At 42.2% G+C, this 576716-nt stretch overlaps 1 protein-coding gene and 3 long non-coding RNA genes across 12 annotated transcripts; 3 read left to right on the forward strand and 1 right to left on the reverse strand.

Annotated features, from left to right (window-relative positions):
- Positions 1 to 4580: 4580 nt before the first annotated feature.
- Positions 4581 to 77229, reverse strand: LOC109281207 (uncharacterized). 2 transcript variants are annotated; one of them, XR_002087773.2, is made up of 7 exons: positions 76636 to 77229; positions 73250 to 73341; positions 64201 to 64234; positions 32558 to 32671; positions 9301 to 9410; positions 7459 to 7729; positions 4581 to 7243 (listed from the first exon to the last, which is right to left on the reverse strand). It is a non-coding gene; the product is annotated as an uncharacterized LOC109281207 (long non-coding RNA). The 2 variants fall into 2 exon arrangements; XR_009455614.1 differs by lacking the exon at positions 9301 to 9410.
- A 395-nt stretch (positions 77230 to 77624) lies between these two features.
- QKI (QKI, KH domain containing RNA binding) lies at positions 77625 to 358784 on the forward strand. Of its 7 annotated transcripts, none has more exons than XM_014596742.3 (9): positions 77625 to 78156; positions 154146 to 154288; positions 199069 to 199185; positions 247833 to 247883; positions 283714 to 283857; positions 345984 to 346071; positions 347932 to 348228; positions 350941 to 351015; positions 355649 to 358784. In XM_014596742.3, the coding sequence occupies exons 1-9, from the start codon at positions 78015 to 78017 to the stop codon at positions 355663 to 355665; spliced, it is 1074 nt and encodes a 357-aa protein (XP_014452228.1). In that variant the 5' UTR covers positions 77625 to 78014; the 3' UTR covers positions 355666 to 358784. The 7 variants fall into 7 exon arrangements, 5 of the variants coding, with proteins under 5 accessions (XP_014452228.1, XP_019335269.1, XP_014452229.1 ...); XR_001371952.3 differs by having other exon boundaries at positions 77917 to 78156; positions 350178 to 351015; positions 355649 to 355673; XM_014596743.3 differs by having other exon boundaries at positions 77917 to 78156; positions 347935 to 348228.
- A 66683-nt stretch (positions 358785 to 425467) lies between these two features.
- Positions 425468 to 473767, forward strand: LOC132250026 (uncharacterized). 2 transcript variants are annotated; one of them, XR_009461607.1, is made up of 3 exons: positions 425468 to 425600; positions 426688 to 426722; positions 473442 to 473767. It is a non-coding gene; the product is annotated as an uncharacterized LOC132250026 (long non-coding RNA). The 2 variants fall into 2 exon arrangements; XR_009461608.1 differs by lacking the exon at positions 473442 to 473767 and adding an exon at positions 431582 to 432511.
- A 52716-nt stretch (positions 473768 to 526483) lies between these two features.
- On the forward strand, positions 526484 to 529046 carry LOC109281198 (uncharacterized). The gene is made up of 3 exons (XR_002087766.2): positions 526484 to 527041; positions 528698 to 528768; positions 528976 to 529046. It is a non-coding gene; the product is annotated as an uncharacterized LOC109281198 (long non-coding RNA).
- Positions 529047 to 576716: the final 47670 nt, after the last annotated feature.

Genomic DNA, 576716 nt, shown 5'->3' on the forward strand with positions numbered 1-576716 from the left:
TACTTTTTGTACCAGAAAAATTTCAACACCAGAGAAGTAAGTTGTATTTGCAGGGTTATTACAATTGTGGTAGGAATCCTCCACATTAAAAGAATGTTTCCAATGAATAAGGCAAACCCACTGCAAAACATTTTAAAACTATGAACCTCTAAAAAGAAAAGCAAAACCTTGTGTTGTGGTGGTTCCTTGACTTGGAGAGTGGCAGAAAGTCAAGCTGGATGCAAAGGAAATGGGGGCAGCTGGGTGGTTTTGTTTTTATTTTTCCTGTCTCTCTAAAGTGCATAGAATATTGCCAACTAGCTTAATTGATTGAAAATATCTGGAAAATAAAGCTCTTGGACTTGCATACTTAGAAGCCTAACAGTGTCACATGCATAGCAAAGGCCACATAGCTCACAAAATACCACAACATTTCACAAAGGAGGTTTAAGAGCTCCAACTGAATAAAGCTTTCTCTGTGAAATATCTTTATGGATCTACAAAGCAGTTAAACCCTCTTTGGAAAAAAAAATGTGTACATCTCTTATAGTGCAAAAGCAACGAGTGTAACTACCACTGAGGCTTCATTAATAAGGTTTCTCCCTTATCAGTAGAAGGAAAAAATAAATCCTCATTGCAAAAAAGGAAACTAACCCACTAAATTCTAGCTGTTTGCTTTTAAATCCTACGTATATAAAACTCCACTTTTTAGTGGACTTGGGCCTTTTCTCAGAGCCAGATCCTGCTCCCTGAAGTCAATAGGAGACAAGATCAGGACCTAAATATGTTAGTCAGGACACTTTCTTACCAGTAAGTTTTCCTTTTCAGCAGGTACAGTATTGCTTTTAGTGATCTATGCTGCACCCATGCCTATAAGTAAAACACAGATATGAGGTTCTTTTTGTAGTAAATCCAAACAGTGTATCCGTTATTTTCAACCTACTTTTAAGCCTTTATTTACAGGTATTATTTAGTTCTCTAGAAGTTGTTTCTATCTCCTCTGCTCACCAGTTCCCCTTCATGCCCACAAATATTTCTAACTTTTTATTACCAGCATGTAGTGTCTGGCTGCCTTTTCACATCTTCCCCATCCCTATATTAGTTTTCCCTTTTTTTTTTTCCTGGGGCTTTCAGTCACTCACGGTTTTTATAACCGGATCAATAGAAGGCAGTTGTACAAACAGTGCTTTTTAATTTCCAGGGAGCTACATAAAGAGATGAAGGTGAGGGATAGCCCTGGCTCTGTCCTGGATCGTGTTTAATTTTACTTATCATTTTCAGTTTCTCATGAAAATTTAAATATTTCTTTTAAATTATACAGAGCAGCTTCATTTGCTTTGCCTGAGATTTCTGAAATCGCTTCTGTCTAGATTTTCAACCCCAGGAGAGTGGACTGTTTGTTCATCTGAGGCATGTTTCTTTCTGCTGCACTCAGGGTGGGATGTTAGATGAATCTGAGACTTCCCCACTCTTGGGGAGGGGGGAAGCACTCTGGCGTAGTGGCATAGACCTGAGCTAGCTGAGTAGAGGCGAAAAGGCTATGGGAAACTTAAGAAATAAAAACAAAGGAGGGGTCCGAGGACCTTCCCAGAGAAGTTCGAAATACCAAAAGCAAGTCCCAAGAGCCTTTTGAGTCTAATGCTGACAGGGCAGAGGAGAAGATTTATCTGGAATTTTGTGTGAAGGTAACTTGGCCATGCACCGAGATAATAGGTTTTGCTAAAATGTCACAAGCACCTAACCAAATCTAAACATGTGGTCTGAATTGCCCGCCTATTCCCACACGTAAAGCAGACAGATGCATGAAGGACCCCAGAACCTCCAAAGCTCTTTGCCTCCGTGTTTCAGATTAAGCCCACAATTACTGCAGCTGAAAAAAATAGGAGGAGGGTCTGGAAATTAGGCTATTTTGTTGAATTCGAGTTCCTTCCCCTTTCCACGGGTCGGGATAAACAACTCGCAGCTCAAGTCCCCCGTGTAGGAAATGTATAGGAGAATCACTTCAGTGTCTCAAGGCAGGTTTTTTTCAAACGCAGTGAAAAGGCCCTCTCCAGCCTCATCTGAGCTACGGGAATGAGCCATTATTGACAGTCAACTGCAGTGCTGAGTTCAGCAGTTTAACTACCACTTGATCTGCACGACCATTTCTGACCGGGTGCTGGCACCACTGGGAGCCTGCAGGCTGCCAACACCCATTGTCAGCAGTAAACTGGTGGGGTTGTCTGAGTCAGGCTGAGTATGGTGCTGAGAAGTGTTCACACACAGGTCAGCCCCGTAGCTAGGACAGGATGAGCGGGGCACTAGCCCCATGAGCTGACCTGGAGGGGGCACCAGTATAGCTCCTGCCCCCACAGGAGTCTTCCATGGTAGGGGCAGCATGGCCATAGGAGCCGGGCAGGCACAGCCCCAGGCCCCATAGTCTATCTGTAGGGGAGGGAGGTGAGTGAAATGTGCCCCCCATTCAAGGCTTTGCTGTAGGAGGCTCAGCCCTGCACCCAGAAGCATATCTGGGGTGGAAGGGAAAGGGGGAGCAGACAGTTCGCTGGGAGTGGCCCCATGGAGCTGTGCCAGCTGGCCAGGCTGCTGTGCCAGTGTGTAGCAAGTCTGTCCCTCAGTTGCATCACCTCATGCTGCTATAGCAGGAGCTGCAGCAGCTGCTGCCCAGGCACAGAGAGTGGGTAAAAGTGCACTCCCCCTCCCCCTGCCTCCCTCTGCTGCTCTCCAGCACTCGCCACAATCCCTCCCTGTCCCCCCCATACACTCACACACCTCTGCCCCAGGAGCTGAAACACCTTGCTATGCCTCTGACCAGTGTTCCCAATATGTCTTATACTGGTTCACCTGAACTGACATCAGCAGAAGTGGACCTTTTAATTATCTTCCCTAGAGTCTGGGACTGCAGTCACAGCCTAAGACAAACTAAGTGCCATTTTGGAAGCAGAGCAGGCATCAGCCTTGGCGCTCAGAGCAGATTTTACCCCCAGCTTCTGGAATGGTGTTAAACAGGGCTTGTCCTTGACATTGGCAGCTAAGCCACCCAGCACCATTTTAACTACTCTCATTGCTGACCTCGGCTATAAATAATTCTCATAGTGTGAATGATGCAGCCCCCAGTCTGTTGCATCTGCCCCTTCAGTAGTATGAACCCATCTAGTTTGGGGTAGACACAACAGACCAGAGGAACATCCAGAGCCATTTGGAATATGCGGAGAGCAATGATTTTTGAGTGACAAGCCACACTCATGTTCTTCACAACAGAATAATGTATTTGGGGTAAGGGAAGGACAGAGGCACTCGTCTCCTCTGTTTGTTTGCTTTTCCTCTCACCCCCCAGCCCAAATTTCCAACCGTTCCTAACTCCCATGGTAGCACTAACAAGCACTCTGACCTCCAACCCTGCTCAGAGCACAACTACATAATACAGCATTTACAGTGCTGCCAGCACCTTATCTATGCTAATGCTGCTGCTCCTAGCATCACTGGTGGTAAGAAGGGTGGGAAATTTGAGGAAAAACAACCTAGGTTAAATTAGGCTGGAGAACTGGATATAGGGCCTGGGAGAAGTGGAAAACAGAGCAATAGCAGTTTGAACGCAGAGGGATGTTTTGCTGGAGCCCTATAGCAGGCTTTCACTGCTGCATGTCTTTGTTCTCTTAACCAGCTTTGCTCAAGGTAAGAATAGGAACTGTGTAAAGACAAGAAAATGTGGGATGTCTGTGTCCACTTACTTCCAATGCCCTCCTGAAGCCCAAATTCTGCTTCACTTTCCTAAATTTTAATCATTAATTTGTATTTCTACAGCTCCTTCTGTCTGAGCATTCAAAACCTTTACTCGCACTAATCAGCTAAGCCTCATAACACTCCAGCAAAAGAAGGTGGTGTTATTCCTCCTTACAGTTGAGTAAAGTGAAGTCACATGTTAAGTGTGTGTCGGAGCAGGAGAAAAAAGCCAGGCTCCTGCTTGAAGGACTGCTGATTCCTCCTGTAAGGTCAATACTCATTCACAGTTTTCAGTCAATGAGAATAAAATAGGGAAGCGATTCCATATGACTTTTCCGGTGTTAGTTCAACATTATACAGAACTTGTTGTAGTTACAAAGTAATGTTTGCAGCTAAATCTTGCTATTTTCCTTGTGACCTGTTTCAGTGAAGCCAAAGGGACTATTTGTGTAGGAAAAGGAGAGCAGGAACTGATCCTTGACCCTATCTTTAAACCTTTGTTACTGTGTAACAGGCTGTGTTTTCTACTTTTCTACTTTCAGAAGCACTTTTGGAAGGATTGTGTTTATATTTTACAGTATCTTCATCTGGCTGCTGATCTCGCCCTGCTTCTATGTTTTCCCTTGGTTTTCCTTCTATCCCTCCCCCTCTCTTTTCACTTAGTATCACTTTTTCATTTCCTTAATGCCTAAATTACTTTCTCCTGCAAATATTAGATTGGAGAGGCTTCCTTTCTATGTTGTTCATGATTTTATATAAAGGGAGGATAACATTTTGTTAAAATAAATAAAAATTAGTAAGGTTAAATTAAAATTAGTGGGGTAATCTGTGCTTAACGGTTGGTATGGAGCTATCATTGGGCAACACTAAGAATCATGAAGTAAGTAGTGAAAGACATTTCTCTTTTTATTATGAACTTTCTATTTCTTCACACATTTCAGCAAATGCAACATACAAGTGCAAAATATCCAGCATCACAAACAAGAATTTTGGGATTGCAACTATCTGTATTGTCTTAATGCTCCTTCAAACCAGGATTAAACGCACAAAAGCACACACATAAAATTCAAATACATTAGAAGAAAATGCCTTTATACTGAAAGAGCTTCTATCAAAAACAAACATAAAAACTGATGAACAGGCAATTCAAGTTGTTTTAAAAAATGCTTTAAAATCTGGTTAATCTTTTCCCCTCTGGAATCGGGTTCAAGAAACAGAAAAGAAGCTATTGAGAACACGGAGCTGAAACCAGATGAAAAGCAACTTGCCTCATCAGCCAAGTGTAACGGGTATCTATGATGAGACTAGGCACTCTGCTAGTGTCACCAAGTATACTTTACTGAATGCTACAAGAGGTAAATGAGATCATCTTTGCATAGGCAGGGAAACAAACAAGGAACCCAGTTTAGAAGTCCTGGTTTCTTCTACAGCAGTTTCCTAGTATAATCGCTTCAGATGATTCCAGTACTTCCTTTCAGACCTCCTGGCCAGGTCTTGCATGTTGAAATTCAGTGAAAGTAAACAATAGGTGGAAACAAGGGGGTTTTCTCTGGCACGTGTGTAGAGATACTGGGATGCTGATTAGGTGTGAGACAGGTTCTAATCACTGAAGTGAAAACCTTTAAAGCTTTCCTGCTTTTAGGCCAAGTACAGACATTACATTTTTACCAGTGTAAGTTATCAGAAACTGGTCTATGTTTGTAACAGACCAGAAGTTTGGCAAGCACAGACTGGTTTAAAAATGGTAGAACCCAGGCTAAGATTTGCCACCCCTAAGGGCAAATGTGTGTTCTGTTCCGTACTGATCTAAACTATGCTGCTTACAGAAAACCGCATAACTTAGATTGATTTGAATGTCTGTACCTAGCCTTAAAGAATAGCCAATTAGCTTGCATGCTGTGACTCTGTGTGGTCTGACAGGTCAGCCAGGGCCCCTCTCTTCTGGACCAACAGGTTCTGCCAAGCTCTGGAGGGAAGAGCTCTGTACACTGCTAAAATATACTTGGAGCTATAAATGAACAGTACACATCTGTCCCAGAAGCTTGGTGCCTACCACAGTTATTTAAAACAAGTCATGTAATAAAAACAAGTTCAATGGCAAATCTGCATGTGACATGAATAAACCTGCTAACCTACTGCTGACTAAAAATATCCCTTTGCTCACTACTTGCCTAAAAGAAAGGGAAGGGGGAGGGATGAGTGGAGGTTTTGCCCATGAAGGTTAACAGCAGTGGGCTATTTTGGACTGAAGCTGAGGACATCCTGAAAGCAATGATTTGCCTTTCAAGGCAAGGAGGCCCCATCAGCTTGAGCCTCTCTGTTGATGGTAACTGCAGCAAGCAGCAGCCCATGGAGTAGCAAAGCAGTCTCCTAAATAAACAAGTCTCAAACCTTTTAAGATGTTATGGGTCAAATCCCATCCCAGAAAACTGACCCAGAAGCTCATGGACAGTCATAACAGATCTGAGCTCCAGCATCCTGCAGGCAGATGATATATCTTGCTGAACAAGCTACTCTGTACTACCTTCAGTTCATTTTAATGTGGAACCCCATGTTTTTCTATAGGAAATTATCATGCAGTCCTTCAGGGGGCCTGTTATAAAGTACTGTCAACAGCAGGGGTGCTCTGCAACAATCACTTGGATTAACCCGGCATTCAAGTGAGGCTGTTCACAGTCCAATCTCAGAATTGCCAGCATGGCTAGAGGTAACTGCATTCAGCGGTGCAGCTAAATCCTCCTTCTCCCACCCCATTGTGCATTGGTCACTGGCTAGGTGACTTGACCACTTCGTTTGTTGGACAAAAAGGCTGTATGCAGTTTACCTGTACAAATAGCACTGCACATGCCATAGAGCTCAGCTGAGCATTTCTTCTCAGGCCTATTGAGCAATGTCTAGCTGAGAAAATCTCTGAAGAAACTGTCCCAGAGATGTGCTCCCATCAAGTTGGAGATCTTTATCAAGGAAGATGAGAAGGTCTAGGGCCATCTGAGCTCAGGTTTGTGCAATAACTGGTGCCCAAATGACTGGCAGAGGTGGGTGCCAGTAGTAGCAAGCTGTGGGTGTATTTACACATGCCTTAGTGTGCCTTTTCTAATAGTTTACTGTGCATTAAAGCACATATGTTGATGTGCCCTGTATGTTACAAATTACTTCTATAGCAGCACATCCCATGCACTCTCTCCACACCTAGGACAAGACGGTTCTCTTAGGGATACCTGTTTTGAAGTGCAAGCAAATGCAACACGATGGAAACTACTTATCTTTAACTAGGTGAGGCACCCTTGCTGAGGTATGGCAAAGCACAGCTCTCGTGCAGGCATATTGTTGCTTTCACCGGCATGCACGCTGCATACCACAAGAAATAATAAATCTTCCTGTCTTCTGAAAGCCAGATTCTTGGTAGCAGAAAACATGACTTGCCAGAGAGACTAGCACCAGAGGTTGGGACCTCTTGACTTCTTGCAGATATTTATTTATTAGATTTCTGTGATACTTTCCTCAGAAAATGCTCGGAGCAGCTTTTAATAAAAGTCAAAATAACCTATAAAAACATAAAATGTTAAAATAAGATACTTTAACAGATCAAATTCCCCCCACAATACCCCAGAACTTAATTACCACCCACCCCAGGCATTCTCACTCCCCTGCCTCTCATCTAGCAGTGTTGTACATCTGCCCTCGAGAGGCAAGCCATTGGCTTTGAGACCCTGGCTCTTTCCTGGACCTGGGTTCTCCGGTGATCTGTAGCAGCCTTACCTCTGAGAGCTCCTTTTTGATCAGCTCCCAGGAAAGGGAAAAGAGCAGAGGGTTAGAGTGCCAATGTCCCAAACAGCACAGCAGACTCTGATTTAAAATAAGCAGTCATTATTGTACCATTCCAAGTTCCCGCTGTCCTTCCTCAAATTCTGCTCTGTCCTCCCTGTGGACTATTCTTTTCTCTCCAGCTCTGTCCTCCCAGGACTACGTTTTCTCTCCCCAGCTCTCTTGGGGCTTCAATCTTTCTCTTCAGGCCCAGGCAGCCCCATCTCTTGCAACAAAACAGTTACAAGACTGTGGTATTAACCAAGGGAGAGAGAACATGGGAACACAACACTCATCCGATACAATGAAACGTAATGTCACAGGGAACCAAATAGGGAGTAGTCTCTGCCGCCTGCTGTCAGGTCTAGACTGCCCTCTGCCCCTGGAAGGAAAAGGGCATCTAGGTATCCTGCTTATGAAACTATTTACAGGAACTATTTAAAGTAAAGCCTGCTCGCGGTGATTTGTCCAGAGCGTTCCCCAGAAGAACGTCAGGGTAGAAGTTAGCCTGGGTAACTTTTTTGTCAAACCCCTTAGTCCCCACCTTGGGGCATCAGCAAAGAGCAATGCTATAGGGTACCTTTTACCATCACCCTTTAATATTGATGCAGGGTGGCACCTGACCAAATGCACCTGTTATGTTTGTCCCAAGCATTGTAGAGGTTGCAGTCTGACCAGGTCTCTTCTCTAGCTCTGGGGACCATGGTGATGCCTGTGCTGGACCCCAGCCCTCCTTCTCTATGAGCTGCCATGCAGTGAGGGTTGGGAGGGGGCAGTGATATATTCTGGAGAAAATACAAAACCCCATTTTATTCTCACTTCTTCTAGTTTGAAATAAATAACATTTCATGGTACCAGGTTCTTTACACCAACACAAGTGAGAGCAGAATCAGGTCGCATGTTAGTGAGCCTTGTTTTCTAGTACAACAATATATATGGCTGCGATTAATTCAGTTTCAGTCAAGAAGGTGCTCCATGTTCAGTCAGCTGGGACAATTGCTAAGGAAGTCAATTGCTGATTCACAGCCAGAAGAAGGCACAGTGAATCAACAAGAAATGAATAAATATAGGCACAGCTATGGAACCAGCTAGTACTTAGATGCCAAATGTTGTCCTCAGTTTGGTGTCCTGGACTTCAGCTGCAGAAAATGTGCTCACATCCAACCCCATGTTGCCAGAAGAGAAGCATGCAGTTGAATTCACGCTGTTCTAACTGGAGCTGGCTAAAGATCTCCCATCAGTTATTTCTCAATAATGGAGAAAGCAGGTGCCTGAGACAGCAGTAGAAATAAGTGCTCTGAAGGAGAATTACACCGTGAGGAGGGGAAAGCAGGTCAGAGCAGTAATCCTGACAGGCTTTTCCCTTGTTTTCAAAATGTGTTCTGAAATGTTTGGGGCAGAGTCAAGGTCGCAGTATAGAAGGACTGGAGTTAAGCATCTTTCAAATGAAGGGCAAGCCCTGACCTTGCAGCATGGGAGCATAATAAGGAACTCTAGACACCATAGGCTCAGAAGATTGAAAGGGTTTGCTGGGCATGTGTTAAGAGTGAGATAGAACAGATTGATGAATAAGAGCATAGGGACTCAGGAAGCACAGAGAGGAAGCTAGTGACATGGGAGGGGAGTATCGTGGGTGAGAGGGAGACCCAAGGGAAGAATGAGGTCTCAAGGGAGGCTGAGTTGGAGGAACAGCAAAACATAAATAGAATTGAGAGGAAAAAAGAGGTAATGAATGATGCCCATCCATTGGACTGGTGAACATTATGAGTGAATCTAGAGCACAGTCATAACTCTTACTTTTACTGTCTTTTCTCTGCAGGCTCTAAGCAGTCGAAAGTGGCTGTTATTCCATCGTTTTTGGCTCACCGTGTCTTTTCCTATGGCAGTTGCAATTCATGATCTCACAGCTACAAACATAAGGGTAGTAAAAAGCTTCTTATGCAAGAGGTCAAAGGTCATTCAAACTCATTTGTTCATCAGACCAACAGGGCAGTTTTGCAGCCCAGGGTGCACCCAGGAGTGATGTGGCCAGCCAATTTTGAATATTTCACAGTCTGGACTATCAAGCAAGGGCTGGGGTGCATGTGGTGTGGTCACATCTCCCTTCACTGCTGGCTCTCCCCCAAGATTTCTGGTCTCAGCTGGTGGATGCATGTGCAATGAGCACTTCACCACTGCACCCCGGTTTTCATCATCCTGGATCTGCTGCTGCAAGCAGGTACCTATTTACAGCTGGGTTGACAGAATGAGCTTTCAGCATAAGCCCAGAGCAGGGCTTGACCTCATATTTTTTGGAGCTACTGTGTGATATCTTAACCACTCTGCCACTGTGACCCTAAAAGCACTAACTGCATAATATTATTTCAGGTATGAGCTACTGCTCTGGGGGAGAGAAACAGCACTTAAATATTCATCGTGTTTTGGTTTACAATATATTTATGAAGTCAGGATACCTTGCACATGCTCACAGAAATCAGCATTTTAAGAGTTATAAATTATTCTGGTTGATCTCTGTTAGTAGATAAAGGTAACCATCTGTTTAGAAGCCTCCTCATACAGCACACCCCATGATAATCTCATTACAGACTAACACATTCTCTTACACATCCAAACCAAAGCACTTCCAATGTAATAAGTGAACATTCAGTTGCCTAGGCTGGTGGCTAATAGCCTCCTTGCTTACCTTCTAAACGCTGAATGTAGTTAAAATAAATTTGGGAAGTATGCAGGCGGAAAACTTGATTGCACTCGCATCAGAGATGAGCCAAAAATGGAAGCATTCAGAGTCACTAGCATAAAATCCTAATAATGACCTAAAATAAATGTCAGCCAGAGAAAAGCACACTTTTTTTCCTGTGGTATTTTTAAAGGGGTGTCATCAATGTGTTCAGGCCTGGCATCCTACCAAACGCCTTTTAACAACAGGCTCCATGTTGGGCCAAAGAAGTTTTAAAGGATTCCTAAAATATATATATATATTTGAGTTAGATATAAAATTATTTATTCCTGTGAAATTTCAGGATATATTTCAGTGCATTTCCCTCTAGGTAGACATATGGGGGTTTGATACACTGCTGTGTCACTCCAATTCTGTGCCAGTTTTAATTTTAATGGGATTATACTAACATTAAAGTAATGCACTGGTGACTCTTAGACATACAGACCTGCCTGTACTTCCCTACCAACTGAGCCATAGAGTTGTTGCATGGAAGCCTAAAAAAGTTTCTAGAAGCTCTTTAAATGGATGAGAGGCTGACAGAAGTCCTGATTGGGGGGGCGGGAATTTGCTTCTTGAGGATTCATTAGATATTCTGAAATATCATCATTTAGGTTAGTGATGTCTCACCACCTGTATGTATCACCACCTTCACCAAAAAGGCATGAAAAAATGCTTATATATAGTAGGTATATTGACTGGGTGGGCTTCCCACTGGCCAGAGAAGAGATATGTCATAGGTTCTGTTGTGTACAGAAATTGCACGTTTTTATGGATAATACCATATGTTGCTTTATTAAAAAATATGATCCTTCAACAACTCTTCCTATATCATCATAAAACATACAACACTCCCGTAGAGTATATTAAACTGAGCAATTCTGTGGTTCTTCACTGGGGCTGGTGGAAGTATATTTAGTTTGCTTCGTATTGGCTGGTGAACAGAAAATGTGGGCTTGCTTAGAATAACAACAAAGTTGAGGCCGTTCATTGTGGTCGGTTCAGAATGGGACGCTTTGTAAAAGAAAATTTCAGTATATGGAAGCAAGAGGTAAAAAACATGTTGTCCATTACACTAACATAATCCAAGGTAATCTCATTTGTTTCTAGGGAGTTATTCTGTGTTGGTACAATAGTAAAATACAGCAGAATTAATGCATGCGTTATGCATTTAATGAGACAGGCTATTTGAGTTCTTTGGTACTTTCTTCAGCTCTGCCAATGATTTGCTGGGTGACATTTGACACATCTCATGATCTGTGTTTCCTGATTTTTGAAATGGGGGAAAAAGTAGCTCTTCAATGCATGGAGGCCCAATTATCTGAAGGTATGTTAAAGCATTTTTGGGGTGCTCAGATGAAAAGCAAACTAAAAGTGCAGTAATGTTAGGGTGCATGCAGGTTTATGTTGTCGAAAGCATAAGTTCCACTTCTTAAAGATCCTTACAAATGGAACTTGCAGAGAAGAATGGTAAACACTGCTAACCCAGCTTTGCCACATACTGTCAAGTACTTATAAACTCTATTTATAGCCACAGTTAAAGATTCAGATACGCAAGTACTCTATTAAAAGACCACATTAATGAACCCTCAGAGAAAATATCTCACAAAGCCTTTTGAGCTTGTAACTGCACAGTTGTGTAGGGCTTCTTACTTGTTAACATCCATAAAATATAAATACTTTGTAGTAAACCCCAGCATCTTGTGGATTGTAATGACTTGCTTCAGACTAACGCAGCTAACTACCTCACCGTCAACAACTTCAAGTTATGCAATGGAGAGATACATGACTAGGACTTCACTGCTCAGTGTCATCCCTTGCCAAATGCTCACACAATAATTCGCTCCTATTTTAGAAACCTTTCTTTTTTTATTTTGAAGCAGTGTCTCACTCCTTGTGACTCATTAGGTCAATGTGAGTATAATTTCAGAGATAACAATCAGGACTATTAGTTGGGATTTGAATTGCAGCTCCAGCTCAACATACTGGCAGCAATTTAGCGAAATCTAACAGATTAAAAGCCTGTGCAGGATTTAGCCATGGAGAAATTTTTTCCTTTGACACAAGCCAACTGATAAGAGTTGTCATTTGAGAGGAAATAAATAGCAGCATTTGATTATTTTTCATTTTTATCATTGTTCTTTTCTATCTGTGGCTTTGTATTTTCCAGTTTCTCTTTTTCTCAAGATTTCACTTCATAATCTGTGACAGCAGGCCTTATTTTAATGTGTTGTGTTTTACATATGTTTGCCACATCCGGACAATGTTTATAAAAACAGATATCAAGAATAAAATCATTCAGGAATAATACTTTGTGGCCTTCATATTGCACTTTGCATTCACTAATTCCACAGGGCTGTGTAGAAGTGGGTTAATTACCTACATTATACCACTCCCTGTCTGCAACATGGAGTTACTGAATTAAAGACTATGAAGTGACTTGTCCAAGGTTAGACAGTGACAGTACCAGGAATAGAACCAAGGTCTCCTGACTCCCAGTCTCTATCTAATAAAACCTTTTTGTCTTGATAGACAATTTCTTTACTCAGTAACCCTAGTGGACTGTAACCTCCTGAACAAAATACATCCTCATTTGAGGCACTGTTGTGCTTCCAAATGGAAAAATAAAGACAATGCATTTTGAAATCCTACAGTTCTTGCCCTGCAAAACTGTCACTGACTTCAGTGCGAATATTTTGCCCAAGAAGTGTTGTTATGCAGGATTTAGCCCCTATTTATCTTATAGTACTGGGTATTTTATAATAGCCATAACTAGTTATTGACGGTATCGGCATTTTACAGTAACAGCAAACTGACCAACCTCATAAACTACTCAAATGATCATTTGCTGAATAAAGATGTAGTGACTCTGTATTTACCATATTATTAAAAAATGCCTAATAAGATACAGTGTCATCCAGACTGCATGTGAAAAGACATACAGTTTAGGGACAGAAATTACACACAAACAGGTTTAGGGCATCAGAACATGGTTTAAACCTGTAACAGAACATATGTTCAGTGCACATAAACCAGTTTCCAAATGGCTGAAACTGGTTTAAGATAAACCAGGTTGAATATAGTATCAGACTTAACTGATTTGGGTCAAACCAGTTTATGAAAGTACTGTCCCAGACCCCTTCCTGGTTCAAATTAAATTACAGTCCCCCAGCATCCCAGCATGGGCTGTTCTGTCTGCTCTAGCAGACAAGGGTTGAGGAGGGAGGGAGACACAGGGACTGCCTCCTCCACCCCCTCCTCCCAAGCAAAACCTGGCTGGGGGCTGGGGCCAGGGAAGGGGGTTAAACACCCCTTTCCCCACATAAGCTAACTGATGGCTGGGACTGTAGACTAAAAATGCCAGAGGCACCTGGAAGCAGCCTCTGCCTGTGCCTGGAAGCAGGAAGAGTCGTGATGCTGTGAGTTTGGACTGGAAACCCCAAAGACCATGGGGACAGCAGAAAGAGGAAGAGAAAACACAACCCATGCTGGCTATGTGCCAGAGAGCTGTGCTGTAGCACCCCTGGCTTCTGGCCTGAGCCACTGCAGGCATGCATGTCCTGAATCAAAGGTAAATGTGTGTCCATTTGTTTCTCAGTTTAATCTCTGCAGTTTAGACTAACTTGCAAAGACTGAATTGATTCAGCCTCAGGCTTTTTGACTGTGCTTAACCACAATGGCTGGTGTCAATAGAGAAAAGGTTGACATCCGCATCAGAATGTTTTACTGTTCCATCTCACCTGTTGTTTCTAGTTGTGTTTTGTGAAGGCTAGCTGTGTTATAAACACAAACTAGATAGAAATCCACTATCCACTGACAATCTACTGGAGGTGAGCAATGCTTAGCTTTTTCAGTCCTGAAAGGGTTTGGGTACTGAGTATCTTAACATCATTAAGACTGAGATGTTTTTGCATGTGCTCATTGGCAGAAATGTAAGTAATGTCTAAATTAATAGCTAGGGTTAGCTTTAAGTTGTCTTTAGGCCTACATTTGCTATCTACACTGTAAACCTCTAAGCTTGCCTCCTGGCAGAAGCGCAGCCCTCCCCCTCAGCAGCATGCATTGAATAATTCACTTGGGTATGCAGGCCTCAAACATAGGAAGTCCACCAGCAGAAATCTTGTAATGCCTTGTTCCTGATTTCCAGCATTTCTGCACCCCACTTCCTGTCTCACCTGTCTGTAGCTAGACAAGCCTAGAAGAAGAGAGACCACTGACCAACCTATAAGGATTCCACTTTACAAATAAGAAGCACAATGTGGATAGTGCAGGCTATGAGGTCTGTGCAGGCTGGGGAAGGCCAGCTCACTTGACTCAGGTTGGTTGAGGATGACCTCAAGGTTAATTCTGAATATCAGTGCAAAATGTCCTTAGGTGCCTATGGATCTTCTGTAATGAAAATTTCAACATCTAGCATATCAGCAAGTTTCTAAGATTTAATGAGAGCTGAATGGGAATTTTGAGACTTGCAAAGTTTTGGGTTTATGCACCTAAAATGATAGATGTGTGCCTAAATCCATGTACAGATTTACCTCTTATTTCTGTTGAAAGCAAATTCTGATTAGTGACTCCTTGTTTTATTTAAGGATTTGATACTTAAACAAATCTGGAAAGTGAATATGGTCCATTGTTCTATGCAAAGAACATGAAGAGAGTGTAATACACACAAGGTGCTACATAGAAAGTGATGCATTTGGCAACCTCGTCCTAATTTGGCATGTAAATTTTGCTCTTTTTATTTGGAGGTGAAAGGTCATAGGGCAAAGCGTGGGTGACAGGAAGACTTGAGGGGATTATTTGGGACAAGCAAAAGAGGAGAAGCAGTTATTTGGAAATCCTTCCTATATTTGGAAACAACAATTCTGAGAACAAAAAGAATAGACGTAAAAGCATCCCAGATTTTTTTTTTAAATGGACAATTTTTTAAACAGCAAGCAACATAGGCCGATTTTTAAAGGTACTCAGGTACACAATATCCATTGTTAGGTAGATATCCATCCCAAGTTGACTGCCTAAATACCTTTAAAAATGACAGCTTTAATCCCTGTACCTCAGTTTTCTCTTCTGTAAAGCAGAGATAATACTTCTATACCTCACAGGCATAATGTAAAGACAGACTCATTATTTGTGAGATACTTGGCTTCTACAGTGATGGGACCTATTGAAAAGACTATACATGTAGAATTAAAGCTGTGATCTTGCTTGATGAGAAGTCACAAATCTGGTTAGGGAGCATTTTTCATGCAGGCATGCAAGCAGAGGTGTATATAAGAAATATGAAGCAAAACTTAATTAGGACGTGGTGACTCCCCAAAACTAGAAGTACAAAGACATTAAACTTGCATAAAACAGCACTAGGAAAAGCATAGATATTTCTGAGCTAAAAGACTGGGAAACTGAAGTGAGCAAGGAGGTCACATCAAGAAAATAGTAGGTACTCAAAGGTATATTGCTGGGAGTTCAACAAATCTGTATACCATTGAGAAATAAATGTACTCAGAGTGGAAATGACCAATGTGGATGACCAGGGAAATACAAAGAGCAATAAAAGAAAAAAGAAGAATATATGAGACCTATAAATCAGCAGGGTCAGTGCAGCAGGAATTGGTACAGAAGCCTATAGTGAAAGAAAAATGCAAGAAAATGACCCAAAAAGCTAAGCCTGGAAAAGAAGATAGGAAAAGCTGTGAACACAATAAAAGATTTTATAAATTTGGCATATAAGAAGCAAAAGGTCAGTGAGTGAGACTGCAGTCCTCTTCTTGAGGGATGGCAAGGCTAACTTGACAGAAGAGGTGGATATTGCTGGGAAAGTGAATTACTACTTTTGCCTCAGTATTCAGCAGGGAGAGTGGGGAACATCTGCCAGAAGTCTTGATACATTTTCCAGGGGCAGAAAATGAACACTTGCTAAAAATAAAGGCTATCACAGAATGGGTAAAAATAAAGCAAATTATTAAAGCTGTTGAAAACACAGCCTAACTCAGGAAGAGGTGAGCTATCTCCCAGAATTCAAATTCAAAAAGACATGTCAAATGGAATAAACCAGTGGGCAAATTTTTAATTCTCTACTGGAAACAATAGAGAGGAGCTAAAATAGAGACAACAATACATTGCTGTTAAATAGGGATCAATGGAGAAAAATGGGGTGGTATGAGAAAAGATTCTAGACCTTAATATCTTAGAGGGAAAATGGGTATAGATGACAAAGCTATTTTTAACTTTATTGAACAGGAGAAAATAGGAGCTGACAGGGATAGAGGAATAAGGTGTAGCATGCCTGGACTTCAATAAGGCTTTTGATTCATGCTAGTCTTTCATGCAATAATGTAAGGCAAGAAGGCATGGGACTGACTGTGTAAATGCTTAGAGTAGTTTTAGAGACCAGACATGATGGTAAATAGATACAGATTACTTAGAAGGAAGATGGTTAATGGAATGTCGTGCTTTTCAGTTCTGAGCCCTCTGGTAACACTATACAGCTATGACCCAGAAAAAAGAACACCAAGACAGGAGTGACCTCAAAGTGAGATGTCTGGCTGACATCAAAGAGAAGGAAGACTGATTCTCTTGGAAGAAGTGGGTGTTTTTACAACAAATAACTTAAGGAATTTAACCTGGAAGAACGTGAGTTCATGAGGAGAAACTCAAACAGTCATTATACTATCAATGCAAGACACTGATTAGGAAATATCCATGGATAATAATTGTTTCTGTCCACTATTCATGGGGTTAGATTCACAAGACAGATGCAGGTGGGAGCATTGCAATACTCTGCTGACCAGTAGCATTCAATATACTTATTAAGGGAGTCTTGGGGTCTGTACCATGCAAGTGGCAAGTCGGTGCCTAAGAAAAGTATTCACCGACATTCACAGTGGGGAACTGGCCAAGCTAGCCTGTAAGTAATGCAGAGGAGGCCTGTTCCTCTGGTCATGTAATAAAAACAATCATCAGGGAAGGACTGGGGGCCCTATTTGCTAAAGGAAGAGTGGAGGTCAAGGATGATGTAGAGAACTGAATGAATACTTTACCTTGGTTTTTAATTAGGAGCAAGAGGTAACTGTGGATATTGGTGGCATGCTATAAGGCAATAAGAAATCAGTATAGAAATCACCTTGTATGAATTGGAAGCAAAGGTTGGATTGCTTCTTTTTACAAAATGGGGGGGGGGGGGCGAGAGGGATGGAAGCGGAGGGAAGAGACTGGCAGCTAATCTCCATCCTAGAATATTGAATGACTTCATATATGGAATACTAGATTCTTCACCGCATCTGTCAACTCTGGGATATTACCCTATGATTATAAAATGGCAAATGTAGTGCCTACTTTAAAAAAAAAGGGGGGAGGTGTATAGGTATTTAGAATGGTATTCAGAAAATGTATAGGTATTTAGAATTTATTTTATTATAGTGATTGAGACACTGGTAGGCTTCCAAATTGCTTCCAAAGTACAGATACTGAAGGAAAAAAATAGTTAAAGACATAGAAAGAAACATAAAATGGGCCAAAACATAACGTATCAAAAGATGACTGAATGTCAGACTGGTGAGCAGGGATCCGGGTTTTCAATTTCCCATGAGAAAATGGAAAAAATGCAGATTTTCCCTTTTAACTGAGAAAAACACAATTTTTAATTTTAAGGGAGAAACGTGGATTTTCCACTTTTGCAAAGACCTGGGACAGCATGAAGTGGGCGGTCAGGCAGGGGGCACCATGTGCACACGTACACATGCACATGGCTGCCAGGCAGTCTGGAAAGCAGTTCCTGCAGATAAGTCTGGCAGGGGGGAGGGGGAACTAAGGCCCTCATAGAGAGGGAGACATTTAGGCAGGGTTGGGGCTGGCTGCTGTCTAGCCAGGGCTGTGCGTGGGGCCCTGGGTCAGAATGCGCAGCTGCAGGGCCCAGGTGGGGAGTGGGATGGGGCCGTAAGCGGCTCATCTGATAGGGTGAGGGGCTGGCTCTCTGCTGCTGTGTACGCTCCCAGGGAGATAGCGGGGGCACATGCCCTGCAGATGTGTGCATGGGGCAGGGGTGGGTGCAGGCTGGCTGCTGTAGTCTGAGGCTCCCCACCCTGCTGCCCTCTGCCTGGGGTCTCTGCCACCCAGCAGGTGGGACCAGAGTGGCAGGGAGAGTGGGACTGGGTAGGGAAGCTCCTTACCACTGCAAGTACCATGCTGCCCTTGCAAGGCGCCCCATGCTTGTCTGGCAGCAGCGGGGGTGGCAGCACAGAGTTGTGCCCCTCATTGCTGCCAGGTGGGGAGGGGGCACCTTGCTATGGTGGTACGGGGTCCCAGTGGTGACATGAGCTTTCCTGCCTGGCCCCACTCTGCCCTGCCACACTGGGTTTCACCAGCTGGGCTGTGGAGGCCCCAGGGCAAGGGCAGCCCCCCTGACCCCCCACCCATACTCTCCCATGGGCTCTGCTCCAGCCATGCCACCCATAGGGGAGAGAGAGCTGGGCCCTGCACTCTGCTCCACTGCAGCACCTGCTGTCTTCCATGGGTGGCAGCAGGGCTTGGGTGCTGCTGCAGGGGGCAGGAGGCTGCAGACCTGGGTCCTTGGCCCTGTAGCCTTGGCAGCTAGGGGTGCTCTCCAGCAGGGCTGAGGGGTGGGTGGGCTGTGGGTGGGGAGTAAGGGGCATGAGAGGGGCCCAGGGGACTGTGGGTGTAGAGTGAGGGGCACCAGCAACAATGGGGAGTGCTGTGGGTGGGGAGTGAGAGGCCTGGACCAGTGTCTTAGTGAGCTAAGGGGGCAGAGGGGGCTCTGATTTTCCATGATAAAAACCCCAAAATCAAATCCCAACATTTATAGGTATTTAGAATTTATTTTATTACCGTGATTGAGGCAGTGGTAGGCTTCCAAATTGCTTTAAAATTGTAAATATGTCAATAAAACATTGTGTTCAATTGATACCTTTATATATAGTGATGTTCCATTTTAATCATGGATTTTTGGGGGTTTTAATCAGAGAATTTGCAATTTTTATCAGAATTTGTGATTTTTAAACAGAGAAAACCAGGATCCTTGCTGATGAGTGTGTGTTCATGGTTGTGTATCATAAGATTACATATTTCTTGGATAAAAGTAATGCATTGGGTGTAATTTATCTAGCTATAAGCAAAGCTTTTGATACCATGCCTCATGAGATGTGGATAAGGAGGTACCTAGGTACTGGAGTTAGAAGTGTCCTTGGGGATTTTGCAGATGACAGTAAACTGGGGAGTATTACCAATGTGAAACATGTGGTTATTATACAGGAAAAAGTAGATAAACTTGTGGAATGGAGGATAAGAAACAGAATGAAGTTTAACAGCATGAAATGCAAAGCCATGTACTTAGAGACCAATAAGAAGGGTGTCAGCTATATAAGACTGGCATACATAGAACTGAGCCAATGAGAAAGAGAAGGACCAGGGTATATTTATTGGCCATAGGATGAACATGAGCTACCAGTGTGCTGGTACTATAAAAAAGGTTGTGCAGTCTTATGTTAGTAATTGGAGTATATACCATAGAGACAATGAGGTGCTAATACCATTGTACAAGGCATTGTTAAGAACCCATCTAGAATACTGTGTGCAGTTCTGCTCACTAGTGTTCAAAGATTAATTTAAACTGGAACAAATTCAAAGAATGGTCACTAAACTTGTCAGGGGAATGGAGACTGTTTTTTATGAAAGATGATTAAAGGAGCTTGGCTTGTTTACTTTAGCAAAATAGAGATTGAGGGGGGATATGATCACTGTTTACAACCACATTTGTGGGGTGAATATTATGAAATGCAGAGCTTTATAGGTAGAAAAATAGTACCATCATAAGATCAAATGGTTTCAAATTGTATACAGATACATTTAGATTAGAAGTCAGAAGACAGTTTCTAACTATTGGAGCAGTGATTCTCAACCAGGGTGTTGTGGCACCCTGGGGTGCTGCAAAATCCTTTGAAGGGTGCCGTGAGGTGTGAGGAAGCAAGCAAAGAGGTGCAAGCTCAGCCCTGTCCCTACCTGGTTGATCTTCCCCCCACCCCCACCTCACACTGCCCAGCCCCTCTACAAGGAGGTAAGCACGTTAATAGAAGAATAGAAATTTTGGGTTGGAAAGGACCTCAGGAGGTCATCTAGTCCAGCCCCCTGCTCAAACCAGGACCATCCCCAACTAGATCATCCCAGCCAGGGCTTTGTCAAGTGGGGCCTTAGCCTCTGAGGATGGAGATTCCCCCACCTCTAGGTAACCTGTTCCAGTGTTTCACCACCCTCCTAGAGAGAGAGTTTTTCCTAATATTCAACCTAAATTTCCCTAGATGCAACTTGAGACCACCGCTCCTTGTTCTGTGATCTGTCACCACTAAGAACAGTCCAGCTCCATCCTCTTTGGAACTGCCCTTCAGGTAGTTAAAGGTGGCTATCAAATACGTACTCTGTCTTCTTTTCTGCCAACTAAATAAGCCCAGTTCCCTCAGCCTCTCCTCAGAAGTCATGTGCCCCAACCCCCACACCACTTTCGTTGACCTCTGCTGGACTCTCTCCAACTTGCCCACATCCTTTCTATAGGGGGTGGCCCAAAACTGGACACAGCACTCCAGATGTAGCCTCACCAGTGCCAAATAGACGGGGAGTAATCACTTCCCTCACTCCGCTGGCAATGCTCAGTAAGCCGTTAGCCTTCTTCGCAAGAAGAGCACAGTGTTGGCTCATATTCGTCTTACTGTCCACTCTAACCCTCAGGTCCTTTTCTGCAGAGCTGCTGCTTAGTCAGATGGTCCCAAGCCTGTAGCGGTACATGGGATTCTTCTGTCCTAAGTGCAGGACTTTGCACTTTTCCTTGTTGAACCACATGAGATTTCTTTTGGCCCAGTCCTCCAATTTTTCAAGGTCACTCTGAATCATAGACCTACTCTCCAGTGTATCTGCTACTCTACCCAGCTTGCTGTCATCCACAAATCTGCTGAGGGTGCAATCTATCCCATCTTCAAATCATTAATAAAAATATTGAACAAAACTGGCCCCAGGACTGACCCATGGTGTACTCCACTTGATACCAGCTTCCAGCTAGACATCGAGCCATTGATTGCTACCTGTTGATCCTGACGATCCAGCCAGATTTCTGTCCAATTTACAGACCATTTATCCAGACCATACTTCCTCAGCTTGCTTGCGAGAATGTTGTGGGAGACGGTATCAAAAGCCGTGCTAAAGTCAAGGTATATTACGTCCGCTGATCTCCCTGCATTCACAGAGCCAGTCACCTTGTCATAGAAGGCAAACAGGTTGGTCAGGCATGACTTGCCCCTGGTGAATCCATGCTGAGTGTCCCTGATGACTTTATTCTTCTCTGAGTGCTTAGAAGTAGATTTCTTGAGGACCTGCTCCATTATTTTTCAAGAGGACTGAAGCAGGGCTGACTGGTCTGTAGTTCCCTGGATTCTCCCTTTTCCCCTTTTTAAAGATGGGAGCTATATTTGCCCTTTTCCAATCATCCGGGACCTCCCCCAGTTGCCACCAGTTTTCAGAGATAATCGCCAGCAGCTCTGCCATCACATAAGCCAACTCCCTCAGCACCTTTGGATGCATTGCATCTGGCCCCATGGACTTGTACACGTCCAGCTTTTCTAAATAGTACCTAACTTGTTCTTTCACCACTGGAGGCAGCTCACATTCTGCCCAAACTGTGCTGCCCGGTGCAGTAGTCTGGGAGCTGACCATGCCTGTGAAGAGCCATGAAACCTGCATCAGGGAGGTCAACTTGCAGCTTCAGAGCTGGTGTTACAAGGCGGGCTTCGGCTTTGTGGACTACAACCCCTACTTCCGAACAAGAGACATACTCGGGTGGGATGGGCTTCATCTCGCCCACAAAGGTAAGTGTATGTTCTCTTTCAGGTTAGCTGATCTCCTCCAGTGGGCTTTAAACTAGGTTCGTCGGGGGAAGGAGAGGACCCATGGAACACTGAACCATGAGATACCCACAAGATCAGCCCCGGTAAGTATCAAAGAATCTATTAGACAGCAGTATAAGGGGATTCCAGGGGTAGCCAGCAGGGAAATTAAGTGTATATATACAATGCAAGGAGCATGGGAAACAAGCAGGAGGATCTAGAACTCTTGCTTGTGAGCAATAACTTTGACCTAGTAGGACTAACTGAAACCTGGTGGGACTCTACTCATGACTGGGTGGTAGGAATAGAAGGCTATAGGTTGTATAGGAGAGATAGAGGAGGGAAAAGGGAGGGGGTGTTGCTCTCTATGTCAAAGAACAGTCACTACACATCTTCCCTAATCAGATTGGGATCGGAGGATGAACAAGCGGAGACTCCGTGGATTAGGATCCAAGGGGGCCAGGGGGAAAGGGACCTGGTGGTGGGGGTCTACTACAGGCCTCCACACCAGGAGGATGAGGTAGACGGGAAATTTTCCAGGCAGCTCTCAGAGATGGTGCAGTCTAGAGATATGGTAGTCATGGGGGACCTTAACTGCCCAGACATATGATGGGAAGAACAGTCAGCTACATCTAACTGCTCTTGCAGGTTCTTAACCCGTATTCAGGACCTCCACCTAACACAGGAAGTAAGGAGTCCCACCAGGGGTAATGCCTTGCTTGACTTGGTGTTGGCCACAGGGGATGACCTGGTGGGGGACCTGGAGATTCCAGGCAACTTATGGGACAGCAATCACCAAATAATAAAATTCACTATCCAGAGAAGGGCAGGCACTATACCTAGCAGGACACAGGTGCTAAACTTTAAAAAGGCTGACTTTAATAGTCTCAGGGGATTGGTTAGCATGGTACTAGGAACCAAGAGCCTAGATGCTTTGGAGGGTCCAGGATGGGTGGTCATTTCTCAAGGATACCACTCTTTGGGTTCAGATTGAGACAATCCCATGGCAGAGGAAAGGGGCCAAAGGGGCCAGGAAGCTCCTTTGGCTAACCAGGGTCATCCAGGATACCTTAAGGGCAAAAAAAGAAGCATACAGGAAGTGGAAGCAGGGGGTAGCTAGCAAGGAGGAGTACACTTCCTTGGCCCGCACCGGCAGGGAGTTAGTCAGGAAGGCCAAGGCAGCTCTAGAACTCAGGCTAGTGGCAGGGATTAAGGCAAATAAAAAGTCCTTCTTTAGGTACGTTGGGAGCAAAAAGAGGGTGCAGAGTAGCATAGGACCCATACAGAACAGGTTTAATGACAGATAGCAGGGACAAGGCAGAGCTCTTCAATGAGTTTTTTGCCTCTGTCTTCTTAAATAGGAATCTAGACAAACCCTCAATATACATCACGGACACCAACAAGGGGAACATCAGTCGACCAACAGTCAGTGCCGACATGGTACAAGGACACTTGAAGAGACTGGAAGTGTTCAAATCACTGGGACTGGAGGGACTCCACCTATGGGTAATGGAGGAATTAGCAAGAGTCATAGCTGAACCACTAGCAAGGTTATATGAGCACTCATGGTGCTTGGGTCAGGTCCTGGGGGACTGGAAGAGGGCCAATGTCATCCCAAACTTTAAGAAGGGGAGGAAGGAGGATCCAGGGAACTATAGACCAGTCAGCCTTACCTCTATCCCTGGGGAAATCCTTGAAAAAATTATTAAGGAACACATCTGTGGGAGCCTGCTGGATAATGTGATGCAGAGGGGTAACCAACATGGGTTTATAGCAAGCAGGTCCTGCCTGACTAACCTAGTTTCTTTTTATGACAAGGCTACCAAATGTTTAGATGCAGGAGTCGTGGTGGATGTTATCTATCTGGACGTAAAGAAGGCCTTTGACAAGGTATCCCATACCATCCTTATAAATAAACTGAGGAGATTTGCCTTGGATGATTATACGGTAGACTGGGTAGCAAACTGGCTCAAGGGTTGCACTCAGAAAGTGGTGGTGGATGGGTCGGTGTCAACCTGGAAAGATGTATGCAGTGGAGTCCCTCAGGGCTCAGTTCTGAGGCCAGTGCTGTTCAACATCTTCATCAGTGATCTGGACGAAGGGGTGGGAAGCACCCTGTCCAAATTTGCGGATGACACAAAAATATGGGGTGAAGCTAAGAGGAGGAACTAGATCCAGGCTGACCTCGACAGGTTGGGGGAGTAGGCAGAAAGCAACAGGATGCAATGCAATAAGAACAAGTGCAAAGTGATGCATCTTCAGAGAAAGAACTGCCATCATACCTATAGGCTGGGGGGGTGACCTTCTCAGCACCACAGAGGCAAAAAGAGATCTTGGAGTCACTGTTGACTCCAGGATGAACATGAGTCATCAATGTGATGAAGGAGTTGGCAGAGCCAATCACACCTTGTCGTGCATCCGTAGGTGCTTCACAAACAGATCCAGGGAGGTGATTCTCCCTCTCTACACAGCACTGGTCAGGCTGCAGCTGGAGTACTGTGTCCAGTTCTGGACACCGCAGTTCAAGCGGGATGTGGACAACCTGGAAAGGGTCCAAAGAAGAGCCACTAGTCTGATTGGAGGCCTGCAGGAAAGGCCCTACAAGGAAAGGCTAAGAGACCTTAACCTCTTCAGCCTCTCCAAGAGAAGGCTGAGAGGGGACCTTGTGGTGGCATACAAATTCATAAGGGGAGAGCAACATGAAGTAGGCGACGATCTGTTTACCAGAGCACCCCCTGGAACAACAAGAAATAATGGCCATAAGCTAATGGAGAGTAGGTTTAGACTGGATGTTAGAAAAAAGTTCTTCATGGTCAGAGTTGCCAGGATCTGGAATGGGCTTCCAAGGGAGGTGGTGCTCACCCCATCCTTGGGGGTTTTCAAGAGGAGACTGGACAGGCACCTGGCTGGAATCACATGATCCCAGGTTTGGTGACCCTTTTCTTGCCTGCCAGGAGCAGGGGGTCAGACTAGATGGCCCACTGAGGTCCCTTCCGACCCTAGAATCTATGACTCTATAAGGTAAAAAAGGCATTGAGGACTTCAGCCTTTTCCTCATCATCTGTCACTAGGTTGCCTCCCCCATTCAGTAAGGGACCCATGCTTTACCTGATCTTCCTGTTACTGATATACTTGTAGAAACTCTTCTTGTTACCTATCACATCCCTTGCTAGTTGCAACTTCAAATATGCTTTGGTCTTCCTGACTTCATTCCTGCATGCCCAAGCAGTACTCTGATACTCCTCCCTAGTTGCTTGTCCAAGTTTATACTTCTTATAAATTTCCTTTTTGTGATTTAGATTACTGAAGAGTTCCCGACTAAGCCAAACTGGTCTTCTTCCACACTTGCTAGTCTTCCTGCATATAGGTATGGTTTGTCCCTGCACTCTCAGTAAGACTTCTTTAAAGTACAGCCAGCTCTCCCAGAGTCCTCTCCCCCTCAGACTGGCTTCCCAGGGGTCCTGCCCATGAGTTCCCTGAGTGAGTCAAAGTCTGCTTTTCTGAAGTTCAGGGTCCTTATTTTGCTGCTCTCCTTCCTTCCTTCCCTCAGGATCCTGAACTCGATCATCTCATGGTTACTGCTGCCCAAGTTGCTATCCACTTCTACATTCCCCACCAATTCCTCCATGTTTGTGAGCAGCAGGTCAAGAAGATCATGGCACCCAGTTGGCCACTCCAGAACATGCACCAGGCAGTTTTCCCCAGTGCTCTCCAAAATCTTCCTAGATTACCTGCACACTGCTGTATTGCCCTCCCAGCAGATGTCAGAGTGATTGAAGTCCCCCATGAGAACCAGGGTCTGTGATCAGGAAACTTCAGCTAGTTGTCTGAAGAAAGCCTCATCTACCACATCCTTCTGGTCTGGTGGTCCATAGCAGATACTCACCAGAGCATCACCCTTGTTGCTCTCCCTTCTGACCTTAACCCAGAGTCTTTCAGTAGGTCTATCTCCAGTTTCATACTCGAGGTCAGAGTAGTTATACAATTCTTCTACATATAGTGCAACTCCTCCTCCTCTTCTCCCCTGCCTGTCCTTCCTCAAGTTTGTACCCATCCATGACAGTACTCCAGTCATGCTAGCTACCCCACCAAGTCTCTGTTATTCTAATCCCATCATAGTTTCTTGACTGTGCAAGGTCTTCCAATGCTTCCTGCTTGCTACCTAGGCTGTGTGCATTTGTGTACAGATACCTGAGGTAACTAGCTGATTGCCCTATATTCTCAGGAAGGATGAGAAGGCCTCCCTTGTTGCCCCTCTTCCTTGTACTTCCTCCCACTTTCCTCAGAGCTTTGGTCTGCGTCTTGTGGCAAACCTAGTTTAAAGCCCTCTTCACTAGATTAGTGAGCTCGCTTTCAAAGATGCTGTTCCGTCTCTTCATCAGGTGGATCCCATCTCTTCCTAGCAGTCCTTCTTGGAACAACATACCATGGTCAAAGAAGCCAAATCCCTGCTGGCAGCACCATCTGTGCAGTCATGCATTGATCTCCAGGATACACCTAAAGTAGTTTTAGAAATGGGGTCCCACTCAATTCACAAAAGCGATGGAGGGGTGATTCAAGTCCAATAAATGATTGAGAACCACTCTATCAGAAGAATGAAACTTTTAGAATAGTCTTCCAATCAAAGTGGTGGGCCAAAAATCCTAAATCTCTTGACGATTAAACTGGGTAAGCTTTATGGAAGGAATGGCATGATAGGACAGGGTATTTTGGCATGCTGTTCAGCATGCCTGATGTTGAGTCATGTTTGCAGTCCCCAGGTTGGGGTAGAAAAGTGGCTCTTGTTATATAAAAGGCAGTTGATAATCCCATACCTCAGGGCCTTTGCTGGTTGCCAATTGAGGCCAGCAAATAATTGTTTTTCTCTCAGTAATACTGGTTTCTATCTTTGTTTTGCATTGATTTTAATTTCATCTTTGGCATTGGGACACTGGCCCTAGCTAAGACTAGGAATTTTTTACAAGTGCACTGATAAATCTACTGATATTTAACTGCCCCCCCCCCCTTCTACCCCCAGAGATTCCTCCCTAGAAGATCATGCTCTTCCACTCAAAGTCATACTGGTCATCAATTCTGGGGCCAGAAAATAATTTTTTCCTACGTCAGATTGGTACAGACCATAATGGGTTTTGCTGCCTTTTGTAGCATAGGGCATGGTCCTTTTCCTCAGATATTCTGAGCATCTACTAATCAACTATCTTCCTGTTGCTGCTATGAACAGGGCTTTGGCAGTGCCTTTGTTTTCCATGTTTTACCTATGAAATGGTATGAGGTGTTCACATCTATGAACCCTCTTTCGAGGGGGCCATAAACATTTTGTTCAAAAGTCAAAAAGGGACCAGTCCTCCATTTTATCTCAGTAGCTCACTTTATCTCAGTAGCTCACACAGATCCAAAGCAGATGACCCTACCTCTGTCTGAGGTGTTTAGATGTGAGCATAGGCACTTCCCTGGTACACACTTGAACTACTGGTCTAAGAGGCATTCAGGGATGAGGGTAATCTGTCTCTCCTGTTAAAGATGTTCAACTTTATAGAAAGCAGGGCTGTCCAACTGGCATCCTGTTCCAGCTGCTGCTGCAGCCAGGGTCTCAAGGCTCCTCCTCTCTCCCTCAACTTTCATTTCCTGCTCTTGTAGGGGTGGGGCAATGCAGCCCATGGCACCAGAAGAGCCTGTGGCATGGTACAGCAAGGAAGCAGAGATAGGGGCCACCCACTTGCATGGTGCAATAGCTGCCTGTGCATGCAGTGCAGCTGTGGAGGAGGGAGTGGTCACCCGTGTGCACAGTGCAGAGGCACTGCTCCACATACATGGTGCAGCAGGATGGGCCATGTACTAGTACAGGCCAAGGATCCATGGCTTGTACTAGTGCATCGCCACTGGTACAGCCTGGTGTGAAGCCCCAAGCCACTTAGAGGATTGACAGACCTGGCATAAAATAACAAGGCATTTTTTTTGTGCCAGAGAGAGAGCAAGAGGTGATAAAAAGTCTATAGCCCAGTGGCTAGGGCACTTCCCTGGTAAGACCTGACTTCCATTCTATTTATATTTAAGACTTTCATGACAAGTGAAATAACTATAGGGTGAGAGTCCACATTCAGACTTCTTGACCTGGGTGAAAGTGTGAACTGCTTTGACTATTGAGTAAAGGGTGGAGGGGGAGAGTCTTCTTTTGTGTGGGTGAGGTGTTCCCAAAGCACAAGTACCAGATCAAGCCCCTAGGTGACACTGACAGGGGCACCCTTATTCTGTGAATCCTGGTGGGGCTTAGCTGTGAGCTAGGGTTTAGATGTGAGCAAGCTACTTTGAGATGACAGGATTGAAAAGGTTGTGTGCATATACAGCAGCAGAAACATAGGTGCCTATGGAAGCATAAGCACTGAGGGACTTTTGGTGCTGACAGAGTTATGTGGGGATTTGGAGGATGTAAGCAGTGTCCAAACGTTAGACTTAAATGTCTAAAGAGGCTTTTTTGTGCCTAAATCCCCTTGTAAACCTAGGCTTCATTGCCTGTAAGGGATAGGAAAGTAAATCTAGGATGTATACATAGAAAAAAGTAACCATTTCTACACTGCTTAAAGAACTTGTGTGACTATACCTGGAATATGGTGCAATAATCCAGGTGCTATGAAATGCATTGAGAGGTTCAGAAACAAAGGGGCATAAATTGAAGCTAAGAAAGGACCTGGATTAATGTGGATTACGTGACGTTTAATTATAAAATGCCTCTTTAAGATAGAAGTCTAACTACCAAAGGATAAAAAACTGCACCTGCAGTTGTGAGTACAATATATCTGAAACTGAAAAAGGGGTGGCCACTTTAATGAGCTTGCCATAGCGCCTTGCATTACCATGCAAGAAGCCTGGGTTGTATTCCCACTCTTTGTATGTTTCTGGACCATATGGGACTGGAATAGGGAAAGGCTCTGTCTGATTGCACTTGACAGTGATTTTTATGGCCAACTATGACCACTTCTAATGGGCCAGCCTTTCATGGCTGAAAGGTTGATACCCCTGAGGGAGCTGTGGGGTAGGGGGTTGGCATGATAAGAGTTGATTTTTCAGTACTTAACAGAGGTATAAATGCATCCTGTTCTTTGACATAGGGAAAATAAAGTTAGACATTTAGAGGAAAGAAATATTACAGGGTCTCTGGGGTCACATGGCCTTCTTCACTCCAAATTGTTACTATTAAATTGTAAGTGTAATTACTGTGTAAAGTGAGACATGAGGAAAAATTAATGGCATGATAACTGCTATGTCTCTGTAATCCCATTACATGTTTCTTTGTATCTTGTCTAAAAAAGATTCCAGAATCTTTATTAACTGGAACAGTGACAAACCTGGTAATGGCATTTGCATTTTTAACTCCAGTGCTGACTGCTTTCATCTGTCTTCTGAACCACACATATCTTGTTTTTATTTTGAGAGGGGTGTGTGTGTGTGTGTGTGTGTGTGTGTGTGTGTGTGTGTGTGTGTGGAAATGAAGACTTGCTAGTTCTGTGCAAAACTGTCATACAGAATCCTTATGACTCTGGAATCCCCTTAGGAAGTTAATTCATAGATTCATAGATGCTAGGGTCAGAAGGGACCTCAACAGATCATCAAGTCTGACCCCCTTCCTAGGCAGGGAAGTGCTGGGGTCAGATGACCCCAGCCAGATGCCTATCCAGCCTTCTCTTAAAGACCCCCCAGGTAGGGAAGAGTGCCACCTCCTTTGGAACCCCATTTCAAATTTTGGCCACCCTTACTGTGAATAAGTTTTTCCTGATATCTAGTGTAAATCTGCTTTCTGTCAGTTTGTGACCATTGTTCCTTGTTACCCCAAGAAGCGCCCTGGTGAACACAGCATCTCCGATCCCTTGCTGCATCCCCCTAACGAATTTGTAGGCGGCCACGAGATCACCTCTCAACCTTCTCTTGCAGAGGCTGAAGAGGTCCAGGTCCCTCAGTCTCTCCTCATAGGGCTTGGCCTGTAAACCCTTAACCATACGAGTGGCCCTTCTCTGGACCCTCTCAAGTCTATCAACATCCTTCTTGAAGTACGGCACCCAAAACTGGACGCAGTACTCCAACTGCGGTCTGACCAATGCCGCATAGGGGGGAAGTATCACCTCCTTGGCTCTATTTGTCGTGCATCTGCTGATGCATGATAAAGTGTGGTTAACTTTGCTGATGATTTTGTCACACTGACAACTCATGTTCATCTTGGAGTCCGCTATGACTCCGAGATCCCTTTTTGCATCCATGCTGCTGAAAGGGTCACTTACCAACCAATAGATGTGCTGGATATTTTTGCACCCTAGGTGCAGCACTCTGTACTTGTCCTTGTTGTACTGCATCCTAATGTGTACTGCCCACTTTTCTAATATGTCCAGATCTGCCTGCAATCGTTCCCTACCCTCCAGAGTGTGCACTTCACCCCACAATTTAGTATCGTCTGCAAACTTGGACAGAGCACACTTCCCACCCACATCCAAGTCACTGATGCAGATATTGAAGAGTACAGGTCCAAGGACCGAACTGTGCAGGATCCCACTACCCACATCCTTCCAGAGTGATACCAACCCGTCTACTAGCACTCTCTGGGTGTGACCGCTAAGCCAATTTGCCACCCACCAGACCATGTATACATCTATGTCACAGCCTCTTAATTTATTTATGAGAATGGGATGAGATCCCATATCAAAGACCTTGCTAAAATCCAAGAAAACAACATCCACCTCTACTCCTGCATCTAAGCATTTTGTGACCCTGTCACAAACAAAACCAGATTGGTCAGGCATGATCTGTCTGCTATGAATCAGTGCTGGTTTCCCTCCTGCATTATTTTTCCCACTGGACTCCCACAAATAACATCCTTCATAATCTTTTCAAAGACCTTTTCAAGGATGGAGGTGAGAATGACTGGCCTATAATTACTTGAATCCTCCTTCCTCCCCTTTTTGAAAATAGGGACCACATCAGCCCTTTTCCAGTCCTCCGGGACCTGACCCGAGCGCCATGAGCACTCAAACAGCCATGCCAGTGGTTCTGCTATGACACCGGCCAATTCCTTCAGTACAGATGCAGCTCATCTGGGCCTGCTGACTTGAACACATCCAGTCCACCCAAGTGACTCTGCACCAAGTCAGCGTCAACAGTTGGTGGGCTGGTGTCCCTCTGATGTCCATCTAAGAACCCATTAGGAGATTTATCTTGACCCGTGTTCAGGAACACCGAGGCAAAAAACTAATCGAATAGCACAGCCTTGTCCCCCCTGTCTGTCACTAATTGCTCCTCCTTATTCAGTAGGGGTCCTATGCTGCCCTGTGCCTTCCTTTTACTCCCTACATACCTAAAAAAAAGACTTTTTGTTGTCTTTAATTTGTGTTGCCAGCCTCAGCTTTGCAGTTGCTTTCTAACTGCCTCCCTGCAAGTGCGGGCCAAATAGGTATACTCCTCCTTGGTAGCTCCCCCCGGCTTCCACCGCCTATATGCCTTCTGTTTTGCGCCCTTAGGCTCCCCTGGATTTCCCTGTTTAGCCAAGGAAGTTTTTTGGCTCCTTTCACCCTTTCCCCTTGTACTGGGATAGTCTCCCTCTGCCCCCAAAAGATCACTTCCTTTAGAAACAACCACCCTTCCTGGACTCCCATCTCACCAATACTCTTATCCTGCACTGTGTCATTGACTAGACTCCTATGTACACTGAAGTTAGCCTTCCTAAAGTCAAGCACTTCCACCCTACTGGTTATCTTACCCAGCCTATGCCGTATGGTGAATTCGATTGATTGGTGGTCACTGTCTCCAAGGTGACCACGAACGTGCAGCTCCCTTATCAGGTCCTCCCCCATAGCCAACACCAAGTCCAGTAAGACATTCCCCCTAGTGGGACCGTATACCTCCTGCATTTGGTGAAGGTCCTGGCTGCAGGTTAAGAACCTACGTGGATGGTTGGATTTGGCTGACTGCTCCTCCCAGTGGATGTCAGGGTAGTTTAGGTCCCCTATGACAACCATATTCCTAGACTGTACAGCCTCTGAGAGCTGCCTCAAGAATTCCAAGTCTAGCTTTTTCCTTTGGTGTGGTGGTCTGTAGCACACTGCCACCAAGTCCCTTTCCCCTCTACCTCCATGTATCTTAGCCCACAATGCCTCAACTTTCTCCTCCTCTGATCCCATTTTGATTAGAGTAGATGTATAATGATCCTTTACATAGAGAGCAACCCCACCCCCTTTCCTCCCTACTCTGTCCCTTCTGTACAACCTGTAGCCCTCAAATCCCAGTCATGAGTGGGGTCCTACCAGGTTTCTGTTAGCCCCACTAAACTGAAGTTGTTATCTGCAAGCAGAAGTGTAAGTTCTTCCTGCTTGTTCCCCATGCTCTTAGCATTAGTATAAAGGCACTTGAGCTCTACAAATGGTGCCTTTGGTACTCCCCCCCCCCCCCGGCTCTGATGCCCAAAGGGCCCCTTGGTACTTACCTGGGGTGTACTGCTGCATGTCTCACAGTTTGTAAGTTCTAGACTCTCTCCATCTCCTGCCTCCCCATCCCCCATCGTACTTAGTGTAAAGCCTGATGTAGGAGGTCAGCCAACCTGTAAGAAAAGAGACTCTTACCTTTTGCAGAGAGATAAACCCCATTGCATCCCAGGAGGTCCCTTGCATGGAAGTGTGGATCATGGTCCAGGAAGCCAAAACCCACACAATGGCACCAACTCTGGAGCCGCGGGTTGACTTCCCTGAAACAGGTGACATGATGGCTACTGCAACCGCTGACTGGGAGGATTAATGAGAAGAGCACCTGCTCCCCCATCTTCCTAAGCCTGGTCCCCAGAGCCCTGTAGTCACTCATGATACAGTCTGGACTACTCAAGGCTGCATCATTTGTTCCCACATGGATGAGGACCATGTTACAAAGTCTAACCACTTCCAGTCATCACCTGTGCTTCTACCAACAGATGTGGATCTCTCTTGTCATAGCAGAGCATTGTTAGTGGTGAAATTTGTCTCCCTGCAATGTCATCACAAGGCCTGTTTGCAACTTAAATCCCATATAAATCCTATTTCAAGGGCTTTGGTTGGACTGACATAGGCCCTGTACAGGTGTTACATTTCTACCAGGAGAATCACTATTTCTACCCTATACAGGTATTACAGAGTAGAATCACTATTTTTACCCTGTAATAGTAATCACTATTTCTACCCTGTACAGGTGTTACATTTCTACCAGGAGAATAGTGATTATCCTGGTAAAATGAGGAGAGTACAAGTGTGCACTGAATTTCTCTTGGGAAAACATGTTTCTTCCAGGAGAAGATCTTCCAGGTCTTAGCCTGGAAGATCTTTCTTGGAAGAGAGAGTTCACTTGTACACTGCCCTCCTGGACAAGACCAGGAGGGGAGGGGAGGGGAGGGGAGGGGAGCAGCAACAGTACTAGTTGCTCCCCTGCTGCTTCATTAACTTGGGGACCATCCCCAAGCCTGGTTCTCAGCCTCCATGCCTAAAAAGCCATCCCTGTCACCCAGCTGGGTGGCAGAGGTGGAGATTGTCAAGCCCCAGAGGCTGGGAACTGAGGCCAGGGAAGCTATCCCCTCCCCAGTTCACAGCTTGCTGGTCTTTAAATGCCATGTATACAGCAATTTAAGAGCTGGGGATCTGGCACCTGAGATCCGGGAGGCTATACCTGGCCCCACTTCCCTGGGCCTTTGGCTTGAAATTACCCATCTGGGCTTCACATGCAGTGATTGAAAGTCCAGGGGGCTGCCCATTGACAGCCTTCCCCTTCTCAGGCAGGGGAGAAGACAGGTTATCAAGTAATAGGCTCCCCTAAGCAATGTGGGTGGTTGAGGGAGAAGCTCTCTAGTGCCTCCTGGCTGGACAGCTTGCCTGTAAAGCTCTTCAGCCAGGCAGTTGGGACACATGTATACTGCTATAGCAGGTCCCGAGCTATTTTTCTATCAATAAGAATGTTTCCAAAATTCTTACCGGTAGAACTGAACACTTGTATGTGGACCTAGTGTATAGCGCTTGTACTGGCCATCAACATGAAGGATAATCTTTGTGAAAGGTAATGCATGCTCAATGTATCAGTTAAAATCCATGACGAAACACCATAAAATGGTTTCAACTTTTTGCCCTGATTAATTTAAATCATGGAATAAGAAAAGCTCAGTTATGTTAATTGATACAACTTGCCCACAGGAGCATTGTGAAGCATGACATGCATGCATTCATTCATTACTGACATCTTCGAGGTATGAGTTCTTCCTTGAGGAGCTGTCTCCCAAATGTGATTTGGTGACTATACAGATTGGCAATAAAATTAGGAACACGGTGTTTTTATAATTATTAACTTGTCTGGGATCTGGGAAAAAAGCTTAGAATTATTTAGATTGGGGGCGACCAAGCTGTGGCACAGGCATCCTCTGTGTGTGAAACTAGGCAGGTCAGGGAGGGGGACAAGCAGAACAGCAGGTGATGAGGTAGAAAGCAGAGAAGGAGATCAGGCAGGGACTACAGGGCATGAAGCAGGAAGAGAAGATTGGGTGGGGAGTACAGAATAGGGAGCTGAAAGCAGAGCAGCAGACTGGGCAGAGGAGAATGAACACTCATGGAGCTAATTTGTAGCACAACTTCCAAAAAGATTGGCCGCACTGATTTAGATGATGTTCTGCCTTGAGATTCTCAGGCTAATATCCTTAAATAATAATAGTCAGACAACCAGCCTGACTCAATTCAAATAACTGAGGATAGCTGGAGTTGGTAGAGTTCTGCTTGTCTGTGGAATGGTTAAACTAACTCAATCTAAAGTTGGTCAAATTCATTTCCCTTTTTTATTTTTGGGAGTCAGAATTTCATTTCCCTAAAATGCACTGAGTGCTCAGGCAAGAGCTCCTGTACTGTCCTGAGTGCAGCTCTGCAATGACTTTTTGAAGAAGCAGTGGTAAGGAACAGGCTGAGGTTTGTGTTCTGAGGCAAAAATAAGTGCCCAGTAGCTTGACACATAACCACAACAATCTTGTAGGACTAAGGTGGATAATTAGTTTTAAGGGGGAGGAAGGAAAAGTTTTCCATTTTTCCCCTTTTTTTCTGCAAAGCTTGCAAAAATCCTCTACTGCTTTTTAAATTTTTTTAAAAATTTTTTGCTGCATATGCAACATTTTCTCCACAGCTCTGTTGCAAATCAAACTGCCCCTTGTGCAGGGGAAGTGAGCCTCCTCATGTTTTTCATGTCATTTCCTCTGTTTCCAAACTTTTTTTTTGTCTGAACATACAGACTTGGCCACAACCCATTAATATCTGGTTCTAAAAAGCACGGAAGCTGTCAGCTGTTGGACTTTCTCTAGCTGCTCCTAGCTGATTCTATCAAATATTCACTGCACCTTTAAGTCAGCTGGCCTGATAAATGTGCTAGTGGTATTACCGTTTCTGTGCTCTGAATGAATTTATTGGTTTGAAGATGTCCTTCCTTAGTAGTGAGAAACAGAACCAAGCTGGCAGGGGCCTGGCTGAATGGGTGCGTTCATTAACTAAGATCAAAATACTTTAAAAGAACGTCAGCAAGGTTTGCTATTTTTGAGTAGCTTCTGCAGTGAGGATTAGTCATACAAAAATAATCAGTAGACTGTTTGTCACAGATGAAGGCCATGACACTAAAGATAACCCTGTTGTCAGGAGTCTTATAATACAGGGACATGTGTTGCTTGGAAATGGAAACAAAGATAAATGTCCTTTTGCTAAATCAATAGAGATCAATTCAAAGTCAATAAGTCAAGAAATGGATAGCTTAACTGAGGAATAAATGGCAATATACCTCCAGGATAAGCCCAAAAGCCAGCAAACAGTGATGCTGAAGGAATGCATGTTATGGCAGTAAATGAGCAAGCACCAAATCATGAACAAAACTAGCCTAAGACATAAAGGATTTATAGACTTCACTTTAACTATTTAGTGTTATAGGAACAGGATTTTCCCAGTGACACACACTGGTGACTTAGTGTTGAGGAGGAACTAAGGACTGGCTGGCTCCATGGGGTTAATTATCTACCAGTCAGCCATCTGTAACAGAGGATGTGACTAACTGACTTGAAGGAAAAGGAGCAGCATCAACTGGGGACAGCTTACTCATTTTCTTTATGCTACCCTGGGTATAGATAGGCAGCTTTCCTAATACATCAAATAAAGAATGAGAATCTACATTTCAAATGTTTCTCACCCAAGTATAAAAAAGCTACAGTTTAGACATTTTTTTTGAAAAACTGCTGCAGCAGGAAGAATTATGAAATACATAATGGGGGATATGGGAAAAAAACAGCTCTACAGTAGTGGCAAAATGGAAGGAAAATGCACAATAACATTTGGATCACATTGGTATAATATACATCTTACCAATAACAATGATTCATAGATTCATGGATGTTAGGGTCGGAAGGGACCTCAATAGATCATCGAGTCCGACCCCCTGCATAAGCAGGAAAGAGTGCTGGGTCTAGATGACCCCAGCTAGATACTCATCTAACCTCCTCTTGAAGACCCCCAGAGTAGGGGAGAGCACCACCTCCCTTGGGAGCCCGTTCCAGACCTTGGCCACTCGAACTGTGAAGAAGTTCTTCCTAATGTCCAGTCTAAATCTGCTCTCTGCTAGCTTGTGGCCATTGTTTCTTGTAACCCCCGGCGGCGCCTTGGTGAATAAATACTCACCAATTCCCTTCTGTGCCCCCGTGATGAACTTATAGGTGGCCACAAGGTCGCCTCTCAACCTTCTCTTGCAGAGGCTGAAAAGATCCAGTTTCTCTAGTCTCTCCTCGTAGGGCTTGGTCTGCAGGCCCTTGACCATGCGAGTTGCCCTTCTCTGGACCCTCTCCAGGTTATCCGCATCCTTCTTGTAGTGTGGCACCCAGAATTGCACGCAGTACTCCAACTGCGGTCTGACCAGCGCCCAATAGAGGGGAAGTATCACCTCCTCGGACCTATTTGTCATGCATCTGCTGATGCACGATAAAGTGCCATTGGCTTTTTTGATGGCTTCGTCACACTGCCGACTCAGCTTCGTCACACTGCCGACTCATGATGTATAAGCTACTAGCCCAATATTGAAAGTGAATGAACATATATGCTAGGGGCAGAAGTTACACATAAACTGTTTAAACCTGTAACAGAACAGAAGCTCAGTGCACATAAACCAGTTTCAAAATGGCTGAAACTGATTTAAGATAAACTTAGTTGCATGTAGTATCAGACTTAACAGCTTTGGGTCAAACTGGTTTGTGCAACTTCTGTCCCAGACCCCTTCCTAGTTTAAGTTAATTCAGAGTCCTCCAGCATCCCAGCATGCTCTGCAGCCCTGCACTGGGCTATGCTGTCTGCTCTGGAGAGCAGGGCTGGCTTTGCCCCCTGCTCTCTAGCCAGGGGCAGGGGCATGGCCAGATGCCAGCCAGCATGGCCCCCTGAGGCAAAGGGAGCAGGGAAGGGGTTTATTCCCCTCCTCACCTTTCCCGCCAGGGGACCACAGGTGAGGTCTGCCTGGCTGGGGTGTTGCAGCCCATCAGGCATTTGCCCCCCTCCCCACTGCAGGGGCAGGGGCATGGCCAGAGCTGGCTGCCATGGCACTGCCATACACCTGCCTCACCTACAGCTGCAGGGTTGAGCTGGGCTGGACCACAGGGGCTGCTAAAGGTGGACACACAGGGGCAAGCCTGGGCTGGGCTGTGCTAAGCTGAGCTGTGGGGGTTGGGCCCTTGGCTCAGGCTGAGGGGCATGGGTGGCAGGTGGCTAAGCAGTGCTCTGCCCATGCTGGCTTGGAGGCACTGGTGGGCCCACAGCCCAGCAGCCACCTGCCGCAGGAGTTCACAGCCCCTGCTGTGCCCCTGTCCTGTGCAGCGCCTGCTGGCTGCAGCTGCAGCACAGGCTATGCACTCTCCGGGGCTGACAGGGCTCTTCTGCCTCCCTTGCCTCCAGCTGCCGCTGACACGTCCACATGGCTCTGGGTGGGCGGGTGGAAGCTTTTGCCCGGTAGCTTCTATCCAGTGCGTGGAGCTCTGGCTTCAGCTCTGGCTGCTTTCCATCCACCCCCTCCCTGCCTGCAGGGGCTACTCATTGCACTGGGCAGGCAGAGTGGGCGGAGCTGGAGCCAGAGCTCTAGGCACTGGGCAGAGCTGCTGGGATAAAGCTTCCACCCACATGGAACTGCACAGTGGGGCAAGAGCAGGAGCTGCAGCTGGAGGTGAGGGAAGCAGAACAGCCCTGCTGGGCCCAGCCAGCATGCAGCTTCCCCTCATCTCCAGTGGCTACTCTCCCTCCCCTCCCCTCCCTTCCCCTGGTGGCTTTTGCTCAGAGCATGAAGATCTGCTGCTTTCCACCTGCTCCCCCCACAGGGGCTGCTCATTGCGTTGGGCAGGTGAAAAAAGGCAGCTGGAGCCGGAGCCAGAGCTCCATGCTCAGGGCTGAAGCAATACGCCCCAATCCCTTCACCGCCCGGAGCAGCCTAGCAGGGACAGGACAGGGAGGGGGAGTAGCCACTGGAGGCATGCTGGCTGGGCTTGGCAGGGCTGTTCTGGTCCCTTCATCTTCAGCTGTGCCTCCTGCTCCTGCCCCGCCATTCAGCTCTGGGTGGGCAGGTGGAAGCTTTAGCCCTGTGGCTTCTGCCCAGTGCCTGGAGCTCTGGCTCAAGCTCCATCTGCCTTCCACCCGCTCTGTGTGGTGAGCTGCCCCTGTGATGGTGGTGGTGATGGTGGGGAGGAGGGTAGAAAGCAGCTGGAGCTGGATCCAGAGCTCCATGTGCTAGACAGAAGCTGCAGGGCTAAAGCTTCCACCTGTACAGTCTGCAGCAGCTCTGCCCACCTCGCCCCAGCCTGCAGTGGAGCCCCCCACTGGAAAGAGGCTCCTGGCACACCATGAGAGGGGCTGCTGTCCCCATCATGGTCCCTCCCCTCTTGCTGCTGCAGTGGCAGGGGTGGGTGCATGGCCAGAGGCTGCCAGCATGGCCCCCTTAAGCGAGGGGGCAGAGAGGGGGGTTATTCCCCCCCTCCCTCTAGTGTCTGGCTGAGGGGACAGGGAAGGAGCATATCCCACTGCTCGCCACACACAGGGAGCAATCGGCAGTGGTGTCAGTCAAGGCTGGCAGACCCCCTCCCTGGCCAGTTTGCTTGATGCTACTGCTAGGGCTGGCCATGCCCCCCCAGCACAGCTTCCCTGCAGCCGAAGCTCACTTTAGAGCCCCCTGACTTATGGCCTGAGCCACTGCAGGCATATGCCTGCATTTCCTGAATGTTTATTCACTTTCAAATTGGTTCAATCTAGGCAGATTAAACTAACCTGCAAAGATTGAATCAATTCAGACTCTGGCTTTTTGAATGTCTGTCCCTAGCCACACAGCTCCCAGTGAAATTAAATCAATGGGAGATGAGGATTCTTAGTGTCCATGAGGGAGGGAGTGGGGAAGGGGAAGAAGGGAGCTATAAATTTGCAATCCGTATACACTGATTTGATCACTCTATGCTGGATCTTTCCTGTGCCCAAGAAAAGAATAAAAACCAACAAAATGAAATAGCTTTGTTTGCATTCATTTATTCTAGTGCCAGTGCCTGCGTTTCTGTAAATGTCTTGCTCACCGAATCAGGTACCCAGGTTGTAGCCATATTGGTCTACAGGCAAAAGGAATAAGACCTCATGGCAGAAGTGATATTGGTATTGGTCTACAGGCAAAAGTCTAATAAAAGTTCTGATTCCTATTGCTCACTGAATTGCATTTTGTGCTTTGGTATTATGTTTTAAATATTCATAACAAACTATATAAGCTTTACTCTGTATAACCATGTTTCCCACTCTGCCATGCCAGTAACATGGGGGGAGTGGGGCAGGCACAGAAGGAGTGGTGTTACCTAACAGGAAAAAATAATACTGAATAGGAATCATAACAAACAGTACCGAGTCCTTTGGCTGAGAGCAAAACTCTTAAGAGAAAGCAAGGCCTGATGATATTAGATTTACTCTGAAGTTAGTTTCTGCTGAGAATGAAAGCCAAGTCTATATAGAAGAGCTCATCAGGCAGTTTTCTAGTGGCTCCTATGATTTCCAGGAGTGAGAGGAAGTATAGAACTTGTGTTGCAGAGAATTTCTAAAACAGTGTACGTTAACTATACTGGTACTTTCCATTGTATTCAATGTAGATAACAGCCTTGGTAGTCCATTGGCTGACTTCATGTAGGGGCCCCTGGGAGCTAATGTTTGATAACTGGGAGTCCCCACTGCACAAATAGCAGGGATAAAACCTAAAGAAGTCTCAGATCTTTAGGATGCAACTAAACATTTGAAGTACTCATTCTACTGTCATAGAGCAAGTAGAAAAATCTTAGTAAGAGACACTCGAACCTTTTAAGTATCATCTCATGGCAATAATGACCTCTCATGCATATTTATGTATAGTACTTAGCTTTATAATGGCCACTTGAAAGACTTTTAGTTCTTTTTTGCCTAGGAATGAGGCTATGTAAAGTCTGACAAAAATATTCAAAGGTCCAAATATTAAAATACAAAAATGTGTCGGGTATTCCCTGCATGCCAGCCCAAATACCTTTCCAGGCTATGTGGTTTAGACACTTATCTATTGCTTGATTAAATATGTCTGTATGCATGTTTATACATAAGGCTAGTAGAACTAGGGACTTGCTGAAGAACCTCATTCAAGTATTTGTTGAAGAATTTCAGACAGGTTCTGTGGCTTGGTTTGTTTTGTAAAATCTTTCTGTTCCACAAAACTTAATGTAATTCATTATGCACCAAAAGCAAAATCATATGACTACTATTTCCTAAGTAACATAATTATCTTACTGACTCGTGTGGGCCAAAACACTACTTTTATTGTTAATTAATACTACTAAATCTGGTTATGCAATTATGGGAAGTTCAGTTTAGTATGTGTGTGGGGTGATTGGGGGGGGGGGGGGGAGAGACTAAAAATAAATGCCCAAAACATTATTTTTATATGATTTTAGGTATTCCTTATGTGACTCTATCTTCTTAATTGCTACAGCAAAGTAAATGATATATCCCTCTGCCACTTTTCCTCAAAGGGATAGAAATACAAGCAATGAAACATAAACATAGTTTTGTAAAACGCTGTTATTTAATAAAGTTTTAAGTAGCTGAACACAAATGTACAAAGGCAAAGAAACAAACCTGGCTGCTTCAGAACCAAAATAGTTTTCTGAAAAAATGAGAAGAATTCTTGGACTGATTTCAGGAGCTTAGCATTTTTCTTTCTTTCCTTTTTTTTAAATCAAAGTGGAAATATACTTACAGGGAGGGCACATAGATAACATTTTGTCTGTCCCATGGTAAAGACAGTATGAAAGATTCATCAGACACTAGGACATAAAATGACTTCTTGATTCTTTCAGTTCTTAGCCAGTGCTCTAATGAAATTCAAACCTGCTACATCTGCCATGCCACACTGTTAATTAGTTTTCTATTTATTTAGCAGATCTAGAAGTGGAAAGCAATCTATTGCCAGTGAATTGTTTGACTTCTATGCTAAGTAGGCTGCATTCCAATCCTCTGATGTTGAAACTAGCATGAGTCCAACTTTCATCTCATTGCCATGTCAAATTAGCACCCAGCAGATTCTAGATACAAAGAATTTTTTTTGGTTTGTAAAAGACCAACAGTTCTTAGAAGTCAATAAACAGAAGCTGGAGTTTTTTGTTTCTTGCCATCTCTCCCTTTTTCCTTAGATTGATAGGAAGGATTAAATTTAGGACATTTATGGCATAGGCTATAAGTAGCTTGCATTAAAGAAGAAACAAGATTTCAAACAGACTATGTTTATTACATAAAACAAAAAATATTGATGCAGATTCCGTAAGAGCTAAAAATTCCTACCCAGTCCAAGTAAGCCTGCAATAGCTTAACAAAGTTCAGGTGAAGATGATTTTTATGCTTTTCCACTTTCCACTTGTTTACATCTTTATTACAATGTATATCAAGAGTTGAAACGTAACACTTGGGCCCACTGAAGTGATGCACTCCCATCCTGACATTTCAACATGTTCAACACACAATGTAAATTTTAAACAAAATCTAATGGAATTAGATTGGAGGTTGGGCAGAACGAAAAACTTTCATCCTAAAACCCTGAAGTTTGGCAGTCAGGGAATCAGAGATGGGGGGGGATGTCAAATTGTATCATTGGTTTCTGAATTTTGAGAAGTCCAAAATCCAGATTAGGATTTGATTTTTGAGGAATGGGATTTTCAGTTCAGACTAGCCCAAATACAATTTACTGTATAGATAAACTGATATGTTTCTGAACAGCAAGATTACATTTACCTTCCACAATATTATTATTTATAGGGCAGCACTTGATAAAACTCTTAATAAAGACAAGGTCTGTGTTCCAAGAAATTCGCAGCTTAAGTCAGACAAAACATGATATGTGACAACACTACAAAAGCCAATTGTGAAAACATTGTCAGGTTGGTCACTGGGAGAAGACTTCATAAAGGCAAGGTGTTTTTTTTTTAAAGTGTTATGAAGAGGTGCTGTATAAGAGACTATAGCCAGGACTAGAAGAATTAGACAAAGAAACTGCTGAGGAAGAAGTATATGAAGGAGCAAATGTGAGAGTGGCATGGACAGATATTAGAAAGCGCAGCGTTATGGACAACTTTGAAATTCATTTGGGGCAGGAAGGTAGTAAAATGATTCTAGGGGTGTAACTTATCAAGCAATGAGATCCTCTCCATTTAGAATTGGGAGCTGAAGAGTTCTTTTTTATTTCCTATTATTTCTTATTGGTCGATTGTTCAGGGTTTATTGGGGGGGGGGTGTTTTGCTTGTTTTAAGTATGGATCTCTGTGGTGGTCTCAGGAAAGCAACCTGTCTAAAAACATGATACTTCTGACTGAGCCTGGGAGATAATGGCACAGCACAGTGACATCTGTAACTCAGATGTGTGTTTGCCTTGACATGTGTTCCCCAGTGCTCTCTGAAAAGCTCTGTTCTAGCAGCTGTGGACATTAGAACTGAATTTTGTTGATGGGAGATAAAAGGAGTGGGATTGCTAGTGGTGAGGAGAAATTAGATTCCCTAAATTTTCCAAAAGCTTGCTTCCTTTTTCCTTGAGCAAATGCATGTTCAGCAGGTGTTCTGTTGTTAATACCGATTAACACAATATTCCATTAAGTGAGTGTTGCATTTGTAATGGTCAGACTTGGATTTTTAATAGTTTGGAGAGAAGAGAGTATAGAGTAGGATTTGATCATCTTTTCCAATGCTCATAGAGCTGAATGGGATGAAACAAACAGCTGAGGTCTGAGAAAGAAATCTGAAAGCTAGAGTTCTAATAATGAACCTCTGCAATGTATAATCATGTCTTCTGATGATTAGGAATAAATCCATGAGTTTCAGGAGCCTTAAATATACATGGTCTGCAGCTTTTACAAATGGGTAGATTATCTACATTCACATATGAATCAATTGTCAGGAAGACTTATGATTATTATGAACTGCTTATAATCTTCCTTTAAGTTGCCAGCCCTGAATCTCAGCCACAGCTTTCCTTGGGCATGTGTAGATGAAACAGGGGACCTAAATTGAAGTGGTGGGTTTTAAAAAACACTGCTTCAATTTAGGGCTGATTAAACCCCCGTGTCGTGCACACACCCTGCTCAATTACCCGCTTCTCTGGTGGGGAGGAGAAGGCGAGCTGCCGGTGGGCGGAGTGGTCCCTGGGCTGCAGGGGGAGGTGGAGGGGCAGGCTGGTGCTTCCCTCTGCTGTAGTGGCACCCCCTCCCCACCCCCAGGCAGCACCTGCCTGCAGGCAGCTGGCTCAGGTAGTCCTGGGGGGCACTGCAGCTGCAGAGGGAAGCACTGGGCCCCTGCACAGCTCAGGCAGGCAGGCTCTGGGGGGGTGAAAAGGGGGGAAGATCTGGCTTGCCACTTTTCTTGGGCAAAGGCTGCTTTCCTGGGCTGCTGCCAGGCTGCCTGCAGGGCTTCCTGCAGAGCCCCTGAGCTGCACGGAGCCCAGTGCTTCACTCCACAGCTCTAGGGGCAGCATTGCTGCATCCCAAGTCATTTAAGGCGCATTATGCCACCAAATTTCCTACAGCAGCTGGAATTAATGTGCAATATGCCACTGGTGCATGCAAACACCAACACCATTAAAGCAGTGCAAAAGCATTTAGCCCACTTTAAAGTGTCATGCACACACTCCTTTTGTTTTGTCTACACACAGCCCTTCTTTCCTATCTGGAAAAACTTGGCTTTATCATATCTATCTATAAGCACTCAGGGAGTATGGTACAGTACATCCTCTCTTCCTGGTTCCATCTGCCCTGTACTAGTTCAGAGGGGGTGGGGGTCTCACCCTGCAAAGGAAGCTGCGATAATGCCATTCCCTTTTCTCAAGATATGTATTTGTGTCTCATTGTGTGCAGTTACATAAAAAGGAGTTTGCCTTGCTCCCATATGCAGCAAACAGATGCTGGAGACCAGAGACCTTGCATAATCAATGAGTGCTAAGTTATAAAATCTTTAAAAGTGCAAAAAGAAATCAATTTCAGCAAATTTCTGTCTTGTCTGGTTGCTCATTTTGATCAGCTACAAAAAAAAAGACAGTTGTACATAAAACTCCATCTGTTAGTATAGCCTGGTATGGATGTGGTTGAAAGTGGAATATTTAGAGGGATATCTGAACAGTGTTATTGAAAAAACAGAAATTATATATGGCTTGAGAATCACATTTGGTGGCAGAGACTAGGCTACAATAATCAATTAGTATTCAACTTTTGCAAAGATCTTAAAGAAGGCAATAGAGTTTTTATATGTAATGTATTCCTTGAAAGTAATTTTGTAAGCTGATTAAATTATGCCTCCATCTTACAACACTACGGAATTTGATTATACAAACTATACCCCTAATTCTTGGTTATGCAGATGTTACATCAAAATATTTTTTCCAGCGTTCAAAGGAACAGAATACAGATTTTACCGAATGGTAGAGTGAAAGGCAGAATGTTATATATTGTTTCGTAACATGTAATTGGCATAACTCAAAATGATTGTTCTCTTGAGTCTGTGATGCAAAGATGCAGCATTTTTGTAATAAGGTTTATCTAAAAGAAAAAAGAAGCAATATATGAACCAAGATAATAATAACTTGTTACAGGTGTAGGAATAATACATGTTGTATGGAACAGCCAACACAACCATTACAAATGCCACATTTACTTAATGGAATATTCTGTTAAGCACACTTTTTTCTGTTGGGTCTGAATATATCACTTCCACAAAACTCAAGCCCTCTCAACTCTGGTAGTGTGAGACTGGAACAGAAAGTGACCCTAAGTTCTCTGCATGACAGCAGATAGCACTGGACTAGCCATTCTAATATTATAAAAGCCTAAGTCTATCTGTCTGTCCATCTGTCTGCAACACTTTATTCACACTCTGATTGGCTGATGGAAACAGACAATCAGAGTGTTCCAAGCATGAGGGTGTGCTGCCATTATTCCAAAGCCGCACCAAGGACTGGACAGAGGGTTGGGGAGCCAAGGCCAGCAGCGCTGGCCTCATCTACTCCACCCCATTCCCTGCAAGTGGTGCAAAGGACCGGCTGGCCTGGCTCCCCCATCCCGCTCCCTGCAAGCCATGCTGGCACTGGACCTAAACAACAGCTGGCTGGGATGGGGAGAGGGGACACTGTGGGGGAAAGCGGCCCGGTTCCAAAGTGGCGAGGGGGAGGGGGAGAGGCTGGCCCCAAACTGGGGTGCTGGAGTGCCAGCAGTGGCCTTGCTCCCCCCTACCAACAGAAGCAAAGTGAGAAAAGACAGAACAGTGGCGGCATGGGGCATTGTGTGGCAGCACTCCATCCCAGCCCCCTCCCCCCTGCCATTCTTGACAGGCAGAGACCGGATGGGGGGTGGGGGAGCTGGGGCCAGCAGTGCTGGCCTCTGCTCCCCTACCCCGCTCCCTGCAAGAGGCAGAACAGCGACAGCATGGGGTGTTAGGTGACCGCACTGTATCCCAGTTCCCTCCCCCGCATTATTCTTGATGGGCAATTGGCTAGTATCAACATAATGGACTATAACAAGCACCAAATCACTGTTGGGTCAAATGCAATTTCAGTGAAAGAAGCACAACAGCTCTGTTGCAAATCTGTATAAGCCTGGAGATCTGAATGGCTTGGACTAGAATAGGAGAAGGGAGAGAGAGTTCTGGTTTCCTCAGAACAAGACTTCTTAAAATTAGAATGTATCTTTGTCATATAATTATTACTGTTGTTGTTCAAAAGCCCTTCATAATGCATGTGAGACAAGATCATTGCTCCAACAAGTTGATAAACTAATCTCAAACAAGATTCAATCATTGCATGTGTTTATGTACGTCTTTCTATATAATACAAGAATAGGGGAGATAACAGGAAAAAGGTTAAAGGTAACAATGGAAACATAAGTTACCTGGTGAAAGAAGATAATTTAAAAACTAAACAACAGAAATATTAGCTGTCTTTTAGACATCTTGAATAAGAAGATCTTACAGAATATTATTATAGGAGAGGCTGGAATCCCTATTTATTAGGTCAGAAAATGTGTTCTGCAAGTAGAGACAGTGTGAGATAGAGGCAGAGATCACTGGGATAAGGAATATTGTGCATAGAGGCTGATGGCACAGCTTAGCAAGCAAGTTACAATAAAACCAGATCAGGAAAGTAGGCAGGGAGAGAATTTTCCAAGGCCTAAAAGACAAGAGGCCTGAATTTAAGCTGCAAAATGAGTCAGGAGACATTTAAAGGAGAACTGACATGTTCAAATTGATGTGCTGAGAAGATGGTTTTAGCAGCTGTGTTTTTTGTGGACTTTTAGTCATCAAGACAGATTTTGATGAGAGCCAAGATGAGAGTTTTGGCTCTCTGGAAAGAAAGAAAAGATTAGATTATAGAAATGTAAAAGGAAGAAGTGGCAAAATTTGAACACTGCCTTGATGTGAAGGGGGAAGGAGGAAAAGATGAACATTCCCAAGATTATAGGCCCAAATGACAGTGCTGATAGTGTGGCTGTCAACAGAAACAGTAAGGGGGTAGAGTGGAAAGTTTTCAGAAGAACAATAAGGATTCAAGTTATGGCTATGTGAACTGATGGGTAAACACTGAAGAAGAGATGCTACGGATTCAGCCTGAAGAGACTTATGTTAGGAGTGGCAAGTTACATTTCTGAGCTGTTCTTTCTGGCTAAGTACAGACAGTCAAAAAGCCTGAGGCTGATTCAATTTAGTCTTTGCAAGTTAGTCTAAATTGCAGATTAAATTGAAACAGAAGTGAACAGACATTTACTTTTGATTCAGGAAATGCAGCCACATGCCTGCAGTAGCTCGGGCCAGAAGATGAGGGGTGCTAGATCACAGCTGTCTGGCACATAGCCAGCATGTGCTGTGTGTTTGTTTCCTCTTCCTGCTGTCCCTGAGGTCTCTGGGATTTGCAGTCCAGAATCACAATAGCAAGACTCTTCAGGGTTGCTCATCACTTCCTCTTTCTGCTTTCAGGTGTCTCTGGGATTTGTAGTCCAGAATCACAGCAGCAAGACTCTGCAGGGTTGTTCATCACTTCTTTTTCCTGCTTCCAGGTGCCTCTGGGATTTGCAGTCCACACTTGCAGCCAGCAGTAAGTTTGAGTGGGAGAAGGGGTGTTTAACACCCTCTCCCTGGCCCCAGACCCCAGCTGGGGTTTGCTGGGGGTGGGGGCAGTGTTTCATCTCTAGACTGGACTACATCCCCAGCTGGGCTTGCCTCCTCGCCTGGGTTTGTCTCCCTCCCTGTTGTCATCCAGCCCTCACTGCTCCAGCTAGGAAGCAGAGGGGCAGGGCCAGCCCAGCTCTCTGGAGCAGACAGCCCAGCCCAGCCCAGGGCTGGAAAGCATGCTGGGATGCTGGGGGACTGTCATTTAACTTGAACCAGGAAGGGGTCTGGGACAGAAGTTTCATAAACCAGTTTGACCCAAATCAGTTAAGTCTGATACTACATTCAACCAGGTTTATCTTAAGTCAGTTTCAGCCATTTTGAAACTGGTTTATGTGTACTGAGCTTCTGTTCTGTTACAGGTTTAAACCAATTTCTGATCACTTAAACTGGTTTATGTGGAACTTCTGTCCCTAGTGTCTGACACAGCAGTTGTTACCAAAAGGAGAATATGATTGTGTGTAACGCTATGAAAAGAGCAAGGAGGATTAAGAGAAAATAGAAATCCTGATATGTGACCTAAAAGAGGTTGCTAGAAATAGTAGTGCAAGCAGTGCCTGTGTAAGAGATGGAATAGACACCAGACTAGAGAGTGTCCTTAGTAAAATGGAGGGATAAGCATTGGAGGCATCACTTCCAAAAGACCCATTGGGATTTCAGAGGAGACATCAAATGTGCCAATAGTCCAGGAAGCAGGTAGAGTACAGTGTCTGCTTTTGGAGAATGGAAAAGACCAGTTTGCTTGTATAGTAAAGGGAAGTAATCAGAAGAGAGTAGGAGGAGGTTAAGAAAGAGAGGAAGGAGTGAAAGGTTAGAAATAGGGAAGAGATAGATTGAGAGGGCAAATGAAGGGGTTAGGGTGGAAAGAAGATGAGAAACCTTGTTATAGGAGAAGGTAATATAAAGGAGTGCAAGATGGCCCTGATAAATTTGGAATTAAAAGTGTCAGAGTGGTCTTGTTCATCTACTTTTTGAAAAAGAAGCAAAATTTGCAGTGGAAGGAGAGCTACCATGTTTTTATAGTGTACCTAACCCATAATAAAATTTCAATAAAACTGAGTTAAAGAACTCTCTTGTGACCTGAGCCACAACAAAACATTCTGCTGGGGAGCTATAGTTATGGTCTTAATAAAATTAAGGGAATGGGGGAAGGAGAGAGATTTCAGTGACAAGCAGAAAGGCTAGTTCTTTAAAGAAAGAAAGAAAGAAAGAAAGAAAACTAAATTAAAAAAACAATGCTTTACAAAAAGCAGGTTAACTTGTTGGGGACAGACATGGTATCCCATGAGGTTTTGGGCCTTGCCAGCCTCATTGTTTTCAGTGAATGTACATTTTTTCAAAACTTATGAAGTTGCCTATCTTCATTTCATTCACATCCATGGTGTGTGACATCTAACTCTTGATGTTCTTTTAAGATGTGTTTATTGTAAGCACTACATCCCATATTAATTCATTTCCCTCCTGTATTCTCAGTGCAGCATAGCAGTACTTTTATTTTCATTTGTGTCTAGCTACTATCTGGGATGCACCAGCTCCTAGGGGAATTTCCCTTTCCCCCCTTAATTCCTACTGATGAATATTTGTCATCTTATTCACAGAACATGGAATCTTCCTCCACAGTTGATTTGGCAGCCACAGAATCACTTGTTCCTTAAAGAGCTAAGCTGTCCCATTTGTATTTCTTTTCCCCTTCTGCTGCTGCTGCCCTCCCCTTCTCTTTTGTGGTAGTATGGCTACTGCAGAACAATTGTAAATTCTGGCAGCAGGAAAAAAGGCCTACTTCCTATTTGATGAGACTGAGAGTTTCCTTTGGAAAGTGGTAAAAGATCTCAGTCCTTTTTACATGATGGAAGAACTGATTGTGCCTAGGAAAACAGCAGCTCTGCAACTGATTGAAGGGAATGTCTGCTGTTTATGTTATTTCTCATTGACCATGGAGAAATTTGAACTTTAAGTGGCACAGCCTTTGCTTTGGGGGCATGCAGAAGAATTTCTTCTACAGCGTTGCCATCATTACATCCACGCCTTTGAAGGTTTGGGGCGAGGGGGAAATCACCTAAGTTCCCCTTCCATTTTTCCTGCATCAAAAGCCTTGTTACAGTGACCAATTCTATGTAATAAAGCGGGTTGAATGCAACTGCCTGAACCCAGAACCACCCTTTGGAATAGCTAGAGGGGATTGATTCAAGATACATAATGGAGCATCTATGCTTTAGTCCCGGAAACTGAGCAATAATCGCCTAAGGAGTTCTCTTGATCTTCATGTGACAAATAATTGGCAACCCCACCCACCCCCAAATTTTTTTTCTCTGTAGTATTTCATTCAGTAGTAATGTGATTTACAAAGAGTCTGTTCACTTCTTTTAAGTTATTTTGTCTGTGTGTTTTTAGATGGGCATATTATTTTTAGGGTTGCTATTTTGATCCATGTTATGCCTTTTTTATTAAACATGTTGCCTTAAAAACATGGTTCTGGTATACCAAGAGTTAAGGAATGAGTTTGGTTGTTTGTGGGTTTGGTTTTTTTTAAGTCCTCTATCTTTATATTTTTAATGTCTGGCTCTATTGCTGTTTCACTTGAAGCCTCTGTCATTATATCCTGTTCCTCCACTATTTGCATATGTGAGCTTAGAAGATGAAATGACACAGATGAAATGCCCATCACATTTTTACTGTACCATGTCTGCCAGCATTTATAAGTCACATATTAGGAACATAATTTTTTATGTCTTTGAAATACTGCCTTTGGATTTGGAGAGAGTGTGAGAATTTTTTAAAAATTAAAGTCAACCTTATTTAAAATCGGGAAGTTGGCATTTTTACCTTTTATTTGAAGACCAGGTATGAGATCATGGTCTCACTGAATTCAGTGACAAAATTTCCATTGATTTCACTTAATTTGTTTAAGGATTTATCTTTAGATTAAGAAAATTTTAATTGTTAGCTCATTTTATACGTGGGTTATGGTGTATTCTCTATTGACTAACTTTTATATGCTAAAGTACCTGTCCTTCCATGCCATTGCAGGAATCTGCCAAATGTCGTTAAGGGGCTAGGAACACCTTTTATGTAGGAGACTCACCAGTAGCATAGAGCTGGTTGAGTGACTAGCCTTACCTTCCTTGAAACCCTTAATATAAGGGTTGCTCAGGGGTGGGGAAGATGCTGCACTCCACAGATTACTGGTTACCCAAAGCTGTTAGGGAGTGATAAGCAGTAGAAACATAAGTTGCTTTTACTTAGGCCCCTGGCAGATGTTCAACTACAGGAACCAAGGAATGATCCCAACAATTTTGTCTTCTGCCATTTTACATATGTATGGCAGGCAGTGCAAGTGGGATTGGGGATCAGATATCAATTAGGTCCTCTTGCCAGTTCAGGGGCATCCTGGGATTGTGATTTGACTCCAATGCATCCCTGAGGCTGGGAGTGGCAGTCAGATAATTGGTACTCCCAATCTTGGGAACCCCAGTCAGATGATTTGTCTGTCCTTACCTTCGATTTAAGGTGTGATGGGAACCAGCCACAAAGTTATTGCATATATTTTGTGTAATAGCTTTGTGGCTTATTCCTTGTGTTATCACGGCATTAATTGCATGGACATGTGGCTGGGTTACTACTAAAGATGTGATTAACTAGTTAATCATGTCTGAAGTGTAACATCTGCCAGGGGCCTTACAGTGGTGGCCACAAAGATTCCTGCTAAATACAGCAGGCCACCTTTCCCCAAGCTCCCGTCCTCCCCAATTCCTGTATCACACATGTGGGGGAAAAAAGGACCTTAAACTCAAGCTCTTAGTTTTCTAGTGCATTTTCAGTCACTACTCAAATCCACACCAGGACAGAACCTGTTGAAGCCTTCCATGGATTTAGTCTCTAATATCCAAAAGCACCTTCTTGAGCCTCCAGTCAATTATGATGTGATTCAAGGCTTTGGCCTCGTTGGTTGAAGCCAAATAAACTTGAAATTCAGACATTTCCTTTTAACGAGTGGTCTGCTAATTGGCATTGAGGTTTAAATATTTGAGTTTGTTAATTTCTCCCTCTCCCCAAATTATGTCTCAGAAAGATTCCCTGGTTGTTGCAGTCTATTAAATCAGACTTATCACGAAGGAAACATTTATTGATATCTTGAGAGACGTGTACGTCTAATTAAGGTTGTGTTACTGTGCATATTTTATATGAAAGCGAATGTTTCCAGCAATTTGACTTTAATCAGGTTTGAAGGGTCTTAATAAGTGTTTGGCAGATTTCTTTTCCTGGACTGAGGGAATGCACTGTATCAGTTTGCTAAATCACATCACTTACCACCATTTCAGGAAGTTCTGCTGCTGAAAGCAATATTTATTTTGTGGTTTCCCATATGGAAATTGTGATAGCTTATCCTACATGGACATTCTTGATGATGTGCTCTAAATCTTATGTATCCCAAGGAAGTTTGAGTATTTGTGAGGTGTTGGTTTGACAATGTGGCTAGTCAATTATTTCAGTTATCTGTTACTTCAAGGCCTTATTCTAGTTTGCAGTATTATTACTAGAAACATAAGGATTCACTATTTATTAATGAATCTAACTTAATAACAAATTTAACATTTAAAAATGCATTGAATTCCTTAAGAAGGATTCACCTTTTAATTTCTAGTTTATCATTCAAGGGTGGCTGCTAGAGGCAACATAAATTTGCACTTTCTTTCATGAATGGAATGCAAGCTTGCTCTTGCCTCATAGCGCTTCCTCTTTATACAGGCACAGCTGTCTTTCTGTCTTTCATTCCCTTTCTGCTTTTCACCCAAATTGACTGTTGCATATATAGCTACTACTGTGGAAGGGAAATGTCATCCCTGAGCACAGGGCCAGCAAAATCCCTGCTCAATTGCTTGAATTCTGCTTAAGCCCTATTTTAAGGATTTAAGCCTGTTTAATCGGTACATATGCATCTTGACCTTAAAGATGACTAAAATTATTACTGTAATAGGTAATGGTTGAAGAGAAGAATTTGTTATTTCCCTTTAAAAATGCTGCCACACAATTACTTAGTTGAATGTTTACATGTATTGGGTTTTTATTCTTATTATAGAACTCGGACTGGGCATGGGGTAAGGATTTGTTTGTTTATGTAATGAACTGTAACACCCCTGTCAAATATGAACACAATATATTTGCATCCCAATTCTGCTGTGAAGGGATACAGTAACCTTATAAGAATCTTTTGCACATTAAGCATTTCTATATTTAGGGAAGCAGTTGTAGCCGTGTTGGTCTAAGGACATAGGCAGACAAGGTTCTTTGGGTAAATCTGTTATCTTTTATTAGACCAGCTTATTAGTTGGTCTAATAAAAGATATCAGATTTACCCAAAGAACCTTGTCTGCCTATATTTAGAGGATGTATTTGTTCTTTGTAAGGTAACTAAAAATATCCCTTGCTTATCAAACTTTCATTGTTTTTTGCCAATCTCCTCTTGTTATTAAATTATTTGTATTACGGTAGCACCCTAAAGGCTCCAAGGCTCCAACTGAGACCTGGGACCATTGTAAAAGGTGCTACACAATTGGTCCCTACCCCAAAGATGTCATAATGAAAACAGACAAGACAAGTAAAATGTGTAAGCAAATAAATATCATTATTCCTATTATACAGATGGGGAACAGAGAGGCAGCATGATTAAGTGACTTGCCCAAGTTCATAGAGAAAGTCTGTGGTAAAACTAGGAATGGAAACCAGACCTTTAGTGTCCCATTCCAATAACTTAATCACAAGACCCTCTTGTCTTTTTGTGACATTACTCCCTAGTAAAATTATTACAAAGGTGTAATAAGTGCGTCTTTTCTGGAGCAAATCTTCCTAAAATGTTAATACATTTTTCTTGTCTCTAGATTTGATGATACTTTTAACACTTTGTGAAAATCAAGGAGACAAATTAAAGAAAAGCAAGAAAAGATAACTGATTTAGAGATTAACTTTAAAAAAGCTCTAAAATTAGATCATGTAATTAGCACTCAGCTTATGAGCATCGACATTTGGTGGAATTACATTTATGCAAACAAATTCAGTTCACATAGTTTAGAAAGACTGAATGATCTTTTATAGAGGAACACAGCTTAAATTTGAGGTTTATATAAGCTTTCCTCATAAATTTACTCCCTCATGTTCAGCCGTTCTTCAAAATCAAGAACACTCAATACTCCTATTCACAGCAAAATAGTATTCAGCCAAAAAAAAAAGTAGGAATGGTTATTAAAATGGCAAAGCAGCAATGATCATAAATGACTGTATTAAGACTTAAGGCATACATATTCCTTAAATTGAAATTGTAGGCCTAAACAACTGTGTTCTGTACTTTTCTTAAGTTTTAAAAATATCTATGAAAGGTTTTTAGTTTTATTTCTTTTAAAACTCTGCTTTAGATGTAGCAGCCCAACTTTCATAAAATCACCCTACCTTTAAGTACCATGGTGCACATTATATATTGACAAAAATATGATGGAAATAGAGGCCAGATCCAGATGTGCCGGCACGTGCATTTCCCCAGGGACAAACAGCAACAGCACAATATGTACCGCTGCTACTTGTCCTGGGGGAACAGCCATGCGCGTGCACTCTGGCGTGCAGCACATGGCCTCCCAGTAGCCTTACCTGGGGTTCTGGGGGCCTCTGAGGGCTCTAGCTGGGGTGATTTGGCAGCAGGGAGCCTGGCTGGCAGCTGGAATGTGGCTCGGGCTAGCCAGGCTCTGGTGTCAGGCGGTGCACACTGCTGCCACATGTGCCGTCCCACTTTTTTTAGGCATGGAGTTTTTTTTACACTAGCATCTCCTCGTGTCAACCCCCCACCCTCCCACTACATATTATCAGTGCGGGGAATGTGTGCATGTGCAGTGCCTGTGGTGTGCAGCGCTGTATACTGCACATGCATGCTCATCTGGACATGACCAGATCTTTTACAGATCCCTCTACACAGGAACTTGAACTGTGAACAATCAACTGGAGTGTAGTGTGAAACTGCTGTTTGGGAAGAAGGAAGGGGACAAAAAGACAACTTGCCATTTTGAAACTGGAAAAAAAACAAATCATATACTAAAAAAATCAAACATCTATTATAACTTTATTTTATTTCAGAAAATATTTTTGTTCTGATTTATGTGCGTTTGCCTAGTGTATCTAGAGATGATTGCATAATAGTTCAAAATACAGTCTTACACTTGTGTATTGTGTATTGTGTATTGTGTGTGGTGGGGTGGGGTGTTTGTGTGGAATGTGGGTATGGTGGGTGGGTATGTAGTTGGGATGGGGGTGTGTGGGAGAGTGTGAGTGTGTGAGTATAGTAGGGGTGGGAGTGTGTGTGGAGGGTGTGGGTGTGTTAGGGGGTATGGTGGGAGTGTGTGTGTGGGGTGTGGGTGTAGGGTAAGCTGTGGGGGGTCCTCAGAGTTCCTGGAGTGTGTGAGTCCCTGGATCTACATGTGGTGGCAGTGAATACATAGCATACAGCTTCCCACACTCCCACTTGAGTCCCCAGCTGTATGTGGGGCCAGCCCCACCCCAGCCGAATAGTGCTCCCTCCCATCCCCAGCTGTACATGGTGGCAGGGGGTGGGGCCAGCTCCACCTGGCCCCATAGAGTGCAGCTCCCACCCTAGCCCCCTGGTACAGGTGGCAGTAGCATGCAGGGCCAGCTCCACCCAGCTCTGTAATATGCAGTTCCTGCCCAAGTCCCCAGCCACACATGGTGGTAGTGTCCAGGGCCAGCCTAGCCCCACAGTGCGCAGCTCCTGCAGTCTCACCTGTCCCCAGTCCTACGTGGTAGCACCATGCAGGGTCAACCCCACAGCGTGCAAGTCCTGTGCTCCTGTAGCATATGAGGACAGCCCTGCTTGGCCCCATAGCATGCAGCTCCCTGTACTCCCAACCCTTTTACCCCAGCGGGAGTCCCTGACCCAGTTGGGCCCTTACCTGAATTCCCATGCTTGCAGGAAGGCAGGCTGGGAACAGCCACAGGATGGCCAGGCCACAAGGAAACCAGTTCCTTTGATTCTTTATGTTCCTCACCAGGTAAGCAAGTAAGGGAAAGGCCCCAAATGCTGAAAACCTTACTTAATGGAGTAGTTTTGGATAGCACTGTGATTGGCTTCTTTATAAATGTCAATTCAGCTGACTTTCTTACCATACATAAGTAAGGATTTGCATTTGGATCTTAATTAATAACTTCTTTTGATTCAGGAGAGTGAAAAATCTGTTCCTTGCTTGCTTTTGAAGGAAGATTGCAGAACAGAAGAGAATTAGTAGGCAAGTTTATGGCCTTGGCTGCAAAATTCAGTGAAACTGGTATTTCAGAATCTTGGTTTATTGTGTAAAGATTATGCAATATTAAGTGCACAACCCTCTGGTTTGACTCTATATGTGAATGTGTGTGTGAATAAACCAGCAGTAATTAGTAGGTGTGTCTACACACGCATTTACTGCATATATAGTAAGTGCTTTTTAGGCAGGCATCTACATGTGCAGCCTTTAAAGTGCAATAGCACTGTGCGTGGACTGTCTTGGGACTAAAGTCAGTACCAAGTCAGTCCACACACACACTGTTACTGCAGAGTAAGGTGTCTACACGTGCATTATTGTATGGTAACTAATTGGGCATAAATTTGATACGTGCATCATGCATAAATTGGGTGTAAATTTGATACCTGCATCATTGTTAGTCAGTGAGGTAAATTTAATCCCAAGGACCACACTGGGCACGTCTACACGTGCACATTTACTGCACAGTAATTTAAGTTACTGTGCAGTAACTGCAAATGACTGTGCAGTAACTATGGTGACTTACATGATGCAGGTATCAAATTTATGCCCAAGGCGGTGTAAGTCACCTTAGTTACTGTGCAGTACAGGTGTGCACATGTAGACGTATGTTCATACTACACAGTAATTTTTGGTTACTGCGCAGTAACCTAAATTACTGTGCAGTTAATGTGACATGTAGACACACCTAGTGTGTTGTACTTGGCACTAAATTTACCTCAGTGACTAATAATGGATTAAAAAGTATCCAAATGTATCTTTTTACTATAGCAATAAATGGATAACAAACAACAAATGAAAACCTGACAAGGTAGACATTAAAAACCACTATATATGTGTATATCTATATATTATACACATACATTATTAGGGAGTGTACTAATAAAGATTTTCTTGGCTGATATTGATGGCTGATTGTTAACTAGTCATATTGACCAATACCGATCTGATAGCCAATTTACAGGAATGCAGCCCAGCAGCTTGAAGAGCAACATCCTGCCAGTAAGTCTGTGGGGGAAGAAGGGTCATGGGGCAGAGGGCAGATCGAGGTCAGGGATGGGGGTAGGTGCCACCCAGCCAGAGCAGTGAATGTGACCCAAGAGCAGAGCACAGGATGAAGTGGTGGGTGGTTCGTCCAGGGAATGTGGGAAGGATGGGGAGGGGTGGGTGGCTCCCCGCTGCTGCACACACACTTGTGGGAGGCATGTGGCCCCCTGGATTTGTGCGTTGGGCAAAGGTGGGCTGCCCACTGCAGGCTTAGGGCCAGGGGCTATGCCAGCCTCTTCTCGGTGGAGGGGCTGGGCTGAAGCTGTGCTTGGGTAGGGTGGGCTCAGCAGGAGCAGAGTGCAGTGCCCCAAGCAAGGGGCAGTGATGGGGAGGTTTGGAGGGCTATAACCATCCCAAAAATCCCTGTAGCCTCCCCCATATCTGCCACCTGTCCTATGCCGCTGAGGCCACCCCGTCCCACCAGCTCCCTTTTGCCGCTGAGGCCACCCCGTCCCACCAGCTCCGAGTGCAGCTCTGGCCCAGACCCTCCACTAGGAAGAGGCTGGCACAGCCCTTGGCCCTGACCCTGCAGTGGGCAACCCACCCTCGCCCTGTGCACAGGTCCAGGGGGCACATGCCCCTCATGCCTCCCTCAGGGGGCCACACAGCGCCACCCTTTCATGCCCCCCAGACGAGCCACCCATGGCTCCATCCCATACCCCACCCCAGTTAGGCAGTGTCTGCCCCTGCCCCATTCCTTCCCCAACCATGGGAGGCCTTGATCTGCGCCCCCCCCCATCCCTTCCCCCCACAGACTTACCGGCAGGATGCCGCTCTCCAAGCAGCTGGGCTACATTCCTGGCCATGTGCATACTGTGGCTGCACATGTACATGAGGCATTTATTGGTGACATTATCAGCTGAAAAAAAGCTGATTGCCAAGTAATGTTAATTTTCCTATTATTGGTGCTGATCTGATATGCAACTGATATATTGGTGCACCTCTATACAATATATTGTTCCTTGGTGGCAAATAAGCTGCAAGCAAGCTTCACTGTTTCTGAGACCTTCTTGTACTCTGAATCTGTAAAAGGGAAACAGAAAACCCCCCAAAATTAAAAACCAGCTGTCTGAACACCTTTACTCAGTTTCAGGTCTTAATGCTTGGTCCTTGATGTTAGTGCCTGAAACTCCAACTTATGCAGAATCCACCACCACCCTCTTACTGAAGCTTTTCAAACGTCTAAGAGCTGCTCTAAGTGCAGATTGAATCCATCTGCTCTGCAGCCTCTGGATGAATCCAATGCACTTGTGCTCTATTTCTTTTTCCCAGGAGGCGCTGAGAGCAAGATACATGTTTCTCTGGTTGAAAAAAAAGTTAGTAAAATTCCCCTCAACCTCTTTCAGTTCCTGGATCTCTAGACAGATTTGTTACTCCTCTGGCAGCAGGAGCCAGGGCTCACCCTGCCCTGATCAGTCAGGGGGGTTTATTTCTTTTTAAAAGAACAGTCCATTTCATTCAACCAAACCCTGTCCCCCTTCCCAAAGGATACCCACAGAACATACCCCTCTGGGCCCCAGCTACCACAACCCAACTCTCAAACCTGGTTGCTGAGATTATATTTACTCCCTTTGACCTCAATGGTTCACCCAATACGGCTGTCAGCCACCACGTTTCCCCACTAAGCATGCTCAAGAGGATCTCATTGACCTCACCAAGTTGGATGCATTCTGAAACATTCTTTCCTACAGTACAAGGGGTTACAATAGGCTGTTTGCATTTTCTTCTCCTGGAAGCAGAGGTGGTTATAGCAGGCTGTAGACCTGTCACTGCAAATGGCTCTTGCAGGATAGAAGCAAGAAATAAATTGTCCTTCCCATTTCAAATTCTATATAAGAATTTTGAGCTGTTAAAGCAGGACCTCTATCATGTAGACCTGTTGGCCTAGACAAGACTTTCCAAATCCTCAGGATTGTGACCCCTTTCCATCCAAACTGGTGAGACCTCAAAGGAAGACAGATTATGGTAAAGTACTGGATTGGGAGTCAGTCAATGTGATTTCAATTTCTTGCTCTGCCCCCAACTTCCTGTGTGACCTTGGGTAAGTTGCATTGGGCCAAATCCAGAGAAGGACCTATGTGCCTGAAGCACAACTTAACTTGAACGCAGGTACTAAAGTTCAAATGAGCAAGCCACAAACTGCTTTCACCCACCGTTTACTGTAAGGTGGGTGAAGTCAAAGACTCAGATTCAATTCCTTCCTCAGTACAGAGTAGATTCAAACCCAGAGCTCCCACTTTCCAGAACAATACCATAATCTGCATATTATAGGGTAGGATGTGGGCACTCTCCACCCTTGGTACTGAAGCTGTGCCATTGTACATGGCCAACAATATACATTCATAGGAGAGAAAGTTAGAAGAGGGAGCATGACTCAGTAGTCTAGTGATGAGGACACTCCCATGGGAGAGGGAAGTCCTAAATTCTGATCTCTGCTTCCAGGGATTGCTTATGCATTTTGCAGTTACTGGATGATACATAACAGTGTTGGAGGCAGGGACTGGAGCCGAGCACTTGCCTTTTTAAAGTAACTTAAGGATTTTGGTAGCTTTAAAAAAAATATTACTCATGGTCACTAATGGTAATGTACCTTTTATAAAGACAGAAAGATTAAAAGGGATTTTAAAATATGGAACGAAAGAGCAGATCGAGGATTTTGCACAGTAAGGCATTTTATTTAGTAAGTAGTGAATTTGGATTAGGTTTTAGAGAACTTTTGTGTCTTGGACCTGTTGAGCTGAAGTTTTGCTTAATGTAACCCATAGAGAGCACAGGCAAAGTCACCGCAACTAGCAATGTCAATATTTGGAGAGGATGTGAATGATAACTTTAGAATAAATGAAATGTAGATGCCCTTATTGGATTAAATTGCATATGAAACTGAACATCTTGAAAATAAACTACAATAAAAACATGAACATATTTATTAGGGTAACGCTATATGAAATCCAGATAGACAAATTATAAATATAAATAATGGAGCCTAGATAGTGAAATCCTACTGAAATTTAAGAGCTACAAGTTAACATCCTGGCATTGCCTGAATGAGTTTTTTAAATGATAGCACAAAAGCACATTTTAAAAACTCATGTCCTGCTGCACGATTATGAAAGGAAACTGCAGAATTACTGTCCCACTTTTATGAGCAGGACCTTGTCTGTTACAGCTATGTATGCACTAGAGACTTATAAAAGGGCAGGGAAGGGTAGAGGTAAGATGAAAATACGACTTTTCTCAACAATATTATATTAAAACAGTTAATATCCATATTTTAGTTCTACCATTTTAATTTAATATATTCCATTTATATAGAAAGCATAAATAATCCTTAATTTACAGTTTTGTATTACTCATATTTAAGAGAGATACACTCAAGTACAGCTAGCTAAAACCTTAAATATATTCTAACCTGGTTTCTTTAAAAAAAAAAAACCCAAATACCAACACCCCCCCACAAAAAACCTACAGCTTAATTTCCAGAAGATGCACTCATTTCACAAATAAAAGGGGAAAAAGCTCCCAACCAACAAACCAAAGTAAATGGGTTTTTTTCCTCAGACATAAGTAATCAAAGTTATAGTGGAAACAATGGTAGAGAATCACCTGATGTGCAAAACAAACCAAATGATGGTACCTGTGAACTGTATCTCGCACACAAAAAAAAACCCATCGTGTCATTCAATACTGTAGTTTCATCTTTGGTTCTTTTCTGAACATGTAATATCAGCTAATGCACTTTTACAAAGTTTCATTTTTCAATTAATATGTTTTATTTCATACTTGTTCCAAGTTGAAACAAGAGCTATATTTGCAGCTAAGGAAAGCAAAGATGAAACTTTGTTCTCTCTTTTGTGCTCAGCCGTACAATTTATTTTTCTCCTGGCAACAGATTTTAAATCTCTTTGCCTTTTTTTTTTTTCATGGGAACTGTTTGGTAAGTGCCGACTTTAGAGCTGACAAAGCTTTGTGTGGTTTTTTTCCTTTGCCTGGTTTCTGTGTCTGTGTGTGCAGGCATGCATTCATTAACGTAATTCCTCAACATTCAACAAGAGCACATCATAAACCAGGGGAAAAAAAGGCTCATAAATATTTAGATCCTCCCGTCTACCTTCCATACTAAAGTGAAAAAGAGTATTTAGTAGGGACTTGGTCTGAGTTAATCTGCATGTGAATTGAAAGGGGGTACAAAAGGATGAAAAGGTGGTGGAAACTAGCATACAAACCCCATAGTCTCCAGGGGGTCATTCATCTTGTTCTTGTCAATACAATCTCAGTCTCACTGCTTGGCTGTTTTCTGCGCATGACCAAATAGACTAGCTTTACAAAGAAAATGTTGCAAAGGATGTGCGTGTTTTGTTCCTGTTTGGTTCTGTCATGTAATTTTTGTGGAGGAGAAGGAAAGTACCTCACATTTTGGGAGTAACTGGCTTCTCTAATAGCCGCTTTGCATGTTTGCAGCCCACACACTGACATCTGAACTTAGTAATTTACATAAATAGACAAACAGAATGAGTGTGAAGCAATTTTTGGATGATAATTAATGATGGAAAACACTTTGCATTTCAGAGTCTACCTCCCTTCCCACAGTGCTTATATAAGAATCTTAGACATTTTAGTCTTATTTGGCATACAGTTGAAAGATTATATTATGAGCTTATTTACTGTGAATCAAAATTGAAGTCTGTGTTTCTGTCAAAAAAGTCCACAATATCAAACGTATCCCTGATATGGTATTGAAAAGAAGCCCAATAATCATCTTATAGGAAATAAGTGCCTTTCTTCCCAGGAATTCAGCAAAGGGTTAATCCAGGAACTTCTGCTATAATATATCCACAGTTCTGCATCAAATGTTATTTTAAAGAACTCTGAGATTTTTCAAAGTGAAAGCAGCTTTTATACGTACAATAGTATATCAGTCTTATTTTACTGCTATTGAAAAAAACCCAAACTAATGAAAAAGGATTACAAATTTTTCTAATGACTTGGTACTTACAATTACTATGTTTAGATTGTTGTCTTACCCAAATGGACCCAAAGACCACTAAATTGTGTGAGCGGGGAGGTTTCAGATAATGGTTCTGTATGTGATAGAACTACGGATCAGACATCAGCAGGCCACAGTGGACCTTTTCTGGTTGTTTGAACAAGTCCAGAAGGCAGTCAAGTTGAAAAAATTAATGTAAATTGTTCTTTCATTTAATGAACTCTGTGTACAATGTGGAGGTAAAAGGGAGAAACAAATAAATACATTAAAGAAAGGCCTGTCCCATCACAAAATATTTTAACATTTTAAATTGTTTAAACTTTTATTAATTTACTATGTTGGGCTCTTGCTGATACTAGCATGCTGGCAGCTAGCTGCCCGACTAGCATAAAGTAGACAAGTTTAAGAAAATGTAACTTGATTTCCACAGTTAAGTCTTTTCTCCATTAAAATAAGCACTCAATATTTTTTTATTATTAGCTTTAACAAAGGCATGTTTAAAGAACTCCATTATTAGTAAAAAGCAGTAAATGTATAAATATAGCCTTGGTCATAGAGCACAATGCAATTGACCCCATTCATTACTTATCATCTTACTGCTGTCACTGCCTCAAAGAACTTCATCCATTCTGAAATGTTATTAATGGTATACCCAGAGCCAGACATGGGCATGGGCGAATTGGGCAGCTGCCCAGGGACCGGAAAGAAAAGAGGCCCAAAAATGGTAATTTTTTTTCCATTGTCCAATTATTATTATCATCATCTCTGGCGAAGGAGGGCCTGATACTAAAAGTGTGCCTGGGGCCGCCAGGAGTCTAGGTACGGTGCTGGGTATACTACATCTATACTCAGAGGGTGAGGGCTCATTTCAGAGTCAGCCAACGGGATAAGTGTTTACAAACTGCACAATGGAGCAGAATAGATGGGATTAATGCAACCATATTAATGCAAGCCAGCAGTATAACATCTGCCAGAAATATTTCACCTAGAAGAAATGATGAAGAGGGAGGTATGTTTAAAGAAGGATCTTACAGTGTTCTGCCTGGAGAAACAGATGCCTAAGAGTTAATGCCTGCCTGTAAAACTCTGGGAACCAGTAGCTTTCCTTGAGGTTAAAGGAAAACTGAGCTTAGCTGTCTGTCCTAACCCTCTCTTCTTTTTGGAAGGCAAAGTAGTTTGCAAGGTTGGCAACAAATGTGAGGGACTTTCCAGGCCTTCCTCAGGGAAAGAAAGCTGCTTAGGAATAGACTAGTTAACACCTGAGTCGGTGTTCATCTTCTGTGGGTTCTTTGTAGTTTTATTTTGATTAAAGAGAGTTGTCCCTACCTTGCCCTGAGGAGCATTTTCTTCATAGTTCTTGCCCTGACCTGTTGTGTTGGTGGATGTTGTCATAATAGGACTGAACATCAGTTTATAAATCACAAAAACCAGCATGAGTGTGTCAGCTACAAAACTGGATATTGGATTACAATGCCTAGGAAAGTGAAACCAGCAGTAGTTTGCTGTTTGTGATCAGAGGACAGCAGTCTGTTACTTAAATCTGGAGGTGGAGCCACAGGCTGGAAAAACAAAATAAAAATTAGCATGCCTAGTGGCTCTCAAAAAAACTTGAGGGAGTTAATAGTACATAACCTTTAAAACTAGACACAGTTATGTAAACACATGAAAGGGTGCAGAAAATGGGTCATGTAACCCTAGCAGATCTAAATAAATATACTTTCCTTAATAATTTTGTTGGGAGAGACTTCCCAGAGTTCTAACAGTCATCCTTAATTCAGTAGTGGTACTGTAAATTTTGTGAAAGAAAGCTATTTAGCTTGCCACTGGCCAATGAAGACATAACCTTAACAAATCTGTCTTTTAAAATGTGTTAACTTATTTAAAAAATTATAATGCACATATATGACATTTTACATGTTTATAAATAAGTTTGAATCTTGTAGAATCAGCTGTTTAGAGACAGGCAAACAAAAGCCCCATTTGAATATATCAGAAGTATATTGTTTCTCTCTCCTCCCCAGTCAAAACTCAAACAGTTCATCTGGTTTTGTTCAGCTTTCCGAAAACCTCTCACCTTTAGATTGAGATCAATGATGGAAAATTTCAGTCTGAAAGAAATATTAGAAAAAATTATGAGAACTGGAGAGGAGACTATCAGAATGGAACTGTCATTTCCAAACACTTCAGTCTTATCTATGGTGCCTGTTACACTAGATAGCTCCAGTGATAATTTCAGTTCTGTTGATTACAGGTTACTTTAGCTTGCTCTTATGCCCTAACTAGACTTTCAGTTTAGTCTGCCATCCCCTCCAATGCATTTAATACCATGAGTTCTTGTCTGTACATTCTTGAAAAACATCCTTGTGGGATAGCATTTTAATCAGTGGCACCACACCGTGATCAGGTGAGTAAGATTACCTTTCTACCTATACCTGCATAATACCTATTGTACGCAGGCACCTCCTAGACAGTCTAATCCTGCAAGTCTTTATTCAGACGGGCAGTTGTTTACATGCAGCAGAATGAGTTATACTTTCTGTCACAAACCTGCCACCCAGATTACTGTTCAGAACTAAAAGCATGAAGCTCATTTGCTACAGTTTTATTACATTTGTCATTTGATAAAATCTTTCAAATACGTATATGAGTGTAAATCAATGATGTGAAAAGGTATTAAACTCCCCCAGACTACGCTAAGTTCATGCTTATGTAACCTTTCTTCAGAGTTCCTGATACGCAGGCCCATTTAACCTTGTAGCTATCCTTATAATACATATAAATACTAGTTTACATAGGGGGTCTTTATATATTGTTTCCAATTATCTTGTTTTGGATAGGAATGTACATCTTGTGCATTTTCCCCTGCAACTAGACATCTTTCTATTAAACTAGTGACCAGTATATCACTAAATAAACAGACATGCAACCCTGGATCAAGTGATTGGGCTGTGTTTTATTCTGGGGGACCTGGCTTCCTTTTGAGCTGTAACAGCTGATACCTTTTGGCTTTAAGCCCAGGATCCTGTTTACTGGGACTGCCGTGATTCCTCCTTGGAGGTCCAATGACAGTCAAAAAAAAAGGCACTGGCTAAATCTGTTCAGAAGTGCTAATACATAAGGCACATATTTTTTAATGCTTCCTGTAACTTCAGAGGAGATCCTGAGGTATATCCAAATCCTTCAGTAATCATTCTTTGCACTTATATATAAAGGTTTTCATCTAAGCAAACGTCTTAAAGTAGTTTAGTAAAAAGCATTTCATGGCTTTTGAAATGTAAAAGTGGTGGAAAAGACCCTAGGGCATCTCAGTACTACAAAGCATATGGCTGCTATGTTCCAGTGGAGAACTCCCAAGTTCAGCTGCAAGCGTGAAGGAAAGTTTGGGCAAGAATGAAGGAAATAAGCAGGGCCCCATCTTCCTCTCGCGTAGAAAATACCGGAGAAAAATACCACAGAGAATGTTGTGATGTTAGACACTGTTTCTGCTGCTCCCTCTTTTGAGGAAGGATGTGAACCCCCATGTGCACTCACTTACCTATGAATTGATAAAGCAGGAAGCCAGGCCTCTAAACACACTGGAGTATGACAATTTGCATGAAAAAAATCAAACCATAAGGGCATCTGTATACAGAACCAATAAGCACAGTAGTGTTGCATGGCTGTCCTTTGCTTTGGCTGAATGCTTTTGAGTAAATGCAGTTGATCTCCTAGAGCTTTTTGAGACTTTTGTAACTTACCCTGAGCATGTCCTAACATTCATTAATGTGCTGTAGTTACTGTGCATTTAGTTTAGTACTTTCTTAATGACCGAATACACAGTAACTACATTTACTGTGTAGTAGTGCCAGCACATTTTTTTGTAACACTTACTGTGCAGTAGCCTAATAATGCTGTGCAGTAGGTTATTAGCATGGTTTTTGACAGTCTCACTACTGCACAGTATTATTAGGCTACCGTCCAGGAAGCGTCTTGTGTAGATGTGACCACAGTTTGTTTCTTTCCAAGCCTTCTACCAGAAGGGGAAAATCTGTGGTTATAAAATGTAAAGAATGCTGAGGCAAGGATTTGGGGTCCCGGGAGGTGAGCTGTCTGCTGAGAGCCTATATTTGGGATGTGCAGAAAGACTGCCAAGGCTCACCGATCCCTCAGTGGTTTTCAAACTGTTTTGCAGAACCCTGGGGTTCCATGAAGAGACTGGAGGTAATGGTGAAGTGGGGCAGGAGTGGTATGCCACCCTTGCCAGGCTGGGTTGACTGGCTTTGCATCAAACAGACTAGGATTCGTGAACCTGAGATGGGGAAAGTATGAGGTCAGCAGAACTAAGCTGCTAGACTTCAAAAAGGCAGATTTCAACTGATACAAGGAGTTAATGGGCATGTTGCCATGGGAAGACAGATTGAAGGATAAGGCACCCAAGAGGGCTGGAAGCTTCTAAAGGGCACACTATTGGCAGCCCAACAAGAAACTGTTCTGATACGATGGAAGTATAAGAAGAATGGCAAGAGACCAATGTGGCTGCATGAGGAGCTTCTTGGATGCCTCAAATGCAAAAGGAAAGCATATGGGCAATGGAAAGGTGGATAGGTCATTAAGGAAGTATACCAGGAAACAACAAGAACTTGCAGGAACAAAATCAGGAAGGCAAAGGGGCGGGGGGGGCGCATAAAAATGAGCTGTGAGGGAAGTTAAAGACAACAAGGAGAGGTTTTATAAGCATGTTAACCAGAAAAAAAGGCCCAGAAAATTGCAGGTTCACTGTTAAATAGCCGGCATGGAGAACTCTAACAGAAGCTGCAAGGGAGACAGAGCTACTTGACAGTTACTTTGCTGTTAACCTGCCACCAGACACCTAATAAAGACTACTTGGATAAGGAAGGGGTGAGATAACAAAAAAACTAGAGAGCTCTTAATGAATGAATTCAAGTCGGCAGGGCCTAATGAACTTTATGCCAGGGTACTACAGGAACGGGCAGACAACATCTCTGAACCCTTGGCAGTGATCTTCACGAATTCATGGGAGATGGGCGAGGTACCAGAAGACTGGAAAAAGGCCAATGTAGTGTCCCTCTTTAAAAAAAAAGGCAACAAAGAGGATCTGGGGAACTGCAGACCAGTTAACCTCATGTCAATACCTGGGAAGTTACTAGACAATATCCTAAGAAAATCCATTTTCAAGCATTTGGAGGAGGAAAGGCTGTTCACAAGCAGCCAGCATGGATTTATGATGAAATCATTCCAAATCAATTTGCTTTCTTTCTTCAACAAGATAGCTAGTTGGGTGGGAGAAGGGAATGCTGTGATATAGTGTATCTGGATGGCTTTTGATATGGTTCCATGTGATCTTTTCAAACAAAGTGAAGAAATGTAGGCTGAAAAAAACTACTATATGGTGGATTGACAACTGGCTCTGTAGCCACCAGCAAAATTATAAATCAATCCATGTCAGAATGGCAGGAGTTTTTGAATGGAGTCCCCCAAGAGTCCATCCTGGGCCAGTGCTGCTCACCATGTTTACTGTATTAATAATGTGGATGCTGGCATAGGAAGCTTCTTGAGCAAAACTGCAGACAACACAGAACTAGGAAGGACTGTGAACATGCTGAAGGACAGGAGCACAATGCAGAAGGATCTTAACAGCTTGCAAAACTGGGCTGAAGCTTGAAGTTTAATGCTGACAAATGCAAGGTATTATACTTTAAGATAACCCCCCCACCCAGTAACTGGATTTTAATTATGAAAAAATTACGACAAATTAATAAATTGTCCACGTACAGATTCTAATTATTGGGGGAGGGGCTATCTTAAATTTGAAGTTGTCTTGGATTCAGGTAACTACAATCTCTTTCTTGCTGCACAGAGAAAACACAGACCAATGGCTTGAAGTTGCAGCAGTCAGGAAAAACTTCATCACTGTTAGAACTGTGCGGCAATGGAATAGACTGCCTAGGGAAGCTGTGGACTCTCCATCATTGGAGGTGTTCAAGAGGTTGGGCAGGCATTAGTCAGGGATGATCTAGGAGTAGCTATGCCTGTGCTTTATTATGGGTACGCCCTATGCTTCTGGGCTTTGCTGTTTGCCACATGGGGCCAGGAAGGATTTTTTTCCCTTTCCTGTTGATACATATGTCAGGGTGGTCTTTTTTCCTCATTCCTTCAAAGCACTGCGTGTTGGCTGCAGCTAGTACTGATGATTTTGAGTTGGGTGTGCCAATGCTTCTGGTTGAAACAAATCTGGAGGGTCCTGGCTAGAGTGTTTTAACCCTCCACTCAGGGTTGGACCTTGGGTCAGGGAGGAATTTTACTCCACGGTCAGACTGCAGGGAGTTTTGCCTTCCTTTGGCGTGGGGGGCATGGCCCTCTTCCTTGCATTGCTCGAGTGTATTTTAACAACTGTCGCAGCAGCAGAACATTAGCCAGCATTGTTGCCCTGTTTTACCTTTAGTAGGTTAGGGTGTTAAACTTTGTGATTGTGTCAGGGTTGACTGTGTAGTTTTACTAACAGACTGGACAATTGATTTGTATAGGATGGTTTGGGTAGGGATGAACCTGGCAGGGAGGCTGGACTAGGTGACCTCTGAAGGTCCCTTCCAGCCCTACTTTTCTATGATCCTATGATTTCGTCTTCCATTTTTTAACTTGTATAAAAAGACATTCTGTATTTAACAAAGGTAAATACAGTATTTATAAAGAATTACAAAGAATTACTCAGAAGGAACAATACCTATCAAGGGCTATGCAACATGAAATAATATTTTGTCATGCTTTCAGATTGACAAACAATACTTTATTACCAAACTACACTAATAAAAACCAACACCTGTGCTTTGCCTAAAAGTTTTACAGATGGCTATGTCTGGCTACATACAAGATAAACTCCTTATGGGTAACGACTGCTGCCATTTACATTTACAACATGAAGCACAGATAATACTTCACTAATAAATCATAGTGCAAATCAACGAACATGTACCTGTACAGTTTGGGTCTGCTAATGTGTGAATTAGTATTTCCATGTTAAAGTGCTACTTACTTTAATCTATTCACAAACAATACATTTAAGGTTGAAAGTGCCTCGGTTGTATCTAGCAACAACCAGCCCAGCATTAAGCCTTACCAAAATACTGGCCTCCTAAAGAGAAATCTGTATTGGAATGTCTGGAAATCAATTCTGTGTCATCTAATCTCTAATTTGCCATCACCAAACCTGATTAAGGTCATCCTCCTCAACCTTAGCCTGGCCACCTCTTTCAGTCTATGGTGGAAACATGTTGCTGGTTATATTATTTGTTACATAAAATACTCTTTATTTTTAAGACTATACTTTTAACTATAGCAAGAAAGCTGCAATTAGAAGGAAATATCCATAACTTTAAAAGACTACACTTTTAACTACAGCAACTGAGACAGGTTGGATTAACCTAAAAAAAAGTTGTAGGTACATTGTTTCTTAAAATAGATAGGTATATTACCTCTTAAAATAATGTTAAAGGTACATTAGAAAATGGGACGTTATAAAGTTGACTCAATATTAACACCCAATGGCTAGCATAAATCAGACTGGTGATGGCGAGATCTATGCAGGATTACACTAAAGCTAAAAACTGTCAAGATTCTTTATTTTTTCATTTCCAAATAGTCTACTATCAGAATATTTCAAAAGGTGCACAACTTTTTTTATAAAAAGAAGGGTGATTGCGCCCGAATGCTTGCAAAGAACCTTTTTTCAACTACTCAGTTGGTTTAATAAAAGATATCACATCTACCCAAAGAACCTTGCCAACTTTTTATAAAACATTTATATGCGATAACTGGACTTAATTTGCTATGACATTATTCTAATCTGTACTACTTACTGCTCCAACTGGGTACAGACAGGTTATTTTACACTCTTTTTTTCCTACTCCCTGGGAACTTCTATCCCTTTTTCCACTCCTACTCAGATTTGGTTTTCCCTTCCCTTGCTGCCTCCTCCTTTTCCCCACTGACATGCCCAAGGTGAATCTGGCCCATATAGCACTTCATTCTCAGCTTTTGCTGGGTATGATGCAAAGTGACACTGACCTGTGTGCATGGTTCCTCACAGACCCTGTAAAGAAAAACCTGCAAGACACTGACTATGCACTTAACAATTCTACTAGTGCAGCATGAACTGTAAGAATCTATACATTACAGGAACTCCTTAGGAAATTGAAAGGATGTTTTTGTATGGAAAATGCAGGTAAACAACATTCCAGGTGACTGAACTATACTAATCTGGCATGGCACGACTGTAAGGACGCTGACGTGGTAATAATAAAAGAACTAAGAGACTCCAGTGCAGTACAGTATTCATATAAGATAGAGCTACCATAAAAATACCTACAGAGGCACTAGTTATTTATAAAATGCTTCATGCTTTGACTTCATTACTGAAAGTGAACCCACGTTTAAGATTTATCAAGCCACCCTAATTTGATGAACCACAGGAAACAGAAGGAAAGGAAATGTGGAATGGGTTTCTTCCTGGGAAGGCTGCCAGGAGAAAGACTTAGGTGGAAGGTGGAGAGACTATTTTCTTGATCTTTTTCTCCCCTGTTTTCAATTAAAAATAAATAAATCCTGTTCGTCAGTAAATATTCTTGTAAATGCTATAAGAGACTAGTGAAACATGGCAGTAGGTTCAATACTAATTCAAGTGAAGCCTTGTTTAATTAATTTCTCTCCTCTTGCCAAATTCCACGGGCAATCCCCTCCTCACCCCCCCAAAAGAAGACCTAAACAGTACAAGAAGAGCAAGAAAGCTCCTATCTTTTTTCTCTTCCTTGTCTTTTCCTCTCCTGCACAGAACTTTCCAAAATACTAATGGTAATGCTTCTGTGAGCAAAGGTACAGCCTGAAGTGTCTTGCATTTTAGGGCTGGAGCTCTGACATGATACTTAGTTTTGTAATGGATAAAGTGGATCAAGGTGGTGCCAATATTGGCAGATAAAGTCTTGGAGAGGATGTCGATCTCATTTTCTTGGCTAAAATTTCAGGCAGTGGGGCTCACATAGAGTAAACCCAGAGTACTGGTTTACCTGACAAAGAATTTTTTCCTGGGATTCTATGTACAGGCTCATTGTTGCACTTGAAGTACCTGTGAAGCATCAATTTTGCTGTGGGTCAATCAAGATGAATTGCCCTTCAAGATGCATATGTAAATGATTATGTCCTCTGCTCCACTTCCCCACCATGTCTTCAATATCACTAATTATAAGATACTGTTAATTCTCTTGTTGACTTTCAGAGTGGGCAGCGTTATGCTCTTTTCTCTTAGGTTGCAATAGGTAATTGTGTAAATTGTTTTTTCCTACGCTTGTTCCACAGTGGTATTCTGTCTAATGTGTAAAAGTATGTGTCCTTAACACACTAGTTCATAGTGGGCAGCAATACCAGAATGCTGACAACATCCAGCAGTCAGTGTGGTATCTTTTATTAGATCAACTAAACAGTTGCAAAAAAAACTTACTTCATTTTTAAGCTTTCAGGCACATGCACCCTTCCTCAGGCATAAGAGAATGCAAAGACTGTAATATTAGAATTAAGGAGAATTAGACTAACACGGCTACAACCTTATCTCCGACAACATCCAGCTGTACTTGTGTCAGCTGTGCTGTGATTTATTAAACCCTAAAGTCTGGGACCTGCCTCTGTGAGAGATCACATTGCTTCCCCCATGTCAGATACTAAACACAGCTATGATTATGTAAGGGCACTCAAGTTAGATTCCCCTTATTATATATGAGGAAGCTGAAGTCTGGGTCTTCTGAGTCAGAGATTTAGAAGATACCTCCTCCCACTCCACCATCCAAGAGCTCAAGTTCAAGGACCTTTCAGACATGCTTCAAAATTAAAACATCACACTTATTTGATGATATTGGGGTGAACACGAAGAAAATTTGGGAACAAAAGCCTTTTTGGAGTTTTTCATTATCATTGTCTGTTGGATGAAGGAAACTGCATGTACTTGAATACTTAAGACTATTGGCTGGCAGAGTGACTTGGATGCAAGCTAATTATTGTCATGGCACTCCAATTTTGTATAAGCATTCTTTTTTTAATGTACAAAAAAAGTACATCCGTGTGTGTGCATAACTTAAAAATGTGTGGGTTATGAGTCATTTTTGCTTAATTTGGCAATTTCAGCAGATATCAAGAACAAGCTCAAAGACTGGATGGCCACCAGTGGTGTTGATCTTTTTGGCATATACACCAAAGTTAAGTGCAGCCCCCTCCCCAGTGCTGCTCAGATTTCAATCCCCGTCCCCCTCTTTTCTCTGCATACCTGAGAAGAGTTTGCAGCACCAGAATGGAGGCCGGGGGGGGGGGGGGGGGGGTGGATCCAGCCTTCAGCTGTGTGGAACAGCAGGGACAGGATGCTGTTGCTAGAGCAGGTGTCAGAACCAAGAGGCAGGTTAACTCTTCCCTGGCCCCATAACTGCTGCAGTTATGAGACCAGTGAGGATCTAAAATCCTGAATTTGGCAGTCACTGAGGGGCCAGAAAAGGGTTATCTTTCCTCTCTGCAGTGACACCTGACACCTCTTTCCTAAGTTTCCTGCCTTTCTCCATGCTCTGGAGGCTTAAACCCTCTGCCTCCATTTCAGCACCTCCCTTTACTGAGCACCTTCCCCTCTCACTCATGGCATGTGGGCCATGGACTGGCCACTCCTGAGCTACACTATTTCACTGGAAGTGGTTCCTCCAGATCACAATTAAAGTATACCAAGTGAGGCAAGTTGGGGACAACTGTACTATCCCTGCTGAACTTAACACTACTCTATTATTACAAAAGTTAGTTCTTCAGAACTGACAATTTGACAAGCTCTAAATTCACTTAATTATTAAAACAGAGAGAGCCCACTCACTCAATGATGTTCATAAAGCATTCTTCAAGCACTTTAAGATCATAAGTCATTCTTAGAGTTGAATATGGAAACTTTAATTTAGCAAGTGTATATTATAACTTGCATCTAAAAATGACCTAATTATAGCAGCCTGAAGACCAACTTGTCTGTATGATAGACAGTTTAGTAGGCTTTTCTAATATGTGAACGGTTTGCCAAGGACGGGGGAACCCTTTAAACTTGCAAAAAGCAAAACAACCTGTTTCAATTTTAACACTGATCTGACATCAGGTGCAGGAAGACACAAGAGCCGGTGGCAGAACACTTCAACTTCCCTGGACCACAGGATTGCTGTTCTCAGGCAAAACAAAACAAAAAAAGAAAAAAAAAAGCAGTTTGAACAAGAAATTGTAGAACAAGAAATCATCCACAGGCTGGACTGTGCGAAGTATGGTTTAAGCAGGGACTATAGATTCTTATCGCATTACCTAGATTCACTTTCCTGACCCCTTTGTTCCTATAGGTTCTTTGCTTGTAAGCCTCTCCTAGCATCCCTCCTCCCCCTGCTTTCCTGCCTATTGTATTCTAATCACTTCATACTCTACTTCTCATTCGACTTTCACAGAATTTGATGAAGTGAATGTGGGTTCATGAAAGCCTGTACTATATATATCTTATTTAGTTAGGCTATGAAAGGCAGAAGGCAGGGTAGATATGCACCTCTAACAGCCATGCTTCGAATATAGGTGACATACTACTGAAGAATCTAAATGAAGAAACTGAGATTTCAACTTTGCTATCCCCTCTCTGGGAACAGAACTAATATTGTATATAATGAACGTTACTGAATAGGGGGACATTCAGCCTAATTCAGGGGTGGGCAATTATTTTGGGTGGCGGGTCACTTACCAAGTTTTGGTGAGTTGTCAAGGGTTGCGCACAGAGAATATTTCATAAGATAGCATTTTAACAAATTATAGATAAAAAAATCCTATACTGAAAATCAAATATCTATTTCACTTCCAGTGAAATAGTGTAGCTCAGGAGTGGCCAGTCCATGAATAGGGGGAACATGCAGCAGACCTACCTCCAGGGGGGGCATGATGCACAGGGGCGGGCAATTATTTTGGGTGGAGGGCTGCTTAACGAAGTTTGGTGAGCTTTCAAGGGCCACATGGGTAGCCCTTCCCCTTGAAAGTTGCTGCCCCCCCCACCCCGTTGCCATCTTGGGACCAGATGTTCCACCCATGACCCTTGACCCCCAACTTTTCCACTAGAAGTCCCTCCCCTTGCCTCCTGGAAATATTCCTTTTTGGAGGGGGGGCATTGCCATCTTAAAACCAGAAAAAAAACAAATTGTACACTAAAAGTCTAACACCTACTATAATATATATGAATTTTATTATAAGAAATACTTTTGTCATGATTTGGGTTTGTGTACTATAGAGAGGATTGCATAATAACTAAAACATACATTCTTAGTCTTGGATATTGTGTGTGGGAGGTGTGGTTGGGGTATGTGTGGGGTTGGGGATGTGGTTGGGGGTGTGTGTGTATGGTGGGGTGTGTGGGGAAGTTGTGTGGGTGTGGCTGTGTGTGGGGGTATAGGGTATGTTAGAGGGTGTGTATATGTGGGAAGGTGTGGGTGCAGGGTGTGGGTGGGTGAGTGGCATTTGTGGGGTGTGAGGAAAGGTGGTGGGACATGGGGATTCCCACCCTACACTCCTACCATGGTGCAGCAGCAGGCAGGGGCGCTCGGGGCTCCTGTGCCTGGCGGAGGTGCTGATGCCTGGCGGCCCGTGGCTCCAGCCAGCACTGCACATTGCGGTGAGTGGCGCAGTCCGCACCAGGCTGTCTCTATCGCTGGTGCTTCCCATCGTGCACCTGGAGGCCTCACAGTTGTACAGCACAGGAGGGAAGCCTCATAAGGAGTGGGGGTTCCTTCCTGTGCCAGGCTGTGTATGTGTGGTGGGGAACACTGGTGATAGAGATGGCCCGGCAGGGGTTGTGCTCCTCACCATGATGTGTAGTGCTGGCTAGAACCACATGCTGCTGGTCACCAGTCCCTGTGCCGGGCACACACGCCCCTGCCTGCTGCTGCTGCTGCCTGCTGGGCCTGTGTACCATGAGTGGAACATGGGGGGTCCCCCTACCCCCCACCCTCCCTCACACCCACATGCTGCCCACCCAAGCTCTGTGCTGCAGGCCTCTCTGGGTGCTGGCTTCATGCTGCCGCCAGCTCCAGCCCCACACTCCTGCCTAGCTGCAGCTTTGCCTTCATCCCTGCCACTTCCCTACCTGGTGTCTGGAGCAAGCAGGATGCCTGGGAAGCCAAGAAGGTTCCTAGTGGCCGCAGCAGCCCCGCCTGAAAGCTGTGTCTTCCACCCTTGAGGGTAGGAGCGAGTAGCAATAGAGTATTTTGGGGGGTGTATACATGGGTTCCTCGCTCCCACCCACATGGGTGGAAGGGCTGGGTGGGGTAAAATTAATTGGTGGATGCCGTGGGTTAGATGGAAGTGCGTGGCAGGCTAGATCTGGCCTTATTTTGCCTGCCCCTGGTGATGCAGGTGTGTTTTCCCCCCGCTGTCTCATCCAGCCCATGGCTGCCCTCATGGTACGCCACATGGGGCTGAGCACCACCTGCTCTACACTCCTGCTCACACCCATCAATGGCACTGCCCAGCCCTGGCCAGTGCACAGGTTGTTAGTAGGGCTGCTCCTGGAGCTGCCTGGGTACTGCTTGGCTCCCCCTGCCTACAGCAGCTCCTCCTTCTGTGCTTGCTGTGCCACTCCAGGCATGGGGGAGGCTGCAGCTGGGTGGCTCCTGCCACAGCATGCAGGGCTCCAGCTCCCAGCCACCTTCCACGTGCTCAGCTGCCTGCAGGTGGCTGCTCATTGCACTGGGTGGGCAGAGCAGGTGGAAGGGGGCCAGGAACTGGAGCTGGAGCCCCTGCATGCTGAGGCAGGCGCTGCCTGGCTGCAGCTTTCTCCACTCCTAGCTGGGCATGTGGTGCCTAGCATGTCCCCACAGCTTCCCCATGCTACCTGCTGCCCAGAGCAGCACAGCTGGAACAGGAGGAGGAGCTGTTGGAGGCAGTGGGAGCTGAGCAGTATATAGGCAGCTGCAGCAGCAGCAGTGGGAACAGCCCCACCAGGAAGCTGTACATGCTGGCTGGGACTGTGCCTTAATGGGTGTGGGTGGGAGCGTGGCGTGGACCGCCCTGGATGGGCATGGGTGGGCTCAGCCCCATGAAGAGCAACACGGGCCGAATCCAATCAGTTGGCAGCATTGTGGCCAGGCGTATGATAATTATATCTGTATGATGATTTCAGCTCTTGTACAATGTACAATCAAGAATACTAAGTGTTCAACATGTACTGGGCAGGCAAGGCTCTTTGGGTAGATGTGATATCTTTTATTAGATCAACTGAATAGTTGGAAAAAAGGTCTTAGCAAGCTTTCAGGCGCAGTTGCCCTTCATCAGGCACAGGGAGTCTCTGCTGGGCTGAAGCTCCAAGGAGTGAGAGAAGCTAAAAGTGTAGAGGGTTGTCAGTGAAACTGACCCAGTAAAATGTACTATTATTTTCAAGGCAGCGTGTCCATGTAGCCTGTGCAAAACTCAAGTCACTCTCAGGGAGTCTCACCTGACTTTGAGGTCAGTGCTTTCTTATGACGGCTCGCCTCAAAATAAAGCTTCAACTTTGATCCAGTTCTCAATAACTCCCTCATCGGCATGTTACAGCGAACAACATAAAGTGAAGAGGACAACTTAACTTATTTGCATATGTATTTGCATAGTTTTTCAGCAAATCCGACCCTTTCGGGCTTCCAATATGATAATTTCATCTGCAAGACCTAGGCGCGCTGGCTGCATGCGGCCCGTGGGCCATATTTTGCCCATCTCTAGCCCAACTCCTCCTTACGCCCGTCCCTTTAATGTCGGGGGGGCATTAGGACGGGAGAAAAATTGAGGAAGGGCTACGCCTTTTTTTTTTGGTCAGACGTGAGAAGCATTAGAGGCTCGAGGCCTGCAGCCCCTCAGCCCAGTGGGGCGCGGGGCCCCCACCCCACCCCACCCCGTCCGCCCGGCTGAGAGGGGAGAAGTAGCGTGGGAGGGGCCCCACAACCTCCCCACTTTAAAGGCTGCCAGTCGCGCCACTCCCGCGGCGCGCATGCGCACTGCCCCCTTTCCGCTCGCGCACTATGCAAGCAGCGTGCGAAGGCGGCGGCGCGCATGCGCCCGCTCCTCTCCTCCCGTCATACGTCACGCCGCCCCGCCCCGCCCCGCCCCGCCTTCCACCCACCCAAGCAGAATCAGTAGCAGGGGCGCGTTCAGAAAGTACTTCCCCACCCCTGCGTCACGCAGCGCCCTTCACGTGCCGGGTCAGAGCCGCGAAGAACACCCCCCCTTCCCACTCCAGTGTGCGCACGCGCGCACGGCGCCGCCCGTTGGAGTTGCGCGCGGCGCCGGAGGGGGGGGGCACAGAGGGGGGGGCGGTCCCCGCCAAGTGGCGCCGCTCGCTCGCGCTGCTCCCCGCCTAACGGCCGCCCCGCCCCTGCGCCCGCCCCCGCTCCTCCCCCCCGCCGCCGCGGCTGCCGCTGCCGCTGTCGGTGCAGCCTGAACTGAAGCGAACTCCGGAGCGAAGTGAGGAGAAGTGAGGAGGCGGCGGCGAGGCTAACACTCACCAGCCACAGGCGGCGGCGGCGGCAGCGGCGGCGGGCGGGCGGGCGGGCGGGCGGAGGCACCCAGCGCAGCGGCGGCGGCTCCCGGGAAGGGCGGCAGGAAGGAAGGAGCGAGCGGCGGCCGCGCACCCCGGTTGGAGCGAGGGGCATCGCCGAGGCCAGAGCCGGGTCGATTTGCCCGGGCGCGGGGCCGCCGCGGAGTAGTCCCCGCCGCCCGCCCGCCCGGCCGACCCAGCCCAGGGGGGCCCCGAGCTCGTGTCTCTCGCTCGCTCGCTCCTCGCGGCCGCCTCCGGGGCGGGCCGGGCGGGCGGGCGGGGGGCGCCGGCGGCGCGCTTGGAATATGGTGGGGGAAATGGAAACGAAGGAGAAGCCGAAGCCGAGCCCCGATTACCTGATGCAGCTCATGAACGACAAGAAGCTGATGAGTAGCCTGCCCAACTTCTGCGGGATCTTCAACCACCTCGAGAGGCTGCTGGACGAAGGTAAGACCGGCCTCACGCCGCCTCCCCCCTCCCCCCTCCCCCCTCCCCGGCTGGCCTCGGCGGGAACAAAGGGGAAGTGAGGGGCTGCAAGGCCCCGGGGGGGCGCCCCTTCCTCAGCGCACTTAAGTTGGAAGGCGGCGCCCGCGGGACAGGACGGGACGGGTCGGGAGGGCTGTCCCGGGCCTGGCGGCCTCGGGCCGGGCCGGCCCCACGGCGGGGCAGTGATCTCATGTGGAAATAACGTGCGCGGCGCTCGCAGCTCCTCGTCCCGGGCGGGGCTGGGGGAGGGGGTGGGGTGTTTGTGTGGTTAAGTGTGTGTGTGTGTTTGCGTGTTTGCTTGCGGCCAGAGGGGAGTCTATGGTTTGCAAGGAGGGGGGTGTGTGTGTTTGGGGCTGGAAGGGTATGTATATGTGTGTGTGGCTGGTGGGGAGGGTGTGTGTGTGTGTGTGTGTGTTTATTTGCAGCTAGAGGGGGGAGTCTGTGTCTGTGGCTCGGAGGAGGGGTGTGTGCATGTGTGTTTGGGGCTGGAGGGAAGGGTGTGTGTGTGGTCTTTGGGGCTGGAGGGGTGTGTGTGTGTGTGTGTGTTCCTGCTTTCAGAGAGGTTTTAGCTTCCCTGCTTGGGCTGCACAGATTTCTTTCTTTTTTTTTCTCTCTCCCTATTCCTGCTAGGGAAAGGGGGCCCAACATGGAGACCTGCTCTGTAGAATGACACTCTTGCAGGCGTTCCTCTCTGTGCAGGAGTGGGAGGTTTTGTCACAGTTCCAACTTCCATGGTGTTTTTTTTTTCTTGGGGGGGTGGGTCTTAAGCAGTTGAGGCATTTTGAGGGTTTGGGGCCCATGGGGTTTGTGCTGGCATTTGCATTTTGTTTGCTTAAAATGGAGTAAAGCGGCCAGTTCGGGGAAGGAGTCAGGGTTTAAGAGGAGGAAAAAATCCACATGTAAGAATGTGGTTGTGGGACCACGTAGGGGTGGGTGGGTGGGTGGGTGTGTGTGTGTGTGTGTGTGTGTGTGTGTGTATGTATGTACGTACACACACACACCCACCCACCCTTCCTCAGTTAATGAGAGGAATGGATGGGAGATGAAAAGGGCACTTGAAGTATTTAAAAACAAAATTGGACTTGAAGCAGCAGCATAGGTCTGGATGTTTTTAGTTCTGTGCTTCTGAGGGCTCAGTTTAGTTTTCAGATCTAGGCTGGCCATGCATGGATGTCAGAAGGAAAATTGTAACGTACAGTTAGGGTCACCCTGATCTTCAGAAGGTTAATTAGTAAGGAAAATATTAATTCAGAAGAAACTGGATCAACAAGATGCATTTTAAGCATCAATAATCTTCCCAGAGGCTTGATGGTGGATTTTTAAAATCCCATACCCCTTTCAAGTTCGTATAATCTCAGAAGGAGGCGGCCTACAAAGTTGGTCTGTCCTGAGAACAAAAGGGAGAGAAACATCTCCAGTGTCAAAAGGTATTGAAAGAGGAGGTATATATGAGGTCACTGCATCTTTTGAATTTTGTTGAATCCTGGAAGTCTCTGGTTTAGCAGAGTTTCATAAACCCGAGACAAACACTGGAACCAAAGTTTATTTTGAAGTTATTGAGGAGTCAGGCTGTTCTTTACCCATTCCTCCTCCCCCCTCTGCCAGACTTTTATTTTGTACTACATGGCCCAAGGAAAAGTTCTGCTATCCCTTTAAGTTGTCTTGCTTTTTCCTGTTTGTGTTGGTGCTTGGCTGGAAGAGTTGTGGAGGCAGAAAACTTTTTGGAATGTCAAAAAAATGTTGCATGCAAATCCAGTGAAATATATGAAGGTTTCAAAATGTGAACACTAAGGGGCGCCAGTTATTTTCTTTTTCTGAAAGATGAGAATGGATTTGTAAGATCTTTACTAACTTAATACTAAAATTAGCAGCTTTACTAGAAGACAGTGAAATTTGAGGATTTTTGGACTTAAAATTTGTGCTTATGTATCTTAGGAAAATACCACATTAATACTGTGCATAAAACCCTAGTGAGCACACCTTGGAAAAGTTTAGGCAATTTTTTTATACAACAGGCATGATAGGGCTGGAAGAAATACTAAAATCTCTGCTCTGGGAACAGAAGGAACATTTCCACCACAAGCAATATCAGATTTCATGTTTCTTAGTGTATTAGGAAGAGGCCTCAGAGAGAGAGAGAGAGAAAGAGAGAGAGTATTTATTTTGAGGCACAATAATTAAAGTACTTTAAAAATTACTTTTATATCACTGTCAAATGTATTTTGCAAAGTAACACCTGATTATTTACAGGACATTTAGAGGGGAAGGAATAAGAGAAAAGGAGTTGAAGTAGTCCGTCCCTCCCCCCCCCGAAATAATTTGGTTTAGTTATTTGTTTTACTTTTTCAACAGATTAATTTGCATTTTAGTAGGGAGATTCAATCTGGGATATCTTTTAAAAAGTTATCACAGAACATGGAATACAATCCATGTTAACTTGGAGATCCTATACATGCTTTTGGAGTAGTAAAACTGTAAGAATTAGCAGTGTCGTCTATTGTTTGCAGAAGGGGCCTCTTGGACTAGGGAGTCCAGTTTTCTGCTTCTGCCCTCTTAATTAAAGAAAGAACGTTTACATAAAGTCCTGAGAAATCCTGATTTTTTTTTTGATTTTTTTTTTAGAAAAGAATTCGAGAATTATTTTTGCTGATTAGATTTTTTTTTTTTTATATGCACGTGGCAGTATTTAAAAAGAACACATGGGTTTGCATTTGATCTTATATGGTTTGCCAGATCAGAAGCAGAAATTCAAACAGGCATAAAATTATTGCCTTGGCGTTTTTTGGAGTTTGTTTTACTTTATTTTAGGATTTAGACATATAATTACATGGCACACAAAATATCTCTTACTATGAACTTCATTATCTAAAACATCTCCCCATTTTCAATGTTTTTCTGAATCTTGATCTCAAAACATGATGAAAGTAAAATTTGATAACTTTTTTTTTTAATACAAGCACAGTTACTGTTCAATACTACAGTAAACTCTTAAAGTTAAGATTGTGCAGGTTGATTAAAAATGCACCTTGCTTGGAAGATGCATTAACATTGTTTTTGCTCATCTTACAATTATTTTTCAAATTGTAGTCTTTTCATCTCCATAAGCATAAAGAATGCTTTTGTAGATTATCAAGGATGTTTAAAATGGACAGCATAATAAGTAGGAAGTTAGATTGTTTTTATCAGACTAGTGCAAACCTGTGGGAAGAGGGGGTGCTTCCTGACTGGAGTGGGCTGTATTTCCTGTAATTGTTTGCACCATCAGATGTGACCTGAATTTTCTGCACTTCAGTTCTAGTTTCTGAGATACTTGCACCTTATTTTAAGCTACACAATGGGCATTTTTTGTAGCTTAGTTTTCCTGCTGCTTTTAAAATATGTCTCATTGCACAAAATGAATACGTTATTCATTGTTTCTTGTAGTTCATGGTTATTTAACAATATATACATGTTGAATTTTGTAAATATATTCCAAGCTTTTAAAATAAATGAAAGCTACTCTGCTCATACTTTTAAAAGATGCAGTACAAAGTTCTTAAACTACAACTGGCTTGAACAAGTTCATCTTTTTTACTGTTTTGAGAAGGATAAAAAGTTTATTCTGGCCATAACTGTTTGTAGCTCTACATAGAAAATGCTACACTTGAACATTGTGATATACAGTTAGTAAGAATGCTCAATTTAGCAAACTTGAAGGTTGTTAGTATTTGTTGTTTGTCAGTAATCATGAATTAGAGGGGTGGTATCAAATCTTAATTTGCTGTTTAAGAACAATTTCCTATTTTTTTTTTTTGGTAGTGTGGATTGTAAGGTGACTGGAGCATGCACTGCTAACAGTATCTAGTGTAAAGCAAGTTCATGTGGATTCCTGTCAAGAATGACCACTTTTCTTGCATTCCCCTTTTTATTTGTTAGCTGTACCATGTAAATGTCTTGCTTCACACTTGCTCTTAAGCGTATGAGTTTATCCGTAACAATTTTCCGTCAAAAGCAGGGGTGCAGGGGGTGTTTGTACACCTTTAAAATTGATAAACCGAGTAATGATTTTGTTAGCCTTGGAAATAAGTAGGTTTAGTTTGGGACAGTGATTAAAGTAAGATGCCTTGATCTGTGTAATAAAAGTTAAAGCAAATATAACAATAAATGCTTAAATTTTGCTGTCAGTTTGCTTCATCCAAAAATTGCAGTTGAGACATGTGGAACAAGGTCCCAATGCCACAATTGTATTAGTGGTCTCCTTGGCTTCAGCTAAACAACATCTTGAGTAAGGGTTGCAGAATTAGTGTGTAAGTACATGTCTTTTGAGTTAATCCAGTTAACTTTGTACATGAGATTACACCAAGAATTTAAACAAGTATCTTTGCATATGCAAAGTTAAGCAGAGGCAAAATATCTTTCTAAGGTATGTCTTGTGCCCAGAAAACTTTCTAAAAACTAATTTTTAACTGCAAGAATAAGACAGTAAACATTGGGCCATTGAAAGTATATTAACAAAAGACAAGTGATATTTTATTTGCAGTATACCAGAAGTGCCCACTTTTGAACCATTTTAGGCATTTTGTGCTATAACTTTCAACGAAGGAGCAGAACAAATAAGATGATTCGATAACAACCAGGGTTATAGAGGTCCTAAGTCTTTGTTTTCAGAACCTGGTAAGCAACAAGGCCATACAGTAGTTTATAGTAATTGTGTTAATTTCAGTGTTAACATTGGAACAAAAGCCACATTGAAAAATCTAAGAGAAGTGTTGTTTATATACCGAATCTCTTCAGTTATTTGTGTAAATGATTTGAAATGTTTCCCAAGAAAAATAGAGTTTAACCCCCCCCCCATCGGATCTTTTTTCTGACACAAGCTGTTTTTACCAGCGTTTCGTTATCTTTCACAGTGCTATAAGCAACCCAATCAACTTGACCCAACTTTCTAAAAACATTGGATAATATATTAACTTATTAGAATTGAAATTTAGAGGAACCATTTTTTCAGTTTAGTTTGCTTTACAGCAGGTTACATGTAGTTAAGTTACCAGTAATTAACTATTTAAAAATACATTTATGAGGGAATCTAGAACATCCGAAAATATTCTGTTCAAAAGTGTTGTAACAGAAAATGGAGGGTTTTTTTAAGAGTTGAAGAAAAATATAGACTTATGCTCTTTTGTTTTTTTACACTATAGAGAGCGTTAGGCAGCTGTAATACAAAGATGTGCATTTGTGCCAGGTTTTTAAAAAGTACATTAATCATAGTGTAGAACTAAGTTCAGTATGAATTGGAAACTTTAATTAGCAAACCATTCTTTTAATACTTTTTACCTTCCTTTTGTGTTTGTTCAGGTCTGGTTCTTTTACATTTTGTAGCCTGGCTATATTGTTTCCTCATTAACTAGTTGTTCTGTAAACAGCTATCACTTCAAGTCAGGAACAGATCTGATTAAGAAACATAGTTGCTGTTTTCAGGAAGGAAAAATAGGAAACATATTCCTTTAATGTAAATGTTTCTAAAGTTTTTCTGAATTATGTGAGAGGTGTTTGAAATCTAAGAATGCAGCGAATGTGAAAAGCGATGATTTGACACGTTTCTGTCTAAAATGCGCAAGTCAGGTCTTCAAAACTGAAGTGAAAAATGCTCTTTTTTCCATGAGTAATTTGTGTGTATTAGCAGGGGGAGGGGAGATGGGATGTGAAATGTTTTATTTCCAGTTCCCAACTTCTCTGACACACTTTTTTTAGCTTTATTTTTTTTATGGGTCACTTAAAAAAAAAAAAAAAAAAAGTTTTCTTCCTGGAAGAGAATATATGGCAAAATGAGAATTAAAGAACTATACAGGACATGCATTGAAATAATATTAATCATTAGCTTTTGAGAGACAGGCATGTTATGGATAGTCTTTAATTCCCCTTCATTATCTCAGGGTACTCTCTTTACTGGAGACTGTTTTATTATAAAAAAAAATCCTATTAATTAGGTGTAGTATTAAATGCTGATTTGGTGTATACTCTGTGGTTGACAGGAGAGGCCTGCATTAAGCTTAATTACTAGGCCATCCTGACAGCTCAGGCTGATTGAAATACAGCAGGAGTCTGTATAGAAACAGATAAGTTATTCGACTTCTCTGGGGCGGGGGGGAACTCCTTTGCAGAGGGGACTATGCAGTAATGAAATGCCCTCGCTCACTGACCCTTGTTTTTACTGAAACATAATTCAGAAAATTCTCATTGAGGCCATGTGCATTTTGCCACATGGATTTTCATTAGAATTGCCTATCCTTGAGTTTTCCTTTAATTCTGTAGTTTAGAGAGGAGCAGCAGTGTTTTTAATACTATTAGTTTTATTAGAAACAGTAAAATAGTTGCTATTTGATTGAGTTAAGTCTAACTTATTTGTATTGGCTTAGCTGAAGGATGATTGGCATGTATTTCTTCAACTGTTATAATCAGAGGGGCTATTGGTGATAAGCAAAGTGAAGCTATGTTTAATATTCTTGAGGTGAAAGTTTGATGTAATGTTTAATCCAAGTGAACTCTTTACTTGGTTGGAGCTAAGAATGGGGTTTTGCTTGCTGTTACGGAGTTCTATGCTTCTATTTTGCTGAGAATGGCTTGAGTTAAAATTTTCTGAAACTTTTGTGTGTTAAGATATTTGCTTGCTGTACTGGGATCATTTTGAATGTACCTAAACTTCTTTATTGAAAATACTTTTGATAGAAATAGGAGTTGTTAATTACTAGTTGTTAAATAGCAAATGAACATTCCCATAAGTAATTAACTAGACAAATGACAGAGATACACTTTGTAAAATAAAATCAGCCATCAATTTTAGGTACAGTAGAACTGGCATTCCATTTTGTTATCCCTGTTACCATTATAAACTTGTCTGGTTCCCATTGTGGTAGGACCTAAGAGGTAGAAAATCATGTGAATTAAAGTGCATGTTTTTTTTTTTTTTAATGTAAGCTGTCATGTTAACGTAGATAATTTGTCATGAGGGCTTAGAAATGAAAGTTCCAGCTTTGATAGCCCATGATTCCATAACAGTTTTAGCATTCTAGATCTGAAAGATGTAACAAAATGCCAATTTTAAATGCCAGTTTCACTCCATTGAGAGTGAAAAGTACCAGTTGTAAATTATTTTCAAGTACTTTTTTGTTTTGGCACTGATTTTTATACTTATCCACTCATTTGTCAGATTCTGGTAGTGGCAAATATGAGTCACTTTCCCTTCAGCTCATTGGAAAAAAATATGCAATTCAGGGGAGATGAGCTAGATGACGACCACAGCTTATTGCAACAGATTTGCGAATGGGTTAAGTAATCTTTTTGTGTGTGTAGATCTTTCTGTTAAATCCCCAAGCTTGGATCTTTAATAGTGCCTTAGGTAGCTTCAAAGCATAAGTAACTTTTAAAGCCAGTGGGACTTGTGCTCCTGGTCTGCATGATTTTTCAAAATGTTCTCTCTGCTGTGGATATAAAATAAATCTCAGCATTCAGTTTCTTTCTGTTTAATTCTAATGGGTTCTGGTAGGTTCCTGTGCTTCTCAGTAAATGGCCTGTCCTAGGGGTTGAGTGACTTTGACCTCATTACTGCACTCTAGGAAGTGCTTTCCTTTATTTATAAGGAAAAATAAGTGTATGCAGGAAACCTATGTGGGAATCATCTATGAAAAAATGTCCATGTTATACGGCTGACAGTCAGCTGTGTATTAGTACAACAGCACAGAACTTTTGGAAGAAAAGGAAAAAGCTGTTAAGTGTTATACATATCACTGCTTTCTTTTGGTCAGTTGTAAAATTTATTACAAGAAAGGCTTGTACTATTTCAGGATAAAGTTGGTAAATCAATATCAACAAATGATAATTAAGCATAGGCAGGGGAAGATGCCTGCCTGTTCTGGTAGGACCCCTTCTGGATAAGAAAGTTAGCTAATCTTAATAACCTAAATTATCTTCATTTCAAGTCATCAACAGGTGCTAATGCTAATAATTGTTATGTGGAAGCTTGTCTTTTTGAGATTGGACTAAGAATTGGCTTGTGAGCAAGTGTAGAACCAGGAGGTATTAAACTTCCTTGGCATTTTGAACCCTTCACCTTCTGAAATTAATTTTTGAGACCTGAATTAAGCACGTTAAGAGAAAAAAATATCACTGAGTCAGTGCTTGCTTTCTCAAAACTTTACTCTGCCCCTCCCTCCCACACACGCGCACCATACCTACTTTTTCATTAAAGTACAGGAGACATAGCATGTCTTAATTTCTGGGAAAGTAAAGGAGCGATGTCTCGTATGTAGATGTCCGTGGTATGCTGCATCTGTTTATATTTCGTATTTAGTTGACAGGGGTTAAGTACCTGAAATTGCTTTTTCATCCTTTTTTGTGTAGCACTTCCACTTGATGGTGGCCAGTTTTTCAAGAGGTAGCAGCATTCTTTGTTGATTTGTCTGTAAACATGAACATCAAAAGTCAGGTGCAGTAGGTGTTAAATTAGATTGAGTACCTTGCGTTCATGTGATTGAGAGGTGTAGGAGTGAAAATATTTTTTACAAAACTTTCCATGTCCCTAAATTTTGATGATAGCTAGACCAACTGGTTTCTTACTTATGAATACAAGATTAAATCTCTTTCAGTTTAGGTCTCTGCGGATGGACATGCAAACAATACTGTGAAGTAAAGGGGAGTGGGGTTTTAAACTGTTAGCTGCTTTGCACTGACTGCCAATGTACGTGTTCTCATCCTGTGGTAAATGAAAGCTAATCTAGGGTGGCCTGCCCCCTTTTGTTGAGGGGTAAATTTACAGGGAGTCAGAGCATTCACACAGGCGATTACTCTGGAGCAGCCAGTGTAATGTAAACCACAACTCTGTTCTATTTGTGATTAACTATTTTGCGCACCCATTTACTTCGGTTAGTTTGCACCCCAAGGACTATAAAATGGTAACATCCTTTTATAATATAAAAGAATTGAAATGTATTAGCTTATGCAGATAATACTTGGACAAGAGTGTCTTAACAATCTAAATCTGGTCCATTTAATAGGTTGTTTAGTGTGTTATCAAACGACCTTAAAAATTCCAGTTGAAATTATCATGATGACAATTCAGTATGATTTGTATTCCAAGGGTTGTTGTAAGTAAAAATAAATAAATAAATAAATTCTCTTTCCCCTTTTCTCCCAAGACTATTTACTATATTGCTGCAAGATCTTGCAGAGACAAAGTACATGCATTTTTTAAAAAATGTGTCCCCCTCTCTGACAAAGCCTTAGGTATTTAATGGAACTTGTGTTCCTTATGCACCTTTTCTATGAAGATATGCATTTATATAACAGATCTTTAGTTGGGATTGTGTTATCTCCTCGCCTGATATTTGATGTAAATAGATGCACATGCTATAACAGATGACTTGCAGGTTAAGTAAAACATAGGCGGAGATAACATAGCGGAGATTAATTAAAGGAGTAACATAATGCCAATTTCTTACCTAGAAGATAATTCAGTTTGCATACAATGTACAGGTGTCCAGTGTTGCTGTTTCTTAGAGATCAGACAAACCTTAGAGGGTTTTTTTGTTTGTTTGTTTGTTTGCTTTTAAATGGAAAGAAGTTCTTACTTTTAAGTTTTGGGAAGACATATTTGGTTACAGTATCTCTTTGTTCCATACATGTAGAAAGGTTTTAGTGATTAACCAATGGGTAACAAACTGACTAAATTATTTTTCTGATTTTGTAAAAAAAATACTTCAGACTATTTAATGTAGAATCAAAGCTGTTTTAGAACAAACTGAAAAAATAGGTTGCTGGTTTATTTGAGGAGGACTAAACATAAATGTATAGAATTTATGAAGTAAAACAAATCTGACGTCTTGAAAAGGAAGCACTAATTGTTTTTACTTAAGTCTTGATTAATTTAAAAAACAACAAAAGCCCTCTCCTCCAAAATGGATGTTTCAGGCTGGTATTGGTTACCTTTAGATTAAATTCTACAGGTTTTGTAGTATTTCCAGTTACTCATAATCTTAAGTGTAGTTACCAGGGAATCAGAGGACAGTGCCTAAGCTATGTAGGTAATAGGACACATCAACCTAGTGCCTATTGATTTACTAACTGTATTTTATTCATAACTATTCATGAGGAAATGTGTTTGTTCCAAATGGGAGGTTTAATGCACGTTAAGGCTGTTTGGTAGTGCAGTGTCTTAATATTGCTAAGTGTCTTCAGTCAGAAAGGTACGCTTGCATCAGCCTCAGATTAACATAGGGTGAATAACAGAGCGATTTATCAACCAGGCAGCCCTGAAGAGTGTCAGCAAGAAGGCTGACGCTGATGAATTGGAAGGAAATGGATGCTGCATTAGATGGCCACTACAGCCCACTGCTAAGGCCAAGGTCTTGAAGGATGGCAGCTGATATTTAGGTATACGCAGGGTAATTAAGTGAGGAGGAACAGCAGTTCTGTGCTTGGCTGAAAAGAAAAGAAACGTGTCCCTTTGTACTCCCAGAATTTTAGCAGTTCTAACAACTTTAAGTGGGAGGTGGGACAAGAGTATTAAAACAGAAGGATGTCATTAGGACCGGTATAACATGAATTGCTATCTTCCTAAGATAAATACCTGAAATTCAGTTAAACTTTTTCATCTGATTTTTTTTTCTTAGCTATCTTACCTGGCAATAAGAATTTGAGTAAACATTCATTTTGAAGCAAGATTAGTGTGTGCTTCTAGCTTAATACTTCTATGATGTTGAAGTTTGTATAATCTTTATGCTTGTTAAATTACTGTGCAGTAAATGCACAAAGGGCTTTACAGAGAGGGAATAAAGAAATAGTTAGGAACCCAAGAAGATTAAACTAGATATAAAATAGGCTTTCACTTCTCCCAGCATCCTGTAAGAGGATTTTGGGAAGAAAATTTCAGCAAGAGTAAGGGGTTAAGGTTGCTGTTTTTTGCCAAGGAATCAAGTTTTTCCCCCCTCAATTTAGTTTTATTTGGTTTATGTTGCAGGAGACTTTTTCATTGTTTTTGGTTTTGTCTAATTAGATTTGTATAGGAAACCTGGGTGTTTCATATGTAAATCGTGTCTTCATAAAGGAACGTCCAAGGTTGAACCCATCTGTGTTTTCTTTCCGGTTTAGAGAAATATAATACACTCAGATTTAGAAAGTGAGTGCTTCAGCTGTTTGTTTGGCTACCCAGGTCTTCAGCTAAACTTCTGGTCTGTAGTGCAAGTGTTTTTAGAAGCCAGATAAGCTTCAATATATGCAATAATAATACCTAGTATAATGCTTTAGTTTAATTGTGCAGACTTACCTACTCTAGTAGTCATACATTACTGCTAATTATATTAACTGTTAAGTCTGTTGCTTCAATTCCATTCTTACTTAAGTAATTAGTTGAATACAAATTTTGGTTTGGTTCACTTCTCTGAATTTCCTACATGGAAATGATTTATTTTGGTCTGAATTGAACAGTTTGGCAGCTGAAATGTTTAATCAGCTCTTTTGAGCCTAAAATGTTTCAAAATAGTTAGAAGGACAGATCTTTTGAAAATTATTTTCCAGTTGAACTTTTACTACGTGGCTTCATATAGAAATTTATGCTAATTTAATGCACATATAGTGATGATGCTTAAAGAGAATATTGTTTCTAGTTCAGTCTTTGATTAGTAGTTACAGTATAAAGTATATAATAGTAATGTAGGTGGTATACAGTTTAATGTTGTCATAACCCCCTTTGTGTTTGTAACGGGAAGGAATGAAAATAATTACTAATGAAAATTGAATAATTTCCAGGCCTTGAAGCTAGCTGGTTACATATAAAACTGTAAATATGAAAGCAAATACTGTACATGTATTAACGAGTGGGATTGAAAATCATAATTATAGTATAAAGACCAAAGAAAATGATGTGCTTACCTTCAGATGAAATGTTGTATATTGTGTACATGAAAACATACAATAAAATCTTTAGATTTTGATTTTGAAATCAGTACGTACAGCATTTATTACAGTTTTCCTATAATCTGTATAGCAAAACCGGTAAATAAAGATTTGAAAGAAAAGCAGTAGTCAATTAATTTGTTGGATTAAAGACATCAATATAAAAGTTAGAGGTTGCCCTCTTAAAATTCAGCATTTAATACTTTCTATTGGAAATTTTTCCTTTTCAGAAATGAAGTCCATAATCTAAACTATATGGTACTTTAACTATAGCAGTGCAAATGCTAGAACTGCTGCCTCCTAGTGCTTTGATATGAACAATTTTGAAGGAACTAAAGACATTGCCTCACAGGCTTACTGTCAGATAACTTGCTTTATAGTATAGGAAGTATTTTTTAGGTTAAATAATTATTTTAGCTTAAACATATTGAAAGGAGCACTTGGAATCTTATATTAGTGTCTTATAAAACTAACTTATTTTTTCACTGTTTACACTGTTGCTACTACTTTTTTTGGTTTGAAGAAAGGAAATTTATGGTTAACTTTATTGAGATATGAGATACTCAACTTCTCAAATTCTGCAGTGCTGTTAACACTGTAGGGTAATCTGCTACATAAAGCGTTTTCAGAGTAAAATTCAGAGTCTAAAATTAAAAATAAAAATTTGAGGTTAAGTTTAAGTACACCCTTTGCATATTTGAACCCATACAAAAGGTGGGTAAGTAATTTAATCTATGTTATTTTTCCCCATTTGTCACACTGACTTTCTCTTCTCTCTTTTCACTTACCCATTTTTATTGAGGCTATAACTAATATTTGTTTCTAATATGCTTTTTGTGTGTTCTAGAAATATTGATTGTTAGGCATTCTTTGCAATCAGTCTCGTACCAAATGTAACATAAAGAATGTTGTATTTATGGCAAGTGTCTTTCATTGGGTTCTATGGTTTGCTGTCTGTTCATACAGTTGCATGAACACTTTTCATTTCTGAAACCAGTCCCTTAAAACCACATTCTCTGTATCCTGGGGGGGAAGCAGCATCTCATCTCTTTGCCAAAACTAGTGTGACCAAGGAAGAAACAGTGTAGATTTATTCTAGATTGCCAGCAAGCTTTTACTACAGTTGCTTTACTGTGGAATATTGAGGTAGAAAAAAGTGTGTGAATGCTAGGAGTGTATTTTAAACTTGTCTGAATGACTTGCACCTGTCTATTATTTCCTTTAATTGCTGCATGTTTATTATGCTAGTAATACTTGGTCAGATTTTCTCTTTCAGAAGGTATGAGGATGTTAAAGAATTTATCTATTGAAAGTATAGTAGAGGAGAACCTATCAGTTACTGCAAATAGAACATTGTTTTCCTTTAGAAACTTTTTAAAGGACTTGTGTAAGTGTGGCCTATTAAATTATATTTAGTTTGCTAGTATTACAAATATTACGGTAGTGCTTCTTTTTCAGTTCCTTTGATACAGTCCAGCAGACAGCCATCTGTGAATAAGGGTTGGAGAATTAGGTCCTAGGTTTTCCAAGTGATTTAGGCTTGAATATCACAGCTCAGTCTGGAATCTTGTTTCTCCCAAAACTCATATGGTTTTTCTGACATGCAGCTTTGCTGGTTGATAGAACCCGTCAGATCACTTGATGTCAATCAGAGGTTTAATTTTCTGTTGATTTGTCATTTAAGTAGCAAAGGCAATTAGGTTATTAGTTAGGCTGATCATTGTATGCCAGTCCTTGCTTGTAGTGTGTGTGTGTGTGTAAGCAAGTGATCCATTGCTATATATCTGCCAGAAATATAAACATCCATAATTTGAATTTCCTTCAGTATGATAGATTTAATGAGAACCTAAATGAGTATACACATTTCAGTGAAATGAACGTTTGTTTATATTACTTTTTAAATGCAAATGATGAAACCTTTTGTGATTTATTGCTTAATAGTCCTTTTAAAGAATGACAGCTCAGATGTGTTTGTATTTTTTTCATTTGATACGTTTCTAAAAGAGGCTATTTTACTGGCAATCTCTAAGTAAAAAACAGAATGCTACTCATCATTAATACATCATAATTTGATGCCATCTTTATAAAATTTAAAATGAAAATGCTTCCATACAACTAGTTATTTTCATACACTAATAGTAATGGCAGCTGGTAGACTGTCCAGTGGTGTAAACATGATACCTGAGTGCTCTGGGAGCAGCAGCATATTGGCAGGGCAGTGTCACTGGTTCCGCTTTGTGGTGGCCAGTCAGGCAGTGCATCTGCTTTAATTTTTTTGCTTCCACAGGTTGGCACCTGGGGCTGGTTCCCTGGTCATCCTTCCTTGTTACATTACTGAGACTGTCAACAATAAAATTGTAATCTTTATTTTATTGCTCATGCAAATATTGAAATTGCTACCCTTAAAAGTTTATGGTAGGGTTATCTAGCCATTAAATTATGTAGCGAACAGTAGGTATAACTTGGTAATTATAGTGGCGCTCTTGACTAGAAAAATAATATTAGTCTAAGGACTTTATACTTGTATTAGTTAAGTTTTCATATAAGATTAATGTACCTAAAAAATGATTTTTTTCTAGTTTCTTAACCCTGTCTTTCTTTATGTAGACAGTTGTACTGTTTTCCATGTACTCTTGGTAATCTTCACTTTGTCTGGGCAGGCCTCTTATAAAAAGGATGAAAATCTCTTAACAATTTTAAAGGAACTTAATCTTTTAAAGGATGGTGTACAAAGTTGTACTTTTAAACAAAACAAATAGCAGCTTTAGTGGCTCTTTGTTTAAGCTTTTCATTGCTAATGTCATTTAGGGCAGTATTTCTCAACCTATGGGCCACAAGAATATATGAAAGGGTCACAAAGTTTAAAAATGGATTTTCCTTTAAAGGAGAAAAACATGAGAAACTGTGGCTTTTCATTTGCAGGTTGGTAGAGTTCCAGCCTGTGATAGGCTACTTGGGGCTCCCAATGCCGCCATCTCCCCGTGCCGTGCCCCCCCCCCCCGCCCCCCATGTACACACTGGGGGCAGGGGGCAGCAAGTTAGGACTGGCCATTGATGTTTCCAGATGGGTCCTGATACAAAAAAATATTGAACTGATGATATATGGTACAATCTGAATTTGATGGTGGAAACAAAATTAAGGTCAAACTTCCATTCTGAAAGCTGCTTCCTCTTCATGGTGCCTGACTCAAGACTTGCATTCAGTTCACTTTTGTTAATCTTTTGGTCCGAGTTAAACATTTCAGTTTGCTTATGTTGTTTGAGCAAGTTTACCATAGTCTAAAAACCCCCTGATAAGCTGAAACTTAACATTATGCCTGTGCTGTGATGCTTTCCTTGTGTCACAGAATGTACTTGTCTCTAAGACAGTTACGTTTTCGTTAATATTTGATAAAATTTGACAAAATAGTAGCCCCCTTCTTGTCGTGATTTCTGTTGAAAGGTGTGATTGCAGCCTACACTAAAGACTGAAAGTAAATTCTGACTCTGCATTATCTTATCTAGTTGATAATTTCATCAAATAGCCCCGGAAACCTGGTGTGCCAATTGTTGGAAGCAATGGGCCATGAAATAATTGTAACTGCAGCTTGCAAAAAGCAAGCTGTTGTTTTCAATAAAGTTGAGTTGAAATCAGCTTTCCATGTTGCATTACAGCGGAAAACTAATTAATTACCATGTGACAAGAGATGTCATTTTTTTCATTCATGTCAAGAAAAGTTGCTAACGATATTCAGTCATAAGAAATGCCCACTACTATTGACTGAAGTCTAACTTAATCAAGTAAATGACTTGGTCTGATTAACCGCATGGCAGATTTCCACTGACTTCAAGCAGTAAGCAATGCATAAGGTTCAACATGCTGCAGAATTGCAGTGTTTCTGAAACTACGTATCTTACTCACTGATACCTTAGTTGCACCTTCTGGTAAAACTGGAGGGTTTTAATCATGACTTCTTAATAAAATTAATCTTTATTAGTGGATGGAATCAAATAGAAAATGGTAAGGTATGAATACCATGAATAATTTTCTGCTGAAATCTCGTCTTGGGTCTACATTTACTTAGATTTTGGCATTGCTCAAATTCCACATCAAAATTTTCCTGCCTAAAGCTTTGTGTATCCCTTTACATGCAGTCAGTAATTAAAGAATATACAGGCTCAAGTTGACCAGAACAGCAGCACTTCTTCCTACAATTCTTCCTGACACTTTATCTGTAGTTATACGGCCAGGTAAAATTATATTATAAATGGAATATAGACAATGGGATAGGTTGACCAGCTGGGGTGAAGCTGCTCTGTTTTTTGTAAAATCAGCAGGTATTAGAATCTTTCTGAGCGAAAATATATCTTGAACTAGACAAAAGAGAAGATTTTTGGGATCTAACACTAATTTATACAACTAGGCAGGAGGTAAATTAGGTCAGTATGAGGAAGCACAATTGATAGCATGCAAGTTTGGTTACATTAGGATATAACTGCACTATGAAAGCATTTGACATTCTTTAAACTTTCATGTTCTAAATCTACCTTCTGATGTATATTTTATCTGTCTTTGTTGTTCTTTATCACCAGGCAGGTACTGAATTCTAACATGTTGTATTCCATGGGACACATCTGCTGTTCTCTACCTCCTTCCTCCCCAGTGCAACCTTGGGTTTTCCCTAGTTTTTATTTTTGATGAGTGAATTTGAACACCATTGCAAAAATGAGGCCCAAGCATTTTTTTGGTTTTGATGGATGGTTCATATAAATAAATATATAAATAAATATATAAATATAAAAAAAATGTTAGGTTCTAGGTCACTTCTTTTGAGGTATCAATTGTAAAACAAAGTAATGTGAGCGTACTAGATTAAATCAGATCATTTTCTATAGAAAATACTTTAAAAAAGTGTTTCAGTGAATCAGTGAATCAGCTTAGCTGAATCAAGGTAGTTCTTATTGATTTTTTTGTTTGTTTGTTTAATAAGGAAATAAAGAAATCTCAACCTCCTCCTCCCCCCCCCCCGTCCCCCCAGCCCCCCCCAAAATCCCTCTGGTTACACTAGTGGCCATAGCTGCTTGTCCCCTCTTTTTCCCCATTGCTACATTAATTGTGGGGGTAGGAGAGAGGGTGAATAGCCGCAATTCTCACTCCCTGGGCCCTGGAGCCATGCAGAAGCATGGGCTTTGGCCAGAGCCTATACCAATCAACTGGTGAGTTCAGAGAGCTCACAGCAAATGGGAGGCTCTAGGAGGAGTTCTGCTGACATGAGTGAGTTCAGGGAGCTAGCTGTGCTTGTGCAACACAGGCCAAAGGTAGGTGTGGCTGCATCATCCGTAACCATATCCTGGCTCTGCCCACATTGTAGCTCATTAGGAAATTACAGAGCAAAAGATGTAAATACATGAACTCTACCAATGCAAGTATCCTATATATGTGCATACTTCATCTTTGTAGTTCCCCATTGGATATTTTCCCAGGTGGCTACACTGTGAAACAAACCCAAATTATTAATAATGGAATGAAAGATGTTAGGTCAATTGAGTATTGTTAATTTCCTTTTTTGTTTTCAGAGATTAAATATTTTAATTTGATGCTGAACTTTTAAATTTAGGCAAACCAGCAATTTTTAAAAATGTATATAGACAGAAGCATAAACCTAGTGACTTGCTGAAGCATTTAACATTAAATATAATTGTGGCTTTTATTCAAAAAGCTAAACTGAAATATGCCACCTGTGCAGAACTCTTTCTCTGAGATATATACGAGTTGGGGGTTTCTTATGTGAATGATAGGCCCTTGCATCACATTGGAGAAGCTAATGTCTGAATGGATGTGGTGGCTGCCTCAGAATGATGCTGCTGTTAGCAGTGAAAAATGTCTTCCTTACAATTCTTGTGCAGTAGGCCGTGGAGTGCAGCACATTTTTATAATAAAGGTGATGAATTTAATCGCAAACTGGCAGCCAAATGGAAATTGCAGACCTTGATACTGGGAGAAAATTGCCTATAAAGCAACTCCTGAGAGAGAAGGCTTTAAATTTATCCACCCATTTCGACATTGAGGAGAACATAGGAATTGCAGGGTATTTTGCTTGGCCTGCTTAGTTCAGATGGATGACACTTCAGTCTTCCTTTATTTAAGAAGTAGATACAGTTTGTTAAAAGAATGACCTTGTTGCCTAAACTTTACATGGTAAGACTTTTAGAAAATGTATTCTTTTGTTAACCTGAAATATTTGTACTTCATTCTGTATATTATGATGTAATATGCATAATGAACTGAAATGTTTATTATTTCACACAGCTTTTCCCCTTTTTGTATGGGTAGCTCTGATACTGTTTGAGAAGGGATGCATTTAAAAAAAAACCTTGGAGGTTGCAGAATTATATTCATGTGATAAATAATCCTGTAAAATGATTTAGCTGGTTTCGGGTTGTACTGCTGGTACTGGGGGAGGGGCAGGGGGAAATAGGAATGCCTCTTCTGGAAAAGTGTAACAAATGGAATGTGGAATAGAAGTTTTGGTAATAATATGACTTAACTATATCATAGCTTATAAAATTACATTGATTTAAAATAAATGGTATTAATAGTCCTAAATGTTAGGTACTTCTGTTAGGGGAGCCACTAGAAACTGCAAATATGAATAAGGTCTGTATTGTAGTAAGCAGTATATAAACAAGTAATAAGAACTGTTCTCCTCCTAGAAAACTTATTATAATGATAGTGTAGTATTGGAACCCTTGCAGGTATGTTAGGTAAGGAAAAAGACATTATTCGTAGGTAATTCTATGTGCCTTACTGCTGTAATATTTGAGAAAAATCTGTAGCTTTATGGTGTGAGAATTAATCATTATCAAAACACAATAAGAGCGAATAAGCTGCATTGATTTCCTTACCTTTTGTACCAAATATTTCTTGGAAAATAAGAGTAGCTCCATAAAACTTTAAACTGGTCTTGGATGTTCTCTCAAAAATTTCTATTTGAGTCCTTTTCTTCACATAATCTTAATGTATTTTTCCTTGGGTTGAAATGTTAGTAGTTGTGGTGGGTTTCATCTTGAAACTTGAAACTGTCAGAGGGCTCCTAATGCTTGCTTTGACATTTTGATACTATGTTTTGAACTGATTTAGCATGTATGTCCCATGTCAACAGTTCCTGATCATAAGACGTGGTCCTGTCATCTTTCTATGCAAACTTACAGCATCCTAACAAAATGCAGTGGTGATTTGTTTTAAACATCTAACAATATTCAAGGCGATTGTTGCCATTTTTGTTTTATCCAGAAGAAACAAAGGATCAAAGTTTACTTTTTAAAACAGTTTCTAAAAATTCTGCATAAAGAGATCCTGCATAGCAGAAAAGACTGTTTAAATGTACCTGGTTCCCTGTATCGGTGCATTATCTGTTTCTAGATAAGGAAATTCTTTGGGTCAAAAGGAAATATATACAAAGTAACAATATAAAAAATATCATTGAGTTGCTATATAATCCCCACGCTGCCTGCAGCATCTGGTGCTGTATTCTGTAGTACCCTATCAAGTATACACAAATTTTGGATGTTGTAAATAGATTCATTTTTGAGAAGCTGGAATGTTTATCAATTTGAGCAAAAATAATTTACCTACCTGATTTCTCCAGATAGCCACATCCACTATTCTGTCCTTCTGGATTTAGGAGGAGAGCTTAATTTTCAGCTAGTCTTCAGTCTTCTGTAAATGATATTTCAATACAAGTAACAGTTTCATTTTTTTTTTTTTTTACTTCCTGTCAGATTTCAGCTTTGTAATCCTTCGTATTGGTGTTTTTTCCAGAAGGGAGCAAACCCTTCCCTATTTGTGATGGGGTTAGTCCTATCTTTTGAAATAATGAAGAAAAATATGTGACAGAACACTGAATGCATTAGTCAGAAGAATTTTGTTCAGAACATTTCTTTACAAATATTTTCTGTGATTTCAAATGCTGTTATCTAATGTGGTACATTCTCTGTTACCAAGATCCCTTTGCTATCCAAACAACAACATTTTAAAACTAATTGGTAACTGTTGGGAGTGTGTGACAAACTCTTTTTCTCTTAAGCTATATTTCATGAGACACTGCATCTTTTACTCTTGTGGTTTGGTACACTAACTTTTAACTATTGCACTTATCCAAAAGAAGTCAGCTATTGAAATGGCGTTTCACCAGATGCTTTCCAGAAGGGTTTGGATAATAAAGGATAGACTGTAGACAGAACTGCATTATCTGTACTTGTCTGTCTGTTGGTTAATACGCTTCTCAGAGGTGTTCATAAAGGGAGACACTTTGTGTTATCTTTTAGTTAAAGAATTAGAAAGCATAATTCTGAAAAGAAATAGGAACTGCATGGTTTAAAACTAGCAACCTATTTATACTACAGTGTACTTTTAAGTACATAGCCTAGGGACTAAAAAAAAGACTTGTTGAACAGTGTTCACTAACTACAGGAACAACCTGCATTAAATTTTTTGCACCTCCTAAAGGCTTATTACCTTATTTTTGGGGGTGTTGTATTCTTTAACAGCAGTCTGAAAGTTGAATCAACCTTCTCTGTTCAAGATTTCTTTAGAAGCTTTTGTATTAAGAACTTCTAGTCAGTTTCACCAATTATGAAGTTAAATGGAATACACTTAGGCTACAAAGCAGGTAGTAGAACTGAGAGTTCCAGCACATGTTAATCCATTTATGTGAGATGAGGAAAAAATGATTGTTACCATATAAACAGCAAGTAGTAAACTAGTGTGTTTTTTAGGTAGGTAAACTGCATTTATCTAGTGTGCATGTAAGTGAAGTGCGTTGTTGTGGGCAGTGGGGGGAGGAACTTTCTAAAGTACAACTATCAGTTGTTAAAAACAGGAGCTGATGTATTTGCCATTATTTAAGAATCTTATTATTACGGAATCTTTGAGAGGGGAAAGAGACTTCTTTTTAATCTTTAACTTCTTGGGTCTATTTTTCTGTCTGCTTCTTGAAAACTTGAAGGTGGGTTAAGTTATTACAGTAACGTGATAATCCTTTTAAAGAAAAGCTTCTGAGATGGCAAAAGTATCTCTATGCATTTCAAATTTATACAAGATATATTTTGTATTTTCATCTTAATTTGACTCACTAAGCTTTAGGGGACTAAGTTTTGCTGTGATCAGTCTCTGGCTGAAACTGATCCGTCCATTTTTAATGTATTGTAAACTGTGGAAGACAAATATTGATTCTTTAATTATAGATCTAAGTACTTTTCACCCCCAATTGAGAATCAATCCTCTCTGAGTGGAAATAATTTCAATTAGTTTTATTTTCTTAAAATAATTAGAGTGAAATTAACACAAGAAAAAGCCATCTCGTTAATATAAAAATTGCACATTTTCCCCAATCTGTTCTCAGTCATTGAAGTGCTTACTATTAACTTTTTTTTTGCAGGCAGTTCACAAAGATTAATTTAAGGAACTATCCTATTAAAAAAACCATTCTGCAAACCTTTGTTACTAACCAGGCATCTAATTTGACTTATTCAGAAGTTTTATAAAATGACTGTTTCAGATGTGGACCTTGAATATTTCATTAACAGAAGATACCATGATTATCATTATCAAATGAAAACTGTAGGTGCCCACAAGAGCCTTGAGTAATGACACTTGTCAGAGGAAAGTTATTCGCTTAAGCTTCAGTCCCAGAAGTCTAGAACTAGGGCGCACCCACAGATATTGGTAGGAGAGAGGTTTAAAACTAACAAGAAAAAGGTTGGGTTTTTTTGTTGTTTTTTTTATTGCAACATGGAGGTAACTTGTGGAATTCATTGCTGCAGCAGGTGTTAGAGGCAGATGGCATAACTAGGTTCAAAAAGGGACTAGACAAATGAATTATAGATCTAGAAATAGCTGTTGAACAAAATAGTTGGAAATGCTTCCTCTGGCATGTTTAAACCAATGATGGTGGATGCCTGGGAGGGTAATGAGTAAGAGGATAGATAGTTCTAGATCGAACTTGTTCAGTGCTCTCCCTGTATAATATTTTGCCATTGCTGGAGCCGGGATCCTGGGCTAGATGGTCCATTTATCTGACTATGAGTGATATGTGTGTGGGGGGGATCCCCTGAGTTTGGTGGTGCACCCCCTGCGAAAAGTGCTGCTGACACTGCCGGTGGCATCTGCAGGTGGTCTCTGACCACCAGTCGGTGTTTGCCCCCCCCTGGCTCTGGGGGCATGCAGCATTCATGGATCTGACCTGGTATGGCACTTATTAGGAGTTTCCAGATGAGCACAGGCATGCAGTGTGTGGTGCCAAAGACCTGCTGGTGGCACGTGCAGGTGTTACCTATGCTGTTACTTTGCAATACTGGGGTGGGGGTTGTTTAACCCTGGGAGATTACAAGGTGTGCTGCTGCTACTTGTCCCTGGGGAAACGCATGTTTTTGCTTGACCGGATGCACCCATTCGGTGCATCTATATATGCGCTTTACTGTGGAGTAGTCTAATTAGCTCCTCAATAAGTGTTGCAGTCTACATGTACACTGATATTAGGACACAGTAGATTAATTTCACCATAAGATAGTACTGTACATGTAGACTGAGCTGCCTGGGCACAAGGGTGCTAAAGTGTCAGGGCTGCCTGCCAGCTAGCCTTGCACTGTAGCATCCTTGTCCCCCAGCCAGCCCCTCTGTAGCCCGATGCTGCCCCCCCCAGAGCCCAGGACTGACTTGCTGGACCTCCTGGTAGTTTGGGGAAGCTCTGCCCCAACTCTTAACTGCTGTGGTCCCAGGCATGTATGTAAATGGTGTGCCTGGGAGCAGCTGACTGACAGGAGTTCATCAGCGACTTGGACGAGGGAGTGAAGTGTACTCTGTCCAAGTTTACGGATGACACAAAACTGTGGGGAGAAGTGGACACGCTGGAGGGCAGGGAACAGCTGCAAGCAGACCTGGATAGGTTGGACAAGTGGGCAGAAAACAACAGAATGCAATTCAACAAGGAGAAATGCAAAGTGCTGCACCTAGGGAGGAAAAATGTCCAGCATACCTACTGCCTAGGAAATGACCTGCTGGGTGGCACGGAAGCGGAAAGGGATCTTGGAGTCCTAGCAGACTCCAAGATGACCGTGAGTCGGCAGTGTGACGAAGCCATCAGAAAAGCTAATGGCACTTTATCGTGCATCAGGAGATGCATGACAAATAGATCCAAAGAGGTGATACTTCCCCTCTATCGGGCGCTGGTCAGACTGCAGTTGGAGTACTGCATGCAATTCTGGGCACTGCACTTCAAGAGGGATGCGGATAACCTGGAGAGGGTCCAGAGAAGGGCCACTCATATGGTTAAGGGCTTGCAGGCCAAGCCCTATGAGGAGAAACTAGAGAACCTGGACCTTTTCAGCCTCTGCAAGAGAAGTTTGAGAGGCGACCTTGTGGCTGCCTATAAGTTCATCACGGGGGCACAGAAGGGAATTAGTGAGGTTTTATTCACCAAGGCGCCCCCGGGGGTTACAAGAAATAATGGGCACAAGCTAGCAGAGAGCAGATTTAGACTGGACATTAGGAAGAACTTCTTCACAGTTCGAGTGGCCACGGTCTGGAATGGGCTCCCAAGGGAGGTGGTGCTCTCCCCTACCCTGGGGGTCTTCAAGAGGAGGTTGGATATGCATCTAGCTGGGGTCATCTAGACCCAGCACTCTTTCCTGCCTATGCAGGGGGTCGGACTCAATGATCTATTGAGGTCCCTTCCGACCCTAACATCTATGAATCTGTTAACTGCACTGGAGTTTATTTAATTATTAATTGTTTGTGTAGGTGCACCCCTTATGTTCTTCAGTGGTCCATGCTCATTTCCTAATCAGTTTAGGATTCTAGTGCAGGTTAGCATTCTTCACGCTGTGTTATGTTTAGGCAAGGAACTAGAAGTTCATAGGAGAGTAGAATGAGTGGTTGAAAGTTGTAGAAAATTTGCTGTCATTTTGGTATTCCTGAATGTTGCTTCAAAAGTTGTTGCAAGCAAGTAACTGTATGAGGTCTTATGGGATTTGTAAACATTACTGTTTTTTATTTTGTACTTTAATAATTTTAGAGCATTTGTGGTAAATAAACGAATTGCCTCTACTTCCATGATTCACAAGATAGCAAATAATGATTATGACCAGTTTCTTTTTTCTTGTAGTTACCTCAAGTGCACTAATGGTAATAGGTCACAACCTAGAATAATGTTCATATCTGAAAAGAGGAAAAAACTTCATGCATTACCCAATCTGTTTGCGGCAAAAAATAAATAAACCATAGAATCTGTTTAAAAAAATAAGCAGGTAATCTTAGTGTGGCCTCTTGACCCACCCAGAAGATAAAATATGGTGAATCTTATATTTATGCAAGTGTCAAGGATTTTTTTGGATAGTATGTTTTTATTGTATATCTTCCAGAGGTTTGAATGCTGAAGGAAGAATACTTTGCCTTCCAAAACTTGTCTTTATCCCAAATATACAGTTGGTCCAAAAAAAGATATAGCTCAGAAAAATCCTTGCCCCTTCCATAATTCCTGGACCTTCATGGCTACAACATCACTTGGCCACTCATATTTCTGAGAGAAATCTGACTTCTATGAGAAACTAGTGGAGTGATCTAGGAATGCAAAAAGAATCTTAAATCTGCCTTAGGACATTAATATTTGTAATAGTTTCTAATGTTCTTGGGTCTGTAGTCTTAAACTGGTTTCTCTATTCTACGCCATTCTTTCCTGTGAGTGATTAATGTGATTCTGTGTTCTTTCTGCTTTTGGCCCAATCGCTTTTGCTTCCATTTTTAAGCAGAGCAGAAATAACTTATTTTAAAACCCTCTTGAAATCCTGTCACCTTTTAAATTTTTCAGTGGTGGTTTTAAAGGGGTTCCATTTTGTCAGCCATTGTTCTAATTATAAGTTGATTCTGCTTATAAAATTACTCCATACTTTCAGTTTTAGGGAAAAATAGCTTTTTTTTTTTTCTTTCAAACTATAAGTTGAATAATTACTGATCAAGTTCTTACACTATCATTTTTCTTACAAAATCCCATAAGAGAATAAGTCAAAGAAAGGACCCAAAGGTTAAATGCATTAAAGATTAAAAAAAAAGTTCTGTTTATCATGCTTTCAGTACAGTGTGTACTCACTGGTTCCTTGCTCTGCACCATCCATTTGTCTGTGTTTTTTTTTATACTTGACTCTAAACTGTATGGGCCAGAAATAAACCAATAGTGGAAGCTTTTAATTGCATCTGATTCCTCCCTCTCTGTTCCCCCTCCACCCCAGTTCTCTAACTTGTCTCAATAAGGTGAAAAACCGAGTGTAGTGGTACGCCACTTGCTTGTAGGAAACAATCATATTGGGTATTTTAATCCCACTCTTTTTGACATCCTAACATGGTAACATTTTTAGTTTTTACCACTGCACTCTGCTATCAAGAGTGATACTGAGTTTTTGAGTTAATCAGTTACTTCAGAAACAAAGTACATTGCGTGTAAAGTAGATTATTTCAGTTCACGTGAGTTTGCTTTGTTTATAACCATTGATATTTTTTCTATGATGCTGTTTTGCTACTTCCTAAGGTCTTTTGAAGTTCCTTGGTCTTCTCCAGTGTTACTTAAATGAAAACTATGAAAGCTACTTTGTTCAAACTTCAATTTTTTTTTATCACTTAATTATTGGATTGGCTTGTGGGGTGCTACAACCGCATTTTCTGGGTGTAATGAGAACTAGGCTTTTTATGAGAAATCTTAAATGTAGTATCCACTCTATTCCTAAACTTCAAGGAATGTTTTAGGAATCTGTAGCAGGACCTGGTCCCAGGGGCGGTTGTGATGCCCCGTTAGAACCCATGTGACTGCTGCCCCCACTCTCTATTTCCTTGCCTGCCAAGCCTTGGTATAACTTATAGGGTTTCAGGAGGCTGCCCTCTGGCTCCCAGAGTGAGCCCAGTCCACCTCAGCCTTGCCCCTTGGGCAGTAAGTTGTGGCCCTCCTGGTCCTAGTAGTGCCTCAGGGCACCGGTTGCCTTATGGGCTATGTTAGTGGCCTCTGTCTGCCTCCTCTTTAGCCCCACCCATGCCTTGTGTGCATTATTCTCATTCCAAGTACTTTACAGGCTTCATCCCTCTTGGCTTTGGCCCACTGGTTGTTCTAACTGTGGGCTTTTAGGCCTAGGCACACTTGCTTTGGCCTGACTTCTCAATCCCAGCCTCTTCTCAGTTGTGCCTCTCTTGGGGCACAGGCTCTGGTTTTTCTGCTCTACTCTGACCCTGTCTTTTGCTTTCAGGCTGCAGGCTCTGGCCCTCCCAGCTCTAGCCTGCTTTCTCCCTTGCACTCTCCCTCGCCCCTTTGCAGGGCTTAACTCTGAGTGTTTCAGGCACCCTGTCATGTGGGATCAGTCCTCCTGTACAGCCACAACCCAGCGCTCTGGTTTCAAACCTATTCCCCATGTAAATACTAGCAAACTTCTGTACAACTAAAATTCACCCCACTCTGGGTCACTGGCTCCCTGCAAGCCATATGTTCCCGTTCAGCTATGAGACAGCTTATGTGCCTGCCAGGCCACCTCCTGCAGCTATCTCCCTCTGGAGCCCCATCCATTCCTGTCATGTGGCTCCTTAGCCATACATGGGGATTTCCACTTTGGCTTGATGGCCAGCCTGCCTTCCTTTACTGCAGCTACACCCAGCTGATTGCAGCACCCTGCCTGGAGGTCTGCTTCAGGGCTGTTTACTGCAGTTCAGCTAGCTCCAGGATAGTCAGCCCTCCTTCCCCTGCCTAGGGGCAGCCCCTATCCCTGTGGTTTCTGGCCTGCTTGCTTCCTAGCAGCTAGCCTTTTGTTCAACTGCCAGCTCTGCATGGCAGGCTTAGCTTGTTGTGGCATCCCCTTAAAGTAACAGGAGCTGCTGGCTCCCTGTTAAAGAATCCTGTTGTGTTTGAAGAAAGTCTTTTTTGAGAGAGAAGAAAAATCCCAAGTTTTTTACCTGGTTCTTTTATGTACTAATTTGAAATGCTCAAGAAACTCAAACTGGTGAGGCATGCTTATTCTTTGCATGTTGATTTGTTTTTGTTGTGTCAGTGTTTTAGAATTCAATTTTCATTATATAAAGTAGGATTTATACCATATAGCCTTGGAGATATATAGCTCAGTTTATAAATTTGTTCCAGTACAATTTCTTTTGACACTTCAGTCTGACAGCATCTCCTCATTATGTGAAACAGGAAGAGTAGAAGGAAATTGCTGATGGAAAGAAATATGTATAATAAAAATTTCTATTCAGATTTTTTTTGTTTTATGTCTGTTAAACTTGAACTTTTGGTTAACTGGATTGGCAGGACATTGTTTAAATCTAAAGCTACCCCCAAAAAATACATTTCTGTACTGGACATTTAAGTAACTTCTGAAAAGCTTAATATGCCTTGGACTTTTAGACTAAATTGCTGAGACTTGTCTGCTGCCACTGCTTTATCTCTTTGGGTAGAGAAGAGGTATAGCAAGATAGCCCATATAACCAAGGCTACTTGGTTATGCCTACTGCTGCTGTTTTTTCTTTGGCAGGGGGGAAAGGAGGTGGAGGCTTGATCTACACCAAAAAGTTTTGGCTAGGGGTGTGCAAACACCCCATCTGCTGTCATGTGCTATGTCTTTGCTTGGGGGTCTTCCAGTAAAGCTGTGGCAGCAGTAGTGCCATAATATAAGCAAGCTGTGAGAGAGCAGGTTGACTGAGAAACTAGAATAACCAGTTTATTTCCCTGGAAAATACAGTGGTTAGTTTAACAACACACCCTTTGCTATAGAACTTGGGTATCTGAACTGGTTTCTGCTGAACAGTAATCTAGGGTCTCTTTCCCAGTACTGAAAGCATTCCATGAGGTTGCGTCTGGCTATTTGAGATGTATAGCATAAGCTTTTGTGTCCTTTGCTTCCTTCATTTTTAAGGAGAAAAGGTGTTCGTAATGCGCTTCAGGGTTAGACACAAAAATCTCCTCCTGCTAAATGGCTGTTATGTCTGGGTGGTTTACTGATAAGGTGGCTCCTTAGTATCCTAGAGAGAGCTAAGCATAGCATATCAGAATAGGCTGTGGTATGTAGAATGGAGTGTGGAGTCCCTTCGGGGTGACTGTTCATTTGCTTGCATCAGGTCAGAAAGAAGATATCTGAGTATACCTGAGGAAGTTGCTTTTGTACATTCCATTTCATTTGGCTGCACCTGGTACCATCCAGGAGCAGAGAAAGGTATTTAGCTCTTTTGGTGTGAAGGCAGGATAGAGGAGTACTTTACAGACTGACTAAATCAGAGATGGATAGGATAAGCTTTTGTGAGCTAGAGCTCATTAAATTTCTGATTTAATCTATAAGATGCTAGTCTATCCTGACTTCTTCCTGGTTTTAGACTGACATGGCTGACTATCTCTTTTTGAGGTATAGATCTCCATCCTTCATTGTGACATGAGCAGTAGCCATGTTCCATTGTAATTAGCTTTTCACACTATTGGCATGCTGTTGGGGGAAGAAGGAACTGATGGCCAACCATTAAGCTACTCATAAAGAAGTGGGAGGATCAGGAGGTTGGAATTATCGGGAGGTGCTTATATGCCTTGATCTAATTTCTTAGTATAGCTATCTTTATTTTAACTAAGATTGTATGGAAAATATGGAACATTGTATGAAAACACCAGTGTAGACGGGTAGCAAGTTGTGGTGGGCTTAAAAGGTGGGTGCCATTTGTTCAATAATAAAACCCAGTGTTTGATCCTACAATTACAAATGTGAGCTGAATAGTAGTAAAATGATTTTTAACTTGATCGTGCCTGGTTTACTTTAGATGCGAGAGCATGAGAAGACTTGCTTGTAAAAGTCAGATGATTAAGTCTTGAGTTTGCTATTTACTGTATTTAGTCAAATAGAAAACAACACTGATTGTAAGATGACCCCCCAATAATTAGATTATTTATAGGGAAAACTTATACATTTGTTATAATTTTCCGGGTACAGAACCTGTATTGAAATTTGTCCCCCTCCCAGTGCTACAGCAGGGGAAATTTGAATCTGGGGGGTCAGGTATCCCTTTTATTCTCTCTGTGCTTCCCCTTTTTCCCCCCAGCTCCTTCCCCACCCTCCCCTCCCAGCAGCCCTTTCCCTATCTCCTTACTATCAGACCATGCTCTCCCAGAGCACATGGAAGTCAGCAAATTAAAAAAAAAAATGACCTTGAAATTAAACATGGCTGTAGCAGTCTGCATATAGAACCCATATACTTAGTTCAGTTGGAACTGATACATGTTACTTTTATTTATCTTTTTAAAGTGATGTATGTTTTAGTGCAGGTACTCCATAAACACATGTTCAGGCAGCATTTTTGTCCAAAACTAAAGGTGCGTAATTTACTATATAATTCATTGGGCTGAACCCCACCAGACTCAACAGCATTTCAAGCCATGGTGACCCCACAGCTCAGAACTGCTCAGTCTGTGTGTATGTGTATAGTCCTGATATTCCTCCCTTCCCTCCTCCCCCCAAAAAAGGATTTACCTTCCATTCATGACTGAATAGATTCATAGATGTTAGGGTCGGAAGGGACCTCAGTAGATCATCGAGTCCGACCCCCTGCATAGGCAGGAAAGAGTGCTGGGTTTAGATGACCCCAGCTAGATGCCTATTTAACCTTCTCTTGAAAACCCCCAGGGTAGGGGAGAGCACCACCTCCCTTGGGAGCCCATTCCAGACCTTGGCCACTCTAACTGTGAAGAAGTTCTTCCTAATGTCTAGTCTAAATCTACTCTTTGTTAGCTTGTGGCCGTTATTTCTTGTAACCCCCGGGGGCGCCTTGGTGAATAAAACCTCACCAATTCCCTTCTGTGCCCCCATGATGAACTTATAGGCAGCCACAAGGTCGCCTCTCAACCTTCTCTTGCAGAGAAGGTTCCTGTAATGAGTAGGGGTCTGGCTAAATTATGGGGATGCTTACCAATTTTTGCTGGTTGATGGTGGTATAAACTTCTAATTCTGCAATCATTTCACAGTGGCCCCGCCCTTCAGTGCTGATTGGCAGAGGGGCCCTGGTGGGGAGAGGAGGGATGAGGTGGTGGCTGCCATCTTGTCTGCTACCCTTTGCGCTGCCCCGCCAGCTGGCACCTTCCCTTCTCAGTAGTGAGGATTGGTTGCTCCCAGTGAGGAGCCAGCATTTTATTAAGTTTTCGTTGTTGTTCATTTCAGATGCAATCCCGGATTTTGTGAAATCCATGAATTAAGTAAGTCCCTAGTCATGAGTCCTGGGATGCTCCAAAAATGTATATGCAGATGAGCACAGAGCAGTCTGGTCTGGCTCTACCTCGTATGTAATAGTCTGAGAGAAGGGGTGACAGAGGGATTCTAAGTATACTGTTTGGTGCCCCATTTGGTGATGTTTGCTGGACATTTAAGATGAGTGAAGAAACAGGAATAATTAGAAAGGCACAACTTGGCTGTACAAGTTAAGAGGAAGTCCAAATGTATTCAGTGTAGTGGTACATCGTGACTTGGAAGTTGGTGTTGAGGGCACTGACATATGTTTAATGGGCACTGCCATATGTCGTTTCCATCAGCATATTTGCCCAATGTTGGCCATGTGTTTTGTAGTCATACTAATTGTTGGCTGCATTTAATCGACTTCGTAGATGGTTTCCATTGCTGAGCACTTGTTGCTTTTGGCAGTGGTTTACTTGATAGACAGTGCATTTAATGAGGCTAGTTTGTGATTATAAGATGAGGGGGTTTTTCCCCCATGCCAATTTTGGGAAAAAATGTCATCTTGTGTTCAAATAAATACGGTAAATTGGTGAGAGCATTAAGGTTTACTTCTACAGTAAATTAAAAACACTGCACAAAACATGCACTATATGTTAGTTTTCACATATGGTATCGAGATGAAACCTAGGAAATAGTTTTGTTGATTCTAAAACTTGTTCAGGCCTGGTTGGAGCGAGGAACCACTTCAAACTTGGATTTTGTCCTGGAAATAAAATTTTGTTTGGGATGTTGTATTATCTCTTTGCTTTATATGGCATGCTGTTTCTGCAGGCTATCATGAAGGGCTCTGTACAGCTAACAAGAGTTGCTGTTTAGGTTACATTTGGTATTGGAAACAGGTGGCAGTGTTAGTTTGATAAGACAATTTCTAGAGTAAAACTTTGGGAAGCACTTTGCATGAAAAATATAAAGGGTCAGAGGAAGCAAAGGACTTAAAAGAGAATTTATTTAACCAGAAATAACATTTCATGTTGGATTAAAAAAAGAAAAGGCCACTCAAGTATTAGAAGCAATACGGGGAGGGTCTGTGAAACTACCTAAAGCTGAAAGATCAACTGGAGAATATTTCCTCTAAAATGCTGCCTTCAGTTTTGTTGATGTAGAAATATTGAGTATGGCTAGGCATTCAGTTTCAGCACTGGAAATGTGCAGTGCTGGAAAACTGGTGAGGGGAAGCTTACAGGTGTTTCAGCTCCCTGGCTAGAGAGCAAGAGAGTTGCCTTAGAGGCAGCCTCTCTAGTATGGGGGTGATGGGAAGCTGCTGCTTTTGTTTCTGCCCCCTCCCATGGCAGATGAAGGCAGGGGGGCAGAAGGGAGGGAGAGCATGTGACAGTGGGATTTCAATGCTCCTTACCACCCGAGAGTAATGTACAGCTATTCAAGTGAGTGGGGAAAGAGAGCTTCTTGATTATATGTGCTCTTACTTCCTTGCAGAAGAGCCAGTTCTCTTCCATGGGAAGCCCCTTTAACAGCTATACACTCTCTTTTCATACCAGGAGAAAAGCCTTTCTCCCAGTACAAATGGAATGCTTGCCCATTGTTATTGACTGTGAAAAACTTTCAGAATAAATACTGCTGGGTAATGTGATCAGCTGTATTTTTTTTAACAACACCTGGAATTACCCCCCTCAAACCTTCCCCCCCCCCCTTTTTTTTTATTTGCAGTGAGTCGGGTACCTGGAGAGTGATTGATTTTTTTTTTTTAATTTATTTTTTATTTTTATATTTTGCAGAGCAGGTTTTGTCAGCACAGTCAAGGTAATGTAAAATGATACCTGGTGTCTGCAGTGGTGGTGGCAACCACTTTCTGGTCCTGCCTTGACTGGGAGTCCTGGGGCAGGTCCCGGAGCTTCTTCTCCACCCCCCGCCTCCCAGTCCCTGGTAGCTGGGAGGTGGGGGAGGGATCCCTGCTTCCCTTAGGGTAGGTGGTTGGAGCCACCCTGCCCCTAGCCCCCAGGAAGGCCCTTTCTCATCTGAGCTCCATGTGGTATGAGCAGCAACTCCCTGGTCCCAACTCTGCTGGGCTGTGAACTTGTCTCATGTGCAGTAGAGTCAGGGTCAGCCTTAGGGGTGGCTAACCACCTGGGGTGCTCCACATGCGCATCTTTGAGCAGCACGCTGTCAGGAGAAGCTGGGTCAGGCACGTGCAGGTGGGGTGGTGCTAATCCAGGAGATGTTTTTAAATTTTCACCTACTGGCAGGGGCGATGTGTAGGGGGTGCATGCGGGTGCACCCCCTGAGCATGGCAATGTACCCCCTGCAAAAAGGGGGGGTGGTCATCACTTGCCACCCTGCCGCTGACACTGCCGGTGGCATCTGTGGGTGGTCCATGATCACCACTGGCCACTGCTGACACTGCCAGCGGTGCCTGTGGGTGGTTCCCAACCTCTGGTCAGTGCTCCCCCCCTCCCCCCCCGCCAGGTGCTGTCAACAGTGCCAGCAGTGTCTGCGGGAGCTCCCAGCTTACTGCCACCTCTGCACTGCTACCAGTGCAGTTGTGCCCCTCCAGCTGCTGTGGGCACGTACCATTCATGCCTACTGGCCAGGACAGTATGAAACATGGGACTGTCCCAACAAAACTGGGATGTAAACATAAATTACTGGTATTACTTTTTACATTTTCAGTACTTGTTAAATTTTGTAATGTAGCATTTTAATATCCACAAAGATATACTTTCAAATTTGTTCAACAGTTGTTGGACTGCTAGTGTGCTCATGCCAGTGCTTATGATGCTGGCTAGTTTCCTTCTACTCGTCTATTTTTTTTAATCATTTTTTCCTTTGCATTATGGAGGTTGCTTGTGGGAGGAGCCCTCTGTTCTTTTTGTACAGTGTCTCGCCCAGTGGCATCCTGGTAAATGGCAGGAGCTCTCAGATACCCTTGTAATGCAAATAAATAATAACTTAGGGTAGGTATAGCTGGGGCCATTTGCTTATTAGGGAGAAAATATAAAAAAAAAAACTTGCTTTTGTCTGAGAATAGTTTAAATTATTATAGTCATTGAGTGTTTAATTAGTCAACAGCAGGGATCTTGGTTTTCTCTGATAGAAGAGAAAACCCAAAATTTTCTGATGTAACCCCACCCCTCACAAATACACACGTTTTTGTGATTGAAATATAGGTATAGATAGTGTGTGCATGCGCACACATGCGTGCAACTTATTTAAAAAAGAAAAGCAGATCTTACTTTAAAAAATAAAGATGAAAGGAGACAAACAAGTGAAATGCTCTTGTCTCTCTTCTAGGCCCTACTTGGTTTCATAAACAGTTTTACCTAGATTATTCGGGTATCTGTACTTTCTGTAGTCGCGTCTAGTCTTGTCTTGTTAGCCACAAAATTATAATATAATGAGCTTTTAAAACAGCAAAAAGTAGTCAGAACCAGAAATAGATCTCCCTTTTGCCTTATTACCCTTCCAGCATTGCTTCTGTTTTTCCTTGTTTACAGCACAGTTTAACTGAAAAGCATTCAAGCTTTTTAGCAGATATTGTAGAATAGGTGGCAGGAAGGGAGTGGCTGTTTGCATTTTGAAGGAGGTGTCAGCATAGATAGTCTTTCTTAAAAAGGGAACTTTTCCCCATCTCTAAATGGGAACAAATGAAGAGCAAGGATAAGTGGAAAAAGGGGATGGAGACTAGCAGAAAATGTAAGTCTGAAGGGTTATTTCAGTTTTGACTGGAGCAAGGGTTCTTTGCGTAAGGAAGGGGACAATCTGAGGGATGAGATAAGAAAAGAAGCAGGTTAGGAAGCTTTTGATTCTGAATGAATTGAAGTCAGCAGGGCTTGATGATCAGGTAACCTGGTTTTCTCTGATAAAAATTTACAAAATCTGTGATTAAAATGAAAAGGTAGTTAGGGATGTATGTATTACAAAGTTTTCTTGATATATTTATAATTTGAAAGCAATTTGGAAGCCTACCAGTGCCTCAATCACTATCATAAAATAAAATAAATTCTAAATACCTATAAATTTTGGCCTCTGATCTTGTTTTTTTTATCATGGAGAATCAGAGCTCCCCCTGTCCCCTTAGCTCACAGAATGCATGTCCAGGCCCCTCACTCTCCACCTGCAGTCCCCTGGCCCTGCCAGTCTCCCTTACTCCCCCCATTGCCCTCCAGCCCTGCTAGAGGAGGCCCCCAGCTACCAGGGCTATGGGGTCAGGGACCCAGATCTACATTTCCCTACCCACCCACAGCAGCACCCGAGCCCTGATTGCTGCCAGCAGGAGGCAGTGGCTGCTGCAGTGGAGCAGAGTGTGGAGCCCAGCTCCCACTCCCCCTCCCTGCTGCTTGCCTGCTGTGGGCTCCAATGTGGGTGGGGCTGGCTCTGCACTACTGCATGCACTCCTGAGGGGGCAGGGGAGATCTGTCCCCCAGATATGTGCATGAGTCAGGGGCAGGTGTGGGCTAGGGCTCCCCACTCTGCTGCCCTCCCCTGGGGCCTCTGCAGCCCAGTGAGTGTAATCTGGCACAGCAGGGCCATGCAGGGAAGCTGCTTGCCACTGCAAACTCCGTTCTGCCCTGGTGAGGCCTCTGCCCACCTGGCAGCAGCAGGGGGAGGGCGGTGAGGGGTTGTGCCCCTCACTGCTGCCGCACGTGCAGGGTGCGCCTCACTTTGACAGCATGGAGCTTGCAGTGGCAGGCTGCTCTGCCCTGCAGTGCTGGTTCGCACCCGCTGGTCTGCGGAGGCCCTGGGGGAGGGCAGCAGGGCGGGGAGCCCACAGTGGGCAGCTTGCCCCCACCCTCCACACAGATCTAAGGGGTATGGGTTCCCCCTGTTCTACTGGGAGTGTGCGCAGCAGCAGGGAGCTGGCCCCACCCCCTCCCCCTGGACCAGTCACCCACGGCCTTGTCCTGCTTCCCGCTGGAGCCCTGCGACCAAGGATTCTAGGCTCTGTCATGCCCACTTTCTCCCTCTCTATGGGGGCCTCAATCCCATTCTCCCCAGACTTACCTGCAGGAGCTGCTCTCCAGGCTGCCTGGCAGCCATGTGCATATAAAAGCACATGGTGCCCCCTGCCTAACTGCCCACCTCCCTTCCCCCGCCCCATCCCTTTCAGGCTGGAACAGCTCTTTGCAGAAGTGCAAAACCCCCGGGTTTCTCTGTTTAAAGTGAGAAATCCATATTTTCCTTCGGTGAAGGGGAGAACCTGTGCTTTTCTCTGTTTTTCTGTGGGAAACGGAAAACCCGGCTCCCTCCTGATCTTCACCCTTGGTACTGAAGGAACTGGTAGAGGAGATCTTGGAGTCCCTGGCAGTAACATTTCCAAAGCATAGAGATGGGTGATATACCTGAGTATAGGGAAAGGCCCCTCTTTAAAAAAGGCAAAAAGGACTTGGGGAACTAAAGAGTAGTTAGCTTTACCTTGGAAGTTACTGAGCTTATTGTAAGGAAGGCCATTTGACTCATGGACTCATAGACATTAGGGCTGAAAGGGACTTTGGAAATCATCAAGTCCAGGCCCCTGCCTCAGCTAGGGTCAAAGGATCCCAGCAAGATAAGCATCCAAACGTTTCTTGAATGAGTCCAGAGTAGGTGCCTGCACTACTTCTGGAGGGAGTCTATTCTAGGCCTTGAGGGCTCAGACAGTAAAGAAGTTTTTCCTTATGTTCAGCCTAAAATGGTCATGGAGAAGTTCATGACTGTTGGTCCTTGTTATCCCTTGGGGCGCTCTGGTGAACAGATGTTCCCCCAGATCTTAATGCATACCCCTTACATACTTGCAGGCAGCCACCAGGTCACCCCTGAGCCTGTGCTTTTCTAGGCTGAAGAGTCCCATGGCTTCTCTTGCCCTCTGATCATGTGTGTGGCTCTCCTCTGGACTCTCTCAAGCTTCTCGGCATCCTTCTTGAATTGTGGAGCCCAGAATTGGATGCAGTACTCCAGCTGTGGCCTCACTGAGGCCGAGTACAGCGGGAGGATGACATCCTGAGATTTACTTGAGAAGCATCTCTGGATGCAAGCCAGGGTTTGGTTTGCTTTACCAGCTTCGACATTGCATTGGTGGCTTATGTTCATCTTGTGGTCAGTCATGACCCCCAAGTCTCTTTCAGCCATGAAGCTAGTGAGCGTAGCACTGCCGAGCCTATACGTGTGCTGTGGGTTTTTTTCTGCTGAAGTGGAGTACCTTGCATTTTTTGGTATTGAATGTTACCAGGTTTATAGCCACCCACTTCCTAAGCTTATTCAAGTCAGCCTGGATCACTAGTGTGTTCTCAGGCTTGGATTCTGTGCCCCAAAATTTAGTGTCATCAGCGAACTTAGCCAGTGCGCTTCTGACACCAATGTCCACATCATTGATAAAGATGTTAAAGAGAACCAGTCTAAGGACAGAGCCTTGGGGGACACCACTGGTCATGGAGTGCCATAATGATTCACTTCCATCTCTGGGTCTGACCTTGGAGCCAGTTTCCCAGCCGTTGGACTGTGGTGTAGCCAAGGCCACAGTTGGCCAATTTTTCCATGAGGAGATCTTGGGACAGCAGATCAAAGGCTTTTTTAAAGTCCAGATATATGATGTCAATCTCTTCTCCCTTGTCCAGGTGATATGTCACCTGGTCATAGAAGGAGATGAGATTGGTCAGGCAAGACCTACCTGCGACAAACCTGTGCTGGCTGTCCCTCAGAATATTGCCATCAGCCAGCTTATCAAGAAGGGTCTCTTTGACTTTCTCCAGAATCTTACCAGGGATTGAGGTCAAGTTGATTGGCCTGTAATTCCCAGGATTTACTTTCTGCCCTTTCTTGAAGATGGGTACCACATTGGCCTTCTTCCAGTCTTCAGGTACTTCACCTGACCACCACAAGCTTTTGAATATTTTTGCCATTGGTTGGGCTATGACGCCTGCCAGCTCCTTGAGTACTCTAGGGCATAATCTGTCAGGACCAGCTGACTTGAAGATGTCTAGCCTCTCAAGGTGTTCCTTTACAAGGTCTACACCGATGCTGGGTATAAATATGCCCTCACCCTGGCTGTCCTGTGTCATGCAGCCCTTTGGGCTGATGAAAGACCTATGCAAAGTACCCATTAAGCAGGTTGGCTCTTTCCTGGGTGTCATTTACCAGTTGTCCTGCTTGGTTTAGCAGGGGTCCATTGTTACCCTTGCTTTTTTCTGACTCCCTACCTATCTGAAAAAGGACTTTTTACTATCCTTGATGTGTGAAGCCAGATGGAGTTTGGTTGTAGCCTTAGCTTTCCTGGTCTGCTTTCTGCAGGGATGGACCAGTGCTGAGTACTCCTCCTTGGTGGTTAGTCCAGCCTTCCATTCTTTATAAGTCTCTCTTTTTAGGCACAGGAGGTCCTCCAGTTCCTTGCTGAGCCAAGGGGGGGTTACTGTGCCCTTTTGCTACCCTTTTTCCGAGATGGGATGCATGACCCTTGTGCAGTCAGAATCGTTCCCTTGAGGAGCAACCACACACCTCTTGGACTCCTTTTCCTGTCGAGTTGTGGTCCCTTAGGGCCTCAACAATGAGTCTCCTGAGCTTGTCAAAGTCGGTTCTCCTAAAGTCGAGGACTTCTGCAATGCTGGCTGACTTGCCAGCTTTGCAATGGATAGTAAAGGTGATCAGTTCGTGATCACTGTCTCCCAGCTTTCCATTGATTCTTAGGTCACTGACTAGATTATCCCCTTTGGCCAGTACCAGGTCCAGCAACACTTTACCTCTTGTCAGCCTGTAGACTTCTTGAGCGAGGTAGAGCTCGTCCGCGCACATGAGGAAGCTTTGCAACCGATGGGTTTGGCCGAGTGCTCTTCCCATGAGATGTCTGGGTAGTTAGTCTCCCATGACAATTATGTACTGAGAGTGTGCAGCCTTAGCCAGTTCCCTGGTGAATTCCTGGTCAAGCTCTTGTTTCTGGTTAGGAGGTCTATAGTAGACTCTTACCATGATGTCCCCTGTGCCATGTTCCCCACATTTTAACCCAGAGGGACTCCAGTCATCCACCCTGGGTGCCAACATCAATTTTCAGAGATGTGTAGCTTCCCTTCACATAGACAGCTACACCCCCACCCCTTTTACCTGCATGATTTCTCCTGTACAGGGTATAGCCATCTACTGAGCTTATTGTAAGGAAGGCCATTTGCAAGCAGCTGGTGAAGGAAAGGCTGATAAGAAGTAAGCAGCATGGATTTACTGTGAATAAATTGTGCCAAACAGACAGAAAACTTGGGTGAGGGAAGGGAATGCTGTGGGTATGGTGTATGTGGACTTCAGCAAGGCTTTTAAAAAGAATTAAAGTCTTAAACTGGAAAAATGTGGGCTAGACCAAATGCCTATAAGCCAGCCAGCTTCATAGCCTCAAGCAAAGGGTAAATATAAATGGATCCATGTCAGAATAGCAGGAGGTTTCAAGTGGAGTCTCACAGGGGTCTGTCCTGGGCCCAGCCTTGTTCAATGCGTTTATTAACGAATGCTGGCATAGAAAGTTTCTTGAGAGATTTTGCAGATGATATGAAACTGAGAAGGATTGTGAACACAGAGCACAGGGGTGCCATTCAGAAGGATCTTGACAGAATGGAAAGCTGGGCTGGAGCTAATTGGGTGAAGTTCAGTGACAAATACAGGGTTTTATAACTCAGGAAGAATAATCAAAAATATAAATACAAAACACGTGATAATGGGTTGGATGGCAGCATTATGGAAAAGGGTGTAGAAGTCCTGGTAGATCACAGAACTTGATGTGAATCTACATTTTGCAGCTGTACACAAGGCAAACATGGTTTTGGGCTGCATCAATAGGAGCATTAAGTGCAAGACAAGAAGGTGAATAGTGCCTCTTTCCTCAGCACAGGTTAAGCCTCGTGAAATATGTGCAATTTTGAGCTCCACATTTTAAGGACAGGGTGAAGTAAGCATGTAGAGGTAGGTGACAAAAATGATAAAGGGCATGGATGGCAAGTAATACAAGGAGAGGTTGAAGGAAACAAGCATATTCAGCTTGCAGAAAAGGTGCTTCAAATATCTGAAAGGCTGAAAAGCAGCTTTTCTGTGTAGCTGTAGAGAGTAGGATGTGGATAAGTTGCTTGAAGTTGCAACAAAATAGGTTTAGGTTGAATATTGGGAAAAACGTTTCCTGTTAGAACAATGAGGCGGTAAAATAGACTGTCTAGGGAAATTGTGGACTTGCCATTATTGGAAGTGTCGAAGAAGAGGTTGGCGAAATATTGGTCAAGGATGATCTAGACCAGGGGTGGACAAAATATAGCCTATGGGCCAAATCTGGCTCATCAAATGATTCTGTTCAGCCTGCGGTGGGTCCTTTGGCCCTGCCTGGTACAGGCACAGGGAACAGCCTGGGCTGTGGCATATACAGCCACTTCTGCTGCCCCTGGGTACGGAGGTACCACTTGGCACTGAGTACAGCGCACCTTAGCCCCTCATGTGGCTCTTGGGAATGTCAAGAGCTGTAGTCCATGGGGTGGCATGGTGCCTGGACTCTTCTTCCCAGCAACCCCTGCAGCACCAATTCTCTCTGCCGTCACACTTCCGGCTGCTGCTAGCATCACTACCACTGGACCCAGCCTTGCTGCTCCAGCACCCCAGCGCATCCATCCTGCACCCACTGCTGGACAGAATGGGCAGGAGGGTCTTCATGGAGACTGGACCAGGACTTCTGCAGACAAGGTGCAGTTGGCTGGGCGGATGGGATGGGGCAATGGATGTGTGGGAACAATGTCTGGGAGTGGGACAGGCAGGTTGGGCTGGGGCTGGGGTTGTGGGATGGTGATAGTACAGGACTGGGGCATGGAGCAGAGCTGTGATCCACTCCCTGCATGTCCCTGTGATGTACGCCAATTTCACAGGCAGTGGGGAGTGTATTGTGGCTCTGTCCCAGACCCCAGCCCTGTGCTGTCACTTCCCCATGATCTCAACCCTAGGCCCACCCATTGTGCTCCCTCCCAGAAGCCACCTCCCTGCTTACCCATGGCCATGTCCCATCTGCCTGGCCAAGCACACTGTGCCTGCAGGGGTCCTGGGCTGGTCTCCATGGAGTGCCCTGCCCTGCTGGGCAGTGTAAACAGGTCTGATAAAGGGGTAGAGGGGAGGACCAATAGGGTCCTTTTCCCACCCCTCCTACTCCCCAACATCTCTCAACAGTTTGCCAAAACTCCTGAAATAGCCCTCCAGCCCAAATAATTGCCCACCCCAATCTAAGAGAAGCTATGCCTATGTTTTACTATGGGTTTTATTCATGCGTCTAAGCTTTGCTGTTTGCCACACAGGACTGGGAAATAATTTCTTTCCCCTCCTGCTGCTACCTTTTGTCAAGATTTGCAACTTCCTCAGAAGCATTGGGTGTTGTCTGCAGCTGAGGCTTGGGATTTTGACTGTGTCAGTGCTCCTGCTGGGACTAAAACCTGGAGATTTCTGGCTAGAGGGTCTGACAGATTGCCCCATTTGGGGTCAGAAGGTCACTCCATGGTCAGATGAGTATGGTCACTCCATGGTCAGACGGGTAGAGACTGTGGGTGTGTGTACCTTCCTTTGTTGCACGGATCATGATGGTTTTCCTTGGACCTCTCAAGCATATTTTAACACCCTTTGCTGCTGCAAAGTTGGCATTGGTGTTATGGTTTGTGGTTGTATTAGGGTTGGCTGTGTAGTGTTACTCATAGATTAGGTCAGGAGTGTTCAATGTCAGGCTGCAGTTGGCCTGCAGGCTAGTAGAACCATGGCATCTGGCCTGTGAGGTGGGCCATGGATTCGGAATTTTATTGATGGATGAGCAGTGGCAATTAATAATCCATCCTTCCTAGGTACCAACTTCCTAAGCCCTGTGCAGCCAGGTTGGGGTGAGCCTCTTTCTCTGCAGCTTGTTCAGGGTTGGGCCATGCCCCCTTCCCTTTCACAGCTGGATTGGGCCCCGTCCTGCATGTCGGATATGGCCTCAGAGGGACTGAGCACTGCCCATCTGGCCTGAGGGGGAGAAAAAGTTGGGTACCACTGGATTCAACAGTGGATTTGTTTAGGATGGTGTGGATAAAGATGGTCCTGTCTCAGGCAGAAGATTGGAGTAGATGACTTCCTGAGGTCCCTTACAGGCTACTTTTCTACGATTTTGTCATTCTAAGGAGATTAAATATTCATGCATACCCTTTGTTTTTCACCCTTTTAACATAATAGGTGTTAAAATGGTCCTGTGCTTTTGCTGATGTAGCCTTAGCTGTATATTAAGAGTCAGTGCGTGGTTGTGACTTAATCAAAAAGGCTCATTTACCTAGTCAGAACATAGTTTTGGCAGTTAATGCAGGAGTCATTATTACTGAAATCACAATGCAGAAACTTCGGTATAATTTAGTGTTTAACTGTAAGGCCTTATATTGGTTCCATTCCAGTACCCCTTGTTGCGTCCAATATCGTCTTATTCTAACCCTCCTGTTGTGTAAGCCAAACCATATACAGACATGCTAAATAGAGTGCTTCAGATTGCTTTATTCATAAGTAAGTGATTCTACAATTTTTAATCATGTGATTTTATTATACTTCCACTGAAACATCTGGTACAGGCCACAGTCAGACTAAATTAAATTAGATGATCTACCACTGATTATACATTTGTTACAATTTTCCAGGTGTAGAATCTAATTACTATAGGTTTGCCTTGAATTTGTCCCCCTCTCACTGCTACAGCAGGGAAAATAAATTGGGGGAAGGGGGGCAGGGACATAACAGATGGCCCCTTTGCCCTCTGCCCCCTGCCCTCCCCTTTGTCAGACCCTACTCTCCCTGAGCACATGGAAGTGAGAGGAAAATTTGAAAACACTGACTACGAAATAAATGTGCCTGTAGGAGTTTGCATATAGGCAGAATACGATGGCTAGATGTAATTCATCCAGAATTGATGCATTTTACTTTTTTTGAAACTGCTGCAAGTTTTAGCAGAGGTACTTCATAAACGCACTTTCAAACAGCAGTTTTGTACCTACTTATACATAGCATAAATGATGCATGATTTTAGCACTGCTCAGTGTGCATGTGTGTGTACTGTAGCTGGGTGTTCTTATCACAAGTTCTGGGTTCCTCTAAAAAAATAAAATACGCAGATGAGGTGCAGGGCAACCTGCCCAATGGAGGGTGGGGCCACATTAATTATATCCAACAGGTTGAGCGACGGGATGACAGAAGGATTCTGGGTGAACTGTTTGGGACCCTGTTTGATGTTTGCCAGATATTGAAGGCTGGTGAAGAAACGGGGTTAATTGGAAATGGGAAAGAAAGGTGTAGCTCGATTGTGGGAATGAAGAGGAAGTCATAATGTATTCAGTGTAGTGGCTCACCATGTCGTTTTTTGTTTTTTTTTTTTAAGTGTCGACGCTGAGGGGGGACTGAGTGCAATGGGCACTATCATGTCTTATTCAGATGCACTGCACTAACCTGTCCTTCATGCTCGCCGGTTGTAGCGCCATACATGGTGTTTAGAATGATTGAGTTCTGCCTGCTCAACCAGTATGGTTTTGGGAACGATTGAGTTCTGCTCAATTGATACGATTTGGAACTGATTTGGCTGATTTGACCTGGAACATGAAATGTATTCATTAAAAAAAAAATGTTCCCATTAGCAAGTTTGCCCAGTGTGAACTGTGTGTTATAGTCATGCTCAGTGTTGGTTGCATTTAATCAACTTCATAGTTGGTTTCCATTTCTGAACATGTTGCCTTTGGCAGTGGTTTAATGATAGGCAGTGTATTTTATGAGGCTTCCTTGTATGCAAATATAAGATGAGGACCTTTTTTCCCCCATGTTGATTTGGGAGAAAAGCCTCATTTTATTTGAGTAAATGTGGTGTCCTTTGTAATAAATGGTTGATGCATATGTCCTTCTGAAAGAAACTGATTTATTCTGGCTGACCAAAATATATGAGACATACAATCCTCCAACTCTGTGTGATGGTTGCAGATACTGAATTGTGGAATATGGTCTATTGTATTAAATCTGTTATCACCCACCCTAATTTCTAGATGGGAAGTTTTCAATGGAGTATGTTGTAGAAAGTGACAGAAGTCTTGTTATGCATGTTGTCAGATATCATCTGATGATGTAGGCTGTTGTCTGTGAAAGCTTATGTCACACTCAACCAGTTTGTCTTTAAGGTGCTATTCTGCTTTGCCTTCTGTCTGTCAGCTGTTGTACTACCATTACTTATTAAAGTTGTTTGATACTTCGTATTGTGTGTAGTTCCTCTTAATCGCTAGAGTTTGCTGTTTTATCTAAAATTTTCATGCCGTGTGCCTGTTCTATGTTAGATTTTCTGGAAAGCTTCAGCCAAAATAGTTGCTTTTTTCTGATGGTGAGGCTAATAAACAAGTTTTGCTACTTAAAAAAGACTGGCCACTCTTTCTTTTTTTTTCTCTTTAAAAAAAAAAAAAAAACAAGCTATAGGGCCGCTGTGCTTTGGAGCAGACTCTTTTTGAGTAGCATTAGTGGTGGTCCTTGTGTTAAGTGTGTGATTCTGTAAAAGTCCACTTAGATCTGTGTAAGGGAATTATAGTTATAATATGCTTAACAGCTACTAAAGCTAAAAAGTTTCTAAAATGTCCAAATATTCTGTGCTTGCTGAGCATGTTGCCGTTGTCTCAAATCCCAGTGTTGACTAGTCTACATGAGACGCACCTGAAGCAACTGAGCCTGACCTGCCCAGAGATAAGGAGGCTCGGAAGGACTTTCTCTCTCATTGCAGTTTCTGACTTCTGTGGGGTTTGAGAGCAGCTTCTGTTGTTTAATGCCCCCTTCCAGTTCCAGACAGCCAGGCAGGTGAGAGGAGGAAGCTACTTGGCTCTAGTGTAGAGGGAGCACGAGCCAGAGTAGAGGAGAAAAAAGTGAGTTGATTGGAACAAGAAGCTTGAGAGTGGGTCTTCAGGTGAGGAGGAGGAGGTGCTAGGATCTTCAAGGGCAGGTTGGGACTGTTGGGACAAGGGGGTAGGACTTGGGATTTAATGAAAAATGTGGGGGATGGAGAATGTGACTGTTGCGGTGTTGCTCTTAATCTTTTCTAGGCTCACGGGCACCCCACAGAAAATGGCAGCTCTTAATGTTTACTTGTTTTTGACTAGAGGAAAATACTGGAGCAATTCTTCTGCTGAAAAAAATTCACAAGCCAGAATGTTTTTAACACAATGCATTTGAAATCCCTGGATTTATCTTGTGAATCACGTTTGCACACCTAAACAGTGCTGACATTGTGTGGCACCCTTGAAAGGATCTTAAGGCACTCCAAGGTGCTGGGGCACCCTAATTGAGAATTACTTGTGTAGGGAGAAGAATAGAGAGCCTTGGATGGAGAAAGAGAATAGGACAGAGGGGCTGAAACATGAGTGGAGGAGAATGGCAGAAGACCTGGGACCATGGACATTCCTTTCCAGAGTGGAGCAGAAGCTAAGGTTTTGGCATCTCTTCAGTTGCTGTATTGTTAGCAAATGCCTGTAAAACCCACAGGCAGCTTCAAATTTCCCTTTCTGCTACTAGGCTATTATTGTAATTGCTGTCATTTCATGTGATAGAGATCTTTTTGGCAAAAAAGTAAGCTCATTCAAATCAAATTTTGTGAATAGTTACTTGACCCTTTTTTGTTTTCAGAATGATTCTAAATGGGATATTATTCTGCTTTGTTCCAAGTTGTGCTGGGTTGTCTGGTTATCTGAGTGTTATTTTTAACTGGTGTCAAACATAAGGATCTTAACACTTTCTGGCAGTAAAACTGACCAGAGAATGTGCAGAGAGGCTGGCCATGGTGAAGTTTGCTTTTTTCACCCACTCATTGAAGCAGCTTTATGGCTGTAGCTGCCCTCAGGTGGCATATATTTGACCAAAGTCAGTTTTAAATCTACTGTAATTCTGATAGCAACAAGATAGCTTTATTTAGTATGCTCCTGACTCTTGACAGTGAATATTAGTAGTTGCTCTACTGGGGAAATGGGATGTGGGTTGGTAGGGGAAGAGAAATAAACAGTAAAATTGGCACAGTTGGGTTTTAGTGAGGATTAGTCATGGCTTGTCCACCTGCCTGTAGCCTTTGTTAGGGTTTATAAGTAAATTTTTGTCAGTTTTGTCAGGCATAATTTTGCTGTCTTAACTACATCCTTGAAATCTCATTTTCCATATGGCTTTGTATCAACGTATTCAAATGATCTTCAAGATGTCTGAAAGTTTGCAAATAGTTCTGAACCCCTTACATCTTTTAGAATGGGGATCTTAACATCTGGTTATCTTGAGCTTCTAGAAAAAATTGAAGAGACCACTTACTAACTGTGCCATTAAAGCTCTTTGTACTATTTTCTCAGATTGGATTACCAAAGAATATTTCTAATTCATGCCTGTTGTTGTTATAAACTTAACAAAGATCTTGCTGGAGAATAGCTCTTGGCTGGCAGGAGAGTAATAGCTTAATGAGGTGGAATATTGGTAGAAGCAAGGAAGAAGTTTAAAATATTGGTCAACCAAATGTAGCTTTCTTTATGTTCAGCAATACTACTACTTCCCAATTCACTGAAGAATATAAAATCACAAGACAAGGACTAGATGTATAATCCGGGCTGAATTTTGAATGCATGTTTCCTTCAAGTCAAGGTAGCAGTTATTTGGCTATCTGCGGATATTCTAGATTGGGGGCTGGAAATGTGTGGGCTGGGGGCTGGAGCCAGCAGCATTTGACAGTATGGGTCTTCAGCAGCAGCTTTCCCCTGTGCTGCTCTGGGAGAAATGGTGTGAGCTGGGTCCTAGTACCTACCTTCCTTCTACTGGAATTAGGTTGCAGCCTTAGAAGAGCTGCTGACTGCTGTTCTAGACTACAAAGGTGAAAAATCTTGTATGTTCCAGTACATTTAAGCACTGACCATTGCCTTTTTATCATTGGAGAACATTAGTTTGCAGAGAAGAAATATTAACAGGGACAAACTGGTAAGTTTACTTAGTATTTCCCAACATGCCTTTGAGTTCTTTCTAGCGTTTGGAACAAGAATTGTGATATGATGAGCAAGTAGAACCTAGTTGTTCCCTTCATCATGCTAAACCCTGAAAATCATTTTGCTTTCACTTTTACAGGTGGTAATGCTTCATTGGTAATTGCTTCCTGTCAGTAAAATCTTGCTGACTGCACTGATTGGAAAATGTTAGTTGCCTGGTATTATGTTGAGTCAGATGGCTGAACTAATGCAAAATACAAAAGAGTGGATAACAGTAAGATTAGTGTCCTAATGTGTCTTTTCAGCTCATCGCAAGTTTAGGTTTGAAAAATATTCAAGTTTAATGGTGTAGCTGGCTGTTATGAACATGGTACATTTTTCCAGCTTGAAGCTAATTTGGTCACGTTATAAGACTGGGCTTGAAAGTTGGCAGTATAGGACTCTTTTCTAAGACTTTGTATGCAGCTCTAACGTCTTACTGTAAGAGGATAAAACTGATAAGTGAATATTTTAAGTATAGGCAGGTTGATTTTTTTTTCTAAGTTAATTCTTTAATTGCATGTAGAAGAGAATTGTTTTTTGAGAAGCTTGTAAAATGGTCTTTCACTGAAGTTATACAAAAATGAACCATATTCCAAAGCAGACTGCATTTGTTTTAAGTCACTTTAATAATAGTTTGAACATTGATACTTTGCATAATATTAGGTCATAGATATGCTCAGAGATGCCTGGCATTTCAAGCACCTGAAACAAACCTGTTTATTTTTACCTACTTCATTATTTAGGTAGATCATTTCAACTTAAGTAGTTTTACTTGACCATAGTGAATTTACTGAATGACTTGACTTCGACTTGTTACCCTATTTGCTTGTTAAATTGTACAGTAACTTTTATAATTCTCTCTGGAAATGTGGTAAATTGTGAAACTCAGTAGTTGCATAAGTGGTGGTCTTTGTGACCCATGCTGGGGTACACTTAGGCTTTCATGGTGTCCTTCAGTCCCAAACCCCTTTGTTGTATGCTGCTTTGGGCTCCAGGAACAAGCAGAGATGTGCCAGGGGCCATCCTCCTGGCACAGGGCGCCACAGCTCTACCTGTCTTGTAAGGAATCGGGGCCTTAGTCTGTCTTGTTTAATAAACGTTAAATTCCATCCTGTGTAGGAGGGGCTCTGAAGTCAGACTTACCACTGATAGTAAGTTTAAAAAAAAAAAAAAAAAGATATATTTTTTTTTTTTACCAAACAAGAGAAATAATTAAAATCAGTATCTGTATATTGAAACACAGACATATTAAAAAAAAGATGTTCAGAACAATTATTCCTTTGGACACCTGCATCTTGACCAAGCCAAAATCTTGCCAGACTGTTAGCTTGCTTTAGTCACCTAGTGGATAAAGCTGTTTTAAATACCCAGTGCCAGGAGGTCTTTCTACAAAGGCCTACTACCATGGCAGCTCTCAAATACTTGTCCTTATCTGGCAGTTTACATCTTTGTTGTATTCTTGGGGCAGCTGTACTCTACATACAACTTCCTGCCACAGGTATACATCTGTTTGACAAGACAAGGCACCTTTCCTGATCTAGTTAAAACCAAGAAACAATTACATCATTGCAACCAAAAAGATTTATTAATTCCCAAATCGGAGAGTGTCTTTTATTTCTCATCAGATACTATTTTGACAGAAGACCTCTTCTCTGTGCAGTTCAGGTTATTGTAATCTGGCTGGGGCCTCAGCCCATGTGCCTGGGTTCACATCCTGTACTCCACATGCATATGGAGCTGTGCTCACATATATATTTTCATTAGTCTTTAAAGGTGCATGTCTACTCTAACTTTTGACTGACTTCAGACTAGCTTGGCTAACTACCTCTTTCCAGCTCAGTTTCTCAGTGATTACACCCTGTTTGAATAAGAAAGGGATCTTTAGCTTAATCATTATTTTATTTCCCCATTCCAGCTTTACTGTAAAACTGTAAGAACACTTTTACAAAGCCACCCCCAAATGATAAATGGAGGAATGATTTTGGAGTTCAAAGTGTCTTGTGCAGATATTTATTCCTAATTTGATTCAGCTGATCTCACATTTGATCTCTTTCTAAAGCTAATGATCATTTGTATTAATTTGTGTAACTTCTTCATTGTTGTATAGATCATGTTATTTCTTTGCGCATCTTAGCAATTTTCTGATACAGCTGAATCAAAAGTTGTAGCTAGATTCCAGGACAACAGAAGAACAGTGACATTGCATACTTAATGAACAGGGAGGAGGCAAAACCTTTAAGGGCCAATTACTCATTGCTTTACTAGGACAAAACCTATTATTAGGCTCTCAGACACTTAGCAGAAAGGGCTATGGGTACAGGGAGACAACTGGTTGTTAGGATAGGTAGCCACGTTATTTGGGGGTATTGATCAGCCTGTAAGGGGAAACATCAGCCTCCCAGTATCAAGTATTTGGGGAATTCCAGATTCTCCAGGCAGCAAGAAGTGTTGTAGAGCAGGGGTTGACACTGGTTTTTACAACATCTGGCCACTGCTTGTTACTAAGCCCATGCTGCAGGCTTTAAATCAGCACACCCCTAATGACCAGCAAATGCTGGGAAAAGAATATAGAACAAGACAGGTGGATCTGGTGGACGACTCCTTTGGTGCCTGGCAGGAGCAGAATGAATAAACCAAATGCAGTAGTCAGTAGAGCCTGCAAGACCCCTCCTCCGCTGCCTTGGCTAGAGCATGCTGCTGATTCCCAGAGCTGCTGCAAGCCTGAGCCAATCATTTCTTGGGCTGGATCTGACTTGCAGGCTGTAGGTTGTCAACCCCTGTTCTAGAGGACTGTTGGAGAATAAGTAGTACACTGAAGGGGGTTGGGGGGGGCGGGAAATGATGATGCTGGCTAGGAAGTGTCTGTTAAGTAGAGAATGTTTTGGGATTCTCCAACACCTGGGGGTAGGGGCAGGAATCCTGGTCCCCAACTGATAATCAAGAGAGAGGCTCATCCCTGAAAATACTGCCAGGATTCTGAAGGACTGTGCTATATCCAAAAGAAAGGGTGAGATATTTATTTGTATTTTTAAATGTTTTCTGCTTCCATACTAAAGTTAACGTTTTCCCTGTAAATTTTTCTTCTGTGTAATAATTCCTTTTGCTATTTTGTTGGTTTACCCAATTTGCCTGTGGTAAAGTGTAATCTCAGAACAGTTGATATCCCAGGTGTGCCTCTTTTCTAGAGGGGAGGAGGCGCCCAGAATTTTGCATGACCCAAAGGAGAGATCCCTTGGCAAAGCTTTACATGCTGTGGCTGTGGAGTCTGGTGTAAAGCAAACCTTAGTCTGTTCCTTGAGCCAAACAGCTGGACAGTGGGGAAAATGTGGTGATCCAGGGAGTCCATGACAAATAACTAGGCTTGGAAGGATTCAATTTTTATTGGTAAGTGTTGATTAATGTTGATATCGTCTCTCACTCACAGATGATGAAAGAGTATTTCCATCGTTAATACTAAAAACTTATAGAAAGTGATGTAAAAAAAAAGATTGGCTGATGAAGCGTATGATGACAGGAGCCACAGTTCTAGAGAACTGTGTTGGCTGTAGTTTGGACTCCAACTCCTAGAAACCCCAGGGGATTGGAACAAAGGAAGTGACAGAGTGGATGAGGGAGCTACAGGTGAGCAGAGTTGGGACTGATGGCAGCTTTTTTGCTCAACTGATGGCACTCCTACAGTAGTTATGTTGGTTACAGTGGACTGTTAAAATGCACTTTAATAACAGGGGTTTTTTGGTCTCCTTTCAATAATGGGTTGCTAAAGAAAATCTATAGAGAAATACAGTGAATACCCTGACCTAGAATGAAAAACAGTTAAAAAGGCTGGCAAGGGAGACGTGGAGATTTTGCGCTACACAGTTTGAGACACAGAAGTCACCCAACAGGCAAATCACATTCCTTAACGTTTGAACAGTTAAACTCATTTGAAATTTAAAAAAAAAAAAAAAAGGCAGAGACAACACAGGCTATGATGGAAGCCTGCTTGGGAGGAATGAGACAATGGAAGGAAGCAGCATCAGATTTTCCTCACAATGTGGTATGTTCATTGTTCTTTGAAGCAATTCTGATTAATGTAGCTTGGAGTTTGAGCTATATGCTCTGCTTTGCAAACATGCAAGCACCATGTACTTGCCCAGAATGTTGTCAGCTGGAAGAAAAATACTTGTCTGAAGGTTTGGACACCACAAGTAGCGATTTTAAGCAAGTTTTAAGTTGTGAGAAATTTTCTTTAGTAATTGATGAAACTCCTGGGCTTGCAGGACAGTCAGCAGTTACTGACCTTGCAGTGTTCTACAGTGATAACAGAATTTTATTTACAGATTTAGTTGTTAAAATACTCTGTTGTTCATTGCAACACAGGGGTCATGTCAGTTTGGATTCAAGACGTGTTAAAGAGAGTACATCCTCACATGGGAAAATTGTTTGTCAGTCAACAGAGACTCCAGGATGTACATGCAATGCCTAGTGAAGGACTTGAAAGAAATGCATCCACATCTGCTGCACATACTTTTTTATGTGGCTGTTGATCACGTATTAAAAACAGACGAGCTCTGTAACACCAGTGGATTTGTGTTACATTTTCCAGCAATATTTGAACATGTCAGCTAGCAAGCAAAGGCAAGCATTTTTTAAAGCCTGTGTCAGCTGCAATACAAGTTTGTCAGATTTGCATATTTCTTTCTCCCCCTCCCCCCCCCCCCCCCAAGCAATCTCTCTGGTTTTCCTGGTCTGCTGCAGCAAATGCACATTGGGACAGTGTCACAGACTTTCTTACTAAAGAACCAGATGCCATCACTTCAAAGGCGTGAAAGTGTGCATGATGGTCAAGGACCATGGAAACAGCAAGTTATGTTTTGCTTGTGCATTTTTTGGGAAAATCCACACTGCATTTGCAAATGGAAACAAATGCACCCCTGATATGTTGTATTGACACTGCTTAACTGTGATCTGCATGTTGTTGCTGATGTAAATGATGTTTTGAAAGAAGTGGAACTACGTCAGTGGGCTCTAGATGGCAGCCCCTTTTATCTGCAGCGTGCGCTTTTGCTTCAGATTTTCAAAACGAACCGAAGACAACCATATCCCTCAATGTATGTACCAGATGGACTCTATGGATCAGGATCTCTTTGCCAACTGTAAAGTGTTTGATCCATTTATTAAGGCTCAGATGTCACATAATTATAGTGACTATGAAAATACTCTGCAGATTTTCCCTTGCAAGGCAGAAGAGTTCAAGCACGACTTTGAATTGTATTTGACACATGAAATGCCTTGTGATAGCAACATAACAGCACTTGATTACTGGAAAAGTGAGACCCAGTCACTGCCTGTCATGTCTGGTGTGGCATTGTGTACTTTCAGTGCCAGTAACTTTAGTGTCTGTGGAAAGATTCAGTTTGTTCAGAAAAGTCAAGACAAATGTCCCATGCGCCTCTCTGAAGAATGATTTGGACAGCTCAGCGTTTTGTACTACATTAAAGAGACAAACCCAAGTTTGGAGAGTTCTTGAAATCTGGATTAGTTTGCTGGATCTAGCAGATTATGCAGTCTAGTAACTAACAAGAGCTGATTTTTAAAATATATATATTTTCAAATTTTTTACTTTATTTTTTTTACAAATGCACTACCAAATGAACAGAATGATTTAAAGCGGGTATAGTTTATTGATTTATGGATATTTACTTTTTCTATTTTGACATGTGATATTATAAAGCTTTTATAAAGCTTTTTGGGGGTGTGCTGGTTTGCAGCCTGCAGCAGGGACTTAGTAACAAAGCAGTGGCCAGCTGATGTAAAAAGGCTGTGAGCCCCAGCTCTAGAACACTCTTTCCTGCCTGGAGAATCTGGAATTCCCTAAATTGCCTGTCTCCCTGGAAATACTTGCTATTGAGAGGCTGATGTTTCTCCTTACAGGCCAATCAATACCCCCAATAATTTGGCTGCCTATTATAACTAGTTGTCTCCCTGTATCTATAGCCCTTTCTGCCAAAGTGTCTGGGAGCCTAACAATAGTTGTTGTCCCTGTAAAGCACTGGGTCATTCTCCCTTATGAGTTTTTGCCTCTTCCCAGGTATACTGTCATTAATCAGTTGTCTGCCTCCCACACCCCTAACTGCACACGATCCTGAAAATTTAAATTGATAAAAATTGAAAAAAAAATACTTAAAAATAAACATTGATATCTGTCAAAACTAAAAAAAAAAAAATTGCACTCTACCAAGCCTAAAGATATTCGCAACAAATAACAATCCATGTAAATGATAAAAGTGGCACTGCTCATCATTTAGCTATCAGTAGAAGCTGTACAACATTGGAGATGCTGCATACCTCCCCTAACATAGGCCTGTTCTTTGTGTGATTTTGTGACTGTTTTAATGGACTTTATTTTTAGGGTTTGAATTAAATTATTCAGAATTTTAATCCAGTCATGTTTTTATTAAACTTAAGATACAAAAAACTTTGGTATCCCGTCTGTGTTAGAATGTTGACTATTTAACAATTGAGAGGTTGCATACAACTGGAAGAGACCTTGTGGGACATAGAGTCGTCTCCTATTGTTGCTGGCAGCTGCATCATATAATTTCTTTTACAATCATCCTTGACTGCAAGAGGTTGCTGCTGCTGATAATCTCTTCATTGAGCCCCATTTGAGATTTTTTTTTTTCCCTCGCTGCTTCTGTTGAAGGGGTGTTCTAGAACCTTGTTGCTCTAAAAGTTTGGAATCTTCTAATTTCCAGCCTAGTTTGTTCACAGCAAATTTATACATATTTGGGATCATAGGAAAGTAGGGCTGGAAGGGATCCCATAGGCTGTTAGTTCGGTCCCCTGCATGAGGCAAGATCATCACTGAAGAAACCATTCTAGCCAAGGGTCTTCTAGCTCAGTGCTTCTCAAACTTATCTGATGTGGCAGACCGGCATTTTTTTTTCCATTGGGCCAGGGACTGATGCCCGGTTCAGCTGGTTGTAGCAACTGCGTGTAACAGCGCTACACAAATGTGCGACTGGCTGTTTCTTTCTCTTTCCTCACCTTGCACGATGTGACGTCACCTGGAGTGTTGGAATGTACGAACTGTGGTGCTATGATATATCAGTGTTATGCTTCTGAAAATATATTTCTTTCCTGGCAACTCTCTGCAGACCGGCGACTGGTGGCCGGTCCGCAGACCGCCACTTTGAGAAGCACTGTTCTAGCTGGTCTGTTCAAAGTCTTTCCTACCCTCATAGTTAGAAATTTCTCCCTGTTCTCCACCCGGAATTTCCTCTGCTGCAGCTAGATGCCATCGTGTCTAATTCTGTCCCGTATAGCCACAGAGAAAAGTCTGTTTCCATCTTCTCTCTTAATTGCCCTTCATGTATTAGAAGACTGTTTTCAAATCCCATCTTTCTTTTCTTCTCCAGACTAAGCAACTGTAGTTTTTTCAGCCTTTCCTCATAAGTCATGCTTCCCAGGCCTCTAATTACTTTTGTTGTTCTCTGCTGAACTTCCAATTTGTCCGCAGTATGGAGCCCAGAAGCAGACATAGTACTCCAGGTGAGGACTCACCACTTGCCTTGATTTGCAACCGATGCTTCTATTAATATAACCCAGTATTCTGGGCTTTTTTTCCAAGAAGACTATACTGTTGGCTCATATTTAGCTTATGCTTCACTGTAACCACCTCTGCAATACTGCAGCCTGGCCAGTCATTTCCCTTTCTGTATAAGTAAATGCAATTGTGTCATGCCAAGTGTGAGATTGTGCACTCTTCCATGTTGAATTTCATCTGGTTGGTAGGTTGATTTTTCTTCAGTCTGTCCAGGTCGTTCTAGATAATAGATCTACCTTCCTGAGTCACTGCAGCTCCATCTAACTTAGTGTTATCCACAAGTTTGCTAAGTTTTATTCAATCCTGTCATTTAAATCAATAGTGAAGATGAAGTTGAACAGTATCAGACTTGGGACAGAACCCTTGGGACCCCCACTTGATACCTCCTCTCAGATAGGCAGTGAGCTATTGATTATTTTTTGAGCATGATGATGCAACTGCTTATGTATCTTTTTATCTTGTAGTACTTTCATCTAGTCTATGCTTTGTAGTTTGTTTAAAGATAATGGGACGTCAAAGGCCTTGCTAAAGTCAAGGTATATCGCATTTACTGCTCATCTTCTCTCCTCCCCCCCCCCCCCCCCACACACACACACACATCTGTGGAACAGATCACCTTATAGAAAGAAATCCCATTAGTCTGGCATGACTTCCTCTTGGTGAATCTGTGCTGGCTGTTCCTCATCTTATTGTTCTCTAGGTGCTTCACAATACCGTTCTTGAGGACCTGTTCCATGTTCTTCCCAGGTATTGAGGTCAGGCCAACTGGTCTGTGATTCCCTCAATTATCTTCCTATAGAAGTGCACTATATTTCCTGTAATCTGGAACCTCACCCAACCTTCAGGAGTCCTCGGAGAGGACAGCCAGTGGCTCTGAAATGACCTCAGCCTATTCTTTCAGTACCTGTTATGAGCCTACAATGTTTTAGGGGATGCATGGGATGTCCTCCATATTTTCTGAATTTGTTTTACCGATGACATAAGTACATATAGGTAACGTCAGGTGTACATATCGGTAGCATCCAGCTGTCCGTAGACCTTTACATCATTAATATGTCTGCATAGACTCTGGTATTTGATATGAATGCATTTCTTATAAGTTGTAATAGGGCCAGGGTTGCATAATGAGTTTTGCTCTGAGAAAGGCTCAAAGCCTAAAGGGCTGAAGAGAGATGACTGACAGTCAACATCTAGCTGGGTTAAATACCCAAGCCTTCTAGACAAAAAACAAATTTACATTTTAAAGACTATCACTTGGCTACTCAGGCTGTTCAGGGGAAAGACATTTCTTGCTGTAGGGAAATTAAGTGAGAGATGGTACCTTAAAAGATGTTGGATTAGTAATCTTCATGTATGAAAGGACACACATTTCTTGGTCTTAATTAGAGCACGAGAGACTTTAGTCAAGTAAACATGCACCTTTGAGGTGGGGCAGGAAGTTTATATGTATAGTGAGACCTCCCCAAGAATCTAATGGATCATGTGTAAATGGCCAGATAAGAAACCATGCTTAATAACCCTTTACTTTGAGCTTAAAGTTTTTGTCATTTCCTGGGCAGGTAAGATGCTTTGTTCCCTCAGCAAACAGGCTGAGTAGAAGCTGTATTCTTGGGTAAAGATGCAGTGTGAACCCTATTACTGTTCTGAGAATTTATTTTGTTTATTTGTATATCCCCGTCTATACCTTAGCATAGGGTTTGATTTCTTATGTTTACTCTTGTTTTTATGATAAATGTTGTTTGTTGTTTACTGTCATATTAAGTGTGATTTCAGAATATTTGACCATGTAGACCAGTGTTTCTCAACCTTTTAAGTAGCAAGTACCCCCAACTTCTGAAAATTTTAATAAGTACCCCAGCACTCTATTTTCCAGGGGATTTTATATTTACAGACTAATATGTACCATATGTTGGAAGAAGGGCTGTGGATATAAGGCCGTGATATGACAAGAAGTCTGATCTGGTGTGGGTAGGGTTGCCACCTTTTACACCAGGGGTGCACAACTCAAGTCTGTACCTGGGCTAGAGGTGATGTTGGCCAAAGCTAAGAGGGCTGAATCAGATTATTTCTGGGGAATTTAAAGCACTGTGTAATGTGTGGCACACCAAATTTTTTGCCATATTTTTGAGGGGAAAGGGTGAGAGAGAGTGAGCATTGAGGTACCCATGTACCCCCTGCCTCTCATGTACCCCCAGGGGTATGCTTACCACAGTTTGAGAAGCTGTGGTGTAGACAACTTCTTCACTGCAAGGGGAGATGCATCTTTTTCTGTGTGCATGACTGGACAAAGGTGTGATTCTTTTGGTTGGCAAAATTCCCTCGGCTTAGAGTTGGCAAGACCTAGGTGAAATGGGTGAGGTTGAGGCACTACAGGCCAAGGAGTTGACACTTTTTTCAGCCGGTTCTCAATGGTCAAGCAGCAGACAGCAGAGAGGGGTTTGAGGCAGAAAGCCACTCCTTCAAAGTGTGGGAACATGCTGAATATGTGTCTCAAAATTGTCCTTGGTTACATGCCAGGCCAGGGTATGTCAGTATCATAAGGTGTATCCTATCTGACCATGCCAGCTCGAAAGCACATAGCTTATCCAAGTACCATATTTTCGCGCATATACCCTGCCCAAGGGTATAAGCTGCACCCACGTATAACCCGCGGAAAATTGTATTTTGTAAATAAATCCGTGTATACGCTTCACCCGTGTGTTCCCTGCGGCAGCTTATCCACGGCGAGGCGGCGCAGCCCAACCTGCCCTGGCAGCAGCGGCACAGCCCGGCCTGCCTGGGCCCAGTGGGGAGGCAGGCTACGCAGCCCAGCCCTCCCTGGCCCCAGTCTCCATGGCAGCAGCAGGGAGGTGGCGCAGCTGGCCCTGGCCCCCGCGGCACAGCCCGGCCTGCCCGGGCCCAGCAGGGAGCGGTGCAGCACAGCCCAGCCCGCCCCGGCCCCCTGCCGTGGTGCCGCTAGCCCCAGTCTCCGCCCCTGCGGCGGCACAGCCCAGCCCCGGCCCGGTGGGGGAAAGAAGTCTCTGGATAGCTCGCACCCCTGTATAGCCTGCACCCAGCCGTTTTTTTTGTAAAATTGTGTATGCCCTGCGGGATATATGTGCGGAAATAGTGTAATGCTTGACCTGTTTTTCCACAGCTCTAGGATGTTTTCTTCCTTATCTTTGCTGCCAACTGTGCTCCATTACCTGGTTCCTGACCCTGTTTTTGACGATTGAAGGGAAAAAAAAGCATTAAGTACTTTAGCCTTTGCATCATCCATAACTAGATTGTCTTATGCATTCAGTAGGGAACCTAAATGGGTTTTTTAGTCTTTTTTTTTCTTAACTTGAATAACAAGTATCATTCTTAATTTAATTTTCCTTATGTATTTTATTGTGACCAATCATATTCTGTCTGTCTTTCTTTTGCTAGCCTAAGCGAGTCAAGGTCCCTTAGTCTTTCTTTGTATGATTGACTTTTCCATTTTCCTGATCATTTTTCTAAATCACTTTTTTTCTGTACCTGTTCCAGTTTGAATTTCTTAGACAAGAAGTAGATTCTACATGAGGTCCAACCATGGACCAGTGCCCTGTAAAGTAGCATTAATTCTTCCCTATCTCTACTAGAAATACAGGTCTAGTATATCCTAGTTTCATACTTGCCTTTTTTGCAGCATTATGACATTGATGTTTTACTTACCTTGCGATTAACTGATAACCCTAGGTTTTTCTCCTCTTCTGTTACTAACTGCTGAACTGTCAATATAATAGACGTTTTTAGTTCTACCTTGCACTTCAATCTATTAAACTTAATTCTATTTCTTTTGTTCCATTTCTCAGTATTGGGCAGTTCATCCTGTGTGATAGTTTGATCCTTTTTTCTTGATGTTACCTCCTGCCTTTGTCATTAGTGTAAACTTCATAAACATGCTCCTACCTTTTTATGCCAGTGTCATTAATAGGAATACTAAATAAAACTAGTCCCAAGACCAGTCTTTGAAAAATGTTATTACTGTAGTTTAATCCCCTTTCAACCTAACACTTCTCCTGTCAACATGACCTGTAGTTGTCTTCCTATCTTAGCCAGTTCCTTTCCCACCTTACAGTTCTCCTAATCCCCAACTTCTTTAAGTTAACAAATATCTCCATGTGGCACATTTTCCAAGCTTGCTTGAAGATAGATTTGATGTGCTGCATTTCCTTTGTGTAAAGTAAATACTAAATAACTAAAACAAATAAAGCAGTTATCAAAGATGTGTTAGACTAGATCCTGCAAATTAAATGTGGTGAACCCTTGTTGCATTTTATCCCATCTTTCATTTGATTCTGTCTTTATCCTTGCTGTATTCTTTATTTCAGAATTTGCTTTAAACCTTTGCATGCTATTAAGATTGGACTAGAAGTCTTCTGTTTTTTTTCCCCAGTTCATTTTTTCTATTTTAGATATACTGCTTTTGTTTTCTAGTCAAGCTAGTAACAACTGTTTTTTGAAAATGTACTAAAAGTTCTTGTTACTGGACTTATCATTTCACATGCCACTTCTGAATCCTTGAATGCAGATTCCTAATCTCCCAAAATTAATGCATTAGATTCTTGAGTTTTGCTTCTAGATTTCAGTTTCCATACCCTTACTCCCATTCATTGTTCTGCATTTCTTTCTCGTGTTATTCATGATTGTCTTTGTTAAAAACTGATGGGCTTTCCTTGCACTGTTGAGCTTAAAGCCCCACCATGCAGCCTAATATTGGCTGCATGATAGGACTTTGAGTGTGTTGCACGTTCAAAGTAAACTGATAAAAACCAGCTACAAAGATGTTCCACATACAACAGGGAAGGTTGTCTGTTAGATGTGGAACATCTTTGTGGTTGGTTTGCCGTTTTATTGTGGGATTATTTGTCTGAGTATCAGTCACATTACAAGGAAGTTGGAGGACACTCGGTTTTAACCTTCAAGAAACAATGTCTGGACAGGGCTTAAGCTGTATTTCTCTGTTGAGTTAGGTGTATGTACCTCAGTGGGTTAACTTCTCAGTTTATCCCTTTTGGTCTGTTCAGCTTAGCTTGGCCTATCTCAGTAGTGCGCTCTCCTTCTATATTTTCCTTCTCCTTTGCATATCCTTTGTTTTTAAATTACTACATTCTTCTCTATTTAGTATCCATGCCATCTGCAAGTCATTCATAGCATCTGATGAAATGGGTGACAGCTTATGCTTTTCTGAATGAGTTAGTCTCTAAGGTACCACTCTGCCTTGCCTTCTAGATGCCCATAGAATGGAGATCAGCAATTTGACAGTTTAAAAGCTAAAATATTTGTTGGACATGCATGCAACTTGCAGTTGTCACATGAGTAGTACTTGACTTAAGGCTATCATTCAGGCAGCTAGCTGTCTCTTCCAATTTCTTAAATGGTATTTGTGCCTGTGTAGTTAGTTAACAAGTTTCCTTGCGAGTAAACAGAGCTGTTGTATACATAATGTCTGGTGATGATGAGAAATTCAAGACTGGTATATTTTACAGTTTGTCAGAAACAGTATAATGGATCCTGAAAACATCTTTCGTAGTCTCAAAACAGTGCAGTAGTTAATACATTTATACTGTCAAATGTTTGATTTGTCGTTGTAAACAAAGAGTTGGCACCTGTCAGCCAAAAAATGGTCCCTTTCACTCTGCTTCTTGGACAGAGTGCTGACAGATCCACATTTTTGTGCCAGGAGTAGGGCAGTATAACGTAAAAACAGTGTAGGGAGCAGGATGTTAAAAAGAAGTGGGAATGGACTATTGTCAGCAGCAAATTGTCAGAGTTTATTATTAACTGAATTGGGGATGTATGAAGAGCTAGCAGATCCTGTTCAAATAGATTAGGCTGTAGTTGAAGTGATGAAAGCTGTCAGCTGAGCCTCCCTTATGAAATCATGCTTCATATACATAGAGGCATGCATATTTTTATAAAAATTGAATTGGCTTTATTTTGCTGTACTAGTATATTAAATTAATTGAAGATATTCATTTAAAAACTGACCCAATTCAATTGCTTGCAGAACACTTGCTTCAAGTTTTTCTCTTTTTTCTGGTTTGTGTGTTGCAGTACTAGGTTAATTATTTTTGGTGACTGATCCTGTCATAGAGTTTGCATGACTAGTAACGCACAAACAGATGGATGTAAAAATCCAACTTTGCATATCTGTAACATAGCTAAATTTTGCACAACTACCGTAACGATACTGAAATATTCTGTTCATAGAGATCTCTGTAAAAGCGTAAAATAATTCTTCATAAGGAATATGTAACTTTCACTTCTGGTGACTGTGATTTGATTAAATAAGCTTTCGTATTTTACATACCACCAAGGAATTAAATGGTGTATTGTGTTGTTTTTATATGCATATTTTAGTGAACTCTAAAATGGGTATACTATTCTAGCTGTAGTTGCTTTTCAGCAAACAATTTTGATACTTATTTTTTGCAGATCACAGTATTATAGGTTGGGCAAATAAGCTGCCAAGTCTATTGGAAATAGTTAGGGGTATGTATCTACATTGGTAAGCTGTTGAGTTAGTGGGTAATGAAAACTTAGATCAAGGCTAAGTTTTATCCATACTGAAAATTTGTATTACTTTAAAAAATGTTCTGAATAAAAATTTAAAGGTGCAAGTCTTTTTAATGTGAATGAAACATTTTCCTTGTCTTATCTACCTTTTCCTTGCAACCTGTTCTTAATGCCTTTCCCAGTCATCCTAGACTTTCCTCTTTTACCAGGTTGCACACATCCCTATTACTGGCATCTGCTTCTCCTACTAGTAGTATCTTGTCTTCGAATACATGTACTTCCAGAGTCGTCCCACTATAAGACTAGGGGAGAACATTTTCTGTGTTGTACCAGTCTTGTCTTCCTTCCTTCCCTTTCCATTTCCTTCCACTTAGGTTCTGGGTAAAGCCAACAGTTATATCTGTATAGTCAGGTCAGTTAATTCTCTGTATATACTTGAAAACTTACCTGTAGGGTTGTGACCTACATTGCAGCTTCCAGGAGTAGGGAGAGGAGCAAAAAAGATTACTGCATTTTGCCATTTGAAGAAACACAAACTTATCTATTTTGTATTATAGCATGGGAACCAGAGAAATGTCTAAGTCCTGGTTGAGAAAAGTAAATTACCATGGGGGTAAGTGGAAGTGGGAGCAGGAATTAAATATTTGGCTTACAAAGTTCTAGTGAAGCCATGTGGTACCATTTAAGCAAGATTATAGCTTCCCAGCTTCTCATTTATTATTCTGACTCTTTGGTCCTTCCAGGGCCTAGACAAGGAATTTTTTTTCCCTTTCTGTATCGCACTTGATTCACTAGTTCAGTGGTTCTCAACCTTGTTAGACGTGAGGCACTTACTGGAAAATGCTAGCTGTTAGCTTTCCCTCTTTTTTTTGACTATAGAAGAATAATAGAGCAATTCTTGTGTTGCAAAAAATTTGGAAAGGCCATAGCAGGTCATAACATTTTTGACAATATTTGAAGTCTCTGGGGTTAGCATGTGAATCGTGTAGCTGTTTGCATATTAGGTATGCAAACTGCTTATATTGTGGGGCATCCCACATTACCCTTAAATGAATCTCATGGCACCCCAGGGTGTTGTTGCTGAGAATCACTACCTTAGTTAGTTCTTCTTGCTTAACTTAAACATTGAGATGTACATCCCCTCACAAGCTTTGTAATACTTGCTTTGTAATTCTATTAAATCAGTTTTTGTAAATCACTAAATCATGCTACTCTTCAGTGATGCACCGAAAGAGGAAGGAGAACCCCAAAGTTAACAACCTCTAATGCTTATGCAGTATATTAAATGTGTTAAGCCTCCAAGGCCTTTGGTGGCTGGTTCATTAAGGCATCAGAGTCCATTCTACATAAAGTTCCTCATAGGTTTAGCCTTAGAAATGTAAAACTTTATACCAATACAATAAGTTATTTAGTTTGGGCTTCAAGAGTCATCTCCTTGGGTCTCAGTATGGGATTGCTGTTGAGTAAGGGGAGTTTAGATTTCTCTAAGTAGGAGGAAATCTAATCTGTCTTCCCTATGGTGAAGTGCATATAATTGCCTCCATGCCTAGATAAGGAAAGGCTACCAGAGAAGCTACAAAATAAATTTTCTTCTTGTATCAAATGCATGCTTCACAATTTGACAAACTATATGTTAATCAAAGAAACAATTTATGGGTTTGCAAAAAACATTACCTCAGGAACACTAGCAATAGCATATGCATGCCATTGTATAGTGTTTGGGTATTATTTGGTAAATGAATGTGAAAATAGGGAGCTATGTCTCCAAAATATTTGCATTGTTTTGAATATGAGCATATCTCTTCAGCTATTTTTGAGATATGAAAGAACAGAATTTTTCTTCCTTTTTATAAATAATTTATAAATGAAATGCACCTCTAACTGATTTCAAGCTGAAATCTAGTTGTAGGCATTTTCAGAGTTGCTGATCAACTCATAAAAGCTGCTCTATAAATAAGCAGATTCTCAAAGCCTGTGTTTGAAAGAGGTATGGTTGAGCTATTGGTGCTTTCCTTTTTGGGAACATCAGAGCATCTAAGATCTTTAAAGCATTTAAGGTTTACAACTTTACCAACTAATGTTGATGCTAATCAGGCTGTTCTGCTATTCACCAAGTGGTTCTTTTACTCGTAAATTTACGTTGCATTGTTTTAGGCCTTTTTCCCCTTGAATATGCTCAGCAGAAATAATTATGGTGTTGATCATTAGCATTAATAAATGGCTCCAAAAGCAGCTCTTTAATATTCTAATATGGAATATTAATATGGAATTTATGGGCCAAGGAGAGGCAAAGCGCTGCTCGACCTGGTGCTGGCTACTGGGGAGGACCTAGTCGGCGACCTAGTGATCGATGGGAAGCTGGGTGACAGCGACCACGAGCTGATCACCTTCACCATCCGCCGAAAAGCTGGCAAGTCAGTCAGCAACACGCAAGTACTTGACTTCAGGAAAGCCGACTTTAACAAGCTCAGGAGGCTTGTCAGTGAGGCCCTAAGGGACTGTGACCACAGGGAGAGGGGAGTTCAAGAAGAGTGGTTGCTCCTCAAGGGAGCGATCCTCAATGCCCAAACTAAGTCTATTCCATCTCGGAGGAAAGGCAGCAAGAGGGCACAGCAGCCCCCCTGGCTCTCCAGGGACCTAGCAGACCTCCTGAGGCTAAAAAGAAAGGCCTACAAAGGATGGAGGATGGGAGTCACCTCCAAGGAGGATTATTCTGCACTGGTCCGGTCCTGTAGGGAGCAGACCAGGAAAGCCAAGGCTGCAACTGAACTCCAGCTAGCTTTGAGCATCAAGGACAATAAAAAGTCCTTTTTCAGATATGTGGGGAGCCGGAGGAAAAGCAGGGGCAACGTTGGACCCCTGCTGAACCAGATGGGGCAACTGACAACTGACGCCCAGGAAAAAGCCAACCTATTAAATAGGTACTTTGCGTCGGTCTTTCATCAGCCCCATGGGACGCCCATGCCCGCTACAGGGCCGGGAAGTCCGGGTGAGGGTGATCCCCTGCCCTCCATTAATGCTGACTTTGTGAAGGAACATCTTGAGAAGCTGGATACCTTCAAGTCAGCCGGCCCTGACAATCTTCACCCCAGGGTACTCAAGGAGCTGGCGAGCATCATAGCCCAGCCTCTAGCGCGGATCTTTGAAAACTCTTGGCGCTCTGGTGTAGTGCCCGAAGACTGGAAGAAGGCCAATGTGGTGCCTATCTTCAAGAAAGGGAGGAAAGTGGATCCGGCTAACTATAGGCCCGTCAGCCTGACTTCTATCCCGGGGAAGATCTTAGAAAAGTTTATTAAGGAGGCCATCCTTAATGGACTGGCCAACGCCAACATCTTAAGGGATAGCCAGCACGGGTTTGTTGCGGGTAGGTCTTGCTTGACCAATCTTATTTCCTTCTACGACCAGGTGACCTATCACCTGGACAAGGGAGAAGAGATTGATGTCATATATCTTGACTTCAAAAAAGCCTTCGATCTAGGGAATGACCTGCTTGGTGGCTAGGGAATGACCTGCTGGGTTTCTAGGGAATGACCTGCTGGGTGGCACAGAGGTGGAAAGGGATCTTGGAGTCCTAGTGGACTCCAAGTTGAACATGAGCCGGCAGTGTGACGAAGCCATCAGAAAAGCCAATGGCACTTTATCGTGCATCAGCAGATGCATGACAGATAGGTCCAGGGAGGTGATACTTCCCCTCTATAGGGCGTTGGTCAGACCGCAGTTGGAGTACTGCGTGCAATTCTGGGTGCCACACTTCAAGAAGGATGCGGATAACCTGGAGAGGGTACAGCGAAGGGCAACTCGTATGGTCAAGGGCCTGCAGACCAAGCCCTACGAGGAGAGACTAGAGAAACTGGACCTTTTCAGCCTCCGCAAGAGAAGGTTGAGAGGCGACCTTGTGGCTGCCTATAAGTTCGTCACGGGGGCACAGAAGGGAATTGGTGAGGATTTATTCACCAAGGCGCCCCTGGGGGTTACAAGAAACAATGGGCACAAGCTAGCAGAGAGCAGATTTAGACTGGACATTAGGAAGAACTTCTTCACAGTTCGAGTGGCCAAGGTCTGGAACGGGCTCCCAAGGGAGGTGGTGCTCTCCCCTACCCTGGGGGTCTTCAAGAGGAGGTTAGACGAGTATCTAGCTGGGGTCATTTAGACCCAGCACTCTTTCCTGCTTATGCAGGGGGTCGGACTTGATGATCTATTGAGGTCCCTTCCGACCCTAACATCTATGAATCTGGTGTCCCATGATCGTCTCTTGGAGAAACTGGCCAATTGTCACCTTGGGTCCTCCACGATCCACTGGCTGGAAAATTGGCTCCGGGGTCGGACCCAGAGGGTAGTAATTGATGGAAGTCACTCATCATGGTGTCCTGTGACCAGTGGGGTCCCCCAGGGCTCTGTCCTTGGACCCATACTGTTCAACATCTTCATTAACGATGTGGACACTGGAGTCAGAAGCGGACTGGCCAAGTTCGCCGATGACACCAAACTTTGGGGCAAAGCATCCACACCAGAAGACAGGCGGATGATCCAGGCTGACCTGGACAGGCTCAGCAAGTGGGCGGATGAGAATCTGATGGTGTTCAACGCTGATAAATGCAAGGTTCTCCACCTTGGGGAAAAAAAACCCGCAGCATCCTTATAGGCTCAGCAGTGCTATGTTGGCTAGCACTATGCAAGAAAGAGACTTGGGGGTCATCATTGACCACAAGATGAATATGAGCCTGCAATGCGATGCTGCGGCTAGTATAGCGACCAAAACGCTGGCTTGCATCCATAGATGCTTCTCAAGCAAATCCCGGGACGTCATTCTCCCCCTGTACTCGGCCTTAGTGAGGCCGCAGCTGGAGTACTGCGTCCAGTTTTGGGCTCCACAATTCAGAAAGGATGTGGAGAAGCTTGAGAGAGTCCAGAGAAGAGCCGCGCGCATGATCAGAGGTCAGGGAAGCAGACCCTACGATGACAGGCTGAGAGCCCTGGGGCTCTTTAGCCTGGAAAAGCTCAGGCTCAGGGGTGATCTGATGGCCACCTACAAGTTTATCAGGGGTGACCATCAGTATCTGGGGGAACGTTTGTTCACCAGAGCGCCCCAAGGGATGACGAGGACGAATGGTCACAAACTGCTACAAGATCGTTTCAGGCTGGACATAAGGAAGAATTTCTTTACTGTCCGAGCCCCCAAGGTCTGGAACAGCCTGCCACCAGAGGTTGTTCAATGCCTTCATTGAACACCTTCAAGATGAAACTGGATGCTTATCTTGCTGGGATCCTATGACCCCAGCTGACGTCCTGCCCTTTGGGTGGGGGGCTGGACTCGATGATCTTCCGAGGTCCCTTCCAGCCCTAATATCTATGAAATCTATGGAATATTATTAATTGTTGTTTAGCAACTTAGGCTTGTTCATATAAACCTATGTCTATAATGCAGTAGTAAAATCTACCAGGTGGTTATGTTCAGTCTATTGCTATAAACCAATGGTGTCCAACCTTTGTCCTGTGGGCTGGATGGTAGTTGCCATGTCCGTCTGTGGGCCAGATCAGGCCCATTGGGCCTGATCTGGCTATTGAGGATTGCACAGCATGACTCTGATCCATCTGTCCAGATGGGGTTGGTGTAGAATGGCCCTGATCTGCACACATGGGAAGGGGGTGGGAGAAGGTGGGGCAGTCTCCATCTGGACATGGTAGGGGAACAATTTATCCCCAGTCCAGATGTGTGGGGCAGGATTGTGTTGGGACAGCGTGACCCTGATCCAGATGTGCCCAGGAGCAGAGCACTCCCAATCCAAATGTGCATGAGGGTGCAGAAGGAATTAGCTCTGCCCTGATCTGGACACATGGTGGGGGGGGGGCGCTGCGGTAGAGCATTTTGGCCCTGAATATGGGGAGGAGGAGGGGGAGCAACCTGGCTCTACATGGATGTGGGAGATGGGGGTGGCAGCCTTGTTCCTGCTGTGTGGGCAATGGCCCTGGGTGAGGCTGGGTTTCACTGTGTAGAGCTTCCACCGCTCCCTGTTACCAAGTTTTCCAGCCTGTGTGGATCTCTGTGGACTGGATGTCATGGCTCTGTGGGTTGGATTTGGCCCATGGACCAGAAGTTGAGCACCCCTGCTATAAACCAATTGTTTGTCTTCACAATTTCCAAGTACCTTTCAGCAGAATTGGCTACTCAGTTCTGATGCCTGATCATCATAGGCTACTTGTTTAACACCCCTTTTCAGATTGCATCCTTGTTAACCTATTTTAAAGTTGGGAGTGGGGATCTTGGTGCAGTGCTCCTAGTGATAGCTACCCTGGAGTGATCAGAGTGACTAGTGTTTTATTTACTGTACTGACAAAAGTTGAAAGCAGCTCTATATGAGAGTGCAGTAAAAATACTTTCTGGTTCTACCATTTTTACTCTTGGTGTACCACTGATGGTGTTGCACTGATGATAGTGATGGAGAAATTTTTTAAAAGACTTCTATAGACCAAGACTTCAGCTTGTAATGAATACAAAAAGCCAGCACTTTACTATGTAAATGTAGTGTTCAGATTCATAAAAATGTTGGATTAGAAACCGTATGAAAGATGGTGTTCTGCCGATAAGAGCGCACTTAGAAATGTCAATTGAAGGTTTTTAGGAAGTGAATAGCCAGTGGGAATGTGTGGTTTGAGTTTTGAAGTCAGTTTGATGCAAGCCTTGCAGTCCCATACACTATAAGGAGTTCAGCAGGCCTGCAGGCCCTGCTCACAAAAAATGATTGAATTCTGATATTGAAAGAGCTGACAAATCACTAAAAGTGCTGTCCATTAATCATTGGACTGACAGTTTAATCATCTTAAGTACTATTTTTGATTGGGCTAGTAAAGGAACAGAGTCAAGAGAAGACACTGGAATTTTGTAGCGGCAATAAAGTGAATGGAAACCTCAGATATAAAGAGTTTTTCTGAAAATCTGCTGTTATATAACTTCCATCTGTCATGGATGTAATGGTAACAGGATATGCCTATAGTTTTCAAAACAGAAGCAATCAATGTGTATGGCTATTCAAAACTGCTGTGCAGTTAGTGTACAGTGAGGTGTTTGTTTTTTCCCCCCTCTCTGCTTCCTGCATTAGGGAAAAAAGAAGCCATTTAACTAGTCTGACACATCCTGTGTTGGGAAGATGTTCCCTCTCTTAAAAAAACAAACAGCCCCCCAAAACAAATAGAAACAAAACTCTACTGGTTTGTTTTAAAGTCTGAATATGTATTGTGTATAAGTTTTTGTAAAGTGATAGTATGCTGGTAGCGGGAATAGAAAAATGTAGGGCTGTTGATCAAAAATACATAATTTGGAACAATTTTGTTAATTCTTCTGCTTTATGATGCCCTACCTTTGAAGATACTCATATGAGCAAATTTCTTTAATAATTTTAAGAACAAGACTAGCTTCCATGTAAAGAACATTGTGTAGTATGCCAGCAAAACTCATTGGAATCTGATTGTGTAAAGAATAAATTCATGGGACTATAGGTATCTAATTAACAGTAAGGCTTAATGCCATACAAGTATAAAAAAAAAAAAAAAAAAAAAAAAGTACTTTGGGTGATGAATTGGTTATTGTGACTTCTTTTTATTTTTGTAAATATATTGTATTATACAACTGATTTTTCTTCCCCCTGAAAATCTCTTTAAAGGAAGAACCAAACCCTTGTTTCCAACAGATTCAGGTTCTCCACAGGAGTGGGCTGAAGCCAGTAGCAAAAGCAATGCAGATATATTTTTTTAACCCTAGGAATTTGCTTTTGCCATACTGAATGGGGAAAATTAGGGGTAGGCTGGAACTGTAAAAAGGAAATATACAATTGAATTCAGAGACTGAGCAAGTATGAATTGGGTATAAGAAGAGAACGGTGTGTAGATTTAGTAATTAAACTAATATAAGGAAAAGTAAGCTCATTTCCCTAAATGGAAAAAAAAAAAGAAAAAAAAGTTTCTTACATTTTATATATATATATATATATAGGCAAGAGCTGGGGAAACAAAGGAAAATATGAAAAGGTAAACGCTAAGCAAACAAGGTTATCTTGTACATCTGCAAACCCAAAATAACAGTTTGTTTATAAGGGGCACAAAACATTATTAAAGGCAGTGATGAGAAATGGAACAGTAAAAACAGACTTTAGTTTGTATCTTCTCTATAATGGAAAGTCTTTGGGACAGGAGCCAGTTTACATCTGGAGAGAATGTAACCCACTTCTGCTTATTTAAAGACAATGGCTGTACCCTAAATCAGTAGCTGTTTCATCCGGTAATTAGCCATCATTGTTAAACTGATAGAGGCAGTTGGGGCATCAATTGTAATTCTGAGAATGAAATTAAATGTTGTTTTATTCTGTGGTTTAACCTAAACAAATTACTTGAATTTTTAAAGAAATTGTTCTTTATAGAAGTAATTTTCAATTCTTAAACTACCATATATATATTGCAAATCTTATTTTAATTAAACTCATGTTTCATTAGGATGTTTTCTTTGTTCCACTTGAGATTGACCTAATTCAGTAACTCATTTGTGGGGGAAAAATGAAAATTACTTTGGAAGTTGCATGTTTCAATTAAAAAGGGTCAGTGTTGACACAAGTCTATAAATATTTTAGTAGGTATAGTTTTTTTTTTTTAAATGAGCTGTGGTGGTAGTCATTTTCATTGTTGATTGTGCCTGGATACTTGGTTCTCCAATTCAGTAGCTTAATGGATCTTTCCAGGTTATTAACCTGCATGGAAGTAGTACCAAACAGATTCTCAGGGTGGATAAAAATCAACAATTCTTTAAGAATAAAGAAAATCAGATTTTTTTTTTTTAAATTTAATTGTATCTTTATATTTTTTGTTAACATGCTTTTTAAAAAGAAAACCTATATATAGTTTTAATTTAAGATGTGGTACTGTTCAAAGATATCATCATGGAATATGGATTATAACTTCTAATTACAGTATATACTATTAGAGACAACATTCATGTAACCTTTTTAGAAAAGATTTTTATAAATGGGTCACAATAAGCCATGGACTATATTAGGGGCCCAATCTTATGGGGTCCCAGAGGCTCCTCTATAGATTAGTTGCTAAATTCTCAGCCATACTTGACAGTTACCTTCACTGTGGCTTTGACACACAGTAGAAAAATTGGCAGCTGAGAGGTGGACAGATTCAGTTTGAAACACAGGCAGGTTCTGTTTTGTCCAGCTCCCTGGTACGAATTAAACGTGCAGCATGTAGTTAACTTGAGGGTAGGTGGCTTCACCAGCCACAGTGGAGAAGGATTAATTCATGTTCTGCCAATGTAGACTTTGTGGACTCTACATGTGAAGCAGTCACTGCAGGGAAACAAGCTTGTTGGCATATGGAAAACTGCCAGCATTTGGCACATTTTGGTTCAGGTAGTACCTTAACTTTGGGTGAGCAAGTTTCTTCAGGGAGATGTTTGCCACCATGAAAGCTTCCATGAGGGAAGCTTTGCCTTGCTAAACTGCTTTCCATGGTCCTTTTAAAGAGTGAGAACATGGTCACTTGTTTGTTGCTCTGACCTTTGACCTCTGCAGTAACCTTTCATTTCATGTGTGCCTCAGATTTGTAAGTGTAGATCTATACTGGTTTTACACGATGCATCCAGAGTCGCATTGCAGGAGGTACAGAACAGTCTGCCTTCATCTGTATGCAAGCTCTCTGCAGGACATATCCAGCGCTTAAATGTATTCAGCTGTCTTGGAGGATTTCTTCTCAGTGGTCATGCTGAAGGATCCTCCTCAGGCTGCTGCATGCTATATCAGCATGCCTTTGGCCACTTTAAAAGCTGGTGTCCAAAATCCTTTCCCTTCCCTGACTGGCCCCAGGCTGGCTCCTGGACTGAGCCTAGGTCACAGGCTCGACCTCTGATTTGTTCTGTCTCTCTCTCCCCCTGCTCTCGTAACCCCCCCCCCCCCAAAAAAAAAAAAAATGCTTCAGGACTGCAGGGCTTCCTGGCCTTTTCTGTTTGCACCTTTTCTGTTTGCAGCTTAATTTGTTGTTTTGCAGCAAGCCTGCCAAATCATGGAGCCTGCCTGATTTTATATTTTCTGTGAAAATCACACAATCATGATTTTGGTAGGTCTTTAGTGACAGTGCAAACTTACCAGTGTGGGGAGATACCTGACAGGAAAAAAAAAATCAAAAGAGGAATATTTTGTTTACCTTCACATGGAGAAGAGGGTAATCCATATCCCTAAATAAACTTGTCAAATAAACATGTATGTAACTAGTCCTGCAGGACTCGCCTAACCCAGTGGTGAGTTCCTTATTTGCTGGGCTGGAGTCATGTTTACTGTTGCTGCTTTTGCATACAGTAAAACTTTAAAACAGCACAGGGCAGCATGCATACTACAGGGTGGCAGGCAGCTGGTATATTTTGGCATGTGATGGCTAGCTACTTAGTTAAAGGGGGCATGATAATGGGAGTTGGAGCAGCACTCAGGATTGGGGTCAGAACTAGCTTGAGGGCTTAGTGCTGCAGGGGCAAGTTCTGCTTAATTCAGTGTTTCTGTGTCCTGGTGGTAATGGGATTTGGCGGTGGCTGATTCTTTGAGTGAAATTTAACTCATCTGAAGGGCTAGGATATGGAACTCCCATCTACCATATTTTGGGTGAATACTCATATTCATAACTGCTGACTCATTAAAAGGGGAAATCCCCTTGTCCTTTAATCCTGTTTTATAGAGAAAGTATGGCTGTTTTTTTGTAGGCATACTGACTATAGCTCCTGAATCTCAAACTGTTAAGTCAAGCTAGGTAGAGGATTGCCCTATTTGTGAATCTTAATGGAATTTGGGCATGAGATGCACTGAATTCCTAACCTGTTCAAGAGCAGCATTTCTGGACATGCCATGAGACAGGTTTTTGGAAAACCTTTTAATATTTAAAACTTAAGATTTGTAATGTCTTCTGGGTAGTTGAGCAGATACTGAAAAAATGGAGCAGACATTTTTAAATAATCAAGCTCCCCTTGGATTTTATGAGCCCAAATTATACTTTTTGGTGCTTTGGTCCTTTTGTTGGTCTAGTTTCTACTTATTGTTCATAGCCTCTGATGCTTCTTTTTTCTCCAGACTTTCTGAAGCTGTAACTACAGTTGCTAATGGTACTATAAAAAGCACTCATGTTGGATGCGAGAGTCCTGCGAGAGTTTTGTAACATGGTTCAGCCCGTCTGACGGAGATGGTTTCAAGAGACAGGTTTATGATGTTGTTCTTCATGCACCCTAAATCTGGGATAAAAAGTTTGAAGAGCAATATGCCAACTCCTATTATTTCTGCATCAAATGATCATATTCTTTTGGAATAGCCATTTTGCAGCTACCAAGTGCAAGCAAAAGGTGGCCATGCATTTGTCATACCTCCGTTCCTTTACAGACTGTGTAGCTTACATTTCAGAATGGCCCAAAGTTAATAGAAGATTTATAAAGAAAAAGAAAGGTTACTGCCTGTCAGAAGCTAACAAATATTTTGAAGGCATGAACTGGATAATGAAACCAGTAGCAATGCTGTCTTCACACTGAGGATTTTGTGTTCAGTTGTTGAAGCTGGTGAGATACAGAAGAATCTAAAAAAAAATAAGCAGTCCGTGCCAGGCTTTTGCCCCTCTGCAGTCCCTACAAGGTTTTTACTGTAGAGCAGAGGGCTGGGGGCATGGCCACACACCCAGCTAAGAGCTTGCAGACTGAGGTAGGGGGAAGGGGGTTTAAACCCCCTCCCTGGCCCTGGACACCACCTGGGGTTTCCCTGGTGGGGGAAGCAGTCCCTGCCAGGCTTCTGTCTCTTTCCCTCCCCCCCCCCCCCCATTTGATCTAGTGGAGAAGGTGTGTGGTCACACCCTGGCCCTGGGCTTGCACGCTCAGGTGTGGGGGTGTTAAATCTCCTCCCGCCCTGCCTCAAGGTGCCAGCCACAGGCTGGGGCATGCCCATGTTCTCTGTTCCAGCGAGGGGAGGGGAAAAAAACCCTGGCAAGAGCTGCCCTCTCCCTTGAGTGGGGAGCGGGTGGGTAGAAGTGTGGCAGGGGCTACCCCCCTCTCCCCCCAGGGCAAACCCTAACTAGGGTCTGGAACCAGGGAAGGGGCTAAATTCCCCCCCCCCCCAGGACCCTAGCCAGGGTCTCCCTGGCTTTTTCCTTGCTTCCTGCTTGAGTTGGAGAGGCAGGGGGTGTAGCCAGATGATAGCCAGGCTGGCATGCTGAGGTGAGGGAGGGGGCTCCCTCCTTTCCCCCTCAGCATGCCAGCCTGACTGGCATCTGACCATGCCCCTTGCCCATTCTCCTGAGTGGGAAAAAGCCAGGCAGGGGCTATATAATCTGCTTTTCTAATCTATCCTAATTGTATCATTCTCCTCTTGGACTCGGTATAACAAAAGTAGGATCTCTTGCCATCTTTCATGGATCTATTGTGAATGTAGGCTTATAAGACTTAATTCTCTCTTTGGCTTGTGCCACTTATGCTGAAAACTTCTGTTCTGTTTCTTCTGTCACAGGTTGATTTAATAATGATGTTGGATGTTGAGGAAAAATGCAATAAAGTGATAATGCTGATGTTAGTAAGGATGTGGAAACGTTTCAGTAGTTTTTGTGGGCTCTTGGTCAAGTCAAGTATTTTTTGTGAAAGTTTTAGAATCTAATTAAGTCCATGTTTAGGCAAACTATAATGAAGACCTCTTGGGTTAATCTGCCCTGGAGCAGACCAGCCAGAACCTGTGTGAACAGCCCCGCCCCTTGCCTGTTCCAGACTCACTTGCTCATGCTGACCAATGGCAGCAGCCAGGCAGAAGCTGCTGCTCAGCATGGAGGAGAAGTGGCTTCTCCCCCTGACTGCTACCAGGCTCTTCTTGCTGCAGGTGCCTGGAACGTACACTCAGGGGCTGCCTTGCAACTCCTCTGCACTGCCATTGCTGCCTTGCTGGATGGCCCGGAGGCAGCAGTGATGGCATTGGAGAGGAGCGGCAGAGCAGCCCGGGTATGGGCTCTGGGCGACTGCAGCAAGAAGGGCAAGGCAGCAGAGAAGGGGAGGGACCGTTTTTCCCCTGTGCTGAGTAGCAGTTTCTGCCTAGTCTCTGCTTCTAGTCAGCATGGGTGGATCAGTCTGGAGCAGGTGCAAGGCGGGCCGGGGACAGGGCTGTGCCTACAGGTTCTGGCTGGTCTGGGGGGAAGAAAAAAAAAAAAAAAGCAAGCTATGTGCATGATTAATGTGATTAAAAAAATTAACGGGTTAATTTGTTTTTGCATTGATCGTGTAAGTTAACTGCAATTAACTGATGGCTCTATTTAAATCCTGAATTGACAAGAAAAGATAGGTTGTGGTTTTTTCTGTATTCCAGGAAAAAGAAACACTGAAAAAAATGGAGAGACACAAAGTGCTTTATCAACTGAAATGCATTATTTGTAGGCATATTTTTTTACCTTATAAATCACTTATTTTCCAAACTGAAAGGTTTCATTTCTCTATGTAAAGCACAATAATGCGGTCTGGAATCTATTGTTAATGCAGCAAAATATATTACCAGCGTACTCATTTTTTTCATCCTCCATTTCAGAACTCTAACCAATTGATAAGAGATGTTGGACTGCAGAGTTGACTGGAGAGGAAACATGTACTTGATTTCAAGTGTCCTCTCTTGTGATTTTATTTGTGTAACTTTCTACCATCTTGGTGTAAAGAATTATGACAGTTTTCTTCACAAACATTTGGTGTCAAAATTAATCCTTTATTTTTTTTAAATTTTGGAAAAGAATTTAGGAATTTGGAATCATCCTATTAGCTTAAATTCAGCATATTCCTTTTAAGAATTTAATAATTGATTGCCCTATATGAATCAAGTATATTGGTTAAGCAAAGCAAGATTTCACTTGCTCTTCAGAACAAGAATTTTTTTTGGTTGTTTGGGTGTTTTTTTTTTATTCCTCCTTTAGGGCATTTGATCAGATCAGACCTCACTTTCACTGAAACTGCAACAGTCATTAACCTTTAATCTGCAGGTGGTAAGCCATGCTAGCCTGCAGTTAGTTAGGCAGAAGATAAACTAACACTAGAGAGGCATGAGCTCTCCTAGGCAACAACCTACTTTGGTCAAATGCTTCATTTACTTTGAAAGTTCTTCTAAAATTGTCTTGCTCATGTAAATTTATTGACACACTGTAGATCACTTGTGTGCCATGCATGCTTTATTTTGATCAAGTCATAACTCTGGTTTTTAGTCAAGTTGACCATAATGATCTTTTAGCTTCAGTTAAGTGTAACTAGCTCTTCCCTTGCAGCAGTTGGTAGTACACCTAGATTTAAACCTTTCTGCTGGAAGTAGTATATCAAAGGCCAGTGGCTTTGCTTATTATTAAAATTACTGTGCCACATTGATACTGATTTTGTATTTGTTACCAAGTTCAGGTCTCCTTTGGGTGTGTTTTTTAATGACATCCCTGACAATTGGTTGCTGTGTTTTTGTTTGTAAAGATTAGTAGAGTCTAATCCTAATCACAATTTATTAAGAATTTCTAGAAGGCCTCGAATCAAGTATTAAAATGTTCCCTCAGATCTGTAGGGAATGATAAAATTTAAAATCTCTTGCAGGATCTCACCAGTCATCATTATTCTGTTCTTAAAGTTTATTGGATCTAGGTTAATTCAGTAGTGTCTACTCTTCTTAAAAAGCACATTCAGATCATCAAGCTTCCTTTCTGTTTTACTATTTAACTAGTGTTTTCAATGTTAATGCTTTACGTTAATGCTTTTACCTGGCCCAGGACATCTTGATTGCACTTTTCTCATTTTAGCTCTTGATCAGTGTCATCTGGTAGTTTGAATTAATTTTAGGAAAATGTCAGTGTGTGTTCTATTTTCAATTCAAAATAGAGGGAAAACCTTAGTCACGCAATACAAGGCCCCTCCCTTATGCTGTTTCACTTGTTGTGTCCAGTTTCCTACTGCCCTAAACTCTCCTTGTCCATATTGGTTGTACACACGGTTTTTGGTTGAAGTCTAGTCTTGGTTGAAGTCTAGGTTCAGGGTTCCTGTACTAAATGGTGCCCCTAAAGGAAACTAGTTATAGCTCTAATTCTTTGTTTCAGTTTGTTTGAAAGAATGGAAGAACAACATGGATGACCTAGAGAAATGAGATAAAAATGCTTCATCTTGAGTTGGTTGGAGCATAGAAGTAATCTAAATTTGCACTGATCAGAATTCTACCATTTAGTTTCTGTGTTATCTATAATTAACAGAAGACTAAGTAAGCATAGATTACTGTGGCGCTGCACTGTCATGTTTTCTACTCTTAAGTTATACGAATAAGTAGATTTTAAAGCTTTCTAGCACCTTCGTATAAAATATTTTTAATAGTATGATGATAAATACTAAGAATAGTGCAACTGACTACTTCAGTGGATATGTTCACACAATTGTAAACATTTTTTCCAGACTTCTGGGAGTTCCATGTTACATGTTTCTCCTGAGTAGTTCCTTTTAAGAGGATGGCTGGGCAGTAGACTAAAAAGTGAAGGAACAAATTTTCCCTTAAAAATAGCTTGGATGTTAGTTAAAAAATCTGTTTCATTTTTTTATGAATTAAGAGAAAACACTATTGAAATATAGAAATCTATAAGATAAAATATTATCATCCAAATTTATAAGACATTTTTGTGTTTAATACCCAATATGCATTTTTCCCCCACAGAAATTAGCAGAGTACGGAAAGACATGTATAACGACACGTTAAATGGTAGTACGGAGAAGAGAAGTGCAGAATTACCAGATGCTGTGGGACCTATTGTACAGTTACAAGAGAAACTATATGTGCCTGTAAAAGAATATCCAGATGTAAGTACATATTTTCAATTCATAAACTTTTTAGTCCTTCTGGTCCTCTCTCTATAAATGTATCATGTATAGTTTGACATCCTTAAATCACATCCTGTTTTTTTCAGTTTCCAGCCCATTATTTTTGTTTCAGTTTTTCTAGCTACGAGCCTTGGAAACTGAACAGCAAATCTGAACATCGGGCCAGGTTCTCTCCATGCATCGTCACTGATAGCAAGATCTTGTTTTCTACTTTCACTGTCAAAAGCACTTCTGCAGCTTTAACTATCTGTCATGGATTTGCACATGTTGAATTGAATGTAGCTTAATAAATTAAATCATTTATCTTCAGGAAAGGGTAGAATCAAACTCTATTACCTGACTTTCAGATAGTCTTTGGAAACATTCTCTTGTCAAAGCAGCTTCCCCAGCACTTAAAAGTTTTTGTTACTGAGACTTTCAAGGCTGCTTTCTGGAGATTGGTTTAAATTCTTGCATAAATAACTTGGCTTGCATATCAGATAACTAATTTAAATGAGCAGTTGTTTAAACATTTACATTACATCTGCTTCCATGAGGTGTTTAACAATCAACTTTTATCATGGCAAAAGGGTTGAATTGGGGATGCTGTTTGGTTCTTAAAGACAAAAAAGCATCAGTAAGGTGGCAGAATTTCCTCTTTAGAAGTACCTAACCAAGTCCAGATAGGCATGACAAAATATGATTGCAGGTGAAAATAGGTATTGGCAGATTTAAAGTAATACACATAGGGACGGATGATTTGAACTGCTTGTATATTGTATTAAGTTCGATAGTAGCTTAAGATGATGACCTTGTTTTCTGTATGGAAAAATCAGTAAAAGGAATAAAAAGGTCAGGATGTATAAAGGAAGAGAAATATTTAAAAAACTATTATAGAAATTAACAATAATATCTAGTTACATAAGTTCTTTTACCATCCTCATCACTGTAGTGTCAGATAGTGTAGTAAGTCATGTGACTAACGTACTTTGTTCTTCCTCTCATTCTCTTCCCCAGAGGGGAAATGCATGGGGGAGTTTAGTTTGCATAAAAGGTATATTGCTACATGTTTCTGTTGGTTAAAAATCAGTGTTGAATAATTATGCCTTCCACTTGGAGTAGACAGTGGTGAGGTTGGGATGGATGTTAGTTCCTGTAGGTGTTGGTTTAACTGTGTTGAGGTGATCTGCAAGAAATTCAGGAGGCTATAAATTTGACATTTGATTTTCATCCTTTGACTGTAGAAGATTGTGTCCAGTGGCACTGAAGTGGTTTCTGTCCTTTAATCTGATATGAATTTTGATTATGTTGATTTTTAGATAATAGCATTGATTGGATGAAATTGTACTTGGCCTTTTGTTAGCTTCTTAGTTTCTTTGAGCTTGCTTAGGAATGGTAGGTTTGCTATTACTTATGTGGTGGGGTTTTTAGTCTTTGGATGTTTATGTACTTTGAGGGAGAAAGGGGAGTTCTTTTTCCAAAAGAGGTTCTGACTTGTTTTGTCAGAAGTGCCTCCAGTTGGTCATTGCTGTTTGTGTTGGACAGTTCTGAATCAAGACTCATTTAATGGGTCTAGTAATTTTATCAGTGAATGTGCTGAACTCCAAGAAAGTTGGTAGGTGATTGATTGGCATATGTGAAATGGAACCTCATTGACTAACATGTGTGAGTAGTATGTTTAGTTTTGGCTATCCTGTATCTAAAAGGATAATGTAGGTATAAAAGTGTTTCATAAGTGGGGAGGGAGGATTATTAGATGTGAAGAGATTGAGACTGCTATTGGAGAGAGATTCATTTTGTCCATGAATAAAAATGGACATCATGATAAAAGTACGTAATGGTACAGAGAAGTTCAATCAGACTTTTATTCATCCTTTCTCATCTTAACACAGGAGCTCTGGGACATTTAATAACATTCAAAGGTGGCAGGCTGAAAAAAGTGAAATACTGCTTTGAGTATATTAAGTCCTTGGTTTTAAGGATTATTGTGTGGCAGTGAGTTGCACTGATCCATGAGAAAATAACAAGAGTATCCCTAGCTGTTATGTAAATGATTTAAAGAAAAGAGCACTGAAAAAGAGTTGGCACCTCTAGAACAGGGTTGCTTAGCCCCTGGTGCTTTGTCATCCCACCTGCAGAGCTCCCCATTGGTATGTGGGGAGCCCTGTGGGTTGTGGTCCTGCATGCTAGATCTGGCATAGAAATAATTTTCTTGTAGTGAATTTAATGAAGGGAAGGTTCACATTAGTGGGTATAAAAGCTTTTTCAACATGTATAGATCAAAACATGCTGTTGTTATCCAAAACACCGTAATGTAAGGCTAAAATCTTTTTGAAGGAAAAAGCATGGGAGACTATTAGGCTTCTGGAAATTATTTTCTCACAGGGTGGTGCAGGGCCCAATCCCAGCACCTGGGGCCACGTTAGGGTGGTCATCCTAGAGGACAGTCTGGTTGTCCTCTACTGATATGAAACATGACACTTAGAGAGAAAAATAGAGAACATAAAGGCATTGGGTTTTGTATCAATAGAGGACAGAGTAGCAGAAAACTGGAATGTCCTCTATGATGGCTGCCCTAGGCCAGGTGGAGATGTGCAGACTGCCTCCACACAGCCAAAAGATTGAGCACCAGCGCTCTAGAATAACATGACCTCAGGGGAAGTCTTCTCCTAAATACCCGTAGCTAAAGAGTTTGGTTTATACTCTGAAACATTAGGGTTTCTAAGTGACATTTTCTGAAGCAACTGATACAGATGGAGACCAGCTGCTTGCACTACTAGACTAGGCCAGGACTGTGTGTTCCTAATGTACTTTAATCCACCAGGGCTGGGGATCTACCTGTATAATATTTAAAGGAATATTCTTTGAGCAACAACAGATGAGAAGGATCATTTATAAAGTTAGGTTACTGAGATACAACATTTTTGGAGAAGTGTCTTTTTAGAGGACAGTACAGTTTGCAAGTGTCTTTGTAGATGCTTGGTCTATAGCAATTTATATTAAATTGCATGTATATAGCTCTCAGTTTGAAGTAAAAAATGAAAGTATGGAAGCCCAACTTCGTATTGCAAAGGCAGATTTTACAAGCGTGTCAGTGGTTTTAACAACCATACAGCTTTACTTTAAAATCTGCTAACATTAGAAAATTGGGATTCTAATAAAAGAATGGGCTGTGATAAATTTAGGTTATTCTTAACTCTTTCAAATATTTTTAAGTATATATTTTGTATATATTAGACAAGTGGAAATAGGCAGACAACTTTTGTATAATATAAGCTTTGTGTTTGACCTCAGGTCCATACCTTTTCCCCAAATTATTTAGAGTTTAAAAAAAAATAGAAGCCAGGTTTTTGGGCTTTTTAAGATTAAAATATAGATGAATGTACATTTTTTGTGTTCACCTGTTTGTGAAAGAGGTCTCTGGGAGCTATACTTAGATGTTCTCTTAGCTGAAGCATTACAACTTTAAAGTACACAATCTGTATTTATATGTATGTATTTCAAAACCCTATTAAAGAATGGCCTAGTGTTACACCCTAATACAATATTTGGTAATGATTTAAAGGAGCTTCCTCCCCCTCCCCCCCATTCATTATTACATTGGTAGGATTTCTTTGGGAAGAGTCTTGCTAGATAGGTATTAGTAAATTAGCTAACCTATTTCTAGCAAAAGTGGACTAACGGCTTTTTTTCCTCCAGGCATACCAGTAAGCTGTTAATGCCTTATCTGGATTGTTTCTTAATTTTATCTTTTTCTCTAAACTCTGGTATTCCCTTACCAAGCCAGCATACTTTATCAGCAGCATATCTATTTCATGCAGAAAAATGTGGATTTTCTCATTCTGAAGCAGGGAAAAGGAGATTTGCCCCTTTGCAAACAGTTCTCTGCAGGCTGGCAGAGTTCCAGCCTGCAAGAGCTACTTTTAAAATGGACCAGAAACGCTAAGCCTTGTCTGGAGTGGGTGGGGCAAGGCCTGAGAATTGGAGTAAGCCAGGGCTGGTTCAGACTTGCTTTCTGCCCTGCAGCCTTTGGGGTAAGGGCTGGGGGGGGGGGGGCCCTGTGGGTCAGGTGAGGCTCATGTTGCCAGGGGGCTGGGGTCTACAGGAAGAGCTGGCAGGATGGGTGGGGGGCAGGGCAATCACCCTGTCCTGTGCCAGAGGCTGGGGGTGGGTGCAGGCTGCCTTGTTCCCCTATGGCTCATCCCAGTTGGGCTTGGGCTCTGGCTGGGTATACTGTCCAGCTGGGGCAGCAGTGGCAGAAGCTCAATGAGGGAGAGAAGGAGTACTATGCCCCTGCCTGTTAGGCCACGTGCCCTCAAGGCAGGGTTGGGGACTGGGGGTGCTGCCCAGTTGGGATGGTGCTGGGGCCTGGGTGCTGGGGGCAAACATTGCCCATCCACTTGGCTGGTGGCTGCTGCCCCACTGCTCACACCACTGCACCACATCCCACCGGCCTGCACCTATGGTGGCTGCTGGCAACTCTGCTGGGGCTAGTATTGGAGGTGATGACGGGGTGCAGGCATGGGGAGGGGAGGAGAGGAGCACCATGGCTATCCTGCATGCTGTCCTGCCTGGCCCGGGGCCTTGTCAGGCCTGCCCAGCCCGGGGGTACTCCTGGTCCTGGGAACCACTCGGGGGTTGTGATGGCCTGAGGAGAGGGGTAGAGGTGGCAGCAGGGGTGTGGGTGTGTGATGGGCTGGGGGTGTCAGCAGGGGGAACGTGTGTGTGTGAGACACAGAGATGATGGGGGGTGAGAAGTGCTCCGGATAGAAGCAGCCTCCAGAGCCATGCCTGGAGCCCCCCATGCCTTCTAAAGCAGCCTGTGCAGGAGGAGGCTGGCCTCAAAGGGAAGGGACTTGCCCAGCCAGAAGCAAGCCCAGCTCAGTGTCTGTGCCACAGTCCAGGGGGACAGCTGGGGCCTGGACACAGGTGCAGGGAGCAGAAAAGCAGGGGTTGGCACTGCTCAGAGCCCTAAAGCAACAGGTGGGATGGCTGCTGCTGGATCCATGGCCTGGTGCAGGGGCGAGCTGCTGCCAGGAAGGACTGAGTTGAGGGGCAGGCAGACCTGACGGGGTGTCTATAGATTGGTAGTGTGGGGTAATGTCAGGGACAGGGCACTGACATATAAGTGATGCTCAGTGTTACAAAGCTGTGAGAACAGCTGCAGCTGGACCTGTGTTCTGGTGAGTGAAAGGGGCAGGGAGAACTCTGACTTTGATTAAAAAAAACAAAACACCAAAATACTTTCTAAATGCCTATATATTTTATTATAATGATTGAGGCACTAGTAAGCTTACAAATTGCTTTCAAATTATAAATATGTCAATAAAATATCTTGTTCATCTGGTATGTATGTATGTATATGTATGTTTATATAGTGGCTTTTCATTTTAATCGCCTAAAAACACAGATTTGAGGGGTTTTAATTGGAGAAGTTTGGATTTTTAAACGGAGAAAACTAGGATCCCTGGTTATCAATGATAGGAGGCCCAGGTTCTAGAGCAGCAGTTCCTACCTCTGATCTTTTTCTTTGAACCAGTGAACAACTGTGCGCCTCAGTTGTCCCTATACACTTGCAAAAGTGCCTGATCTTTGTAGACCTTTACAGAAACCAAAGTTTTCAAACTGAGGTTTTTGAGTTCCTTATGCTTTTGTGTTTCTATAGGTTGTTAGGAATCTTTGGGTATCCTACAAGATTTATAATTGATAGTTTTCTGTGATCTGCCATTCTTTGTAAGCAGTAATTAAAAAAATGTTGATCCTTTGTGATGCATGTAGTCCTTTTGTATTTTCATTTAATTCATTGATTTTTAAATTTGGCAGATCTTTCCTATCAATGATGCAAGAAATCGGCAACTCTGGGGGAGAGGTGGGAAGAAGGGAAGGTGGGGAGAACCGATTCTTAGAGGGGATCACAGTCTTAATATTATTATTTTGTGAATGAATATTGAACACTTTTAGCATTTCCAGTGTTCTTGATAAATGATGCTTGATGGTCCCCAGAAGAATATGGACTTCAATTTTTTGGCTTATCATGAAATTAAATAGTTCCTTGAAATAAACGCCTCTAAATATTGGGCTGTGTAAAATATTTTTAAATAATCACAAAATTAATATTGGTGTTCTGTTAGGGCTGATTAATGTGAAATTCTCTGGAGATCTTCTCTTGGTCTTTAGCAAAAAGTATAAGAATTCAATAATTAGCACATCTAAAGTAGCCTGTCCTATGAGTATGCAGAACCACAAAGGTCAGGAATAATAAACAGCTTGTGCATACTTCCCGACCATTTTAGTTAAAGATGTTTAATTAGTACAATAGAAAGATGAACATAAGAATTAGTTTTACTACTGGGAACATATGGACAACACAATATCTATATCCATTTTCAATTTCATAAAATCAGTTTTAGTATTTCTAATATAGACTAGATAAATGACAGCACCCTCTTTCATTTTTTTTTTAGTCTTAGTTCTTGGACATCATTAGGCTTCCTAATGATAGCTAGTCGTATGAGAGGAAAGTAAGCCCTTGCCCAGGAAGTGGCAGGCCTGCTTCGAAGGCTCTGCCCTAGGGTGCCCCAGTAATAGCACTTGGCCATCACCTCTCTCCATTGACTGTAAGGGACTCTAATGCTGTTGACTTGAGTTGTTCTTTGGGAGCCAGATGTGTAATATTTTTGCATTGCAACCTCTTAAGTGGAGGTGTTTACAGCAACAATTTGCATATGATCCAAAAAAAGTAGCAGTAAGCTATAACCGGTTATCACTGGTCTTATCGGCTAAACAATCGTTTATCTGTTCACTGCCTTACTATATCTAAAAGCCCCAAATAGTTAAATAATTAGTAAAATCACTTCCTCAGGCTCATGTGGTGCCTCATAAGAACTGGTTTCAAATTGACATGTGACTATGTAATGTCCTTTGTACAGATTTGAAGGAATTCAAGAGAGAGCCTGATCCAAGCCTTTTTGCATTACAGCATTTCGCATGGGATTTTAGAGGCTTAAGATTTAATGACCTTCAGTGCTTCATTGGATAAAAGTTCAGCATTTCTTGACGTGTGGTTATGGAGTTACCACAGTTGGAATCCTGACTTCCTTTTACCCTTCCCTGCACACTCCTTTTTCAGATTACATTTCTCCCTGTGCTTGTATTTTTGTTGAAAGGCCAATTATGTGCTAGTGTTCCTTTGAAGAGGGTGTAGAAAGAAACTTTTTTTACGTTGTATTTTATTATGGAGTTGGATTAATCAAATGGTCTTGGCTTCTGAGTGGTTATATTGCTAAAGTGTGTACCAGTGGGTGAAAAAGAAAATTTCATTATAATTGGCCTCACTTTTCATTTGCTTGTTTTTCACAGAATCATTAGGCATCTAAGCATGTGCTCTGGGGTGGGGGATAGGGGGTACACTTTAGTTTGATCCAAGCCTTTTTGCATTACAGCATCTAAAGCGCCTGCAGCGTCACATGTATTCAGAGTCCCTGCACTTCAAAATGGCAGTGGAGGTGTTTGAACTAAATCTCGTTGGATGAGCTTTAGTTCAGGCATCCCTGCTGCCATTTTTGAAGCATGGGGACTCTGAATAGATGTGACACAGAGGCTGCTGGAGCATGTTAACATGCTAATTAGTGTGCATTGAAGCAGACACCTGGCATGTGTATAGGTGCCCATAGAAAAGGATTGCTAGGGTCCTCATGAGGTCTAGTGATTAGTCCAGCCCCTTCTTAAGGCATGGTTACCCTTATCCAGATTATCCCATTCAAGTGCCTGTTATGAGTTGGTGTGCATCAGTTCTGACTACTGCATAATTAATTTTTGTAAATTAATATCTTGTTCGCTTTTGTTTAAAATGGAAGTGAGGTCTGGATGAGGTTGGGAATGCACTGGAAGGTAGGGGCGGGCAAAACAGGCCATATTCAATTCAGATTTGGATTCAGGCTGAATCCGGGACAGTGATTTGATTGATTCAGATCACTGTGCCAATTGCGATTTGGCCGAATCTGGAGATTCAGTGCTGATTGGGAGAATCAGCGATTCTGCCATAGATATAGCTTTAAATGTTTTTCTACATACCTTAAGGTACTAGACATGACTCATGAACTCTGCGATGGTGGGGCAGATGGAGTGTCCCACAGGAGCACTGCACTGCCCCCCTTCCCCCCCGCATGCTTAGCAGTGAACCTGGAAGTGGACCAGAAGTACTACTGGTCTGCTTCTGGGTCCCCTGCTGAGCATATGGGGGACTCCCCTGTGCCCCCCTGGCTCGGCGATTGGCCACCAGTCTCTGGGGTGGGGGTCCTCTGCACGCTCCCTGGCAAACCCAGAAGTGGGTCTGCTGCTGAGACCCCCTGTGCTCCCATGGGATGCTCCATCCAGCCCAGCATTGCAACGTTCTTGAGCCGCCTGGTACTTTGAGGGAGGTATATAGAAAAACATCTAAAGCTGTGTCTGTCCAAATCATCGAATCTTTCTGGATCGATTTGAAGGGTTCTGATTTGATTCGGAGAGATTAAAGTGTCTCCTGATTCTATTTAGATTCAGAGATTTGGCCACCAAATCGGGCCAAAGCTCTGCTGAATCAGTGACTGAAGCTTTGCACCGCTCTGCTGAAAGGGGCTAGAAGTGTAGCTAGTGATAGAGAATAGTGTAGCTATGAACGAGCACCCCTAGATTTCTGCCAGACAGTTTTACTGAAAAGCATAACCCCTTAATAGGGTAGTTCATAAGCACCTACCCTGAACTACCAAATTAAGACTTTGTTCTCTTTCTCATAATTAGTGCATCATACTTGCCAACAGAACTCACAAACTTTCTGTTGCGGTTTGAGTTTGGGCTAACAGTGATCTAAACCCAGCATAAAAAAATCTGTAATACTGGTTGGATCAATTTTCCTCAGCAATGAAAAATGGAATTCCAAAGGGGAAAGTAAATTCAGGGCCCAAATTAAAGAAAATAAAAAGGGCTTAAAATAATGACCATGTAAACGTTTAAAGCAAAAAACAAGTATTCATGTCCTGACGTTAGAGGACAATTTTGACTATGCGGTTACCCCCAGGATGCTATCGTTGTCATTTCCTTGTTTGAAAGTAAATAAGGCTGTTCCAGATGCACCAAGAATTAGTTTTAGGTTACCACGAGGTGGGACATTTCATATAAATCTCAAAGAATTAAGTACAATTTGTATAGTGGTCACAGCATTTTTATCACCAAATATGAAAATATCCAGTTATTGATAGACAGTAGCATCCTTAATAGTTATTTGCAGGGTGGGCCTCAGTGCATGCCCCTTTAAGGAGCACAAGTTGTAAATTTGCAATCTGTTGATCTACCAAAGGTCTGTTTAAAGATGATTTTCCATTGATAGTGGATACTGTGGATAGAACTGCTTATTAAAAAAGATTACTTTTGAAGGTCCTGTAATCTGCTTCAGGAGTAAGCATTCTTAAGTTCCTTTTGAATGATCTCTGCTGTTCCTCAGCAGCTATCCCTTTTATTTTTCTGGGAATTTTGGGAAGCAAGACAGGGCTCATGTTATGGTATAAAGCCCCTCTGGGCATAGCAGTTTTGGTATTAGTGAATTTTAGCTTTGGCAACCAGAATCTCCAGTAGATGTACTTACAACTCAAAGTCAAGGATAGATTTTTTTTTTTGCCTTCTTGATCCAGGAGCTGGATTTTGCTTCTTGGAATTCAGTGTTGCATTGAATTCTGGTATTGCTTACTTCTGGACTTACCAGTGTCTCTAGTGGGTTATGGAATAGAGAAAATCCCACACAATTTACTGATTCGTTTTGATGCACTGGCTGGGGGAGTAGTTAACTGATTGCACGATTTCACAATGATTACACACTTAATTTATACAACACAATTTTATTTTAAAACTCTTTGCTACGTATATAACACTGCTTAGCTTTAAGAAACACCACAAACATTAAAAACACAATAATTACGTATATCAGAAACAATGCTCCGAATGCACTTCCTTCCCAAACAATACTATAAGAATTAGTGTAACAAAAACAACTACAATTACAACTAAAAGTTAAATTTGAATCAATACTATTATCTTTCATATTATACTTACAATCCTAGAATTCCGAGAAGCCAAATACCAAAATATGGTTTCATTCCTCAGTAGTACGATTCAGTGGGTTGGCCTCAGTAGTACGGTTCAATGGAATGGCCTCAGCAGTGATAGGACTTAAGTCCCCTTCCTTCAGTCCCTTTCGGGCGCTTTGCAGCTTCAGCGTGAACTAAGATTCGTGTTCACGGAGAGGTTAGTTCAGGTGATCAGTCTGACCCGGGCTATACTTGCGATTCTTCCTTCGTTGTTCTACAAGTATAGTCACCTCCAAATTGGGACAGTAAGTTACAGTTTTTATTGAGTGAGCTGCCATCAGTGGGCTCCTCCTACTCAACCTGTCATTACCCCCAAATTTGGGCTTGGATCTTACTCAACAGACACTTTTGCCTTTGTTGAGCATTTTAATACCTTTGGGAAACTTCTATATCACTGCAAATGCCCTTTTCTTACCAATCTGGTCAAAAGGCCTTAGGGTTTGATCTCTCGGAATTCAGGATATTTGCTCTCTTTGTAAAAGACTTCTAAAAAATTCAAATTAAGACTTTAAGCAAAGTCAGGACCTTTTGCACGTAGTCCCAAAAACAATGAGCTAGATAAGGAGATAAATCTTTTCTTCTTCCTGAAACTGGCTAATGGGCAACCTTTACAAACATTCAAACTATTTCATTCAATATGACAACCAGGTTTTGTTAGGCAGTAGGAAACCTGTGGAGCAAATATTTTGAAAAAGAAAAATGTCTTTTACTTTATTTTATAGGGATAATAGCTTCCAAGGGAGAGAGAGCCCCTTGACTTTGAGTTGCTTTTATATTCAGCTAAAATCTAATCTGGTTGCTGTTACCATTTCATCTCTGTCCTTCAACGTTCTTCAGTTTTTGCACACTTGACAATCATTGCACTTTTTAAAAAGCTGCTAAACATATTTTCTACTTGGTTCACTAGCCTCCATAGTCTTGAGGCTTATTTTTTGTCCAGAAATATATGGAGTTTGTTTTAGAAAGGACTTTCAACAGCGCTTCTCTTGAGAGTAGTTTTCTTAATGGCCTGACTTCAGCCAAGGAAATCAGTGAAATGAAAGTCCAGATGACTGTTGCATGGACTGCATTTCACAAGGATAAGATGGCCCTGCAGCCTAAATTACTAGTGACTGGTTTTGAGTTTCCATTTAACTTTTCTAAATCACACTTTGTGTAAACAGGCTACACAGTTCAAAGGTCTGTCAGTAGTTAGCACAAGAAATAGGTTCTTTTAGTTTATCCTGAGAATTCTAGTACAGAGACTATTTCCATTCAGAAATGGATATTTCTGGATCAGATACTTTATAGAAATGTGATTGTTCTTGTGTATTGCCATTCCTGAAGGTTAGTTCAAACTGAACTAGATGTGAACCAGTTTCTCTAACTTGAGAAGGAAATATCTTCTGTTTAGTTCTATGAAAGTATGTTTGACTCTCTTAATACTTCTGCACAGCATTATTTCCTTAGCAACTAATCTGATTCCCAGTTCAATAGAAACAAGCCTGCAATATCCATTTAAATGATCTAGTTTTTGTTCAGTATTTTTGGTGCAGGTCAGTTTCCTAGAAACCTGGAAAACAGGTATCTCATTTGTGGTGGTCCCAAGTCAAAACCTGGGACAGAAGAGGAATGGTCCAGAACTTAACAGACAGCTCTTCCAAGCTGCATTATTGTGCGCCAGGGAGAGCACATAGCCTGACAGGCTTGTCGTTGGAATCGCTGGCAATTAACTTTGAATGAGCCGCTATTAACTTAGATTTCCAATCTCTGTTTTCCCTCCCTCCATACTTCATTGGTACTTAGAGTGAGACAATGGATTAGTACATCCGTAGAATCCTAGAACAAAAGGCTCTCTTGATTACACTTAAGCTAAGCGCAGCTCATTTTGTACTCTTCCTTTGGGCCTAGGTTTTGACTCAGCCGGTCAGGGGATACTTGGTGGCAGCCTACAAGTATATAAGGGGGGTGCATCAGGACTTGGGAGAACAGTTGTTCACCAGGGCTCCCCAAGGGGAGACAAGGTCTAATGGCCACAAACTCCTGGAAGGCCGATTTAGACTGGACATAAGAAAAAACTTCTTTACAGTCTGTGTGTCTAGGGTCTGGAACAGACTCCCGCCAGAAGTAGTGCAGGTATCTACTCTGGACTCATTCAGAAGGCATCTGTATGTTTATCTTGCTGGGATCATTTGACCCCAGCAGACTTCCTGCCTACGGCAGGGGGCTGGACTCGCCGATCTTGTGAGGTCCCTTGCAGCCCCTAATGTCCTATGAATCAATAAAGACTGCCTCAAATTAAGTGTCTGTTTAAGTCCTTGGTAGTGTAGTGTGGATCTGTTTGGTGTACTTAGTTACCAAGAAGCACCTATTTTCTCACTGTAACTTAATTTTCCATGCATTATGAATGTTTTTGTTTGATGTGGCTCAATGAGTTGTGATGTTTATGTTCAACTCTAGCAGTCTATGGACAGCTTTCCTTTTGCTCATTAAAAGACTAGCATAATATAGTTAAATTATTTTGGGGTGCTAAATGCATTGATTTACTTTTGAGATCTTAGAATCTTAAAGAAATTAAATATATACTTTTCCTCATTTTAACACTTAAGTGTTTGGCTGCCACTTCACCACAATTTACTTCCATTTGAGTTACAGGTACTCCTCACTTAACGACCTACCTGTTTAACGACCACGCGGACTTACGACCAGCTCTCCGAGCAGTCGGTATTGTACGAAACATATTGTGGAAACAGCAGCGCGGTGTCTCAAGCCAAGGCACGCAGTATCAAGGGGCGGCTCCTCGCTTATCGATCAATTCGCTTAGCGACCTAGTCGCAGGAACGGAACTTGGTCGTTAAGTGAGGAGTGCCTGTAATGACCTACTCTTTTGATAGAGTACTGACTACATTGTATGTATTTATCCACCCAACCTGTAAATTTAAATATTACTTGATTTGGTACCTAGTTTTTAATGGCCATAAACCCTGGGTCATACTCAGTTGACTCTTCCTTTCAGCATCCACTGTCTGCCACTTTGTGACACAGGATACTGGACAAGATGGACTTATGATCTGACACAGTAAATGGAAATTCTAAAGTACTTCAAAGTTTTTCAGGTCTATCAAGGACATAGTGTAGATGGAGGACCAAATAACTTAATGGAGGGAATAGACCCCCTTTGACTGAGAGACTCCTAGTATGTCCACAGACTTGAGCTTTACAGTATTTTGAACCCTGAGGATGCCTGTACACAAACGTGAAGCCTGCTCTGACGTGCTGTAATTACAGGGTGTCGGAGCATACTTGACTGAGTCTGCTGGAGCGTGGTAATTACTGCACTTCAGCAGCCTCCCATGACTCGTGTATCAGTGTCCCCATGCTTCAAAATGGCGGCGGGGTGCTTAAACTAAAGCTCGTTGAACGAGCTTTAATTTAAGCATCCCCCACAGCCATTTTTAAATGTGAGGGCACTGATACACGAGACTCTGCGGTGCTTTTAATTGAACAGTTCTCGGAGCCACTCTAAAGTGCTGCCCCTCCGGAGCACAGGTAAAAGGGACCTGAGAGTCTACCTGTACAGGCCACTTTAGACCACTTCAGATATTTCTGGAATGTTTCAAAAGTGTACTGAGAAAATCAAGTATAGTTTTTGAGCTGGTTCTCCTTGTATCAGCTCAGTGTTGTGTGCAGACACAACATTTTGGTTTCTTACAGACTTGGAAAAAAACCCCACAGACAATGCTTTACTTTCAACTTGGCTTGGCCCCGCACTGAGTGCAGCACATGCCCAAAAGAGGCATTCTGTTAGTTTGACCTGGCTTGCCCAACGTCTGTATAGATCGTGCACTTCAGCAGGGCTTTTTTGGTGCTGATCAAATCAGGTATTAGATAACACCAAAAAGCCCCGCTGAAGCACACGAGCTATACAGATGTTGGGCAGCTGAGTCAAACTGATGCTCTTCCTTTTCTGGTAAAGTGCTGGTTTTTTGTGTGGTTTTGTTAGTTTGTTTGTTTGTTTTTTGGTTTTGGTTTTCCCCAGGTCAGTCAGTGGCCTTCATGCCTAATGTCTGGTCTCTCCTTCAGGCATCCCACCCTGTATCACTTTTTATCCCCACCCCCCGATAAACTCATGCAGGGCAGTAGGGCTGCGCTATTGTTCAAAGATCCTATCGTTTACAGAGATCAAGTCTGCAAGGGTATGGAAGCAGAAAGCCTCTGGGTCAGTTTGACTTGAATGTTGGGGACCCTGTGAGGGGGTCCCAGTCTTATTTGGGCTGAGGAAGGGAAGCCAGGTGGTGATGGTAGGCGGAAGCTTTGTAGCCTTCTGCTTGTGGTGGGGCCATGTTAGTGCCCATAACAGTAAATGCCTGTTAATTGCAGGGTAGTCCGGGTGGGTGGCTGGGGAACAAAGTCATTGCACCATGGGCATTTAATAGAACAGAATGGCTGTCAATTCTATGCTCAGTGTGAAGTGAATTAATCCATTAAACTGTTAATTGTTCTTGTTCCTTTGTGCTGCACTTACCAGTCCTGTCCTGCTGGTTCTACCCTGTACACGCATCTCTGCAGTTACTAGCAATGTAAGGTGCTCAAGTTGTTGAAAAAGACTTAGAACTCTTGGGATAGACAGATGACCCAGAGCCCGTAGGCCCCTGAGGATCACCAGCAGGTGGTCACACAGTATTACCTGGCAAACCCTCCACTCCAGCCCCCTGTCCGTGTTCTGGTCTTTCTCCCCCTCTAGAGTCCTGGCAGAACTCTGGGCACTGATATCTGGTAGGCATGATGGTCTGGATGCCCCGATCCCTCTCCCCACAAATTCACCACACTTGTAATAGTGAATGTGGCCTTTTGGCAGCAGTGTAATCCCTAAAGATGAGGGTTCTGCTTACAACATGCATGTGTACTCTTCTGTCCAGGGACAGTTATGAATTGTTCCAAAAACATCACTGATGATCAGGAACCAGTTCAAATGTTATATCTGTTCACCCCCTAGAAACCTTGCAGCAAAGGCAGCTAGTCTTTTTTTCAGAACTGCCAAGACCAGCCAGAAAGTGTCAGTTGTAGTGGGTAAGACTGAAACTGGTTGTCATCTTTGTTGGGAGACGAAGAGTGAATTGGAAACAGGATTCATATTTGTGAGGGCACAGCAGTCCCTTCAAATGAGTGCTTACTTGGTCTACTTACCTAGAACCTAGCACAATTTCTGTACTATGGTTATTTGGAGCAACTCAGCTGTTCAGATGCCAGCTACTTCCACCTGTATTTTCTCTGCCCCTTCACTCCTTTTTTCTCCTGTCACTAACTTTATTGTCTGCAGTTAATATAAATGCTGTTTTTAACTTTATAGTGACTCAGCTCAAGCTGTTGGAAATGATTTTCTGTTGTGCTGACATTGTTTTAATTGAATGAAGCTTCTGAAATGGTTTGATAAATCAACAGAATGAATTTCTAGTGCAATGCCAACAATATTAGTTTTAGTATTAGAAACAATATACAAAACAGGAACCATAAATGGTTTGGTTCCTGCTTGAAGCAACCAAGAACCTTTCTGTTTCAATTGTAAAAATTCTTGGAGTTCCCATTTGTGTGGGTTTAAAGATCTGCACAGTTTTCCTCTCTTGAAAAAACTTCATAGGGCGCGTCCAGACAACTACACATGTGCGTCTTACAGCATCTCAAACCCCTTTGAGATGCTTCTAGACGCGCATGCGGGAACAAAAAAAAGTTCCCTGTGCTGGATATCCAGGGGTCAAAAAAAAAAATCATGCCGCAGAAGTGCAGGGCAAGGCATGTTCCCGGACCATGCCTGGAAGCAACCCAGGAGTTGGTCCTCCAGGAGAGATGCTCTGGTTTCAGAACCCGACCCAGCCCAGCCCTGCACAGCTCATTAGCCCGGCTTTGCACCAGAGCAGGACATACGGCTTCTGTGCAAACGCATGCTAGCTGTGCAGATTGGGCCTGTGGAGCACGTTTTCCATGAGGCTCAGGCACCTGTCTGACCCGACCCAACTCGATCTGGCCTGGGCCGTGCAGCTAGTGTGCATTTGCGCAGGAGCCACGCCTCCCAGAGCTGTGTCCTGCTCCTGTGCAAAGCGAGGCTAGTGAGCCATGCCGGCTGGGTCTTGCTGTGGCCTCTTCCCTCGAGGCACCACAGGGCAAGCAGCCTTGCCATCGGAGGAAAGACCCAGCGCAGCATGCAGGGACAGCGTGCTGAGTCAAGCCGGGTCCTGCCAGCACTGGGGCAGGCTGGGCTGGTTCCATGGCGGCAGGACCTGGCACAGCACACAGGGACTGTGTGTTGCGCCAAGCCAGATCCTGCTGCCATGGAACTGGCTGGCTTGGCCCGGCGGTGCAAGTGGTCCCAGTGTCGGCAGGGCCCGGCTTGGTTTGGCGTGCTGTCCCTGTGTGCTGCGCCGGCTCCTGCTACCTTGGAACCTGCCCGGCCTGGTGGTGCGAGCCACCCCATTGCTGGCAGGACCCAGCTCAGTGCGATGTGGTGCCAGCCCCCGGGTGACACCTGCAAGTGGCGCCAGTCCCTGATGAGCAGTGTAGGCAGCGCCAGCTCCCAGCTGCTTGGGACCACGCCGCACCACGGCGGGGCTAGTAGCAGTAGGCTCTGAGCACCCCACTGTTGCTGCTGCTGCTGCAGTCCAGATCTGTAACTGCAGGGAAATTCTGCTCCCTGCAGATCCAGGCTGGTGAATGCTTAGTGGCATTGGAATCTGTCCAGGTTTTTAGGCTTGTGAAAACTGGTTGGTGGGTGGATGGGTGGTGTGTGCATGTAGATTTGTCTTGGTTGAACTTGGGTGATGTTTCTTGGGAGTAATGTAAAAGCATGGCTGATGTCAAGACCATCCCTTGCCAAAGTAGCATATTCATTACTTGATTTGTTTTTTGCACACCAAAGGTTTCCAGAGACTTCAATAAACTTGCACTAAATTTGGTACATAAAGTATACAAACATGTGACAGCTGTTATGGTTTGGTTATATCGCTATTTTTGTAGAAAATCCTATGATAAATTTTAGTGTCGTTTGGTTTTCCTAATCAACTTGCTGCTTACTCTTTGTGTGTCCTATAACTAGTTTAAATTGACCTCCATTTTTATCGCAGGTCAGTTAGTGAGGTACAATAGATTAGGATACCTTATTAGTTAAAGTCAGTAAGATGAGGAAAGATCCATGGTTGAGACCCTCTTTATTGTGCAGCAATATGCAACTGCTAATTCACATTAATTGGACTAGGTAACACTTCTCTGTTTTTAGTCTGCCTGAAAACTTGAGATGGTTCTACTAGATTTGTTTTTTTTTTTAAGCTTATAAAAATTTGTCAATTTTAGAGTAAGTGACAGGGATGATTTTGGCAAATTATACAGAGCCTTGCCTGTGGGTCTTTAACAGATAGTTTAATTTAGATTTAGTTTGATAATTAATTGAAGGATTGAACATTTAAGCCAGTGTAGTCAAGGAGCAGACAGATTATAGTGAGGCTGGCGACAAAAATTAGGGACAACAAAAAGTCCTTCTTTGGGTGTATAGGGAGCAAAAGGAAGGCACAGGACCCCTACAGGACAAACTGGTAGTTGTTGACAGAGTAGGGGGGGACAAAGCTGAGTGCTTCAATGAGTTCTGTGCATCTGTGTTCCTAGACACAGACCAAGACAAATCTCCCAGTTGGATCATAGATAGACACAGGAGGGACACCAGCCCACCAACTGTTAGCGCAGACTTAGTGAAGGGGCACTTGGAGGGGCTGGCTGTAGTCAAATCAGCGAGCCCGGATTAATTTAATCCAAGGGTGCTGAAGGAATTGCCCGGTGTCATAGCAGTGCTGCTGTCACAGCTGTTCGAGCACTCATGGGGTCAGGTCCCAGAGGACTGGAAGAGGGCCAGTGTGGGTCCCTATTTTCGAGAAGGGGAGGAGAGATGAACCAGGAAACTATAGGCCAGTTAGTTTCACCTCCATCCTTGAGAAAACTCTGGAAAAAATCACTAAGGATCACATTTGTGGGAGCCTAGCAGGGGAAATAATCCTGAAAGGAAATCAGCACAGATTCATTGCAGGTAGATTCTGCCTGACTAACCTTCTTTCTTTTTATGACCAGGTCACAAAATGCTTAGACTCAGGAGTCGAGGTAGATGTCATCTACCTAGACTTAAAGAAGGCCTTCGATATGTATCGCATTCTTTCTTGTAAATAAACTGACAGGCTGTGATGATGATTACACAGTCAGGTGGGTGGCAAATTGGCTTAGAGGTCGCACCCAGAGAGTGGTGGTGGACGGGCTGATGTCGACCGGGGAAGATGTGGGCAGTGGAGTCCTGCAAGGCTCGGTCCTTGGACCAGTGCTATTCATTGTCTTCATCGTGATTTGGATGAGGGCATGGAGAGGACCCTGTCCAAGTTTGCAGATGATACCAAATTTTGGGGCAGAGTTAACACACAAGAGGGTAGGGAATAGATCCAGGCAGACCTGGACAGGTTGGAAAAATGGGCAGAACGAAATAGGTTGCTGTTCAACAAAGACAAGTGCAAAGTGCTGCACCTGAGCAAAAAGAACCACCAGCACACTTACTGCCTGGGGGATGACCTTACCAGCACAGCAGCAAAAAGGGATCTTGGAGTCATAGTTGACTCCAAGATGAACATGAGTCGTCAATGCGACGAAGTGATCAACAGGGCTAACTGCACTTTATCATGCGTTAACAGATGCATGACCAACAGGTCCAGGGAGGTGATGCTTCCCCTCTATGCAGCAGTGGTCAGGCTGCAGTTGGAGTACTGTGTACAGTTTTGGGCACCACACTTCAAGAGGGATGTTTTGAACCTTGAGAGGGTTCAAAGGAGGTCCACTCGTATGGTCAGAGGCCTGCAGGCAAGGCCCTACAAGGAGAGACTGAGGGACCTAGATCTCTTCAGCCTTTGCAAGAGAAGGCTGAGAGGTGATCCTGTGGCTGCCTATAAATTCATAAGGGGAGGGCAGCAGGGAATAGGAGATGCTCTGTTTACTAGGGCACCCCCTGGAGTAACTAGGAACTATGGCCACAAATTGACTGAGTAGATTTTGGTTGGATGTTAGAAAGAACTTCTTTACAGTAAGGGTTGCCAGAATCTATAATAGGCTTCCAAGGGAGGTGATGCTCTCCGCAACCTTGGGGGTCTTCAGGAGGAGACTGGACAAGCACCTAGCTGGGGTTGTCTGACCCCAGCGCTCTTTCCTGCCCAGGGTACAGGGTCGGACTCAATGACCTACTGAGGTCCCTTCCTACCGTAACATCTTTGAATCTGTGATAGGGAGTCTACACCAGTGGAAATGACTGGAATCTGGTGTAGCCTTGCTGTTAGAATAAAATTGGGTTTAAACTACATGAATTTAAGTTACATGGATGAATATGTAAATATTTGTGTTTAGAACTATCCCAAGGCAGACATTAACTGTGCTGTAAAAAACAGCTACCTTGGATTAGCTTCTTGTCTGTCTATTCCACATGGTGGTGTAACCTGTGTTGTGTCCAGACCCTAAGATGAAAATCAAAAGATAAAATATGTTTACTGAATGGATGTGAAAGAATGTCCTTTTGTATTGCATTATCTCCACCTCTTTGGGCTCAACCCTTCCCCCTCTCAGATTAAAGCTAGTTTAAAATTCCTTTCCAAAAATAGTGAGGAGTTGTAGTTCAGTGGTAGACTTCTTGCCTGCCATGTGGGAGACCTGGTTTCAGTTCCGGAATTGACATGTATACATTTCTTGCCTCAGGACTAGGTGACCTGTAGAGGTCCCTTCCAGCTCTGTGACTATGACTAAGGTCTAATAGATAGCAGTTGTAATTTGGTATGAAATTTCTTTCCACAGTAGAACATGGTACTGTTTCAGACCAGTGTTCTGTGTCTGACCATGTCAGATGTTTTACAGGTTGAACACTTTGTAACGGGTTGCTGTTACAAAGTTGTGATTAACCTGTGGGAGGGAGCTGGGGAGTGTTTGTTTTTTGGGTGTTTGGTTATTAGCTGGAGCAGGTGCTGATATTTGAGTTGTATAATTTATGAGTTAGTGATTTCTTGCAGGAGGGCTCCTTACTAATACATAGTTAATGTCCCTTGTCCATATCTAGCTATGATATATGTAATGGGGTTGATGCTTTTTTTTTTAATAAATACTTGAGGCCAATTCTTTTTCATGAAATGTCATATTCTTTTATATTCTACAACTTTTGAAATTATTCTGGGAAGAATAAAATCCAAATAGTAATCATATGATTCAGACCTGTAGATTATAACCATTTTGAAATTTCAGTGTACTGAAGATTACACTTTCTGTCTTGCAGTCCTTTTAGTAAAAAACAAAGGGGTACAAAATGGTGTTTCTGTGTTATAACTGGGGAGGGGAACCCAAACCAAAAAATCTGTAAACTAATTAAGAAGCTCTTAAGTCAGGGAAAACCATCATACTCCAATAGAAGAAGGCAACATTTTTGGCAAGCATACCACAAATTAGCCCCATACCCTCCCTGGGTGTCCCTCCTATCCCTTTACTCTGCCTGATCTGCTGCTTTGCTTTATGCTTCCTGCCCCCTCCCACTGTGCTGCCTGTCCCCTCTCTGATCTCCTGCATGCCATACCTAGGCCACCCCCTGGGGTGCTTGTAGGACAGGTGTTGCAGGTGCAGTTTGAAATCATTTGTAGAATTCCAGCACTTTCAAAAGATTTCTGGTAAGTTATTTGTTCTTAAAATACTAAAGTACCATTCACTACTTCCTTATCTTTCTTGTATGTACGCATATTGATACTCTTAAAACTCCTTGTTTGTAATAATTGCTTGGAAGCTTGATGCTTTCTTTCCTTACTATCTTTATTTGTTAAAAACGGTCTTTTGCACCTACCTGATTTTAAAAGCCTTACCTTTGTAAGACACCAAGCTATCAGTATTTCATAGCAGTAGCATAATGTAATAACTGCTGCTGTCCAGCAGGAACACACAGTAATGTAATAAGCTCAGCAACATTAATTGTCTTTACAAAGACCAGCAACTGATTTTCTGATTGGGAAGCAGGTGTGGACTGGAAGCATTTGAGTAAATTCTTCAGTAATAATGCCCCTGATGTACATGATCTTTGCATCTAAAAGCTCAGTCTTTTGCTGGAGATTTATGAATCTGGTACATCCTGTGCTGGTCCCCTGTGCTGCATGCCACATGCAGGATCAGCATGGGGTGTGCACTGTCTGGGCTGGAGCCAGTATTGCACATGGCCCAGGAGGTCCAGGGTACAGGCTGCGTTCAGTGCTCTGGACCCAACTCCCTGTGCTGTGTGCAGAGGGGGTTCAACCCAGGCAGCATGCTTCCTGTGCTGCCTCCCCATGCTGTGTTCATAGCAAGCCCCAGGGCCAGCAAGTGCTACATGGTTGTTGCACCTGCAGGAGGTGCACAAAGGGTTGGTTCTAGTCCAGCCCATGGGGCCAGATGAGTTTGACACCTACTGCATTACAGGGAACAAATGACCATAATACACAAGTTACATGTGAAAGACTCCCTATTTTTCTGACTTCCATTGGCCGGCAAATCCTGGCCTCTATAGTGAATTGTTAGCAGCAGGATTTGCTTGTGTGGTGAGCTGCTAGTGAAAATAAGCAGCAGTAGTGGTAGCAGGGTTGGGAGCACTGGCCCATCTCAAGTCAACCTGGGTTATTTAGGTCTTCTGCTCCTAAGAAGTTTGACCTCTGCTCTGGGTAAATGTAATAATTCTCAAGTAGATGATGGAATTGGGCAAATCTTGCCTGTGTTCTGGTGTTAGATAACTGATGTAGTTTTAAGTGTGTTAAAGAACTACTCATCTTTGTGTAAACAGAATGAAACGGATTTACTTCTCTCTTTCCTAAACGTACCTGCTATTAGATTATTTCATGAGATCTGGGGGGGGGGGGGTTTCCCCCCAAAAGAGTTTTGTTAACGCATCTTTGAGTTACCTTTTTAAAAAGTTTTTTATAGAAGTTTAAAGAGAGGGAACTGTCAAATGTATGGTGGGCCTTTAAATTGTTGTATACAACCCAACAATGATAAGAGGGCATCCTATTTTAAAACCTTGAAATCACTAATTTGTCTATCTTTACAACTTTTCCCCTTATTGATATTTGTAAGCAATTTAAAATCCAGTTATTTCCAGATATGGCAGTAATTAGCTTAGTGTGTTTTCATGAACAGAAAATACAGCATAACATTTATTTTTATGTAATTTTGAGGGAAATGTATTTCAGATTCTTAGGAAATAGAATAAAAGTTCTCTCTTACACGTTTTAAAAGATGCTTAGAGTAGTGTGAAGTAGAGGGTTAATGAGACTTCGTTTTCAAAGCGAGGTTTGAAGTGAAATCTGTGGTTTGTGTTCTTAGTACACAGTTTGTATGTCACTCTGCAAGACAAGGAATGGGAGAGAGTTGAATTAAATAGTGCGACTATGTATAGTCTTGTTTTGTAAAATCTGGAGATTACACAGTTCTTGAAATGCCACATGCCTTTCTAGAAGCACTGGTTTTAAGGATTGTGTGTTAAGTTTCCTGGTCTCCAGTTTCAGATTCATTCACAGTATTTTCTCCTGAGTGGTACAGGATTGTTTGATCTGCCATCTTCTAACTTCTGTGACCTGCATTGATATTTTATGTTTGCGGGGCTGGGAGAGGGGCAGGGTTCTGGCTGTCTTCCATTGCCCATGTGTTGAACATATGAGAGGCCAATATATTAATATGGAAAAACAAGAATTGAATACTCATTTTAAGATTCAGCAGAGTAATTACTGAAATTGTTCCATGAATTTATGGTCTATGTCTAGACTGGTGCATAGTTGCCTATTGTGGTGATATGAAGGAAATGCTGTATTTTTGCTTTAAAACAAACAATGCTGCTCCTTGCAGATGAACAGAAATTTACAAATGGATGCATGTAATAAGGAAGATGGATAAACACATGGTATTATATTCTCATTGTTTTAAAGCATCTAATTGATTTACACTTTTTTAGACAAAGAATTAAGCTAAATTATGACACGTGTTCATATTCCTTGTCAATTATATTTAACTTCAAGACAGCAGTCTTAAAAAGTCTTGCCTATCTGTTTTGAGAGGGTATGAGGAGGGAGATCTTTTGTGTATTCCTAAACAAAAAGAATATTACTTCAGATAATATCCTGAGAGGATGGAAATAAGTGGGAGTCAGGGATTTAGGATGTTCAGTTGTGAGATTAATTATTGCATAGATGTTATTCCCAGCAAATAAGAGAAGCTGTATGTGCAGTTTATTTTGTCTTAACTTTTATTTTTATAATACGTATTCAAATTACTGTCTTAAGTGCTTAGATATATAAATAGGGCCCTCAGTGTAAATTGAGATGGTTAATGCTGTTTCATCCCTCATCTTTCTCTGATAATGGCAGTTGTTTGGAGAGAAATTTTGAATGCTGTTTGGAAATCCTGTCTTGATTTTAATAGTAATCTTTGAGATTGAACATAACATACTATTCTAGTCTCTTTGCAGAAGCGATGAATAAGTGCTGACGTGGAGAGGGGGGCACAACTCTGCACTGTCACTGCCTGTACAGTCTGGTCAGGCTCCAGCCTCATGCCCCTCCGCTGGTGTAGAAATCATATCCCTGCTGCCAGGCCCTGGCTCTGGCCAGGCTGCAGCCCTGTATCCTGCTTCTCACTGTCATTGCAGAAATCTGGGGGGGGGGGCACATGTACCCCCATGCCCATTCAGTGTGTAGCCTATGTTTGTTCCTACATACTCTGCCAATTGAACCCTAATATTGATTTTTTTTTCCTGATGGGAACAAATGGCAAATTAAATACATAACAGCTTTTTTTTTTTATTCTGTTTTTAAAATAGGGGGATTTCCTTGCATGCTAAGTTAAACAAGATGTTATCACTTTCAAAACCCAATGACTAAGTTATCCAACACAGCTTTATCTTGTCTGTTAGAATAAAGATGATGACCAGACAATTTTCATACTTGTATTTTTGTAGTATAGCTAGTCTGAGATCATTAAGGATGTCAACCTGCCTTGGTAAATTACTGTGCCTGTCTCCATGAATCTTAATTTATCAGTATTTCATAGAGAATTTAATTTTAATTGCACATGGATCAGAAATATATTGGGTATGTGAGGAGGAAATATTTTATCTTTCATAATTTACAATGAAGAAATTTCCTGAAAGTGTTGTGGAAAGTTGAGGTATAATTGTGAGGGGGAATAGCTGGATTAAGACAGTGCATATTATACAGTGAAAATACTGATGTATTTGAATCTACCAAATTTTTAATCACTTTTGGACCAAGGAGATAGTGAGTAGCTTTAAGTTTGGAATACATAAAAAAAGGAGCACTTGGTGTATTACAGAGTACAAAGATGCCTTTGTGCTTTTTGTTCTGATTTAAGATATAAGTTAGCTATCTGAGAGAATGCTTTATTTAGGTTTGTTGCCAGTGATTTCAAGGAATAGTTATGGTGCTTATGAGGGTGTGAGGCTTTCCAGGCAGTTACCTGTAAACTAGACGAGTGGTAGTGGCCCAGAAGCATTGGGCTAGAGTACTTTTCTGCAACCCAGTGCCCCCTCCACAAGAATATTTAATCCACTAGTGCACTGGTGCTCAAACTTCTGGCTCAGTAGGTCAGAGGAATGGTGCAGTGTTTGTCTGCAGGCCAGATTGGTCCCTAGGGCCCAGCACTTTCCCTTCCCATCTCTTGTTGGCTGAGGTTTGGGTTCCAGTGGCCTGGTATTGCACCCTCCCATGGGGTTGGCTCCTGGTGGCCTGGCATAACCCCCTCTCTCCCATTCAAAAGGTGCTGGGGGTGCTGGATGCAGAATACAGGGCCCTGTGCTCTCCAAATTTTCAGACTGGTGGAAAGCCCTGTGGACTGGATGACATGGCGTCACAGGCTGTATTTCACTTGTGGACCAGAGGTTGAGCACCCCTGTACTAGTCCATTGGTTTTCATCCTTTTTAGACTTCTGGCATTTTTCTGACGGATGCCTGCTCTTAGCTTTCACTTGATTTTGGACTACAGAAAAATAATAGAGAGATTGTTTTGCAGCAGATAACTCAGAAAAACCAGGACAAAATGCTTTCTACACTGTGGATTCCTGCTTGAAATATCTAGGTTAATCTTGCAAATCATGGGTATACTTGTGCTCATGTCAGTGCTAAATATTGTGTGGCACCCCTAGAAGGACCTTGCAGCACCCTGGTTGTGAATCACTGGCATAAGATAAAATGATCTTATTTTTAGTGTCTGACACATGTCTTTTATCTCTTTTGATATAATGGATAAGCTCCTTGCTTTGTTGTTGTGTGTTCTTGTACTGACTAGCTGCTGATCCAGCCAAGTGTTGTCAGCTTGGTGAGGAATGTCAACAGACTGGAGCAAAAAGGACATTAAGTGGCTGACACTGAGGGATGGGGAATAAATGAGATCAGAGCTAAATATATAGGTTTGTGACATTCTAGTAGCTGGCTTAAGCCCTGCTGTTTGTTGCTGGGGTATGCTGGCCTTAAAAAGGAAGAGAATGTATTGTAGCGCTGGGGGAAAAAAACAGCTGGTGGGCTTATCATTCTGTCTAATGACAGGGAAGGTCAAACAGTTTGGAAGGACAAAAACAAACTCTGAAAGATGGTGCTTTTTTATATGCTGCATTAAATATATGTTCTTAATTTATACAAGTATTCTGTGAAATTAATCCAAAACTTCATAACTTCTGGTGGATATGGAAGGAGAGTAGGAATGGATACTTTGATATTTGCCATCTGTAGGCAGCTTTCTTTTAGAAACAAGTCTGATTATGTTTTATCTTGATTCAGAATTCTGTGTAATTTTAATCTTTAACATCATTAAATTTACTAATTGCTAGGAATTGAAGAGCTCTTAGTGTTTGTTGTCTTGTTTTTTTTAATGTAATCATACTCTTTTAAAAGATGATACTTAAAAGGTGTATTGATATTTTGTATCTGTGTGCTTATAATTTTAATAGAATAAAACTGGAAGCATGAATACCCACGCTTTGGTAAAGGAAAACTCTTAATAACTCTGTAATTAATGATGGTGAATGATAACCTAAATAATATAAAGGATTTTTCTGAGTTTATGTATTTCCAAGCAAGGAAAAGACTGAGATTTGGAAGGTTTACAGTGTTGGATTGTGTTACTACCTTTCGATTGAAGGGAGAGTTATCATCAAATTGCAGTCTCATTTCTCTAGGAAAAATTTACCTAGTATTGTTAGAAGTAACTAAAACTATTTTAACTAAGAATTGAATATTTCCATTATCTAACTCTGTGATTCTCTACCTTTTAAGACTCAAGGCATTCCTTGATAATATCCTGGAATTTAGTGGCACCTTGTTTAAAGACTGTTTCTTACAGTGCCTTCCTTCTTGCACTGCCTACACCTTTAATAGGATCTCACAGAGTGGTAGGGCAGGTAAAACCCCTCAGAGCAAAACAGGGTGCACAGAGTGGTAAGGGCAGATTGCAAAGCGTGGTGGAAGGGGGTTGGACCATTAGACCTCTGAAAGAGGCAGCTGTCCCTGCAGCAGGTGGGTGACAGTGACCACTAGTGCAGAGGCTGGTGCCAGATGAGGTTTGGCAGGGGCAGGACTCTTCCATGCTTTGCTCTTTCCATAGTTTGTCCTTTCACCCCCTCAGGTATAGACTGGGGGCAGGAAATGTGACCCCTGCTTTTGCAGCTGCTCATCCAGGGACTTGAATGCCAGATCATTCCCTGCAGCCTCTTCCACCAGCTCTGGGAGCCTGGGATGAGTAGGGGAAGAGGTAAGTGGGAAAGTGGGTGACCTGGAGGAAGCGAAAGCAGGCGTGGGCAACAGGGGAGTTGTTATAATTTTTCCTGAGAAATCAGGGCAATCAGCTAGTTAACTTGGGTGCCTGCACACTAGGGGTCGGCAACCCCCGGCACGCATGCCGAGCATGGCACACAGGGCCATTTTCCTCAGCATGTGTTGGGGCTGGGGCTGGAATGGAGAAGCAGCAGCTGTTTGCAGCCTCCTGGCTGCAGCTGGCCCTGGCTCTGGGTAGCTGCTGATAGCCACGAAGCCTGGGCTGGGGGGCAAGGGGCAGCAGGGCTGGGGGGCAGTGGTTTTGTGTGGGGGACAAGGGGCAGCAGGGCTGGGCAGGCAGGGGAGATTGGGTGAGGGGCAAGGGGCACAAGCAGGGCATCCTGCCATGTACCCTCTGCACTTGTTTTGTTTTTCTGGCATGCCGGCACTCCGGTACCTTCCAAGATAGGCATTGTGGCTTTTTTCTGCGCTCCGGCCAAAAAACATTGCCTACCCCTGCTGTACACGAATGCATGGAACCAGCAGGAAGAGTTGGAAGTCCTCGCAGAGTCACGGAACTATGACGTGATTGGAATAACAGAGACTTGGTGGGAGCTCGCATGCCTGGAGCACTGTCATAGATGGGTACAAACTGTTCAGGAAGGACGGGCAGGGAAGAAGAGGAGGAGTTGTGCTGTGTGATTGCTCAGAGTTCCAGTATGAAACTGGAGATAGGCTGTTGCAAGTCTCTGGGTTAGGGTCAGAGAAGAGAGCAAGCAACATGGGTGTTGTCATGGTGGGGGCTCTGCTGTAGACCACCAGACCCTGGAAAAGATTTAAATGCACCTGAGGGTCTTAACCACCCTGGTTGAGAATCACAGGTATAGACAGATGCAACTATTGTATTGCTGCCGAAGGATACTGATACAAGCTGATTGATTCTGTAATAAGTGTGCAACAGAACCACTCAAACTTTTTAACCCTGCTTCAGTTGGGACCAAAGTTTGATGATTTAGCAAATTGGCTTTGCCACAGGTTCGTGCAGAAATAACAGTTAAAGCAGAATAACTAATGCATGCTCCCTGACCGGCAGTTTTCCTTTCCCTTTTTTTCCAAGTGGATAAAATGTATGTTGGTCCACACCCTAATTGTAGTAATAACACTAAAGCAGTTTTACAGCAAGCTTAAGACAGCAAAACATCATAATATTTTGAAGGCTACTAACATATCCAGAGGAGGTAGAAACCTGTTTTAAAATAACTTAACTTTGGTAGTTATATACTTATTCAGCAATCCACTTGATCACTCACAGGCTAGAAATTCTTTCATGCCTTGAATAAAAGAGATGAGAGAGATCTATCTTGAATTTGTTTACTTTGTACGCTTGCTAGTATGTTGTGTATGGTCAGTTATATTTTTTGTTCATTGTTATTTGCCCACACTCTTCTGTAGTGACAAGGTATCTTTCATGTTACTTTGCTCCCTTTTAAAACTAATTATTAGCACATTTTCAGGTTGCTACAAACATGGTTATTTAAACTGTAGTGGAAAAGGCTATTATAAACTTGACTTCATTGTTCTTACAACTTTATAGAAGTGTACATACATGATAGCTGCATCTTTGGGGCTGTCTTATTCTAGATACGTACTGTTTATACTTTGATTGTAGAGGCCAGTAATTTATGTAGATAACCTAATATTTAATTCAGCTTTGTCAGGCATCTCTCTGCATTTATCTGACTTCTGCTGACTTTTCTCTAGTACAGTAATTCTTAACTACAGTGCCATGAGATCATTTTGAGGGTGGTGGGGGATGCTGTGTAATAGCACTCCTTAGGTGGGCAAAACATTAGTGTCACAAGATAAACCCAGACATTTCAAATAGGAATCCATGGTATCAAAAGTATGTTGACCTATTGTGGTTTTTTGTGTTCTTTCCAGCAGAAGAATTTCTCTCATTATTTTTCTGAAGTCCAGAAATTGAGGTGGCATTTTCTGAGGGGTGCCTTTTTAGTCTAAAAATATTGACAAACCACTGCTTTAGCAGAAAACCATAGAATCAAACATTAACACTGAATTCTAACAGCAAGTCTTCTAATTTTGTTGGTCGTTTTTTTATTTTGACTTAAGCTAAGAATGTACATGAGGTAGTTTTCTTGGCATCAGTCCCTAAATTTTGTCTATTAGATTCATCATATTAAGGGAACAACTGTCATCATTGAATGTTGGATGTAATGTTTTTAGAAGCCTGTGTGTGTTATTGATACTTAGATTTGTTTGGCTTGGTAGTGGTTTGGATTAAACTGCATACTAGCAATAAAAATTTGTTGAGGGATTGACTTGATTCATTTTTTGTCTCGGAACCCTAGGCACTCATGCTATAGACATTTGTCTCACAAGACAGTAGGTTTATGCCAATTGACGCATCAGCTCATTAAACATTTGTGAGCATGGCTGTAGACCTCAGTTCTTGTGTGACGGGCAGACTTGCCACACGTCAAGTTTGAATCTAACAGTCTGAATGTGGTGCAGGGTTCTGATTTTTTTTTTTTTTCTTCCTCTGCATGTTGGGCTCTTCTTCCTCAGAAGGCTTCATACTGTGCCTAACAAACTTTTTCCAAGTACTTTGACCCTCAGTAATCTTCTCCCAATCACTTGGCTCGCTATTCATTGCCTTCATATTTCTTTTGCAAACATCTTTGAAACCAAGATACGAACATCTGGTTTTCTTCCAATAAAGAGTTCTCCCATACAAAACTTCCTTGGGTACAGGGCTATTGTCCATTCTCTCCATATAACTAACAGGTGAAAGTTGATGTTGACTGAAAACAGAAAGGATGCTTGGTATTGTTGGAACTTCCCAAGACCTCAGTCTAGGCAACTTGTCCTGCCAGAAAATTCCTAGAATGTGGTGAAGGCAATACAAGTGAAAGCTGTCGAGTTACTTTACTTGAGTAGAGTACTTGGTCCAGGATTTGCTGCCATACAAAAGTGTTGATGATGCAAGCATGATATACTTTGACCTAGGCCTGTGGTTCCCAGCCTTGAGCTCGCAACAATAAAAAATGGGGTCACAAAGATTCTTGGCAATGTTGACGGATTTATAATGAATATGCTTTCTGCTTGTAAATATGCAGCTCTCGTGCATAGCAGTTATTCGTTCACCTTCCAATATTCAAATGGGGTAATGCTGAGGAAAAGGTTGGGAAGCCTTGACCTAGGTGATCCCGATTTCTATGTGCTTAGTTGCCAACTGTTACTTGGTAACTAATTCAGGCAAATGAACATCTAAGTGATATATTGGAAAAATAATCTTGTTTGTCAATACAGGATGCCTGCTTGCAAGAATTCAGGTATTGGCTGATGATAACATTTAGATTCTGGTGTGTTATGCATGCAGACTTTCACCACTCAAAAATTCTATAGCACAGGGGTTGGACCCCTTCTGGCCCCACCCCCCTTTAGATCTGGAACCACCTCTAGCAAATAGCATTATTAACTGCTGCAGGTTCTTGAGCCACAGGAAATAGTGCACCTGTTGCTCACCCTCCCACCAGTAGCATGTCCTGGCATGTCCCCAGTGGGACTCTGTATATCAGAATTCAGCAACCAGGCCCAGCCCTGAATTCTTGGGCTTTCTAGGAGCCCTATCCTCTCTATGGTCTGGATCTGGCCCACAGACCATATCTTTGACTCATCTGCCGTATAGAATGTAAAAACTAAATTTTAGAATACTTTTAATTTACCAAGATAACGTATTTTACAGTAATCTCTTACATACAGAATTGCTTGTTAGTCTCAATTTAGTAGTATGCTGAGAATGTCATCTGAATTCAACTCAGGAACTGAAATAGGAAGAATTGTATGCTTATGGGTACTGTTTTGTTCTTAAATAGTACTCTAGAGAAGCATTGTATTACCATTATTAAACTGACCTGGTAAGCTAGCTTGGTTTTATGGATCTGATCCATTGCATTTACATCGGGATTGTAAAGCTGTTTGTCAGTTAAACAAGCTTTCAGACCTTCAGCGCATAGGTTATTAGAGGTGAATAATGTGGATTTAAGGGATTTAGTAATTCATTCTAAATCCCAACTGTGTTTTAAATGCATTTTTTATTTAGAAAAGAAGCATTTTAAGCGTGGGGACACCTGCTGCTAAATGGAATCTATTTTATCAAGATCACATGGATAATCTGGTTAGTCTAGATTACAGATGGAGTGATCAAACAATCCTTCTAAGATTTTTGAATCAATTGCCTGTGACCTTTCTTCCAAAGCAAAAACCACTTTAAGTAATCTGCAATTCTAAGAGATTGCCTTAAGCAGTAAAATTAACTTGAAAAATTCTTTGGTGTCTCTTAGAATACTTTGATATATGGATAGAAGAGTGTAAACCTTAAAGTAATATTGCTCTAGTATTTATTGTACCATTTGATTAAAATCTGAAAGATCTATTTTTATTCTAGTTTATCCTTAGGAAGCAATTCAGAGTGTATTAACAATCTATATCTGAATCTAGTATTTTTATAAAAATAAATTGAAATTCTGTCTTCAACTATGAATTGAAACCACAGTGACATATTTTAACTGAAGTGTGTATATTGTACTTGGAATGTGTTCCAAAGTATTATCCTGCTTTTCACCAAATTGTGCTTGAAATGGAGATTGTAACAGCATTTCCTTTTAAATGTTTTTGGAAACCTGACTTTATTATCATTGGCTTTGAGTCCACCATGAAACTGGTACTGAAGCCAGTTTCAGAATTATACAAGCATCCTGGATGTTCCTGAGTGAAAACAGTAACATTTCTTGGCAAAGATTTTTGATCTGTAAATAAGAAAAAAGATGCTTTACCCTTTTCAGGTGACCTGTGTACCTCTTTCAGTTCTTCAGTGGAATCTTGATTATCACTGCTACTACTCTGGCACATTTTCTGAAACACAGAAACAGGATATAAATCTAACATTCTGTTTTGAGTCGACCCTGGTTTTAGATGCTCCAGAAGTCTGTTGTGCAAATGAGGCACAGCTTCATGTGAATGACTAGCAATTGAAAGGTACAGTTCTGTTTTCCTTAGCTAAGTTGTTTTTGATCTGTACTGATTTATGCATTTGAACAATTGTAGCTAGCCTAAGCCACAAAGGGGCTTTCAGCGCTGTGATATTTTGTATAGGCTGAACAAGTTCCATTTGCATATAGTTTGGAATCTTGAACTGGAGTGGGGTGGGACTTAAGTATTGTCAATAAGGAGGTGTAATTTGGAACTAAACTTCTGCCACTTAACACTTAAACAGAATTTGAGATTTAACTCTATCCAAAATATCTATTAATAATGCTTGTACTGTAGCTGTAAGGGGTTTAAAGTAGGGCTGTCAAACTATTTAAAAATTTGATCACTATTAGTTGCACGATTAAAAAAAAAAAATTAGTGGCAACTGCAATTTTAATTGCACAGCTAAAAACTCAAAATTGTGTAGAAAAACTCAAAATTATGCAGGTACTATGTATGGTTGGTATGTGTGGGGGGAATTTGTGAAGATGTGTGGGGTTTGGAGCCTGGGGAGGGGGTGTTCCCTGCAGTGGGGTCTGGAGTCTAGGGAGGGAGCATGCGGGGTACTGTGAATCAGGAATGAGGAGCAGCAGCAGGGCTGGGGCAGCTGTGGCTTGGGAGTGAAGGGCAGGGGCAAGGCACTGGCAGACCACTGCTCTACCCCCCCCACCCCCCCACACACACACAGAGCTGTCTTTTTTTTTTTTCTTTTTTTTCCTAAGCTGGAAATATGGTAACCCTATAGTAATGCAGCCTGGCAGCATATAGAACAGCACCCAGCAGATAGGGCTGTGGAGGGGAAGGAGTAGGCATGGCAGATCAAGGCTCCCATGGTAAGGGAGGGAGTGGGAAAGGGGCTGGGGTGAATGGGACCCCAGGACCAGGCAAGGTCATAGGACAGAGCCATGGGAGGCTTGTCGGGGGGTGGGGTTCAGCTGCATGCACCCCTGGGGGAGGCATGGGGGCATATGCCCCCCGGATTTGTGTGGGGCAGAGGCAGACTGCAGGCTGGGGCTCTGCCCCCTGCTGCCTTTGCCTCAGGAACCGTGCACTGGCTGTGCATCCCCAGCCTGCCCAGCAGCCCCCCTGTCTCCCTCACAGGTGCATGCAGTGTCAGGAAGTTGTTCCCCCCCAGTGCCCCTGGATGAACCTCCCATGGATCCATTTCCATGACCTGCCCTGGCCCTGGGGTCCCCTTTTCCCCTGCCCCACTTCCTCCCTCACTATGGGCTCCCCAGTCTGCCCCCCCACCCCTTTCCCTTCCCCTCCACAGACTTGTCTGCTGAGCACTGTTCTACATGCTGCCAGGTTGCTGTGTGCAGGCTGCAGCTATGCGCCTGCACATGGCATCCCAGTATGGCACCGATATATCTGTATGCCTCTAGTGTGTGTGTGGTCTTCTTGCTGTTCACTAGAATTCAAATTAGTCTCTTACTAATTAGTATAAATCCTATCACAGATTGCTTTTTCTTGTTCACTGCAAAGCCTGCTCCGTAGTCATGCTTGTTCTCTCCCCCACTATAATACACTATAATACACTGTTGAATCATTCACACCTTCTTCATCACTTCCTGTCCATCTTCTCATACCCCACACAGTCCCACTTTGTACTTCTCAAGTTCATTGATTGGGTTTGTACAGCTCCAGTTTGGTGCAGGCTTTGTATATTCCACATTTCAATTCTCAAGTCCTTTTCCCTGTGCAACAGCTATTGTTGTATGAGAGGCAATCTGGCATCATCTTTACGTTTTGTAACTGCTAAGTTTTTCTAATGTTTGGCAATAGGTCTAGCAGCCAATCTTCTTTGGTCTGGCTTATTACTTAAGTGTTCAAAGTAATCGTATGTGTAAGACATCTGGGATTTCCTTGTCTGCCACCTGCGGGATGCACTGTGTAGCAGTTTAGACCCTGTGAAACAATTGTGGTAGTTCAGCCTTAACAATCAAATATGTTGTATCCAGAGTTCAGTCATATTCAACAGTAAAAAGCTTTGTCACATGCATGAGACTGTATTAGTGATTTCAGAGTTTGAACAGGACTGATACCATTGTACCACTTTCTGAATGGTTTCAAGTGGAAAAAATGTAGATTAGATCAGTCTCTATGGGAACGTGTATGTTAAGCCCTCTTTCTCAATGGATAAATTGCAAATTATAGTTGACCCGTGCCTACTTAGAACTGAGCCACTTCAGATTTGTTTTTGTTTGTACAGTCGGAGTAGTATTGAATGCTGCAGCAATTAGAAACGGGATATAGACTCTTCCTGGTTTTCTCTCACCACTGTGCACTCTACTTTGTACTCATCTGCGTAGACCAGCAGTTTTTTTCTGAAGAAGCTATTGAGAAGGAGTAGAGGTTCATTTAGAAATTCAGGTTTAGTTATTGTTTGACTTAAAGGCAAAACAGTGAGAGACTTTTTAAATGTTCTTGATTTATCATAATATCACAGTGCTAGAATAATTTATAATATGCATCAGCTTATAATTACAAGATCATAAAGGTGTATTCTAAAAAGCGAAAATATAATAGTGATCACCTGTGTGGTGGAAGGAAATCACAATTTTCTCAATTTGTATTTTTGTAAATTATTTTATGGGGTGTGTTGCCATATTGAAAGTATTGCTCAGAACAATAATGTGAACAATATCAGTGTAGATTTCTTCCATGCTGTTTTACAGTTCTGGTGTAAATGATTAGAATTATCTTTTGCATTGCTAAGCTAGTTTAATTTTATGGTCTATCTATTCTAGAAGAGTTCTTGCTTCTGTAGTTATGCTGGCATAGCTATATCTTAGTACCCCTAGTGGAGACGCAGTGTATTCTGGCAGGAGGCCTCTGCTGGCATAGCTGTACTGCTTCCCTGAACAAAAGCACTAGTGTCGGCTTGGGGTATGGACAGGTGCTCATTTTCAGCGCTAAAATGTTCTGGGAAATTTGTAGCATCCCAGAAATGTGGCGAGAAATTTATAAGCATTCAAGTGCCTGGTCATCCAGAGTGCTGCAGAACAAGGCAAGAGCTTTTTACTGTTGGTATTACACAGCCAAGAGGCTGATGTGCTGAGATCTCAGTGTACTTAGTGGTGACTTGAGTGGTGTCCCAGAGGACAGTGCCAATTTTTAGACGGAAGAAAAGCATCCTCTGCCCCCCCCCCCCCCCCCCCCCCGCGTCAGTTCCTTCTGGCAGTTTCACTTCCAGGGTGGTCAGTTTCACTTCCAGGGTGCCCGTTTCCACTCCCCCCACACCCAACACACAGAGGGTGGATCCCTGCTGCCTGTGCTCCCCATGGTTCCTGGTCTACACAAGTCTATTTTAACTTGGTTTTGGAGAATTTTGAGGACACCATAAAAAATAACCGTAATCATGAGTTGATTCACTTCTGAATAAATGGTGGACCCAGCAGAGTAGGTCTGCAGTTAAGACTGTGTTTTTTTCCAAGGGATGAATTTTAATAAACTAGGGGAACTTGCATGGAAAGAGTAGGTCAGGGAAATGACGACGAAGAAGACCTGGAATTCCTTCAGGTCAGTGCACCCCAAATACCTACTTGTACAGAGTCAAACCATGGCAGTGTTTCTTCACAGAGCTTATTCAGCCTCTGCTTCAGCGGAGCACAGTGCCACTTATGGCCATGTGGACATAACTGAGGCCCTGGTGATGCAGTCTTCAGTTCTCCCAACCAGTTTGGCATAGGTAAATCCAGTGGGAGAAGCAGTGCAGGAAGTGTCTGTGGCTATGCAGCAGGTGCTTGCACTGATTCGCTGGCCCTGTCAACCTGTGGGAGGTTGGTGGCTGGGGGTCTTTGATACTGGCTCCACTTCAGAAGGGGTGCAGAGGGGACACCTGCATCCTATGCATAACCTTTACAAATTACAGCAGCTAACCTGCAGTCTGTCTGATGAAACTGCCCAAGGGATTGACATTTTGGAGGCTGTGGCTTTCCGTGACGTAAACTCAACTTTAGTAATGAACTTAAGATCCCCAGTTTACTTGGTTGCTGCTCAAGCAGTCTTTCCATTAGTAATCTTTTGAGCTGTTTCCTGTAAAGAGACGAGATGAGTGGAGAAATAGCTCTCAACTAATTTAGGTAGAGGGAGCAGTGGGAAATTGCTGCCTCTTCTTCAGCTTTCTGAGAGGATTGCCATGGCCAGTGGGTATTCTCTATTAACATCAGCTATGGAAAACCAGTTAACATGGCCAATTGAATGAGTAGGAGAGAAACAAGCATCCATTTATCTCCCTTTTCTGGTGAGGATATTAATCTTGTATGATAAAGGCTTGGAACATCCCAGAAATTAATGCTTAATTTTGACGTTACTCTGTAAATGAATGTAGTCATTTAGCGGCACAAGACCGTGTCCAGTCTGCCTGTGATCCACAAATGGGAGAAAAATATAACCCTCTGTTAATAGCAGAACAGCAACTAAAATATGAATGTCTTAGTTTGTGGATGGAAGAAGGATCTCGGATTTGGTGTGTGGGGAAATGAAATCAATTGGGCTACAGTAGTAATAATGTATGCCAATCCTGATGAATCGCTTCTCGTTCCCTGAGAAAATGTCCCTGATAAAGGTAGTAAAGGATGAATAGCATAGACAAAATTTACCTCCATCTGCAAATCAGCTTTTCCCTATTTCTTTTTATTTGAGTTTAGATCTGTGTTACTCGTAAGGCAGTAACTTTTCTGAATTTGAAACCAGAAGTTATCTTTCTCCTCTCCCTCCTCTCCCCTTTTTGTTGAGCAAGAAGCTGTATTAAGCAAGAAAAAAATAACACAAGTAGTAGATTTGGCAGCGGACTTGATCCTTTTAACTTTCAGGGCTAGTAAATTGGTATAATAAAATGCTTTGTTCCATATGCAGTTTATATTGTACAGTACTGGATTTGTAGTGTATACAATTTGTGATGCATCTTTAAATATTGTTTCAGCTTTAAAAAGCTTCTGCAAAAATAAGATCTTAATAGAAGTGTTACTATCCACAGTATTACCTCTAAACTTTGTGTAGATTTATAGGATTCATCAGTCAACAAAGGGAAAATTAACTTTTTTTAAATTTTGGAATATCTCCCTTATGTATATTTTTCTAAATAAATAATAAATTAATATATTTGAATGGAAGCAGCCAAATTATGTTTTCCCATAATTTGGTTATTGTTGTCATTTTTGAGGTAGTGATTTTATATTACACCAAGCAAACTTGTTTTGCTACAGTTAAGATTTTTAATAGCAATTCATAATTAGCATCAATGTGCCACTCAAGTAAATCTCCAGCTGAAGTAATCTTAATGTCCATATATTACACCGTAAAACACATTGAGGCATCATTCGGCATTTTTACACGTGTTCTGGGGCGCAGTGCCAGGTACTTTAATTAGTGAGCTGCTCTTATTAAAAGCGCCCACATATCATCTGTATCGGCATCCCTACACTGAAAAAATGGTGGTGGGATGCTTTGAATGAAAGCTCGTCGAACGTATTTTATTTCAGAACACCTCACCACCATTTTTTTTTCAGCGTGTGGACACTGATTTGCAGCGCGCTGGAGCAGGCTCCTTGTACATCTATAGGAGCCTTTGCTTCCGAAGGCACTTCTATCATATCATATGGTATGCACAGTTAGTATTCCAAATTCCACTTGTGTGCATACATTTGTTTTTAACCATTGTAATCTTCATAGGTCCATACTATAGTGCATTAGTAGCACCGTTAATGTTCACATACTTTGTTCTGAGGGCGAAGTTACTGTTGTCTGTACTGTTGAGGGAATTCCTCTCGACTGCTAGTGGTGTTGCAGGCAGAGGCTGTTTGGGGGCATGGCATGGGAAGCTGCTAATAAAATAGCATTCTTTGAGTGGCCTCAAAGAATACCTTTTTGCATATAAAATTACACAGTTGTAGGGTAGGCAATTTCCTGTGGAAAATCCAAAATGGGAAGAAAAAAGAACCTAACAAACTTCTCAAAATTAATTCACAGCTTGCAATGGAATATTTAAAACAAGAAGAAAAATTACACATTTTATTTACTAGATATTGATTCCCTTGCATATGATGATGTTACCACAGATTCACAAAATTCCATTCATTTGAATTTTAAACTTAAATGGAAGATTTTTATATTAACAAAACATCATTCTTTGCCATTGTTTTATTAAATTTTCTAAGTGGTCAGTTTTTCTAATGAGAAATCAATGGATCTCTCCCCTTATCAGGATAGAATGTTATTTGGCTGTATCTTCCTGAGAATATTCCTAACTATAGCTGAAGTTGTAAAATAAATAAAAATAAAATAAAAGTCCACCTTTACTGTAAAATTAAGCTATATATTGAAAACAAATCAAGTTACAAGAGGTGAAACCAGTTTTAGTAAACTGGGTGCATCTACATGTGAAAGTAGTGTGGCGTGATAAACTCTGGAGCAGTTTGCGCTGGAGTTAACTGCTCCTGGGCACAGTGTCTGCATGTGAGGCTGGGACAGCAGCACTTTTGAACTTGGATGGAGTAGCCCCAGGCTGACGGAAGGCTCAGGTGGTCACCCCCAGGTTCTGAGGGCTGTGTCGGGCAGCAGAGGGGCTGGCTGGGGCACAGGGGTGCCCTCCCCCACTCCCTCTTCCCCACACTTTAGCATCCTTGTGCCCCAGGCAGCCCCCATCACCATTTACACCTGTTTTTTGGTGGAGTTTCCTACTCCGCTGTAAGGTAGTACTGTCAACAATAGTACTATTTTATGGCGGAGTTAGTTAATTTACAGCACCCTAATATCAGCGCACACATAAATGGTGATGCTTAACAAATTGTTCAACTCTGCAGTAAAACCCACTTGTAAATATACCCTGTATTTACTAGAACAGATATACTTTTAAGCAATTTCCTTTTTTTCTGTGAACAGTATTTATTTAGTATTTGAAGTATTAATTTAGCTGGCAAATGGGTTCAGCTATTTGAGTACCTTCAGTTTATTGATGACTTCAGCAGGTAACTTATTCATAGTTTTCATTCAGCTCTGATACCTCATTAGGTAAGGCATAATTGAGGAAGAAGTAGTTATCCATGCTATTAATATGTAACACATGTGTACTTAGACCTTAACTCTTGTGTTTCAATGAGGAGACCCTAGGCAACAAAGAGGTCAAATGAATGCTTACTTCATCTATTTTTGCTGACTGTAGTTTCACTTTACCCTTCTTGTGTCTGCAGGTTTTTGTTAAATTATTTTCAGATAGTAACAGCATATATATTAATTGAGACTAAATAATGGGTATAGATTTCTTAGATTGTGAATTGATTGTATTTGCATTTTTTTAGCTACAATAATACTTCTCGAGGTCCATGAAAGCTTCAGTGATGCTGGGATCCTGGTTTTCTCTGTTTAAAAATCTCAATTCTCTAATTAACCCCCTACTCCATTTTTTTTCTGCAATTAAAATGAAACGCCTATATCTATCTATAGATATCTATCAATTGAACGCAATCTTTTATTGATATATTTACAATTTTACAGCAGTTTGGAAGCCTAGCAGTGCTTCAATAATTATAATAAAATAAATTCTAAATATATTTTGGCATTTGATTTTGATTTTTTTTATTATAGGAAATCAGAGCTCCCCCTACCCCCTTCATTCACCAGGATGTGGGTCCAGCTGGAGCTGTTGTGTTCCATCTCTTCTCTCCCCCCCACTCCCCCTTTTGCTTTTGTGGCCCTGAGCAAATCTGTTATGCTAGTGCTCTGCCCCTGCCCATGCTGTTACCCCTCACCACAGCCCCCCCAGCCCCCCAGTGTGGGCACAGACATCTCAGGGGGGCACGTGCCTCCCTTCTGCATTGTCTTGCCCCCCCTGCCCACTTCTGCTGTGTTGCCTGTGCTCCCTCACTTGCATACTTACCTGGAGGGTGCTGTGGGAGCTGCTTTCCACTACTGCTTGGCTGCCATGTGTATGTGTACGCACACATGAATGTGGCACCCCCTGTCTCTGATCATGCTCCCCCTGGCCCAGAACAGCTCCTTGCAGGCTAGCAGAGTTCCAGCCTACAAGGGGAAATCTGCAGTTTTCTTCATTTTCCTCCTTTAAAGGAGAAAGAAAATCTATGTTTTTCTCTGTTAAAGGAGAAATTGTGTTTTCTTCTGCAGTGAACGGAGAACTTGGATCCCTGGTGATGAAGTTGTAGGTATGGTAGAGGTGGCTATTCATTTCTTATATAACAAGGCTTAAACAAACAGGAAAATCTCAGTGGTAGAAAGCACCCTAAGTAAAATAGAATCTCATCCATTTTAAACTCTTTATTTTCATCTGGTTAGGAATTACAATTCTTATGTTTAATGTCACGTCAAAGGGTTTTATAAGGTTACACTATTTTGAATTGTCTGCTTCAAAAACTGAAGCCCCAATCAAATGTTTTATATGGGAATATGAAAAATCAAAACTTTCACAAAAGTTAACATGCTTCTTCAGTTCTCATAGTTTAAATGGATTAGTTTCTAAATATCAAGTGCATGGAAAGATAGTTTCAGTGAGGAGAGGGGCATGTATATGCATATGTATCTGCGCATGTGTGTGCATGTGATCATGCCTCTGATAGCAGTGCGGTAGACCAGCAAACCCTCCTTATGCCTGAAGAAGGGTTTGTGCTCAAAAGCTTGCAAAGAACATTTGTTCCAACTATTTAGTTGGCCTGGAAAAAAAATAGCACATTTACCCAAATAACCTTGTCTGCCTGTGTCTTTAAACCAACATGGCTACAACCAACTACCCCATAGATCAGTTTAGTCTTTTAAATTAGTCTGCCAGAGTTGGTCACTGAATGCCGTTGGCAAGTTCAGCACTATATCTCAAAGTCTGCCTATGGCCAGACATCTTCATTTAGTCTACGAAAGCCCCCCACACTGCCATCTTTGTTCTTCTAATAGTAATCTAATCTCACCTTATAAACCATTTAAATAGATCCATTTTAATTAAGTACATAAATTGCTCTGCTGTAAGTATTGCATGTGAAAGCAAGTAATTCAGGATTATCTAACAGCCATAGCTCTACTATTTACAATGAGTTACTCACCAAAGAGTAATGATTTGAACAATATCTTATATTTCAGGAGAATTTTTTTCTACATGCGGTTACCAAACCTTGCATCTCTTCCTTGTATATTTCATCAACATTGCAAAGTGATGAATAATCCATCAAACATTCCTAGATGGGATTTTTGTGGCATTAAGACACAACCATTTTAGTGAGAACTTATTAGCATTATAGCTTACTTTCAGTTAAGCAGGTAGCAATGCCAAAAATGAAGGTTGCCGAATGGTCTGTGTTATAAAAACCTGTATTCCATTGCTTTTCACTTCGTCATCTTTAACTGTTTAGGTTGAACTGTGCTAGGTGCCTGCCTCTGGATGTATTTTCTTGGACATTTAAATGGTTCTACTGTTTTTAGAGAGAGAAGTTAGTGGAACATAATTTGCCCATGTCCAAAACGAAACAAAAAACCTGTATCTTTTGGAAGCTTAAGCATATTCAGACTCTCCATGATTTGAAATTTAACTAGGTGGGTGTGGTGAAGTTAGCATCTTCATGAAGTTTGGCAGACCTGTAGGCCTCTGAAAAATGCAATTTGTACACATTCAGCAGTGGTTTCTAGAGCTTAGTGTCAAAATGTCTAAATATTCCACACAGAATATTTCAGTCCCACAAAACTCACATATGTTCCAGGCCATCTCTGAGCAGAATTCTTTTCTGAGCTGCTGTGGTGCTGGATACCAGAACTGAGAGCAGAGGAATTATCTCCATACTCAGAATACCTCCTGGTACCTAGACATTTTGGAAAAGGAAGAAGTAACTTCACTTACTCAGAAGAATGAGATGCCCAAGATAATTCTAGGCAAGCGGGAGCAGAAGAGCGACAGGATCTTCTGGGGAAATACAGAAGTATTTGTAGTCATTAAAGAACAATCCCCCATCCTCCCATAGTTGAACTTGCAAACCCTATGTTGTTTAGCAAATAAATATGAAATCCACTGACAAAGTATATACTAGCAAAGTATCTTTTCCATTGAGTAGCTCATCCACAGGCCCCCAGCTTCAATTATTGCAGAAAAAGAAAAGTTTATAGTGAGTGTGTTGGAGGACAACAGAAAGAGAGAGGATGGTTTGGTGTAGTTAAGGCATTTCAGTGCATCTGTTAAGAACTGGATTCTGTGCATGTGCCCTAGAGCCCCAGCGTGAGACAAGAAAAGTCACCTAAACCAAAATTTTCATAGGTGATCAGTGATCTTTTTTCCCATACTTTTACGAGGGTTAGTTACTGTCCTTGCAAACTTAATGCTTGATTTCTGAGAGCAAAACTGTGTAGTGTAAAATAGGCCATAGTCTCTTCTAGAAACTGCTAAATGTCCTACCCTCCTTTTCTCTCATTAGTGCTTTCTTCCTAATCATGAAGTTTGTTGAAGTTTGCTTTTTGAAATCCATTCTCCTGCTGTATTGCTTTTTTTCCTTGTCTTTCCTTTGAATTGTGAATTTTAGTTTTGTGATTGTTTTCCTCTAAATTGTTTACTTTCAGAATTTTAGCAAGTGTTTTCCTTTAAGTGAGTCATATCTTATTGGCATTATAAGGTGCAGTCATACCTGCAAGTAATGATAGATGGTCCAGAGGTGGTGTTGGATAATGATATGCCCCTTATGTTACATCATGTACCCTGTGTGCTGTTGTTGCTTTCAGTTAAATGCATAAACTAAGACTGTTAGTGGTAACAGTATGTATGGATTGCAACATCTTCAGCACATTGTTGCTTCTTAACTATTTTCTGTGTTGTATAACTTGGGTGGTTGAGGTAATTGGCTTTCCAAGTTTCTTGCTGAGCTTTGGGTTTGAAGGAAGGCAAATTAGCTTCAACTTAATCTAGCCAGCATTGAGGTTATGTTAGTCTGTTATGGGAAACAGCTGGAAAATATGGCAGAAGTGACGGTAGTAACCAAGTGTGGGAACACTTGATCAGCTTTTTTACTCAGGTCTGTAATGTAGGTGTCCTGGAGCTCCACTGCTTCTGTATGCATTGGTTTAGTGCTTTACATCATTTGTCCAAGAGCTTGGAATGTTTTGGGTTCTAATTTAATTACAGTTGTGTATATCTTTTTCACCTATCAGAAATTCTGTGAGGATGTCCTCCTTAAATACATTTCAGTAGTGAAATATGGTGGTCCGTTTGAGAATTTTTAATGGCGTGTTCATTACACTTGTGCTCCATGATCTTCGATTTCTTAATTGTTTGTGGTCTTTATTTTTATGACAAATATGAGCATTTTGAGACATGGAGCTTGGGGCATGTCTTAACTGGGGAAGCTGATTTTTTACCTAGAATAGTAGCAGTGGCATTTTATTTAGGCAGTGCTTAAGGAGAAGTTGTTGTTTTTTTTTTGTGGCTCATAATCTACCTGATTCCTGCTAATTGCTCTTCACTCAATACTCAGGTGTTTATGATGCACTCTCCTTTTGAATGGTGTTTGCAAATCAAGCTATCCTTTCCTTGCAATTCTTCTGAATAATTTGCAGTTTACCTGCTCCTGGCCTCTTATTTCACAATCTTGCAAAGTGCTCTTTAGCTCCTTTCAAAACCCTAGATCTGCCTGTGGAGTCCAGTCTTCAGGAGCAACTACATTTTCAGCTTTTGGCTGAGTAGCCAAAAGCTGCTGCTGATTTAGTTGTGACAGAGTTAAAACTTGTAGCTTTTGCTTGTTTGATCAGGAAAGGGAGGGTGAGTAAGCTTTGTCCCTGCTGTATATGCAGCCAAAGTTGTGACAAAACCTTGTTTTTTCTTTACTCAGCCTTCCCGAAAAGTACGTTTTTTATATGGTATGTGGTATGTGAGAGAATATGGTAATCATAATTGTGAGTTTTATTGTTTAGCTGCAGGGAAAGTTTAAGTCTTGTTGACATTCCCTTGTCATATGTTTAAGATTCCTTTGAATTCAATGTTCAGCATTTTTATTTTTATTTTTTTTTGTTTTAAGATCATTATAGTATACCTGTATTCATGTTAAAATATTGTTAACTTCCTTAACTCCATGTTAATTTAGTCTCATTCTGGTAACTAGTGCTGGTTTAAATGTTTTCATATATCTGCTACACCTTGTTTATTTGTATTGTTTGAAAAAATGCAAAGATTATTCAGAAGCAGTTTGTGACTTCCATTTGCAACTTCAACACAGAAATAGGTCAGTCCGTACAATCTTGATATGTACATGTTTAGTAAGTGGAGATGAAAAGGCATTGTAGAATGAGGGTTTCTAGAGATCAGTGTGACCCAACCTTTTGGACAGGCATACAACAAATTAAGCTCTGCACCCTCCCAGAGTCCTGCTCCAATCTCTTTCCCCTTCCCGATCTGTTGCTTTGCTTTCTGCCCCCTGCCCTGTTTTCCCTGCTGCTCTTTCTCTGCCCTGTGCTCCCTGCCAGAGCTGCTTCCTGCCATATTTGCTGCTGTGCTGCCTTGCTCCTCCCTGATCTGCTGCGCACCACACATGCTGCCTATGCCACTTTCGGCACCCCATGGTGTAGGGTGACAACCCCTGCTATAGATAAATTGGTAAACTGAAAATTAGCTTGAAAAAAATCTGAAATTGCTTTTCAGCCTCATGATCAGACAAAAATCTTCTTTGTTAAATCCACAAATGCTAGCCCTTTTATCTCATGTTTTTTGTTAGGGATTTACTGGAAGCTTTTAAAGAGGTGTTTGTTTTAGTTATAGGTACTTCTTTTTTTATTTTTTTTTTAATAACTTTGATTACTGTGTTTTAGAGAGATTAACCCCCCGCTGCCCTTTCTGTTTCAGTTTAATTTTGTTGGAAGAATCCTTGGGCCCAGAGGACTAACAGCTAAACAGCTTGAAGCAGAAACAGGATGCAAAATAATGGTCCGAGGAAAGGGCTCAATGAGGGACAAAAAAAAGGTAAGTTCTTGAAAAGTGTTATGGTTGTTAGCCATGTGGATTTTGTGCAGAACATCAAACATGTTTTCCTAATGCACAGTACTTGTGAAGGAATGAAAACTATCTTTGTACCTACCATTATTTTACTCTAGACACCTACAATATTTTTTTCCTGGATTTGTGTAGTGATGCTTTTACAGCACAGTATATTTTTAAAAAAACTTTTAATACATGCAGTCAGTAATTGTTTAATTTAGAATTTTCAACTAAAAATGTTGATATTATACACCAGTAAATCAATTTTAGTTATAGTTAGTACTTTCACAATGCAGATTCTGATTATTATATTTTTGCACTTCATTTATGGAGAGGTCATACATCATAAAAACATTTTAAATTAAAAAATCCCTTTTCAAGAGCATCTTGTGACTTGAACCTTGCACCATTTGCGCCCGAGTTGCATTTCTTTCTTCTCTCACTTATTTGAATATCACTTTGCTCTGTAATTTCCCTTACATTTATCCCTTCCATCCTCACCCTATTCCACAATACATTCTATATAATAATCATACAAAATTAAAAAATAAAAGAATCCCACAAATTTTGTAGAAACCTGTAAAAGCAAAGCATCAACAAATCATTTTCAAATAGTCACTTCACTGTGCTTTTATTATCCCTTACTTCCAGGCTATATTTGCTTTTTATTTCAAATTTTAAGCTCTTGGAGTATAGGAGGTATCTGTTTGGAACATGTAAAATGGTATTTTTATCTTTTCAACCACTTTTTTTTCCCCATAAATTAAAACTTATCCTGAACCCTTTTTAAACTCTGCTGTTTGTATGTGCATTCTTCAGGTAAACTAATCATCTTAGTTTGGGCGTGTGTGAAAACAGACAACTGTAATGTTGGCAAATTTTTGTAAAAGTCTTTTGAAATGTATTATGATCTTCCTGTAGATAAAGATGGCATGAAAACAGTCTGTTTCAGAATGTTTTTGATGACTTGCCAACGTGTGTGTGTGTGTGTGTGTGTGTGTGTGTGTGTATATATATATATATATATATATATATATATATATATATATGGAAGCAAAGGTATATGTTAAAACCAAACTTATGAAAACTAGATATCCCCATAATTCTGAATATTAAGAGTATTATACTTTTTTCTACCGTAAGCATCAGTGTATTTTTAAATATGTACAGTAGCAGAACCTTTCTAAAAACAATCCCATTAAACTCTTATTACATTTTAGCACAAAATCTGTTCAGTAAGAAGATCTTTTGACTATTATGAATACTTTTAGGTCCAAAAACCCTCACTCTTAATTTTCCAACTTCATTTTGTTCTCGTGATAGATTTCCTTTCTTATTTCCCTGAAAGCTTCCACCTTTACAGTGGCCAGTTGCTTGTCCATCAAACACCTTTATTTTATATTTTTCTGATCAGATTCTACAGACTGTGTCTGAAGATACAAAAAAGATTAAGATTGAGAGAATGAGGTTCAATATGTTAACCAAAAGAGATGTATTGATTTCTTCTTTCAATTTTCCTGTTTATTGCCTTCAATTCTAAATGTAGGATTAAACTTCTTTTTTTTTTCCAAACAGCAAATTATAACATTTTTTACCATAGTGCAGTTCTTAAATTCTGCAAATAAAATAAGTAAATGTGTAAGCAGAGACTTAAAGGGGTGTAGGAATGTTTTTGGAAGTGGGTAGTCAGTTACAGTTAACTTCAGTAATATGTATTTCAAATCTATTTGTATGTTGCAGAAAGGGAAGGATGTCGCTGAGTTTCTCTAGACACTGCTTAGGCATGCCAAGACTTGGTCTTTATTTATGAGGTATTATGGTGGAATGATAGCTATGGCAGGTTTTAAAATAAAGTCACCCTCAACTAAACCCTAATTATCATTGTTATACTAGGAAAAACCCTAGTTGTAGATGCAACTATATTGATAAAAGGACTTTTTTGCTAGTATAGTTTATACCTGTTACCCAAACAAAATTAAGATTTGTGTAAAAGAACTTTTTGCTAGTACAAGTTTAGGAGTTTGCTGGCATATTTGGACAAAGCCTTTGTTTTTTATATTTGCCTCTGGCTAATAAGATAATTGGACCTTGAGATGTATGCTGTTTCCCTTTATCAGGCCTCTTCACATGGAGTCGGTGGGTCCTGTGTCCTGCTTTCTTCTGTCTTACTGATTCACAAGGGGCCCATCAGCCTTCTTGGGTGCTGATGGGTGGTGGTGAGGGAATTCCACTTTACTGGGAGCAGCAACATGTTACTTGGACCTGGCTCCGCAGCATCTGTATAGACTGGGCACTTCAGCAGAGCTTTTGGTGTTTTTCTCTGACAGCTGATTCAGACAGCTATTAGATAAACACCAAAAAAGCCCCATGAAAGTGCTCAGTCTGTAGACATTGGGAAAGCAGGATCTAATTAAGACACTAGCTCTTCTGGGCATGCGCTGGGCTTGGCACAGGAGCACGCTGAGTTTTAAAGCACCATTTTGGGGTTTTGGGGTTTTTTTTTCCATATCTGCAAGCAGCCCTTGTTACTATTATATACCTGGTCTTGGCAATTCCAGCTTTGTCTCAGTATCCATTGGCTGCGTCTTCATCCCTTTATTTTGCTACTCTTTAGGTTTACCACTCTGTATTAGCAGCTGGCACCATTGCAGAGAACTGATCTAGCTGACCAGGAGAAGGATCCAAGGCAGGTCATACAGGAAAGTCTAAAACAGTTTGAAGTGAGGCCCTCAGGTTTACTTGCTGCTTTATTCAGTTGCCATACAAGTACCACCGAAAAGACAAACATGGCTGTTCAGATTTCAACTAGGCTACAATATTTGTTCTAGGAGTAGGAGACTTTCAGAAACTCAAAAGATGTTTAAAAATGAATTTCTGTAAATAAGGTGATAACGACCTCAGTATTCATCAGATTATTTTTCATCTCTTCTCTGTTACATTCCTTGGGTATGGAACAAGATTTAAATAAGAGTGAACTTTGCTTAAATTTCACTAATTCTTCAGTATCACCAGTTTCTAAGTTAATTACTAGGGATGCTCTTTGCCCATAGCAGTAAGTGCTATGTTTGACACTATGCAATAGTTTGTGGTGATCTTGCAAAGAAGACATATAGAATGCAGTATACCACAAGTTAGTTATGCATACTATGATTAATACTGACCAGCAACTATGCCACATAAATATCTATAAAGAGAGATAGTTAGCCACGTTAGCTTAAAGTCAGGCAGAAGGTAGGGTAGAGGTGCACCTCACAGACCGACTGAAATGAGCCACAGCTCAGTTCATCCGATACTATGCATCTTATGCTAGATTTGGGTGAAGGGAGCTATGGCTCACAAAAGCTTATACATTTCTGATTCTGTTTGTCTATAAGGTGTTATCTCTACATGCCTTCTGCCTTTTAAAATAGTATAAATATTTTGCTGTTAAACTGAATGCATAGAATGTAGTGATATTAGCCAATATCTATTAAATTCAAATGTGTACTAAAGATACGAAAAGTACCCTTCTTCTCCTTGTCCCATTTATTTTTAAATTACTGTATATCTGTTGTAGTTCAGATCTCTTAGCCCAGGAGTTGTCAACCATGGTACATGTACCCCCAGAGGTACTTGGGAAGCTCCTAGGGCAGGGGCAGGCAGTTATTTTGGGCTGAGGGCTGCTTACCAAGTTTTGGCAAGCTGTTGAGGGTGGCATTGGTAGCCCTGTCCCTTGACAGGTGACCCCTTATCCTCTGACCTTTGCTACCAGAAGTCCCTCCCCTTGCCCCCAGAAGTATTCCTTTCAGCACGGGGTTTTGCCATCTCAGAAGCAGAAAAATAACAAATTATATTCTGAAAAGCAAACATCTACAGCATTCATCAATTTGATTTCAAAAAATATTTTTGTTCTGATTTACATGCGTTTGTGTAGTGTACATAGAGGTGATCGCACTATACAAGAGTAAGACTTCATTTTAAGCTATTTTGTTGGGGGGTGGATATAGGTTTGGTGGGATGTGGGTATGTGGGGTGAGAGCATGTGGGTGTGTGGGGATAAGTGGGGTGTGGATGGGTATGGTGTTTGTGGGGGGAGCTGCATGCACCGCAGTGCGGGGGGGGTGTGGGTATATGTGTATGGTGGGGTGTGTGTGTGTGGGACTTGGGGTGCGCGCGCGCACACACACACACACACACCCTGGCATGGCCCCGTGTACTCCAGTCCAGCAATGTAGCTGGCAGCCATGTGGTGCGGGGGCAGGAAGGGAGTGAAATGGCTGGGGGTGGGTGGGGCTAGGCTGTTCAGTCCTGCTGAGGCTCCCCCTGGGTCATAGATTCATAGATGTTAGGGTCGGAAGGGACCTCAATAGATCATTGAGTCCGACCCCCTGCATAAGCAGGAAAGAGTGCTGGGTCTAGATGACCCCAGCTAGATACTCATCTAACCTCCTCCTGAAGACCCCCAGGGTAGGGGAGAGCACCACCTCCCTTGGGAGCCCGTTCCAGACCTCCTACTGCCCCTGTCTCTTGTCAGCTTTGACAGACATCCAGGGCAGATAAATATTTATTTTCTAAAATTTTTAGGGCCTTGTGGGCTAGGTAGAATGGCTTGGCGGGCTGCACGTGGCCCAAGGGCTGGATTTTGCCTGCCCCTGGCCTAGGGGTGTATGTGTGGGCGGGCAGGAGGAGACTGAGTACTGCCACCCTGTGCTGTCACCTCCCAGGAGCAGGGCTGTGGGGCAGGAGGGCCGAGGGCAGTAGTGCCTCCCTGTGGACCACAGAGGTGCCACCTGGCCAACTGGATGTGGAGTGGAAAGAAGCTTGCACATGGTCGCCACTGCTGCCATGCACCACCCTGCACTGCCCCTGACAGTTGGATGTGGAGCCACTGGGGGTACACTTATTAAAAAAGGTTGAAAACCTCTGCCTTAGCCAGTAATTCATCCATTAACTTCTCTGATGACTTTTTTTTTTTTACATTAAAATATTTGATTAAAAACCAAGGCAAACCTGTTTTACGCTTCACTTCCTTATAGATCAGAGAAGTGCTTTAAGTTTTCATGATTTTATTTTCAGTGATGCAGCTTATATTGAAGAGGATAACTTGTCTAAATATCAGACAGCAGACTCATACCAGTTGATGCTCCTTTCAGTTTAAAGCTGTTCATGCTTTGGTAATTTTAGCTAGAGTGGGTTGTTGTCATAACCAATGGCAAAAGTTAAACCAAAAAAAAATTAGATACATTGTCACTTGGTTCATGGGTGAGGAACTTAAAACACAAATGCCAACAAAATTAAGTGTTTTGGAGCAGTATTGTGAGTGTGGTTTCTGGAATGATAAAAGTCATTTAGTCGCATGTTCTGTGAAGTAGTGAGTTTACCTTAAAAGCTGGAAAGGCCAGGGATAAAAAGAGTAGCTTTTAGTTGCTGACTACTGTACACTGAAGTTACTTCAAAAAGAAATGGCATGCAGCATGTGATTCAGCTCTGTTTCTCTCAAAGGAAGAGATACTGTAACTTTAAATTCAAATGGTTAGTTGTCTCAAATATTATACACCACAAGTCTGCCTTATAAACTTCAGCAGCTTGAGAGGAGACAGTTTTAATAAATACTGTAAAAAAAAAAAAAATGATAACTTTCATCTTCTGAATAAAATTTCATTCTTAATGTTCAATTAGTAACTATTCAGTTTCAATGTAAGATTTATTTAAATGGTAGATATTTACTATTGTAACCATAGTTTTTTGTTTAGCTTCATATGGAGTGCTTATTACCTTTATCGTTGTACTTGTCATAATTGAGAGTTGTACATTTCCACTTCTTTAAAGTTGCATTTTAAAATGCTTCAGCTGCTTTCCGATTAAATCTTCTAGGAGTTCAGCAGTTTTTTCCATTGTGGTTCACAGGACTAGAAGTTTGGCTCAAATTACATGAGGGAGCGTGCTCTCTCAAAATAGCAATTATGTATTTAGGACAGAGCCAACCAGTTAGGGATTGTGACTCATGTTCCCAGTGTACCCCATCGGCTCCTAACGACAGACTTTAAAGCATTCCACGAGGACGTTTCAATGCCAAGAGAGTATCATGTTTAGTTTATACTACCTCTGTCCCATCTTTAGAATAGTTTTTTCTGTCTCATTCTAGATGTTAACTAGTCTTTACCCATAGAAAAGAGGTATGTGCTTTTGCTTTTGTTTTATTAATAGGGATACTGCACCCTAGAGGCTATGAATTGCCAAGTGCCCCATGTCAGGGTAAGGGTTTTAAAACAAAGGAATTTAAGTCCTTATATTCAAGCCACTTTACTGCGTTCACCACCACACTGTTGAAGAAAGCCCTTGTCACTTTTGTAGCATTTCAATAATAACTAGGCCTTCCCCATGCTGCCATGTGTGCTTCTACCTCAAGCAGGGTATGTAAAAGTACAGTAGTGTGGCCCTTTACTTTAATAATAGCTTAATGTTCACTGGTGAGTCTATATTGCTAACACAGATGCTTGACTGTTACCTTAGTTATAAAATAATATTTCCAAATCTCATGAGATGTGCTACATGTAATCCATGTACAAACAAAAATATATCGGTTATGGTATCTGCACACTTATTCATTTGAAATTAGACATAGCAAGTGGTAAGACTTTTCTGTACTTTAGAATGCATTGTCTCACCTCCTTGTTTTTAAACCCCTTCCAATCTAGCTGTTTATGAAAGCTTAATTCAAGATAACACCCACATAAACCAAATTAAAAATGCACGGCCTTTCAATATGTGATACACGATACAGGAACTCCTCACTTAACAACCGAGTTCCGTTCCTGTGACTAGGTCGTTAAGCGAATTGGTCGATAAGCGAGGAGCCGCCCCTTGATACTGCGTGCCTTGGCTTGAGACGCTGCACTGCCGTTTCCACAATACGTTTCGTACAATACCGACTGCTTGGAGAGCTGGTCGTAAGTCCGCGCGGTTGTTAAACATGTAGGTCGTTAAGTGAGGAGAACCTGTACTCTACAGATAAGCTTATTTTCTCTATTAAATAGCAAGGAAGCTCAAGTTTGAAAAGGGAACTTTCAAAACATAGAAATAATTACAAGAATGGTTATTACTAAGTTCTGAAACACAGAAGTAAGCTCTTACTGCTGTCGTCTAAATATGGTGATTTTTAGTGACTTCAGGTGTGTAGTTTAGAAGGGAGGTTATAGTCCATTCCCTTGAAAACATGTGAATGTTATGACCTGTAAACCTGACATATCTTCTTGTCTTAACAAGAACTAAACTTTTTGTTCAGAAAAAGGTTTTACTATACATCATGTTAACATCATTTGCTTTGAACTTGAGGCGAGCATCATAGCCCAGCCTCTAGCGCGGATCTTTGAAAACTCTTGGCGCTCTGGTGTAGTGCCCGAAGACTGGAAGAAGGCCAGTGTGGTGCCTATCTTCAAGAAAGGGAGGAAAGTGGATCCGGCTAACTATAGGCCCATCAGCCTGACTTCTATTCCGGGGAAAATCTTAGAAAAGTTTATTAAGGAGGCCATCCTTAATGGACTGGCTGACGCCAACATCTTAAGGGATAGCCAGCACGGGTTTGTTGCGGGTAGGTCTTGCTTGACCAATCTCATTTCCTTCTACGACCAGGTGACCTATCACCTGGACAAGGGAGATGAGATTGATGTCATATATCTTGACTTCAAAAAAGCCTTCGATCTGGTGTCCCATGATCGTCTCTTGGAGAAACTGGCCAATTGTCGCCTTGGGTCCCCCACGATCCACTGGCTGGAAAATTGGCTCCGGGGTCAGACCCAGAGGGTAGTAATTGATGGAAGTCACTCATCGTGGTGTCCTGTGACCAGTGGGGTCCCCCAGGGCTCTGTCCTTGGACCCATACTGTTCAACATCTTCATTAACGATGTGGACACTGGAGTCAGAAGCGGACTGGCCAAGTTCGCCGATGACACCAAACTTTGGGGCAAAGCATCCACACCAGAAGACAGGCGGATGATCCAGGCTGACCTGGACAGGCTCAGCAAGTGGGCGGATGAGAATCTGATGGTGTTCAACGCCGATAAATGCAAGGTTCTCCACCTTGGGAGGAAAAACCCGCAGCATCCTTATAGGCTCGGCAGTGTTATGTTGGTTAACACTATGGAAGAAAGAGACTTGGGGGTCGTCATTGACCACAAGATGAACATGAGCCTGCAATGCGATGCTGCGGCTAGGAAAGCGACCAAAATGCTGGCTTGCATCCATAGATGCTTCTCAAGCAAATCCCGGGACGTCATTCTCCCCCTGTACTCGGCCTTAGTGAGGCCGCAGCTGGAGTACTGCGTCCAGTTTTGGGCTCCACAATTCAAAAAGGATGTGGAGAAGCTTGAGAGAGTCCAGAGAAGAGCCACGCGCATGATCAGGGGTCAGGGAAGCAGACCCTACGATGACAGGCTGAGAGCCCTGGGGCTCTTTAGCCTGGAAAAGCGCAGGCTCAGGGGTGATCTGATGGCCACCTACAAGTTTATCAGGGGTGATCACCAGTATCTAGGGGAACGTTTGTTCACCAGAGCGCCCCAAGGGATGACGAGGACGAATGGTTACAAACTACTACAAGATCGTTTCAGGCTGGACATAAGGAAGAATTTCTTTACTGTCCGAGCCCCCAAGGTCTGGAACAGCCTGCCGCCAGAGGTTGTTCAAGCGCCTTCATTGAACACCTTCAAGATGAAACTGGATACTTATCTTGCTGGGATCCTATGACCCCAGCTGACGTCCTGCCCTTTGGGCGGGGGGCTGGACTCGATGATCTAACGAGGTCCCTTCCAGCCCTAATGTCTATGAAATCTATGTATCTCCCAAATGTCTAGAAATTCCTTCTTAAGCTTTTGAAGGAACAGCTTGATAAGTATTTGGTATTTGTGAATGAATGAATGCTAAGTGCTGATGTTGCGTATGAAGAAGTACTGAAGGAAAGTTAAGTCAGAGAAATGAATGTTGCATATAGTTCTCTCAGCATCGTTTTCTCCTGTTGGAATGGGTTTGCATGGTCTGCATCCTGTTCCATGAAGCCCCTTTCCCACACGTACAGCCTGTTACTATTTGGTTTCCTGTAGTTGTCTTAGGAGAGTTGTGGTCATGGATGAAAAAAGAATTTCTTAAATTTCAGAGCAGTCACATAAGTGAATGTGAACATATATGTGTAGTTAACACTGGAAAAATAACATGTTTTAAAAGTATTTGGTGCCATTGATGTATGGAAAAAATTTAAAACCATAGTCCATGCACATAACATACAGACAGAACTATCAGTGTTTGATGTAATCGTTTTCTGACGATGGCTGTCAAGGCAATTCATGCTGCTCAAATGCTTTCTTTTGCAGTTGTTATAACTGTCAGAGTCAGTTCACAAAATCCATTATCAGGAGCACTAGCCATTACATTGCATTGATTTCCACTTACCAGATGCATCCTAGCTGGTTCCTGACCAGCATGTTGTAGTATTGGGTTAAGCTTGGTACAGAGTTGCTTCAGATCAGTGTTACCACTTCTCTGAAAGAAAATGCTGGACTCCTGGGTTTCATATAATCGCAAGTTATAACCCTCAGGTTTGGTTTCTGTATTTGTTGGGGGACAAGGAGAGCATGGGATGGGAATGTGAGCAAACAGCTAACTAAAAAGATGCACCATATTCTTACAACTTTGTGAAGTGTATTTTGATTACCACATCAAGACACCATAATCATTTTGACATTTAAAATGAAAAAAATGAGGAAGTCAAACTGCAAATTGTATGTACTTTGGCTTATTGTATGAGGGTTATATGATTTATATAAATATTTAGTGTATAGCTTGTTACTACAAAAATTCGTAAGTGTTTGCTGTATAAGAATTCTGTGATTTGAGGGAGTAATACAATCAAAGATTTTTGCTTTGTGCTTTTTTCAGGTCTGCTTAGTCCACCAGAAGATTTTCTAAACCACTTTTTATTAGTTCACTTTGCTTATGAAAGCCACACGCATTTAAAAGATGTCCTGGATTTACTTTAGTCCAGCAAAACTCCTGTGGACAATTAAAAACAAAAAACAAGGCCAGTGTGTATATATGAATGAGAGAAAGATCCTATTTACAGTTGCATGGAAAAAACTGCAACTTTACCTGTAGCTTTTAGAACAGTAAACACAGAAGATGACTTACAAAGTTTTCCCACTATGTAACTTCCTTAAAGACACAGGAGACAGTGAAAATATTAGTGTGTTTTCTTGTCAATTAGCTAGTCTGTTTTTTTCCACCAGTACATGTTTATAAAAGCAGACTGATCTATTTCAAATTACAGTAACTTCACAGCTTCTGTGGTTGCTATTTTCATGTGAGGTGTATAGTGAGGCTGTTTGCTTCTCTGTCTTTTGGCTAAGGTCAGGCAAGATTGGGGGCACCTGAACCCCAAGGGTTCTGGGCCTAGGGCCTGCATGTTGGATGCCTGCCTGGATTTGCCTGCTGATGGGTCTGGAGGGGAGGATACTTGCCCAGTGGTAGAGCCATACAGACTTGATGATTGAGCTCTGCTGAGTTGAATTTTGGAACTTGACTATTGGGCTTTGCTCCTTGAATCTGGAACTGATTTGGCCTTCAAAATGACTTGTTTATATATGGGAATGAAGGTCCTCTTTTAGGAAAGACGACACACCTGTCCTTTTGAATTTTTGTATAAGGCTTCATGCCTCAACTCTGAATTTATATCTTAAAAGAGACTGTATAAAAACTTGGCCAACAAAGGGCAGTTAAGAATTTTGAAATTATTGCATGTCCATTTATTTAGGTGAGAAAAATCCTGTTTAACTAACTTTTTTTTATTTTAATGCAGAATGACTTAAATTTGCTTCGACAGAGAAAGACATTAATTCCTGGGGGCTGGGAGAATCACTGCAGAGCAATATCAGCCTTTCAGGAAAAAATATAATGGATATGTATCTGATATAACATACTTTTATCATAGTCCTGTATCTTACATGTATGACCATTCTATTTACAGTGTAACATGCTCAGTTGAATACAAATCTGAAACTCAACTGTAGGGTTTCTAATGTCACGTTACAAAATTTACCCAGTTTGATTTCAACAGCAGCCTAATCCGTTGATTGACTTCCGGGCTTGATATTAAACCTTGATCATATATTGTTTTGAATTCTATTCAGATTAAGAGGAATAGTAAGATTTGTTTTATAGGTGATTAGCAAGTTGCGTATTTTGAGTCCTCCATCAGAGATGTTGAAAGGATTAAAAAGTTTGTGATAATGGAGAGGTGGATTTTTGAAAAATGAGATCTAGGAGGATGTAGATTACATAGAGGAGTAAAATGAGAAGTGATAGTCTCTTCTCCATTTCATTATTGTGATTTCTAAGCTTTTTCTGATATTTCCTCTTTTTACTTTAAGGACTAAGAAAAAAGTAAGAAGCTTTGTTTTGAAACGCATAGAATTGTAGCACAGTTGTGTAAATGTGTGTTGGTATTAAACTTTGACTTGTATCCCTGATGGTCATAGGTTTTATTCCCTAAACAAATAAATTAACAGTAAAATCATGCCCCTGAGAACAAGAACTAAAAGGATCTTTATCAAAGCCATAATAGAAAGCACACTTTTTTGTCTAAAAGTACTTCTAAATTTTTGGTAGATTTGGAGGAAATGTTCATTAAGGATTAATGTGGTTTTAGATGCAGGCTGAACAGGCTGTGATTTACAGCTATTGATCTTGTACATCTTGCTGAAAAGACTTAAAAACTCATACTTGGTGGGGGGGAGGGGCAGGAAATAATATTGGCTGCCTATCTTGCAGTATTGCAAAGATGTAGACAATTGGTACATGTGGGTTTTTTGGGGTTTTTTTTCCTATCTAAATTTATGGAGCTGGACAGTTGAGAAAGAAAATGAGTTTTAATGCAACATGCTGGTCATAGTTATAGTGCAGAGCTTAATAAGAAATGTGTTTTGAGAGGGACTACTAAGCTATATATTTTTTATCAGTAAAATAACTTATTTTGACTAACCTGTAAAACTTAAACTAATTACTAAGCCATAGATCTAATACTAAGATAAGTTAATTATCCATGTCTAATGAGATGAACTGAGATTTTTTTTCTAAAGGGGGGACCATTTTATTACTAGCTGCTGTTTAATGAGTTTTTTTAAATTAAGACTTGATTAGATTGCAGTCAATTTAGTTAAGGGATATTGAAGCACCTTGTACTGTTTGGATACTACAGATTTTCATTTTAAAGGAACTAATCCTGTCGGCAAACAGACATCAGTACTTGAATGGTGCTTACCTGCATTCTTATACAGGATGTGTTGATTTATTTCTATTCCCCCACTTCCTCCCCCAATCCTTTAACAAGAAGTTTTGATTGTAAGACATTCACGCTTACCAACTGTGCTAAGGCATTAAACATTATTATAAAGTTCAGGTGTCATTTTATTCTGGATCCGGCCACTGCATAAAAATACTTCCACCCCTCCCCTCTCCTGTTACTTATTATCTCTGTGCACAAGCCCTTACATAAAATTTAATTAGTTTTGAGTTTTATAATGCATGTAGAAGACATGTATCACAACTTACTCCTGTCAGCCGAGTGTGAGGAGAGACAACTAAAATACTTTGGTTTTTTTGTGTGTGTATAAAGTGCAGTTAGATTTGTCTTATTGATTTGCTTTAATACTAATTAAAAGTAGTTTGTGAAGGTAAAGTGCACCATGCTTGGTCACATTTCTAGAGACAGGTGCATATCATGACCCTTCTTACTCCATCTTTATAACCCCATTTTAAAGTTGTTATATGTCAGTTGAAAGTAGAACTCATTAGGAAGCCAAGTGAAAGAATTATTTGGAATCCTTAGTGAATTAAGTCACTGATAATTTGAAAAAAGGCACTTAGGTGATGGGTGTAATGAACTGTTATGGATGTTCTGTGAATTTCAGTTTTTATATAAAGGAATGATTTTCTAGGTAAGCAACTGGAGAGTAGGACACAGTCCCAAAATATTCTCTGAAACAATTGTATTTCATTATAAGGTACTATTCAGGGCAAGTTTTTTTGGTCAGCTTTTAATTTATACATTTCTTAACTTTCTCTGATCAATTGTTATCCCTTCCCTTCCTAGAAATAGTACAGTGTAAGTAATGATTTTTCTATCTGGGCTTGTTCACTTTCATAAGTGGTCCATGTTTCCTCCATTTGATCTTCCTCAGTAAGTTGTCTAGTTATCTTTTCGATCACTGTGGTATTTGTCGGCCTCTGCCACCCTATTTCACTGAATCTTCTTGAGGCTGTATTGGCCACTACACTGAACTGGAAAATGGTTAATTAACATGATACCTCGTTCACTAAAATGTCACTAAATGGAGTCTTGAATTCTAATAGCACCTTAAAATTCAACTATATTTAAACTTGAGATAATGAGGAAATAAAAATGTGTAAACATATAAATGATAATGTCTTGGGTAACTGGGGAAATAGAAACAATGGAAGGGGAAAGATGTGGGGAGGAGGGAGGCTTAAGCAGCTCAATTTAACTGTACTAAGTGTCAAATTAGCCTTGAACATTTAAATTCATAAGACCCCAGCAAAGTGAAAAGGGAAGCAGTTTCCAAGGAAGAACTATGGGGAGAAATGGCTGTTAGATTTCTACTAGGTATTGGAGCAGCAACTCTGAACATAGAGGGTTGGAGACCTGAGCAGAGAGAGGGAAATGTACATTGCCTTTAAATTTGATTGCAGGCAATAGCAGTGTGTTGGCTTTATAAATAAGTTGCAGATGCAACTCATGAGAACTGAGGAAAATAAAAGGTTAAGATAAATGGGTATCTCCACTAGATTTCTTTGAATCCCACTTGATGGCTGACAGCAGATAAAATAGGTGATGTAATTAGTATACCAGCTCCAGTTTCTTATATACATTACTTTGTTTTATTTAATTAGTTTACATTCAGTGCTTCCCAGTTCAACTCAGGGTGGCTTATTATAAGAGAATTAAAAAAACCCCAGGAGAATGACAAAACAACTTAAATGAGGACTAGGATATCAGCATAAAAATAGAGATCCCATCAACAACATAGTCTAGCTTTGTTAGTTAAATACCTGCCCAAATAGGAAGATCTTGTAGCACTTCCTGTTCAGGTGCAGGCTTTTGCTGGCCTCAAGAGGGGAGGCAGTTTCAGAGCTCTGAGGAGCATCTGCTGAGAGTGACTTCCCGTGTGTGTTCACCAAGGGAACCTTGTTATGGTGATGATAGAGAAGTTTGCTCTTGGCTGATAGGGATAGGGCCTAAGGGAGAAGGCTGTCCCTTAAGTATTTAAGGTCCAGACTGCTTAAGGCCTTGTATATCAAAACTAGTACCTTGAATTATGCCTGAAAAGCTATTGGGAGCCAGTGTGAACTCCTGGAGCACTGAAATTGTGCTCCTTTGTGACCAGCTCCTGTTAAAAGATAAGCAGCTGAGTTCTGCACCACCTGCACATTTTGGATGGTCTTAAAGGGCAGCCCTATGTAGAGCATATTTTGCAGTAGTCTAGCCTGAGGTTATGAAAACATGGATGAAGGTGGCCAGATCTGAATATGAAAGGGTCACAGCCTTCTCGTCAGTTTGAGTTGATAAACAACACTTGTAGCACTGCTGCCACCTGAAGAAGTTTGCTATATGTGCCAGCAGTGGCTTTACATTCATTAAGTAGATAGAATGAAATGTGATTGCAGGTACAGAAGAGTATCAACACTTTATTTACAGTTGGTAAGTTCTGGTTTATATTACTCACTTCCCACTTCTGTTAGTCTAGATGTGACATGCTTCAGCAAGTGGACACTTCCACTCTATCTGGGAGTAGATAGCCCAAGTAGCCAGAAGGAAAGAGATACATCTCGTGTGTGAAATTCACAGTATAAGGAAATATGGAGGAGAACTAAGTTGAGTGTCCATTGAGGACCTCAGCCACTGCCATGTACTCAAGAAAAAAGGACTCAGAATGTGTTGGGAGACCCTTCTGCTCTCATCTTGTTACATCACCAACTGGTAAAAAGTATTGATGGCAGTTAATACCAAGAAAACCTTTTTCAGCCTCTGAACCAGAAAAACCAGTCCCTGTTGGTTCATATGAGATTAAAAAGCAGTAAACCTGGTCTAAATCTCCCCAATCCTCAGTTTCCTATTAAGCTAGCTTGGATGCTGTCTCTACAACAGTTTCTGGATCCCGGAGGTCTCTAAATAGTTTGTAAAGTCCTGCCACTCCCCACTCTGACTGTTCACAGTACTCTGAGCTCCCAGGCTATCAGTATGCTTAATGATCTGCATTGGAGGACAAAATGCTGTCCTTGGTCTAGTTTTTCTTAGAATGAACATTTTCTTATTTTCATTAGATTACAGTGTGGTTTGGAGCCATATTGTGTTGAATCTAGATATCTTGATATCTTCGCATACATACCTGATCATTGTTCACAACAGTGGCTGTCCAACATAGCAGTTGCACTGATAGTCGGCTTGGTTGAGAAACACATGAAGGTTTAGTATTATCTAGGGTGCAGTTAATGTCAACATGATGGTCACCTGAGCACCACTTGGCTCATTTTTGTTTGTGGGGACATGGACTGCTAGTTGCATACCAGCAGGAGTAAAACAGTGATTAAAGTATCCGTGTGGCAATCCAGAGCTGCTGAAGAAAAAGAATGGTAGGTCATTTTCTATCTAATTAGCTGTCTGCATAAACAAGTCCCCTTGCAGCAGTACTTAAATGTTGTTTTAACTTGGTGGTTAAACCTAATTGGTCAGCCTATTTGGCCCCGTGGGCTGGCTGGTTCTAGTGTACAGGGTTGGACTGTGGGCTTCTCCACAAACTAAGAAATTTGGTAGCAAGGGAGCAGCGCAGCATTAATTGCTGCGGCTCTCAAAGCCATGGCAACTGATACTGTCACCACTACCACTGCAGGTGGGATCCTGCCAGGGCTCTTCTGCTACCAGATTTCTGAACCTATGGGCAAGCTGCAGGCCAGAGGTTGAGCACCACTGGTTTAAGTTAATTTCCTTAATTTTGTTCTTGATGAGCTCTGAGATGACTGTTTATTTTAAGGCCACATACATATTTGAGGTCACAGGTGGAATTTTTTTAGGGAGAAGGGGAGGTATATTTAATCTTTTTTGAACTAGCATGCTGAGTTGACAGAGCGTATACTACTAATCAGTTCTAAAAGAAAGGAAGACTAACTATCAGTAAGGTAGAGAATAATTTGAGGTTTTTAAAGCTTCTTTCCTAGAGAGAAGAATCCAGGGAGTCTTATGGTAAAAGTAAATTTGGTATTTATTTCAATGTCTTTCTAAAGATTAATCAATTGCAAGTGAATAGGAATGTGCTATATCCTTATGAGGCACCAACATTTATGGAGCAACTTTGAAACAATCATTTATCTTCAGTGTGCTGCACTGTTAGATATTGTTATTGAATGTCCCCATGAATTTTGTCTCACTTTTTTGCAAATCTGTAAAATGTTCTTGGCTTGCAGAAAACTAATTCGATAGGCACATAGTGGAAGCTACATTATGAGCCAAGTTATTAATAGTCATGCTGATGCCATTTCAGTTATACAGTTGGAATTTTTTTCAGAGTTGGGGAAATATCTGCAGGGTCTGATAGGAGAATTAGGTTAGCTTGGAATATTTATCTAGTAGCCTAGTGGCTAGCAGGAGCATTCATTTCAGATTTTTTTTAAAGTAAATGTTCAGTTCTATTTAAAGTTCACTTTTAAAGAAATAGATTGGGGTGTCCAACCTTTTTGAATGTGGGGCCGGATCACGAACTTTTTATCACCCAGTGGGCCAGCGAGCCATATTCAAAGACCTCACAGGAAGTGGTATCACATCAGGAAGTGATGTCATGTGACCTTTGACACCAATGAAGTTGCAGGAAGTGACAATGAAATGGGTCTAAATAACCAGTTCAAAACTCCCCCTCTATAGCATCCACCTCTGCCACTGTTCGGGACAGGATACTGAGCTAGATAGACCATGGGGCTGACCAAGCATGGCACTTCTTATGCTCTTATATTCAGAAGCTCTTATGTTCTTTGGCTGAGCTTCCAAACTATGGCTGAGATTTGCAAAAAGGGCATGTTACAAAGTTGTCATAAGAGATTTGGAGCCCTCTAAATCCCATTCATTTTAATGGAAGTTGGGCTTTTGACTCAGCTTTGAAACTCTCAGCCCAAGGTGCCAACCAAATAAGTCGAAATATATTTTGCACTTCTATGCATTGCATCTGTGTGGCGCGCTCCAAGCATTTTACAGACATGAAATGAACCTCAGGATGAGCCCTACTGGAGGAGCAGGGGCTCAGTTGCACTTTCCCCCTACCTGTATTGGTCAGTCCCGAGCAGCGCACGGCTCCATCGCCACTTCTGCTGGCTGGTACCGACCCAGCCAGGCTTCTCCCGTCCCCAGTAGCATGTGGGGAAGCCAGCTTCAGCTTCATGCTGCTTTTCCTGGGCAGTCTGACCCGGCTGGAGCAGCATGCTGTGAAGCCGGGTTTCCACGAGCTGCTGGAGAGGGGAGGAGCCTGCCTGGGTCTGCAACAGCCAGCAAAAGTGGCAGTGGAGCTGTGCGCCGCTCGGGACGGGACGAGCCCGGCCGGAGTGGCAGGGGCTCAGCTGCATCTTCCCCCTGCCTGCGCCGGTCAGTCCTGAGCGGCGCACGGCTCCACCACTGCTTCTGCTGGCCGGTGCCGACCTGGCCTGGCTCCTCCCATCCCCAGCAGCACGTGGGAATCCAGCTTCAGCTGCGTGCTGCTCCAGATGGGACAGACCTGCCCAGGTCGGCACCAGCCAGCAGAGGTGGCAGCGGAGCTGTGTGCCGCTGAGGACTGACCAGTGCAGGTAGGGGGAAAGAGCAGCTGAGCCCCTGCTGCTCTGGCTGGGCTCATCCTGTCCCGAGTGGCACATGGCTATTCCTCTTCCCACACGGCACCGCGTTGGCAACGTCAAGCTGACACAGTGCGTGTGGGAACCTTGTCCCTTCCCCAGCCCCTCAGCAGCCATTAGGAACTGCTGAGGGGCTGGAGGAGAGACAAGGGGTGGGAACGAAAGTAAACAGTGTTTACTTCCATTTCCCATCGCAGCACTGCAGGCCACAGAAAACGGCTTGGCGGGCCGCATGTTGGACAAGCCTGGAATAGATGGTTTGTAAGCTAGGTCTTTACATTTTACTCCTGTGTAGCTGACTTGTAAATTTTCCAACCTGAAGAAGAATGAATTGCATTCAAGAACTTCTCTAAATCTACCTTAGCTACACCATTGGTTTGATAAGAGGTTACCCACAGAAATCCTTGCTGCTCATGTTTTGTGGACCTTTGTGGCTAGAACATCGTTTCAGTACTACTGGATTTTCCTAAAACCTTTCATTTTCACTTTTACAGTAATATATTTTATTTCCTCAAACACATGAAACTTATTTTAAAGAGCAGCAACCTTTCCTGTATGTTACTTTGTGTTTGTAAGTATTCTGGTACTGTATTGCACTTGTAATTGTCAGCTTTCTTCCAGATACATTTATTGCCCCCTACATGAGTAATGAGGATAACTTTTTGATTGTACTAGTGGGAAAAGACTTCCATCCAGCATGTACTATAGGAGTTTCAAGTTGAATCCTATGTTAATCTTGTCATACTTGTATCCTTATCAACCCCATCAACAGTGGCAGTTTCATTTGATTACCCTTTGCAAGCAGGGAGCTTGCTTAACTAATACCAGCATGTTGTCTGTTCCAAGTTTGACCCTCCTGTCCTCTTTAAAAATACAAAAGCTTTCAGGCTCAAGCTAAATAGGAATGAGAGCTGAACAGCAGAAAACTAAGTTGAAACATTTCTAACTAATGAGAGCCTTTCTATTTTAGATTTCTTATGATCTTGACCATTAGGGATTCCATTTCAGAGAATTGTTCTGTACATGTAACATTCAGACTGTGAAAATTGACAATGTTCATTATTCTTAATGCAAATACAGTAAAACCTAGATTTTTTTATATACAGGCTGGTTTGCAAGCCATTTAATTAACAGTGGGTTGCTCAATTAAGAATAATCTGCTTCGCTGATTTCTGTAGCTTTTACTTCAAAGGGTGCCACTTCGCCACTCGGTTGGAGTGCAGCTGTGACCCTGTGCAACTGATTGGAGAAATGATGCCATTTGGATTAAATCCACTGCAGAGAACTGGAGCACTTCACTGCTCATATATAACTTTTTTGCAGTTGTATGTACCTTCCCAGATAGCTTGTAGACTAGCCTCTTCACCTTTGCAGGAAGATAAGGAGCCTAACTGCAAAGAATCCAAATTTTACTTGTATGCACAGATGTATAGCAGCACAGTGTTGCTAGATTTGCAGTCCCAAGTACTATGACATAACTTAGTTAATTTAATTAGGCTGTTACAAGCTCATTGTGGAGGGACTGTAGTAGGAAGAAAAAAAACCCTCAAAGGCATTTAAAAAATATTTATACTTATTAAATTTAAGGTCCCATGGGAATTGAGGTAACTTGGATTACAGAAATTCTCATAACAATGGAGTTCTCAACTACAGAACAAAAGGACTGTTTGGATTATTGAGTCTAGTTCCTTACAAATTTAAACAGTCATTCCATAGATATTTAAATTAGTTTTCCAGGCTAATTTAATTTTCTTGATATGGAGAACGCCTCAGTCTAGCCGGAGTGCTTTCATAGAATCATAGAAAATAAGGGTTGGAAGGAACCTCAGGAGGACATCTAGTTGGGCCACTTCAAAGCACCAGTTTGACTAAAGATGCTTTTCCTATTAGCTTGTATGTACACCTTATAAAATACTTGAAATACTTGAAACAGCTTGAAATACACCTTATAAAAGGCAGCCTACACTTGTGTATAAAAGTTGTGTATAACAAAGTTCCCGCTGTCAGTAACAGAACATAGGCGAAGTTGTCAGTTGAAATATTATTTTTATGGTGTAGCAACTCTGCACTATTACTGCCCTTTGTGGCTGCTGCTGATCATCTTTCAGTTTTTTTTCTCAGTTCTGTGCCTCAGCCTAATCTCTACGTTCTTTTGAAAGATGGTTGTTTTTGCTGTGCAATTTCTAGACAAAATGATGCAACAACTATCAATCATTTAAAAAATGTTTTGAGAAACCACTCCTGATATTAAGAATTTTGTTAATAGTTTTAGTGAAATTAAAAGCTATTTTTGGGTGGGTGGGAAGGAGGGAGAAGGTGGTGAAACCTCCCTCTGAAGCTATGATAAACTAAGAGAATTAGTTAGTGAAGTCAGTTGTAATGACAAGCTCAGTAATATAGATGTTGAGGAAGGAGGCTTTGAAATCTCTTAAGTCTAAGGTACTAAAGCTTTCTGGAACAGATCTTGCAGAGAAGGACTCCAAACCTAGCAGGATAAATAGCCACCTCTGAGTGTTAGGAGTAAGCAGAATGCTTACAAGCAGTAGAAAAACATTTATCAACAAAGAGAGCTTCCCTCTGAAAGGTCAGGAAGCCCAGAGACAAAGAGATTTGACACAAGTCAGGCTGGGTTAGACTTTGCAAAGGGTATTTATATACTAGTTAAAGGGTTCTTCAGCCATATAATATAAATAAGGAGGAAACAAAGAAAATAAGTGGAGCCATCACATCGTGAGGATTGGATCAGGATTAAAGATAATCTAGGTATAGCTAGGTGGTTATGATGAAGATGGAAGTAAAGGCAGGATGCTTAATCCATAGTGGGAATGAGGATATTGAAAGGTAAATTACCTTCATTTGAGGTGAAAACAAAACAAATTCAGATTCATGTGCTCAAATTGGGGGGAACCAAACAATCTGCACCCCAAAATTCAGAGGAATTGACAGATGAAATCTCGGGTTTGGTAGCAAGGATTTATTCAGTACCCTTTTAAAATTGATGGATGGGGCATTTTGATTGGCAAATAACAAATGTATTATATTTTTTATTTCCAACTATTTCCTTTTTCACAGACAGCCTCTTGTCTACCTTGATGTACTGTGATTATAGAGTCTCCCTGACTCACCTTTGGCCTCTTCTTTCCTCCCCTGCTTTTTTCCCCTCCTTCCCACTTTACCTTTTGTTTTCCAAATTCCTACCTATTTACATTCTCACTGACATCCTGCCACACTTTTAGCTTCTCTCATTCCTTGTAGTCTCAGAACAGCAGAGACTCCCTATGCTGATGAAGGGTGATTGTGCCCAAAAGCTTGCTAAGAACTTTTTTTCCCAACTACTCGGTTGGTCTAATAAAAAATACCACATCTACTCAAAGAACCTTACCTGCCTATCTTTATTTAAGAAGGGAAAAATCCTGGAAACAATGGGTAAGAAAGTCTGACTTCAGTAGTACGCAATATGTTGTAACAGATTTTTGAAGGAAAGAATAAGGATATGGAAGTATGTAGAAAATGGGACATATTGTGCCAGGCTAATAACCTGCCATCCTTCCTTGATAAGATACCTGATTTTTTAGACAAAGCAAATGCAGTAGTTTTAGTCCATGTGGACTTCATTTAACTACATGACAGTGCTAGAGAATATATTAAATTGGAGTTCTGTTGAAGAATTGCAAGATGTATAAGAACTTGGTTAAAGAAAAGGTGAAAAAGTGTGGTGGACTGCATTGAAAGGGGAAGAATCTGAGATGAAGGGAGTTACTGATGAAGTGATATATTAGATGACTTAATTCCTTTCCTTGCCTATTAGAAGTAATACTATTATGCTAGGCACTGCTGAGAACTTGTAAGAATTATTGTGCCTATTAACCTGATAGAGGTATACAGAAGGACCACTTGGATAATAAAAGGAATGAAAAGCTTATCATTTGTGAGGGGAGACTAAAAGAGGTTGACTTATTCTGCCTAGCAAAACAAAGGGAATACATTGCTTGCTAGGAGTATGTTGAGGGCAGTTGTGGGGGAACCACCAGGGAGGGCAGCATACTAAGCTGAAGGATAGAAGAACAAACAGTTGTAAGTGGCAATGAATACAATTAACCTGGAAAGTAGAGGCTGCTTTTACATATCAAAGCAGTGAAGTTCTGGTACAACTTTTCACTCCAAGTAATGGTGTGAGAAAAAGGTAACTGGCTTTAAGATCCTTTTAGTTTATGGAAGGGATTATATGACACAACAGCCTGTGATGACAGGGGGTTGGACTTGACCCAGAGTAAGTCCCTTTCAGTCTTATGTTTCTGTGACAAGGTCCAGTGGCTAGACACTGACTTTACGCAAATTCAGGTAAGTGTTAAACGTTTTAAGATCTGAGTGTTGGGCTGAGCAATACCTGTCACTGTGCACTTTGCTGGTATTCCTTGTGTATCAGACTCGCCATTTTTTTAAAGAAGTCTGAGCTTTTCAGAAATATAGTTAATGTACACTTAGCAAGGATTTTGGAATACCACTGTACTCTCAGGGTTTTACAGTTTTTCCTGCAGTCCTAGTCTCTAAATTCCTAAAGGGATTAAAATAAGTGTTTCCACCAGCTGAAAAATTTCCTTTATCATGAAATCTTACACTGATGCTCAATGGGTTGATGAAATCTCTGTTCAAACACAAGGCCACATATTCTGTGAAAATCTTATTTCTTGCTGTAACCTCTGCAAGAAGAATGGGAGAGATTAGTGCCTTTCCGTCATGACCTTTTTTCAGTTTTTCAGATAGTGTTGTTCAGGTCTTTGCCTGAGTGTAGAGTTGTCATGTTATCCTTGGTATGTACTTTCATTTATAGATAGATTTATTGATATAGATCAGATTTTTAAAGCAGATGCTGCCTTTTGCAAGGCAGTTAGTCACTATTCAACTGAAAATGTGTTACTTTCATATTTTCATTAGATTATTGCTTGAGAGTCTCCATGGGTACAGTACATACAGAAAGCTACTTAAGGAAAAAGATTATTTGACTTTCAGTAATCTTTTTTCTTAAGTAGCTTTCTGTATGTACTCTACATCCTGACTTTTGTATCGGGGGTAGGCAACCCTTGGCACAGGTGCCAGAGCATGGAATGCAAAGGCATTTTACTTTGCATGCATACCTCAGGGTAGATGGCAGGGAATGGGCCAGGGCTGCACTGCCACAACAAGTATTGGGCCCTTTGCAGCTCCCCTGCTGTCTGCCCTTGGCACGCCAATGTCTTCAAAGTTGAGGTTACAGGTTGAGACTGGCACTGCACAAAAAAGTTGCCGACTCCTGGTCTGTGTGTTCCTTTTTCCTTTCTATCAAATGCGATGATAAAGCTGGAGTTTGGTTAATGAAATGAGGGGTTCTTAGTTTGTCCTGTCCCCTTTTATATCCTTATAGAGAGGGGAAACTACAAAGGTTGCAAAGCAAAGTGGCAGGTAAAGAAGGGGACACTTAATCATTAAGAGTTTGATTTTTGGCTTTAAGGACTACATGAATATGCAGAAATGGACAGTGTATCTCAGAGAACATCTGTTAATGCACAGAAAGTAACCTTTTTATGAAGATAATGCAAAACTTAAGGGCCAAAAGGAATAATTGCAACTTCTTATAAATTTCAAAGTATTGTGCACATTAAGCAGTTTCCTCTTAGTGTTAAGGTTAAAAAAAAAAAGTATTGAGGTTTATAGGCAGATATGTGGCAGATATGTTTATTGAGACAATAGCTGTTTAATGAGTGGCTTGTGTGTACAGGAGAAGAGAATAAGCTTGATTGCTTACGATCTGACGTTTGAAAAAGCATTTTTTAGATCTGGTATTTGCATATCTAATTGCTATGTAATCAAAACTAAGTGAACTGTAGCTACTTGAAACCATGAAATGAAAGGCAATCATCTTTACAGGGGGAAATATTCCACTCATATGCAAGCCTGTCTGAATATTAGAATTATATTCTTCTTGTGTTTAATTATAGGTGTCTGACTGAGCAGTAAATTTATGCTTGTGTTTTAAAGGAGTGAATGTGACCCTGAAACATCAGCTCTGCTTTGTTGTAGCAGAGCACTGGCATTGAGGGAACTTAACAGTGTTGTGTATTTTGGTGATAAGGGTTTGTGCCAGAATAGCTGTTAATTACCTGCTTTGTTTGATGTGGAAAGTAGTGGTTCCACACTTTTCTTCCCACCAGTGACAGTACTCAATTAAAACTTGTATTAAACAGTGATAATGTCCTGTTTATCTGGTGCGAAAGACATGAGGTGAAGAAAATTAACAGGATTTTTGCAGTTGCTTGGAGGCAGCTTTGTTTTTCTGTAAATCTAGAGGGCTGTAAAAAAAAATAAATAAAAAAAAAAACAAAACCAAAAAACCTGTTTACTAGAATATGTGTGTTTTTATTTTTTTGTAATTCTTTGCCATTTTATTTTATCAATGTTGATTTCCACCAAAAATCTTGGGGGTTGCTAAAATCTGTAAGTGTTGTTTCAGGGATGTACTTGGTAGCCGTGTTGGTCTGAGACAAAAAGACTTACAAAAACCTAGAACTCTTGGTTCCAAAATAAAAGGTATCATTTTGGAACCAAGAGTTCTATTTTTTTGTATGTCTAAGTGTTGTTTGGAGTTTATCCATACTGTTACATTCTCAGGGGGCTCCCATTAAATTTGAAGCCCCTCTCATAATCACTAAATCAGCATATATAACTAACAAAGAGCACTGAAACTGCTTGAAAGATGTACTTGGTTTTTGCCATGTAAAGGGAATGATAGAAGTATGTTTGAAAGTACTAAACCTAAATTCTGCCTTTATCTTTTATGGAGAAGTAAATGCATTGGGCTAGCATTTCACAGTTCTAAGTTGTTAGGGATTCTGCTGCTTGCGTTCAGGTATTTCTCTGCAAGTGTGCATTAATTTACTATCTAACTAACTTAATGGAATTAACTTACTATCAAAACAATTCTGCTTCCCCAAAATAAAAGTCAATACTGGATATTCTGTCATTGGTGGAAAAAATGCAACATTTCTGTTGCAAAGGTCTATAGTAAAATTTGAAGAAAGCCACTGAGAAGTTTTCTAACATTCATGAGGCAGAAGTTATTTCATCTGCTTTGTCCCGTTTTTAGCGATTTAATGATGCAGCCTGGAACCAATATATAAACTGTCTACAGAAAAGGGGATAAAGTTTGCTGCTGATGGCATATTCTGACAATTATTAGTGCCATTGTCCCCAATTCTAGCCAAAACTTTTATACATAAGATCTTAAAAGTTAGGCAACTGTAATCATAATCAGATTTTTTTTTTTTTCCAGGGATGTGAACCCCTCATGGAATGGTTTGAATGTATTTAATCTCTGAAATTTAAAGTGCCTAAGGTCTTGTTGAAAATTGTGTTTATTCGAATGTTTATTAGGTATCAAAGTCAATATTTTACCTTTATTTTTACCTTTATTTTTCTGTACAGACTCTGCAGGTAGATTAGTAAACCACTTCATTGTAGACAGATATGTATTTTATTTTCAACCTTATTCCTGTTGCTCAGATATAACCAGTCCTTTCCTAATTACCTTACTCTTTAGTTGCCTTACTCTTTCTGCCTGGTATCTTGGAAATAGGCTGTTTTTGCCCTAATGTTTATGATATGCCCCTTCCAGCCTCTTCCTAAAAGTAGGGTTTAATTTTTTTTGAGAACTAACAGCAGTGAATTTTCTACAAAATTTAGATTTACAATATCTTTTTATGAATTTTGTTATAAAGGTGCAGTTTACATTGATAAATGGAATTGATTCGATCTGAGATGTCTAACTACAATTTTTCAGTTAACAGGAGAAATGAACCAGGACAAAGAAAATGTTCTCATTCTTAAGACATATACATTCTTCAGGCAGGCAGTCATTTTTTTCTTTTTTAATACAATGCATCTCTTGGTGTATAATGTTAACATGCTTTCCTGTCACCCTTCACTCACCTCAGTGGTCTTGCCTAATGATGCCCCTTAGTGACTTTGAAATAGTAGGTGTGAAAAGGCATTTCTACAGTATCCCGCAGAGCTTTATGTTAGAGCCACATAAGTGTTGTTTACTTTGATGCTGTAATGTTAACATCTGTCTTATTTCTGGTCCAGCAACTATTCTTTCTAATTATTAAAATAAAGGTTTAACTTGCATGATAACATCTCTTATCTCTGGAGTTCTGCTTCATTCAATGCATAGGGAAGTCTGTGCTTTGGAATTGACTCAGTGCTGGATGTGCAAGGATACTCCTTTTCCTAGGACCCGCTTAATTTCTTGGAGCAGTTGCACCTCGTATATTGAAGGAAACAGACTTGTGGTGAGTGGTTAAGATTGTTGATTGCCACCATGAAGAACTGGATTCTAACTGTGCCTGAAACACAGAGTGCTTGCAATGCTAAAATGATGCCAAGCAAAGTTATTACAGGTGGCCCCCATGTTTCTCATTTTCTTGGTCTCATTTTCAGAAGTGCTGAGCATATTTAGCTTGAGGTGTCAGTGGAAACTGTTACTGAACATACAGGCTGCTTGCAGACGTGGGGGGGGGGGAAATGATGCTTTACTTAAATTCGGTGTGGTCCCATGCCAAGGACAGAACATACTGAGAAGTTAGTTGCACCTGGCTTTCCCAATGCCTGTATAGGATGGACACTTTAGTGGGGCTCTTTTGGTGCTTTTATCTAATAGCCGATTCAATCAGCTATTACATAAAAGTGCCAAAAAGCCCTGGTGAGGTGTGTGATCTATATAGACACTGCAGAGCCAGGTTGAAGTAAGGTGCTGCTGCCCCCAGTAAAGCACGTTTTCTGTTTTTTGGGTTTTTTCTACGTGTACCAGCACCTGTAGGGTGACACCCAGTGATAAATGCTCTGAAGCATAAGGCCCTAGGCTTCTCTAACTGGACACTAATAATTAAGTTGACAATAGTGATGATTTTAGAATTTTGTGCTGCTGCCCTTTACCCATCCAAATGCCTTCCTTGTAGTCTCCTAGCAATAGAGTCCCTTAATACTTCCTTTCTCAGAGTCAAAACTGTACCCATTTTGTTTGTTTGGGGATAGAGCAATTTAGCTGGAAGGGATTTGGATTTGGAAGGTAATGGTGGTAAAGAAAAGAGATTTGGCTTTGGAATCTTTTGATCCCTTCGTTTGATAATGTTTGGTCCAGCTCTGATATGTTTGTTTCTGAACTTTGATCTGTAATTCTCTGTGCGTTAGTTCCTTGTGAGGGAGGTGGAGTTAAAACCACCTTACCCTGCAGAAGTGCTGTGAAGATATTCACGATTTTGTTTGTAAAGCAGTAATCCCTTAGAAGGGAACACAGTAGAGTATTAAACAATGCTATAGGCCAGAAATTGGCAACCTCTGGCTAGTGAAGAGATTAAATCCAGCCCATGGCAGCTTGGGGGATATGTAGCAGAAGAGCCATCACCAAGGTTCTGCCACCTGTGTTGCTTGTCACCTTCCATCTATTCCATCCTCAGTGGCCGGGACCCTAGAGGGGACAGGTCCTACAGTCTGACTTGTTCTGTTTCCTCTTCAGTGTCTGCTTGACTGCCCAGCTCTCCCTGCTCTCTTCTTCTGGTGCTGCTGAATTTGTCCCTTTCCATCACTGTTGAGTACTTGAACCTGGTGGTGAGGGTAAACACAGATGGCTTGGGTGCTTGTGAGTGGGAGCAGAGATTTGCAGTACACAGCAGGGTTCTGGGTAACAAGCAGTGGTTGCAATGGCAAAAGGTGCCAACCCTTCTGCCATAGGGTCACATGTTTAAGATAAATACAAATGTTTAATTCATGAATAGTGAAATCCTGTTCAGTGAACGCCATCCATCTTGTACAGTAACTGAGGAAGGTGTTAGTAAATATCAGTGTTTCCTGTGATTAATATGTATAGCATCACCTATATGAATGGGCAACTATAGTTTCAGCCCTTCTTGAGTATTTAACTTGAAACCTTATTATTTTTAACATAATTTAGATCAGTGGCAGTGTCGCAGCAACCTTAAGACAACTGGCTCAAGCAGTCATAGGATCTGAGAAATGTAGGACTGGAGAAGCAGCCTCAAGGGATCATCAAGTTCAGTGGGGGCCACCATTTTTCACAAGCATGCTACATATTAGCCTTGCACCTTCCCTGTCTGATTATCTGCTTTGTTTTCTGCTCACTGTCCTGTGCTCCCTTTCTGATCTGTTGCTGTTTTCCACTCTTTACTGTATTTGTCATTGTGCTATCTGGCCCCTTCCTTGTCTGCCATAGACCACACACAGAGGCTTTCTTTACCATTTGTGGCACATGTGCCACAGGCTGGCCACCTGTGCTCTAGTCCGCCTCTCCCCCCCCAAGTTGGTGGCAAGAATACTTAAAACATCCCTGGCAGATGCTTGTCTCATACTTTGAATAAATAGAACTTTTATAGAGGAAAGTGATTTGCCCCTCATGAGTGAGCAGAGCTGTTAAAATGTGTACATTGGTCTACTTGCCCCTGTAATGATACAAGTGAGCTAAATCATCATTTCATTAAGAATTAAAGTTGTGATGGTTTTGCTACACTTGCATCTCTACAGGAGGATGTAGAGGTAATGATCGTAGGCTGCTTTCAGATGTTAAAACAAACAAACAAAAAATATGCTTTACTGGAAGAAGCAGTTCGTTGCTTTGACCTAGCTCTATAGCATCTGTATAGATCGGGTGCTTCAGCGGGGCTTTTTGGAGCTTTATTTGAAGCAGAGTCAGTCACCTGTTAGATGAAAACTCTGAAAAACCACCCAGTCTGTACAGAAGTTGGATGATCAGGGTGCAGCTTATGTGCTGCCTCTTCTGGGCATGCACTCCTGCACTGAATTTAGAGTGAATTAAAGCCCTGTTTTGCCTTTTTTTTTTTTGGGGGGGGGGGGGGGGTTAATGTCTGCAAGCAGCCATATTGACTGGTTATAGCAGCATAACAAATCTGATGCAGTTTGTCTCTGGCTGTATGATGTTCTTAAAAATCTCCAATGAAGGAGAATATACAGTGTCTGTACATTGATCACTTTCCTATTTTTAGACATTTTTCCTATTATCTAAATCAAAGCTGTTTTATGCAAAATAATCTAATTAATACCCAACCTAGTGGACATAGAGAACTGTAGATAAGCATCCCATTTATGTCTGGAAAAATGTGATCAGAGGTCAAGTTGCTAATATAATCCTTTAGAGTTGTGTTTTGCTTTGCACTGGACTCTTCTAATTTGTGTGTCTCTGTCTTAAATGTGCTCCCAAACCTTGGATACAGTTTACCAATTGAGGCTTCACCAGTGCTAAGTAGAGCAGAATAATTGCCTCCTGTGTCTTGCAAACAGACTTTTGTTAATATGTTCCAGAACATTTGTCCGTGTCTGTCCCCCCCCCCCCCCCCCCGTTTTTAATAGTATTGTACCACTCAACTGTGCTCTTCTACCTACAATGTTTCTCAAGTGTTTAGAGCAGGGATGTGAAACTCATTTGGCCCTGTGGCCCAGCTCTAGACCACTGTGGTCCTCATGGATTCAATCCAGACACTTCTAGCAGCAGAGCAAGTGGCAGCAGTTGTTAACACCACCCCGTTTCTCCACCCCAACACTGCTGAAATGAGTCCCCAGTAGGAAAGATTTGTAGGATGAGGATGAGCAGGACAAGTGATGGCAGTGTTAACCCACCCTACTGTGTTGGCTTAGGGAGCTGCAGAGGCTGCTGATAAAGATGTTTGACCTGCTGTTGGAATCCTGCCCCTATTGAGGAGCATGTGCAACACCTCTGTTCCCCCTCTCCCTCCCCCCCCCCCATGACACAGCTTCTCAACCTATGTTTGACAGCCCTGGGTTAGAGAATACTGCTTAAACTTGTTTTTAGTCTTCTCAGCTTTGCTTGTCTTTGGTAGCCAATTTCTACGATTCTTGTCTTTGTCTCAAATGTTGGCCTCTATCACCTAATGGATGGTTATTTTCCCCAGGGAAATGGCAGAGACCTTTCTTGAAAATCTTATAGCCCTGTTCAGTGAGCAGGGCAAATGTATGAAGTGATACCCTGCTATAATTCATGGGTATACTGCCTTCTTCCTTACCTCTTCCTTAGTCTAATACTTCAAATTAAAATAAGCCAGTTCCCCAAAGTTTCTAGGCCTCTTATCAGTTGCTGTTGACATGACCCTATTTTTAACACGATCCTGTTTTTAGTCACACATCTAAGAATGAGGGATTAGGTCACACTTGCACATCAAAAGGTCTGTATCCTGGAAAACTCTGAGCTCCCGATTTGATGCTGAACAATGTTGAAAAATTGGAAAGCATTCAGAGGAGCATTTGAGGTCTTGGAAACCCTGCCTTATAATGTGAGATGTAAGTAGCTCATTCTGTTAGCTCATCCAAAAGAAGGTTAAGAGGTGACTTGATCATAGTCTATAAATACTTGTGCAAGGAGAAGATCTTTGATGGCAGAGAGTGCTATTTAAATTAGCATGAGGAGATCCAATGGCAGGAAGTTGAAGCTAGACAAATTCAAACTGGAAGAAATGTTACAATCTTTGAAATGATAATGGTTAAACATTGTAGTAGTGTAACAAGATATGTAGTGAATTCTTCGTCACCTTGAAGGCATTTAAACTGAATTGGATTCTTTTCTAAAATGGATGCTCTAGTTAAACTAGAAGTTATTTGCTTGATGCAGTCATTGCTAGGTGTAATGCCATGGCCTGTGATCTACAGAAAGATTAGATAATCATGATGACTTCTGTTGGTCTTAAACTATAAATCAGTTATTACAGTTACCTAGCCTAGTTGTTTACTTGGTTGAAATTCATTCGCCTAGAAAATATATATTTTATATTCTTGAAAGCTTTCTGTGCTTCCATACGCTAAATATATTTAAAGATATATAAAATAATTATAGCTATAATGTTAGATTTGTAAAAGTAATTTAAAGAATAGATCCATAGTAATACTGCAGTAGTGTTGTAAGAACTCAACCACAACAATATTGCGCTAGTGAATGAGTGTTAAAACTAGTCAGTATGGTTTTGGGGTCCAAGCTGACTAATACTGCAAAAAGCAAAAAACCAGCAAAATTGGAGGGTGGAGGGATACCTAGATTTGAAAACTTTTTAATTATTGAGATTGAGGATAATCTAGGGGAAACAACTTCAAAATTCCTTGCTAAAGTTTTCTTCTTTTGAAAAGTACTACTGTTGGGAATTGTTACCCAAATTACAGGTAACCTTGTGAGTAGGTTGCTAAGAGGCAAAAACTGATCCACAGCCCAGCAACCTTTTATTTGCTTGCATTTTTTTAAGACATGAAAACATTCTAATATAATAAAGGGCTTTGTCTGTCTGTGTGTCTATCCAGCAGTAACGCTTTTGGGCAACTTCACGTGCCACTGAGAGGGCTGGCGGCGATTGCCTGCATGGGCTCTGCCTTCTCAGGCAGGGAGGGAGCTCAGGCAGGGAGGTGGGAGCCCCACTCCTCCAAGGGAGGAGGCGGGCAGGGAGGAGGGAACCACTACCACCTTGGGCAGGGAGGTGCTCCGCAGGTGGAGGTGGGCAGGGGGGAGGGAGTCGTGGGTGCCTCATGTGGGGGGGAAGTCCCATTGCTCTGCAGGAGGAGGCGGGTGGGGGCAAGGGAGCTGCTGCCTCAGGCAAGGAGGCAGTGGGAAACCACATTGGTCTGGGGGAGGAGGAGCCACTGAGGAGGTCATGGCCAAGGGACTGTTTACATCACTGGCCCCGAAGGGGGGGCGGCATATGTAAATACTCTCTGAAACACTCCATCATTCATGATGGGTAGTTGGCTAGTGCAGTGGTTCCAAAACTCTGACAGATTGTGCACCACCAATTTTAAATGATACAACCTTAAGTACCACCAGCAAATTTTTGTCATATAAAGTAATTATAAAAAACGTGTTAACATAGATCACTGACAAGTTGTCTGTGTACCACTGGTGGTACCCATACCACAGATTGGGAGCCACTGTGCTAGTACATAAATATTTATCTCAAAGTCTATCTAGCTACTAGGGCTGTGCGACATTTCAGCAGCCATTTTGTTTCAGAGGTGTTTCGGGCCATTCTGGCACCCAAAACACCAAATTGAAACAGAAGGCCCTGAAACAGCTCCGAAACGAAGCAAGGCATCTGAAATATTTCAGAAATGTTTCAGAAAATTTTGGAGGTTTGGAGTTGGGCCTGCAGGGAAACATCTGTACACTGCTGCCCTGCCGCGTGACTTGGCTCTGCAGGGAGCAGAGATCTGCACCGGGGGTCTCCTTGCTGCTGCTGCCCACCCCATGCTGCCCTGGCGACATGGGGGTGCACAGGGCAGGCAGTGGTGGGGAGGAGACCCCAGCGTGGATCCCTGGCCTCTGCGGAGCCATGTTACGCACCAGGGCAGTGCTGGTCCCTGCTGGACCTCCTCAGGGAGCAGGGGTCTAGGGCAGCGCGGGGTGGGCAGCAGTGGTGAGGAGACCCTGGCACAGATCTCTGCTCCCTGCAGAGCTGAGTCGTGTGGCAGGGACCAGCAGGCTTGCTCACCGCTTTGTGCTACTTCCCTGCTTTGTGACCCGGCGTGACAGGGATAAGAGATCTGCACGGGGGTCTCTTTGCCTGCGCAAAGGGCAGCAGCCCTCTCCCAGCCAAGCCACCCATGGCCTCATCCTGCTCCCCGCTGCGGCTCTGCAGTCCCCAGCCCCAAACCCCACCCAGCTAGGTAGGGCTCTGCAAAGCTTCCCTTGCAGCTGGTTCGGAGGAGATTCAGCCGAAATGAAACAAGGCAGTGATCCAAAACACCAAAGCCAATCACTGTCCTCTGAAACGGCCAAATCTGAAACCAAATCAAAACGCAGCTGTTTTGCACAGCCCTACTAGCTGCCCATGTCAGCACAAAACGTAGAGGTGGGAGAAGGTTGTCATGTGGTTTGTAGCAGGTCTTCTTAAATTTGCTGAGTTCTCCTAATTTCCCTCTGGCCTATGCCCAATATTTATAGATGACTGGTTCTTATACTGTATCTACAAATGATCTCTGATTGGTTTTATTTAAATTTCTTTTTCACTGAAACTTTTGGAACTGCACTGGACTACATCTTTTGTGGACTTGGAAGGTGTCAGTTAGTTGGAATTTATATTCTTGGGAAAGAAAGAGAGAAGGGTTTCTTCCTTTTTCTTTCCATTGTGGTATGTTGTTCCCACTAGCCTGTTTCTTCTTACCTTAGTTTATAGTCTAATCTGACAAGGCTGTTTTTGTTTTTACATATTACCTAAGCATCTTAAAAATATAGTTATTATAGCAAAATAACATTTAATACATTTGGTTAAATCAATCACTACTACTATCATTTGGATTATTTAATGTATGGTCCTCCCTTATCTCCTTCCAGGCCTTGTGCTTTGTTTAATTGTTTTATGACTTCCTTTATTTTACTGACCAAGCTAGTTGTCACATCTGCAAAAGTTCACACTGTGGTCACTCAGAAGCAGACTTTTGGGGCTTTCTGCGGCTTGGCCTTGGCCCCTCGAAAATAGCCATGGCTGGCAACAGAATATAAACTATTAGTTCATGGTACTGAACGTACAAGGACATCTATTATTAGTAAAATGTATTATGTAGCTCAAATGAGTATACTTGGTAGATATTAATACATTAAAAATGAAGGAAAGGGGAGTTGTTGCCCAAAACTGGACACTTTTAATGATTAAGTAGGAATTTAGTTAATGAGGTATTTATTAGTGTGAGATTCTAAAAAATAAATAAAATATCCAGGCTTATTCTATTGACTACCATAGAGAAGTCAGACAGCTGAATTTGTTAAGAAATTGGGGTTTAGATCATGGTGATATTTGGTATATGTCTGTATTCTAGTCTGCAGAGAAAGAGTCGGTGGTACCTTTAAATGAGCTGCCTTGGGTGCCAGAAACAATTTAGCCATAGCAACAGACTGCTCTCCATTGGCTAAATTATGCTTCATCTCAGGTGAATTTTGCAGCTTACATTCAGCTCCATGTTTCTGCATCTAGATCAATGATTCTCAGCCATGGTGCTGTGACTTTTGAGTGTGATGTGGGGTGCCATGGAATATTAGCTGTGTTAGGTATGCAAACATCTACATAAGATTCACAAGATAAGCCCAGAGATTACAAATAGGAAGCCATAGTGTCCAAAACATTCTGACCTATTGTGGTTGTCTTGAGTTCTTTGCAACTGAAGAATTGTTTTTATTTTCCTATCTTCAACAAATGACTGAAAGTTAAAAGCCAGCATTTTCTGAGGGGGTTCCTTGAGTCTGAGTCTATTCGCTACCTCTTGGAGAGCCACTGATCGAGGCTGCTGCTGATACTGAATGCAGTTCACATTTGTAGATTAGCAGGCAACTTAAAAATAACACACCAAGCATATTTAAGGCGTTCACATTAAGCACATGAATAAATTGAGCTTACTTATCATCCGAGAATACTTTATCAATAACACATTTTATTGTATAATTTTAGTTACCTAACACTTGCTTACTTTGGAGTTCAGGTTGTATACTTAAATGATACATTGAGGAATTAATTTCTGTGCACTGTGGGTCTTAGTGAATTTCTCTGTTTCAGTAAACAAAAGCCTAAATAAGCTCAGTATATAAGGTTGGAAAGAAGCTGGAGCTGTTCAGACATTGAAAGGTGCCACAATAGGGTTGGTCATTACAACAGATCTTTCCTGCTGTATGGGGAGGGAATGTGAGTGGGAACTCTATGGCATATAGAGAAGGGAAAGTATTTCCTCTGCATTTAAAGTATTTACAATTTAAAGCACATAAAGGAAGGCGGCTTTTTTGTATTTTCCTGTCAGTGTTGTTCCCCATCACCAGGACTTCTGTATACCCTTTTGATTTGGACACACACAAAACTTCTGCCTTCCCTTGATCCTCATTATCACCATCCAGGGTATGTACAGACATTCAGGGTGGTTAGATTGAGTTAAAAATGTCCATCTGATCTGAGGTAAGTCAGGATGGGGAAAGGGGATTTGTTGGGGTAGGTGGATCAGGCAGGGCAAGCAGGGTCTGCAGGGCAGTTGGAGAGATTATGGGGCTAGCAGATTCTGCAGGAGTGGGGATTGGGTGGGTTTGGCAGGCTTGGGGGGGTAAGCAGGGTCTGTGGAAGGCTTGGGGGGAATGGGAGAGCTAGCAAGGTTTTCAGGATGGCTGGTGGGATTGTGGGGAGCTAATGGGGTCAGTGGGGGGGGGCCTTAGGACTGGGGGGGCGGGTGGCTTTCCGCTGGGCTATTTCAAGCCCCATGATTCTTCCCCAACCCCAGCCTCCCAATCTTACCCACTCCTTCCTCGGCTCCCAGTACCAGTAAACACTGATAAAAGTGGTGCAGGGAGCTGCTTGAGGAATGAGGGGTTTGTGGGGGGGGTGGGACTGGCTGGCCCTGCGAGAGGGAGCCGTGTCTCTGGGGGTAGGCGAGGAGTCAGGGTGCTAAAATAGACGAGTGCTGAGGAGAGCAGGAAAAGTACAGCCCCAGGGCTGGGTTTTCTCATCCCTGGGAATGTGGTGGGAACCGTACAGACGTTCAATTAGATCAGTCTTGCTGGACCTGATCTAAATTAGACTACCTCCAATGTACATTTAACTTGGATTGTGATGGCCATTTTTAGACTGATCTAACCTTCCTAAACTTCCCCACAGTTCACACTTACTGATCTAATTAGGGATGTAAGAGTAAAGTTCATACCTGAGCAAATGGAGTTATATCGGGTAGCCATTTTAATGTGATCTAACTTCTCTCTAGCTTCCCCAAACATCTGCACATACCCCCATAAAACTTCTGCCTTCCCCTGATATTTGTAATCACCATTCAGGGGCTTGCCTTAAATCTTCTGGGAATATTCCACAAGCAGGCCTGCTTGTCTGGCAGATTTATTTTCTTACTGGTCTAGGGAAGGTTATCACTGGGGAGGCAGATGGAGCTGGCAGTTTGATCCAGAAAGGCAGAATGAACTACAGCAGCAGAGCTGGGCACGCAAGTTTGATGGCAGAGCCAGGAATGTAACTTTATTGAGTGGAAGTTCTCCACTGTGATCCCTTTACTCTTGTGTTGGAAAACACCAAATACATTTTCTGCATTTTTATATTCCACCCCCACCTCTCCCCGCCCCAGTTGCCCTGGGTTTGGATTTTAAATTGGCTGAAGCCCTATGTGAAAAGTTTGACATTGATTTGATGTAATAGACTCTTGAAAATACGATCTTTGGGGAAATTTCAGAGAGAGGTAGTCTTAAATTGCTTTGGGTTATATCAGAAAGGATTTAGAATGTGAAAAGTACATAGAAACTCAAATGATGCTCCTTTTTTAAATAGTCCACATTTTGAGAGAGACTTCTGTAAAGTGTCATGTTGAAAGGAGTTTCACAGAGCTTAGTAGAAAACATTTTTTTTTCATGATCAGAGTTGAAAATATACATCCGGATATTTCTCTTTGTGTATAACGCCCTACTCGCAAGTAAAGGTAGGATTCCTCATGCAAGTTTCACAGTGTGCATGAATGATGAGATGTTTCTCTTCTGCTGTTGCATCTTTACAATTACTAACCCCATGTTAGATATCCTGCTTTAAACCAGTTTGCGACTCGTACTCTAGGACCAGTTCTCACAAGGATGGACCACCACTGAAGAGGACCAGAGGATCCTTTTTCATAGATGCTGCAGTCTTAGCTGAAGTTAGTGGGGCCACATAGGGGTGATTTCAATGAAATTTCATTATAATAGTGCGTGGATTAGATGAGCCTTATCTTTTCTTTTGCCCTTAAATGCTGTCTAATCTGAGTTTTAGTTTTGGCTAATATGAATAAGAAGCAAGTGAATGGTTATGCTATTTATCTTCTTCTGTAAAGCACTTTTAGATTTACAAATGAAATGCTGTTTGTAAAGCTAAGCATTTCAGTTGTCTTCCACTTAACTTCAGAGACCTAGCTTCAAATTTAATTTGACTGCTGCTTTGGCTTTTCATGTATTTTTGAAGTACAGACCAGTTTCTGTTCAGCTCTGGAAGAGCCAAGTAAGAAGAAAAGATATGCTGATGATAAATATGTCTACTCGGGGTTTGGTTTTTTGCTTGCTCGCTTGTGTTTTTGTTTTAAATTGGCATAATACATTTTTTCTTTAGAGACATTAGTATAATCAAATGTTATCATCTAGTTTATTTGTAGACATGTGAGGAGGTCTAGAGAATTAGAATAGGAACTTTGGCATCAGTCAGTCAAGGGGATATTCCTTATTAAAATGGTAATGTATAGCTTTTTCCCAAAGTATGTTTCAGAATTTGGGATTAAACAGCTGTTAAAACATTTTATTTTTATTAGTTAACTATCTGACTAAAACTTGCTTATTGTGCTTTGTTATCTGGACACTTTATTCAACTACTTGTTCTGTCCTGTGTGGAATGCTTGCTGAGAAAGATGGAACCTCTTATTTCTAATACAAAAGTTGAAAATATAACCTTATTGGATTAGGAGGGAGCATTAGACTTCTTTTTAAACATCAGAGGGGCAAAATCGGGTCCCAACAATTATTTTCTTTCCAGTAACGTTGAAAAAACATTACATTTTAAAATATAAAATCAATGCATCTTATGGGTTAAACATCTGTTCCTCCCCTCTCCTATCCCCTCACTCACTTCCCAGACTCCTCCATGGTGACAGTGCTTGCAGTAAGTAGCATAAATTAGTTTTATACTAGTAGTTAATCTTCCCTGCATGTTCAACAAAATTTGGTGCAGTAAGCATCTGAAATTTTCCCAGAGCTGATGTCACACATTGCTCTTAGGTACTCTGCTAATATATTTTCTCTGTCCTCATCTCCACTTCAGAAGTTCACTCCAAAAAATCTGCATATAAAGTAAACTGTCTCAAAATGAGAAACAAATAGTTAATCCTGCTGTTGGTTTTACACATACAGCCCTGCTCTTGGCCCCTTCCACCAAACTCAGTTTAAAAATACCATGTCTGATTGCATTTTTCATTGCGATTCTTTAGCAGCACTGAACCTGAAAGGTCATGTTCACCTTCAAGAGTCATTCAGGCAGAGTCACGCCAGGGACAGTAGTCAAGCTTTCATCAATTCCTTTCCAGCAGATTTGTAGATCTACTACATAGTTTTCTACTTACGTCATTGTCTCATGGCATTAATCCAGAATGCTTTTTTTCCAATGAAATGTTCAAAATAGAGAGAGAACACTCAAAACCCAGTGAGCAAATTAGCCTTTTTCACTTTAAGTTGTACAGTGTAGATCTGGGGTGTCAAACTTGCTCTTCTAGATCTGGCCTGTTGGGATTCAATGCAGGCTGGATATGGACACAGCAGCAGGACAAGAAGTAACACACCTGTTGCCCTCCCCTTCCCCTATTGCTGACACATGTGCCCATCAAGGCTTCATACCCTAAATTTTGCCACAGCTTGCCCTGGCCCAAAATTTCTGGCTCCTCTACCTGTAAAATCTAAATGAGTTAGACCCTCTTAGACATTCATGCAATTTAAAGGATCATTGTAAATATTTTTAAAAGTGTTCTCTTTACTGTTCACATTATGTTTTTGTCTTTCATAAGACAAGTCTTTTGGGGGCTGGGGCTGGGATCACAGGGCGGTAACAGCGTGGGCCTGGGCTAGAGCTGTGATCTACTCCCTTCACATCCCTGTACTGTCATTATGCTGAGATCCCAGTCCCAGCCCCCCCTTTCTATCACACTCTCAGATACCACTTCCCATCAGCCTGCAGCCCCATCCCAGCCACTGCCCGTGGGGGTTCCAACTGGTCTCTGGGAAGACCCTGCCTGCCTGCTCTGTCCAGTGCCCCTGGTGATGGGTGTGGGGTGGACAGGCTGAGGTGTCCCAGCAGCCAGGAGCAGCCGCTGCTGCATGGACTGCTGGGACACAGTCTGGCTGCTGCCCTGCCTTGCCCCACTGCATGCCTGGGGGTGGTGGGACCATGTGCAGGTGCTATGGCCTGGGCTCCCCTCCCTGGGCCAGGTGAGGCAAAGGGACCTGCTGAGACCCAGATATAATCCCTTGCTGGGCTGGATCTGGCCTGCAGGTCATATTTTGAGCTTGGTACATAAGCTTATGTACCATGAGAAAAGGAAGCTGCAAAATGGCAGCAGATACCTTTTTGTACTTACACAATTGTCATATAGTTTGAAATAAATCTATAAGGCATTTTTTGACTGACAGTGTTTACAGAAGGCTGATGTATATGTAATTAACGATGTATTCTCTGATTAGGTACTATATAAGATTAATGGGGTGCACCGATAAAAGTTTTATTGGCTGATTATTAACCGGCCATATCAGCCGATACTGATCCAATTGCCAATATGCAACCCAGCAGCTTGGAGAGCTGGTAAGTCTGTGGGGAAGAGGGGGAGGGGGGGGCCAAGGGGCATGGGGGGGCTGCAGAGCGAGACCCCTGTGGTGAGTAGGGCATGGGCAGGGTGCAGAATGGAGCTGCAGTCATTTTGTCTGGGGACAGGGGTGTGGCTCCCACTGCTGTGCGCACCCCCTAGGGAGGCATGGGGGGCATGTGTGCGGGGCAAGGGTGGGCTGCCCACTGGCCTGGGGCCATGGGCTGTGCTGGCCTCTTCCCAACCTGGGGGCTGGGCCAGGGCTGCACTCAGAGTAGGCAGTGGTGCTGGAAGTAGGGATTAAGGAAGGGTTACGGCAAATTTTGGGGTGGCTGTAGTCTTCCCCCCTAGTGCCTCCACCTGGTCCCAGCCCACAGCGGGCAGCCTGCCTTTGCCCTGTGCACAAATCTAGGGGTCGCATGCTCCCCCAGGGGTGCATGCAGCAGCAGGACCTGCTCCCCCTCCATGTGTCCCCTGGATGAGCCATCTGCAGCTCCATCCCATATTCCTCCCTGCCCCAGCTGGGCAGTGCCTACCCTTGGCCCAGCGCCACTCCCTACTTCACCGTGGGGGGCTCAGTCTGCCCCCCACATGCCCCTTCTCCTTCCCCCCCCATGCCCCTTCCCCCTACAGACTTACCAGCCAGACACTGCTCTCCAAGTTGCCGGGCTACATTCCTGGCTGTGTGCATGCTGTGGTTATGCACATGCACATGGCATTTATTGATGACATTACCAGCCAAAAAACGCTGATTGCTGATAATGTCAGTTTTCTGTTTATCAATACCATATGGACTGATATATTGATGCACCTCTGAAGATTAACCATTTTAAGAGTATTCCTTTCTAGTGATGTCTTTTCTTAAAAGACCAGATTTGTTTATAGAGAGAGTGCTTTCATTGGTCATTAGTTCTGTGCACAATTGCAGGCTACTTGATACCAGAAGAGAAATATACTTTGTTTAGAACCTCTAGCTTTCAAAAGGTGTCTTTTTAAATTTGAAAAGTTTACTCAATCTAAAGAAGTCCTTTTAATCTTTTACAATGAAACAAAATTATTTGCTACCAAGTAGAACTTCCTGTGGTTAAGGCAAGGAAATAGTGCATAGATGTCCTAGCATCAGCTGTTACAGAATTCTTTTACTCTCTCACCTCAGTTCCTAGCTGTACAATGGGATATTCCCTATTGCATAGAAATGTGAGTTGGGTAAATTAATCGACCTTAAGAGTCTCGAAGAGAATGGAATTGAATTCCTATAAATAAAAACATTGTTTATGTGAACTTCTTTTCTAGCAATTTGCTGATTTCCTTTACGTTTGGAAACTATTAAGTTGCTCACAAATGCATTTAAAGTGGTTAATGCATAGTCTTTTCCAAAGACTTAAAAAATAATTTTTGAAAGTTATTACACTTGTTTATTTTGGGGGCTTGCAATCACATTTTCCTGTTTGTGAGATGTTTTGTCTTGTGTTTAAATTTTTGCACAAATTCAAGGAACTGACCACAGTGGGTAGCATTCAAAGTATGATGTAAATAAACTGCTGGGAAAAGAGTTTTTGTTAAAGCAAGTCGAAGTGCTTCTATAACAATGGTAGACTTTGAAATATGCTAATATTTTAATTTGATAATGTCCTTTTTAAAGGTGATCTGAAAAGATTGTATTTAATTGAATTTGTTTGTTTTTATACTTTTTGGTTTTGCAGGTTTTTTTTGTTTTTTTTTTTAAGAGAACAACCAGACCCTCAACTTCTTGGACTTGTTTGATGCAATCATATGAACATAGCCATGACAACTGATCATGGACATCATTAATTTATTATTAAATTGAAAACTAATTTTTTGTCTTGGCTTTTCTACAATAAATTTTTCATTCCTGCCAATCGAAACCATGGCTATTAATCATGTTAATTCCCCCATAGGCTAGGAGAAAGAAGAGTTGGTGGTTTGGTTGTGGTTTTTCGTATGTTTTTTTTAAATACACTAGGGTTGGTGACTCCCTGACAGGAAGACTATATGAATACCTAGATAAGCAGAAAGGACAGCCCTCTAACAGTTCCTTTATTCCATGAAATTTGAGACCAGGAAGGAAGGCCCCTGGCAGACGTAATGGCACCATGGGATCTGATCCCCACACATAACATGCATGTCAGGATGTGACATAGTGAAATTAGGCATCAGATCCCAAACTTGACCTTGTGACTTGCCAGTGTAAAGGAAGCCAGGGATTGTGACCCTCGTCCCAGGCTTCTATACCAGCAAGGAGAAAGTCGGATGCCTGTACCTGTAGCCTGCCATAACCTGGGGCCGGGGTGACTCATCTCATTGTTAGCCCAGTCCTGGGACAGCCTGGGGTGAGTTACTCTTGTTCCAACCCCAAGTCATGGGTCAGGTCCCCACCAGGTTAGGTTCTTGGGCTTCGCCAACCTGGCCCTCTACCTGAGACCTCTTGAGCTAAGGTAACCAGCTGTCCTGGTTAGAAATACAGGGTTTCAGGACACTTCCCCCTCTTCCCCGCCCTCTTTCTCCTCCCCCTCCCCCCTCGCTGCTGCCAGTGGTGTGCTGCAGGGAGAGGCAGAGGCCAAGTGGCATTCTGCACCAGGCAGCCTCTCTGCACCATTTCCTTTCCCCACCGGATTGTGCCCTGTGTCTGGAACACTCGTTTAATCAATGCTTCATGCCTAGGACTGGCCTCAAATCTGGGACTGCCCTAGGAAAAACAGGATGGACGGTCACCCTATCTTGAGCGTATACTGACAACATTTTATAGAAGCAGGACATTGACTGCTGTGGCTCTCCTGCTTTACCTGTGGCAGGTTAGGGCAGGGGTGGGCAAAATGCGGCCCATGAGCCGAATGCAGCCTGCCAGGCCATTTTATCTGGCCCGCGGGGTCCCTACAAAATTTAGAAAATTAGTATTTATCTGCCCCTGGCTTCCTGTCATGCGGTCTGTGATGGCTTGCCAAAACTCAGTCAGCAGCCTTCCTCCCAAAATAAATGCCTGTCCCTGGGTTAGGGTGTTAGTTCTATGTTTAATCAGGGTTGATGACAGTCTTATGTGGAGTTGAGATTCTGTTTGTATGGGATGGTTTAGATGGGAATGATCCTGCCTCAGGCGGGGGGGTGGACTAAATTACTTCTGGAGGTCCTTTCCAGCTCTATTTTTCTATGACTGTATGACTCTGCCAGGGCTGACTATCAGCTGATTGTTGGCCCCACCCCAGACATTCCCAGGTCTCTAGCTGCACTGGATGCAGTCTGGGTTGGGGCAACAATCCAGCGCAGCTGGTTAGAGAACCAGGGTTGCTTCAGGCCAGTGCCAACAAAATTGTCAGCAGGCAAGTTGGGGACCTGGGTTGTCTAGGGCTGATTCCAACAATCATTTGGTTACTAGGCATCATCCCCAGGAAGCCCATGTGTGTGAATGTGACGCATGTTCAATTTCAGCTGCCATATAAACCTGGCATAAAAATATTTGACGTTATACGTGGAATATTTTTATAGCTGGTTTGCCGTTTTATAGCGCCATGTGTAGCACCCTTGTCACTGTGCTGTGATTAATACATTAATCATGGCATAAATGTAACATGTAGAGGGTATTTTTTCAACCATGGCTTTCTTGTGTGAAATTCCTTTTCCTGCTTTTCAGAATTAAGTAGAAATTAAACTGTTCTGAACAAATATTCACTTTTTAGTTGTGATTTTAATTTTCTGCTTTAATGAAAGTGTTACTTTTCATGGTGATGGAATAACAAGTCAAAGATCTTTGTTCCTTTAAAAAGTCCTTTCAATCATGGGGGTGGTTCAAATAGGCAAACCTGAAACTTTAAATGACATGATCTTACTTTTCCTGAAGAAGAGGCAAGTGATGTCCAAAGCTAGATTATCTAGTTCCATGTGCTTAATTACCAACTGGTTCACTGGTTTGGCTTTCTTTAAAACTTTGGCAGCAAAACACTAGAATATTACCACTATCTTTAATTAATTTAAATAAGCTTAAAATAATGTATTAAAATTACCACTACCTTTAATTTAAATAGGCTTAAAATATATTACAATTAGGTCCTAACTTAAGTCTTCATAGTAGTAAATGCATTTTTTTAAGTGTATTTAACTGTTTTACATTATTCATATATTCTTGTCCATCTTACTTTGTCTTCCTGAACATTGTATGTATTTTTATTCTTTATTCATAAGAAATGGTTTGACTTCCATAGCAGTAGTTTCATTTCATGTCTTTGGTCTCTGTAAGTAATTACTATTTATATACTTAAGGGTATAGAAGTAGGGGTGTACCAGACAAGCCACAGCTCCACCCTGCCCTGGTTGTGCAGCCTGTGCCCCTCCACTAGCTCCACTCGCTCCCTCACCACAGAGGCATTGATCTGCCCCACCCCCGCCACTCCCTTTCCCTCCCTCCCACCCCTTTGTCCCCACAGACTTACCAGCTGGATGCTGCTCTCCAAGCTGCTGGGCTGTACTCCTGGCCATGTGCGTGCTGTGTCTACGCACAGCATTTATCAGTGACATTATTGGCCACACAGGCCAAAAAAAGCCAATTGCCAATAATGTCAATTTTCCTTTTATTGGTGCCAATAACGATATAGACTGATGTATCAGTGCAACTCTGTATAGAAGTGGAAAGCTTAATCTGAAGTCAGGCAGAAGTTAGGGCAGGGTGACATCTTGGAGACTGGCATCTTAGAGATAGGCATGGGTTTTTATAGGTAAGATCCTAGTTTGTCAGATGCCTCATGAATCTGATGAAGTTATCTGTTGCTTATCAAAGGTTCTTTCTCTCAGAAGCAATTAGTTTCTAAGGGTGCCTCTAGGCATGTGGGGAGGCTGATCCAATGCGCTGTAATTAATTGGACATTAGGAAGAACTTCTTCACAGTTCGAGTGGCCAAGGTCTGGAACGGGCTCCCAAGGGAGGTGGTGCTCTCCCCTACCCTGGGGGTCTTCAAGAGGAGGTTAGATGAGTATCTAGCTGGGGTCATCTAGACCCAGCACTCTTTCCTGCTTATGCAGGGGGTCGGACTCGATGATCTATTGAGGTCCCTTCCGACCCTAACATCTATGAATCTATGAATATGCTAATTAATGCACTCCAGCAGCCTCCCTGTTTTGTATATCAGTCTCCCCTCATTTGAAAATGGTGCTGGGGCACTTTATGTAAAGCTTGTTGAATGAGCTTAAAGCATCCCCACCGCCATTTTGTAGTATGGGGACACTGATGCACAAGACACTGTGGGTACTTTAGTTAGAGACGCTCTTGTGCTAAGTACAGACAGTCAAAAAGCCTAAGGCTGCATCAATTCAGTCATTGCAGGTTAGAGATTAAACTAAGAAACAACTGGACACATTCACTTTTGCTTCAGGAAATGCATCATGCAGTGGCTCAAGCCAGGGGGCACTAGACCATGGCTCTGGCATGTAGCCAGCATGGGCTGTGTGCTCACTTCCTCTTCCTGTTGCCCCTGAGGTCTCTGGGATTTGCAGTCCAGAATTACACCAGCAGGACTCTGCAGGTTTGCTCACCACTTGTTCTTCCTGTTTCCAGGTGCTTCTGGGATTTATAGTCCACAGTCACAGCCAGCACTAAATTTCTTAGGAGAGCAGGGCAGCTCTGTACTCAGAGGAAGGAAAGTTTAACTCTTTTCCCTGGCCCCAGATCCAAGCTGGGGTTTGTCTGGGGGAGGCACAGTCCCTCCCTCCCCCCGGCCCACTGGAGCAAACAGCCCAGCCCAGGGTTGCAGAACATGTGGTTTAACTTGAACCAGGAAAGGGGGCTGGGACAGAAGCTTCATAAACTGGTTTGACCCAAATCAGTTAAGTCTGATACTACATTCAACCAGGTTTATCTTAAAGCAGTTTCAGCCGTTTTGAAACTGGGTTATGTGCACTGAACTTCTGTCCTTTTACAGGTTTAAATCAGTTTCTGATCACTTAAACCAGTTTGTGTGTAACTTCTGTCCCTAGCCTTAGGGCTGCTCTAATTAAAGTGCCCCCCAGCCCCTCCCCCCCAAGCACATGTAAAAATGTCCTAAGGTGCCACGTTGCTCCAGCTTTAAGATAGGTAATAGTGGCATTTTCTTTGAGCATTTTCCTTATGAATTAGTGGACGCATTGCACCCTGTGATATTGTAATAAACTTGTTTTCAAGACAACTGCGTTTTGTAGTGTGCAGTTAACATGCACATAAACTTTTGCTACCAGGAGAAAGTTCTTATGAAAGAAGATTTAGGAGGATATATTTTAAAGAACACTCCTGCATAACTATTGTAAATATATTTACACTGTGTGTGACATGCTTTTTTATGCAAGGGAATCTGATCAGGAGAGCAACTTTTAGTGTAACATGGGGCACTAGAAATAATCCTATAGTTAAGGTTACAACCATTCTCTTATATAAGCCCTACTTCTGTTTTCACTGTCTGAGATATTCTTTCATCTGAAAATGGGTATTTTGCTCTAATCATAGGCACATATTTCACTGTATTTTAAGAAAGCTAACCCTGAACTTTTTGTGACCTGGTCACTATGGGTGCAGGTGATTGTATGTATTACCTGCATCCCCATTCCTTTCTTCTCTTTGCCAAAAGAAAATTAACAGTTAATGAGAACCCTCTTTGAGTTCAACCAGCTCATGTTGCTTTTTTCATTTTTGTCTTTCGCTAGTTGTTTTGCTTTGTTTCATTTCCTAAAATTGGTTTGTACTCCTTTTTTGATGCCTTATCTATATAGAGGGTTTGAAAGACACTTGAAAGATCTTTTCTGCTTGATTTTGACCTTGAAAAGGTCAGGGACTTGAAACGGTCATCTCAGTTTTTTGTAGGGGGTTTACAGGCTATTTCAGCTAGGGGTGCACCAGTAGTGATTTTGGGGGCCAGTACCAATAGCTGATATCAGCATATCGGCTGATACCGATCCAATTTCTAATGCAGCTGCCCCCAGTTAGTAAGTACATGTGGTGGAAGGGAAGGGGTGTGATGGGCAGATCAATGCCCCCTGCAGAGAGGGGGAGGGGGCAGGGGCAGGCGCTGTCCAGCCGGGGCGGGGCAGGTAAATGCAGTTCCGGGGGGGGGGGGAGGGGAGTGGATTCTGTTGCTGCTTGTACTCTGGTAGGGCACAGGGGCATTTGTGCCTCCAGATCTGTACAGGGTGGGGCACAGCTACAGGCTGGGCTCAGATCACGTGTCAGTGGCTCTGGGAGGGAGGCTGCAGCCACCCAAATTTTGGCATAGCTCTGTTCCCAGCACCACTGCCACCAGCTGCATGGTGCAGCCCTGGCTCTTCCTGGCAGATGGGTAGAGGCGGGGCATTGAGTTGGGGCTGTGCCTGGTGGTGGCAGCACTAGAAGCAGAGCTGCCACAAAATTTGGGGTGATTGTAGGCCCCTCCCAGCACTGCCAGCACCTGCTCTAAGCCCAGGCACCAGCCCCGGCAAGAAGAGCCCTGCACAGCTCCAGCTGTAGCCCACCCGCCTCACCCCATGCCATGCAGATCCAGGGCCATATGCACCCCTGTGCCCTTCTGGGGGTGCAAGCAGCGGTGGGAGTTACTCCCTTCCCCACAAGCTGCGACTCCATCGCACCTCACCCCAGCGGGGTGGCAGCACCTGCCCCTGCCCCCTTCTTCACCACAGGGGGCGTTGATCTGCCCCCCTCATGCCCCTTCCCTCCCCCACTTGCTTCTACCACACAGACTTACCAGCTGGAGGCAGCTTTACCTGCTGCCAGCTCTGCTCCTCGCTGCCTGTGTGCTACGTTGCAGCTGCGGGCAGCACAGGCATTTATCAGCCAAATGATTGGCCACCTTCCACTGATTTTTCCAATACAGCCAATTTTCTTTATATCGGTACTGAGCTGATACCACACCAATGTAACAGTGAATCCCTAATTTCAGCAGATGCAAAGTGATAGCTTATACACCTCAGTGAAAAAATGGGAGTGGGAGAGGGAGAAAGGGGTTTGAGTTTTTACCACTTAATTTCCCAAATTGTAATTCAAATTGTAGGAGTTAAGAAAAGCAAAGAACTGAATTGTAAAAAGTAAAACCAAGACTCTTTGCTTCTCAGTTGCTTAGCTTCACTCTCAACTCTTGCAGTGTTTTCTTCTAATTAGGAGTGCACCAATAGAGACTTTTGGGGCCGATTCCGATAGCCAATATTTAAGGAGGCATATCGGCCAATACTGATCTGTTTTCTGATGCAGCTGCCTCCAGCTGGTAAGTCTGTTGTGGTGGAAGGGGAGGAGGGAGGGAAGGAGCATAGGGTGGGGAGCAACTCTACGCCCCCCCCCCCCCCAGTGAGGGAGGGGGCAGTGGCAGGTGCTGCCCAGCCAGGGCAAGGCAGGTGTGGTACACGGCTTGTGGGGGGAGGGGCGGCTTCCGCTGCTGCTTGCATCCCAGAGGGCATGGGGTAGCACGTGCCCTCTGGATCTGCGCGGGGCAGGACGGGCTGCAGTCGGAGCTGTGCGGGGCTGTTCTCATTGGGGCCTGGGTTAAGAGCAGATGCCATCAGTGCAGGGAGGATACTGCATCTGCTCTAAGTTTTGCTGCCGCCAGCTGCCCAGTGTAGCCCTGGCTTAACGCCCCGCCTCCACCCACATGCCAGACAGAGCCAGGGCTGTACTGGGCAGCGGCGCTGGGAGCAGAGTGGCGGTGAAATTTGGGGTGGATGCAGCATCCTCCCAGTGCCAACAGCGCCCATTCTGAGAACAGCCCCACAGAGCCCTGGCTGTAGCCTGCCCCACCCTGCCCTACGTAGATCTGGAGGCCACACCCCCACCTTGTGTGCTCTCTCGCAGTGCAAGCAGCAGTGGGAGCTGCTTTCTTCCCCCCCACACACACGAGCCGTGGCTCCACCCCTCCCCCCTGTTCCTCCTGGGCAGTGCTTGCCCCTGTCCCCTCCCTCACCGCGGGGGACACTGATCTGCCCCCTCCCATGTCCCTTCCCTCCCCTTCTACCACAACAGACTTACCAGCTAGAGGCAGCTTCCCATGCTGTTGGCCTCTGCTTCTCACTGCTTGAGTGCTGTGCTGCGGCTGTGTGCAGCACAGGTATTTATTGGCCAAATTATCGGCCCTATCAGGCCGATATGCAATACAGCCACTTTTCTTTATATTGGTACTGATCTGATATTGAACTGATGTAACAGTGCACCTCTACTTCTAATTAGTTCTTTCATCCTAGCATCTTTCTGACTAGGCATCACATGACTTTCAAATGTAAACAAACAGGAAAAGATCACCCTCACCAAAGCCCCAAGCCTCCGTGCCTCTTTTAAACATCCTAAAGAAGCAAAACAGGGCACAAGCCCATGTTTTTTTTCCTTTGCAGGTCTCCTTTAAGAGCAGAGGCAACCTTGATCCAGCAGTTTTGGAGGTAGAGGCAAGTAATTTTTTACTTTTTGTTAAAATATCAATAACTTTTTTGAGTGAGTTACAGCATGAGAAGGCCCTGGTTTTAAAACCTTGATGAATTATATTTCATACACTCAGTTTAAAGAATACATACTCTTTTCTTGCTTACTGTCTGGCTCTGTTTCAGGGTTATATTATGGAACATGTTGTACATGATTATATGTCCAATTTCAGCAGATGGTTATGGCCAATGAAGGCTTTCCTTTTAACTAATATAGTTCCTAAAGCTCCTTTGTAGAATTTTTTACATACAAATCACTGAATTGGGCTAGTGATTTTTCTCTTATAAATCGGTTACTTTTGTACCCTACCTCCGGCTGCTGGAGCTTCAGAACAAGTCCCTGTTTCTGTTAATGGACTTGATTGGTTAAATGAGTATGCACACCTCTGTTGTGGTCAGTAGAACTGTGGTTCCCTCTTCTGTTTCCATCCACCTCTAAAGGCAATGTTTTATCTAATTTCATTGCCACGTAGAGAAACTCTGTAGCTCCCCTTTATCATTCCCCCATTTTCATGAGGTGGTGATACCGTGCATCCATGGAGTAATATCCAGCAAAATGATGGCTGTTAAGCTGCTTCAGTAGGGTTGGTATAGTTTTGTTATCTGGTTAGTCACTTCGTGCATGCTCTTTAGTTATCACAGGCTTATAAATGTGATTCTGTTGATCTGTTTCCACGTCAGATAAATTAAACATTTTGAGTTTTTTCTATTAGTGGGAATAAAAGAACTTTTCTCAGCAAGGAAGTTTGGGGACTACATTGCTTAAATTTCTTTTTCAGAGATGTAGGGGTATAAACAAGACTTGATTTGCAGTAACCACATCTTTTTGACCATTAAAGGTGATGGACACTGACAGCTGTGAGGCAAAGTAGTGAAACATCCGAGTTGTTAGTTCCTTGAAGTACTGGAAGTCTGTGGTAAAAATGTTGATACCTGAGGACCTTTTTCCCTGCTCCAGTTCCTATTTAAGAGTCATTATGTCTATTTTTAATAGTTTTGGTTGAATGTTCAGGTCACTGAATACAGTGTAAAGATTGAAATAAAATCCATAATACTGTGCATCTCAACCAGAGTGCTCTGGCACGTTGTGCCACACAGTGTTAGCACTGTCAGGTGTCTAAACATGATTTACAGGATAAACCTAAAGGGAGTTTTTATATGTGCTCCAGGGGTGGGGCAGGGCACTTAAATTAAAGTGGCTCTGAGAGCCTCTCCAATTACAGTGCCTGCAGTGTCTGGTGCATCAGTGTCCCCATACTTCAGAATGGCAGCAGGGATGTTTTAGCTGAAGCTTGTTGAATGAGCTTTAGTTAAAGCACCTCTCTTGCAAAGCCTACCCCCTCTCAGGGTCAGGGCGAGTAACCTTGCCCCAAACTGTCTACTCCTGCTGAGCAGGGAGGTGTGCTGTAGTATCCCCTGGCTTCTGACTTGTACCCACTGCAGGCATGTGGCTACACTTCCAGAATCAAAAGTGAATGTCTGTTCACTTGTTTATTGGTTCAATTTATGTAGCTTGGACTATACTGCACAGACTGAATCGATTCAGCCTCAGGCTTTTTGACTATTTGTACTTAGCCTAAAGCTGGGGTGGGCAAAATGCAGCCCACAGGCTGGATGCAGCCCACCAGGCCATTTTATCCGGCTCGCGGGGTCCCTTAAAAAAATTAGAAAATTAATATTCATCTGCCCCTGGTTGCCTGTCATGAGGCCCTTGATGGCTTGCCAAAACTTGGTAAGCAGCCCTCCCAAAATAATTGCCCGCTCATGGCCTAAAGGGTAATGCAGAGTTACGGGGAAATGCTCAGAATTACTGCATCTACTAGGAAGGTACAGTAGATGCTGCTGTACCTACGCAGGGTGTGCAGCTTAACATCCTCCCCATGGGGAAATAAAAAGAGAACCTGTCACTGTTATATAGCAAGTATAAGGGCTACAATTATGCTGTCTTTTACATAGGCCACACATGAGATGGGGGAAAAGGTGAATCCATTTGCCTCCAAAATTCCTGTGTTGTGGCTGAGCAGAGTCTGGTTTTCCAAAGACAGTTATGCTAGTTTTGTGTACAATTAAACACAGTTATGGGGATCCTGATTTTTTTTTTTTTAATTTTTATGATAGTATTAGAATGATGTAGCTGAGAATTATGTGAGGGGCAAGGATTTTTGGGTGATACCTTTTGTTAGACCTACTGCATAATTGGGATAACTTTTAGTTGTGGATTTTCCATTGTAAGCAGTGGATTTTGATGTGGTTTTAGCATTTACCTTGTCTAACTTTATCTGAACTATACAGTTAGTCCACTAAAGGTATTGCCCAAAAAGTCTTTGCTGCTTTCATTTTTTTTATAAAATAAGTAATCTACATATAATATAAATGAGCTGTTACAACCACCATCTCTCTCACTCTGTCCTGCTTCCGGATTTGACTTGTCCACCAACACTTAAGTTAATTAACCTCCACTGTAACGTGTTGACTTTTTTGTCTTTTTCTGACTACCTAAAATGGATTCCCAAATCACTGACAGTAGACGTTGTTTAAAAAATGAATAGGTTTGCAAATCAAATCCTGAAAACTTGTGGTATTTTTATAAATCTCTGTATTTTTTAAAATAAAGAAGTATATTAGTCATTTTATTAACATTTTTTGGCTTTCTAGGAATCTCTTCAGATGCTTGTTCAGCTCATCCACTCAGTTTTCCCATTTCACTTATGGCCACATGTTGTGACAGTATTCCTTGGAGAATCCAGTATGTCTTCCAGTACTAGTTAATGCTGTGCCTTTACTTGGTCAAAAAGGTTTGGCTAAAGATACCTCTGACAGGAATTGCCTCATCTCTGCCTCCAGTTTTCTGTCATGTGATAGCATATTGCACTTCTGATTCTGAAAAAAAACCCTGAATATTGCAAGTCCTGTTTAATTTACCCATCCTGAACTTTGATGTCTAGATGCTGAGTATTATACACATAACAGAGCTGTGATGAACTGAAGATGACTTGTAATTTTTCCTTATAGGTGTTAATGCTGAACATACCTTAATCAAATTGTTATTTAGGAAAAGATTTTTGTACAAGTGCACAACAAAAAAAAATTAAGTTATTTCTTTGGTGTTTATGCATATGTATACTTGTTTATATTAACTAATCCAAAGGGCAAGCCTGCCCTTGGTGGTTTTGAAAAATAATTAATGTAAGCATCATGTAGTAGTACTAATTGAAATTGCTCTTTTGGGAAGTATGTTTAGGCAAAATTTCCCTAAATTAGAGCATGTTGGTGTATATTGAAGTAATTCATAAATTTAAATTTTCTGTGGTTGATTATTGACTTTTGTTCATTTATTACAAATGGATTGTACAAAATTAGCTAAATTCCTTTTGACAGTTCTGGAAGCTTCAGTAATTGGGTACTCTGGGACTTAAACATACATACCAGTCATTTCTGACCTTAATACCCAATGATCTAAAAATAAACCATTTTCAGAAGCTCAAAAATAAACTATTTCATTTAAAAATAAGCTATTTCTCACTACTGAGTTCCATGTTGTAGCATTTCAGCAGCACCTGGGAACTGTCAGAAGTAACTCATGAAACATGGTAAACACAAGCAAGACTTTTCATGAGGAACACTGTCATCTGATGCACCTTTTTTTTACATAGTTCACTTTCAAGGAAGAAGGTAGTCATTACTTGGCTGTAAAATTAATTGCAATTAAAAAATCTAGTGTGAACTTAGTGTTTCAGGTATTGGAAAATCAGCAAAAAGACTGAATTTTCTGACTAAAAGTATATTAAATAAAATAATTAACTTCCTAAGGTGTTCCATATCTATCTTAATTTAATGCTTGTCTAATTAAGGATCTAGCGCTACTTCTAATGTCAGTGACAGCTCTTAACATAAATAATAAAGAGATATTGTAACTAAACCAAACCTTGGTAACCAGAGGTAAGAATATATGTAGATCCAAGCATGGTAAGGTAAGAGGAAAATGCCATTAAGAAATCTAAAGAATTTATTGTAAATATTTCTCAGTAATGAGGTGATGATCAAGGCAAGTTAATGTTTGTGTTCCCAAGTTAGCTTAAAAGTACTTTTTCAAGATGCATTTGATTTTTTTATTTTCCCCTCATGATGTTTCTTTCCTTTTTTGTGTCCCCGTGACAAAGTATTTAGCAGAATTCACTGATTCATTCAAATCTGACAGAGCTGTGTAGTGATCCTCCTGCTGCGGCGGTATGTGGAGTACCCCTATGGTTTGAAGCCCCTCAAGTAGCCAGTGTGGGGCTCCTAGCTGCAGGAGCCTACTTCTTGCATTGGCAGTAAGGCACGATGGGATCTAATGTGCAATCCCACAGTTGTTTCCTGCCATGCAAGTGCAGCATGACAGGTGTGATTTGTGTGAATCGCATTAGATGCCATCATGCTTTTACCTTCATGTGCAGAGGGGACATTGGTATCAGTGGTTCCATTCAGCACTTGCCTAAGTGTTGATTTGAGAGCATTTAGTCTCATATGGTCATAGTAACAATTAGATGTGGCAACTGTTATAACGTAGCTTAACTGAGACCTAGCTTGCTTTCAGTTTGTGCTATGTATAAGATTTCTATTTTACTTTCTGGAGAGTTGGAAGTGAACTTTTCTCCACCATTAACACTATTTATCCCTTCTCTCTCTCTCTCTCTCTCTCTCTCTCTCTCCCCTCCCCCCCCCAAAACAAGTCTCCCCCAAACCCTTCTGGTCCCCCCTAGTGAGTTTATAGACGGTCACCAGGTCCCCCCTCAGCCTTCTCTTGTGAAGGCTGAACAGGTTCAGGTCCCGTAGCCTCTCATTGTAGGGTCTGCCCTGCTGTCCCCGGATCATGCAGGTGGCTCTCCTCTGGACCCTCTCCATGTTGTCCACATCCCTCTTGAAGCGGGGCGCCCAGAACTGGACACAGTATTCCAGCTGTGGCTTGACCAGTGTCGCGTAGAGGGGGAGGATCACCTCCTTGGCCCTACTTGAGATGCACCTGTGGATGCACAATTATCTATCATAATTGCAAAGCAGCAGGTATATACTGAAATAAATTCTAAAACACAATGCAATATGTAGTTCTTCCTCTGTGGGGAAGACCAGAGAGAGCATGAATCGTAAGTAGGATATTAAGTCACATTGCTTAATTCATTAGTGGGAGGCATTCATACTATGTCGAAAAGAGGAGTTCAAAAATTATATAGCAGCACCAGTACTAACAACGTAACACATTTAATATGAGGGAAAAGGACTAATAAATACAGTTGATATGCGCATTAAAAAAACTTTATAATGCCTAAAGATTAGAATTAGAAATTAAAATTCCACTATACTGCATACTGGTAAACCAGGCTAAAGATTTATGGGAATCACTTCTATTCCAACTCTGGGAAAGTCTTCAGGATTGTAATAAATCTGTGAGAAATGACCTGCAAAAAACATAAAACAGTCAGGGGTAAGTGAAATTAGAAGATTACACAGATGATACTTCTGAGTTATTTACATGCACACTGAATTGCCGTTCATGATCCAGGAATGCACAAACAACTTTTAAAAATGTGGCGGGGGGAGGGGGGACACAATACTATGACCTTCTTGTATTTTTCAACTAATGATGCTAAGAAAGATCCAACAGATCATAGGCAAGGTGATCTTAGTTGTACCACCTTAGGCTGTGTAGAACTACCCCCTTCCCTATGCCTCTGGCTAAGGGACCCCAATGGCCCTGCCCCTTGTTGCTGATCAGCCATGAGGGCTGCCCATCATATGGCCTTGCTTCTCATTGTTGATTGGCCACGGGGTTTGTCTGTCATATGGCCCTGCTCCTTGCCATTGGTTGGTGACAAGTGGCGGGGTCATATGATGGACAGCACTTACAACCAATCGGTTATGACTGGTGATAGCCATTCCTCTCCTCCTGGTGGACTGTGCAGTGGACCACCAATTTTCATAGATTTCATAGACACTAGGGACTGGAAGGGACCTCAAGAGATCATCGGGTCCAGCCCCACTGCCATAGGCGGGAAGTCAGCTGGGATCAAGTGACCCCAGCAAGAAATATATCCACCTGTTTTTGAAGGAATCCAGAGTAGGTGCTTGAACCACCTCTGGGGGGAGTTTGTTCCAGACCCTGGACACATGCACCGTAAAGAACTTTTTTCTTATATCCTGTCTAAATCGGCCTTCTCGGAGTTTGTAGCCTTATTATCCCTTGTGGAGCTCTGGTGAGCAGGTGTTCTCCCACGTCCTTATGTACCCCTCTTATGTAACTGTAGGCTGCCATCAAGTCCCCCCCTGAGCCTTCTCTTCTCCAGACTGAAGAGTCTCAAGTCCCTCAGCCTCTCCTCGTATGGCCTTCTCTCCAGGCAATGTATCATATGAGTGGCTTTCCTCTGGACTCTCTCAAGCTTCTTCACATCCTTCCTGAAGTGGGGGGTCCAATACTGGACACAGTACTTCAGCTGTGGTCTCACCAGGGCTGAGTAAAGTGGGAGGATGATTTCCCTAGTGTTGCTTGAGATGCATCGGTGGATGCACACCAGAGTTTGTTAACTGTGCCAGCCACAGTGTCACATTGGTGGTGTGCAGGCCGGGCCCCGATCCCACCCTCGTCACCATGTGCGGCGGTGATTCCGATCCCATTCTGGCCGCCACGGGCGAGCCAGGGGCGAACCGGGGTCGTACCGGACCCGTCTTCGTTGAACATGGGCTGTGGCCAGCAGCCTGGGCACGCGGGGCTGGAGAGAACTGCGGAGCGGTTTAGCGCACGCAAGTTACAATTAGTTACGGAGGCGTAATGGTTGATTGAAAAGATTATTTACTTACACCCAAAGATGGTATTGATGTAGGCTGGACAGGTTTCCAGGCACAGTTCCCGCTTGGATCCTCACTAGAGGAACACGACAAATCGATTGCTCCCACGGAGTTTGCTAGGCTCCGTGGGTCCGGTTAAGTTGGGTTCGAAAAGTTTCCCGGGAGTTATTCAGGCTCCGCGGGTCCGAAGTTACAGGAAAGGGATACGTCTAGGATTGCGTTCGGCGACGGGGAGAGGCGAGAAGCGAAAGCTCCGTAGACTCGGTTCTATTGCTTCTATTGCCTGCTTAGGGGAGGCGCGTCGGGTCCGCGAGGGTCCGCAGTGCTTGGAAATCTTCACACAGAATCTCTCTCGTCCTCCCTCCTCTGACTTGGGTGGAAACTACCCAAGCCTTTTGTACGGCTAGCAAGCCAATTGCTAGCCGCCACGTGTGCCTACATTAGGAATGGGCCAATAACGTGGCGCGAATCCTAATACAAATGGCGGGAACTTCTTTACAGTGTGCATCACTACGATACAAAAGAGATGCACAATGCAAAGAAGCTGTAATCTGGCGCGAAATCCCGCATTGCACCAGAGTTCTCTCTTGCAGCAGAGAACTCTACCGTGCAAAGAAAGCGACAAATTGGTGGGAAATAATTTAGCGGTGCCAAAGCACACACGCAAACAAAAAATCACAACTTTGGGTTGTGACAGTTGGCTCATATCTTGTGGTCAGTCAAGACCCCCAAGACCCTTTCGGTCATGGTGCTAGCGAGCATAGCACTGCTGAGCCTGTAATTGTACTAGGGGTTCTTCCTACTGAGATGCAGCATCTTACACTTCTCAGCATTGAAGGCCATCAGGTTTTGTTTGGCCTACCTTGAGAGTGTTTCCAAGTCAGCCTGTATCCCCAGCCTGTCCTGCGGTGTGACTGCCCTCCCCCATAATTTGGTATCATCTGCGAACTTGGTGAGTTCACATCCGACTCCTGTATCCAGATCATTAGTGAAGATGTTAGAGTATGGGCCCAAACCGAGCCCTGAGGGACTCCACTGGTCACCCTGCACCATGTTGATTTGCTCCCTTCAAGTAGGACCCCATAGTCAGTTGCCTAGCTATCGGACCATATAATGATCAAGGCCACAGTTCCACATCTTAACCATGAGGACATCGTGGGGAACTAGGTCAGAGGCCGCCTTGAAGTCCAGGTAATATATACTTAGTGCAAGACACAGTATTGGACTCAATGCAAGAGTAGGTGGTTGAGATTTTGGGTGTTTTTACACGTCCTCTGAGGGGTGCTGGTGGGGCGGGGGGGCACATTTTAATTAGAGTAGCTCCAAGAGCTGCTGTAATTAAAGCATCAGCAGCATCTCGGGTATCAGCATCCCCATGCTTCAGAATGGCAGTGAGGGGCGCTTTTAACTAAAGCTCATTGAACAAATTTTATTTAAAACAACCCAGTCACCATTTTGAAGCACGGGGATGCTGATGCATGGGATGTGGAGGCTGCTGGAGCACCCTAATTAGCACACTCCAGCAGTCTCAATTAATTGAGTCTGCTCCAACGTCTTGCATTTATAGCACATCAGAGCAGCTTCCCTGCACATCTACAAGGCACCCTTAATGTCTTGTGATTATACAGGAAATCAGGAAGATGGTTTTATAGTCTCTTCTACTATTAAGTAGGGTAGATTTGGACTTTATAGTCTAATTAAATTAAAGCTATATAGCATAAACTTTCATCAGTTGGAACTCATTTCATCAGATGCTGTGAAAGGATGTGCAAAAAGCAGCATATGGAATGGCAACAGTTATTTGAATACACGAGACAGAAAGGGGGAGAGACAGCAGAGAAAGTGCATAGGAACAAAAGGGTCACAAAAGCTAATTCTTGTAATAGGATTAGAATCCATAGTCCCTGTTTAAAACATACTTACTACAGTCCAGTCTGTGAATCATTTCTTGTTCCTCAGTTTCCTCTTGAAGTCAGTTTTAAAAAAAAGCTGCTTAAGAACAGCTAACCTAAGGTCAGTGATGGAACTTCAAGGGAGGTTAAAGTGTTTTGCCACAGGCGTCTGCATCTTTCTGGAACTGATGTCAGAGAGGTGTTCTTTCATTTTTACATGTAGGGATATGTCTAGTGTAGACCACAGACATACTTCAAGCACGTGGTGGCATATAAGATGTAAGTGGAGTTGTGTTATCATTTATGAAATTAGGGGCATTTGAAAATTCATGGTGAATTTATGAATTTGGGGGGAAAGAAAATTCCTTATTATTCTAAGATTGAATGAGAACTTGGGCATTGAGGTTCTTTCTCCCTCATGATAATGGATAAAGTATTGGCAGTGTTGCAGCATTGCTAATAACTGTGTGAATATGTAGAAGGAATCGTATAAAGCCAGCTATGTAAAGAGACTATGGTTAAAGGTTTTCTCTATACCTTCCATCAAGTTGCTCTAATTTAAAGAAAATCAAACGAGGAAGTTGAGATTATTCTTATGTCCCCTGCTTGAGCAAGAGGGTAGTTCATAGATCTATTTAAACTCTCAAAGGTTTCTTTCTCTTACAGTTCTAGATGTCTTGACCTAACAAAGAAGTTAGGTTTTGCCATTTGAATGTAGTCATTACAGCTGACATAACCATTGGGCTTTGACAGATCTTGGACTGTTATTTTGAGAAAGTACAGAAGGTTCTCCTAACTTCCAGGAAGCAGTCACCTGATCTGTTACAGTGAGGAATGGAAAAGGTTCTTCTTGTGGGCAGCCAGCAATTATGACACAAGACTTCTCAGCATCTAAAATATCAGGTATCTCCCTGACGAGGCTTTCCTGCAAGCATGGATGTCACCAGCCTGTACACTTGTATCCAGCATTGTGAGGGCACAGCTGCCTGCATGAAATACCTACAGGAACACAGACTATGCTCAGATTTGCAACATATGTTGCACAAACCCACTTCATTCTCTTCCATAGCAACTTAGTTTTCAATAATCATCATTTTCTCAACGCATGGGCACGCTATGGGAACAAACGTGGCCTCTCAATGTGCCAAGCTCATGAGCTACCTGGTGGAGGATTTTTTTGGAAAACTGCACCAGTAAACTTACTTCACCTGTTACATAGATGATAGTTTCATCATTTGGGTTTAACATTTGGATTCGAATACCGACTTCCACCACAGGGTTAACCACTACCATCATTTGATCAGATTTTGTCTCGAATATTCCTACATTAACATCAGTTCTCTAGATCATGATCCACATCAGGGATAGCACCCTGTAAACCACCATGTACCAAAAATCCACAGACATCTCAAGCACACCAAGGAAGCTGTAATCTACAGTCAGATCCTCAGATACCACGTCATCCGCTCTGAGGAGAATACCTGTGACACCCACCTAGCCAGCCTGAAATCTGCCTTCATATAGGGACACTCCAGTAGAGAAACTGACCATCTTTGAAAGAACCCATGGTAGTCTGTTACAATACAAAAAGAATCCCCCATCCTGTGACCACACAGCCCTGGTTGTAACCTGTCACCCCACATTGGAACTTACTAGAAGAATCCATCAAAGCCTTTAGTTGACAAGGGTCTGACCTAGAGAAAAATATTCCCAGCCCCTCCATTCCTGGCTTTCAAACAACCCTCTAACCTTCCCCTGCTCATCAGAAGCAAACTCCCTACTCTTCAATGGATGTCATATGGGACAAAGCATTGACTTGCCTTGTTAACATGGCTCCACTGCTATAACAATCAGCATGAACCACAATGTGATATATATCTGATCCAGTGCAGTAACTGCACTCATGGTATCTATGTGAGTGAAAGAAGGCAAACTGTGCACCAGAATAACTATCTCAGAAAAAATACAAGGGACAAAGCTGGAGCATATTTTTCACAGAACAGCCACTCTCTTTTTGACCTAGCTAACTTCATGGTCCAGGGAAATTTATAAAACACCTTTATGGCTTACTATACTCTACTTGATTCCTGAAATTCTTCCTTCAGACTACAAGTGATAACAACCCTCTTCCCTTTTGAAGGGTCTTAATCTCCCATTTATCAAGCTTGTCATCTGTTAATTGTTTGTCTGCTATCTATAGGAATCTCTTCTCTAATTTCACAGTACTACACAGTTTTTAATCATCACTATGCCTGCTTCTTCCCTCAGATCTGAAGGATGCTTTGCATCCAAAAGCTTGTCTGACTCCCAGCCATGCAGTTTTTCGCATAAAAGATATTACCCAGAAAATTCCTTGCCTCTTGCACAATATTTGGAACATCACAGGCAAAATATCACTGTGCTTGATGTTTGAATTAAGACATTTATTATACTTACGACATCTAGTTAGAGCCCTCTTCTATGGGTTTTTATCCAAATCTGAACTCTGTCCCCCATTTGGAGAATTGCATTTATAATTTTTCCACCATTTCTTACTACGTTTTGCTCAGGGGAACTTAACTGCTTACCTTGAATAGTAGGAGAAGCATTAGTCTTGTATTTGACTAAGTAAAAGTCATATAAGAAATTATCTAAACTTAATCTCCTGTGAAAACAAAAATAAGTGTGTAGAGTTCAGGCAAATAGGTCTCTGATGCCTTTTAAACAGTCTTACCTGTTAGAGAACATTGTTATAAACACGGTCTCTCTTTATTAAAAATAATAAGGTTGCACAATCAAGTTGGGAGATGCCAGAATAAGCTTGTGCAAGCCTGACTTGACCCCCTTTTATATATGTATTATGATAGTGTTTAATTAGATTATCATGCTGTTTTTCCACAGGACCACCACACGGGATGTACATAGTGCCCACTTAAGTTTAATTTGCGTTTCCAAACGTTGCAAGCATTCTTTGGAAACTGTTCTTAAATCAAGACCTGAAATTTGGATACTGATTTATATCATGTTTTTAAAATCAGAGTTTTTACATTTTCAGTTTTGTTGTCATATCTTGAACATGCAGTAATGTGCTCTGTATTCATTTTCTAGGCATATATTTTTGGATGGTGGTAATTCCACCCTTACATAGGTATTGGGATCATTTGGATTTATTCTAATGAAAGTAACACTTGTTCATTTTCCTTTTCCCCCCTTCCCCTGTCCCCCATAGAACCTTATTTGAGGATGCTAAGAAAATAAATAATCAAATATTCCTCTCTCTGAATTTTTTACCCCTGCTTTCAGCATTTGTATAATCAAAAAGCATTTTAGATTTTAATAGAAGCAAATTGTTTGACAGATCTGACAGAGCCATTGTTTGATCTGCAGGACAGATCCAGCCCTGGAAGCCATGAAATTTGGTCTGCAGGGCTTTGGGGGAGAGGATGGTATGAGTGGGGTTGGTGTCCACAGCCAGAATCTGGGTTATAGAGCCACACTGCAGATGCATGTCATTGGCAGGGAGCAAATAATGGTTGCATTAACTCTCATGTATTCCCTGATGCTGGTTTCCAACCTCCAAGGAACTGGGATCCAGATGTGCCTAGGCCTCTGTTTGACAACCCCGGTCTAGGTTCTAGAAACACAACACAGTAAAATAACTAGAATGTCAGATGTGTGAGTTGTCTTTACAATATTCAGTATGATTGCAGAAAGGACTCTGGTATCAGTAGTTAAATCTCCCTATTATAAAACTAGAATTTTACCGAGACTCATCGAAATGAAAATAATATTTTTGCAAATAGAGAGGCTGTTCAGAATGATGGCCAGGTATCTATATGTACACCTCATTATTTTCTTTCCATGTGCTAATTAGTTGTGGTGTTTGTTGTAGTGATCTCTCATCCCAAAGGGATTGTGCCAAAAGTAAAAAGTGTGTTTGTATTTTGGTACCAGAGATGAGACCCTGTTTCTGTGACCTGGAAGCTTAGTGAGCATGTTGAGGCTCTGCAGGCAAAAAGAGTAGAAGAGAATGCTCTGGTGTTGGGTGTGAGCAAGAGCAGAAACGGTGCATGATGCTGCTTTTTTTGTTTCTGATGTCAGCTCCAAACTTGGCCTAACAACTTCAGGATTTTTGAGGGGTTTTTTTCTTCCTTCAACGATTTGTGCAAATTCATCCTGTGATCAGTAACTTGAGCTCAGTTTTTTTTTTTTTTGGCTCATGCATCATCTATCAGTAGTAAAGAAAACTGGAACTTGTGAGAGCTGTGTATATGGATATGCAAGGAAGAAGAGCATCAAGAAAACTGTAATAGCTTATTCTGGCTTTGTAATGTTAATGTAAATAAAAAGAAAGTAAAGAAAAGATTATTTTTCTGTCTAACCATGAAGCTTATCTGTGAAAATGTGATATTTTACATTGCCATTTGATGACTAGCTTAATTTGACTGGCAGTTTTTGCATGTGGTACTCTTGCAGAAAAATTGAACAGTGCATTTTTAATAAAAATGATGGTTAAGGAATTGAGTAAGTGTTGTTTACTAGTATTATGCAAGGATCTTTGACAGTCTTTACCTTTATTATCTAAGGGGTAATGTGAGGGGCACAGGGATTGGATTTGCTAAAGATGTGACATTGGGAACAATGGTCACTAATGAGCAGGACAAAGTGGAAATGCATCAGGCATTACATAGCTAGAGAAATGATGATATGTAATTGAGAGTCAGTAAAGGTTAATGTCCAGATTTACCTCAGATATAGTGTATGCAAAGATACCATGGACGGACCCTGGAGATGTGGGGAGTATGGTTTCCCTTCTAGCATCCATGCCTCCCCCCAAAAATTTCCCTAAAACCTTGAATAAAATTGCAGCAAATATATATATGCATAAAGATTGCATGTAGAACTAAAGTAGTGATTGTTATTGCCCTCATTTATGGTGAGGGCGTGTCTTACCCTTTTGGAGTCTCTCTATTTAAATTAATACATTTTAAAAATATTTTATTTGGATTTTTGGAAATTGTAATTCTTGACATTTTTAAAAGAATGAAACATTAAATAAAATAATAGTGGGGAGCCTAAAATTGCAATGAAAGCCTGAATAGTTTAAAAGTTTCAAAAATAATTTAGGGAAGTTTTTTAAATTAAATTTGTGGGCAAGAAAGATCAGTAGTCGGTTGCTATTAAGAGCTCTTGGAAGAAAAATAGGAAATTATACTAGGCTGTGTAGATGTTGTGGTTAATGACCTAAAACTCAGGCAGTTATGGAATTTAAAGAATGTTTTAAAATCATCTGGTAACTTGTAAATTGGTATCACCTAGTTTTCTAGAGTTGAGGTTGCCACTGTTCTACTGAAGGCATTTATTTAGTTTCCATCCCTAGTGTCTCAGTCTTTAAGGCAGGGGTAAGGAACCCCTGGCATGGATGCTGGACTGTGGCATGGAAGGCATTTTATTTGCCATGCATGCCTTGGGGCAGACAGTAGGGAAGGGGCTGGGGCTACACTGCCACAACAAGGATCAGGCCCCTCGCAGCTCCTCTGCCATTCACCCCTGGTACGCCAACATCTTAAGTCAAAGTTCCGGGTGTTTTTGGCAGCCTGCCCTTCCTTTAAGGCATTTATCCTCACACTACTGTCATGAGTGGAAATTGCCATTATCTCTCTTCAGATGGAGGAGCATAAAGAAGCTAAATGACAATTGCAGGAAGCCTAAGTGTAGATGGAGCAGGGTTCTGAACCTAGGTGTCAAGGATCAGTTTGTCTTATCTGCCTCTGAGCCAAAATAGAGTGGCAACTGAGACTTACTTAGTATCAGGGTAAACAGTATGGCCAGCCAAATGGTAAGGCAAAAATAAGATACAACACAGCTATTAAATATTATTTTAAAAAGCAGATTTTATCTCCAGCATTGTACAATAACACTTCACACAAATGTGCTACCTTTCAGTCTCAAATAAAATACTGAACTGTTTATAATCTGGTGATTCCTTCATTTGAATTTTATTTTTTGTGGCTTATTGATAGTTTATCAAAATTGCATTTTAACACTCTCCTATAAGCAGAGTAATTTATTTTAGATTGGTATGAAATTACATTGCTTATAGCTGCTGCTCAGTATTAAGCTAGCCAGAAGATACTCGTTTTAGTCAATTTTCCTAATAGTATTGATAGATTGTAATAGAATGGGAAAATTGGCTTAGTATTGATCAACAGAATGCATTATTAACTCAGATGCAACTGGATACATACAGGAAGGATGTTAAACCAGCTATAGATTATCTTAAATGAGAGCTCTATATAACTGAACTGCTAGTTTTATCGGTAACTGCTAATGGATTTCAGTTGCGAGTTCAATTCTACTTAGAGCACCATGTATTTCATGACTACAGAATACACTGAGGTATCTGCCCAGTGCCCCATAATTGTTCCCTTGATCCAAGTCTTCATTTGCTTAAAAATGTTTCTAGCCCTTGTTGTTTAGGAGTGTGATGGACTAGGGAAGAGCACCTGAAAATAATGAACTGACTGGAGCAGTGGTGTTTTATACAGAGAGCCTAAAACAAGAAGGGGCCTGATCTACACTTGAGTCAGTGCTAGTATGAACATGTAATTTAAGAGATCTAATTTTTACTTGTACAAGTCCTAACTAGGATGTAGCTTTCCTGGTACAGTTTGTTCCCTTCTTGCATGGAAGGAAATTACATTTGGATAGCACTTTTATACTAGTATAGCGGTGTCCATACTTAAGGCGATTTTCTGCTTTACCAATATGATATGGTACAACTTTTCAGTGCAGACCATCTTAATCTCAGAGATGGAACATCCTCATGTCTCTCATTTGAAGTCTGAAATTTTAAGACAGGTTTTAAATGTTAATATTGTTAACAGTGTCAGTGTTGCTCATTTTAAAAGAAATATCCAGTTAATGTGTTTATTCCACAATCCTAATTGTTTTAGTAATTCCCAGGGTAAAAAAATCCTGATTATTCCCTTGATGAACTGCCAGGACCTCCCTTTTTGTCCAAGATCCATGTTACAGATGACTGTAAAAACCTTTGGTTTATCAGAATACATATGTAGAGACTGTATTAACAAGTAGCATACTGTGTTTGCTGTATTGATTTGCATGCTATGGTAGAACTATTTGGCTTGATTTTTTTCAAATACGAATGTTCTGTACTTTGTCAAATAAAATAGACTGTCAGAGTAAGTGTTCAGTGGTATTAAGGTGGCTAGGTGAATGACCAACGTTAAATTTCAGGTAATTACCTAATTTTTCAAATAAGGCTTCTTAATATTTAAAAAAAATGTAATAAACTTTATGAAGATAAACTTTAAAACTTACTTTCATTAAATTTTCTTATAAACTGAGTTTTATTGAAAATAATACATGAACAACACAAGCACTGGGGGGGGGGAGGGGGAGTGAGTTTTCCTCTGATTATGGAAAGAAAAATATCTCCTTGTGCCAATCCAATACAGTTGTTCTTCCCTATTGGACTTCATTCTGAGATCATACTTTAAAAGATTACTGAATAATTTGAGCACTAAATGGAGCATACACATGTATCTTACCTGGTTCTGGTGCTCCAACCGTCAAAGGGTGTGGGATTTCATTCAAAAGTGTAATTTTTATAGTGAAAAGTGTGAAAATATCCTGTTTAGAGAATTGTGGCAAGCTTCTTTTGGCAAAAACGAGACACAAAAATCCTGAAAGGCAGTTACCATTGCCTTTCCCAAGGGTTGGGTAATGGAAGGGAAATTCTAGTTTGGCAATGTTTTCAGTGCAGTGAGTTTTAGATCTCCAAATAGCTCTTATAATACATCGTAATTAATCTGTCAGTGCTATAGGACTCATAACTTTATCACTTTGAAGCAGTGGCTGTGACAGATATTAAAGCATTGTGACATCTGGGAGGCAGAACGAATTTATTCATGGAGCTCCCACAGTGCAGGAATAAAAACATTAAACTTCGTTACAATATGTATTAATCCCTCTTAGGGAAAGTTAAAAATGTCTTTGCATCATAAACTAGCATCAAAAAAGCATCCAGTAGTGTTTGTTTGCAAATTTAGTGGTCAGTACTACCATTCTGTTGGATTGTTGTCCATGTACCAGGCAGTTAGCAACAGTGAAGTCCGGAGTTGACTTCGTGATGTCTCCGGCTCTTATCCCTTTTTTTTTTTTTATAAGAACTCTGCCTGCAGTTAAAGTTATTGTTGGTTGGCTGGTTGGTTGACGAGTTAATGTCCTGTAGTAGCAGTTCTCTCTCAACGTTGTGTATTACTCGAAATGCCCAGCTGCAGTGCTTAGTTTGCTTAGTCCCTTTGTTTAGTTCAGTAGTTCTCAAATTCTTTTTGGTGGATCCTGTTTCTGTTCTCGAATTCCTTTGGATGCTTTCCCTCTTATTTACCACTTTCCCTCTTATTCATAATTCTTTGAAACAACACCTGGAAATTTAAGAATACATGCATAACAAATTAAGAAGAAATTGAATATATTTGAATGAGATTTAGCTTGTGGAAATGGGGAGCACCACAGTTATGTCACCAGCTAGTTCTCCACTAACTGCCATTGCTTCATTGGATTGGGTAAAAGTTGGCAACTAAGTTTAAAAACTGCCACTGGTACAGAATTGGCAGAATAACTAAAAGGACTGAAAGTGGTTCAAAAAGGACTCAAAGGCCGCATTCACATGGGCATGGATGTTTGTTTCCCCGAGGCAAAAAGTAGTGGCACACCTTGTGCCACTGCTGCTTGTCCCCGGGGAACGCCTGTGCCACGCACACTCTGGCATGTGGCAGGTTACCCTGGGTAGAGTAGGGGAGGCTGGGGCCGGCAACTCTGCTTGCCCTAACAGCCTTACAAGGGGTCCTGGGGGCCTCAGGGAGCTGCAACCATGACAATCCTGCTGCTTAGAGCCTGCCTGGCTGCCGGAGCATGGTTCCAGCTGGCCAGGCTCCAGTTTTGAATGGCACGTGCTGCCTCCCTGCATGTGCTGACCTGCTTTTTTTTTTTTTTTAGCAGGATTTTTTGACCCCAGGAACTCCTGCAGGGAACAGTTGAATGTGCAGTGTGTGGCACTGCAGCAGATGGGTCTGCGGCATTGTATACCGTATGGCCATGCTCATCTGGATGCAGTCAAAGTGCTCAAATACTTCTGAGGAATGCAAAGGCCTAGTAATTACTGTAACATAGTCTAAAAGTAAGTGAGAAATTTTCACTTTGAGCAGAGGTAAAAATGTTATGCAAGGAAGATTTGTTGGATTCCTGCCAGCAGGAATCCTTGACTGGTAACAAATAGTTAAAGACTTGGACTTTAAGTACTATAAGCACTATGGATAGTGTTCCAAAGGCAATGCATCTTTGAAATCAGTAATTTTCTGGTGTAAGAAAATAAAATATAGTGGGGAAAAATCCTAACCCATCAAAGTACTGAAGAAACCATACCCAATGACCAACGTTCTTTAGTGACAATACATGTTCTAGAGCAGGGGTGTCCAACCTTTTTGAATGTGGGGCCAGATCATGAACTTTTAATCACCCAATGGGCCAGCAAGCCATATTCACAGACCTCACAGGAAGCTGTATCACATCAGGAAGTGATGTCACATGACCTTTGACACCAATGAAGTTGCAGGAAGTGACAATGAAATGGGTCTAACCAGTTAAAAACTCTCCCCCTGTAGCGTCCACCTCTGCCACTGTTCAGGACAGGATACTGAGCTAGATGGACCATTGGGCTGACCAAGCATGGCACTTTTTATGCTCTTAAGTTCTTTGGCTGAGCTTCCAAACTATGGCTGAGATTTGCAAAAAGGGCATGTTACAAAGTTGTCATAAAAGATTTGGAGCCCTCTAAATCCCATTCATTTTAATGGAAGTTGGCCTTTTGACTCAGCTTTGAAAATCTCAGCCCAAGGTGACAACCAAATAAGTCAAAATATATTTTGCATTTCTATGCAGTGCATTTGTGGGGCTGTCCAAGCATTTTACAAACATTAAATGAACCTCAGGATATTCCTGCTTTTCAGAAGAAATGTGGTGGTGAGGACATTCTGGGAACATCTCTCACTCTCTGCGTGTGATCTGCTTCTACTGTCCGTGGACTACCCTAGAAGGGCACTCGCTGCCTCATTTCCAGTTCAGAGCAAGTAAAGTGTAAGTGGGTAGGAAGGGCTTATTTTTTGGCAGCAGGTTTGAGCGGCTTGAAGCTAGTGAAGATGTACCCACAATTAGTCACTGACCAGAGTGGGAACACAGTTGTCCTCACTTATTAACATGGCTCCAAGGCTCTGCACTGTCTCTGCCTACATGTTGCTCTCATGTCCTTGCTTTCCTAAATCTCATGAGAGTAGAGGATTCCCATCATGCCTCCTGCACTGCCATCACCGGATAGCTGTCCTGATTCTAAGGTTGTGCTTCTAACTCTTTCATGGCCTCTTTTAGGGTGCTCACTTAGAACTCTGGCTTTTGCTTCCCGCCCATTTTGCTGAATTGTGATTATTCCCACAGGGCATGAATTTAGTTCAGTGGCTACGATTCTGCTTTCTCATACAGAAGCAATGACTCTCACCAAGTATGGCATATTTTAGTAGGATAAAAACATTTTTAAGGCCACACAAAAAGCAATAATCAGTCTTTACTCCGTGAGCTTACCAGGTATCAAACACCTGCTACTTGGGTTCCTGGCAGGTATAGAGACAAGTTTATTAGCATGTTGTTCCAGAGTGAGTCTCTGTGCCGAAGCCTACATCAGGTCTCAGATCTAGGGAGCCTAACCCCTCCCCAGACATAGGTTTGTCACGTTATACCAATCTGCTGGCTGGTGCAGACCTGGCCAGGCTCCTCCCATCCCCAGCAGCATGTGGGAAGCCAGCTTCAGCTGCATGCCACTTTTCCTGGCTAGTTCTGACCCAACTGGGTCCATCCCATCCAGAGCAGATGCAGCTGAAGGCAGCTTCCCACAAGCTGCTGGGGACAGGAAGAGCCCAGCTGGGTCTGAAGCAGCAGCAGAGCTGTGTGCTGCTTGGGATGGGACAAACCTGGCCGGAGTGGCAGGGGCTGAGCTGCATTTTCTCCCTACCTGCGCAGGTCAGTCCCGACTGGCACACAGCTCCACCGCCGCTTCTGCTGGCTGGTGCCGACCCGTCTGGGCTCCTCCCGTCCCCAGCAGCACGTAGGAATCCAGCTTCAGCTGCATGCAGCTCCGGATGGGACAGACCCGCCCGGGTCAGTGCCAGCCAGCGGAGGCAGCGGCAGAACCGTGTGCCACTCAGGACTAACCGGCGCAGGTAGGGGGAAAGTGCAGCTAAGCCCCTGCTGCTCCGGGTGGGCTCATCCCATCCTGAGCAGTACACAGCTACTCCTCTTCCCACACGCACCGTGTCAGCAGCGTCAAGCTGACGCGGTGCATGTGGGAACCTTGTCCCTTCCCCAGCCCTTTAGCAGCCATTAGGAAGCTGCTGAAGGGCTAGGGGAGGGGCAAGAAGTAGGAATGAAAGTAAACTGTGTTTACTTTCGTTTCCTGTTGCAGCATCTCAGGCCTCAGAAAACAGCTTGGTGGGCTGTATGTTGGACAAGCCTGTTCTAGAGAGTGTCTGCAACATGGCTGTCCAACTGGCAGCAGTACCTGGTCCACAAAGGGTTCCTGGGTGGCCCACAGCCTTCTGCCTGACTGTCTTTTCCCCCACATTACTCCTGTATCTGTGGCAGCATAGGCACAGCTGAAGGTGACCCAGTAAACTTGCTGCCTGGGTGGCAGGGGGAAGGCTTGGGTTGCCTCTATGTGCGCACCAGCAGGAGCCAAGGCAGGGATGCTTGCCTGCATGGCAGTGGCAGGGGGAGGAGTGGACTCGCATGGCTTGTGTGGCAGTGGAGGTTTGGGAGAATTCACCTGTCTGATGGCAACAGTAGATGGGCTCCTGAAGCAAGGAGAAGGAAGGGGCTTGTACTGCTTACAAGGCAGGGGGGCTGCATGGAGCAAGGGTCCTGAAAGTCCACATAGCATGTGACTGGGGGGCCCAGGACTGGTGCTGTGCATGGCCTCCAACCACTTTGAAGTTTGACAGCCTTCCAGTGTTCCACATGTGATATCTAGCAAATTTCATTAAAATGGGCTAGGTTGCCGGCTATTTTGCTAATCTGCATGTGTTACTTGAGTAACGTTGAATTAGTTTATTTAAAAAAAAAAAAGTTACTAACTATAAACTAGAAAAGACTTATGGCAACCCTTGAATTTGAACAAATTCAAATCAATAGAATCAGTACAATCCAATCAATTTAATCAGATCATTTAATATGTTGTCCACATATTAATATTTAAATGAAATTAATAATTCACTAGACTTTGATACTTTTGAACATAAGCTGCATATAAATGAAATGAAAATAAATATAATCTAAACAGAAAAAAGTCAGTTTATTTTTATCAAGGGAAAGAATTGTCAGCCCTGTGAAGAAAGCCAGTTTAAAATGATGCGCTAATTACAGTATCTGTTTGAACAACAGAAGTAATTTTATAACACGAAGCATCAGCATACACTGATTGTCCTAACCCCTGCTGATAAACTGCTTTAATTGTGCAGTTAGAGTCAGGAAAATTAACAAAGACTTTTGTTCCCACTGAGCTCTTAATGGTGAGAGTTCACATGCAGAAAGCTACTGAAATGTAATGTTAAAGAAAAAAGAAACACTGAAAAAGAGTCTGCTGCTTGAAACCTATTCAGAAAGAAGTTATAGTTTACTGTATATTTAAGACTGCTTATCTTAGTGTAATAAGTTCTTCTATCTTTAGAAAGTATGATGTAGGCTGACTAGAGTAGGCTTTCTTCTTGTTTGTCAGTAGGCTTTCTTCTTGCTTGAATATGAAATACTTTTATTATTTTACACCAGGAATTCCCTCAGGACAATTTTAGAACATAAACAACTTGTGGATATTTGTACTTCAAATTTACCTACCAGTAACCAACACGATCAAATCCTCATAGCTGGAAATGTTTCAAAAAAGGTATTTTGGGAAATTAGATAATGATTTTAGACTATTGTGTCATGAGTAGGAGGTGAAATTGTGTACCTCTTAGATCCAGGAGTCATTGCTCAGGCAGGGGCAGAGTTATGGTTGTTTAAGGACAAGTGTACTGTTACAGATCTGGGCAATTCTGGGAGCTGGTGTGGTGGCCAGTGTGGCTGAGGCAGCCTTGGGGATCTGCGTGGCTGTTGTCTTACATATGGACTGCAGTTCTGCCTAGAACGCTTGCAGCAGTCTAATATATGGATGTGCTGTTGTCATAGCTGTAACTTCTAAACTCCTCTTGCATACATATATACCAAGTCTAATGAAAGGATCCTTGTGGTACTCAATACAGACAGACATTTTTCTGTTTATTTTTTCCCCTGCATCATTATTCTGCAGGTTTTACATGCTATAATGCTGACATAGTCTTCTGTCAATGCACTATAAAGCATTGAGTGAAAATTCATGTTCATTGGGTTCTCCTGGGATCTCTCAGTTCAGGGGGTGATGGTAAAGTAAGAATAAAGTTTGTTTAACAAAAATTTACTTAATACCTTTTTCTAATAAGGAGCTCTTTGTTTCATGGTTGGTTGTTCAAATGTTGTGGATACCACATTAAGTGCACACATGCCTTATGTACACAGCATCAGAAGTTTTGTTTTGTTCCCCCCGCCACTAGCAGTGTGCTTTGGGGCTGGGTTTGTATCGTGTATCTGCTCATGCTCCTGTATGAGAGCTGGCAGGATGAAGTAAGTACGTCCCTTCTCCGGTTTCCATCTTAGATGCTATGAGTATCTAACCCACAGCCTAAGAGAGGTTGCTTCAAATTCTTCATAATCTTCTAAGCATCTCTAGAGCTCCTTCAACAATTTGAACCTAACTTTCCTTGGCTATCATCTCAGAAAAGTATTTCAGGCTTTTCAGCATCTTATCCATCTCTGGAGCAGTTAGGATCACCTTTTCCTGTTAATAAGGTGCATGGAAACTAGACCTGCTTAAAAATCTCATGGCACTTGATGGCAAGCCACTGGAATTCCAGTGGCAAAATTAGTCAAACAGAGGTCCTGAGTACTTTTCCTCAAGGTTATGGGAACTTCTGTGTTCATCTACATTGTGTTAGCCATGCAAGAGAACATGAGATCAAAAAGGGACACCACAAAGGAAACAGACCCTAGTGACCTTGATGTGTTTGGAAAATGTATTCCTCAGCTTCGTTGAACCTCTATAACTGTTGCTTGCAAGGAGCAGTAGATATCTCTAGCATTGCACATGCAGAATATCAGACATCCCAAAGAAACTTCAGGCCATGACTGAAGACTTTTTCCTTTTTTGAGTTACTAAAGCCACCCTGCACCTTGATGATTCATAACCTGTGGCAGCATTTGGCAACCGTTTTAGATCGTAGACCTAAATAAGCTAGTTTGGATCAGAGGATGGCAGGTGCTAGGAACCAGCTGCCACTTTTGCCTACAGTGGCATGGGGAAATTGCCCACCACCATCGTTTTTCCCCATAGCAAAGATCACTGCTGAAGCCTGCTGCTGAATGTTGCTGAAGCCCCTGATCCACAGGCTGGATCAGATGACTCTGCAGGCCATAGGTAGCAGATACTTGCCCTGTGGAATGCCATCCTCAGCCAAGAAAGCATATATCTGTATGCCATCCCCCGCAGAGTGATCATCATGCCATAAAATACGTGAGACAGCAGAGGACACCAACCTTCATTTGCCTCAGCAGCATAGCCTCAATGTGTCAGCAAATTTGTTGAAATGTTCAAGAGCAGCAACAGATGACCAACTTAGAAAGCTGTCTCTTATCAGTGGAGGGGGAGCCTGGGATTGTGAGCCCAGGGTGCCCCTGCACCAATTCCTGCTGCTGCTGCTATCCCATAGTTGACAGGGCTCACAGTGGGGGCAGCATTCCCCATTCTGCCTCCACTGTGAGCCCTGTAGCTGATGAGGCTGGGGAGTGGGAAGTAGCATTCCTCCCACTGTGTGTTAATTGGCTAACCCCCCTCCCCCCCCCCTTTGCCCACAAGCCTTGTCAGCTGCAAGGCTCACAGCAGATGGTGCACCCCTGTGGCTGGGAGCCTCTACCTGATTGGGAATTGGGAGGACCTGGCCACATGTTCAATTAATGGTATGAGAGCAAGCCACAGAGTTACTGCACGTTTTCTGTGGAATTATTGTGGCTTATTACTTGTTTTGTCACACCATTAATTGATTGAACATGTAGCTTGGTTACAACTTAAGGTGTGATTAACTGATTCTATGAGGCCATAGAATCATGGAGAAGTAGGGACCTTCAGAGGTCATCTAGTCCAGCTCCTCCCCTGCCTGAGGCAGGATCATCCCTATCCATATAGACCTATATAAATCCATTGTCTGACCTTCTAGCAAAACTACAGAGTCAACCCTAATAATAATAAAACCACAAGACATAATATTCTAACCTGTTATAGGTGAAGTGGTGGTCAACGTCTTGCTGCTGCAAGTTTGTTAGAATATGCTTGAGAGATTCAAGAAAGAAGGCCATGCCCCCCATTATAGAGGAAGGCAGCGATTTCCTCCATCATCCCATGTCTCCAAATTGACTAGTTTGTGGCTCTGGACTTGCAGGATGTATACTTCTGCATCACCATCTACCTGGCCCACAAGAAACTTAAAATTTATCCTGGGACTAACCATTATCAGTCCAGTTTTATGACATTTAGATTCTCATAGCTTTTTAGTGTTCATCAAATGCATGACTAGTGACAGGGGTTTAGGTTGTAGCCATGTCTGCCTATGTCCTTAGACCAACAAGGTTCCTTGGGTGAATTTGGTATCTTTTATTAGACCAACCCAAATAGTTGGACAATATTTATTAAGCAAGCTTTCGGGTTCAAAAACCCTTTGTCAGGCTAAGGAAGTTTCAGCAGTTGGTATGTGCTCTTCCTGGATGGAATGAAAAGTAAAGAAGCCAGGGGCTGGGCTGGGGAGTCAGTTGCCACGCAGATTATAATGTATCAAAAATCCAATGTCTATGTTTAGTCCATGATCTCTAGTATCCAGGAGGTTGATAAAATGGAGCTCATAGGCCTGTTTCTGGGAAGTGTTGTGTAAGTTTCCCTTGAGGATCAGGACTGAGAGATTGGAGAGAGAGTGGCCCTTCTGTGAGAAATGTGCCCCCCACCGGTAATTGGGTATTTCTGTCTTTGAAATCCACTCTCTTTCCAATCTCTCGGTCATGATCCTCAAGGGAAACTTACACAACACTTCCCAGAGACAAGCCTATGAGCTCCATTTTATTAACTTCCTGGATACTAGAGATCATGGACTAAACATAGACATTGGATTTTTGATACATTATAATCTGCGTGGCAACTGACTCCCCAGCCCAGCCCAGCCCCTGGCTTCTTTACTTTTCATTCCATCCAGGAAGAGCACACACCAACTGCTGAAACTTCCTTAGCCTGACGAAGGGTTTTTGAACCCGAAAGCTTGCTTAATAAATATTGTCTGACTATTTGGGTTGGTCTAATAAAAGATATCAAATTCACCCAAGGAACCTTGACTAGTGACATTAATTTTATGGAACCGAGGAAATATGGAGTTATGGACAACTGTGATTTGTGCTCCTGGAAGAAACTAGAAATACTCTCTGATTTCTCCTCTTCTTCCCCCCCCATTTTTAGGATTCTTTATTGAACTATCAGAAATTTATCTCTTGCCATAGTAAGCAAGAGAGTTGCTAGGAAACTTGTTCTACTTCAGAGCAACAAGAGATTAGTAATCACCAGGGATCCGTGTTTTCCATTTCCCACAGAAGAACAGAGAGAACCACGGATTTCCCCTTTATCTGAGAAAACACAGATTTCTCCTTTTAGCAGAGATGCCCGTGGATTCTCTGCTTTGCAAACAGCTCTGCAGGCTGGCTGAGCTCCAGCCTGCAAAATGTGTTTTCAAACAGGGTGGATAACCCCAGCCATGCCCTGGAGTGGGGCGGGGCTGAGGCTGTGTCATCCATGGTTCCGCTCGGCTCAGCCTCACTCTTCTCCTAGAGCCTGAGGTAAGTGGGGCTTGCAGGGGGCTTGGCACCCCTCTGGCAGGGCTAGGGGTGGGGGGGTTGCGTGTCATGGCTGGGGGGCAAGGAGCTGGCCCCACCCCCACCCGAGCAGGCAGTAGTGGGGGAGCCAGCTCCATGCTGCATCTGCTGCAGCTGACTGCTGTTGGGGGCAGGGAGCTGCAGACTTGGGGCCCTAGCCTCATAGCCCTGGCAGCTGGGGGCCCCCTCCAGCAGAGCAGAGGGGGCAGGGGCTATCGGTGGGGGTCAAGAGGCACAAGTAGGGCAGGGGGGCTGCTGTAGGGGTAGTGAGGGGCACCAGCAGTATTGAGGGGGCTTTGGGGGCAGTGAGAGGCACCAACACAGTTGGGGTTACCATAGGGAGCTTTTAATTCTAATAGTGGATTTTTGGGTGTTTTTCAGAGAATTTGCGACTTTTCATCAAAATTTGTGATTTTTTTTAATCAGAGAAAACCAGGATCCCTGCTAATCACAGCATATACTTGTCTGCAACTTCTAAAACATGTGTTTGCATTCATGTGTGTGGTGCCATTTGCTGGACTGCACCTCTAGCCCTGAAAGCTATATGTCTGAGGTGCTATATATGGTGCCTGACCACACATCACATGAACAGGGAAGTTCAATGTTCCTCAGTCCTTTTGGGGATTGCTTTGATGGTTAAGACCCAGTGAATATGGAGAAAAAGGTGGCATCTTTTATTTGGTCTCTGACACAGATACTTCTGGAATAGGCTGGGATATCTACTTGAATCCCCTAAAGATTCAAGGTTTATGGCCTTTGGGGAGAACATGAAACTATATTTTGTATGTTCTGGAGCCAAGGACTATGACTTTTTGTCCATTTTGCCAAACTAAGGGACAAATCGTATTGAACAGTTAATCAGTGGTGCACTTGATAAACAGTTAAGGAGTCTCAACTACTACACTGGCTCTGCATCTAAGTATGAAAAATACAGGCAGTCCTTGGACTTACGACACAATCGGTTTCTGAAAACAGCTTCTTAAGTCGAAATGTTGTAACTCGGAACCAATTTTCTCATAACAAAATATGTTATAAATAGGGGATTGGTTCTTGAATGAAGGCTGGATACCCGTTTTCACCAAAAATACCCCAGAACTTTGTACTCGATCAATTATAGATGAGTAATGTAGCTACGTTAATGTATTTATATTGTAAACAGCAATCACTGATTTGGAAGGACTTCTTTGAGGTGGCTTTGCTGGATGTTTTGAAGGGTTCTTGGCTGGAGGCTTCTCAGGAGTCTTGGCTGCAGGTTTTTCTGGAGTCTTGTCTGCTTCCTTAAAGAGAGTGTCCAAGGAAGTTTGGACAGATGCTCTCCAGGGAGATGAGCGACGCAGCAAACTTGTTTACTGGCATGGCATCACATCAGATCAAGCGTTGTAAAGTTGAAACAAACGTCATAAAATTGAAACAGGATGTCAATTTATAAACATTTTAAGTGCGAAACATTGTAACTTGAAATGTTGTAAGTCGAGGACTGCCTGTTTTGCAGACTTCCTGAGCAGACAAATAACCATCAACCATGAATGGATTACTGCTAAACCCATCCTAGATCTAATGTATTATTTGTCACAGTAGATATTATACCAAGAATATGAACTTTGCTCCAGAAGTAGCAACAACCTTTGCTCCCTGTTAGATGTTTTTCTCCTTCTGTAGTTTCTCAACGTTGTTAGATTCAGGACATCCTTCTTTAGACTTGAAGGCACCCCTTGGAAAATTCCAGCTCCTTCTTTTCTTTCATTTTTGGACTCCAGAAAAATAATAGAGCAATTCTTTTGTTGAAGTAACTCAGAAGGACCATAATGTGGTAGAATGGTTTTGATGCTATGAATTCCTATTTTAAATATATGGGGCTAGTTTATGACTCATGTTTGCACACCTAACTGTTAACATTACATAGCACCTTTGAAAGTATCTAAAGACACCATGGTTGAGAATCTCACTGTTCTAGGGAAGGTAGAGTAGATTTGCACCTTATCGACTAACTAAATCAGAGATGGATAGCATGAGTTTTTGTGAGCCATAGCTTGCTTCATCAGATGTTGTGAAATAACATGCACAGAATGGTTTGAATACAAAAGACAGGGAAAGGAGGGAGGGAGAGGGGAAGGGAATTATACACAGACAACCCCTGCTTAGCGCTCTTAATTGGTTCCTGAAAAACCAAGAGTTAAGTGAAATGAGTAACTGAAAGTATTTGATGACCCAAGATGGTGACCGCAAGCGTTTTTAATGACCCAAGATGGTGACTGCGAGTGTTATAGTGAAACTTGCTGAACGCTAAGTGAAATCATGTATCATTTTAAAATGAGTGCTATAGCAAAATAGCGCTAAGCAAAACAGCGTTAAGCTGGGGTTGCTTGTATAGGGTTTTTTTTTAATTGGATTTCTCTAGTTTGCTGCCCAGTTGTCGTTCTTGCTTTGGTAAGGAAGGTAATATTTGGTATCAGTATTAAGTTTTTTCAGTAAGTGTTTCCTTTAACCCATATTCATTTTTGAGTTAACATTCTTGAAATATTAGGGCAAAATTGAAGCAGACATAATTAGTCTATTATGACTTTTCTCAAGTTGCAAATTTAGTGCCCCCCTCCCCTCCCCCCCCCTGCAGCTTAAGGGTATAGATAGACATTACAATTGTGTTACTATCAAACGATACAGATACATACTATTTGGACCAACTGCATTGTCTACATCATTATGTGGTGATTCAAATGCAATGAAACCACATCAATTTTAACCCTGTTTCATTCAGCTTCAAAATTAGGGTAGTTTAGTTAACTTGTATTGCTACAACATCATGCAGATGTAACAACTAGTGCAGAGGTTCCCAAACATTCTTATTGCAAACCCCCTTCCAGGTTTACCAGCTGCCCGCATTCTCCTACCAGTGTACATTTTGTACTTTAATCTCTTAAATGCCAATTATTTTTATAATGAAAATTAAATCATCCATTATACAATTTCTTCTGTGTACTGCTCCCCCCTCTGCCCCCGAGATGTCTTGCCTGCCCCTAGGGATGCATGTACCACAGTTTGGGATCCCCTGAATTAGTGTGACAGCTTATGTTTACCCTGGAGAGCAACAGCAGCTCCCTGTTTTTCTTAATCAGTTAAAATGTATGCCTGTCCATACCTTAAGTTGGTGTGTTCAACACAGACCTGGCATTGTTTATGAATTTGTGCAACATTTTTAAGAGCACTGCTAGAATTGAATAACTTTTGAAAAATTATTTATAGTTATTACTACCAATGATCTGGGTTTGGTTTTTTGGTTTCTTTTTGTCCCTGCCCTCCATCTTTCAGTGAGGATATCCACTGGAGCTGCTGTCCAAAATGGCTACTGATGCAGTAAATTTGTCAAAATGCTGACCATTAGTTTTTCCAATAGCAGTGATAGTGTTTTGTAAGTACAGTATTATTATATCTAATTATCTAAGGTTTTATTACTCAGGATAAGTCATTTTAACTAAAAGTTGCAGTGAAGTACTGTATTTGCATTAGCATTCAGGGTTTTTTTAAGAGTTAGATTTTAGATAGCTGTTGTATTTAGTTCTGCCACTAAGGGCACAGACAGACATGGAAAAAACAAAACAACACTTTACTGGATGAGGCAGTGCGTTTGTTTGACCTGGCTTTACAGCATCTTTATAGATTGGGCGCTTCAGCAGGGCTTTTTGGCACTTTTATCTAAAAGCCAATTAAATCAGTTTTAGATAAAAGTGCCAAAAAGCCCTGCTGAAGTGCCTGGTCTATGCAGATGTTGGGCAAGCTGGGTCCAGCTAATGCAATGCCTCTTCTGAGCATGCTCTGTGCTTCAAGTAAAGTGCTGGGTTTTTTTCCATGTCTGTAAGCAACCTACATGTTAAAAAAAAGAAGAAATATTTTGTGTCCGTGCCTATTAAGTCATCTAAAGCAGAACAGTGTCTAAAATGCATAGAAAATCTATTTTCATCTTTGACCTTACAGATGGACTACTCCATGTAATATATTTAACTGAGGAGTGAAGTTGGGATAATGAGAAGTATGACATACTTGGAGGCCTAAAAATATTTTGCCACTTCTATAGGAATTGTTTATGGCTAGCAATGCAGCAAGATAAAAATGTGTAGGACAAGAATTCTCAGTTTGTTATTGTGGTCCAAAAAGATGGTTTTGTGGACAGTTTATTTTTACATTCTGATCACACAGGTTGTCTGTTGTCCTCTCAGTTGTATAATGCTCTATCTGTATCAGTTGCTTGTTTAAAGTGGTAGTAGGAAAGTATGTATTTTCCACTGTTCTTTTAATGCCAGCTAGCAGCTGGAAACGGGAACTAGCTTTATTTTACCAGTAGGTTTTTCATGAGCCAATAGTAGTAGAAAAGATGAAAACTACCAAAATATGTGAATCTCTGTTTTAAGAAAATAAATGAAGTGTGATGATTTTACACAGGGTCTTGATAAGACATTGTTTTTCTAACATCAAAGGTTAGTTATTCTAGGCATGCTGAGTCATGTATTGCCTTTGCTTTTTGTATCTATTTTTAACTTTGCACAGCTTCCCCCTCCCCCCAGTTCTGTTTTAGCAATTGAATTTAAAAAAGGAATTGCAGAAGAATGAATTTTTACTACCTGATATGGTGACCTCAGTGGAAAGGTGTGTGGAGAAATTTCATCATATCTAATATCCTCAGGGTGCCTCCACAGTAATGGAGGTGTGCACAGAGGATTGAATAAAAGTAAAATCTGTCAGTATCCTAAATTTAGCCCTGTTCTTTAAGCTTCTGCCAAACCAGAAACATGAAGTAAAATTTCATCTGCTACTTATAGGTTTTAATGTGGTTTAATTTAGTTAGTTTACAAACAAACTAACATTAATTAAGCATTTCTAATATTGCTGTTCACCAAGGTTATGGCATAGATTATTTTATTCTGCATTATTTTTTGCATCTTCCACTGCCAGCCGTTTCTCATCTTGCTTTATAAACAGGCTCTGGTGAGCAGTGAGGTGTCAAACTCATCGGGCACCGGGCTGGCCGAAGGGACCAGATTGGCCCCAGATTCCCCACCCCTTCCCCCTTCCCTATCATGCACTGCAGGTGGCACCCGTTCTGGCTGGATCAGGACACAAAATGCATGTAGCACCTCTGCTGGAGCCTGTGCTGCATAGAGCATCAGTCCTGGACCAGCTGGAAGAGGTTCTGGATCTGGAATGCAGGGGACACACAGCTGGAGTGGACACTGCACATGGCTTGCATACTAGACTGGTCAGGATGGGCTGTGTGCACCACAGTCCTGGATTGGTGGGGCAGACACTGCGGGCTCTGGATTCAGTATGCTGGGGCAATCTGGTCTGGCCTTGTGTAGAGCCAGCAGCACCTGAGGTTGGATGATGTGTCTCTTCAGACCCAATCTTTGACATCCCTGGTTTAAAGTGTACGTGTGTAATTTCTAAAATTTAGGATATGTGTAGTTGAATATATTTTTCTGAACTTTCTTTTCTTCTTTATAGTTTTTGATCTTTTTAGACTCCTTCAGCAGTTGTACCTCCAAACCATTTGACTACACTATTAGCAAATAGTTTTTGGCCCAGTAGTAATTTTCAAATCTCTTGGTCTTATTTTTATGATGAGAGGTATTATAGCATATCCAAATAGTATTCGCCCTGTCACCCTTCTAAGTTGTTCAACATTGCTACAGAAGAAATTGGGTATATGTTATCTGAAATTCAGTAAAGGTAGTTGTAATTCTCTTATCCCATCTTCTCTGAAAGCCACTCCTAGCCATTTTTCTGTTTTATGTATCCTTGCTTTTCTCCATTTTCTCCTAAATTCGTAAATAAAATACCCCACTTGGTTAGTAGCTTTTAATAGGCCAGCTTCCTGGTAAAATTTCTAATTTGATATTTAATGTATGAGCTTTCTACCTCCTCTTCAATAAAGGGCCTGAGTGGGAGAAGAGAGGGTTTGTTTGTTTTTTCATGATTTGCTTCATGAAAAGAATTAGCATATTTTTAAGTACTCAGTTGGCAGCAGCTGTTTCCCACAATGCTTAATTCAGTATTTGACATGATTCAAGGAAGTATAGGGGACAGCAGTTGTTTAGAACTTCAAGCCCTTTTGAGCCGAAGGGAGGTGACCATTTTCAGCTCATTTTCAGCTGCCTGGTGACCATCTTTAGCTGATCTTTTTTCTGTTGAAACAAATTGTATGGGCTTCTAAATAACCATACGGCATAGACTGCTAAAAAAGTTTTTCAGTAATAAAGGAATTGAAATTGCTTGCTATGGTACAACTGAAGCCAAAAGGAAGGTGGGCTTTTGGGGATAAAGGGTGTGTGTGGATGTGGGTGAAAATTGTAACGAAAAGGTGTTGGAACCTTTCTATTTCCTTTAGTCTTTCCATTGCATATTGCATTTATTTAAAAAAAAAAAAAAAAAAAAGTACTACATAGTCTTCTACCATCTCCAAAACTTTGTGCTTAAAGTTCCTATTTAAGGTTAAAGAACTGTACCTTAATTGTGGTAGGCCCCGCTTGAGTGTTTGCTAGCAGACTGTTAGTGCACTTTTCTTGAGACTGACAGAAAAAAACAGAATACGAACTCTGCTTGGAGCCTTAATTATACACTTCTTATTATTTTACATAGTTTTGTGTGACTGCAACACTACAGGGGCTGAACAGTATTAGAATATAGTTATGGCCAGTGTATGCAATGTGTTTTCCACTTCAGTAAATAATGCATAGTTATTTACAGTGATTTATCACTTGGACTGTTGGATTGCATATAGCTTTTCATACATCCTAGTGACGCAGCCTAATCAGATCAATTATACGTATGAAAAGCCACTACTTTTGTATTTCTAACAAAATTTGAAGTCATTTACAAATAACCAGTTAGACCATTTCACCAGGGTATGCTAAAGAAATAAGTTTGTCCTCTAGCTGTGTTTATTTTAAAGTTATAGATGAGGTTTAAATCCATCACAGCAGTGCATGTTTTACTTTCCTCTGCTGACAGGTTATAACTTCAGTAAAGAGAATATATTATTGCCCCTTGGCTAAGTATAGCTTGTTTCAAGGCATTTCACTAAATCTGTTTCCATTGTTAGAGAAATTGTTGGCACAACGTTGAATTTGTTTATTCTGTTTACAGTTGCATTGGTCTTAAATGGAGGTAGCTGAAACTGCAAGCAGACATGCACCTTTAAAGAGGCATTGGTTGCTTTATCACTGTTGTGCTACCCAGGAATAGCTTTCCTTGTCATTGTCCCTCTTGAACTCAGTCTTCTTGACAGTGTTCTCAGGGTGCCACTCTTCATCAGTCATGCTTCCAGTTGCTGTGGCATGTTCCTTTTCCTGTCAGTTTCTCACAATTTAGCACAAAAGGAAGAACAGTAAATTCTTCCCACTGCCGGGGTGGTGGCGGGGGGGGGGGAAGATGGTGGGGAAAAGAAAGAGTACTCTTCCAGTTCTAATAATTAAAGAATGATTTGAATTGTTTAAATCAGTGGTTCTCAACCTTTTCAGGGTCATGATACCTGACCTCCACTTACTTGAATGTGGCAGCCCCCTCATCTGAGAACCACTATTTGTGCTGCCTCAGTTTACCACAATGCTTCTTAGCCTGGTTATGCTACGTCCAGATTAAACTGCCCTACATGCCTGTTGCACAGCCAGCTGGCCCTGCATGCAACAGCTCCTGCATGAAGAGTCTGTAATCAGCTGAAGGCAGGCAGGAGCTGCCTCGTGCTGTGTAACCCGGCCTCATCTGGCACCACAGTTCTCTAAGAAACAGAAGCGGACTCCCACATCTGTTTCTGGGAGGAATATAAGGGGTACTGGACCAGGAAGTTTTGCACAGTACAAAGCAGCTTTGCTTGCCTGCCTTAAGACGACTACAGGGAGAGCATGTGGGGTAGTTTTTCCTGGCCACTGCTGCTTTGGCACGTCTGAGCCGTCCGCGGTGCCTCGGTTGAGAACCACAGATTTAAATGCCAGTTACTCTAAGATGGACACAGAGATACAGAAGCTTTGATCATGATAGTGAGTGGGCAGATATCCTGCAGCTTCTGTAGATCATTAGTTAAGCTTCTCATGTCAGACTTTATAAATGAAAGGTTACTTTTCTCTTACCTAGGCTTCTGAAGTTCACATAAGTAACTTTCAGTCAGTGCTATTTAGAATCAGTGCTATTTACTTAAAATAATAATATTAAGAGAAGACATTTAAATACCACATTTCTTAAAACTCACAGTAGCTTTATAGCAGTATGTCAGGGGACATCATTACTCCACATTTTGTATTTAGCAGTATTTTTTATTTTAATATGTTTGGCTTCCATTCCTCCAATGTAATAAGTCCCGAGACACATTCTCATAGGCTTCGGGTTTTTTTTAATAGTTCCATTGCTATTCATTGTTCATTCAATAGAATATTTTACAGTTACAACATATAAATTAAGTGTAAAATGGTATATTCTTTCTGTTCAGGTTGGTGTAGATTCAGGTACTTTTAAGTCTGAATGGCCAGATACATTTGTTTGTATTGATTGACATTTCACAAACCAAAAGAAAAGCTAAGAGTTAGTAGAAGAATTTTTAAATAATTTGGAATAAAAAGTCTGTTCTGAACTGACATGGTTTGCTTTGCATTTCTTTAAAACATGAATTAGTATTTAGTAGTACTAGGCTTGTCCTACAAGGAGTTTTGAGAGACCCTATGTTAGGTCCAGCATGTTTTATTTCAGGAGTTGTTTAAAAATGCCTCTGGCCTTGTGGGGTAGGATAAAGTATTTAAGTTGGTAATCAATAAATCTTTCTTTTCAGTAACATGTCTATGTCTATGAAACACTTAATTACAGCACAGTTCTAGCTGTATTTTAATATTACCACATTATCATGACAGTTTAATATTTCCTATTTAGAATACTGCAGTGACAGGAAAATGCTAACAAACTTTGTTCTCTATTCAAGACAGGTAAGGTTAATTAGTGTCATCCTAGCCAACTGAATTGGCCTGGAGATAAACCAGTGTTTTATAGCTGTACATTTTGGAACAGAAATTGGTATTTATAAGTATGTAAGATCAAATAACATGTCAAGTTTTGTAGAGTTTTCTGTCTAACTAACTTGGCTCAGTTACTTCTGAAATATTTTTGACTCTGCCTCAAGGTAACATTAAAACTTAGCACAGATATGGTACTATGTAAATAAGGCAATTGGCATTCCTTTGCTTATGAGAAGTTCTGTAGAATGACTATGGATGCTGGACTAACTTCTCTTGAGGTATTTTAAATGCGGTTTCTTAGCACTCTGGAGGAAAGCAACATAACAAATTCTTGAGTAATTAATGTGAGTGTCTACATTACTGTTCACTTGAAAATGCCAGGTTATTTATCTGCTTATTCACTTTAATTCTAAAATGATCTAGGGAGCAGTATTATGAACAGTTTCTGAAGTGTCATTCCTTAATTCTTTTCTTCCTCCATACCATGTGACTGTTAGTTCTTAAATAAGTTTTGTTCTTTTTATGGTTATCCTAAAAGAAAAATAATTTCTGAAGAGGAATTAGTTCAGTAGGAAATTGATTTTCTTTTACATGTGCAACCCGATATTTTTTATTTTTTGCTTTGAAAATGAATACATTTTAGAGTTTAAGTTTTTGCTTGAGATTTTTCATGTGCGTTTGGTATATAATATCTTGCAATGAAAAATTCTAAGCTATACTTGCTTGCCAGAAGGCATCTGAAGTTGTAGTAGTTCATTTTCCCCCAAATAAGATGAGCCTGTAAAAGATTTTCTGAAAATGCAGTATGCTCGTATAATTTGTAATAAACCCAAGCTGTTCAATCTTTGTCTCTGTAATATTAAGTATCAAGCCCCGCCCCCCCTTTCCTATTTTTCGACTGAAAATGTGATTTTTATAATTCATTAAATTGATTTGTTCTTGTTATTTCTAACTTCTGGAGCCAACGTAACGATACTTCATACTCCATGTTTGTTTGATTTTTACTTTTTTTTTTTTAAGGAGGAACAAAATAGAGGCAAACCCAACTGGGAACACCTGAATGAAGATTTACATGTACTAATCACTGTGGAGGATGCTCAAAACAGAGCAGAAATCAAGCTGAAGAGGGCTGTTGAAGAAGTAAAAAAGTTACTGGTACCTGCAGTAAGTAATCCTATCCATACTTTTGTCTTAAATGTTAAGGAGTGACTTCTGAAATGCAGATCTCAAGTACCATTCCAGTAGGAAGAAAAAAAAGCTGTAGTCTAGCAGATTCTGGCCCTATAGCCCAATCTTGTGCTGGTTTATAAGTGTATTGTGTGTTTATAAAGTAATAAGCAAAATTAGATTATAACATTTCCATTGGAGTAATTCCTTATTGTTCAGAGAAATGATCTTTTTAGGCTATAGAGAAAAAAATACTTGGTAACAAAATGTAGGCAGAATTTTTCTACAACCTTTTTAAAAACTAGGAGTTGTGCTGTTTTGTTTTTAAGTCATTGTTGCTGGCCAGTGGTTTTGGTTATGCCAGAAAATCATTATAGTCATTAAGTGAGCCGATAGCAGGCCAACTTTATTATGGTGTGGACTTGGAGCTCCAATTCATATTGGGATTTTACATGCTGCCCGAATGAGAATATTTCATAGAAACTAAAGTTTGTTCAGACAGATTTGTCAAAGCTGCAAAATGCAACAGGTCTTTTTACAGATTCTTTATCACTTTTACACTTGTTGAGGGAAACTAAATTTGATTTAATATTGCTTGTATATGTGACTATTGTAAATGTCCCTTATCATTCAAGCCTTTAGTGCTGAAATTTGTATGCGTTAGCAACTGAACGCCATGGTTTTATTAAAAGGATATTTGGAGTATCAAATAAGTATTTTGCTCCCAAACGAAGAATGAATTGATCTGTAAAGCATACAAGTTGTAATGTTAGATCTCAAGTAGGCTATAAAGGAATAAGATTCATTTGTTCCTTATTTTTAGCCATCCATAACAGGCAGTGAAAGAGCTTCCTTTGTGTACCATAAGCTGTTAAAAGAGGTTAACATCTCCAGTTTTAAATCAAACCATTGCCACTAAACCCTTTTTTCAGTGGTTTATAACTAGTATTTGTAAATGCAAGCCAAATATCACATTTGAGAGATTATTATTTGGCCATTTTAAATGGTAATAGACTACAGACTTCTCTATGGTTCCTGTACCTCCAGTCATTTGTATATAAAACATTTTTGGTGGATTAAATACTGTAATTTGTTCCAGAATGGTCCAGTATTCTGAACTAAAAGTTTTAGTTTATGCTAATTAATTAAATATATAATCAAGCTTTTGTTATGTAGTTTAATATTTAACACATGAAAGCTTAAGAAAGTGCACTTTCTGTTGAGCAGATTTCCTCAATAAATGTGAGCCCAAGCCATCAAGTTCTACAAACATATTTAGAGGGTTTTTTTCATTAGTATTCTGTCACTTAGCCTCCCAAACATGAAAGAGAGCTAATTTTTATTGCGTTTCTGAATCTGCATGCTGACAGCCCCAGAGCTTCAGCACATGGTCAGAGTTTTTTAGCAGAATAAAAATCCAGTTTCCAGTTATTTTTTCTGCTGCCCTTTCTCTGAAGCTCCAGCGTTATTGCCATGGGCAGGGGTGTCTCAAGTCATTCTGGTCCATTGGCATTAAGGTCTGTTCCATTGGCATTGAGGCACTGTTCAACAGGGATTAAAGTTGAATTTCTGGACATAAACGGCTGACAGTATCTAATCTGTTAAACTGAAAGATCCTGAAAAATTGACTGCTTTTAACAGTTCTGGAATCTGTTGTGATGTTTAGGTATCTGTTGGTAGTGTATATTGATGCACTAGGGCTGCTTGCAGATGTTAAAAAAAAAAAAAATGAAAAAAGTGCTTTACCAGAAGTATTACTTTGACCCAGCTCTGCAGCATCTGTATAGATCAGGTGCATCAGCGGAGCTTTTTGGTGCTTTTAGCTAAAGCTGATACAATCATCTATTAGATTAATAGGGCTTTTTTAGTCCTTCTAAGTGCCCGATCCATATAGATGCCGCAGAGTTGGGCCTAACTAAGACGCTGTCTCTTGGGCATGTTCTGGTCTTGGCTCAGGAAAGTGTTAAGTTTAAAGCGCTGCTTTTAACATCTGCAAGCAGCCTTTGTTACTATAATTTATCTAGGTTTATTACTGCTTTATTAATGCATCTGGTTCATTTGACAATTGAAAAATATAGTTGTTTAGAAGTGAGAGAAATTTTGAAATGAGGCCATTTTCAATCCTAATCCTGTCCTCTAAAGTGTCTAGTTCCCCAGCAGTTTTGGTGTCAGCCACGGATTAATAAATGTACACTCAGTTCCATTCTCCTAGTCTTTAATGAAGGTATTGAGCAGTATGAGAACATGGGCAAGACCCTAACATATACTTCCTCCTAGCTTTATATTTAGCTATTGCTTGGTACTTTTCTTTTTGAGTACCATTATCCAACCTGTTTCACACCCACCTTTATATAGTTTCATCTAGACCCAGGGTATCAAACTAGCCCAACTGCCTGGGTCCTCCATCCACACCCCTCCTCCTTTGCTATTTTTGGCACCTTTTCAGTTTTCTGGGACCTTACCAGAGTTGTTGCCTTTTGTCTACTCAGCCCCAGGTCTCCACCGCCTTATTTAGGTTGCAATTGTAATATTTCTCTTTGAGAGAACAATTCAGGAGCAGATTAGTTCAGCAGTCATGTCCCCCTCTCTCAGCAATCTGAACCTCCATGTCTTTCAATAGGCCTTTCCCAAATTTGGTACTTTTGTTGTAGGTCTGCTTCACTCAGTTTTGAGGTGCTGTTTTCCTCCTATTATTCACCCAAAACTGCTTTTGAAAATCAAGAAAGATAAGGCAGCCTATCTGAAGTGTGACTTTTTTCCTGGTTAAAGTTGAACTGTACCTTTCTGCGTAGCTTATTCCTAAATTGAGCTCATTTGTCTTCTGTTCATTTATCCTGTCTGATTTCTTTGGATGTTAAGAGCTTTAAAGTTTTATTTACCCCATTCTCCGAAGTTCTTAAAAGTTAATATTCTTTTGTGGGTCAGTGCGAAAGAAATATGTTCTAACACTATATATTATTGCTTCTCAGCCTCTTATAAGCTAAAATCACATGTAGTCCGTCCTTGTTCAGGGTAATCACCTGTGTCCTCTTCATGTCAGGAAGTATTCCTCCAAGACTATTGTGCAGTGGAGGCTGCATCACTTGTTGTGTTAAGCTGCTGCATGATCATAATAGCACAGATGTAATAAACTCAGCCAGCTGGATGATGTCTGTAGCTATTCATGTTATCCATACAGATGTCATATCCCTCTTTGATAGTTACATCCACCTGTCGTCCCAATTGTCTTTTCTGTAAGATGGGAAAAGATTAATTTATGACAAAGGGATAATTACTTATCAGCAGTTCTGTGTTCTCTGTCTTCTCCCATCCTGTATCCCACTTTTATTCTGTGGAATGGTGATACATTTTTGGCATCTCCATATGCTGCTTTATTTAACATCCAGAGTTGAAGGGCTGATTTAACCTAAACGAGGCAGCATTTTCTTACAAAACTTTTGCCTCTGCTTCTGGGTAGGAGCAGCTATAACATGAGTGGATGTTCTTTATTTCCATCTAATGGGACAGGAGAGGACTACAAAAAAGAACAAACAGTAATTTTCCCAGATTGTCACTATTAAGCCTTCTACAGCATAGGCTGTTACTGTGTTTATAGACTGCAATGGATAGGAAAGATTTGCGTCTATTTTAAAAAAAGAAAGGGGGCGGGGGATAATTTTGTATGTGTATTTGGTATTTTGCTGTTACTATAGCAGTAAGACTAGACTCATGGGAGAATTGTAAGTGCAACAGGAGGCCATCCTGGCTTATATAGCAACCTCTTCAATGAGTTGATACTCAAAAAGGAAGCCAACAAGTTGAAATTTTGTCATTGTACTAGGGAAGAATATCAGGATATCGCATGGGCGTTCAGGGAGAAAATTAGGAAGGCCAAGGTACAATTTGAGATGCAACTGGCAAGGGAGTGAAAAACAATTAAAAGGACTCTGCAAGTGTGAAAAGTAAGATGAAAACCAGAGAAACCATAGATCTCTTACAGAATGCAAAAGGCAGGGTAGTAATGGACAATGCAGAGAAAGCTAAACTTCATAATATCCTTTTTTTACGTCAGTCCTCACAAATAGGGGCAGATAACAGATGAGTGCAGCAAAGACAGGGAAGTAGAAAAGCAGCCTGGAGTACTAGCAGAATAGGCTGGTGATTAATGTAGAGAAGCTAGATGCTTTTGAGTCAGCACAGCCATATAGGATATACCCTAGGGTACTAAATTAATTTCACAGCCATTAGTTATCCTCTTTGAGAACCTGTGGGGTCAGGTGATGTTGGATATGATTGGAAACAGGCAAATAAAGTGCTCATCTTTAAGAAAGGAAAAAAGGAGGATCAGAGAATTACAGACCAGTGAGCCTGACCTTGATACCTGGAAATATTCTGGACCAGGTCCTCAAGGAGTCTTTTGTGAAGTACCTAGAGGAGAACAAGGTGATCAGGAGCAGCCAGCATGGATTCACCAAGAACAAGTCATGCCTGACCAGCCTGTTTCCTTTTATGATCAGGTGACAGGCTCTGTGAATGGGGGGGAAACTGGATGTAATGTATCTTGACATTAGCAAGGCTTTTGATACTCTCTCTCACAACAGTCTCAATATCAAGCTAAGGAAATACAGACTTAGATGAAGGTACTGTAACATGGATATATTTGGATCATCTTGATCAATGAGTAGTTATCAATGGCTCAATGTCTAGTTGGGAAGAGATATCAAGTGGGGTTCCCCAGGGGTCTCTTCTGGATTTGGTACTGTTCAACATCTTCATTAATCATTTGGATAATGGAATTATGTGCCTGTTGCAGATGACACCAAGTTGGGTGGAGTTGCAGGCACTCTGGAGGTCAGGGCTAGAATCCAGCACAACCTTGCTTGTCAATAAAAATGGTACACAATTAACCAGATGAGATTCAACACAGACAAGTGGAAAGACTGGCACTTGGGATGGAATAATTGTATGCACATATACAGACTGGGGAATGAGAGGTTAGGCTGCAGTACTGCAGAGAGAGACCTGTGAGTTTCAGTAGACTGTAAGCTGAAACTGAGTCAACAGCGTGCGCTCATTTAAAAAAAAAAAAAGTCAAAAGTGTGCTGGCTTGTATCAGCAGGAATGTCTTTTACAAATTGAGGAAAGTGGTTCTTCTGCTGCGTTCAGCATTGGTGAAGTCTCGCATGGAGTTACTGTGTGCAATTTTGGGCTCCGCACTTCATGAAGGATGTGGACACATTTGAAAGAGTTCAGCACAATAGCAGCAAAAATGATGTGGAGCCTGAGAAGCATGACTCAGAGGGAAAGGCTTGGAAGTACTAGGATTATTTAGTGTCTAGAAGAGAAGACTTAGGGTGATAAATGTTTGAAGGTTGCAGGTTCAGTCCCTGTTTCGATCTCTCTTGAGGTCCCTTCCAGCCTTACTAATCTATGAATTCTATCTGAAGAATAATCTCAGAGAGAATGGAAATGGGTTTTTATCTATGGCTGTTTGGGACAGGACTAGAAGCAATAACCTCAAGCTACAAAGGGGGAAACTTAGGTTGCGAATTAGGAGGAACTTTCTGTATGAGGGTAGTCAAGCATTGGAACACGCTACTTAGAGAAGCTGTGGAACCTCCATCCTTGGAAATTTTCAAGAGGTTGGACAGAGACTTGGCTGAGATGGTTTAGTCAGAGATGATCCTGCCTTGAGCAGGGGGCTGGATCAGATGAACTTGTGAGGTCCTTTCCACACCAAATTTCCTGTGATCCTATGATCTTACAGTCTGGTGTTGTGTATCCTGAATTTAGCCTTAGGATATTCCATTGTTTAAAGGAGAACTTGAGTTAATTTTATCTCAGTATTTATAGCACTATTTACTGCATATTATTTTTCAAAACAATATTGAAAATTTGTGCGACAAAACAAGTGATGAAAGAAATGGAGGACTATAATCTGAAACTCCTTGGAAGAAGCAAATGTCAGTTGCTGATTTGTTGCCAAAAAGGATTAAAATAAAACCATAACGGAAGAAGAAAAAATGGCTCATTCACATGTAGTAGCATTAGTTAAGACTTCCAAAGCAGAAAAAAATCACTTACATATTGAGAACCAGGATCTGATTGCTCCAAACTAGATTTCAGACTTTGTATGCATCATAATATTATACATCAGACAACCATGATGATAAGTTTGAAGATAGATCCTGCATTTGATTTGAAACATTAACTTTCAGTTTTCTCAAGTATGACAGTAAATGGGAGGCTTCTATACCAAAGTTGGAGATCAAATAATGAAATATAGAAAGCAGTTGGTAAAATTAGGATGGTAAAAGACTTTTAGAATTGTTTTTTGTATCAGGACTTGTCATTGGTGGATCACAACACAATTCTCATACAAATATATGGTTTCTATATGGTAACTTGGAATTCTCTATACAGACCTATTAGGAAACAGATTGACCATCTCTGGTAAAAGGAAATATTGAATATTTCTTAAAAAACAAGCATATAACATAAGAGAAGTCAGGAGTAAGCAAAGTTTCGACCAAAATTCCTCCAAGTAAATAGAGGGGAACCTCAGGGAAACAAAAATGAGCAGCTCCCACCCTCCCTTACCATGTTGCCACTCAAACAAAACCCATCTAAGAAATGAACAACAAAAAGCTAAAAAAATTTGCAATTTCAAATTGATACAAGAAATAGGTTTCAAGCGTTTATCAAGGCTTGGACTTCTCAGGAAGTCAGTATTTTTATGTCCTTGTTGTTTCTGCAAAGATTATCATAGATGTAATACCTATAGGTGATTTCCAAAAAAGTGGACTTGAGGACTGGTTTATTGAGGATATGTAGAATTTATGGAAAAATGGAAACAAACCCAAGCAAGCAACAGCTTCTCAAAAATTCTTCCAGAAAGAGAATCGCCAAATAGCCTTTTTACAATAAAGCAGCAGGAAAAAAAAGAAGAAATACATGGATAACAATTGACAAAGAATCTGAAGCAGTCCCTGAAAGAGAAGATAGTAAAACAGTTAATCAACTCAGTGGAATTCTTACTGGCAAGCTTATTCCCATCAGTGAGTATAACTAAACAAGGAAATAAGCTAACAGAAAAATTAAAGTGTGACAAGTAGAGCACTTTAAGGAGGTTCTAGACCAGAGGTGGGCAATTTATTTCAGCTGGAGGGCTACTTAATGAGTTTTGGTGAGCTGTTGAGGGCCACAAGGGTAGCCCTACTCCTTCACAGGTGCCCAGCCCCTTGGTTGCCATCTTGAAACTGGAAGTCCCACCCCTAACCCCCCAACCTTTGCCACCAGCAGTCCCTCCCCTGCCCCTGGAAGTACTTTTTTTGGGGGGGGTGGAGGGGAGTTGCCATCTTTGAGCCGGAAAAAAACCAAATAATATACTAAAAATCAAACATCTATTATAACCCATTTTAATTTAAAAAATATTTTTCTGTATTTACATGTTTGCATAGTGTATATTGAGGTGAGTGATTGCATAATAGCTCAAAGTAAAGTCTTACTTTTGTATATTGGGAATGTGTGGGGTGTGGTTGAGGTGGTAGGGTGTGTGGGTAGGGTGTGGAGTTGGGGTGTAATTGTGTGGGGAAGGATGGGAAGTGCAGGGCTGGGGGAGAGTTGGGAGGTGGGGGTGTGGATATGGTAGGGGGTGGAAGATACACTCACTCTCTCTCTCCCTCCCTCCCCCCCCATGGTGAACAGCAGCTGCAGGCTTCGGGGCACCGATGACTTGCACAGGTGGAGCTGCTTCGTGGTGCATGACTCCAGCCAGGTCTGGGAGCTGCACATGGTAGCACGGAGTGGGGCCAGGCCAACCTGCCTTCGTCACCTGGTTCTCCCTGAGTCATAAACACAGGTTCTGGGGACCCAGCCAGAGCTGCATGCCCTCGGTATGGGCAGGAAGTGCTGCGCACTGGGGCCAGACTGGGTGGAGAGCCCCGTGCAGTGGAGCCAGCAGTCTGGCCCCACTTTCTGCCACCACATACAGCTCCCTGGACTTTGCCAGGAGGGAAGGAGCAGAACTGGTTTGGCTCTATCTCATGTAGTTCCCTGCCTTTCCAGAAAAGTTCCAGGAGCTGCATGTGGCAGGGAGCGGGGAAGGCTGCCAGTTCCATTGCATGGGGCTTTCCCTCGGTGGCGCATGAATCCTGGGAGCTGCACGTGAGCTGAGGGGAAGCTCCTTGCAATGGAACTGGGCTGACCCGGGCTCCATGTTCCTGCTCTGCCCCACTGGGCACGGAGCCCATGCTCCAGGCTCCAAAATCCTGCCCAGCTGTTGCTTCCCTCCACCCACCACTGTTTCCGTACCTGCATCCCAGAGTGCTGCAGCAAGGACACATAAGGAGGAGCTGCTGGAGGAACTGAGCAGTTCCCTGGGCAGCTGTAGCAGTAACAGCAGTAGCAGCCCCGCCTGGAAGCTGTGTGCTGGCTGCCCTGGTGGGAGTTGGCAGATGCCCATGTGGAGGACAGCAGGGCCAGCTGTGTACTGGGTCAGATATGATTAATTGGACCAGATGAAATCACCTGGCAGGCCAGATCTGGCCCATGCATCATATTTTGAGCCCCCCACCCCGTTCTAGACAGGCCAGCCCAACAAGAAACTCCGCCCCCCCCCTCCGAAATGAACATGGAACTACACAGCATAACATCTTGCATCACAAATACAAATAAAAAATGCTACAAACAGCCCAGGAAATTGGCAGTTTGAAGCCTGTCTCATGAGGAAGCATTAAAAGCTTGTGGTGGCAATAGCATCTATAAAAATTATCAGAGCTTTTCAACGAAGTGTGGAGTCAGGAAAAACCTTTAGAAAACTTACTTTATAGTCATAATAACAGAAAAGTGATCTGTGTGACCATGATAACTAGCAATATGTTACATTCCTTTTGGTGGTAGGCAGAATCTTTTGCAGAGTAAAGGAAGTGAGTTGAGGCAGAACTTAAAGGAAGAGCATGCTCAGCTTGGACCTAGAAGACCATGTGTCAACTACATTTTCACTTTAAGAAACATAATGAAGAGTGTTAAATGATGACAAATGCTCACCATGAATTGTATAGATATAAGAACCTTTCACAGTGTTCATGGTTCACTCAGGTGCATAATGAAGTGTTATGGTATGACAACAAAAATATCAGTAAAGCTTTCAGTAAGTAGTTTGATAAATATTGATGTAAAAAATTGTGTTCCGTTTCCTCTCCTGCTTGGCATAGCCATCAACTGTGTTATGAGAACAAGAGAAGATGGATACAATAGAGTCATTAAATAGTTGCACTAAAAGATTTTGGTTTTGCTGATGACATTCGTTCTCTTAAATAACAGCACAACTAATATGGATAATCTTTCAGTGTTTCCTTGTAGTATTACAAGAAAAACATGACTAAGAGTTATTTAAAAAAAAAAAAGTGCGGGGGTTCCCTACCATCTACCAGCTCAAAGATAACTTTGGAAGGCAAAGGAATCTAAGGGCATTTATACACATACCTTGTCTGTTTTGACGTGCCAGAAATCCAGTATGTCGGAGTAGACTCGATTAATCGAGTCTGCAGAGCACGTGAGCTGATGCGCCTGGTGCAGCGTCATACACATTTGTATAAATGACTAAATGCATGTCAGCTCACAGAAAATAGCGGTGATGTGGTTTTGTACTAAAACAGTTTTGATGTGTTAGTTCAAAAGTGTGCCGCTGCCATTTTCTCAGTGCTGACGGACATTTTGCTATTTATACAAATGCCTCAAATGATTCATTTGCTTTGGCAGGTACATGTTAGCCATAAGGAAATGTGATGAATTTGCAAGGCAACAGTTACATTCACGGGCTTAAACAAGATTGGATCCCTAGCATTTTATAACTTAAAGAACAAATGCCAAATCTTGAACTAAATGTTACTTTCACATTAAGTTGTGGATATGAAAAATGTAAATTACCAAAGGTGTATACAGATTTCTAAATTGTTCTGAAAACAAATACTGTGCACCAAATGGAATGAATTTATTACGAATGCTGAGATTTGTCAGAATTAATTATTTCTCTTCAGAGTTTTTCAGAAAAAATAGTTCTCTGGGACATGGCAAGAATGTAGTAATATCATCTGGCACTGCAAGCAAGGCCATTTGTGCAACTGAAAGAACATGTGAAAAGGGCCAAGTGAAAAAAATCCTTGTGCCAAACGCTACTAGGGGAATATTGATGGAACTTGATAATACCCACAAGGCTTAGAAAAAGTAGCCTAGGATGGACAGAGTGGTGGACCTTTTTTCCTGCTCTGAAATGATATCAACAATTTAAAAGAAATTTGGATTCAGAAAAGCATTAGGAAAATAAGTTCTATTTTGCTAACTCTAGAACAGCATTTTGCAGTTTTCTTGTGGAGAGCAGCTATTTTTCTGAATGAGAAGGTCATTCTCACTTGAAGATATTTTGTGAGTATAAAATAAGAATACAACTAGTGCTTGATCACTTTCTCAGGCACTTCTTGTATCTATCACTTACAAAAAGTAAACTATGTCAGTGTCTGTTAGTGTCTCTTCTAACAGCTTACTCTGTGCAGAAAATGCTGATGTGGTTTTTAACATTGAGAGGGCCTTATAATATAAAACATTGTTGATGATGAGATCTAATTTTTGGTTACATATAAGATAAAGTTCATAAGTCAAACAGATGCTTATGAGTCTAAAACTAGGATTCTTTACAAAAAATTCATCTTAAAGATTATATTATGCTGCATCTTATTTAGACACAAAAATAAGAGAAAATATGCAAAAGCAAGTTGGATGTGAAAGTTTAGCTTCAAAGTAAACATGTTTGATTTTTATCTCATTATTACTCCATTCCGTATGAAAATATTTTAAACTATTAGAAATACCAAGTGATATCTGAATTCAGGAGGCAAATGGCATGTTAACACTAGGCTACTATTGGAAATAGGAACTTTAACAAGTGTCCTTCTAGGCCTAGTTGAGAGTATTGAAGTTTAAGCTGAGAGTGCCCTTTTAGTAGTGTTTCAGGTCTTCCAAACTGAAGAAGGGATCATGCTGGGACCTGATACTTTTAACTTGAAAAAGTATATATATTTAGGCGGTTTTTTATACATGAACCACATAACATCAGTAATGCACAAAACCAGCACATTGCTTTTACAGCTCTTCTTTATCAGTAAATATTTTGTTGTGTGCCCAAGTCCCTTCCAGAAATTAGGTTATATGATTACTGAAGAATGTTTCTGATTAAAGCAGCTACAAATAATTCCCTTAAAGTTCTGAGCTCCATTACTTGCTATATTGTAAACAGGTTGCACTGTCTTTTACAGTATTAGAGAAGGTGAAAAGTGTAACCTGTAATAAATTACTGTAAAGAGCATCACTTGCTTCCATATCAGGGACAGGTAAGTGGAATGCCACAAGACTTCTGAGTGACAGATGTGTCCTTTACCAACGGCTGTAGAAGATGACACCGTGGGATTTAATTGGGTTTAATGCAATGTATACTGTGTTTACAGTTTCCATTCCTGGAATGTTCATTATCCTAGTTATGCTTGTGTTGTAGACCTTTGGGATAAGAAATAATTAGGACCCCTTCTTACCCTCTCCTCACATACACTGCCTGAACTAGATACCATTCTCATGCTATTGCTAATTTTATTTCCATTAGATGTGCAGAAATATTCTAAAATGTACTTACATATGGCAAAGTGTGGTAGCATTTAAATTGGGAGTACATCTGTTAATCAGTACTACTTATTGTACAGAAGGAAACAACAGCATAAATAATAAAAGGACAGTAGTATTGGCAGAATTTGCTCGTGAGCTAGCTTTAACAAAAGTATTTTTACACACCTTTTCCCCAACTTTGTTTTATGAGCAATATTTACACAAGTGTGGCTAGATATTAATAAACAAAGCAAGCACGAGCTGCTTAATAATTTTAATTCCATCATGACCTTAGTTATAATGGGAGGCTATTGCTTATTTTCATTTTTTTTTATATACTAGAAAAATGAATGGTGTTTTTATTTTTAGTCTGGCCACACACTGGATACCGAGTGTCTTGGCTCTGAACAATTTTAAGCTGAAATAGCCCAAATATTTAACTGCTATTTAACAAGTGTAGTAGGGAAAACATGGTGTAGTATCACCTTCATTTTTTTAAACTAGTTGCTGTGTTAATAGCAGCTATGTAGATGCAATTAAGCATCTTACCTATATATTTTCTATTTCTCTGAATAGCAGTCTGTTGCTCCAGCATAGTATGCTGGTTTTTATTTTCTTATCAGGGGTAAGAATATAATACAGCCTGCTTGTAAGAACTCTGCACAAGCAATGGCCACACTCCAGTCCATTTCTTCTTCAGTTATGCAGCTCTCAAGTTGGGAAAATAAATAACATAATTTAAAATAATAGTAAAATGGATTATTTTGTTCTTCTTAAAGACTTTGGAGAGAATATGTAGTAAAATGGGGCTAATAAGTCCACATACAAACCTCTTAGGATGAGTGACATGTTAGAACCCAAAGAAGAAGATCCATTTTTAGGACAGTCAGTCAGCCACACTTCACTTAGGTCAGTGCTGGCATGTTACAAATGGCAAACCTTGGATAATGTGGAGGAGAGAATGGTATACTTTGCGCAGAAATAAGCATTCTTTTCACGTGTTGGCATTTTGAGTCATTCCTAATATAGTAAACTCAAAAAGAAAGATAGGAACCAAATAACCACAAGGACTGCATTTAGTTTGTAAAAGTGGGGGGGGGGGGAGAGAAAGCCGGTAGTTTCAAGTATGGGCAAATTTTATTTAAATGATTACTTGGGTAGAAGTGTATATAGTTTAAACAGTGTGTTCTGAAGCTAATTTTGCTGTGAATTTTAGCAGTCACAGTAGTGTCCACTGTCTACCATAACATTGGTAATTTTGTGAGAATCTCAGCATTTGGGGTGGGCTAACAAAAACAGGATGCGTTTCAATACGGACAAGTGCAGGGTGCTGCACTTGGGCAGTAGTAACCAGCAGCACACTTATAAGATGGGAAACTCCCTTCTTGAGAGCATGGAGGCAGAAAGGGATCTTGGAGTCATCATTGACTCCAAGATGAACATGGGCCGATAATGCGAGGTCATGGTCGGCAGGGCTAACCGGACCCTATTGTGCATCCACAGATGCATCTCAAGTAGGGCCAAGGAGGTGATCCTCCCCCTCTATGCGACACTGGTCAGGCCACAGCTGGAGTACTGTATCCAGTTCTGGGCACCCCACTTCAAGAGGGATGTGGACAACATTGAGAGGGTCCAGAGGAGGGCCACCCACATGATCTGGGGACAGCAGGACAGACCCTACAATGAGAGGCTACGGGACCTGAACCTGTTTAGCCTTCTCAAGAGAAGGCTGAGGGGGGACCTGGTGACCGTCTGTACACTCACCAGGGGGGACCAGAAGGGTTTGGGGGAGACCTTGTTTCCCCTAGCGCCCCCAGGGATAACAAGGAATAACGGGCACAAGTTGTTGGAGAGTAGGTTTAGATTAGACATCTGTAAGAACTACTTCACAGTTAGGGTGGCTAGGATCTGGAACCAACTTCCAAGGGAAGTGGTGATGGCTCCTACCCTGGGGGTCTTTAAGAAGAGGCTTGATGCCTACCTGGCTGGGGTCATATGAGTCCAGTTTTCCTCTTGCCCAGGCAGGGGGTCGGACTTGAAGATCTACTAGGTCTCTTCTGACCCTACTTCTATGAGTCTATGATTTTTGTGACAAAGGGAATACATTATATTGTATTTTACTAGGAGTTATCCTTGATGCACTACTACAGTGTTTCATTTTTGAACCTGGATACACAATGAACACTGACATAAGAAACCCTGTGAATTACTAGTGACTTGTCACCAAAATGAGCTTTATTGATGCAGTTGATTTTTGACACTATTTGTTGCGAAGTCTGAATAATTTACACCTTAATTCAGTTAACAATATTTAATTCTCTTAGGTTCCTCAGGCTTTTTCAAAGTTGTCTTTAATACTGTCTCTTTGCCCATAAGCACTGCAGAGTTAATAAAGCTGTTTTTTACAACAAATTCTTAAGCACCATAAAACAGATCAAATCATGTTTTACTGTTTTTAGTTTGATCTTAGATTTACTTAAAATACCAGTTCATTCCCACTTCCAGATAGAAAGCAAATGAACTGAAGGTCTGTTCTTCACAGACTTCACTGCATGCTCGTTACAGATTTTCAAACATTGTTTACATAAGTAGCTCTATTACATCTTAGCATGTCAAAATTTATGGACTGATCTCAAGGACAAGGCAACAAAATGTATTTACAAATCTTCAATATCCACCACTTTCCATTCCCCACAAAAGATACCTTCCACCTCTCAAATATACTAGAAATTCCAAAACTGTGCTCTTTGCTTAAAGAAAAAAAGAATTCAAGAGATCAGTTGCAAGGTTGAGGTGAAGGGTTTCCTGTCAGCTATGAACAGTAATGAATGTTATGCTGAATATGGCTCCATACTTTGTTAGATGGTGAAGTTTCAAGCTATTAAACTGGAAGGTGAGGCAAACATTTCTGATTGTAGAGATGTAATGGAGACCAGAGATGATAACACATGATCAAGTTTGGGATAATGAAAGCCAGTATTTCCCAGGGAACAATACTCAGTAAATTATACATGAAACGAATAGGGAAAATCTGGCAAGTAGTAATGCTTAATTTGCTGTGATTATAATGTGACCGTGAAGCTTGCCAGTACAGTTTTGGACTGCAGGGCCATGTCATAGAGTAGGGGAAACATTCTTTATATGTCTTTTGTGTAACCAAACCAGGAACATTGTACATTCTGGCCACCTTGTTTATGTACATTCTCTCAGGAATATACTCACACTGTGTATCTTTGATTAGAACCTTATTAGCGGGATAAGAAAATTATATAGGTCAAGAAAATTATTTTGGTAGTTCCTTTTGTTATAGTCCCCTCTTGTCCCATCCTATCCCTCTTTCCTTTAAGAACAGGTATGGCATAGTATCTTTGTTTTTCTCTTATTTTTCTTTTTCCTTGTGAAGTCTCTTGAGCAACCAAGACTTTTATATGTAGTCTTGAGTGACAGATTCTTGCCTTATTTCTTGGTACATGTGGCCACAGTTATTGTTGCTTTTCCATACTGGTAGGATAGAAAAAGAGAATACTACAAACAAATAAAAAATTACCAACAGTGACAAATTTTTTGCTTATCCTCCCAGAGAGGAAGTGTGATTATGGGAGGTAGCATAAGATTTTATCATGCACTACTGCTTACAGTGGGAGCGCGGGAGCAACATCCAGGGCTCCCCTGCCTCAGCAAATAGTAAGTTCCCACAGCTGAGAGTTCAGCAGCTGGCAGGACTTTCAGCCCTGGCTGCACCCCACATGCATGGTGCACCCTCCTGGCTAAGAGACAACTATGGTCTCCCAGACACTGGTTCACAGGCTGCATGTGCAAATTGAAGCTGTATAGAAACCAGCTATAAAGTTATTACACATTTTCCAGCAATAACTTTATAGTTGGTTGGACCTTTTTAAAGCATCACAGTTTGCACATGTAACCAGTCTAAATTAATTGTGCAGTTAACCAGATCATTTCAAAACAGATGTAAGAAGTTGAGAGGGTCATACAATGCCCCTTCTTGAGAACATTTAATATAAAGAACAGAGAGTCTTTGTATGCATGTGTAATTAATATTAGTATTAATTGTTGTAACTTTAGATCTTGGTCTCCCTAGAAAATCAAATTTTGCTCAAATTAGTGGTAAGCAGAAGTAGTCCTTTCCTCCAGAGATTTATGTTATGCTAAAGTAAATGCTATAGTGTCAATTATTTTTCTTCATTTACAAATCTAACATACAGTCTGTGACTTCAGCAGTGTCTGGATTAATTTATGTGGAGTTAAAATGGACCAAATGCATCAAAATAGGAGAAGTTACATCCTGTGCCCTTTAACATTGTGTAACACTACTACCACGTTTCATTTTTTTTAACATTATGTAATTTTGAAGATGGAACAGGGAGAAATGGAACAGCCATGCTTCGTTGTGTCTTCACGCTTCACTTAGAACAAATCCATTGAATAACCCTACGTGATATACTGTGGTGCATCAGAAAAGGGAAACCTTTCTTAAAAAAAAAAAAAGACTTCTATCTTGTATTTTGCAAATAGTAACTAATACCCTAAGAAACCAGAGACCCACTTCACTTGGAATGTGTTTAGATATCACCTAAAGCAGTGGTTCCCAACCTTTTTTCCCCACAACCCACTGCTACAGTGGCAGCCCAGGGGCAGAGGTGGGTGAGCTCCCAGCACAGGGCATGGCTCATCTTTTGTGTGCGGTGCTGCTGGCATTGCCCCTGCAACCCTCATTTGGATCACAACCCAGGGTTGGGAACCACTGACCTAAAGTCTTCCTATTTTATTTTTTTTTATTTCCTATGAGAATCTAGAACATAATGTGCCTAAGTTTCTCTCTCTCACCTGCTTAGTATTCCTAATTGATTTTGCTAACGTGAATTTGTCCTGGTATACTCAGAATTTTATATACATCTGAACTGGCTAAAAAAAAAAAAAAATCAAGAACAGAATTGGAAGAAACTGAATTTTTTTGGAAGGATACTTACCACTTCCCAATAGCATATTCAGACTCTGCTGGTTCAGAAGAACAAGTAGGGCAATTGAGTTAAGTATCAAAGGTGACAGTATCTCTCAAATTACTCATTCTCTGTAAGGATTAGTATTTTGAATTATATCTGTACTAAATAGTTATCTAGTAATCTATTCCTAATCTGTAATCTAGTTTGAAAACTCATGGTGGTGAAATGTGGCCCCAAAAGTTTGGAAAAGAGCAAGTACAGGGCTAAAGAAGGGAAAAGGGGGGCCCTGGGAATTAAAGACTAACTTTGATACCTGAAATAATACTGGAAGGTATCATCAATCAATAAACTATAACACGGTGATGATTAACAGCCAGTATGAATAAATCAAGCCTAACCAACATATTTTCCTTCTTTGACAAGGTTATAGGCTTTGTGGATGGGGAGAAAGAGGGATTGTATCCTAGGTGGGTAGATAACTAGCTAGATAGCCAAGCTCGAAGAATGGTAATCAGTGAGTCACTGTATCAAGTAGTGTTTTCCAGGGATCTGCTTTGGGTTCAGAACTGTTCAATATCTTCACCTGTGATTTTGAGGGCGGAATTTAAATGCACATGTAATTGATTTATGGAAGATACCAAACTGGGTGTGGGGTAGCAGACACTGTAGAGGACAAAATTGATAAATTAGAAAAATGTTCTGAAATGTCAGGTGAACTATAATCAAGGTAAATACAAAACCACACATATAGAGCACCTAGGTAAGCTGCAGTGCTATGGAATAGTATCTGGTAGTTATAGTGGATGGCAAGCTGAATATGAATTTAAGGGTAATGTTCTTACAAAAAAAAATGTATCTCAGGAACAAGTAAGCCTGGAGCCTAAGGAGGAAGTCATGTGGACTGAGTCTTCTACTGAGTCTCATTCACTTCTGGTGAGGCTCTACCTGTTGCTGGTTTTAAGCACTGCTGTTCATGAAAGACCTGCAAGAAATGGGGAAGAGGCCAGTGGAGAGCAACAAAAATGATTAGTAGTCTAGGAAACGTGACATGAGAGAAAAATGGAATATTTAGTCAAGAAAATAATGTGATATGTCTTCAAAAAGAAGCATATATGAAAGGAGGTGGTGATCAATTGTTTTCTGTATCCATAGGGAACAGGGCAAATAATAATGGATAAATAATAAATTACAAAAAGGGAGACTTACGCTAGGTATTGAGAAGCACTTTGAAACCAATTTAGTTGAACACTAATGGATTATCAACCATAAATGTGGAATCTCAGTCACTGGGGCCAGGTAGAGACATTGCACTTTTACTGGTACAGATAATCAGAAACTGGTTTTTACCCATTACAGAAGTTTCATGTGCACAGACTGGTTTAAAAATGGCAAAACCTGGTCTAAGATTTGTACTGCCTTCATCCCCCACAACCAAAGAGCGAACATGTGTCCTGTGTGTTACTCATCTAAACTACACTGCTTACAGAAAACCGCATAACTTGAATTGATTCTGCCTTGTGCTTTTTGAATGTCTGTCCCTGGCCTCAGAGGTTTAAAGTGCAGATTAGACAAATGTTTCCCTGAGATGTTTTAGGTAGGGATGATCCTGCCTTGAGCAGGGATTGAGCTAAGTGACCTTATGAGGTTCCTTCAGCCCTATTCTACAAATCTGTGGTGCAGTAGTGTTTTTATAACAGGAAGGCTAAATACTAGATTGACTTGGTACGAAGTTGATTTAATTTTTTCTACAATGTTGTCCAACTTCCATTGAATTTTTTCATCAAGTTACCAGCATGTAAAGAGTTAAATCTTGTGGGGTATAGGGCTGTCATGATAAATAACAGACCATTGAATCTTTTCTTCTGGTGACAGTAATAATCATACTGAAAGATTAAGTTTAGTAATCATAGCAAGAGATGATGTTTCAGTGCAATGAAGGCCTGTGACAGTCGACATAATCCCATCACCATGTGCATGGGACTGTAGAATTTAATTTGCTTTTCATTTCTAAAGAGCTGTTTTAATCAATTTAAACTATATATTTGAGATGTTTAGATTTTGAATTAGAACTGAACTTGTCTAAAAATTCCAAATAATCTGTCTTTACTATAGCTGTATTACAGTATATTTATAATATTAAAGAAGTCAAATGCAAAACTACGTTCAACTATAAAATATCCGCATCAGAAAAAGAATAGCTATTTAGATTAAGCAAACAACGTAAAGCTAATCTTTTTTTTTCCCCCCTGGCTATGCTTTGTTGCTGATGGCCATGGTATCTTGGTAGTGTTAATCTCCACCCAGTCCATATGAACTTCAGGTTGAAGAATGTTCTTTCTAATTGGACACAAGGGGAAAAATATAAATATTTAGCTCAAATGTATACAAGAATCAAACCTTTACATTAATCATTTTGACAAGATTGCTTAATGGATCTATACATACTTTAGAGTTCCTGTAAATATGAACTGAAACCTGATAAACCTGGATTTCAAAGACCGTCACCCATTCCCACCCTCCCCCCGCTGCCCAATGAAGAATAGAAAGTTTTAGATATTAACATTATAAATGTTACAGATATCTGCACCATTGTAAATGCCATATCTATTTTTAAAAGGAGAAAAATGAAGTTTGCTTTCATTTCAAACATTCTAATTTTTCCATGTCTTAATTTCTGTTTGGGTATAAGTTGAATTTGATTATAGGCTATATAAAGTATAATGCTTGAAATAGTCTTAATGTTGCTTTTAATTATTTGAAAATATGTGCCTTTCCTTTCAGAGACTAAATAAATGCATTTAAATTAATACAGTACAGTTTCCAGGTGTATTTCTGTATTTTACAAGGGCCATTTTCCAGAGGGAGGATTAGGAGAAAAAGTTTGGCAAAACCATTATTTGTGTTCAGAAAAAAAAAGTTTGTTTGCATTCCATTCCTGAAAAGACAGAAAATCAGGTGTAAATGGTGTGCAAAATGCCTTTTATTTGTGTTTTATAATTCCTAAAGCACTCTTATTTCAGCAAAATAATTAATCATGTAGATTTGTATTAAACATGGTGACTGACCTGTTATTCATGTTGTTAAACTAAAACTTTTATCACATGTACATTTTTTTTTTAGGCTAAGATATAGATAATGGAGTTATAAATGTCATTAGTTTCTCTCAGAGTTATAACTTGCATTTCTGCTTCTGTACATTTGTATTACACTTTAAAGGTATGTTGATAGATTTGAGTAAATGTTTATGTAGAAATATAATTTTGCTTTTAATTTTTTCATACCTATTTTTACTACTAGGGGTAGCTACATGAAATGCTTAAATATATTATGCCATGGGACACTTTACCTAAACCTCATTCGACAGGGTTTAAACAAAAAAAATTTTTTTTTTTTTTTAATCTCTGCAGCCATTTAAAAATGTATTGGGGCTTAATACACATGATGGTGAGGCGATGCTGGAGTGTTTTAAGTAGAACGCCAGTGAACATGTGTACGTACAGGAAACCCTCGCTATTCGTGGGTTCAGTATTCATGGTTTCAATATTTTCAAATGCCAAACCCGCATCTTGAATACACTTATAGGGAGGAGCTCCTGCCACTGCCAGGCTTCCACTGTTGCCAGCGCAGCAGTGTTCCCCGCACCCCCCTAGTCACCGGGGACACTGCATTCATGAACGCAGTGCCGTATTCGCGGATTTCGCCATTCACAGGGATCTCAAAAACGTATCCCCTGTGAATGGTGAGGGTTGTCTGTATAGGCAGCCATAAGTCCTATAAGTAATTTTGATATTAGTTGATGTGCTTTGGGTGCAGAGATGAACAGAAAACATGTTTAAATAGAATAATTACAAAGATGATAAGGATTTATTCAGCAGATTTGATTTTGACTATACTTCTAAAACAATGCATTTGAAAAACAATTCTTCCCTCATGCATCTGGTAAATTGTGATTCCTTGTGTTCTTGATCAACTTGCATTCATTAAAAAACCTAAATCCTCTTTAGTTCAGGTTCCTTTCCTTTTTTGTGTCCTTGTGACAAGGTCTTTAGCAGAATTCACAGCACTTCTGCTGTGTCCTTGAACTTGCAACCTGTGAGCTATCAACAGGGCACTGTAGTGCATGCTCCACCCCAGCACCCCTTTAGTTCAGGTGACAAAATATCATTTCTTTTAGTCTGTTGCCACTTCTCATAAATTTATTGACTATCTCATAATATATTTGGGGGGGGAGGGGTTAGAAAGCCCTAGCTCCTGGAGATAAACTTTAATTTTTATAGGTTAATTTTTAGTGTAAAAAATGTTTTTAGCCCTCGTGATTGCAGAGGAAAATTTGACAGTACTGAATAACTAAAGTTTCAAAAGCCAGAAGGTAAATAACTCCCCTACATCTATATTGTTTAAAATTTTGTATTTTTATAATCAGTGACTATTAGTATCTGACTCAGAATCTTTGAATATTTGGAACTGGCAAAAATGTATTCCATGAATTGAGCATTACTTTCTAACCTTGCCATGTATGATCATGAGTTGCTCTGTAATCAGAGCAGTACTTGTCCAGTGACCTTTTCATAAAAACCACTGTAGTTTACTTCAACCTTAATTTCTAAATGGAATTTGGACCTGGGTTATACTATGGGGTTCTTTGACCAGTGTGGCTACACTAATTGAAGTGATTAACCACTAATGTCCCTAGAAAGGTAAGATAAAAAGAAAAGCATATAGGTATGCAAGTCTGGCATGCTTATGCACATTTTGATGCTATGACAATGTGAAATGTGTGGGTTAAACAGAGAACTTTACTGGGCTGGTTTTCTATGCTGCCATGCATGCTTGGCAGTTCTAGGATTTTAATTTTTAAAAAGTGAATCTCCAGTACTTTCAGCTGCATGAGGCAGAGGAGGAGCTAACTAAACACTGTCTGTCTGAGTTTGAAAAAACTAAACAAATACTCTAAGAGACTTTTTTAATTTTTTTTTTAACCTTAGAGGCCTAATTATAATTAAAATGTTAAATTCACTTAAGACAAAAGCACGCAAGACAGGGAAGGTAATCATATAAAATCTGCAGTTAGTCTTCATGACTTACAAACAATCCAGACTATTTAAGTTTTTAAGTAGTGCCAATTGTTAATATTTATTTTAATTCAGTATTTTTAACAGAATTTTGATTGAATGTGAATTATGTGCTCTTCCTACCCCATTAGCTTTCTGAAAATGTAGGTGTTAAACTAGATATTAGGATATAGTAAAATAAATGTCATCGTGTTACCATACTGTTACCTTTAGTATTCTGTGTCGTCTTACATGTGGCAGACAGTTCTTTTAATTGGGGTAATAACATCTCATAACTTTCAGAAAATGAGTGTTTATTCCTTTACTGGTCTTGTGTGTAAGGTTTTTGTTTGTTTGTTTGTTTGTTTGTTTGTTTGTTTGTTTGTTGTTTTTTAGAGGATTAGTTACTATTTAAATTTTATTCACAAAGAAACTTAAACCAAAATAAGGATTTGGTGCATATTATTTGGACTTTGCAATTGCAGTAATATTACTAATGGTTACTGTAAACTGCCTTGGCTCCCCCCACTTCTCCCCCTTCCACATTGGATGGCAACATAATATTCCTTTTACACTTCTGTTCATTGTTGTTTAATGAATCAGCTGAGCAGTGGTGAGTTGGCAGAGGATAGTATGAAGATCTGCTGAAGTTGAATCTGCTGTTGCTGTTCTGGTTGCAGAGAGCAGCCAGGAGTGGAAGGTCCTGCAGGTGTTGGGGAAGGTCGCTTGAACGCCCAGCACAGCAAGAGATGCTGGTGGCTCCTCAGGGTGACTAGTGGAGTTCTGCTTTCCTGAAATTATCAGGAACAACACGCTTGGCAAAATGGAGTAACAGTTGGGAAAGTATCAACAGCAAAGAGAAAAGGGGTGGTGGAGTGGGGTTTAAACAGCAAAGCCTGACAAGCAAATATCCGTTTAAAATTAAAACAAAAAAGTTTAAAAGCATAGATGGTATATCTTAGTTAAGGGGAAGAATTTGAAAACTTCTTTTAATAATTGTTTAAATTAATTCTTTAGAAACCTGTCTCTTCAGTTTCATAGCTTGTTTTCATATAACAAGATTTATGCAGTTTGATAGGGTTTATAATTAAATCCTGGTTCCTGTACTTGCGGCTCTATATTTTTAGAGCTGGAGTACCTTCTATGTCAGTAGCTCTTGAGGGGTGGGAGGTAGAAACTCCTGCGGTAGTACTTCCAAAATACCTTGTGAAATATTTTTAGCACTCCCCAGCCACTTAAGATAACTTTTCTTGCTCTCCATTCCATTATTCTTCCAGTCTCATAAGAAAACTGTTAGGCCTGAACATCTCCATATCCTGTGTGGTGTTCTTTAGAGCAGCTCGTCTGTCAGGGAAAGTTTTGTAGATACCCGAAATCTAGGCCAATTCTGTGCATGTGCTTTGTCTACAAAGGTCTTCAGAATACCAGCTGGGGTTATATACTTGCCAGAAATTTTATTTTAAAACAAATTTTAAAATATATATGGGGCATGGATTTGATTTATGTTCAAAATGTTTTTTAAAACAATGCAGGTAATATGCATATTTTTATGGTGCTCTGTATTGTCACTGTGGTATTATTCTAAGTGTGATTTTTTTTTTTTTTTTTTTGGCCAAATTGTTAATTGTAAGAAAAGGTCACTAGGGAAATGACCAGCGCATCTGGCCAAAGCCACTTGATATTTCTTACCTCTATACTTCTCAAAAGCCTAATCCATTTGATCCAACCTTGTATATGAGCAGGTGAAACTTCAGTCAAATTCATTTCTGTTCACCAAATAAAACTGGATGTAGGACCAAATGCATTGGCTGTGTTATACCCGGAAAAGTGTGTTCTGTCTCTGCACTTTTTGCAGTCAGTCAGGCTCCTTATTTACAACTAGCCAATTGCCTATCAGGAATGATGGAGGAGATAGAGCACCAGCACCGCCTGCCAGGAGCAGGGAGTGGTGGGGAGTTTGCCCCACCATCCCTTCCATCCCCCTCAGCCCGAACCCCACGCTGCTGCTGGCACCACCGCCTCCAGGGAACGGCCGGGGTGGGGCAAGACCAGCAGTGCCCTCTTCCCCCCCTGCTCCGTCCCCGCTGTCATGGTAGCACTCCCCCATGCCGCCTCCTGTCCAGAACAGTCTTGGAGCACTATGATTAGTTGTTTTAGTAACCGATCAGCCTGCTCCAGACGTGTTACGAACAGACAGACAGACTAAGCCCTTTATTATATTAGAATGGGGGCTTGTAGCTGCATTCACTATAGAAAAGTCTGTCTGCAAAATGATTTGATTTAAATAGGCAGTTTTGTTCTTGTTTTGTGTTTGTATCTTTTCATTTATTTTTTCATAAGGGGAGATGCTTGTGGTTGATATAATGTAGTGTTACTTTTTATTAAACCTGAGGATTCATTAGTCTCTGTACATAATAAATCAGTTATTAAGCCTGTATGTTCATTCACATTCTTATTATGTTAGAAAATGGAATGGTGAATGTTGCACTTTTTCCCTAAATTTATTTTTACTTCATTTGTAACCCTGAATTTGGGTGCAAATTGGAATACAATTAAAAATGCCCAAAAAGAGAATTAAAAAATGTTTTGTTAAATAAAATTATCAAAGGTACCTAATATAAGGAAAAGGTTAGTTGATGGACATATACTTTATTCTTAAAACTATTTTGTATTAAATAAAGGAAATCTGTATTGTTACAGTTTTTGATGGTGTTGGTTGTTTTGGGCCACTATGTTCTTCAGGGTTTTGGAACTAGAAAATTCCCTCAGCAACTTAATTTAAAAAAATAATGGTCTTGCTATCCTGCTTTTGCCATTTCTCAATCAATTTCTCAGGTTTAAATGTATTAGTCCTTGGATTTACCCAGTTGAACAAATTGAAATAAAGGATATACTCTCTTTTCACTCTCAAAACAGGCTAGTGCTGTCTAAAGCTACAACAGACTCTCTGGTTCTATTGCTAACTAATGATTCACCAGTTTGGATGATTTGACTTTTCTGATAACTTTAGCAGCAAACATGTTATAGCTAGGCTTTTGTATTAAAATTATTTTAGTAACTAAGGGTAAGTTTTAGACATTTTAGCCTACCAAATTTAATTTTAAAAAACCCTTAAATATCATTGTCATTGTTATATCCAAAAGTAACCCAATCCAAAATCTTTTTTTATCTTTCTTGCTTGACTGTAGTAATGGAAACTTATGTAAAGTCAGGCGAACAGCAATGTTTTAAAATGGTAGGTGTATAATAAATTATCGTGTTAAGTCAGTCAAGCTATCTTGAAAATGGCTATAGCTGATGTTTATATAATAGCAATATTTCTAGTAATATAGCCCCCAAAACCCCAAAATGTTAAGTTTTGCAAATGTCTGATTATTAAAACTTTTGTCCTTTCAGTCATGACTAATAAATATTTAATCTTTTGAGGTATATAGGGTCAAAACATTTTGGTTGGTTTTGTTAGCCAGATACTGAAGCTAAATACAGTAAAATCTGTTATCCAGCCTCCCTGGGGTAAGGGGATAGCTGGTTCTGGAAAAACTTAGGTTATCCTCCCCGCCCCCTCCTCACACCAGGTCAACCAGCCTGAAATTCTGGTTAGTAAAGTATTCTGGTTATTTAAATGCTGGATAGTGGAGATTTTGCTGTAGATTTGTTTTCCTTACCCATTCTGAATAGTGCACAAAAAATAAATACAACAAATATTTTAAAAGGTGTAAAGCTCTTTCTTTTAAATGAATTGAAAATGTTAATAAAGAAATGAGTTCATTATTATGCTTGGTAAGCACAAAGAATTAGGAATTATTATTTCCTTAACTTCTTTTCTGAAGCATCTGATCTGGCCATTGTCAAAGGACACACTTCAGAATGAAGTCTAATCTGATCCAATATGGCAGTTAATCAGACCAGTTGTACTTCTTTCAGCTCTGTGGCTTACTTCAAGACCCTATGTAAAAAAACAGAAACAAAAAACAAAAAAAAATAGAAATGAGTTCTTGAAACCTGATTTGGTTAGGAATATAAGCAGTTAGAGAACATAGGGATGAAACGAATTTCAATTTCTACAGCTATTTCCTGAGATGTCTTTCATGAATAATTGCATCAAGTCCTGATTTATCACAGAATAACACTGCAGTAATCGTTTGTTTGTTTTTTTTAAATGCTAGCAAACTCAAATTTTTGAATGCTGCATAGGAAAATGTTTTTAGAAAATTACTTCATAAACAGGTTTTTTCTGATATTGGTATGAAACGTGCAGTTTCTTCACTGACACCAGTAAGCAATTTTTAAATTAAAAGGCCAATTCTGTCAATTTATTAATATAACAAAACTGCATTTATTTGGTAAAGAAAATTCTCAGTAACTTGTAAGAGTTTATTGAGACTATATGCATCATAGTGATAGTCAATAGATTTAAAAATAACATGATCCAGAATGATCATTGGATCAGCAAGTTTGGCCATTTGGATATCACAGGCTATAAAATTTCACCCATACTCTCTACATCTAGAGCTTAGGAACTCTTAGACTAAATACCTCATTCCTCAGCAATGGGGACTAGATGACCTTGTGGAGTTTTTTCCAGCCCTACTTCTGTGTGATTTGTATGTAAAGAAGTAAAGTTTAGTAGTTTGACTCATTTTCTTATAACAATTTGAATTATTTTGCTGTGTAAAAACTCATTCATATCTACAGAAAACTGGTCCTTAATGATTTGCAAAGAATAACACAATGTATAGAAAGCACTTTGTAAGTGACGTTAATCTGGCAGTGCATCTTGAAAAGGAAAGTAGAGAAGAATTAAGTAATTTAAATAATTCTGAGACTGAAACGTGAATGTTGGGAGGGTCCGAATCAATCTTATTCATGACCTTAAAGGTGATTTACGTGTCCAGTAAATGTATAGCTTCCTTTCACCATCAAAATACTAAAATCCACATACTGTGCAACAGGGTTGGGCAATTATTTGGGTCTGTGGGTCACAGGAAGTTTTACTGAGCTGTTGTGGACCAGATCAGCACCCTACCCACCCACCCAACAATTCACCAAAACTTCCTATGTGGGATGGGGCCACAGGCAGGCTGGGAGCAGTGTTTGGGAGTGGGACAGGCAGGCAAGGCCAGGATCACAGGGTGGTAGCAGCACGGAGCTGGGGCAGAGCCATGATCTGCTACCTATACGCCCCTGCAGGTTCCATGGGCAGAGGTGTGCAGGGAGTGGATTGCAGCTCAGTCCTGCCCTGCACTGTCACTGCCCTATGATCCTGGGGTCTCTGTGGAGGCCAGCCGGGAGCCATGCAGGCAGGGCACTTGGCTGGGCATGCAGGCAGGGAGCTGTGTTTAGGTCCAGGATCTTGGGGCAGTGACAATATGGGGCCAGGGCAGGGCTGGGGCAAAGCTATGATCCACTCTCTGCATGTGTCTGGTTGCAGAACCCCCACCCATGGGGCCTTGTGGGCAGTGGGTCGTGGATCTGCCCTGGGTCCTGGCCCCACACTGTTACTACCCTGAGAATCTGGCATCTCCTCGGCCCCGGATACCTGTCTCGCTCCCAGACAGCACCCTCTGCTAGTCCATGGCCCCATCCCAGCTGCCTGGCCAAGCGCCCTGCCTGTGTGGGTCCTGCCCCTGGCAGAGGGTGCAGGGCAGATGGCCAACAGTGCCTGGGCAGTGGGGATGGACCCTGCATCAGCTGCTACCACCATTGGGAATCCGGCTGCTGTGCTGCCTCAGCCCTACTGCACACCCAGGGGCAGCAGGACCAGCTGCATGCACCACGGCCTGGGCTGCCTCATGCCTGGGCCAGGAGGGACCAAGGGACCCATCGCAGGCTAGACAAAATCACTCAGTAGTCCATATCTGGCCCGTGGACCATATTTTGCTCAGCCGTGTTGTATGAACTAGTTAAGCTAGTGTGAGGTAACCACAAAATTGACCATAGGTGGTCTTACTAGGCTGCTCTCTGAGCACATTTAATGTAGTTGTTGTTGTCAAAGAGCACTGTATGAAATAATGGCTAGTGTGTACAATAAAAATGAAAACTTGAAACTCAGAAGGGCAAAGGTTGCTGAAATATAAAACAATATGAAGTCATTATGTAACATCAAGCACTATTTTTGTAAGTTGACTGGTTTCATAGTTGGTAGGGTCGGAAGGGACCTGAGGAGATCATCTAGTCCAACCCCCTGCCGTGGCAGGAAAGAGTACTGGGGTCAAATGACCCCAGTCAGATGTCCATCCAGCCTCCTTTTAAAAACCCCAGGGTAGGAGCCAGCACCACTTCTTTTGGAAGTTGGTTCCAGGTCCTAGCCGCCCTGACAGTGAAATAGTGCTTCCTAATGTCTAGCCTGAAACTACCCTCTGCCAGCTTGTGTCCATTGTTTCTTGTAACTCCCAGGATTGCTTGGGGGAACAGGGATTCTCCCAATGCCTGCTGGTCCCCCTTGACTAGTTTGTAGACTGCCACAAGATCCCCTCTCAGCCTTCTCTTTTGGAGGCTGAACAGGTTCAGGTCCCTCAGTCTCTTCTCATAGGGCCTGCCCTGCTACCCCCTGATCATGCGCGTGGCCCTCCTTTGGACCCTCTCCATATTGGCCACATGCCTCCTGAAGTGCGGTGCCCAGAACTGGACACAGTACTCCAGCTGCGGCCCTACCAGTGTCGCATAGAGGGGGAGGATCACCTCCTTGGACCTGCTTGAGATGCATCTGTGGATGCACGACAAGGTATGGTTGGCCCTCCTGACTGCGTCCCCACACTGTTGGCCTATATTCATTGTGGCATCAATGATGACTCCAAGATCCTTTTCTGTCTCAACACTGGCGAGAAGGGAGTTCCCCAGCCTGTAGGTGTGCCGCTGGTTCTTCCTCCCCAGGTGCATTACCCTGCACTTGTCAGTGTTGAACCCCATCCTGTTCTCTTCGTCCCACCCCTGTAACCTGTCTAACCTGTTTAAGAATACATGAAAAGGACACAGGATAACCAAAAGATGTATAATACAGAAATGTGCACACTTTAACTTCACAGTAAATTAATGCAAATATAGGTTTTTAGTCATGACCTGTCAAATACAGACACCTAGCCTGGAACACAAAACACACATGTTCTTTTATTTTGAACTCCATAATAAAAGTAAATGTGGCTTTCACATTTAAATGGAAAGTAATAACAAATCAGTAGATGTAGATGCTTAATTGATTAAAATAAATGAGCACAAATGATTTCTCCTTAGTTAATTGACTTTTGATAAGTTGTTTTTAATTTTCTAGGAAGGACTTGTATAGACAGATAAATGGCATTTAAGAATTTGTAGGAGGCATCCTCCTTATGAACATAATTTTTTTCATTTTTTCCAAATCTTATTATGCATTATCTTAGTTAAATACTGTGCTCAAATATTTCTGAGCTTGGGAAAATCTGGTATGCGTGTTGAAATCATACGTAACACAATTTGCCAACTGCTTTACTTGTTCATATTTTTAAAAATTCAGTGTCTGCTGGTGTGATGGAAGTACAGATGATGCTGCACATGGAGTTTGGGAGGGGGAGGGTGCCTTTTTTTATTATTATTTAGTACTGTAGATATGCTTATGGTGTTTTATCTTCTTCGGCAATCCATCACAGCCAAGGATGATTATCTTCTATGATTGTCTTACCTGTGTGTCCGAAGATGGCTGATGAGGCCTATCCGAGATTGACAGACTCTGCTGCAGCTTGGACATATGTTTCCGTGGGGGCTGGGTGGTGCTGGATTCTTGACTTTGTCTGCAGCACGCTGTTTCTGCTGCGCTTGCTTTATGTGTTTTATAGATGTATAAGACTATTCCCAGACCAAAAAACAACTCCTCCTTAAGACAGAACTGAGTACTTAACAAAAGAGTATGATTAAGGCATCCAACTAGCCCTAGTATAGCCTTCTGTTGAGACACACCATTACCAATTTGATTAAATATATCTCTTTAAGACCTTACTTACTCTCAAGATCAGTATTGATGTTATTAACAGCCTGCCTATGCCACTGGCTTGTGGCTGCTTCTTGGCTGCAGAAAGGCTAAGGGGCATCACCCTAACAAACACACCCTTGCTGAGCCATTAGGCAGTCAGCAGCAGTTCTTTTCTGTTTCTTTGTGGCAGAAGCTACCACCACTGAGGCCCTGAACATACAATCATAGAAAGTTAACATCATAGAAAATTAACATCTGGACTCAGTCTGGCCTTTGGATTCTGTCTCAATGGTCTAAATGGGGCAAAGGGTTGGGTCTTAGGCATCCTCCACTTCTCCACAGTCTTGCTTAGGCATATTTATCAAAAGTCTTGGTGTAATCGTCACAGGACTCCATACAAGCAGATTCATCAGGCACCTGACTAGACCTATTATACATACACCCTGATCCAAAGGATCAATGGTTACCTACCTTAATAAGCAAATAATTCAATTGTATATTAAGTCAGATTCACCAGTACATTTTGACTAGTTCTTGTTGATAAAAAGAGCTGTAAACTAACCTTAACTGGCTACTGTACTCTGGGTTGCTGTAGTGTCTCGGTTAAACTGCTCTTAAAAGATGGATGACAAATTTTAAGACAGATGCTGCATACCTTAAAAATATTAGAAAATCTGCATGTAGATTCTTGTACATAACATTTTAAATTTTTTTTAAGTAGTCACATTTTTAGATAGAAAATAGTTCATAGATTAAGTTCATTGAGAAAAAGGTCAGTAGCTTAAGGTAAAAATTACTAAACAAAATTATTCAAAAGCCAAGCGTTACAGACCCTGGTAATTTAAAATAAAGGTGAAATGAGAAGTGTGTTGAACAACCCACAGTCACTAAGGTAAAAAAATGTGTCCAAGCCACCTTAATTCAGCCTTGCATGATGATGCAAGAGGAGGGAAATATGGAGGAAGAATACAATAATGTATTCTAGAAGTTAGTTTAATTTGCAACCACAAACAGTATTAAATGACTTGATCATTGCTACTATATGACATCACTGTCTTGCTATAATTAAGATTGTCTGTGTTGGTTAAGATAGATGATAACCTATCTTGTCCACTGGTTTTTAAAACTGTAGCTATCTGGCCTGATTGTTCTGGTAATTAAATGTATCAAATATTTAATTCAATATTTATGAATTGTATCAGTTTAAGAAGTACTTCATTTTTACATGGCATGACATAAGAACACAAATGTAATGGTACCCAGAGCCATCAGTCAGTAATTTTTTTACTTAGATTGAGATGTCCTTGTGAGACCTTAACACTGTGGTATATTTACAGAATTTTGGAAAAAAATAATGAGACAAAAAGAATACATTTCCTGAATGAAAATTCATCACTGGGTATCAATCAGCTTATAGTTTAAAGAAGAAAAAGCCAGCTGTCCCTTAGCTGTCTTTGCTCTTCAGCTTGAACTAAAAGAGTGCTTGACGCACATTGCTTAGTACATCTTGTTTGTACAGGAACAAGATCTGATCACCAGAAGAAAAAGGGGACAGATAGTCAACATGTTTATTATAGGTGCTCCTGAGGCAAAATTGAAGTTCTATTCTCTCTCAATCTTTTTCTGCTAAATTTCAGTTTAAATAATTTTTGTAAAATTCAGCCTTTTACACTTGAGCTTTTTGTTATAAATATTATATTTTAAATAAAAAGTTAGCTGTTAGCTTTCAGTTTCAGATTCATGAGTAAGATTTCCTCCCTTCCTTATGAATTTAAAGTTCCTATCTTTCAGGACATTGCATCCCCCACCTTATATAGCTCACTTTCTCCTATAGCATTTGTGCCTTCTGCATTCTGTTCATGCATTTAAAACTTAGGGCCTCCTTGTACTAGGTATTTACTGGGAACAGTTTTTAAATAAATGTGCATTATGCTTCCTTAACTTATTCTAAATTTTTGTTAAAGTATATCCTGTTTCTTCCATAGCTAATGGAACCTTTTATTACTGGTTTAATAACCATTTGTTGTTCTGTTTTTATAATGCTGAATTGTTGCATCTATGTTGTCCATAGTAAGTTCTTTGGATCATAGGTCTGTTGTTTGCTTTTAAGGATCATAAGGCATAGAGCTTGCTGGGAATATGAAAACGAATTAATATGAAAATGCAGCTTGCAGGTCTGCATTTAAGGCTGAACTGAGTTTTATACTTCAGAGCAGGGATTCAAACTTTGATAAAAGAAAAAAAATAGGGCATTCTTTCCAAAATTACAGCACTTAATTTTTTAAAACAGAATGTATCTTCTGAGGGATCGCAAATTAACCTGATGATTTTTGTTAAAGTTAACTTAAAAAAAAAAAAAAAAAAAGTTCCCTTTAGAATTTTTCATCTACATCCCAGATTATATTAGTAGAATAATGGACCTTTTAAATTATGCATATAATTGAAACTTTGGGAAGGTACACAAAATATAGACCAGCTCAAATGCAGTTCAAACCTGAAGGAGACAGATATACAAGCCTGTTAACCAGTTTAAGTCGAGTACTTTTTTGAACTGGTTCACTGAGGTGTGGGGTCCACAACATGTGACACAGATCTAGTCAGTCCTTTAAGTATTCCTCCCCTGCCACCAACCACTGTGTTGCTCTGCTTTATAACCAGAATTCTGTTGCTCCCTCATTTTTACCCTTTTGTTGGCATTTATTATCAATGCTCCCTTGCACTGCTGGTTCAATAAAAGCTGCATTTCCAATAACCATCAATGTTCCAAATACATACTGAACCATGCTACCCATTAGAAGGGTGCTTGTGCTCGAAAGCTTGCGGATAAAGATTTTTTTCAAAAATCTCATTGGTCTCAAACTAGGTCACTTCTACCACAAGTTCTGATTCCATTTGCCTCCAGACCAAAATGGCTGCAACTTGAATACCTGATAGATTACGCAATTTGTCGTGTTTGCTCCAAAGTTTGAGTATCTTAAAATTTCTCTCCTCCCGTCTTCCTCACTGGGCCTATACCTGTTCTACCAGGGGCACACAATTGTGTTTAGGATAAGGTAAACCGCTCTTGTCTGCTTTTCTTGACCTAACTGTGCTAGGTACTTGTACATTTGGTGTTACAACAATATTTTAACTGAGAATGCATAAAGCTTCCATTGGGACTTTCCCTTTTCTACTGTCTCAGAGTTACAAGGTACAAAAAGTAATTACTTACATTTATATACTTTAAAAAGCTGAATTTTTTACCTAACAGTTTCCTATGGAAACCTACTTCAATGAAACAACAATTTTCCTCTGGAAATGTTTCTAGGTTTCAAATTGAGAACAAGAATAAACAAACACAAATAATGCTGCAAATAATCAAATGCTTTCTTGAACAGAAATATTAAAATAATTTTAAGGTGTTGATTTCTTATGCAAAATCTTCTAACCTCTCTTGAACATGCAGTGAGATGCTATACTGAACTATTAATGACAGCTATACTTCTGCTGCAGAGAACCCTAAGAAGAGCTAACATGAGCACAATTGTAAATTTTTTAATAAGTCAAAAGATGTCCAATGTAATTTTTAGAACATCTGATCACAGAATTAATTATATTTATATTTAAGTATGATACAACATAAAAGGATTTCAAAGACTGTCAGCTATGGGGATGAAGTTTCTAAAATATGGTCACGGACACCTACTGTGCTGCTCTGCTTAACTTGTAGCTCTCCTATAAGATATACCGCAGATATATATTTTTAAACAAAATGAAACAAAACCCACAGCCATTTGAGAAAATATCCTTTACATGATTAAGAATGTATGCTATTCACAGTCAAATTTATAGCATTGAAAAGAGGTAGAGTGATCACCTCAGAATTTCCAAATAAAAACTAACAAGCAATGACAATATACAAACAACATTACAAGCATAACGAACAAGATTAGCCTTAAGTGTTTGCAGTTCCAGTCTAGATTAGAAAATGAAAAAAAAAAAACATTTTTTGTTCTCCCTGACTCTCGTGTTACTATAAGGCAGAAATAAGGTGGTTTGGATCCAGCAGCCATGCATTTTTCATAATGCAGCTTATTTGCATTTTAATTTGTAGCGTAACTCTAATATCCTGCATTTTTAATGCTTATTTTTGGAGTGGTTATAATGCCTTTGATCTTTTTACCCTTCCATTACTGACAGATTATTCAACTCCAGTTTCATGTAGTTTTTTATCTGGGATTCTCTACACTATGCATTAAAATGTCATCTTCTCTGAGGACAGGTGCCTTCACTTCCAGTGGAAATATATTTTCAAAGAAGCCAGTTCTTTGTAGCCTATTCATAAGAATACAGAGGGTGTGGACACATGCAACAACTGAATTGTTTCCTAATGTCACTGACTGGGAACTGGTTCACAATCATGTGTGAGGTGCTGCAGCTCTGATATCAGGGGCTGGAAGTGTCCACCCAGCCCAGAATCAGCATTCTTCACAGTGGGCGAGTAGATGGGATTGTTAGCACCCATGCTTTAGGGGCCTTAAGGAGTGGCTGACCTATGGCTGTGTGTGTTCTTATTTATCTGCTTTTCCTTCTCTTCGGAGCATGAGTTCAATAGCCTGCACTCAACCAAACTCTGCACTGCAGTTACTTGACTTGGGGTACTCAGGTAGGGGGAGCAGGCGGAGGTAAGGTTGAATGCTTGGAGTCACATGTTTTAATCGTAGGAGAGTTGAAGGTGTGATAAAATCACCTTCAACTCTCCAATGAAATATGAACTTTCATTTCTACCTAGAAGAACTTTTACAGTCTTTTCTCCTATGCCTAGAGAAGGGTGCTTGTGCTCGAAAGCTTGCAAATAAAGATTTTTTTTCGGAACTGTCTAGTCGGTCTAATAAAAGATATCACCTCGACCACAAGTTCTGATAGATAATCTGTGGAATTCCATAGATTGAAACTATACTACCTATAGAGCCATCTATGGAATTACATCTATAAATTACATTAATTCAATTACAAATCACTATCTCCTGAAAATGATGTTTAAAGATGGCCAGATTCTGTTCTGAGTTGAAAAATAAGAGGTATTAAAAGCCTGTCATTTATGGCCAAACGCAACAGCTACATAAATCAAGATGAGCTGCAGGAATTTAAAACCAGCTAGTCAGTGTTCAGGACTGTTATCTTTTATCTCATTAGCTGGCTTTTGCTTTAGAAATGCCAGTTAGTTTATAGAAATTTGCTAACCATGAAAATCGTAAAACTACTGCTAAATATGAAAATGTAAAGTCTCTTTACTGTTTACCTCTCCCTTGGTCTCACCATAAACATTGAGTATGCTATTAGATACACACATGGAGTGTGTTTGTATATGAATTTGTGGACTTATCTCCTTTTCTGTATTTGTATTTTCAGCATTGTGTTTTTATTGTCAGAGATGTTTAAATGTGGCAGAGCCAACAAAGTGTACTTAAAACTCTCCACCAGTGGCTATTTGGTTTTTTGATTGTGTTGTCTTAAAAAAATGTTGTTTTTTGCTCTCCTTTCAAAAGTATTTACATGTTGACCATTTTGGTGACTGTTTTACTGCATGTCTAGGGAGAGGGTCCCAAGACAGGAAGTGTCAGATTTTTTTTGCAGTTAAACTTCTGTGAATAGAAAATGACCAAAAGGACTCTTAGCTGTACTAAATGTTGTTATTTTTGTCTTTACTTGCATTCAGTTCAAAAAAAGCTTCAGACTGTGTTTTCCACCATATCTTACACAGCAACAAGACACTTAGCTGTTCATGGAAGAGTCAAGTTGTCCTGACATTTTGAAAGAATGCTTAACTCTCTAGAACGCTTGATTCTCAGTCAAGGTACCGCGGCACCCTGGATGCTTTCAGATGCTTTCAAGGGTGCTATGAGGTGCTATGCAGTGTTAGCAGAGTTAGGTATGAAAGTATGATTCACTAGGTAAACCCAGAGTTTTCAAATAGGAATCCATAACGTTAAAAACATTCTATTTCCTTGTAGTCTTAGAGATCTTTACAATAGAAGAATGCCTTTATTTTTCTGTAGTCAAAAAACAAGTAAAAAATAAGAACTAGAGTTTTCCAAAGGATGTCTTGAGTCTTAAAGGGTTGGGAATTACTGCTCTAGAAGCACAAAAACTCAGGACAGCAAGTTGTAGCTCCCCACCAGCTCTATATCATTAGACTAAACCAGGGAAGCAAAGTTTGATGCCCAAAGGCCTGCCATCTGTGTTCAAGGTCATTGAATGTTGTACCAGGTTCTTTCCTACCCATGCTCCCTATAACCTTCTTTGACTATTTCAGTTCTGTATCTTAAATCCTCAGTTTTTCTTTAATGTGTTTACTGCATCTTGTATTCTTATGCAGTACTTAATTTTAATTTTCTTCTTTTCTTTACAAAGAATTCTTATATGCAGCTATGCTCAGTTCTCAACTTCACTAGATATGCGGTTGTTATGAAAGTACCTGCAAAGTCTAGTAGCCATTTTGGTGTTGAATAAAATGTATAGTTTTATGCTCAGGGAAATGAATGTGCCATTTTTTAATGAAAAATAATACTATATTTTTTTCAGCATTGCAAATGTGTTGGCAAGTGAACTTCACTTATCTTAATTATGTTATTTGAAACAGAGTTGTGTCCTGACTTTAGCTATTGACATTTTAGATACTGTGGGGGAAGGGTATGCTATATGGGTTAGGATGGTGCTGATTCATCAGTAAACACTTCTGCACAAACCAGCCACATAAGAGCATCCATATGAGTGAACTGCATAAGTCTTCAGTTCCACTGAGTTGCACATTGACCACAAAACTCCTCCGAGTCATTAGTGATGTGGTTCTTCAGTACTGAAGCACAGACCTGTATTCCATTTCTGTGGGAATCTTTAGTTGGTACAATATCCTTTGAAATCTAAAATGCAGTAGAAGCTCTCTGTAGATTCATTAGTGTTCTGCTAACCACCAGGACACATCAGAGGATTTGCAATTAGGGGACAGATCTAGAAAGATCATCTTCTCGTTTACTATTGTAAAAAGAAACCATTGGGTGACCCAGCCAGCCAACCCAACAGTCTGTTGCTGTGACTAGCATTTCCTGATAAAAGCTCCTCCCCAAGACTAGGAACAGACATTCAAAAAGCCTGAGCCAGAATTGATTCAATCTTTGCAGATTAGTTTAAACTGTAAAGCTTGAACCGATTTGGAGGTGGATAGACATTTGCTTTTCATTCCAGAAATGCAGGCACATGCCTGCAGTGGCTCAAGCTAAAAGCAGGGGAGTGCTAGAGCAGCCCTCCATCCCCTTCTTCTGTGCTGAGCTGAAGGGGGAGGGGGGCTGTAGCCAGGCTATGGCAGGATGCTCTGATTTGGGATGGGTTTAAACCCCTACCCTGACCTGCACTGTCTCAGGCTCCCCCACCGCTCAAGGAGTTAGGAGTGTTGCCGGCCCCAGGCTAGCACTCTGAAGCGAAGGGGGGGGGGGGGAGTGCAGGGCATGCATCTGTTGATGATACTGAGCTTTTCAATCTCCCTCTCCCTATCTGAAAAGTTGATGGCTGCAAACCAGCAGGGGAGGCTGATAAAACCAGTGTTATCAGCCCATCAGCAAAATAAAGCTTTTCTCATTAGTTCAAACTCTTCTTGATCAACTTTTTCCAAGGAAGAAACAGAGATATTACCAGTTACCTGTTGATTAGCTCCAAAAAGTACTAAGTAGACAATGTCCTGTTTGCCTTTGTCCTGTCTCCCACAGAATGGACTGTAGGTAGCATGTGGCATGTTAGCTAATGCTGAGAGGTGTCTGTGTAAGGCAGAGGAGGGGGGAATCCCCGCTTGACCAGGGAGTGGTGAGGGGAAACGGGGGAGCAGGACGAAGCCAGGCAGACTCCACTGTGCCTGCAGTCTGCTGGAGCTGCAGCAAGGGAGCAGAGGGGTGGGGCCAGCCCTGCCAGGCTGGAGCAGAGAACAGAGCCCCACCCAGAGTTACAAAGCATCTGGGATGCTGGGGGACTCCGATTAAACTTAGACCAGGAAGGGATCTGGGACAGATTGCACAAACCGGTTTCAGCCATTTTCAAACTGGTTTATGTGCATTTAACATCTGGTTAACAGAGGTTTAAACCACTCTCCGATCACTTAAACCGGTTTTATGTGTAATGTCTGTCCCTAGCCCAAGAGCGAATGCCTCACAAACTGACTTATGGCAGAATGATGCCATTGACATGTACTGCCCTGCGGTTTCACACCAGAAATTAAGGCCACTGTACATTATGTACACTTATCTGTAACAAAACATTTTTGTTCTCATTCCATGTATTAAATAAGGTATATTAAAAAGAAAATTACCCAAAAAATAAACTTAACACTGTTTTGTAATAAAACTGGGTTTTACTCCATTTTGGCATATAAATGCCACGTTGAAATAATTTGTTTTTAATGATTGCATGTAATAAATTGCAACATTTGAAAGCATACCAAGGGCAGCTCTCCACTCAGCTGTTGAAAGAGCCCTTTTATTAGGGACTGATTATTTGGAGGCTCTATAGTTTTATGCTCAGGGAAATGAGTGTGCCATTTTTTAATGAAAAATAATACTATATTTCTTTCAGCATTGCACTGATTTCAACCCCCCCCCCCAAAAAAAAAGAGGGGGGGGGATGAGTTTCATTGTTCCAGATACTTAAAATGATAGTGAAAATGGGGAGGAGGGATTGTTTTTGCCATCCTCTTATCACACTCCACAGTCTCAGGTTTAGGTTTCTACTATGCTAGACAAGGGTTTAGCTGATAACTGGTCTTTGCGCTCCATTATCAAGGAGAACAGCTGCGGAAGGGAGAGCAGGGAAGTAAGTCAATAAAACGTGTTTCCTGATGATTCAACTAGTGGTTACAAATGACAGAAAATCTTCCTCGCTTACAAAACAAAAGGAAAAACCCACTTGAGAAGCAGTTGATGCAGTAACAAGAGCTGTAAATACATCAAATAAAATTTGTAAAACCTGAGACAATTCCAATGAAAAAATAAGACTTCAACAGTCGCATTAAATTACACTGAATATATTACCCTGTATCGTATCCTATAGTATTTTTATGTAGTGTCTTGATCTATAACTTAGATTATAATACATTATAAAATAGTGATAATGGGAAATAAGCCCTTTTCATGAAATAGAATAATGGAAAATGAAAGTGAAAGAGTCAGTGGAATCTCAGTAGTCAAAATGTATTAGTTCCTGGTTGGATGATCTACTTAGTGTTAACAGGAGTATCCTCTCAAAAATACTAAGGCATTTGGTTCTGTAAGTTTTTGCACACGTTTGTTTTTGTTTTATTTCTTTAGTTTGCAGTTTTGAACTCCAGGATTGTCTTTGCAGTAATGGAACCTCCCTTGGATAAAGCTGTAATGTGAGAGTGCATCCCCCTCATGTACAAAAAGGTGTTGTTACTGTTTTCAACCATGCACAACCATTTTAATCTGAATGGGAAATCTGTCTAGGGACCCAAAGTACAGTAATTAGCAGTCTCTTCAGAGTGTCAGAGCAGAATTACCATTGTAATGGTTTAGCTGGAGGATAAAAGGATTGAATTTGGGTCTGCCTGCCTGCCAAACTAAATGAGTTGCCATGGGAATTTTCAAATGTAAGAGGCGTTTACTTAAAGCAATTTGGCGGGTTTGAATAAACTCATAAATTATGGGTTTTAGAGAAGAGATCCCTGCTTTCTCTGGCATAGGCTGAACAGCAAAGAAGCCTGTTAGAAAGCTGCTTACAGTCTTAATGAGAATAAGTTGATCCATGCTCCCGTGCAGACTATCAGCTTATTAAGGCTAAACTGTTTCTGCTAAATACAGTACAGTAAGCACATTTCAAGACACAGTTTGCAACAAATCCCTGGAGTAAAAAACAAAATCTGATTGCTCTAAACGTAAATTGAATTTCCTCTGCTGGATTAGATCTACTTTCAAGTAATGCTATTAAAAAATGGTTCTTCGTATTGTTTCAATAAACATTAACCTGCTATTGATTTTTAACTTTCCTCTGTGCATGTAATATTTATTATGACACTTGTCAAATCTCCTGCTGAAGGGGAGGAGGGCATTGAAGGTTTCTTTTAAAAACAAATAAGGTGCTTTGGCCCTTCAAACTGGTTTCTTTGGGTTACATGTAAATGCTTTCAGAGCTCAGGCTTGCTTTTGACCTGAAGGAAGTTGGGCTTTGACCTGCTGACTTATTTGTCAGTACCAACACTTTTGAAATGTGAGAAGATGGACTCAGTGCTTTCACAAATGCCTAAAGTGATGAACATCACTTATGCTTGTTTAACCTTCAGTTATGCTCAAGAAGTCAGCTGTAGCAATAAGATCCTGATACACCGGTGTTTTGCACGAGCTTTCAGAAGCATAGATTTAAATTAAGGGTTTTCTTCCTAGCCATAGCTAGGTAATAAAGTAAATAAGGTTTACAAATATCTATATATAGATATCTGCGCACACATGGGCGGGCACGTATGCACACACAGTTTATTTGTAATGCCAAACAAAAAAATGAAACACTTATTTTAAAGATGCAGGGGTATTTTGTGATCTCAGATTTCGAGATAAACATTTCCATTCGCTTACTGCTTTGAAGACCAAGTGCGTACTTTTCTTCAAAATTATTTAAATTATATTACAAAAGGTTACGTTTAACAATCTGCCTCAGTGATGAGGCTGAACCTATCATTTTATAATGAATCAAGATTCTATGGATGCTGTAACAACAGCTTTAGGTAAAGGCACTTAAACTATGCTTAATTTGCCTTAAGTTGCACTTAAGACCAGCTTTTGATAAAGGCATTTAAGTTATGATTAAGACTCTTTGGCTAAACCTCATTTCAATGATAGTGCTCCTGTAAATTAACAAAAGATAAATAGTAAATAAACTATACAAATACTAAATTTTCCTCTCATTAACATTTATATTGTGCTGATGATTCATTAGTTGAACAGATGCTGAGTTCTGACAAATTCCTAAACTGTTACTAATGATGCAGCTGAAATTCTTCTTGGGAGCCTTAGGGAACTGTTTGCCATGAAACTTTTGAACCATCTCCCAGGAAGTCAGATGAAGATGAGATAATCACTTACCATTACTCAGAATTTTAGCACTTAATTTAAAGCCAGTTTAAAAGACATTGGTTTTTTTTTATGTTACATACTGGTGTGCTAGAACATATTTTAGAAATACTCTAAGTATCTTATTTTCACCATAGTTTTATCTTGCCATGATTTCTGGTATTTGTCAATGGAAGAAGAGAGCCCAGATTAAAATAAGGAATTGTGGTAAGGAGGGTTCAGGAGCTTCCTTATGGATATATTAATTGTGCACATTGGATTACAGGAAGGATGGAGGAGAGTTATGAAATGTTCAAAAGAGGTAACAATAATAAAGTGTTTCAGAAGCTTGAAATAAAACGCAAATAGCAAGGTTCTTTTTTTGAAATGGGAATTTAAGAAACACATGGAAAAATGCTTTTTTATACAGAAAAGGTGAGATGTGAGAAAACTGTTGAATATAATATTGGATTCAATTGAGTGAACCATTTTAAGGACTACTAACATTTTACAATTATTTAGTGAAGCCATTGTTGACTAAAGTACAGAAGTAGGAGTCAAAAGGACCTGGGAGTTTGAGCTGTTTTGTTTCTTTTTTTTTCCCCATCCCAACACTGCAGTTCTTATGACTTTGGAGTAGTCAGTTATGCTCTCTACCTACATCACGGTTGCGCAGTAATTTCTGCTGGAGGGCCACTTAATGAGTTTTGGGGACCTGTCGAGGGCCATATCCATTTCAATCTCTCATGTTCTCTTTCTGTCTCCCTCTCCCTCCCTCCCCTTTTCTCTTCTCTTTCTCCCTCTTGCCTCCCCTCCTCTTGGTCCCTCTTCCAATCTGTCCCTCCCTCCCCCTTTCTCCAGGACCTGGCTGAAACTGTAGTTTGTCAGAAGTCCTGACATAGCTGTAGACCCACATGGAGACTTCTGTCCGGATCCACGGCTGAGTGTTGGGGCTCCTGATGGAACTACAGCTTTGGCTGAGTCCTGGAGGGAAAAACAGGGAGGGAAGGTGCAAGAGAGACAGAGAGAAGAGAACAGACAGAGATGCTGTTAACTGCCCAGTTTGGCAGCAGCTCCCGCCTGGGTCCATGGCTGATACTGCTGGCAGGTTCCAGGTCGGGGCTCTGGGCAGGAGCTTTCATAGTGTTAGGAGAGCAATGGGTCAGCTGTGGATACTGTCAGCAGGTTCTGCATCTGGGCTCCTGAGCCTGCCCGTGGCGTCCACGTCTGACACTGCCATCCACCTACTGTGGCGGAAGCCCTGTCTGGGTCCACAGCTGGTGCCTTATGCTGCCGGATGGAAGCAGTCCTGCCTGCCCACCTGTCACCACACACCAGCCAGAGCCACCGACCACCTTTGGGCCAGATCCAGTGACTTGGCAGCCTTCCACCTGTGGGCTGTATCAAATCTGTTGGCAGGCCAAATCCAGCGCACAGGCCATATTTTGACCATCCCTGACGTACATCAACAGTAGAGTTAAGGATGCTTGGTTACAGCTCTCACATTACTGCTAAGAAAACCAAACAGTTAAATGTTCATTTTGCATTATTGCAGTGGAAGGTGCAAACAAATACATCTTGTAGTTTGGGGTTTTTAAATCACAAGGGATTTGATAACCCTTGAAACTGTTCATAAACTATCTCAAATATGGCCTTCTCTCAGGAGAGTGGAAGCAGCCTTCAGAATGCAGCATAATAGTAGATAGGTTAGAGAGAGAAATTATGTCCTAGGGCACAAAAACAAACCCTTTGACCCAAGAGAAATGCCCTGGTTGCTTCATTAGTCGCATAAAGCAAAACAGGGTTTATGGGTCTTTTTTTAGTTCTTACCTAAAAACTATTTTACATTAAAATGCAATGGACTCAAGTTATATGCTGTAGCTCAGACAGATGAAGAACTGACAGAGCTTTGTTAAGAATGGGGTCTATAGTTCCATGTAGTCTATCATAACAGGGTGGATATTTTTTCTAGACATTTCCAAAATGGGAATAGACATGAATTTTTATTTAAATTTTAGGTTTGGAGATGAAACTGATTGGCCATCAGAAGAAAATATTAATTTGGTAGTTGAATGAAATTTGAATACATTTTTCTCTTAAAATATTACCATTCACATTTTACTCTTCTGCAATATCCTTTTGATGCCTGCCTATTTCTCTTAAAGTATCTTTTCCCTGTCTGTCTTCTTTCCTTAGTACCTGTCTTTGCTGACCTCTGCTTCTCAGGCCCGTAGAGCACTGCACTAATACGTTAGGCTGATTCCTGTTCTGAAGTTGGCATGTGGCATACTCCAATGTGGTGTTTTATTTATTTATTTATGTGTATATGTATATGTTTTTGCATTAAATTAACCTACAAGAGTCAATTGTAGCAAGTAATCTGGTGTGGCCAAGGAACAAGCATTTTATTTTCGTGTTTTATTTTACTCTAGATCATTCATTTGTAATGCGCAAGAACCTAAAGGCTGTAATCTGGAATTGGCACAGTCTGTAAGCTAGGTGGCTAGCTAATGGAAGTATGCTGATGAAAAAACAAATGGTTAGGGGAAGGGGTTTGGAATATACTGTAACACCACCTAAGTTTTTTTTTGTATAGGTTAGGTGTATTTTCACTTTAGCCCTCCATTTTCCAAAGCAGTATTAACTGGCAGTGTTTCGTAGACATCACAGAAGAAACCAATCCTGGGGTAGGAGTCAAAGAATAACTAAGTGCTTGTCTCCCTGGTTACACTTGGGAAAGTTAAGGGGAATCAATTAAAGGTGTAAAGTCAGTATACATATATTAAAGCACATTAAACCCAGAATGGATATTGTCATTCAGGAATAAAGTGACCTTAGTTCATTTTATTTTTCTCCTGGATGAGAGCATTGACAGGAGGCTTTAGACTGCCTTAAACTTATATACATTGGCTTCAGACCTTTAGTTGATTTGTGCTAATCTACCTTTGGGGCCAAAAGTAGGTCTTGCTTTTCTTTGTCTCTTCAGGGGTGGGAGGCATTCAGATATTCTCCCTTGCCATACAATTATTATGTGGAAGGTGTTTGTTATAAAAGGAAACTAATGGACAATAAAGATTGGTAGCATTAGCCAGTGATTCTCAACCAGGGTGATGCTGCTGCTTTATTTCTTTCTGCCACCTCTTGTTCTGACTTGATGCTTTATTAATCATAAAATCCCACTTGGGCCACTGTCTTTCTGTTGCTTACTTTATAGAAATACGTAATATAGTTTTACCTCTGTAAAAAATTATATGCATAATAAAGAAGTGTACTCCCTCAGCCTAACAAAAAATAATCAAAATAAAGAAGTGTACTCCTTCATCATGTATCTGCATGATCTTGACAGCTTCCAGAATCAGGAGATTGAGAAGAGCTGAGCAATTTGATTTATTTTGCAGAAAATGTAGCTTAAGCTGCTTATGCATAGATGAGTAACTTGTCAACTAGTGCATAAAATGCATTGCAACCAACCTCTGAAACTCTCAGGCATCTGCAAGACAATTTTTTCAGCTTTGAGGATAACGGCCACTATGCAGGAAAAGTAAGGTCGCTTAACAAAGAATACGCTGCATTTGAAAGCTTGTCTAAGTCTATCCCAACCAGACAGTTGGTCCAGTAGAAAATAACAACCACAAAAATCCTTGCCTCTTGCAAAGTGTTAAGTAAAACTTTGTTGTAAGATTTGATCCATGGGGCTTTTGGAGGATGTTGGGGTTTGACAGTGTGAAATATGCAGATTTCAATAACAAAATAGAAACTTAGCAGTCTTAGTTAGCAGTTGCTTCTGTAACAAAACAAACTTTTAGGTGTAACGTGAAATCCGATACATTATGCACGAGCTGCTAAATCAAGGGTATGAAACCCCACAGGACAGGTGAGTATCCCTGAGCCAGTCTGTGGATGAAACTGGGACCAGCCCACTGTGGAGCAGCCACGACACTGATCCAGCCTATGCTCAACGTGCGCCGGTCCCCACGTTTGCGATGGAATGCGCACTCCCTGTGTGAGTGGGCTGGACCCAGCACTGCAACCAGAATAGGAGTTTGGTGTGGGGCACTGCATGCAGCCTACACCTTGGACCCCTTTTGCTACATGCATCACTGTGTCCAGCTTGCACCGCAGGTACTGCATGCCCCATGCTGGTTTCAGAGGCCATGTACACAGCGAACCCCAGGGTTGGCGCATCTATCCACAGTGTGCAGGGCTGGACCAGCTGCATGCAGTATGAAGCTGGCATGGGGCATGTATTCAATGCAACATCGTACTGACAGGCCTCGTGTGCTGGCTTTACGCCCAGAGTGGCACCTTATGGCACACATGCCCCATGTTTACCTCTTATGCCGCATGCAGCATGTGCCAGCTGGTCCACCCTGTGCGCCATATGAAGTAGGCACTAGCCCTGGTCCTGGTCCCACAGCAAGTTTTTCACTTGACATGTAGAACTGGAAGGCAGGACAATGGGCCATTATTTCAAAAAATCTACCATGTACTTTCTGAATTTTGGGAAGGAAAATCAGGCATGAAGAACTTAACATTTCACAATACGTAGCTTTACATAATTTTTAAATATACTAATGTTACTTTTTGTTCCTTCTTAAGACTTTTCTGTAATATTTCTATCTAAGCATTTCCATTTTCTGTTCAAATTGGTTTCTCAAAGACATTCTATAGAGTAGTGTTTAGTATTTTGTTATTAAATATTACTTCTTAATTAACTATCACAGAACAACCCAGAATATTATGTATTCCAGGTGTGTGAGAAGACATGGAAGCTCTCCCCAAGAATTGCAATTTAAAAAAACTATTTAAAAAAGATAAGTCAGCAAATGGAATAACATTGGTAGCAGGGTTAGTCAGTGCATGCATTAGTTTAGTTTTTCAGTTTGTTTATTTTTTACCCTATATTCATTTTATCAGTCATTTTAATTTATACTTATTTTGTATCTTGTTTGCCTGTTTCCACATACTTGTTTCACTTAAATTAACAGACCTTTCCCCTTTGACCACTAAATAGCTGCTTTTTGTCCTACAGCTCATGCCAATGTCCCGTCCCATCCCCTCTTCTCCTCTCCTCTTCTCTCTTTTCTTCTCTGTATGTTAATAAGTTTAAAGCACCAAATTCCTGTCCTTTTACAAAATGCCAGTTCCCCAGTACCACCACACCTTCCCTACCGCAAAACTTTTCTCAGGAATCTCCTTAATCCTACTGGTTAGTAGTCTACAATGAGCAGGCATCTTCACATATTATCTTCAAGGAAGTTCTCAGGTGTGTACAGTCTGTTACTAGAGAAAGTCTTGGCTCTGAGGGAAGTGTTCTACCAGCTACTTAAAGCCTTGGCCTCACAAGATCACTTTGAGTTGAACTTTTGAAGTTTTGTTTTGTGGGAAGAAAGTAAACCATGCTCCCTGCCTACATCACTGTAATTGTTCTGATACAGGCCCTGTTGAATGTTGAAGACATTCAAGTCTGTTTCAAGGATAGGATGGAAGTGGGATAAACCCAGCCCGAGTACTTTACCTTTTATAGTTTCCAAAAAGCATTCTTAATTTTTCAGAGTAGAAGCTTATTTTAAAGGCCTTGTTTAATAGCATAACTTATCACTTTGTAAATTGTTAATACAGTTAAACCAATCAAACATTTACTGCCTAGTATAAGATTATGGCAATTAAAGCTTTTTTTAAAAAAACATACCTTGAAATGTTTTCAAAGGAAGTACATTTACCAAAATAACATTTACCAAAACTAACTCTACAGCTGTCTGGAATTTTTGTATTTATTTGCTAAACATGCATGTTTTACTATGGCAGAGTAACTATTTCTATTCAGAGAAGCCCCTGCATACCTCATGGGAACTGTAATTTGGATGCTTTGTGATCCCAGACTCATCTGGTATATTAGAGTAGGTATCCCTGGCCACAGTGAATGGTGGAAGATGCAGTCTTGGTGTTAAACTTTTTCCAAAGGGATAAATGACAGTATGTAGTGTCAAGACTGCAGCTCTCAAGAGTTCCATTTTTCAGGTGATTAGTTGGAAGGTCATGATTAACCACAGAAAGTTAGACCCTTTCACAACAATTCTAATCCACCATACATTTTTTTTTTGCAATGTCAGATCTGTTTTATGTATAAAATTTGAAAACCATGATTCAAACTGAGAAAATGCCTATCTAATTCTGGCTCTCTTTTGTATGACCAGATGAGTCAGTTTTCAGCATGTCTTACTTTGCCATGTTGTAATAATCTGAATGTTTGTTGAAATAGCTATATTTAATCCAGTTAAAAATTGCAGTATATATTACCATTCATAGGCAGCCACACATTCAAAATAGTAGTATTCAGCTGATAAGAAATGATTGTTTCTCATTCAGTTGTCACAAAGGGTTACTTCATGACAACATAGCCACAGGTTATAGCTCCATTTGAGAATAACGGAATGTAGTCGGCGAGTCACATGAGTGTGTAGTTATCTCGCTGTTTCAAGAAGGAGCACTCATCAAAGGCCCTTTGTTTACAGTCTCAGCTAGGCAGTTCTGAGTTCTCACTACTTTCTCTGGAAAATAATCATTGGCTAGTCTGTTAAGAGTTGAAAAGAAAGCTCAATAAATAGCAAAGAAAGCCTTCTCCCTGGCAACACAGTGCCTTGAGCAGCTTGAGCCTTCAAATAGAAGGTCATATGATTGACATATTTGTCCCCTAAAGAGAGTGCACACAATTCTTTTCTTCAGTTCTCTGTATTTTTAAACTGAGTGAATGCAGGTTTTAGCCAGCTGTAAGATGAGCTGTGACTAGTCAGTTGAAATAATACCACCATCTCATTCTGGTATTCATAAACTCTTAGAAGGCAGCAAAATGCTGGAGAAAAATAGGCCACGCTCATTTACAGTGTTCTATATAGGAGTGTATTGTAATATTTAAATGGTAGTAAATTCCTACAATTACAATTTGAGCACCAGCCCTATATGCATCATGAGCTGTATCTGTTCAATAGAGTATCATAGAGGTTGAATGTTGTTGTTCTAAGAAGCCAGAAGTAAATGTGGATTTTTCAGCATTCTTCACATATTAATACCTGTCCAGAATTATTTAAAGTATGTTATGATAAAGGCACAGTTCTTTTAACTCTCAAATGTATAGCGATCCTAAGAGATCTAGAAATTTAAAATTAAAATGAGTTACTTTTTGTGACCCACTTGTCTATTGATCATGGTTTCATACAAATATATAGAGTTAAAGCTTCATCCAGTCTTGATCAAAGTACTATTTTCTGTTTGTCCATTTAAGCACTGCACTTCTTAGCATTAAAGTGTTTTGCAAGGAAGTAATATCACGGCAATATCAGCCAGCCCCCTTTTGAGATATTAAAAAGAATTAAATATTTTTAAACAATTGTAAATGAAAGGAAAATAGATAGTAATGCAGACATAAATATCCAAATATCCTTTTATCATTGCATTTTTCCTTACTTCCTTACACTTTTTGTCCAGGCTGTATGGAGGATTGCAACAGTATCTGTAAGAGAGAATACATTATGCATGCTAATTATACAGGACAATACCTGACTCCCCTAAAATATTGACATATTTCACAAGTTACTTTGTCTAGATTTTTATGTTCCAGACCAGAAGATAATTTATTACTAAAAACAACTTTCTATTAGGAATGGTTAGGTTTAGTTGATCTTGTCTTGGAACAGTATATGACGTATAAACTAAATGGTCCCTGAATGTTTCTTTCTTCTCTTATTTTCTGGCATGTCAGCTATATTAGCTTATTCCAAATTTAAGTCAGAAATGATCTTTTCCTAAATGAAACCATCTCTAGTTGAAGATTGAAAGTAATTAATTGTTACTTTTGCGAAGATTATTCAGACCTCGGGTTTAGACGCAACAGTGAATGCTACATTTAATGTAAAATGTATGGAAGCAAGTATTTTCAAAAAGTTATTCATTTAATCTTAATTCTCTATTGTCTAGCTGCTTTTGTCTTGTGTAGTGATACAGAATTATCCTTCTTTCCAGGGTGGCTAATCTGCAGTAGAAATAAAATATCTTCCTTGTTTTATTATTTTTCCCCCTATTTAGAGAGTAAAAGAAATCACAAGTATATTAGGCACATTTTGATACCCATTTAGAATAAATCATTGCCTTGAAAAATTGGTTACATTCCAGTACCAGACTGGGAATCAAAGGCTCTATTAATACACAAGAGCAGTAGCACAGCCAAAAACTGCGGCATTCACTGGTATTGGCATATGTAATATTTGCATCAGAAATTACTTGTTTAAATAGTGAACTGAAGAATTGTTAATTAATCGCTGTACCGATTGTCTTGTTGCACCAAAGAGAAGTTTTATCTCTGGGTATACCAGGCTCTTCAATAAAAGATTTTAAGAAGACAAAAATAAAAAGGGATATGGCAAATAGGCCAGAATTAACTTGCCTGCAGATATGTAACTGAACTGTGCCAACAGCTTTGATTGCAAGTGTTGGGGTTAGGTGGTGAAATTAACTTGCTTTTAATTTTGTCTTTTTCATATTCGGGGTGAACTGTTTTTGTCTTTTTAACTTAATATGAGTTCCCTTTCTTTCCCCCATCATCACACAATCACCCAGAAGTCTAGTACAATTCATAGACTACTCAAAGGAAGCCCAAGATTGAAATAAAGTAACTGGTACTACAGGTCAGGCTTGAACTCTGTTGTATTCAGGTTATCATCAGAGGTAGTTAGCCATATTAGTCTGAAGTTAGATGGAAGGCAGGCAGAATGACACCTTTATAGACTAACTGGTGGTTGTGCTGGTAGACCTGTTTATGGGAAATCTGTATCTTGAGCCTATTATGTAATTTATATTGTACCTCACTCAGTCTGGCTATTAGTCTTTCTTCATTTTTCAAACTAAATACTTACACCCCTCCCCCTCCTCCCCCCAAAACATATTTTGAAACACCCAAAATATTTAAATATAAACTCAGGTTTAACTTCGGAGATTTCCAGCTGTGCTCTTGAACTAATTAGATTCTCCAGTACTGATACTATTTATATTTAACTCTTTTGGATAATCGGGGGGGGGGGGGGGAGGAATTTAAATTTAAATTGGGAACTATGTAAATACCAATTTTTCTATCCCATGTCAAAGAAAAAAAGAAAAATTTGGCATTCTGCCCATGTATTATATGAAACATGCTTTTTGTTTTGTCACCTTTTCAGAATCGTGATCCATAAACCCTTTAACGTAAATCTTTTAACTATGAATTATGTGGCTTTTGAAAGTTTTGAGTCAGGCAGAAGATGAGTTAGATTGGCAACTTATAGCTCATGAAAACTTGTGCTATATATCTCTCTGACTTAGTTTAGTCCATAAGATGCAAATCTACCCTGCTGCCTGCCTTACTTCAGAGTAATATGGTGCTTGTGTTTTCTCTCTCTCTCTCTCTCTGCTTTTGAAGATGTTGCCACCAAGCTTATTAACATCATTAAGACATACAAAAAACTGGAACTCTTGGTTCCAAAATGATACACTTTATTAGACCAACTGGGAAATCACAAGAAAACTGTCCTTTCTGCGATTTCTTGTGATTTCCCAGTTGGTCTAATAAAAGGTATCGTTTTGGAACCAAGAGTTCTAGTTTTTGTGTCTTTTTGTCTCAGACTAATATGGCTACCAAGTACACCCCTTAACATCATTAAGGAATTCATGATAGGGGAAAGGAGACTAATTTGCTGAGAAATTACATGGATACAGAGGCATGCTATGGGTGCTATGTTATGTTGGACCAACTATGTAGTTAAGATAAAATTAGACAAACTTTTGAATGCAAGACATTCTTCATCAGGTCTCTGATCACAGGACCTCTCACATAATTTCTAGACCATTGCAACATCACTCTTACACTGCTGTAACATGGCAGGTACTGAAATCAGCAGCTTTCAATGAAGAATCCAGACTCTAAAGAAAAAAGAGCCAGAGTAAACAGCAACATCTTTGTCACAAGCCTGTACAAGAAACTGAAATCATCTCAAAGGGGACTCACCTGCAACTCTCTAGCTAATGCACACATTTCCATATATGCAACACAACTATGCAGGCCTGTGATAAGAGATCTGACGAAGAATACCTTGCATTCACAGCTTGTCTAACTTTTATTCCAACTACATGGTTTAATAAAAGATATCACACTACCCTAAGAAATCCTTGCCCCTCACATAATTTCTGAGTCATCCCAGCTGTATCATCACTCTTGCACTATAGATGCAGAGCAAATTGTGGAATAAATGCTGCAAAGTGTGGAATGAGAGAGAAAGAGAGTAGCATTCTTACCATGAAGGGGCATATTTCTATTCATGATAGGAACTATGCAGTTTAAAGAGGAGCCCTTAATTTTCTACAGTGTGTTGAGGGAATGTCAGGATACAAAACATATCTCCATAAGGTCACATAGTCTGCTGTAAGTGATTTATCTGCAGATGCATTCTGGTGGTGCCTGAGCAGTTAATGCTGAGGCTAAATCCTAGGTTCCAGTGATGCTATATTTCAGTTAGCGTATAAAAATGTGCTTCACAATGTTTTTCTGTGTCTTATCTTTCTGTTCTTGTTGCAGAAACAGGGAGGGGAAAAAGGACTCTTATTGCTGCTAGGCTAAGTATCATGATTAAATGGGAATATGTCAGATAGGGTGATGGGAAATGTAAGAAGATATGCTGCCTTTTTTCCCCTAGTGTATCTTTAACATTATGACCAATGAATTTGTCAAGTGAAACAGCACAGTCCTCTTTGCATATCATTTGAACTGAGAGCTTGCTTTGAAGAAGATAAGCAGGCTGTGTTGCCCAGAAGAAATAATGATGCTAATTTATCTTTGCCTGTCTACCTAGGCATAGTAGTGTGTGCATCAGTGCTGAAAAGGAAATAGAGAAATAACTGAGCCATACCTTGTGCCTATTCAGTGCAGTCCAGTTTATAGTACTTGGAGCTTTTCAATGTATGGCTAATTTTGAAGTATTTATTTTTTGTTAAGCTTCAAAGTTTAGAAAAACTTTGGGAGATCCAGAGAGGTGGTAGAAGCTTTACATGGGTAAACAAATGCTTGTCAGTAAAAGCTAAATCTATTGGAGCAGTTTGTCAGAATAAGTATACTAATGTAGCTATACTGGTGAGTCCTTTCTAGTATAGACAAGGCCATATTGAATTTCTTCCTATAACACTACAATCAATAAATATCACATTCACTTCATTGTAGCTGAATGTATGTGGATTGCTGATTGTCCTCATACACAGATCTGTTTATTTTCTGGGTTTCAAAACTAGTTTTAAAAATTCTAAATTTAACCATCAAACTTCGATTCTTCTGTGCGTGGAAATAACAAAAAATAAATGCTATGAAGTATTTGCCTTTTTTATTCAAGTAGTTAAAAATCAAAGGTTAAGAAAAACTCTTCCTGTTAAATACCATCCAGGAATAAAAGGTACTTGGTGAAATCTGATGAAGCGGTAGTGGATAATAGATGAATCTATGCTCTAAACAGATGAGTACTCAAACCAAGATCCCTGAAAAGAACTTTACTCTTATGTCTTACATTGCATATACTTTTCCTTGTTTTATAGTCGGACTCTCTCACTGTTTAGATGCTGTGGATGTAAAGGATATGGTCCACAAAGCCTATCATCCAACCCAGTGCTGCCCATGGGTCTCAGTTGACCCACATGCCATATGCAATGCACACTGGAGCAGCCCACAATGTGTGAGGCTGGTTTAGGATGCACACTCTTTGGTGCCAGTCCAGGTCTGGTCTGCGGGCTCTATTTGGCTTGCAGGGCTGGTCCCGTACCATTTGTCTGAGCTGCAAGACCGTGCGAGTTTGACATGCATTGCAAGAACTGTAAGAGTACAACAAAAACTCTGGAGCTATACAATGAAGGCAGTAGTCCTTTCAGCTGTAAAATGTATTTTTGATGTGTATATATTTTAACTTCAATACTTCCAGTACCTTTTAGCTCATTGTCTTTTACAGGTCCCATATTCATGGCTGAAATTTGAATTTTAGAAAAGTGTGTATGTCTAGGCATCTGTAGTATATTGTGTATGACTTTATTTCTTTATAAATTATGAATGGATGGTTTTTGTCCCTGAATGGAAACATTCATGTGTAAAGGATTTTTGACTGGTGCATAGTATATCTGAAATACTTACTGATCTACAAGTGAATTGCAATGGAATGTTTTTCTTTGTCAGCCAGATAAAAGCATTCCACAGCATGTTGTGTCAGAAAAGAAGTTCATAGTGCAGGCCTATGAAGCTGCAGCTGTTAGCCCACTATAGCAGTTGGGGGCCAAAGGAAAGGAGGATGACAGGCCTCTCAAGTCTGGGCGGGCCTGCTGGATTAAGAAGATAAACTCAGTATCAGCAAAATACTTTTCTTGCTGCTACAATATTTTAACCAAGCTTCATGATATTTAAAAAAAATAAAAATCTACAAGTGACATTCTCAGCACCTTATATTCATACATCTGAGCAATTTGCTAAATGGCACAGAAATGCATTTTGAACGGCAGTGAATGCATTCTTCCTCATTTCATGCACGTGTCTTTGTAGAGAGAGCTAAAAGATATGTGTATTAAAGTGAAAGTAGCATGCGTATGCTAGCTGTGAATGAATGATTGTGGAGGCCTGCAGGCCACATACAGCCCCTGGGTTCCCTGTCCAGGTGCTGCTCCCCATCTTTGCTCTCCAGCTACTGTTGCTAGAGTCCCTAGGCTACTCCTCCCTCCTGCAACCTCTGCTGCCTGCTCATCCCCCTAGGGCAGAGCAGAGTCATGGGCTTCCTCAGCCCCAACAGCCACATCACCAGGAAGCTTGAAGAAACCTGGGGACTTTGCACAGCACATGTGGCTCAAAAGGCTTGCACATCAAAGGAAACGGGTGCGGGGGGGAAATTGTGGCTGAGGGAGTGCAAGCAGGGTAGGGGCTTTGTGGTGCTGCATGCAGCCCAAATGGCATGCACCAGGGTGTGTGTAGCCCCTGTGGCGCATCACTGGGGGTTCTGTGGCCCCTGGCCACTCAGAAGTTGGACAGCCCTGTTCCAGGGAAAAGTTCAGCATTTTTTATGCTGATCAGTGTTAATGTTCCATAGGGACAAGGTTTGTGATGTTCTATCCAATATGCTTGTGCCATTATTTAACGAGCTATTTCTATCTGCAGATTTCAGTAAAGTTAAATTTTATGGAGGAGATGCCCTGTCCCAAACAGAAGTGGAGAAACAGCACGTTACATGCACAGTTAAACAGTATTAGTTGCAAAGGCTAGTTGAATGGGTGCTTTGAAACGAGAGATGGAATGGGAAGCTAAAGTATTGCAGTGCTGGGAGAATAAACTTCAGTGAGCTAGAATTGCTGGGGCAGGCAAAATGATAGGCTGCATGGAGAGTGGTTAGAACAAGAATTCCTATAGAGAGAGAGAGGAAGAGTGTGTTGCTGGAGGTTGATTGGGAGTTGAAGGACTATTTGCTGGTTTCCTGAGACTAGTGGGATATGTGGAGTGAGCCTGCTGCAGTTGGTTGGGGAAAAAGTGAGCAAGTCTGTGGCCTCACTTTATGTAACTGCTTATCCCTACTGCTTCCGGCTGCCACTCTTTCTTCCCACCTGCTCCTTCCTTACCATGATCCTGGAGGAGTGGCAAGAAGAAAGAAGACTCTTGGTCTTCTTGGTAGATGCCACGCTGCATGAGCTGCATATGGTAGACCATGATCCTGGAGGAGTGGCAGGAAGAAAGAAGACTCTTGGTTGTCTTAGTAGATGCCACGCTACATGAGCTGCATATGGTAGAAAGACAAAGCTTTAGGCAATGCCTGCAGCCTGCCCAATGCTCAGCTGGATGCAGCAGAATCCAGCTGAAATCCAGCAATGTGACAAGGCTGCATGAGTATAGTACAAGATTAATGACACCAGGAAGCCTTGTCTGTCAATCAAATACAGTGCCATCACCTAAATAAGATTTGCTTGTATACCTGTAAACATGTGTAAGGTTGGTATTTTATGTCTCCGTGGATATTTATAAAATTCAGAATTTTTCTTATTGATGTAAGTCAAAATCTTTTCCCTGCTCTAACAAAAGCATTGCACAACACATTTTAAGGAATTTAAGGCCAAAAATTAATCAGTTTTACATTGTAATAAGTACCTCAGCTTTATTTTGGATTTATAAATAAAATATATTATGGCCTTGATGTTTTTCATTGTGGTTTACAAATAACATTACAAGATATACCTCAACATTGTAAACACATGGTAAAGTCATGCAGGAAGGTTAAAAGATTAGTTAATATTAACAGTATTTTGGTCTGAAATTTTAGTTCTCTGTCTCGAGCTCTTCCTTACTTCACATCTCCTGAATTATTAGATCATTTGTTCTTATGCCTTGTGACTTCATAACACAAATAAAAATATCCTACACCATGAATACAGTTTAATGATTGACATAGGGCATCCAGGGTAAAATACTTTTGGTTTTATTTATTACAGGGTCTAAAATAATAATGATACTTCAGCTCATATGGTGGTTTAGTTTGAAACCCACACAGTTTAATAAGATAAAAGGCAGTTACTTGATCCCTTTCTCTACAACCTTCACACAAAAGGTTGACTCTTGATTTGGCAGATTCACTTGGTAGATGCAATGTTGCATGAAACAGAAACAGATAATCCACTTCTTCCAGCAACCTGCATAGGATATATTTAAAAATAAATATAAGTTGAAAGTGCTTACATTAATGGTCTGAGAGACCACACATTTAATAGAGAAGGTGGTGCATTTTTAAGGCTTCTCTATTTCAATACATTTTTTCAGTCCACTGAAATTAATAATTCTTTGGTAACTCTCTATGGAGGGATGTGCCTTTGTGTGTGTACTGTGTACATACATTAATTTCTGTAGAACACTTGTTTGTCACAACAAAATTAAGCACCACTTTCAGACATGTCCCCAATGTTATCTGGTTTTTAACACCCAGTTCTGAGATTACAAAGTCAAAATGATAAATTTTCCCTGAAATATATGGTTTAGTGATATTTAGTACTTTTCTTCCTTAGTTTTATGAATATTTCTTTAAAATATTATAAAAATCCTCTGGCTCTTGTGGACATTTATATTTTAACATTGAATAGGAAAAGGGAATGTCACAAGTCCATTAAACTTCTTCTTTCAGGTTGTATAATTTTCTCCAAAAAAATTGCAGCTGGTTCTCATTGCTGGTATCTGCATGCAAGTAGATTTTTGTAAATTTAAACAAAAATCTTGAGTTCGGCAAGCATAAAAAATAAAAGTTCATTGAGGGGAAACATGGTAAAGATATGTACAATAAAATGACATAGAGAAGGTAGTTCAGACATGGCCAGTGTAGACGTTCTTATAGAATGAAGAGGAGTGATCAATTAAAACTGAATAATAGAAAATTTTCTAAAATAAGTAGATAATGCAGTCAATTGCTATCCTTTGGAATTCACCACAATAAAATTATAATTGAGGCAAGGACAACCTCAGAGGTATCTGAGTGCCTTACACCCATTAGTTTCAAGGGGAGATGTATGCCTGCATAGTTCTGAAGATACCCTATGAGGTTACTAGACTTCAAGAAAAGATTGGGCATTGGTAAGGATAACGAGAATACCAAAATTGATGCAGTTGGGATTTGGAAAAGAATGCAACTGTCTTGTAAGGTATAAAAGTCTTTAAGACATTAACTTCTAACTAATGGATGTTAGAAAAATACTTGCACTGGGAGGTGGGTTATTTGTTTAAGAGTTTTTTGTATCTTCTGACATGATGCAATGATTTTTATTTGGAAATCTCTTTATTTTTGGGAAGGTTCCCAAGGCCTCTCTTCTCTTTCTCTGCTGAATCTCCAAAGTAGTAATTCTCAATGAGGGTGCTGTGACCTAGTTTCAGGAATGCCACAGAGTACCATGCAATGACCACACTGTTAAGTGTACAAGCTAGATAAACCTGAGGATTTCCAGTAAGCATCTCTAGAGTTCAAAGCGTTCTGACCTGTTGTGGCCTTTCTGGCTAGGGACAGACGTTGCACATAAATTGGTATAAGACATCAGAAACTAGTTCAAATCTGTAACACAACAGAAATTCAGTGCACAGAAACTGCTTTCAAAATGGCTGAAACTGGTTTGAGATAAACCTGGATTGATGTAGTGTCAGACTTAACTGATTTAAGTTAAATAGTTCTATTGGACTTCTGTCCCAGATCCCCTCCAGATTCAAGTTAACTCAGTCCCCCAGCATCCCAACATGCTTTGCATCTCTCCCCCTTCACCGCCTGCAAAATCTGCAAAATTTTCCCACCATTTCCCATCAGATTAGCTCTGTAGAGTAACAGTAGAAGCCCTAGTGTAGATGGGCTGCTATCTATTGCTGACATTTTAAACCATGTGCCTATTAGGCCCGCTCTGATAAGAGTTAAATAATGCATTACTTAAAATGACACCCCACCTCCATCAGCACTACTACAATTGCAGCTGAATTACAGTATCACTCGGAAATATTTTGCAAAATGTAGGCAAGGCTTGTAAGTATTTTTTTTTTTCTACCTACAACGTATCTTATTAAGAATTCTTATCTGTGCCCCTTCAGCCTTTTATGTTCAGTAAGCAGTCTTGAGTGTTCCCATTAAATAATGATGTTTCAGTAGTAAAGGTACCATTTAAACTGTTTTATTACTTAATCTGCATGTTATATTGTACATGAGAGATGCAAGGGAAGCACTGAAGAATTAAGAGGATGAAAGGCTTGAGTCAGTCACTGGAGCTTAAACTAAGCAATGTAAATCTGGCATTAAGTGACCTTATTGATGTTTGCTTAAAGTAGCTTCCTCTCTGTACAAATGATGGAGCTTTGTTGTAGATACTATACAGATAGTGTGCTGCCCCTTTAGAGATTGCCTTTGTATCCCAACACAACTTCTGTTTGCTTCAACAGTGAATGCCTGCAGAAATGCCTCTAGCTAAGATAGATTGCATCAATGTGCTTCATTTGATCAGCTGTCAGCTTTGAGGAGAAAGGACAGGTCAAACAAAAGCACAGGCCCATTTCTGTATCCTACCTCACTGAACCTTGAATCTTTGGCAGCTGAAGAATAAGGTTGAATATTACTAGAGAGTAGAGGATTTGATAGCACAGGATATGTGAGTACACAGTCTCCATGGACACTTCTATATGTGCCAGTTTGAAAAGAAGTGAAAAGTGACTGTGGCAAAGTACTCATTGAACAATCAGATACAGGCTAGTAAGCAATACAGGTAGAACAGAGGACGTAACCACATGTTCTACAGGTGATAACATTGTACTGTATAATGAACAGTGCCATCTTCTGGGAAGAGCTGGAATCATGCCCTTATGATCTGCACTCAGGAAGTCTTAAGCTTTCTTTTCATGTGTTTAGTTTCTTCTAATAAACACTATAAAAATCAAAATGAGAAAAAGTTGCTAATGTGGTAATCCAAGTCCTGGAAACTGCAACAATGAAATACCATGAACAACCAAACTTATGTTCCTTAGAAGCAAAAATGTACTTAAAGTAATTTTGAAAGTTAAAGAATTGTCAGCTGCCAAGCAGTACTTCAGAGAATTAGTCTAAGACTCAACAATTATGCCTATATGTTTTAGATGCTAAGTTGCTGTATTTTTATATTTTACAAAGAGTTGATAAATCTTGTAGAAAAATGTGTTAGAGCAGGGTGTTTCAAACTTTTTATAAGTGTACCCCCAGCAGCCCCCTTTTTAATAAGTGTACCCCCAGGGGGATGGTGAGCAGCCGGGGGGGGAGGGGCAGTGGCAGCGAGTGGCCGGACATGGAGAGGGGGGCGGCAAGTGGCCGGACACAGAGTGGGGGAGAGGGTCAGCAAGCGGCCGGGCGCTGAGTGGCGGGGTGGCAAGCGGCGGCAGCGCGACATCTGTGCAGCCCTGCTCCTGTGAGGTAGTAGCACAGGTTGGCAGTGCTCCATCCCTGCCTGCCCCCACGTACCTCCTGGGACCTTTCAAAGTACCACTTGTCAGAGATTCAAATGACAGTAGATTTGTTGCTTAAGTTACTTTATCTCCTCCTCTCTTGCCCCCATTCCAAAACTTTCTCTGCTTTGGATATATGCCTGCTATCCTGTGAACTGTTAGAAAGGTTTTCCCTATGCTTCGGAAGTATTCAAAACCTAGGATCATGGAATTTGGCCATTGGATCGAATTTTCTTGAATATAAAGTTTGTCACTTTCACATCCACATTTAGTAAAAGTCAGGTCAGCTTCCTAAACTGTTTTTGGAAGAAATTCAGTTCCTGGTAATAATGAATGCTTCTGGGTGCTGACAGACATTGTGGGAGAGGGGGGGCAGGGACTGTCTTTATTAGAAGTATCAGTGCCTTACTTCAACCCAGCTCTACAGTGTCTGTATAGATAGGGTGCTTCAATGCAGCTTTTGGCACTTTTATCTAAAGCTGATTTAATCTGTGATTGGATAAAAGCATCAAAAAAGGCCCACTAAAGCACCTGATCTCTGTGGATGTTGGGAAAGCTGGATACAGCTAATGTGCTACCTCTGCTGGGTGTGCACTAGGCTCGGCGTGGGAGTACGCCCAGTTTAAATAAAGTGCCATTTTCTTGGGGTTTTTCCCCCCATGTCTGGAAGCAATCTCTGTATCTAGCCTTTTGCATGTCATTGATAGTAATGCTACATATGGCTTCAAGGAGAAGCCAGAATCTTGTTGAAATTCCAGATGTTTACTGAAATGGAAAGTGAAAATGTAGGTCAGTACTAAAAAAAAAAACCCCAAAAATATTTAATATCTCTATTGCTAAAACAGAAGAGAAAAATTGAACTTAAACAGCATCCAAAACAATAAGGGAGGTTACACTGTTATCATAAGCAGTGGGTGGAAGGCATGTATTCTGACCAGGTTACCAAGAGAGAGACAATATCTAGTTTTTGGAAGAAGACATCTTTTGCTTCTTACCTCTTAGCATGTTTGGAAACTGAGAGTGCGGTTTCAAGGAAGTTATAACTAGTAGCTTCTATTCCACAAGTGTGATTTTAATTAATATGAAAACTAAAAATCTTGGCTGGATCCATACTTAATTGTACAATTAATTTGTTCTTTAAATGGTCATTGAAACAGTAGAATCAACATAGAATGTTAGCTGATAATTACAGTATAATGAAAAAAATCTGTATATTCCTTTAGTTTGTTTGGAAGGTTTTTACCAGTAACACATTTTATATGGTGATATAATAGAAATATTTGAATCATATTACTGGTAAAATTTCTAGTATATGCAAATTACACACGTAGGGCAGATGGGCTAAAGCAGGGGTGTCAAAGTTACATCATGCCCCTGCCTGGATCCAACCCAGGACAAGAGGAAACAGCAGCAGCAGCTCCAGCTCTGATGCAGCATGCAGTGGAGGCAACTGTAACTCCAACCTAGGGCATATAGTAGTAGCTCTGACTCCCTTGCATGCCCCATGCCCTGGTGTTAGCTCCAGCTTCAGCATGGGATATGCAGTGGATGCCAGTAAGGTAGGGCTGCAGCAGTAACAATGCAAAGTGGCCAGAAGGTGATCAAGCCTTTGTCAGCACTAGCCTACCCTCCTGCTTTGATCATCATGTCCACCAGGACATGAGGACCATTGATTCTGTGGCAGGCCATGTCCCCCAACTTCTGCTGGCCTCCTGCTAGCCCAGCAGCCCATATAGAGTGACTCTGCAGGTTGGATCCAGCCTGTGGACCATATGCTTGCCACTCCTGGGCTGAAAGTAAGAATTTTTTACATGCTTGTCTTTGCTTAGGTATTTTTTCTCAACTTTAAAAAAAATTACTATCAATTTGGACGGCTAATTTTGGTCATTTTAAAAAGGTCTATTTAAATGCCCATAACCCCCAGTAAATGAAAATCTTTATCAAAATGTCTGGAAAAATATATTTGTACTTACAGATAAGACGGAACAAGGGAAGAAAATACCAAACATCAGTTTATGGAATTGAGGGAGAAGGGCTATCTACAGAGCCTGTAGACAAGCAGCAGAGTAATAAAAGAGCTATTCAATGGTTTTAGAGGGTTGGAGAGTTAAACTCTAAATCAAATTAGTAAGGTAAATGGTGTAAACTGAGCTGTACCGTAATAGGAAGATATGTATAGCAGTTGTAATTTATGTCATTTAACTTATGCCATGTTTAGTATTCAACAGATCTGGAAAAATGAACAAACTTAAACTGATTAGTTTAGGTACTTTAACCTGCTTTTTTAGGATGCAGTCTTGCCCACTGAGAGTTGGGTTAGATGATGGATTACTGTCTGAAATCAGTAAAATATGTCCCATTTACTTCAGTGGGATTACTTGTTTACTTAACTTTAAATTGGAAGAAGGTGGTGCTGATTTTATTGTACACCTGTCCTCTCCTTCCCCCCCCCCCCCCCGCCTCCTCCCGCCGGTGCATGTAAATTCTGTTGGTTTGGGATTTTTGAGGTGTGCAAGAAGAAGGCCAGTATTATCAATCTGCCATTTACTTTTCTTTTATGGCCAGCTTATGTCAAGGTTTATCATTGCAAATTCCATACAACTTGACACCACTTTATTTTGAGCTTGGTTTATTTGGTTGAAAAGTTTAAAACTTTATATTTGTGCATAATCGTTGTCTGTCAGTAGTTTAGCTTTAATAGTCAGAATTGCTGCTTAAAGTAGTTCTTCCAATGTAGTTATCAGTATCTGGTAGAGCAGGGGTTGTCAACCTGTGGTATGCATACCTTTGGGGGTACATGGGAGGGCCCTAGGGGATACATGGAGGCAGGGATGGAGCAACACCGCTTCCCAGGGGTGGGCAAGGTCAGTGGCACCCCCCTGCAGGCCACGCATGTGCTGCCTGATGGCCAGATGTAGGGGGGGCTTCCCCCATGCCACCGCTTCCCACCACCCTGTGCTGTTGCCACGCCACTCATTTTTTAGTAAGTGTACCTCAGCTCTGAGTCTGGCTGCGTGCCACCCCTTGCCCCCCCCCCCCCCCCTCCCCCAGCCGTCAGGGGTACACTTACTAAAAACATCCGACCGCCGGTGGTACACTTACTAAAAATGGTTGAAAACCCCTGTGATAGAGTATACCACATTCAAATGAATCTTAGTTATTTAAAACATGTTGCCTGCCAATTTAAAATTATTTTAGCTTATTTTTCTTTCATTTTCCTTCGTATGTTGATCTTCCAGTACTATAATGGTTGCTAGCTGTCTTACAATTTGTATCTCACTAGATTTAAAGAAGTTAATGTTCCTGTAGTGTTTATGGCCAATACAAAGAAATGTTTGCATCTGGTAAAACTTGAAGGAACGTGGAGAATATTCCTTTCAAATCATTTGCACCAGTTTGGTTGATGATAAAATATTGGTGTAACTTTTTTTTCTGCTTTTTATTCAGGCAGAGGGAGAAGACAGCCTTAAAAAGATGCAGCTGATGGAACTTGCAATTCTGAATGGCACCTACAGAGACGCCAACATCAAATCACGTAAGCATTACAGGATTCTGGGGGCCAGTGTGAGAACAGTCTCCTTAAGCTTTGTTTCCGAGTCCTCCTTTTGGTGATTGCACAGTAGGAAATGTTTTGGAGACTGGAAGACAGTGTAAGTGTAGAACTAGCATTACAGTTGTTAGTACTGTTGTAAATCCAAGATATTCTGGCACCATTTTTTTCTGTCAGGGTGTTTGGGTTGAACTATTTTTAATTTTAATCAGAGTTCAGCCCTTAAAGCATTTTTTTCCATATTTTGCAATACAGGGAAGCCATGATATTCCTTTTACTTTTGTTTTTAGGCCTTATTATGTGTGTTAAAAATAGACTCCTTTTTATTTTATAATATTAGTAATAAATATGAGACTATTACAAATGTTCACAATTATGTGAATAAAATTTTCTATATTATATTCCATCCTGTCATCCTCCTTGCATGTTCCCCCATGATACATTTTCCCAATGATTCATCAACTGATTTTACATACGAGTTCACAGAGATCAGTGATGTGATGAGCGTTTTTGTAGTTGTTCTTCCATGTAGGTTGGTGTGAGCATGCCGCATGTATGCACAGTTTTACTCTTGATGCTGGATGATGTGCACTTAGTAATCAGAATATTTTATATGCCTACTATCTGTTATAAACTCTTTTCTCCAGTTTTTAAGCTAAACCTTGCTAATAAAAATGAAAATTTTGAAATAATTTCGAAATAAATCTTTACTACAGCTGATACAGATGTCAAATGTATGTACAAGTTAAGTCAACCTTTTCACTAAAGACCTATTGATATTTGCAAAAAATATCTTCTACATGTGTATCATTTCAATTTACAGTGAACAGTGGGTATGTGTAAAACAAAAACAGTAGAGATTTGCTCTTAAATGCAGTTAGGTTTAGCAGTTTTATCAGACCTCATTTAAAGGTACTAGAAGTGACATTAAGAGAAAAATTAAAAAATGGATATGTGCACTTTCTTTCTGCGTTAGGTTTAGCTCACATAGTATCAGAAAATTATAGTCTTTGTTGATGCAGACTAAACTAAGCTGGGTTTAGGTGCATGCAGGCACTGAAATAATTATGACCCTACCACACACAAAGATGGTACTGAATTTTTCTACACTGGCTTTTTAGTATGGCATTTACTTAAAATAGGCTAGTGTCTCTTTATAAAATACCCTTTTTCTTAACTAAGTGAAACCATAGTGTCATTCATAAGGTATAGTGTAAAAAGAAAGCAAGACAAATCTTTTTGTTCTTAAGAATGAAGGAAATCACCTGTTGGTTTGAATTTTCATCACAAAACTGTAAGAGGAAGATGTACAATTTCTAGGTTGCCCTTAACCCCACTGCTCCTGGAAATTGAATTTTTATATATTTTAAACAGAATTTTAAAATATATAAAAGTATTATGAAACTTTCATCTCAGATGATAGCTCTGCATAACTGAGTATCTGTGGACTCCTATAGTTGCACTACATTTTAGACTTCATATGTGATTTACAGCAGTGTTCATTCTCCTTGTATCTCCTGCATGCATCTCAGTCTCATGCAGTCTTAAAAGCACAGGTGAAGAAGCGTGTTCTTAAAAGAGCTTTTGTGCTATGTAACCTGTTTGAGAAATCTACTTCACTGTTTTACAATGGCTTTTTTATTTTGCATGTTCATACTTAATCACACTGGAAAATGGAAAGCTGTTTGCATTTGAATGGTGTGCTTTGGCACTGTGTGATCAGCGCATGTACTAATGATTTCCTTTTATTTTTCTTCTTTCCTACTTTTCCCCTTTTTTCCCATTCTTTCCACGTTTTGTACTGCTTTCTCCATACTTCCTTCTAAATTTCTTTGCTTACTGTAGCAGCCCTTGCCTTTTCTCTTGCAGCGACAGCCCAGGCTCCACGGATTATTACTGGGCCTGCGCCTGTTCTCCCACCAGCTGCCCTGCGTACTCCTACGCCAGCTGGCCCTACCATAATGCCTTTGATCAGACAAATACAGACCGCTGTCATGCCAAACGGAACTCCTCACCCAACTGCTGCAATAGTTCCTCCAGGACCTGAAGCTGGCTTAATTTACACACCATATGAGTATCCCTACACACTGGCACCAGCTACATCGATTCTTGAGTATCCTATTGAACCTAGTGGTGTATTAGGTAAGTCTATGGAGATGTTTCACTGAATTATAATTTTTTTTCAGACCACTATTCATATCCATCTTTTATCATGGTCATATGAGAAGTGGGAGTCATTAAAACATTGTTTTTAAGGAGAGACTTCTGACCATATTTTGGTTTTATTTCATGTACATTATAAATTGCTCTGGAAAAAATAGACTAAGCAAAACTTTTTAATTGTCCTAGCATTAGTTGGATTGCTAAATCAATTTATCGTAAAATCAATACTTATTTTGGAATGCTTGTAAATTTTATGGTAAAAAAAATAATTTGAAAAGGTTATTTTTTGTAGCACTAGCCAATGACATTTTAGACAAGGTAAAAACAAATAGAAATTGAGATTTATAGTTAACATAAATGTGTGTGTTGCCCCAGCCATATCTTAACTGTTAAATTCAGTTCCATTAATACTTAAAAAGGTTCATTTTTTTTAATCTTGCACAAGCTTTTGTGGTATCAGGCAAATAAATATTGGAGAACATCAAAGGTATTGTTTCAGGTATGGTACAGACCTAATAAATTCCTACAGGTTCAGCAACAGATGAATCGGTCTTTTAAACAGAAAACAATAGTTTCAATAAATGTATAGAGAACTACAAGTCAGAACCAAAAGAATGATGCAGTTAGATGGAAATATTACTGATGGTTATTTTTTTATAGAACGGACTGAAATGTCAGTTGTTCCTAATATTTTCGTCTGTTAACTTGCTGGAAGAAGGCTACAGTACAGCAGCAGTTAGTATGCAGTTAATCTGTCAATATGAAACAAACTCCCATTCCCTACTCTTCAGTCCAAAATTTGAATAATCTTTTTTTTCTTTAGTTCTTTTTCTGAATTGTATGTGACCTTGATGCTGCATGACACTGTTGATTTATGGGCCTTTGATCTTTAAAGTTTGTTCAGCAGCAGTTATTGATTTACACAAATTCTAAAAGTCTCTGATGAACATTGGACACTAAGATTCAGAGTCAATACCTTGTTGAAAGAAACACAAAAATCCAATGCACAATTAAGTGAAGACTGCATGTTTCATGTGTTATCTGTGTGTGTGCACCTTTACATTTTTCTTTTTGTATTATAGAAAGGAAATATCTTGATCTATAACTTTAAATGATGACTCGTTCTAACATAACGTCAAAATTATATAACAGATTTGCTCATGACCAAGATATAGCTATTGTCTATTATCTTAAATAGCCAAAATATTTGATGCCCTGTCATATTTTATCTTTTTTGTATTTTTATTTTTATTTATAATCTCTCCTGCAAACCATGGATACCCTTTTTCCATCCACAAGTCTTCTCTGCTAGTACCTACATCATCTGTCAAAGTAAAATTTCAGTATTCAGAATCAATACCTTTGTAGGCACCCGCTGCTGTTCAGTGGCAGGTCTGTGCCCAACTTGGTAGCAAATAATAATAAAAACAAACAATGCTTTATTTTATAGTAATCGTTTAATATGATGCAGAAAAATCTTATTAATTTCAGGCACAGTGTTTGGAGGGGTGGGAGAGAGGAAGGTATAGGAAGAGAATTGCACAAAAATGGCTTTTGAATCTATTACTATTAGATATTTAAGGCACAAAATAGCATACACTAAGGCTCAGTGCCTTATATATAAGGCTTCTTCATTTTTCACCTTTATTACTATTAAAAACAACCTACTTAATATAGAGTTATTGATCATAATATATGCCTTTTCATTAGAGAAATTAAATTCAAAGAACTTTAGATTGTTGGTGGAAGTAAAAATAACTTGAGTTATGCACACACATAAATAATACACTTGCTTAGGTTTATTTTATGATTAACTTTAGATACCTTCAAAAATGACAAAGAGATGTGTGTGGTGGCAATAATGGGAATATTGTTATTAGAGTAAAATCTTAGCAACTAATCTTTAATTCCCTTCCTTTTATCTTTAGGTATGGCTTTCCCAACGAAAGGCTAAGAATTCAAGAATGGTCTTAACTGAACTCTCATCAGATCTGAATTTAACAAATGCTTAGTTTCAGCAGCCTTGAAAAAAGCTTAGCCTAGCAGTCAGTGACTTACTTGCACTTTTTTTGCACATAGATATAAAATAATTAGTGCTATTAATTTGGTTTAGTCTCTATTATTACAAAGTAACTGTAATTTATGAGTGTATAGTAGTATACTGACTGCTAAGTGTTCTATACTGTTTGCTTTACTAATCACCTAATTCATTGCAGTTCATACTTATTGACTTAAAGTTTAAAACACAATCTGTAGGCTTGAAGAATTGCTTTAAAACTTTTTATGGTAGAAACTGGAAGTGGTCTTAAGGGTAGCAAAAAATTGTCAGTATTAAAAATGGCATTATTTAAAGTAGTCCTGCTGCAAGAAAGGCACTTCAGTGAATATGTGACTAGTAAAGCCTAAATGTGCTTGGGTCTAATAGATTTCATGAAATACTGTAATTTTGGGGATTGTAAATGAATGGATTAAACAGGTTAAGGCCAGGATGTTTGAATTAAATGCAATATTAATCTGCACAGATAAACTTCATAAAAAGGTTAAAATTTGAAACTACTGTGCCTTAACTTGTTGCTTTCTTAATGAATTTTTGTAGTAAATGATCATGTAAAACCATTTTGATAAACCTGCTGTTAATGTTTTTCTTTGAATGTTTTCTAACTTTTGTCTTGGTAATTGCAATTTAACTAGGTGCGGTGGCTACTAAAGTTCGAAGGCACGATATGCGTGTCCATCCTTACCAAAGGATTGTGACCGCAGACCGAGGTTAGTTTAGTTCTGCAGTTCTTGTCTATAAGAAATTCTGTGAGTGTACATGAAATTTGCAACACCACAGCTGGTTAACCAAATACCATATTTTGACCTATTCATTGATGTTTTTTCTCAAAAATCTAAATAGTGACAATGTTATAGCTCTGGGAATGCTTGCAATTTTAAAGACATTTTGTTAAACTACTTTAGCTTTCCCACCTATTAAAAAAACAAAACTTCGTGATATATTTAATATGAAATGCTATAACTGATTCCAATTATAAGAAGTTTATAAATAAGATTCAGCTTCATCAGGAAGCATTAAGTTTAGTGCTTTATTAGTTAATTTGTTTTCCCTCCAAACTTGCTCTTTTAATTGGTGTGGAAATATCAGATTGGTGTTGCAAAATAAAATGAATGGATGGGTGCTTAATGAGAAAGAAGTAAAGAAATAAATGCCTCCTGTCTGTGTCTGGAGAAATCTGAAGATTTAGATTCCTTTTTTCTAATAAACTGTTTGAGCCACTGTACTGTACAACTAAAGAAGATGCATGTTCTCAAATATCTAATTTAATTCAGCAAAGTAAGGACTGTGAAGTAATACTTCAAAAGTTGGTTGAATTTGTAAAGCCAGTTCTTTTAGGGTTTTTTTGCTGAAATGGATTTTTTTATATCAGTTTATTTGCTGCTAAAAAACATTGTCTGAAGGAGAAGCAACTTTTGAAGTCCTGTTGGCGAGATGACATCCAATGTTTGGACATCTCTCTGGACTAACCAATGCATGGAAATTAAATCTTCATTTTTCTCCTGTTCATCAAATGTAATTTACCACATATGTATGCTTTTGGATCCTTTAATGAATTTATTTAATCTTTTTTGAGAAAAATGATACTTTCGGTTTATTGACATTAGGTAGTTTGTTTGGCTAGGAAGCAGTATGGGTTGAACCCAAGAGCTCCCAAATTCTGCCACTTGACTTGCTGTGTGAATTTTGGCAAGTTATTTTACTTTTCTTGTGTGTGTTTCCGCATCTGTAAAATAAGGATAATAATACTTCCCTACCTCACAGGGGTGTTGTGAGGATTAATGTTTGTGCAGTGCTTTGAAGATGCAAAGCGTCTATGGTGTTCTAAGTATTATTATTCTAAGGACCTATTCTTAGCACAATAGTGATTTCACAGGATTCTATGAGATGGTATACTTAAAGCCAAAATCAGGTCATGGGCGTGCCGCCTTAGCACAAATCTTAGCCTAGGCTTCACCTCCTTTCTTCCTCTCATTCATTAAAGGGGACACGCACATGTCAGTTCCTGAGAGGAGCTTCCCAAGATCCTTATCACACTTTACATAGAGTCTCTCTCTCTCTCTCTCTCATGGATCTCATGCTTTATAAAAGGAGTGGAGTAATATACAGACACTATAGTAACCAGTAAGTCTTCCCTTGAATTCCATCACACTAGTTGGAGTCTTGTCATTGTTGTATTGAACATTTCTTCAGTAGGCAGCAGGACATTCTCAGTAATGGAGATGTTTGTCCAGATATTTAAAAGTGTTTAGATACCCAACTCCCAATTAAATCAATGGGGTTAGATGTTTAAGTACCTTTAAAAATACAGGCCCATTGTTCCTAGAATCTCTTCCTGCACATGACTTCCAGAACCCACATTTGATGGGCTTTAGCAGGACAAAAAGCATATACTTTTGTGAGATGTTTTCCTGGAGCAACTGATGTTCATATTGTTATAGTACCACATTTTATTTTATATATATATATATATATATATATATATATATATAAAAATAAATAAATCAGGTACTTCATTTGAATAGACTAATGTAGTGTTTGCAAATCTTACCAATCTTTTTAACTCTTGAAAAATGATTATACGTTTTGGTAGTGGTTACTGCTCAAAAATAATTGAACTGAAGATAAATATAGGCTGCACCTCACTTGTCTGCTGACTTAAAGCCAACTTTTGATGGTAAAGTGTCCATCTCCTAGAGATCTTGAAAGTTCAGTGTATATTTTTAAATCGAATAGATATACACTGAGCTCTTCTTCCAGTGAATCAGCTGCACATTCTGTGCCCTACATAATTTTTTTACATGAAAACCCTGCTGATTATTTCTGGTGAAATAAAGCTCTAAAAATATCATTAGCAATTTATATAAAAGCAGTAGACTGCACAACAATAATTTTAACACTTTTTTTAAATAGATTATCAATGCACATTCTTTTTCTAGATTTGTTACAGGAAATGTTTTGAAAAGAATGTATTTTGGCATTCCACAAACTTTATGAGGTGATTCTTTAAAATTGGCATAATTTTAAAATTAAAATATTGGAAATTGATAAACACCTGCCATGTATAGCAACTGTGTCAACGTCAGCAAACCGAAAATACTATTTTCAAATGTGGAAACATTTTAAGCATTTAAATTTAACTAAGTTGTGCATTCATTGGGTCTAAAGTTTCAAACAAACAAAAAAAAAAAACCTTTTAAACCAGTTCTCAAATTATTTTATAGTACTACTGTATTCACTGTTTAGGTAGGTTTTTATTCATTGTATATTTTTAGTTAAAAGCACTGCATTTAAGGCAAGGGTCCCCAAATGTGTAAATGTTTTACTCTTATAACTAAGCATTTAGAATCAAAGGGTTGACAGGTAGTTCATTTTAACCAAGAATAAGACCCCCGCTATATAAATAATACAAAACTGAATTTGATTCATATAACAGAGACTGACTGATTTTAATTGTAATAAACTATAAATGGTGTTGCACAGTTGATAAACCTGTGTGTACTGTAGAAGGCCAGAGACTTGGCAGAGGATGTATCACAGGTGTACTGGAATTTTAAAAGGTAGCTTGCTTGGATTATAAACTCCATAAGAAATGTTAATGCTGAGAATTTATCTGAATGTTTTATCAAAACCAACTGTCACATAATTTATATATAAAATTTAATACCATTTAATCAAAATTGTAAGCAATATCAAAAATGCTTTAAGATTCTGTTTCTAGTATACCTGTAAAGTGGTGAGATTGTGCCACATTAAATATTTATTTTTTACTTTTTGCTTATTTTTGCAACAGCAGTTTTAATTTAAACAAAATCCCACTTAGAATTTTGGAGAAATTCAGGGAACATGTGGTCTCATTTAAGTTACAGTAGTAATTTTTTATTGTTTATAAACTCTGCCCTAAATGATAGGCCATAGAAACCATTTTTATTATGTGAAGATAAATCAACCCATGATTATAGGTCATTAAATTATGCTATCTGTGAACATTACATCTACTGGATTTCATTTGTATGGAATGGCACAAATCTGACTTTGCACTGAATACCTTTTCTCACTTTCATCTCCTCTGCCTTAGTCATATTGGCAACAGTACAAAACTCTATCAAACCTCAGAATTTATTAAATATAATTAAGCTGTTGAATGAGTCTTAAAAAACATACTACTGTTAAGTGGACCAAGTTTGGTGAAGGAGAATGTGAGAGAGAATGATTAAAGAAGGAACAGCTCAAGAACATTGGGAACGATAACTTTCCACTTGAGAACTTTTTTATGTTTTACTGTAATTTTGTTTTGTTTTGTTTTTGTTTTGTTTTTGTGGGTTTTTTGCAAAAGAAAATAGTATTTACAGGTGGCTTCTTTTAAAATATAAAATTATAAAGCAGGAATGTATATGAAATGTCAGATTTTATTGTATTTGCAGAGTATTAGCTTTGAAAATGAATAAAGAGAGCTGTTTGTAGTTTAAAAAATGCCTTATTAGTATCAATTAGATATTTTCTCTATTTTTTGATGTACTTAGAGCTTTTTAAGTATAGAATTTAAAATGGCAGGACTTTTACAGTGTTTACATGCAAGTGCATTTTGTAAGTGTCCTATCTGTGTAAAATAGTATTTTCAACAGGAAAATGCTGGCTAAAGCAATAGGCTGAGCCTTTTCCTGATTCCCATGATGATGCCTACACTGCTAGACTACAGTTTAGTATTGCTTTGTATCATGAGGCCAAGAAATTCCACGTTGTTTGTAAATAGAATAAATGAAAAGCAATAAAAATTTTATGAACAAAAGAAACCTTGTTTGGCCCATAGTTTGTTAAACCAAATTGTTTATGAAAGTTCAAAATTTCTTAGATTCATTTCTTTTAACAACCAGTTTATTAATAATCACATCCATCATTAATAGTTGCTTTAATGCTTGCACCTGGGAAAATACTAATGCTTAATAGCAGTCAGATACTGATACTATGCACTGACTGTTTTTCAGAATTCTTTACCAAGTTCCAAAAACTGTTCATTGTTTTCGTTTTCCAATTTTCTTCATCGACTGCTACTAACCATTAGTTGTTAGTTGTATTTTATTTCTATTTTTTCCTGTTAACCAGTTTTGTGGGAGTGGGCTTCTCCTTCACACGTTCAAATCATGATACCAGGCTGTCATGATTTTATTGCATTCTGTAGATGGTGTCAATCAGTACGTCAGAATTAAACATGCCTGTTTTTATTAGTTGTGATTAGTTTTCATGTTGTCATTAAGCCGTCACTAGCTGGAACTAATCTCTTCTCTATCTTTTCTTTCTTTTTTGTTTTGTTTTTTTTGTTTTGTTTTGTTTCTAACCACCCAGCCGCCACCGGCAACTAACCTATGACCTTCTGACCTCTGAACTCTTCACCCAATGATGACCTGACCATGCCTGCCTGCTGATCAGTTAACTGGTAATCGCCTTTGCTTGCCTGTCTTCAGTGCAGCGAGCTGAGGCACTTGTCCGTTCGTCTTACCATCTAACAAAAAAAAGACAAAGAAATTGTTGTCCTCCAACTCAGCTTTTATTTCCTGTTTGGGTGAAAGTGGTTCTAGAACCTGCACTGAATAGTAGTAAAGCAATAAGGTCCAATTCATCCCTCAGCACTGATCATCCTTTAGTGTCCCACCGTAAGCGAACGGTAAGAAGGCCTCACTTAAGAGATGGAGACAGATGTCCCTTAACTACCCGATGACAGAGGCAGTTACTGTGAGAGACTTCTAGGAATCTTTTTCTTCACATAATGAAGTCAAAGCTCTCTCTGAATGTACTGTGTGATGATGCATCATGCATGAACCTTTGGTCAGGGATGTCATTGGTGAAGGGATTCCAAAAAGTATTCAAAATTTGACATGCTGTTTAGTCACTACCAGTGCCCTTAAAGGGCAGAAGTTGCAGCCTTTTTTCTATTGCCTGCCAAATTGGATGTTTTAAAAGAAAATGTGCCATGAAAGAGAGACTACAATGAATTTATCAGAACTACATAAATGCAGAGAACAAAACAACAACACTATTAAAGTAAAATCTGAGTTAAAATTACTTTGAACATATTTAAACCTCCTTAAAAGATTACAGGAGAACAAGGTACATGCATTATGTGTCACATTACTGGGCAAACTGTTCAAATATTTTTTTTAAACCTCCCTGTATAGAAAAATTTCATTAAGGATGTAAAAGCCATGCTTGCCTATTTGCTGTATACATGTAATGAAATTGTAGATAAAGTATAGTGCATTGAAACAAAATGAACAAAAAAGTAGATACTTTTACTATACAAGGGTGCTGGTGCAGAAAAAATATATTTTTGGAAATGTAGCATTTTATACTTTCAAGTGTTATAAAAAAAAGAAAAAAAGAACAAAGAAACCCTTTATTTCATTAAATGATTTTTTCTGGTGGTTGTCAAGAAACAAAAGACCAAAAGAGCCTTTTAGTCTTTCTTTTTTATTTTTTAAGTATTGGAATAAGTCTAAAGAAAAGGAAGTGCCTTATTTTCTCCATGGTCATTTAGTCTGATGTCTTGTATAATCAGCTCCTCCCTCAAACAACAAGTTAATGCATGCCACTCAGTCGCCCAGTATGTGAAAAGAAGCTGTGAGGAAAGACAAATGAGTTGACCATTTGAATTACCTGATTTTTGCCATATTAGCATGATGCAACTTGCCAAATTTTGTAATATGAAACATTGATATTTTTTCATACATCATCCCTATTATTCTTGCAGCATTTTCACTCTTCAGTCACATCTAATACATATTTTATTTCAAGTACTTGTGCAGCCTCTAAACCAAAGGGTTCATGATACAAGCTGTCTCGTACTAAATCCGAGCATTAGCTGACAAATGTTTATGGGACAGCAATTACTTCATTTTGTTTAGCAATGGTGTGGAGTTGTCTTGGGGGAGGGGAAGGGGAATTGATAAAGTGTAGCAGACTACAACATGTCCACAAAATAGTAGTTCAGTGCATAATCAAACTGAACAGACATACCTAGTTTTCAGTCTAACCTGAGCATGTCCTAGGGTGTTATAAGCAGCTCCTGCAGTGTCAAATAGTGTGTAAGTTGTTTCTCATCAATTCCTGTTTGCTTAATGTTAACTTCTAATTGTTTTTTATTCAAAAGAAAGGCAGGAAAGAAACATTGATTAATTATTTGAAAGTCTGGCTATATTTCATGTTTAGCTCCACATGAAGTTCATGTAGTGGGCCATTACCGAAGTTGAAGCTAATGTACGCACAGTGTTTATTCTAAAGACATTGAGCAAGTATTATTTTCCAAATGGCTCAGTACTAGACTTGGCAAATATCAGGTGATAACTTTTTCCCCTCCCTGTCAACTTATTCTTCTCCTGCAAACCTTCACAGCTTCCAAATCAAAGGTCAAAAGTAAGCTAAGAGGGCTTATGTTTTAAAGCACCTGCATGGTGACCTCATCTAACATCTTCTCTCACCTGGAAACAATTATCAGTTTATTTACTATGCAATAGACATTCATCCTTTTGTATTCAGCTAGCTTTTGTTTATCGTGCCACTGGCTTTGTCTTCCTGTTACACATACAGTTGTTTTGATTTTACTTATGGTATATGCTGTGCCATTTTGATTTTTGTTTGGTTGGTTGAATAAACTTGCGACACTCAAACATTTGAAGAGAGATTTGCTAAAATAATACCAGTATTTGATCCAGTATCATCTCAATTAATGATAAACCTGGACATTTTAGATGTTTATCAAAGGTCTTTTATTGGGGGGAAAGTAAGTGTATGGAATAGATGTGTGACATGTAAAAGTAATGTTTGCTCTGAATGAATTTTTGAAAACTTAGTTGAAAAAATTTTGGATCAACTTCAAAAAAAAAAAAGCATGACTTTTGAAATCTCTGAATGCCTTGGTTCTCAGTATTATCATTCTTTATTGAATTTTTCTTTATTAAAATATGTAGTTTTAAGACTTCTTTCTGACAGTATTATGTAATTTTTTTAGAGTGGGTAGATGGGAGTGTCGCTTGTATGTAACCGTACAGATGACATGTATTTGTCTATTCTTTATTATCTTAGTAGTTTCATGCTATGTATGTACCATAACCAACCTATTGCCTATGAGAAACATGTAAGATAATGTATTTACAGCCATTGTTACAAGTTTATAATGTATTTTTCTATCTTGTTTTATATGTATGTTATATAACATTCAAAAAATTTTTTTCCTGATTGAGAAAAAAGGATACAAAAATGCAAAACCCACAATTTTGATAACTGAAATATTGCCAATTGTTTTGCAGTACTTTATTATATTGGGAGTGTTGTCTTTCTTGGGCTTTTAGTTAGCTACTGGATGAATACATTAGTCATATTTGGGTTTTAGTTGGGTTTTTACATAGCTTGCATTTTAATTCTTTGGTTCTTTGCTGTTTCTATTAACCCATAGCATTATTTTAATAAATGTTATAATACCAACCTACTAACTCTGGACTATGTCTGTTTATTAACCATTACATGTTTAATTAAATAAATAAATAAAGACAGAAGAATGTAAAGTCTTGAGTTACTGGACTAACCCTGAAGAACGTGACTACAGATAACACAACGTAACTTGTTTTTATGTTGTTTGTCAGCTGACATTCTGCACACTACTATTAAATTGGCTTTGGTCATTCTGGCCTTTTACCTTGAGGTACCAGTAGAGATGGGAACAAAGTAGCATTATTTGAGGCATTCTTCTTGTAGAGTCTTGCCACTTGCCTTTTCAGCATCTGCGTTACTAATTCCACACTTTCTTTTTTCTTTCTCTAAAATAATCACTGTCAGCTCACAGCAAAAGAGCAAAGATGCCAGTGTATTGGTAAATCATGTGATGGTGTACCCAGAGAAACCAGTTTGATTCTTTGTTGAACCATTTTGAGGTCATAGTAAATATCACTGTAACTTGCAGTTATTTATTTAAGGTACCTGATGCCAAGTTATATGAAGGGATACACTTCTAATTTCTATGAGCACACAGTACTTCTAGATTTCTGTCTCACTATATCTGGAACGAGGAATCTGCTTTTTTCTGCAGTATTGCCAAGTTTTTTTTCTGGCAGTTTTGCCTTATTTCCTCCTTGCCATCCCATTTTTTTGTACTTCTGCTGTAGTCTGTCAATACTGCCTAGCTCAGGGGAGTACAACTTCTGTAAGCCAAAGGTCAAACTGGATCATTTCGTAATGACTACAGAAAGTACAAACTACACCTCTTGCACTATGTTACTGAGTAATAACCATTTCTAATAACAAGGCTACCTTTACCTGGAATCTTTATCCCTGTGGATGACTGTAGCAACATGAATGCAGGGAATGTAAGTGGTGAACAATGCTGTAGTAAATAAAAATTTGTTTTGAACTTCTGTGCAAATTACCTTTACAGAAAAAAATCATTTTTTAAAAATATATGGTTTTGAAGGGTCTTGTTTTTTTAGGGCCAGCATTAGGCTTCTTAGATTTGTAATCTTAAACATACAATGATTACCATCTGTTGCCCATAGACACTCTTGATACACACCACATTTTTCTCATACCAACAGTTTATATTTCTGTGACACAACACTCTTATTTGCCTAGGGCATCAAAATTTACATGAGGAATCTTTGCATCCATTCAAAATATTTAAAAAAAAATTTTTTTTAATTGATGGGTTTCAATTTTGTGTCTCCATTCTTATCATAAACTTTATTTTAAGAAGTGAAAAGCTTTAATGATAGAGAAAAAAATTATTACATTGGACATACTGTATTTTTAATTTATGGAGGAAAAATAGGCCCAGCGTTGATAAACGAGTACACATGAATTACATTAGTTAAGCATGCTTTATACAACTAGATATGTTTTTATAAATACCATTTAAATCTCTAGCTTAATTCACAGAAATATGTAGCTGCAGAATATAAAATAAAGAAAATTGATATATATCTACAGTAGCCTCACTTGTACAAGAAAACCCCTTTGTCTATACACTGTTTGTTTTTAATACATTAATCTCAAATTCATAGCTATCTTAGAAAGCAGTTAATAATTCAGAGTGGATAAAAATTTTATAATTCAATTTTAAATTGGCCTTATAATTACAAATTTGGAGTTGCATAGAATTATGCTGAGAATGTTGTTTTGAAACAGCAAAGTTGTTTAAACTTTATGGGAGGCACATAAGCTTGACAGAAACTTCCTAGGTGAGATAGGGATGGCTACAGATTGTATATTGCAGCATGTCTCTGTTACCAAGGCTATTAGTTGGATGACTGTAATACCATTTTCATTATCTATGAACTACTGCCAGACTTTGCCCACAGTGCATTTTCATCTCATTTTCAACTAAAGAAAATTGTGTTTGCCCAGAAAAAGCATTTTTTTTTAAAGCTGGAGGAAAGCAATAACCTAAAAAACTTTAAAAGCAAAATAACTATGCAAATTATTGTGACTATTGAACATAAATGCATTTTTCAATGTACATACCTAAGTGCCTAATGAAAACTAAACTATTTCTGTCTGTAAAAAGGAAACCGTTTTAAGATATTATTTCTAGCACTTCAGTTAATGATGACTTCAACATCGCTGTGTTATTGAAGAAATGGTTTCAGTTTGGTTCTTTTTTTAATTCATGGTAAAAATGTCTTCATAATTTAAAAAGGGCAGATAATAAAATAATTATGAGTTCCAGTTCCATCCAGTAAAATGGAGTCAATCTGAGCAAACCTGAATTTGGGGATTTTTTCCCTATATTTAAGAGCTTTGTTGCTCTTCTGTGTATAAACTGATTGATGATAAATAAATCTATTGCATGAAAGTCAACCTCTGGAAGAGTAAACTTACTGTACAGCAAACCAAAATGTTTTATATAGTCTTCAAAGACTTATTTAAAATATTATTTGGTGGAAATAGGATACATTTAACAGGATAGATTGATGATCAGAACTTATTTACTATATCCAATAATATACTATTTTAATAGATAGTTAAATTAGTGTTAAAACCCATTTATAGATAATACAAGCTAAAATTCTATATTTTTAAATTATCTCTTTTAATCAATGAGGACCACGGAAATCTTTTCTGTACTTCTCTAATTGGTTAAAATGTGTTGCTACCCATTTAGAAAACCTTAACACAGGAAAAAATATGTGACACTATATTAAAATTTCCTATGCATCAGCTTAATAATATAGCACTCGTCTCAAAAAACAAATTATACATAATAAAGTCCACGTCACCCTTTTCATAAACATTCCTTAGGTGCAAATGTGTAATTATTTTTATGGATTGCCTAGTTTGTATTTATTATATATCTTTGATATAGAAATACTTTTCTGAAATAATATATTAATTGAACATTGTTTTTCAAATAAACATATGAGCAATTATACTGATACATGGTAATCAATGTTGAATCAAACTGGTTAACTAAAGCACAGTGCTCTCCTTTCTTTGTGCCTACTCACTAATTGCAGGTGGTATGGTTCTGCATTGGAGGTGGGTGTTAGGCACAGTGGATGGTTACTTGCAGTATTAACTTGGCGCTGGCAGTTTTGGTGTCCATCGTCGACAACACACTGCACTAGTAGAAATCTAGCTCCCAAAGCAAAGATTAACTTATGTCTGGTAAACTATTAGAGAAGAATAGAAATACATATCTCCGTTCTGACTTGTATTGTGGCAGTTTGTATGAAACATTTAAGGTTTTGTCTGTGAAAAAATAATGTATTTTGAGGAAAAAATGGACATTGCCAAAACACATGTAAATAAAAACACCAAGTATGACTGTTCATGATGTGCAATAAAATAACTGGAAAAAGTGCATGTACTTTATCCTCAAAAGCAAATTGGGAGCTCCCAGTGCTGCAACTATAGTTTTATTTTCTGAAAAGTCAACATTTTATTCTGTAACTAAGTAGCAGAATAAAGAATGTACATTTTTCACACTTCAACTTTCATTAATGCTTTTAGCACTGTTATGAAAGATCTTGCTTTTTAAAGAGATTTTAAATTTTATAGTGATCTGAATACCTGGACATTACCTTTTACTGAAGGATTGCTATTGTACTGCTTTGGTTATAATTAGAGACTAGAAAAAAGTAATTATGCATTACACATATACAATAAAAACAATACAGCCTGATTTGGATATGCAGATGCTTCAGAATTATGACTAACTTGGACTCACCAAACAAAATAAAACTTCACAAGTGCTTCAGTATCTCAACTATTGGACTGGTAGAGCCAGTATTACAGTAAGACTGAATGATAGTATGTTAATAAGCACTGCTATAAAGCCCTAACTTCCATTGTTACACAGATTATGATAATGATCTACCGCTCTGGCTAACATGAGTTTTGTAAAGTGGGTTTCTCTCAAAAAAAACCCTTCTTAATATGATTTTTCACTAAGTATCTTTATGCAATAATTTCTGGATTTTGCATGGAAGCATTTCTTTAGTACAGACTGGGAGGAGAAAAAGTCATTTTTGTGCTCAGATTTTGGATTGTTCTGAGGCTTTGCAAGGACCACAGCATTAGTTGGACCTAGAGTAATCTCAGGGTATGTGTACACTGCAATCAAAGGTCTGTTGGTTGGCAAACCTGAGGTAGCTTTAATCTGGGTAGTTTGGGTAACAACAGTAAAGATGTGCCATGAATTATGGAGCAGGTTGGATATGTTGAATTAAATACACAGTATCCTGGACATCTTCACTGTTGTTATTTATCGTAGATTAAAACTAACTTGATTTATGACAATGTGTGCTGCAGTAGTTTCTCCTGATTGCAGTGTAGATGTGCATTCAGTTAGTGGAGCTTGCCAGGCTGCCTGGAATCTCTGCAGGCCTCTGGCCCTCTTCCTACACTAGGGTTTGCTGGAGGTTCCTCAGAAGACAGTTTGAGTGCCTTACCCTGCTCATGCACCAAGGGAATCCTTTAACCTGGAATTGCTTTGGTTGTATTTATACTACAGATGTAATGAGAACTATTTTATAATGGCGTTCTATTCTTGTGCATAAAAATTAGATATGGAAATTGAGTGCAAACTTATTGCCAGTACATTTTACTGTATTACACCAGGGAGAGTCCTGCAACGTTAAACCTGCACTGCCTTAAGTGTTTTTGGTACCTGTACGAATTAGTGATTTAACTCATTTTTCTAGAGTTTTCCAGAGTAATTTTACTAAACTTAGTGGCTAAATACAGACAGTCAAAAAGCCAGAGGCTGAATCAATTCAGTCTTCTGCAGGTTAGTCTAAGCTGCACAGATTGAACCGATAAGGGAGTGAACAGGCATTCACTTTTGATTCTGGAAATGCAGCCACATGCCTGCAGTGGCCCAGGCCAGAAGCTGTAGGGCACTAGAGCATACCTCCCTGCTTGGCTGGAGCAGACAGCTTGAGCCAAGGCTAACTTGCCCATCCTGCAAGTGGGGGGTTGCAGGGGAGGTACAAAACATAGTGGGATGCTGGGGGACTGCAAGTTAACTTGAATCTGGAGGGGATCTGGGACAGAAGTTCAATAAAACAAGTTAACCTAAATCAGTTAAGTCTGATACTACCTCCATCCAGGTTTACCTTAAACCTGTATCGGCCATTTTGAAAGCGGTTTATGTGCACTGAACTTCTGTTGTGTTACAGATTTTAACTGGTTTCCAATCACTTATACCAGTTTGTGTAATTTCTGACTCTAGCCAATATAACTACATTGGGCATAAAAACAGTGCTTGGGAATCTCATTTTCTATAGGGAAATAAGCATAATACATAATTCTGCTGCTTCCTAGTATTCTTAGTTGTTTGTCAGCAGTAACAGAAAAGTGCGGTGTCTGAAGTGAGTGCCCTTCTCTTTACTGCTGGGCTACCAATAAGAAGCAGAAAGAGGCATTGCTCTCTCCACATCCATACATTGAACTCAATAGAGCAGTTGTGCTGCAGCTCCCAATGGAAATGACTCCTCAGTGCTACCAATTGAAGTGGTTTCAAAACTAAAATCAGCCTTTCCTTCCCATGAAATCGTGAGGTTTTAAAAATAGCGGCATGCATGATCTTTTTCATTCCCTTTTAGTTTCAAGTCTTTTATTTTCATGTTTGCAAGACTTCTATTACAAGTATAGGAGTGAGAAAAGAAAACTGTAGAGATTCTCATGCAACCCAAGGAGGTGGGGCTAAAGTACAGCATATCATGCAACATGGTAAATATTGAGAGGTTTAACACTACATCCCTTCAGAAGCTCATGAATAAATGAGGACCGACTGACTCAAAAAACTTTCCTTCTACCCAGAATGCTGAGCAAATGAATGGATTTCTGCGGCAGGCCACTTAATGAGTTTTGTTTTCTATGCATTGGTAGATGCCCTTCCAAAATGCCTGATATCCTCCCTCCCTCCTTGAAGAAGATCTGGTTCCTTTTATGAAGAATCAGTCATTTTGTGCATAACTGATGCAATTTCATCACTCTAGGTTACTGGCTTCTTATGGAATGAGAAACCTTTTAAGCCTTCTGTGCATACATTTGTCTAGGAAAAAAGTATTTTGGTATCACAACAAAGGTGAGGATAGTGCTCCAAAATTAGTTGTCCCAAATGAAACAAAAAAAAAAATAGGATAAATGAACAAGAATATAATTTAATATTACACTGGTACCAGGGATGCTGGGATTGATTTTTATTTGGGAGATCTCATTGTGTAGAGTGTAATGGAAATACACAGCTTGATACAGTTTTTATCCCAAGGAGGTTACAATTGGGATTTTGTATTCTACCCATTTGGTTCATCTGTGGAAACTGAATTAATTATAAAACATATAATTTAATACCAATAATTAAGAAAAGTGAATACAAAACTTGATCAGCATCTTGTGATATACTGGAGTACTGCTGCATGTGGGTCAGAAAAGACCTGTTTAGGGCCTGGGCCAAATATACCATATGTAGTCTCTTCAAAAAGGGAGGGGGATCTGCTGCTCAGGATCACACACAAGCTGTTATACTGTAACGGTTACGTGTTAGTGAGCTGGGAGCCATGCGAGCAACTAACCAGCCTTTACTTTGATCCTGGATGAAGCAGGGTTAAAGTTTGAGTGGTCTTGTTATGCTTCTATTGCTATGCTTCTACACAAAGATGTGACAGTTGCGTCCTATCAGTATCCTTTGATAGCAGTGCAGTGTCGAAGGTAACTTTTTCATTCTCCATCACTTGAGTTCTGTGCACCTTTAAGAGTGTCTTATCTTGACAACCGTTTGTTCCATTGAACTACAAAGCCTAGTGCTTTTTATATTGGTTAAAAAGGTATATGGTTAAAGAGTTCTACATCACTTACTCCAAATGCTACATATTCTGGTGTTTTTCATGCCAAGAATACTTTGTATCTGGCTTAATTTTGAATAATTATATTTAACATGAAAAGTTTGCTGTGTTGGCAGCTTTGGAAACGGAACTGTTATTTTTCTGTAGGATAAAGGCACAACTAGAAATAACGTAGAAATCAAGGAATTTCTTTTATAATCTTTTCAAGGAACAAAAACAAACCTCCCCTCATCCATAAAGAAAGGAAGGATTACGAGCCACCCATCAAGTATGACCTGTTCACAACTTCATTTTGAGAATTCATGTTTTAAGCCAGGGGTGCCTACATTTTGCAATGGGGGGGCACTTTAATGCTTAGCTCTGAGCCTGAGCCACTTCCAGGCCAGCCTATGCTGTTGCCAGTGGAGACCGAACCAATTGCTGCTCCTGTCGCAGTACCACTGTTGCTGCCACCAGATGGGTGAAGCTCCCAGTTGCAGAAATGCCATGTATGCCTTGCAGTTCCTCAAGATGACATCTTGGGCTGAGGAGGGCTTGGGCTCCACGAGTGAGCACTTTAACTTTCAGCCTATGCTGTAAAAAAGTGGTTGGCGGCAGCAGCCCTACCGTCCCCTTTTCCCCTTCCCACTTTAGGAATGAAAGTAGGTCTGACTTGTGCTTTGTACAGCACTCCCTGCTACCTGTGTGTTTGATGGAGTGGGAGCACACCAACTGGACTGGCATCTCAGCAGGCTTAGGTTAAGGGACATCTTGCTTCTAAATCTCAAGTTAACTCAGGGATGAGACCTGCAGCAAAACATTTGTCTCAGGAAAAATGGCAGCAGTTCTGGATAAGCACTTGAGGTGCTTTCTAGCCCTGGGCTGCACTGTGCTGTCTGCTCTAGCACAGAAGGGTTGGGAGGGAGGGAGGGAGGAAGGGACTGCCCCACCCCCCTCCCCAAGGCAAGCCCTGGCTGGGGCCAGGGAGAAGGGTTAAACACCCTTTCCCTCCCTCAAACTTACTGTAGACTGCAACTGGACTACAAATCCCAGAGGCACCTGGAAGCAGCCCCTGCCTGTGCCTGGAAGCAGGAAGAGTCCTGCTGCTGTGACTCTGGACTGCAAATCCCAAGACCTCAGGGGCAGCAGGAAGTGAACACAGCCCATGCTGGATACCTGCCAGAGAGCCTGCTCTAGGATCCCGCTGCTTCTGGTCTGAGCCACTGCAGGCCTTTGTCTATATTTCCTGAATCAAAAGTGAATGTGTGTCCAGTTGTTTCTCAGTTTAATCTCTGCAGTTTAGACTAACCTGCAAATCAATTCAGACTGAATCAATTCAGCCTCGGGCTTTTTGACTGTTTGTACTTAGCCTTCATGTGGTGCCATTTTCCCCTACCTCTGCTCCCTGTACAAGGGAAAGGGGTGCTCCCAAGATGGTTCAAGCTCCTGTGTTAATGTCTCCTGCACCTTGAACAGGCTTTGGGAGTTTTCCCTGCTTGAGGGTTACAGGAATCCCTCTCCCCTCCCACCCCATCTTTGCATGAGCAGTCCTGGGACTCTTCATGATTCTGAGCAGTAGTAGGAATTCCCTCATCTCACCTTAATTCCCCATCTGCATCCCACTGCCAATCAGTGGACCAGGAGAACTGGGATTAGTGACTTCCATCTACTGCTGCAAGATTTCCACTTGTCACTCTGGCACCAGCACTGCTAGGTGTGGAAGGGGCAAGGAGAGCAGTTCTCCTTGCCCTTCCCATTCTGGCAGGGTAGGGGGCTGTTCTTGGTAGCTGCTGCTTTCTATTTTTGTTAGATTCGCACTGACACCCTTCCCTTTCCCCAGCAATGTATCAATCGTCATGCTCTCGGGGGGGGGGGGGCCAAAAGCAACGGTCTAGCTAGGAGGCTGGAATGCCTGTACATTCCTAGCCCTACCCTGTATTCCCAGTACTAAGACTTACCAGGAAATGGAGTGCCTGTCCATTAGGGAGTGACACATTTGGTAGTAATAAGTAGCAAAGGTAAGCAGAGGCTGCACTGGTGAGATGACAGCAGGGAGGGTTGGGGCAACCCTGGGTGTACACTGCAGAGGGGTTTCATGGCATGCAGCAGAGGAATACATGGCACAGGGCAGAGGAGGTGCCCTTGCCACCATATAATGCCAGTTCCCACCTGTCCCACCATGTCTTGTCATGGGCCAAATTGAATCTTTACAGACTGGGTTTGGCCCATAGGTTGCTGGCCCTGATCTAACTTTTGTGTGGATTGTTTTCTTGCACTTGGGCAACTAGATTCTGCCTAAATTGCGTTTAGGAAGCTACCTGCCATTTTGAAGTTGGTCCTTTACCTGGTAAATTTGCCCAGTCCAGGTCCAGCAGCCTCCAGTAAACTGTGGCTCTGAGCAGGCTGCCCCCTGAGCCTGAATCAGCCTAGACATCTCTTGGGGCCCTGGAGATGGGTAAATTAGCACTGCTGAATCATAAAAAATTAGGGTTGGAAGGGACTTCCTCAAAGCAGGACCATCCCCAAGTAGATTATCCCAGCCAAAGCTTTGTCTAGCCAGGTCTTAAAAATCTCCAAGGATAGAGACTCCACCACTTCTCTGGGTAATCTATTTCAGTGCTTTACTAGCCTCCTAGTGAGAGAGTTTTTCCTAATATCTAACCTAAGCTTCCCTTGCTGCAACTTGAATGACAGTCCCAAGTATAACAGCATGGCAAGATTGAGGGCACCGATGCCAAGGATGGGGCGTTAACTGCAGAGGTTGGCAATCTGGCCCACCAAGCAGTTAGATCTGTCCTGCAAAGCAGTGATGTCAGCAGCACTTCTGTGACAGGCTGCACTGTGGACAGGAGGAGGAAGAGCAGCAGCTCCAAGGGTATCAGTGATGGTTGGGAGCTGCCTGTCTTAAAGTGGCCTGCCACTCAAAAGAAGATGCCTGCCCCCTGGTTTACTGTATAGATATGGCTTAACCCTCATTGAATTGTGCTCCCTGATCTGTAAAATGGAGATAAGAATGCTGTCCCTACCCCAGGGCTTTGTAAAGAGATATGTAACTGCACAGAAACTGCGGTGAGGGCACCACAGGAAAGAACGCGTTAGCAACCACATTGTAAGCCACCTTTAAGTCATAGTCTTTTCAAAGCCAAAGTGTGAGAGGGCAATACAGTCTCCAAGGCCAGTCAAGTCCTGCTCTCAGTTCAAAATGGCATGGTGGATATCAACAATAGCAGAGCTGGCAGTTTGTTCCCTACCATGGCTCTGTTTCTGCTTGCACGTGTCCTTGTCCTGCAGGTTTGTTATGCATGGGCTGAATTGTTTCTTAGGTTTACATACTCACTATGTATGAACCTGCAAGGAACAGAGGGCTTGGTTTTTTCCTCATACTATTTTGTTGAGAATACACAAACAGAATTAGGAAGAAGTAGGGACTCCTTGCTATATTCATAAGAGCAAGCAGGATAGGCAAATTGGATTTGCTGACAAGCTTTGCTGCTGGATGTCAGACTTTCCTGGTGCTCAATAAATGACAGATATGACAGTACTAAGGTAGCTAATGCACTGTTTTCCCCAGTGGGGGTAATCAGCACCACCATCAAACAGCAAAACAACAAGACCAGTCAAATTTGTTGCCGCTTTTCATGCTGTTCTGAATAATGGTGTATTTTGCCATTAATTTCTATGGCCTATTGCAAGTCCCACATTTCTTGGTGTGCTGAAGTTCAGCTTTGCATTTCTAGCTACCTACGTTTTCAATATAGTTACTTTTACTCCAAAATACTCTTCACGGATCTGTTGAGCTGCTACAGCACCTGATCAAAGTCAGGGCCAGGAGGAAAACACTGAGTGAGACAAGGTCCTATATTGCAGCATGTTAAATGAAAGCAACTTCAGTGTGGCTGCACTAAGGGAACGGGGTGTAATGATGAGGGATAGAAATTACAGATCAGGCTTACGATTTTGTTTTAAATGTACATAATGAACCTAGGTATTGTCTTTTGTCCACTGAGTGCTCTCTTCTTTGAGCCAAGGCTCTGCATGTGGGAATGTAGGCCAGCATTAAAACCAGACCTCCCATGCTGCCATGTGATGCTCTTCAACTCTGAGGTTGGCCCAGGATTTTTGACATAGGCATACCTTTAAAACAGTTGGCTTTGATACTAGAATGGCAGCACTTGGGACCCTTGGCTTTTGGGCCTGTGTACAGATATACAGAGCATCTCTTGCAGTGAGCTTTTTACATACTTTAAAAAATAGCTTTTGAGGCCTTTTTATGCATGTGTTAGTTTTAGTGATAACAGGATTTTGAAGTTTTCAAACTAGAGCATTTATTAGCAGGCTAGTATAAAATTAAACCAAAATAGCGTAGGCAATTAGACCACATGACCCAGGCCCACAGGCAATAATGCCTGTTGCTGAATTATTTATCATAGTTTACACCTCACCACAAATCAGTTAAGCAGCCAAGTGCTGCTTTCTCTAGGCTTTCAATTGTTAAATCACCCTTCCCCCGCACTCCTCAAACATCCACCTTTAAAGTTGCCATAAACTTTGCCACTACAGTAGTACATAGATTAGGGTGCTTTACATACTTTAGCTAGATTTCCTTGTGGCTTCCTTATATCAGGGAGGCTTGAAATAATTTATTTCTATGCTGAAACAGAGCTGATTTAAAAGAAAAGGATGAAGAAACCCATTTAGTAAAAACAACAAATGAAACAAGAACAAAGTTTTTAAGTGCTGTAATGCTTCCTGGAGCAGTTTCTCCCTTATCGTGCTTCCCTCCCCAGCACCAGCCTGCTGTCGTTCCTCACTGTGGCATGGTGGTGCAGCCCTCACATACGGAGGGGAGTACTTAAAAAGAGCATTTCAGACGACAACAGGATGACTACTCCTGAGTAAGAGGGGAACCACAATGGGTGGTGCAGTCAGGCCCTATGCTGTCAGACTCAGTCATTACATTCTTCAAAGCAGGCATATGGTTTTCTTGGCTGTAAAGTGCTGTGCATGCTTGTGGTACTATATATACTATTCTCTCTGCCTTTCTTCAGGTTCTGCCTGACATGCCCTATTGAAACAAAGAAGCTGCTGAACAGCCAGCATACAGATACCTTGCTTCTTTAAGAGGCCAGTTTAGCCCATTAGCAATGTCACCTCATCAGAAGTCAGCAAGGAAAAAGGAGCCATGTCAGTGATCAGCAGGGAAATATGCATTAAGGTATTTGCAAGTCATTCCTGCCTCACAATTCACATACTTATTCAACAGACAAAATCCTGGAAAGGCAGGTTAATGCTTACCTTATCTGATGTTCAGGGAAAGACCTAGCTAAGCTGCCATGATGTTTCCCTGTGAGTAAGGTGTGTTTGCTCAAAATAGTCTTCTTAAACATAATTGCCAAAATCCTGGGACAAAATCCTCCTGTTTAATCCTTGAGATTGCTCTGTATTGTCATGGCTGCTAAACTTGGCCTTAACCTACAAGAGGCTGAGAAGTGATACCAATTTTAAAATTGAATCATCAACTTAGATGTGCCTAAAACATGGAGAAAATGCATTGCCTTTCTGTACCACTACCTGTAGACTTGCATATAAATAGCACATTTGTTTTACATTGCAGAATAATGGCTAAAAAGCCATTCAGATAATGTTGTAACTCTTTCTCCCTGTCAGATCTAACATGCCTGCAGTAAGTAAGAGATCACTTATGTGTGCTGCCTTTAGGGCAAAACTCACCCCTGAGTAGAGGTTTAGCACGAAGTGTATGCACAACTTAAATTCAGCCTAAGCCCTTAGATAGGTCTGCCAGATATCTCTGCAATGGGAATGAGAATTTAGGTATTTTTATATTCTGTTCACAGGCACAGGCCTGTAATTAACACCTTTATGACTCAGATAGGTATGACACTCTTCAAATAGGTGACCTGATGGCAGACAATTTAACATCATTGTACATGTACTTGTGCTGAGCCACATGGCCAGGAAACCATGAAATATTAATGGCCATGCAAATCTTCTTCTGTCATATATCAAGCTTTGCTGTGTTCCTGACCCCTGACTTCCCTTAATCATTGCTGGGTGTGTGGGGTCTGTTACTATTCTGAGATATCTTGTGAACAGGGCCAAAGTAATTACTTGATCCCTGTCTGCTGTGGGAATCTTTCTGAAGAGAAAATGGAGTACTCCCTACATTAAAATAAATGCAGTATGGCTGCTTCAGAAGCTTTCTCTTTTGGTGGCCTGAATGCAGATGAACCATGTGTCTGTAGGGTTTTTTTTCCTCAACATTACTTTGGATCTCTTAATCCATCTATTTTACCATAGCTTAAATATGAATGACTTCTTCTTAGTAGTTTTCTGCCCCCCACTAGCTTTGTTAAAGGCTTGCTTGTAAATAAGATGTCACAGTTTCACCTTTTGATCCAGAAGGCAGCTGTAGGTCTTTGGAAGAAGGTGAAGCCTTAGTTGGTGCCCTGTGGAGATCTATCTCATTCTGGTCCCAAATAGACACCAACTTAAGGCATCCTCATGTTTCAGGATTTTCCCTATCAATACTCATTTCGCTACTGCTGACTATTATGATTCCTTGCTTCATGCTTTGGCCCTGACCCCACCTGGATTAGAGCCATTTTCTGGATCAATGCTTAATGAACAACATTGAATAGCAGTAACTGTTTCAAAGCACTTCTTCCCCCATTCCCCTATGACATTTGAGTTCACAGTTACTGCAACCAGATGCGACACCTGGAAACTTCAGACAATGCGGTGGTCAATATGTTTGTTGTACCTTCTGTTTCTTACATTCATAGGGCTTGGGCATGAAAATGCCATCTGTATAGGATTCTGACTGTAATGAATGGGGGCTCACACACACAGTGTTTGCTTTCGTGAATCTTAGTTACCAAAAGATTCTTAAGCGATGCAGTTTGAAGTCTATTTTTGTAACATCTTGGTGACTTATCTCTCATGCTGTGGACCACGCAGTATGGGGAAAATCTCCATTAGATAAAAAGTCGTGTAACCATGAGCATTTGACAGGTTTGCCCTGCAGTTTTTCATGCTAGTCCTGCTTTTGGAAAGCACTCAAGCAGGAGTTTAGATGAAGTACATGTTTAAGTGTTTTCCTAAATAATGAAGTTTTATTGGATAAGAAACACTCTAGTTAAAATTGTCAACTCATCTTTCCACTATAGAGTTCTCTTTGTAGTAGACTACAGCTGATAAATGCATGATGAATTTGAAAAATCCCTGATAGGGATCTTCTTGAATTCTAGGTACTTGAAACTGCTTCAGATCACTAACTTCTGATAAAAAGTATTGCTTTTGTATAGATTGGGTTGAACTAAGTAGTCTTTAAACACCTGATGTAGTGCTAAAGCAGTTCATAGACATTTCTCAGTGTATCTACATAGGGACTTCACTATGTAATAAGTTCCTATAATTTGTAAGCACAGGGAATTACTCGGTACATCTACATGTGACATTACTTCATCATAGCAATGCGCTCCTTCATTATAGCGCATTGCTATGGTGCCATAATGCCTAAAAATAATTCTGTACAGCATGCACGGTGCAGTATGGGCCATTTCTATGCTGTCTTTTAGTACTTCCAGAAAGAAGTACTAAATGATGGCGCAGTAACATGTAGACACGCCCAGTGTAACCAAGGACTGCATTTGAGTGTCCATTCTCGATATCGGCCCACGTGTGAATGCAAAAAATAAAGCATGTTTAATAATAAATATATCAGTTCTTTGGTGTCTTTTGCCTATCATTTCCAAGCTAGTCTTTTTCCTCTCCCACACCTCTCAGAGTCCCTCTTGTCCTGTGGAGAATCTGGGCTTTGAAATCACTCTTGCCTTTTACCAAATCGGATTCAAGCTCCTTGCCATTACCCTTAATGCTGTACATATTTTTGCTTCAGCTGTGTCTCTGGTCTCATGTTTCTTTTGTGTTAAGTATTACCTCTTCTTGGGCTAGTCATCTTGGTCTTACCAGCCAAACATCCCCCTTTTGCCTTTCAAATTCCTCCTTCCATAAATCCTATTTTTTCTGAAAAAAAATCTCTCTGCCCCCTTGTTTAGCTAAACAGTTGTCCTTTGGTCTGCCTTGGGTCCCAATCCCACAAGGGACCTGCGTGCATGGACCTTTGTGCCTATGCAGATCCCTGTTCCAGGGACCTTTGTTTATCTCTTCTCACTAAGGGTTTATCTGCATGAGGATGCTCAGGAAAGTTAAGCCCAGTTTACTAAAGGTGTGAAGTGAAAGCACACAGTGAAGTCCCCACATAGATAAACTTATTCAGAAGTAAAGTGACATCAGTCCAGTGTGGCCAGTTTAGTGGTTTTGTTGCTGGGGGTCCTTTGCAACAAAATATATGCATTAAGGATCCTATATCAGTTTACTGTGTGCTGTGCATTTGATGACTTCAGAAAGTCAAACTACTAACATGTAGTGACGTTTGAAATTCATCTGTCCAATTTCTGTTCTCAGGAGTTGACACTCCCACCTCAGCCTGCTGTTACCTATCTCTCTGCCTAACCTTCCCAAACTAATAAATCCTGGTTAGATTGGGTCAGTGAGTCTGTCCATTTCTGTACATTTTTGGCCTCTTGAAAATGCCTTGTAATAATCTGAGTGTTAACATATATAAGGCAATGTTCATTCACAGCCCTCCTAAAATGCTGGCGTCATAAATGGAAGCAATGTCAAGAGAAGTCAGATGTGCTATTAACCCAGATATCTTGGCACAACAGCATCTTGATTTAACTTTTTTTTTTTCCTGGTAAGATCATTGTGCCATGTTGGTCAACTGGAAATATAGACATTAGTTTTCTTTTTTAAAAATGAGCAGTTGAGGGTATGTGCAGATGTTACATATAGATCAACCTAAATAGGGTTAGATGGCTCTAAATGCCAATTTGTCTAGACATTCAGGGGGGTTAAATCAGGCCAAAAAAGGCAGGACCAATATAAGTTCTTTCACCTGAACAGGTGAATGAATTTAGATCAAGAACAGGTTAGCCCAATTCAGTGAACATCTGCATGTTTGGAGCTCAGCCCAGGGCTGGGAAAGCTTAGTCGCTCACCCCAGCCCTGAAGCTGTGCTCTTCCTACCTCACCACACCCTACACACACTGGGCTATTTTTAGCATCTCACCCAACCTCTCACACCCAGATGGGCAGCTGCCTCTTCCCCCCACAGACCTGCTAGCTTTCCCCCACCCAAGTCCCATCCATCTCTTCCTGTACCCTGAGTTGCTTACATCAGGTTCTCACTCCTGGCACTACCAAATGTCTGCACTTGCTGCTTCTGATCAGTCTTGTGGCTCAAAGTGAGCCATGTGATTATAGACCAGGTGGGTGAACATTAGTATGCAGCTTAAGAGGACCTTCAAGCGGTATATGATACCTACAACATGCAGCATTACATAAATTAGCCATACAACATCAAGACATTGTTAAAGTGACCTCTTAGTGGGCAGGTAAGACAGACCCATAAATGTATCAAGGCAGATGAAAAGAAATGTGTGAGGCTTCAGGTGCCCATCTTGAAACATTTTGGACCTGCTGGTACAGAAGGGTAGAGCACCTATCCTCTGCAACTGATTATAATTGGATGTTGGATGCGCAGCACTTTTTGAGAACAAAGCCAAGATGTCTCCAACTGCCTGTCTCCTCCCCAGTGGAAGCCTACAAGTAGTCGGGATCACTACCTTAAAGGTTTTCCAATGTCTGACTCCCATTCATCTCCCCCTCCTACCCATCCCCCATGGAAGTTTTCAAATAGTCAGGACCACCACCTTAAAGGTATTTCAATGTCTGAATCCCACCATTAAATGAGAATGCAAGGCCCAGGTTCCAGCAATGATCTAGGTGACCAGTTCCCAAATTTTTGTTCTTTTTTCCAGCCCCTACCCTGTTCTTCCTTCCTGCAGTTCCCCATCTCTCTCTCTTCTTTTTCTTTTCTTTTCTTCACCATTCACTCATTTCATTTTTGGAACCTTTTAATTTTCAAGGAATCTTTGGAATATTTCTGCAGCTACCTCTATGAGTGAACTCACTGGTCTCCCAATCTCCAATTCTGCTGAGTCCAGGCCTCCTGAAAGCTAGAAATATAGGGGTGAAGCAGAAAACTAGGTGTGACGGAAGTTAAATGATTCAATGGGTAAACAGTAGAAAGCCTTGGGCTTCTGAGAACCTGCTTTTGGTTCTATTGTGTCCGAAGTGAAATTGGTGGCTTTTGTACTATGTATAAAACCTGGTGACAGCTTCACATTCAGCACAACATTGTCTAATTCAGGGGTGGCCAACCTGTGTCATGGGAGCCACAAGTGGCATGGGCAGTTTCTGTGCATGACCCCCAACAGATCAGGGAGGGGCAGGCAGCATAGTGCCAGATAGGGCAGGAAGCAGAAAGAAAAGCTGCACATCAGGCAAGCAGCACAGGAAAGAAAGCAGAGCAGAAAACGAAGCAGCAGGGAGTACAGGCCTGGGAGTGGAAAGCAAAGCAGCAGAATGGCAGGGGAAGGGGATTGGAATGGCACTTGGGGAGGGCACAAGTCTTAATTTGTGGCATGCCTGTTTCCCCCCCCACTTCTAATTACAGGTTTCCCTTGCTTTATGCGGGTTCTGTATGTGCAAATTTGCTCATATGCAATGACCCTTTTTATACCAAAGATTCATTATATGTGAGGTAAATTCACTCCTATGCGATTGGTGTGATGGAAGCCGGTAGTCAGCTGCTTTGTGCAATGCATTGTGGGAGTGACCTGGCCCAAAATATAGTCTTGTGTGGATCTGTGCACCTTGCTCATTGTCTGTGACACGTGTTTCTGTAGCTGCCATCCCCATTATAACTTCTAAGCTTCCCATTAGTGTATCTCCTACCCCTCTCCCTGGTCCAACAATGAAGTGCAAGAGAACTTCACTAACACCCTTCACCACCCTCTCTTCACACCAACGAAACATTCACCACCACCCTGTACATGTGTGTACTCTCTGCTGTTGGTGAGTGCTGATATTGTCTTGTAAAAGTGGTAGAAATGGGTCTGGGGGTCAGTACAGTCGAGGTCCTGGAACATATCCCTATTTGTTACATTATAAAGTGGGTTTCCTTTATGCAAATCTGCATTATGCACTGTTTTCCTGGAACACACGTACAGCATAAAGCAAGGGAAACCTGTAATGATTTTGTCATCTGTATAATTCAAAGATTGGAAGATTCTCCCCTACAAAACTCATTCCCTCTCTTCCCTCCCATAGAGTGGTGTGTGTGTCACCATAGATCCTTTTCCCTGTGTGTGTCTGGACTGAGTGAGGTCCAGTCTACCCTATCTTATTTTGCTGGCAGAGCTCCCATTCTGCAGTCAAATCTGTTGAGCACCTCGGTGCTCAGAGTTCCTCTGCCTTGACAGAACCCTCCTTTCGGCCAGCAGACTTCTACCATCTCTTCTGAGCAGACTAGGGTTACTGCTACTGACAGCAGCCAACTGAAGACATGTGTAGACACTCCCACACCTTCTGCCACCTGCCACAGTCCCTTCAGCTACTGATACCATCCCTGGTAACACTTCACATCCTGCTGAGTGGAGCTACATGAAACTGTTGGAAGCACATCAGTGTGCTGCCCTCCCCTTCCCATGCAAAGAGGACAATTATTAATTCTCCTTTTAAAAGGTCCCAAAGGCACAAAAAGGAGCAGTGACTAAGTCTCATCGTAAAGGGCTTTGTCACTTGGATCTGTGAGTCAGTTTTAATAAGCAAGATGGCTTCTGCTTCTGGAAACAGTGACCTGTCCACCTTATGTCTCATTCACATGAAGACTCAGAGACACAGCTATTCACAGCAAAAGCCCTTTACATCGCTCGCTTCAAAGCCCTCTGCAAAGAAACCACTGGGACCTCGCTCTCTGCTTAATGCTGAATATATTAATGGAGTGTGTTCCTTTTTAATATATTAAGACATGCAAACGTTCAGCAAAAACAGAGGGGAGAGCCCGACATGATCTCTTTAGTTTTTTCCTTTGGTCTCCATTCAGTGTTCCCCATCAAAGCAACAAAGTTAGAATGAATTCAGATACCACCCCTGATCCCATCTCTCTCTTCACCAAAACACTTTCACTGCAAATTACTCTCTTGGGAAACCACTGTTTTTTTCTTTTTTTTTTTTCATAGATGTGCTAGTATGTCAGCCTGGAGAGAACTGTTTATCAAGGCACACTCAATATGATTTGCACAGGGCTTGGGAGGTCAATTGCCCTGTTTTATTGAGGCAAAGTATAAAATAGACAGCTCTATCTGTGTCACTAGGGTCAACTGTGCCTATCAAGTGTGTGGGTGGTTCCCAGCTCTCTGTTGGGCCCCCAACGCCATCTCCCTCCTTTCAGACCATTGCTTCCTGTGTCAGGGTTTAAGGCCTGGCTGTGTTGATGACATTTGTGGTTCAGTAACTGTGAAAGCTGCCTTGTTTTGGTTTGAAGGAAAGGCACTGGCTGAAGCTGGCTGTATGCGGAGCTCTGCATGGCAGTGCTGTATATCTTCAGCTGCTCCTTCCCTTGTGTGTACTTCACTGTCAAGCCATGGACCTTTAAACAGAAAGCATGAGGCCTCAGAGGTTAGGAGGACAAAACTGAAGGCTAATAATGGATGTTTATGAATGCAGCTGGCATTTTAGCGCTTTGTGTCTTTCACGTTGTCCTTCATTTTCTCTCTTATCGCTCTTTCCCCCCTTCTTTTAACTCAGTTCTATATTTCCTCTGTAAAGCACTTAGTGCTGTTGAGAGGACATAGAGTGACCGAGTCTTAAGTAGCTGAGCAGCAGTGTCTGTTGTACAGCATGGCCCATCCACAGCTATGGCATTAACCTTGCCAGTGACATGGTTTGTGAGATCCCGAAGCTGACCCTTGCAAAGGGAGGAACCCATATACCTCCCAGGACTGATCTTACAGTGTGACTTTGCAGATGCTGAGAGATTTGTAAAAATGAAAGAAATGGTTCTTCACAACAGCCCTGTGAGTCAGGTGAGAGACACAAGATTTGTGATGCGAGGGAATATCTTTAATGAAATTAAATAGTAGCGTTGGGAGGGTTAAAAGACAAGGTTTTGGCATTCAAGGGCCCTTAATCTGGGGAGGAAGCAGTCACAGTTCAGGCTAAGTACAAGTGAAAACAAGTGTGTTAGTTTAACCTAATTGCATCAATGAATCTGAGCACTTGAAGGGGAAGTGGGCAGTTATTGCCTGTGGAGCCAAAAGAAGACAACAAAGGGAGAGGTGGGCTGGAAGTTGTAATGAGTCATAAAAAAAGTTTCTGTTAAGTTCATGGTTTTTGGTATCCCGTATCCAGGCTCATCTTCTGAAGTACTTTGTAGTCCAGGGGTGGCCAACTGTTGGCTACAAATGTCCAACTCGGGAACCTTAAAATTCTAGTTTATTAGGCGGATTGAAACACTGTAATCATAAACCTTGGGGCTGGTCCCCACACATGCACACACATACACTCACACAGTAGCAGGCTACAGAGTCAGGTATACCTATCCTACAAGCGCTGGAGTCTGTCGTTGAGGCTTCTTTCAGTGTGGTGTTATCCTCCAGAAGGGGGTCGCCGGCTGGTCCTTCTGGGTGGACAGGTCTTGTCGAGTTGGAGATAGAGAGGGCGCCACTGAGGGTCACTTTTCACTGCCTTTTATCTGTCCCTGGCAGACTTTGGTGACTCCCCAGCTTTCAGGTTTGCCCAATCCAGGGGTCATTGACCCTCGTGGGACTTCCCCCCCCCCCCCTCGGTGGCTACTGGACGGCATCTGTCAGCCCCAGGGGTCGTCTGGTTTGGGAGTCCGTTGATGAATTTTGAATAGGGCTCTGGCAGCGGTTGATCTGGAGATACTCAGCCCAAAAGTTGGTCCCTGGTGTTGATTAACTCAGACCAGGGCTTCTAGCCCTTGATCAGTGAGGGTTAGAGATTTCCCGGTTGTTACATTGTCTTCTATTGAGTTCTTCCTCCCTTGGTTGATCTGCAGCTTCCAGGTGATAATTGCTGCCTGCTACTATGTTACACATTCAATCACTGATTCACTCACTCTTTCAGAGGCCAGCGTGATACAGGGAAGGGCAGTTTGATTCCTGCCCTTGTTAACATTGTTACAATGTATAATTTACTTATGGAACTAAACACATTCAGTTGAAAGTTGAAAGGTGAGTATAAAATATAAGCTACAAATGCCATGGCACACAAATAGATAAAAATACCAAACTACAAGGGGAGATACAAAATACACACATACAAATTTTAAAACACAATTCCTTATCTTAAAGTGAAAGAGAGAGGAAGGAAGAAAAGGTAGAAAAAGAGAAACATATCCAAAGAGGGGAGAGCAAATGCAGGTAAGAGGAAAAGGGGGCTTTCTGCTACACAACCTACAGAATGGGTACCACAAGTGGCACAGGCACTGGCCTCTGGATGTGGCATGCAGTAGACTGAGGAGGATACAAGTAGCACAATGGCAAGTCAGGCATGGAGCAGAAAACAGAGCAGCAAATCAGGCAGGAGGCACAGGGAAGGGGCAGGGAGCAGAGCAGCAGACTGGGTAGAGGAAAGGAATCAAAGTGGCACTGGGGAGTGTGGGGGGCTAATTTGTGGGACGCCTGCCAAAAAGACTGGCCCCCACTGGCGTAGTCAGTCCTTGGAGGACAAGGACTATGAGGTCAGAGATGAAGTGGTTGGTTTGTGACTGGGGATCGGGTGCTTTTGTTCCTTGATATTTTATTCTGTGGAAATTCATCCTCGAGTGTAGTGGGTGTTTTGTCTCACCCACATAGCTTCCAGGAAGGGATTTGATTCCCTGGAAGAGATGTAGGCCTATGCAGGATCTACAAATGCTGATGGGTTTGTTAATCATGATAGTGGAAGAGATGCATTGTTGGGTTTGGCTTTTGTTGTTTTGGTAAGGTCCGGTTCCATTTGATGTTTGCTGGTCCATGGAAATTTTGCTTTTGATAATGAGTGGCAATGGTGGGGAGTTGTATGAAAGCCCAGAGGGAAGGTTGGAGAAAATTTCTACCCTTAAAGGTGCCAGTCAGGTAGCTTATCTCCATGTTACAATTGGAGAGAGTGCTCAGGGGTTAACCGACTTCCTCAGTGGCTCACAGGAACCCAATAGCAAAGCAGGAGTTGAACCCAGCTCACATGGCTCCCAGTCCTGCACTTTAACCACAAGACAAGATCATCCTTTCTCTTTTGTTTCAGCCACTTCTTTCCCACTCTTTCACTCCTGTTTTCAAAGACCTGAGCACCTCTGCACAGCAAGGGCAGGAACCTGTTGTGGGAGCAGCATCTGTGGACTTTTTTAAAGCCCCTGAAACAGGTAAGAATCACTCCCTTAATACTCCCTTCCTCCCTCTTCATGCTCACTGGCATGTCCCAGCCCTTCCCTCTCTCCACCCCGCTTCCAGTGGAGGACAATGGCAGTTTCCCCTTCCCTGTGCAGTCTCCCTCGTGATCCCCTATCAGCCTGGGAGCAAGCATAGGGGCAGGGAACCATTGTTACTATCTTCCGCTGAGTTAGGCTCTCTGCACTGCCTGGTTGGAGTGGGACAGGAGTGGCAGTAGACCTTCCCTTGCTCTGGGTCATCTTGGGGAAGTGGCAGCAGCAGGTGGGGAGGAGGGGAATGGAAAGAAATGGGAGGGGAGGTGCAACTGAGCACAGAGGGGAAGGAAAGGGACGCCCGTGGGGGAGAATCGTACCTGATTTAGGGTCTTTAAAAAGGTCTTCAGCTGCTGCTTCTGCAGAGTAGTTTGCCCTTCCTGGTGGCAGTAGGGGAGGAAGGATGGGAGCAGGAAGTGCAGCTGATTTGTTTGTTTAATGCCCAAACTTTTCCTCTTGCCTTTATGTCAGGGGTTGGCAACATTTTTGGGCAGAGTGCCAAAAAAACATGCAGCCTCAACTTGTAAGATATTGGCCAGGGGTGGATGGCGTGGGAGCTTCAAGGGGTCCAGTCCTTGTGGCAGTGCAGCCCTAGCCCCTTCCCCACTATCTGCTTCAAGGCTCATGTGCCAAGCAAAAGGCCTTTGTGTGCCATGCTCTGGCACCTGTGTCAGGGGTAACCTACCTCTCCTTCATGCAGTTCTTCCACTACCCTCATGAGGTCTTTGTCCTCCCTCCTTGCACCAGTATCACATCAGCATTTGCTCAGAATTATCAGGCGGATGGTAGTATACAAAAATTCAGCAAGTGAGTGTGCATTAGTGGAATTATTTCAAGCTATCCATGTATTCCATTTATTTATAATTTATTATTAACATATTCCATTCAATAACAGCCCGAGAGGGAGAAAATAATAATTCATTAAGCAACCGTAAGACATTTGTAAGTCAAGGACTTATTATGATCCAGTCTCAAGGAAACATGCGCGGCTTCAAAAATATATTAAGTTTTATCTATGCCAGTTAAGTTGTTTTACATAAGAGAGAGAAATTTAATCCTACTGATCTGTCTCTGTAGCAGCTCAAGGGGAAACCAATTCAGAAACACCATAATCTGAGTAATAGGTTCAATGCCAGCTCCCTCTTATCAGACAGAAAGGAGTAGTTTCATCTCATAGTTTTTACTGCTTTCCCTACAGTTATCTGCTCCCTGGTGGCCAGATATTAAAGCAGACCAATTAGTGGAGTCTGCTGCCCAGTGGCTGGACTCATCATCATCATGCCTGCCTCCTCCCATTGCTGACATCAGTGGCAGCTCAAACTAGAATCCAAAAGGATGTGGCAGTATGCTTCTTCCACCAAACGAATCAGAAAGGAAATCTCCCTTAGCCACAGCAGTGAAAACTGCTCAGCAAATTCAGCTGGCTGCCACTCTGGACAACTTGCATTGAGCAGACATCTGTACTGAAACTTTAAAGAGAAAGGCAGGAATCAGGCTCAGCAACATGTTATGTTCTGTTGCTTTCATAACAAAGAAAGCACTCTTTAACAAAAGACCATTTTTCCTCTGCAAAAACTGTCTGAATGATAATCTTGTCTGGCAGACTGTACACCTGTACTGTACAGGTGTATAGGGCATTTATAGACGTGCTCTGGGAGGTTGTGGGGGAGCACTTTAATTAACAAGCTGTGCTAATTTAAAGTGCCTGAGCATCATGTGTATCAGCATCCCAGTGCTGAAAAATGGCTGCAGGGTGCTTTGAACTAAAGCTTATTGAATGAGCTTTTGTTTAAAGCGCCCCACTGCAATTTTTCATTGTGGGGACACTGGTATGTGTGATGCTGGAGGCTGCTGGAGCATGCTAATTTCTGTACTCCAGCAGACTCAGTTAATTGAGTATGCTCTGACACGTTAGATTTATAACACGTTGGAACAGCCTTGCTGCATGTCTGTAGGAGCCCACAGTCTGGACTGTACGACTGTACAGACTGTACACCTGTTCAGTGCTCCTGAGAGCCGTCTTGAAGCTGCTTGGTTGAAACTGTACCAAATCTTGCTCCATTTATCTTGGTGAATAATTCCAGGGACTGAATTGTCTCAGTGGATCTACTTTTGTGGGCAAGGCAAGCAGGATGTGCCTCGCTGAGCTTATGGCTCTCCAGGCAATGAGAATTTGAAGCCATTTGAAAGTTTTGCAAATATAGGCCCATGAAGATCACTTTAACTAAGATTTTACATCATGGTTTCCTAGCTGTCCCCTTGAAGCCATGGGGAGCTGGCAGGCTGGCCAGGTTCTTTGCGCACCAACCCTAGACTTGCCTGTACCCAGACAGGAGAGGTTTACCTGAGAAAAAATTCTCTTTTCCACTTGTGCAGTTCTACCTCCCGTTCTCAGTCAGCATGATGCTGTAAGTAGAACATCCCTTCAGGACCCCTGGCTCCAAAATGAGACATCTGGCACGCTCTCCTAATCCACTCAACTATTTATCTTTTTTTTTTTATAAAGCCAAAGCTCATTGAACATCCTCTTTGCACCTGGCCTGGAGCTTTCCTTTGAGATTTCTATTGTCTCCCGTGCATTTGCTAGTTCTGTATAACACTGACCTCACTGGGAACTGATCTGAGAACCATGAACTCTTTTTTAAAAAGAAGTTCCCCAGATAAAAAGAATGAAGTGCTTAAAGAGAAATTCCTGGAGAGTTGGAAACGGAGGCAAAAAAGGATGGTATCTTTCCCTCTCTTTCATTTTAATGATGAACTTCTACCTTTCTAGATGTAGATTTCAAAGCCAAAGATAGTAGTGAGTCATTACAGGAGCCTTTATGTTGAGTAAAACCTTTACAATGGTTGCTTTGCTTTAGATCCCACGATGAGCCGATATGTGCCCTGTTGGTTTTCTTTTCCTTTCAGTTATCTCAATTTCCCTCGTGGCTTATTTATCACAGTCGGTCTGTGTTTGCTCTGGGTTATCATGTGGCCCATAGCTTATCAAGCAAAAGGAAGTGTTTCTAGAGGTAGGACTGCAGAGGCCAATTCAGCAAGGCTTAGATCCTGTCATTTAGTGGAGAATCTGAACAGCAGACCATGTGCCAGGAACTGCCAGGAAGGTGGCCAGCAACAGAGTGGCTGAGGATGCAGGAGCAGTCAAGCCCTAGCATGACTCCTGTGTGGGTTGGGAAGGATCCATGTGGCAGCAAATCTGAGTTCCTGCTCTCTGCCTCCGCTTCACAGACAAGTCCAAACTTCTATCTCAAAAATGAGCACCAGGGACAAAATCACCCAGCTCCTTCCCTCCACAAATTGTGTGTCCTGGATCAGACCCATATTCCTCTTTTGCTCGCTTCTCTAGGTAACTCCTCCTCTAGTCTCCCTTGATTATTTTAAGCTCCAGTCAATTTACTCCCATTTGTGTCTCTTCTTGCAAGGACTGGGAAAGCCCAGAAACTATCATATCTAGGTTTAGATCTGAGGCTCACTTGCATGGTAATGCCATCTCATTCTCTCCCCCAGTCACCATATGTCATGACCAGAACAGGTGACAAGATGAAACCTCACAGACACCACAAGGGCAGGCCTTCAGGAGATACGAGCCTTGTGCCCCTCCCTGACAGGGAAGAGAAAGCTTCCTGAAACATGTTCCCATCCACTCCCACAAAACTGCACAAGTGAGTCAATCAGTGGTACAGGCAGTAATATGGCAGGTTGTTCATAGCCTTAATTAGGTCAGCAGGGACATTTTATCTGTGGTCATTGCCAGAAAGATGTCACCCCCACAGGTAATAGCATGGTCTCCATCCTAGATGTGTGTCTGTCCCTAGACTTGCCAGCATTTTAATATTGAAGTCAGTCCTATCCATTTAGCATAAATTTACTTTAGTGTCTGTAAACACACATTGATTGCTTAGACATACTGCTTGCTCTGCCCCATTTTACACCCATTCATTCAATGCTTACATTTCATGGTCAGTCATTCAACATCTGTCTTCACTTCTCTCAGCCTTTCCACACACCTACAGACTCCCCCCCCCCACCCCCCCAGACAGCTCACTCCACATCTCATTCACCCATAGACACGTGGTATGTACAACCCATTCTCAATGTATATACTTGCATCTGTACACACATCCCCATACCCTACACCCACTCATTCCACAGACAGGATAGCTCTGTGAGTTTCCCCACCTGACTCTGGGTTTTCAAACTTTTAAGTGGACCTGTGGGGAAATCCCTACAAGGGATTTCTTGCATCTGTTTTTTGACTCTTGGACAGAGGCTGGGACTGGCAAGGCTGGGAGAGGCTGGAAGGTGACTAAATGAATACATCCAGATGCTGCCAGGTTGAGTGAGGACATTTGACTTCTTGTGAGGATCCCAGAGCTTTGTCTGTGCGGTGGGGAGGGTGAAGGGGGCTCAGCCACAGCCAAAGTCAGAGAGAAGAACAAAAAGACCTCTGTGGTAGAGGAGCTATGATGTAGGGTATGTGTTGGGGTAAGTAGGACAGCAGCAAACCACGGGGAGAACTGAGGCCTTACATGAGGTAGGTCTACATTGTAGGAGATATAAGGAGAGGATAGAAACTGGGCAGCAGCCTACAGATGGGTTAGGAGTGGTGGTACTAGGATCCTCAACCAGTTAGGAGATGCAGTGCCAGAATCTTCACCCCACACCCAGCTTTTGGGACTGGTGGGAAAGAAAGAGCTGGAGTGGAGGTGAGGGACTTCAGTATTAGCTGGGCGGTCAGCCCTTTGTTCACAGAGCTGGGGGGTGCTCCCTCTGCAGAGGCTTTAACTCTGCCTGGCTGCTCTTTTTTAGGGGCAGAAAAATGGCAAACAGCAATCAATCAGGCGGAGACCCACATCGTCATCTGGTCTGGGAAGCAAATTGATGAGGGTCAGACACACCCATGATACCAAGCAGCTCCATCACTTCCTTCTCAGGAACTTCCCCTAACACTGGTAGGGTAGAGACCTTTGATATTGTAAGGAGGCAGCTTCCTGGCCAATGACCCAATCCTCAGGCAGTTGGTCCCTACCCTCTACTACAGCTGTGCATGTTGGGTGAGGCTCAGATTCAGGTGTGAATCCCAGTAGTGTGGCTGGTTTCTTGGATACGATGGGCCTAAACAACAGGTCCCATGTCTTCACTGAAATTTAGATTTAGTGCCATGTCTTGTACTCTGTATTCTGAAGCAGTGTGACAACAACTCTCTCATCTCTGCTTTTGCTTTGTTGTGCCAGAAGAGATAAATGTACTCTACTGGTAGACCCTCATATCTGCTCTGTGTGTGTGCGTGAGCCTAGACACCAAACAATATTTTTCTCTTTCCTCATCCTTCTTCGTGTTCATTCTCCATCATTCCATTCCCTGGATTTCCAGTTTTGCTTCATTTTTTCTGTTCCTTTATGTGTCATTCTGCCTCTCTGTCTTTCGTCTGCTTTGCTGTCTTTATCTTGTATGCTTCCTGCCTTTTCTCTCCAACAGGTGGCTCAATAGTTTTAAAGGATGGAGAAATATCAAACCACTTTTAGAGTGATGCATGTTTGCAGTCTTTCACTGAGACAGCAAACCTTATGCTTTCTGCCAGAGTAGAGTATTGAAAAGTAAATTCCACTTGATGTGAATTGGATGTGATTTTTACCGTGTGATTAGCATCAAACAGACAGAGAGTGACTTCTTGCAAGAATGAGCAAGGCACTGTAGCTACAGCCTGGGTCACAAGCAAGCTACTTTTTTAGCTCATATGGCTGAGCTGCTATCTTTGGACAAAGTGTTGGGTAGACACTGGGTAGACATGGAGCTGAGGAAGAGTGAGGGACACCAGAGGAAAGTAAAGATTATCTAATAGAAAACACCAAAGAAGAAGTCACTGAGAAGAATAGAGTCTTGCATTAGGCCAGGCTCAGGAGGAAATTAAAGGCAATATGACTGCCTTTCTGAACCAGTTAGTTTCTAAGGTGTCACCCTGCCCTACTTTCATCTTGGTAGGGGGTCTCATACCAAAATCTAGCACTGAGTTTTTGTAAGTAGGTATTTTTTAAATAAAGGAAGCTCTGTAGAAAACCCCCTTCAAAGTCAAAGAAAAGATATTACGTCTTAAGGTTCAGCAAAGAAGCTACAGGCTACTTGATCATACCACACACACACACACACACACACACACACACACACACAGATATAGCGATAGCTATAGATAGCCACATGGTTAAGAGTTACATGGGAAGGTTCAGCAGGTTATTTGGACCAAACTAGTCTTTTTCAGAAAATGAAAATCCAACCTTATGAGCATTAATTGTAATAGGTAAAATGTCATATGTAAATTAGGAGGGGAAAGCAGGAATTTGATGGGCAAATAGCTAAGACATGAAAATAAAGACTAAAACATTGTCTCTATAATGAAAGCAAGAACCCTGCATGAGTTTCAGTGGGTCTACCTGCCTGCCAGGGAGGAAAAGGACAGCTAAAGAAGAACAGGATAATGCAGAGAAGCTAACAGATTTCTTTGCATCAATCTCTACCACAGATTAAGTTGTACAAAAAGCTGCTCGTCAAATTGTGAACATGAGACACTGTCAGCTGCCAAACATGGGAGATGTTTCACGGCATAAGCCACGGACCAACTGATGGGGACTAGTGATAAACATCCCATGTGGTTGGGTTATTCCATAATTGTCCATTCTGGGGATTATAGCATCTTCCCTTAAAGAACTTAGTATTGGCCTTCAGCTCAGGCTAACACCAGAGAGATGGACCAGTCACCTTATCTTATGTTTCTTATGCTTTTAAAATAAACTATGGAAAAAAAACCACTCAATGCTGCAAAACAGGCCTTTCTTTAACTTTGTTAGAGAATCCTCAGGGAGCAGAGACAATATAAAATCTTTCCATAAGGGAGAATGAGTCCATTTTGTAGCTCTTAGCTGACTCACTGCTTCTGTGCTGCTGGCAGGCAGCGTCTCAAAGGCAGAGTGCAAGGAAAGATCCTGCAGGAAGGATTGAATGACATTACAGTTGAAAGGAGGCATCATTTGCCAAGCCCAGTGTTCCACAGCAATGTGACCTCCTTGTTTGTATATCAGCACAGTAACACAATTTGGTTAGACATTTCTAATACACTCACCAGTGGCCAAGCTCTGACTTCACTGCAGCCATCTGCTGTAAAACATCTGCTGAATTCCACAGGAGCAGAGTAAGGCCAATGTTGAATGCTTTTGATAACCCTTCAGGTCTTATTTACACTAGAGAGGATTTTGCTGGTGCAGATTTGCCAATACAGCAATACTGGCAAATCTTTTGGGGGGAGAAGCAGCTCATACTGGCCAAAAAAGAGTCCTTTTCTTAGTAGTGCTTAAATCACTTGGGGCCCCAGAATAAGCTAAAACAGCCAAGGGATGATATAACTGCATCTACACTGGAGCTTTACCCAGTTTAAATATGTTGCAAAACCCCCCAAGCCTCCTGATCTCAAATGACCAGCAGTTCACAATGTTTTTCCAGAAGTGAACTGAAATGTCCTCACCCAGGTCCAAACAGGCTAGTAGAAGAATCTGGCTACTGCTGCTGCCATTTCTCACCATTGCCTGGCTGCAGGATGACATGGATGAAGTCCCCTGCTCCCTGACCATGGCACAGCATGGGCAAAGCCCTCTGAAGCCAAATTATGTTGAAGTCCCCCTGCTCTGCAGGGTTGTGACCCCTAGAGAACACCAGCAAAAGCTTCCTTCTTACAACTAGTTTGATTTGGCTGACTGCTGTACAAAACTGAATTAATTTGCTCATCGAGACTGAGGATTAAGTCCTCATCTCTGTTCCAAATGTAATGTTTACATGAACAGTGTTGCACTTGCAGTGAGTTTACCCGCACTTCTACCTATCTTTATCTATTTGTTGTCTTCTTTCTCTACGTTCTTATGTTGCAACTGTTGGTATGGTATCTGATTGCCTCTTCCAGTGAATGTTTGTTGAGATCTAAGTGGTGCAGCTTCATGTGGCAGTAAGTGGTTCCCATAAAGTGTATTTAGCTCAGATGATTGCCTCCAACACCTTTCTATGCATGTTTCATTAGTGGACCATGCAAATAAAAGGTAATTTCTTTTGCAGACAGCTTATTTGTTATGCAACATAAGCATAGAACACTAAGCAATCAAGGGGAGCACTCGTGTGAATCAGTGCTCACCAACTTCAGTAAGGGTTGCCAAATCTAGCTTTAAATATTATAACTGGAGCTGGCTAGAAAATGTTAATTCCATTTTGCAGCAACTGCTAAGATTTCAAATGAGGTTTCAAAGGGTTTTCATTCTTTTTGGGAACCATGTCAGGACTTTTCCAGTGTTCTCATGAAATGGAATTGTGCCAAAATACCCATTTTCAGATTGAGATCATATTTTAAATTTGAGTGTTCTGTCTTCCTCTGACTATGACCAGAATCCATTCTGATTCTCAGACACCTTCCCATCAAATGCCTTTTTGAATTCTTTGTGTTTACATGAAACATTTCAGCTTCGATGAAAAAGTGTATTTAGAAGAAAAAACTTGTTTTGTCAAAAGTGTTCCAACCAGTTCTAATTATAACCAACAAGATTTAAAGGAATGTCAAGCCTGCCTGATGTGGCTTGTATCTACTTGCCATTGTGAGAGAGATGGTTCTGTACTTCAAAAATTAGGTCTAGGTCTGCATTTTAAATCTGTTGCAAAATTTGGTAGAGATCAGCTCCTGGAATGGAATGAGTTTATTCCCCAAATCCATGCAGAATATACAACTTTATAATGATGGAATAACTAGTCATAATTTTTGCTGCCAAAAGTTAAATGTATGCATACCCATTTGCCCACAGAAACATTGATCAGGGTATAATTAGAATTCAGATTGCTCCTGCAATTTACAAAGGTCATTTTAGATGGGGAAGAGATTGAGGGTGTTGTTGTTAATCGAAGAGAGGATATTTAGCAAGTTCTTCTAACAATAAACAGAGTGCAAATAACATTAACACTGCTGTCACCCAGGTAGCCCAAAAGTGCTTTTAAAATATCTCGGGGGTGTTGGTTGTAGCCGTATTGGTCTAAGGCCAACAAGGTTATTTCGGTTAATGTGATAACTTTGATTAGACTGACTGAATAGCTGGAAAAAATTGTCCTTGGCAAGCTTTCAGGAACAGGTGCCCTTCTTTAGGCATAGGGAGAGTCAAAGTTAAAATATTTATTGTGTTGCTTAATGTTTGACTGCACTATCCTCCCTGGCCCTGCTAGGGCTGCACAGTGGTCAGCAGTGTCACAATGCAAATTCCCACCAGTGCCAAGGATCATGACAATGTTGTACCTCTCTCATTTACATTACATGTCTTGTTTATGAAACCAGGTGAAATGGCTCTATGCATAACGTGTGTGTGGGCTGGACAAGTTCAAATTACAAGGAATTTCCAGGTGTTTCTTCCTCCCTGCTACCCCACAGAATCAACAAACCACCCTTCTTTCCTAGTCCCTCTCCCCTCCTCTTCATTGCTTAAAAAACCCAAGAACGTATCACTTCTAGTGGGATTTCAAAACCCAACCCAAGCAGAGGTGCCAGATTCCAGCAAAACAGCTGCTGTGTGCTGTCAGATCCACATACTACAATGATTTGTACAGCCCATTGCTGCACCAGCAATAGTCATTTGTTTAAAAAATAAAGAGACAGATAAATCCAACTCTTCCCCATCTCCTAGCAAGCTACTATTATCCTTGTGCCTCTTTTAAAAAATGGCTTGCTCGGGAATGCATTAGAGCTAAATTATCATTTATGTTTGTCACAGGGGTTGCTAATGTGTAATGAGATTTTAGAGTTAATGTTTTGTACAAAGCACTTAGCGGTGCAGGGATGAAATTGGTTCAGGATTCTGATGTGGTGTTTTAATTAAAGATAGTTTCCAATCAGGGCCAAGCAAACTGCTTGTCAGAAGATTTTGTACCTATCAGCTGATATACCAATGCAGCCCTGGTTTTGCTTTCTGCTTCTTGGTTCCATTGAGGGAATTAGATGAGGAAGCCTCTGTGACATAAATGCAGTGTGGCCTTGCTCAGTTGGACAACCCTTAAAGGAGACGGACTATTTGGTGCTGTGAAGTCTTCCTGGCCAGCAAGGGTCTGATTCACCACTGTGTTATTCCAGTCTTTTACTGGTGTGATCCCCTCTGAACTGTGTCTATACACAGTATGGTGTAACCATACTAAGAGCAGCAGCAAGCCAAGCCCTGTGGTTATAATGCTGAGCCCTGACTCTCCACCATACAAGCCTGCTGTCTGACTCCAAACTGCAGTTCTCTCCTCTCTTTTCCCATCAGGGTGAAAAAAATGGAGAAGTGAAAAAAAGAGGAGATGAATTTGCAAGCAAACATCCCTAAAATCCATCAGAGGAGGAGTTGGTACCTGGGCTTCTTGAGTAAAGTTACTGCAATTTACTTATTTTGCATTTGATAGCATGACACTGTGGATTAGACATGGCTGAGCTGGATACATCTTTTCTGTTACTACTCTTATATACAAATCAAATGCATCTGAACTGCTCTCTCTTTGATTAAAAAGGCATTAATCACATTTAGTGTCCAGCACAGTGATCTGACAGTTCATATTCAAGGCTGTCATTATTTCCAATCAATGCATGGAAATACTGTCTTCTTATACCATTGCCTAGCACATGGAATGACAAATACTACAACTGCTTTAGGCCTAAGGATTTTCATGGCTGCAGTGACATCATAACCTGGTGCAGAGAGGGAGCCTAAAAAAGAAGCAAACACTCCCAGGTTGGCTTTGACTCATATTCATTTCTACAGTGAATCCATGTAATATTTGAATAATAATAACCTCTTTAGCAGTGTGGTTTGCACTCCACTTGATATGGAATGTAATTGAATCTTCCTTAATTTATGCCTTATTCTTGTTGTTAGGTGTGTTTTTTTTCAGAGAGAGATTTCATTTCATATGCGGCCCTCAAATTTTGTAATCCTCATACATCCATATCTATATCTGTATTTTCTTTTATGGGTTTGTTCATGTTATTGTTTCATGTGTGATTTAGAGGTTGCTGTTCAGCAAATGGGTTATTTTCACAGGGTTAATTTTACCATTAGTTATTCTTTTGGTGAACTCGGAAGTATTATGCAAGAATTCACCTGCACTTTGTAAAGGGACTTTGGGGATTAGAGTAAAGAGGTGAAAGTGAATCACGCAGAAATAAATCTGGTATAGAGCCAGCTGTGCTGTCTGTTGGATGTATGGATATTCTGAAGACTGCAACATTTGCTCTGCTTTTATTCTTAAACTTTGTCTCACATCACAGGTACTCAGGGAATTATAAAGATGGAAGGAGGCCAGGAAACCTATTCAGGTCAGTCCCTCAAAGAAACAACATCATACAGCGTAACTATAACATATACTATATATATATATATTTAGCACCTCCAACTGAGCTGGTGGTTTATCCATCTTGATTGGACAACTCCATCTTGGCAAACTGCTTAATGCATGCTGTTTACCTTTTTAAGCATGGAGAAGTACCAGAAAGTCTGAGAGGTTCTGTATAGTCAGCTCCACGTGTTCAACCATCATGAGTCAGGCCTTCAAAATCATGAGATTATCTAAAAAAAATAAGATTAAAAGCAACGATTTTTGCATTCTTTTTATATGCCATATGGTTTCTGAGCCTTTAGGGTGAACTTGTGACACATTCCAAGTGTTTCTCCACAACTGTTGGCTAGAAACGTCTTCTGAGCTTCTCACCTGACCACAGTATTCCAGGAATTGGGGCTTTATGACAAACAATATGTCTCATGGGACTCTGAGAGATTTGGCAGCTCTGTAGATCCAGCTTTACAACTCTCCCTTCTGCTTGCATGTGCCTCTGAGACCCTGTTTATGCTCAATGGAATACACAAATGCAATCAGGTAGCCCCCCATATGGGATCAACAGAGTAGCTGTGAAGACTGAGGTGAAAAAGAAATTGAGCACTTCAGCCTTTTCCACATCAACCCCCATTCAGTAAGGAGCCCGCCCTTTCACTGATCTTCCTCTTGTGGCTTCCACACTTGTAGAAACCCTCCTTGTAACCCTTCATGTTCTTTGCTAGCTGCAACTCCAGTTGTGCTTTGGCCTTCCTGATTTCATCCCTTCATGCCAGAGCAATACTCTTATATTCCACCCTGTGGCAGAGTACGTTCGGTGACTGCCACTTTAAGGTTTGAGAGCAAGCAGCAAGGTAGCCTGCAGGTGTGGTCTAGCCCTAATCAGGGTCACATGACCCCGGGAGGGCCCTGGGATTGGAGGAGGGGGCAGAGCAGCCTCCATTTTATCCCAGGCCCTCAAAACTGGGGCAGCAGTTTGCTGTACCAGCTGAGGAGGCAACCTTTGACTAAGCTGTTGCTTGTAACATCTTGGCGGTAAGGGCAGGAGCTATGGGGATGGCAAGTTTGCATTTTTGTAAGCTTCCTTCTTGTGTTTTAGCTTCCCTGAAGAGTTCCCTGCTAAGCCAAGCTGGTCTTCTGCAATACTTGCTAGTCTTTCTGTGCATTGGGCTGGTTCATTTCTGTGCCCTCAGTACATTTTCTTTAAAATACAACCAGCATTCCTGGACTCCTTTCCCCCTAAAATGGGTCTCCTAGGGGTGAGTCAAAGTCTGCTTTTCTGAAGTCCATGTCCTTACTCCGCTGCTCTCTTTCCTTTCTTCAGGATCCTGAACCAAGTCATTTTGTAGTCACTGCTACCCAATTAGCCATCCACTACTGCATCCCCCACCAATTCTTCCCTGTTTGAGAGTAGTGGGTCAAGAGGATTATGGCCCCTAGTTGGCCTCTCCAACACTTGAACCAGGAATTTGTCCCCAACACTTTTCAAAAACTTCCTGGATTGCCTGTGCAATCTTAAATCCATCCTTTTGCTTTTAAATTAAAGTAACCTGGGTTTCAAAGGTGTTGAGTAGCAACAGCGTCCACTGCCACCATTTCTATTTTGGTGTCTCTGTTGAAAGCTTTAGTCCATGTGGCTAGCATTGATGTGTAGCAGCATAATGAAAAGGAGGGTGACCAGGACATCAGACGCAGGTGCTGACCCTGGAGGTGGGGAAGGGTGCAAAAATAGTAGCAGCCACCACCCAGGGCAATCCAGGGTCCAGCTACACCTCTGGTTGGGAGCATGAGCCCTCCTGCAGTCATGGGTGCAGCCGCTATTTATTTTAAAACCTTTTTTGTGGTGCTCCAGGCCCATTGGAAGAGAGGACCATTGCTGCAATCTGCATTCAGAAGCTAGGAGGGAAAAGAACAGGTGAGGCACTCTGAGCTCTATCCTAATCATTGCTGGGTTAATTAGAGCAGCAAAGGCTGAGAGAACTGTGATATGGAGTCATTGCAGTGTACATGGAAGATGTTATCCAGTTGCAGGAAAGGCTGAACTGTGCATGTGTCTATAAATTGCTTTCATGAAAAGGGAAGTTTTTGAGACTCTCCAGCTGCCTATACATGTGCTGGCTTGCATTCTAATTAGAATACATAGGTGCAGATTTGATTAATCAAGTCAGCTCTGCATTCTAATTGGAAAGCTCCAGTGATGTCAGACCATCACATGTATTAACTGCCCCCCCCCCATTTCAAAATGGCCATGGGAGTGCTTTAACTAAAACTCATTGAAAAAGCTTTAGTTAAAGCTTCCTATGGCCATTTTGAAATGTGGGTGGGGAGGGCTGGCTTAATACACATGACAGTGAACTGTTTCAATTAGAGCAGCTTTCCAGGAACCTCTTTAATTAAAATGCCCTCACCTCCCCACCTCTCAGCATGTGTATAGGCAGCTTCCACTTCTACTTAGGTCCTAAAACAAGGGCACTTGTTAGACAAGGTTTTGGGCATAATCTCTTAGCTATGCAGTTAGTCTGGTAAAAGGTATCATCAAAAATACCTTGCTTCTTGCATAGATCCTAAAGTTGACAGACACAGTTGGGTGCAGTTGCCTTCTGTCATCCCAAGGCAATGAGAGGTTGTTTTTTATCTAGTGCTCATGTCTCGAGGAATGAGTGAAGGCAGTTCTTGACAGAGAAAAGTGACCCCTCCTGAGCAACACACTCTTTGCAGATTCACATTTCAAAACAGCAAAAGGCCTGCAGCTGTTCAGATGGAGCACAAGTAGTGGATCCCCACTTCCCCCAGGAGTTAGTCATGCTTGTAGGCAGCTGGAGCATCAGAATTGCCAGTCATCCCCTGTAGAGCATGATGCCAGCCTCTGCTTTGGCCTGGCACAGCAATAGCTTAGCTCTGCAAGGACGGGTAAGACTAGCATAGCACCCGACCTCTGCGTGTAATCCCACTGAAGCCAAGGAGGCCCTATGCAAGCCAAAGGCTGAGAGAATTTGACTTTTTTAAAATATTTTCTTTGAGAGAGCAAACAATATATTTAATGCTGGCTGGGCATGAAGGGATTGTTTTCCATATGCGCCTTAGCCTTCCCAGGACCTAAGTTTAATTAATTTACCATTAAAGCTGTTATAACAGATAATGCAACCTTCATACCAAAGCACACAAGACAGCTTTCCTAGCTGATAATCTAGGCAGAGTTATTACAAAAAAATAACTCTGGGAATGGGAATGTGAAGTTTGACTCTGGCAGTGTGTTCCAGGGCAGCCCTGAGCCTGTATTTCCATCTCTGGAGCATGCAATACTCTGGGGCAGCTATCTGCAGCTGTGCTTGAGATGACAGGCTCTGGTGGGCATTTGCTGGGGGTTACTCTAGGGCATCTTCACTAGCATATTTCTAGGTTTGGAGCATGCAGGCAGGAATGACGAGGCACGATGTGCCTTGAGCCATCCCGGCTGAAGAAGGAGCTCACCACAGTGTAGACATGGACTGATATTGGTGCTGCCGGGTACTTGGCACTCCTAAATATTAGGCCAGTGATCATGTTGTCTTCTAAAGTAGTTGGCAGTGACTGTGTGGGTCCAGGTAGCCCAGGAACTTCCAGCAGACACCCTCCTCTGAGCCTACTGGGCACACAGTTCTTCTCATCTTGAGCTAGATTCCCAGTGGTTTGTCATTTGGCCTAAAGCTTTTGCTCAGCCCATCGGGCAGAAATATTCTTGGTAGATGTTGGCCCTTTAATTGGCCAACATTGGCCTTTTGGAATTTCAAGGGTTCTGTTTTACTTTGCTTTTTACTTTTTTTTTACTTGAAGAGCCAAGTCAGCTCTTCTAGTCTCCGCTTTGGAACTTTCTTTGAGGCATTAGTGCTTTGTCTCTGTGCTCCCATGCTTCGGTGTGTCAGCTGCACTTGGGCAGCCTCTCTTCTGTGCTTGACACCACCCATTTTGAGGTGAAGCGTGCTGTTACTTGGAGTTTTGCATAGACTTCGGCCTCACTGGTACAAAGCTTCTTCCTTTGAAAAACATTACATTTTCCTTACTCTCTTCGGCAGGAGCCTTTGTCTTCCAGCCATAGACTGATGGAGAGAAAAGGCCAGTGGGCAGCCTCGCTACAGCAGCTGCTGATGCCAGCACATCTTGGACTCCCACTACAAAGTACAGGCAGAATGGATCTCTAGTCAGTGTCTCTGAGGACCACAGAAGTTACTGATTATTTTTGTGGGGGGGCAGGGGGGAAATAAGGAACAGCTTCTGATACTGTGGTGTAGGTATTTAATGTTCCTTTTATTTACAGGTTTTCAAGTAGGATGTGCTGCTGTATTTCTGAATTCTGTGCCCCTCTGGAATTATGGCTTTGTTGCCCATGGTGTAGGAGAGTCCTTGCTGGCAACTGAGACTGATCTTGGTTTGCAGTCGGTTATTTTGGCCCAGGGGTGGCGAATATAACTTCCAAGTGCAGGGAATCATTCACTCCCTAACTGATCAATAACCAAACTGATTGTAGAGCAACTGCTTTTTCTTCCTGCTGCTGGTCCCCATTGCTTGCTTCAGTTCTTCCATTTTTAAGCAGATAAAGACATCTGCATCTGTCAATCTCTGACAGCTGTGTCCCCATCCTGCTGGTATTTTTCTTTTGTTGTTTTACACAGACGTTTTCAAGTGGCCATGTCTCAAATTTCCGGCGAAATGAATAATGTCAATGGAACTTGCAAATCGTTTTCCCTCTGAACAGAAAGGAAGAATGCAGCAACACAGGAAGAGAGACTTGGGGTGCTGGACACATCTTCATTGCAATTAGACTGAAATAAACACAGTAGCTTCTTTTGGTTCTTTCTCTTCTTTCATGGGTAGGGTTCTCTTTCCTGTAAAGAACTTGATTGTCCTTGAGACTTTTTTGAGTTAGATTTTTCTATTGCCCAGTAGTTTTAAGTCAATAAACTTATCTCTCTACCTCCTCATTAGCCCAGGTTCTGCCAAGCCTCTATGCATAGTTAAATGACAGCACTGGTCTGCCAAACTGGAATGTGAGAACTGGGTGGCACCCATTGAAGCTGTCAGGGGTCAGGCTTAAAACAAACAAGAGGAAGTACTTTTTTACTCACTACCTAGTCAATTTGTGGAAGTCATTACCACAGCAGATTGCAGTGGCAGCTAATATAGCCAGGGTCAAAAATGGATTAGACAAATTAATGGAAGACAAGTCCATTGGGAGCAATTAAACAGAACAGTCAGGGATGCATTATTTGACATCCTTAAGCCAATGATAGTGGGTTTTAGACATTCCTTGCTCATGTGCTTCTTCTCTAAAGCAGGGGTGTCAAACTCACCTTGTACCCTGGGCCAGATTTGGACTGAGAAGCTGTTTGTGGGCCAGAGCCAGCCTGAAGTATGTGTCAGGAGCAGCAGGAAGGCATGCAGTAGCAGCGGTAGTAGCAGCTCCAACCTTTGGTGCTGGTTGTGCTGATGGTAGTAGCGACTTCAGGATGGAGCAGTGGCCGGGCCAGCTGCTGAGAATCTGGGGCTGTAGCAATGTCAACAGGCATTATGGCTGTGTGAGCCCTTGCTTGCCCTCTGGCTCCCAATCGCCATGTCCACAAGTGCCCAATGGCCTAGGATTCTGCAGCAGCCAACACCTGCAAAGTTTTGGTGGCCTGCCGGTAGGCCAGATTGAGCCATTCAACTGCCATATGTTGATACCTGTACTCTAAAGCATTTCCTACTTGCCATTGTTGGAGACAAGCTGATTTAATCACACTATGATAGTAGACCTAGGCCCACCAGGAACTACAAGCCCTGCTCATTGGTTAGAGGAACACCACTACATGTCTAACAACTAAATTATTAGGACAAAGAATGATAAAGCAGGAATGGAAGTGCAGGTTATAGGTTAATAACTAGGGTGTCAAGGGATTGTTGGAGATGGGTTACTGGGCTAGATGGGCTGCCAGGGTCCACAGAGGAGTTTAGCCTAGTGGTTAGGGCCAGGGGTATTACCAACATCTGTTGTCAGGGGGCAAGCCAAAGTCAAATTGGGGTTCAGAAGTTCTTTGGGACTGGGTACGTGGGCAGGAATGCAGGAACAGGTACTTTGGAAGTCACGTGGGTAAGAGCTACTCACAGACTGAAGCCAGTTTGTTTCACAGCAGGGGCTAGGTGCTCCAAGGGCTCCTTAAAACCAGGCCTAGAACAAATTAGCAAGCTGAGGCTCGGCTGGCCCTGCTTAGGTGGGTGAGTGTTGCTGACCTAGTTGCTTGGCTGTGGTGCAGAGGCCTTCCATGGACTATTGGTCTGACCCAGTCTCTTACTCATTATGTTCTTATGTTCTCTAGAGCCACAATGAACAGGTCCTCCACTATGATCCACTGCAGAATACCTCCTGGGTTAACTTTCACTCTACAGAGAGAAAGAACTTGGTAGTGTGTTGCTTTAAAAGGGGCCCCTATCATAAACAATGCACGCACCCAGATGCTGGGGAGGCATGGCAACCTCCTGCAGGTGGTGGTGGCGGCGGCGAGCAGGGAGCTCCTGGAGATAGTCGCAGTGATGTCGGGGACGGGGTGGTGAATGCCAAATACCACCGGCAACAATTGGGGACCACCTGCAGATGCCGCCGGCGGTGTTGGTGGTGAGGGTGGGTGGTGAGCGGTGACCACCCGCAGGCATCGCTAGCAGCATCAGTGGCGCTTCTGTCAGGGGCCGCGCCGCCAATCTCGGGGTGCACGTGCACCCCCTATGTGTCGCCAATGGCCCCTATCATATGAATGTCACTACACTCTACATAAATAAATAGTGGTACTGAGAGTATGGCCTCTTTCTTCCACAGGTCTAGATCTGCACCTGCATTTAATTAAGTCTGCAGGCAGAATTGCTGAACAGAAGCATGTTTCTGAGCAGTTACAGCATGCTCTCTGGAAGCTGGTTAAATTGCTATTTTGATCTCTCTTGTTCCTCAGAAGCCTTCTCTTTGTTTAATGGAAGTTAAGCATTTGTTAAGTAAATCCAGTGGGTGTCTTGTGGATCTTTGATACATAGCAAAAGCCCAAGTTATTTTTCCTTTTTGCTTCTTTATTTTACATATCCTGTCATGAGAACTTAACGCACTGAATATTACAATGAATTGTAACACAATCTCATGGTCTCCAGTGCTCTCCAGTTGCCCAGTGCACTTGCAATGGAATGGTGTATATTGTTGCAGGACATTTGTTTCCTTTTTGCCCAAGTTCTCCTTTTGAAAACCCATAAACTCACAACTGCTCTCATCCTAGACAGAGAGGATTGGCTGAACGTTCATGTGCGCTTTATTATGAGAAATGGTCTGTCTCCTCCTGCAGATATGCTGCAACATACACATATTGTCTGCAGAAACAACAGTGGGATGCAGAGAGAGATTAGCTGTGAGTAGGAGGATGAGGATAAGGGGAATGCAGGTCAGGGGAACAGAGTGTTTTAAAACAATATCAGAATGTAATCAAGGTTGTTACTCTGTCTTAAAAAGGAGATGAAATCAGCTCTTTTCACACAGGCCTGACTCCCACAGGTCCCTTGCAATGCTAGTGACTTCCCTGTCTCTCGGACCAGGGGAATACAATGCAGTGAGGTACGAGGGACAGCGTTGCTGTGTGACCTCTCTGTCTTCCAGCTATCAGATCACAATCAAGCCTCTACTTGGTGAGACTTAAAATAAACTGAGAAAAAATCTTGTAGGTCCCTGGCAGCCAACCAGAGCAGCTTCGGAGTGGGTTTTAAGTACTGCATATTTGTCACTGACTTTGCAAGCACCATTGGCCTTACCCCTAATCTTTCTCATTTGCTCATGCTGTGCATGCACAGGCAGTGAGAGATAATAATGGGCTTGCAGTTGTACTTGGTGTTCCAATAACAAACGGCAGGATCCTCACATAAATCGTTTGAACATGTAACGCTGCTCTTATTTCTTAACGATAAGGGCTTAGGAACTGTCACTTACCAAAACGAAAGAAACAAACCAAATGCTATCTTGTTCCCCTTTTCTGGCTTTTGCCAAAAATAAACCTCACAGCTGAACAAGGCGCCGTGATGATGTTCCTTAAAGGCAGAGGAAGTATATATGTTAGAGAACTTCCACCCACAACATCTGGCTTTAGTTCTGATTTTTTTTTCTCCCTGATCAGCCCATGTGGTTCAAGTTTTCTGAGGCAACTTGGCCTCCTGGGTGAGACTGAGAAAGCGCTCTGCAGGCCTGCTGAAGGCATGTGGGTGAGAGTTCAAGCTGAGTGGAGCTGGTGGGGGAATTCACTTTTGGATGCTATTTCTCAAGTCAAGAGTTCTAGAACTTGTCCAACTCCCGAGTGCGTCCTTCATCAATTATAAATCTGTACTCCATGTTTACAAAGGTTTCTTGTTTATCATGAAATATTTATCTCTATGCTCTGCATCTGCTGCTCAGACCAGCAATGTCATCTATTGTTTACTCCAAGGAAATGAAATTCTAAAACAACCTTTGGGTAAGGCAGCACAGCAGTTTTAGGTGGCCAGTCTTGGGAACAACACCGTGCGTGCACGATCACCAGCAGATGAGGTGCTTAGCCTGATGTCTCTTGCTCGAACTGATGTAGGCAGTACAATACATTTTAATTTGAAAGCTTCCCAGCCTTGGAGGAATCTCCTTTATCATGTATTGGCTAGATTTATTTTTGGAGGTGGTGGAGAAATGCAATTGGTTTAGAAAATTAGTCTGAGGTGCATATAAATACCTTGCATTTTTAAAACCTCTTCTGGAAAATGGAATTACAATGACCTTCGATGGAGAGGAGTCTGAGTTGCAATAACTACATCACCTAAAGGTGCTTTGTTACAGTCCTAGAATAGGAACCTGTGTGCTCTAGCTAGTTTCATAAACTCTGGAAGAAAGAATTTAGTAATGTATACATTTGACCCCTTCTGCTTCCTCATAGCCCTCCCACCTCACAGATGCACACACAGATTAACATACACACTCATTAACTTTCTCACTGTCAACTGTTATCAGCATATCTGCTGAAACTTCCAGTTGCAAAATGGATGAATGGGCCCCTCCAGATATAATCCTGATGCTGGTTTTTAGTTCAGCCTCAGGGGATGCATGAACTCCAGCCTTTAGATGGCTAAATTGGAGTCCCACTCTCCCGGCATGAGTGTGTTCACAGGACCTATGTGTGGGTGGAAGGGTGTGTAGCTTTGCAATGAAGCCTCTGCACAGTCTCTATCTTTTTTGCATCTTAATTCCAGTAACAGCATTTTACATTCAGTAAGTGCTGGAAATCCCTTTATAATGGGTAAGAAAGTGATATTGGCCACCACTTAGCAAGTGGGGAAACTGAGGCCTCAAGTGATTTGGCCTAGGTCTCTCGTGAAGCAGAGAAGTGAACTGACCCCTGGTTTAATGATTCCTTATCCTGAGTTCAATCCATTGACCCCATTTAGGCATAGGCTAGCTAAAGACAAGGTGCTGGTAGGAATTTCAGATCAGAAGGAGGGATGGGCAAGGGGGTCAGAGTCTGTCCAGGCAGAAAAAAGGAATAGGGCCTGTGAGACTGTGAACTTCTATTAGGATGAGGCCTTTATCTGTCCCCCGAGATTTCATGACCTCGGACTATAAAAAGGGCTCCATGCAATTCACTTTTCATCAGATTTTTGTTATTGTGGCTCAGCGATGAGTGTCCATATAGTTGATGAAGTTAGAGGAAGTAGTTTGGGATTGGAGTACATTATATAGGAATTGGGGGAATTTACAGGCATGACTTAGTTAGCCTTTCAGGTGGGAGTGAGGAGACTCAACAAGCAATATGGGAGTGCCCCTCACAGGCCAGCCAGGAATCACTGTTGGTGGCCATGGAAGCAGTGGTTTGACCTCCTCATCCCTTCTGGACATAGTCCAGAATTTGCCTGCAGAGGGGGAAAGTAAGAGCCAATGTAAATAGAAGGTGGGAGTGGATTTTGGGTGATGAAAAGTGCTGAAAGATACATAGCTAAGACAAGAAGAGATCTATTCTGTTCTTCATGAAAATGCTGTGCCTTCTGACTTTCTTGGTCAACTCTGAAGAAATGCAGGTCTTGAGAGAGGCTACAGGGAGTATACACTTGTCTTCTCTGCAGACACCCATGTCATAAGGTTGGAGGGAATTACCTTCTTCAAGAGTGGATTCATTTTTGGACAGGACATTGCAGGGTAGTGGGGGGAGGGGGGAGATTAAAATAGATTCTCTTTAGCACAGCACATGAAGGTTCAGGATGTGTGCTTTCTGCCTTTTGGGGGATCAGCTGTTACAATAGGAAGCCGTTAAGGGGATCTACAAGGGAAGAATCAGCAGAAGCAGATGCTGTTCAAGTATTGTTTCCACCCAGTTCCAAGAATCTGGCCACTCCCTGTGTGCCACCCATAGTGAAAACTACTTCTTGGTTCAATGCTCTGACAAAACACTAACTGCTTCCCTAGAGCTGCACTGCTGCTATGGTGTGTGATGGCAACCTGAGGTCTTGCTCACATCTCAAACCAATAAATAAATGCCTACTGAGGAGTTGGTGTGCATAGCTCTATCATATATTCCAGATGGAAGAGGGGAATGTTGTAGCCCGTGCCTGCGCAGCACCTGTGCTTGACTGCCTTGCTGTTCTGGAGGAAGAAGAAGAAGGTGTCCAAGATGGCTAGTCACTTCTGAGACTTTTAAGAGTCTTCAGCCAGCCAGAGTTAGGACCATCTCCAGCTTAAATTAGAGAGCCTCAGGGCTATCCTAATTTATACCAGTGACCTAAAGCCCCCAAACCCACTTCAGCAGCTAGAGGTGGCTGAGGCAGGTGGTTATCCTGATCATGTCTCTCTTCTGGACATGCACTGAGAGCTGAACAGGGAATCCTGTTAAGCAAGCATGACTGCTTTCTAAAGTGGCCATTGTGGGGCTGAGGACCCATGTCTTATTCATAGATTGTAAGGCCGGAAGGGACCTTGCAAGATCGTCAGGTCCAGCCCCCTGCACCAAGCAGGAAAGACAGCTGGGGGTCAGGTGACCCCAGCAAGGTGACCGTCTAGTCTCCTCTTGAAGATTTCCAGAGTTGGTGATTTCACCACCTCTGGAGAGAGTTTATTCCACAGTATGGACACCCTAACTGTGAAGAAGTTTTTTCTGGTGAAACAGTCTTCCAGGAGTTTATGACCATTATTCCTGGTTTTCACCAAGAGTGCCCTGGTGAACAGTTGTTCGCTGAGCCCTTGATGTATTCTCCCAATATAGCAGTAAGCTGCTACTAAGCCCCCTCTCGGCCTTCTCTTTTTTTCAATGTTTTTTCAATCAATTTAATGGTTTCTGCCAAAAATGTGAAATCATGATTTCATTTGTTGATTGTTGGGGGGCAGGCTTGGTGGCCATTATGTTTTCCACACACAAAGACTCAATTGTGCTTTTAGTCTTGATGATTTTTATATGAAATTAAGAAACTGAGAAAATATGGAAAGAACAGAAGTAAGTCTACCTGTGTGGATTGTACATGTTCTCCAGAAGCCAACTTGAAACGGTTCATAGCATCCCCTTCTGGATGGCTGGCAGAGAAACTTGCCTACTTTTAGAAGTGAACTAGTACATCTCCATTTTGAGGAGCACCCGAGCTGAAGTAGTAGTCTTGGATTTTGCAATGCCATTCAAGCCTTGGGGCTGTTGAGAGCCACCCGGACTTCTATTCTGGGTCCTGTACCTCACTCATCATCACACTATCTGCCTACCTTCCAGCACTGCAGTAAGCTACTTGACTTCCATCTGTCAGATTGTCTTTGTTTTCCCCTTCTCTCCTCAAGGGGAGAAGCCTGTGCAGTGGACTGTTTTGTTTCAGATTTTTCTTATGATACACACATACACATGTTACTATAAGGATATGTGTAAACAGCAGGAAGAGGCTAAGTCATAGACATAGTCCTTTCATTTAGGCTTGAAGGTGTTGAGGACGGTGGTAATGATACAGTTACTGCAAAATGTTCATTCTGCCATTTCGGGTTGGCACTCAAGGAAGCTCTGTCGCAATCTTTTTTGTGAGAAATATTTTCTACTCCCAACATGTTCTGCTGTCTGTGAATGCAAACACAATGACATCAAGGATCCTCATCACAGGCCCAGATTTTATTTTGTTTGCATGGCAAATTTTGCCGAAAGGGGAAGGCCTGTCATTCCATAGGCAGGAATGCAATAGGCTCATTCATATCCTCTCTCACAGCTGCACCTGTCTGTCCTCGCCCCAGCTGCTGCAGCTTAGCTTTGCCTCAAAACACATTCTTGTGCTGGGTGCAGTGCCTCTGCTCTAATGGGGATTCTCTCCAGCTACCCATGTCTGTTTTGCATCTGCTTTACATTGCCTTTCTAATCCTCTACCTAAAATTACCACTTGGGATGTGCCACTCTAAGCAAGGGTGCAGATCCTTGAGTGGAGTCAGTCAGCTTTGCTCTACTGCCATCAATAAAGCAATGCTGATTTCCACCATTTGAGGATTTGGTCCACATAGTTCAGTGTTTTATCACATGGAAAACCTGTGGAAAAAGATGATGTGTCAGTAACACAGAAATAAAAAAAAATACATATATAAAAAAAGAAAACCCTGCCAGAGAACAGCCTTAAAAAATGCACATATTATCAGTCAGAACAGAATTTTCAGTAGAGTTCTGTTGGATTTTTTCCAATAAATAAATTTCCCAGGCTTTTAAGGGTTGGCTTTTAGATTAATGAAAATATTACTTGAATTAAAATTTGGTCCATTAAGTCATCAGTTAAATTGTCGTTGCAACATCATGTGCTTAATGTTAATGACACACAAAAAAGGAAATGACACAAGAAAGCTATTTGTTTTACTGTTCTTGGTGGCCTGAGCCAAACGCCTAATGTGATTTACTCTTGAAAGCCAAACTTAAGCCAGAGCTGTCCCAAGAGAGGATGAAGAGTGACATAGTTAAAAGTGATTTGGCAAAGGCAGTGGGCATTGTCCTGTGCGCAAATGCATTGAAAAATCCATATTTCAGCCCCATTCTTATGAGGAGTGGGGTTTCTTTGTTTCTCAGGAGATGAGGAGACTTGGCAGCCCAGAACCAGGCCTCTGCAATTTGCAGAGTCTATCCTGGAGTCTCTTTTCCTGGAAATGGATTCTTGCCCCATGGCTCCAAGCAAAACTGGCCCAGTACAAAACCATGAGAACCCTACAGGATACAGAGTAGAGAAGTGCCACCAAATTCAAAACCTGCCTGACCCTCTCTGTCTGAACTACTGGTCTAGAGAGCTCACAAGGGTAGACTTTTTAGTAAGAGTTAGTACTTTCTGTTTCTATTTAGGCTGGAAACACCTGTAGGGTAAAATTTCTCATGGTGTTTTGGCACTTCTGCTTCTAATCCTGACTGAGACTCAGGAAGTGAAGGGATGGGTGACTGAAAAATAATAGCCAAGACCTTTCTGAAACCTCTCAACTGCTCCTGGTTGAGTTTTGAATGAAGACCTGGTTGTTTTTGTCTAGTCTGATTCACTCATTGCTGTTTCATTCAGTTCACCCTTGGTTCCTTTGAATCTGCCTGCTTCAGTATTTTTCTTGTTTGAACTTGAGTCAGCCTTGTGATTTCTGACACTGACCCACTTTCTGCCTTGGAATACATGTCCACTGCAGGATGATCTTTTTTGATCAGTACCGGGGTTAGCCTACCCCAGGTGTGAGTGGCTATACTGTAAAGCCATAGCTGAGCTCCTGTGTCCTCAGTGGTGCTGCCCACATATGTGTGTGTCTTTAGAGCTTCTGGGAGCAGAATCTATGGTTCCTTGTGCTTCTATACACTAAGCTAGCTCCTCTGAGTCTTGCTGTGGGAGAACTGGTCTGTCCTTCTGGGCTTAGAGGTGGAAACCTGGGAAGTTGCTGGAGGACTGTTGGCAGCACTCATGGAAAAGTAGTTGGCTGGTCAAACTGAGGGAGAGTGAAACAGAGGCTCTACCCTATAGCTCCAGTAGGGCCCGCTAGCTTGTATTTTCAGCACTACTAAATTCTGTTAAGGGGGATTTGGATGTAGACAGCACTGAGGCTTGGGCCAATACCTGAGTAAGAGCTTGGCTGAACTCCTCAAGAAAGCCAGGCACTAGGCCTGTGCAAAGTGGCTAGTATTTGCTTCGGATTCGGTTTTGGCTAATTTGGGGGACAGTGATTCAATATGGTGATTCGAATTGCTGTCCCAAATCAATTCAGTTGAATCACACAGGCCCATCCCCCACCCGTTCTCCCAGTGCGGCAATGGCTGCCCCACCCAGCCCAGCTCCCGACTCTTTCAAAAAAACAGCCCTGACTCAGTGGGTGCTGGTGGGGGGGGGTGATCTCCTCTGTCCCCTACTCCCCCATGCTCCGTGGGGGGTTCTGCATGAGCCCCTCAACCCCCGCCTGCTCCCCCCCCCCCCCATGGCTCCTCTGCCTGCCCCAGCTCCCGGCCCTTTAAGAAAGAAAAAACCAAAAAACCCCTGCACTCATTGGTTCCTGCCCGGTGGGGCGATCCCAGCTGCCCCCCACTGCTCCCTGCCACATGGAGGGAGGGCTCTTCCACAAGCCCCCCTGAGGCCGCTGCAGGAGCAGTAAGTTCAGGGTTTCTTTTGGGTTTTATTTTCTTAAAGAGCCGGAGCTGGGGCGGGTGGGGCAGCCATGGGAGGGCTGGGAGAGCAGGGAGGGGGGTTGGGGGACTCGTGGCAGAGCCCCCCATGCAGTGTGGGGCAGTGGGGAGCAGCTGGGATTGCCCCCCTGCCGGGCAGCACCCAGTGAGTGGGGGCTTTTCTTAAAGGGCCAGGAGCTGGGGCTGGGTGAGGCAGCCATGGTGGGGCTGGGAGCGTGGGCAGGGGTTGGGGGGTGCTCAGGGGGGCTGGGGGAGCAGGCAGGAAATGGGGCATGGCAGGGGTCCCCCCATGGCCCCCTCCTCCTCCTCCAACCCCCCCTCCCCCAGCCCCTACTTACCAGCTCCCAGTCCCGCTCCAGCTCCCTGCTGCAGCGAGTGGAGATTGCTTGAATCACTGAAGCTCTCCGAATCTTCTCTGAATCAATCTGGAGAGTTTCGAATCAATGCAGACCTTTTTATTGGTTCTCTGATTTGATTTGGATTTGGAGATTCGGCCACCGAATTGGGCTGAACTTCCTCCGAATTGAATCAGCACCCGGAGATTCACACAGCCCTACCAGGCACTCGGTGACAGAGCTTAGGCTCCAACTTATGGAGAAAGGTGGAACATGGTGGTTGAAAGATGAGAGGAACCTTTCCTCCAGTGTATTGTCCACATCCATGTCTAAATCTGACACTCAGATGGTTTGGCTGGAGACACTCAGGCCTGGAGCTACTTGCCATCCCTTCCCAAAAGCACTGTCTGTTGCTACCAGAGACACACAAGGTCCAGAAGGCTGGTTGTCTCTCAGTGGCTCCAGAATGATTTTTAAAGGCCGCTGTGTAAGGGATTTGGCAGCGTCTACCTGAAACATCCTCCCTGTTGGCAGCTAGAAGGAAGGAAATGTGTAAGGGGCTTTGACTTACGGGGCCTGGTTCTTCATTATTCTGCTCAAGTTTAAGCAGAGTGAAAATGTAGGTCTCTTTGTGGAAGGGGAGTTATAGGGGTAGGCTATCCCCTCAGACAAGATGAAGCTTGGAGCATATCAGTAGACTATAGGGAACAGTGTGTGCTCAGTCCCATCCTCCACAAGACTCATTGGCCCTTACTGTCTTCACTGCTCTGTTTTAAAATGGAAATGGTAGCATTTCCCTACCTCCCCGCCCTGCCCTTTGGTGTTTTGAGGAAAAAAGCATTAGGGGTTATCAGGGGTTCAGACCTTATGGTAAGTAGGAATATGTGTCTATAAAACAGATAGTTCAATGTTTGTGGAGGACTTTGACATCCCAAGGTGGCATTTGTTCTTGGGGTGCTCAGCAATGCAATAGTCGCCCTGTATAAGAAATGCTGTGTGTTGTGGTCCCTTGAAACCCTCCTTTGCCTATTTTAGGAGCATCAGCTTTTGTCACCTGAGCTAAAGAGAAAAATCTCTATGGACTGTCAGCAGTATATGACCTACGTCACACTGGCAAGCAGGTCTGATTCCAGTGCAGTGATACATATTAGTCCATTACAATTACTGTTAATGCAGTGAATGTAATAAGTAGATACTGACTCTTGCATAGATTTATTGATCTGAGAGAATACTATTGGCTGAGATAAAGTGAAGGACAGTATTTACCACAATAGATCCTGACATTTATTGAAACAAAAGATCGATATAAGTATGTTTACATATATTTTGATTATTCTCACTTGAGGTACCTGGAAATCTATCTACTATAGACATTATTTTTTAATGTTTTGTTCTTTTTAACTACTATTTGCAATAGCAGATAAAATCAAAGGCCCATTTAAAACTAATTCTTTCCTTCAAGGAGGTGAATAATAGTTTTTTCACTTACTCCTCTGCAGCCAGTCATAATGGACTCATTTGCATATATAATCTGATAAATTTATTTTAAACTCAGTTTTGTTCTCTTCTGAGTAGTAGAGAAAGCCATTGACCTTGACCCTGGAAGTGCTTATATATAACCACAGGCTTGACTTTGAGCTTGTAAGTTAGTCCTTTGGGTGAAATCCTGGTCCTAATGAAATCACTGGCAAAACTCACATTGATTTCAGTGGGACCAGGTATTCACACACTGATTTCAGGGAAACTACCTGCATACTTAAACACACAAACAAGTGCTTGTTGGATCAGAGCTTTCCTGACTTGTAACGTGCTTTGTAAAAACAGGATTTCTCCCTCAATGTAGTCAATAATCCCTATCTGCAGACACTGTTGTGAAGCCTAAGCAGACACAATTAATTTAAAAATCACAGTTCTGTCTGAACAAAATGTTCAGCTACCTTTCAAATTACAATAACTGAATGAGATTAAAGGAAAAAAGTATGTTGCTTTGTGCACAGTTGACAGCACTTTGTGTATAGTGGGTTTTGACGTTTCCCCTGTACAATTAGGCAAGGATCATGTTTGGTTTACATGGGTCTGTCACAGTAACAGAAAAAAATAACAGAGTAAATATGATTGTGAAAGCACAGCAGTTGACCAGGGAACCACTCATCCTTTGAAAAAAAAAAAATATATATATTGCATTAAAAAAAACAGATCAGAAGAATATTAGGATTGAAAACTCTGAAGTTGAAAGAGTTGGTCAGTGCCTGGGTGGGTATTTTGACTTTTTTCATCCTCCTCATTCAAAATGGTGCCCTGTGCCTTATTAATGGCAGGCCCTCCAAGTCCTGCACTGAGGATAGAAGGATTAATTTCTCTGTGGTGCTTTTATTTCAGTTATACTTCTTTACAAACATTAATGGACTAATCATCACAACACTTCAGGGAACTAAGGTACTCTTATTATCTTTGTTTTATCTACAGAAAACTGCGGCATAGAGAATAAAGTCAAAATGAAGTATCAGCTAATTCTGGGTTCCCAATTTGAAAAGTACCTGGTTTTTCAGAGTACGTACAATTTATAGCACTCTGTTACCCTTTTTTTTTTTGAGCCCATCCAGCTAATAAAATTGAGGTGGTTGAAGGTTGTTCTCAATAAGAGGAAAATGGCTGATATTTTTTTGATGTAATCCTGTTTGTTTACAATGTCCCATCTCCCTGAACACAGCGGGAGTCGAACAGCAAGAGAAAGTCTTTGCTCACAGATCCAACCTGCTTTACAGTCAGCCCTTAATCTAAAAGCTCTGTCTCAGAGTTTCATCTCACTGACACGATCCCAGGGCTTGTTCTTACTGTGTCCTTGGTTTTGCTGTTCCTGATGTCTCTGCTTCCCTGCCCATTTTCCTCTCCTTTACAGACACACAAGCCTTTGCAAGACTATTTCCAGTGAATCATCTTTACTTTGCACAAGCCTCTGTTTTGGAGGTGGCATCATATGGAGTGGTAGCAACTTGTTTTAGATATCTGGCTCCATACAATAGCTTATTTATTTCTTGCAGGAAGGCCAACCCATGAGGATATGTCTGTACCACAACGGCTGAGTGCTCAGTTATGCCACTGAGAATACAGGCTTTGTCTATCACCCAGCATTTCAACCCAGAAAGGCTGATTTTGATCTCACTTATGCCAGCATAAACCAGGAGTCACGCTGTTGGAATTGGCAGAATTACACTGATTCTACTAATGTAAGTGAGAGGGGAAGCAAGCTTCAGCGAGGTCCATCTTGCTCAAGGTCTTACAGGATGTCTGCAATAGAGAGCCTGGAACAGATACCAGAACTCCTGGAGTCCCAGCCCTGAAATATAAAATTAGATTCACCACTCGGTTATGAATCACTTCTGGATGCAACATGTTAAACAGAAAATAAATATTCCTGCTGCCTTAAAGGGCATTTTAGTGGGAGGGTCTAGGATAGCCTTGGCACTGCAGAAAGGAGGCTCCTGTCTTTCTTGTGGCCATCCCGTGTATATAATCTCCCACCTCTGGGGTGTGTGTTTGGGGGTGGGGGGATAATCATTGCCCATAGGCTGCTCAAGTTACACAGTGGGCACATCTACACCTGCAATAAGGCACTTTTCCTAATGTGCATTAAATTTAGTCTCTCCAAGGTGAGGGTGTCTATACATGTGCTCCAGCAGTGGGGTGGGGATGCTTTAATTAGAGCCGCTCTAATCTCGTGTAACAGCGTCCTTGTGCTTCAAAATGGTGGTGGTGGCACTTTATCAAAAGCTTGATGAACAAGGTTTAGATAAAGTGCCCCTGCCATCATTTTGAAGTACAGGGACACTGATATATGAGATGTGGGAAGCTGCTGGAGCATGGTAATTACCACACTCCAGCAGACTCGATTGAGTCTGCTCTGATGCACTGGAATTACAGCACATTGGAGCAGCTTCCCTGCTCATGTATAGGCACCCAAGGTACTAAACAAATGCACGTTAGGTTGCCTTAATGCATAGTAATGAATGCCCATGGTTTTTAAATGACACTTAATGCGTAATAGGTTATTTTACTGGGCATTAGCATAATAGCACAGTTTTTTACGTGACGCTTTATTGCTCAGTAAATAGGCTACTCCGCATTAAAGCACACCTGTCGATGCACCCAGTGGGACTAATTTAAAGCCCCTCCTGCACCTACTTTCCACAGGCTAGGTATTCTTGTCTGCATTTCAGTTCTGCTGTTCCCACTGAACTCAAAGGCAGAAGACAAACATTGATATCGGGGGAGTGGGATCAGACCTCACAGAATCCAGCACAGCTGTCTTAAACGAATGTGAAACTCAGAGTCTCTTGCATGAATTTTATTCAAATACAGCTAGTGCTTGAGTTTCAAAGAAATGACATCTGGAACAAACTTTGTAAAGATAACCACCATTTTGAGCTAGTACAAAGCAAAAAAAACCAACCCAAAACCAAATCCGCAAAACAACCTCCCCCAACCATCAACATTGAAAATCAGGATAATTCTTGCACCATTTGTAACTCCAAAACTGTTGGACACTATTCTTTGAACTTTGTAGAAACTTTCTCTTTGTTTGTCAAGCATATGAGACAACTGGCAGTCCTGAGTTAAAGGTATAGGAAGGGACAATATTAAGACTTGACATTAAAATCTGGTGGTAACCTTTCATACAGAATCATCAGTGAGGTGTATCCTCAGCTGGAGATTTATATCAATGGAGCTATGTCGGGTTACAATGACTGATGTCCTGACTCCCCCCATATATGTGTCTGTATCTGCATGTGTGTAGAGAGCAGTGGTAGCAGTGGTGAGGTCCATGTTCATGAAACTGAATCTTCAGACATTATTTTAGTTCTTTTTCCATTTGAGAATTAAAATGCAGAGTGCCTTGAATCTTTAATGTAGAAAGAAAAATGGAAATGTTCTTTTAAAATATTTAAAGTGGTTATAATAGCAATCAGTGTAGAATAAGTTTGAATCGTGCTTTAAAAACAGACCCCCAAATGCAGGTGAATTACACATTTCCTTACTTGGAACCAAAACCGATTTTTCTCTCTGTGCATGTTGATGAGACTTCATGGTGTTTTTATTCATTTATGGAAATTTATAAAATTATATTTTAAACTTTAGAAATGAAGACTATGGATGTTGCTTGTTTAAAAATATTTTGCCTAAATCTGGTGCCTTTTAATGCCTTTTAAAGTTAGAGATTGATAATGCTGACTAAAGCTAGGCATATTGTACACGTACAATTTGCAAGCTTTCTGATACTGCTCTATCAATACACCTCCAAGCTGGAAGGGTTACTGAAGTCAGCTAGATTGATGTCTTCAGTCTTCACATAGTGGTATGGACACAATTATGGAGAAGTTCAGGGCCCTCTCCTTCATGTTAATTACAATTGTAAATCCATATTTGAGTGCAACTTAGTATACCGAATGACCTGATCTGTTGCTAATGGGTATTGTTGAATGTTACATAAAGATATTTGGGCAGTTTGCCTATTCAAGGTTAACATATAAGGATGTGCTTTTTCTTTCTTGCCTTGATTTTTTTCCTACCCTGCCTCTAGGCCAGATACAGACATTACACTTGTACCAGTGTAAGTGATCAGAAACCAGTCTATACCTGTTACAGAACAGAAGTTCAGCACATAAAACTGGTTTATACCCATAACAGAATAGAAGTTTGGTACATGTAGACTGGTTTAAAAATGGCAGAATCCAGTTTAAGATTTGAAACCCTCCCCCCAACAAAGGTTGAACATGTTGTCTGTTTGCTGCTAATCTAAACTATGCCGCTTACAGAAAACCATGTAACTTAGATCAATTCTACCTTGGGCTTTTTAACTGTCTATACTTAACCCTAGTATCCTGGTAACATTTTAGATTTGTAAATAAATAATAACCACTAGTTTTGTCTTCAAGATTTCACATTACACCTGAGTATGGACTGTACCATAGTCTTGATGAATGATGTTTGCTCCAATAGCAGTTGTTTAGAAAACAATGCATTATTAAACTCATTCTTCCACATGGGAAAGACAGTTAGACCAGGATTTCTTTTTCTTTTTTTGTGTAAATGCCAATTTTATTTGTAAAGGTCCTATTTGCACAGTTTTGCTGGTGTTTTAGAATGGCCCTTGAACAAAGTGGTAGCCAAGGGGAGGGTGTGAAATCAATGTAAGTTGTGAGACATTTTTGAATGCTACAGACCTGCTCATCACAAACAGGCAGAAAAACAAGGGTGATTTCACTTGCCCATATCCTCCCCTGCTCCAGTATATCACAAAATGGCCTGAAAAGACAAGCAGAATAAGTCCAAGATACAACTCCCACTGTAGTCAGTGGCAATACCCCCATTTCTTTCAATTGTAGCAAAATTAGATCCACACAGCTAGACCTGGAAAAGTTTCCTTTGGTTTGTTTTTTTGTTTTTGTGCTTTTTGGGGGGGGTGGGGAGAGGAGATGGGGGTTTGCTGCTCAACAGCAGATGCCTTGGGCCTGATTTTCACAAATGCTGAGAGGTCTCGACCTAATCTAAGACCAATGGTTGCTGTAAATTTTTGGTTCAGCTGAAAATCAGGTGACTAGGTCTTCCAACTAGGGCACCCAGGGTCACTGACTAGTTCTGAACACAAAGGGTGTTAATACACATGCTCCAGGAGGGAGGGTTTTTTTAATTAGAGTGACTCCAGGAGCTGCTCTAATTAAGCGTATGGAACATCACGTGTATCAGCGTCCTCACACTGAAAAATGGTGGCGGGGGGGCAATTTAAGTAAAGCTCATCTAATGAGCTTTACTTAAAGTGTCCCTACCACCATTTTTTCAGAGTGGGGATGCTGATATATGTGACGCTGGAGTCTGCTGAAGCGCAGTTATTGCTACGCTCCAGCAGACTCAATTAATCAAGTCTGCTCCTTGCACGTGTACAGGCGCCCATTGGTCTGGTGCTGTTTACCTCCCTCTCCTCAAAGGATAGAAACAAAAACGAACGAGGCTCTTGTACAAGTGTAGGATCACAAATAATGGAACATTTCAGACAGTGATCAATATCTATGAGCTCTTGAGTCCAGACTGTGATCTTTAATCTAAGGAGAGCAAACTGATGTGCCTTATTGGTAAAACAGTAGGTGGCCATGATGCTTTTTTATGAATGAGAAGTCAGTGCTGCTAGTGCTAGCCCATAAATATAACTCAGCATCCTGCACACTCTTAGCTGATCTGGAGACAGGGCACTTTTAACTTCCTTTTTTTTTCAATACTGTTGTATCTATTACTGTAATAGATAATAATATTTGTACAAGGTAATTTTTCAAGAAGCCTGCTGACTGTGAAAACACATTCTTGGCTTTTCTCTTCTACGGAAATATGCTGCATGTCAGCTTTATAACACTTCAGGCCATATTCAGTGTTACTTTACCCAGCTATAGTCTTGAACAAAGCCATGGAGAAGTGTAGAATTCCTTCAGATTTACATGGAAACAACTGTGAGCAGAATTTGGCTTTTGGCTTCCTAAGCGTGAACAAAAACAAAGCAGTTCTGAGAATAAGGCTCAGCGTTATGAAGTAGCTTGTGAACGCAAAGAACATGAGAGTCTCAAGATTTATTAGTAGTGTTTCAGAGCATTATTGAGATTAGACTTAATTATCTGTGTAATTTGCTGGAACCAGCATTTTAGCATTTTTGATCAAGTATATGCCATTTTTTTTTTTTTAAGATGTACCAATCTGCTTCAAAAAAATCCACACAAGCAGGCTACTGAAAAGTCTTGGAGTTTTTCCCTAGCAAGGAAATGCTCTTTTAGCTCCATTGTTGGTACATGCACCTTTTATTTAGATACATCCCCATACAGAGGGATTGATTGGTTTGATATTAGGAAGGACTTTCTTACTATGAGAGTGGTTAAGCACTGGAACAAGATACCTAGAGAGGTTGTGAAATCTCCACCGCTGGAAGTTTTTAAGTGCAGGTTGTTAGACAGGGATGTCCCTGCCCTGAGCAGGGGGCTGCACTAGCCAGTCTCCTGAGGCTCCTTTCAGCCTGTTCTTCCTATACTTTTATGATTTCAGTGAGGAAGAGAACGGAATCAATAATTGCTCTTGTCTGGGCTTTACACTTAAAGGGTGTGCTTATAACATAGGCTTGTTTCAAGCTGCGTTGTGTCTTACTACCTGTGATGAGATGGTGCCCAGGAGCCATTGTGATGCCGTCTCTTGTGGCCCCCTCTGTCTTGAACAGCCTCACTCAAGTCTCCCCAGATCACAACCTGTTCACTCATCCACCACACCTTTGTTGGTAAAGAAAATTAATGAAGGGAGACTGTCTACCTGGGACTAGTGAGTCTTTTGGGGCACTTTCTTTCTCTTTCTCTCCTTTTGTAATCAGGGCCTATTTTCTCAGGCCTCACCAGCCTTAAGGGCTAGATTCATGGCCTTCTTCCTTCCTTACAGCCATGTCCATGCCTCACAGATGGTACAAATTATCACTTTAGCAAGGCTTCTCACCTCTCTGTACTGCTTGGCCCTCCAGCCACAAAAGCTTTGTTGGGGCTTTGGGCTTCCCGGCTTTCACCCCTTTCCTCTAGCTTGGTCCACTAGCCCAAGGTCCACCCTTCTGGACCCCAGCTTCTAGGGCCCAGCCCATGCCTCACCCCGCTTGGGCTCTGGGCTCCTGGCCCTGGTTTCGCCCCTCTCAGTCTATGGCCTTAGCCCTCTCAGCTCCAGGCCATCCCTGTTGGCTTTTGTAGTGCAGGTTTTAACCCTTTAGGCTTCTGTCTGCCTGTGTCTTGAGTCTGGCCCCTGGTAGAGCTCAAAACCACACATGCCCCTTGGGCACCAAAGTGGTCTCTTCCTTTTAGCCATATCAGGCGCTTCCCCATGAGTGTGTATGTGCAGTTTGTGGTGCCTTAAAGCCACAAGTGCACCTGTGGCCACACTGCTAATTTACAGCATCACAGGTTTTTCTGATACCACGAGATCCCGGTTTTCAGCAGACTCACAGTTTGCCTCCTGGCTAGACCAGAAAGAAGTGAGGACTATGTTGACACAACTAAGATTGCTTCAGGCAAAGGTGTTGACAGACTGCATAGGAGGGAGGAGCTAACTTTACAGAATAGACAAGTTTTCCCACAATGCAATATGAACCAGTTCCTTTGGCTGGTCCAGATGGTGAAGCACTATGGGGCCTGGAATATAATCCTAGCAATCCTGGAGCCAACTGCATGCAACTACAGCATCCATGTGGACATGAGTACGCATGGCATGAGGGCATACGTGACTCTGTAGTGCAGGTGTTTGGAGGCAGGCTTTGCTAGCACATATCCACATGTACTTGAGCCAGGCTGTGGGTACACCCTGCAGTGTTGAGATACTCAAAGAAATGTGATTGGATGCCCCAGAGAAAGACAGTGTACTCCTTTCCTTTTTTAGCTCACCTGTGGAGGAAAACCTTATTAGGCCACGGGGGAAGAGGAGTGTTTTGGGGTAAAGACTGGGATGCTAGACACTCTAGCAGGTGTGCTTGGCCAAGGATGTGCCATTTCCCCACCCCTACACATACCAGCAGAGGTGTTCTGGGTGTGAATGCTGGCTGCATTGTGCCCCAAGGTAAATTTTACTCTCTGCTCTCTTCATTGCTAAAGGAGTTTCTGTGCTTTCCAGGCCAGGAAGGAAGGATCTTGCGGTTAAAATGCCAGATGAAAACTCTGGAGACCTGGAGTCTCTTGATGGCTTAGCCTTTGACTTTCTCCGTGGCTTTGGACATGGCACCCTCTTTCTTATCTATAAAATGATAGTAATAATGCTTTCCTTCTTTCAAATGGGTGTTTTGAAGATGAATTCATTAATATTTATGAGGAGCTGAGAAACTATCATGATGAGGGTCAGACAAGTATGTACACAGAAAGGCTATTAGCTATATACCGTGTCATTTTTTGTCAGGCCCATTCTCCTTTCCCAGTAAGTTGTTTTTTAGGAGGCGTCCCCCTTTTTCATGACATGGATTGTTACTATACATATCTCCTAGAACAACATGGGGTTTGGTGTTATGTTTTCACTCCTCTTGCTTAGACTCTCTCCTCCTTTCCTTCCTTCCTTTGAACAGCTTTTACTCCTATATTTTTTTTGCTTTGTTTTTTGGGAGTTTTGTTTGAGAGGGGGAGGAGAGGGGTTGGGAATCCAGGAATACCAAGCAGTAACTGTGTAAACTGTCACAACGGTCATTTTGGAAACATTGTGTGGTCAATAAATATCAGTAGCCAAATATTTATTGAAATGGTTCCATGGTCTGCACTGAATAATCATGAAGCATCAGCTTGGACTGTCACAGTAAATTATTAACTTTTATTTAAACACAGAAGGAAGATTGCAAGGAACTTTAATTAATGCAAACAGCAGTATAACCAGCCAGTGCACTTCTCACTAGCAGCTTCCAAAGCTGTCTTGCTGCACAGATCTGATTCCAGAGTAACTAATTGAATGCAGGTGCAGGCTAGAACACTTGTTGAATTAACATACAGTCTCTTCTTTTCTTTGCTCCCAGACATTTGTAGCCAATAAGAACACTGCAGGCACCTGGTGCCATAAGTAGCTCAAGAGTCTCAAAGATAATGAATCCTTCACTGCTCTAGTGTGATTGGCTGCCGCTGGAATTGTTACATATCTACTTTTCATGCAAAACTAGATCTTGTGGATGAAAAAGTATTGAGCTAATGAAATACTGAATGATATTAATGGATTTTCTGGCATTAGCTATTATTGACGCAGACATGCCTTCACTCAGTTTATTGGCAAGGCCATGTGGTCTCCTATTTTAAAATGGAGATTGAAAATTGGGACTCTCGGTTAGACTCTTGGCTCTACCACTGGCTCACTGGGGCATGTGGTCATTTTAGTCCACATGATTAAAATGGACGACCTCACCTACCTCATTTTTAGAGATCTTGCTTTGGGGCGTCCAACTAGCTACGACTGGGGAGGTAGATGACACTGAGTAGGCGCTGAGAAGAGGTAAAGGTAACTCAGTGTTATTAAAATTTCAGGCCCTACGTGCCTTGAATTTAGGCATCTAAAATAACTGCTGACTTTTTGAAAACAATCCTTTATCCTTTCTATGTCATAGTTTGCTCTCCCGCCCCATCCTTCATCAACTGAATTAATTCACTCAGTCTCTCTTATAGGGAAGAGTACTTTGGATTTGGGGCTTAGAAAATAGGTCACCAAAAATAGATTTTCATTGTAACAGGGAAGGTGCTATCTTGCAAAAGATTTCTACCTTCTCAGCCCTCAGTTCTTCTGGGACAGGAGGACTTATTCATGCCCTACATCTCCCCTTCTCATCATTGCCAGAGACTGCTCTATGCTGCTCCTTTCAGGTAGCACTGGGAACTGGCTCTCCTTTCCACTCTGCTGTCTTTTATTGCATAGTCAGGAATGAGTGGTGAGGAGAGGAGGGAAATGAGGACACTATTGAGATGTTGACCTTCACATAACAGGCATCATTTAAAAAAATGAAACAAAACAACCTGTTTATCCTGTGTCAGTATATATCTTTTGCAAATTCTCTGCGGGATTCCACATAATGGGAATGTAAAATACTGCTTATGACATGGTACACTTAACTGTTATGGGCAGTAAATATCCAGGGTTTCATAGTGGCCACTGTACTTACCCTTGGAAGAAAGTAGGAACAGCTGCATTCTCCTCCCAGGAAAATTAATGGAAAGATTTTCACTGAAGTCAGCAGGAACAGTGTTGTGGATTTCTGAGACCAAGATTTGGCTCATGAATTTGCTTCAAAAATGTAGGTTTTTAAAAATGTATAAAATGTGTACTTGTAGCCACACTGGTGAATTCTAGGGCAATATTCTGCCTCTGTGGCAGAACTATTAATACAGTTCCTTCCGGTGGAAACTCCATGTAATGTAAAGAAAGCTGAAAATCAGAAGGATGAAAAGGGGTCGCTCCTGACCCCAGAAGAAAAATATAAGCATTTATTTTAAGTAAAGTCACACATTTTTGCTGGTTTGGGGTTTTTTTTTTTTACTTCATTATAAAAGTAGTTTAAAAGCTATTAGGAAGGATTATACCAGGAAGAAGATGATGCAAAGTCTAATAAATGGATCAGATAGGACAAGCCATGTTTTATTCAGTGTGAGGAACAAATTCTGCCATATTGTAAGGATTTGCTGATCTGGAAGAATTGTACTTGCCATATGGAATGCAGCTAGAGAGCTGAGTGCGTGAGGACGACAGATTCTTTTTCAAATGCAGAGAATTTTAAGACAGAAACATTGTTTGGGGAGTTATCTAATGGAGTCAGAGCAGCTTATGTAAGTTCGAGAAATCAGCAATAATTTATTGTCTCACCATGCTTTCCAATGCCTTTTGGTTTCACAATTATTAACTCATTAGATTCAAATAGCATAAAAGTATTTAAATAAAAACTGGATGACTATATAGAAGTTCATTTCATGCCTGGGAATAGCTGACTCCAGTTTTAAGAGCCAAGCTATATTTTCTTTCTTTTATTTTTCTTTTGATCATGCATTTCCTTCAGATTATGTGTGTGTATGGGGGTGGGGGAAGGAAGGGACATGAGAGGGCTTATGTATCCATGTATTTGAACATCACGGACCCAAGAAATTTGAAAAAAAAGTTATATTTAAATAGTATAGTATATACTATTTAAGAAGAAGAAGAATAACAGAGTTCTCATTGAATCATTCCAGGCAGAAGGGACTTCTGATCTGCGTGTCATATAGTATAATAGGTCTTCACGAAACGTAGGGACAAACTATAAATTACAGTAGAACCCAGACCATTGGTATCTGAGTGGTTTGCAACCCACATAGTTTGCTGTGGGCTGCCAATCTATTGACAAGCTGTTACTTCAGTGGGTGCCACTTCCCTGATCACCTGGATCTCATCAACAGTCCTGCTCAGCTGATGGGGGAAGTGATGCATATATATATACACACATACGCATGCACACAAACACACATATGCACACACACACATACATACACATACATACATACATACTTACATGTATGTATATGTATACACACGCATGTATGTATATGTATACACACGTACATGCACACACAGACCCCTTTCCCCTCCTTGACTAATTTACAAACTTTCCTCTTTGCGAAGGGATAAGGAATTTAACTGCACTTCTTTGGAGCCCATGAGAATGCCAGTTGTGTTTTGTGTATGGTACACATAACTGCCATGATTTGTTTTCTGAATGCCACCCCTTTCAATTCCTAGGAAGTTGTTTTCTACTGCTGGGAGCTTCCTTGATGCATTCAGTTTCCTGTTACTGAGGAGACTGTATCAAGAAGACTGCTTTTGTTCTTGCCTTTATTAATTTCCAATAAGTGTCATTCAAACTGAAAGTACACGGTGGTTGTTAGTGTGTAGAAAAGTATGACACCGGCTAGAGGGTTATTCATGTCACAATGAATATTTGATGAAAATGGATATTATTCTTAGCAGTAATCACAACATAACATGATGGAAAAAATACTGTCTAACACAGAATCATTTGTTACCTTTGCTATTTCCTGTGATTCTCTTTTTGTTCATAATTTCACCAGTGATTTGGTGAGCTGGGCAGCTAGTATGAACAACTGCACTTAGGCAGCATTGCTAGGAAAAATGTCAGATGTCTGAATTATGGGCCCCATTCTGCAGGGAAACATTGCAGCTAGTGAAATAATAAACCAAGAAAGACCAAGATTGTGTGTGAATGTAAAAATGTATCTTAAAGCAGCATTATTTGTATCCCTACAATCACTGTTTGCTGTAGGAGTACATGACTGACAGTACAAAGGACCGAGATATACTGTAGACAGATGTAAACTGATAAGCCAGTAGACGGCTATCATTCTTTCTTTATTTATTTTGTGTATCCCATGTATCTCTCTGCTGGCATAATCAAACCTGACATAGTGCATACTATATTGAGTTATATTACTCGTAATTACAAGACAACCCAAGAGAAATGAGCATGTTACCTAGGAAAAGACACAAAGTATATAGAAATACAGGGTTTCTACCTTACAATGAGATTGTTTTCTACATCGATTCTAGATACCTATTCCTTTAAACTGGTTGGTGCTGTGTTAAGATGGAAGAATAAAATTTAAGGGGGGAGTTTTTTATTTTTAATTTTGTAATGGGAAATGTACAGTGCAAAAACCACTGTTTTTTTTTTTAAATTGCCCATAACTTGGTATGATGTGTTGGCTTCCCTGCGTTTTTTGGTGGGGATACTGAGATATAAGAACTTCTACCAAGAAAGGTGGGTTGTGGGGGCACCTGGCAAAGTAAGTCCAGTCTAATTTCTAAATTAAATTGAAAATTAATTTTTTTCCCATTTATAACCTGTTATAAATGTTATTCATAGTTTCTAAGTGCCAACAGTGGGCTCGGAGCTGAGCAAGGGACCAAATGAAGATAATCCCTACCTTGGTGGGCTCATAGCAGGGCTAGGGACAGACATTACACATAAACTGGTTTAAATGATCAGAAACTGGTTTAAATCTGTAACAGAACAGATGTTCAGTGCACATAAACCAGTTTGAAACTGGCTGAAACTGGCTTGAGATAAACCTGGTTGAATGTAGTATCAGACTTAACTGATCTCTCTCAAACCGGCTTATGGAATGTATGTCCTAGACTCCTTGCTGGTTTAGTTAAATTAGATTCCCCCAGCATCTTACCATGCCCTCTGGGTTGGGCGGGGCTCCCTGCTCCACAGCAGGACTGGCCCCTCCTCTCTGTTCCTTGGCTTCAGCTCCAGCAGAGACTTGTAGGCACAACAAAATCTGCCTGGCTTCCCTCTGCTAAGCAGAGATTATTTCCCCTCCTCTCTGCTTTACGCAGAGACCTCAACATTAGTTAGCAGACCACACGCTGGCTACAGTCTGTGCTATGGGCAATAACCGAGGCAGAAATGCTTTTCAGAGCTAATCAACAGGTAGCTTGATGTCCTTCCTTGGAAAAGCTGTTTAAGAAGAGCTGTTTGCTCCCTGCCCTTCCCCTCACCACTCCCTGCTAAGTAGGAATTCCTCCCTCCCCTCTGCCTTGCCAAGAGGTGTCTGTGTATTAGCTAGCAGACCACATGCTGGCTATGGTCTGTGCTGAATCAACAGGCGGAATCAACAGATAGCTGGTAATATCCCTCTGTTGTTTTCTTAACGGGGTGATAAACACTGAGTTAGGGGAGATAAACACTGTTATCAATTCCCTGCATGTGCCTGCATGTCTGGGATATCTTTGCAGTTACAAAGTGATTTAAATTAACCAGGTTAGACTAACCTGCAAAGGTTGAATCAATTCAGGCTCAGGCTTTTTGAATGTCTGTCCCTAGCCCAGAGGTGCACAACTCAAACTCTGTGGAGGGACACTTACATTTTCCAGCAGCGAGCTGCCCTTAGTGGGTAACTTTATGTCTGTTCTGCAATGTCAGAAGTAATATTGACTTCTGTAGTTCTCAAAATGGGATGAAAGCTGTGATGGCCCCTGCCCCATAGTGCTCTCTCAGCCCTACACCTCTCTGAGTCTCTGCTGTAGGAGGAGGTCCTGCCACCCAGAGGCCCTAGTTGTCTTTTCAGATCCAGGGACATGGGAAGCAAGTTCTCTTTGCCTGATGGCCATATTCTCTCACTGTAGGCAATGGTGGCTGTGTCTGGTTTGCCTCCACCTCTCCTTACCCTTTATGGGGATTGGTGCTGTGAGTGCTGTCGTGGCTTCTGGGCCCATGCCTGTCTCTGTGTAGGTATGGATTAGAATTGCCACACAGCTGACTCTCATAGGTGCTTGTGTGGTTTGACTGTGCTGTTGTGTGGCTGAGCTGTTGAGCTGTGACCTACAGAGGTAACACAAGAGGTCCAGCGTGCAGCCTGTGTGTCATATGTTGTGCCCCCACCAGCTTAGTGTAAGGTTCACAAACCTGGGAGGGGATTGAAATCAGAGGTGTCATGAGGGCTATCTCTGTTGGACTGGGACCTAAAATTTGCTTTCTGTTGCCCTTAGCTAAATACAGTTTCCATTTTTCTCTTTCTCTTGGGCTCTGGAGGCCAAAGAGAGTAGACTGCAATCTGCTATAGAGATGTTCCCATCTGGACAGGCCTACAAACCAGATCCTTCCCCTCATACAAGCTATGAAACTATAGGGTTACACACTGGAAATTATTATTGCAGACCTTTCACCTCACGTATGTATGAGCTCAGAAGGAAGCTAATAAATAAATCATTCCAAAGCTAGAGCTCACAGGCTCTGGCAGGAAATTTGTGACAAATCTCTCAGCAATCCTTAGTGCAATGTATACATTCACTATGCTTTCACTTAGAATTCCCCTAGTATCTTTTATGGGACTAGTCACATTGGTCAAGAGAGAGAGAGGAAAATGAAATATAGACTCTTGGTGTTAGGCATAGTTGATAGCCAAATAATAAAAGAAGGGGAAAAGAATCTCATTTGATAAGGAAAAGATTCTGTTTTCTATCCAAAATGCTAGAGGCATCAATCTCTTTCCTTGTCCCTTTTCTCCATCTAATTTATAATTCTAGAAACAAATGGAAAAATCTGTTGCTGTACTACCTGGACCTCTATGTGCATGCATGAGCATTTTCATAGGTCACTTCTGGTTCTCAGTCTTATAATGAATAAACCATTCACAGGTTATTTCATCACTGGAGAGAGGAAGCACTCAGTGACACTGGGAACTTTCTCTTTTGCTGCTCTGTGTGACGGTGGAAGTTGTGAGGGTGAGAGAATGTAAGTAACAGTGCCTAAAAGCACTACAGAGTAAAAAGGTCATGCTGGTTAGGTTTGGCTCTGCCTTTCACACTTTTATTGTAATTAGACTGTTTCTGAAGACTCCTGAGTGATGTGAGCTCTGTATAACCTCTGCTGACGTGAGCATGCTGCATGTCTGGCTTGCTCAGTGAAATGAGCTTCCCCACTGCTATAAATTCATTGACATCAACAATAGCAATAACTGCGCATCTGTACAAACAAAATCATTTCAAACCTGGTTCTTCATACTTATTTATGAATAGGTTCTTTGGCTAAGTCTTAGTGCATGACCACAGATGAGGTATTGTATCATCTACTTAGGCAATACAATCCAGAGGTTAGAGCAGAGAATTGAGTTCTGGCTTGGACTGGCCCATTACTTTTAATAAGGCTTTTTTCTTGCTGTGCCTTTACTTCCCTCTCTGTGTGATGAGGAGAAGGCAGAGTGGCGCCTTGAAGATTAACTTGTTGAGAAAGGCATGAGCTTTTGCAGGCTATGGCATCTGATGAAGTAGGATGTAGCTAATAAAAGCCTAAGGGCTCCTAAACACGTGCGTGGAGCCTGCTCCAACATGCTGGAAATCCAGCATGTCAGAGCAGACTCTATTGAGTCTGCTGGAGCACAAACATTTACATGCTCCAGCAGCCTCCATGTCACGTGTCTCAGCGTTGCCACGTGTCTCCGCGCTGAAAAGATGGCAGTGGAGTGCTTTGAAATAAAACATGTTCAATGAGCTTTAGTTCAAAGTACCTGGCACCATTTTTTCAGCTTGGGGATGGGTGGTGATGCGGATACATGTGATGTGCGGGTGCTTTTAGTTACTGCAGCTCGCTAATTAAAGTGCCCGGTGCTGCGTCCCACAGCACGTGTAAAAATGCCTGAAGTCTTTAAGGTGCTATTATTCCCTGCCTTCTGCCTGACTTCAGACCAACATGGCTAACCCCTCTGTCTGTGTGACAGGGGTTATATTTACTTTATATGAAGCTTCCTTCACACCTGCTTGGAGAACTTTGGGTGGAAAGGGAAGCAGTACGACAAGCTTCTTGTATTACTTTCTGCACAGACCTGGATCTACAACTGGATCTGCCTGGGTGGGATCCCAGCAGTTAAACAGAGATATGTTGCCTTTAACAGTAGTCCATCCACACAGGTCCCTTCACATGGTCAAGGCTTTACAAAGGAGTTCCAGAGTAAGACATGACCCAAGCAGCTCAGCCCTGGCAATCGTGATGCTCCTCCCCCTACATCAGTTAGGAGCTTATTGGGCCACTGCAAGCCTCAGGAGGCTTCAGGTGGAAGTGGTTGTTAGCCACATAAAGGTATGTCCTAAATCTCAAGATGATGTGGTTTCCTGAGACTCAGGAACTGAAATAACTGCCTGAATGAAGTAAGGAGCCTATCTAGTTTGAAGATTAAGTTAGTAAGTAAACAAGCATGCTTGGCTATCAATGACAACCATGTGCATGGTTACCCAAAGTAGTTGGTGTTGCTAGTCTCAGATCAGTTTTGCTTTGGGGGGTTGTTTTTTTTTTTTTGCTACTGTGTGTGCTCTATCACTTCCATAACCTTTGGGTTTTGTTCTGAGATGAATTCCTGAGGTTTTATTAAGTTTGCTGAACTGTCTTCAAAAAGCAGGAAGATTATTTATGCTGTAGTTGTGTTCAGGGTGAGCGTAGAAGTGAAGTGAAGTAAGCTAACTTGAAGTAAACTGCTTTAATTCTGAATTAATATGCGTATATAGGGTTCAGCCAGTCTACTTTAAAAGTGAAATCAGATTAGCTTTCCTTAGCATCTCCATGTAGGCAAGCCCTTAGGGGGAAAAATAAACCTGGTACATACTAATGCTTTGGTCCTGTAGACTGTTATATGTGGAGTTAAATTCAAGTGCTCAAATAGCACCACCGAAAGAAATGCCAAACTCTAGAACTCTTGGTTCAGAGATGATACCTTTTATTAGACCAACTAAGAAATTGCAAAAAAAAATGATCTTTTTCGACCAAATACATCCCACAAATAGCACCAATGAAGCCAGTGGTTTCACTGAATAAAGTTAAGTATGTGCACAAGTGTTTGCAAGACTAGGGGTTCAGGTATCTCCAGGGTCAGGTGGAGATGAGGCACCAGCTATACAAGGGTTAAATTTAAAGTGCAGGCTCAAGGAGTCTGGAAACACTGGAAAAACAAAGGCCTTCTCTGCAACTATTGTGGCACAGACACAGGAGTGGGCTAGACCCAGATCACCAAATTTTGCCCAGGGCACCAAAAACCATTGGAGGTCAGCGATCCTGGGTCACTACCAGGCTGGATCAGATTCAAACACAATGCAGAGTGACTTGGTATTAAAGTATTTTAAAAGATTACCAGCTTCCTGAGTACCTGGTCCTCTGTTAAAAAGGAAACTTTTGCCAAATACATAGCTATTGTACTGTTTGCTTAACAGACTTGTTATATTTTCCTGGGAATAATTTTTAAAGAATGGTCTTACATATTTTTTTGTTTAATGACAGATATTGTGTCCAAGAAAACCTTGCCGGTCCATTGGGTAAGTACACAATTTAATTTATTATTAAAATGTATGGCATTTGTCAGACTGGCTGGAGCAAACTTGTTGAGAGCTCCCTGAATCTCTGAAGCAAATTGGTATCAAAACCACTTTCTGGAATTTGTACTGTGGTGTGGATATCTTCTAAATATTCACGGAGAAACTTGCTTTTAAAATGCATATTGGTTGCACAATAGACCTGAATGTCTCTGAATAAGCCATTATATCCCAGTGTGTAATTATGTATTTAGGACACATGCTACATGCAGTTTTAAAAGAAATCTGTATGGAAACAAATTGCAGTGCATTTGCTAGAGCTGACTCTATTTAAACAGCAGCACCTCAAGCCTTTTCAAAACACTTTGGGCCATTTTCCGGGAGCAATCTCTTCACAGGCTTCAGATTCTGATCTCCATTCATATTAGTGTTAATTCAGAGGAACTGCACTGGTTTTACAAAAGCGACTAGAGACTTGCATCAGCATAAGAGACCTGATACGCATCCATATCTAAGATACTGACATTATAAAGTTACACTCGACATGTGAAGCTCCACAGTAGAAGAGGTTCCCCTGGTGGAATTGCAGCCCCTAAGGAAACTGCCTCCACCCCTAATATATGCTCATGGGAGTGGATATGCGACAAGGTAGAAAAAGAACTGTACATGCCCCAGTGCACAAGGGGTTAATACAGGCCCCCTGCTTCTTAGATATTGGATCAAGGATATGGATAGAAAGGTAGGGGGGAGTGGTGGTCATTTAGGGGGAAGGATGTTCCTGTCCAGCTGGCTCAGGAGCAACTGGGACATGCTGTTCTGAGTGGCTTGTTTGCGTCTGGAGTTGTTTATTTATGAATCCTGAAAAGAAAGCCCTGAGGAAAGCAAGTGAAACTCTGCTACGGGTGGGTGTATTATTCATCTTCCCTCGTTCTGCCCAGTGGTCGACAGCACAGAACCGTACACTTGTCTTTTGAAATGTTCCTGGACCGTCGTTTGGCAAAACTAGCAGCCCTGAAAATTGTGGTTTATGGCAGTAATGCTAAGAGGCCCTTTAAGGCAGCAGCACAACCAACCTTCGTGGTTCCTGGGAGCCACATCGAATGCATGGTCCTGCCTTGAGATGGTTTCAATGCATGAACTGCCATGAAATCTCTTGGGGTACAGCTGGGGATTATTTCCAGAACAGTGGTAGTTTCTGGTGTTAGTGCTGAAGGGTATAAAAGAAAATGGCAGCTAAAGAGTTAACTTATTGATTTTTTTTTTTCCCTTTGGGGGGGTGGGGGGGGGGGGACTGAGAACTCCAGGGGCTGCCCTGGGTACTAAGAACTCCAAAAGCCTTACCCAGTGTCTGCCACTTACTCATTGGTTAGCCTGGGTCCAGTCACTTAACCTCTCTCTGTCCTCACCCCCTTTTTGCAAAATGCTATTCACCAATTTCCCATGGGTGTGGTGGAGCCTAACAAATGCATCCAGGGCATTCTGAGATCCTTGGATGAGCTACAATCCAGAATTGCAAAATATGTATTAGTAATATTAGTAAAAGGGAGCTGGACCATCCGTGTGTATCGAAATAAATTCTTCCTGTGATTCTTCCAGAGAGTCTGAGAGCATAACCATCTAGGGAGGGTGGGTTTGTATATTTAAGACAAACTCTTCCTCTTGGCTTTTTAGGCTCTCTGGAAGACAAACGAGGCAGCTGCATAAAGGGAAAGGAGGGCAGCTAAGGTTAACTGTTCTTTCCTGTTGTTCCCCTGGATTCTCTTGTCAATGCAATAACAGCTGTATCTCCCAGGAAGGTAATGATCTTCCTGGAAGCTCCATCTTGCTACAGGCAGCTTTTTCCTTTATTAGGAAAAATGAATGTTGGACAAAAAAAAGTTCTTCCGTATAATTAAACAGCATTAGAATGAGGCCCGTGCTTTTGCTGATGAACTTCAGTGAAAGCAGATGGTCACAATGGTATTAAAAACTAAAGACTTCAGTCAAGCTTTTAATTGAAAACAATTGGACCCTGCTGGATGATAATTACCTTGGCTGCTTGCAAATAATATTACAGCACTGCTACCTATGAAGGAAGAACTGAAACTGAGTTAATAAGAACTGCTTGATCTGCATATAATAAGCAAGGAACATCCAAAACTATTTTCTCTGGTAGTTTCTCCTCTGCAAGAAGCTTTCAAGTGGTTAGCAATGTGAAAAGGAATACACAGTGGCAGAAATTGAGAAGTGTGAAGCGTTCACTGGGTTCATAAAATAACGTGGGGATCTTGTCTCTCTCTCTCTCTCTCTCTTTTTTTTCTTTGAGACAGTTGAAATTCCAGCCAGGTCTAGGAAAAAGCAAAACAATTCTCTATATAATATCCAAGGTTCCCTTTCTTCTGCCTGAGAATGCTAATGTCAAACTCCATCTTCTTTCTTTCATTTATATGCATCCTCCGCTGCCCCAGTGCTCTCCTTGGCTAACTGCATTTACAAGATTGGGAGACCCAAATTTTGTTTGTTTCTTTTCCCTCCACTCAACTTCATTGTGTATTTAATGATCATTTGAACTTAAGGTCCCTTTAATCCCTTATAAAGGAAGCAGAATGTGTGGCATGAGATAAAGAGGTTAAACGTTCTGCAGAGATAGCGATCTATCTGATTTTAAGTACTAGAATGGGAGAAGGGTTGTGAGAACGGTGTACCCAAAATGTTCCATGAGCTCCTGTTCACTGTTGTGTGTAATACATGTGTTAACACAAATGTGACACTAACACTAATTTACGTAATGCTATGTACTGAGTTAAGTGACTTACATTGCTGTGTGTGGTTAAAAAGAGAAAAAGGCTTTACGCTGTATCTTTCTACCTTTCCCCTCCACACACATCCCAAGCATGTATAAATTGGACTGAATCATGTCACTGTTAATGTGAACATGTTTTCTCATGCAGCTGTGCTCAGGGGTGTAGATTTTTGTCCCCTTGTGAGCGAGGCTAAAAGTTCTGTTGCTCCTAACAGCCTTAGAAACTAGCAAGCAGCTGCTATAATTTTGCAAAATTAAGGTTAAGCAGTAAGTCACCAGTGACAATGATGCAACAATTTTCCATGAGGCACCACTTGAGAAGTAATGATTTTACCTCCCCAGCCAATTCTTTGCAAAAGTACTAGGTAAGAGTTTTTCCAGCCTTGGCTGGTAGTGTGACAACGTAGATTCTTTCATGGCAAATCCTGAAAGTCTGTTTTTCTGGATGTGATATTTATGCCTTGAGATTGGCCTTGATTCACTTCATCTGCCAGAGTAAAAAGATGGGGTGAGATCTTTACTTCACTGAAGTCAACAGGAGTTTTGACTTCACCCATTTTATATAACCAAATTATGATCTTCAGTTATACAGAGGTAATTCTGGGGTAATACCACTGAAATTATCTATGGCGCTCCTAGCCACAAAGTATATAACAGTTTACTGGAAATTAAAAAAAAAAAAAAGGTCTGCTTTATATGTGTAATAAACTCTGAAGGAATACAGGTCCTCCCATTTCATGAGTTAGGAAGAGCTGTCTAGAGACAAACTGCTAGAAATAAATTTAAAAGTGAAAGCTATTGCTGTTCTTTCCCTGAAGTTTTTGCTACTGGCCATTTTGAAGATGAGCTGTCGATTAGATAAATAGACCTTTGATCCTCTCTTGTCTGCCAGTTCTTGGTTTCAAACTTACAACTGTGTGACAGTAGAATCCCAAATTCTACTGAGCCTTGAGGATGAAACCTTGGTCCCACTGAGGTCAATGGCAGAACTCCCATTGCCTTCAGTGAGGACAGAATTTGATGGGTACTGTTTACACGCATAAATAATAGAACTGTCTTATTGTTTTGTATTGCTGGAACTTGTGACTAATATGCAATGGGAAGGGTTATTTTTGAAACATAACCTCTGTCATTATTTTTTATCAATCTGATGGTAACTACTTGCTACCTGTTTGTACGGATATGATTGCATTTTGTAATTGCAACTCCATTTGGGGGGTGGTATATGACTTGCTACTTTAAAAGTATATGCAAGGCATAAGCTCTATTGATTCATGGTATTCAAAGCAATAAGCAGCTGCTGGGTTTGATTAAAGCTAAAGTGAAGCTGAAGCATTTAATCAATCTCTAAAACTGTTCTGAGAATATTACAAAGCAATAGTGATTATTGCTATTATATGACAAAACAGCATAATAAACGGAGAGAGATCATTTTTTCCTGGAAGCATTTGGAAGTGTAACTGCTGCTGCTTTTTCAGATTTCCTAGCTATGTCACCTTGAGAACATGGCTATGTGACAGTGTGTGGGCTGGCTAAAAGCAACATATTCTTCAGGGTGGAGCTTTTGTGTGCGTGTATATATTCCTTAGCAAAATGATCAAGCTGTTCCATTTGTATTACTCTATTTAAAAAATCAGTGTTCCATTTTAATTCAGATTGCAATGTTTTAGTAAGGGGCAGGGAGCTTTTAGAAACTGAAAGGGCACTTAGCACAAATTAGGTCCAAAATACAGGTTGTTTTTAATTAAGAAGAATTGTAAATAGAAGTTTTTCTCTGTGTTAATGCTAAAAATGCACTAGAAATATTTTTCCTTAAATGGAGTGAGCTTCCCACATAGTATTTGCAACACAACAGATGTGGCCTGAAATGAAGCATAAGCAAAACTGACTTGCCTGTTTTGTCTTGTTTGTATGGGTAGAAGAGTCAAAATTAAAAGGGGCATAGATAGTGACAAGTGTTGTTGTTTTATTTGATTTTGGTACTAATAAAGTAAAGCAATATTAATAGAGATCCCAGATAAGTTTCTTCAGCTAAACTATTTTCAAGCTGACAGTACTTTTCTCTGGTTTGATATTTCAGAGGTCACTTGGCAGTGCCACCCACCCACCCCTATCACCAGTGGAGTAACCTTGAAAATCAGGTCCTAAAAGTGTAAATAATAATGGAGATGGCCTGGTTGGAACAAAAGGAGGAAAATTCAAGATAAACATCTAGTATAGACAAATATGGTCTATTTGAGCTTTAAAATCACCTGGAACATAATCTACCACACTCCTGCCAACATTAATTTGTTATTGCAGACATTCATGTCTCTCACAACCATAGCCTCTCTGTCCACTTTATATTTACCTAATTTTCAGCTGACAGTGTCTTTACAGAACTGAGCAAGTCAGTAGCATGTTGCAAGTACCATCATCATTGCTAAACTACAGTAATGAATATGAAGCTTTCCGTCTACTGTATCTACAACACAGCTGGTAATGCCTTGTTGTGGTAATGGGAGTGAAAGGTGTGGTACTGGAGTGAAGACTCCATATACTATTCACTGCACAAAGATTCTGGGGCATTATCACTTGGCAAGGAAGCAATTTAGCCCTCCCACATAGAAAAACATCCCTTAACCTGACAGATCCCGGGAATCTGCAGATGGCTGCAGCCACCTGTGTGGATGACTCATATTTCTGCAGTGGCTCCTTACCAGCATAGTCCCAATTTTTCCTGTCAGTCCCTGCATGAGGCAACAGCAGACAAATCAGTATAGTCTGGGGATGCATTAGCTTTTCCAACTAATTTCTGAGAGGCCAAAGTGGACCTATTTATTGATGTGACAGGCAAGATCAGCACTCAGGATCTCAATATCATGCTGTTAGGCAGGAGGACATGACACAAAATTATATACAATGCACACAAACATAATGGACATACAAAAATTACTGATTTATACACACACACAGGTGAACACCCACTCAGGTTACAGTGTGTTAATGTTTGGGTGTGCTTGGAATGCTTGGTGACTAGGACAGAGAGGGAGGGATTCGGACAGCGGAGTGGGGAGCAGGTTGGGATTGGGGGTTGGAACTGAGAGAAGCTGGGAGCCAAGAGACGGCGGCAAGATCAAAGAGCAGGGCCAGGAGAGCAGAGCCGGGAGCGAGAAATGAGCAGGGAGCAGAGTTAAGAGCAGAGCCGGGAGCAGCAGTAAGACAAAACCAACTCGGGGTTCCAAATAACAGTTTTATTAGACAGGAAAAGGGGTAACACAATATTCGGATTACAGATTATTGGTTCCGGCACACACACTTACACTCACGCAGTCACACAATGGTAGCAGCGGAGAAACTGCTTTGTAGAGAGACTGAAGTCAAGGGGTATAGAAACAGAGCACAGGCCCCTTGTTTGGAGAGAAGATGTGGGTGATAGCTACCTATCCCAGGCTGAGAGTTGATCCTTGATGGCCAGTTGAAGTCTTCTCCAGTGAGATATTGTCCAGAGGGGATCGCTGGCAGGGCCTCTGGGTGGATAGGTGGTGTGACATAGTGTCGGTCTGGTTGGAGAGGGCATCCCAAGGAGGTCACACTCTACCATCCCTTTTATAGGGGTGGGCTACCTGTGACTCCAATGGGGAGGACATGCCCAGGCAAGGGCCAGACCTGCTCAGATGTGGATGTGCAGTTCCAGGTATGCTGGACTCATTGTCCAGTGTAGTACAATGGTGGAGTTGCTGGTCTCTATTCTGTCCTTTGTTTCCATGTTGCTGGTTTCTTGGAGGGTCTTTATCTTTTAAATGTTGGGTTTTGTTTCTGGTTCTGAGAGCAGGTCTGTGGTTTCAGGGAGAGTCAATACAAGGTGGTGGTAGGGTTGTTAAGCTGATGGTCCAGTCATTCAGTAGGAGCTATTTTTAGGCCTACTACCATTATGTCTCAAGCTCTCTCATTCACTGTCATTCAGCCAGGGAACCAATTTACATAGGAGGAGTAGATATGAGTCACAGTTACAACACAATTACAATAGGGACTGCCCGGGCATAGGACACAAGATGGAGACTTGACATTACTTTGGCTAACTTACAAAAACAGGTCTGAATCATATAATATAAGACAGTAAAAACCGATAGTAAAAATAGTGATCACACAGTATAAAACAGTAAAAATCAATACCAGAATAACAGAACACTATTTACAATGATACATGGACAATATAAAAGGGGCTTGTTACAATAGTGGAATACAAGAGCTTATCCTATGTCTTATCTTCACTATGTCTTATCATAACTACTTATAAGGAATAGAGAAGCAAAGAGAGAGTCAAAAATGGTTGGGGAAGGGAGAGAAATGTATTTCTATGTACAAAAAAAAGAAAAACGGGGTTTTGCTATAGGCCAATGTGTGTCCTGCTTCCTACCTGACCAGTCCCCTTCTGCCCCAGACCAACCTGGCTCTAGTCTTATGTTATTCGGGCTCCGGATTCCATGGAGGGTCCTCCAACGGGTTGGTATGGCTTGCAGGTTTTGTGCCTCAATGGAGAGAAGACTTTGCACCCACTGAGATCTACACATAATCCCTGGGATGGGAAAAACTAGTGTCTAAATAATAGAGCCAAGAACTTATAAAGATTTAAGTTCATAGCTCTGGTGGAAATATGAGAGTGAGAGCAAGGAAGAAGTATGTTTTCATTTGGAAAGTAACATCCTGCAATTCTGTTTAAGGATATTGAATCAGAAACAAGTTTTCTGATTTGGAGTCATTAAAAACAATCACATGGGCAGTATCTTTGACCTTGTCTGCATACACTTGCGCCCTGCCCTACCTTCTGCCTTGCATCTTTTTGATGGATCTCGTTCAGCGTGTACCTTTAATTAAACCAGTTTGAGTTTGTTTGTAGACAAGGCCTTTAACAGTGTGAAGCCAATATTCTTTTTACAAACCCAGAGAATGTAGTAGAAAAGATTAGCCCCACAGTGCAACTCCAGAGCTTTATTTAAAAAAATACAGAAAGCAGGTTATGGTCTTCTATTACATTCAGTGGGATTCTTCCAAAGGAAGGTATTAGATCAAATATTTAGTTTTGCTGTACAAGGCTTGGCTACTATCACCCACCAGCCAAGGTTTTATGATATATATTTTAAGTTAAACAATCCCCAAATCTCAGAGTAAGATTGATTTTTTTTTTTTGTTTGCTTGTTTTGCTTCCATGATGTCTGCTCTGAAAGTTTGGAATGTTGCACATTTCCCACGACCCCTGTGTGAAACCCTAACCAGGGCTCCAGTAGGCTTGAGGCTGAGTCTGGCCTAATTATCTGTATCATGTGAAATTTCTGTTGCAAGAACCCCTGGATCTTCACCATGCCAGTTTCACGCAGGAGATCCGCAAGCCTTTTGGCAAGCTTAGCTTGGATCTCTTGTTTATAACTGTGTAACAGCCATGTGAGACTTGTGGGTTTGGGTTCCTCAGTGGTGGTTTCCATGCAGCTGGTAAATAAGTGTTTAGTTGGGAAACCAGCTGGGTTTGCAGGGAGTTCTTTTTTTCTCTTGCAGATGGGTGGATCCAGGGTCTGTCAGACTCCCCTTTGTTTGTGTAGTGCATGCTCTAGCTGGTTAGCTCAGGGTCTAGCCAAGCCCCTGCTTTCACACAGCTCTAGAGCCCAGAGGGTGGATCCCACTGCTGTTTGCCCTTCCTTGGCATCCAAGATCATGGTGAGGGCCACATCCCTCCCCACCTTCAGCGGTGTGTGGTGCCTGAGCAGTGAGGTCTTTGCTGTGCATGTGCCACACTGCCAAAGAAGGTGCGGCCTCACCCTTTTGCCATGATCCTGCTATGACCCATGCTTGCAGACAATGCTTGATGCATACATTTCAGTGAGGGACAGAAACCAGGGCAGGCATCTCTGCATTGTTGTTAACAATAATGTAAACATAGGGTTCTTTAAGAACTCACTGACTCCCATGTGTAGACGTTTCAGATTCATGGTGCCATGAGATCAGATTTGGGTCCAAGGTTGTGACAGGATAACAAAGAACAGATGGGAAAATACAGAGTAGAGGCTGATCCCCTGTCCTTCACTTATGCTGCCTTGCCATTGTTTTTTGGTTGTAATCTTAACAATCTGTTAATTGGGCCTGTCACACATTGCTACTAGATACTGTGATTCATTGCAAATCGATAAAATCACCAGTATTTTCAGGGCTGTTCTGAATGGAAACTCAGACTGCCTCGAGTGCCATCCTGTAGTTTACATCAGCATTACATGGACAGATGAGCCAGTCCCTCCTATCTTGTTGGCCTTAGCCCTTAGATTACTTTACAACCAAAGAATCTAGACAGGCCTAGGGATGTGCTGGCACCCTTCACAGACCAATTCTGCTTTGGGAGGCCGGCTTGTTAAAGTGTTGTAGCTGCAAGCCGCATGCTCATCCCCTTCATACCTGGGGGCTGAATCTGTACCACTGAGGTCAATGGGAACTTTGTTTCTGGTTGCTGTCAATGCAAAGTGAGAATGTGTGCCCAGTGTGAGCCCTTCCCAGATGGAAACACTTGTCCCTGCTTTCAGAATTTGCCTTAGCTTTTCATTTATTCTGTAAGTTTTTTCTCACCTTTCTTCTTATGAAAATACAAATCTATTGTCTAGGATGCTATTGAAGTCTTTCATTGACTTCAGTGGGCTTTGGACCAGGCCCTAGAATGCTACCCCTAAACCTACTATTTGTTACAGGGTTTTGCCGTGCTACTGTAGAAGACAGTGTAGTATTTTATGTAAATCACATTCCTGCTCATTTTTTTTCCTTTGTGAGTCTGCCAGACTGTCTGGCCCTGTCTCCTCTAGGTGAAAAGGCCTTACAAACAATCATTGTTAGTTTGGACTAGTGCACTTCTATGGATTAAGCTTGAAAAGAACTCGGTCAACTTGAAAAATCACATTACTGCCTGAAAATTGTTTACCTCCCTTTGTTACTTGTAACACCTAAAATTGCTGTAACTTTCTTCCCTGTGTCTGCTTTGCGCGTTGGATAGTATTCTGTAAAGTCAGTGTTACCTCCTCCCTTGTATAGTCAGCTTGCAGTCAGTTCCTTTCTTTGTGAAGGTGTTTCACACTTCAGTGAAAAAGAACAACTTTTTAGTATGCCAGTGTGACTACAGCTGTGATGTTCCTGAAACTACTTTTAACTTGCTCTTGGAGAGGGGTGAGGAATGCATCAACTTCCTTCCCCGCTCCTGCCAAAGTACCTGTTATACCCTTTGGCTCTTGAAAGATATTGAAAGGTATTTCAAGTTGAAGAAGTTTCTGTTCAGACTGAGATCCTTCCTCTGCCACCGATATCCAGGCTAAAGATCCCGGGGTTCCTTCTGAAAAGGTAAAGTACATCTGCAGGGTCTCACTACTTGGTAGCATCCCCACTTTGTCTCACTACAGGAAATTGTAGGTTTAGTAATTAATGTGAGGTGTTGTTTACCAGGAGGAAGACCCCGTGCAGAGGGTTGTAGGAAAAGCCATTTGAATTTGCTGGCCCCTGTCATAATCTGAGTGACCAGATTCCTACAGCAAAAGGCCACATTTGACAATAGCATGTCCTGATAGGTGGGACCTGCTTGATGGCTGACACTGGACAGAAAGCCCACTTCTGGTTCAGAGGGACCTGGAACTATTATCTGTTCCATAGGCGTCTGATCCCAATATTGGTACGTATCTTGTAAAGAGAATATTTTGCTGGAAGAGGAGCCTACATTATTAATGAAGGCTTTGCAATCTTGAATCCTTTAATTCCTTCACATCTCCAGTACAAAAGGAAACACCAATGTTCCCTGGTTATAGATTTTGTACAGTAAAATCCTTCAGCAAAGCTTAATGGGTGAAACAAAAAATTAACTGTAAAGCATTAGTTACTGGAGCTCCCCTGAAAAAATTAGCAGACCCTCCTGCTAGGCACATGGCTACAGACATTACCCCTTTACCAGTATAAGTGATTGGAAAATGGTCTATACCTGTAGCAGAACAGAAGTTTGGCATGCAGTGACTTGTTTAAAAATGGTGGAAACTGGTCTAAGATTTGCCTGCCCCTCCTCCCCAACCAAAGGGTGAATGTATGGCTTGTTTGCTACTGATTTAAACTACACCATTTACAGAAAACTGCATAACTGAGATTGAGTCTGCCTTGGACTTTTTGAATGCCTGTACCTAGCTACACACTGAAAACAGAAGCTGCTTACAGATGGCAAAAAAGGGTGCTTTATTTTAAACTCTGTGTGCCCTCACGCTGAGCCCAGCACATGTCCAGAAGAGGTATTGTGTTATTTTGACCCAGCTCGCCCAACGTCTATATAGATCGGATACTTCAGCAGGGCTTTTTTGGTGCTTTTATCTAATAGCTGACTGAATCAGCTTTAGATAAAAGTGCAAAAAATCCCCATTGGAGCACGCAGTATATGCAGACACTGCGGAACCGGGCCAAAGTAATGAGCTGCCTCTTTTGGTAAAGCTCTGGGTTTTTTTCCCCATGTCTGTCAGCAGCCAGAACATTCAAGCAGTGGTAGTGCAAGTTCTCTGACTATTATGAACTTTGTGAGTTGGCTTCTAGGTCTCCATGTGATGCTGTAGAGGTCATGTAACTAACTGGACGAGTTAGAAGGCAGCCCTGCTTACTGGATAGCTCAGAAGATTGGGAATCAGGACACGTGGGTTCTGTTTGCTGCTCTGCTACTGATCTTGAATATGTCACTTACCCTACAGCACCCTGTTGGTCTTATGCTCTGGTGTGTGTTGAAAAGATAAGCCATGCTTCTCTATCAGAGGAGTACTGAGGCTTAATTTTTTTCTGAAGCTTTTAGAGATCACCTGATGAAAGCTTTGCTAGTGCAAATTATTAATGCTTCAAGGCAACTACTAATCTGGTCAGGTCCTGGGAAAAATGGAATACGGAGATGACTTTGGTATAATGATGCCATTTCATATTTCTAAAGTCAAATTTACCATTTCAAAGTACTACCCCAAATAATCGGCAGCAGGAACTAATAGCGGAAAGAATGAATAACAGACCACTTGATGATGTTGTTGTTAATACTACTACTACTACTAATAAAAGCTTATTTTCACTTCCTCAGCTAGTGCAGGTGAGTTCAAAATGATCGGTTTGTCTGTGTGTGTTCTCTTTGCCGGGGCACGGCCACCCACATGTATAAAACTTCTCAGATTAAACTCCTGTTCAAGCTACAAGGCAACTGCAGCTGTACTGCATTTGTGAAAATGAATGAATCAGGATGGGAAAGTGCTTCCCTCCTCCCTCTATTCCCCTTTGCTGCTGATATTTTAATGTGAAGTTGAGAACCTGGAATACTCTGTTCTACTTCAGTAGTTCTAGGAGGAGCCTTTCTCCTAGGTTACCCAGATTCATTGCAGTAACTTCAAGGGGCTCTTTTAATTTCATTCTCTCCCCTGTGTTTGCACTCTTTTGCTCTTTTTACCCCTCCCTCCTCCTGAACAAAAAGCTTTCAAATGCTCTTCTGGAAAGGATGAAAGTATAATTCAGGTGAAGTTAACGTGCAGTTCAAGTTGGTTGCTCTGGCTTTTTTTTCCTGACATGGTGGTAGCAGCAGAGCGCTGGGTGTAAGCCTAGCATTCCAGCGGAGTTGGGAAGCTCATAAAGGAAACCTGAACACAGAACATGCTGGAAGGTGGAAACTATTTCTCCCCTCCTTCCCCCCACTTATTTTTGACCTTCTCAGTTGATATTGAACTCCTTTGATCATCAGCCAGCTCAAGGTTACTTGGTTCCATGGGCTTGATTCAGGATTTGTCAGGGATGTATACATGGGTGGAGTCTGTTCTCACCTGTGTATATACCGTTGCTCCACCCAATATCCTGATTTCTATAAATATTGTAGCATGCCACCCTGAGGATAATCTTTCCCCATGCTTCTTGCACTTAGTTTGAAATGGGAACCTGAGACCTGCAACCAAAAGCTCCCTCTGCTTCAGAAACCCATCCTGGCTCCAGAAATTGGAACAGCGATTATGAGCAAGGTTGTTTTAATTTTTGCCAGGTGCATTTCAATTAGACTCTGAAAGCTTGGCTAGTGCAATGGATGGCACTCTAAACTCTTGCCTTTTGAAATGGTTGCTTAGTGGAGGGGGGGGGGGTGGTCCCTAATAAAAGCAGTGAGGATGGGAGGTGGTGTTCAAAGAAGTAACATTGTTAGTCTTCAGCTCTTGCAAGCAGGCAAGCTCACATGCCTTATCTAATGCACAGTGTTCCATATTTTTCTAATATGGGCCCTAGTGGCTTGCTTTCTAAAGAACCCTTGAGCCTACTCCTAATTCTTGTAGACCAGCGTTTCCCAACCGGTATGCTGCGGCACACTGGTGTGCTGTCAGGCACATGGCATTTTGAGCTGGAGCCACACCCCTTGCTGCTCTGGATACAGACAGAAGGTGGGCGTGGCTCCAGCGAGGCAGGGGGTGTGGCTCCAGCTCAAAATGTCATCCGGCTGGCCCCTCCCTGTCAGCATCCGGCTGGCCACATGCCCTGCCCCCCCCGGTTGGTGTCTGGCTGGCCACATGCCAGCCCCCCCAGCTTTGCGTCTGTTGTGCTGTGGTGCTTTTTTATTTAGGTAAGTGTGCCATGGGGTAAAAAAGGTTGGGAAATGCTGTGGTAGACTAACCACTATTCTTGGTACTTAAACATGTGCATGATCAGGGTTTGAATTAGACTTTGACTTTTGGGAGGGTCTGCAGAAAAAATTGAGCTGCCCATCAAAATACCCTAATAAAATTGGAGACCCCCCCTGGTTGATTTTCAAATCTTACAGGGGAGATCTCATCTCTTATGGGGGGGGCTCAGCTCCCCCTGAGCTCCCTGGTAATTTAAACCCTGTGCGTGATGACACATCAAAGGGTGAAACCTGTAGTCATTCTAAGTAGGCTGTTTAAGGAAGCATGTGGGATCAGGAGACAGATCCCAAGGCCTTATCCTTCAGAGTCCCCATCCCTTGGTGGCCACTATGTTGCTAGTCAGTAGGGCTGTGTGAAATGGCACTGTTCCATTTCAACTTGCATTTCAACATTTTGACGGAACAGCATTTTGTTTCGAATTTCATTTCAATTCAAAACCGCTGTTCCGTTTCATTTCGTCAAAACAGTTTTGCTGTTTCAGCGTTTCGCCCATAGGCTATAATGGGGAAGCTCATAACAGCCTATAACTTTGTCATTTCTGGCCTGACTTGAATGAAATTTGCAGGAATGGTAGCCCCTTCTGAGGGCATGAAGCCTGCCAAATATCAAGGAGATAGGTGTAGGAGTTTGGGGGAAACTGTACCTCAAGCTGCAGTCAAGCGAAACTCATGACATAGGTGACACTGTGTGTGTTAAGGCACGGCAGGGTGAAAGCTGCAGGCTTGCTAGCCCCTGCTGAGGACACAAAGCCTGCTAGCTGTCAAGGAGATATGTGTAGGGGCTTGTGGGTTCTGGGGCCCTGCACCTCTGGCTGCTGCCAGGCAAAACTCATGACATGAGTGGGTGACACTGTGTGTGTGTTAAGGTGAACCCTCACTCAACTGACACCAAGGCAGAAAGCAGGGCAGTTCAAACAATGCTGCCTTTTATGCAGTTTTTCCATCCCTCCCCCAGAGCACTGGGATTGGAAGGGACCTCAGGAAAGGATGATTGTCACTGGCCAGCTGCACAGTCAATAATGAGAGCACTCCTCCCCTGCTCTTCCCCCGCTTCCCCCTCCCTCTCCTTACTTTAGTTTCTGTTTCCCTGCAGGCAAGCCCAGCTTGAGCTTCAAAACTCAAAACATTTAAAAAATTTTGAAATGTTTTGACTTGCCTCATTTTGTTTCAAGGCTGTTTCGAAGCTCTCTTGTTTTGTTTCAATTTTGCTGTTTCGAGCTTGAAATGAGTTGAAACAGCATCAAAATGAAGCTGCCGGTAAAATTTCACACAGCCCTACTAGTCAGTGAGTTGGAATAATGACTCCAGCTCCTCCAAGCAGAGGTCATTTTAACCTAGTACCTACTCGCTGCTAAACTGGTGCCAATCATCCACTGTGTGGGTAGGAGGTAGTAGGGGATTCAAGCCTTAGTATCCGCACATAGTCCCCATGGATCTAATGCCAGCTCTGTCTCTGTGTTACTTGTGCAGGACAGGGATATAGCTGCTTCTTCCAGTGAACTCTTTCCAAACCCATTTTCAGTACGGTGGGCTTTGGAAAACTCTTTCTGATGCACAGAATACCACCCCTCTGTTCCTATATATGTGACTACATGTGAGCCTTTTCAGGAAGCCTCTATGTAAGTTACTGGAAAATTGTAACCTTGGTATAGGATTTTCTAACAAGCTCTCTTAAATTTTCAGGATGGTTAAAAAATCCTATAGAAAAGAAGAAATGCTATCAAATTCTATAGGCTTTTAAAGTAATTTCTATAGAAGGCTGCTGGCTTTGCACCCTAATATATTGCATTTGGTTTTTCCAGATCCTATCCAGTACCCCCTGCAGCTGGTTCAGGCAGCAGTACAATTGCTGTTGTAATGCAGGAGTAGCTGGGGTGGATTTGCAAGTTTACTCATTCTATGCTGATCTTATCTACCTAAAGCTGGAGCCCTGGGGTATGATGGAGGTGAAGTGACTTTTGCCCAAGCTGACATTATTGCTTTTGGGACAGATGGGAGTATTACTTAGGTTCCTTGACTCCTGCAGCTTTTTACACATACGTCATAGCACTGTGACTGTACCTGTAAGGTTAAATCCATACAGCTCCACTACTGAGGATGCTGCTATGCCAGTTTAAGCCTTTTCAATCTGGTATAAATCCTTTCCTTTACAGAAGAGGAATAAGCTATGTTAGTGTCAGGAATCTCTATGCTGTCATCGCTGCTACCCTCCAATAGAATGACTGGGGGAAGAGGGCGAAGAAATATGAATTCTTGTGGGTGATATCTTCTGTTGGGCCAACTGCATGACTGGAATAGACATAGGCAAGCTTTCAGGGATTGTATTACCCTTCCTGAGGACTCCATGAGAAATCACATTCCTAGCCCTAGCCAACTGCTTAAACTGGCAAAAAAATAAAAAGTCTCTGTACCTAAATTTCAGGACTAGGCTTGAGGAAGATCATGCAGTCTAACACTGTTGCTTGCACAGCTCTATAGCAGAATAGTTTTGGCCCAAACAAAATGACCTACCTTTAAACACTGTGATTTTTTTTTTATTCAGCATTTTGGATTGTTTCATATTTTTCCATTTGGGATTCAGTTCCTCTCTCTCTCTCTTAATCAACAGACAGCTTTAACAAAGCAATATCTCATGAGAGACACAAGTACGCTGTGCTGAACAAAGCAAAACAGCCATTGGCTTACATTAACAATTGCTCCTACACAATGGTTTTTCAACACTCAGTATTTTGTCCCTAGTGGGAAAACCATAACAAGACTGAATTAGTGGCTGGACTTGCCAAAGGGAGAAATTAAAGTGAGAATGTTTGCTTGTCTGATGCTTTAAAGAGCACTTATTTATTAATCCTGGGGCAGAAGAGGGCTGAGGGAAACAGAGATGATGAAACAAAGCATTTATTAACTAAAATGATTCCCTAATGTTTAGAGATGCAGGCTGGTATTTATACTTGCAGGGCTCAGTCTGAGTCATTGTGGGCTACCAGCACTTTTTAGCAGCAGGAAATACTGGTGTTAATGCTCTCTGACTCCCACAGTGGACAATGGGAGAACAGGGACCTCTTGGTAGGTATCTGCAACCTTTAACAGCAGTGGGCCAAATCGGGGCAGATGAAGGCAGGTCACCACTTGTGCCCCAGTTGCCACTACTTCCCTGACATGCTTCTGACCTGGCCACTGCTTTCCCTGCCACTGATCTGTTTCTGACTTTCTGACTAATCCCACTGTCACCAGGCTACTGCCCACATCCCAGTTCTTTGAGTTGGATGGGAACACTTGGCAGGCTAACTCTGGCTTGTGGGCTGTAGGCTCCTGACCCCTGCTCTGTAGAGCTGGAAAGGTTCCAGGGAGTGGGGAGAAGAAGAGTCTGCAGCTCTCAAGGGCTAAGGACAGACACTCAAAAAGTCTGAACCTGAACTGATTCAATTTTTGCAGGTTAGTCTAACCTGCCTAGGCTGAACTGGTTTGCGACTGCACAAACATTCCCTCTGGACCAAGGAAATGCAGGCACATACCTGCTGTGGCTAAGGCTAGGAGCTGGGGGGGGGGGGGACTAGAGCAACCCTCCCTTCCCTTCCACACTGCTGAGCTGAGGGAGGGGGTGTATGGCCAGGCCCCAGGAGGATGCTCTGATTACGGAGGAGTGTCAACTTCCCTGCACTGTCCCAGGCTTTTCCCTGCTTGCTGCTCAAGGGGTGGGAGTGTTGCCAGCCCCCAGCCCCAGGCTGGCACTCTGAGGCAAAGGGTGTGTGCAGTGCATACATCTGTTGATGATACCGAGCTTTTCAGTCTCCCTCTCCCTGCTTCTTCATACTGTCTGCAGCAAACCTGACAGGTGAGGGAGCCAGCAGGGGGCTGATAACACAGTGTTTATCAGCCCATCAACAAAACATTGCCTCTCTCATTAGTTCAAGCTCTTCTTAAACAGCTTTTCCCAAGGAAGGAATGGAGGGACATTACCAGCTGACCTGTTGATTAGCTCCAAAAATCCCCAAGCGGACACTGTTCTGTCTGCCTGTCCCAGTGAAATTGGAGACACACACACACAGACACGTCTCAGCATAAGCTAGTATACCACGTGTCTAGGGTCCATGGGGCTGGAGTCTATGCTTTGGGAGATGGGAGGGAGGGAGGGTGCAATCCCTGGTTCAGCCATGAGTGGTGATGGGGGGCGAGGCAGGGGGAAGCCAGACAGACCCTGCTGTGCCTGCAGTCTCTATTGGAGCTCTGGCTAGGGAGGAGAGGCTCAGGCCCAGCCCTGCTCTGTGAAGCAGACAGTGCAGCCCAGGGCTGCAAAGGATCTGGAATGCTGGGGAACTCTGGTGTAACTTAAATCAGGAAGAGTTCTGGGACAGACATTGCATAAACTGGTTTGACCCAAATCAGTTAAGGCTGCTACTACATTCAACCAGGTTTATCTTAAACCAGTTTCAGCCATTTTGAAACTGGTTTATGTGCACTGAACTTATATTCTGTTTCATAGCTGGTGTGCGGGCCGACCGGGGGCGAGCCGGGGCCCGTCTTTGCGCACGCGGGCTGTGGCCAGCAGCCTGGGCATGTAGGGCCGGAGAAGACCACGGCGAGCTAGAATTGATTATGGACGCGTAGTGGTTGATTAAAAGATTGTTTACTTACACCAAAAGATGGTAGTGGTGTAGGCTGGATAGCTTTCCAGGCACAGCTCTGCTTAAATCTCCGTTGGAGGATTACGACAAGTAAGCTCTTTTCCCCGGAGCTGTCAAGGCTCTGTGGATTCAGTTCCCCTGGAGTTGTTGAGACTCCGTGGGTTCGGTTCCCTCCGGAGTGGCTGAATCTCCGTGGGTTCGTACGGCAATAATCTTCCCCGGAGTTATTAAAGCTCCGCGGGCTTGGTTCGGTTCCTTCTACCACGGAGTTGTTAAGGCTCCGAGGATCCGGCTTGGGTTTATAGGATAGGGATACGTCTAGGATTGCGCTCGGCGACGGGGAGAGGCCAAAGGCTATTTAGACCTCTGTTGCCTGCTTAAGAGAGGCGCGTTGGGTCCGTAAGGGTCCACATTGCTTAGAGATCTTCACGCAGCGCGAAGTCTCCTCCTCCTGGCGAGTTCTCTCTCTCTCCAGTTTTCCTCTCTCTCCGGCTTGGGCGGAAACCACCCAAGCCTTTTGTACAGCTAGCAAGCCAATAGCTAGCCGCCACGTGTGCCTTTACTCAGAGTTGGCCAATAATGTGGCACGAACTCCCATACAAATGGCGGGAACTCCTTTGCACTGTGCATCTCTGAGATGCAAAAGAAATGCACCATGCAAAGAAGCTGCAAATTTGGTGGGAAATTCCCCGTTGCACCGGAGTTCTCTCCCGCAGCAGAGAACTCCGCCGTGCAAGGAAACTGTAATTTTAGCGGGAACATAATTTAGCGCTGCTGAAGCACACACAAACAACAAATCACAACTTTGGGTTGTGACAGTTGGTAGGGTCGGAAGGGACCTGAGCAGATCATCAAGTCTGACCCCCTGCCATGGCAGGAAAGAATGCTGGGGTCAGACGACCCCAGCAAGGTGTCTATCTAGCCTCCTCTTAAAGACCCCCAGGGTAGGAGCGAGGACCACTCCCCTTGGAAGTTGGTTCCAGATCCTAGCCGCCCTGACTGTGAAGTAGTGCCTCCTGATATCCAGACTGAATCTGCTCTCTGTCAGCTTATGATCGTTTTTTCTTGTTACTCCCTGTAGTGCTCGGGGGAACAGGGACTCTCCCATTGCCTGCTGGTCTCCCTTGGCCAGTTTATAGACAGCCACCAGATCCCCTCTCAGCCTCCTCTTGTGGAAGCTGAACAGGTTCAGATCCCAAAGCTTATTCTCATAGGACCTGCCCTGCTGCTGCTTGATCATGTGAGTGGCCCTCGGCTGGACCTTCTCGATGTTGTTCACATCCCTCCTGAAGTGCGACGCCCAGAACTGGACGCAGTACTCCAACTGCGGCCTGACCAAGGTCGCATAGAGGGGGAGGATCACCTCCTTGGACCTGCTCGTGATGTATCTGTGGATGCATGACAAGGCGCGGTTAGCCTTTCTGACTGCATCCCCATATTGGTGACCCATGTTCATCTTTGAGTCAATAATGACTCCAAGATCCTTTTCTGCCTCTGTGCTGGTGAGAGGGGAGTTCCCCAGCCTGTAGGTATGCTGCTGGTTCTTCCTCCCCAGGTGCAGCACCTTGCACTTGTCAGTGCTGAAACCCATCCTATTCTCATCCACCCACTTCTGCAACAAGGTGCTATTCACCCCCTCGTCCAAGTCGCTGATGAAGATGTTGAACAGCGCAGGCCCAAGAACCGAACCCTGCAGAACACCACTGCCCACATCCCTCCAGGTTGAATAAGACCCGTCCACCACCACTCTCTGGGTGTGGCCCTCCAGCTAATTGGTGACCCATTTGACCGTGTTACAGGTTTAAACCAGTTTCTGATCACCTAAACTGGTTTATGTGTAATGTCAGTTCCTAGCCAAGGAGAATATTTTGAGGGAGGTTGGTTTGCCCCTGGGAGCTGGGTGTTGGTAGTGGTGAGGAAGAGGATGGGGTAGATGTAGGGATGTGTGCAAACTATTTTTTCCACAGCCATTTAATTTGCACTGTTTGCAGATTCTTCTATTCATCCGTAGATCTTGACAGCTCTTTGCTCTGGCAGTAATGTGCTTCAAGAGCTACCATTGTGCTACACTCTTCTTGCTTCAGAGCTCAGTGGCCTGCTTGCACTTACATGCTCCTCTACCCCTTGCTGTTAGCCTATGGTTTCTTGCTTCAGCAGCTAGCTTATAAATTCATGTAACCAAATAGCTGCACAGTTAACTGCCTTGCACATAAATGAACCCCACATCCATCTTCAAATGCACAACTAACAATCTAATGAGACTTTGTGCAGGCTCAGTGGCACACTTTTAAACATTCCCAGCTTTGGCCTTGCAAGAGCAACTGTTTTTGAGCACAAGCAGTATGCACACTGCTTATTAGGGCAGAGAGAACAAATGATCTTGTGGTGAAGCTACAGTACCAGGGCTTGTCTGTCACAGCCTGGTATAACATCCAGATCTTCCTGATGAGGCAATTTACAAAATTTGTGCCTCGGTTTCCTAGTTGATGAAATGAGGATGATAATTCCTGATGCACAGGGATGCTGTGAGGACATATTATAATTGATATTTAAGAGCTGCTGAGGTCCTATGGCTGTTCAAAGTGCTTATCAGTAAGTCTGTCTGCAGTTTAAAACGTCCACTCTAACTTAATCCTGACAAGGGGAATATGCTGACATTTCTTTTTTAAAACCCCCTAATGCTATGTTGTTTTTTTTCCTGCACATCATTTACAAGCCAAAATGATCTTTGCCAGAAATCTGGCATGTAGCCTTTCAGCCTGGAAAGCCAATGTTATGAGCTTGTGAAAATGGTGGGGTTTGAATAGACATTGGGAGTTTTGCAGTTTTAACTAAGGGACAGCTTATTTTAACCAGAGTTTGGCCCTGCTGAGTGATTAGATAACTCTTAATGAGAGCAAATTGGCATATATGCATCTTGATGAAGGTGCTTCAGGAATATTTGATCCAGACATTTGTTCCTAGACAAGGTGCATGCAAGGGACTCAGCCTTGTGCTGGGGACTCACATTGGCCAAGTGTCCACCTTTGTACAGGTAAGCATTAGTTAACATGAACTAACTGGCAAATAGTTAAGTCAAATTATAACAGGACCATAACTCTAGACTGCATGGAGACTAAAATGTCTGCTTCTAACACCATGACAACTGTATAGACTAGACATGATGCTCATTTTAAACAGGTGCAAATCCAGCACACCTAAGGGAGTCAGTCCTTGTTTTTGCTGACATTGGTTGTGCTGTTGCTATCTGTGTAGTAGAGACAGTTCCCAGGTGTGGCTCGATGGGGAATCAAATATCACCTCTGTTCTAAATATTGCAGCTGGCCATCATGATAGGAATCTTAAATGGTAATGACTGCTGCTTAAATTCTTCTCATTAGGGATACTTCCGACTGGTGTGAAATGGTGGTTAACCAGGTATTAAATATCTGTGAAACTCTTAAATATCTGTGAGCTCTAAATTCTCCACAATAAGGGCACTAAATAATGATGAGAAGAAGAAGGGTGTGTAAAGCATAGTTGCTGTCATTTTTAGTCCTGTGCTTTATTCAGTACAGTGTGCGAGTTCATATAATTCCCTGCTGGGTGTTTAACTTGGATGATAAGCTGTCTACCAGTATATCCTAATTAACCAGGTTCAACTCTCTCTAGTATGTATATACAGTCAGTGGTTGTCATTAAAATGTCTGCGTATTTATTGCATTGTAGCTTGGGACATATCGTGATTATTTCTTTTTTGTAAGTGCATAGGTATGCTATAGTATCTCAATAACTACTGTGAAAAGGGCTGCTAAATATTGACTGTGGAATGATGACCATTGAATAGGCTGCCTATGTCTAGGGCCTACAAAAGGGTTGCGATTCTGGGCAAGTGGCTGTGGGTGGAGGGTTAGCTTGCCCTGTTTTTGGAAATGGCTCTTCTGAGTGAGGCATAGCAGGGTTTCAAGGATTCAGTGTTTAAGATGCACTTCCTGTCATATGCATGCACACACGCAATCAGATACTTTACCTCCTTTACACTAGAATGAGGTCTATTAGCAGCAAATATTTAACATCTATGGAAAGGGCACACACACTTTACTTAGTGGTCTCTGAGTAGGTTCTACACAAGACATGCCCATGCTGAAGAGTTTCTTTCAACTCTTAAGCTTCATCTGTTATGCATAATGCAACAAAGGTAAAGAATATTAAACCTCCTAGACCAAAGTCCGTGCCCTTCATCAAGGACACATCGTGCTGATTTCAAATGGAGATTTGTTGGACAAATTTCTGATCCAGCAAGAATTAGATCTGCCTCCTTATTCCCTGAAGGGTGCTGTGGGTAAGCTGCTCTGATTGTAATCTGTCTGTGGAGGCCTTAAATTTTACAATTAAATAAAGAAATGAATTTGGAATGGATGAACACTAGTAGTATTACTGAACATAGAGCTTAGTTCATTGACCTTTACACCTATCAAATCATGAGGATACTTTGATATAATTTACTCAGTTATATTGATGTGACTTGGTGCTCTTCCATCATTTTGGAAATGGCAGATCCGCAATCCTGGTTTGCAAGAGGACAGTGTGAGACTAGGGCCCATGCATCATTTCTTTTGAGCCCAGTACAAACTTGTAAGGCAGGTCCACTCCCACATCATAAAATCTCATGAATCATGAAAGAAAATTTTCTATTTTAATTCTGAAATTACATTCTACATTGCTGACTATTTTGTAACCTTTTGGTTGTTGGTCCTAATAATGGTATTATCTAGTTGAGGTTTCCATTTTTTTTGTTTTAATGGACTAACATGGCTGCAAATATTTTATAAATAGACCAATTCACTTTAAAGCTTTATTTTTCTGGCCTTTTTCATTGCAAAATAATGAATTATCTCCCCCAAGTCAATTTATCTTGCAATTTCACACTCAGACAAAATAGCGAAGTGGCTTAACCGTTCCTGTCCCATAGTAGAACGCCTGCAGTTTTTGATGAGTAACTACCTTGCTGAAACTTCTTGCAGTTTCTGCTATAGCCAGTGTGCAAAAGATCCATATGCCTATGCACACTTCACTGAAAATTAGTTGTAGTTGCTTTTTGTAAATCTCATGTAATAAGGTAAGTGGGGGTAATTCATACTCTTTTTCCAAAAGTAGATTTGAACATTTTTTTTCAGATGTAACATTTTACAAGGAAAATTCTCAGAAAGATCTGTAGGATACCTGTGAAGTAGGCATTTAGAAGCTTTGTCCAGCTCCTCGGGCTCTAGTGTCTCACATTTTAGGACTGAACGGAATGTAAAACAAATGTTAGTGCTTGCTTTGAATCTGCACTCTAATCCATAGATTATGTTGTCCAAAGTTGCATCAAAAACATTCCTTCTGAATAAAGATTCTGGATCACTTTCAGAGATGGCAGAACATGATTCCTCAGCTGTGTCATCATGAAATCTTTTCCACTTCTTGCCTCTCTTCTTTGGTAATTGTGGCAAAATTCCTGTGCCTTCTGCTACAAGACATGCTTCCTATAGAATTTTGGGCCACTGATCTCTAAGTTGTTTTACTTCTTCAATAGTATCAGCAATGAGAGCTGCCTCTGATTCAAGAGAGAGTCCCCTGGCTTGTAAAATCTTGTTTCTGTCATCAGTACTTGAAAGAGCCTTGTACCAGAAGCTAGCCAACAAAAGGCATGAAAATGAGCTGAAGTACCTTTTCAGTGCTTCCAGTTGTGGTCGAGCTTCATGTGTCAAATTTAATTCAAGAGCGCATTCCAGTGCTTCCAGAATACCTGGAAGATGCTTTATGAGTGGATGGAGAGCAGAAGCACGTGCACCCCAGCATGTGTCTGACAGAGTGGAGTGAGCTGGAGTATCTTGTCTGTTACAATCTTCCACCTCACAAGGCTAGCACTGAAAAACACAAAAAGTTGCTGCATGCAACCAAAATATGTTAATGTTTCAGTACATGCTACTGTAGCATTAACTCCTACAAGATTTAGTGAATGGGAAGCACAAGGAGAACACACAGCAAGTTCATTTTTGGACATAACGCAGGCCTGAACACCTTTTATTTTCTCTGACATATTAGAGTCATTATCAAAACCCTGACCTTTAACAAGCATCAAGAGGAATGTTATGATGCTTCAAGCTGGCAATTAGCATTTCAGCTATCTGTCCTCCATTAATTTTAAAATTAAAGTTGATAAACTCAAAAAACCTTTCTTTAATGTTAAATGTGCTAGTATCTTTGTGGTGAACTACAAATCGGAATATCAACATGTGTTGTTCTTGGTGAGAGACATCAGGAGCAGCATCCCATGTGATAGAATAATAAATGGCCTTTTCTCTCTCTGCAAGGATAGTCTTCTGCACACGCTTACCACATAATTCAATAAACTCATTCTGACTCTCCCATGAGAGATAATGAGCCTGCCCTTGCATTGTTTTGCCCTCTGTTTGCTTCTGTTTGACTATGGCCAAATGGTCACGCAAGTCATGCTGTCATAATGAGCTATTAACTCAATAGTTCCAAGATTGCGTGGGTCACCTATCAGATTATTATCTCCTTGGAATGCTAAACCTCTTGAAGCAAGATATAAGGTAACATCCAACAATCTTTCCAATATTTCTTTCCATCTTGTTGCTTCTGTTAATATTTGCTTTTGAACCTAACTGTCCACTCCATCTCTACCTGATAGTGACTGCTGTAATTCCTTCTACTGGCAGTAGCAAGTGTTATGTTCTATGCTCTTTTCGTGTTCAGGAAGTTTATTATATAGCTTTTGCCATTTTTTCACATTTGGTGAATACCCTTCACTTTTTGCCAGCATACTGTTGTTTCATAGTAGCTACGGTCAGGAGGGACCTGAACAGATCATCTAGCCTGACCCCCTGCCACAGGCAGGAATGAATGCTGGGTTCACAAGACCCCAGATAGGTGATCGTCCAACCTCCTCTTGAATATGCCCAAGGTAGGGGCGAGGACCACTTCCCTGGGAAGTTGGTTCCAGATTTTGGCTACCCTAACTGCAAAATATTGTCTTCTGATCTCTAACCTAAACCTATTCTCCATCAACTTATGACCATTGTTCCTGCACTGACTGTTGTTCTTGTCTACCTTCAGAAAATAACCAACATGGCAAACAATACAGCGCTCAATTGGTAGGACTACAAACAAACCAGTCTCTGGTAGGTGTTTTCCACTGGAAGTCTTGCATTTGAGAAGAAAATCAGGAAACTTATGCCCACTAACATCTTTTGAAATTGACTTTGCTAGCTTCCACATTTCTTTGCAAATCAGGGCACCAGATAAGATACTGTCCGTCAAAAAATTGTTCTGTTATCAGTTTAGGCCACAAGCCTGGGTCTTTGAGAAAGCATGAATCAGTGTAATACTACTCTCCTGGTTTTTGTAAGCCTTCTTCTGAATGTACTAGTGCTAATGGTGATATTACCTGACTATCTTTTGAAAGCATTAGATTGGAGTCGCATGATGCATCTGGCAGCTTTTCTTCATCATCAACTGCCACAGACACACTCTCTATATTAAAATCATTTCCATCCTGCTTTTGTTCATCTACTTCCCTAGTTAGTGTATTGCCTGAGCCAGACTGCAGAAAGGCCTTGTCTGTTTTGAAAAACTGGAGGATTGGTTGGTGTCCATTAGATTCTTTTAGTTCCCTTTGTTTTACCTCCTTACGTTTCTGTCTGCCTGACTTGTATTTATAGCCAGACATGGGGTGTGTGTGTGTGTGTGTGTGTGTGTGTGTGTGAGAAAGAGAGAGAAAATGTCCTTGCTTTCCGGGCACTAACCCTATCCCTGTTTCAGTTCTTCTCTGTGCAATGTTTAGACCACCAGGCCTAACTCAGTACTCACTTCTGGGCCTGTAAATCCTACCAGCAACACTGTGGCTTCCACTGTCCCTGGGATCAATGTCCCTGGTTATACGGTGCTTTGTTCCTCCCCTCTCCATCTATATGCACAAGGGACTCGGGGATTTGTAGTTCTTGAGAGAGCATGTCACATAGGGAAGCATAAATCCCTCTGTCTCTGAAACGACAAGTCCTAGAATTAACTGCGCAAGCACACGCTCCCTGGGCTGGCCAGCAACACACTGTTCACAATGTTGCTAGTTCTGCTTCTGATTGGCTCCAGCAAATCTCACAGTGGAGACCCCATATAGGTAGTACATAACTTTCCATACATATCCTTAAGCATGACTTACAATTTAGCTTTCATTTTTTTTCCTCATGGTAATAGGGTTGCAGCCTGGGCCAGGCCCCCCCTGGATCTCTGGGCCCTGGTAAAGTGTACCCTTCCCCCCGCATGCTTGGGCCCTGTTTGAGACCCTATTTTAGTCCCTTGGTTTCCAACACTGAGTGGGGTTTGAATGAAAACTTCACTTTGAGTTGTTCCCTTGCCATTGCACATTTAATGTAGGTTGAGGTTAGGGGGGTTTGTAATTTTTTTTATTTAAAATATTAAATAATGTAAATGTAAAGCAAACAAGTCAAAATACATAATTTACAGGCAGGAGGTTTTGCTTTACTTGGCTACATTTCCACTCTGACAGAGGCCACAGAAGTCGAACAACTTGTATCTCTTCTTTGTTCCCCTGGTACATTTAGTTTGATTCTTGCATAATTTCTTGTCCTTCAAATAAAGGTCACTTGTTGTAATACTATGCTCATGAGTGTCTAGATTGTGTACTTACAATGTGCCATGCCTAATGGTCAGTTCATAACAGTGCAGGAAAATAATTGCATCGCCCTGTCCTACTCTATCTTCCAGCATTTGTAAATAATTTCTATGCTCTTCCTGCTGGTTCATCTATGCTGGTATTTTTGTTGGGGAAGTTGAGAATGCCAGAGCTCTACCTACTTCTTATTTTTCTCCCTGTCTTTTCATACTATCTATGCGGTGTTGTGACTATGTAGCATCCACTTATCCATAAACACCTGCAAACAATAGTTGGGAAGACCATGCAAATGTCAAAGTTAGGATTTCATACTCTTTTGTATGCCTTTCTATGGATGGTTAGGTTGAGCCACATTCTGGATCAAATCTTTACAGGAACTTGCTTTTGATGTTCAATGTATATGATGTCCTTTGATCTATTACATATTGTTCATTTAATATAACTGTGCTAGCATCATAGCCATTTATAGATGTTATGTTTTTCTAGGTTTAATCTAGACTACAGTCATCACCATATACACATGGACATCTGTTGTCTGAATTAAAATTGGCTCCAGTCGGAATAATCCTCACTGAATGTGAATTAAAGTTATTGCAGACTAGGGCACTCTGAATTAGACAATTTAAATTGTATTAATTAATATGTGTATATGGCAGGTATCTAGGGCTTGCTGTTGCTCATGTCCACCACCAGGTGAGTGTAGTTTTGTATCTGATTTTGAGTGGTGGGCAGTGTCCAGTGCCCCTTGCTGTCTCTATTGCAGAAGTGTAGAAATGCACAAAAACCAGCTTGATGGTCAATGATTATCTATTAACACTCAATTTGAATTGAAATTTGATTCGAACTGTATGATGTGAATCAGTTAACATGCTTTAGAAAATGGTGAGCATGTCTACAAATGGCCATAGAGTTTGGAGACCAATGGTAAAGTCTCTCACATGATTTGATCAAAAATGCTCTGTTATTTATCATTGCTCTCTACTCTCTGGATTTACGTGTGTGTGTTAAAGTTATGATTTGATCCAAACAGCTGTAAAAATCATAATTGACCTTCCATCTGGGTAACAGCTCAGCTTTGTCTTGGAAATTGGTCATGTCAAGTGTACAAGTTTTATTTCAAAAGCCATCAAATTCCTGACATTGTAAGATACATTTTTTTTTACATATTTGTTGACAAAAGGCAGGCAGGAAGGAGAACACAGCTCTTAAGAATGCAATGGTAAGATGCCTCAGTAGCCAGGCAAGAACTGAATTTGAACGGTTTTTGTTTTGGAAACTGTCATTAAAAGAAAACCTTTTTCCCTGCTTAAAAAATCAGCTATTAAATGAGATCAGTTGCCAGTCTTCTTCCCTCCTTTTGTTGCCAATGGAATGTGGCACATGGTTTTATTTAATGAAGAATTATTATTTACATCTAGCTCATGTAAAGAGTACTTCAGCTTTGGGGCTGCCTGTAAAAAGGGAGGGATCACCTTTTCAATGAAAATGGTATCTTCTCCTAAAAGATGAGGAGAAAAGAAAACACCATGGGTTTCTTATGTCTTTCCCCCACCTCCTCCAAATTTCAGAATGACAAGATTCTTGCCTTGGACTGAAAACATTGGAATTAGATTGTGGAATAATGCTGGGGATGATTGAACTGGGATTGCTATGCAGCTGGAGTGTTTGTACTTTGAGTCTGTCCCTTACTATCTCCAGTCCTGTTAAACTCCCAAGCTGAAGGCCATTCAGGAGGACACTGGAAGGTTGCCTATGTGGCCTCTTCTCTTTTGGGATTGCCCACGGGGTCATTGTGACCCCCAAATACTATCAGTTGCATGAAAGGGGGCAGAATGTCTAAAGAGCTTTTTCTGTGTGTGGGTGGGTGGGAGAATGGTGCCCCTGTATAACTCCCAGATCCCATCCATCCAAAACCTAGTGAATTTACAGCAAAATCCCATCAACCCATTCCCACCCCTCTCTCCCCAACTCAGTTCTTTTAAGGAATGTAATGTAACTTGCCTAAAGATGGCTTTCACAGAAGACAGCTTTCATTAATATCAATAGGGAATGATTCCTTCTTTCTTTCTCATGGCCAATGAGACTTCCTACTTCTTTCCAGGGAAGAGACATAGCAGCACCTATGGAGTAAGTGTAAACCCATCAGCTCCTACACAAGTGATGACACATCCACCTATTTCCTTAATAATTTCTTCCTCTTGTCAGTTTTTAGTTATCCCCAGAGCCCAAGCCACATGAAAGCCCCAGACTTAAACACTTGCATCCTAGAAAAGTTCAGATCCCTATCTGGTTCCTAGTTCTATGACAGTGGGCCTTCATTTGTTGCATTTGAGGCTTCCAAGGCCTCTGGGGAGGGATGATGCACCATGTCCTCTTTAAAAGAGAATGGTGATTTTCTCTACACAATGTTTGAGAGAAACACACTAGACGTTCCTTTAATCAGTATCATGGGCTTATCGTTAGGTTAGGAACAAACTTCATGGCAGATGGGGCTTGAGTTTCTGGATCTTCAGAAGCAAAACTGTACATTAAAGAGTAAGTCAGTGGAAAGAGACTGCTTCTACTGCTGTCTGTAATCTGTGTGTCTCTCTTAGTGAAAGGCATAAAGAATAGTCCATTTTAGGTATCTTGAGGATCATGGAGATTTTGGGTAGGGATATAGGTGGTGCAGGAGGCATTGAAAATTTTGGGGTTTATTTCTTCTTTTATCTTTTTTTCCTTGTTACTCTCTGATGATCTAAGTTCTTTGTTGTGCTGCTTTTTAGGGAGTGGAGGGAAGGGAGATTCTGTTTAGTTGAACCCTGTTAAACATACCACTAGTGCTGAAGTTTTCCTGTGCCAATAAAACCATCTGTTTTGTTTAAGGAATTGAAGTCCCTGGAGTATCTCTCTCCCAGGCCCACAAATGAGCAGCCCTTTTTACAGTCTCCAGTATTCTGTGTCAACTCTGCTAACAATGAGAGAGTACCCAGGAGGTCCTGGAGGAAGCAGAACTTCCCTTGTATAATTAACGGGGTGGGAGACTGAGGAATGAAGATAGCACATGAGACTTTCAGTGCAAACTGTTGAAACAATAAACAAACAAATGAATGGCCAGCACTTCCTTTTCTTATATTGTTAATGCTGCTTCCTTCAACTAGGTCCTCCAGTCCTACCCCACAAAAATAACCATGTATGAATGACTAAGGTTTAACCCCATTCACTGCCAAATTTTACTGAAGCCCTTGGTCAACATTTTCAACATGATTGAAAATCCAGCCTTGCCATTAGGCAAACATACCAAGTGTGCCTAGCTCCCAACAGGCACAGTAGTTGGACCTCTGCATTTCTGGCAGATGTGCCATGTTAAAAAACAAGTATCCACATATGGTCAGGGATGCCTTACTTCAGGTACTTGGGTTAGGGACCATTTTGGTCTTCATGCCACATGGCTTTCAAACTAGAGAGAGCCCCAAACCAAAATGCTGTATCCAGATATTGTGCATCTGAATAGCATGGGTTGGCATGCCTGATCTGCAGTTTTGATTTAGCAAAACAGCCTCAAACACTGCCTCTGAGCCCCAGTCAGCAGCACTGCCATGAAGCATGCACCATCCATCTGCTCCTGTGCTACACATGCTACATGCTGAAAATGAGGCTCTGTAGAAACCTTTACAGTGGTACTGGGAGCATACCCTGGTGCTGCTCTCAGGCTCTCTCAGGTCCACTTATTGGCATGCACACAGTGCCATTCTGGAGGTGGCTACCTTGACTCAGTTTTGGGATTTCATAGACAGACATTAGGGCTGGAAGGGACCTCGGGAGATCAGAGTCCAGCTCCCTGCCCCAAGGGCAGGAAGTCAGCTGGGGTCAAAGGATCCAAGCAAGTTAAGCACCCAAATGCTTCTTAAAGGAGTCCAGAGTAGGTGCTTGCACCACCTCTGAAGGGAGTCTATTCCAGGCCTTGGGAGCTTGGACAGTAAGGAAGATTTTCCTAGTGTCCAGCTTAAAATGGTCATGGAGTTTGTGACCGCTGGTCCTTGTCATCCTTTGGGGTGCTCTGGTGAACAGACATTCCCCCAGATCCTGATGCACACCCCTTATGTACTTTTAGGCTGCTACCAGGTCCCCCCTGAGCCTGCGCTTTTCTAGGCTGAAGAGTTCCATGACTCTCAGCCTCTCTTCATAAGGCCTATTCTCTTGCCCTCTGTTCATGTGCATGGCTCTCCTGTGGACTCTCTCAAGCTTCTCCACATCCATCCTGAATTGTGGAGCCCAGAATTGGATGCAGTACTCCAGCTGTGGCCTCACCGAGGCCGAGTACAGCGGGAGGATGACATCCTGACATTTACTTAAGAAGCATCTCTGGATGCAAGCCAGAGTTTGGTTTGCTTTACCAGCTGCAACACTGCATTGGTGTTGTTTGAGCACTCTGTGACTAAAGGCTTGTTTGTGGAGACCTCTAAAGGTGTGGGGGGAAATTAAAATGTTGATTATATGTTACCACAGTGTTTATGTTTCTTCATCTTTTATCTCTTCTCTCCCTTTGGCCCGTTCGCTTGTAACCCTAACCTTTATGATTTTCTCTATAAAAATGGGCAATCCCTCTTGTTTCAGTGTCAGTTTTTGGGGCTGCATAGTTTTCTCCTTACGTCACGTGGGGGTTTTTATTCATTGGCCCTCGATAGGGGGTTTTTGTCTGTTTGTTTTAACCAGTCAATGTGAGTATTTCAAAACAAAAGATGTGCCACAACAAAACTCACACACTGCTGATGTTTTCCAGATACCCTGCTGAGAGGTGGGGATGGGGAGGACAGGAGGTAGAGAAAAACATGAATTTCTGAGGAATGAAATTAAAACATACTTATGTTTCCGTTTTGCTATAATACCAGTCTGCAGTTTCTTGTCTCTCTTTCATTATCATTTCCCTGGCAGCATATTTGCTAAAGAAAGGGACATTTGGGGAGAATCAGGTCAGCTCTGTTGGAATTGCAGAAGATCCATCTTCAAAATAAATGGTAGTGTCTGCAGTATCTGCAGGTGTGGAACAATGGAAGACTCGGTGTATAAAGGGGAGTAGCCAATCCCCTTTAAAAAAAACGGCTCTGTTAGATGTGCGGTGCAGGTACAAACCAAGCATTTTGCTGGATGCTCACAGCTGATGGTTTCTTTGTTATTACTTTAAATACATGCTGCTCATGTTAAGGGCAGCAAGAAGTCTAGTAAACTGAAATGGTGACATTTAAAAAATGAAGTCTCTTAAATACACTTTTAATCTTTCTAATAAGAAAGTTATCTGCTAAATACCAAGTTTAACAGTTATGTAATAAGTCCATATCTAAACATAGCTAATCATTGGTAGGATATGGGTTAGCAATTGGTATTTAATTAACCTATAAAAAGCTCTCTTGCTAAATCTAAATTACACTTCTAGCCCCAAGACTATTTAAGGTATTTTAAAACATTCTTAGTAAAAATTATTTCCCTGTCTAGTGTGGTGCAGCTCTTTCTCTAATTTTAGATGGGGGAGCGAGGGGGCAAAGAGAAGATTATCAATGCTGTCTATAGACAAGACATCAAAGTAGCACATTCTTGTCCCCAAAATTGTAACCCTCTATTGGGTTATAATTTACCTTGGCGAAATTCTGCAGTGTCTGAGTTTGTGGTTAAGAAACATCCCCTTAGTGGCTTATGGCACAAGGTCAGTGGGCGACTGGAGTCAAGAAATGGAGTAGAAGAAAAAAAAGAATCCCACTGAAATGTCATCGTTCACCAGCATTAGTGCAGGGATGCTTTTGGTGGGTCAGATAGATACAAGTCTATGAAAATACTGGATTCTATCTTGTTTGCCAGAAAATGGATTCAAAATGAAAATGGAGGCAAGGGGAATAATGAGGTTGGCATGGGGATGGATTTGTTGCTTTTAGGTCTGGGGTTCAAATCTTGACTGAGTTGGTAGTGACTGAAAATTGTTCCTACAGTTGCTGAAGCTAACTGATGCCCTGAAAGCTTAGATGTCCGTGTCTGTGTCCAGGTCTACCCTTTGAGAGATTTGGGCCTGTGCATCTCAGTGTTGTAGTGTGTACACCTTTTCATCCTTGTTTGCCTCCGTCTCTCTCAAAGCACCCTTCTTTCTCCTTTGCTCTTTCAAATACCCTATGAGTACTTCCCCCCTCCGTTGCTGACTACTGTTCTCACAGATGTTCTGATTCTACAAGGTGAGATTGATTTGATAATAAAATGTAGTTAGGGACCAGTTCCTGCTGTGGCTTGACCTCCCTCCCTCTCCGCTAGAGCTAAGTAGTTTCCCAGATGGCAGTAACTTTAACAAGCATCAATTAGATGTAAACAGTGTACTACTGTGACCGATCCTGGTCACAATTGCACTCTTCTTGCAATCTACTTTTTAAAAAAAATGTAAAAGGATAAGTTCACATTTGCAATGCAGAATAGTCCTTACTCCTGAATCTGGCAGGATTGAGAAATCGAGGGAGTAGGTAATTAAAAATATACATTACCATAATTAAAAAAACACCCATCTAGAGTGTGTGGTTACTGGAAACACCATCATAGCCTGGGAGAGGGGAATAGGGAAGGGAGAGTAAAAGGAAAATAAAGTACCAGTGGCTGGCTGAACAATCATGTAGACAAAGTAAGAGACACATCTGAATAGCTTTAACATTTCCTGAGAGTCTAGGTGAATAAAGGAGGACAGGCATGGGATGCCATATAGAGTAATAATGAAAACCAGTTATAGAGATTATGCAGTGTGATAGAAAACCTGCCACAATTGTACATTATCATAGAAATGAAAAAGATCCACTATCTCCTCCCTCAAACACTGCTGAATGCCCTTTATTTCAGCACAGATCCTTGGAACCAAGGCAGTCTCAAATAATAACAGAAATGGCATGCTATGCAATTAGTCATGACAGGCACCCCTACCAAGGTACTCTGCCAGCTGCTGAGGAATTGGTCAGTCAGGAGAAAAAGGTACATAGTGTAGAAGGAATGACAAATTCTGCTGGTCCCTTGTGATTGACATCTATTCTGTGCTTATAGATATGCTTCACTGGGTGTTGTGAGAGCATTTCCTTGAAGCTGCACTTTTCACTTGCTCTGTGGGGAGATACCCATATTGCTATAACAGAGGAATGCTCCTGCAGATTTTCATGCTTAGCTCCTGGTATGTTTTGGTACATTTCTCTGTGCAATGAAGCACATGCTGCTTTTCACTCAAATTCCTCTGTGTCTCAATGTGTGTTTCCCAAGTGTTGGCTGACTCAGAGGATAGATTTGCAAATTCAACTTTCAAAATCACGTGAAACCAAATTAATTTCTAGATTCTGGATCACAAATCCAGTGATCCCTGGAGAGTTAGCCCAGGGTTCAATTTCTTCCCTGATGCGAGTCCCCCTGAAATCCACAGTGTTGTATTAAGGGAAAACTTTGGGCCTTTGGTCTGTATTTAGCCAATAGCTGGAACCTGAAATGAAGGTGTGATCTAGTGATTCAAACCCTGGGCTGGGAATATGCATGTCCTGAGTGGGACACTGACTCTCTTGGCAAGAGATGCAGGGCCACAGAAGTCTTCTGTTTCAGCTTCCCTGTTCCTACAGCTGGGATCATACCCACCTACTTCCTGAGGCACTTGTGTGAATTAGGCAGATGTGAAAAGCTTGTTACTATAGTTTCATAGTTAGTAGGGTTGGAAGGGACCTGAGCAGATCATCAAGTCTGACCCCCTGCCATGGCAGGAAAAAGTACTGGGGTCAAATGACCCTGGCAAGGTGTTCGTCTACTCTCCTCTTAAAGACCCCCAGGGTAGCAGCCAGCACCTCTTCGCTTGGAAGTTGGTTCCAGATCCTAGCCGCCCTGACTGTGAAGTAGTGCCTCCTGATGTCTAGTCTGAATCTACCCTCTGCCAGCTTGTGACTGTTGTTTCTAGTCACTCCTGGGAATGCTCGGGGGAACAGGGACTCCCCCAATGCCTGCTGGACCCCTCTGACTAGTTTGTAAATGGCCACTAGATCCCCCCTCAGCCTTCTCTTGTGGAGGCTGAACAGGTTCAGGTCCCTTAGCCTCTCCTCGTAGGGCCTGCCCTGTTGCCCCCTGACCATGCAAGTGGCCCTCCTCTGGACCCTCTCCATGTTGTCCACATCCCTCCTGAAGTGCAGTGGTCTGACCAATGTTGCATAGAGGGGGAGGATCACCTCCTTGGACCTGCTTGAGATGCAACTGTGGATGCATGACAAGGTGTGGTTGGCCTTCCTGACCGCGTCCTCACACTGTCGGCCCATGTTCATTTTGGCATCAATGATGACTCCAAGATCCTTTTCCGCCTCTGCACTGACAAGAAGGGAGTTCCCCAGCCTGTAGGTATGCTGCTGGTTCTTCCTCCCCAGGTACAGCACTTTGCACTTGTCAGTGTTGAAACTCATCCTGTTCTCATCCGCCCACCCCGTAACCTGTCTAGGTCTGCTTGCAGCCTATTTATTCCTCCTTCTAGTGTGCCCACTTCTCCCCACATCTTAGTGTCATCAACAAATTTGAACAGGGTGCTTTCTACCCCCTTGTCCAAGTCGCTGATGAAGATGTTGGACAGTGCAGGCCTAGAGGACCGAGCCCTGGGGGACCCCACTGCCCACATCCCTCCAGGTCGAAAATGACCCATCCACCACCACTCTCTGGGTGCGGCCCTCCAGCCAGTTAGCGACCCATTTGACTGTGTAGGTGTCAACACCACAGTCCCCTAGTTTTTTAATGAGAATGGGGTGAGAGACAGTGTCGAAGGCCTTCCTGAAGTCCAGAAAGACTACGTCCACTGCTACCCCTGCGTCTAAGGATTTGGTGATCGGGTCATACAAGGCCACCAGGTTGGTCTGACAGGACCTGCCTCTAATGAACCCATGTTGGTTGCCCCTAAGCATAACCTCCCCTGCTGGTCCCTCGTGGACATGCACCAGGATAATTCTCTCAAAAAGCTTACCCAGGATCGAGGTAAGACTAACTGGCCTATAGTTCCTTGGGTCCTCCTTCCTCCCATTTTTGAAAATGGGAGCCACATTGGCCCTTTTCCAGTCATCTGGCACCATGCCAGAGCACCATGAGTGCTCGTAAAGCCGTGCCAGGGGGCCCACAATGATCTCTGCTAATTCCCTCAGCACTCTGGGGTGGAGATTGGCACAACCAGCTGATTTACATACGTCCAGTCCCTCCAGAAGTTCCCTGACTAGGTCCTCACTGACCCTAGGCCTGGGCGCGCCTCCCCCAGGGCCTGAGGGAGTCCCAGCGGACAGGCTGATCTGGTCCCTACTCAGGAAAATGGAGGCAAAGAAATTGTTAAATAGGTTAGCTTTGTCGTCTGGTGAGATGACCAGATTTCCTAGCGTATCTTGCAGAGGCCCCACGTTATCCAGTACCTTCTTTTTACCCACTATGTATTTTAAAAAGGACTTCTTGTTGTCCTTGATCCGGGTAGCTAGTCCCATTTGCACCTCCGCCTTGGCTTTCCTGACCGCCCCTCCTACAGCCCCAAGCAACCAAGGTATAGTCCTCCCTGGTGATGGCCCCTCCCTTCCATTGGGTGTACACCTCCCTTTTAGCTAGGAGACGTTCCTATATGCTTTTGGTGAGCCATGGGGGCTTTTGCACCCTCTTGCTCCCTTTGACCCTTGTTGGGATTACCTCCCTTTGGGCTTGGAGGATCGTCTCATTAAGGAACAACCACTCTTCTTGGACACCCGACTCCTCTCCCTTCCAGAACCTCAGTACCTCCCCAACTATTCTCCTTACCTCATTGAAATCTGCCCTCCTGAAGTCCAGGGCTGCTGCGTTGCTGCAGGCTTTTGCCACCTTGTGCTGGATGGTGAATTCCAGCAGGAGATGATTGCTGTCGCCCAGGTGGTTGAGCACTCACAGACCGCTCATCAGGTCATCACCTGTGGCCAGCACCAGGTCCAGCAAGGCGTCTTCCCTGGTGGCGCTGTGCACCTCCTGGGTTAGATGGAGGTCCTGTATTTTGGCTAGGAACCTATGTGAATGGTCAGACCTGGCTGACTGCTCTTCCCAGCAGATGTCTGGAAAGCTCAGGTTACCCATGATGACCACGTCCTTTGACTTAACTACCTCTGTGAGATGACTTAAGTATTCCCGGTCTAGCTCTTCCCCTTGGTTGGGTGGTTTGTAGTAGACCCCCACTGTTAAGTCCCTTTCCCCTCGACCTCCTTGTATTCTAACCCAGAGCACTTCAGTGTGCCCCTCATCTGACCTTATGCTACTAGATGAGGATATGTATTCCTCCTTGATGTAGAGCGCCACACCTCCACCTTTCCTCCCTGTCCTGTCCCTCCTGTACAGCCTATAGCCCTTGATATTCACCGCCCAGTTGTGCGTTGAGTCCCACCACATTTCTGTGAGCCCCACTATGTCTGGCTTGGTGTCATCTAGCAGGAGGGTAAGTTCCCCCTGCTTGTTCCCCATGCTATGAGCATTTGTGTAGAGGCATTTGAGGCCTCCTGAAGATGTGTGCACTGGCCCCCTAGTCTTAGTACTGCCCAGGCCCCTTTTGCTTACCTGGGTATTTGTTCTGCTCATCGTCCATCTAGGCTGGGCTGTTCTTGTGGGTGTCGCTTGGTTTAGTGGTACAAGGCTTCCTCCGCCCTCATCTTCCCCTTCCCCCAGTGAGCCTAGTTTAAAGCCCACCAGAGGAGATACGCCAACCTAGAAGAGAACACACACTTACCTTTGGGGGAAAGGTGAAGCCATCTCATCCGAGCATCTCTTGTTGTGATGTGCAGGTCATTGTCTAGGAAGCTGAAGTCTGTCTCGAGACACCATTCCCGAAGCCACCAGTTGGTCTCTCTGATGCAGATGTCATGTCGTCTTCCATGTCCGCTTACTGGTAGGACAGAGGAGAATACCACCTGTGTTCCTATCTCCCTCAGCACCCCCCCCCCCCCCCAGAGCGTGGTAGTCCATCTTCAGGTGATCAGGGCTTCTCCTGACCGCATCATTAGTACCCACATGGATTAGGACCATGGGGTAGGAATTGGTGGGCTGGATCATGGCCTGGATCATCCCCATCACATCCTGAATCTTTGCTCCGGGCAGGCAGTAGACCTCGCGTGTTGAGGGATCCTGGCGACAGATGGGGCCCTCCGTACCTCTCAGTAGCCTATGACGATCACTCAACTATCTGTCTGCTTGTTCCAGTTGCAGTTCATAGGTAGATTCCACATCATGCAGCTAATGTATGCCGTGAGCTTCATCAAACCATGTTTCCATAAGCACACGTGCACAGCAAGAGGTTAGCTTAGAAAAGAAGCTACGAAGGGGTGGTTGCATTTTGTGCTGCATGTGCTAGTGAAGTACTGTAAAGAGTGTGATTAACTTCTACTTTCCAGTACTGGTTTTCCTGTTTCACCTGTATGTTAGTGTGCTGTGTATGAACAGCACTTTGTGTGACATGTCTCTTGCCACTGTAGTAGGCTAACACCCATATAAAATGAGTTTCATTTTAAAAATAGGCCATGATTTTTATTTTACAGGCTTCAAACCTTTGGCATGGCATAGAATGCATCAAGGCACATTTGAAATACCTGGAAATTATGGCAATCATGTGCCAAGGAACAGGCAGTCCTGCTTTCCACATGTTCATAACATTAGTTATGGACATAACATAAGATTGGTTATGACAGCTTTCCTGTACAATGGGAGTTGCACTGAGAATCCTAAAGGATGAGGGTGTGTGTGTGTTGTCATCAGTTCTGGCATTCTCAAGAGGCCAAGAAAGAATCCTGCCTTGGCTTCTGCATTGAAAATATTTGCCAAAGCATCACTTCAAGCAGGAGCTCCTTGCTCATTGACACTCTCTGTTCTCTATGCTTGAGAGACTCTGAAAGCTGCAGAAACTATATTTGCAATCATTGGATTGGAAAGGAAGATGTTTTCCTTACTTCCTTCATCAGTGTCTAGCTCTTGCCAGCTTAGTTAACACCTTGGGTACTTGTGAGAAAGTGAATGTTGTCACTTGGGAAGTGGGCAAGGAGAAGGGGAGCATGCATCTTGTGCTACTAGTTATTTGGTCTTGGACCTCTTGCTGTAGATGAGAAAAAGTTGACTCTGACAGCTAGGGAATAGAAACTTGCCTCGTGGTGGCTTGATTCCAGAACCAGTGCCAGGGATGGAAAGGAAGGGCAGAATGAATATTGGTTGCACTGCTCAGTCTATAGCTGAAAGATATTGCTGTCAATGAGCTTCCATAATGGATACCTACTATCCACTCCAAAGGTTCAAAAGCCCTGTGCTGAGGGCTGCCATGGGCCTTCATGGTTCTTCACTTTTGACCCAGATCAGGGATAAAAATAGGAAACTTTAATGTTTGAAATGATTCTGGGGAAGGGAGTGGGAAAGGGCATGTTGGGGAAAAGAGCATCTTCCTAGCAGTGCTGGGAACTCAGCCTGGAGCTTTGTTTCCCACAGTGAAGACTGTTCTGGGGACTCCCATACTTCCCCTTTCCATCACTGTTAAGTAAAATCTGCAATTTTGGCAGTGTCCTAGATCCTGCTTTTCGGGATCCCAGATTCCAAGACAGGTGCATTTTAGGAAACCAGATCCCTTCAGGGACTTTTTGGGAGCCCTGGACAAGGATGACTAGAAATGATTCTTTTAAGCAGCCCCATGGGTTTGTGCAGTTACTGAGAATGATAGAATATGCAGAGGGTTCTCCATTTGTCTGTGTTTATAAATCAGCTGTACAAATAAATCCAGTTTTCCAGTTTGCAGGGGGAAAATTTCATTTACTGGAGAAGAAATTTTACTGGAATATGGGAAATCTGATGGACTCATGGCCAGCTGTGTTTAAAAAGAAAAGAAAAAGTCTGATCTATCTGATATGACAGGACAGGCACAGTCTTGTCTTTTTGTGCAGCACCCAACAGCATGAAATCCTGGTTCATAGCTAGGGCTTATAGACTGTGTCCACATGAGCGGAAACGTGTGCTTTGCTGCACCTTGAAGGCTTTTGAGATGCCTCAAAATGCACATGGCACATGTGAATTGGTTTGCCACACTGCATAGTTCTAGTGCAGTGGCAAAATTAGATACTGGGAAATCCTAGTATCTAAAAAAAAAGCATAGGCAAAAAAAAAAAAAGGTGCAGTGAATGTGGCAGCAGCATTTGCTGCCCAGAATCAGAGCCTGGCTGGCCAGGGCCATGCTGCGGCTGCTGGCCAGCCTCTGCGCACCTGGATTGCTGCCGCTGCAGCCCTAGGGGGACCTCAGGTAAGGCTGGCCTTAGTCTCCCCTACCCCCCAGGGCAATTTGCCACACACCAGAGTACGCATGCAAGGATGTTCCCTGGGGACAGCTAGCAGTGGCACTGCTGCTGCTACTAGTTGTCCCCAGGGAAACACATGTGCATGCTTGTAGGGATGTGCCTCTAGGTGCTACTGTAATACTATTATTATTATTATTATTATTATTATTACTACCACTACTAGTGGCTGTTATTCCTTGTGCATTTGAGGCACATCTTGTGGTGGTATTAATGCTAAGTAATTGTTTGGCAGCGAACTGGGAGTTAGACCCACATCTCCTGAGCCCAGCACCTCACTTGGGACATCATCCTTTTTTGCCTTCCTAAGAAATGTTTCTCACAAAATGAATATGGAAACTGTCTTCCTGTTTTCTGCATCCCTGAAAATGATTCTGATGAAAATGACTGTGAAATGAGTGCCAAACATTTTGCATATGGACTCTTGTAAGCAAGAGGATTAAGCAGCAAGTGGCTTGTTTTCACTTTAATAAAGTGATTGCATTATAGACAGTTTGCTCTTATTCCTTCTCTCCACCTGCCAAAAAAGAGGAAGGGGCTGTTTTTCCTGCTTACTTCTCTGCAAGCTGCTACAATAGTGGTGGAGTATGTGTGAGCTGCCATTGCAGCATACCCTGGCTTATGAGTTGAGTTACTTACCTGTTAGTTGCGTGACTTAAGACTGGTAGTCAGATTCTGAGGCAGGGAGTAGTCGTATAAATCAGTGATACTTTCCTCTGCCCCTTTCCTATCAAAACACAAGTTAAACCAATCCATAGCAGTTATTTTAGAGTGCTAATTAAATTTAATTCTGTTGCCTACTCACACTGTTGTCATTTCTTATGGACTGTGGCCATTGCCTTAATTCTTCTTCTTTTTTTTTTTTTTTAGACCTTTTTTCTTTGCATAATTCCAAGGTAAGACTTGCCTCTTTCTGCTCACAGGAGATATCACAGTCATTGGTGAACATACCTAAGTTTGCCACTTTTCAGCTCTATCTCAGCTGTATGCTGGTGGGACTATGAGCATTTGGGGGAATGACTGTGATTCATCCTGTGGCTTATAAAGTTAACATTGTAGTTGTCACTCACAATATAGAAGCCAAGGACAGAATCGTTATGAACAATGAATTTTGAATGGCACCTCTACTTCTGGGGGTAGTTTTCAGTCCCGAACTGACTCATTCTCACAATACCTCTGTGGAGGAAGTTCCGCAATTCTGCCTTTATTGAAACAGGAAACACACTAACGTCCTCAAGGGATTCTTTGGGGTCTGAATTTGGGAGTTTGTGGGGCCTAATCATTTGCTCCAATGACGCATTCCTTGCTTGTAGTTGTCACCCCTCCAGATGCAATGAGTTGTCAGAGTGGGGAACCTGATACCACTGTTGCCTGTGTTATACCCTTTCTACATATGCAATCTGGACCCAAAGGACCATCTCTGTGGCAGGGAATTAAATATTTGTCTTTCCACAGGAAAACAATCCACTTCTAAAATGTCGGTTGCTTTTAAAAAAAGGAACGTGTGAAAATTCTGTTACATACTTCATTTTTGTTTTTAAACATTGGTTATTCTGGCACAGTCCAGGCATTTCTGAATTGATTTGGTTTCTACTTAAATCCAGAAAATGTACCAAAAAAAAAAAGTTCTAGTATTTTTTTGGAAGTGATAAGATTTGCTAAGTGGCTTGGGGAAAGGTTTTTGAATCAGGATCTTGTCTCACAAATGCCAGGATCAGGCGGGAGGAGGAAACAGTGAGAAATGTGGAATGTAACTGAGTTTGCTCTGGAAAAATGACTGTGAATAGTACATCACAGTCTAATTCACTTTTTTGCAGCCATGGTTTTCAGTAAGTGATTCCATAACCTCTAAACTGAATTGTTTCACTAAAATTATAGCCCAGTTGAGAGACCCTGTTAGCTGCATTGCATGAGATAAGAAATAGCGTTGTGTAGAACACCATTTCTAAGTAAAGAAATCATGCACCAAAAACATAAAAATAAAAGCATTTGTATTTTTAATGGAAGTGAAATGCTGATGTCAGTTCCAGAAAGACAACACAGATGCTCTGGGCCTGGGACCCAGATGTTTCAGTGGATGTAACAGCACTTGTACTGACTCCATTAGCAGCACAAGCAGCCCCAACATGAGCGCTGGCAGCACACGGGCCTCAGTGGAGGTTCGTAAACAAGTCTAGTTCTTCCCGTATCTGGAGTCTGGACAGCAGTCTGAACCAGATGGAGGATCTGTGTCCATTGCAAGCCTAACTCAAGAGCTCAAAGGAAAGCATGAGTGAAATTTGTGAATATTTCACTGCTTTTGTTCTCTTACAAGCAGGGGGAGGAAGGATGTACCTTGTAACTTGCAACTGAGCAAGTTTGTTCATGGTTTTTTATTTTGGATTGTTTTCCTGTTTTGGCCAGAGAATAGGCAACTTGCAAATGATCAGAACTGGGAATCTGTCCAGTCAGGTGACTGAGCCAGAGTGGGGAAGAAATGAAGAAGGCTCTGATGATTTGTCAGTGAGCAGTATGGGGAATTCATCCACCCTGTAATTTAATGAACAAGTTTCCCTGCATAACTGATTCCTTGACAGTCTCTCTGCCAGCGATTTTCATTGCTTTGGGGTTTGCTTTACATTGTTAATGTGGATCTATTAGCCTTTCCTTCAAAGGCTTCACAGGAATGTAGCGAGAAAAGACAAAGTGGATAAAGAGAGACTTGAACTACACTGAAGTTTTAGAGTACTTTCTTTCATTCCTGTGTTAGCAAACCCTTTATTTCAGTCTCTAAAATCTTCACAATCATGACTACTTACATACAGGGACCTGATCTACTAAGAAAGAGATTTCATAGATTTTATAGACGTTAGGGCTAGAAGGGACCTTGTAAGATCATTGGGTCCAAGGGGCAGGAAGTCAGCTAGGGTCAAAGGATCCCAGCAAGATAAGCATCCAAATGTTTCTTGAAAGTGTCCAGAGTAGATGCCTGCACCACTTCTGGAGGGAGTCTATTCCAGGCCCTGGGGGCTTGGACAGTAAAAAAGTTTTTCCTTATGTTCAGCCTAAAATGGTCTTGCAGGAGTTTGTGACCGTTGGACCTTGTCATCCTCTGGGGCACTCTGGTGAACAGGTGTTCTCCCAGATCCTGATGCACATCCCTTACGTACTTATAGGCTGCCACCAGGTCACACCTGAGCCTGTGCTTCTCCAGGCTGAAGAGCCCCATGGCTCATAGCCTCTCTTCATAAGGCCTGTTCTCATGTCCTCTAATCATGTATGTGGCTCTCCTTTGGACTCTTTCAAGCTTCTCCATGTCCTTTCTGAATTTTGGAGCCCAGAATTGGATGCAGTCCTCCAGCTGCAGTCTCACTAAGGCAGAGTACAGTGGGAGGATGACATCCTGGGTCTTGTTCAAGATACATCGGTAGATGCCAGCTGCGGTATTGCATTGGTGGCTCATGTTCATCTTGTGGTCAATCATGACCCCCAAGTCTCTTTTGGTCATGGTGCTAGCGAGTGTAGCACTGCCAAGCCTATAAGTGAGATGTGGGTTTTTATTCCTGAGGTGGAGCACCTTGCCTTTCTCTGTATTGAATACCATCAAGTTTTCATCTGCCCACCTTGCAAACCTATCAAGGTTGGCCTGGATCACCAGCCTATCCTCAAGTGTGGACACTCTTTTGGGATGATATGTGTACATGGTCATTTTTTTCAGCATAGAATAGTACTTTCAGTTTCTACAAAAGCTTCTGGAGATCTGCTAATATTCTCAAGATAAAATTGAATGCTTTCCTACAATCAAGAGAGGAGATAGTAGATGTCAGATTTTTTGTTTGTTTGTTTTGGTTTTGTTGCATCTTTCACCCTATATTGGGGATGTGCCTAATACTTGGAGAAAGGGCTCTATCATGTGAAAGATGCAAACAGTATGGAGGCTGGTACTGTAGGATCCTTACACTTGAAAAATTCTGTCTGAAGATGAGAAGGTGACCTGTGAGAAGAAGGAAAACTCAGCAAGGGGGAGTAGAATTCTTTTTTCTTATTAGTGAAGAGTTTTCCATTCAGGAGACCATCTTGGCTAGAGACAGAAGTTACACATAAACAGTCGTAACTTAATTGTCCCTGAGTTGTGAAATTGCGGTGTTGCTCTGGGATCTAAGCACAGACATGAGATCCAGTGTTTTACTTCTGATACCCTTCATGACCATGGACATCTTGCATGATCCCTTCATCTTGGTTTTCTTATCTGTAACTTCAGGCTAATAGTTGCACAGGGTGCTAGTACTAAATCAAATATTTTGATTAAGAATATTGCTAGATAGGTGTTAAAATAAAATATCCTCATCGGCATCATCATCAAACTGGGAACAAGCTTATTTAAGCTGAGTTACCTTTTGGGAGAAGGGTACAACAAATGTACCTAGAGCTAGCTTTTGAAAGACTTATTCTTGTTATAAATTTAAACCACTAGTAACCCAAGTCCCACAGTTGTGCAGCATACATGAAATTTTCCGGTGTTCTGTGAAATCTCTATGAACATGAAAGATCCATTTTTTCTCCTGAAGAATGAGACTGCTGGTATGTGCTGATGATAATTCATCATCCTCTTCTCCCATCTCCTCATTCCCCTGCCAAAAAATGCACCCAATTTCCTGTTAACAATTCTGAAAAGTATAATCCAACAGGTGATTTCATGTACTGATGATCATGACAAGGACTGTACAGGAACACATTGGCACCCTTATCTTCTTCTGAGTTGCACAGAATAGGTCTTTACAGTACATAACACAGCAGTGCTAGCTTGACGCTTCCGAAAGGGCCTGATTTGCTGCTTGAGGGAAATGGGTTGGCTGCAATGTTAGATCAAAGCCAGTGAGACTGATGTCTTCCAAATCCCTCACATACGGATGTAGGATTAAGCGAAGAAGAAAACTCTGGTGTTTTGTTTTTTTTTTAAATAGAGTTCCTAGAAAGAAACTGTAGAAGGCAGCTTGCCTATGATATATCCCTCAGTCATCTAAACCAGGCCAGGGCTTACATGCTTAGGATTCGAGACTGACATGATAATACTAAACATTGTGCTTTGTTTTGATGAGCTGTGTACAAACACTAGACCTCAGGGTTGTATGCATGTTGTCTTCATTCTACAGATGAAGAGAAATCGAGGCTGAGGTGAAGTTATATGCCCCTGGCTAGTCAGGAATAGAGTTGGGATTGCAGTGTGTGTGTTTCTGACTCCCGCTCTTCTCATTCTTGAACTCGCTGTTGCTCAACAAGTGTTAACTAGTCTCCGTTTGCAGAAAACCCTTTCCTTTTCTCCTGTTACACCTACCATTAGGTGCTGAGGGGAGAGACAGGCAAAACTGTGGGTACATGAACAAGCTATAGCCAGGTCATTTGATATTTCTTGAGATTTAAAGTTGCTGCTGGGGGGAGGAGGGGTGGGAGGCGGGGAGGACTTGTTAACAAATGGTGCTAATTTTAAAGAGTGATTTCTACAAGCCAAGCAGCAACTGTAAGAATTAGATCTGAGAAGAAATGTGCTTTGATTTACCTATCTAGTCTGACAAAAGCATTGCGTAGTTGCTGCTGTTCTCTTTGCTGAGCATATGGAAGCAGAGCGCTCTCTGGCTAGCATCCAGACTTCCAAACGTTAAATTGATGGGTATTGCCATGAGGGGTCTAGCTAATGGAAGACATAAAGAATGAAGCCTGTTTTTAGTTTTGCTTGTTTATTTCCTTAAGAGAGTTTTCCTCACAGAACAAACCTAGATACTGCTGCGTGCAACATATTTCTTCTGTGTCTTCCCCCTGGGGATGACTTACACTGACTCGTGATCTGTTTTGTTGTTCCAGCCCATTGGGCTCATCAGTTTATTCAAGTGACTTTTTAAATGGACTCATTTTTTTCTGAGTTTGGAAAATGTGGAAAGACTCTTAATTGCACTTAGAGGGGTTGTGGGGTGGGGGTGGTGAGGAAGTCCACCAGCAGTCCTAATACTCTTCCAATAGAGGATGCTGTTGCAGGGACCTGGAAGACCACCTCTGTGGTGTTCTATTCAGTTTAAATCTTGATTGTTTGCGTGTAAAATATGCATTTCATTACAAAGCCTGTATCTTTGCCCTTTGTCGGATGCTTAGTGCTTTCTCGCTGAGGGATACATATTACTGTAAAGTGTTTAGTGTTTAAACATTCCAGGACCTACCTTCTTTTTAAAATTAGAGCTTTGGGTCTCTTTTGATAGAGTGCAATGCATACACTCTTTGGACCACACTGTAGGTGAATAAATTCATAGATGGGGAAGTATTTTTTGTTTTCTAAATCACAGTCTTGTTTCATTTTTATGTTGCTTGCTAGATTAAGTTTTAGAGCTATGTGCTTTTTTCCCATGCAAGTCAGACCAAGAATTATTATAGGTTTTTTCGCATTTTTCCCCCGTAAGCAAAAGTCAGCAAATCAAAGGTGACTCATCTTTAAACAGCAAGTGATTTAAGCCAAACAATACCTTTTGATTTATGAGAATGGAAAGAGATTACAAATTGGATATGGGATTGGGCGAAAATTCCCACTGCATAGATTTTTATGATAATTATCATCATATTCATCCACTCAACTAATTTTGTACTATCAGTTTTATTTATGGGTTTTATTTATTTTAAAACTTTTTTCTTCTTCTTTTATTTAGTGAATTTATTGTCAATGAGTGATTGACAGTTCTGGAAACAGAAGTCTGCTATGCACAGAAGAAATGTGAGCACTGGGAATACAAACTTCCCCCTCCTGCCCTGCCCAATATGCCTCCTGTCTGACACATGATGACCACCTTTAGAAACAAAAGGGGCACTCTGTCTCAAAAGCTTTCATTCAGCAAGCACTGAAGCACATCATTATAAGTGTGCATGCTTAAATTTAATGCTGAATCAGGTCCTAGATTCTTAACATTTAAAATACAATATTAGCATTCCCAAACATGAACCAATAATTGGGCCAGCCCAACGAACACAATTTTAATAAAAAACATGTTTTGTAAGCTACATGATAACTTTGCAGAGATATTTTATTTTTTACCACTTCTTGTAACTGTTTTAGATTAACTTAATATGCTTATTTAAGCTTTCTTTTAAGATTAAGGATTTTAATTTTTATTAGCTTTATTTACCTGCCCCCAGGCACTGGGGAATTTAAGAAAAGCATTAAAAACCCCCACACACCTTAAAACTTGTAGCACTGCATATAGTATTTGTAACTTTCAAAAACTTATTTAGTGCAGATCAAAAATATATGTTATGTTAGCCTAGATCACTGGTTCTCAACCTTTTTAGACTCAAGGCAGCCCTCAGAAAATGCTCTCTCTTAGCTTTCACTTTTTTTTTTTTTTTTTTTTTACTATGGAAAAATAACAAGAGCAATGTTTCTGTTGCAAAGGACTTAGCAAGACCACAACAGGACAGGACGTTGTTGACACTGTGATTTCCAATCTGAAATCTCAGGGGTTAATTTGTGAATCAGTGCTAGGGATAAACATTACACATAAACCGGTTTAAATGATCAGAAACAGGTTTAAACATGTGTGATAGAACAAACGTCAGCGCACTTAAACCACTTTCAAAATGGCTGAAACTGGTTGAAGATAAACATGGATGGATGTAGCATCAGACTTAACTGATTTAGGTCAAACCAGTTTATGGAAATTCTGTGCAGACTCCCTCCCAGTTCAAGTTAACTCACAGTCCCCCAGCATCCCAGGATGCTTTGCAGCCATGGGCTGCATTGTCTGCTGTCATAAGCAGGGTCTGCCCTGGCTCTCTACTCCCTAGCTGGAGCACTATCGCTCCTCTGAAGGCTTGACTTCGCTGCCCTGAGCCAAGAGCTGGGAGCCCCAACCCCTTCTGAGCCTCAGGGCTAGCTGATGCAGGGGGGAAGCCTGCATCAGGGCTTGGCTTCCTCCCCAGAGCTGGGAGCCAGGACCCATGTCCCCTGCTCAGTTTCTGGACTGGCTGAGGGAAGAGGGAGGGAGAAGCCTGCACCAGGGCTTGGCTCTGCCCCACAGCTCCAGGAGCGGGGCTGGAGTCCCCTAGCCATGCCCCCTTCCCAGCTTCCAGGCCAGCTGAGGGGGGCATGGCTCCTGGCTCTGGGGGGCAGAGGCAAGCCCCTTGCTGCAGGTTTCTCCACCCCTCTTCCCTCAGCTGGCCCAGAGCCTGGGAAGAGGCATGGCTCCCAAATCCTGGCTCTGGGGACAGAGCTAAGCCCAGGCACAGGCTCCCCTCCCTTGACCCGTCATCCAGCAGGGAGGCTGAGAAGGGACCATGGCTAAGAGAAGGAGACTCCAGCCTTGCTCTGGCTCCCAGTTCCCACTGCAGGCTTGCCCATCCTTCCCTCAGCCAGCCCAGCAGCTAAGGGGGCATGACTGGGGACTCCAGCCCCACTTCTGACTCTGGGCGGGCAGAGTGAAGTCCCCGGTTTAGGCTCCCCCCCCAGCTCTGGGCTGTTCCTGGCTGGGCATCTGATGCCAGGCCAGAGGGGTGGGTTTTCCCCCTTACCCATTCCTCAGCCAGCCAGGAAGCTGAGGAGGGGGCATAGCTTGGGGAATCTGCCAGCTCTCGGCTCCCGGCTCTCTGAAATGGCCAGCAAGCTGGGAGGCATGCTCTAATGCCCCCCGGCTATTGATATAGGTGGCTGTGGGGAGGGGGGAGGGAATTGGGGGTGGGGGGATTTCTGGCTGTTTTTCCTGTTTGAAATGTGAACATCAGTTCACTTGCTTGTTTGTTCAATCCAAGCAGTTTAGAGAAACCTGCAAAGATTGAATCAATTCAGCCTTGGGGTCTTTGACTGTCTGCACTTAGCCTAGGTGTTTCCATCTACCACAGGTGACTGGTAGGGAGAGTATGGGGTGGGGGTGCATGTGCCCCCCTTGAGATTGGCCCCTGACTCAGCACCACTCAGGACGGGGCAGTTTTGCTGTTGGGCAGAGAGACCATGACTCCTCCCGCAGGGCCCGCAGCAGCTGCAGTTGAGGTTTGGGCCCACTCCCACCCCTGGGGGACACTTTACCTGTGTTCTGGCTGGAAATTCTGGCCACGGGGCTCTGTGCGGTGGTCTACAGTTTGCTGGGCTGGCTGCTTCCAGTCCGCGGTTTGCTGGGCCATGGCATAGAAAGGTTGGGAGCCCCTAGTTTAGGGCCCCACCCTGTCATAACCTGGCCCTGAGTATAGGAGTGGATATGGGGCTTTTGGCCTGCCCCCAGGCCCACCCACAAATTGTGGCCCCACAAACTCAGGAGACACCAGTCATCCCTGGCGCTTACCCATGCTAATACTGCATGGCACCACATGGCACTCTTAAAAGGATCTCACAGCACCCCTCGTGATGGTGTTGTAGCATTACTGGCCTATATTATTACAAAGAATGGTGGTTCCACTATATGCTTAGGAGATTATTTTAAAATGTATTTCACTCTGTTTGTCTCATCTCTATGCCCTTGATAATTTAGTTGTGAAATCTAAAATATAACTATTACAATTTGGGCCCGGGCCTCCCTATGCAATTGCTACTCTGTTGTGACTGGACCCAGTCATGAGGTTCTGCATGTTTCTAAGCCAGTGTGTCTGGGAAGAATCTTATCCTATGTCTAACTCTGGGTCCATAGGACATTCTTAGTTTCAGACCTCTATCTGATGCTCTTCCAGGGACATGAGATTGCCTCCCAACTCCCTCAGGCTCTGAAGTCAGTGTCCCAGGACTTTCAACCCCTCCCCATGTCTTTACACACACTCCTCACGAGTTCCCTCTAGTCTGTGAGAACTTTATTAGGTCCCTGCATGGAGAATGTGGTAGGAAAGTAATAAATACAGATTTGTAAGAGAAATGTCTCAACAACTCACAGTGTTGAAAATATCCTGAGCTGAACCCTTCCCTTAATTCAATACCTCCATTGTGTAAGTTCAAAGTCTGTCAGCATTTCAGGCAGAATAACGACCTTTGTACACTCCTCTCTCCTAAAAATCTTGCTTCCATGAAGCAGCTGTTGGCTCCCCTGCTCAGAATAGTACTCCACTGACTTTCTCATTTGGCAACTCTTTCATGGGGGATGAGCCAGCAGTTTAGGCTCTAGATTGATGTCCTGATAACTCTTGGTATTAGTCTTCAACTGAGTCGTTGGGCATCTTTCCTGAGCAGAGCTATATTGACAGTACAATGTCATGAGCTGCTTTGAACAAGTCTCTATACAACACATGATATGAAATGGAGTTTCCAATTAGCTATAGACATCGCACACTGTCATAAACAATTTTGTCCTCAAAATGTTCAGCACATGGGATGTCTATGCACATGCTCCAGGGTAGAGTGGAAGTGCTTTAATTAGAGTGGCTTTGAGAGCTGGTCTAATTAAAGCACTCTCAGTGTCATGTGTATTCAGCATCCTGCACTTCAAAATGGTGGTGGAGGCATTTTAACTGAAGCTTGTTTGATGAGCTTCAGTTAAAGTGCCCCAGCCACCATTTTACCATGTGGGGACACTAATTAGCATGCTCCAGCAGACTCTCAGCAGACTCGATTAATCAACTTTATCTGAGAGTAGCAGTCATAAGCATTAGGTTAAATACAGATGTATAAAAGTTCCTATGCCATCTGGGAATACAGAGCAGTTGAGAATCCAGGCATATCAAGGACAAATGCTAACTTCCATTTGCAAAAAAATAGCTCTTGTCCCAACCAACAAGCAACATCATTGTTGCCTTTGCATTGAACCTTAACTATCTTGCTTTCATGGAAGCCCTTTTCTTATCCAGCCTCTGTGGGAATGAACAGCATCGCTGGGAACTCTTTATGTGGGACCTTTTGGAGTGATGAGTAACTTATGGCTTTTTGTAATGATCCCAGACCCTCTGAGATCTTAATAAATCATTTGGACCCTTCTTCTACCACCTGCAGTTGTCAACAAACCTCATAATAAAATGATTCCTTTTGCCTGTAGACCAATATGACTACAACCTGTGTCCCTCATAATAAAATGGTATTCAAAGCTTCTGACAGATCTCAGAGAATAACTGTGTGAGATACAGTAATCGTTACTGCCATCACTTCCTTGCTTATCCCACCATAACAAATATTGGGGCTGTTGCGGCGAGGTCCCTCAGCCTCAAGTGTGTTCTAGATTGGACGGTGCATGGGGCTGGTCCATAGCTGGAACCTATGTAGTAGGACCAACCAAGTACATGGCCCCAGACCCAGCAGGTGGTTTTAGAGCCAGTGCAAGGTCCCAGCCTCAGCACATGGCCCCAGTGCCAGTACATGGGGTTGGACCTGGGGCATGGCCCCAGAGTCAATGTACTGCATTGGGCCTTGGTGCACAGGCCCTAGCCCTAGCATGCAGCCTCCAGTCCTGGACATCCCAGATCTCTGGTACTTAACTACTCTATGGTACGATTTTTTTTTTCCCCTGGAGCCTTCCAAAAAATAGGATTCATGGTATATCCAGTGGCATTTTATATGTGAGAAAACACAGTAGTTGGCAAGAAGATCAGGATAAGTTTTGGAATGATGAGCTATTCTCCTTACTTCAGTTTAGCAGACTATCCTGTCCTCACCTAAGGGAGGGCTAATGGTCACCTTCAGTAATGACTCCAATAGGTCCCTACTTTTTACTCCATCCAGGCGGAGCATGGATCCAGGCTACCAATAGCAGGCCAAAAAATGAACAAGAATACTTGGCCTCTGGTAACTTTGTGATATGTTAGGGCATTGGTATACAAATTGGGGGTGGAGGATGGGGGTAGGGAACAGTAGTGGGGATTTATGATTAATTGCTCTATGGTAACTGCCCAAATGCATATTCTTACTGCATGACAAAAAAAAAAAAAAAAAAAGGTAACACAAGGCAAATTAGCCCTTATTTAAAGAACAGCAAGCTGCTGGGGGCCAGTTTTCACTTACTGCTCGACAAGAGCATGCACATTTGTGGCTATCATGGAGACAGCTGCCTTGCAGTAAATCTTTGCCTCCTTTTACATACAGTAACTTGTTCATAGGCCCCTGCCCTAAAACATCACAACTGTATGTTCTGTTTCATGACTTCTGCAGAAGCTGAAATTGAACCAGCTGGGACTGTTGCTGGCTAGGTGACTGTATTACCCTGAACTAAAACAAAATCTCATTGACAGCTATAACTTATAGGCCTGTCAATTGTTCAGTCTGGCCAGGTGACACCACATCATTTTTATTTACCCACTATCCCCCCACCACCAGAAAAGGTCAGCTATATTGTAGCAGATGACCCAGCTGCACTGTAGAAATTGGTATTAGATTGGCAGCTCTCCGCTGACTTTCTGGATTTTTTTTTGGCAATATGTATTAATTTAAAACAAAAGCCATTAGCTATCCCAGTTTGACTTACCAGAAGTAGCAGGAATAAATAACACACAACTCTAAAAGTGGCCTTACTCATACTTGTTCCAATGCCAATAGCTTAAATCAGCTGCCTTTTCTGAGTCATCTGCATGAATAATTTCCTTGTGAGGCCATTTTGAATATCCCTCTGAAATCATTTGTCCTCCTCACATTGAACTCATTCTAACCTGTTGGACACATTCCATATCAGTGATTTCTGCATTAAACCTTCACTTTCTTCCATGGTCTGTATTGGACTAATACTTTGCAGTTTAATTTAACAATTCTAAATTCTTGCATCATCTTTCATCTGAGCATCTCAGAGTTGTACACCAACTGGAAGCAAGTGGAAGTGGGAACAAAGGCAAGTAGAGGACAGAAGGTCCAGCATTTTAGAAACAAACTTTTCAGAGAGGCATGAGCTCTTGAAGGTAACAGTCTCCTTCATGAGATGTTATGAACGAAGTTGTAGAAAGGAAGGTTTTTATACAGGAGGAAAAGGGAAAGAGATGGGGTGTCCTGCTAAGACAAGTAAAAAGTGGGGTGATTTAATGAATTGAGATGAACAAGGTAGCTAACACTGAGAGAGACACTAGAGTTAACAGCTTGTCCTGATAATAGGAAAGGAATCCACAATCCCTGCTGAGATCATGGGTAACATGATGCAGTCTGTGGATGATATTTCTTGTTCTGCAATCTCATGTTCATTGGGGTTTTTTAAAATGTCTTTGTTTGAGGACAGTTACTCTGAGGTTGGTAATAGAATGGCCAGGGAAGTAAAGTGCTCCTTTATGGGCTTCTGGAATTGATGTTGAATCAGTATCCATTCACTCTTTTATGAAGAGATTGCCCCACCTGGCCAATGTAGACAGTAGAAAGGCCCTGTAAAAGGATGGCATATATAATGGTGGAGGAGCAGGTGAATCACCCCTGGATGTTATCATTTGTGCTATTTTTGGTTCAGTGTTGAAAATTTGCTAACTTTACCTCTTTGTAAATCAATGATAAGATGAGAACTGGTCTCCTGAGTATTAGTTCCAAGCTTTCATTACTATAACAAATAAATAACCTAAACCTGCCTCCTCTTAGTCAGTTACCTTTGGATTTTCTGATTCAGTTTCACTTGAAATAATGACATCTCTCTCAGATTATTTTGTCTTAATTGCTGCTAGATCAGATTCAGGCCTAAAGAATCCACCTGCCTTAGTTCATAGCAGGGACAGGCAATTATTTTGGGTGGAGGGCTGCAAACCAAGTTGTGGCATGCTGTTGAGGGCCTCAAGGGTAGGTGCCACGCCCCCTTGGGACAAGAAGTCCCACCCCCTAACCCCTGACCTTTGCCAGCAGAAGTCCCTCTCCTTGCCTTCCAGAAGTACTCCTTTCAGCAGGGGGGTTTGCCATCTTGGAAGTAGAAAAATACCAAAATATATTCTCAAAATCTGACATCTACTATAGCACTCATTAATTTGATTTCAGAAAATATATTTTGTCCTGATTTACATGCATTTGTGTAGTGTACATAGAGGTGATTGTATAATAGCTTAAAATGAAGTCTTACTCTTGTATATTGTGGGGGGGGTGGGTGGGTATAGGTTTGTTGGGGGCTGCGGGTATGTGGGGTATGGGGGAGGGTGTGTGTGTGGGGTTTGTGGTGGTGTGGGGTGTGTGTGTGTGTGGGTGGGTGTGGATGTGTGGGGTGCAGGTGGGTATGGGGTTTGTCAGGGGCTGTAAGTGTGTGGGGGGAGGGTGGCTGGGGAGGGTTGTGGTATGTGTGAAGGGGGTGGGTTTGCCCATAGCTCCCCCAAGGCAGGCAGAGCCTCTGCCAGTGCTCCTCCAAGCCTGGGCTCATCATCACTTTACCCTCCCACCATCTGCCACCGCTGTCCTTCTCCTGCTGCTCCCTTCCCTTGCCCCTGCTTGCTGCTCGGGCACTGTGTCCCAGCTGCATGGCCAAGAATGCAGGGTTCAGCAGGAGCCAGACCGGCCCGGCAGACACCGCACAGAGTCTGCTGAGAATGGCAGGAGCGGGGTTGGCTCCTCTGCATCTTGTGATCCTGGTGCTGCAGCCAGGAACTATGTGGTGCCAGAGCAGGCAGCGGTGGGGTGGACAGAAGCAGGGTCAGCAGGCAGGAAAGCAGGGAAATGGCTGCAGCAGGCAGCGGGGGAGTGGCAGTGGCCAGGGGAGTGTGAGCTCAGTGACAACTGGGCAGAAGCGCAGGGCACACACTGGTGCACTGGGGTCAGGGCTGGCAGGGGCCCAGGGTTGGGTGGCAGGAGTGTGGGCCTGGGTGGGCAGGAGTTCTATGGAGCCGGGCTGAGCTACACCAGTGGGGAGAGGGGGGAGCCTGCTTGGCTCCATAGAGCCTTTATCAGCCCAGGCTCCATGCTCATGCCGCCCCACCCTGGACCCCTGCCAGCCCAGGCCCCAGTGCACCGGTGCAGGTCCCGTGCTCCCACCCCGCTTTTGCTGCACTCCTGCATGCCCGCTTGCTGCCATTTGCTCCCCGCCTGCTGCTGCCATTACCCTGCTTTCCTGCCCACCACCACTGCCATTTCTCTCCACTCCCATGCCCATCATTCCATCACCACGTAGCTCCAAGCTGCAAAGGTGGGACCACAGGAGCTGGCTGGGCCTGGCCAACGAGGACTGGGGCAATTGCTCCCTTGCCTCCCATCTCCCGCTTCTTATCTGAATTTTCTTCTCTGGTGGAGGGAGGTGGGAACAGCCCTAGGGTCCCAGGCCAGAAGCCTCTTTTGCAGGGGTTGGAGCCAGGTGGACCTTGCTGCTGTGTCTGCTGGGTCCTGCTGCCGGCTTCCTCTGGGTCCTCCTGCCCCTGGTGCCTTGTCATCTTTGACAGGCAGCCGGGGGCAGATACATATTAATTTTTGAAACATTTTAGGGGCTTCGCAGGATGGATAGAATGGTCTTGTGGGCTGGATCTGTTTTGCAAGCTGTATTTTTCCCACCCTTGGTTCATAGGCAGTTACCAAACATGGCTGCATCCAGACAAGAGTGGCTGGCGGTATGTGGTGCCACAGACGTGTCTGCGGTGCTGCATACTGCATGTTCAGGTATTCTTTGCACTGCAAGGGAGCAGTGCGGGATGGGGGTGGGGGGGTTGAACCCTGGGTATTCAGGGGTCAAAAAAAGTGGAGCAATGCATGCGAGGGCAGCATGCACCTTTCAAAACCAGAGCCATGCTTTGACTTCTAGCTAGGCTCAAAGCAGCAGGATCACCAGTGCTGTAGCCCCAGGAGGCCCCCACAAGCCCAGGTAAGGCTTTTGTGGCCAGCCCAGTGCTGGCCTCAGCCTCCCTTACCTAACCTAGGGTAACCTACTGCATGGTAGAGGGTGGGTGGTACAGGCATTCCCCACAGACAACTGTCGGCAGCACAAGGTGTGTCACTACTAGTTGTCCCCAGGGAACTGAATGCCTACGCTCATGTGGATGCAGCCTATGAATGCAATGGGTTATTTAAAGGTGGGAAAAACACATTGCTTTTGGGATTTGGTATTTTACATTTTTAATCAGTAACTGCTCAGGGCTTAACTCTGGCCTCACATATGTTAGTGAGCATCATGCTAACTTTGCTAATAGCTTTGTGCATGCTCACACATTACTAGTGTTTTACAAGATGTGTGTGCTTGCATATCTAACAGCAGGATTGAGTCCTAAATATTTAGAGCTCCTTGATACTGAGCCACGTCTTTCAGTCTGTAACCTAGTTGTGACTCAGTAGGCACATCTACACGAGACGCTAAAAGTGCAGTAATTAGTGTATCACGGTGAAAGCCACATTAATGTGCTAATGCACAGTAGAATTAATCTACTGTGCACTAGCATCATGTAAAAATGTGTGCCAGTGCTACTGCATGTTTAATGCACGCGTAGACGTGCCCAGTGAGATGCGTGCTGTTACGTCTCAGCTCTGTGTTCTTGGGCAACCCTGGCACAGGATGCAGTCTGTCTGACTCACAAAGGACTCACCCCCCCCCTCCCTCCCCTCCTCTACCTAAATGAAACTGATTAAGATGCAGTGAGAGACGCACCTAAGACCCTCACCAGATAAGGGTGACAAGAGTGAGTCAACTGCCCTAGGTCTTATTTACATCCGAGATGGAACCAGATGACCATTCATTTACATGAGAGATGGAAAACAGAAAGCCTGAAGCAGAGACTGCAGTGAATTCTAGGACCAGAGAAGCAGGAGAGCGCTGCATGATGGATAATCTGTGCTTCCAATGTTAATCAACCCATGTTCACACACACCCAGCTCAGCATTTATTAGACCAGTTCTAATCTGGATTTGCTAAGGACTTTCCCCCCCCGAGACACACACACACAGCTCTAAGTTTAATAGGCATCTCGGGCCGTATATTCCCCCGTCCCACTATGGGAGACCTATTTAAACTTGATTGACTAAAACTCGGTTCCCGGGTTAGGGAATGCTGAGGCAAGAGACCGAGTCAGAGGGGGTATGGGCAACATTTGAACAATGGTTAAGGATTCATCACAGCATCCAGCCTGCTGGAGCCCTAATCCCAGGTGTTGTCATATCTTTCCCGAGACGACTGGTGGGAGTCCTCTCCACAAAAGGTTATGAGCACCCCAATAATTGCTTTAAGTCTGTTAAAAGACTATAGTAAGATCTGGAAAAGTCATGCTAAGCTGAGGCTTGTGCACAACAAGTAAAAATCCAAAATCCTGATGCTGCAAGCTATCTATTGCTCCTGAAGAAACCATGAGATATCCCATCAGTATATCTGCCATCCACAGGAATTTCAAGCTGGCTCCCAAGTATTTGGGTTACTCCCTAATCTTAAGTGTTTCCTGATTATCAATCAGTTTCCTGAGATGGTCCAAACCAGATAACCCCTTGTCAATAGAAAAGACAATGATTTACACTACTGAGGGTGCTTCGAAGCAGCTGAACTGAGGGTATAAAAATCTGTAAGTGTGTGTGCTGCAAAGAAAGAAAAGAAGAAGGGGAAAGAAGGAGAAGAAGAAAGAAGAAAACTCCTGTGCTGACACCATCCCCTGTCGTTCTTGGGACACTGGAAGAACAGATCATCTCTCTCTTCAAGGATTGTGCTACGGACTGTGCCTGTCAGCTTTGCAGCCTGAGTACCGTGGACTAGGTGAGATCCCAGTGTTGTCTCTCTTCTTTCTAGGCATAAACTTCTGAACCTGAACTGTATCAGTTAAGCTTGAGCTAAGTTTCCCCAAATACTTAGTGAAACCAGGGTAGTATTGTCATTGTTGGTGTTTGTTTTTCTTTTGCATGTCTATTACTACTAGTACTATTATATATTTCATATGCTTAGCAATAAATAACTTTTATAGGCAAACTGGTAGTAATTGGGTATATTTTTCCTTCTCTGCTTCTCTTTCCTCCTGTGCTCTGCAGCAACGCTTCTTTTACCTATGCTAAAGATCCCTGTGAAGCCTAAATTATTGTGGGGTCTGCTTATCAAGAGGCCAAAGATTGGGATGTGCTGAGTTTGAAATACATAAAGGGATCAGCTTGTACAGGCTGATTGACCCAGTTTGACTCAGACGTACCCTTATGAACTGAATGCTGGCCCATGAGGGTGTCAGCTGGACACACAGCCGGATTCAGAGGGATTCTGTTTACCTGTGTGCTTGTGTCTGACTGCATTTTATTGTTGCTCTTATGAACTGATTCTTGGCATATGAGGGGGTCAGCCTGTCCATGCTGATCAGCCCGGCCAGGTCAGGCGTGTCACGTTAATTTGTGTGTGTTTGTGTGTATGACTGATTTGGTGACTGGAGGAACCCAGTCCCATTGAGATTGAGTCCTGCAAGATAGCTCCACTGGGGGTGAGGGCTTGCAGAAGGGAGAAATACAGCTCCGTACAGTAACACAAGCAGCACATTGACAGAATCACCAAGACCCTAGAAACTATCCCTAATAAATGAGCACACCCCAAAGTAATGGGCAAATTTGGTAACAGTGCCTGACCAAAGACTGTAGAATTTAGCCCTTCATTCATTAGTGAAAATGAACCAACTTTTCCTGTATTTTCTCATTTTTGTCATCTTTTTACACTTTGTTTCTCAATAAAATATTAACTTATTCTTGACAAAAATCAAGAGAGGGAATATATATTCAACTCATTGCCAAAACTTGAAATATCTTAGAGAACAGCATGTATTTATCTATGTTGCAAATGATGAACAGAGACACTTCTTGTGCGTGTTTATACATAGGCCAACCTGCCAACCTTTTGTATGCAGGGAAAGTAGTCTGTCCACATAGAGCCTGACCTCAACAGAATTCTGTACAGGTACAGCAGACTGCTTGCAGGCAAGAAGTTGTAGGACTTGCAGTAAAGAACACTTTTTTAAATGTAAACACTCCATTGGTGGATTGTTCCAAATTGCTTTCTTAAGGCAAGAGAGCAGCATTTGCCATCCCTGAGAACTGAACTCATGTGAACAAGTACCCATTGAAGGTTAATTAAAACTTCCCAATGTGGTCCTCTGTGAATAAGCTTCCTCAAAAAGTTCCCTTCTGCATCCATTGCAATGTTAAATTTATGTGATCACCAAAATAGATGAATGAAAACTGCTTATGTAGGAAGTACAGAGTGAAAGACAGTCTCAATATGTGAACCATTTAGGCTGTTATTGAATGTACTAACATGTTTTATTTCAAAAGGTTATTAAGAAGTCTCTTAGTGCTTCCCAAACTTTTCCTCAGCATGACTCATTTATGTTCCCATTTCCTCAGCATGACCCCATTTACTCAGCATAGCTCTTCACTCCCAACCCACAGCCCACCACCCCATCCACTGATGTTGTGACCCCATTTGGAGTTGCAACCCACAGTTTGGGAACTGCTGCTCTTACTGTTGCCATACAAAAAAGACAAAGTGTCCTCCTTTCCCCCTTTTTTTGCCTTCAACAATATCTCTCAGTTTTGCTGTAAAACATATTGATATCTAATAAATTAATTGTGATCTAGGGTTACTCAGGTTTTTTTCTCTACTTAGTTGGATTGCTATAGCCAGATCTGGAAAAAAAAATGTGTTTCCCTGGGTTTTAAATAACCTTATGCTTCCATATGGTTTGCATGACTCAGGCATTTATCATTTATAGATAAAAGTCACCATTAAATTCCTTGATAAGACTAAAGAGTTGAGCGTGACACAGAGAAGCACTTTTTAAATGGAATTCTAATGGTATTTGAAATCTACAGAAAAGGAATAAATTTGGAGTGCAATATTGATTCCAAGGAGTTAATTTGTCTAATGAGTCAATTTTGAAGTCTTCTACTGTTCCTAATAAGTGAAGGTTGTAGGGCTTGATATAATTTCCTTCCCCCCCCACCCTTATCACCACCATGCAATGCAAAACTGTATTATCCTTGATAATGACACCAGAGGAATTTTATGAACTGCCTCTTCTAAAGCAGAGGATGTTCTGATTGACTCTAGCTCTGAATAGTTACTATATTTACTTGAATCCAAGACAAGGTTTTTTTACCCATTCAGCAAGGGGGGGGGGCAGAGGTGGGGGCAGGGAGTAGGGAAAGCCCTTTGTCTTAGATTCAAGTATAGGGAAGGGGAAAGTGGCTGCTGTGGTTTGGACTTCAGCCCTGGCCTGGGGTCAGTCAGAGCCAGAGCCACTGCCCCTTCACTGCTCTGTCCCCCGTCCTACCCCCTGCTTCCACTGCTTTGCACAGCCCTGCCTCTCTCTGCTACCTAACCCCCCACCAGCCCACACTGCCACTGCCTCTTGTCCTCCATCTCCATCTCTATCTCCATCTCTCTTACCCTGCTGTTGCATTCTGTTCCATCTCCTCCTCTGGCCTGGAGCATGGAGTACATGCTGACTTTGGCCCCTGTCCAGCCAGGAAGCACCAGCAGCAGTAGCTGAAGCTCCAGCCCTAGCTCCAACTCCAGGACTGGGGTGAGAGCTGTTGCTGTTGCAGTCACTGCTTTCTGGTGGTGGTGAGGGGGCAAAGGGTGGGAGAAGCATAGGCCTTACAGGGGAGGGGGCAGGCATAGGTGGGCCAGGCAAAGGAGGGGGCAGGTGCCAGGCAGCTCAGGTACTGTGGGGAGGCAGGTGGGGGGAACTGTGCAGAGGTCAAGGAGTGGGGGTCAAGTCGTTTGTCCCCTCCTGCCACTGCTTGCCTCCTTGCCACTGCTTACCTCACTGTAGCAGTGTGGGGAGAAGTTCAGGACACCCCTGCAATAAGTAGATTCTATACATGGGCAGTTATAACAAAGTTATACATTTTCTATGTGTAGAATCTATTGATTTGGGGGTTGTTTTAAATTCAAAGTCTTCTTGGATTCAGGTACATACTTCTGTAGCTATAATTCTATTTTGTTGGAAAATACTTGTACAAACCCTATATATATATATATATATATATATATATATATATATATATATATAGTTTAAAAGCTGTCTGTACTGTTTAACAGTGAAAAGAATCAGTTCTTGATTCTACTGAATAAAAATGAGATTGGCTTTGAACTTCCTTTAAATACAAGAGGGATTCATTTTATGTTAAGCTGCTTTCTCATTGATACCTTGCCCCAGCAGGTATTTCCCAGGTCACTCAGTCCAGCCTCTTCATTTCACAGGTAACCTTTTGTCCAAAAGAGGACTACAAGAATGTCTGCTCTGACCTGCATCACAAACCACAGTCATGCCAAAAACCCACAGAAAACCAAAAGCCCAAACCTCACCATCTACCACAGCGAGACAGCAAGGGAGACGGGGGTACCACAATGTCTTGGTCATATGTTCAAATGATTCTAGGAAGTACAAGTACTCCTCACTTAATGTCATCCCAGTTAACGTTGTTTCGTTATTGTGATGCTGATCTATTAAAGAACACACTTGTTTAAAGTCCTGCAATGTTCGGTTATAACATCATTTGGCCACCACCTGCTAGCAGGTAACTACTGTGATGTAACTGGATTGGCTTAAAATCATTTTGTTTAAAGTCACAGTTTTCAAGAACATAACTATGATGTTAAGCGAGGAGTAGCTGTAGAACATGCCCCATGCTATAGAAGAAAGCACAACATAGTTTGAACTAAACATAGTTCAGGAATTTAAGATCATGCACTGGTACAGGCTTATAATTTTTAAAAGCAGGGGCAGCACTGAATGCCGGGGTGGGTAGAACGCACGTTTGGAGCAGCAGCTGGGTTTTTGGCCCCTCTTCCCTTCCTTTTCAGACTCAGTGGTAGTTCCTTTCTATTCTCCTCCCATTCCCTTGCCCTCTCCACTTAAGTCTCTGGGTGCAGGGAGGCCCATCTGCTTCTGCTGCTATCCTGGTCACTCCTGCCTCATGCCAGCCAGGGTTTTGAGGAGCAGCTGCATGGGGAGCTGGGCTCCACTGGGGACAGCAGTGCCATTGGGTAGGTTCCCTCTCCTGCCTGGTTTCAGGCTGCTGGAGAGCACCAGGGGAACCAGGGAGGCAGGGAGTCCACTCACCACTACGGTTGCTACTCTTAGCTCAACTTGGCTCTCTGCATAACTGGGAGTGGGACTCTGGAGCTGCCCTGTCCCCAGGTCAGCTGGGGGCAATGGCAGCAAGTGGAAGGGAGGGTGAGGAGAGGGAGAGGGAGGAAGGGTGCCAAGGTTTTACTTGCTTGGGGGTCTTTAAAAAAAGTTCCCAACTGCTGCTACTTCAGAGTGAAGAAGGGATGTATCTGCACCACTCCGTCCCTTCTGGATCTGCCCCTCTGCAGGATGTAAAGAAAGGAACAGGTCTGTCATAACCAAATGAGTTGAGTGCCCCTGTCACAATAGAACTGCCCTGAATAACCGCAGTTACTTTCAAATTTGGTACGTTCTGCCTCATTAGCTATTCCTACCTGGCAGTCTGTTATTGGCTACTCTAAATGTATAAAAATCCGTGCAGCTTCCGCCCAAGTCGGAGAGCTTTGAGCACGTGGTAGAGTATGGAGAACTTTGCCACGTGGCAGAGAAAAGCTGGAGGAGTGATCACCCACCAACATCTCCCCGTCACTGTCTGTTCCCGACGTATCCTTCATCCTGCATGCTCGTTACTGTCTACAAACTCGCCGGCTCATTTTTGGTCGCCAGTTACCTGTAACTACGCAAGCAACTTGTTGCCTGTAACTACGTAAACAATCTTACCACCTGCGTCGCGGCCACCAGCGGCATAAGTAAAGTTAAAGTAAAAGTTATTTTGCAACCAATATGCTGTGTCTCGCCTCTCCATCCACCAGCCTGCCTGACGGCCGAGTAATCAGCGATCCTCCTCAAGTCGGCTCCGGCCGTCTGAGACAAGGTCCTCTGTCTATTTGAAAGGTCAGTTCACCTTTTTAATAAGCTTCCCTACTTACAGTGTTTGGCAACCACTAGTTCTTGAACCCCTTCTTTTGGCTAAATTTGACCTTATTTATCACATCTTGTTCAGTGCTTTCTTTGGTCGACAGAAAAGCCCCTATTGACTTAAGTAGGCAGAGCTTGGGCCTTATAAAGGTAAACCCTCAAGTGAAACCCCTGTGAGTTTTTCCTGACTAAGGAATGAATAGGGCTTCTTATCACCATCTCTTTATCTGCTTTTTATTCAGGCAGTTCCATTCAAAATGGTTTTATAATTTCCTTCCCACATTCCCTGGCCTTCAGCTCCTCCCACGTTCAAAAAGAAAGTGATGATTGTTCATTTAATTTTTTCCCCTTAAGAGCAGAAGAACCTGAAGGAAAAAAAGCACATTGGATACACTATAATGTAGGGAAGAGACTGAACTCTGTTTTTTGAACCCAGTCACTTGCCACAGGTCAATGTCATTAAAGGTCAGCACCCTTCATACAACACTGCAAACCTCCATTGATTCCTGTACCCGACTTTTTTTTTCCTCCAGTGAATGGGCTGCTTCCCTTCTTTCTGAGATCTCAGGCTTATGATGAAGCAAACTGTTTATCTGGCTAGTAGAGACAGAGAACTTTTCTCACTTTCCTGAGTGTCACATACCTTTTGGTTTCTTTTAAAATTAAAAGTGTCATCATCCCCCGCCCTTCCCCCCCTCCCCCCCCCCCCCCCACACACTGATCCAGGTTTGTTTCACTTATGTTAAAAGCTAAGCAAGTAATAAATATTTAAAAAACACTTTATTTTATTTTTTTAAAGCTGCCTGCTGTGAAACTGAAAGAGGCAAATTTAAAGTGGTTATTATTCAGAAAAGGGACTATGAAAAATGTCACTTTCTTACTAAGTTGGTTTGTTCCATATTTGTGTGAAGTCACATCTGATTGCTTTTCTCACTTGTACAAACATTTTGTTGCTCTTTGGGTTTCATTTTTTTAGTATTGTTAAATATGGAACAGGTTTCTTTTGTTAAATATGGAACAGGTTTCTTTTCTTTGCTGTGTGTCAACAGAACTGCTAACTCAGTCCTCTTTGCAAAGTCTTTATTGCTCTTGATGATGCATGAATCTTGAGGGACACCACTTGCATTTTGAAAATGGCTTTTGTTTTATAGGTATGGTGCTTTATATTTAAAAAAAAAAGAAGTAAAGTAAATCTGTTGCAAGTGTGTAAAAGCACAAAGACCAGAATGCAAATTTTAGAAGTGGCATATTTATAGTATACATGTTTAAAAACAGACTTGCAAGTATTGGTGTAGTATGTATTTTTTTTATAATGATATACCTCACATGATTCTCAGATTCTAAGCAGACTTACAGCATTGGACAGTTGACATCCCTTCCTGCACTTCTTCTCCTCTCAGTCTTCTAAATTATAACAGGGACAAGTCTGACTTGGAGGCAGCAGAGGCAACTGAGAAGCAATAGAGACACTAGCCAGATCATTTGTTTTTTAAAGCTGCTCACTCCTTGGAATATTATGGCCACCACTCAGTGTTTTGTTTTATATATATGAGTCAATGAGTGTACCGTTTTAATGATGTCATGGACATAAGGAGAGATTTTAAGAGCCTAACTCCCTTTAACTTTTAATATCAATTAGGCCCCTTAACTGTCCATTGTGCCTTTGACAGCTATGCAAAAGTCGCCGTGCCTTAAGGAATTTTGGCTGCTTTTCAATGGCTTTTCTTTTTCTTGGCAAACTAAGCCAGATTAGGGCAATCAAAGGTCCTAAAAAAATATGGTTGACTTTGGTTCAGTCCCTCTACATTGCCAGTGGCCACCCCCATGGAAACACTTCCTTCTCCTAGAGAAGCTAATGCAGTAGCATTAGCCCCCCCCGTTCCCAACATTTAGGAGTAGCAAAAGGAGCTTCCCTCTCCTTCATTGCTGCAGGGTGGTTGAAGGTTTTTCTGTCCTCTTCCAATCTGGAGAGTCAAAGTTACCAGCAGGAGCTAATCCCTATACTTACACCCCAGAAATTGAAGTGAATCTGATTAAGTGGGTGACTCATGCCCTTTCCATGCACACACAGAGGTCTATGGAGGGGTAGTATTGTCAGGACCTCTCAGAGCAGTGAGTTTTGGCATTAACTGCCCCACTGAAGAGAACAGGAAGAGCTCATACCTCTTGGAGCTATTGTTTCAGACCTTCCCTGCAGAATCAGACAGGCTTCACTGCTTTGCTTATGCTCAAATTCACATTTTTAAACTTTTCCTTCCAATTACATGATCAATCAAAGTACTTTTAAAGTGAAAACTTGTCTGGTGATTTTATGGTGCCTGATCATTATCAGGGATCCTGGTTTTCCCTGATTAAAAAAATCACAAATTCTCTGATAAAGACCCCAAAATCTGTGATCAAAATGAAAGGCCCCTCACTCTTCCCCCCCCCCCCAAGAGCTCCCTAGCTCTGCTTGTGCCCCTCTCTCCCCCTTCACAGGCTCCCCAGCCCTGCTGGTGCCCCTCACCCCACACCCACAATGCCCTGCCCTCCCAGCCCTGCCAGAGGGGGCCCTCAGCTGCCAGGGCTATGTGGTTAGGGACCTGGCTTCGCAGCCTGCCTGTCTGCTGTTGGCTTGGGCAGGGGGGTGGGGCTGGCTCCCTGCTGCTGAGTGCACTCCCGGGAGGGCAGGGGGGACCAGTGTCCCCCCCGATCTGTGCATAGGGCAGGGGCAGGCTGCCTGCTGTGGGCTCAAGCTCCCCACCCTGCTGCCCTCTCCAGGGGCCTCTGCAGTCCAGCAGGTGTGACCTGACACTGCAGGGAACAGCGGAGTCACACGGGGAAGCTCATTGCCACTGTGAGATCCACTCTGCCCTGGCCACATGTTCCCTGCATGTGCAGCAGCAGCAGCAGGGGCAGTGGTGTGAGGTTGTACCCCTTACTGCTGCTGTGTGGGCAGGGGATGTGCTGCCAGGGCAGTGCGGAGCTCACAGCAGCAAAGAGATCCCCACATGACCCCACTGTTCTCTGCAGCACACCCACTGGGCTGCAGAGGCCCCAGGGGAGGGCAGCAGGGCAGGGAGGCTGAACCTGCAGCAGGCAACCTGCACCTACCCCCATGAATGCTGCATGCCCCCGGAAGCTGCGGGGGGGGGGGTGTACAGTGGCCTCTAGCAGGTGTTGGTGATGGTGTTGGCAGTGGGAGCATGGTGGTGGTAAGCAGGGAGCTCCTGCAGGCAGCCGTGGTGCTGTTGGTGGTGGTGGTGGGGAGGGGTGGCGAGTGCTGACCAGCAGTTGGCGACCACCTGCAGATGCCACCGGCAGCATTGGCAGTGGCCAGGGACAATTGTGGACTGCCCGTAGACACCACCAGCGGTGTCAGCAGCAAGCGGGGGCAGGGTGGCGGCGAGCGGTGATTGCCTGCAGGCACCGCCAGCAGTGTCGGTGGTACCTTTTCGTAGAGGGTGCAATGCCACACTTAGGGGGTGCATGTGCACCCCATACATATCACCAATGTCTGCCCCCACCTTGTGCACAGATTTGAAGGGCATAAGTCTCCATGCCAGCCCCACCCCCAGCCCTGAGATGAGCTGCTTGTGGCCCCATCCCACTCCTTGCTGGGGCCCTGTGGCTGCACATTGCAGCCCTGGGCCCCATGCACCACCTGGCTGGGCAGTAGCTGCAGCCCTGCTGAACTCCCTTCCTCTCGATGGGGGCCTCAATCCCTCTCCCCTACTGCCAGACTTACCTGTGGAGCTGCTCTCCAGGCTGCTTTGTGGCCACATGCATATACATGTGGTGCCCGCTGCCTGACTGCCCTCTCCCCATTCCCTCCAGCCCCTGGCAGGCTCTAACTCAGCCAGCCTTCAGAGAGCTCTTTGCAAAGCTGCAAAATCTGTGGGTTTCTCTGGTAAAATGAAAAATCCACATTTTCCTTTGGTAAAGGGTAAAATCCATGGTTTTCTCTGTTTTCTGTGAGAAATGGAAAATCTGGATCCCTGATTATCAGGCAGCTTTTAGCCTACCTATGTGCTAATCATTTTCTTAAGAGCCAGTTTCTGTGGCACCACTTTCCTTAAAACACTCCCCTTTTTGCATGGCCTAGAAATAATGTTACCTCTCTTTTCTCCCCTGTAACTGATTGAAGAACATCTGTTGCTTTAACAGCTGTTCTCTGCCTGCTAATACATGTCCTTATATCCCTTTATACTGTAAGAAGCAGGTGCTTTATCTTTTTATTTTCTTGATCTCAGTGTCCTGGAAAGCTTTAAAAAAATAAATCCAATAAAACTCAGAAAAAGTCTTAATATCAGATCTTCAATAATTTTAGGGGTTTTTATGTATGGTAACTGCTGCATAACATAAGTGTTCAGGCCTTTACTATTCACTTATTGAGAGTGAACTATCTATAAGTTCTTATTCACTGTCATACTAGACAAATAGTATACTCACACTCGGTCTCACCACTGCTGCCTTGAAGAGACCCCTTGTTAGACTCTTACCACCTCAGTTTGGGTCTACTGCATGAAGATTTCAATGTGCTGTTGCCAAACATCTTAATCTCCATCTCTGTCACTGCCATCTTAGGTACACACAATAATATTTAGCAGCCTATAAAGTAGTTGCCATCATTAAAGCACTTCATAAACCACAAATTAAGTCCTGTCACCACTCTGTTATGTAGGTAGGAACATTTTTGTTACTTTCCAAATGGTGAAATCAAGGCAGAATGACTTGGGTTTAGATCCTCAGAAGTATTTAGTAGGACTGTGTGAAGCTTTCGTTGCTGATTCGATTCAGAGGAGATTCGGCCCAATTCAGTGGCTGAATCTCTTAATCTGATTTGAACTGGGAGACAAATTAAAAGGTCCGAATCAATTTGAAGCCTCCAACTCGGAAAAGATTCGGTGAAGATTTGGAGATTCAGACAGTCCCCGCTCGCTGCCGCAGGAAGCTGGACCTGGGCTCCATGCCTTTAAGTAGGGGGTGGGGGGCAGTGGGGCCTGGAGGAGAGGGGAGGGGATTATAAGGAGACACCTGCCAGGCCCCATCCCCTGCCTGCTCCCCCAGCCCCCCTGAGTACCCCCAACCCCTGCCCACTCTCCCAGCCCTGTCAAAGGCTGCCCCACCCAGACCCAGCATCCTGGCACTTAAAAAAAAAAAAGCCCTGCACTCACCAGCTGCTGCAGCAGCCATCAGGGCCTCTGGGGGCTCATGGGAGAGCACCCCCATGCAGTGCAGGGCAGTGGGGAGCAGTGGGAATTGCCCCCCTGCCTGGCAGAAGCCATTGAGTATGGGGCTTTTTTTTTTTTTTTTTTTTTAAAGTGCTGGGATGCTGGGGCCAGGCGGAGCAGCCATTGATGGGGCTGGGAGAGCGGGCGGGGGATGGGGCCTGTTTGATTCAGAGATTTAGCAGGTTCGGTGGTGATTGAATCTCCGAATCAGATTGGACAAATCAATTCGGGACAGTGATTCAAATCACCGAATCGAAACATTGTCCCCCAAATTGTCCAAATCCAAATCCAAAGCGAATACTAGCTGCTTTGCACAGGCCTAGTATTTAGGTACCTAACTTCCATTGGAATCATCTGGGGTTAAGCACGCAAACAGGAGTTAGTATTTAAATATCATTGAGGATTTAACCTTAAGTGACTTAATCAGGCCCAATAAGGGTGTGGCCACACTCAGTTAACACATTTTAAAAATACTTTTTATTCTAGTGTGGACAAACGCACAGGGAGTCTTTGTTAGATCCAGGTTTACAACTCAGTATGTTTTGGCTTCAGTTCATGGGTGAGATCTGGGTCCCGCTGAAGTCAAGGAGAAACTCATGCTGGTTTCCATGGAGCATGTAATTCAACCCATACCTTACAGTGCATTATAAATGCACAGTTGCAACTCTGCTTTCTTTTGTAACAGGGTTGGAGTGTTGCTGTAGCTGTGAAGGGTCCAGGAAGTATATAAAAGGCAAGGATTTTTGTGGTACCTTTTATTGGACCAACTGTATAATTGGGAGAGCTGCTGGACAAACTTTCAGGCATCAACTTTCAGGTTGACCTGAAAAACTACTTTAATTAAAAAAACCCCTGTATATAAGACAGAAGAGTAGGTATCATTTTTATTTAGATAGGCCAATATTCCCTGATCCCTTATCCTTATCCAGGACTGATTCCAATGGAAGTTTTGTCATAGTAAGGAGTGACCAAAAAGTGAGGAGGGCTTCAAGGTTTAATTCATTCAATGAGTCCTTAAGACACACTTGCTACTTGGTATAGATATTAACAAGGAAGGGGTTCTTTTCTTAATAAAGAGATGTCGTATTTATTATGAAGAAGACAGTGCTTATGAGGGACAGACTCAGGTAGGGTGGTTTAATATAGCATAGTCAGGGCTCCTTCTTTTTCTTTTTTTTTTTTCTTCTCCTCCTTTTTTTAACAGGACTTTAATTCTTAAAGTGAAAGAAATCTGGTTTCACTAGCACACTGGAGGTCTCTGACCAAATTAAGGTGCTGGTTGCACTATTAGGTGTATTGTGTTAAGTAAAATCTCAAACAAATTTTCCCTATCCTAGGTGGCTACATGGAGAGACTGTAATAAGAGACTGATAGGAACAATTCAGTGCCTTTCCGCCAACCGAAGGAAAAATGTATTTTCTCTCTGGGAGGTACTTTTGAACATAAGTAAAGTCATAGAATATTTAAAACAGCCTTGTGGGGGATGTATGGTGAAAGAGCTCACATCTACTACAGGTAATATCTGAAAGTAAACTGTTGCCTTTATTTCTTTCTCTCTTGGGAAAGAATTCCAGCATTTATTTGCAGTAGTCACAGGTTTTCTGTAGATTGCTGCTCTGTCTGGTACTATTGTGCAGTATTTGTGAGGAAAGCAAAACAGAGCCAGGTAGGCAAAACAGGTTTGTTTAGAATAAATATAACTTGTTCTTTTGTGGCTGTCATGATACAGCTTGCTTGGTTCAAAATGATACTAATTGGCTCCCACCCAGTCACCGAAGGGAGGCTCTGTGATTTTAGATATGTCACCTGCTGGAAATGACTAGAAGAACGAAAAATTACTCATTTTCCTCAGGGAGTGTTTTTATCTTTTAAAATGAGTTCTATGTGAAGAGGTGTTTGATAGAATATCCCTGGTGGAAGATAAATAGTTTCCCAGAGTTCAGGACTAATTATCCTCGGGGACACAATAGAATGAACAGCTAGCTAGATGAGCCAGAAATAAAATGGTATGTTGTGGCTACAGTGGGAACTAGGCAGCTACACTTCTACCACACATGATTAGATAGCTATCAAGCTTGTTGCTGTAGTAGAGGAAAGGACTGGTTTTATTTTATGGAGCCTCTGCATTATACATGTGTTTTGCATCTGAGGAAAAATTCCTTTAAATGTTTGTGTATGTAATTAATATATATAATGAATGGACTCTTTTGGGCATTTATATTCTAAACCAAGGGTTTGCGTGGTCTTACATTTTGTGCTGAAACTTACATACAGAGCAAGTGAATGTGCATCACTGCGGGGGGCTGTAGAGAAAAGAATAATGTTTCAACTGTTTGCCCACTTCTAAAAATAAACACAAAGGGGGCATTCATAGGATTTCTGAAAGTTTTGGCTGATTTTTATTTTCATCATCATTTTTCAATGACTCCCACATGCATTTCACATTTAAGGGAATCTCGGCTGAAATTGCTTTTGTGTTGTTTTTCATCCAAGCAAAAGATCTCATGAGTAGGGACCTACTGAAATTGGGGTGGCTACTGTCTAATTTCGTGGTCTGAGTTTGGCACCCAGTGCCATTTTTGTAGCAGAGTGGTGCCCCTCTGTGCCTGTGACTGGCTGAGGAGCTCCAAAAGTCCTGCCCCTCCCTGGAGATTGACACATGGCCTGAAACCAGGGCATGCTAGCGCGTCAATTAATGGCTTCCATAGGCTTAATCCCCTGATTGAGCCCATGGAAGCTATTAATAGGTACATTATTAAGCACTTTAGGATGTGGTTAATGGCTTCCATGGGTTTGATCAAGCCCACAGAAGCCATTAACTCATCCTAAACTGCTTAATAACATGTAATTTAATGGCTTCCATGGACTTGATCAGGGGATTAAGCCTGTGGAAACCATTAATTGATGCATTAGCAAGCAGTCTAGGATGGCTTCTGGGGGCTTGACCACATGTCAGGGGGTGAGGTAGCTCCTTGCATAGCACTACTGAAACACATGGGCACTCTGGTGGGTGGTCAGGCAGGGCAGCATCAGGCAATGCAGTGAAAAAAACCCCAAAGAATAAAAGGGGGGGTGGAGGGGAATTGGGCTTCTTTGTAAGCTCCCAGGCTGGCCCCTGACTGGTTCCTGGACTGAGTCTAGGTGAGGGGCTTAGCTTTCAATTTGCTGTCTCCTGTCCCCTCCCCTCCTCCTCTCGTTCCCCCCCCCACCCACTTGTGTTTCAGGATGCCAGGGCTTCCCAATGTTTTTCGGTTTGCAGCTCCCTTTTGTTTTCTTCTTCGTTGCTCACTCCCAATTTTGCATCTTTCCATGGTCCCCACACTTTTTTTTTCAGGGATTGGGCTTTTTCATCAGGTTGACTGAATTTGTGGTTTCTGTGAAAATTGCAAATTCCATAGGTCCCTACTTATGAGAATGGTAGACAAGGGCTAAATGCTGCAATTTTTTTTCAGGCAAAAGAATCCAGCTGTTGCTTAAATGCAGGAGAAATGTCTGAACTCTACGCTACATTCCTAAATCAGAACATTTTTCGTGGAAGTCTTGCTCCAGGGGTTTCCTTGCCAGTTCATTCTGAAGTCTGCACTAGAGAAGGCAAGCATGAGGAGAGGAGCACTGCACTGGGACCAAGTAGTAGCAAGACATAATTTCTATAATGAGGGACTATCTGATAATGGTAGTAAGGGGTTTTAAAGATTAAGGCAAGGACCTTGAGACAGATCTGCATGGCAAAGCTCAGAATACATTAACATGTGTTCTCTTGACCCTGTCTGTTCCGGGGTAGCTATGTGTTGATCCTTCTACAACGTCTTCCCCAGATAGTGCTGCAGCATCCAGCCTGGAGGTGGTAAAACACATCACTGCAAGCTAAGCCCTCCTTTCAGAATGGGTATAATCTCCTGGCTAGCTGAATGTGTTTTTTGCCACTATGTATATTTAGGAGTGATTGAATATAATAGCAAATAGTTACATGGAGATTATAACACTAACAGCTGAAGGGCAGGTACCTTAATAAGAGAAGTCTATTGCCTTCCTGTTTGTTCAGAGACCTGTTTTGAAACGCTTTGATTTCTAGTGGGCCCTGAATTATCTCACTCATGCCGCTTTGTAACACTAGTCGTTGTGATGGAAAACAGTGGCCTTTAAGACATGAACTGGGCTCCCAGAATAGAATTAACAAATTATTACTAAAAACTATCTGGCAATGTTTAATACCAACATTTTCCAAATAAAGAAAGAATATTTAAAAGGGAGAAGTCTAAACCCCATTCAAAAATACTGATATTCAATTTGGTGTTTAAACTCTTGAGTTGGAGTGCTCATAGTCCCTTTCAGTGCAAGGGTCATGCTTGGGAAAACGTGAACCAGGTTTGGTGGTGTTCACACAGTAATTCTTTCTTCATGTTACCATCTGTTCCTTTAGGTAGGGTGCTGACAGGATTAGAGGAAAGTCTTGCAACATTTTAAGAATCCCTAAGTTCTAAGTGAGCAGTACACCTATAAAGGCAGTCATCATAAATTAGCATTCTCTAAACAGGGGCCTTGTAACTTGTGCATTCATATGTTGCAGTTGTAAAGCTGTGAATTTTCTGATTTTTGTCACACACTGATAAGATTAAAAAACACAGTTAAATTCAATCCTGCTGGCTGAATTGCAGAAGTAATTCCTCATACAATTGGAAGCTAAAACTTTGGAGATTTTTGTCTACTGGGATGGAAAGTAATTTATCAATTCCCATTAACTTCAGTCACCAATCACAGAAGCTTTTATTTTCATCTGAGAAAATACAAAATATGTACCACCTATATTTCATCAACTGACAAGAATTTCATATAGCAAGGTACTAATACTAGGCGCTCTGCCTTTTAGAAAACTTCCCTCTCAGAAGAAAAATGAAAATTCTTGTTTTGCAGCTCCTACAAGGAAGATAGTAAATTCATGTGTAGTGTGTTCTGAGACTGGACCACATAAGGACCCTTTGAACTGCTTCGTAGGAGATCTTGGCCTTTTTAACTTCTCTTAGTCTTGCACACGTGTATCTGAATTTCCTTTCTGTAGTTCTTTCAATACACAAACAGTTACTAAACGACTTCAGATAACTGCAGATCACATTCCTTCTAAGGCCTTCAGGGCAAGAAAAGGGAGGCACTCATTCTCCTATAAACATAGAAAAAGGACATGAACTATGTTCATTACTTGTCAAAGTGGAAAAGGTTTCCTTGACAGTATATTTTAGGCCCCTGACATATCTGCATCAGAATGCTTGGAGAAAGGAGAGACTTCAACATGAGTCAACTGTATTGATTTCTGCCTCTAAGGAAAGTAGGCAAAGTAGAATTTTTACTGTACTAAAACATGGGCGCTTTAGATAAGTTCTTATTGGAGATTTTCTTTTAGGTTTTTCCTTTGGAGATGGGAAGGTAGAAAAGTGTATCAATAAAGGACAATGAGGGGAGTGTTCTACATGCTCATTAAACTATTTCAAACCAAATTAGGAACTCCTGTGGAAGAGCTGCATTTATCTTGCTCTGGGAGGTATGTGGGAAAGAAACTTCCACAAAATTATAAACTGAAATTATATTTGGGATTAAATAAATAATGCTCTATCACACAAATCTATTCTCAGGAACTACCCTCACCTTTATTATTGTAATAGTTACAACCATAAGAACTTTTGAGAAAGTTTATTTGATTTCTGTGTGTGATGTTGCCAAAATGGCAGAAAAGGTTCTTTGGGTAAATATGATATCTTTTATTAGAGCAACTCAAGTAGTTGGAAAAATTATTCTTTTTAAGCTTTTAGGTACAAATACCCTTTGTCAGGTTGAGGAAGCATCTGCAGTTGGTGTGTACTCTTTCTGGATGGAATGAATAGTAAAGAAGCCAGAGGCTGGTATGCATGTAAGAAAGCCGGTCAGTGAACATACAAATTGAGGAGTCAGTGGGTGAGAGACTGGTTGTGGGGGGAGGGGAATGAATGTAGCAGGTAGATAGTGGAGCGGTACCTGGGGAGTTAGATGTTAGGTAGGTTATGTGTCATAAATCCAATGTCTATATTCAGTCCACGATTTTTTGTATTCAGTAGGTTGATGAAGTAAAGTTTGTAGACTCATCTGTGAAAGGTGTTTTATAAATTCCTGTGACAGGGGGCCGTCTCAAGGCTGGTCCAAATGTTGGCCCACCCACCTGTCTAGGGCAGTCCACCCACCTGACTCATCTGCCACGCCTTTGTTGTAACCAAGTTAAATAGTTGTTCTAAGGTGGGAGGATGCCCATTTAATGCCTGATGCCAAGGTCTTAATACCTGGCTCCTAACCACCCCTACACCATGTCCCATGCCACGCAAATGGCATCACTATATGGCTCTGGCCCCACACTGGGCCATACTATATTCCCATCTGACATTTGGACCCCAACCTGGATCCCTCCTACTCAGGCGTCCTAACCTTCAACATCATCCTGGGCCTCAAAACTCCCAAGACCCCTTTTCCTCTCAGCAGTGGCTCCCCCTGGGACCTTTGGCCTTGCAGGCCCTGGCCTCAACTCTAGGCCAGTCAGGACTCCAGGCCTCTAGATTCTGGCCATCCTTCATGGTGGGCATCCTTGCCCTTTGACTACCATGGTCCTGGCCCCAGCATGGGCTGGTTGAGGTCCTCTGGCTAGGTTTTCAAGCAGCTAGCCTTCTCTCCCATACAGGTTTGCCTTATTTGGCCCCTCCAAATGCTGTTCTCACTCTGAGCTTGTGGACCACATAGTTATTCTGGACCCTCCTAGGCCTACTGTTCCACCCTCACTGGGCTTGCTCGCTCTCTGTCCTTCACTGGGCTACTACTCTGCTTCCTCATCAGGGCTTCTGGGCCTTACACCTCTTGGGCCTCAGGTCTCTGTCAATGTGCCTGGACCCCTAGCCTGTCCCCTGTCCAGGGTTACTCACTAGGTTGAGGAGGCTGAGGCTATATGGCACCCCATTCTTGCCTTTCACTGGGGAGGCAGAGGTGTGGCATTTCCAGGAGACTGCCATGCCACAGACAGCCCCACCGTACCATCCAACCCCAGCAGGTCATGCCCCAGGACCAGGAACCTCTTCCATCCCCATAGTTCCTACCCTTGACCTCCAGGTGTTCTGGGAGCAACAGATTTCTGGCAGGGCAATGTTCATCCTTCAGCTCCCTGCAGCAACTGCCAGCTCAGCTTCTGGAGCCTGGGTTTATACTGAGGCTGCCCAACCCTCCTCCAATCCAGGGGCCCTCTTGCAGTCATGTGACCACCTAATTAGACCTCACCACATCTGCCAGCTGCTCCACAGCCTACTCAAGCCTCGTAAAATGACAGCCACAACCTGTGTCCCGCCACAATTCCCTTTGAGAATTAGAACTGAGAGATTGGAGAGAGTGGTTTCCTTGTGAGAAATGTGCCCCCACAGGTAATTGGGTATTCTCGTCTTTGATGAGATGTATAACATTTCTGGAGGTGCCGCTGTAAGATCCAGGAATGCTGATGGGATCTTACAGCGGCACCTCCAGAAATGTAATAAATATCATCCAAAGCACCAAATGCCCTGATGGAAAATATGTAGGAGAGACCAAACAACAACTGCCTACCAGAATGAACACACACTGGAAATCTATCAAAGATGAGAATACTTGATTACCTGTGGGGACACATTTCTCACAAGAAAACTACTCTGTCTTCAATCTCTCAGTTCTAATCCTCAAAGGGAACTTCAAAACACTCTTAACAGATGAGTCTATGAACTTCACTTCATCAACCTACTGAATACAAAAAATCATGGACTAAATATAGACTTTGGATTTATGACACATTATAACCTGCCTAACATCTGACTTCCTAGGTACCTCTCCAGTATTTACCTGCTACTTTCATTCCCACCCACCCCAGCCTGTCTCTCACCCACTGACTCCTCAATTTATGTCTTCTCTGACTGTCCTTCTTGCATGCATACCAGCCTCTGGCTTCTTTACTATTCATTCCATCCAGGAAGAGCACAAACCAACTGCAGATGCTTCCTCAGCCTGACAAAAGGTATTTGTACCCAAAAGCTTAGAAAGAAATTTTTTTCCAGGTATTTGAGTTGATCTAATGAAAGACATCAGATTTACCCAAAGAACCTTTTCTGCCTATGTCCTTAGACCAGCACGGCTATAACCTATACCCATGTTGCCAAAATAATTTTTTTCCTTCCCATTTGGAAAAAAGAGATTGAAACTTTGGAATATTAAAAAAATGGCTAAACTCTAAAATCTGAAAGTTGATAGATAAACATCTCCGATAGTGTGGTTTTATTCAGAAAAGTGACTTTATAAAAATGGTTCTACCTTACTCAGCAAACCTGGTCCCTATGCATAGTCAGAGTCATATCTATTTAAGACAGAAATTAGTCTTGACACTTTTTTGTTAGCTCTGTAGGAAGGACAAAGCTAAGAGAAAGTGAGATGGATTCTTTTCTATATTGTGCATTAAGGAGCTGATCCAAAGCCTATAGAAATTAAAAAAGGTCTAGGTCAATAGCCTTTTTGATCAAACTCTAAAAGACTTGTTTGCTAATTTCCAATCAATGACATTTATGTGAAATCACTGCAAATAGCAGGTATGGCTACTTGCAGATAAGAGTCAAATGGTCTATGGCATCTTTTTATTATGACTGTGTATGAGATAGAAAGAACATTATCAGAGCCCAGATTGATTTTGTGGGACCAGACATTAGAAATATTTTAAACTTGTAAATGGAACTCATTTGATATGGAAATGTTTGAACAATAATAAGTATGGGAACACATGATACATTTTAATGGGCACTTTTCAGTGTGGAACTGCACCTCAAGTTATTAGTAAGCAATGTGCTAAATTTGTGAAAAACTTGGATGAGAGCTAAAAAATATTAAATACATGTACTTGAATACTGATTTGGGGCCAATTAAAGTGGATGGCAATTATGAATGATTATTTGGAATGCTATTAGCTTAAATTCTGCTTAATGTGGAGTGATTTAGTAAATACCAAATTGCAAAATGGTGAAAAACTGGATGACAGATGTTGGTGAAATCCTGATTTTTTACCTTTTGAAATATAAATTGCCAAAAAAGATTAAGAGATTTTACCAGGTATCTCAGGGAAAAGAAAACCTGTTAATATTGTAAACAAACAGAAACCAAAACACAACTTACTCCTCCTCCTGACTTAGAATTTAATATGGCTTTAGAGCTTATGAATCAGTATTCAAAAGATATGAATTGGAAGGTAAAGATTGAAAAGTTAACCTTAACTCTGCCCCTTCAGACATATTTTTAAAAATATTTCCTCTTCTTTATTTCATTATTATGAACCTTTGTCAACTAATTCAAAACATAATACAAACTGGATTTCTAAGACAACCTTAATACAGCACATTCTACAGACTAAATGAGGTCTATAGAAGAAGAAATAAGAAAAAATACTTCATTTATTTTAGCTATGAATGTTTAATGCTAAATTATTTTGAATGTGGGATAGTGATATATAGTAACATCAGCATCAGCAAGTTTGCCTAATGTGAATCAAAGGTCTTCCTATAATTAGTCAATAAACTTCCTGGCAATTATTTTTGAGTAGTCAAGGAGAATTTGTGAACCAGTAGAAGTTTTGAGAGTGATGGCCTGAAGCAAATATGGTGTGTGTTGGTTTGGTTTTATAAAGGTAAAAATAAAAGACCCCAATTCATAATGGAAATTATCCGCTCTTAAATCCAATATTTTCATTAATAAAATAATGAAAAATATTAACGGGAAAATATCTGCAAGCAGCTGCTGGCTAATGGAATTATGAGTAATAAGTGTTTTATAAAAGAATAAATCATCTCTGACAAATCTGATTGCCCTTTTTAATTACAAAAATTGTGGTTGATGGAAAGGATGGAATAGTTGTAGGATATAGTTTACCTCCAGAAATTATTAAAGGATTTAATAATACAATGCCTCCTATTTTGAACAACTAATTCATACTGACTAAGCACTGTCATATGGACAGAAGGAATATAAATGAAAAGTAATCATTTGCAATCAAGTGTTGAATTCTCAGGAGGTGCCCAGGTGGGGTGGCACAGGGACCAGTGTTAGGTTTGATTTTTATTTACCACATTTTATTAATGCTTCAAAAGAGAAAGGTAAACTGCACATTAATTAAATTCCACAGAGACTAAACATGGAGGTGTAGCAGAGGATGGACTAATCACTTTATCACTTACTGGGGGTACTGCATTTGTATAATTTAGTATACACAGATTAAAGGTAGAAATAAATCCTGCCTGATAGTAAATTCATTTCCTAAGCTTTATATGTGGAACTATGGTTTATTCCCTTCAGGTACTATATATTTATCCTTCTGCACAAAAGCTTATGGTTTTCCTTCAAGCTCTCAGAAGGATAATGTTGTATTATTCTTAGAAACTGTTAGTAAGTGAAAAAAATGTGAACGAAAAAATCATAAAAGCAGAATTGGGAGGAAAAAACTGAGGATAGAAAAATAATACAAAATCCTCAAGATGGGTTACCTCCGGAACTGTGGGGTGGGCAGGGGTGAATTCAGGGAGGAGTGAAGTGCTACAGTTGCCATCTCTCTTTGATTCCTGCCCTACCCAAACTTTAAAAGGAGCTGCCTGGGAGGGGCAGAAGCATTTCTATTTAGGGAGTGCTGAGAGAATCAACTGACTTCATGGCTCATTATCATCTCCATTATTCCTGCTAATCTATTTCCACTCCACAGGTGTTAACCACTCTCTTATTTTTAATGGTCTTGAATTCCTCTATTCAAACTATCTTTTATTTTGTTGCCATTTTGCCATCTGCTTGCCATTCCTAGTAATGTGTCTCATCTATTTTGCAGCCCTTCAGACTGGTTTTAGCTTTAGCTGTAAACCTTAACTCATGTGTAGTAATAACTGACAGTGAAGTACTAGAGACACTGTCCAGACATTCAAGAAGGCTAGATTTTGTTTTATGAATCTGAACAAGACAAGTACATTTAACAATAATGATTACAGGACTAATGAGCAATCTATTTTGACTATTTTTATGTAGTTGTGTTTTTTTTAAAGCTTTATATATAATCTATCAAAGTAGTAAATGTTCCAATAGTTATAGTTCTTTTTGCTTTGGTCTTGAATTGAATACTGTAGTGCTAGCCCCTTAGCATATTAGTAAAGCATCTAGTCTCTCTTTAACTGGAGAAAAAAGTGTTGCATTATGATGTACTCCACCCTATGCACTCCCTTTTTCCAAATCCTAGTTCCACCCATTGGGGTGGGCCATATGTTGATAAGCCAACATAGCATTATCATTTAGTGAAAGTGAGGGTAGAACTGCACACAGCCATCCTCTCCTCCCTGCTATCATGCACAGATAAGCTCAATTTTCACAACGAATTCTCTGAAAAGTTCATTCAGTTTGAGGAAGCACTTTTTTCCCTAGAGAACTCCCAGTACTGTTTGAACTCTCCTTTTAATTATATCACTCTCCCCAAGTGGAAACATTATATGTACTGAGGTGTCCCTGGTGTGGCAGTTCTTCTAGAGAACAAGAGGACAAAGAGAGCCCTAGAGTTAGCGTGAAGACACAGAACATCTACATGGAAAGTTTTATCCTCTAGAACAGCAGTTTTTAACTTGTGGTCTACATAACGCTGTGGATTTACAGACTGTCTGAGGGGTCTGCAAAAGATAACTATGATCAATCAAAAGTATGTGAATACCCACACTTACAATTCAAAGGGGTCTGCAACTCCATTTGAAAAGGTTTAGGAGTCTTCAAATAAAAAAGGTTGAACACTACTGCTCTAGAATATCATGTGGGTTCTAGGCATCTTTGTTTCTGTCACAAGACACAACTCCCTCCTGTCTTCTTTCATTCCCCATTTGAGTAGAACATGGCAAATTTTCTGCTTTGAAATCAGATTTTAAGGAATTGCAATGCCTTTAAACTAACTAACCACTAGACTCATTGACTACAGTTCAGACATGCCCTAAAGTTTAGGTACAATAGCCACATGTACCATATATGAACTGGATTTAATATCCATAGCTCAAGTACTGATAGCAATGAAGCAACAGCAGGAATTTCAGCATGGGCTAGCTACCTGCATATGTGCCCAAGGCTTGTTGGGCTTGTAGAGCTTGTGCTGAAGACTGTGCTACCATAGTTGAACTCTTGTTATTACTGAAGCTGACTAAATTAATGCCAGCTCAAATATGTTCACATGTGCTGCAGACACACGTTTGACTTTAGTGTAGCCATAGCTTTTGGCTAGGGACAGACATTACACATAAACTGGTTTAAGTGATCAGAAACTGGTTTAAACCTGTAACAGAACAGACGTTCAGTGCACATAAACTAGTTTGAAAATGGCTGAGACCAGTTTGTGATAAACCTGGTTGAATGTAGTATCAGGCTTAACTGATTTGGGTCAAACCGGTTTATGCAATTTCTGTCCCTGACCCCTTTCTGGTTTAAATTAAATCAGATTCCCCCAGCATCCTGGCATGCCCTTTAGGCTAGGTGGGACTCTTTGCTGCACAGAAAGGCTGGCCCCTCCCCTCTGCTCCCTGGCCAAAGCTCTAGTAGAGACTTGCAGGCACAGCAGGGTCTGCTGGCTTCCCCATGTCCCTCTCTTCTCCCACCTCACCACTGGCTGCTTAATCAGGGATCCCTTCCTCCTCTCTCCCACAGCACAGACCATAGCCAGCATGTGGTATGCTACTTAACCAGAGCATCCTGCTGGGGCCTGGCCATGCCCCCCTTAGTTCAACATTGTAGAAGAGAAGAGAAGGGAGGGCTGCTCTAACACCCCCTGGCTTCTAGCCTGAGCCACTGCAGGCATGTGCTTGCATTTTTTCAATTCAGAGGTGATGTCTGTATGATTACAAACTGATTTAGCCTAGCCAGGTTAGACTAACCTGCAAAGACTGTATCAATTCATGCTCAGGCTTTTTGAGAATAGGCCTTATGAGAGGCTGAGAGCTATGGGACTCTTCAGCCTGGAAAAGCGCAGGCTCCGGTGTGATCTGGCGGCAGCCTATAAGTACATAAGGGGCATGCATCAGGATCTGGGGGAATGCCTGTTCACCAGAGCACCCCAAGGGATAATAAGGTCCAACAGTCACACACTCCTCCAAGACCATTTTAGGTTGGACATAAGGAAAAACTTCTTTATTGTCTGAGCCCTGGAGGCCTGGAATAGACTCCCTCCGGAGGTGGTGCAAGCACCTACTCTGAACTCTTTTAAGAAATGTTTGACACTTATCTTGCTGGGATACTTTGACCCTAGCTGACTTCCTGCCTTTGCGTCAGGGGGCTGGATTCAATGATCTTCCGATGTCCCTTCCAGCCCTAATAGCTACGTAATATATTAAATCTATGAATGTTTGTCCCTGGCCTTTGAGACCAACACAAAATCAATGGACAGTCTGAGAACAGGCAGTAGCATAAGCTTCCCTCCCCTAGCAGTGTGGACCGACCAATCTGTTTGGAGGAACCAGTTTAAAATGACAAATTCAATGCTAGTCCAGTGCTAGGCCACTGTCCTGAGGCTGCTGACAGTTATTGCCTAGAAACTGGAATGAAAGCCTTCCTTAGAAAACATTTCACCTGGGCCCCAAATGAGTCAATGTCACCTTCAAGGTCATATGTATACAGAGAAATCTTGCCTACTGCTATAATTCTCTCATGGACTGTAGATTATTACCCATGTGTGCTAGCCAGTTGCTAGGAGGGTGGAGATAAAGTCTAATCTGGCCCTCATCCCCTTTGGGGAAACCAAGAATCCCCCAGAAAGAAAGGGTATAACAATGCTTCCATGCCGTTGAACCTGTAGATCACAGCTGGGTTTTTTATGTAGACTGCACAAGTCAGGGAGACTCCTTGCATCTTTTCCCCTCACCCTACTGTGCACCCCCATTAAGGCCAGATGGAACTTGAACCAAACTGTGTGCAAATACTGCTTAATGAAATAGTCCTTTGAAGGGGTGTAGGTTGTAGCTGTGTTAGTCTAAGGACATAGGCAGACAAGGTTCCTTGGGTGAACAAGGAACCTTGTCTGCCATAGTCCTTTGAACACATTTAATGCATTCTTTTATGGCAGCCAGATCAACCACTGTTTTAACAAAGAAAGCACCACAAGTCATTTGCTTGTCACGTGTACTTACAATGATGCTTCTGCACCTTGACTCCTATGCCATTTTCCCTTCCTTCTCAGTCTCTGTTGTACAAGTCACATGGTTGAATGCCCTTCATGGAGCTTGTGCTCCAGCCTGTCCTCTAAAGATTAAATGGGGATGATTATTAAATGCTGCTTAAAGGCTCAATTGAGCACTCCTTACTTGGGCAAAAATCCCAGTGACATCAAATGCTCTCCAAGAGAGGAAATGTAGCTATTTGAAGGACAAAGTGCAACATATGCTGGCAGCCAGTGCAAAAGAAGAATAAGGGGCTGCTATTTTCCATTTGAGATGCTATGCTTTAGATTCCTGACTGAAATATGGAAGTAATTTTTATTTCCATTTTTTAAAATATTATATTCCAGGGAAAATCTAGGGATTTCAGTCTTTTGAAGTAGCTACCACTACATAGGTTACCAGTCCACAGGAAGCAATTTCTGGATAGCTCTTGCACTGTTGTGCTAGAATAACTCAGGAGAGTGGTAAAGGTTTTAACACTGGCAGGAATTTGCCTGAGGCAAGCTTTAGGCCTATTGGCATCACAGCTGTCTCCCTGCATTGCCAGCTGAAAAGAGGCGCTACACAGGCTGATTACAGAAACATGTTTAAAGGAAGGTAGAAGGCTTGAAATGAAATAAGTACTGTGATCAGCAAGAAGCATGCTTTGAAAATCCTGTCTAAAGACTGTCTAAGAAAAGTCTGTTTAGTTCAGTATTTCCAGCGTTTGACATGAACAGACCCATTTCTGTTGAGCTAGATCAGTCCCAAAATTGCATAACTCCACCCATTTTTAATGGCCTCTGATTTATAGCAACACAAATAATAGTGGTGGTGTCATAGTTTCATAGTTGGTAGGGTCGGAAGGGACTTGAGCAGGTCACCAAGTCTGACCCCCTGTCATGGGCAGAAAAGAATGATTATCCAGCCTCCTTTTGAAGACCCCCAGGGTAGGAGCGAGCACCACTTCCCTTGGAAGTTGGTTCAGTCTGTCATGTACAGCTGAAGACTAAAACAGTTTCAGATCAGGTTCTGAAGTTTAAACCTCAAAAGCTGGGGCTGATTTGGGATCTGGGGTTTCAGAACTGGGGCTATTATAACATTAGGGGTCATTTGTAAATTTTGGATTTCACATATCTCTAAAGTGTGAAGATTTGTAGATAGAACACTTTGATTTGGCTTTACCTTCAATGTTAACCATTCAGACATAGTGTTTGCCATTTATAAATCTAAGCCGTGCTTTCCTCTACTAGTTATGTTCCAGCTTAAAAAAAAAAGTTTCTTTTTTTTTTTTTAAAGTGGCAGGCATGAGGGGGGATGAGTAGCTTCGGTGTTCACCTCCAAGGTCCAGAACCCTGCCACAGTGGTGGTTCCAGGAGCTGTGCCAGTGTGCTGGTGAGCTCAGAGAGTTCACTGCGCTTACAGATTCACAGACATTTTGGACTGGAAGGGACCTCATGAGATCATTGGGTCCAGCCCCCCTGCTCTGTGCAGGAAAGACTGCTGGGGTCAAATAAAGCCTTTCTGTCACTGCATCGCTGAAGTGTGGGTGCATCTGCAACCCCCATCCACCACTTCTGGATCTGCCCATTATAGCTAGTTCTAGGGAATAGTGCCATTTTAAATCAGGGAGTAAGACAGTAGTAAACATAGGTGGCTTTTTATAAACTATGGGTCAGATCTTCAGAAATGTAAGTACCTAAAAATGCAAACAGGTGCCTAATGGAATCTATTCAAATGATTAAGGCAATTACAGAAGGGGGCAGTTTTCAAACCTAAGAATGTAAGTTGCTAATGGACTATAAAATGAATGTTGCCACCAACAGAAACAAACATTGCTACACATATGCATTGGGTAAACAACACAAAAATTAGGGTATACATGGAAAGATAATTGTATGTGCATGTAAATGCACTTTGTTGCCTGCACTGTTGCATCTTTTGTAAAATAATTAGCTTTCCCCTGTCTCTACAGTGAGTGCATGCGGCACAGTTTAAAAAAAATTGTGGCCAGAAATGATATCAATATTTCTCTGTTAATGTCTTGCATATAATGCTATAGCATTCTTGGCCTAACCCAGACAAAGTAAGACATTCACTCTTTTATTTTCCTTCTTCCTTCTAAAAGCTTTTCAATTTGTAGAACTTGCCCATGTTTTTCATTCCTTCCTGAATAGCCAATATATTGTTGGGTACTATAGAAATGTTTGTTGGTTCTTACAGAAAGAACCTTTAAGTCACTTGTTAACAAGGGATAATTTCCTGCATTTATCTTTTTAACAGCAAGAAGTTTCTTTTGTTTTGTTTTTTTACTTTAACTAGGGTGAGGAAAGCAGTGAGAAGCTGCCTGGGTCACAGGCTTTTTAACAAATTATTATGCCCACACTTTTAATTGGTCTCTCTGTACAAATCAATCAGAAATGAAACAAAATTGCGTCTTCTCCCCCGCTCTCCCCCCCACTTCTCCCAAGAGGCTCAAGTTTAACATAATCATCTAAGAATTCACAAAGGATTTTCTGTGCATTTGAAGACTTCCTCTTCAAAATTTATATAGGCTGTTTTCTTTTTATTCAGGATGCAAATACTTTTGTGGCAGACTTACCAATTCAGCCCGGCATGTCCTAGGCTCAGGAAAGCTTCATTTCAATTGATGGAGCCCGTCCAGAGGGGGCGGGGGGGGGCGGGGCGAGGAGCCTCTTGGACCTAATTGAATCCTGCACTTTGTGGGTCCAGCAAGACTTTGGGGGCAGAGCCTCCGAAGTGAATAAAAGGAGCTGTGTGCCCAGCATACAGCAGACGCATTGGGGGACGATGAAGGAAGAAGGGGCTAAGAAGAGCTGGGAACAGCTACCCAGCAGGTGAAACAGTGCCCAGAAGAGCCCCAAAGACCCCCCTTGCTGGGACCGATGTCTCAGCCCCACCGATGCCTCAGTCTGGGCCTGCATCCCCTGGCAGGTGGCCAGGGAGTGGTGCACAGATCAGTCATGGAGCACAGATGCTGGGAGCCGCTCGATGTGGCTCAGGTCTGCAACCCCGGCAGGTGGCCAGGAGCGCAGTGCAGAGGTCGCTGCATGGAGGGTCCAAGAGTGGACTAGGATACAGGCGTCTCGGGTCCCGAACCCTTGGCACACGGCCAGGCTGCCAATGTGGCAGCACCCCCCAGTAGGTCCTGGAGCCGATCAAGCCCTAGTGTTGCATGAGGCGGCCCAGGCCTCCAAGCCCTGCCATAAGGAGCAAGCCAAATGGTGCACAGGGCTGTGAGCAGGCCTCAGGATGGGAGAGAACCTGGGCAGCAGCCAGCCACTGTGCCAGGAGAGGCGCCCATCCCACCAAGCCAGAGCATCCCCGCATCACCAGGGGTCGTGAGTGTTGGGGACAAGGGTATCCCACAGGGGAGGGGACCCTCAGGAGAGAGCCAGCAGAGTCCCCTGTGAAGTTGAGGGTCCCATCCCAGTCCATGAGGGGTTGGAGGGGCCTGGAGCATCATCCCCTTTTGCCCTGGCAGAACTGTGGCCAGGCTTCCCCTCATTGAATGAGGAGACCCTAGCATAGTAGCACCCTCAACACCCAGAAAGGTGAGTGAGCGCCTCCTGTTTTGTCATGTGTGCCTTATATTTTGTGATTTGAAGTTTCACTGTTATATGAATACAAGTGCATTCCTATCTTTGATTGATTTCCACTGTGTACATGACAATGTTCTTTCATGGACTGTAAATAGTTAATTGCATTGCCCTGTTGATATGCTGTATTTACCTGTGTTTACCTATACTTACCTGTTCCAGATCTGTTACCTGTGTGGCTTGAAGCTCTATAAGAGGTATAAGTCAAGTATATAATATAGTCCTGTACCATTGAATAAGTGATTATTTATATGTAGATATATATATGTGTGTGTTTGTGTATATAACTTTATTTTATGAATTAATAAACCTGTATATAGTTAAAAAGTTGAGTCCTGGCCTGACTCTATAGGAAACTGAGGGGAAACTGTGGTTGACAGTTCCCTTCCATAGCATGTCTGCCTGCTGACAATCCCCTTCAATTCGGAGAGTGGGGTACATACCCTGTATACGCTTGGGCTACATTTTATACAAACAAGACAGATTACTAAAGAGCTGACGCTGTAAACTGGTAAGCATTTTTGTTTGTTTTAAACCAAAAATCTGAACCGCTCCAATTATTGAATATATCAATAGATTAATTGAAAAAAATAATAGAAGTTCTGAGCCTGAAACTAGGAAGTTCTTATGCCTTTCAAGAGAATGTGGTAGGCCTGAAAACAACTAATCTTTAAGAGTAGAGGGTTGCAATCAAATTTTCAGAACTGCTCAGGTGACCTTGAAGTTGGTGTCTTAAATTAAATGTAGAGTCCTAAGTCAGTTAAGTATTGCAATAAGAGCATCAATGGCTAAATGCCTTTAAAAATTTGGGCCTGAGGCACTTCAGAAAATTTGAACAAAGACTGTGGAAAATGAAGCTCTTTTTTTTTTTTTTAAAGACCAGGTTCTAGGTGAGAAAAGAAGGGCAAATTTAAGACTGTAAGCTCTTATCACTGGGGGTTAGATTTCTTCTGAGGGGTATTGGCTTCTGAGTGTGCTGAATGATGTACATTTATTGAACAAGGCTAGATATTGTTTGTGTTTTCTGTATATTGCTCTTCATTTGTCGTTGTATATTGAATTTAACTTGAATTTATAGCAGGTATCTTAGCTTTTCAAGTAAAGGAAGGTGGCTGCTGCCATTAGGCAAACTTGCACACATTTCTACAGGGTAGAGTTTTCATGTGGCAGTATCAAATAGTTCAGGGCACCTTATTCTGACCATTTTATTTCTTGACCAGTAATGTTTAAAGGGTAAGATTAATTGAAGTACCAGGATTATATAATTTCTCTCTCACCTTCTTTTTTAAAGTTGTTTCTCATATTCAATATATTTTTCTTGTATTAAATTATGACTCTCCCTTAGGTGCTGTTTGTGGTACAAATCTCAGAACAATACAGACTGAGTTCAACTTCTCGCTAATGAGTTGATATTGAGTTGACTTTATGAGCTAGCAATGTATCAACTGTTCATCATTAAATCATTCCCAAAATGAACATTAATGAACTTCACCTACTACAGCAATGAAAGGCAGCTCATATTTCCCCTGATTTCTAATTCACTGCAAAGTAACTTGAATTCAGACTATGTCCATGACTTCATTGAATTGCTGTATAACGAGCTGCCATAAAACAATGAATTTCTGCATACACAAATTGGACATTCTCATAGAATATTCATTTGGTCACACAATGTATTCCAGCTACTTGGTGAACTCCTGCATAGATACAAACCCTCTTAAAATGCAGTTTCAATCTGCCAAATTCTTGTAGCAATAGAGTATGTTTTATGCTAAAAAAGTTATGTTTTTAATATGAAAGATTTGTTTAGTCATTTTTTTCAGCGTAAAGGTGAAATGTAGAATCACAGAAAAATAGGACTGAAAGTAACCTTGACAGGTCATCTAGCCCAATCTGCTGCTCAAAGCAGGATCATCCTGGTCTAAATCTTCCCAGACAAATATTTGCCTAACTTGCGCTTAAACTTCCAGTGATGGAGATTCCACAACCTTGTTCCAGTGCTTAATCACCTTAAAAACAACTGATTTCGTCCTTTACTGCTTTCTTTATGATCTATAAAGATAGTCTGAAATATTAGGGCTTCACTTCTCATTTTGCTGTAGGAACTGGGCAGCAACCCATACTTATTTCTGGAGAGAACTGGCTCTGAAAAGCACTTCAGGTTCACAGTGAATAACCAATTGCATACAAGTTCACTATGTGATGCTGGGACTGAGGCCATGTTTATAGGAGAAGAAAATTACCCTTTTTTTGCACATTTTAAAATCATAAGCAGGACAAGGCAAGTAGTATGTTTAAAGGCCCAGCCAGTCTATATAAAACCTAAATGGAAACCATAAGCATTCTTTAACCAGCCTGTTAAAATCGCAACTTTATTTTCTATGCTGATTTTATTGAAGTCAATAGGTATTTATGCTACTGATCAGGATTTCACCCTAGGACATTAAACATGTTAGTTAACATATACATCAACCCTCATCAAGACAGAATCCAAGGTTGAGGAAGTAGAAGGATTGTGGGTTAGGCTACATGGGGGGCAAGGAGAAAGGGATTTGGTGGTAGGGGTCTGCTACAGATCCCCACACCAAGGGGAAGAAATAGATGCGGGGCTCCTGAGGCAGCTCTCGGAGACCATAAAAGCTAAAGAGGCGGTAGTCATGGGGGACCTAAACTACCCGGACATCTGCTGGGAGATGCAGACAGCAAAGTCCCATCACTTACGCAGGTTTCTAACCTGTTTACAGGACCTCCACCTGACACAGGAGGTACACGGTCCCACTAGGGGGAATGCCATACTGGATCTGGTATTGGCAACAGGGGATGACATGATAGGGGACCTCCAGATCGGTAGCCATTTGGGAGACAGTGATCACCTATTAATAGAATTCAACATAAGACGTCGAGTGGGTAAGGTAACTAGTAGGGTGAAAGTGCTAGACTTTAGGAAAGCTGATCTCAATGAACTCAGGCGATTAGTCAAGGACGCTGTCGCAGGGCACCTCGGTGCCCCTGCTCCTATAGAGGAGAAACTGCCAGGGAGCGAGGGAGCGCGCCCTGGCCTGACATAACGAGCCAGCTGAGGGTTGCTCAGGTAATGAGCGCAGCTGCGGGTTGCCGGAGCAACCAAGGGGAACCAGCTGCCTGTAGGGGGCAGGGCCTGGCCCTTATAAAGCTCAGGGCTGAGGCCAGGCTGGCAGTTCTCTGCCAGCAGCCGGAGAGGCAGGAGCTCCCTCAGCCGACATATGGGGAGGAGCCTGACGAGCGAGTACAGCTTATGATAGCCCTGAGGGGATTGGGCACTAAAGGTTTAGCCAGGGGGGGCTTTATGTTTGTGTTATAACCAGGAGGCTCTAGTTTACATTTGGCTCTGTATATTACACCCGGAGGCTTGGGTGAGGCTGTAGGGGTTGGAGGAGGCCTCAATTATAGGGACCCCAGAGACTGTGGGGTGCCCTAGCGCCAAGAGGGCGCATTATCTGCATAGCGCCAGGGAAGGCGCAGCTCGCACGCCAGGGCGTGAGCAGCTGGCGGCGAGGAGCGCGGCCAGTGGATCGCGGGCGCAACCCGTAGGTTGCGGACGGGGACCTAGACCCCGGATTGCGTGTGGGGGGGAACATAGACCCCGGCCCCAGGAAAGGGGCAATATTATTGAGTAGCCCAGTGTGGGCACGGCGAACCCCAAAGAGGGGGGAGCGCCATACTAAGGAGCCCTAGAGAGAAGGGCAATTACCAAGGAGCCCGAGACGGGCATAGCGAGCCCGGCCGCAGGCTAGCGCGGCAACACGCCTCAGACTGAGGCAGGGCACTGCGGTTGCCCCGAGAAGACAGGGAGTAGCAGTGCGGTGAGCCAGGGTCAGAGAGGGTGCCCGTGCGGTTGGCCCATAGGACCGGAGGCCCGCTACGGTGAGCCCCAAAGAGGGGGGGAGCACCATTGTACGTTATTGAGTAGCCCAGTGTGGGCATGGCGAGCCCCAGAGAAGGGGGAGCGCCATACTGAGCAGCCCTAGAGAGCGGGGCCATACTGAGAAGCCCGAGACGGGCATAGCGAGTCCAGCCGCAGGCTAGTGCGGCAACACCCCTCAGACTGAGGCAGGGCGCTGCGGTTGCCCCGAGAAGACAGGGAGTAGCAGCGTGGTGAGCCAGGGTCAGAGAGGGTGCCCGTGCGGTTGGCCCATAGGACCGGAGGCCCTCTAGAGAGTTGTATATGATTGAGAAGCCCTGTGGGGGCACGGCGAGCCCCAAAGAGGGGGAGCGCCATACTGAGGAGCCCTAGAGAGGGGCCATTACTGAGGAGCCCTAGACGGGCCATATCGAGGAGCCCGAGACGGGCATAGCGAGCCTGGCTGCAGGCTAGTGCAGCAACACCCCTCAGACTGAGGCAGGGCACTGTGGTTGCCCCTGAGAAGACAGGGAGTAGCAGCGCGGTGAGCCGGGGTCAGAGAGGGTGCCCGTGCAGTTGGCCCATAGGACCGGGGCCTGCTAGGGAGTCCCTGAGCGGGACCGTACCATCAGGGGAGGCCCAGTGGCAGGCTGGGCATGAGAGAGACAGACTGGACAACGTCCATTACATCTGCGAGGCTTGGGGCGTGGTATCAGGGGAGGTAGGAGCCACGCATAGCCCATAAGGCTAGGGTGTCCGAGGAACACTCATCGTATCAGGAGACCCCCCAGGGGGTCCGGAAGAACCGTGGGGACAGAGGTCCCTAGTAGCCATGCCCAGGGAGTCGTAGGCAGCCTCCTTAATATATTTCCAACAAGACGTGGCGGGCGAGAATTAGAGGGTGTCTTGGGCCAGCCTGACACAGAGCGAGGGACCGTAAGGAGATCACGGCCCTCCGTGAGGACCCCGCCGTGACAGACGCACTGCAGAGTAGGAGTTTTGAAGGCATGGGAACCCAAGAAGGGTGGCTGTGCCTTAAGGAAACGATCCTTCGGGCACAAAGCAAGACGATCCCTGAGCGAGGCAAAAGAGGGAAAGGGGCCAGGAGGCTTCCATGGCTGACCAGAGAAATCCAGGACAACCTAAGGGCCAAAAGGGGAGCACATAAAAAGTGGAAACAAGGTGAGATCACTAAAAACGAATATACCTCCTCTGCTCGTGCTTGTAGGGAGGCAGTTAGACGGGCCAAAGCTACCATGGAGCTGAGGATGGCAACCCAAGTAAAAGACAACAAGAAATTGTTTTTTAGATATATTGGGAGTAAAAGGAAGGCCCAGGGAGGAATAGGACCCCTGCTAAATGGGCAGAAACAATTGGTGACGGACAGGGGGGACAAGGCTGAACTCCTCAACGAGTTCTTTGCCTCAGTGTTCCTAAGTGAGGGACACGACAAGTCTCTCACTGGGGTTGTAGAGAGGCAGCAGCAAGGTGCCAGACTTCCATGCGTAGATCCTGAGGTGGTGCAGAGTCACTTGGAAGAACTGGATGCCTTTAAGTCGGCAGGCCCGGATGAGCTCCATCCGAGGGTGCTAAAGGCACTGGCCGACATCATTGCAGAGCCACTGGCGAGAATATTCGAACACTTGTGGCTCACGGGCCAAGTCCCGGAGGACTGGAAAAGGGCTAACGTGGTCCCCATTTTCAAAAAGGGGAGGAAGGAGGACCCGGGCAACTATAGGCTGGTCAGTCTCACCTCCATCCTTGGTAAAGTCTTTGAAAAAATTATCAAGGCTCACATTTGTGAGAGCCCAGCAGGGCAAATTATGCTGAGGGGAAACCAGCACGGGTTTGTGGCGGGCAGATCGTGCCTGACCAATCTAGTCTCTTTCTATGACCAGGTTACGAAACGCCTGGACACAGGAGGAGGGGTGGATGTCGTATACTTAGACTTCAGGAAGGCCTTCGATACGGTATCCCACCCCATACTGGTGAACAAGTTAAGAGGCTGTGACGTGGATGACTACACAGTCCGGTGGGTGGCGAATTGGCTGGAGGGCCGCACCCAGAGAGTCGTGGTAGATGGGTCGGTCTCGACCTGGAAGGGTGTGGGCAGTGGGGTCCCGCAGGGCTCGGTCCTTGGACCGATACTCTTTAATGTCTTCATCAGTCACTTGGACGAGGAAGTCAAATGTACTCTGTCCAAGTTTGCAGATGACACAAAGCTATGGGGAGAAGTGGACACGCTGGAGGGCAGGGAACAGCTGCAGGCAGACCTGGACAGGTTGGACAAGTGGGCAGAAAACAACAGGATGCAGTTCAACAAGGAGAAATGCAAAGTGCTGCACCTAGGGAGGAAAAATGTCCAGCACACCTACAGCCTAGGGAATGACCTGCTGGGTGGCACAGAGGTGGAAAGGGATCTTGGAGTCCTAGTGGACTCCAAGATGAACATGAGTCGGCAGTGTGACAAAGCCATCAAAAAAGCCAATGGCACTTTATCGTGCATCAGCAGATGCATGACGAATAGGTCCAAGGAGGTGATACTTCCCCTCTATCGGGCGCTGGTCAGACCGCAGTTGGAGTACTGCGTGCAATTCTGGGCGCCACACTTCAAGAAGGATGCGGATAACCTGGAGAGGGTCCAGAGAAGGGCAACTCGTATGGTCAAGGGCCTGCAGACCAAGCCCTACGAGGAGAGACTAGAGAACCTGGACCTTTTCAGCCTCCGCAAGAGAAGGTTGAGAGGCGATCTTGTGGCTGCCTATAAGTTCATCACGGGGGCACAGAAGGGAATTGGTGAGTATTTATTCACCAAGGCGCCCCCAGGGGTTACAAGAAACAATGGCCACAAGCTAGCAGAGAGCAGATTTAGATTGGACATCAGGAAGAACTTCTTCACAGTTCGAGCGGCCACGGTCTGGAACGGGCTCCCAAGGGAGGTGGTGCTCTCCCCTACCCTGGGGGTCTTCAAGAGGAGGTTAGATGAGTATCTAGCTGGGGTCATCTAGATCCAGTACTCTTTCCTGCTTATGCAGGGGGTCGGACTCGATGATCTATTGAGGTCCCTTCCGACCCTAACATCTATGAATCTATGAATCTGTGAATCTATAAGTGGAATGACACCTATTTTTAGTGAGGACAGGGCCTACAAAGACTAATAAAGCTCTTGGATGCATTGATTAGAAGAACAACCAGTAGGAGTAAAGAGGCTATGCCACTCCTGCATGCAGTTATTGAGACTATTACTAGTACAGTATGTCTGGTTCAAGAATTCACATTTTAAAAAGGTATTGAAAAAGGGATCAGAAAAGAGCTGCAATTTGGATTCGAGGTCTGGAAAACCTACTTTTAAATAAAAGACTACAGGTCAATCTATTCAAAGAGAAGGTTAAGCAATGACTTCATCATCATCTTACTAGTACCTGTGTGAAGAGAAGATTCCAGTTGACTGACTCATGGCAAGATCCAGTTGGTGAAAGCTGAAACTAGAAAAGTTCAAACTCAAAATGAGGTTCAAATAATTTAAAGGTAATTATCCTTAAAGACTTCCATTATGATTGATGAATTCGTTATCACTTGACTTCTTGAAACAAAAAATGGATGTCTTCCTAAGACACGTGGGTTGGTTCAAATAGAAGTTTAGAATGGATACAGGCATTAGTGGGTATAGTCCTATGGCCTGTGCTATCAAGCACATCACCCTAGTTGATTATAATGGGCCCGTTTGGCTGTTCATCTAAGAACCTTGGGAAGATCTTCAGGGATATCACATGAGATTGATACCTGAACCACAATTGATCTGGCTTGCACACTCTGAATCTGGGAATATGCCAATGAGACACTTCCAGGATCATTCTCAGGGATCTGTTTCAAAAACAGGCATAGAGGAAGCCCATGGAGCAGACTTCATTTGGTTGTATTTGGAGTACAGGTTTTATTCATGTATTGCATTTGGAGTACAGGTTTTCCTCACCAACCATGGTTTTGAGTATCTACGCTTAATATTCTATATACCAGGGGTTCCCCACATTTTTATGCCACAGCCCAGCAAACCATGGACTGGAAGTGACCACAGACTGGTAAACTGCAGACCAGCAGTGACTGGCATACTGTGGGCAGGCAGCCAACCCTTTTTCGTACTCAGTATACTTAGTATAAAAAAGGACTGGCTGCTGGTCTGCAGTATACCGGTCACTTCCAGTCTGTGGTTTGCTGATCCACAGTCACTTCCGATCCAGCAGCCAACCCTCCTGCGGACCAGCAGCCGGCCCTTTGTGGCTCAGCACTGGGCCACGGCCTGGGGGTTGGGAACCCCTACTACATATTATTTTGGCTAACACAGTATTGAGTTATGAGTAAGCACAGTTTTCTGTGGCCACACATCAGCCCGCCACCTGCTATTTCAAATCACCTAGGCTCTTGCTAGCTACCTGTGGCACTCCCATCTCCTCACACACATGCAGTCTCACATTGTGCTTCATGCTGTTAACATCCAGTTGCAGGTGCCCCACACTTTTCTCCCAATTTTTTTGTGATTTTTGCATTTTGCCCTTAATCATGGCCTCTAAGCGAGGGTGTGGTGAAGATGAGCAATTTGTGAAGAGGGTAAGGAAAGTGATGTCCTTGGAAACAAAATGGGAGTTGTTAGATCATCTAGCATGTGGAGTGTGTGTGGCAAATATAAAACATGATTTTTATACACTGTATGTTCCTTTCTTATTCATATTCAAGTCCCTAACCTCATTTTCCCCATAACCCTTTTGTCTTACTTACCACGGTTTTGCTATCCACAGGAACTTTCAGGAACCTAACCCCAGTTGGCAAGGGAAACCTGTATGCGACCAAAAGCTGGTGGTTGGGCTGTGGTCAGGGCCATCCCAGCTGGGACACATGACTTCTGTGGTGTATATGTGCCCCAAGATTCCTAAGGGAATCTGTAAAGCCACAGTTTTCAAATGTGACTGATGACTTAAAGGGAATGCCGGAGATGCTTCAAAGTGTCTGGCTTTTAGAAAGTACTGGGGGCCTGCCCTCTGGCTAACAGGCCTCTGTAAAGTGCCTTAATCCAGGCACCCAAAATGTTTACTCATTTTTGTCAATCTTAGCTTAAAAAGTGCTTTGTTGCCAGAACTACTGCCAGATCAAACCAGTAGATTCACGTGTTTTCACTCTGTTCCCTTACATTAGGAATATACATAAAAGGAAATCAGTATTCCAGATATCAAGTGCTCTTCTGCAAAGGAATTTTATTTTAATGTACTTTTCATAAAGTCTCAGAGCAGCTGGGGACTGCTAATGTCATGGCTCAGTACATGGAGTAGTGAGGCATTCAATCAACTTTCTGCATCTTTATGCAGATCCAGTTACAGAGCTGTTGAACCAGTGGGTCAAAACCGAAGTAGTAAACTCTTGAGCTATGGGGAGGACAGAACATGACGGACAAGCTATACACATACTTCTGCGTAGGTGAACTCTAGTTTGATTGGGAGCAGTAGCTGTAGAGGTGAAGGAGCAGCTGAAAAGAAATGTTGGGCTGTTTTAGCATACTATTCCTCTGGGTCCACAAAGAAGAGAGGTAGCAAATAGGCTGGGCTGGCAGCATGGAAAGCAGGAAAGCTGCAGAATGACACAGACTTGGTGAATCATCAATAAAAGAGGGTGTCAGACATATGGCAGCATGAGCTGTGGATTGCATATGGTTATGCAAGTTTTATCTGAACCTGATTTCAGATTGTTCATCTAACTTGGCCTGCCTTCCTCCATATAAAAGGCATGTGTGAGGATTTTACAAGTCTCATGAAGAACATCTGCAGAATAACTTTTAAAATTCAAAGCTGCTGACAATTCTCAGTTTCCACTGAAGTCAGCAAAAGTCACTGGTACTCAAGCAGCTTTGAAAATTAGGGTACTTAAGGACCTAGCTAAAAGATACTCCGGCTTGAAACATTTGGCCTTGGATTATTGACACTACAGGGTGAAGTCAGTGGGACTTGCAGGTGCTCAGTGCTTCAGGCTGGAGACCTAAAACAGTACATGGGCTTTCAGCAAGGGCATTTTTATAAAAACAAAAGAAGGTGGACCAATAACCAAGAGTCCCAGGCATAACTATTCAGGTAATAATCTAAAAACTGGTAGGTTTGAATGTAACTGAGGCATACAAGTGGCAACTTCTCCATAAGAACAATGTCACTTCTTTGCCACTCTCCTGGGACAGAGCTTTGGATCAATGCTTATATTTATAGAACCAAATATTAGATATAGCTTTCTGTCAGCCTCCTGTGGGAATCTAAAATAAACTCAACATTTATAGCACTTCAGATTTTGATATTACTGCAGTACTTCCGGCTCTAGCTATAGGAAATACAACAAATACCGCAGTAAAGTCCAAATATCAAAGGACACTAAATGCTGCTTTTTTTTTTTTAATGGCATCAACTAAATATAGAGTTAATAAATCTGCACGGTAGTTTTACTACTAGTGCTGGTCAAGAACACAATAAGCTGTCTACATTTTGGGTGTCAATCCATTGAAGTCAACTGGGTAACATTAGGGATTCATTTGGTGGATTTGGGGATTAATTTGGGGATTCATTTCCTTCTTTAGAGGAAAAATAAACATGAGGGTTCTGAGCAAGGATCATGTTGACTAATTAGAAGCTTCTGTTTTAAGAGATACATTTTGAAAAAGATGGAGATTGATTTGTAAGATCAGTATCACTGAAGAGATGTCTGAAGACATCATTTGGGTTGCTGTGAAAGCTGTTGTTAGAGTGCAATTCATTAGCACTGCCTGAGAAGTCAGAAGAATGGAGGAAGTAGCATATGAGAGGTTGCTGAGAGAATTAGCAGTCTTAAACAACAGGAACAAATATAACAAAGACAAAAAAAATCTAGCAAAGCTTCTCCTGGTCTACTTTTGTGAATGGGGAGATCTTGCTACCCCTTATTACTATTCATAAATGGCCAAAACAGGCAAACGGCTTCCAAAAAAAAGTCTTGCAATGAAAAGTATAACAAGGTCCAATGGTTTTCAGGACAAGTTAAGCACCAAATTCTGCCCTTTTCTTCAGTGCCTTATCAACCCAATTAAGTTACGCACAACTGACTTTTTATCTGGGCACTCTAGGCAGCGGCCAGGAGATGAAGAAACATGGGCATGGAATCTCCATACAATCTCCTTCCTCAGTCCTAGCTAACCCAAGCAAAAAATGTAAACCCTCCCAAAAAACAAAAAGCCACATCCAACCTCATAAAGCCAGTGTGACTCCCACTCCTATAGCTGATAAAACTATACTTTCCAAACTACAGAGCCCCAAAGAATGATGATAAGATCCAGACCACTCTCCCAAAAAAGTGGGGAAGAAAGCTATATTTCACTTGCCTGGTTACACCTGACTTCTGGTTGTGTAAAAGACTAGGGGCCCCCAGAAACTTAATGCAGCATTTACATGGTGGCAGGGGAAGATGGGGAGGAGATGAGCGGTGGTCATCCCCTAGATTCTGGAGCTGCACCTAACCTCCAAGTGATCACTCACATGCACTGCACAGCTGAAGGGGAGAACTACTGCACCTTGTGTGGTCCTGGATCCACTCCAGTCTGTACTGTATATTTTAGTGCTTTGTACATTATAGCAAAGTTAGCTTGGTCAGGTCCTGCTTACTTTCTCTTCCTTGAATTGTCCTTTTGACTTATCGGTAAGGCAAAACGGGATTGGGTGTGTGGAATGTGCCTGATTTTACTTCATCTCTTTAGTTTTCCTTATTTACCTCATTAACAATTATTAGCATTTCTGCTCTTCCCTGTTGGACCATGGGAAACAGTTTCCTGGTTGTTAATGTCACATTGTAATGAACGCCTGCTTTACAGCATGTTGTAGCCTTTCAGCTGAATCTGGTTATGACATGAACTACTGGGACAAGCTGTTATTTGTCACCCTCATGAATTTTTCCCTTGTAAATATGATCTGCAATGGCCAGCTCCCCAAAGAATCAGACTTTCTTTTCTTGTCTGTTTAGCTTCTTTTCTTGCATTACTATTGCTCTGTGTGCGTTTGATGTACAGCGACAGTTACCATCCTTATGCATTTGCAGTCGGCATTACAGTTACTGCAGAATGTATTTCTGGGGTCCGAGAAAGAAACTAACCTGTGGAGGTATGAGTTAGTCACACTGGTGACTGAGCTGGTGTAGCTTGGAAGCTTTAACCATTAGCTCAGGATGAAGAAACTGTCAAGGTCCATTGGACGGGATGTCAGAGGCGATTACCTGAACAATTCTGTAAGTACTGGGCAATGAAACAATGCAGCTTTCAAACTATGTCAGCCAATTAGCTCCAAACTACTAATATGACAAATCCCTTAGAATTTAGACTCCAGTTGAATGAAACCAGGGATACTGTGCTTGTGCCCTTGTGCCTTTCACTCTAGTTCCTGGTATAGTTGGAGTGTTGTAGTTGTGATGATCCAGGAGACATGCAAGAAGCATGTCTTTTTTGGTGATATATTTTATTGGACCAGCTATGTAGTTGGGAGAAATGTTAGGCAAGCTTTTAGGCACAGGTGCCTATAGATGTGCAGGGAGGCTGCTCCAATGCACTGTAATTACAGCGCATTAGAGCAGACTTGATTAATTGAGTCTGCTGGAGTGTGCTAATTAGTGCACTCCAGCAGCCTCCACATCTCATGTATCAGTGTCCCTGTGCTTCAGAATGGTAGCAGAGGCACATTAACTAAAGCTTATTGAATGAGCTTTAGTTAAAGTATTCCCACCACCATTTTGAAGCATGGGGACACTGATACATGAGATGCTGTGGGTGGTTTAATTAGAATGGCTCTTGAAGCCACTTTAATTAAAGTGCCCTCATCCCACCCCTGGAGCACATGTAAAAACACCTCAGGTGCCCTTCTTTAAGTCTCGGAAGGTACAGCCAAAGCTAAATACCAGATAAAACAATAGCTTGTGTCTAATTCTATAAGTAAATAAAAGCAAAGGGATGGAGGAGGATTTCTCTTTGCTTCTAGTTCATAATGATACAAACAATTATACTGGTACAAAAATCTATACCTCAGGCCTTATACAAAGACCAGAATGTGTACTGCTTTATGTACACACTCTGTATCACTAGCATAACTTAATATAAGGTTGCACATGGAACAACCTACAGAAGTAGAAGACAATAGAAATATTGTAAGATAAGTCAGCAGTTTTCTCTTTAAATAAAACATTTTTTTGAAATATAAGAGCATGGAGATATATAGAAAATCAAGAATTGCACCAACCTTAAATGTCTATCTCAACATGCCAAAGGTATGCATTGCCCAAAGGCCCCCTGTCTTCATTGCAGGTATGGAAACTGGTGATCAACCTCATGTTTTCTATAAACAAAGTTCCTTCTGTGACCTACCATGACCAGAGCTGTCAACAGCTGGGCACTGTTGTCCGCCTCATGCTTTTCTTTAGAACAAGTGCCTTAGACTGAAGCCCTGCTATTCCACTAGGAATCCATTATTAATCACCAAATATTTTCACTGTTTCAGAGGGCATCCTATTTGGCTAAACAGCTCTTACCATGGCAAAGCAAGTAACCTGCATCTGGGGCACTCTGTCCTGCTCTTCAAGATGAGAGATGGGTGTTCTGTTGTTCAATGGATGGACCACAGGTTCTTAATAGCTGCATTTCTTTGTTCCCTGAGTCGGGAGGTGTGGACATCTGACCCTAGTTGGGCAAGGTTTGCCTTTATAAAGTAGCTTTTTGCTTCCTTTCTCACAGGTTCTCAACTATCACTTTAGACATTCAATGTACAACTCCTAGGTGTTCTTTTAAGCTGACTTAGGGGTGTTTTTCATTGGCAGCAGTGTCAAGCAACATTTTACTGGGGGCCAGGCTTAGGTCCAAGAACTTTAATTCAGCTGTGCTGTGTTGTGCATACAGGATAAAATGGTACTCTCTGTTTCACCTGTTTCATCTCATTTACTTGAACCAAGTTCTAGAGGCACAGGAAGAGCACATTTATTTCTGCTTTCCTGTTTTAAGTGTACCTATACTACTTTCAGAACCATGGTATCTGAGTGCTTTGCATATATCAAAAGAATATGCAACATAAGTGAATTAATGGTATAGGATATCATTTGGTATTTTGTACTTGCTACCATAATGTGGATAGGCATTGCAATAAGTACTGTTTAAAGAAAATCTATAATAATTTACTATTTGTTTCACAACAACAGCATATTAGGTTCTTAGAACAAGGTTCAACTTATTTTTATTTTTTTTTGTTTCTCAGCATAACAGCACATTAACATTTTTGATTGTGCATAAAATTTCATGCAAACTTTTTTCTGTTTTGTGGGAGCCTTCAGAATTTTTATGGACTTTACTTTGTTTTGGGGCACTGTAATTTTTCTTTAGCAGCCCAGCACCTTGGAATAGTTATGGGTCTATCAAAACACAGCATTTTAATTTTATAGGCACACCTATGCATTTAATTCTCTCTCTAAAACTTCTTTTAAGTCCTTAAAGGGTCATTCCAGACTTGAGGGGGAAGCTACGATTGCTACGTGTAAATAAAGCACACAAGCACGATATATTGAACCTAACAGCAAAGTGTTCATTAATCCTGAAATCCAGCCAGGCCACAGGTAATTTTGCAAGGCATTGCATTTATAATGAAATTATTATTATTATTATTATTACTTACTGCTGTCATCCATTTGTAACTGTTAATACCTGCTGGTAAGATCAATGATTGTTAAAAGCTTTGCTAGAGTGAGGAAAACTTAGTGAATTGTAAACCCTAGATCATAAATATTTATTTATTTATTTTCAAATATTGAAGTCCAATTTTTCACAGACTGTTTCAATTTTTCAAAGCTGTTCATATTGTTACAGATAAGTAATGTCTTAAGGTTCCTGCTTATGAGTCAAGGAAACTGGTGGCTATCATTGTATGTTCACTGTTCTGCCATGACTTTGATAGGAGAATATATGGATATATCAATAAACAAATGGAAGATAATTGCCGGTCATACAGCCAGGTTTATATGATGTTCCTTAATATGCCTTACAGAAATTACCCGCTGTGGTCACACACAGAGTGTGATGGAGCAGCTAAGGTGCTCTGCCACTTTAAGGGCTGGAGCAGACAGTCAGCAGGTGCCTGATTAGGGTGGCCATTTTATTGCCTATCTCTCAAGGCTGGGGCAGCAGTTTACTGCCAGCCAGCAAGAGAGCAACATCACCCAGCTGAGCCACTGCTCCAGAAACATCTGGGGCTATGGAAATTGAAGAAGGCCCCTAGTCCTGGGCATGACCTAAAACTGCACTCTGCTGGGGTAGGGTTGCCTAGTGGGCCTGCCTGTGGTGGGGCAGTGTCATCTAAATACCAGGACCGTGAACCTCCCCAGTGAAAGGCGGGTCGGGGCACCTTAGCTCCCACTACCAGTGGGTAGAGTATGAGCTAAGTGGGGACCAGGCATGCTTGTAGAAACACCTGAGTCCTAAAGGGGTGGAGGACCCTGGTGAGGTGGGCCAGGTGCCATAGGAAGGCACCTGAGCCTGCAGGGTTGGAGAACCCCAAGCCCTAGTGAGAGGGCAGAGAGAGAGCCCCAAGGAGGGGGCAAAGTCCTAGTAAGGGCAGAAGGTGAGCCACAAGGAGGGGGCAAGAATGACGTGAAGCCTGGTTGAGGGCTAGGGGCAGAGTCAGCCTGGAGTTTGGATAATTGAGCAATCATTGCTCAGATGAGGGTCAAGGAAGGGACCCAAGAAGCTGAGCCAGCGCTATTCAAAGAGTGCAAGAATAAGCCTGAAGGCCTATGGGAGCCACTCAAGGGAGCAGGGCAGGGTGTGTGTGGCCCAGAGATGGGCAGAATGACAGAGGCCCCTGTGAAAGTGGGGTGGAATGAGTGAGGCCTGAACAGAGAAGTATGTTAGAGGCTGTATAAAGGTCTGCAAGCCGCAGCTGTACAAACAATCAGGATGATATCTTGGAAGCATGGGACATGTTTAAGGATGGTCACAGTGTGTACGTATTGACCTTTAACAATGGGTGCTTGAAGGGTAGCCTCCTGCTTAATTAATACCTTAATTATATTACAACAAGGCATGGCAGGTGAGCAAGACGGGTACTTTGCCAATAGGCAGGGGGTGGGCTGGTATTGAGATCAGGTCTCGGAGATTTCCCCTGTCACATGGAGTCATAATCAACAAGGTCTATAATTCACAGTCCTTGTGACTGGTGAGCTGCTAACAGTAGATCTCGTCTTACTATTTATTTTTCTTTAATTTCTATTCTTTAGATTCCAATTCGTAGTTCATGAGAGCCGCATCCACCTGTCTCCCAGAGCTTTCTCATCTCTCACTTGCTCAGGTAAGTTACCTCTGTGTTTTGTGGGGCACGCTGTCTGTTCTGACAAGTCACTGCCATGTTCCCATGCCTCTGCACGGGCTGCCTCAACCTTCTCGGTCGCTCTCGTTCACACTCTGTCCCCTTCCGGGGGTAGAGGCTTGTGGGCGGTGACCTTTCAATGCTTCCTCCTCACTCCTCTTCCGGTCAACAATTAAAGTTTTCTTTCAGGTGTGTGAATCTCCTGTCGTGAGATGCTACTTGATGATGTCACCATCCATGCCCAGCATCTCTGACTCCCAGTAAGTTTTACTCATATTCTCTCTCATAACAGGGTCATTTGTCTGCCTGTTACACATATCAATTGCTATAAGAACAATTCTCACCTTTCTGAGGGCTGTTTCAAAGGAGGATATTTTATGTGGGGCACTTTCTAGCATGTCCTTGCTGCATATTATTTTCAAAGAAGAAAGTGTGTTCAAGGCTATCATTGTCATCAGTGTTGCAACTAATAATGGTGTTTCTTCCTAGTGTTTCATGGAATGCCTTATCTAGGTGATGCATTCAGTTACTGTGGGAACTTTCATCTCTAGAAAGTGTGCGTAGCCATATTTTAAAAGTGTTGCTATATATGATTGTTATTAACATCGATTAATTTGAGTAGAGATGGCCCAGATCATCAGGTCTGATTCCAAATTCACCCCAAAATTGTGTGATGAGGGGATGTGAGAGAGGGATTATCACATTTATTCCAATATAAAATGACACTGATTATAAGACTACCCCCCCCACCCCAGTGATTAGATTCGCTATATGGCAAATTTATAACTTTGTTACAGTTTTCCAGGTCTAGAATCTAATTATTGGAGGTTTGCCTTGAATTTGTCCCCAACCCACTGCAATAGCAGGAAAAATAAATCTGGGAGGGGAAAGGTAGCCCCCTTGCCCTCTGCCCCCCGCTTCTTCTCTGTACAGCCTCTTCCCCCATTCCTTACTGTCAGACCCTGCTCTCCCTAAGCACATGGAAATGAGAAGCAAATTTGAAAACATTGACCTAGAAATAAATATGCCTGTAGTAACTTGCATATAGGGAAATTACTACAGGTACCCATAGACTTAGTTCATCCAGAATTGATGCAGTTTACCTCTTTTGAAACTGCACCAATTTCTAGGTACTCCATAAACACACTTTTAAGCAGCATTTCTGTACCTACTTGTATATAGTGCAAACTATGCATGGCATTAATCCAAAGCCAAAAGGCTCCTGATTTGCCATATGGTTCATTGGGTTGGGCCCCAGCAGAGTCAGCAGTATTTCAAACCATGGTTGGCCACCACTCAGTACTGCTTTGTACATGTGTATATACTCCAGATATGCCCAGATAAGCTGTTTGAGCCTCTGGTCAATGATGTTTGCCAGACATTTAAGGCTGGTTCAAAAACAGGACACATTGGAAATGGGAAAGAAAGGTGCAGCTCAGTTGTGGGAGTGAAAAGGAATTGAAATGTATTCAGTGTAGTGGCTCACCTTGTCTTAAAAAAGAGTTAGTGCCGAGGGGGACTGAGCACAATGGGCACTACCATCTATCTTATTCAGATGGGTTAGGGTAGTCTGTCCTTTGGTGGGTTCCAAAAAAATTAAATAGTAATCAGTATTTTGGCCTTTTTGGCTAAGATTGAATGTAACTCATCATTGGAGCACTCAGAGTATGGAACCCCAGCAATGAGTGTCCTGCACATCTACTGTATATTTTGCCTCTATGCTAAGGTGACGTGGTGGCTCATGGTGTCTGACACCATCTGATGGTCATAGGTCATCTATGTAGAACACGTCATGAGGATAGTGTCAGTATGTTGACCCCACTAGACCACCAGCCAGAAACAATGGAACCTGACTGCCCCCCTTGCTGCACTGAATTACCTTCAAGGATTTTTAATCCTGGACTCTTCCCTACCCCTGAAATTGTACCTTGCATGTTGTTATTTGTAACTGTATGTGTTTCCTGAACCATCTCCCCATTACAATGTGGTATTGTTGTATGGGGTCTCCTGTATATTCTCTACTTTGCAAGCACTGAGCCCCTTCCCACCTTTCCCCCTTCCAGTACTGAGTGCATTCTGCTTTTGGCAGCAGTTTAATGATACACAATGTGTTTATTGAGGTTTCCTGGTGTGCAAATGTAAGACGAGGGGCTTTTCCTCCCATATTGATTGGGGGCAGGGGGAACCTTGCCTTATATTTGAGTAAATATGGTAATAATCTTATTTTGGAAGATGTCTGCCATGAGCTTCTTTTTTTAGATCAATGAAAGGGAGTTGCCAGTATGGACTGCAGTTATAAAATGAGTGTGAGGCAACTAGGTTGGATATTTGACACTTTGTCCCAAATTTTGATTAAAACATTGCTAAACAATGTGGATAATATTTTCTTTAAATGGTAAGGTTTTTTTCTTTTTAAATTATTTTTGTGGTTACCCCTACCTAAAACGGGAGTATTAAAATACCATGAACAAGGCTCTTGATGGGGAGTAGCTAGCTTTACTAGACACAGAAAAGTACCAACAATTTCAAGATTGCCCCTTCTCATGGCATATGAGAAAGGGGCAGTCTTTTCACTTCAAGAGATAAAACTGTGGGTCTACAGAAGTCAAAGGATGCTCAGAAGAGTCAGTATTTTCTGTAAGGGATTCAGCTAGTCTAGAAGAGCATCCAGCCTTATGGATAAGGGCAAGAAGCACAGGACAGTCAGCTGTCCCTTCTATAACTGTTTGTAGTTCATATCACAACTTGGTAAGAAACATATCCAGACCATCAGGGCACTCAAGTACTTGCTTGTCTTTAAGCATGTGAGTAGTCCCAATGACTGTCAATAGGACTGTTTACTTGGTTGAAGTTAATCATGTTCATAAGTGCTCTGCTAGATCGTAGCCCTTGTGGGATGATACTAGATAGAACAGTCTGTTGTGGCTATGGCTTCAATGACAAAGAAGGTGTTTCTGTCTCAAAATAAATAATGCAGCTTGGCTCTTCTGAAGCAAAAACATGGTGAAGAGAGGGTACATCAGTTTATTGTGAGGTAAATTAGGCAAGGTGAACCATAGGCAGGTGGAATAGTGTTGACCTTATCCAGCTACCCATAACCCAACAATCATCTTGTGTCCCCTTAAAATTTTACAGCAAGAAAAGTATCCCGAGTTTGTCTCACTATAAATGAAACAACAAAACCAAAACAACCTTATGTTCATGAAGACAAAGGCTTAGTCTTGAGAGTCAGGTAGGTCTGTCAGAGTCCAATGTCCTTGATAAAGAATTCCCTTTATATTCAGTATAATTGAATCCTGTCTTTGGGACAGTGCAAGAGTGAGGGGAAAAAGACAGCAAGGGGCTAGAAGAAGAGAGAGCAAGTGCAAAGGGAGAGCAGAGACACAGAAAGCATGATTAATGTAAAATCCCTATGTGCAACCCTGCAGCATTTCGATTTCTACTTTGTCTTATTATATGTTTTAACATTGTTTTCTGTTTGTTCTTGAGCTTCAGCAAATGATAATTGTTCCATATTTTGAAAATACTAATGGCTTTAATAGAGTAAATCTGTTGTAATATGTGTGCAGCCTAATAAAGCTTGGTAGTTTGTAATCCTGTGTATTATGATTTTTATTCTTATTGCATTGGCAAGAAAGAATATGACAACTGGGGAAACAATTTTAACAAAATGCAAACAAAATCTAGGGAAGACTTGGGAGTTTTCTGAATGGATTTAGAACACTTAAATGAATTTATAATGAAACAGCATTCACAAAAGGAAGGCTTGGCTTTTCACTGAACATTTTGTTCTGGAGATATTTGACAGTGTTTCCCATATCTTGGAATCTTGAGAACAAAGAGAAATGATTTTCATTTCTTTTTCACTAAAATATTCTCTGGGTGCTTTGGGTTCAGTTTAGGTAATACAACATTTGTGTTGTACTTGCATCTATTTCCATTTGGAGCTTTACAAATATTGTTGAATTAAGTATCACAGCAGCTTTCAGGTGCAGGAAAGTATTATTATCCCTCTGTCACAAAAGAGGTAAATTAGGCACAGATTGCAGCTTGCCCACAACCATGCAAAATGTCTATAGCAAAGATCTGAACAGAATCCCTGCCTACCTAGTCCTGGTCCTAATCCAGTTTTGTATCCCAGTGATATTTAGGTTGCTACTCTCAGATTATATCACCTGCAGGGCTTCACAGAAAAGGCTCCCAACATATTGTTTACTTGCTTGTTTGCTTACTGTATGCATTGGACCTGCCATCATACATAATCCAACGTGCACAACCACATGTTGTAATTCAACTGGAGTGTTTTTGCCATAGGTTACTTAAGGGAGTGTGTGCCGTTATGCTCATGTGGTTTCTGAGCCAGTTGGAATGGAGGGTTGCTACGTTAACCGCTTTACATGCCCCCCTGAAAACTGGACATGTACCTGAACTATCACTTGGATGTGGATATATTGTGTTCTTTCTCCTGGCAAGAACCTAAAGTGTAGATGCACGTGAAAATAGAAAGTGATGAAGAAGAATGTTGCCACACTGTCAGTGGGGTTGTGCTAGGTGTGAGTTAGGGTGAATGACATACATCTTAGCTTTTATGCTACACAGAGCAGCCTGAGGTAGGTGTAGTGCTGATAAAACACAATTGCTGTACTTTGTCATGTCCTGTTGCTTTATGATGTGTGTGAGGCTTGCAGTGTTGAAAGAGCTTGTCCGTGCTTTTTCTTAAAAAAAAAAAAAAAAGATTGCATGTTAATTTCTACTAGGATTTTTTAATTAAATGTCTGTCTCATGGGCTTTTTTGTTTTTGTAAGAGTAGGCTTTTGATTTTTCCCTCCATAAAATCCTGAGCAGGAGCTATTAATCAATTTGTAGGTATGCCTGGCACAGTATGTTTGCATACTGTATGCCTTGGTCTCTTACTTCTAATTAAGAAGAACTGTGGTTTGTTCATGAAGTTAGCTTTTAAGAACTTTGTGGCTAAGCTGCAGGCAGCAGCACAGAAGCTTTTTCAAAATCTATTTCAGTTGCATGTACTCGACAAAGTATTTTAAGTGGTTTTCTGACTTTTTGCTCCCATTGCATATCATGTTTGTTTTTCTGAGTCTGTCTGTAAAATGCCTCTTCCAGTCTCATTATCTAGCATGGAATGGGTCTGTTGTATTTTTAGCTGGGTGGTTGCCATTCCTTTTGTTTTATATGCAGCATAGTCTGGAAAGTCTCATGGCAACATTATCAGCACCAGGCACCATTTTGTGTTGAGTTCAATGCAGGCAGGCAGAGGAAGGGATCAGGAAAACTTTCCCGGTGTTCTCCCATTTATTAATCTCCTGTAACTCGTCTTGGCAGGAAACATATTTTTGCCTTAATATGTGGAAAAGCATGGTAGGGTTAAACTATGATAGTCTACTTACAATATCTTCAGATACTGGTCCAAGTAGCTGAAGTGGAGGTAATGATGAATACTGGTACTTCAGGCTATGATTGTGTACCTGCTCTTCTCTTATTAGACTTTGTCTAAAACTCAGAAGTATTGGCTGTTTTCTGTAGCCCCTCAGGGACTTCTGTTCTGGACTTTCCTATGCTGTAATTTGCCACCTTCCCATTGCAGTTAACTTTCAGGCTGGTGCTACCTAGATTTAGTGCTCTCTCTGCCTCTTCCTGAAAGCAACAGAAGAAAGCATCATTTTTATAACTGCAAATAGAACGTAAATGAAAGAGGAAGACCACCAGTTAAACCTGTATGAAAGATTCTAGCGTGAAGCTGAATTTACAGTTTATTAGTGATTTAGATTGTCACCGTTAGCTGGTTAATACATTTATTTGTCACCATGTCAAAAATGAACACTTGACGGAAGCCAGCTGCCTCAGCTAACCATGGCCCTTTGGGCTGAAGTAAATGAGCAACCCTGATTTGGATGATATCACAAACACGGCTGCTCTTCTGGCAAGCTTTATCTTTACAGGATGAAGTTGCATGTCATTTGCAAAATTAGTTGCGTCTCTCTCTCTATTGAATGCTTCTTTCTTGGAATAGCACTAAACTGCATGCTTACATTTTAGGCGTGGGCTTCAGTCCTATCCAGAATTGGACTGTATCATTGACCAAGGCAGGGAAGGAGGAAAGAGACAAAGGGGGCAATTCTGACTGTGCTTTTGGCTTTGCTGGAACTCATCAGGAATTCTACTACTATAGCAACAACAAAACACTACATTTTCACAGGAGCATACCAGTTTTGATAAGGACCCCCCCGCCCCCCCATTCCCCACAAGCATTAGGGAATATCAGAGCAGGGGCTTGAATCAAGACATTACATTATTACGTATTCTTGGAAAGTGTTTTAGGTGCTGGGCCATTGGTGATATGTGGAGGGCAGGAGGGATGATGGGTGTGTGTACACACACACACACACACACATTATATATATAGTGAACGAATGTTGGATGTCTCAGCCTCTTCCTGGAGACATTCATTTTGGTGTGATGACTCCTCTTTGGCTGTCCACAAGGAGCTAAGCAACCTCTTTCGTGTAGTCTACTGAAAAACCATGAGAAATCTGCTGTCTCGGAATAAATTAGGCCCACCAGTTCATGGAACTGCCATCCAGGGACATCATTCTACAAGTAAAATTTTAAATATGCATACTGGACTGTGAGGGTTTTTCCCTTCCTCTGTCGTAAGGGGCATAGCCCTCTTCCTCAGATCTCTTGAACATATATTAACAACCTTTGCAGCAGCAGGACATTGGCTGCTGTGGTCCCCCTGCTTTAGCTGTGGCAAGGGTATTTATGTTTTGTGTTGTGTCAGGGTTTACTGTGTAGATCTGCTAAGGGATTGGACAGTGGGTTTGTACAGGATGATTTGGATAGGGATCCTGCCTCAGGCAGGGGGTTGGACTAGATGACCTCCGGAGTTCCCTTCCAGCTATATTTTCTATGAATATGTGTCTGTTAATGAAGTGAGTGGTGGCTTCTGCTAGTTCCACTGTCATGTGTGTTCTAGCCAGTCTCTACATGCACTCAAAAGTCCCTCTGTTTATGCTACTTAGATGCTTAAAGTTTGTGATTAAAATAAAACTGTATTTAGCAGAGCCCCACTGCTTTATTTTTTACATTTTATACAGTTTAATGCTTCTAATAACGACTATTTTTTAACTTAATTTTTTTAGAATTCTTTCATCTTGTGACTCTTCAATCAGAAGAATAATGAGCTCCCATCGTGCTGGCTATAGTTACTCTGGGTAATAATATGCCTAATAGTTATTTCAGTTTTTAAAATATTATTTATTATAAATCTTCACCTCCACCCACCCATTCCTTTATTGTGCCAAGATGACATGGGAAGAAGTGAGTCACCAGTGTCTTGGTTAATGCAGTTTCAAATAACTTTTTACAAGAGCTTATGAGTTTCCAAAGCTTTAATTAAATTGTGGCAGGGCTTCTGGGATTTAAAAGGCGAGAAAAAAAGGCAAAAACCCATCCCTTCTCTCCTCTGCTCATACCTCCAATGAATTCCCCCAAGAAGCTCAACTTGGTTTGTAGGCTTAATACATATAACCTTTTCTAGATTTGTAAAAGCCTATACAAAATGGAATGTTTTTCTTTCATAGTATATACACACGCCCTGCACTTGTTCCCTTATATCTGTTCATTGTGTTCACAACCATCAATAAGCAGTAAGCAGATCCTGGCCAAATGCTGCTAGGTTTTAGCAATCACATATCAAGCAAGCATTGCATTGCTTTCAATAAAAACCATGGTTTGGCCTCAAGTTCATCTCAGACTCAAACCTAGAATTGTCTACCTGTCAGCCAGGGTTGCAAAAGGTTGCAAAATTGCTTAATTTTGGAGTGAAAGTTGAAATGATTGAGTTTTTCCTGGGTTGAGGTTTTTCCATCTAAATTTCAAGTGAGATAAGCAGCTGTTTGGGGCTGTAAGTTTAACTTGTTTAGATTTCCTGTCATCAGCACTGTGATTTGAGAGCCAGACGGCTTATGGCCTGATTTCTCCTTCCTCTTCCTCTTTTTGTAAGCGGGACTGGAGGGAAGGCAGTCTTAGGGTTGATTTCCTAGCGCCACCTTGCTTTCCTGTCTGTTCTTTTGCTCCGGCCCTACAAATTGCAATGCAATTTGTTCTAGCCCTGTCTTTTCTCTGTTTCTAGCACTGAATATCCCCTCAGAAAAAAGCTAGTAAACAGCTGTCTTCGCTATGCGTGACCTCTGAGAAGACTGATGTGCCAGTATCCAGAAGTCACTCATACTGTTGACAGCTGCTGTGTTCTTTCAGTATCCCAAGTCTATTAGCTGCATATTGTCTGGCAGTGGTACTGACGTGGGGTGAAAATCCTGAGACTATTCCCAAGCCAATGTAGGATTTCCACAGGCAGCAATCTTCTTTTGCCAATAGGGCCCCAAATAGTTTATTTAGGGATAAATTATGTTGTGGTACAGAGTTTGTAAAGCAAAAGAGAGCTTTATGATTAATGCTGAGTGAAAGCTGAAATTTTACTTCTTAGAAAAGGAAAAACTTTAAATTTGGGGGGAAAAAAAGACCCTGTTTTGCAGTGAAACACAGACATTTTGAAATTTCCTGCTTAAAGGAAATTCTGGGCAAAAAAAAGAGCGTAGGAAATTTTGAATCCAAATTCTACCTTGGACTTCAAGTTTTGAGATTCTGGGCTCATTGGAGATCCATAGGGCAGCCAGGTCCATGCCAGGAAGTCTGGAAAACTATAACTTTCAAGACATCCAGGCTCCTTGCTGCAGGGCCAATAGCAGGAGCTGGGCCGCCCAGGGCTTTAGACTTCCAGCTCTCCCTCGGAGAATGTAGAAGCCCTGTTTTTTCAATGTCAAGGCAATTTGCTTGGTGGGCTGCCAAGAAGTTGATCAGGTGAGCTGGCATGATGCCAGGCAGGTTTTCAGCAGAAACGGGCCTGGGTTCTGTTAGAAGATTCACTGTAATCAGTGTGTACCTGCACAGGTTTGGATCTCAACACATTGATGTGTTCCAAGAGAAATACATTCCACTGGAAAATTTTGACCAACCCTAATTATGACATCATTTAATGTGAAAGCCACATGACTGAATTGTCATTACATTTCAGATTGGATAGATGGAATTGGCCTCTTGTTTTGACGAAAAAAAAAGTATGCAAAAACTCAAATACATTTAATCCTTTTAATGATTTCTTCTGCGTTCCCTTCTGGAAGGGGAGGAAGTTATCAGATACCACTTTTCTCCCACTGCAAAATAACTCCAGACGGATCTATAAGACCTCAGCACCTCACTTGTCTCTGGTGAAAAATGAATCCCATTTGATGACTGACCTTCCAAGGAGCAGCAGCTCCTCCAGAAAGGCATCAGATCTATTGGCTCCCAGCTGCTGCTGTGTAAGAATCATTATTAAAGTACACAGGGGAAAACTAGTTGCACTACTGAGGCTTTGCTCACTGAGCATATTTCTTACATAAGCCCTAAAATAAAACCGACCAACCTGTGTATAATCTGTTAAAATGTCTCTGGGACTATGGAGGGTGGGAAGTGATGCTGAAAATTGATAGCACCCTGGTGTTGGTGAACTCTAGAAGTCAAATAATCAAAAACACACTCTGGAGGGTTTAGATTGAATTTGCTGTCACTGCTGAGGACAGAGGGGAAGGATGGCCTGAGCGTTATGCCACACAGATTGAAGGCAGAAACCTGTAGCCTCTTCTACTGTCCTTTTGGGTGGGTGACACATGTAGCCTTTCTGGGTGCTTGCTCTTACATGGGTAAATGGGCAAATGCTTGCTTACTTGATGAGATAACAATGCACTTACTAATTGCATCTCTGTGTTAATTATTGACCAGGACAAGGTCTGGTCCTACAATTGTATCTGTTTAATTGACCTCCCATTGACTTCTGTGGGTACAGGGGTCCACTCAAGGCTAATGGCAAGCCTGGGGACTTTGTCTGTAAAGTGCTTTGAGCATGGAATGCAAGAAATGTTATATATTGCTTTTGTGAGCTAAATCCACTGGGTCTGATTGAGATCTTGCCTGGAGCTAGGGGTGATATGGATAGGATAGGCAATCTGGTGATTGAGGCAAATGAAAAAACTGACCTCTTTAATGAATTCTTTGCCTCCATATTCCTGAACACAGACTGAGGCTTTTCCCCTCTAGAATTGCAGATGGACCCAGGGGCAGCACCGCCATGCCTAGGGTTAGGGACAACGTAGTTAGGGAACTCTTGGAGGTATTTAAATCAGTAGGTCCAGATGCTCTTCACCTGAGGGTGCTGAGGGAATTGGCGGGGGTCATAGAGTGGTGGCGGATGGGTCATTTTTGACCTGGAGGGATGTGGGCAGTGGAGTCCCCCAGGGCTTGGTCCTTGGGCCTGTGCTATTCAACATCTTTATCAGCAATCTGGACATGGGTGCGGAATGTACACTGTCCAAATTCACTGATGACACCAAGTTGGGGGGCGAGGTGGGCACACTGGAGGGGAGGGACAGAATTCAGCTAGATCTTGACAGGTTGCAGAGGTGGGCAGATGAGAATAGGATGGAATTCAATGCAGAGAAGTGCAAGGTGCTGCATCTAGGGAGAAGGAACCAGCAACACATCTATAGGCTGGGAAACACCCTTCTTGTCAACACAGTGGCAGAAAGGGATCTTGGAGTCATTGTTGACTCCAGGATGAACATGGGGTGCCAATGTGAGGAAGCGGTCAGGAAGGCTAATTGCACCTTGTCATGCATCTACAGATGCATCACAAGCAGGTTCAGGGAGGTGATTGTTCTCCTCTATGCGGCATTGGTCAGGCCGCAGTTGGAGCACTGCATCCAGTTCTGGGTGCTGCACTTCAAGAGGGATATGGCCAGCATTGAGAGGGTCAAGAGGCAGCAGGGCAGGCCCTAAAGGGCCTGAACCTATTCAGTTTCCACAAGAGAAGGCTGAGAGGGGATCTGGTGGCCCCTTACAAACTCAACACGGGGAACCAGCGAGAATTAGGGGAGGCTCTGTTGGTTACTAGAAATAATGGCCACAAATTGTTAGAGAGAAGGCTCAGGCTGGACATCAGAAGACATTACTTTACAGTTAGGACTGCCAGGCTCTGGAATTGGCTCCCAAGGGAGGTGCTACTTTCTCCTACCTTGGGGGTCTTCACGAGGAGGCTGGACAGTTATTTGGCTGGGGTGATATGAGCGCAGCACCCGTTCCTGCCCGGGGCAGGGGGTTGAATCTGATGATCTGTTTAGGTCTCTAAGCACTATGAAACTATGAATTCCTTGCCCCATTGGTCAACTAGGGTGGGAATTATTCCAGTACCAAGAACAGACTACTTTCCTGTCTGTGCTGATTCATTTCTGCTGAAGGCAGGGTAGATATGAACCTTATAGACTAACTAAATAAGATACTATAGGGAGCATAAGCTTTTGTGTACTAGAGCACACTTCATCAGATGCTGTGAATGAAAAACCGGCATTGAGCAGCGTATAAAGTGGAGTGAGTGATTTGCATACAAAAAGTGGGAAGGGTCACAAAAGCTAATCTAGGTAATGGGATAGGAATCCATAGTCCCTGTTTAAACCATACTTAACACAATCTAGTCTGTGGATGATTTCTTTCCAGTTTCCCATTCAAACTGGTTTTTAAAATTTTGCTGCCTGAGAACAGCAATCCTGAGGTCAACAGTGGAACACCCAGAGAGGTTAAAGTGTTCTGCCACCGGTCTTCATTCTTACATGAAGAGATCACCCTGTCTGCCTGATGTAGAGAGCTGAGAGGCACTATAAGCAGGTGATGGTGTATATGATTGTTGGTAGAGTTGCAGGTCAATGATGCTAAGATGGTATACTCCTTGTTATTTGGTCCAGTGATGATGTGGACTATATTGGTGAGGGGGCATGGTGGGCATTTGGGTCCATTTTAAGGCTTGGTACCTTGGTGAGGATGGAAATGAGTTAAATTGTAGCTTGAAAGATGCTGTTTGAGGTACCTGTCTGTAAGCTAAGACAGGTCTGTCCCCCATGTCTACCTTGAGACAATCATCCTTTTCTCGGAGGGGTTGGAGGACGTTAATGATGGGCCTAAGGTGTTCAAGCTGGGGCCTGTAGGTGACAAACAGAGGGATGCTATTGTCCTTTCCCTGGGTTTGGTATTGTTGCAGGTTGGAGCAAGGTCTGGGTCTTGTTTTGTTCCTTCAAGTGGCTACAGTTTTGGTGTTGTATTGTAATTGTAGGAATCTTTGCTCTAGATCCTTAAGGTGTGCATCTCTGTTGGTGGGATCAGAGCAGATCCTGTATACGATACACCTAGTGGCAATGTGGCCATTGCAAACCTTCATTGTAGTGTCTAGGAATGAATCTGCTGAGTGGAATATCCCAGAGTTAGTTTGATGGAAGAGTGGAAGTTGTTAAAGCCCTGCTGAAATTTCCTAGAGATTCCTTTCCATGTGTCCATATTAAAAGATGTCATAGTACCTAAGTTATACCAAGAGGGTGAGAGGTCAGCTGTGGAGGAAACAGACTTCAAGGTCTGTCATAAATATGTTGGCATATTGGGGGTGTGCCCTTGGTGGTGTCTTTCATATATAGGTATAGGGAGTCCCCAAATCTGAAATAGTTGTGTATGAGGACAAAGCAGGAGAATGTAATGGAAACCAAAGCTGGTTTCTCACTGGGGATAATGTTCTTTGTGGCTTATAATCCACCCTCACGGGGCATGTTGGTGTACAGAGACATGACATCCATGGTAGCTAATGCAGTGTTTGCGGGCAGCTTGTCAATAGAGCCCAGTTTCTTTAAGAAGACTGTGGTGTAGCTTGCATTCAAGAAATTGTACGCTCTCTAGTTATCTTATTTAGTTAGTCTATAAGGTGCACATCTGTTCTGCCTTCTGCCTTACTTCAGACTAACACAGCTAACTGCCTCTCTCATTTCTGCTAATCAGTTTACTGGAGATCAGCACTGGAGTAGGGGGAAGGGATGAGACCAGACCCTGTGCATTCCCTACCCCACCTGCTGCCCTCCCATTATCCAAGCCCACCCATTGTGATCTGTAAGGCGTGTAGTCCTTGCAAAGGAATTCTTGCCCCTTCTTATTCTCTTGCACAGCATCATAAAGGGGGGTCCTAGTTTAGCCCAGGATTTATAAAGCACTTTGAGGTCTTCAGGAGGTGCCAGTATTATGCTCCATAGGCCCCTTTTCCTGTCTTTTGCAATACAACTGAGAAGCAAAGAATATCTCTTGACAGATATTAAAGATTATTATTCAGGAGAATGAAGTTTCTGAGAATAAAATAATAAATAATCAATGGAGTTATATTTCTAATCAGCTGTCAAGCTTTCATTTCCCCAGTCCTCTTCCCCTTATTAAAAAAACCAAAAAAAACCTGTCGCGTTAAAATGGAATATAAACCAGAGTGAAATATAAATTGAGTCTGAGACAGCAGTACTTAGTAACCCAACTCTGAATTGCTACTTTGTAATTTCTTGTTGCTCATTTTCCTCTCGGACTGAAACTCCAATATGTTGCCTGCATTATTTTATATTCACCAAAATTTTTCTCTCAGGGCTGGGCATGCCCAGTGATTGCTGCTTCCTTTGTTCTGTTCCTTCCCTTCAGAATAGATGGTTATGGCTTCAGATAGACTATGAAAGTCATACTTTTATAGTCCTTCAACTTGATTGCTGATGCTGTAATCGCCTACTGGATGACTTTGCAATATCAGACACTGCATGAGAGCACTCTGGGAGGAGCAGCCAGAGGCAGAGGAAGAGTTGATTTCTTTAGATTCTAGTTGGATAAAATCCTTTGGTTGTTGCCTCATTTTGGGAGAGAGAGAGGGGAGGGCTCTGCTCTGTGGATAAGTGGGTCCCTGAAATGAGTTTCCTTTCATTTTGTATAACTTTACATTCTGTACTATTTTTCCTCCAAAAGACCATTTCAGGTGGTGTTCTGAGATTTGCTTTATTATTCAACTCCAAAGGTAGAGCATATAATGCAGGGAATTCAAAGATTAGATTGCTGCTACGCTGACAATAAACCTTTGTAGATAAGGCTTGGGGAAAAAAAACCCTACTTTTAATTAAAACCAATTAACATGAAATTGGAGTTTCTGGTCATTAATTGTTCACAGAGTAATTTGAATTTTTGAAACTCCTTGAGTTTTCTATCCATTCATTGGTCCACTGACATGCGGGAGACATATTTCTGTGAGTGACTTTGAGCTGAATTTATGCTCCAGTCCCTGGGCTGACTGTGTGGAATCAACAAACTACAAAAAGAAAAGTGGAGGAAAAGTAATCTCTTAAGACATGTCTTTACTGCAGTTAACTCAAGTTATCTACATGTACGTTAATGCCCTTCAGTTTAGCGTAGCTCAAGTGAGCTGTAATTATGCTCAAGCGTATACTTCTACCTTGGCACTGTACTCACTCCTATGTGATGCTAATGCTTCTGAGGCATATCCCCTGTTTCTTTAGCATTACAGTTAGCTAAATTATGACTTTTTTTGCAGTGTATTGTGGGAGAAACTGTCTGTCCTCCCTGGGCCCACAGGAAGAATTATGGGAAAGAATTGGAGGACTAGTGGACAAGGTTCCTTGGGTGAATTTGATATCTTTTATTAGACCAACCCAAATGGTTGGAGGACTAGTGACACTCAAATGATGCTTGCCTGCACCCACATTGCAGAGTGGCCACGTTAACAGCGGATGAGTTGTGCTTACTTGAGCTGTATGCTATACCTCCTTTTTTTGTAAACCAAATTGAGTTTACAAGCACTGCTACTGCCTGTGTATGTGGACTGGAGCAGAATTAGAAATAAATTAGAAACAACACTCAAGCTTTAGTTTAAGAGAAGTCCATAGCCATTCTGAGGGCGATATTAATGGCTGACCTGTGGCAGGACTGCAAGTAGAGGTGTGTGAAACTACCATCTTGCTTGGTTTTGTGTTGACCAGCTAATTTTGTAAGGGTAAGGTTTTGTTTCTATTTTATTCAGGCCTGTGAGCATTTATGACATTGTGCTATCAATGTAACCTTTTGTGGTCTGCTACCAATTTTATGATGCATCATAATCATTGTTGCAAATGAAGCAGGTGGTTTGGGTATATACTTACATCACAGTTAGCAAGGTCTGGATTGCCATCCTTAAGCAGGCCCTCAAAATGATGACATTGGTATAAAAGGCATGAAAATTGAAGTAATTTAAAAAAATGTGCCTCTTAGTTTCTGAGCCCCTAGAGTACACTCATTTCATGTTTTCAAGCTTTTCTTCACAGTCACATGGGCTACAAAATCAGTGTTGTTTTTTAAAAAAGAAAACACGTAAGCTGAGATTCGTATGCGGTCTTCTGATTCTAAAAGCAGAAGCTTTAAGATACACCAAAAATTGCAAGGCCTGCAATAAAACTGAGAAAGCTGGCAACCCTACAGCTGTGTGGTCAGATTCCTTCAGCAGTCTCTGTGTAAGTGTAGGGGATTTAAACTATTTCAATAAGACTGTCTGTTACTTTCAGGAATGGATTTATTTGTATCTTTTTTTTTTACTGGCTATCAACTTGCACTATAAATAAGATAAGGAATACCAGGCAGTTTAAAAGATGAATAGATTTTAAGGCCAGGTGGGAGCATTGTGATGATCTAGTCACACCTTCTGCATAACCATAGCCTTCTGAATAATATTTCCCTGGATTTACTATATTTTCTTGACTATCACATGCTCCCAAATTAGACATGTACCTTGTTCTTGGGAAGGCAGGATGAAAGGAAAAATAAAGATTTTTCCAGAATTATAGCTACATAAAACGGACAGAACCTAATTTTCAGTTTACTCAACCTCCATGTTCTTGCTCAGACAAAAACTATAGTTTTAACCCTGAACTGTAAGTAGCTCTTGGCAGCTCAGACAAAACCTGAACCTGTAGTGGTGCTAAAGACTCAACTCCATGGGAAGATCTAGGATTTGGAAAAGAGCTAAAAATGGTGAATTGAAGCAAAGAGATATTACAGCCATAATCCTCTAATACCTAGCTACTGTAATGGTCCCTTGAGACTGCTACCAGCTGATCCAACGTAGGGCAGCTCTTGAGGATCATTCCAGACCCTCCCTGTTGGTCTATGGACTAGGTGGCAGAAGTGGCTTATAACCTTTCTTTGCTATATTTTGTTAGAAGCCTGATTATCACATTATTATTTATATGTGTAGTAGTGAGAGGCTTCCCTGTTTTATACAAAGTATGGAAGATATGAATCAAGCCTTTCATATTCACAGTAATCTATTTACTCTGTCTTTTAAAAATTAATGAGATTTAAATTTTGCATCCAAACACAGAGGGGCTTTTGTTTTTCTTATGCTTTTGCATAGCCTTTCTTCTTTAACCGAAAAATTTGCTTTAGGAATTTAGATCGATTTCGCAGATAAGAAACACTTCTGTTGTGAACAGCAGCGAGAAGCCCCTTCTATCACGTCTGCATGTTCTTCAAACTGGACCCCGTACTGAAATTTACCAGCTTACATCAGAGCAGCAAAATCCCCACCTGGATTTGTTCTTTCCGAAAAGCAAGTCCCTATATTTTTGCTTTCAAAGATTTAGGCTCGATTACACAAGTCTATTTGACTAAACTAGGCTCTTAATGAAAAACTGAAAATGAAGCTCCAAGACCTTCATAAGTGGCCACTGGGGACTCACTTCTCAGAAAGGGTGAATCTGAGATAACACCATGGCTCCTGTGGGAGATGTAGCTTGACTGCACTTTTAAAGTGATGGTGCTGTACACTACGTGGAATGAATACTGGAAAGAAAAGGGAGCTATAGTTGGCCTATATACATACCAGAGGGTTTGAATAACATTTAAGACAATGACCGGGGTGATGCCATAATGGTTTCGTCTTGTCAATAAAAGCCTGAGATGCCATGGAGGTAATGCCTTATAATTGTTTCAATAGTATTTTAGGCACCTGAAGGTATTCGGAAATGTTACTGGTCCCCCAAAGTATGTGATTTAAATAAAGAAAATATACCTCCTATCACCCTGTAAAAATGCTATAAACACAAGATTTATTTTACAGTAGTGCTTGGGGCTCCTGATTAGAGATTCTGGTCCAATTTTGCACAATACTATATATGTAGGTACACTAAAACAATGTAAGGTCATTTAGTGATTTCAACTATGTGGGCAGAAGGACCTTGCTGAGTATAGGCTGATTGGACTTGTATGTGGGTGGAGATGCACAGAAACAGAGGAAGAAGCCTCCCAAAAAGCCTGAAGAGAGAATTTTTGGGTTGTGTGCTGGATGCAAGATTTGGAAGTAAAGAAACTGCTGAAACTGTCTCATTTGATTCTTCTGTATGTTAAGGGAACAGGAATGAAACCTGATGCCATCATCAGCTACTCTTTCTGACCACAAGAACATGCAAGATCCCAAAGTTTTGGTTAGCTGTTCATGTCAAAAGGAACGGCAAGACAGATAAACAGGATATGTAGTCTACCCATGGCAGGTGTCTGAAGTACAGAATTGGTTAGTTACACAGGCTGAAATGTATAGAATGCAGTAGACTGATGTCCAGTTTTAACAATTCAGGGGAATACTATAAAAAAGCAGCGATATGAGTCTCTCTTTAATTTTGTGGTAAGTTTTTAATGCTTTTGTTGAATTCCAAAGGAGGTTTTCATAAGGGCAATTAGTATGTGTTTTAGTACCAACTAAAAGGTCCAATCACAACTGAGGTGTACTGGTGAGCTACAGTGGACTGGGAAACTCATGTAGAGTGTTCTATCCATACCATGCCGGGGTTTCAGCCTGTGTATAGTACTTCATTTCATGACAACATTAAAAATTATCACAGTTGCCCACCCCGAAACAATAACAACATAAAAAGTTCTCTGCAAAATGCTGGGCTTTTATTTTTCAACCTTGGTTTATATTTTATAAATCATAAACTGCAGCTTTCGGTTGTCTCCAGATTCATATGCAATTGCTGTCATATTTTGCTGGTTTTCTTTAAGAATTGTGCTGATGGTGTTCTGACAACTGAGGGCTGCCATGATGGTGGCATTACTGCAGGGCGTTTGTGCGGTGTCTGCTGTGACAGGGCCTGACATTCAAAGCTTGGCTTCATCCAGTTGCTTAGGGGGTAGCGTGTGAATGCCTGCTTGGAAAGCTGCAGCCTTGATACCAAATCTTTTAAGGAAGCCTGCATCTCAGAGGTGAGAGCTCCCTTCCCTGTGCTCATTAGGTGACAGGCTCTGTTTCTCTGGCTTCACTTGAACTATGCTACGGGCAAGTGCTGCCTGCACCTTTCATGGTTTTACCTGATGCACTGGCAATCTTCCTCTTTGCATTTGAGACTCAGATTAGGATATCAGATTCAAATGGAGCCTAGAAGGTGCAGCAGGCACGCTGACTGCAGTCTAAATCAACTCTGATTAGAGATGAGACATTTTTCTCTTTTTTTATTGAGGCATTGTCTGTCTGAACATTAGCATCTTATCTGCTTATTTTGTGTCAGTCACAATGGAGTAGTTTTTGAAACTGGGGGCGGGGGGAATGACTGGTATTGTTAAAAATCCCTCGTATTTTTAGATTTCTGAATGTTTATTTTTTGGCTCTTTTTTTGACTTGATGCAATTGATTCTAGCTCCTTGTTTCTGATTTCTAGCATCTGTTGGGGAGCAGACAGAGAGGGAGATGGAATGTCAGCTCTTTGCTCAGTTGGTAAGGAATTTGTTCTTTACTGCAATGAAGAGGATGACAGCTACTGAAATAGCGGAGAGAGGGAGAGTACAGGAAAACCCAAATGGCTGTCATACCAAGATGCGGTTATTGCCAGGACCTAATGCACTACAGTAATCTAAAGCTTTAGAAGGGGAACGCAAAAAATCACATAAATCCCCCTCCCTCCCCTCCTCCCCACATAATATCCTATATTTATACCCCCGCCCCTACACACACACAAACAGCATCCAATTTCAATCTCCTTGAGTCTCCTGCTTTCTTGAGCTAGCTTGCTAGCATACTTCCTTCTTCACTCTTCTCACTGGTATCCATCTTTTGTCATAGGGGACTAGGAGTTTGCTGTAAGTTTTCCTCTCTTTGAATTCCTACTGATCAACTTAAGAGCCTTGTTACACAGTAATTTCGGTTTGCTCCTGGAGTTCTTAACACTTGGATTGTCTACACATTAACACTTGAAACTGGTTTTGCACTCATTAGGTGGCTCAAAGTTGCACTGCTCCAGGGCAAGATTATCTCTGATCTGTGCCACCCAGTTTCTGTTTAACTAAGGTATAGCCACTCTAAGCCATTGTTTCTTAACCCATGGGTTGTGACCCAAAAGTGGGTTGCAAGAATATATGAAAGTGTTGTAGACAAACTTTAAAAATTAATCCACACTTTAAAAAATGGTTTCTCCTTTAAATGAGGAAACATGGGATACCATGGCTTTTCCCTTGCAGGCTGGCAGAGTTCCAGCCTGCATGGGGCTGCTTGGGGTCCCCCATTCCCCCCCCCCTCGACCCTTTGCCCCACACACCCATCCTCTACTCCACACACTGGGGGCCAGCGGGTCAGGATTGGCCATCAGTGTTTACAAATGGGTCCTGATACAAAAAAGGTTGAAAACAACTGCTCTAGGCTACACTTTAGTGTAAACACCCTGTAGCAAGTTGGGATTACTCAGCTCGGATCTTTATTTTCCTGGGCACTCTTGCCTCACAGATGTAAATCACCAAATCAGTGAACAAAAATAGGGTGTGAACAGAAGTTGCTTTTTTTGCCATTTAAAATGCTTTATTGCCCTGACTTAACAGAAGTGCATGGCTTTACAGCACTTTACAAATGGGTACATTGTTAAATGAGGTATTAAATTTGAAGAGCTTTATTTTACAGCACTTTAAATAACTTCCGTACACTGCTCAAGTTTCTGACCAATGGAGAAGTCCCAGGAGGCTACAGAGCATCCCTTGCCTCCTAGCCTGGAAAATGCAGGAAGGCTCAGAGCAGCTCCCTTGGCTGTGAGCAGGCTTTGGCTCCAATAAAAAAAGAAAACAAATGATCCCTTGCCATAACATGATGGAAAAGTTGAAATGGTTTAGTCCTCAGGGGTTTATTCTGTGCCTCACCATTTCAATTTAGGGGCATAGAATAAAACCCTGAGGACTAAACTCCCATCACGTGTACAAGCACAAAAATAAGAACATATTATTGAATAGTTGTCTATCATTTTGCATTCAACTTTTGAACTTCTGTACATTTCTGAGGCAAATCCTGAAATCTTTCTTTTCCCTTGGATTGCCTTGATCATCTTTATTTGGATGTCTCCTAAGAATTTAAATACTGAAACAGTTCTCTCTCTTCTTCCTCCAGCTGTAGGAGAAGTTGTTTAGTTAATTTATAGTTGGTTTGGTGTGAGGTGTGTTTTGTGCTAAGAACTTACTGTGGAAAAGTCAAGTCAAAGGGATGAGCTCTGCCTTCAGATTTCGCAGAGATGCATGAATTTATTTTGTTGAAACAGGTTTCTGTTTAACAATGCCATTTCAATTAAATTAACTTTTTTTTACATAACCATAGATTTTGGTGTAATCTCCATTTGATTTTAATAAGAAAAAAATTGGGGGAAAAGCTTGAAAATGTCCAAAGGAGTCATTTGGCATTTTTTTTTTTGGACAGGACTCAGGTAGTATTAGGTCTTATCCTATGGAGAACTTTGCTGGTCAAGACAGAGGCCTTATCTGAACTCTGCATTCAATGGAGAGCTATTGCAAAGAGCACTGGTCTGAGCTGATGTGCTACTGTTACTGCTACAACAATAAAAATGATATAATAATTATACTAATTAAGCAGACGGGTTGCTGCATTTTTTAGCCTCTGGTGCAACAATTACTTCGAGGAAAAAAACCCTGTTATTCTATGTAATGGGAGATGTTATCAGTTAGACATTGTGTGAAAACAGGGCCAGGATTTCAGGATTTAATTCTGAGACTGAGATTCATTCCAGTCTGGGAGACCTGTACGGGTCGCTGCCCCATCTAAACTATACTAGAAGTCAAAGGCCCTCAATTTTTTATATTGGATTAACTTTTTGCCAGTGTGACCACAATTGTAGCATAAAACTGAAGTAAACAGAGTGATGAATTAGACCCTTAATATTGGAATCAGTTCTTAATTGACACACATGGCCTTGTATGGGGTGAATTTAGACCTTATCCACAAAGGAACATCTCTTAGGCTTCTGCAAGACGTTAATATGATGGTACAATTCAGATCTGAGGAATTTTATGTCCCATTCCCAAAACTGCTGGTCCTGCCATGCCAGTTGCATAACTGTTGGGGCCAAACTGGGGCCAACGCTGTCCCCAGCCCAATCCGAGGGTTGTTCTAGGCCTGATGAAGATGATCAGGTGATCGTCAGCATTAACCTGGTGATTTTCCATGCCCAGCTTGAGACCTGTGGCAACTTTGGTTCCCAGTTGAAGACCTGGGGCTGTCAATCAGTTCTTTTCCCCCAAGTATTTAATTCCGCATTCATAAATTACGTGCCACTTCCTTTGGAAGCTTGATTTTCCTTTTTCCTACCTCTCGGTTGCCCCTTCCTCCTTTACCTTCAGTGATACCATTCAAAACAGTGATTAACAGTAGAGTAAAAAGACAAATAAATTACCTCCAATGTAGTTTTATTGTAGTGAAAACAATCAGAAGTGGTAAGCATGGGTCAGGCACTAGTCCACACTGAGGGGGTCTCTCATATGGCTGCTCTGGCACTGCAGCTATGCAGTGAGCTCTGCACAGGTATAATGGGGCCCCTAACCCATTGCTAAAGAGGGAAGGGATCTAGGGCTGATCAGTCCTCTTTCTCTCTCCTCCCTCTCCCCCACCCCTTTTCCTTGAACCAAGTTAACAGGTGGATAAACATTAAACAAAATGGCTGCCCAGATGAAGTGCAAGTGGTGCCTGGAGAGGAAGTGGATGGTCAGCTGACCCATGAAGGGCTTTATAAACTCAAGCCACGGAGGGGCTGCCTGGCTATTGGAGCCACAGGGGATGGAGCTTCTGATAGAAGAGCCCAGGGGAAGAACATGGGGACTGAAAAAAGGACTCAAAGCAGCAATTAGGGTAGAGGAAACCTTGAAGTCTAGGCTGAAAGCAAGATAAGAACCCCAAACCTTTTTGGTTTTTGTTTTGCAATCATCACTGCAGGGTATGACTGACCCCAGATGGAGCCTAGTTTTGTTTTGTTTTTTTAGTTGAAGTAGATGCTCATGCTTTTGGTTCCTTTTCTCTCTTTGTTTCCAGTGGACCAGTTGCATCTGTAGGGGAGATGGAGGCAACTGATAGGGGTGCCCAGGAATGCCCCAAAATCTAGGTGCAGTTTGTTCATAAAATGAAAGACAGAGACTAGGGGCATAAATCCAGACCCTGAGAGGGGCAAAGCTTGCCAAAGATGAAGAGGGAGAAGACTCAAACCTTTGGAAGACAAGACCCATGGCTGCAGAGGCCTACATGGCGGTTGAAGGGTGACCAAGGGACCAGAGGTTGCAAGGACACAACTAAAGCTGAGTTAAGTGCTTGTCCTGTGTATTGGGCACTGTTGTTACTGGATTTATGACCCAGATACATTGTTTTTTGGGGGGGGGGGGGGGACCCAAAACCCTCAGACTGACCATGAGGTTTCTATTTGATGATAGGCAAATTTATTGATACACAGTGATAACAGAAAATAATAATGCAAGCAATTCTATATATCTGAATCCTAGGACTGTTTCATTCATCAAAGTCAAGGAATGTCTGGCCAGGATATAAGCTTCATTCTGAGGTTCTCTTGAATGTCAGATGTCAGCAGCCTGGGGGTTAGAGGCCAAACCCCGCCCTTGCCTTCTCCCCCTCCCCAGTTGGGTGGATGAGATGAGTTAGGGGTATGCCCTCTGTCCATGGTGCCTTGGGTTCCCCTTTTGGGGACCCCTCTTAGGTGGGCCCTTCTTGGGGACCCTTTTCAGGGATGGGGGACACTTTGTTGCTCTGAAGTCCCTTCTTTTGTACTCTTTTTCCCTCCTGATGACTCTTCATCCATGGTCATTGCTGATTGGTCTTTCTGTGGTTGTCATACTGTTCAAGTTCTGTCCGGCCAGCATATTCCTTTGTTTTGCAAGCCCATCACATGTGCACAACTTAATTTGGGCTTTCTGGGCCTTCCCCTAATTTGGTCTATTTCTCCAAAACCAGAACTCACAGGCCTTCAACTCCTGGGCCTTGTGAGCTTGTGCCGCCTTATCTCATGTTATGGAACAGTGTGGTATATACCCACAGTTTCCCAGGATATGTGTATATCTGTTGGTCTTGTGGTGTTAGATACCCTGTCTGCCTTAAAGGCTGCGAGGACTATGTGACCAGGCCTTTAGAAATCAATTAACTCTTGCTGCCATTCTGGACTATTGTTCTAATGTGCATATATATATATATATATATATATATATATATATATATATATATATATATATATATATATATATATATATATATATATCTCCTATAAGCCAATTCCCAAAAACAAGCTTCTAAATACCATTTCCTAGTCATCAAACCCCAATCAGAAAGGCTCACTCAGAGTAAAAGTAGAATGAGGCTTGAGGTGGCCAGGATAAGGGTCTACTACTATGACGGGGGGTGGGGGGCCTCCTGGGGCCGAACTATGTGGCCCGCCCGCCTGCCTGTCACCGTGACAGCAGGCCTACTCACGGCCGAGCTCTTTGTGGCCTGCCCACCTGTCTCTGGGCAACCGCCTGCTTATCTCGCCCACCACGCCTTTGATGATAATTGATTCATATACTGATGTCAATTAAGTGGGAGGCTGCCCATTGTAATGCCCCGATGCCAAGGGGCGCTCTGCGGCTCCGACCTCCCCTAATACCACAGCCCAAGCCTCGCAGATGGCATCATGGTGTTACTCTAATCACCAGCCCCATACTGGGCCCCAGAATCGTCCTAACAGGACCCCTCTATGATCCTTCCGATCAGGCAGCCACTCCACCGTCATCTGGGCTACTTAGCCCCCCCCGAAGCTATCTTCTCTTCTCGGGTGTGGTTCCCCCGGAACCTGCGGCTACCTGGCCCTGGCCCACCTCCAGGCCAGTCGGGACCCCAGGCCCCTGGCTCTTGGGCATCCCTCACGGTGGGCCCCCGGCCCTTTTGACCCTCACTGGTCCTGGCCCCAGCATGGGCCAGTCAAGGGTACTATCCCCTTCGGGCTGGGTCTCTCTAGCTGCTCACTCTGTCACTGGGCCTCATCGTGCCATTACTCCCCGTCCTCTCGGGGGCAACTGCAGCACCACGCCCACATCACTCCCACTCTCAGGGTCCCTCTCTGGGCCCCTCAGAACACTGGCCCTCTGGGCCCCCCAACAAACATTAGGGTAACCCACCCAGTGGTAGTGGGAGCTAGGGGTTAAGGTGCCCCAACCCACCTTTCACCGGGGTGATAACTGGCCTGGCATTTCCTGGGGGCTCCTGTACCACTGAGAGCCCCACCAGACCACCCACTCCTGGCAGGGTGAAGTTTCAGGTCATGCCCAGGACCAGGAGCCTCCTAACCATCCCCATGCAGCTCCCCCTTACCTCCGGGTCATTCACAGCAGCCCTACAGTCAAGCAATGTTGCTGCCTGGCCTCCTGCAGCCAAACTGCCTTGTTTATATAAGCAGCCTAAACCTCAAAATGGCTGCCCTAATCAGGCACCTGGAGGCTGCCAGCTCCAGGCCCTTAAAGTGGCAGAGACACCCTGTGCTCTGCCACAACTACCCAAAGCCCTCTCTATCTTCAAGGCAACTTCCTTGTCCATTCATTACATCAAGGCACAGCAGGAAAGATCACAAGGTTGTGGGGGACCCTAGAGGAGAGGCCCAGAAAGGTGAGTGCATCATTTTGGCACTCATAGGTGCCATACACACCCATAGGCACATTACAACAGGTTTCCAAGAAACTGGACTTCCACAGCTTAAAGTTCTGCTGCCATTGTTGGCTATTCCAGGTTTGCTTGTCCAGGCCCAGAGGCAGTGTTGCTTTAAGTAAAGCTGGTCCAGGAAAATGTCACTCACAACTAACTGCCCATTTTCCTTTGGCAATATCTGGCACAGCATCACAAGGCCTGTGATAGTGGCAATCTGCCACCTGCCCATGTGTTTGCCAGTGGAATAGAACACCTGTTTGTAGCACTGATAGTCAGGACTGCATTGCTCAGGACTGTCTGACAGCAGTTTGAAAATGACTTTAGTTGGCAGAAAGCAGATGAAGTATGGGAAGGAATCACAGCAGTATGACCCCAAGCTGCAGAACTCCATTAGGTTCTGGTAGATATCTTGGACCCCACCACAATGAGCAATCCATGGTGCATTGAGCTGAGTTGGGAATACCTACCCAGAATAATGTGTGCTTATTTTAAAAAACCACAGGGATGCATAGATATTACAGTTCACATGTAGCAGCTTAAACTGTTTCAGACAAAGCAGCATGAACACATGCTTTCAGGTTAGTTATAGCTGAATACTTTTGGTGAGAAAAACTGTCAAAAGACCTTTCCCTATGTAGACACAGATTCATATGGTAAGAGCTTTGGGGCAGGGACTGTTTCTTCTTCTGTATGTGTATACAATGGTTAGTGGAACAGCCTTGATTCCTGACTGAGTCTTTTGGGAGCCACTGCAGTATAAATAAGACTGCTACTACTCCTATGAATGATTTTGGGACTGCTTTCAGAGTTTGTTTGCCTGACCAAACATGCTCAGGATTGTATCATGAAAGTAGCATGGGAGCAAAGGTCCTTCTGAGCTGTTGCTAAGAGAAGCAGAAATATGGGCCAGGTACTGGCTAATACACATGGCAAGAATCCTGAAAGGGCCTGGGGCAGCCTAGTGTTGAATGAGTTTGAGATGCAAGGATTGTGTAATGTATTAGAATTGGGGAGAGGGCCTTTGATCAGCTTGGGAACTCTCTAATGAACATATCTGGTCATTAGGCGTGTGTGAAACAGCTAGTATTTGCTTTGGATTCAGATATGGCCGATTTGGGGGACAGTGATTCGATTAGGTGATTTGAATCACTGTCCCAAATCTGATTCAGAGAATTGGCTGCCACTGAATCAGCTGAATCTCTGAATCAAACAGGCCCCATCCCCCACCTACTTTTCCAGCCCCATCAATGGCTGTCCCGCCTGGTCTCAGCATCCGGGCACCTAAAAAAACAAAACAAAAACAAAAGCTTCACACTCACTGGCTCCTGCTTGGTGTGTGTTGAGGGAGTGATTTCCACTGCCCCACACTGCATGGGGGGGGGGGGGGGCTTTGCCACAAGTCTCCAGGGGCCCTGACAGCTGCTTTTTTTTTTTTCTAAAGGACCAGGATGGTGTGTCTGGGCTGGACAGCCATTGACAGGGATGGGAAAGCAGGCGAGAATTGGGGGGGTGATCAGGGGGGCAGGGGGATGGGGCCCAACAGGGGTCCCACCATGGTCCCCTTCCCTCCGCCTCTAGCCCCCCCGCCCTCTACATATTATCATGGAGTTTGGGTCCAGCTCCCTGTGGTGGCAAGCAGGGACTACCTGAATCTCCGAATCTCCTCCGAATCTTTTCTGAATTGATTCAGAGGCTTTGGATTGATTCAGGCCTTTTTATTGATCTCCCAGTTCAATCTGGATTCAGAGATTTGGCTGCTGAATCAGGCTGAATCTCCTCTGAATTGAAACAGCAACTGAAGCTTCACACAACCTTATTGGTCATTTCTATATGGTGGTAAAATTTTCAAGCATGCTGTGCTGCTTTGGACAGGTTGCTTCCTAGACTAGAAGCAGGGTAGATGAGCCTTAGTGCTTTGACCAAACTTGTTAGTTTGGGGGCATGTTAATAGGCATTATCACTCAACAGCCACCAGCATAGCCACATTTGCATGGCACTTCACCTTTCAGTTTAGGAGGCAGATGATATCGAACAGCATAGAGTGCTTGAGGGTACCATAGTTGGGCATGGGGATTTCATAGATTTCATAGACGTTCGGGTTGGAAGGGAACCCGGAGGATCGAGTCCAGCCCCTGCCCTAGGGGCAGGAAGTCAGCAGGGATCGTAGGATCCCAGCAAGATAAGCATCCAAATGTGTCTTGAAGGCGTTCAAAGTGGGTGCTTGAATCGCCTCCAGAGGCAGTCTATTCCAAACCTTGGGGGCTCAGACAGTAAAGAAGTTCTTCCTTATGTCCAGCCTGAATCAGTTGCAGCTGAGTTTGTGACCGTTCGATCTTGGGGCACTCTGGTGAACAGATGTTCCCCCAGATCCTGATGAGCACCCCGATAAACTTATAGGTGGCCACCAGATCACCCCTGAGCCTGCGCTTTTCCAGGCTGAAGAGTCCCGTGGCTCTCAGCCTCTCATCATAAGGACTGTTTTCCTGACCTCTGATCATGCACATGGCTCTCCTCTGCACTCTCTCAAGCTTCTCCACATACTTTTTGAATTGTGGAGCCCAAAACTGGATGCAGTACTCCAGCTGTAGCCTCACCAAGGCCGAGTACAACGGGGAGAATGATGTCCTGGGATTTGCTTGAGAAGCATCTATGGATGCAAGCCAGTGTTTTGCTTGCTTTGCTAGCCACAGCATCACACTGAAGGCTCATGTTCATCTTGTGGTCAATCATGACCCCCAAGTCCCTTTCATCTGTAGTGCTAACCAGAGTAGCACTGAAAAGCCTATAAGCATGCTGCAGGTTTCTCCTCCCAAGGTGGAGAACCTTGCATTTTTTGATGTTAAACACTGTCAGGTTCTCATCCGCCCATTTCATGAGCCTGTCAAGATCTGCCTGGATCACCCTCCTGTCCTCAGGTGTGGATGCTTTACCCCAGAGTTTGGTGTCTTCGGCAAACTTGGCCAGTCCACTTCTGACACCAATGACCACATCATTGATTAAGATGTTAAACAGTATAGGCCCTAGGACAGAGCCTTGGGGGACCCCACTGGTTACCACGCACCAAGACGATTGGCTTCCATCAACCACCACCCTCTGGGTCCTACTGTGGAGCCAATTCCCCAGCCAGTGAATTATGGTGAAGTTGAGGCCACAGTTAGCCAGTTTTGCCAAGAGGTGATCATGGGATATCAGATCGAAGGCTTTTTTGAAGTAAAGATGTATGACATCAATCTCTTTCCCCTTGTCCAAGACCTTCCCCAGGATAGAGGTCAGGCTGATGGGCCTATAGTTTGTCATATCTACTTTCCTCCCTTTCTTGAAGATAGGCACCACATTGGCCTTCTTCCAATTTTCAGGTACTTCACCAGAGTGTCAGGAGTTTTCAAAGATCCATGCCAGGGGCTGAGCTATGATGCTTGCCAGCTCCTTGAGTACCCTTGGGTGTAAACCGTCAGGGCAAGGTATTCCTTCACGAGGTCAGCTTCGATGGAGGGCAAGGAATCTCCCTCACTTGGGCCTCTGTGACCCACAGTGGGCAGGGGCGTCCTATGGGACTAGTGAAAAACTGATGCAAAGTACCCATTTAGCAAGTTGGCTTTTTCATGGGCATGGGTTGTCAGTTGTCCCATCTGGTTTAGCAGGGGTCCAGTGTTGCCCTTGCTTTTCCTCTGGCTCCCCACATATCTAAAAAAGGACTATTTATTGTCCTGGATATTTGTAGCTAGCTGGAGTTCCATCACAGCCTTGGCTTTCCTGGTTCGCTCCCTGCAGGTCCAGACCAGAGCAGAGTATTCCTCCTTGGTGGTGGTTCCAGTCCTCCATCTTCTGTAGGTCTTCCTTTTAAGACATAGGAGGTCTTCCAGTTCCCTGGAGAGCCAGGGGGGCTGCTGTGCCCTTTTGTTGCCTTTCCTCCGAGATGGGATGGACTTTGCTTGCGCATCCAGGATTACTCCCTTGAGGAGTGTCCCAGGGAGCTGGGGTTGCAGGAGGGCCCCAGGCCAAAGGAGAGCCTAATTTACCTTCTACAGAGCCCAAAGAGCAGGAGGAGACGTGCGCAGCGAAACTGCCATCACAGCGGATCAGCTTCGCTTACATTCAGCTGCGGCCGGGCAGCGTAGGTGGGAGACGCTGCCCGGCGGAAATAAGAAGCTGCCCCGAGGATGCGGCGGGGTGGTAGACGAACAGAGACTTGAGGAGAGAGCCCTCACCCAGAGGGGCTCAGCTGCCATGTCAAGCAGCGTGGAAAGTTGGGGGCGGAGCCAGGAGAGGCTCCGATGGAGTCGGCAGCGACGCCAACAACACAGCCGGCAGGGAAGTCAGCAGTAATGCCAGCGGAGAAGCTGGCAGCGACGCCGACAACAGAGCCAGGAGGAAAGCCGGCAGCGACGTCAGCGAGGCTGACAGAGGAGCCAATGGAGGCGGCAGGGACATCGTCCGCAGAGGTGGCAGCAAAGCCGGAAGCGACGCCGGCAGAGGTTCCAGCAGCTGCACCTGCAGCAGAACCGGCAGCAGCACCCACGGAGGAACTGGATATAGATACAGAGAAAGCAGCGACAGGGCAAGTCGGCGCTGAGACCGAGGAGAGAGCCTGCAGGAAAGCCTCAGAGAGGAGGTAACAGGAGGCGAGGCCAGTGGGGCCCCATCGGGCATCGCCGAAGAGCAGCTGAAGACCCAAGGAGGGACGAAACCAGTGACGGATGGGGCCCACTACAGCCCTAGGATAACGGCTGGGACTCAATGCCCGAGTAGGGCAAACTACTAGGGTTGAGTAGTTTGGTACATGGGGATCCATGGGGTCCATAGACCAGGGGCATCCTTCGTGGCCTCCTGGCCCTGTAGCCTTAGTACTTCAGCCATCACGGTGGTGGGGAATTGCATGTTAAGTCACAGGGCGGATGGGCTAGGGTGTCAGGATTTCGGATCGGTGGGACACGGTCTGAGGACTTTGAAGTCTGCACATCAAGGCATGAAGGTACTGGCATGTAGCTGGCAGGCTGCGGGAAGAGGTCAGGCTGAGCAGTGACCACCTAAGGGGCCCGAAGACGGGCTACCCAAGGTGGCGAGTGGCCGGGGTAGGGGAGATCGGAGCCCCGTGAGTGCCTGCTGGGAGGCGCGATGACCCTGGAGGCTGCCTCGAAGGGGAACCCCTCCACTGAGGTAACATTCAAAGTAGTGGCAGGCGAGTCAAGGGGATCCCCTGACGTCAGCTGGGGTAGTCTTTGGGGTCCACCCTCAAGCCCAGGACAGGCGCGATCAGTTGTCCAGGCTAAGGCCGCACAAGAGCGCCTGATTGAACAGAGGTGGGCACAAGGAGCAACCACTCATCCTGAACTCCCCTCCCCTTGGGGTCATGGTCCCTTAGGGCCTCGCTGACAAGCCTCCTTAGGTCGTCAAAGTCAGCTTTCCTGAAGTCGAGGACTTCTGTATTACTGACTGACTTGCCAGCATTATGGCAGACGGTGAAGGTGATCAGCTCGTGGTCACTGTCACCCAGCTTCCCTTCAATCGTTAGGTCACCGATTAGGCTGTCCCAGGCTAAGGGTTCAGGGCAGCAGATTACCCCCTCCATCCTCTTCAGGATGGAGTCTCCCATGACAAACACTTTGCGTTTTGTCTTGGGGAAAGCGGGGGCAGTAGCTAGAGTAGCGCCTGTTCTGCCTGCAGGAGCTGGCAACTCAGCAGGCTCTGCTGGGGCTGCAAAAGTTCCGTACCTGTTGCAAAGCTCCAGCAGGGCAGAAGCCTTGGTGCGGTGGGCCTTGGGGCCCTTGACCACCTTGAGTACAAGGTGAAAGTGCACTGTATAAACATGGCTTTTGTCCATCACAGAAGTCAACAAAACCCTGTTGGATCAGCTGTAATTGCTAGGCCTGTATGTGTATGGTTAGTGTACAGTTATTTGGAAACAAACTGATTTCCTGTAGCTTCCTCACATTCATAGGCTAAAAATGGATGTAACATTTGTCCTGGGAGAAACTATTTTATCCTGGAACAAAGTGCAATTGTTCAGATGTCCATGTCTGTTGCCCCAGGATTAATCCTAGATAGGTTCATGGTATAAGAAGTACTAACACTTTATCCCAGGACATTGCAAAGTACATCTGAACAGTCTCCCAAGATTGCATCATTGGCAGAAAATAAATGGCAGAAAAGCAACAATGCATTCAGCCTCTCGCTAAACCTTAATTGGAAAGACGATGTGTGTACTCGCCAATCCTAGGCACAACTTGTCCAGCGACAAATGAAATGTCTGTTCCTAGTTTTAGTATTATGTAATGATCAAAGATGAAACACACTGTTTTGTCTTACTTTTGGGTGGTCAGTAGGGATTCAGCCTTGTCCAGGGCTGAGTACAGTCAGTCAAAGTGTGCCCATACATATGCAGGAAGGCTTCTCTGATGCACTGTAATTGCAGCATGTTGGAGCAGACTCGATTAATTGAGTTTGCTGGAGTGTGGTAATTACTGCACTCCAGCAGACTCCAACATCACATATATCAGCATCCCTGGACTGAAAAATGGCAGTGGGGGTGCTTTAACAAAAGCTCAGTCAACAAGCTTTAGTTAAAGCACCCCTGCTGCCATTTTTCAGTGCGAGGATGCTGATACATGTGATGCTCCAGGCACTTTAACAAGAGTGGCTCTCAGAGATGCTCTAATTAAAGCACTGTTTCTCTCGCCCCACCTCCTGGAGCCTGCGTATAAATGCCCCAAAAGCCTGAGGCTCAATCGATTCAACCCTTTCAGGTTAGTCTAAGTGGTGTAGATTGAATTGATAACCAAGTGAATAGACATGTACTTTTGATTTTGGAAATGCAGCCACATGTTTGCAGTGGCCCAGGCCAGATGCTGAGCCTCTCTGGGGGGCTTGCGGGGGATGTGAAAGGCATCCTGGGATGCTGGGGGGACTGTGAGTTAACTTGAATCTGGAGGGGATCTGGGACAGAAGTTCAATGAACCTAAATCAGTCAAGTCTGATACTACATCCATCCAGGTTTATCTTAAACTGGTTTTGGCCATTTTGAAAGTGGTTTATGTGCGCTGATCTTTTGTTGTGTTACAGATCTGAACCAGTTTCCAGTCACTTATGCCAGTTTGTGTGTAGCTTCTGTCCCTAGCCTAGGAAACTCGCATTCTATTCCCCTATAAAGTACTGATTTGGGGCAAACCAAACTCACTTCCTCAGTTTTCTCAGTTGTAAAATGGAGATAAAACTCATCCCTCTTCATAAAGGACAATGCTGAGTACAGATCACTAATTTTGCATCCTGGCATGTGTCTGTCTTCATTCTGGGCACTAAAGATAATCTCTTTTTATTTCAGTTTATTAGAGCCATTTAGTGTCTTGATAAAATGATTTATTATTTGTAGCCCCCAGCATAGCACCCATTTCGATTTATCAACTAGATTTTGTTGTTCTTGCCCCAGTACAAAATAGCACAAGCCATTAACCCATGGTACAGACAAATTAATTTGATTTTCAGTTTAGAGAATGGAGATATTTTAACACAAGAGGTGGCATTCCAGAGACTGTTCCCCTGGTAGGCAAGCCTGCTGTCATCTGGAACTTGGTTACATTTCTGCTTTTCCTTGGAGTTAACTGCATATTTGAAAAAAAACATTGGCCTTGATTTATTACTGTCCTATGACCCTTTTGCAGTAGCACCCTGTAGGGCAGGTATAAGGCACCTTGAAAGAATAGCAGTTATGCAGGGGCTCCTGAAAGGGGTGGGGTGGTCTGGAGTGTGCCAGAAGAGGAAGGGATTGGCAGCTGACAGGCTGTTTTGCATGCTGATGATTTTTGCTTCTGCAGTGGCTCCAAATGGACACTGAAACATGAGTGCAACTTAGGGTAGTCCTAAGGGTAAGTGGCAGATCCTAAATAGGGGCAAAGCAAGCCCTCTCATCTCTGTCCTGCTCTGACACAGATGCAAGGAAAAACCTTATCAGTCAGCTGTGTACTGAAGCTCAAATGACGTTTTAGCACGTTAGAGATCTTGGATAAAAACAGTTTTGTTCCAACATTATTCAGTAACTTAACACTGGTCAAACCTGTGGTTAAATTCCTGTTTAATTCACTTTGTTTTAAACACAGATTATTATATAAAGTTCTTCTCCAGTTTATAATTTATATAGCATGCTTCAGTTTGGGTCAATTATTTTTATAGCAAATTGTATGACCTCTTGAAAACAGTGGTCTGCCATGAAAAAGGAAAAAAACAACAACCCTGTTCTAACAGTATTTAGAGACATGCAGGAAAACTGAAAATACTGGTACTTGCCAAACTTGAATTGCAAACATATCTTGATCAAAGAAGGTTTAATAGATTTTTGCTTAGAGTCTTTTCCCTCTAATGACAGAGATTGGTTCTGCATTTAAACCTCGGCAACACGTCAAGACCTTGCCCTCTGCCACCCCTCGCACCTCGCACCCCCATCAGCCTGAACATGCATACATTTGAGGTAGACACATTTATTTAGATTGAGGGCAACAATAACTCTAACCTACTCAGCTGCAAAAGCAATGTCAAGAGAAATTTTACAATGTCCCATTTCCCAGGCCACACAGTGCAATGCCCTCTGCCAGTCTCTAAGTCAAGAAAGAAAGGAGGAGGGAAGGTGGGAAGCTTGCTCAGGTTTCACAAGCCCACGAACTGCAGCCAGATTCAAAAGTGCTTAAGCGCGACCTGACGGCAAAAGGAATTCAATATTCCATTCTCCAGAGCGAATGGCTCAGATGAAAGAAGCCGCTTTGGAGATGACAAACTCTCTTCCTGTTCCTCAGGGTTGTGTGTGTGTGTGTGTGTGTGTGTGTGTGTGTGTGTGTGTGTGTGTGTGTGAGAGAGAGAGAGAGAGAGAGAGAGAGATGGGAGATCATTGGATGGTGCTAACTCCAAATTTCCATATTCTTGAAGACTCAGGACATCCCTTTGCATTCTCCCCCACAGCCTTCTGAATGAAAAATTAGTATTACTGTTTATTGACATTACCCCAGAGGTTCTCCTGGCAGCTGTGGAACAAAGCATCGTTCCAATGTGCAGGGAAGGAACAGACCCCAAATGCTATGGGCCTGGGCTGATCCATATCCCTGCTGCCTGTTCAGATCTCTGTTGTTTGTATAGAGTTGGGGGAGCTGCTGGAGTTATCATCACATGGATCCTCTAGGAATTTCCTCCTATTCCTGTAGTGCAGTTGTACAGGAGCCACAAGCAGTCCCATGATTGACTGTGGGCCAGCTCTTCTGCTACCCTACGGCTTCTGAACAGGATTCCTTCTCCAAGGCCTGCATGAATGCAAACAGCATGGGGAATAGTTTCTTGAGCCCTGAGCAGGGAACAGGATCTGGCCCTTGGTGCCAGTCCCTCAGAGAGGACTTACTTTCAAAACAATAACAGCTAAAAATATAAAAGTATGAATCTGCATCTGATCAAATAATCATAATTACACCAAGCACATGAGACAAAAACCATTGTCATTTATCTCTCTGGGGACACCATACTTTTTGTTTCTGAGCCCTATTATTGGCAAAGTACAAGTTCTAAAATTATAATAATTAAAATGGTGATTATAAGTGTCAAGGATTGTAATTTTTTTTATAGCTGAGAACAATCTATTCATTTATTGAAGAAAAAATTTGGCTTGAAATTCACATCAGTTAAAAAGGGGAGAGAGAGAGGACTGAGTTGAGTACCCAATACATGCCTGGCTACTGAGACCTGCCTTTGTGTTGTAGACCCTAGTGGATGATCTTAAAAGTAAGATGGTGGTATGGAGCTGCTAAGCTTTTTGGGGTATTGTGGTAAATTTTAGCACGTTCCAAATGTCATCTGGTCCTTACAGCTGTTCCTCAGAGGCTGGTTAATAAGTGACACATCATTATCATTTTATTGATGGAAAAAATGAAGAAGAAAGTTTGAAGGCTAGTGAAGGTATCAGTCATTAGAACACAGGATTCCTTTGATCTCATGTCCATCCTCTCCAGATTAAGTGCCTCATTGTAGAGCTGTTTTCCATAATCTTCTTCTAAAAGAGGGAGGGTACCCTCATTAATTGAACAAGGGAGATGTTCAGCAGCAGATATCTTGCTGGCTGGAACTGGAGGGAACAGCAGCAGCTTTGGTGATGGTGTAAACTGGTCTGTTTTCACAAGGAATTCAGGACATGGTAGCTGTGAGCTTTTCTTGGTTCCAGTGTCTAGAGCTGGATAAATGTAAAAGGAAACCAAGATGATCATATGATCCTTATGGAGAACCTTTCTGTTTTCAAGTTAGTCTTTGTAATAGAATGGGTTAGAAAGTTAAGCTAGGCTTAATCTTAGTGGATATTAGCTTTTGTTTCAGACCCCTGTCCAAAATTGTGAAGAGGAAGGAAGGAACTGTGCACGTGGCCTGGGATTTGCAGTTTTGTCTCTTTATTGATCTTACCAGTAGTTGAGGGCAAGGATCTGGGGAGCAGCCAGGAAATGGTGGAAAAGGGAAGGGGAAAGGAAAAGGGAATTTGGAGAAATGTTGATAAATTCTATTTAGTGAATAACACAATGTGTGTAGGAGCACAATGGCCTTTTCTGCAGGCAGATTATCCCAGCCAGAGTCTTTGCTATATTAAAGTGAGGGGGGAAAAATAGAGCACTAAAGAAAAGGAAAGGCGGGCTGTACAGCAGCAATCAATGCTGCCCTTTGTGCTGCCTGACATTTGAGGGACTTGTTATCAACGATTGCTGGATGCTTTATCTAAATGTATCTCCCCAGCTGCCAGGCACAGTGCTGATAGGCGGTGGAACGTGCTGATGGCCCCAGCTGATACGGCAACCGCCCAATTCACCCGCATGCCTTACTGTCAGGCGCTTGATGGCTTCTGTCATTCCACTGCTGACATGTTTTTGCCTCGCTCCAGAAAGGAGAGAGAAAGACACAGAGAGGACATTCCCCACAGCTGTTCCTACCCTTCTCTTTCAGTCACTCCTTTGTCTTTTTAAAAGGAGAATAAAATAAAAAAAAAACCCAGGGCAAACTTAAAAAAAATACCAGGAATCTGAAGGGGGGAAGGATTGGGGAGGAAGGGAAAATTCACTTTATTTTTGGTTTGTCCTGCAACAGCCTTGTCATCTGCTGCTCTAGCAGAAATTGCCTTGCTCTCTCTCCCTCTCTCTCTCTCTCTCTCTCTCTCTTTCACTCCCTCTCCCTGCTTTACTGCAAAAGAGTGATAAGAATAATCTACTACTTGGCTTCTAGGTTGCCTTTTATTTAGAAAATGCTTCTCTTTAATATATTTTATATATTTATATAGCACACACCCTGCATGTACACATACCTATGCACATGTATTTGTATATGCAAACAATTATATCTTTGGTAGAGGGTGATGAAAGTATGTAAAACTGGAGTTAGTTGCTGCAGTTTCCTAAATCCTGAAATATGGAGGAAAAAAATCTCAAAATAGACCTTTCTGGAAAGTAGCTGCATTTAGCAGTGCAAGCTAGGTCAAGGAAGCTAAGCATTTTGCTAAGAAAGTAGCCAATTACTGACAACTCTAAAAGTACAAAGGCCCTCAATTGTCCATGGCCTCTTATTTTAAGAGACAGCTTAAATTATTACCTTTGCTGCTAAAAAGGTTTTGAGGTCTGCATGGAAATATCAGTTCATAGGCTTGCATATGTATTTACTCTTGCTTAGTGATAATGAATCCATTTAAAAATGCAGTATGGGCAAAGTTATAACATTTCCCTAATGACAAATGTTTACTGTTGCATATGGCGACAGTACCAGCTAAACCTTTTTTCAAGAGAAGTATCTGAAGAAGAATGTGACACTGCCCATTTAGCACTTATTAATTGGTTTGCTTTAAATGCTCCTTCACAAATCTTAAGTTAATTAGAACTTCTGCAATAGAGAAGTTGCCGTAAGCTACAGATGTTCTCACTGGTCTCATAGTCTAGGGACAGACATTCAAAAAGCCTGAGCCTGAATTGATTCAATCTTTGCAGCTTAGTTTAACCCGCCTAGTTTGAACTGGTTTGCAATTGAACAGACATTCCCTCTGGAGTGAAAAAATGCAGGCACACACCTGCAGTGGCTCAGACTAGAATCCAGGGGGTGCTAGCACAGTCCTCCTTTCCCTTCCATAGTGCTGAGCTGGGGGGAGGGGTGGCCAGGCCCCAGCAGGACTCTCTGATTAGGGAGGGATTTAAACCCTGACCCTGGCCTGCACAGTTATAGGCTTTTCTCTGTTCACTGCTCAAGGGGTGGGAGTGTTGCCAGCCTGCAGCCCTAGGCTAACACTGAGGCAAAAGGGTGTGTGCAGTGCATTCAACTGCTGATGATACTGAGCTTTTAAATCTTCCTGTCACTGCTTCTTCATATTGTCTGCAAACCTGACAGGCAAAGGAGGCAGCAGGGGGCTGATAACACAGCGTTTATCACTCCATCAACAAAACAAAAGCGGTCTGGGACAAACATTGCAGAAAGTGGTTTGACCCCAGTTAGTTGTCTGGTACTATATTTAACCAGGTTTATTTTAAACCAGTTTCAGCCATTTTGAAACTGGTTTATGAGCACTTAACTTCTGTTCTGTTACAGGTTTAAACTAGTTTCTGATCACTTAAACCAGTTTATGTGTAATGTCTCTCCCTAGCCATACTGTAAAATATTTTCAGTTAATGTTTACACAGTACATACATTTATAAAGTAAGGATTTGATTCTATATATGTTTGTGTGCACACTTCAGGTGAACTCAGTAGGACAGCTTATGTGTAGAGTTCCACGTAAACAAAGTTACTTACATAAATTAATTTTTGGATGACTGGGGAATACATATAATATCAAATTAGGATGACAATACTTATATAAAATAATAGTCAATACAAAGGCTTTTTGCTCTGTTCTCTTTGCCTGTGTGCTGTGTACAATAAGATTTTCAAAGTAAGGATTTTGTGTTGTTGTCTCCTTGTACTGATTATATGGTACTACGTAAATGTATGTGCTGGAGCTAAATTGAAGTCCTTTTTTCAGTCTTTGCTTAATAAGTAGAAGTGTTGTTCAAGCAAGGAATGAATAAACACACAAGGATTTCAGGACATGGTCCTACAAAACAATTAAACAAGCACTTAGTAGAAGACCCAATTAGAAGAGGAGCAGATACATGTAGAAGTGCTATTGCAGTCAATGCAAACTGCCTGAGGAACTAGAGCCAAAGGTCAGAAAACAATGTGTCTGTATAAAAGCAGTATAAAACAAAAGTATTGATAAATGAAATATGGGCCTCTTCCTAATGTGGACATGCTATGAAATATCAAGTACCCAAGTCCAGGTCAACAGTGAAGTAGGCAGGAGTGTGACAGGTCCGACTGAAAAAGCCGAAGCATTACAAAAATGTAAATAAATAAATACATAAATAAATGAAGCAGTTATCACTTTAAGACCAGTTGTTCTTATTTGCTTGTGTAATTAAACATTTTAATTAAGGCAAGGGAGAAGTTGAGGGAAGGAGAAAAAAAATTCCATTCTCAATAAAAACATGGACTGGCCAATTTCTGCATTATAGAGAGAGGTGATTAGCTGTGTTAGTCTGAAGTCTACCAGCCTTCTGCCTATAGATTATGAAAGTGAAATAAAAAGAAGGCAGTTATCTAAGAAGCCCCAAAATGAGACAAAAGCAGTTTTAACTACTTAAATACCGGTGGGGACCAGAAAGCATTTAGCTTGCTCTTTGATCAAACTTAGCAACTACTGAATGTCTGCTACTCGGCCCCTGGCTCCACAGCCACTCAGATAGTCCAGTTTGCAGAGACAGGCACGCCGCACAGCCTTCCAAAGAATTTCTGTTTCTGCAGCGCTAAGAAGCATTAGGAAGCCAATTCCTCCCAGGAGCATGTTTATATCAATCTAAAATTAATTTCAGCTGAAATATTTATGATTTTTAAGGAGGGAGGCGGGAAGTTTGTGAGCTGAGCTTGGTCAGATCAAGTTAGCTTCAGCTGGCAGAGTTAAAAGAAGTAGTAATCGCTCTGTCTCCCCCACCCCCATGCTTAAATGAGCATTTATTCCAAGCTCTTTCTTAATGCTGTAACATAATTCATTAGGACAGCCTTAATGAGCTGATAATTAGTCTGGTGGGAGGGGGCGAGGAGGGGGGAGAGAGAAATGCTAGACAGAGAGAAAGTCGAGCAGGCTGGGGCACCTTAAAGAGCCCTGAGAGAGCCTTTTGTCAACAAAATGGATCAGGCTTGCAGGCAGTAAAACTTTCAAATGACCTTCATGTCAAAATATTAGGCTGCTATTTTTCGCTAGATGGTAGTTTCATAAACATAAAAAGCACACATATCATTCAGAGCACCGTAAAATTTCGCTCAAAGATGTGGTATACTCCCTTATTTTTTTTGAAAGACTAATATAGCCTCCATATAGGGGTGGGGGGAAAATGACATCTAATATCACAGGCTTCCACTTAGACAGGAAATAATATTTACAGCAGGTTCGTCTTTGTCAGCTTTGTTCTCTCAGTTCTGTCTGTGTATTTTTTAAACAAGGCAGTAAAATACATACATTGCTATATAAATATATAGATACTGGAGGCAGAAATAAACCTAGGGAGAAATTTCATTTATTCAGTTCAGAAGAATTACCCACTGAGGCTTACCGCTTATGAAAGCCCTCTAATTTAGAAGCCAGATATAGTTATGATAAATATAAAAAAGAAGGTCTTTTCTGGACAGATGAAACATCAAGGCAATTTGCAATAGGAGTCCTTCCTTCCCTACTTTATTTCTAAGGTTAAACTTCATTATGGAGAGTCAGAGGGTTAAATTTACACCCTCTGCAAAGGAAATGCACTGCTGAAAACTTTAACTCATTTTGCATTGCACTTTCCTTCAGGCTGCCTCCCTTTCTGTCCTTATCTAAGCCATGGGACTCATGTAACTTGAATAACTAGCAGAGGGCTGATAAGACATCGCTAGAGTTGAACCATAAAAACATGTGTAAGTAGCAAGTACAAGGATGACTAGCCAATTTAATGAACATAGAACTAAGCAGATAGCAAGGAGAGAGAAAAGTTGACTTGCTGATAAAATGAGCTGTTAATTACCAGTTTTTCTACCATCGCATTTAGAATTATTAAACTGTTCTCTCTCTCTCTACCTCCAGTCTCCCATCTGTATTTCCCCTATGAACACCTAAGCCATTTACCATTGAGCATCAGTACTGTAGTGATTACTGCAAAATTCACCAAAGTGATTTATTGGTGGCAAGGCCATTACATTTAGGCCACATCTGTCTCCAGAAATAGCTATGATTCAGCCAGTAGTGACCAACTGTTTGCATTGGTGTACCAGCACTGCTCACTAAGGGCAGAAAAGAGCAAGCCAGGGTTTAATTGCTTGAGCTAATCAAACATTAGCTTGACTCTCCCACCAGCAGTTTCTGAATTAAGGCTGATGTTGAGGTCCGGCTTGCGTACCAAACTGTCACTGTCCTGTAAATATAAAGGACTCACCTAATTTTAAATATTTCTTACTTCCGTACTTGAACCAGACTAATCTTGAACCAGCTTTTCATTAAGTTTTGAAAGCCTTTTTGGGTTAAGGTCCCCACTTCTGAATGAAGTGTAGCTAGTTTGTCTGCACTGCACAATTTTGCTACATTTTGAACTCAGTGGGCACATCTACACGAGATGTCTTAGTGCACAGCAGACTCACTTGCTGCACAGTAAAGTATCACTGTCTGCATGTGTGCAGCAATTAGGGTGCAGTAGACTAATTTACTTTGCTGCCGGATAGTCCTGTTGGATACAATTGGCATCCGGCAGTGCAATAAATTACTGCACTTAAATGCATTTGTAGACAGTGAGGTTGGGATTGGGTTTACATTACATTACATTACATTAATTGCATGTGTAGATGCACCCAGTAAGTTTAACTCAGGTTTACTTTGAGATTGTAGGGTATTTATATAAACCTGAAACTGAAAGCAACAGAGAGTGGGCTGAATTGTTGAATAGCATAGCCATATGGACACAAACGAAGGAACTGCTTTTATGGGAACCGCTGGGAGGTTTAAACCCGAAGTTTCATGTCATTTTAATGAACTTATCTATTTTCAAGCACCATGTTGGTGCTTAAATTGAGGAAAGTACTTGTACACAGACAAAGACACACACATACACAGAACCTGTTAAAAGAACACTATAAAGATTTGATAGTCAAGCTCCCCAGAGTTAAGAAATGCTGGCATCAAGATCACCTGCACATGTGAATTTTATAATAGTGTCTTATTACAGATCACTTACTATTTTCCTCCCCCATCCCAACAGGACCCCTGCCTCATTCATTGCACAGGATAGGATAGACCTGCCCTAAGGATGAAGCAGGGCTGTGATGTGAAGGAGATTTGTTGTTCTGGGGCTCTTGACTCTCTTGTTGCAGAAGTCTGCAGGCATGTAGAGAATGAGGCAGGAGATTGCAGGACAAGTAAAACTGGTCTCATGGTTAAGCAAGTTGAATGGTGCCCTGGACAAGTGGGTTCTCTCCCTATCTGTTTCTGTGTTCTTGCATAATGTGGGCCAAGCTGCTTATGCTAAACTTTCCACTAGTAGTCTCTGGGCTCATCTAAACATTCTTTAATGTGCCTTTACTATTGCACATTAAGCTTAGTACCTCTAATATGAGGTAATAGATAAAGGCACAGTAGCTGTGCTAATGCACATCAGCAAAGGCAAACTTTTATTGTGATGCTTAATGCACAGTAGACTAATTCTATTGTGCATTAACATGGTTTTTGCCGGGGCACACTAATGAGCAGTAGAAGAGTCTACTGTGCATTAAGGCATTTTGTGTAGATGTGCCAACTGTATTTTCCTCATTTTCTGGGTGTCTGACTGGAGAACTTGAGGTTTAATTTGCAGAAGTACTGAGCGCTTGCAGTTGCAATTGAAGTCAATGCGGATGGTGCTTTGAACATGCAGTACTCTGTAGGATGCTGAAAATAGTGAAAAATCAAACAGAGCCACCAGAATTAGCACATGCTTTTGATCTAAATATCTCTGCGTCTCAGCTCTTCAACTGTAAAATGGGGATTAATACTCACTTGTCTGTGGGGTTGTTCTGAACATAAATGAATTTGGTGGTGAAGTGCCCGAATGTGGCAGGGAGGAACACTACAGAAAAGGAAGGAAGTTGATTATTCTATCTTCACAATGGGGTTTGAACACTGTTTAGGAAGTGGTGCATGGGGGAGGGGGGGCCACACAAATTAAAAAGAAGAGAACAAAATGTTGAATGGATGCTAATTGAATGGGCACTGTTCATCACAGACCTTAAATGAGGCAAGGGTTCTCTGGAAAAAATAGCGTGTGCTCACGGAAGACTACATCACAATGTGTACACAAAAGGAAGGCAAACTAAAGCTGGACAGGCAATCTTAATTTTTTCATTTTTAACTCTAGAGTGTTTAACTGTGCTACTTTAATGATGTTTATTCAATGTTGTTTGTTGTGTAAAATACTTATAATTGTATTTTCACATACTGCATGGATTTTAAGCATCAGCAAGTAGCTATAACCTCAGTAGCAAAATTATTTTTCTTACCTTCTCCTAATTCTATTCCCTTTAGACCATCTTTAAATGCACATAGTTATAACATATTCTTTCTGCAGGACCCTTGATTTATTATTCTGAATAAAGCTCACAGCCATCTGGCTACATGATTCAAAGTGTAGCCCCAACCTTATATACCATATACCATAAACCATCCGAACCCTGCACTGAATACAAAATTATTAATTTATACCTGAGCATTTCACTTTTGAATATTCTCCTCAGTACATTTAACTGCTTCATAAACAATGAGTTTACTTTCACGATACCCCTGTGAGGTGACTCGGCATTAGTATGCCCATTTTACAGATGGATGAGCCACAGATTAAGGTTAAAAGTATCCACTAATACTATGGGCCTGATGTGATATTTCAGAGTAGTTAGCATATTTATAGCATGCTATATGTTCCAAGCACAGCTCTCGGTGACTTCAATTGCAGCTATGAATGCTCAGCACTTCTGCAAATCAGACTCAAGGGTCTCAAATCAGGCATCCAGAAAATGAGGAACACACAGTTAGTGACCACCTGTGGTTTATAGCTTGGCCAAATGTGTGTGGATTTTCATGGTAATGGTAAAAGACACACCTATTTTTTTTCCAGAGTTATTCCTTCCTTCTTCTGTACCAAACATCAAGTTTCTGCTCTCCATTGCTTCTCAATGAAACATTTGTAGGGTTTTTTTTCCCACAGTACCAAAACAGCATAATTTCTCCTGACATCATTTTTGAAAAAAGCTAAACCAGCTTTGCTGAAATATTCAATAACATTTCAACCTGAAACAGATACCCAGCATGGAAAACCTGAGTCAAAAATGGTTCAAGTCTGAAGGTCATAACTACAAAAGGATCCTATGATGTAAAGTGTTAGGCATTCCTAACCATAGATGTTAATACTAGCTCTGTCTATAATACATTCCAATAACGTGCTGAAAACAACAAAGATTAAGAAATACTAAACTAAGGCCAATGCTCTGTTCTCAGCTCATGTTCGTGTACAAAAAATACCTCCTAGCTACGTTCTGCCCTGGGCCATTTTTTATGGTTTAGTTATAAACCCCTGCTAGTAGGTGTATTTAATGGAGTAATTGACAGACCATAATTATAGCAGTGCAAGTGGCTTTTAAACAGCATTTAAAATGTGAGCACAATGGAGTTAGATGCCAGGACTCAAGTCAGTAGCTTTGATAGCATTAGCAATTGCTAGATAACAGCAAATGTTGTAGGGAGGGTGTTACATAAATAAAATAATAAATATGATTTGTTTTCCTGAAACACAGAGAGGTAGGACTGAATTAATCTCTTGGTTTTATCTATATTCTACACCCTACCCACGGTACAGGCAGACGCTTACTGCTGAATAAGGTGAAACAGCCAATGTCTCAGTACTTTGGTGTTGAAATGAACTGGAGATTACTTTTATTTCAGAGGGATAGAGGCAGTAAATAGTGCCCATTCATACATTTTTGTAATATCTGGTGGCATCCGTTATGTTGCGAAGAAGAGGAAATATATGGTGGGTCTGGGGAGAAAAAAGAAATCAAGGATAAGGGGAAATGGATGTCCAATGACCTGGTGCAATCCTAGGAAAAGCCCAAATAAATGGGGGAAAAGCTAAGAAGGAAAAAAAAGGTGGCAAACACAAAACCAAGGGACAGACATTACACATAAACCGGTGTAAGTGATAAGAAACTGATTTTAAGCCTGTAACAGAACAGATGTTCAGTGCACATATTTTGAGAATGGCACATGGTTTGAGATAAACCTGGTTGAATGTAGTATTGGACTTAACTGAATTGGCTCCAACCGATTTATGCAAAGTCTGTCCGAGACTCCTTTCTGATTTAAATTAAATCAGACTCCCCCAGCATCCTGGCATTATCTTTGGGCTGGGGGGGGGGGCGAGGCCTCTCTGCTCCACAGCAGACCTGGCCCCTCCCTTTGGTTTCCTGGCTGCAGCTCTGACAGTTTCTGCTGTAGGCCTGTGCGAAGCAGCTAGTATTTGCTTTGGATTCAGATTTGGCTGATTTGGGGGACAGTGATTCTAGTCAGTAATTCGAATTATTGTCCCAAATTGATTTGGGAAAAAAAAAAGTCCTGACTCAGTGGGTGCTGCTGGGCAGGGGTGATCCCCACTGCCCCCCACTGCCCCATGCTGCATGGGGGGCTCTGCATGAGTCCCCCGACCCTCCCCTTAATCCCCCAGGCCCCCCACAGGTGCCCCGCCTGGGCCAGCTCCAGTCCTTTAAGAAAAAAAAATCCAAGAAAAGCCCCACACTCACCATTCCTGCCGGGGGGGGGGGAGGTGATCCCCACTGCCCCCCGCAGCCCTGGGCCATGTGGGGGGCTCTGCATGTGCCCCTCAAAGCCATGAGACTGCTGCAGGAACGGTGAGTCCCAGGGTTTTTCTCCATTATTTCTGGGGCCCCTTCTGCTGGGGCCTGGCCATGCCCCCCCTCAGCTCAGCTCTCTGGAAGGGAAGGGAGGACTGCTGAAGCACCACCCAGCTTCTAGGCTGAGCCACTGCAAGCATGTGCCTGCATTTCTGGGATGTCTGTTTGGCTACAAAACAGATTTAGCTTAGCCAGGTTAGACTAATCGGCAAATTGAATCAATTCAGGCTCAGGCTTTTTGAATATTGTCCCTAGCCAAGGGCATTGGGGCTGCACCCAGATGAGTGTGACCATGAAGTATGTGGTACCAAAGACCTGTTTTCGGCACCACATACCACACATTTCAGGCATTTCCTATACCGCTACATTGCAGGGTGTTTTTTTTTTTTGACCCCTGGAGATCCAAGCTCCAACCTGCAGCACCAATGTAGCTGCAGCTTTTCCAGAACCCCAGGTTAGGTTGCTGGGCTCAGCAACTGTGTCAGCAACTGTGCTGGGCCCAGTCTTTCCTGCCCCACTCAGGGTGTTGGCATTGGATTTATGGCCCAGATATCTTGTTCTGGGTGGACCCAAACCCTCAGATCGACCACAACCTTTCCATACAATAATAGGCAAATTTTATTGATAACAGATAAGAATAATGCAAACAATTCTATATCTACCAGTCCTAGAGCTACAGAGTCAAGGTACATCTGGCCAGTAGGGCTGTATGAAACAGAAGCATTCTGTTTCAACCAGAGTTTCAATGGAACAGTGTTCCATTTTGACTTTTGTTTTAAGTAGAAACAGCTGTTCCGTTCTGTTCCATTGAAACGTTTTGCTGTTTTGACCCTGTTTTGACATTTCGCCCATAGGATATAATGGGGAAGGTCAAAATAGGCTATAACTTTGACATTTCTCATCTTATTTGGATGAAACTTGCATGGTAACCCCTTCTGAGGGCATGAAGCATGCCAAGTTTCAGGAAGATAGGTGCAGGGGTTTCAGAGAAACCACACCCCAAAGTCTTGAGAGTAAAAAACTGATGTCACGTGTACATGTTAAGCCACAGTGGGGTCAAAACTGCAGTCATGCTAGCCCCTACTGAGGTCATTAAGCCTGCCAAGTTTCAAGGAGACAGGTGTAGGGATTTGGGGAAACTGCACCTCATGCTGCGGACAAGCAAAACTTGTGACACGGGTGACACGGTTTGTGTTAAGGTGCACCAGGGTGAAAGCTGCAGACCTGCTAGCCCCTGCTGAGGCCATGAAGCCTGCCAGCTGTCAAGGAAATAGGTACAGGGGCCCTGCACCTCTGGCCACAGGCAGGCAAAACTCGTGTCATGGGTGCTTGTGCAGCTGTGTCTGTCTTGGGGCAGAGGGGGTGGGAAACCACTGCAGGCCTGGCTGTTAGGCCCTGCTGTGGCCACAAAGCCTGCTAGCTGTTAAGGGGATAGGTGCAGGGAGGTCCTGCACCCCTAGTTGCTGACAGGGAAACTCGTGACATGGGTTCTTGTGCAACTGCTGCCTCTCATCAGGCAGCAGGACTGAAGATCCCCCGTCACTTGTCACCAAGACCTGGGGGTAATAATTGACCGGTATGAATATGAACCAGCACTACGATGCTGTAGCCAGCAGGGCCAACAATATGCTAGGAAAACTAGGAGTAGTGGTCACAAACTCCTAGAAGATCGTTTCAGGCTCATTTCAGGCTCAACATTAGGAAAAACTACTTCACAACTAGGGTGTCCAGACTGTGACCATTACTCCTAGTTTTCCCCAAGGGTGCCCTGGTGAACAGTTGTTCACCGAGCCCTTGATGCATTCTTCTGATGTAGCAGTAAGCTGCTACCAAGCCCCCTCTCAGCCTTCTCTTTTTCAGGCTGAAGAGTCCCAGGTCCCTCAGCCTTTTCTCATATGGTTTGCCGTGCAAGTCTCTGATCATATGCGTAGTCCTTCTCTAGACTCTCTCAAGCTTTACCACATCCTTGTTAAAGTGTGGAGCCCAGAACTGGCCACAGTACTCCAACTGCAGTCTCACCAATGCTCAGAAGAGCAAAGTAGAGCAGGAGAATCACTTCTTTGCAATGGTTTTGCTGGACATGCATCAATTGATGCATGGCACTGTATTGTTGGCCCTGCTGGCTACAGCATCACGCTGCCGGCTTATGTTCATAGTGTGGTCAATTATTACCCCCAGGTGTGTGGTGGCAAGTGATGTAGGATCTTCAGTCCTGCAGCCTGATGAGAGGCAGCAGTTGCACAAGAACCCATGTCATGAGTTTGCCTGTCAGCAACTTGTGTGGGCCGGGAGCAGTCTGAGGCTTTCGGGGGCACGCGGCGGGCTGTGGCCAGCAGCCCTGGCATGCGGGTCGGGGAATGCAGGCCGGTGGACTAGAATTAGGCACGGATGCGTAGTGGTTGATTAAAGATTATTTTACTTACACTGTAGATGGTCGCGGTGCAGGCAGGAAAAACTTGCTTGCGTTGCACTTACAGACAGACACGTGGAGTTTGCTAGGCTCCACAACACGAACTTGAACAAGACCCGCAGAAAACTCGAGCCTCTTGAAATAACTCAGACAGAGCTCTGGATACACACACTCACGAAGCTTGCTAGGCTCCGTGGAACAAGCGCGCAGGGAAGGGGTTCGTTGAGGGATCGCGCTCAGCGACGGGGACAGGCCAGAGGTTGATCAGACCCCTATAGCCTTCTTAAGGCACACGCTGGGTCTGTTAGGCTCCGCAGCGCTTAGAGTTCTTCACGAGACGTGAAGTCCTCCTCCTCCATGAGATGGTTGTAGAGTCCTCCAACTTGGGCGGAAACCACTCAAGCCTCTTATATGGCTAGCAAGCCAATCGCTAGCCGCCACGTGGGAATAATTTAGAAACAGCCAATACTGGGGAACAAATTTGCATGCGAATGGCAGGAACTCCTTTGCACCGGGGTTTTCTCTTTGCAACTGAGAAATGCACCCTGCAAAGAAAGCTCCTCATGGCAGGAAATAATTTAGCAGTGCCGAAGCGCGCGCACACAAAATCACACCCTTGGGTTG

Source organism: Alligator mississippiensis, chromosome 1, assembly GCF_030867095.1.
Source record: "Alligator mississippiensis isolate rAllMis1 chromosome 1, rAllMis1, whole genome shotgun sequence".
In the NCBI taxonomy this organism is placed as follows: domain Eukaryota; kingdom Metazoa; phylum Chordata; order Crocodylia; family Alligatoridae; genus Alligator; species Alligator mississippiensis.

Coding starts and splice junctions, on each gene's coding strand:
- QKI (XM_014596742.3), top strand. CDS start 78,015: ATGGTGGGGGAAATGGAAACGAAGGAGAAGCCGAAGCCGAGCCCCGAT. Junction 199,186..247,832: donor CAATGAGGGACAAAAAAAAG/GTAAGTTCTTGA, acceptor TTTCCTTTGCAG/GTCTCCTTTAAGAGCAGAGG. Junction 247,884..283,713: donor CAGCAGTTTTGGAGGTAGAG/GCAAGTAATTTT, acceptor TTTTTTTTTAAG/GAGGAACAAAATAGAGGCAA.